This window comes from Cavia porcellus, unplaced genomic scaffold (assembly GCF_034190915.1).
Source record: "Cavia porcellus strain 051 isolate PalLab524CR breed Dunkin Hartley unplaced genomic scaffold, mCavPor4.1 scaffold_6, whole genome shotgun sequence".
Classification (NCBI taxonomy): domain Eukaryota; kingdom Metazoa; phylum Chordata; class Mammalia; order Rodentia; family Caviidae; genus Cavia; species Cavia porcellus.
Window position 1 is genome coordinate 26483034 of NW_026947489.1, and position 531985 is coordinate 27015018.

The 531985-nt window shown below is 39.5% G+C and overlaps 8 protein-coding genes and 2 long non-coding RNA genes across 26 annotated transcripts in view; 5 read left to right on the forward strand and 5 right to left on the reverse strand.

Moving 5' to 3' along the window:
• The window catches only part of LOC134476397 (uncharacterized), an 11263-nt gene extending 3354 nt beyond the window's left edge, over positions 1-7909 (forward strand). The window contains exon 2 of the long non-coding RNA XR_010047996.1: positions 3404-7909. This is a non-coding gene — a long non-coding RNA (uncharacterized LOC134476397). The remainder of the gene's footprint in view (positions 1-3403) is intronic.
• A 44476-nt stretch (positions 7910-52385) lies between these two features.
• Positions 52386-385166, forward strand: Frmd5 (FERM domain containing 5). 11 transcript variants are annotated; one of them, XM_063250145.1, is made up of 16 exons: positions 52386-52762; positions 337212-337316; positions 342077-342119; positions 342317-342395; positions 357230-357327; positions 359523-359646; positions 362410-362497; positions 369009-369097; positions 371222-371308; positions 371885-371948; positions 372594-372685; positions 375171-375245; positions 375784-375852; positions 376870-376976; positions 381593-381936; positions 382809-385166. In XM_063250145.1, exons 1-16 carry the CDS (start codon positions 52661-52663, stop codon positions 382854-382856), a joined length of 1614 nt encoding a protein of 537 aa, XP_063106215.1. In that variant the 5' UTR covers positions 52386-52660; the 3' UTR covers positions 382857-385166. The 11 variants fall into 11 exon arrangements, with proteins under 11 accessions (XP_063106215.1, XP_063106214.1, XP_063106220.1 ...); XM_063250144.1 differs by lacking the exon at positions 382809-385166 and adding an exon at positions 382116-382511 and having other exon boundaries at positions 52387-52762; XM_063250149.1 differs by lacking the exon at positions 382809-385166 and adding an exon at positions 175949-176030 and having other exon boundaries at positions 52389-52762; positions 381593-382511.
• LOC106028907 (uncharacterized) lies at positions 318507-339517 on the reverse strand. Its single transcript, XR_001202552.2, has 4 exons — positions 338892-339517; positions 336522-336669; positions 319905-320004; positions 318507-318717 (listed from the first exon to the last, which is right to left on the reverse strand). It is a non-coding gene; the product is annotated as an uncharacterized LOC106028907 (long non-coding RNA).
• A 2102-nt stretch (positions 385167-387268) lies between the features above and the next one.
• Wdr76 (WD repeat domain 76) lies at positions 387269-450507 on the reverse strand. 4 transcript variants are annotated; one of them, XM_063250138.1, is made up of 15 exons: positions 450470-450507; positions 448814-448929; positions 444370-444481; positions 443035-443421; positions 438333-438425; positions 438154-438209; positions 436581-436707; positions 432336-432437; positions 432187-432227; positions 427259-427412; positions 421364-421522; positions 415913-416130; positions 414526-414678; positions 410457-410510; positions 387269-388989 (listed from the first exon to the last, which is right to left on the reverse strand). In XM_063250138.1, the coding sequence occupies exons 4-15, from the start codon at positions 443188-443190 to the stop codon at positions 388725-388727; spliced, it is 1578 nt and encodes a 525-aa protein (XP_063106208.1). In that variant the 5' UTR covers positions 443191-443421; positions 444370-444481; positions 448814-448929; positions 450470-450507; the 3' UTR covers positions 387269-388724. The 4 variants fall into 4 exon arrangements, with proteins under 4 accessions (XP_063106208.1, XP_063106209.1, XP_003475508.3 ...); XM_063250139.1 differs by lacking the exons at positions 448814-448929; positions 450470-450507 and having other exon boundaries at positions 444370-444551; XM_003475460.5 differs by lacking the exons at positions 444370-444481; positions 448814-448929; positions 450470-450507 and adding an exon at positions 444068-444214.
• A 29-nt stretch (positions 450508-450536) lies between these two features.
• Positions 450537-462798, forward strand: Mfap1 (microfibril associated protein 1). Its single transcript, XM_063250151.1, has 9 exons — positions 450537-450759; positions 456060-456279; positions 456974-457103; positions 457723-457910; positions 458690-458798; positions 458894-459054; positions 459519-459678; positions 461898-461987; positions 462098-462798. The coding sequence occupies exons 1-9, from the start codon at positions 450681-450683 to the stop codon at positions 462278-462280; spliced, it is 1320 nt and encodes a 439-aa protein (XP_063106221.1). The 5' UTR covers positions 450537-450680; the 3' UTR covers positions 462281-462798.
• A 3976-nt stretch (positions 462799-466774) lies between these two features.
• Hypk (huntingtin interacting protein K) lies at positions 466775-467837 on the reverse strand. Of its 3 annotated transcripts, XM_013158862.3 has the most exons (4): positions 467640-467825; positions 467404-467459; positions 467081-467132; positions 466775-466940 (listed from the first exon to the last, which is right to left on the reverse strand). In XM_013158862.3, exons 1-4 carry the CDS (start codon positions 467799-467801, stop codon positions 466845-466847), a joined length of 366 nt encoding a protein of 121 aa, XP_013014316.1. In that variant the 5' UTR covers positions 467802-467825; the 3' UTR covers positions 466775-466844. The 3 variants fall into 3 exon arrangements, with proteins under 3 accessions (XP_013014316.1, XP_063106222.1, XP_063106223.1); XM_063250152.1 differs by lacking the exon at positions 467081-467132 and having other exon boundaries at positions 467640-467824; XM_063250153.1 differs by lacking the exons at positions 466775-466940; positions 467404-467459 and having other exon boundaries at positions 467073-467132; positions 467640-467837.
• Positions 467838-468464: 627 nt separating this feature from the next.
• Serinc4 (serine incorporator 4) lies at positions 468465-473690 on the forward strand. The gene is given in 5 exon segments (XM_063249725.1): positions 468465-469170; positions 469173-469223; positions 470329-470520; positions 472187-472345; positions 472348-473690. Coding segments are annotated over 5 exon segments (651 nt in total). The 5' UTR covers positions 468465-469064; the 3' UTR covers positions 472491-473690.
• On the reverse strand, positions 473375-475158 carry Serf2 (small EDRK-rich factor 2). Of its 2 annotated transcripts, none has more exons than XM_003475727.5 (3): positions 474952-475158; positions 474338-474446; positions 473375-473711 (listed from the first exon to the last, which is right to left on the reverse strand). In XM_003475727.5, exons 1-3 carry the CDS (start codon positions 474956-474958, stop codon positions 473648-473650), a joined length of 180 nt encoding a protein of 59 aa, XP_003475775.1. In that variant the 5' UTR covers positions 474959-475158; the 3' UTR covers positions 473375-473647. The 2 variants fall into 2 exon arrangements, with proteins under 2 accessions (XP_003475775.1, XP_013014317.1); XM_013158863.2 differs by having other exon boundaries at positions 473375-473734.
• A 17651-nt stretch (positions 475159-492809) lies between these two features.
• Ell3 (elongation factor for RNA polymerase II 3) lies at positions 492810-497903 on the forward strand. Its single transcript, XM_063250156.1, has 11 exons — positions 492810-493068; positions 493205-493240; positions 493482-493594; positions 493707-493911; positions 493998-494077; positions 494213-494288; positions 494444-494621; positions 494698-494740; positions 494847-495018; positions 495212-495256; positions 495338-497903. The coding sequence occupies exons 1-11, from the start codon at positions 492937-492939 to the stop codon at positions 495446-495448; spliced, it is 1191 nt and encodes a 396-aa protein (XP_063106226.1). The 5' UTR covers positions 492810-492936; the 3' UTR covers positions 495449-497903.
• Pdia3 (protein disulfide isomerase family A member 3) lies at positions 497777-520423 on the reverse strand. Its single transcript, XM_003475726.5, has 13 exons — positions 520116-520423; positions 514683-514761; positions 512495-512612; positions 506550-506657; positions 505559-505688; positions 503156-503272; positions 502690-502815; positions 502057-502239; positions 500953-501061; positions 500137-500265; positions 499009-499088; positions 498574-498631; positions 497777-498198 (listed from the first exon to the last, which is right to left on the reverse strand). Exons 1-13 carry the CDS (start codon positions 520280-520282, stop codon positions 498085-498087), a joined length of 1518 nt encoding a protein of 505 aa, XP_003475774.1. The 5' UTR covers positions 520283-520423; the 3' UTR covers positions 497777-498084.
• Positions 520424-531985: the final 11562 nt, after the last annotated feature.

Below are 531985 nucleotides of genomic sequence, written 5' to 3' on the forward strand. Positions count from 1 at the left end.
TGTTTTATAGAGAAAAATCACCAGATCAGTACAGTGTGGGTCAAACTGTAATAAATCAATAAGATTCAAGTATAACCACTTAGCTAATGTTGATCCAATAGGGAGATGGGTCACATAGGAAGGGTACATGGAAAGAACAAAGGCATACTGGGGAAGGGATGAGTCCATGTGCTCTGGACACCCAGCTAGGCAACTGATGTCTGGCTGGACTTCCTGGACCAGGTGGTGCTAATTATAGTATAATTCCAAGTTACACCTTATCCCCGAGGCCTACACGTAGGCCTGACCTCTGCACCTTTATCTGGAGGCCTGGTCTTCTTCAGATGTGCCCTCCAGTCATAAGTCTGATGTTTGTATTTTTCTGCTGATTCCTGGAGAGCTCAGTCCCGCTCTGACTGTATATTAATTTCTATATAATTTATCTGCCTATAGTATTCCCTCTTCTCAATTGCTATCCCTAATTATGGCTAGGGGAGAATGTACATAGTTTCAATCTAGCTGCTTTGAGCTGAGAAAAGTTGGTGTAGGGAGTTGGTGAAGGTTCTCCTCCAGAGAGCTAATCGAATGGGCCTTGGATAGATATCATGTTGTAGTTTAGCAGTTACGATCTCTCTTTATAAGATCAATGCAGTGGTTTCCAGTAAAATGAGCCTGCACATTTATCATTGGTTATGTCTATACAATCACTTGGAATTTGGCAGCCTCTAGAAGAGAATAAATAAATCTTCCACGAAATTAAAGCACACACAATGAAAGCATTAGCACTAGAATGGCAATGCAGATTGGGGAAAAGACACATTGCTCTTCAGGGATTGGTACCATGATGGGAACTAGCTGGCTCTTAGAGCCCTCTAACTGATGGAGGTTATTTACAAATTCAATATTCCTTTGTCACAAGTCTCTCTAGTTTTAGTTGTAAGAAGATAAAGAGTATGGTGGTTTTAAAGGAAAGGTTTAGCTAAGGAATTTAAAGATTTTTACTGAGCCTTTATAGTGCCCACTGTAGCTTTCTAGCCTCATTCAACTGTAACAGTGTGCACAAGTGTACTGGAAACTGCCCCAAAATGTTAGTGACTGGAGCCCCCTTTCTATAACTAGCCTTTATTAATATAGTATGATTTGTATACTTCTTTTGGTTATACTTTTCTGCTGGATGTTTAAGACCAAGTTAAACTGAGACCTATGTTAATTGAAATCAACCTTTCACTGTATAGCAAGGTCATTTTAAGTCTCCTCGGGCCTTACTTTTGGACCATGCTCTCCTGTCAGTGTCACCTGCGAGGATGGGTTATGGTCTTGCTTGATCATGATGCTATCTGTGAAAGCATGGGAGACTTTCCCTCTTTGGTGACTCTCCTCTTTGGTACACTGTGCATTGGTTGACTCCTGTTCTCTGGGGTGTAAAATTTCCCTGTTCAGGAGAAGGTTTGGTGATGCATCAAAGTTGTAGAATCCCATCAAAAAGGTCCCCTCATGTCCTGGGTCCTCACTGAACTTGAAGGACCAGGGCCAAAGTAGTTGCTGTCCTCTTATACCAGTTATATTTCTAGTTTTGGTCTCCAAACATCAGTGGTTTAGCACCCGAAAGAGAAAATCAGTTACATCAGTACTATAGTGGGAGCAGTAGGTTTAATTTTATGATCTTATGTAGATATTGAGCATCTTGAAATATGTGTTATGAGTGATGAACTATTATTTACTGAGACAAGATCTTGCTATATAGTCCAGGCTGGTCTTGAACTATGTAGTCTAAACTGGCCTCAAACTTGTTGTGATCCTTCTGCCTCAGCTTCCTGAATGCTAGGAATATAGGCATAAACCACCACACCAAGATTGAACTGTTACTTCTTTACCAGTTATGGTTGTTTTAGAGGTTAAATACCTGTAGAATGTTTTTTTTTTTTAATTTTAAAAGGGGCTTGTACACTTGGAAAACACAGATACATTTAATATACCATAAAATCAGTAATATTGAATGTCACAGTCATATAGAAACCCGTGTGTATTAACTTAGTGTTTATTTTTACAGCAAATTTAGATCCTTTTAACAGGTTTTGTAAGGTGAAAGTATAATGATAAGAATGAAAGACATTTTTATAGATAAATTTAATAAACAGTGTTCATGACAATAGTCTTATTACCCAATATAGTGTATCTCATTTATACAGAAACAAAATGCTTATTTAAACAAAAGCCATAGATATAGAACAAGCTTAAATGTCAAGACCAGATTTAAAGAGATGTCAAATTTTGATCACTTTACATGTTTAAGGGCTAAAGATATTGTATAAAAGAGAGCACCTATTAACTAATTGGTATGCATTAAATTTACATAATCTTAACTCTATAAACAACTTAGACTCACAGCAGTTTGTTTTTAGATGTCTACACTGATATATATCCAAATATATGTTATGTCATAGACCAATAATCATGAACCGATTTTATTGAAAACATTTCATAGATTAACATTTGAATATTCTTTAACTCTTAAATTCAGTTTTTAGCAGCCAAACATGTATTTTAGTAAAATATGGAAACTTTTGCATTTAAATTTTGTTTTATAAGTTTAACCAAGAACATTTCAATATATTAAGAAAACTTTATTGCTTTAGATATAGAATGTTATCCTCTTAATTATAGTCAACTTAAATATATCTTAACAATTGTGTTAAATGACTCATGAAAACCAAATCATAACATTTAAACACTTTGAACTGTACACATTATCTGCAACCAAGGAAAAACTCTTTAAGTTACTGTAGGCAAAAAGCAAAGACATTACATTAATAAAACCAACATTTTGATATTATCTCAATTAGCTAACAAGCTGGATATAAATTTGTTACCAATTTTAAAGATATCTTTACTCTTACCAAGAGATTTAAATTAACCTGCTGTTAAGCTAATGAACCACAAGTATTTTAGTAATGTCTTTGAATATTCATCTATAAACCAACTTAAATATAAGTCTTAGAGGATAATGTATAGTCTTAAATGTTAACACATAGAAACATACATATTAACCTAAGTTTTACGTAACTTTTTTTGTCTTCATGAGACAAGGTCTCACTCTGCCATTCAGACTGGCCTTGAACTCACTTTGTAGGTCAGGCTAGCCTCAAACTCAAAGCAATACTCCTGCCTCGGCCTCTCAAGTGCTGGAATTACAGGCATGCACCACCACACCTGGAATATATAACCTTGGTGTTATCAGGCTTTAAAATTTTATTTGTAAGTCCTGTGTAAGCCTTGAGACATCAGTCCTCGTCTTTTAATGTTTGTAAAAAAAATTTAGCTGCCCTGATACACTATATAGATGTTTTTCCATGGAAATCTCAAAAAGAATCAACAAATAAAAAGAAAAATGAATTATTGAGCTAAACTTTTCTTTTACTTCCAGGAAGATGAGAGTGGTAAGCAGCACAGAAGAACCTGAGATTTTCTGTCCGGACACTGTAATACAGCAATGTGAGGAAGAAAAGAAGATGGGAAGTGGTCACCTGGACTCAGGAAAGATCTGAGCAAGAATTGAAGTCTGCGGGGGAGTGAAGAGAGAAATTTCAACAAAGAAGAAGATGGCAGCTGGCACCTTCTCCCTGAGTTGGGATTCACTGCATGCAAGGAGCAGTTCAAACCTGCAGACAGTTGGTGGCTGCTGGAAACTCAAGAGGCCTCCGTTGAGAGATGCAGCAGTATAAGGGAGGAGATGATACTGTGGACTTCACTAGCTGGTTGAGTGCCTTGGGTTTAGCTACAGGAGAGAGTGATGGGCCCGGAGCCACCTTGGAGAGGAGTCAACTGGGCTCAGAACTCAGAACAGTCATAGCTCTCAGCTGAGTTCAAACCCACAGATGTTATGCTGGCTGCTTCAGGCTGAACAGGTCTGGCTCCAGCCTCATGGCAAGAAACCAAGCTGATCTTCAAGGAAAATAAAGGTGCAGGTTCACTGAGATTACTCACTACCCATTATAAAGCTACTGCTGGCTTGTTGAAATAAGTCAACACAAATCTGGACTCTATTTCCACATGTTGTCCACCAATGACAGCAGAAAGATAAACCTTGAAATGGATCTCTTGTTTTTTTGTTTGTTTTTGCTTTTTAAATTTTTTCTTCATTGTTTGATCTTGTTTTATGTGTGAATGTGGTTTATAGTTTTCTTTGTGGTTATTGTTCTGTGCTGTCCTTCCTTTTATTTATTTCTTCTCACCTTTCTTTTTGTTTTCTGAACAATTTTCCCAAAGTTTATATGACCTTCTTTTATTCTCCAGCCTCGCTTCTAATCTCTTCCTCTTCTAGTTCTCTGTTTTTTTCCATAACCCCTTTTAAAATTTCTTCTCTAAGGGTAAAATCAGCATATTTTTTGCATACAATTTTCTGGTTTGTTTTAGATTTTGTTGTGTAACCACAAATCTAGTTCATACAGTTAAATGTGGCAAATTAATGGTTGCCTCAGTTTGTCATTTTCTAGCCAGTGTTTGATGCTATTGTTATTGCTGATGGTACCATTTTAGCTAGGGTAACATTGTTCTAACCAATTGTTTTTCCTTGAATACCAAGGCTGAGATTGCTTAAGGGTTACAGAAAATGCTATGAGCCAGTGCCAAGAGAACCAGAGGCTGAGGCAAGCAGTCAGCAACTTCATATCCCCCAAAAATTGAAGAGGTAGGATCTTGCAACATACTCAAAACCAAAAACTAGCTACACCTGGAAGATACCCTTGAGAAACAGTCATTTCCTAAGGGTTTTAAATACTAACAAAAAAGCAGCTCATCATATGTGCAAAGAAATAAAATTAAAAAATGAGAAAGCACTTAAACCAGATGGAATCCCAGACATCCAGTTCACCATAAGCAAACAAAGGAGGCAATAAAGTGGAATAATTCCTGTCTTGATTATTGTTCTCTCATTGCTGAGACAAATACCTAAAACTAAAATGAGGGAAGAAAAGGTTTATTTAGCTCACAGTCCATGGAAATTTCAGTCCATAATTTGTTGGTTCCAAGACAGGATGGTATGGCTAAGGGGCAACATGGCAAATGCAGCAGATACCAGAAGCAACAAGAACAAAAAGGCAAAAGGGAAAGGCATGCTTCCTGCCTTCTCTTATACCGTATGTTGGTTACCCGCCCCTGGGCAGGTACAGCACTCACACCATCAATCTTAGTGCTAGACAATGAGCCAATCACAAACACCAGATTCAGCTGCCTTCACGACTGCATTAGGCTTTGGGGAAGCATTTAAACACAAACCATAACAATCCCACAGCCACCCATTCGGGCTCTCTCAGATGATAACAATAAGCAAATGAATGACACTTTACAAAAATACCAAGTAATTTCTCAAATAACTACAGAGATGGTGACCACAATGAAAACCATGTTAGTGACTGTAAAGCAGATACAGTGTTAGAGTAGAGCTTAGGAAAATGATGGAAATCATGAACACTCAATATAGAAAAGAAGTGTAACCCATAAAACAGGTTCAAGCAGACATCTAAGAGACTAAAAATTCCATTGTAAATATTCATAGCAGAATAAACCAATGTGAGGAAAAAAATCTCAGATATACAAGACATGCTTGCAGTTAGTGATCATGAAAAAGAAAGATTTCTTAGGAATAGCAAGGGACCACAAGAAATCAATCCAAGAGAGAATCAGAAGAAGATCCACCTCCGCCTGCTGGGCACCACCACTTGAAGGCTCCTTCCTTCACGCTACCAGTGTGGGCAGAGAAAACCAGAAGAAGCCCCACCTCTGCCTGCTTGGTGCCGCCAGTGGAAGGCACTTTCCTCTGTGCACCCAGCATGGGCCGAAGGAGACAGACAGATCCACTTCTGCCTACTGTGTGCTGCCACCAAAAGGCCATGTCCTACAGGAGGCCAGTGTGGGCAGAGAGAACCAGCAGATCCACCTTCACTTTCAGGAAGCTGCCCCGAGAAGGCTCCTTCCTACAGACAGCCAACAGGAGCAGGGACACACAGCCAGGTAAGCCCTGTGCATCAATAGGCCACCATTTGAGGCCCTTGGTTCCCTCCGACAGCCACCATCCACTAGCAGAGTCAGACAAACACACCCATGTGTGGCTGCCACCATTTTGGGAATCCATTGAAGACACACAGGCTGAGAGAAGCAGCCCCACCTACATGCACCCCTGATTGTCAGCGAAGCCCCAGTGTAACAGCATAGCTCTGGAGAAGCCCACTCCACACCCTGCTACCTCCCTGTAAATCTGGAATTAGAGGAACCCAGGTGCCTGTCCCATCCCCCTACAACTTAGGGGCAGCCAACACAGGAAGTGCCTGGGACCCCACAACCAGCTTATTGGGAGGAACCCAGGATAAGCCAAGATGAAGGAGCAAAAGGCAAACTCAGACCTCTAGCCCACACACAATAAGTCTGGGAGATACAGTCATGGAAGAAAACAGAAGCCCCACACCTGAAATCTCTGAGAGAATAGCAACTGAAGTAAGAAAACAACTTCATGAGATTGTAAAAGCAGTCAAGTCAGAAATAATGTCTCAGGTAAAAGAAGAAATCACAAACATACTGAAAGAATTGTCAAGCAGGTCTAAAGAAGACATAGACAATAAAGAGGAGCATAGGAAAATGATGGAAACCTTTAATGAATGTAGAAAGGAATTACAATGTATGAAACATTTAAAGAGAGATGCAAGAAATTAAAAATTCAACCAAAAGATGGAAAAACCGCTTGAAAGAGATTGAGGATAGACTTTCAACTCTTGAAGACAGGATTGCAGCTAGTGATCGTGAAAGGAAGGATCTCTTAACAATAACACAGACTCAGGAAATAACAATTCAATGACTGCGACATGGTGCAAAGAAGCATAATTTAAGAGTGGTAGGTATCAGTGAAGAAGCAGGGATCAACACGAATGAAATAAAAGGATATTCACAGGAGTAATAAAAGAAACTTCCCAAACATGGGAAATAGATCTGGCATGCAGATAAGTGAGGCATATAGGACTCCAACTAGCCATAACCAAAGTAAATCTACACCCAGACATAGAATAATCAAGACCCCAGAAATTCACCACAAGAACAGAATATTAAAAGCTGTTAGAGAAAAGAGACAGATTACCTATAAAGGAAAACTAATCAGAATCACAGAAGACTTGTCAACACAAACCATAAGTCAAGAAGAGTTTGAAGTGCTTCAAACCCTAAAAGAAAACAACTCCCAACCCAAATTGATCTAACCAGAAAAACTATCTTTCAAAATTGGTGGAAAAATAAGACACTTCCATGATAAAGAGCAACTGAAGGAATTCATGATAACCAAACCAACTCTACAGAGAGTGCTAGGGAATATTCTAGAGATAGACAAAGATGACCATGGTTCCAGGAACAGCAGCAGAGGAGGACTGCCAAACAAGACAGGCAATTGAATGAATGGAACAAGTGGAGGGAGGGCCAATAACAGGGGGATAGCAGGGCAGAGACAAATGTATGCCGGTTGTAACCATTAATGTATATGCCCTCAGGTCAGCAATGAAAAGCAATACAGGGAGAGCAGATCAAGAAACAAGATCCTTTGATATACTGTATACAAGAAACACATCTAACTGGAAAGGAAATTCATAGACTGAAAATTAAAGGACAGAAAACAATTGTTCCATGTGACAGGAGACAAAAAAAAAAAAAAAAAAAAAAAAGCAAAAGTAACTTGCCCATCAACGACAGAATGGATAAGAAAGATATGGTATTTTCATGCAGTGGAAAGCTACCCATCTATAAAGTAGAATAATCTCAAGGCTTTTGTAGGTAAATGGACGAAACTGGAGATCATATTCATGGCCAAAATAATTTGAACTTATACATGTAAACCCTAGCATAAGAAACAGGAGTTAATGGGATCAAAAAGCGAAATAGTTAATGTAAGAGCAAAGGGGAAGAAACATCTGGGTGGGAAAAGTAGAAACTACTGTCAATTTCTTATTGTCTTATTGAGCTCTTGCATTGTTTACACAATTTTGTGAAGTTTGGCTTTGTTCTGGCTTGTTTTGTTAGATTTTATGCCATCAGATGATAGGGCAGCTATTTTGAATATAATGGGATATTTTATGGTAATCATGGTTTCCTATATTGCTCTTATAATGCTTTCATTCATTGGTTTGATTGGTTTTATTGTTTTGTTTGATTTTATTATATGTGATAGTATGAACAGCTATTTTGAAGAAAACAAGACATTATGGTAGCCATTGCTGATTTACTATTGTTTTGCTTTGAAGTCTTACCATGCTTTTGTTCTTCTGTTTTGATTGGTTCTATCCTGTTGTATTTGATTTGATTTGATTATGTGTGATGGTATAAATAAGTTTTTTAAGGAAAATGAGATATAGTAACCATTGTTCATTTCCTGTTATTTGGTTTTAAAGTCCTATAATGCTATCATTCTCTTGAATAGTTTTAACTATTTTGTTATATTTGATATTATTGTGTGCAAAGGTATGCTCAACTGTTTCAAAGAAAAGAGACATTACGGTATCTACTGTTGATATTCAGTTTTCTTATTGAGAAGTGCTGTGTTGCTTGCATTGTTCTGTTCTGATTTGCTTTGTTCTGTTCTTTTATTTATTCTCTTAAAAATAAAAAAAATTTAAAAATCAATCCAGCAGCTGCTAGATGATACAAAGAAAAATAACATAAGATTGATCACAGTCAATTAAAATCAGCAGATAGCACAGATGACATGAATCTGTTCAAGAAGTAGTGACAGAAAACTTCCCAATAGGGTTAAAGAATTTGACATACAGATAAGTGAGGTATATAGAACTCCCATTAGTCATGATCAAAAACATTTACACCAAGGCATGTAATAGTCAAGATTCCAGAAATTCAACATGACAACAGAATATTAAAAGCTGTTAGAAAAAGGAAACAAATCACCTATACAGGAAAGTCTATAAGAATCACAGCTGACTTCTCAACACAAACCCCAACAAGTCAAGGAGAGCTTGCAATGTTGGCATGAAGTATTTCAAACTCTTAAAAGAAATGCTGTCCAACACAGGTTGATGTACCCTGCAAAACTATCTTTTAAAATTGACAGAGAAATAAGATATTTCCATGACAAAGAACACCTGCAGAAATTCATGAACACCAAATCACCACTCCAAAATGTTCTGAAGGGACATTCTTTGAAAGAGATAATAAGGATTAAGACTCTGTGAACCAACAGAATGAATCTTTCAGGCAAAGCAATCAATATGACAGAAGGGGAAAGAAAAGGAGCCAATAACAAGAAAATAACCTGACAAGGATAAATCAATACATTTCAGTTACAACCATCAATGGCAGACTGGAGTAAGAAGCAAGATCCAACAATATGCTAATATAAGAAACACATTTAATTCAAAAAAGAATTCATATACTGAAAGTCAAAGGGTGAAAAACAATTCTCCTTGTGACTGCAACCTGGAAAAAAAAAGCAATTGTGGCTGTTCTATTTTCAAAGTGGATTTCAACCCAAGACTGGTTAAGAAAGACAAAGAAAGTCAGTGCATCCTTGTAAAGGGAACAATCCCAGAGGAGGAGGTCACAGTCATAAATATATAAAAAATTATTTTTCTTTTCTTTTTTTAGTACCTTTTTTTTAGAAAGGGTCTTGTTATGTAGTTTGAGCTGGCCTTGAACTCACTTTATAGCCCAGGCATGTCTCAAACTTGCAATGATCCTCCTGCCTTGGCCTCCTGAGTGCTGGGATTACAGGTGTGTACCACTACACCTGGCTAAACAAATTATTTTTCTTAAATGAACCAGCTGTAGGTGCTTTAACCCATTATTAACACACATTAAACAGACAGATAAACATACATAAGAGAATTACATATAAATTAGAGTGCACTCTCAGATCTATTTGGCCAAATTTAGCTACAATAACTCTTTGACAATTTTTTTAGGTTTGTTACTACAAACAGAACTTTTCTTATAGGTCATCAATTAACAGAGCTCTTTTATACTAAAAGAATCAGAAGGAAAAATCCTTTTCACCTATGAAAGCAAATAGAAATCTTGTATATGTACAACCTGGGCTTCAGTAGGAGCTGGCTGTTTCTCTTGCTATCTCTCTTTGGGTCTTTTTAAAAATGAACAACATAATATTCATCTCCAAATGTAATTGCAGCCTTTAATGTTATCTGTATCTCATAAGAAGTCAATGTTTACTTTAGAACAACATTACATCTTTTTACTCCAGTTCGCAGGTCTGAGTAAGTTCCCAATGTACTTATCGAGATGGTCTGAAGACTCTCAGATCTTATTTGACCCGTTTTAGGATGTTAAAAGCAAAGGACATGGACCCAAGCAGGACCAATTCTCCACTCCCTTCTCTAAGAGATACTATCCTTGAGAAGTCTGAATCAGATAGAGGTGGATGCAGCCCAGAAGTGGCTGAGTTGGTTTAGAAGTCTCAGCCTTAGGGTACAGAGGACAATGGAGGGAAACTTCAGATTCAGTAATGGTAGATGCATCAGATTGCCCCTTAAGAGTGAGAGGTATCTGTTTCCCAGAAGCTGGTAGCTACACTTTGAACACAAGCCTGGATTGTCTCTTGGTGCAAAGAAAGTCTGAAGATAAGGTATTTCTAATCATTTTCCCTTTCTATTACAGTACAACTGTACTGTAAAATAGTACTGTACTCTATACTTTCTTCTGAGTTCCACTGTGCCTCTATGGTACAGACAGGCTGTGCGTGAGTGTAAAAAAATATTAAATAGCTTTTGTTCAAAGTATAAGGGGTTGAACAAATTTCAATGCTTAGGAACTCTAGGGCCAGGGAAATGGTTCAGTGGCACAGTGCCTGCCTGACAAGTGTGAGGTTGTGAGTTTGGATCCCGCCCCCCACCCCCAAGAGTACACTCTAAAGGAGTAAGGGAATTTGACATTGAGTTTCCCATCTGTAAAACAAGAAGGGGAAAAATATGACATCCTTATTAATCCCTACTTGTTTTTTATATTCTCTCGGGGAAACTCCCCCAGTTTCTTTACCCCAGAGCAGATGGTTGCTATCTGGAGAGTGACCAGAAGATAAGATAGGTCAGGCCAGAATAGCCACCTTTACTGACATGTGCCTCTCGTTCTTCTGAAAACTCCCATTTCTAACTCCAAAGTGTATTTCCAAAAGCACAAACTACAAGTGACTCCCTTTATAACAGCTATGTTTGAAGTGGGAAGAATTGCTAAAGAAAATTAAACCAATGATCAAGAGACCTGAAAAACTGCTTTCCAACTTTTGGAAGGAGAGTGAGAGAGAGAAGAAAAAAGTCAAAGCATAGATTGAGAGTGCTCCAACTATATCGTTTAGAGCTTACTTTCTAATTTTATTTTAAGACTTTGAATCAAGATGTTCTAAAACCCCAGCTTGAAAAAGAGATCTATCACTGCCAGGAATAGATAGAGGCAAATAGAGACTGAGAAAAATCCTGCCTTCTGGCCCTAAGGCAAAGAAGTCTCTGAGACATTTTGTGCTATTTATCTAATAACCTAGGCAATTTTTCTTAGTATCAAGGCAAGGTTAGGTTTTACTTGAAAACTATTCTGAAGATTTTTATGTCTCAGTATCTCTAACATGCTTATGATACTCACAAGTTAAAACCTGTATTCATTGTCCAGCAACTACAACTTACACATTAGTGAAAGTACATTTGGAAATTTCTTCCTTCCCTTGCACTCATAAAGGATGAGAACCAGACACAGGAGCAGAGAAAGCTAGGATGTTGGGGTCTTTTTTGAGTGTGAGCACAAGAGAAGACAATAAACCAGTGAGCTCCTTTTCAGTCGAAGTTCCATAGACTTTACCAAGTCCTGTGGGTAGTATCATTTTATCACCTGATTTGCCACTTGTATCTTCATGGTTTGGAGCATGAGCCCAGCAACCCGAAAAGGAGAGCCATGGTGCCAGGTAGGCTGAGGTTATGCCCTTCAATTTAGAAAGGGAGGTTGAAAGAGCAGTTTAGAAATCCTCCCCTGAACTGAACGTGTTTTGGCCCCTCGGATATTGTGGTTATGGAAATAGTTCCCCTGGGTCACCTAGAGTTCAGTTCTTTCCACTGGGTGGCAGGCCCAGTTTCCCGCAGCCACTGAGTGAGGAGCTGTGCTGCAGACACTGAGCAGGGACTTTGCTTGCATGTGTGTCCTCCTGGATGAGCAAAATTCCGGTTTCATCTGCCCGAGATGGGTGGTAAATGATTTCCTGTCTTTAGAATTTTTGTAGTCAAATGCTCATTTTCAGTGGGCTCACCTTGAGAGCTTTAATTGCTGAAAAAGAGAGAAAGGATGAGACAGATTGGGACTAAAATCTTTCAATCACTCTCTCCCTCTCTCTCTCTCTCTCTCTCTCTCTAGCAGAAACATGCCTCCAGAAAAGGAAAGTACAAAGTGACAGGAAGAGACCCAAAAAGAGATCAGAAAAAAACTCTTCCCCTCACACGCTGTGTGGAGTTAGTGAGACAGTCGCCCATGAGTTGCCACCTTCAGCCTGGGAAGGTGAGAGCAAGGAATCCAAGGGCTAATATTGCCTCCTCATCAGCAGGGGATCAGACAGGAAAGGAAACTGAGGCAGAACAAGCTCAACATTTCCCTCCATGAGCATGGAGAAGGATTAGGCCAGCCATCCCAGTGAATCCTATCTTCCCAGATATAATGATGGCAGCCATACTAGTCATTTATTTGGCTGAGGGAATCCCATATTCATTTATGAAGCATTTCGTTCCCTCTGTAGGCTAAATCGTATCTAATATTTACCCTGGCTGGGTGTGGTGGCGCATGCCTGTGATCCCTGCACTGAAGAGGCTGAGCCAGAAAGACTGATGTGAGTTCAAGACCAGCCTGGGCTACAAAGGGAGTTTAAGGCCAAGGCCTGGCTGAACCACGTAGCAAGAACTTGCCTCAAAAAATAAAAAAATAAAATAACTCTGATGGTACAGAAAGTTTCATGAAAAACAAAATCCACTAGGGAGAGCTCCAACACTACCTTTCCATAGCACTGCTGTCTAAAACAAGCAAACAAACAAGACCATGCAAGGAATACAAGTAAATTCCAGCAACTAGTACCAAGATACATTATGGTAGCCATTTTAGATTTACCATTAGCTTATTTGGAAGTCCTTTATTGCATTCATTGTTTTGTTTTTATTGTTTCTACTCTCTTTTGTTCTGTTCAACTTTTACTATGTCCGAAATCATCTGCAGCTATTTTGAAGACAACAAAAAGCGTTACAGTAACTATTGCTGATTTTGTAAGGTTTTGAAGTCCTGAATCACTTATATTCATTTATTTTGATTGGTCTTATTTTGTTTTATTTTTTCCATGGTTTTATCCTCTTTAAAATTAAAAAAAAAAGATTACCTATTTTCTCTTCCAGTAGATTTAATTTTTCTGTTTTTATATTTAGATCTTTGATCATTTGGACTTTAGTGCATTTAGTGTCCCTTAGCTATTTTTAAATATGTTTTATTTCTACACAAAGTTACAATGTATACAAAACTTCATTCTAAGATTAACATACTTGGCAATATGTCCAGTTAGCACAGTACATCCTGACTACTTCATTCGTAAACATAGAAATCGTATACACTCACATTTTATTGATTAAACAAAAGAAGCTGGGTATAGTCTTCATTTTTAGGATTTGAAGCTAAAATACATTTTGCTCATGGTATGTAATACAGTCCATGAGGACAACCAAATTTCCAGCTAGAAACAAGAAACCTGAACAAAAGCTACTGAGGAAAACCAAGTGTTCTCCAAGACTAAAAGGATTTTTGTTAGTGATGGAAATACCACACTCATTGCTTCAAAGATCAGTTATCTTAATTTCACCCTAATTACAGTAAAATATAGGCATAAAACCCAAGAACAGAGTAGTATTCTCAGACACCTAACATCCCTCCCTTGCTGTGGAGCCAGGAACACACTAATGAGGACAAGGGCTCCCATCTATTTTTTTAAAATTTTATTTAAGGAGAAAAAGAAAAAAAAAGCAGAAAAAGGGTACAAGTTATACAGAATTTCAGAAAAAATAAACAGTAGGAAATCACTAGTTAATAGATTACATATTGTCATCTTAGAAATAGTTGTTCAAGTTACAAAATTAAAGCATATAAAGTAGACATTCAAACAATGAGACTGCAAACAGTTCTGTTCAATGATCCAACAAAACTCAGTAATATGATTATCTATCTTATACACTTAAATGTACGTGCAGTTATATCCTTTAGAGCACTTTCTTTTCCTCTGTTTTGTACAATGACAATTACACATTTTGGGTTTTATTACTCCCACAGTTCTTATTACTTTTTTTTTGAAGAGAGTAAAACCAAATGTGACATAACAAAACAGATTCAGTCAAATCAAAAGGATGGACATAATACATAATGTAAAAACATAATATAAGGTGATCAACGATGGTTACCATACTGCCTCTTGCTATCTTAAAAAGAATTGACTATATCATCAGTTATAATAAAATTGAACAAAACAGTAAAGAACAAAACCAATAAAACCAAAACATTGGAGACATTACAGGTCTTCAAAAGAAGATAATAGTCAACCAGAATGGGCGTCATAATGAATCTTATTGTCTTCAGAGTTGTTGCCTATACTTTCGAACTTGGTAGTATCAAGCAAAACAGAATAGAGGAAAATCAGTCAAAACAGGATGGTGAGAGGGCTCTCCTCTATTGATACGAGTGTTTGTCTCTTTCCCAATCACAGTGGTCCTGCCTGAGGAGACAGCCTGCATGGGGACCGCTCGCCCATATGGGTTCTTGTTTTCATGCAAAGATCACATCCATCTGTTTTCTTGGGATAAAACCTACCACGTGACTTGATTTGGCCACTGAAGTGTAGGTGGCAGCTCTTGGGTCTTCTGATAGAATGTTTAAGAGGCAAACATTCTTTTTTACATTTCTTTTCTATCTAGAAGTTGCTCTTGCAGCCTAGGTGCTGGATGAAGATAACAGAGTGGAGCAACTTTGCCCACCTACAACGCACAACGTAAACTTCTGTTACTTTAAACTACTGGGGTTATGGGTCCCTTATTACTACAGTACAATCCTAAAATGTGTATTTTCAGTGGAAGAAATATTATTCCTATACAGGGGTAAAAATCCATATTCTTTTTGTAAATATCACCTATACACATATGCAATACACAAACATATATACAACATCTGTGGCATTAAATTTTCATGGAGGAGTATGATAAGAAGAAAGGCCTAAAGAGGCTCCTTAAAGAGACTCTTTATAGAGATTACAGTGAAAGCTGGGCATGGTGGCGCATGCCTGTAATCCTAGCACTCGGGAGGCTGAGGCAGGAGAATCATGTTGAATTTGAGGCCAGCTGGGTTACATAGTGAATTCAAACTAACCTGAACTGCAGAGGAAGACTCTCTTTCAAAAAAACCTGAGAGGGACAGAGAGAGAGAGAGAGAGAGAGAGAGAGACAGAGAGAGAGACAGAGAGAGAGACAGAGAGACAGAGAGAGACAGAGAGAGAGAGACAGAGAGAGAGACAGAGAGAGACAGAGAGAGAGACAGAGAGACAGAGAGAGAGAGACAGAGAGAGACAGAGAGAGACAGAGAGAGAGACACAGAGACACAGAGACAGAGATACAGAGACAGAGAGAGACAGAGAGAGAATACTGTAATAAATTACTATAATAAATATCCAGAAACATTTGTCTATAATGATCATGTTATCTTCATTAAGTCTAATCTGGTGTGGAAGTGTTAAATCTGGTGACTCATTTAAATCTAAAGATTATTTTTTTTTTGTGCAAGAGATCAGACCCAGGGTTTTTAAATTTAAAAAATTATTTATAAACATTTGCTGTACATAATGATGATATTCATCATAGGGGGTCGGTAAATGTACATCACATAGCTTAACTATTTTTATGGTACCTTCTCCTCACATCTCTTTTCCCTCACTCAATCTCTTAGTTACCTTCCAAATTGCAAAATATCTATTTCCTTGTTTCCTTCTGGCTACCTTTTATTTGCTCTTTAATTAATTAATTTATACTGTGGGTTTCTCATATAAGATAAACTATATGCTCTTTAAGCGTATGTATCTAATTTATTTCATTTAATATTAAGGTCTCACAGTTCATTCATTTTCCTAAAAATGATTAAAATTTATTCTTCTTTACAACAGCATAGTACTCCATTGTATTATATGCATCTTCTTTACCATTCATCTGTTTGCGGAATTATAAGCTGCTTGCAAAAGATGTGCTGCCATAAATGTGGGTGTGCATGTATCAGTATAAAAATAATGTCTTTAACTCTTATGGAAAGATACCTAGAAGGAGAATAGCTGGATAAAATAGAATTTCTATTTTCAGATTTTTGAGGAATCTCCATACTGATTTCCATAGTGGTTGTACTAGTTTACATTCCTACCAACAATGTAAAAGTTTTCTTTTTCCTTGCAGCTTTAGCTTCACCAGTGCTTATTACTTGATTTCCTTTTCCTCTTTTTTTTTTGAGATAGGGTCTTAGGTGGTTTAGGCTGACTTTGGGCTCACTAAATAGCCCACAGTGGCTTGAACTGATAGTGATCCTGCTCCTCCTGAGAGCTAAAATTATAGATGTGTGCCACCATACCCAGTTTATTTGGTTTCTTAATGATGGCTACTCTTTCTGGAGTAAAATGGAAACTCAATGTTGATTTAATTTGTGTTTCTTTAATGCCCAGAGATATTGAACATTTTTTCATGTATTTATCGGCTATTTGTAATTCTTCTGGGAAATGTTTATTCATGACAATTGCTCATTTTTTTTTTTGTCTTTTTCATTTTTATCGGTACCGGGGATTGAACTTGCGACTGCCTGCTTGCAAGGCAGGTGCTTATGCTGCTGAGCTAAATCCCCAGTCCCTTAGTTGTTCATTTTTTTTTTTATTTAAAGAAAAGGAAACGAAAAAAAAAAATACATGGAGATTAAAAAAAAAAGGGTAGAAATAATTCTAAATTACAGACAAACAAAAGGTAAGAAATTGCCAGTTGATAAGTTACAAATTGTCATCTTCGAAATGGCTGTTCAGGTTATAGAATTAAAGTATATAGAATGACATTCAAAAAAAAAAAATGACCCTACAAACCATTCTGCTCTATGGCCGAACAAAAGCTCCGTAATATGATTATCAGTCCCACCTATTTGTTTTACATCTCTAAGAGGATAAGGTTAACCATATCAAAACAGAACAGAACATTTTAAAAAAAAATAAAAAACAATTTAAAGAAATACAGATTTCAAAGCAAGTCCACTGGAGATCTACCTTATCTAACTGTCTCTAGCTTCTTACAAATAGTTGTCCCTAACTTCACCCACTTTCTATACTTATTGCATATTATAGAACTAATCAAATCATTACAGGATGATGGAGTCTTTTTAGGTCCTCAAGTTCCAAATTAGGGAAGACAATACTAACTACCATCGCATCTCTCATTCTCTTTGTGATAGCCGTCCCCATCTCTGCATATGCTGAAGTTGAGCTGAAGAAACCAGTCCAGAGTCATTTTAATCAGCAAGCAATAGATTGCTAGAATTTATATTATAATGCTACAAAATAAGCCTCGGGTTTTTCAGGTCTCTTTCTCAGAGTATTTGTTCCTATCCTCTCTGTATTATAGGGAAAACCAAGTCATAACAAGACAACGAAACAATTTCCTAGATAAACATGCAATGGATAGGACTTATAAAACTATAATATAAATGATCTTCGGTAGCTACTATGTTTTCTCTTGTTATTTTCAATAGATTTGTCGACAACACTGGCTTATTATAGTTAAACATACTATCACCTATTTTTATAAAAACTTATCTTTGACTGCATTGTAGTATTTGAGAGCTGTTACTGATTCATACCAGTATGGATATCCTTTACATCTTGTCATGCTCAGAGTAGTTTCCTCTACTTTTAGGGTTGATTCTAACATGCATACCGATTTCAAATAGGATCAGTCAAGGCCAACCAATAGTCTTATGATTCAGATACAATAAAGATCAGTCATAGTAAGACAATGTAAGTAATACAGAATTTCAGCCTAAGTCAATAGGAAAGTAAGGATAGTTGCCGTGGTATAACCTGCTATTTTTGGTTCTAGAGGTCTGTGTCCTCAAATCTGATATGAGTGGACAGACCAGAACAAATTTAATTCAATCTAAATATGTCACTAGGACTACTGTGTCTTTTAAATCGTTATACACCATTAGCAATGACCTCTGCTTTTTTTTTTAAATATAGTTTCAGAGCTGTCTCTACTAAAGACTAGCTTACCATCTCTGCCTCATGTCTGCTACTCCACTTTTCTGCTATAATTTGTCCACCTTATTCCCTCATTCCATGGTCTGCCCCGTTCACTGAGGCTTCTCTGCCACTGTAGCTGTAATCCTGATATCTCTTCCTCTCTTTCTCTGTAATGTCCTTCAGCGCTCTCTGTAGGGTTGGATTGGTGGCCACGAACTCCCACAGTTCCTCCTTGTCTTGAAAGTATCTTATTTCTTCATTAATTTTTAGAGAGAGTTTTGACGGATATATGAACTTAGGTTGCATATTTTTTTCCTTCAGGACTTGGAATATTTCTCCCCACTCCCTTCTTGACTTAAGAGTTTGTGTTGATAAGTCTGCTGTTATTTTGATAGATTTCCCGTTATAGGTAACCTGCATCCTTTCTCTGGCTGCTTTTAATATTCTGTTTTTTTGGTGGATTTCTGGGATCTCGATTATTATATGCCTAGGCGTAGATCTGTTTTGGTTGTAGGTAGCTGGCGTTCTGTATGCTTCTTTTATCTGGATATCATTTCTTTTTGCTATACGTGGGAAATTTTGCTTTAATATCTCTGTGAATATTTTTTGTATTTCATTTTTGGATGTTCCTGCTTCCTCACTCACATTCTTTATTCTTAGGTTATGTATCTTTTTATCATCTTCCAGTTTTAGAATTGCTTCTTTCTGGTTCCTTGTTATTTTTAAGAGGCTTTTTCTTTCACGTTCATAAGCTCTAAATCTCTCTTCAAGTTTCAGAAGGTTGTCTTTAGTTTCTGTCAAGGCATTTTGCCAATATTCAATGGAGTTCTGAGTTTCCTGATATTCTCTTTGGATCTGTTTCATGTATTCTAAGTTATGCTTAAATTCTTCTTCAGATGCTTCTCTTTCTTTTCTGATTTCCTCAGTTCTTCCATCTGTGTTCTCTTGGGCGGGGCTTGTCATTAATTAATCTCTTTATATCTTGCCTCACTTGGATCAGGAGTACATCTTTAAATTCCTCTATGAGATCATGTAAGTACTTTTTAATTTTGGCTGATGCTGTGTCGAGTAGAGGATGGTTACTGTGCTTGTTCTCTTCAGTGTTTAGTTCTCTTGGGTTTAATTTCTCCTGTTGAACAGCTGGAGGTTTTTTTTAATTTTTATCTCTTGTCATGTTTCTGGTTTCTTTCAGACTGTCCTGGAGTTCTCTGGCCCTCTCCAAATTGCTTAGGGCCTTTCAGAAGCGTGCTGGCTTGAGTTTTTGCTGTCCTCCCCAATTTGCTGTTATCTGGGGTAGGCTGGGATGTAGGGTCTAGTCTCTAGCCTCTGTGTCAGTTAGTTCATAAATTAGGCTGTACTTTCTGGTTGTCACTGAGTTGTGACTATTTTGTATCTGCTTATTGGGCCCCAAGCAGAGGCTTGGTTTAGCCCCAGTAGCTCCTGCCAGTTCTCTTTGAATCAGAAGCAGCTGAGTAATGGCACAGGATTCTGCCCAGGTCCCAGCCGTTCTCTTCCAAACCTCTCTGTGATAGGTGCACCAGAAAAGCAGATCTGCCCAAAACAAAGATGGCTCCCACTAAGTTCTCTGTGTGGAGCTGAAGCCAACAAGTAATCAGGCTCTGCCAGGACTCAAGATGTCTTCCACCAGCCCTCCCTACAGGGGGACCTGGTGATGTCACCAAGCTGCGATTTCTGCCGCCAGGCTAATATGTGTGCACCAGACGCTGTGTTATTGATTTCCCCATGGTGGCGGGCCAGCTGTTCTCTGGCCAAACCCAGCAGCGGCGGGGTTTTCTGTACTCACCAGAGTCCAGTGCAAGTCCTCGTTCCGGGACCGCCGCACACCAAGCTGTCCACTTTTCCCCCACTCGCGGCTCAGCGCTGACTGGTCAGATTTCTGTGCACCGTTTAGATTTGAATCGCCAGAGCTTTGTACATCCGCTCTGGTGCAGCGGTGCAGAACTGGCTGCTACTTGGAGTCTCGATCTGGGTCTCAGTTTCCCGCGGTCTCCAAGAGCAACTCAGCTTTTCGTGCTGGGTCCAGGAGTCTGTTTGTTGATTTAAGGGCACGGGATTTGTAGCCTCCGGTCTCAGCACGACTTTAAATCCTCCAGTTGTACTGTCTTGGTTAATAAGAATCGCTATCGATTTGTCTGGTCCTCTCCATGCTGTCTTTTTTTATCTTTGAGTTTGAATTCTCTGGAGAGATTCTTCGCTCGATCCCCTAGCTCGCCGCCATTTTCCAATCTCCCTAGTTGTTCATTTTTTAATCAGATCTTTTACTTTAGAGGTTTAATGCTTTGAGTTCTTTATATATTTTTGATATTACTTCTCTGAGAGTAGCTGGAAAGGTTTTTTTCCATCATGTAGGTTTTAGGTTGTATCTGTTGGTTGTCTCCTTTTCTGTGCAGAAGTTTTTGATTCAATATGATCCCATTTGTTGATTCTTTATTTTATTTCTTGTACAATTGGGATTCTATTCACGAAATCCTTGCCTATAGCTATATCTTCAAGAGTTTTATCTATTTTATCTTTCAGGAGGTTTAGTGTTCCTTTTTCTTTTTCTTGGTGTTGGGAATCAAACTCATGACCTCCCACTTGATGGACAGTGCTGTGCCACTGAGCTATATCCCAGGGCGAAGTGTTCTTGTTTTGATATTCAGATATTTGATTTACTTTAATTTTAGTTGATACATGGTGAGAAATATGGGTCTAAATTCAGTGTCTCTTTTCCAGGGTCTAATAAGGTTTGTTTTGAGAAATTGGCTATAATTTTAATGGAGTTTCCTTTAAAATTGACTCATTGCTTTTCTCAAACAGCTTTAAAAATTCTGCTCTTGTGTTGTACTTCTGGGATGATTATGATGTGTCATGGGGAAGTTCTTTTCTGATTGGGGCTATTTGGGGTTCTGTAGGCCTCACTTATTTGTATGTTAAGTTTTTCACCCACATTGGAAACTTCTCGCTATTTCTGTAAAGAATGTTTAAATGTCATTTGTGCTGTCTTCTGATTTCTCACTAACTCTAATTAATCATTAATCTTATATTGGCCTTTTTTATATCATCTAGCAGCTATTGGATCCATTTTTCACGTTCTTTCATTTTAAAGCATTTTAAGTGTATGGTCATCTGTATCAGTCTTATTTTCTAGTAGTTCTTCTGTCCTCCTATTTGTTGCTTTTACTGCCCAACTTTCAAGAGTTTTTGTTAAAGTCTCCTGAATTTGTGTTTGACACTTTTTTCATGAACTTGATTTCTTTACTACCATTTTAGTTATTAGCTAACTTTTACTAGTGTCTTCCTTAAGCCTACTGGTCATTTTGTTTATTAAGTCCATTATTTGTTTAGTTATATCATCTTTGAGCTCTCCAAGAACCTTACTGATGTGGTTTTTGGACTCTTTTTTTTTTATCATTTTGTATAATTCACCTGTGTGGTTTTGATCTGCTCCCCATCAATGCCCTATAGAACACGTTATAGGGAGCTTTTGGAGGCCTTTTGTTGCCTTGTTTCATGTAGGTGTATTTGTGTGTGTGTGTGTGTGTGAGCACACATGCTGAGAGGTGAGGGTAATTTACAGTGGAAAAGACTTTGTTGGTATATCAGAGATCTCTTTAGTTAGTGTTTTCTTTCCAGTGATGTGCTAGTGGAGTAGCTAACATAGGCCTTTGCCTTTGTCCCACAATCCAAATACCTCTGTTAATGTTAGGCTGGGAAGAGACTGTGCAATGTAATTAGCCGAGTACTCAATTCTCCAGAAGTGAACTGTAGTATTATTGATGACACAAATGCAAACCAGATATTGGCATACAATACAAACCAATTAATAGCATCAATTATGCCACCCTGGCAATAGCCACAAAATCAGCAACACTAATAGAGTAAAAAACAAACAATAAGAACCAATAAAAGGTATCACTACATCAGCCTTAATACTAGAAAAGAAATCTGTAATTATGATATTAATGACTGGGCACATGACTGCAATCCCAGTGAAGAAAGAGAATTGTCTCAAATTTGAGGCCAGCCTAGATTACATAGTGAATTCAAGAGTTCAAGGTCAGACTTCCGGGAGAACATGGCAGACAGATAACAGCAGCTATGGAGGCTCTCTGAAAGAACCAGCTTGGAATTCAGGAATGGTGCAGAGTAAGGAGTCGTGAGCAGGAGGAGATATGCCCTGCTGACCCAAGAACGAACGGGGCTGAGAGAAACCAACTTGGAGTGCAATCCTGGTGCTATAACAGGAACAGAAAAGCCTCAGTGTGGAAGCTGGAGCCTGCGGCATTGGAAGCCGCGATTTGGGTTTCCCGCTGCGTGGCGGCTGCGTCTACATCGGCTCAGCAGGGAGAGAGATGCGCGGAAGCTCTGAGAACGGGAATCGGCGAACGGAGTTGAAAACAGGATGGGCGGGGAGCTGTGCATTGACTTGCGGTGAGGTGAGTGAGAGAGAAACTGACACTCTTCCCACGGTTTGGGAGACTCCAACAGAGGACATTCTGGGACTGGGCAGACTTGCGGGAGCAGAGCGCTGCGGCGACTTCAGCCACATATCCCCCTCTCAAGCGGGATTGGTGAGAAGTGCCTAGCCTATGTGATGCTGCTGGCTGAGACCCAGTGGGCTAGCACAACCCAGATTCCAGAGCCTGAGGGTGACTTGGAGGGGAGGGCCCCACATAGGCTGCCTGATCTGCAACTTCCTGGTGAGCTGCAGTGGGCAGGAACACCTAGCCAGCAAAATTCAATCAGACTGTGGCCAACAGGGAAGGAAGCTGGGCCTCCCGTATATGCTTGCATATATAAGGAACAAAGAATATGGGAAGAGGGAGCAACAAGAAAGGCCCCTCAGCCCCCAATCCTGAGAAACAGGCAATAGCGGACACCACACCAATAGACATAAAGCGCTATCTAGAGAGCCTCATAGATGAATTCAGGAATGAAGTTATTAATGACCTGAAGCTAGAAATAAGCACAATAGTTAGAGAAATGCTAAGCACTACCCAAGAAAAAACAGATGGTGAAATGGAAGATCACAAAAAGAGGGGAGAATTGTTTGATGGAGAAAACAGAGAAAGCATAGAATACATGAAGCAGGTTCAAAGAGACTACCAGGAAACTAAAAACTCTATCAAAAACTGGCATAACAGCTTGAAAGAAACTAAGGACAGACTATCTGAACTGGAGGACAGATTTGTAATATGGAGAATGAAATGAAAAACTTCTTAAAAGTAACAAAGAAACAAATAGCAATAATACAAAGACTAGAAGATGATAAGAGGATCCATAACTTAAGAATTAAGAACATAAAAGAAGAAGTAGGGACACAAACAAATGAACTACAAAAGCTACTCACAGAAATAATCCAGGAGAATTTCCTAATTTAGCAAAAGGTAAAGATACTCAGATGTATGAAGCATACAGGACCCCAGCCACCTACAGAGCAACACCCAGGCATATAATAATTAAAATTCCAGAAATTCAATACAAGAACAGAATATTAAAAGCTGTCAGAGACAAGAAACAGACCACTTACAAGGGAACACCCATCAGAATTACAGCAGATTTCTCTGCACAAACCATCAAATCACGAAGAGCATGGGGGGAAATAATTCAAGCTTTGAAAGATAATAATCTCCAGCCAAGATTGATATATCCTGCACAACTATCCCTGGAAATTGATGGAAAAACAAGGTGCTTCCAGGATAAAGAAGAACTAGGGGAATATGCAACCACCAATTCAACTCTACAGAGAATACTACAGGATATTCTAAAAACGAAAAATACAAAGAATCCAGAAATAGTGGCAGAGAGGCCACAATGAATGGAGCAGAAAACAAAATGAAGAAGACAAACTGACAACTAATGACAGAAAAAGAGCTCAACAGAAATGAGGCAGAGAAGACTGGATGATATGAACAACTATTTTGGAGAAAATGATGTCTTAATAGGTAATACTGATTTAGTATCATCTTGTTTTGAAGTCTCATCAAGCTTTTGTTCTTCTGTCTCTATTGGTTTAAACAGGTTGTATCTTACTGGATTTTATTATGTATGATAGTATAAGCAAAAACTTTTAAAGACAAGGAGATTATACAGAAACCATTGTTTGTTTTCTGTTGGTTGATTCTAAATACCCTGTAATGCTGTCATTCTCTTAAATGGTTTTACATTGTTTTGATATATTTGATGCTACAGTATACGAAGTTATACTCAAAGATTTCAAGGAAAGAGACAATATGGTAACTACTTTTATGTCAGGATTATCTGGTGGTGAAACACTATTCTGCTTAAATGGTTATGGTTTGATCTGCACTGTTTTGCTGTAATGCCCTCTTTTATCTCAATCTCCACTTCATTATTTACTTTTTTATTTTTATCCTTTTAATTAAGGGAAAAATAAATTAAAAATAGCAGGATATATTATAGTAACCCACTTTGACTTTCCATTATCTTGATTTAAAGCCCTGTATTACTCTCACCATCTTGTTTTTGACTGATGTCCCCCTATTCTGTTTTGCTTGATAGTACCAGGTTCAAAAGTTTAAGCAACAGCTGTGAAGATAGTGAGATTCATTATAATGCCCATTCTCGTTGACTATTATCTACTTTTGAAGACCTATAATGTCTCCAATGTTTTGGTTTTGTTGGTTTCGTTCTTTACTGTCTTGTTCAATTTTATTATAACTGATGATATAGGCAATTCTATTAGAGATAGCGGGAGGCATTATGGTAACCATTGATGATCACCTTGTATTATGCTTTTACATTATCTATTATGCCCACCCTTTTGATTTGATTGACTCTGTTCTGTTATGTCACATTTCGTTCTACTCCCTTCCAAAAAAGTAATAAGAACTGTGGGAGCAACAAAACCCAAAATGGGTAATTGTCATTGTACAAAAGAGAGGAAAAGAAAGTGCTCGAAATAATATAACTACACTTATATATAAGTGTATAAGATACATAATGATATCACTGAGTTTTGTTGGATCATTGAACAGAACTGTTTGCAGTCTCACTGTTGGAATGTCCACTTTACAAGCTTTAATTTTGTGACTTGAACAATTATTTCTAAGATGACAATATGTAATCCATTAACTAGTGATTTCCTACTGTTTATTTTTTTCTGTAAATCTGTATAACTTGTACCCTTTCTCTGCTTTTTTTTCTCCTTAAATAAAATTTTAAAAAAAGAGTTCAAGGTCACCTTGAACTACATAATGAGACCTTGTTTCCAAAAAACAAACAAACAAACAAAAAATGATATCGACAGAAAGACAAACCAAATATTAACCTAGAGTAAATATCTATTAAATATACCAACTTGGCTCATAAAGCATGTGGGACACAAGAAGAGAGAAGCCAGTTCACCCTTTCTGTAAGCAATTCAAACCATGTGGGGCCCTTCCTGTTAGCTATGGGCTGAGAAGCAATACACACACACACACACACACACACACACACACACACACACACCCATCCCCATAAGCAACCAGCTGGTTTAGAGGACAGGCTGAGTTGATAGCAACTGAGGTGCAAAAAACCTAAATGCTTGTATTGTTTGATTGACTTTACAGGCCTAAGGCAGTAAGTAGTTTGAGCATCTATTGGATAACAGAATGCAATATAGCAAATATGGTGGAGTTTCTTTTGTCTTATTTTTGAAATCCAATATTGTTCTCACTGCTTTGTTTTGTTCCAACTTATTGTTTTGTCTTATTTAATATTCTGTTTTGATTGATTTTTATTCTGTTCTGTTTTATTTGATTTTACTGTGTCTGATCGTATGGAGAACTATAGTGAAGATAACAAGATATATTATGGTAGCCATTGTTGATTTCCTATTACCCTGTTTTGAAGTTCTGTACTGTTTGCACTGTTTTGTTTTAATTGACTTTATTTTTTTAGGTTTTACTCTCATTAAAATAAAAATATAAATAAATATACCAACTCTACTGCCATTAACAATAGAAAAGAACTCAACAATAATGACACAGAGTCAACTAACGGTCTAAAGACCCAGAGTGTTGTGCCCATGAGACAAGTGTTCTACTACTGAGCTACATCCCTTGTTCCTCCTGGTGAGTTCTTTTAAACACTGACATTCAAGTCTAATTGAGTTATTGGAATCCACACCTTGATTTAAAAGGAAAAGCAAAGCTCTTAGGTAATTCTCATTTGCAGATAAGGCACTGCTTTTCCTCCCCCACAGTACAGGTACCACTCAAAGAGCAAAAGAATAGCTCAAAGCAGTGGCAGTGGCTGGCGTGGAGTACAACTCAGTTCTATTTTAGATGGTCTATTTTGGCTTCACGCTAGGAACAAAAACCTGCAGTCATCAAAAAGAGGCTGTAATATCCATTTTCTGTACTTTATTGTCAGTATTTCATGACATACTATTTGAATGCCAAGGGTCCTTTATGACTCACATGGAAAACATAAGAAGGAAAAGAATATTGTGGTTATTCATGGGCTAGTGCCTGCAGTCAGTATTTTCTGTACAAATGCAGTCTGGAAATAATGTTTATCTTCAGTTGCTAAAATTCTACTTTTTTTTTTTGTACCAGGGATTGATCTCACGACCTTGCACTTGCCAGGCAAGTGCTTACACCACTGAGCTAAATCCCTGGCTGTTGCTAAAAGTCTAAATTCCTACTCAATGAATAGAAAAAGCTATTGTGTATAAACACTTCTTTATCTTAGATATCTAGAAACTTTAGATGCCAGAGGGAGACTGCAAAATTTAAAAATTAAAGTAAACATTACATTAAAACTCTTAGCTGGCAAACGCCTGTAATTCCAGCACTCAAGAGGTTGAGGCAATAGTATTGCCTTGAGTTCAAGGCTGTACTGGGCTACATAATGAGTTAAAGGACAGCCTGAACTACATAGTGAGACTCTGTCTCAGAAAACAAAACAAAACAAAATACAAAATACAAAAAATAAATAGAAAGAAAAACAGAAATATTGACAGGAACCTTGCTTTGAGCTAAGTTACGAGGACATGGGACTATCGTGACTGAGGTTGGTCCTTAGTTGCATCACCATTTTTTTCTTCTTCTGAAATGTCTTTTGGAATGGGCATTGATACACCTTTGTTATGTCTTGTATCTAGATGTCCCCCGCCAAAGCCTCATATAGTCATAGGTGGGACTTTTTTCGGAGGTCGAATCTAGAGTGTGTGATTGATTCACGGTGCACCACTAGGATTAAGGGTGTTAGGGTTGGGGCTGGGGATTTAGCTCAGCGGCATAAGCACCTGCCTTGCAAGCAGGCAGTCGTGAGTTTGACCCCTGGTACCGATAAAAACGAAAAAGACAAAAAAAAAAAAAAAAAAGGGTGTTAGGGTTATGGCTGAGTGATTACTAACTCAGTACACCGATTGCTTTGGCACTATCCTATCCTAGTAGCCTGAATATAATATAAGGGACAGAAAGAGATTTGTCTTGTCTCTCGATTGGTTTGCTACCTTCTTCCTGCCTGCCATGAGCTATCTCTCCTCTGCAATCCCTGTCTGCCATGCCACCCTGCCTAGGGAGGAGTTTTTCCCATGTGTGAGTTAACATGGCGCTGGACAGCACCTCTACTACAACTACTACATACTGTGAGTTAACTAGACCTTTATCCCTTTAACTTTGGGTGTTATTTCATCTAAGCAATGAGAGAAAAGTAAGTAAGCCTGTATTTTAATGAAGTTACTCTATTTTCTGCTATTAAGTAAAAATTAAAATGTGTTAACAGGAGTATCACTTTGAGTTTTTCTTTTATATATCTTCACAGGAAGATGATGTTTACATTTGTTTCCTTTACTTGAAAGTTTTAACAAAAATGTACACATAGTTTTTCTGATATTATTTTTAGTCACTGAGCACTTCATTTGAGGGGAAGGGTGGAGATAGAGATATTTACAGGCATTATTTGTGAAATTCCTTGAAGCATGAAAATAAAATATTTAGGAAATTCTACATGGGAAAGAGAGTCAGTGTCAGTTGTACAACTTGACAGATGCTTACAACTAGTTTGTCAGCACTTTGATTTTGGCAGATGAAGAAATTAAAAATTAAATATTTAAGGTTATTAGTTGGGATAAGGATGAAATACAGAAATGCATAAAATGTAGAACCAAGATAGTTTAAATGCTAGCTCATCTATAGGTTTATTATCTTGGGTTTCTTTTTTATTTTCTCATTAACAATAAAAATTATCTATATGTCACGTACAACATGTTTTAAATATACATATATAGCAAGATAGTTTGATTGAACTAATTAACTACACTGCTATCTCTAGTTTCAAATAATGTGCTGTGAATTATTTTCCCATTGCTTTATCATTCCAGTTAAGTGGGGAAAGCAATTCAGGGCCCACATGATGCTGCTTCTTTGCCCTACTGATCAAATGAGAGGTAAAAACTTGGAGTCCGGAAGAACATGGTGGACTGATAGCAGCAGCTTCGGAGGCTTTCTGAGAAACCGCATTTGAAATCCAGGAATGGTGCCGGGCAGGAAGTCCTAGGCAAGGGGGGATATTCTTTGCTGACCCAGGAATGAACTAAATTAACCAACTAGATTAATTAATGAACTAAATCCCGGAGATACAGCAGTAACAGATAAGGTCTCAGCGTGGAAGCTGGACCCCGCGCCACTGGAAGCTGCGATTTGAATTTCCTGCAGCTGCTGCTGCATCCCAGTTGGCATGGCGGGGAGAGAGGCACAAAGGCTCTGAGAGTGGGAAGCATTGAATGGAGTTGAGAGTGGGACTGGTCCGGTGCCCTGCATCGACCTATGGCGAGTGGATTGGGGACCCTTCCATAGAGAAGGAGGCTTCAGCAGAGGACATACTCAGACTGGGCAGACTTCCCGGAAGGAGATGCTGCAGTGACTTCAGTCACATATCCCCCTCTCAAATGGGATTGGTGGGGAGTGCATGGCTTGCATGACGCTGCTGGCTGAGACCCAGTAGGCTAGTCCAACCCAGGTCCCAGCGCCTGGAGGTACACCCTAGCAGTGAAGCCTTTGGTAGGTTGACCTGGAGGGGCGGCCGGCATAGAGTGCCCAGGTCTGTGTCTCCCTGGTGTGCTGCAGTGGGCAAGAACACCTAGCTGGCGCAATTCAAACAGACTGTGGTTGACAGGGAAGGAAGCTGAGCCTCCTATATATGCTTAAATATAAGGAACAAAGAATATGGGAAGAAGGAACAATAAGAAAAGGGTCCTTGGCCCCCAATCCTGAGAAACATGCAATAGCAGACATGGCACCAATAGACATAAAGTGCTATCTCCAGAGCCTCATAGACGAGTTCAGGAGTGAAGTTATTAATGACCTGAAGCAAGACACAAGCAGAATAGTTAGAGAAATGCTAAGCACCACCCAAGAAAAAACAGACGGTGGAATGGAAGAACAGAAAAAAAGGGGAGAATTGTTTGATGGAGAAAATAGAGAAAACATAGAATATGTGAAGCAGGGTCAAAGAGATTACAAGGAAACTAAAAACTATCGAAAACTGGCATAACAGCTTGAAAGAAACTAAGGATAGATTATCTGAACTAGAGGGCAGATTTGTAATATGGGAGCATGAAATGAAAAACTTCTTAAAAATAACAAAAAAATAGCAACAATACAAAAGCTAGAAGATGATAAGAGGATCTGTAACTTAAGAATTAGGAACATAAAAGAAGTGGGGACACAAACAAATGGACTACAAAAGCTATTCACAGAAATAATCCAAGAGAATTTCCCTAATTTAGCAAATGGTAAAGATACTCAGATCTATGAGGCCTACAGGACCTCAGCCACCTACAACCCAAACAGAGCTACACCCAGGCATATAATAATCAAAATTCCAGAAATCCAATATAAGAACAGAATATTAAAAGCCATCAGAGACAAGAAACAGATCACTTACAAGGGAACACCCATCAGAATTACAGCAGACTTCTCGGCACAAACCTTCAAATCATGAAGAGCATGTGGCGAAATAATTCAAGCTTTGAAAGATAATAATCTCCAGCCAAGACTGATATATCCTGCACAACTGTCCCTAGAAATTGATGGAAAAACAAGGTGCTTCCAGGATAAAGAGGAACTAGGGAAATATGCAACCACCAATTCAACTCTACAGAGAATACTGCAGGATAGTCTAAAAAAGGAAAATATCAAGATTCCAGAAATAGTGGAAGAGAGGCCACAATGAATGGAGCAGAAAATGAAATGAAGAAGACAAACTGACAACTAATGACAGAAAAAGAGCTCAACAGAAATGAAGCAGAGAAGGTTGGATGGTAGGAACAGCTATTTTGGAGAAACAAGACATCATAATAGCTAGTGCTGATTTAGTATCATCTTGTTTTGAAGTCCCATCAAACTTGTATTCTTCTGTCTCCATCGGTCTTAAAAGGTTGTATCTTATTGGATTTTATTATATATGATAATATAAGCAAGAACTTTTATAGACAACGAGTTTATACAGAAACCATTGTTCATTTTCTGTTAATTGGTTCTAAATACCCTATAATAATGTCATTCTCTTGAATGGTTTTATAGTGTCTTGATATGTTTGGTGCTACAGTATACGAAGTTATACTCAAAGATTTCAAGGAAAGAGACACTATGGTAACTATTTTTACGTCAGGATATCTTGTGGTGAAACACTATTTTGCTTAAATGGTTATGTTTTGACCTGCGCTATTCTGTTTTATCAATCCCCCTTTTTTAAAAATTACTTTTTTCTTTTTTTTATTATTATTATTATTATTTTGTCTTTTTCGTTTTTATCAGTACCAGGGATCAAACTCACGACCGCACACTTGCAAGGAAGGTGCTTAATGCTGCTGAGCTAAATCCCCAGCCCCTTATTTTTTTAATTAGGGGAAAATAAATAAAAATAGCAGGGTACATTATAGTACCCTACTTTGATTTCCTATTAACTTGATTTTTTTTTTTGGCCTTTTTCCTTTTTATTGGTACCAGGGATTGAACTCAAGACTGCCTGCTTGCAAGGCAGGCGCTTATGCCGCTGAGCTAAATCCCCAGCCCCTATTAACTTGATTTGAAATCCTGTATTGCCCTCACCATCTTGTTTTGACTGATTTTCCTCTATTCTGCTTTGTTTGATAGTACCAAGTTCGAAAGTATAGGCCTAACTGTGAAGACAATAAGAATCATTATGATACCTATTCTGGTTGACTATTATTTTCTTTAAAATCCTGTAACGTCTCTAATGCTTTGGTTTTATTCTTTACTGTTTAGTTCAATTTTATTATAACTGCCAATTCTTCTTAAAATAGCAAGAGGCAGTATGGTAACCATTGTTGATCACCTTGTATTTTGTTTTTACATTATCTATTATGTCCATCCTTTTGATTTGACTGACTCTGTTCTGATATGTCACATTTGGTTTTACTCTCTTCAAAAAAAGTAATAAGAACTGTGTGAGTAATAAAACCCCAAATGTGTAATTGTCATTGTACAAAAGAAAAGAAAAGAAAGTGCTCTAAAGGTTATAACTACATGTATGTTTAAGTGTATAAAATAGATAACCATATTATTGAGTGTTCTTTGGATCATTGAACAAATCTGTTTGCACTCTCACTGTTTGAAAGTCCACTTTATATGCTTCAATTTTGTAACTTGAACAACTATTTCTAAGATGAGAATATGTAATCTATTAACTAGTGATTTCTTACTGTTTATTTTTTAAATTTGGTATTACTTGTACCCTTTTTTTGTTTTTTTTTTTTCTCCTTATATTAAAAAAAATGAGAGGTTAAAAACTTGACCTAAGCTACACTAACTGCATGCTTTCTCCTGGAAATTTGGAATTGAGATGCTATCTTTGGCTAGCTTATATTAAAGATTTTAGCCAGTGAATGATGAAATCCTGAGAAGGACAACAGTTTACTATGCAGGAGATGCTAAAACCAAAAAAGTCAAAAGTCAATCTTCAGAGAAAAAAAGAGGAGACATTATGCAGTGTAGAAGAGGCAAAAATAGTTTCAGTTCCTGACCCAAGTTCAATGACAAATCTTTTGTGAAGCATAGCTGTCCTGCCAGATTTGGTTTCATAAGAGACACCTGCATCTTTTCAATAACCATCATCCTCTTGTGCTAAAGCTGGTTGGAGTGGGAGTCTGTTCCTTGCAAGCAACAACTCCTTATTAAGATGGGTTCTCCATGCAAAATGAGTGAAATCCTTGAAGGACATAGGTTACAGTTACTTAAAGTGCCCTGTTTTTGAAAAACTTGCTTAAATTATTGAGATCAGCTTTCTGGTGGATGAGCTGGCTGTTTAGTACAAAAAATGTGACAGGTGTTGTGAGCAAATAGGTCATAAAGGAAGGGTGATGGCATGAAATGTTTGCAGCAAGGACACAAGTTTTACTGTATGTCTCCTAAACAAATGAAGCATAGATCCACATGGAAAAACTTATGGTTGAAATTTCTATTTTTAACCTCATTAAACCCTAGTAATATAAGTAGACTTAAAGAAAATATGCAATTTGATGTTCCATTCATTATGAAATGGGTTCAAAAGATACTAAGTAGGTAAAATGACCAGCTCTATCAGACCCATCAACTTCTAGCCCCCTATTTAGTCCTAAAGTGCCTGGTTGGTTTTGCATTGTACTTGAAATGTAGGCGTCTTATGAAAACAAAAGAACTGTATTGTCCTTTTTAGAATTTAGAATTTGGGGGGCTGGGGATTTAGCTCAGTGGCATAAGCGCCTGCCTTGCAAGCAGGCAGTCGTGAGTTCGATCCCCGGTACCGACAAAAACGAAAAAGACAAAAAAAAAAAAAAAAAAAAAAAAAAAAAGAATTTAGAATTTGAACTGATTCACTGATTTTGTTCCTGTGGAATTACCAGGCAGCTGGAGAAACAGCTGGACCAGTTTCTAAACATCATCAACAACAAAACCCCTTTAAGTCTAAATTACAAAAGGGGGTTTTCATCAGAATTTTATAGCATTGTTTAATAGATACAAATCATGCTTTACTGGCAATTGGCCAATTTCCTGTTTATATCAGTAATGTATTATGAACATGGAGCCAAATATACCAAGAGTTTGATTCATGGAGAGTAATCACTTTGGACTTCCTTGATTTTTTTTACTAGTACATTAGCAATGCATGATGTTTACATACTTTGTGTGGATTTGGTTCATGTACATAACACATTTTAGTTCCTTTTTTCATCCCCTTTTCATTCCCTCTCCATCCTCTCTTTTTTTTAATTTTAAAGGGAAAGAAAAAATAAACAATGAAACTGAGTTTCAAAACAGGTGAGTAGGACAATTAAAATAGTTGATACATTGAGTATTGTTGTCTTCATAGTAGTTACTCAGAGTACAGGATATAGGCATGAGCTTTTTCATTTCCTTCTTTTGATCACCTTTCCACTGAGAAAGATTTATCTGTGTACTTCATATTATCTAACTTTTATTTTGTTCTTTATTTTTAATTTGGGTTTCTCGTATAAGAGAAACCATATGATATTTAGGCTTGTGTATCTGATTTATTTCATTTAACATTATGGTCTTAAGGAGCATCTGTCTTCCTACAAATGACTCCAATTTATCTTCCTATATGGCAGAATAGTACTCCATTGTATGCAAATACATTTTCTTTATTCATTTGTCTGTGGCTATAAACATGAGTATGCATGTATCACTGTAATGTTTTTAATTATTTCAGGAAATATGTATAAGAGGCAAAGATAGGTCAAGTGGAATTCTAGAGTTAGGTTTTTGAGGAATCTCCATATTGATTTCCATAGTAGTTGTACTAGTTTATATTGCCACCAACAATGTATAAGGGTTCCTTTTTCCCCACAACCTGGCCAACATTAATTTTTTTTATTTTTTGATGATGGCCATTCTTTCCAGGGTAAAATGGAATCTCAGTGTTGCTTTAATTTGCATTTCTATAACAGCAGTGATATGGAACAGATCTTCATATACTTATTGGCCATTTGTACTTCCTTTCCTATGAAGTGTCTATTAACTTCAGTTGACCATTTTTTAAATTGGGTCTTTTATCTTTGGGAGGGGCTAATATTTTGAGTTCTTTTTTTTTTCCCATTTTGTATCGGTACCGGGGATCGAACTCACGACCACCTGCTTGCAAGGCAGGTGCTTATGCCGCTGAGCTAAATCCCCAGCCCCTTATTTTGAGTTCTTTATATATTCTTGATATTAGTCTTCTGTCTGAAGAATAGGTTATAGAACATTTTCCCATTCTATAGGGTGAATATTTATCATGTTCATTGTTTCTTTTGCTGTTCAGAAACTTTTTAATTTGATATGATTCCATAATTGATTTTTGATACTATATTCTATACAACCGGGGTTATGTTCAGTAAGTCCTTGCATAACCTCTGTCTTTATGTGTTTTACTATTTTGTCTTCCAATAGGTTAAGTACTTTAATATCTAGTTCTTTGATCCTTTTGACTTTAGATTATTACATGGTGAAAGACCAAGGTCCAGATTCAATCTTCAGCAAAAGGATATCCAGTTTTCCCATTTATTTATTGAAGAGTCTACCTTTCCTCCAGTATGTTTTTGGTGTATTTGTCAAAGACCAAATAGTTGAATTCACCTGGTGGCTTCTGCATTCCTTATTTTGTTCTATTAATCCTAATGTCTGTTTTTATGCCCATGCCAAGCTGTTTTTATCACTGTAGCTTTGTAATAATGTTGGTCTGGAGCTTCAGTGGCTCTTGCTTTGCTCTTATTCCCAGGAGTGGTTTGTTATTTGGGTCTCTATATGAATTCATATGGCTCCATATGAATTTTGGGATAGTTTTCTCCAGTTCTATGGAGAAAAGATACTAGTCCTTTGAAGAATAGGCTACAGAACATTTTCCCATTGTATAGGTTGCACATTTATTATGTTCATCCCCTCCAGTTCTATAGTATAGGAATTTTACCAATCCAGAAACAGAGGACATCTTTCCATTTTCCGATGTCCTCTTTGATTTCCTTTTTTAGAATGTTGCAGATTTCATTATAGAGGTATTTCACTTCCTTAAGTTAATTTCTAAATATTTAATTTATCTTGATGCTACTATGATTAGAAACTTTTTCTAATTTTTCTCAGTGGGTTCATTATTAATGTACAGAAATGCTATTGAATGCTCTGTATTGATTTTGTACACTGATTTTATATCATTATTGAATGTGATTATTAATTCTAAGAGTCTTTTGGTTGACATTTTAGGGTCTTTTTTGTAGAGGATCATGTCACTTGCAAATAATAATTTGACTTCTTCCTTTCATATACATATCCTTTTTATTTTTTTCTTGCCTAATTGCTCTTGCTAATGTTTTGAATACTATGTTAAGCAGGAGTGCTGCTAGTAGACATTCTTCTCTTGTTCATATTTTCAGAGGTAAAGCTTTCATTTTGTCCCCATTTAACATGATGTTGGCAGCAGGTTTGTCATAAAAGTGTTTTTTTAGATTGAGATAGGGGTACTGGGGAATTAAACTTAGGACCTTGCATTGTTTCAGGAAGATGCTTATGCCACTGAGTTTTATCCTTGGCCTCATAAAGTTTTTCTAATACCTATTTTTTCAGTATTTTTATGATGAAATGGTATTGGATATTGTCAAAAGCTTTTTATGCATCTACTGAGATGGTGATATGATTTTGCATAGCTATAATTTATGTAGTATATTTCACTTATTAATTTGCATATGTTGAATCATCCTTGCATCCCTGAGATGAAGTCTACTTGGTCATTATGTATGATGCTTTTGATAAATTCATTACATTAGATTGCCAGTATCTTATTGAAGATGTTGCATCTTTATTTAGGATTGGTCTAGCCAGGCATGGTGACATATACCTGTAATCCTAGCACTCAGGAGGCTGAGGCAGGATTGCTGTGAATTTGAGGCCAGCCTGGATTATGAAGTAAATTCAAGGCCAGCCTGAACTGCAGAGTGAGACCCTGTCTCAAAAAAACAAAAACAAAACAAAAAATATTGGTCTATACAGTAGTTCTCTTTTTTCCTTGGATCTTCGTCTGGTGTCAGAAGCTATCAGGGTAATGGCAGATTTTAGGAATGTCTCTGGGAGTACACCTTCCATCTAAATTTCATGAAAAAGCTTGAGAAATATTGTTGTTAAAATTTTCCTAATGTTTTCATAGAACTTAGTAGTGAATTATCTGGACTTGGGTTTTATTAATTGGTAGTTTTTTTTTTTGAGGGGGGTTCTTTTTGAGATAGCATTGCACTATGCAGTTCTGGCTGGCCTTGAACTCACTTTGTAGGCCAGGCTGGCCTCTAACTCACAGCAAGCCTGCCTCATCCTCCCGAGTGCTGGGATTACAGGTGTGAGCCATTATGCCTAGCTGGGTTGTTTTTTTATTACTGCTTCAATTTTATTGTCTGTCATTGTATTATTCAGGGTTTTAAAATCTTAGTTCAGATTTGACAATTCATATGTATCTTGAAATCTATCCACATCTTCTGAATTGTTGGATTTATAGGTGTACAGGTTTGCAAAGTAGTTGTTAATATTGTTATTTTGTCAGTGTCTGTAGTGATTTCATTTTTCTTATTTCTACTTGGGTCATTTTTCTACTTTTTGTTCAGATCAGCTATTCTTCTGAAGAACCAACTCTGAATCATTAGTTCTTTGTAATTTTTTTGACTGAATTTCATTGATTTCTGTTTCTTTGATCTTTGTAATTCCTTTCTTGTACTAGCTTTGAGTTTGGATTATACTTTTTTTTTGGTACTGGGACTTGAACTCATGACCACATGCATGCCAGCCAGGCACTTGTGCTACTGAGCTCAATCCCCAGCCGTGTACTTTTATTTTATTTTTTTTTGTACAGGGACTCACTCTGTAGTTCAGGGTAACCTTCAATTCATGGGTTCTTTCTGCCTCAACCTCTTGAGTGCTGGGATTACTGGCAAGTACCACCATGCCCACTAGATTGTTATGGTTTCTCTAGGACCTCAAGGTTTATCTTTAGACTATTTATTTGGGCTCACTCTGTTTTTTTGATATGCACATTCATGGTATAAATTTCCTTCTTAGGACTGCTTTCATTTTGCCTCTAAATTCTGGTATGCTGTCCTAGCATTCTTGTTTAGGGCTAGAAGTGGTCTTTTTTTCCCCTTGATTTATTCTGTAATCCATTGCTTATTTAAAAGTATATTATTCAATTTTCATACATTTGCATGCATTCAATGTTGTCTTTTATAACATTTCTAATTTCACCGCACTATCATCTGATAATATGCATGGTATAATTTCAATATTTTTACACTTACTTAAACTTGCTTTTTTGGTTGGTATGTGGTGTAATTTGGAGAAAGCTCCATATGCTGCTGAATATATATTCTGTTGTTGAATGAAACATTCTGTAATTATATATTAAGGCCACTTGTGTAAAAGTTTTGTTCAATTTTGATATTTTTATGTTGATTTTTTTGTCTAATTGATCTGTCTATTTGAAATAGTGTGGTATCAAGATTATCTAGTCTTATATATCCAGGAATACTCATTTTATGAAGTTGGCTGCACCATTGTTTGGTAAATATATGTTAATAATTGTTATGTCTTCCTGCTGGATTATTCCTTAAACCAATATGTAGTGATTTCCTTTGCTCTTTTGATTAGTTTTGGCTTAAAGTTCACTTTGTCTAAAAGATAGCTACACTTTGTATTTTTGTGGATTTCTATAGCATGGAGTGTTGTTTTCCATCCTTTGATTTTTAGTTCATGAGTTTCTTTTTGGATTACACATATCTTTTATACAGCATACCATTTGTCTTAGTTACTCTTTACTGATTGCTGAGACAAACCCCTGATGCCCAAAATTGGGAAAGGAAAAGTTTATTTCTTACACAGTTTTTGGAGGTTTCAGTCCATATTCACTTGGCTCTAAGGTAGGGTGGCATGGTGGGCCGTGGTTCATGGTGGCTGCAAATAGCAAGGCAAAAACTGACAAGAGAGCGAGAAACACGCCTTCTTCCTGCCATTACATTACATCCTGGCTCCACCACCATGTGGGTGTAGCACTGACACAATCAATCCAAGCACTATACAATGAACCAATCACAGATGCATAATGTAAATGCATGAGGCCTGGGGGCCACCGACATAAACCACGACACCATTGGATCTTGTTTCTTGATCCATTCTGCCAGTTTGTGTCTGCTGACCATTCACATTGAGAGTTATTATTGATAAGTACCGCCTTATTGCTGTCATTGTCTTATTTTCCTGTTGCTGGTTCCCTATCTTTTCCTTCTACTTAACTGCTCATTCTAGCTGGTGTATTCACTCCATTAGATATCTTGCTATTGTTAGCTTCATTGTCTCTTTCTAAGGTACTGAGAATTTTATCGCAAGCTGGCTTAGTGATCATAAATCTCTTTAAGTGCTCTTTATCATGAAAATGTTTTATTTTTCCATCAAATTTGAAAGATGGCTTTGCAGGATGGATCAACCTGAGTTGGAAAATTGTTTTCTTTTATGATCTGAACCATTTCACTGTAAATAGTCCTGACCTTTATGGTTTCTCTTGGGAAGTCTGATGCAATTCTAGTTTTACTTTATAAGTAACATGTTTCTTTTCTGTAATGGCTTTTAAAATTTTTTGTGAATATGACTGTTTTGGTTATAGATGCAGTGCTTATCTGTATGTTATATTCCTTCCATTATTTGAAAAGTTTTCTGAGGTTATTTCAGTAAACAGTTTTGTTAATGCCATTTGTGTTGTTTCATGATTTTTTTCTATTGTAATTAATCTTTTTAAATTTTATTTGAAAAATGATTAAAACCAAGGAAAATAAAACAGGAAAAAACCAATAAAAATAAACTGATATAAGTGATACAGGACTTCAAAACTTTATGAAACTAACACAAGTTACCATAATGCCTTTTGTGGTTCTCAAAATAGCTGCAGATACTTTTGAACATTGTGAAAACTGAACATATTAGAATAGAATAGAAACAATAAAGCCAAAACAGTAAATGCAATAAAGGACTTCAAAACAGGCCACTAGTAAATTAAAAATGGCTACCATAAGTCTTGTTATTTTCAAATAGCTGCTCATGACATTAGATTTAACATAATCAAACAAAACAAAAGAGAATAAAATCCAGCCCAACAAAACAAGACGATATGGTTTCCCTGTTGAGATCGCTTCCTGGTCAGGCCTGGACCATCCTCCTCCCGCCTTGGAGAGGCTGGTTGTGGCTGTCCCCACTCCAGCAGTGTGGGCACGTGGCACGGGGGTACCATCTCCTGGTGAAGCCCCTAGTTCTCTTCCCCTCTCAGTCCACAAATGGCTCAGACTCACGGGTGTGGCTGTTCCCCATCAGCCAGCAGCTGGAGCGTGGCGTTACCTTCTAGGCAGGGATAATCTCTTGGTGAGGCTCCTAGTTCACTCCCCCCGCAGTCCATGAAATCTAATTCCAATTAATCTTATTATAGTGTCCTTTGAGTGATGTAGGAACTGTTACATACATTTTCATGTCGTCTTAGTCACAGTGAAGAAGCTATCGAGTTCTGATACTCTGTCCTCACACTGGTCACTTCTGCCTTTCATACTTTCAAAAGAATTTTTAGCCTTTTGAATTTCAGTTTGGAGCCTTTTTATGGACTCTAATCCTTTTCTATGCTTGTCACTGATTTTTGCATCTTTATTTTTAGCTCAATTTCTTATCCATGTCTTCTGCAACTTGCTGATAGTTTATTTGGTCCAGTATCTTACTAATATCTTTTTTGCCAAATGCTTTATTGTTCTGTTTTGTTACCTCCCAGTAACATTGAATAATTTGAATGTATAGCTTTTGGTTACCTTCTCTTTGCTACCTCATGGGATTAGCTTTGGGGGAGTTTAAATTTTTGGAAGCACTTTTTGCCTTTTTTCTCATGTTTCTTTTTTTTTGTTTGTTTGTGTTGAAGTTTGTGGATTTATGCAGTTGAAAGCTCTCTTTGTAGCATAAAGACCTTTTTCACTGATGTTCTCTGAATGTGGCTAAGTATTGGCCTTTGCCTCTGTCCCAGGATCCAAATACCTCTATTTATTTGGGATGAGAGGGTCATACATGCTTGACCTAGGTACCAGTTTTCCAGGATGGGTCGGGGTATTGCTAGTGATCCAAAGACAATCCAAAAATTGGCAACCCAAGAAAACAAATGAGAAAACAAAACAAACAAACAAAAAAACCCACAAATGAGTAGCAAAACTGTGTCACCTTAAATATAGTAATAAACTTGGCATCAATTATATTGTCAAATACTGTGTATTGACAAACGCTAAGATTCAGTGATGTACCACCCTAACCAAAGAAAAGAGATCTACAACTATTGTATTAACATGAAGACAACCAAATATTGACCTACTGTTAATCTACAGTAAACATCTACTAAATGGAACAACTTTACCTCTACTAACAGTAGGACAATATTCAATAGCAATTGGGTGTAATTAACAAGCTATTTAGAGATTCATAATGCTTAGTGCAATGATGGTCTGCAATTTTAGAGTCTGAGTGCCCAACTGTAACCCAAAACCCACTTATTTATCACAAAATGCCAACATTGCAATTAAACCTGAATATTGAGGTTTTAGTTTGGAAAAAACAACTCATACATTAATGTCTTTTGTCTTAAAAGAAAAACACAATAACATGTATATCATAGGTTCATCACCACTGCTTTAGTAGTTATACTAGTAAAGGTAGATGGGGTAGGAACCCAGAGAATGAAGAAAATAAAATTTGAAAAATTAATCAATGGGCTATAAGAAGAAGGAGAAAAAAATGAGATTGGGGGTTCTACTTATAAGTTAATAAAATTAATACAGATATCGTTCATTTAATGACATACCTATTAAACAACTGTTCAAAGTTACAACTAGCACTAGACTTATAAACTGTCTTTTTTGGTGCACTTCTGTACATCTTGTTTATAGAGACTCAACATCATTTTTGTTTATATGGCATTGTAATTTTTGTTGATTATAGAGTATAGTCTCATGTTCTGTTATACATTGTACTACTACATATAAGACTATTGAAAATAAAAACAAAAACATCAAGTTGGAAGTTCCCTTGACCATTTCTTTGTTCTGCATGATGAAATGTACATATTATATACAGTTCCTCATCTAGCAACCAATTAATTTAACGACAGTGATGGGAGCAGATCTCAGTTGTTAAAGAAGGAACACCTATAGTGTTAGAGAGCAGTTTTGGGAAAGGATGAGAAGAAAAAGAAGATGAAAGGTAAACAGAAAGCAAAAATCTGAAATAAAAGAAAGCTGAGAAAGGGCTGGGGATTTAGCTCAACGGCATAAGTGCCTGCCATGCAAGCGTGTAATCCTGAGTTCAATTCCTGGTACCTGTATTTAAAAAAAAAAAAAAAAAAAAGAAAGCTAAGAAGGAAGAGATACCAGACGTGGTGGTGCATGCCTGTAATTCCAAAGGGTGAGGCAGAAGGCTAGGCGTGAGTTCAAGGTCGGCCTGAACTACACAGTGAAACCCTGTCTCAAAAAACAAAAAAACAAAGGCTCATGAATTAAAAGTATTTCAGGTTCTTTTCACCTCAAAGAATTGGATGAGACAAGCCAAAAATGGAACCAAAGGTTTATCTGAAAAGTGAGAGGGAAAGGGGCAAGGAAAAAACTTGCTCTGCAGGGCAAACTTGGGCCAGACAAAGAGAGGAGAGGATAAAAGGAAAAATACAAGTGCACCCTGTGTCTTCTAGAGGGCTACCACGAGGGCCACCAACGTGCCGTGAGGGATCACGATAGTGGGCTCCACATGGTGTCTGTGTTTCTATGTCATCTACAACTCCTGGGAGCTGCAAGAAGTTCTACAAATGGGGTTCTTGGGATTAGATGACTGTGTCCTGAGAGCTTGTAATGACAGGTCTCACTGGTCAACTTTGCTACCCCTTATCTCTTATATAGGACACAGCTTGCCTAGTGTAGGTCTACTTCCCCCCAAGAGGGCTCTGCTCTTTGAGTGCAGGTCTGCTTGCTCCTGTTGGAAGTGTAAAGTTGAGTGGGCCAAAAATGCTCCAGGTTCTTGTGTTGGACAAAGAAAGAATTGCCAAGATATATAGTAAGTAGATATATTGATTGATTTGGGCCCCAACATTAGTTCAGTCTGGCCTTGAACAATGATGATCCTCCTGCCTCAGCCTCCCTAGTGCTGGGATTATAGGCATATACCACCATACTCATCTTCAGGCCCCAATTCTTGATTGTCATTCCTGCCTCCTGCTGTGTCTTTGGTATTTGTCTCAGTATCATGGTTACATAGGTATTTCTTGATTTTTAAAAATTTAGATGCTACAAAGGACACACTATTTCTTTTAACTTATCCCAATGCTCAGCCTACACATACATTTTTCTATCCATTTTCCTGATATAGTTATTATGATGTTGGTTAAATCAATAATATGTATATTAATATAATGGTATAAATGCAGATATGCTACCAGTATTGCTGTCAGGTAGCTTGTTTCAAAAAGAAGCTTGGTAACTAAGTGTTACCAGGTTAAGAATGGAATAAAATAAGCAAAAAACAGTGGCAAAGTTCATTCAAGAAAGCAAAAGCCAGGTGTGTGGTACATACCTAAAATCCCAGCACCTAGAAGCTGAGGCTGGAGGATCACTGAGAGTTTGATACCAGCCTGGGCTACATGGTGAGTTCAAGGTCAGCCTGAAGTATCTAACGATACTCTGTCTTAAAAAAAATAATAATATGGGGGCTGGGGATTTAGCTCAGCGGCATAAGCGCCTGCCTTGCAAGCAGGCAGTTGTGAGTTCGATCCCTGGTACCGATAAAAAAAAAAAGGAAAAAGAAAAAGAAATTAATTAATTAATTAAAAAAGAAAAAGTGAGGAGTGGGAGAAAAACTGGCTCTGCAGAGTGAGCTTGGGCTGAGTAAATAGAAAAAGAGAGGAAGAAAAATAAAAGTACATGCTGTGTCTGGGAAAAACAGCATGGGCTATGGTGTAAAGGTATGATGGCAAAGCCTTCACAGTGTGGCTGTGCCCTTTCATGGTGTCTAAATCTAGAGGAAACTCACAAGGACATTTACATATGGGTCCTAAAAGGCTGTGCTGGGATCCTACGCCTCAGGCTGACCTGAGGTCTGGGCTGTCCTATTAAAAATGTACCGGAGTTCTCCCATGAAGTCTATGTTTAAGGCTTTGGGACACAGTTGTCCTGAATCTTATTATTAACAGTCATGACCACTTCCCTGGTCAGCTTTGCCACGCCTAATCTAGCAGTATGACTATTTCTCTTTCTTTCACAACACTTTTGGTTTTCCTGGAGTTAATAAATACTTTTATTTTTCATTTACTTTGTATTTAGCAATGGACCTAACAGAACAAAATTAATGTAAACTCTCACAATAATCAAGTTATCAAGTTTGATCTCAGTATAAGAGCTGTACTGCAGGTGTGCGGAAAAGCCAACGTCAGCATGGAGAAAACTGGATGGTTGTCGGGGGTTTCCAAGAAGATGAAATAGAAGACTATCTTCACCTCCAGAGTTCTTTACAAATCGGTGAATGAGGTGAGGGGATTTCTTATAATCTTGTCATATCTTCATTTCCTTTGAGAAATGTCTGGTTTTTTGTGCCTTATCCAAAAATCCTTGCCCATTCTTATATCCCGAAGCATTACCTCTATGTTTTATTATAATAGTTTCATAGTCTCAAGTCTTACATTTAAGTCTATTTTGAATTGTACTTACATTTAAGTACATTTTGAATTGATCTTGTGACCAGTAAACATTAACCACCCCTGAGCAAAGAAATCCCTCTCATCAGGACAGGGATGAAAAACTCAGAGATGGTGACGTTAAGTTAAAAGAACTGGTAGTAGGCAGTGAAGCCATTCAAATATAAAAGTAAGATTAAACAAACAAAAGAATTATGGTTGCCAAAAGCTGTAAATATTGTAAACTCTGACAAAAGAGAAATCATATGAGCCACAAAAATGGGGAGAGTGGATGGTACAGAAGAATATTAATGTCTCATTTAGTACAGCAAGTAGTCAACTGATAATATAAATCAAGAAATATGGACTGTTTTGATTTCCTCTTTTCTTGGTATACTTTCTTTATCTATATATATATTTTTTTTTTTTTTTGGTATCAGGAACTGCGCACTTATAAGGCAGGCACTTACGCCGCTGAGCTAAATCTTCAGCCCATTTACCTATATTCTTTAAACTGTCTTCTTTGCTGTCTTTTCCCTTTATGTCTCTTTAAAAAATGCATAAACTAGATGCTTCATAAGTATGGTTGATGTAGACTCGCAAGTTGCATGGGATGGTAATTTCTATGAGGATTAGGAATCTGTTTCATTCTCAGACTTGGCATATGAACTTGAACATAGAAGCTCATCAATAAATTTCTTGAGTAAATGAATTAATTTCCTTTGTTTTGTACACATTTTATTGCTAAAATGACTGAAGACTTGCTGGAAATATAAGGAAAATGAACCATAATTGGAGAATATAATAAAGCCTGTCATTCAAAGTTGAGACACCTATTATGAATGCATCAGATGCCTCATTAAAGGTATTCTGTTGTTTTTAGAATTCATTTCCCTCAGTAAATAATTTCTTCATACCTTAATTTAATCATTTATACTGCCATCAAAATGATCATTTCCAAATGCAAATCTGATCTGCCACTTCTCAGTTTAATAACCTCCAGTGATTGTTTTCTGACTATCCAGCAAAATCAGGTTTCTAAACACGTCACTGAAGTTTCTCTGTGATCTGCCTTTGGTCCAATACACCCTACACACCACTGGAGGCAAACCTATCGCACTCATCTTTCAGTGTTTTTATTTTAAGACAAAAGCTGTTACTGTATGAGTTGTTTTTTTAGACTACAACCTCAGCCAAGCATAGTGGTGCCTGCCTATCAAGGCAGGAAGATAGCCATGAGTTCGAGGCCAACCTGGGCTACACAGTGGGTTCAATGCCAGCCTAAAGTATAAAGTGAGACCCTGTCTCAAAAGACAAAAACTAAAAAGAAAAAAATAGAATGGAATAAAATAAAACCTCAGTATTTAGGTTTATTTGTAGTTGTTGGCACTTTGTGATAAATATGTGGGTTTGGAGCTGCAGCTTGGCACTTGATCTCTAGAGAGTTTGCCATTACTGCTGCACACTACACTTTGGGATACCTGCTGTTCCTGAACCATGCCATATACATTTGTGCCTCTATGTCTTTGTTCGTGTTACTTCTTTACTTAAAATGTCACTTTTGTTGGGTGTTATGGTGTATACTGTAGTCCCAGCTACTTGGAAGGCAGTTGGAGGATTGCTCAAGCCTAGAAGTTTGAGGCTGCTTGGGTGAGTTAGCAGACCTTGCCTCAAAAAAAAAAAAAAAAAAAAAATTCGTGGAGGTAGCTCAACACCAGACAGCTTGCCTAGCACGCGCAAGAGCTGGAGTTCAGTCCCCAGGATTGTTAAACAATTACATGACTCCTCACTCCATGTCCTTCTCTTCTGTTTCCTGCCACCATTGCACTCCATTCCTTAGGGTCCTTACACTATAGCTAATTGTGTATACACCTGACACTTTCTCCTTAGCAGCGTTATGATTTACATATTTTCTTCCTTCACGTTTGGGCTATGGCTATATTTCCTTTCTTCACATTTGGGCTATATTTTAGGTATTCTAGAAATTTGACATTAAATGCTCAATACAAGTAGTTTGGAATTTTCTTTAAAAGCACATATACTACTTATATTTTCATAAGGAAAAATATACACCTATTTGAGTGTAAGAGGACTAAATAAAAAATAAACCCTAAGTGTTAGGAGAATATAAAGTAACTGTTTCTTAAACTGCCCCGATACAAGAGATGAGTTCAACATTTCTTTAGGGGCAAACTCTCCTGTGAAAACTATATGAATTGTTTAAATTTAAACAAATATACATCTACTAAGGTACAGCAAGCACACACCTACTGTTATTATTACAAAGCTATAAAGTAACCACTAACCTGAGTGAAGAAGCCTTTTAGACAGAGAACAGCACTCCATTTTAATATGTAAATCTCTGCTCCTGCAGACGTTGATGCAGAAGAGACCAGAAACACTGTTTCTTTCCTTTCTGTGGCTTTGTAAGGTGTGTCAGTGGCTTATTTCTGCAGAGATGTGAGTGTTCTTGTTTGAGCCTTTGCTATTAGGAGAAGAGGCTGAGGTCAAAAGGATACAAGAATGTGAGGACAGATATGCTCCTTACTGCTTACTGGAGAAATAATTATGCAGAGACTGGCCTGGCCTTCATTAGTCTCTTCTCAAACCCAGGCACAGAGACTGAATAAGTCAGTCTTTGTTGAAACAATGCTGATGTTGGACTATATTTTAAAATTTGATAGGGTCCCTGGGTTAGAGGTAAAGGTCACACTCCTGGGTTTGAAGAGTGGGTTTTCCTCTAAAAGAGTTGCCGTTTCCATGGTTAGTCATGCAAGGAAGCATAGCACCTAGGATAGGAATAGGACTTTGAAAGTAGACCTAACCTGGATGCAGAGAATTCTTTTCTTCTCTGAGGTTCAGAGTGGTTGGGCCAGAATGCCTATGACATGGTTGGGAGGACACTTATTGGAGGCGGAAAGCTGTATCTAGGTACATTGGAACAGTCTGTGAGCTTGACAGTAGGCAGGGATGTATCTTGTTTATGAGGACATTAAAAGTAGGCATATAATGAGGGCATGTTATGCTTTGAATTATTTTTCCTTTTAAACATTCTTAGAAATTATAGCCTAGACTTAGCTTTGCTAAGGGGAGTATATTAGCTTTCCCACTGCTGGGACAAATATAACATTTGCAGTTTTAAGGAGGATAGGTTTATTTTGGCTCACAGTTTCAGTGGGTTTGTCCACGACTAGCTGGCTCCAGGGAAGAAACATCAGGAATACCCACATTTATAGCAGCACAATTGATAATAGCTAAATATTGGAAGCAGCTTATATGTCCATCAACAGATGGATAGATAAAGAAAATATGACATTTATAATAATGGAGTACTATTCTGTCATTAAAAAGGTAAACTGGTGTCATTTGTTGAAAAAAGGATGTACCTTGAAACCATAATGTTAAGTGAAATAAATCAGACACGGAAGCTTAAATATCTCATGGTTTCTCATATTATAAATAAAAAGCAAAATAAAAGATAATAGGAAATAGGGAGATAGATCTTTCTCAGATTGAAAGGAGATCAAGAGATGCAGAGGGTGAGGGGGGAAAACAAGAGGGACTGAAAAATGAATTAAGATGTGTTAGGTACATGCACCAACTCCACACAAGGAATATAAACATTTTGTGCTGCAAACACGTACTAATAAGGAAAGGTAAAGGTAAGCTTCTTAATCAATAAAAAAAGAATGTGGTGGAGGAAATTTGTTCATTGTCATAGCAGCCAGGCAGGAGAGAAAGGAGGACCCGAGGACACCCTTCAATGTCACACCCTGAGTAACGCCCTCCTAACCAGGCCCTGCCTCCTAAGAGCACAGGTTCCATGGTTGAGTACAGCACCTCCACAGGTCTACACCATAACATTCTGTCCATGGCCACCAAGAGACTCATATCTATCTTATTGGTGCAAAATGCATTTAGTCCATCTCTAAGAGCTGTCACGTCTTAACAGTTCCAACATTCCTGAAAAATCTAAGTCTAAAATCTCCTTGGAGACTCCAGACAATTCTTGGCTGTGAGGCTCTGTAAAAACTGAAAGCAAAGTTAAATACTTCCAACATGTCATACTATAGGATAAGCATTCCCCCTCCAAAAGAGAAGAACAACAGAATAGCAAGGAATGGGACCCAGCAAGGCAACCATTAAATCCTGTAGCTCTATGTCCAGCACCCAGGCAGGTTTTTGTGGGATATTAACTTTAAATGGCATGGGCGCTGCCTCCCTCCATGACCTTGAAGGTTTCAGCTTACATTGCCTCTCTGTTTGACTCTTCTCAGTGACCACACTTTTATTCAGTAGAATTATTTCCACATTCCTGGCACCTTCAAATCCCTGGCTTCTCTACTGCCACTCTGACTTCACTTTCGTAGCTTCATGCTTGTTCTGTCAGCGGTTCTTTGCATTGTCTTCGATGCCTTCCTTTGCAATCTGGGCATAAGCCTCTATGACTCCATAATTCTTGTATTTTTTTGTTTTTATTTTGTTTTGTTTTTGGTACCAGGCATTGAACTCAGGACCTTGAGATTACCAGGCCCAACTCTTGTATTTTTCATTTCTGAGAAACCAGCACCATATGGATAGTGCAAAGATCTGCCACCATTTTGAGCAATAGCCTGACCTTTTTGGATCATAGCTGCAGAAGCATCTGAATGTCTGGATGGCTGAGTAATATGAAATGAATCCCAGGGAATCAATTCCCTAGGTGGTTCTTTCCAGCAGGGTTCAAAGGACTCTCTCTTCAAATGATAGCTTTACAGTTTTACATCTGTGAGCCTACAGAGGATAGGGTCTGGCCTATTCCTGAGATGATTTCAAACCATCTTTATTATTGTCCTGGTGCAAAGAATTTGGCTTTTTAAAAATGCTAATCTCTTCAGCAAGGACACTCTCCTTTGGCCTAACTTTACAGGTACTTTCCTTTCTGGCCAGGGTTTATATCATTTGGCTCTGTATTTTTACTCCTGATTCTGTTAATCTGACTGAAAACATTCATGTCACAACATACATGTTGGGATGCTTTGAAATTTCCTGCAGAATTTTCATTAGTTCACCACCCTTAATTAGTCTCCTGTAAAGTGTCGGGCATCAGCAAAATGTAGACAATTTTTAGTAAAATGCTAGAGTGTAACATACATGGCCTTTAGTCCATTTCCAATTGAGTCCTTCTTCCCCATTGAAAACTCCTGAGCTTCGTCTTCACTGTCTAGATTCCTATCAGCATTCTGGTCTTCTGTGAAATTACCAGTATCACACATAAAAGTACTACTCACAACATCTTAAGGCTTCTCTGGCCTGCATCTCCAAATCTTTCCAAGTTCCTTCTGCAAACCAGTTTCAAAGATTTCTAAACCACGTCAGGTAATGTCATATCAACAACCCCCCTCTTGTCTGTTTATTCAGCTTTCCAGTCTCTTGGACAAAATACCCAACACCCACAATTTGAAGGAGAGGTTTTGTCTCACAGTTTCAGTGGGTTTAGTTCCATGGATAGCTAGAGCCAAAGCTAAAGCAGCATGATAAAAGGCTGTGGTAGGGGAAAACTGGTCATTGTCATGACATCCAGGGAGCAGAGAAAAAAAAGAGCTGAGGACAAGAATATACCCTTCAATGTCACTCCCCCAGGGATCCACCTGCAATTAGGCCCAATGTCCTAATAGTACATTCAATTACTGAATTCATTAATGGGTGAATCCCACTGATGAATATATCATTCTTACTATCCAATCACATTCCACACACATGAGACTGGGGGGGTGGGTAGTTTAAATCTAAACTGTAACAGTGTCTTTGATGGGAAGGAACTATTTTGTGATAGTCTGGTGAAAACAAGTCAGTGCTCTTTCATGCCCAAATCCAAAATGATGGTGAAGCTTGCTTTGTCTGGAGAGATATCAGAGTCCAAGTACAGGATTGTATAGGACATCTAAAAGCTGAGGCAGGGGTTTAGTTATTTCAGGCATATGAGGGAGACAGTATCATTCCTCAGGACTCCTTCCTTTTAGAGAGGAGGTTGATAACCTAATAATTTGGAAGATTGGGGTTCGGAGCCATTGTAATTTGCAGGTTTATTTTAAATACACCTCTAGATACCTGAAAGCTCAGACATTCTAATTTTTAAGGGCACATGAGGCCTTGTGTTGAATAAACCCTTTCAATCCCAGACTTTTGCTCTACAGATCTGAAAAAAAAAAAAAAAAAAAAAAAAAAAAACAGAGGCGAAGTATCCCCAGCTGATCTTTGTATGAGTCCTTTCTTCCTAGTTAGGTTTCTGTTTGTGAGCCTTGTTTTAGAGGCATACATTTAGATTCTTGCATTTCTTTCATTATTTTCCCATCTGTTGTCACCACAAATTGCTCTTATATCAGAGCAGAAGGGAACATTTATAGCTGGACATTATGCACTAACATGATGAATATCTAACTGGTTTTCTGATAAGGTGAATTTCCAAGTACACATAATTTTCTTAAGACTGGGCAGGGATGCTATTTAACACATTAGCATAGCAGCTACAATCTCATCCCTATTGATTGCATCCATGGTCATACTTTGGAGAAAGATGGTATTCAATTCCTTAGAGCTTTTCTGGATTCATGGTGCTTTTGCTTTTTTATTCTAACAGCTGCTTATTTGCATAGCCCTATCATCACACTAATGGGCTTCCTCTTGCTTTTTGGACAATTTTTTTTTGCTCCTGTAGATTTTATAATAAAGAGCAACTTTCATTTTCAACAAAAATTCTTTCTGTCTGAAACCTTTCATTATCTTTTTTCAAATACACAACAAAACTAAACTTTACAGATTATTACTTTGGCGTGATAATGATTTTACTTGTCTTCAAGACATTCTTTAAATTCCTAGTATCTTTACAGATCTTCCGCTGGGATGTGAAATGTCTATTAATTTCATTTATTTCTGCTCAACATTTATACAATACCTTTTTGTTGTAGATATCATACTGCTTTAGCAGTTTGGGACAATAAAGTAAAGGTCATGCTTAGTTTTATGCCTAGAACACTTGACTCACTGGTTCTACTCTTGCAACTAATTCTGCCAGGAATTGTAGGATCCTTTTCCCATGGCTACTAAATACCATAAAGAAGGCAAACAATAAGAAGAGCAGTCTGGGTTATCATACAGAAACCGAAGGAAGCAAAAGAGAGAGAGAGAGAGAGAGGGAAACAGGTACAGGGAGAGAGGAAGAGGGGTGGAGAGGGGGAAAAATATGCAAAATTTTGGAAGAAATATTAGTATCTAAATGTATTAGTGAAAAATCATATTTTAAATGTTTGGGGCTGTGGATATAGCAGTAACACAAAAACCAAAAAACGAACCACTACCATGAACAAGAATAGGTATTTTTTGCACTCTAATGTATGTAGGTTTTATATTTTTTGTATGTTACACTTACACAACAAAAACAGTAAAGGCAAAAGTAATGAAAATTATGCATATTTCATTTAAAAAAATAAATATATTTATTATAGCTCTAGCGTTTTGCATTGGAATAGCTCCCCCACTCCCTCTAGTTCTAGAGAATAAACCCAGACTCTTGAATATGTTAGACAAGCACTCCACTACTTAAAAGTTGGGCACTCAGCCCAACTTGTAATATTTCCCTCTATTAATATCTTTAAATCACGTTGCATAGTGAAATTTTGGTAAAGAACTTAAAGTTTTTATATGGTGGGGGCACAAAGAAAAGGAAGCATTTCTCTTCTTTGTGATGTATACCTGAGGGCATAGTGCATTGTTTTGCAGAGGAAATCTTGAAGAGGTAATAATTTTAGTTCTAAAGGTGCAAGTATCCATTGATTCCTCTGCCCCTGAACAGCTAAGGAGCACAACTTAGTCTCCCTGTCTTCTGAAAATCGAAGGAAAGAGGAAACAACATTTAAGCGCAGGTTTCCTAGCGGTAAACCCGTGCTGACGATCTTTCCTCTGAGATTCCAGCAGCGACTCAAGGCGACTCGAGGACACCTCTAGCAGGGCGGCCAGCGAGCCCGCAGCGGAGGCGCCCGCGCTCTGCAGGTGCAGGGATTGCGCTCCCGCGCCTCGTTGCTTCCTCGCTCTGTTGCCAGAGGGCGGCAACCACGGCGGCGCGGGGTGCGGGACTTGGCCCCTGGAACAGATGAAACGTATTCCAAGGAGCAGACAGGATCCAGTAGGGTACCCACACCTGCGGCGGGGAGGGAAAACCGCCAGCAGCTGAAGGTTTGGGACGCTGGAGGGCTGGTCCGACTCGCCTCAGTTGGGACTGTTTCCCCTGATTGCTTCTCCAGAGCGTCCATCATCCCAGCCCCTCTCTCTATTTGTAACTCTGCCTGCCACTCAGTTCCGCCGCGCTGCTCTCTATTGGCCTCTTAGGGTGGAGGCCCCGCCCTGCGAGCCGGACTAGAGCTGCGGGGCGCGGGGCTGGAGAGCGAAAGCCAGAGAGAGAGCGGGCGAGCGAGAGAGCGCGGCGCCGGCTCCGGGCAGAAGGAAGGCGGCGGCCCCTCTGGAGAAGGAGGTGGAGGGGAAAGAGGAGCAGCGGGGCCGGCGGCAGGCAGCGGCGGCGACGGGCCGGGGTGATGGTGCAGGCACCCCGGGCCAGCGCGGGGCTGCCGGGCTGAGGGCGCCCGTCCGGGTCCGCAGCGCCGCCGCGTCGTTCGCGGCGCCGGGCGAGCGGGCGGGAAGATGCTGAGCAGGCTGATGAGCGGCAGCAGCAGGAGCCTGGAGCGGGAGTACAGCTGCACCGTGCGGCTGCTGGACGACAGCGAGTACACCTGCACCATCCAGGTCAGCAGCCCGCGCCGGCCTCCCGGCGGGCTCGCGCGCTCCGGCCCGGCCCCCGCCCCGCCCCCGCCCAGCCCCAGACGTGGCCCGAGCCCGCCAGTGGGCGCGCGCCCGCGGCTTCCCCCAGAGCCGCCCCGTCGGGGCGCGGCCCCGCGGCTCTTCCCTGTCTCCCCGGCTGGCAGGACGCAGGTTTATGTCATGATTCCTCCCGGGCAGTTGTGAGTCAGAGCTCTCGCAAGGTAGAGCACACGCGCAGCCCGCGCACAGTGGCCTATCGAGGGGTCCAGCCCGCCAGGCCCCCGCCTTTGTGTCCCCGAGTCGTGTCGTGAGGGCCGTTTCTGGGGGGCGTGAGGCAACAAGTCCCAGCGATCTGGGAGCTGACAGTGGTCGGGAAGGATGGGTACTTACCAAAACGCCAACAATGCGATGGTGCTGCCCAGCATTTCTTTCAGCACCTGGTATTTTTGAGATGATTTTTACGACCCTTTACTCAGACTCCTCCTTGCGCGGCTTCTGGACGGCACGACAGGAGTAGTAGTGTTTCCTGGGAATACGGTCACAAAGTCGGAGATTGGAAACAGGGACCGAGCTCCCGTGCCGAGTCCACCAGCCAGAGCATCTTGGGCTCGCTGCTCTTTGTGAAGAGGCAAATTTTAACTGCACCCGGAGGGAGTCTCACCTGATCCCTTCCATTCTTTACCTCAAGGAATCAGAGGAAGCTTCTCAGTTTAGCTGTAGTAGACAAAAACTGCCATTCTGGGTCCTATCCTCGCCCCCAACCCCCGTTTGTTTGTTTATTTATTTATTTATTTTTGCTGACGGTGCTCAGTAATGGAAAATAGCGTTGTGCGAGAAAGATGCTGGGTAGTGTAAGACAGCAGCTGTTCTGCTGACTCTGCTCAGTTCAGCCCCCCTCCCCCCAAAAAAACCCAACAAAACAGTTCTGGGGTTAAGTGTTAAATGCTCCCAGAAATCCATGGGGATTGAGAAAGGGCTCAAATATCTTTTTGAGGCCACTTAGATAAAGACTGAACTGTCATAAAGAGGCTAGCCATCAAATGAAAGGATTTTTGTATTTTGAGTGTGATAGAGAGATGTTATGTATTATTCCTTTACTGAATGGGTGACATGCTACTTTTTGTTTCTATTGTGTCATTGTGCCCTGTAATTGTTTGTTTTGGTGGAGGAGAAGACCACATGGAGTTGACATCTTTGCCATTTGAGTACATCATCAAGAGCTTTTAAAGACCATCCTTTAGTCTTAAAATTTAAAGCATTTATAGAATAGCCTATTAAAGGCAATGTGAGATTCAGACTTCATTAGTCTTAAGGATACTTTGGGGCTATGTGGTGAAAAAAATTCTGGAACAAGTCATTAACTTTTGCTAAGATACAGAATACTGTACAAATGAAGCACAGTTTACCATTCTACTGGACATGACTGATAACCTTGTGGTTGTAAGGTATTACAACAAGGTATTTAGTTATTTTTCCCATTAGTAGAGCCACTGAGGTTGGTCGATTGTGATGTCATGTTAATTTTTTCCATTGCTGTTGAGAAAGAGAGTAAGTTATGCAGGAGTTACTGGATATATGCTAGGTATATCCTACTATGGTTGTGTTTATTTTTCTGCTGCTCTTATTTTACATTATTACAATTTAATGTTGTAAAATATTTAAGCATAATATAATATGGCCACACAGTAGTAAGACCCATGATTTAGACAATTGTGCATTGTGATTCTTGCTAAGAATCTGAAGAACCACAGGGATTCTAAAATATATGTAATGTTATTCTTAGGCACCACTATTTGAATTACTTTAGTTTCCACTCTTGTTAGAAAACACATTATTTAATATGAAATTATTCTTTACATAGGACTTTTTTTTGAGCATTTGTAAATTGGGCTTTTCTTAACGTTTCCTCCTGTACATTTTTGTAGTTGTGCATGTACCTGTGCCTGTGTGTGCATGTATGTGTTCGCGCGTGTGCATGTATGCACTTGTCAAACCCAGGGTATAATCTTTTAGAACAGAGGGCCAGTGGTTTAGCTCAGCAGCATAAGTGCCTGCCTGCCTGGCAAGAGCAAGGCCGTCAGTTCGATCCCTGATACCAAAAATAAATAAATAAGAATAGAAAGGATCAGTGAGCTACTTATAAAGTTTATTAATATTTCCAGGATTTTAAGAATTTCAGTACCAGAGTTTTAAAATTTTGTGGTGATGATTTGAAATCTTTTTCCTTGAAGTATTGTATGTTTGTGTCTAAATAAGGTGTGTATTCTACAAAGATTTTCATGACTTTTGAGATAGAGACCTATTTAGAGTATTACAGATTTTGAAATGTGCCCCTGGGTTGGAATGATGACAGCTACATTTGGTAAATTTTAGTTGTAGGCAGGTCTGTGAAAGTACTGTGTTGATCTAGCCTTTCATCTGCAGCAGATACACTGATCTGGCATTTAGGATATGATTATTAAGGTAATCAAGATCCCTTATATCTTCTCAGTAATGGTTGCCACAGTTACCAAATGATCCTTTCATTCCTCCTGATATGCAGATGTATTTAGACCATGAAAAATGAAAGTACACATAGGGTTGTGGTATAATTGCTCCCCTGTGAAGAACGTTGTTCACAGTTCTGCCAGTTTTGAAGGTCATTGCTTCATAAATGCAGATCCGGTCCCTATTTTTCACTTATCTGTTTTATTTATGCATATCCTCTTTTACAAATAACATTTACTACCTTTGTTTTATTTGGGAGAAAATAGAAAAAAATGAAAAAGCTGCTTAATAATTTTTGAACTCAGACTGAATGGAATCATTTAAATGTCTAGGCATGCAGTAGCCCAAGGAATATAATTTTAGTCACCTTTCATGTTACAAAAGTTTATAAATTATTAAGAATATATACATTACAGAATTTCTAGAAGAAATATATTGAAAAAATGTATTTTAAAAATGGGAAATACTGGTACCTTTTTTAATGAAAGATAAAGCTACTGTAGAATTAATTTTATAGGGGCTACATTAAAATAACTGATTTAGCAGCTAGATTAAGCTAATTTTTAAATGTTACTACCATAAATAACTTGTATACACAGAGTCTGTTCTCTAGTGCAACCAGTATTTGGATTTGGTTGTGGCTTCACCACTTAGTAATTTTGGCACCTGGGGAAGCGCAAATGAATTGAGCTCTGTGCTTGCCAGGCACCCTGCATGCATTGTTATCCCTTTTCCCCTCACAATAGCCATATGGATTGATTATATATTCGTTGTACCAGATGAGAAAACGAGATTGTGGGAGGGCCCTTGTTTGTTGAATGGCTAACTAAGCATTCTCTTAGATACCTTGCTTATACCCAACATCAGCTATTTGAGAGATAGCTGGTATTATTTCTGTTTTACAGATGAAAAAACAAGTCAGTGGGGAGGGGAGTCAAAGTAACTTGGTGAGTTTTAGTAACTCTCCCGGCCATATTTAAACATTGGTCTTTTGTCTCTTAATCCCATTTTTTGTTTCAACTCTATTCTGGCTTTCCAGTCACTTCATCTTTCTCTACCTTGAAAACCTCATCTATAAAATGGAGATAATACTTATTTCACAGTAAAAAGAAAATTATTTAGAACTATTATAAGTAGAGAACATTAAAAAAGACTAACATGTATTGTGGCTTATTCAAATAAAAACATAATTGGAAAATGTGTCACTTTTTTTTTTTAGGAAAATAGGTTGAGTCTTAGGAAAATGATTTCTGATCAGTCTCAGTGAAATTGCAAAATCTCTGGCTGGGATGGCTTGATTTTTAGAGCTCTTCTTTTAAAATTCAAGAGTTTCCATTTAGCTTCCTTTTCTCTTATGATGTCTTTGGTTTTATTGAGGCATTTATTTATTCCTGAATTATGATTTGTCTTTTCTGAGAATTTTTGCTTTATATTTGGTAACTAGAACCCCTTATTAATGCAAAATGGATGTTAGAACATTAGAATAATTTTATTCATAGAGAAAAGCTAAAAAGCTATTATAGCTTCATGAATATTGAATTTTTAAAAATTAATTTCAGCAGGTAGTTGTGTTTAGTAACTTTATTACAATAGCAAGTCACTTAGACTCTTGAACCAGGAGAGTTCCAGGAGAATTTGCACTCTAGAATCCTAGAAGCACTTGTATTTTTTCTTAATTTCTGTATTAAATATTTAATGTATAAAACTAGTGCAAATCTGTGTTTTTAGTAAAGAAGGTAAATTTTAATGTGCTGTAGTCTTTGTTGAAAGAAGTGTCAGTGGCAACCAAGAGAGATCCAGAAACATTCACTGCAGCAGATTTCACTCATGGGCATTCGTATGAATTTGCATTCTATTAAATGCTTGGACTGAATATGTTAAATGAGGCAATTCAACTTAATGTATAATAAAAGAGCATGTGTTTTTTGAGTGCTGTTTATTACATTGCTCAGAAACTCATTATACTTTTGCTGTCACTAACATCAGATTTCTAAGGACATTTTTGTTATATAGTAGTGGTTTACGTATAGGTTTGAACATGTGTACAGAAAAATAAGTAGGCAATAATTTTAAAAGAAATTTACCAATCATGCAATAATTATTATATCAAAACTGTTAAAAAGATCCAAAACGTTTTAATGGTAGATTATATTTTACCATTTGTAAAAGGGAAAGCAGTAAGCCATGAATCCATAGTACCTACTTCAAAGCCTTACTTATAGGTCAATTAAATCTGTTGTGATTTGTTTGCTTGCTCTGTTAACTTTCAACACTAATATTTGTTTCTTTTTTTTTTTCCATTGCTAACATTTCTTATGCCTGAAAACAAGCATTTTATAACTAACTTTCATAATTTCATCTGTCTCATTCCAAATCATTTTCCTCTGCAACCTGCCTCATGGTGAGAAGTACAGAATGTAAATGTATTTATGAAGCCTTTGACATCTTTGGTGGCTTTCTGCAGTTATCATTTTTTAAATTAGTGGAGCCCAGTCTGTAAACACCTGTGACTTTTTGGTTTATTCTTTAAAATTTCAAACCTTTCAGGTATTTTTCCCTGTTCCTGCAGGTTTAGAGAACTTAGTTTAAGTGTATACTGTGTAGTGCAATGTTTCATGGAACCATTAGAGGTCTGCCAGAATTAGAATTTTGAAGGTAGAAATCATTGTAGCAACAGAAGTGCCTCCTTCACTCCTTTCCCTTAAATTAATACCACCTGAAATGGGGATGCAGCCCTTACAGCACCATATCTAACCTCTTGCCCTAGTAGGAAGTTAACCATGCTACCCAATCTGTTTCTAGTTCTGTCTATTTTAAAATATACCAGCCTCATCTATAACGTCCTGTCTGATCTGCAGACCCTGTATTGTGGATCAGCTTCTTGCGGGTTACTCTTACTCCGGGTGTGCTTGGTCAGGGCTTTATGACACATGTGACTAGCACAGACAATTGTCAGCAGTCTTCTAGTTTCTCTTTCTTGTGTGGTGCTCACGGGGGGATGGTGTTGCTTTCTTACAGGCAGGTGACAGTCATTACCCCTCTTGTTTTTTGGCCTTGGTTCAGAAGGAGGCTTAAGACAGGCACCTGAATGATTTTCTTACGCAGCTCAGAAATTTGAAAGGTATTAAATCCTCTTCATTCCTATGTTACAGAGTGAACAGTGTTCATTCTAAGGGAGTAGAATACCTAGTTATATATCCATTCTAGCATTGAAGTGGGTCTTCCATTCCTTCTAGACTCTGCTGACCAGTACAACTCTTTGAACATCTACACATACTTGAAGTATATAGTCAAAGATAGACCAAAGAGACCAGAGAGTCTTAAGTATATATGCTATCAAACGCCAGCTTTTCTGAGACACTAAACCCTGGATTTAAATCATGTAGCCTGGTAACCCTGGACTCCCATGATAGACCACTGAATTGGTCTTCCACCAGTTGAAATTGCTTATTTCTAGGGATGGTGTTTTACTTTCGTGATTTTTCCATTTTCCTTATATTCTATATTCGAAAGATGGAAACTTACAAAAACTCTTTGGTTCAAAATGTCCAGGCCTGGACTAAACACAGACTTATGTGGATCAAGTTCTCTAAAGAGATCCTTCCGTGCCATGCTCATACAGGCAAATTAATTGGGCCACATGCTTGGCAACCACTGAGGTTGTGTACAATAGCTCCATTCACTTTTCTACAGAAAACACCCTCTTGACAGTGATTATAGCTTTCATTCCTCCCCTCCTCTACTTCTGACTCCTTGCATGACCATGACCTCATTTGCTGTTCATATTTAGAGGCTCTTAGACTACTCCAGAAATGCTTTAGGACTCATCTGAGTGTTAATGATCATTTCAAAACTTTGAGAAGACCTTTGCCACAAGGGAAGCCATTCAAGATGAACAAATCTAGCCGTTCTCATGTATCACTCAAGTCATCTTCCTGTGTCACAATCCAAGGGCTCTTTTCCTTTTGTAGAAACTGTGAACTCTTTCAAAAGCATGGAGGATACAGGAAGAAATGGGTTAAAGCAGTGTTTTGTTTTCCATTGTGTGATGTCTGGATATTAGCATCAGTATCACTTGGGTATTTGGGTAGTTGTTTGAAAACTTTCCAGCTGATTCTTGTTTAGATTTGAGAATCATTACTGGTGGAGTATGGGTACATTTATTAGATAAAATCAACAAGTCTTGTTGATTGAATATAGGAGTGGAGGGGAAGAAGTAAAGAGTGAATCCCACATTTATGATTTATTTCTATATGGTCATGTGACTATCCTTACAAGATAAAACTAGGTTTACAGATCTGCATACGTTCTTCAAGTAGGCAGGATTCCCAAAATTCCACAATGGATTGTTGTATCAGTTTGATGCTATTATATTTACCAGTATGAATTAGGTTTTTTTTTCTCTCCTGATTTAAAATCTGTATGATTATTGTATGTTTGTATATTGTTTTTAAACAAATTTTCGCACAACTGAAATCATTGAGGAAAAGGAAGAGTAAGTAACCTTTTCATCTAAGAATTTAAAACTTAAGGAGAAATTGATGAACACATAAATAGCAAACTACAGACATCATAGACCTAGGGCCTAAGACAAAGTGATATGCCACAGCAGTGCAAATGTGGGAGGGAGCTTGGGAAAACGGGAGACCCCCAAATTAATAAGCATTTCTCAATGGAGATGAGAGTTGAACTAGGTTATGAAGGATTGCCAAAAGCGGAAAATAGATGTGGGGATTTAGAGGGTATTCCAGGCTGAGCTAGCAGCAGGCTGCTTTTAGAGAGAAAATTTGCAAATGTAAAGTCTTTAGTTTTTCCTTTAGTATGCATATTTGACTTACTTTGGTATGGTTGAATCAAACCACAGAAATATACTTGCTTAGCGATCATTACTGTCAGCAAATTTCAATCATACTTGACGTATTGAGGAGAGTCAGTCCAAACTAAAAATAAACATAAAACTGGTGTTGAATTAAATCTAATTCTGTCCAAATTAAGAGACTTCACAAAGCAATGGCATCTTCCAACAAAAACGGTAGATTCAGATTTAAATCTTAATTCTGTGGTTGCAGTGATGTATGAATTTTATTTCCAAGCGACCTCTTCTCTTTAGCATCAGTTTAATGATCTGATTTTTAAAAAAGAGGGTTGCTGAATTCCAACGTTTAACTGATATTTGAAAATTGTTTGATGGATACAGTACAGCCTCAATGGGGCATTCACAGTTAAGAAATGTGACCAGTGAAACCCTAAAAGGCATATTTCAACCTCTCTGTCCTTAAACCTAAATGTCCACAAAAATACTTTCTTTAGAGGAAGAGGAGTACTTTTCTGAATTCCCCATGGACCCTTGCCTGGCAACTCCAAAGTTCCCTGCCCTACACAGGATGCACCAACACCAGGCTAGAACTTCAGGGATGGGCAACTACAAGAAAGCATTATTTGGTATTTGACCAATCAGTGTTCAGAGGCATGCTGATGTTAATAGGTTGTTTTGCTCTGGAAAAGGAGAACTAGTCTAAGGGCTGATGAATAGGGCATACCTGACAATAGGAACACTCTTTTGTTGGACAGATTATAAGAGACTTGATAGAATTATTATGGGAGCCAAAATTTTAGCAAAGGACATGGGTCCGAGACCTGAAAAAAAGTGGCACATTAAATACCATGCCCGTATGCACACTCAAATGTCTGGTTACTTTCATTAAACTTTTAGGAATAAATAGAAACATTAGGAATGCCATAGTCTGGTATTGATACTTCACAGTCAAGTAAATTATCACTTCCCTCTTAATTTAACTCAAGGGCCTATAGTTTGGCTCCCTGCCTACTTCTGAGGATACCTAAGTGGAAAAGCTGGCTTCGGGATTCCTGGAGGATTCCAAATATTCTAGGCCAGTGCTACTAAGATTTTGATTTAGTTAGATGTGAGCCAAACATATAAAAACATTGATTAGAACACAAGAAGACAAAATCAATAAGTGCACTGAAGGGTCTCTCATATTTCTAGGGATAATTTTTGGCTGGAGAAGGCATCCCAGCCTAGTCCTTGTTGAGATTTTTGTCTCTAGAAAGATCCAAACCGTTAAAGTTATTTTTAGAATTGGAGGGCTGTAGATCAAAAGGACCTTGTGGTCTGGAATAGCTGTCTGAAAAGCTTTTTTGAGCTCGAAATTTTATAGTACACACCTATCAGGCTCTACTGAATGTGAAGAGGGTAAAATTTTAAAAAATGCATAGGCGTTTGTTTGGTCTAGCTGCAGGGTATAAGATTGTGAACCAACGATTGCAATGTCAAATTTTATGTGTAGCATAGCTCATCTGAAAAACCAATACTTGTAGTTTAGTTTTTGATGCACATTCCTGAAGACTTTATGTTTCAATTGAACTGGAGGGTCGGTCTGTCGGTCTGTCTGTTTTTCTTTCTTTTTTTGATATGGTCTTGTTATGTAGCTCAGACTGGCTTCAAACTCACTACTAAGGTAGCCTAGGCTAGCCTCAAATGTTCAGTGATCCTCCTACCTCAGCCTCCTGAGTGCTGGGATTGCAGGCATACACCACTCTACTATACCTGAGTTGAACTGAGTATTACATGTTTATTTTTGTTAACTTGTTTTCCCAGCTTTTCTTTTTTTTTTTTTTTTATAACTTCATAGCCACAGTGAGACTCTGTCTATTGTGTCCTTCTTTAGGTTTAGTATTTTGAAATTGAGAGGACACTGGAGCTATGGTGAGGAAAGTCTTTACTCTAGATAGCTGAAGATTATGAAATATCTGAGAGAATTCAGGTAATTGGTTAAAGGGACAAACAAAAGATCAGGCACTGAGACACTGAAGATGAAAACCAGGTGTACTGGCTCAGCAGTAATCCCAGCACAATGGGAGGCTGAGACAGGAGGATCTCAAGTTCAAGCCCAGCTAGGCAATTTAATGACAAAGTGAGACTCCCTGTCTCAAAATAAAAAAACTTGAAAAAGGGCTAAGGATACAGCTCAATGCAAAGGCCCTGGGTTCAGTCCTCAGTATTGCCAACAAACACCCCTATCAACAACAAAAAGATTAAAGGTAGAACGATGTAAGTCAAGCAGAAGTACCTAGAAATCTGAAGAGAGAATTTAGAGAAATAGAATGGGGGTAATGAAAGCATATTGAATATCTTTGCTTTGTTGTTGTAGCTGTGCATGATAGTAGAGGCTTAATAGTTTAATGGAGTATTCTAGGCTTGGCCTGCTTGTGAGGTTGATATTTGAAGTACTCAGCAATCAATAAATTATGGTGAATACCTCCCTGAGCAAGATGGCCAGAGTGCCTGGAACTGGGTATAGGGCTCTCTGCCAGGCCAGACACTAAGTATTTATCACTGAGTGCAAGGCATTCTGATGCTTCCTGTTTGTGCTTGTGGGATGTGCAGTCTAAATGGTCTAGGCTTCACTCACCTGGGGAATGGGTGGACCCATTCTCATCTTTCACATGATTCCCAAATAGAAATCCGATCATTTTCTCCTTTAAAAAACCCATTTTGATTTCTCCATTGTCTACTGGAAGCCATTAGCTTTTTAGTATGGCATGGAAGGGCTTCCATGATCTTTTTGGTGCCTTCCTTTCTAGCACTGAGTCATCTCATGCAGATACCTGTGCTCCCCCACCACACTCATCAGAGTGTCATCTCCCAATTCCAAGGGAAACTCCCTTGCTCATTTTGCTGGGTAGTGCCTTGGGGGACCTTATTAAAACAGTTACCACTTTGAAATGTAAATATTTACTTACATGTCAGTCTTTTTGCAAACTGACTGTTTGAAGGGCAGAGATTACATATTTTGTTCTTTCTTTATTCATTTGGCATTGCTGGGTGTCCAGCCCAGGGTTTCATGCTAGGCAAGTGCTATGTAACTGTGCTACACTCTGAGCCCCAGAGATTATGTCTTTGTTGAGTTAATATAGTGATTGTGGACTTGCATGAACAAAGGTATTAGCTCTGAAAAAGATGGTTGTTAACAATGTAAATGTAATGTTGCCTCTGGCTTGAGGTAAATAGGTTTAAAAAATAAAGACATCAGATAATCTGGTTTTGAGAGTTACGTACTTTCAGTGGCCAGATGTGTGTATTATTTAGTGGAGATTTGTGGTTTAGTTTTCTTAATTAGGATCCAGTTATTTTTCAAAATTGTGTAGGATTATTTATAAATAGGTAAACTTTGACATGACACATATTCTAATCATATTCTAATGAAAGTAAGAGTCTAGAAACATCTTGGTAGTATTCTTTTCTGCATCCTTATTTTCTTTGTTCCTTAAAATATTTTTTCTAACATGATTATATTTAAATATACCAACAGAGTTCATACCAGCATACTGCTGTTGGGTCTTAGGGAATCATTTGCAATAATAGCCATATTATATATTTTAAAATTGTAATTATATTACTTGATCCAAAACTTGAGGGGTTTTTTTTTTTTTTTGTCTTTTTGAGACATGGTCTCCCTAAGGTAGTTCAGGCTGGCCTTGAGCTCACTTTGTAGCCCAGACTGGCCTCGAATTTACAACGATCCTCCTGCCTCAGCCTCCTGAGTGCTGGAATTACGGGATTATGGGCGTGAGCCACCATGACCAGCTTGAGTTTTTGTTTTTTTTTAATGCTCTGTGATAGATGGTTATGCATTCCTTCAATAGAAACTGTTATTGTTCCTAATTACAGATGAGCATAGTGAGGTTTTAGAGAAGTTAAATATCTTCATATAACAGGAATAGTAAGGAGGGGAGCTGAAATTTGAGAATAGGTCTTGTGACTTCAGCGTTGTTATGACTGCTTTATCAAGGAATTTAATGGAAAAAACACTAGAAGAATCAGGAGACCTTTGTTAAATGCCTGGTGCTGACTAACTTTGTGATGCTGGGCAGGTAACTTAACCTCCAAGATTTAGTGTAACTTCTCACCTGCAAAAAGAGGAGGCTCAAATAAAAGCTTTCTCCAGTGCCTTTCAGTGTGGACATTATGTATTTCACAAGAAGTTTGCTCATGGCTCAATAAGTGTTTTTCTCTTGTATTCCTTCAGGGCAGGCTGTTCTTTATAAATGAAGTTATTTCTTTTAAAGAAAGATGTCAAAGGGAGATTGATGACTGCTTTAGTATGTGATCTGGTCTTTAGTTTTGCAGAACACAAAATATGGTTTTATCTACTTGATCAACACAGATTAGTTTCTGGGTGATTATGTTAACCAAATCATCAGAATCGTTCTTAATTATGATTGGGAAAGTGAATATTAATTTCTGCTATTGTAAGCAGTGCTTTCATGATCAAAGACTTTGGAAAATTAAATCAGACTGTTGCTTTGGAAAGCAAAGGGCAATAAATTATTTTGAGGGGTATTCTTCCAGATTGGGTAAAAGTCTTAAATGAGCTCTGTTTCATGGTAGAGTTTTGTCAGATTAAAAAATTTTGTCTTTCTCCATTGAATAGCACTTAACACTGATAAAGTTTTTAGTCCATCCCCCATCCTCCCTCCACTTTATGAAGAATATTGTGGCTGTGCTAATACAATTTAGTTTAGTTTTGTGAATTTTCTTTCTTCTCCTTATTTCTCTCCTCCTCCTCTTCCTCTTCAGAAGGTCTAAGAGATACATTCTGTTTACTTTGATTAGGCTGGATGATCTCAAAATTCAATTTTAAGTAGTTTCCCCCAAAATTATTGAACTTGATCAAATAATTTATAACTCACTAGTTTGCCTTTGATAAGGAAGCCTTTCTCTAATATTGATTCTAATTTTCAGGGGTTCATTTCTACCATGGTTCTCATACGTGATTATATTATTTTGTCATGGGCATTGTTCTATAATCTTGGTGATAAACAGAGGATATGTACTCTGCATATGTTACGGAACTCATTGAATCTAGTATATTTGAAAGGTTTTCATTATCCTTTTGCTCTCAAGTTTCCAAATACTATTTTCTAAATCTATACAATATAAACTGGTCTTTTTAAAAGGCTAGATGTGGTTGTACTTACAATTCCAGCCCTGGCTGAAGTAGGAGTATGCCTTGGCCCAGGAATTTAAGGCTGGGTAATCTAGGGAGACCCTGCCTGGGAAAAATTCAGGTTTTAGGAGGTGCAATTATATAGAGTGAAATTTGTTTTTTCTTTTTAAAGATCTATAGTTGTCTGAATTTTGACAAATGTATGTAGTTGTATAACTATCATGTATAGAATATTGTGTAAAATTTCCTTATGTCCTTGTATGGTCACTCTTTTCTTTCTCTAGCTTCTGGCAACAATAAATCTTGACTTCTGTCCGTATAGTTTTATCTTTTTCACAGTGTTGTAAACAGAATCACACAGTATGTAATCTTGTGAGTCTGGCTTCTTTCATTTAGCAAAATGACTTTTTTGAGACTCAACTTATTAGTCTATTTAAGGTGTCTACTTATTAAGTTGTACTTTCAGAGTTTTACAGCCATCAACATAATCTAGTTTTAGAATATGTGTATCCCCTCCAAAATGAAGATTCATTAGCAGTTACTTTCCTTCTCACATTCCCTTTTCCTGAACTCCCAGCCCTAGGAAAACTCTAATTTGCATTGTCTTTGTAGATTTGACTATTCTGGACATTTCAGTTAATGGTATGTTACAGTATGTGATATTTTATAGCTAAATATATATAGAGTCTGCTAAAAAATGTATACACACGTTAGGAAAAGAAAAAACTTGTATAAATATTTCAATATTAAGTTTATTGAGACATCATGAGATTAAGACTGGTTACTTTTGGCTTCTACAATTATAAGAGGTGTTCAAGTGGTGGCTTCCAGACATTTATTAGTATGGTGAGCCCTGGTCATTGAGATTGCTGCACACTGCTGCATTTTCAGTGTCATCTCTAAGGGCTGGCAGTGTAGTGGGTTTTCTGCAGTATATGACATCCTCTACGGTCCCCCGTAAGAGGGTAACACTGTCTGAAAAAACATAATATCTTTCTTTTCCTGAAGTATGTATACATTTTTTTGCTGTACTCTCTATATAATTTTGAGGGGTTGCTGGATTTGAACCAGGGCTTCACACATGCTATGCAAGGGCAATCCTATTGAGCTATAACCCTAGCCTAAGCATAATGTAATGGCAAAACTTTTTTTTTTTAAATTTGTTTTTTTGGAACTGGGACTTGAACTCAGGACCTTTCCAGGCAAGTCCTTGTGCTGCTTAGCTACATCCCAGTTTTGAAACAGTTTTTCATTGCACTTAGGTAAGGGTTCCAATGTCTCCTGGGCATTCTTCACTATTGTCTGTTTTTGATGTTTAAATTCTATTTCAGTAAGTATGAAGTAGCATTTCATTGTGGTTTTGATTTGCATTTTCCTAATAACTAAAGATGTTTAGCATCTTTTCACATATGTATGGACTATTTATATGTGTATATCTATATAGATATGTATCTATGTAGATATAGATACATATATACATTTGATTGTTTTTGTTTTATTTTCTTTCTTTTTTTTATTGTAGCTCAGGCTGGCCTTGACTCACGGCAGTCCTCCGGCCTCAGCCTCCCAAGATGAGATTACAGATGTGTGCCACCACACCTTGCTTTGCCATTTGTATATTTTTTAAAAAAGAGAACTGTCTATTAAAATCTTTTGCTTTTTTTTTCTTTTTCTTTTCAGTACTGGTTATTGAATCCAGGCTCTTTGCATTGAGTTACATTCCCCATTGAATTGTTCTCATCACTTTTGTTGGTCAGTTGACCATAAATGAATGAGTTTTATTTTTGGACTCTTATTTGGTTCCAGTGATCTGTCTGCCTTTATTTCAGTACCATACTGTCTTAAATAATTTAGCTTTGTGGTAAGTTTTGAAATAGGGAATATGAGCCTACCAACTTTGTTTTTCTACAAGATTGTTTTGGCTAATCTTGATCTATAGTATTTCCATATGAATTAGGATCAGCTTGTCAATTTGTGCAAAAAAGCCACTTAGAATTTTGAAGAGAGTGTTGTCATTCTAATGATACTAAGTCTCTTAATTTGTGAATGTAGAGTGTCTTCATTTACATTTTCTAATTTTTTGAAAGTATTTTGTGGTTTTCAGTATGAGTATAAGGCTTTTGGCATTCATTCACATGAGTGGGTGTATTAGCAGTTTGTTAGTTTTTGTTGAACAATAGAATAGTAATAAAAATATTACTATATTTCTTTATGACTATATCATAATTTGTTAATCTACTAAGGAGTTGGTGAACATTTGTTTTTTGTTTTTTTTGGCAGGTATAAATAAGGCTGCAAAAGCATATACATAGGTCAGTGATGGTGGACCTTTTAGAGATGAGAGCCCAAACAGCAACCCAAGACCCACTTATGTATGTTAAAGTGCCAACACTGCAATTGAACCTGAATACTGGGGTTTTAGTATAGAAAAAAATAACTCATTCATTAACATTTTCTTGTTTTCAACACACGTGCCATTGGTTCACTACCACCGATTTTCATTTTGCTTAGGTAAATACTGAGGAGTCACTATATATGTGTGTTTTCTTTCTTTCATATGAAATTGCTAAATGAGTTTCCAAAGTAGCTTATCATTTTGCATTCCAGCAAGTGGTAATCTATATGAAAATCCCACTTTCTCTACATCCTCACCAGTGCTTAGTATTTTAAAAAAGCTATTCTGATAGGTGTGTGTTGCTATTTCACTGAGGGTTTAATTTGCATTTCTGTAATCCCTAGTGATACTAGTCTGGATTCCTGAAATCTTAGACTTTTAAAAAAATATTTAAAAATTTTTTTGTAGGACTGGAGATTAAATTTAGAAGGTACATATACAGTCCTTTTAAAAATTTTGAAACAATGTTGCTAAGTTTCCCAGGTGGCAATTTGGGATGCTTCTGCTTTAGCCTCCCAAGTAGCTGGGATCAAGGCATGTCTCCACATGTGAAAGTCCTAGAGTTTTGAGCTGGGGAGAGACAAAGAGTTCTTTATTGGTTTTACTTTTTTTTTTTTTTTTTTTTTTTTTTGGCAGACAGGTTTTTGCTATGTAGTTCAGGCTGGTCTTGATCTCACTACATCGCCCAGGCTGGCCTGGAACTTGTCGCAATCCTGCCTCAGACTCCTAAATACTGAGATAATTGCCAGCAGGCCTAGCTTTATTCTTGGTTTTTAGATTGTATTCCTCAGACATTTTAATTTTGTTTTTAGTTACTTTATTTTTTGCAGTACTAGGGGGGGCCTTTGCTCTTAGCTACATCTCTAGCCCTTTTAATTTTTTTTTTTTTTTTGTATTGAGACAGTCTTGCTAAGTCTCTGAATTGCCAGGGTTGAGCCGAGGTTTGTGATCTTTCTGCCTCAGTCTCCCAAAATGCTGGGATTACAGGATTTGCCACCCTGCTAGGGTCCTCAGACATGTTTCATGGGACGAAGGGCCACACTGAAGTGGTATAACCTGAGCATCCTCCACAGAAGCTCTACTTTGATCAGTTTCTATTTAATATTGAATTTCCATGAGAAATGTTCTTAGGAAAAAGGGTACATACACCAAGACAACAACGAAGTTTGAAGGCTACTGATGTCACTGCTTTTGTATATTTAAAGGACAAAACCGAGACCTAGAGAAGTAAATTGTTTTACTCAGGATTGTATAGGCAGCTCAGATAAACTCATACAATAGTGTCCTTATTCTGAAGTATATTCTCTTATCATAACTCTCAAATTCTGTTTATTAGGTCAGGAAGAATTATGTTGAAAAGTCTGCTGATGAAGATTTGTTGAAATCAAGATGGGCATTGTGGCAGAGGCTTGTGGTCTGGGAGGCCAACACAGGATGATACTGAGTTCAGGGGAAGCCGGGGCTACATAATAAGACCCAGTCTGAAACAAACAAAAAATTGTTCAAAGGTGTGGCATTGTAGCTCAAGGCTCTGGGTTCAGTAGCGAGTACCATAGGAAAAAGGTTGTTGAAATCATAAATACTAAAAAGATTTCTTTTGTTTATGCTAAAAAGTAGTAGATGAAAATTAAGTCATCATTCATGAGTTGTTCCGAAAAGTATGGGTTCTTTCCATTAGGAAACCATTTCTAGTACAAAAATTCACAACATTACCTTTCTTGTTTTCTAAGTAATATAGGAAATGTGGCACAACTGTCAGAGGTTATAAATGACAGTACATTATGGAAATAGGTGAGGAACAAGCAGGGATTTGCCATGGGAAGACAAACATTATATTTTGTTACCAATTTTGACAAAGACTGGCTGAGATGAGGGAGAAGCAGTCCTTGCAAGTTTATTGGCAAATCCGAGAGAGACCTTTTTGGTCTGGTGGATGTTAGAGAGAAGGTATTCTCACACAGACTCAGGGCTTTTTTTTTTTTAAGAGTTTGGTGTGGGAGAGTCTCTTGACAAGATACTTTCTTTATGCAGGAGACTTTTAACTCCTACTTTTTGATAATCTGGCTATTTTGCCCGCAAAACTGAAAGTTAAGTAAACAGAGACTTAGATCTCCTGACATAACAGGCTTTGGTCAAGATAGCAATACTTCTGTCCAGTCTCTTTATTTCAGGATCTAAAGGTATATAGGGAAATGGGTTGCTGACTCTGATTTGACTGCTTTCTGTTGATTGGAGAGCAAAGAAGGCTTCTCAAAATCTGACTGACTAGAGCATAAGTATTGCCTCGAGATATTCTTGGGTAGTTGCCCTGGAGATGGCCACCATGCATTACTGAAAAAAAATCTTTGTAATAAGTTGACTATGCAAGGCAGAAGTAATAAAATGAGGACAGTGATTATGAGAAGCTTCATAAGAGGCAATAACTAATGGAGAGGGAGAGGAAGGATGTTTTGTGAGCCAGTTTCTAGGAGTCTGTAGGCTTGGTCTTTGAGCCTCTTGCCTCCATCTGTAACCGTCTCCATTTAATTCGCAAAGAAGCAACACTGTTCTTATATGAGGGTGCACATGCCTCAGTGAAAGAGTATGAGACCTAGATCTCAATGACTTTCAAGGACTCCAGAGGTTAGAGAATCTGCCTGGTCTTAGTTATCCTAGCTGGTTGGGGACTTTTCTTAGCCCCTCTGCTAGCACTGAGATGAATGAATTCATACAGAATTCCAGATCCCTAGTCCAGCACCTGTTCTGGTCAAGATTCCTAAGATGACTAATAAAAGGGCCAACTGACTAGCTGTTGAGCCCTGATAAGAGTAGTGGATGGGACAGGAATAGGAAGGTCGGAGGTGGCCATACTGAGGGTGGGAGAAAGGAGACTCAGTGTGCAGGGGCTTGTCTGGTGTGTGGGGAAACAGCTATATGCTGGAGTACTACATATCCTAAAGGTGCCGTATCCAGGGAGAGGCATCTGGAGAGATCAAACTGAGAAAGAGAAGATTAAAAGAGAGAAGGTGGCAACTGGCCTTGAACTTACGGCATATGTGAAAGGAGGAACTGAAGGGTGTCAAGGGAAAGAAAGGTGAAGCTGGCTGTAGTACTACAGGATCTTCTTGGCTGAGAGTGGTGCATTTTTGAATTAAGACTTGGTCCTCAGGGATATCACGATGTTTGCATTCCTGAGCCTCACAGTGAGATAAAGGGTTATCTTTTAGGGGATCCTTGTTCTGTCCTGGCAATCTTCAGATGCGGTAGAGTTTAGATTGCCTCGAAAGAATTCACAAGAGAATTCCTGGATGATTAACATTGTGATGATCAGAATATTGAAGGATTTGGATTGTAACTTGACAGAGGGAGGAAGGAAAGAAGGGAGGGAAGGACAGGGAGGGGGGAGAGAAAAAGGAAGTGAGTGTGAGAGAGCAAGAACATGCTAAGTAGAGAAAGAGAATTTTTTTGTGGGCTGGTGACACACAGAGTGAATCCCCAAGGTCCAGGTGTAGTCCTGACAGTGATGGACCTGTGATGAACCTTTGTGGGAGCCCCGGAGGGTTTTGAGGGTCTGACAGGTTCCCTTTAGTCCTCCTAGGATCCTAATATTAGAGACTCAGTATCTGAGGGGAGCAGGGATGACTAAATCACCCATTTGGGCCAGGTGGAGGCGGACCCCAAAAGGGTGTTTTTGTAAAGGGTGCCTAAATAAATATAATTTCATTGTATTTTTGAGCGATTTCAACAGCCAGAGTGAGAGTCTTGTTGAGATAGAGGGTGGAGCATGAAATGTGAATAAAAAAGAGTTTGCAGACAAAGTGAAACACTGGATTTGTTCCAAACCTGAACTGAATTAGGAAGCCTTGGATACAAGATTTTGGAATACGGTCATTGTGGTGGAGGGAGTAACAGGGTTACTCTTCTAAGGAGGTGAGATGAAGAGAGAGAAGTTATCAAGTGAGAAGCTTATTAGGGGATGAGCAAAGTGAGTAGAGTGCTTGGTCCTTGGTCCTGTTCTTGTTCTGAGGTGGTGGGTACTTCATCGATCTTTAAGGATGTGAGACCTGGATCTGAGAGCAGTGGAAGCTCTTTTTTAACTACTTAACAGTTCACCCTAAGCATCGCTGGTACAGTGCATTTTTTTTATGTACTGATCATTCCATATATTCCTTGGGCAAGTGTCATTTCAACTAGTCAGTTCTTGATTTCACAAGTTACATGTGTATGTCTGTTTATTTATACATATATTTTTGTCTTTTTAAGACAAGGTCTTGCCATGCCTTTCCGGCTGACCTTGAGCTCACTTTGTAGCCCAGGCTGGTCTCAAACTTGCAGTGATCCTCCTGCCTCAGCCTCCCAAGTGTTTGCACCAGCATGCCTGGCTTTATGTATTTGTTTTATATTGACTATTTTTTAATTTAGAACACTGTATTCTAATATATTTAGAAAGTTTGATGTTTGTTTCTAGTAAAACTTAATAAATTCTGGTTATTTTCATTTATTAATTTGTGTTTATTTTATTTGGGAAAAATAACCTATAATTTTGTGCTACAATCTATGAAAATTCTTACTATAATTACATTAGGTATAATTTTATATTTCTCTGGAACTCAGTGATATTCTTTTACAGTACAAAACAGACACATCTAGAAGAAACTGCCAAAAGGTCTGCAAGAGGAAAAACTGAAAAAGGGAGAAATGTTAGCATATCAGAGAGGAAAAATCCGTGTTGTGAAATGGAAACACAAAAAAAGATGTTCCCTTGCTGTCAACTGTGGAGTCCACCAAAAAATATACATAGACACTTCTGCAGTTCACCATACTACTAAATGTCTGGAAGCTAGTGGCCACTTTGAGCATCTCTTGTAGTTATAGAGGCCAGAAGTAAATTGTATTAATCTCATGATGTCTTGATAAATTTAGTATTAGAATATTCATACAAGTTTTTCTTTTCCTGATGTATACATTTTTTGGCAGACTATATTCATAATACAGAAATGATAGAATTTGAAAAAAGAAACAAAACAAAAAATTATAATAGTGATTGTTTTAGTTACTTCTTGTGGCTGAGACAAAAATATCTGACATCCAAAGTTAAAGCAGAATTTTTTTTTTTTTTTTTTGTAGCTCACGGTTTGTAGAGGTTTCAGTTCACAATCATCTGGCTCTAAGGCAGAGTAGTGTGGGCGACAGGCCTCACAGAGGAGAAACAGTTCATGGTGCGCAGAATGTAGCAAAGCAACAAGAGATGACTGCAGCTCTTTCTATCCCTTATATCTTTTAAAAAAATTTTTGTCTTATATCAACTTTTTATCTTACCTGGGCTACTTATGGCAGGTAGCATTCTTAATCCTAGTGCCATGATCTAGCATTTCACTATAAATCATTTCTGGCTCATATACTCAGGATCTAGCTATCTCTGAGAAACCCCAACCTGTGGCTGTTAAGGCTTTAGGGGGACATTTAAGCGCAAGCCATGACAGTAGTCAGTGATTATAATAATTCTATGAGTGGTGTTGACAGAGTTGGCCAGCTTGACAAGGTATCCTATAATCAAAAAGCAAGGAAAATATTATAAAATATTTACCTGTCTTGTGTACCAAACAATATGGAACTCATGTATTCAAAACAAAGGAGTTCAAAAGTCCTTTATAATTTAATTAGATCTAATAGACCAAATAATTAAAAAATATGAGATTGATGTTAACTAATGATGTCCATCACTGACAACTTTACCATTACCTTTAGTAGGTAGACATTTTATTGAAATTGTACCACCCACAGAAGAAAAGGAAAAACCAGCATGATAGTGTAAAGGATGTTGCTCAAAGAAAGACAGTAACTCAAAAAAGGATTCAGAGACACATTGCATTGTGTATTGAATATTTTGATAGGCCATATGCACACACATTTTTGAATAAATTTGATAATATTGTCATTTTATATTTCTTATTATAAAAATTAATAGAAAAATTCAATTTTTGGCAATCCCATGGTATGTGGTTAAGGAGGTGGAGTGGATCCAGGGTGAATACCCTTTAGTTTCACCACTGTGGGGATGGTGAGGATCACCTAATGGAGACCCTTTCATTGAGGCTTTAACCTTTGTGGGGTAGGCATTCTAATGCAGACCCAGACTCCAGGTGCAGTGATGAGATTGAGGAGGGAATATTGTCTGTCTGTGTAGATGGTTTTGGGAGTCTGGTGTGGGCGTATTCCCACAGGAGTGGTCTGAGAGTGTTAAGCAGAGGATGGGCTAAGGGAAGGGGAATTTGGAAGTTGAGTGGGGGAGGAGTAAAGGCAAGACAAGGTTTAATGTAGAGAAGCAGAAAGGACTAAGCATGAGAGGCTTACATGGGAGAGAGAAGATTGAAGGAGAGTGAAGAGAAGAGTTTTATCCAACTTAGCTGTAGTTCTTGGTAAGACTATAGGAGGAGGCTCTTAGCTTTTTCTACTTTGCCAGGTGATTGAGCCTTATAATGAATATGAAATTTCCAGATGATGTTTTAGGGCATTGGCTACTTGGTGGGTGATCTGAGAGGTGAATTCAGTCCTGCCGTCCATTTGAATTGAGCAGGGGAGGGCAAAATGGTTTCTGTAAATAGAACGTGAGTGACCTTGGAGGCCTTCTTATTGGAGGTTGGTAAGGCCTTGATTCACCCTGAAAAGATGTAAATGAAAATGAGATGATTTAAGTTTTTTGATGGAGGGCATATGATGAAGTTTATCTGTCAGTCAGTTCCTGGGAGGGATCCTCTGGTTTGGTGAGTGGGGAAAAAGGGAGGGTAGATGTTAGATTGGGGGTTGGTGACCTGACAGATATGACAGTCTAAGGAAGTTTTGGTAAGGGTGGCTTTTAGGTTGGGAGTGAAGCTATGTGAGACTTTAGGAAGTGAGCAAGAGAGAGGGTTCCTGCATTAAATTGATGAAGGGAAGGGAGAAATTTGTATTGTATTTCTTCAGGGATAGCAAGTTTCCCATGTATAAATCACCATGACCCCCTTGGCTTCCTGTTTCATGAGAGTCTGAAGTTCTTGGGGTACAGGAGAGGATGAAGGGAAAGAGAAATGGGGGTATGAAAGAGAGGTTAATAGCTGCCTGTATTGCTCCCTTGTTTGCCTTATTTCCATAAGTGATATGTCTGTGATGTTTGTCAAGGAAGATGGGGTGCTGATAGCCTCTGCACTGTATGATAGCTGTCTTATCAGGGGGCAATGCAGCCTCCTGGAGATCTTGGATAAGGGGTCTGTTTTGTATGGGAGTATTCTTTGCTGTCAGTATTCATGTCAGTTTTGGGCATTGGAGTGTAGGGTATTATATGCATATTTGGATTGTGTGTAAATGATGATAGTTTTAATTTTTTTTGCCAAAATGAGTGCTCTGGTAAGAGCTGTAAGTTCAGGTTGCTATAAGTTGGTACCAGGGGAAGGGATGCTGCCTTGATAACCTCTCAAGAGGGAAAACATGATTTGTCATCAGGTTGATGATGGCATATTTTGACCAGAGTGGGTGGGAGTTTATGTATAGTTATTTCCATCAGAGAACCAGTTGGGGAATCCTGGGAATGTGTTCTGAAATGATATGGTGGGAACAGGTGAGAGATAAGTCAAGGTATTCAACACAGTCATGCGGCTTAGGTTCAGAGATCTCAGGAGAAGAAAGTAGGATGGCAGAATTCAGGACAGCAGGCCAGAAAGAGGTGGAGGGAAGAAGATGGAAGGTGTATGAGCTGAAAGTGTTAAGATTCGGACCGTGGAGGGAGATGGTAAAGTTAGAGCTTGGTGACTGAACGGATTAGATAGGTTATATGAAAACAGACGTGGAGGGGTTGGTGAAAAGTGAGGTTTTGAGCCTCAGGAAGGGCCACTGTTGCTAGAATCTGTGCGAGTGTGGCAGTCCTTTTGTAACAGTATCTAGTTGTTGAGAAATATGCTTCGGGCTGGAGGTTATCACCTGCAGGTTGGGCCAGGTACCCTACTATGTGTCCTTTTTTGCTAGTTATAAAGAGAAGGAACTGTTTTTGGATGTTGGAGAGAGCAAGCACAAGAGCTTTGAGGAGGGCCCTCTTGAGGGCAAAGAAGGTGACAAGGGCCAGGTCAACTTTGGGTACCTTTTCTTGGGGGTCTCCCTGGGAAGCCTCTTGAGTTTGGTGATTTACAAGAAGTTGGATGTCGACAGTTAAGAGTAGCTGAAAAGACTCAAAAAAGAGAGGAGGTTACTAGTGGTGGTTGGGAAATGAGTTTTCGGATTGTGTGCTTTTGATCAGGAGGAACACAGTAGGAGGTAGGAGTAAAATGAAGGCCGACATGGAAGCCTGTTGTTGGACAAGTTGAGCCTTCTATGCAGACACTTGGTACCTCTGTCTGCCAGGAAGTGTAGAAGGGTGATAGTGTGGGACTGCAGCATAGGAGGTCACTGGCATATTGGAGGGGTAGCTGGGGCTTAGGCTGAGGTCTGTCCTGGAGGTCCTTTTGTAAGACTTGATTGCAAAAATGAGAACTACCTCTAAACTCCTAGGGCAGAGCCATTTGGGTGAACTGTTGGATCTCTAGGAAGTTAGGTCCGTCCAGGTGAATGAGGAAAGCTGTTGGGAGTCAGACCTAAGAGGTATGGTGAAGGCATCTTTGAGATCTAGAATTATATAGTAGGAGGTTTTAGAGGGAATGAGGCAGAAGAGGGTGCATGGGTTAGAAACAGTTGGGTGGGCGGGACTGACAACCTTGTTTGTTTTCCTAAGGTTTTGTACAAACCAATACGACCCATCAGGTTTTTTCATAAGTAACGATTCGGGTATTGTGAGGGGAGTGGGTTGGTCTAAGGATGTGTGTTTTGAGTAATCATGCGGAGACCCAGGTGGCTGTCAGGGGTAAGCGGGTATTGGGTGACTATGATTGCTTGAGCAGTGCTATGGATTAAGAACTGGTGGTCAGCTCTGGCTTCCACCGCTGACCCTTGGGTCTTCCCCACACGGATCCATAAAAGAGACTGGCATGAGTCCTTCTTGTGAGCTCTGGACCTCCAGTTGGAGTCATGGGAGGCATTGTCCTGAGCTCTGGGTTTTTATCTGGACTCATGTGGGACATTGCTGTGGGATTTAGGCTCTTGACTAAATATTCTATGTCTTTGGTGTTGTGGATACATTTCCTGCATTTTCCTATGTTAACTCCTGGTGACCATTATAAAAATAATATTATAAACTCTGTCTTGATCCTAAGTGTTCTCTGTGCACAACCCCTGACTACAACAAGCAGGATCCCACAGGGCTATTTAAGCGTTGAGGATGGGAGGGATTTTTAGCGTTCCAGACTGTTGGACTGGCCTGGGGTTTAATGTATTGGGCCTCTTAGGGAGAAGATGAGGATATTTATTTGGGCTACTGGCAAAATGCAAAAGCGCTGGTTTGTAGGGAGTGAGAGAATGTAAACATAGGGTCCAAAATAGTGCAGGATGTCTCACATCAGAAGTGGGATGGACAGTGTGGAATAACTAGAAAAGAATGTGTGAAAGAGGAGGTTCCTAGGGAGCATTCTAGGGGAGGGGCTCTAAGGAGGCCTCAGTGATGCCCTTCATTTCAACAACAGAGACAGAGGAAAGGAGCAAAGGTCCTTAAAAGGCCACAGAGACAGTGAGGCTTGTCCCCATGTCCATCAGGAAACAGATCTTTCTTGCTACCACCATAGTCACCCAATAATCCACCGAAGGTTCTGCAAATGTGATGGATGCACCAGGTCTTGTCAGTTGGTAGAGGAAGAAAGGGCTAAGAATGTGGCCAAGTCCTCTCTAGATGTGGATTTGGTCTCAGAAGCTGTGAAAGAACTTGGGAGGGGCTGGCTTTCCCCAGAGGCCAATCTGTCTTCCACTGACTCCCTTGTCCGCAGTTGGTACAACGCTTGGTAGGAGACTGGGAATTAGGACAGGCCTTAGTCCAATAACCAGGGTTACTGCAATGAAAACAGTTGCTGGGTGGGACTTTTGTGACTTGGTGTTACGAGGAAGGATGAGGGAGGCCAGAATTTGGTACTCAGATTTAGTTTATTTTTGTTTTTTGGACCCTTGATTTCCTTGTCTCTGTAGTTAAAGACCTTGAAGACAGTCAGTGGGGTCCTTTTGGGACATTTGGGGACTGTTTTCAAGTTTTTAATTTGGATATTGGAGTAAGATAGGGAGATACTGTAGAGGTATAAGAAGATGAGTCCTTCCATTGAGGTGGGGCTCATGTTGGTATATTTGATCATGACTTCTGAGAAACAGTTCATAGAGAGGGCAGGGCTTAGTCAGCCCCTTGGGTGATCTTTCTGAGCTTTTCATAATTGACCTGTTTATTTTTGTGGTTTTTCCATTCCAGCCAATAGACAGGTGGCCATAGGTAATAGTGGGCTCTGCTGAGGGCCCCCAATTTGAAGGTCCAAATGGGATTTTTGAGTTCAGCTTGCTCAAGTGTTCTCAGTTTGCCTATCAATTAGGGTGTTGGTGGTGGAGCTCATCTACTTGGTTTTCAGCTGTCTGACAAATATGGTCTCTCTTGGCATGGATTAGAGTAGACAAGAAAAGGATGTAAATATCTCCACAAGTGAGAATCATAGATCTTGGAGCAAGTGGGACCCTAGACTGACTACTGTGGGCTCCAAGAAAGGCCCTGAGAAGGCCGTGTCTTACCTTTCAGTGGAATAGTGGTAGAATCAAGCAAGTGTTGGATGTTGGGTATCTGGCAAAGAAGTCCTTGGACTGGAAAGAGAAGGCTGATTATCCAATAGGGCAGTCAGATTTAGAGGCTACTCCCGAAGGTTGGGGTGGGAGTAAACCAGATGAGGAGTGGGAGAAGTCTCAGGATACAGGAATCAGCCAGGATGAGTTGTCACTGCCCGCTGCTTCCCGGGTTGCGAGTCTTTCCGTTCTTGGCTCTTGGCCCAGGTTTTGGCACCAGATGACAAGAGGGAGAGGCAGGTTTATTGGTAAACCTGAGAGGGACCTTTCGGTAGTAAGCAGAAGAGAGAAGTTGCTCTCTTACAGCCTGGGGGAGTTTTAAGGGGTTAGAAGGACTGGGAGTCTCCTAAGCAAGACATTTGATTCCCTTTTTTGGTCATCTGGCTGTTTCACAGATGCACAAATTTCTTGATGTGATGGGCTTTGGTCAAAGTAGCAGTTCTTCTGTCACTGGCAGTGGTTCATCAGTGTCAAAAGGGCAAAACAGAGTTCATTAGATGCAATCCTAATGGTTAGAATAAGTTTTTTTCTTAAAGATGAATTCAATTCTGAAATCTTTCCTTTATTGAGGTTTTTCTAAAACTTGCTAGTGTAAAAACAGTTCTATATTGACAATTTTGAGATTGACTGAAGGACAAGATGAAAAAGCAGTGCATAGTTAAATTGAGCAGAATTTAAAAATGTTACTGTGGAAAACAAACTCTGTCTTCTATCAAACAAGATTGTCTCTATCGCAGGCTGTCACTCACCCTGAAGAGCCTTTCCTGAACACAGTAGTTACAAAGTTCCCTGGGCAGATCAAACACCAAGAACAGTTATAAACCGAAGAGCTTATCAAGAACCAAGGACTTTCTGTTCTCCACATTTCCCTTTCCTTCTGCACCCCTTCCTCCTCCATAACTCTGCTGATTCCTCCTGCCCCTCCTGAGTTAGCTTGTTGGGACAGATTGTGAACCTTTTACCCAACCAATGGAAAAGAGGTCAGCCACCCCCTTGCTTTAGGGATAGAAGAGCCAAATCTCTCTTGTTCCATGCCCTCTTTTGTTTGTATCCTGGCATTCCATGCGTCTTTCTGTTTAAAAGTAAACTTTTAACTTGTGGAGTCCTCTTGCTTGTTGTCTGGGTACCTTTTTCTGGCACTTGACAATTTGAGTCTGGGGGCAGCTTAATGAACAGAGCATCATATTTGTATGCAGAAAATTTGAATCAAGTCTTGGCTTTGCTTCTTTTTTCAATGAGTCACTTAAGTGAGTGACTTTTTGTATTTTTGTCCCTTTAAAAGTTAGAAGAGATGATACTGACATCTACCTAGACTACTTCCCTGAGTTGTATGAAGATGAGAGGAAAAAGAGACAATGTATATTCAAGTATTTTGTAAATATCAAGGTGGTATTCAGTCATAGTCTTGTTATTAATTACAGTTTTCAGAACTGTGATCTATAGTGTTTTTTAAAAACCAGTTTTCCAATGTGTAATTGGTATTGTAAAATGAGAGGAAAAGAAAGTGCTATAAAGGATATAACTGCATGTATGTTTAAGTGTGTAAGATAGATAATCATATTACTAAGTTTTTGTTGGATCGTTGAACAAAACTGTTTGCAGCCTCACTGTTTGAATGTCCACTTTTTATGTATTAATTTTGTAACTTGAACAACTACTTCTATGATGACAATATGTAATTTATCAACTAGTGATTTCTTAATGTTTATTTTTTTGAAATTCTGTATTATTTCTACCCTTTTTTCTGTTTTGCTTTTTTCTCTTTAAAATTAAAAAAAAGTTTTATTTTCCTTATATTTGGTTGTGATTTATTTGTATTCTGTTGGCCTCTGTCCCATGACTCTAATTGTTTGTTAAACTTATACTCTATCCTTAATCTTCTTCCCTTTTTTAGATAAATGATCCTTTCTGACCCCTGTTCAATGGAAGAGATGACTGACTGAGTTTCCTCCTATTGGGAAAAATTAACTAGTTTTTATTTTGTATAAATATTAGGCCTGGCTGAAGTGCTGAACCTATAAGAAGCATATAAGTTTTTTTCTTTGGTGTTGAATTTTTTTATGGTTTTATTTTACTACTGCCTCTCTTTGGGCTTTTTGCATCCTTTGGATGTACTTGAAATCTAATATGCTTTTGCATTGACCAGCTCCAGTGGTAATAGGTTCATGGTACTTTAATCACAACATACTTTGCAGATATGAACAGCCAAGCTATGTTGTCCATTCCTTCACAAAAAGAGATTTCATTTGTTGATGTAACTCCTTTGTCATAGATGGAGTTATAATTCTTTGCCAGTCTGCAGTAACTGTAGACACTGGAAACAACTTTCTTATCCACTGGCAAAATGGAAGTATCTTTTTTTTCTGATATCTGAAGCTTGTAAGGTTGTCACTTCTAGTGTTACAAAGTTGTACATGTTAGTAATACGGTGATGAATGGTTCCTTTGGAAAGCAATAACATAAGCATAAAATACTGTTTTATTGCTTTATCATTTAGAACAATATTTAAAAATAACATCTCATTTTCTGAAATTAAAGGCTACTTTTGAAAAGTTGCTGATTTTAGTTCTAAATTAAAATAGAAATACTGATGTGTCTATAGTTAGAATTACAACTAGATTATGTTCTTATTTTAGGAAACATACTATGTAGTTAAATAAAAATGATGTGCAGTGATAATATGTTAAAAGCCCACATATCATTTAAGGAGTTGTGTCCCTAATATGTTCATAGCAATCTTTCATAGAGGGCTGGGAAAACAGTACCCAGAAGGGGGTAAACAAAGGTGTCTGTTCCAGTTGAATTATTTGCTGGGAATTTAAAATCTGGCATAATCACTCATATATAGGGGAAAATTATATCTTGCTTTATAAAAATCTCTTTTCCAAAGGTAAGCTGGTGGCAGCTTTCTCAAGGTGTATTGTTGTATGTCTTATAATATATTGAAAACAAAAACAAAAATTGTAGATGTGTTAGTTACTTTTTACTGGTCGCTGAGACAAAAATACCTGATGCACCAAGTTGGGAAAGGAAAGGTTTATTTCTTACAGTTTTTGTAGGTTTCAGTCCATACTCAGTTGGCTCCAAGACAGGGTGGAATGGCGGGGCCGCAGTTCATGGCAGCTGCAAACAGCAAGGCAGAAACCTGCAAGAGAGAGACATACCTTCTTCCTGCCAGTACATTACATCCTGGCTCCACCCCTAGGCCAGTGTAGCACTCACACTCCCAATCCAAGTGCTAGACAATGAACCAATAACAAATGCACAATGCAAATGCATGAGGCCTGGGGGCCACCAACATAAACCATGGCAGTAGGTCCCTAAATACGGCTTGATATAATAATCAAAAGCTTAATGTAGTGTTGAATACTTAGTAGAATTGTGAATTGGGTACTTTGAATAGTTTGATCAGTGATTTGGCTGAAAGTAGAATAACTAAAAAAAAATCTAGACTTAATTAGGTGGCAATTATAATTTATTGTTCATGTCTTTAATGTATAGATTAAATCACTTTCTAAAATTCCCATCAGTCTGTGATAATGTAGTGTATTTAATGTTTAGATACTGTTATTAAAAATATGCATTAACATGTATCCTTTAAGGAGAGTAGTTTCCTATGCTTGTTACCCTATTGTGGAGTACAATATATAATATCTGCTTGTAGGCATATATTTTGTCACTAGGCTATGACTGTTCTAGATTTTAATACTATGTTTTTTTAAGCATGTCAACATGAGTGGATTGTATCAGTAAAAGCAATTATGTTTTAGAGTAATATAGGTGTATTTTTGTTAAGAGTAGGTTACTTTCTAAAACAATTTATTGTAAATAGTTTTCTTATTTTTAAAAATTGTATTTTGAAGCAAGATCTCACTGTTATGTAGACTGGCCTTCAACTTGTGATCCTTCTTCTTCAGTTTCCTGGTAGCTAGAATTATAGGTATGTGCCATTACATCCAGATAGGAAGTATTTTTTAAATAAACTATCTATAGAACTCTATATTCCTTTGTTAATTGAAAAACTATACATATATAAAGTAATATATAACTCAGACTAGAGTTTTCATGTTGCAGATGTTAATGTAGAACCAATAAATGTTTATGGAATAGCAGACAAAAGCCAGTCAGTGGCTTATCTAAAGGCAAAAGCTCCATGACTACAAAACATGCATTATACACAATATTTGTATGTAATGTATATAAATATATTTCAATTTAACTAGAAGAAAAGATTTTGCTCTCTGGTTTTAGTTTAGTTTTTGCAGTGCTGGGATTAAAATCAGGGTCTTGCACATGTTAACTAGTTAAGTATTATTGATGAAGTGCATATATCGCAACCCTAGGAGATTTTCAATGTTCTCACCAAAAAGAAAGATAAATATTAAGGTGATAGATATGCGCATTACCCTGATTTAATAATTACTGGATATATACAGGTATCAGAACATCCCACTGTACACATGAATATTTATAATTATTATGTGTGAATGGAAAGGACAAGAAGAAAAAGCAGCTAGCAGGGATTAGAAGGCAAGATTTATACAATCTGAAGAGAAACCAGAGTACAGCATGGGTTAGAGACTCAGGATGCAGTTTGCAAGAGGCTGTGGGCATGGGAATGCTGTTAGGGCCAAAATGAGAGTAATGGTAATCATAGGATTCCCAACTCTGCACCATGGAGAAAAAAATGTGTGTGAGGGTGTGGCAGGGATTGCTTTTTATGTACATGTAAGAGGCACCAAAAACACACTTTAATTTTTTTTTTTTTTTTGGTATTGGGGGTTGAATTCACAACCTTGTGCTTACCAGGCAAGTGCTTGGGCCACTGAGCTAAATCCTCAGCCCTTAAAAAATATTTTTAAATGAGCAACCAGGTAGTTTGAAAGATGGGAGAAGTGGATCTTGGGAAATCTGTATTTGAGAAGAAAACTTTAAAAAGTAGTATTTTAGAATTAGAAGGAATAATTTACATACTATCTCCACTCAGGAACTAAAAGCCCTGTAGCCTTATATATAGACAAGATGCAAAAGCTGAATCTTATATTATACTTCTGAATATTTTTAAAGTTAATTTTTACTTATAGAAAGGAGTTAATATTGTGTCTAAATAGGGAAATAACTATTGTCACAGTTAGTCTTTATTTTAACGTGTGTTCAGATATTTTAATTGAATTTGAGATTATCAGAAACTGTATAAAATTGCCTCTGCATTTATGGCTAGAGACTTTCTTATTTTGCCATTGTGTCATATGGGAGCTGACATATTCTTTTTTTTTTTTTTTTTGTCTTTTTCCTTTTTATCGGTACCGGGGATCGAACTCATGACTGTCTGCTCGCAAGGCAGGCGCTTATGCCGCTGAGCTAAATCCCCAGCCCCCGAAGCTGACATATTCTTGTGAGTTAGTGATGTAGCAGAGTCCTCAGAAATCTACTGTTAGGTCCAGGGATTTAGCTCAGCAGCATAAGAGCCTGCCTGCTCCTACGCGCGAAGTTGTGAGTTCGATCCTTGGTACCTCCCCCAAATAAGAAAGAAATATGTTAGTCCTCCGCTTCCCACAAAAAACAAACAAACAAACAAACCAAAAAACCCTGACCCAGCAGGTTCTGGAGTGACACCATGCTCCTTTGAAGTTTACTGAGAAGAGATGTGTGCTTCAATATTCTCAGAATAATCCTGTCCTCAGCGGCCACTTCTCAACCCTTCTTTCTTTCCACTTGGTGATCTTATTTCTCTGAGACTAAGAAAAAAGGGAAGAAAAGTATCTTTTCTCCTCAGGATATTTTTGAGAGAATTCTAATTGCAAAGGAATCATTAGGTCATTTGGTTAAAGGTAACTTTCATGTAAGATCTCTAGAAATCTAAGGGATTGTTATGTGTTCTTGATGAAAGGTAAAAGGTCAGGAGTATGCTAAAGATTCGATGCCAGGTGAGAATAAAAGGTGATGAGAGTCTTTCAAGAAGCCAGGAATAAATAGCGGAGGCAGAAGGAGCAAATCCACGAGTAATACAGAAGCAACAGGTAAGCATTACATTTAGTGCAGAAGTTTTGCATTTACCAGCTTGTACAGAACAAAGTTAATGAGGGTTCCTCTAAGACCTGTGCATTTTTCATGTAAATTTTTTTGTGGCCAGTACTTGGTGGTGTACACAGGAGAGAACAAATAGCGCAATGTAAAGCAGTAAGCAATGGGGAGGAGTAGCTCAGGCAATTCTGAAAAAATATTGATCAAGAAACGACAAAGAGAAAAGAAACCTTTGAAGTAAAGGATGGAGTAGGTCTCACTTGGCAGGAAAGGAAACACGGGCATTAAGGTCCCCACCTGGGAGAGAATCAGAAGAGAAGAAGTGGGTAGAGATGGAGCTGACATAAAATCTGAGCTATCAAAAGTGAAATGTCTCAATCCCCAGCACCAAAAACAACAACAAAAATGAAATATCCTAAGGAAATCTGTTCACTTAAGTTCATTAAATTATTGTAGCACCCAAATGTAATTGTACCTGCAGTTTAAGCTGTTATCTCCAATGTATATTTAAATGGACCCTTAGAATCTGATTTCACAGTGGTGCAGTTCTGTTCACTTTCTGAAAGTGAAGTTGTTTAAAAAAATTTTTTTTACATCAAATAACTGGCTTTTCATTATTATTATGTTTCAGTATGCCACCAGATATAACATTGATTGATTGCACAAGAATTAAAGATAAGAGCTGAGTATGATGGCTAATTATATCTGCTTGGGGGGGCTGAGTCAGGAGGATTACAAATTCAAGGCTAGCCTGGGTAATTTAGCAACTTTTTCTCTAAAAATAAATGATGGGCATGGTGATGCACACCTGTAATCTCAGCACTTGAGAAGCTGAGGCAGGATTGCTGTGAGTTTGAGGCTGGCCTGGGCTGAGTTCAAGGCCAGCCTGCACTAAATAGGGAAACCTTGTCTCAAAAAACAAAAAATAAAGCTGAGGATGTAGTTCAGTGGTAGAACACCCCTAGCTTTTACCCCTAGCTAGTACCACCAAAAACAAAGCAAAGCAAAACAAAACTTAACATTCATTTCAGTTTGACAGTGAGCAAATGTACATGCATGATTTCTTCACTGATCCTTGTGAGAATTAAGTTGGTGATCATGTATGTGTTGGGTTTGGGAATTGAACTCATTGCCTCACACTTGCCACGCAGGCGCTTATGCCACCGAGCTAAATCCCCAGTCCTTGTTTTTGTCTTTTTGAGAAGGGGGTTTCATTATGCAACTCAGACTGACCTTGAAATCACTTGCAGCTGTCCTCTTGCTTCAGCCTCCTGAGTGCTAGAATTACAATATGTGCCACCGTTCCCAGCTTGGTAATCTTCTATATGTGAAAGAATTCTAAACTCTTAAAGTATCTCAGATGATTAAAAATTCTGTTGAAAGTATGGGCAACAGAAGTGACCAAAATGAGGAAAGAGTGTCAGAACTAAGAAGACACAGATGTTGTCTGTGACCAGTGAATGAGATAGCTTAAAAACAAAGGAGAACATGAAAAATGTATACGGCGCCTGCAAGATGATGTAAACAAGACTCATCTAAAGTTAACTCTAAAGAGTGAAAATCAGAAGACAGTAAAAATGGTATAAAAAAGTCGATTTACTGAAATAGCAGAAAGCTTTCCAAATAAAGGTAACAAATTTAATAACAGATAAGTAGGGCATCTAGAACCCCAAAAGTCACATTCAGAACATATCTAGAACTGCAAAAATCTGCACGATACATCATCATAAGATTCCAGAAATCCATCACAAGAACAGAATCTTAAAAGCTGTTAGAGAAAAGTAACAAATCACTGCTGAAGGAAAACCCATTAGAATTAGAGCAGACATCTTAGCACCGAACTTAAAGGCCAGGAGACCTTGAAGTAGTTCAAGCTTTAGAAGAAAACAATATCGAACCCAGGCGATACATCCTATCTTTCAAGTTGATAAAGTAATGCGATACTTCATGATAAAGAACATCTATAGAAATTTATGACTACTAAACGAGTACTCAAAAAACAAAACAATAGCAACAACAAAAAACACCACAATTATAGTAGTGACCTCAATAACCCACTATCATAAACAGACAGTTCAGTGCACATATACAAGTAGGACAGCTCAAGCAGAGCTCCCCTGGAGAGAACTGTAGCCATCCTTAGTGACAGCAAGGACCCAAGCTCCTCCAACAATGGAACAGTTGAGTTTCCATCAGGAAAATGAACGCAACAAGCTTCTCCAGGAGAATCAACAGCACTAACTCTTCATCTCCAATTCTTTTTATGTTGTTGGCAACAATCCTCAGGTGTGCCATCCATCCCCAGCACCAAGATGATTCAGTTCAGCTCAATGTTACAAGTTGACCATTAGTTAATCCACCACCGCAAGAAACACATGTAACCCAAAAAGAAACTTACAGTGTAAAAACCAAAGGATGGGAAGCAATATTCCATGCAAGGGGAGCCCAAAACAGAGTAAGCATAACTATCCTATATTTAGAAACAGTCAACTTTAAGCCAAAACTGATCAAAAAAGATAGACAGTTACTCCATGTTATTTCAGGGAACAATGCAACAGGAAGAGATAACAAGTATTAGTACATATACACCAAAGAATGGCATATCCAACTTTATAAAACAAGTGCTACTGGACATAAAAGATCAAATAAGTATAAATACAATTATAGTGGTGACCTTAGTACCCCACTATCACAAACAGACAGTTCAGTGCACATATACAAGTAGACAGCTCAAGGAGACAAAATCAACAAAGTATCAGAATTGAACAAACCTTTGAATAAATCCACTTAATAGATACCTACAGTGCTCCACCCAACAACAGAAGACACGCTTTTCCGCAGTGCCTAGTTCTTCCAAGTAGATCATATACTAGTTAGCAAAGCAAGCTTAAATAATGTAAAAGAACTGATATCATAGCATGCATATTATCAGATCATAGAGCAATAAAATCAGATATCCACAACAAAGAATAACACAAATTACGCAAATGCATGGAAATGAAATAGTACACTCTAGAAGTGGTTTCTAGAAGAAATCAAGAAAGAATACTCCCATCCCCCACGTGAGCCAAAAAAGCCCCACCAGCCAGGGGAGAGCCAGTATGGAAGCCACGCCTTCTCTGTGAGCCAGCTGGCTTGCAGGCTGGGAGAGAAAAACAACCTCCACCCACCTCCCTGCCCCATGAACTTTTCTCCTGGGCAATGCCTCTGTGCCATCCCACCCTGCCTTGGAGCCAGCAGATTTTGGATGGAAACTTCTACAAACTGAGCTATAATAAACTTTCCTTTAACTTTTGGATGCCAGGTATTTTGTCTCAGCAATGAGAAAAGTAGCAAGACTGGGTCTTTTATGAAATTAAGTGTAGAATTATGCTAAATTCCCAAAAACATTGAGAATATATGTTTCTTATGGCTATTGTAGCAAATTATCACAGATTTGGTGTCTTAAAACAAGAGACTTTTTGGCTGGAGGTGAGGCTCAGCGTTAGAGCACTTGCCTAGTATGTATGAGGCCTGGCTTCCATCCTCAGGGTCACAAAAACCTACAGACTTTTTTCTGTCACAGTTCTGCAGGCTACATCTAAAGACGAGTATCTTTGGGCTGAAAACAAGCAAGGTTGTGCTTCTTCCAAAGGCTCTACGAAAGCTTCTAGCACTCTGCAACCCCAGCATTCTTTTTCTTACCATGATTCTTTGGCTGCATGTCTCCAGTCTGAGTCATAAGACCTTTTTCTCTTCTTCATGTAATTTTCCTTTGGCTCTTTTTGGATTTCTTGAGTGTCAGGACAGTCTGCCTAGGTATTTGTGATTATGTGTAGGACTCATTCAGATAATATAGGATAATGTCCCCATTTCAAGATCCTTAATCATATCTCTACAGAAAGACCTTTTCCACATAAAGTTTAATAACATTTATAGGTTCCAGAGATTAGGCTTGATATCTTTGGAGCCAGTTATTCAGCCAACTATAAAAGGTAGTAAACAGAATTTTAATGATTATCTCTGGGTGTTAGCATTATGCAGTATTTTAATTTTATGTCTTATAACTTCTGTCTTCTCGGAACTATTAGGGAAATAATGTTTACTAGCTTCTATTAAACTGCATCAGATATGGCTTATTTTAAATTTTTATTGGTATGTGTTTGTCATACGTAATGTTTACATTCCTTATGTGGAACTGGTGTATGTATCTTACACCTCTTAATTCCTTTTTTCATCCTCTTTCCCTTCCTTCTACCCTGGCCTTGCTTCCCTTGATCCTGTTCCCATTTGAGAAACATCTATCTTCCTACTTCATATGTCTTTTATTTCATTATTTATCATTTGAGTTTCTCATATAAGAGAGAAGTTCGTGTCTGATTCAGTTTACTTGTGGTCTCTAGATACACCTTTTTGGATTTCTTGAGTATCAGGACAGTCTGCCTAGGTATTCAAAAGGTGTTTGGGAACAATAAAAATAAGAATGTTTCTCCTCTCTGGTTTCTGTTCATTCATTTCTTTCGCCCCTGGTATTGGGCCCAGGTATTGTTCTCCTGAGCTGTACCCAGCCCTCTCTCCTGCAGTTTAATGTTGGTCAGTTTGTTTTGAAGTCATACCCTTCCAGAACAGACAGAACTCCACTGTAGTTTTTTCTCCCATGGACCACTTGTAAAAGATTTTTAACTACTGTATTTAGTAATAATTAATTTTCCCATTTTGATTGATGAATAACCCATAAAAATTTCAAATAGAACTGTAGATCTTTATAAAATAACAAGTGCAAAGAAAATTCAGAGTCAATGTAGAGTTTCCACTAGGCTCTGAAATACTGAAAATACTTCATAGATTATTATCATTTTTTCCCCTTTGGACATAGTAGCTGTAATGGACATCTTTAATCCTAAGTACCCTGACAGTCTAGGTTAAAAACATCCTTAAAGGGCTGGGGATTTAGCTCAGCGGCATAAGCACCTGCCTTGCAAGCAGGCGATCGTGAGTTCGATTCCTGGTACCGATAAAAATGAAAAAGACAAAAAAAAAAAATTCAAAAAAAAAATCCTTAAAAATTAAAAAAAAATTCTTTGATGATTTCTCATTCTTAGTGAAGAGTAATATGGCATTTTAAAATGAAATTAATCATATCAATTTGTTTTTTTAATAAAAACACCTCTTTTGTCAGGTCCTTTACCTTTTGAGCAACATTCAGAGTTTCTGTTTTTGCATTAATGAGCACCCTAGTCTAACCCTTACTTCCAAGTTTTTATTTTGGATACTTTGGGGTTTTTTTTTTTTTTGCATGGAGAGTCTTTATACAGAGCTACATCCCCCATCCCTTTTTAAAAGTTATTTTCTGAGATAGTCTTGTTAAATTACCAAGTTGTTGAGGATGGGTTTAAACTTGTGATCCTCCTGCTTCAGCCTCTCCTGGTACAGGGATTACAGGTATGTACCATCAGACCTGGCTTTTTTAAACTTTAGAGTGAATTCATTATCCCATTTCATTTCGATGGGCAGATGGTAATCTGGTGAAATTTTGCACTTGATCTTAACCAAAAGGCCGAGAAGCAATGTCTCGTGAAATTTTAAGATAGGAAAGCTTTTGGCTGTGTGCTTATCACTTTATGTGCAAATAGGATCTCATCCATTTCCTTTTGCTCACATATGTCTGTGTTGAAGATATCTTCATTTATTTCCAGGCTTAATTAGAGGGTGGAATAGCCCAGGTTGCTGCAAGATTGAAATTTTATTCAGCCCAACTGATCAATTTTATGACTAATACTGCTTTTGCTACTAGTTGGGTCCTTGTTTTTCCCTACTCTTTGGATTTCTTGACATCCTTATTTTATAACAAATGAAGGGGAACTTCAGCAGCCCCAAGTTTAAGACTATGTAAAGAATGGCTAACTTTAGGTGGGAGGGGGTGGCTTTTGGCTCTTCAGACTATTTTATTTTGTCAAATGTCAAGGTAGCTGTTTGTAAATTACAGTGAATCTTTTCCAAATCTATCATATTTTAGTATAAAACTAACATAAGAAAAATCTTCTGTTTCAATCAGTTAATGTGATATGACCAAACCCACGATTTCATTTCTGAGATTTATTGTATGCTTCAGTATCTAGCTTCCTCTGTTTTACTTATGTTGGATAATGCTTTCATATTTTATCCTGAATAATATTACCTTGCTAATACTAGCAATAAATGGGCTGAATCGATTTACCTTAGTAAAACTGTATACCTAGAGATTTTAACTTTATTACTTTCAGTTACAACTAATAAGGGTCCCTGCTTTTTTGCTGCTATCCACGTACATGGGAAATATACTTGTAAAGTGACTACTAAATAGAGTTAACCAAATGTATAACTTTGAAAATTTCAAGAAGTTTTACAAGGCTTATCAGAGTTTGGGAATTGGCAGGAATACTTATTTTCACTGTGAACAGAGGGAAGTGGAGGAACAAAGATCAACCTTTATGTTCAGTCTCTATTAGTGGAGTTAAATCTGTTTTGCAGAAATGCAACAATTTATTTTGCCAACAATTATTTCCTCTACATATTGAAGCATGTATATTAATTATGACAGTGGTCAAAGCCTTTAACCATATTGTTTATAAACTTTGAGGTTCATTAAAATAGGTTTGGAGAATGATATTCTCCTGTAGGGTGAATTATTGCAAGCTAAAAACTGTCCATGTGTTAGAAAACTAGTTGATTTAAGAGAGAGGGTGCCACTCAAGCCCTTTTTATTGCATCGCATTATAATGATACTGTTAGGGAAAGGAGATACAAACATTTTTTAGAAGTTTCTCTCTGACATGTTTTTCTTATAGTTTTATGATGTTGGGAAGAACCAATTAATGTAGCTATCTTTATTTTTACCGATGTTCCTGGGGAGGTACTTGAGAAATATATATACCTGCATATCTATATCTGAGTACCACTTTTTAAAATAGAATAAAATGTTTTATGCAGGAAAGACTTATGTTGTATATATTTTCCAAGGATTTCTACTATGTAAGCTCCCTGAAGATAGAGTATAATTATTTTGATAGATTTTTGAGTTTTAAACATTTCTTGTAAGCCTGGGCTACATAGTCCAAGCCAGTCTGACATAAATAGGAAGACCCTGTCTCAAAAAACAAAAATAAAATAAAGTTTATTGTAGGAGACAACCCAAATATTTGTTAGCTAGTGAACTAAAAAATTGTGGTATAGTATATCCATAAAATGGAATATTATGCAGCACTAAAAGAATATTTAACATATGAATCCCAAATGTATGTGCTAAGTGAAAGAAGTTAGACCTCAAAGGTTCTCTCCATACTATATAATTTGTGACACTGAATATAAAAACAAAAATTAGAGACAGACTTAGTGACTGAAAGAAACAAAGAATGGGGAGAAAAAATTGACTACAGGGTACAAGGCAACTTTTTAAATGATGGAAATATTCTATATCTTTTGCTTGTTTTGTTTTGTTGTTTTAGGTAGGGTATTACCACATAGCTTGGGATGGCCTTGAATTCAGTGTATATCTCAGGCTGGCCTCCAGCCTGCAGGAATCTTCCTGCCTCAACCTTCCAAATGCTGGAATTACAAATGTGCACTACCATGCTCAGCTGTGGAATATGCTATATCTTGATTGTGATTGTGGTTATATGTCTAATGTTTGTCAAAATACATTACCATTGGCCTGTCATATCCATGAGTTTTATATTCCTGAATTCAACAAATAATTGAAAAGAAAATTGCATACTCATACCAGGAAGACAGAGCAAGCACATAAAAATAACTCAAGGTTAAACCTCAAAATTCTGGAAAAAGAAGTGCAGGCTAAACCAAAAGCTCGCACAAGGGAGGAAATTATAGGATCAAAGCAAAAATTAACACACTGGAAACTAAAAAACAATACAAAGAATCAGTGAATTGAAGAGTTGGTTCTTTGAAAGAGTAAATGAAATTGACAAACTCTTGGCCAATCTTATCAAAAAAGGAAAGAAAAGATTCAAATCTATGCAGTTAGGAATGAAAAGGGCGAAATTACAACAGACCCTGTAGAAATCCAGAAAATCATCTGTACTTGTTTTGAAAACATATTCTAATAAGATGAAAAATACAGAAGAAATGGGCAGATTCCCAGATACATATGAATCTCCTCAGCTAAATGAAGATATAAAAGTCCTAAATAACCCAATATCAATAAGTGAAATTAAAAATGTAATTAAAAACCTATCAACAAAGAAAAGCCCAGGGCCTGATGGATTCATTGCTGAATTTTACAAGAAATTTAGTAAAGACCTAACACCACTACTTCTCAAACTCTGTAGTGAAATTGAAAAGGAAGCAATACTCCCAAATTCATTCCTGGAAGCAAGCATTACTCTGACTCCAAAACTAGAGAAGGATGCAACTAAGAAAGAAAATTGTAGGCCAATCTCCCTATTGAACATCAATGCAAAAATTCTCAGCAAGATACTGGCAAGATACTTGCAGATTGCAGCAAATTGTCAAGAAGATTGTATACCATGATCAAGTGGGATTCATCCCAGGGATACAGGGATGGTTCAACATACATAAATCCATAAATGTAATACATCATATTAACAGAGCCAAGGACATCTTGATCATTTCAGTAGATGCAGAAAAAGCTTTTGAGAAAGTCCAGCACCCACTCATGATAAAAACCCAACAGAAAATTGGAATAGATTGTCTTTATCTGATAAAAGCCATCTATGACAGACTGACAGCCAGCATCATACTAAATGGACAGAAATTGAAAACTTTTACTCTAAAATCAGGAACAAGTCAAGGATGTCCATTGTCTCCAATCTTATTCAACATAGTCCTGGAAACTTTAGCCAGAGCAATTAGACAAGAGAGAGAAATAAAAGCAATAAAGACAGGAAAGATAGAAGTTAAATGATCTTAATTTGCAGATGACATGATGCTCTACTTAGAAGACCCCAAAGACTGCACCAAAAATTGCATTTGTATGAATATGTGCAGGCTGTTTTTCTTGCCATTTCCTGAATGATGTAGTGTGCTTATGTGGCATTTATAATGAGTAGTAAAAATAATCTAGAGATGATTTAAAGTATATGGGAGAATATACATATGCAAACTCTGCCATTTCATATAAAGGACTCTAGCAACCACAGATTTCGGGTTCCTGCTACTCCTCCCCTCAGTACTGAGGGATGTCTGTGCTTTAAAAAAGTGAATTTTACTTTGTTGTAAATTATACTTCATTAAATCTGGCTTCCCCTCAAAAGTTAGGTATGCTACATGGATCCTCAACAAATATTAATTTGCCAGAATTAGATTAATCTGCTATTTACTGTTTGCTGGCTACTAGCCCATTGTATCCAGATTCCTAATTGTAAGCAACAGAAACTGAAACACACCCCGCTTTTTTGAGACAAGGTTTCACTTTGTAATTTAGGCTGATCTTGAATTCACTATGTAGTCCAGGCTAGCCTTGAATTGTGGTGATCCTACCGCCTCAGCCTCCTGCATGCTGGATTACAGGTGTGTGCCACTATCCCTGGCTTTGACTTTGATTGATTGGTTTTTTTTTTTTTTTTGGTCTTTTTCGTTTTTATCGGTACCAGGGATCGAACTCACGACTGCTTGCTTGCAAGGCAGGCACTTATGCCACTGAGCTAAATCCCCAGCCCCCAACTTTGATTGATTTTAACAAGAAGGAACTTTATTGAAAGGACATTGGTTAGCTTAAAAAATTTATAGAGAGGACACAGAAACAAGCTTGGAAGATAGACAGTACATAGGTTAGACTGCATCCAGGATGCAGCATAACTCTACAGAGCCAGTGCATAGAGCATCCTGCTTCACTGCTGGGAGTTCTGAGCACTGAAGCTTTCCCTACCCACTTGGAGTGAAGTAGATGCCTGCTTGTAAATACAGATACCTACTTGTAAATACCTAAGCAAGTACCTTTGTCAAGAGGTAAACACCTATATAAACACATGGACTTGGGACTTTGTCAAATGACCAACCAGAGGACAGATACAATGCACAAATAATGTGTGGACTTGATGGCAAACCAGTGTGGTTGTATCTAATACGATTCTTCATAATTTAATACATCGTGTGTTGTAGTGGGCTTAATATACTCATGTGAAATAAATATTTTCTGAATTTTGGCTTCTGTAACTTTTTTGTATAGACCATCGTTATTGTCATCATTTCTGTCACCTTGTAAGTCTTGTAAGTTTTCAGTTAACACTTGACTTCATAGAAACTGTGTGGCCTGCAGGAGGTCGTGACTTGGGTGAAGAATTCTTGGAAGAAAATCTCTGACAGCTGCATTGCCAGTGCACTGCGTGTAGGCTGCATGGACAAGAAGTGATCATTTAAGGAGAGCTGTGTTGCTGGTCATGAGAGAGTGGGGCCAGTGGTTCTACAGGAAATGGAGCCACAAGAAATTCAGGCTGGTATTTGGGTTTTGAAACATTATTATGATGTTCCAGAAGGTGATAGCTGTATTTGAATAAATGTAGATTTTTGTACATGAATAAATGAGTAAATGTAGATTGCTGTATGTGAATAAATTTAGATAGTTGTACATGAAAAAATAAGGTATGCCCTAAAAATAAGCCTTATTGCATCTTCTAGAGCAAAAAATTAATATAAGACCCTGTCATATTTTTGGGAAAATACAGTATAAAAGACCTTTGCACCTCCGTAAATGATGAGATGGTGATTTGGGGCAAATAGCCTCCTCTGTCTCCTTGGAGTTGGTGTTCTTCTTTTTTATCAGAATGTATAATACTGATTTGGTTGGTGGAGTGCAGATGAACCTGAGCATTGCAGAGCCTCAGTGACCAGTAACCATACTGCAAGAAAAAAAAATCAAATGGGCAAGTTCTTGGCTGTCCTTGTCTGTATCTACTAGGATGGCTGCATACACTAGCAAGGATGTTCAGGGAAACCAAGGCAGAATTGGTGGGGGATGACATTCCAAGGGAGTCAGGCTGCAGAAATAATGGGAGCGGTAGGAAGTGCACTGATAAGCTAGAAAGAATGGGTAAAGCTTGAGAGAGGGCAGCATCTTGTTTACTGTTTGTGTTGCTTTGCTAGGTTGCTGTGGATGCTAAGAAGCAGCAACAGAGCTTAAGTTTAAAGATTTCCTCTTGTTGGAAAAAGGGAGAGACAGAGAGTTAAGCATAATATATACTCTGAAGATAGGGAAATATGGAGTTGGGGGAAATGAGGACAGAGGAGTTTTATGACAGAAGAGAACATTAATATTTTAGCGGAAAAAATGTGGCTTTAGAGGAAAGAAAAGAATCCAAACTTGTCCAACTGTAATAAAACTAGCAGAAAAAATTGAGAGTTAAGGCAAATATAAATACGAAGGCAAATAAAGAAGAAAAGAAGGGTTGGGAGAGGTTGATTGATGAGTACTAAGTTGCAGCTGGTAAGAGTATTGATAATGATAATATGTTATATATTTCAAAAGCTAGAAGAAAGAAATTTAAAAGTTTTGCCACAAAGAAATGATAACTTCCCCCTCCTCTTTTCTTTCTTTATTCAGGAGTGGGAATTGAGCACAGGGATTTGACTGAGCTGTATCTGTAGCCCTTTTTACCATTATTTTTAAAAATTTTGAGGTGGTCTCATTAATTCACTAAGTGGTCCAGTCTGGGCTCCAACTAGCAGTCCTCTTGCCTCAGCCTTCTAGAGTACAGATAAGTGTTTGAGGAGGTATATAGGTTTAATATAATTTAAATATTAGACAATGTATAGATGTATTAAAACATTACATGTATCGTGTAATTTTGATTTTTTTATGTATCAGTTAAAAATAAATGTATAAAGAAATTGAATAAAAATTTTTGAATGGTAGAAAAATATAGAAATGAAGAATAGTAAACATTTTCTGATAATTGTGAAGAAAGTTATTTTAAAAGCTGAGGAAAAAATTTAAAGAAAAATACTTCTACATGAGTGGACAAACCTATACCTTTCTGGATCTCAGATAAAGAAATTAAGTCTCAATGAGGTGATCATAGAGTTTGTGATGATGGAGGTGAGAGTTCTTAGGTCAGTTTATTTTCAGTTTTGAATTCTTTTTTTTTTTTTTTTGTCTTTTTCGTTTTTATTGGTACTAGGGATCGAACTCACGACTGCCTGCTTGCAAGGCAGGCGCTTATGCTGCTGAGCTAAATCCCCAGCCCCTTAGTTTTGAATTCTTAACCATTACATGTTACTTACTGTTCTTTTTAAATTGAATAGAGGTTTAATCCTGCAAATAAGTGTTAGTTTCATGGTAGTCAGATTTGTGTTTTGTACTTTGTTTTCATTATATGAACAAGGTTATTATTGTGTGACCTTATGTTGATCCTGATTTTTAAAAAAGTTTTTTATGTATCCTAAGTTATTAATGACTGTTTCACAGCATTTGTCTTAAAAACAACAGAAATATTGAGATATAGTTTCTCATCATTTCATCCTTTAAAAGTATGCAGTTCACTGGATTTTAAAACATTTGCTGCTATTTAAATTTTTTTTTCACCTTAAAAAAATCTTAGGACCTGCAGATATGGCTCAGTGGTATGATTGCTTACCTAGCATGTGTAAGACCCTGGGTTTGATATTTAATAGTACAAAATAAAAACAAACCATTTCATTCATTATGTTACCATTTTTTTTGGAGAGGGGTACGAGTAATCGGATTCAGGCCCTCGCCTTTGGCAGGAGGCCCTGAGCAAGGTGTCACTGAGCTGTATCCGTGGCCCCATTACTGGGTTTTTGGGTGCTGGCTTCCAGGTTATTTTTATCTGGAACAAAAATTGAACAAAACATGCAAAAATGGTAGCAAAGTTTATATGAAAAATTAAAAGTGAAGTGTTCTGGGAGAACATGGCAGATAGATAACAGCAGCTATAGAGGCTCTCTGAGATAGCCAGCTTAGATTCCAGGAATGGTGCAGTGTGGGGAGTCCTAAGCAGGGAGAGATATACCCTGCCAAACCAGGAATGAACTAAGCTGAGAGAAACCAACTGGAAATGCAATCCTGGTGCTACGATTGGAACAGCTAAAGTCTCAGTGGCGAACCTGGAGCCCGTGCCTCTGGAAACCACGGCTTGAACTTCCTGCCATCGCTGCTGTATCTGAATTGGCACAGCAGGGATAGAAACATAAAAGCTCTGAGAGTGGTAATCGGTGAACCGAATTAAGAGCAGAGCTGGTGGAGAGCCCTGCATCAACCTGCGGTGAGTGAGAGCAACGGGGACTCATCCATAGACTAGGAGGCTCCAACAGAGGACATTCTGGGACCAGGCAGACTAGCCAGAAAAGGACACTGCAGTGACTTCAGTCACATATTCTCCTCTCAAGCAGGATTGGTGGGGAGCACTTGACCTGCATGACGCTGCGGACTAGGACCCAGTAGGCTAGCCCGAACCAGGTCCCTGCGCCTGGCAGTGCACCCTAATTCAGTGAAGCCTTCAGCAGGTTGACTGAATTGAAGGGGCAGGCCCAGCATAGGCTGCCCAGGTCTGTGTTTCCCTAGTATACTACAGTGGGCAGGAACACTTAGCATGATTCAGAACAAACCGTAACCAACAAAGAAAGAAACTGGGCCTCCTATATATGCTTGTATGGAAGGAACAAAAAGTATGGGAAGAGAGAGCAACAAGAAAGGGTCCTCAGTCCCCAATCCTGAGAACACTGATCCAGGAAAGGTAAATGCAAAAGAGAATGAGGACAGAAAATATGCAATATCAGACACGGCACCAACAGACATAAAGCGATATCTCTGGGACCTCATAGACGAATTCAAAAGTGAAGTATTTAACCAAGTAAAGCAAGATATAAGTGGAATAGTTAAAGAAATGCTAAGCACCTCCCAAGAAAAAACAGATGGTGGAATGGAAGAACAGAAAAAAAGGGGAGAATTGTTTGATGGAGAAAATAGAGAAAACATAGAATACATGAAGCAGGTTCAAAAAGATTACCAGGAAACTAAAAACTCTATTGAAAGCTGGCATAACAGCTTGAAAGAAACTAAGGATAGATTATCTGAACTGGAGGACATTTGTAATGTGGGAGCATGAAATGAAAAACTTCTTAAAAATAACAGAGAAACAAGCAGTAACAATACAAAGGCATGATAAGAGGATCTATAACTTAAGAATTAAGAATGTAAAGAAAGAAGCAGGGATACAAACAAATGAACTGCAAAGGCTATTCATAGAAATAATCAAGGAGAACTTCCGTAATATGGGAAAAGGTAAAGATACTCAGATCTATGAGACCTACAGGACCTTAGCCACCTACAACCCAAACAGAACTACACCCAGGCATATAATAATCAAAATCCCAGAAATCCAATATAAGAACAGAATGTTAAAAGCCGTCAGAGACAAGAAACAAATCATTTACAAGGGAACACCCATCAGAATTACAGCAGACTTCTCGGCACAAACCATCAAATCACGAAGAGGGTGGGGCGAAATAATTCAAGCTTTGAAAAAAGACAACCTCCAGCCAAAATTGACATATCCTGTACAACTATCCCTAGAAATTAATGGAGAAACAAGGTGCTTCCAGGATAAAGAGGAACTAGGGGAATTTGCAACCACCAATTCAACTCTACAGAGAATACTCCAGGACATTCTAAAAGAGAAAAATACCAAGATTCCAGAAACAGTGGCAGAGAGGCCACAATGAATGGAGCAGAAAGTAAAATGAAGAGGACAAACTGACAACTAATGACAGAAAAAGAGCTCAACAGAAATGAGGCAGAGAAGGTTGGATGGTATGAACAGCTATTTTGGAGAAAACCAGACATCATAATAGCTAGTGCTGATTTAATATCATCTTGTTTTGAAGTCCCATCAAGCTTCTGTTCTTCTGTCTCCATCAGTCTTAACATGTTGTATCTTATTAGATTTTAGTATATGTGATAATATAAACAAAAACTTTTATAGACAAAGAGATTATACAGAAACCATTGTTCATTTTCTCTTAGTTGGTTCTAAATACCCTATAATACTGTCATTCTCTTGAATGGTTTAACGTTGTCTTGATATGTTTGATGCTACAGTATACGAAGTTATACTTAAAGATTTCAAGGAAAGAGATACTATGGTAACTAGTTTTATGTCGGGATATCTGGTGGTGAAACACTATTTTGCTTAAATGGTTATGTTCTGACCTGTGCTATTTTGTTACGTCCTTTTTAATCTCAATCTCCTTTTATTATTTATATCTTTTTAATTAAGGGAAAAAACAAAAAATAGGATATACTATAATAACCCACTTTGATTTCCTATTAACCTGATTTGAAACACCATCTTGTTTTGACTGATTTTTCTCTATTCTGTTTTGCTTGATAGTACCAAGTTTGAGAGTATAGGCAACTGTGAAGACAACAAGATTGACTATGATGCCCTTTCTGGTTTGACTATTTTCTTCTTTTGAAGTCCTGTAATGTCTCCAATGTTTTGGTTTTATTGGTTCTGTTCAATTTTATTGTAACTGATGATATAGGCAGTTCATTTTAAGATAGCAAGAGGCATTATGGTAACCAGTGTTGATCACCTTGTATTCTGTTTTTACATTATATACTATGTCCATCCTTTTGATTTGACTGAGACTGTTTTGTTATGTCACATTTGGTTTTATTCTGTACAAAAAAAGTAATAAGAACTGTGGGAGAAATAAAACCCAAAATGTGTAATTGTCATTGTACAAAAGAGAGGAAAAGAAAGTGCTCTAAAGAATATAACTGCATGTATATTTAAGTGTATAAGATAGATAACCATATTACTGAATTTTTGTTGGATCATTGAACAGAACTGCCTGCAGTCTCACTGTTTGAATGTCTACTTTATATGCTTTAATTTTGTAACTTGAACAACTATTTCTAAGATGACAATATGTAATCTATTAACTAGTGATTTTCTGTTTTTTTAAAATTCTGTATAACTTGTACCCTTTTTCTGTTTTTTTTTTTTTCTTTTTCTCATTGAATAAAATTTAAAAAAAGTGAAGTGTAAGAGAGGAACTGGCTTTGCAGAGTAACTTGGGCTGAGTTAAAGAGGGAAAAGGAAAACTAAAAGTAATAATATAAAATGAAAGTACACCCTGGGGTCAGAGAGTGAGGTACCTTGACAATAGCAGGCAGCTGTGTCCTTTTATTTATTTTGCATATTGTGGAAACTCGCAAGGAGTTTTGCATAGGAGCCTGGACTGGCAGTTCTGGCAAGACTCTGGGGTCCTTCCTTGCCTTCCTTCGTAGCCAGTGTAATCATCCCCAGTCTCCTATCTCAATTAGTCGTGTCTCCATTCTTTCCTACCTGCAGTTCCTATCAGCCAGTAACCTTCCTGCTGTTGTGAATTTGTCTCCTTCGTACATTTCTTTTAAATGGAATATACAGTATGTGGCCTTTTATTATCTTATTTCATTAGCATTGTGTTTCCAAAGAGTTTATCCATACTGTAGCGTGTACCAGTACTGCTTTATCCCTTTTTTCCTTTCATTTTTTTTTTAAGGAGCAAAAAACCCCAGAAAAATCCATAAACAAACCAAAAAAACTCAAAAACAAAACAAAACAAAACCCAACAAAAAACAGTAGTGATACAGGTTTTCAAAACAAGTTGATAGAAGTTTAATAATGGTTGTTATATTACATATTGTTATCATCAAAATAGTTGCTTAGGTTACCAGATACTGAAATAAAACAAAAGAGAGCAAAACATTGGATTTCAAAGTGAAGAAAGAAATTCCCCACAGTTGCTATAATGCATATTGTGTATTGTGCTCAGACTATCAGTTTTAGGCCTGCAAAGTCAATCAAACAATACAATCATTTTTTTTTTTTTTACTTCAGTTGCTGTCATCTCAGCCTAAGTTCCTCCAAATCAGCCAGTTGCTTACCAGGGGTTGGGGGACACTGCTCTTCTTGGCTCCCAACTTGTGTACTCGCTGGCTCATGGGAGGTGCGGTTTGGCTTCTTGATTATCTTCTCATTCCCCATGGCTGTCACTGACTCACGGTGGTTTTCCCCCTTTTTTTCCCTTTAAATGTGGTATAATATGACATAAAATTCTGTATTTTAATAATTTTAAATTTACAGTTGTGACATTAACTGCATCTTCATTGTTGTACTCCATTTCTTATTAGTGGCAAATGATATTCTATTGTATGGATATACCATATTTTGTTTTTCAGTTAGTATTTGGAGCGAATTGGATTGTGTTCACTTTTGGCCACTATTACTGGAGAATGAGGGCAAAGGCTGTGACTTGAGGGGTCCCAGAAGGCTAGGTCCTGCTACCTATTCAGAACACTAACTGAAGAGAATGAGCAGTGGAGAAGTGGGAGAGGAACTTTAGTCAGTATAGCTACAGTGGGAAGACAGAGGACGGTGCAGGGGTAGAGTATTGACATGAGCTTTAGGTATAAATAGAGAAAGAACTGGGGCAGAGGACAGCTTGGTGTTCCTAACGTGAGAAGATTGCTCCTGCCTAGGGGGCAGCCTGTGTTGCTATCATTGTGTAGTTGATTCTCCTTAGGGGTGATGAATTCTAGAGACCACTATTCCACTATTCCTGGAATCCAAGATGGTTGCAGGTTTAGAACAAAGACAGGCACTATTCATGTGCCACCCAGGTGGTGAGGAACAGGATGTAGAAGCTGGCAGTCGAACCTATGCACAGTCATTAATGTCTGTCATCTCAGCTACTCCCAGGAGTTAAGGCAGGAAAATCAAAAGGTAAGGCCAGCCTGAGCAACTGGTGAGACTTTGTCTCAAAATAAAAAGCTCCAGGGCTGTAGCTCAGTGGTAGCACTCTTGTCTCACTTGTGAGAGGCCCTGGGTTCCATTGCTGGCACAGGGTAAAAGAAAATGCTGTCAGCTGTCCCTGAAAAATCTTGAAAATATTTTACGCTGAAGCTGATAGCTTCAGCCTTGAAGGGAAAAGCTGACCAGCTTTACAAGAATATTCCTTAATGATTAACATGTCTTCATGCAGAGATGAGCGAGAATCTGAACCAAACTATGAGGACGCAGATACAAAATGAAAGTAGAGATGGCACGTTTTATCTGATTTTTAATTGTCCATTGGGTAATTACCCATTGGACAGCTACAGGCCCCTATAGAGCTTTTTGACAAAAGCAGCTTCTGATTCTTTATTTCATTATGAATAATTTTGCTCTGAAATTTGTGTTTCAAAAAAAAGATGGGCTGGGGATTTAGCTCAGTGGCACAAGCACCTGCCTTGCAAGTGTGCAGTCATGAGTTTGATCCCTGGTACCAAAAAAAAAAAAAAAAAAATTTATGGTTCAGCATTTAATTTTAATCTGAAACATTTCAATCATGATGTGAAGGAAACAACTTTCCTTTGTATTTTAAGTGTATGTCTTAGACTTCTGAATTAGTGCTAGTGTGTTTCTGGGTAATTGCTGCTTCCCCCTGTCCTCAAGCTGACACATCTACATGTAGTTGAAAGTGTTGCTTGAAAAGTGAGTGTGAAGCGGTTGAAACCAAAGACTTAGATGATCTCTTTACCTGTGTATAACTGGGTATAGGTGCTGGCATTTGGAAAAGAAAGAAGGGGAGATGCTTGGGTGGTTCTAGGTCGAGATTTGAAGTTAGTCTTCGGGCTTTCCTCAGTTTGCTCCCACTTTCTCTTGGGCCCCCGTTTATTCTCACAGCCAGAGCTTTGTTGCTGCCTGTAATAAGAGTTTCACTAGCTCAGTGGCATGTGCCTTTACTCTTTTCCTTCCTCACTTTCCCTCAAATCTGCCTCATTAGCATAATTAATTTTTACTTTGTGTTACATCCCCAATAAACCTGTGCTACTTAGCTAAATTGCTTCTTTTGATTGGGAGGAAGAGAGATGAATCTGTAAAAATGGAAGGCCTAGAAATTTGGGAGAGATTTTTGAGCCAGGAGAGGCTTAATTCATAGCACTCAGTCTGTTGCCCTATGAGAGGGGAAAAAATGAGGGTTCATATAATGCTTTAAGGAAATGCCTTATCTAAAAATCCCAGGAGGGAATGGCAGAACATAAGGCTCACAAAGGTGACAGACAGTGCAGTACAAAAGTGGAGAAAGAAGACTCAGCTGAACCCCATTTCCTGTGAAAATAATTTGAGTCGTAAGTTTGCAGGAGGAGCAGGGAGGTATAGTGGAGTGAAGAGCTGTTTTGGAACTTGTAATATTTCAATAAAAGTAGATACCATAGACAGAGGAGACGAGGTCAGTCTCCTCCCTGATGAGCTAGAAATTGGTCACCGAATGCCATCCCATTGTATTCTTGGATGTTACCAATGATTGTAATTTAAACAAGCCATAGATTAGTTAATTGCCATGCATAGCATCAATGATTATGCATCAGGTATGTCCAGTTATCACTGTACTTTATAGAAAATTGAATATATCTTCATAGTTATGCATGCTGTTTCATTATTTTCACTAGAAAATGTTACTGGTATAGAAGATACAAATGGATTGATGAAGCTTTGTCACATTCTTTGAATCACAGCATTCCTTTTCAGCAACCATTTAATGAAGCTGTACTCTAGGCCTTACAACTAGCAGGGTGAAAGACAAGGTCCTGACCTAAAGAGGCTTATGATTTGGTGTGTGAGTATCAAGTGACCATTTTAATGAACTGTGTGTTATATTAAGAGATAGGGGCAGGTTACATTAGGAATACCTGGCTCAGGATGACTGGTTGGGGAAGGCTCTCTGGAGAAAATAAAGGGTGAACATTCTTGAGTAGTAAGAAGGAGCTGGTTGGGAGAGCTTAGGGACGACAGGATCTAGGAGAGCTGAGGGACATTATGGAGAGAAGGAACTGCATAAGCACAGGTGAAGGCTTCTAATTACATTAATTGCTAATTCAAGGAAAGACCAGTAAGCATCCATTGGATATAAAATAGTATACTAATTTGTGTTGACAGAACAAATGTGTTTCACTTATTGGAGTTGCATTTAGTTTCTTATGCCACCAGAATGCTATTTAATGAAGTACCTGCCTCTTTAGTCTTACTATATGGTATGGTTAGATTGATAAAACTAATGTATCCCCAACAAATGAGCAATTTACTTTCTTTTTATAAAATCAAAGCCCTTTTAGATGGCTAAATAGTGTTTAAAAGTGTTTTAAGGACCCCAAAATTTTAAGGGAATTTTATGTACAAACAATCTGTAAAATATTTAGCTGTCACTATATGTCATCATAAAAATCTAATTACTTGGGAATGGTGGGATTAATGCTTAAAATTAGCTTTAAAAGCTTCATTCAATCCTAAATGTTCAGCAGTAGGTGACTTGTTGAATAAATTGTGGCATATAGTAGATCTATTGAGTTTTAAATGTGAAGTTGTAGAAGAATGTTTTGATATAGATGCTCACCATATTGAGTATAAAAAAGTAGTTTATAAATAGTGTGAATAATATGGTTTCACTTTGGTTAAAATGTTTAGGGAGCTGTAGGCTGTAGTAACCTGGGAGAATAAGACAGGTCCCATTTACATTCTCCAAATGATAACAATTCATGCTTCTGAAACCTACCTTTCAGATTTTGTTTCCTATTTTGAACTACCCAATCCTATTAAACTACCCCCCTTATTTCTGTAAGACTTACAGGTAAGCTGTGGCCACTATAAATTATCTACTCTGTTTTTCATCTTTGCCTCACCCTAGTTGAGAGATACTGGCTTCCATGAGCCTCAGTGAAAGTTCCATTGAGAAATGCAGGTCCTATCCAGAGAAGCTGCGTCTGGTTTGTCAAAGCCCCTGATTTTCAGAGTGATGGGTGCTAGATTCTGTTCCAGTATTAAGAAAATGTTTTTCCTCATTATAACTGGACGACTCTTTGTCTTTGCCTGAGACCTGAAGCCAAATGAAGTTCATAGACACACTTGAGAAACCTCTTTATCCACAAGGGTTCCCATGAGGCAGGTCAAGGCAACGGTGGTTTGCTGTAGTTCCCCCAGGCACTTCTGTTTCCATTCTCTGGGTGAGTGCCCCTCTATGCCTAGTCACCCACACACAGAACTGAACAGGGCCTCCAGATTCCTACGGTTCTTCATGCTTAGCTTCATACACCGTTCGTTCCTTTTATCTTGTAGGTCTGCTCATTCTTTTTGACTCCACTGTGGCTCTGAATCCCTGGAGTATATGAAAACCCTCCTACTTATTCTTGCCCCTTCCAGTTTTTCTCCCCTTTAAAATGGGGTACCAAGCCCACTGTAGTCTAGTCCCAAGGCATCTCAAGTCTTGCTCTTATCACTCAGTTGTCACCACAGATGCTGTGTATAGTATTTCTGCCTTCACAAACATTGTGTGTGAGTGTGTGTATGTAACATAAGGAACTAATTAGAGTTTACTTTTTTTGTTTGTTTGAGACAGGGTCTCACTGTGTACTACAGATTAGTCTTGAACTTGCTTATATAGCTCAGGCTAGCTTCAAACTCAGAGCAGTTGTCTTGACCCAGCCTTCCAAGTGCTGGGTTTATGGGCATGTGCTGCCATGCCTGGCTAAGTTTGCTATTTTTAAGTTTATAGTTTGATGTAGTAGAATGTATAGTTAAATACATTCACAGTGCTGTGCAACTATCATCGGTTTTTATTTCCAGAACGTTTTTATTGTTCCAAGTAGAATATCTGTATCTTTACATCCTTCTCCCTCTAAATAGAATTGCTTTATCCCACTACTCCCTCCTAAGGCTCTCTCAGACATGATTCCAATACTGCTTCATCTCAGAAGTTTCTCCCTATCTTATCAGATTTGAATTAGCTTGGGGTTTTGTTTTATCTTGCTTTATTTTTTTTCCTCTCATGCCACTGTGTGTATACCTCCTATCCTGACACTTAGCTATTTTGATTGTAGGTTATATGAGTCTATCTTCCTTTAGACTTCGAGATCTTTAAATGAAGAATCTGACTGTGTCGTTTCTTTGCATCCTTAACTTAAAGCACTGTGCCTGCTGTGAATAAATGCTTTGACAAAGTTTATTAGCTATGTAAATTAGCACTTACTTGCATGCTAACATTGAATGAAAATCAGGTAGCAGGTCGAAAGAAATTTCATAAATATAGGGCTCTTTCCTCTTTTCATTATTTGTTCATGGAAATTTATTTTTGTACTCTACTCTGTATTTCCTCTGGCAGTTGCATATAATCTCCTATGTTAATAATTTTAATGAATGATAGTTGGATTAGGTATGTGCAGTGATTAGGAGGCAAAGACTAGAGAGAGTAAAAATGTTACAAAATGCTGAAAGCATATGTGGTCTTAAATATTAAAAATAGTTAATTTCCAAGGCTCTTATTTGTTAGGTTATGAGATACAAAAGAGATAAAGAAACGAAAGTGTTACTGTTTTGGTGCTAAAGATACTGTGAAGACTTTGGAGCAAGTCAAAGTGGTAAGCAGGATTTACAGGCATAACAATCTCCTCCCTCCCCACTTGTGTTCCCCTTGACCCTCTTCTTTTTTGAGAAAGTGATTGGAAACAATTCTTAAAAGACAGAACTGCTACTAAGTTTGTAGCAGACTGCCACTAAGCTTTTCACAATAGTAGTTCAGTGTTTTCCTTCTGGTTATTCTACATTCTGGTGTGAGAAGCTGAGTTTGTCAAGGGGATGGGACAGTGGCTCTAAAATTCCCAGAGTAAAAATTAGATATGTAGACCTATTATCCATGAGCTTTTATTTTATTTCCTTTTGCCTTAAATCAAGTGAAGTAAAATCTTAAGCATACTATTTAAAATCCATTTCAGCCAGCTGCTCAGCTAGAAAGGTCAGTCTCCAGCACTTCATTTATACTGAATAAACATATTTGTGGCAGTGAGACAAGAGATCTGAATCAAGGGGAAAAATGTAGCCCATAAAATGATTCAATTGTCTAATCAGGCATATGACTTGAATAAAATTTGAAGGGTCCTTGAAATTTTTTTTTCTCTAAAGGTTTGAAATCAGAAATTTTCAACTGACACAACATGACTCATGCAGATTTGATTAAAGTTCCTGGCTTTTCTTTTCCTTTCAGCTTCTGAATTGTACTCTTTTATTTTCTTTCCTATTTGGAGTTTAGTGAGGAAAAGAAGTGAGTGTAATTTAAAGTGAAATTATATTTTACATTTGCATATTATAGAGCTAGTGGTATTTTGGATTTACAATTTATGATATAAATGACTTTGCAAGAGTTGTTTTTTACACCACATTTAGAAATTTCTGTTTTACAGATCTGCAGGTCAATGGAATAGATTAGAAGATAAAACCACAACTACAAACACTCAACCACCTTATCTTTGATAAAAGGGCCAAATATGTTCACTGGAAGAACAGTAGTCTCTTTAATAAATGGTGCTGGAAAAACTGGCTTTCCATATGTTGAAAACAAAAACTATACCCATGCCTATTGCCATGTACTAAACTAAAATCTAAATGGATCAAAGATCTGAATATAAAACAGAAACACTAAACCTGTTGGAAGACAAATTAGATAAAAATCTTGAAGACACAAGGGTAGATAGAGAATTCATTGCTGGGGATTTAGCTCATCAGCATAAGTGTAAGCACAAGGTTGTGAGTTTGATCCGCAGTACCAAAAAAAAAAGAATTCATGAAGAGGAATTAAACTGCACCGGAAATACTTTGCAGAATCAATAACTGGGATCCTGTCTTATTAAAGAGTTTCTGCATGTCAAAAGAAATCTCCAGCACAGTGAAAAGAAAACCCACAAACTGGGAAAAAATCTTAGTGAACTATCCCTCAGACAACTGTCTAAAACATATAAAGAATTTTTAAAAAATCAGACCCCTAAAATTCAAAGACACAATCCAAAAATGGGCATCTGAGATGAATACACAGTTCTCAGATGAAGAAATACAAATGGCAAATAAATACATGAAAAAATGTTCATCATCATTAGTCATTAGAGAAATGCAAATTAAAACAACACTGAGATTCCATCTCACTCCAGAAAGAATGGCCAGGATCAAGAAAACCACCAACAACAAATGCCGGAGAGGCTGTGGGAAAAAAGGAACTCTCCTACATTGTTGGTGGGAATGTTGACTGGTGCAACCACTGTGGAGGTCAGTCTGGAGATTTCCTCAAAAAGCTGGGATTGGAAGTTCCATTCGACCCAGCTATTCCACTTCTAGGCATATTCCCAGAAGAACTGAAAACATCATTCCACAGTGATACATGTGCACCCATGTTTATAGCAGTACAATTTGTAATAGCCAGATCTTGGAAACAACCTAAGTGTCCATCAACTGAGAAATGGATAAAAAAGTTGTGGTATTTTTATACAATGGAGTAGTATTTAGCTATAAAGATGATCACATTGAGATATTTATAAATAAATGGACGCAGCTTGAGACCATACTCATAAGCTCACATGTATAAATGCCATATAGTCTCCCTAGTGTAAGAAATAATAAGAGTACATAAGATTTTATGGTAATCATGATTCCCCACTACATTGCTTTGAAGCTTTATAATGTTTTCATTCATTAGTTGGAATGGTTTTATTCTGTTTTGTTTGATTTTATTATGTGTGATGGTATGAACAGCTATTTTGAAGAAAATAAGACATTATGGCAGCCATTGCTGGTTTAATATCATCTTGCTTTGATGTCCTACCATGCTTTTGTTCTGTTTCCATTGGTTCTACCATGTTGTATCTTATTGGATTTTAATATGTGTGATAATATAAACAAATTTTTTATGGAAAATGAGATAATATAGTAGCCATTGTTCGTTTTCTATTATTTGGTTCTGAATGCCCTGTAATACTTTCATTCTCTTGAATGGTTTTATACTATTTTATTATGTTTGATACTATTGTATGTGAAGTTAGGCTCAACTATTCCAAAGAAAGAGACATTATGGTAGCTACTATTAATATCCGGTTGTCTTGTGGTGAGGTGCCGTGTTGCTTACATTGTTCTGTTTTGATCTGCTTTGTTCTGTCCTATTTTGTCTTAATCTCTTTAAAATAAAATTTCTGTTTTAGTATATAGAATAAGTAGTAGCTTGGTAATGTTATTTATCTGGTTAGGACTTTTAAAGTCATTGCTTATTTAGATTTTTAAAAGAAATTAATTCAAAAATACTGATAAAGCAACCTATTATTTAAAAATATCCGCCTGGGGGCTAGGGATTTAGCTCAGCAGCCTAAGTGCCTGCCTTCCAAGCAGGCAGTCATGAGTTTGATCCTGGTACTGATAAAAAAAAAAAAAAAAAGATATCTGCCTGTAAGATTTTAATTTTAATGCCCTGGTAATTTAGGACCACATTATGATAGTTTTATTTCCCAAATTATGTCATTCAAAAAGTAAGCAGCCATTCTATAAAAGATTGTTTAACATGAGACTTCACCCCTGGCATTCTTTTTTTTTTTTTTTTTTTTTTTTTTTTGTCTTTTTCCTTTTTATCGGTACTGGGGATCGAATTCATGACTGCTTGCTTTACAAGGCAGGCGCTTATGCTGCTGAGCTAAATCCCCAACCCCAACCCCCGGCATTCTTAAAAGCATTTCGTTTAAGGACATTTCTATATTTTCATATAATCAAACCTGCAAAATTTTAAAAGTAGTAATTCTAAAGGCCCATGAGAAAACCCCAGAAATATACCACTGTTGTAGTCAGGGTTTACAAGGGTATGGATTTATACAGTACACATAATTTGTAAGGTTATTTTATAATAGTCACCCAAAGAGTCAAATGCAAAAGGGTACGGAAATCTAGCCACACATTAGAGACCTAAAAAACCCAGGTGAGGGCCTGGATCCCAAGGCAATGTCTTACACAAATCCGGCTGAAGACCTAGAACCTGTAATAATGTCTCATGCAAGTCTGTATCAAAGATCTCGCTGGAGAAGTCCAAAGGTCAGCGGTGAGAGCTAGAAAGTCTGTGCCAGTGGGATGAAGGATCTGTGCCAGCATGCTGAGGGATCTGCATTGGAACCAGAAGGTGATGTTCAAAGTAAAGACCAGAGCTCCACCAAAGAGAACCACAGCAGTCCTTAGCAACAGCCAGGTCCTGAGCTCCTCTGAGAATGAGAACAACTGAGTTCAAACCAGGAAAAAACTGGCATGACAGGCTTCTTCAGGAGAATCAACAGCACCATCTTCCCCTCCAGTTGTCGTTGTATGCTGTTGGCACCAATCCTCAGGTGGGCCTTCCCTCCTGAGTGCCACACTGATTCAGTTCAGCAGGGTGCTACCAGCTGACCATTAGTTAATCACAATCACAAATATGAAAAATAACCTGCATTGATGTGGAACATTTGGCCTTCAGAAAACATGCTGTATAGCTACTTTGGGTTTTTAAAGTGATTTCTTTTCTTTCTTTTTGTTAAAACATGAACTGTGTATTTAAGGGGTTAAGAAGACGGGCAGATGAAGAAGAAAGGTGACTTTAGATAACTAGGAATTCAAACTATCTGAGGTGTATGATTTTTAGCCCTCATAAAGATAAATTCATATAAACATTGTTTTATTTGTTTAATATGACACAAAATTTATAATTACAGGGACTTTTTTGGGGGGGTACTGGGAATCAAACTCAACCTTATGTTTGCCAGGCAGGGATTTCTGCTGCTGAGCTAAATCCCCAGCTTACTTTGACTTTATTTGACAAGATTAACTTATTTTTAAATACAGAGCAAAAAACATACTGAATGAAAAATTGATCCTCTTTTTATTCTTGACATCCAATTTCCCAGCTTGCCCTGTACTAGTTTCTTCTGTACTTGGAAAGGGCAATTTAGAAGATGTATTCTGTGTGTTTACCACAGTTCCATGGAGTAGTATAAGTCAAGATGCATATCAGATGCTATTTTCCTACTTCCAAATGGAAGATTAGAAATGAGATTTAGATTCAGAAGCTGCAGCAGCTCATGTGACTCTTAATAGGTATGCCTTGAGTTTCATAGATTATGTGTATGTTTTTAGAAAGTCAGTTGTGCAAATCTCAAACGTTGCTCCTCTGTCCAGCCGAGGGACCAGTTATGTACTAGCCAAGTGCTGTACCACTCAGCTGTATACCCAGTCCCAGACATACATGTTTTAGAAAAGTTTAGACTGTTAAAAGCTACTACAAAATCCTGAAACAACTTACTAAAGTTTAATTTTTGATGACTGTATTTACAGTTTAAAAATTTATTTTTTGTAACTTTTCACTGTTGTGCACTCAGATGAAACAAAACATTAGTCTTTTCAGTAACCTTAAGGTTTTGATTTTTGCCTTAGTGTGCTTACGTTTGTGACACTGATACAAGAGAAAACTCCCAACCTGCTAGGTGTTAGATGTGCTGAGTTCATGTCTTCTGAAATCAAAGAATAAATTCCGAAGGACAAAGGAGGTTAAGAATATGGAAGGTTTGTTGAAGAATAGGAATAGTTCCTGAGAGACAGGAGGGGTCTTGGAAGTGGATTACCACTGAGGCCACCTCTCTAAGAATGTTTTATAGAGTAAAATTATGAAGTGGGTACAAAATCACGAGGTACATACAAGGTGGATCAAGCCATAATCCACTAGTAAAACTATTATAGCCACTTAGCTAATATTGATCCAATAGGGAAGCAGGTCATATAGCAAGGGGACATGGAAAGAACCAGGATATTTTTGGGAAGGAATGATCCCCAAGTCTCTGGTCACCCACCTGGGCAACTGATACTTACTGAGATGTTACTGGACCAGGTGATACCAATTACAGTATAATTCTAAGTTACTGGTTATCTCTTAGGCATGTAGGCCACTGCATCTTTATCTTGAGACCTGGTCATCTTCGGATGCGTGTCTAGCCTCAATTCTGATGTCCTTATTTTTCTGCTGTCTTCTTTGAGAGCCCAATGTCTGTCTGACTGTATATTAACTTCTATCTAACTTAGCTGCCTATAGCACTACACTATCATAACCAATAAACTCTTCTCCTCTTTTCTAGAGAAAACTTCCTTTATACTTTTTTATATTCCTTATTGTACCTAGTTTGTAGTCTCTCAAAAAATGTTTTAGGGTTGTGAACATGGCTTAGAAAGGTCAGAGTGCTTCTATAACATATGCAACACCTTGGGTTAGATTCCTAGCACTGGGGAAAAAAATATTTTGGGCAACATTAAATTTCTGAATGAAAAACACTAAACTCTCTGATACTACAGAAGGTGGGTAGTTATATATTCAGGTATAGAGATATTTTGAAATTGAGAATATAATTCTAGGTTAAGGTTTTCTTGACTCACTGATCATGAGACATTTTAAAATGTAAAAATACACTAAAGAACCTGGGCATGGGATGTACTCCTGTAATTCCAGCATGTGGGAGGCTGAGGCAGGAGGATCGTTGTAATTTGAGACCAGCCTGGGCTACAAAGTGAGTTGCATAGTGAGACCCTGTCTCATATGAATTGCATAGTGCATATGAATTGCATAGTGAGACCCTGTCTCAAAAAGACAAAACATTTCACTGAAAAAATACAAGACATACATAATTCTTATTTGGATTTAAAATACAGTAAAATTGTCTTACAGAGAAGTAATGATTAAAATTAGATTTGTTTTTATAATAGGGTCTTAATCTATAAGTAAAACATTAAGAACATAAAGAATAAAAATTACAAGATGAATGTTTTAATTATAGATTTGTTTGGGTTTTCAAATCCAATACAAAAACCTTAAGAATGAACCAGTGTTTTTATATTTTTACATATCCACTGTTTGCTACTACAAACCATGTTGACTCTATTTGGTCCTCATAGCAGATATGACATCAAATTTATTCATTTATTTTGTTGGGAGGGTTTTTTTTCTGTTTGTTCCAGCCTAAGCCTATTTCAAAAAGTTCTTTTTCCCAACAAAAGGAAGAACATGTACCACAGGCTTGTGATAATCTACTATTCTTGAAGTAGACAGCTCGACAAATTATAAATTGTGTAGACAGCTGAAAATTATAAATTGTTTAATGTTAGCCACTTACTAGTTTTTTAAAAAACCAACTTTTGTGGTTATTTTTACTTTGAAAGTTTCTGGCTTTTTGCTTGCTTGGTTCATATGTAGGTTATGTACTAACCATAGTACCTTAAGTGCAAGTAGCACAGTTTTGGCTGGGAGACCACTCCCCCTCCATCTACCTGAATTTTGGCCAACACCCAAGGCCAGTCCTCCTTACTATGTTATCCTAAAGAAGCAGAAATAAAATTAGTAACGGCCCAGAAAATCTCTTAAAGCTTCAGGCCAGAGCACATGCCTGTTAGATCTCATGGTTTGACCTTTGGTGACCATTTTCTCACTGGAACCTCGTTAAAGTTTCACACATAGGGACCATATCTTGTCTATGTGATTTAATCAGTGTAGATTCTGAGACAGGAATGCGTATTATGGTGCCCTTGAGATTACTCAGCACCCTGTCAATCATTTCTCTCATCCAGAGACCCAGTGAGAGTCATCAGGTTGGGGTGCGCTTCTTTCAAAATCTGAAAGCCTGATTGGTGTGTTTATTTCCCTGCCACCCAGACATATCCCTTCCTGCCACTCTTTTGTTTTTGTTGGCAAGGACCTGCCCTGGGCACATTCTCCTGTAATCTTCAATAAATTGAGCTGCTTTTACTTTTACCTTTGGATATATATACTTGCAATTCTTTGCTTACCAGTACATAAGAACCTGGAAACCGTCTCTCGAACATAATCATTTTGTCTGTGGAGAACTCCTAAGAGTAATGTAAATATTTAGTATATAGTTAATAAAATCACAAATGTTGAGATAAAATGATAAGCTTCATAAAATACACTGGCGTTTATTGAAATAGTAGTCACTATTCATATAAGTGTTAATAATGAGTCTGGGTAAATGACAAATCAGAATTGTTTCATGATCAAGTATTGTGCTTTATAGACAGCTAAGTTAGGTAGAAATATTGTAGGCAGTCAGGATTAGACCCTTGAGGAACTCAGTGCAACAATGAGAACACATTAAAACTGTGGCTAGAGGTACATGTGAAAAAGATTAAAGTCATAATGGCCAGATTTGTGTACTTCTCAAAAGGATAACCGGAAGGTTGAGATTATTGGTATTACCCTTTTGAGATTTCCTGTGTTATGAAACCATTATCTAGTTAGGGGTGGACCTTCCTTTTCCAGTCACTAAGACTACCAAGATTAAAGACAAGACTAAGAATATAGATTATCTTCCTGTTAATTTGTCCTCCTGTTAACTTTTTTTTTCTTCCAATGCTGGGGATTGAACCTAGGACCATACTAGGCAAACGTTCTACCACTAAACTACATTCCTATTAAAACTATAGATTATTGTCTGAGGTTAATGATGTTATCCATATGCCCTTGTTACTGTTGGATCAGTATTATCTAAGCAAGTATACTTGTAATCTTATTGGTTGATCATAATTTTGTCCATGTTTTACCCACCTTGTGATTTTGTTCTGTAAAGTTTCTTTTGAGAAATGGTTTCATTGGCAGCCCATTCAGGACCTCTCTGGTCTCTTGGGAGCTATTTCTATTCCCCAATAAATTTTCCTCCTCTTCTGTTCCTTAGAATTTAGTCTTTGGCTTTGGGGCTTTGGCATATCTGACATCTAGTATTTCCCCTTTATCAGTGTAACTTTTTTTGGGGGGGGTGTCTGTCACATTTTAAATATAAACTTTTAAACTGAAGCATAATATATAAAGAAAAATACAAATATTAAGTATACAACTAGATGAAATCTCAAAAAATAAATACATCCTTGTAATTAACACTATCTAAAGAAGTAAAATACACCCCCGTGAAGTGGTTCAGAGTTCACAGCCTCAGTTGGTAGAATTTTCCTTGGAACTTAACAAATAATTTTTCGAGGAAATCCCCACAATTTCGAAGAAACCACAAATACCTTCTGCAATTGTTTTTTTATTTTTATTTTTTGGCAGGAAGTTTGCAAGGAGCTAATTTAAGAGTGTTTTTCAGTTCTCCTTGTTTTGATTGGCTGCTGCCCTAAATAACCCAGTTTTGGCAAATGTATCAGAATTCCTATATTATAATGGTTTGCTGCACTGCAGGTAGCTATCTCCAACATTCTTGGTTTTATTCTTCTTAAAGTTCTAATATACTGCCAAAATACCCTGCATCTTCTAAAGCTTTCTTTGTTTTCTTTTTTGTTTTTTAATTTTTATCGGTACTGGGGATCGAACTCACGACCGCCGGCAGGTGCTTATGCTGCTAATCCTAAATCCCCAGCCCCTAAGGCTTTCTTAATATAGTATTTTATTAAATTAAACTGCATAACTATGGGGGATATAGTATATTTAGGAATTAAACTTAAAAAGGCATTTTTCTGACTGTATCTGAAATTCATGGTTTTTCACAATTCACAGGTGCTCTAGTGAATTTAGGAGTCCACTGTATTACCAACACCTGGAGATGCTTCCCTCATGACACATTCTTCTCCCCTTCACTGTATATCCTCACTTGGATTGGATTTAGGACCCCTTGGCTCCCATAACTTTGAATATATCTTTGTGTCTTTACTCTTACCATGGGTTGCCATTGGGGTCATCCCAAAGGCAATTAGTGTTTTATAGATAGCTAAAGTTAGGGAGATGCTGGTTAGTAACTGATATCTTAGTAACTAGTATTGACTACTTTTGTGTATTTTGGCTTTATTTCTGTATATATTTTTTGTGTGTTTTTTTTCCTGGACATAATATTGGTTCAACCCGACTGTTGTGAATAGGAATAGTTCATTTAATTAATATATGCTCCAATTGTGTAAATATACTCCAATTCTAAATTTATTTTTGTTTTTAATACACTTTGGGAGCTTGTGTGTGTATGTAAGTAAAGTTGCTAGGTATAGCATACTTATATTCAAATTTAATAAATACTAAATAGCTTTCCAAAATGGCTGTACAGAATTTGTTCTTATCATTAGTATGTCATGTTGTTACTGTATCCTCACCAACCTGTTGTTATTATTGTAATACAAATATTGTATGTTGTACAGCTATATTGTAATCCCTTTTCCAGTCCTCTTCACAATCCAGAAAATTACATTTGTAATTGCATTAAAATGTAATTGGAATTCTGGCAAATTAATTCCATTCTACCACCTCCAATGCAACCCATGGCAAGAGTAAAGACTCTAAGACATATTCAAAGTTATGGGCAGCCACGGAGTCCTAAATCCAATCCAAGTGAGGATATACAGACAAAGCCTTGATATAAGGCCTCTCTCAGCATCTTGTGAAGAAAAGAGTGGTTCAAAGACGAGTGACAGAGAGGCTAGCCAGGTGGGGAGAAAAGCATCTTTGCAATATGCAGGGAGAATGATAGCAGAAGAACCAGTCTGCATAACTGAATTCCAAGTGAGGATAGCATTTGAATGGTTTTAGGAGGCTGTTGCTTTAGTTTCTGATATGTAAACTTTTGTGCCCTGGGAATTCATAGCCTCTTTTTATGAGGCTCTTACGGTTGACATTCCTGGAGCTAGCTGGTTCTGCTATCCCTCTGTGCTCAATCTTTTACAGAGAGCATAATGTGAGAAAGCAAGAAACTGTCAGGTTGGCTTCAAAGATTGCATGTCAGTACCTCAGCTAGCTTATTTGCATTGCTTATAGTCAGTTGAAGGAGAGGAAAATACCATAGTACACATTAGTGCATGGAAACAAGATTTGATTAACTAATACTGGAGCAATTGTTTTGCATTCAAGGGGAGCTTCAATGTCTCCTGTGCTTATCTGTATTTTTAATTGTAGCCATTCTAGTGCATGTATGATGATGTTATCTTATTTTGGTATTAATTTGCATTTTTCTCAAGCGTAATGAAGCAGACTTATTTTCGTATTTTTATTGGTGGTCTTTTGCTATCAGTTTTAGTGTAGTATCTGTTTTTGAAAAAGAGCCTTGAATTTGAAAGTCTCCCACCACAACCTCCTGAATAGCTAGGATTATAAGTGTGCACCACTCTGCCTAGCTGTTCTTCAAAATAGCTTTTTTCCTTTTATATTTTTTATTTTAAAAATTTTTTGTTTTTTTTGGTAGTAGTGGGTATTGAGTTTAGGACCTTCACACTGAACTACATCCTCAACTGTTTAAAAAATTTTTTTGGCAAAAATTTGAGACTATGTTCTTGCTAAGTTGCTTAGTTTCCCAGGCTGAATTTGAACTTGTGAATTTCTTGTCTCAGCCTCTTGAGTAGCTAGGTTTATAAGTTATGCACTGTGGTGCCTAGATGTTTTGTTTTTAGAATTAATCTTTCTCTCTCTGTCTCTCTCTCTCTCTCTCTCTCTCTCTCTCTCTCTCTCTCTCAATATTGAGGATTGAACTGAAGACCTTTGCATTGAGTTGTATCTGAATCCTTAAATTTTAGACAGGGCCTCACTAAGTCATTTCATTGCCTGAGTTAGGTTTGAACTTGAGATTTTCCTGCCTTGGCCTCTCAGAGTGCTGGGATTATAGGCTTGTATCATACTGTTCACTCACTTAGAGTATGAAATTTAGAGCCATCTAGTACATTCAGGGTTGTGCATCCATCACTACAATCTTAGAACATTTTAGAATATGAAAATGAAACTTTGGGAGAGCTGGAGCAAGATAGCAGATAGATAAGTAGCAAGTTAAAGAACCTCTCTGAGAGAAACAGCTCAGATGATAGAATTTAACAGCATGGAGAAGATCAGACAAAAGGAGAGGCATTCTCACGACCCAGGAAGAAACTAAGGAAAAAGAAAAAAAAAGAAAGAAAAACATGGACAGAAGGCTGGAGCCAGACGTGCTCTTACTGGAGCTGGTTGGACTTGTGGTTGTGGCACTCTCACCCAGAGCCAGTCCAACTCGTGGTCAAGGTGCTCTCACTGGAGCAGGTCCTACTTATCATGGTCTGACTCATGGTTGCACTGAAGCCAGGGGTTGGAGAACCCAAGGACCTTGGCGGGAGGATGCATCACAATGGAGAATGGAGCCTGCATGGAAATCTGCACTAGCCTGAGGTGAGTGCTTGGAATTTGGTTCTCCTGCAGGAAGGGGAGACCAGCTGGGCGACATCTTGGAATCAGGCAGGACAGGCTTGAACTCAGAACTGTAATAGCTTCAGTTGGCTGCTCCTGGAGAGGAACAGATTTGTGGAAATGGTTTGGATTGGGTCCCACCCCTCAATGGGAACCCGGGACAAAGTGGCCCCTGAAGTTATCCTGAACCGATTCTGTCTGCGTGGCACACACTTAAGTGGTAAAGACCCTGGAGGGGTCAACCCTGGAGGTTGACTGGCTTGGAGGAGAGGGGCCAGTGTGTACCACCCTGGCTTTTACCTTCAGTGATCAGCAGCAAACTGGAGAGGGCAGCAATCCGTAGCTAGCATGCTTTGGAGTAACCGTAACTAGTACAGAAAGGGCCTGGGACCTCTACTATACACCTGTCTGAAAAAACCCAGAAACATGACAAGAAAAAGTCTCCCGCTGCCAACCCAGGGAATATGGATCCAGGAGAGGTAAACACAGAAGAGATTTAAGGCAGCAAACTGGAAGCAGCATCAGCTGACATAAAGAAATATCTTTGTGACATTATAGAAGAACTCAAAACAGATACTAATACAAGTAAAGCAAGATATAAGAAGATTAATAAAAGAAATGCTAAACACCTCTCAAGACAGATGGAAGCATAGAGCACATAAAAAGGAGGGAAACGTGCAATGATGAATATTTTAAAAATCTAGGATACATGAAACATTTGAAGAGATTACTAGGAAATTAAAAACTCCATTGAAAGCTAGCAAAACTGCTTGAAAGAAACTAAAGATAGACATTCAAAACTTGAAGGTTTGCAGTGTGTGATCGTGAAAGAAAAGATCTCTTAAATATAACAAAGAAACAGGTAATAACAATACAAAGGCTAGAAGATAACAGGAGGATCTATAACTTAAGAATAAAAAATGTGAGTGAAGAAGCAGGGATAAACACAAGTGAAATACAAAGGCTATTCATGGAAATAATTAAGGAAAACTTATCAAGCTTAGGAAAAGGAAATGATATTCAGATAAATGAGGCATATAGAACTCCAGCCAGCTACAACCAAAATAGACACCCAGACATATAATAAGAAAGATCCCATAAATTCAACACAAGAACAGATTATTAAAAGCTGTCAGAGAAAAGAAATAGATCACCTACGTCTTAGTTACTTTTTACTTGTCATTGAGACAAAATACCTGATGCCCAAAATTGGGAAAGGAAAGATTTATTTCTTACAGTTTTTGAAGGTTTCAGTCCATACTCAGCTCCAAGGCAGGGTGGCATGGCGGGGTTGCAGTTCATGGCAGCTGCAAACAGCAAGGTAGAAACCAGCAAGAGAGTGAGACATGCCTTCCTTCCTTCCATTACCTCACATCCTGGCTCCACTGTTAGGCTGGTGTAGTGCTCAAACCCCCAATCCAAGTGCTAGACAATGAACCAATCGCAAATGTATAATGCAGAGGCATGAGGCTTGGGGGCCACCAACATAAACCATGACAGCCTATAAAGGAAAACTCATCAAAATTATGACAGACTTCCTGACACAACCATCAAATCAAGAAGAGTTTGGAGTGAAGTTTTCCAAGCCCTGAAAGAAAATAACCTCCAACGTAGATTGATGTACTCTGCAAAACTATCTCAAAATTAATGGAGAACAAGATACTTCCATGACAGAGGAACTGGGGGAGTTTGTGACCACCAATCCAACCTTACAAAAAATACTGAAGGACATTCTAGAGGAAAAAAAAACAACCCGGGTTTCAGGAACAGTGGCAGAAAGGCCTAAATGAATGGAGCAGACAGTGGAATGAAGGGGAAAAGTAGACAACCAATGACAGAAAAATAGCATAGCAGAGATGAGGCAGAGAAGGTTGGCTATAATCTCTTAACATAGATGGCCGGCCATGATACACAAAAAGAAACAAAGGCAGAGTAGATCAGGAGATAGGGCCCATGGAGATGCTCTGCATAGAAAATATAATCAATCTGAAAGAAGGTTTATGGACTGAAAGTCAAAGATGAGAAAACAATGCTTTGTGTGACAGAGAACTAGAGAGAAGTAGGGGCAGCTTGTCTAGCAGCTGCAGACAAGTTGGAAAGTCATGTCCCACTCCATTGTGCAGTGGAGAACTACTCAGCTATAAGGAAGGAAAACCTTGAGGCTTTTGTAGGTAAAGGAGCTTAAGATCAAGCTCAGGGGTAAAAAGATTCAGAACCACTTAGATAAATAGCAGGTTCCCTCCCTAATCTAAAAACTAAAGGAGTTAGTGGGGTCTAAAATGTACAATGCACCCTGTGAAAGTGAAAGGGAAGGAATTGTCTAAAAAAAGAAGGCAGAGGACATTGTTAGTAGTGTATCAGTATTTAAAATCCACATTACTCTCACCGCTCTGTTTAGATGGATTATATTTTGTTCCAGTCTGTCTATTTGTACTAGACTTGAGGGCACAGACAGCTATTCCCAAAATAGCAGGATATACTATGGTAACCATCCTTAATTATTAACTTAATCTGAAGCCCTGTATTACACTGCCTTATCATGACTGATCTTATTTGAATCTGGTTTGTTAGATCGCTGTCTTGTCTTGACTGATTTTATCCGAATCTGTTATGTTTGATAGTATCAGGTCTGAGAGTATAGGAACTACTCTGAAGACGATAAGATTCACTAGGATACCCGTTCTAGTTCTACAATTACCTGCTTTTGAAGTCCTATAGTGTCTCCAATGTTTTGTTTTTATTGATATTGTTCTGTACTGCTATGTTCAGTTTTATTGTGCCTGATGCTATGGGCGATTCTATGGAAGATAACAAGAGACATCATAGTAACATCATAGTAGATCACCTTGTATTGTAGTTTTAATCATGTGCTATGTCCATCCTTTTGTTTTGAATGACCGCGTTTTGTGTGCTTTCTCATTTGGTTTTGTTCTTTTCAAAATAAAATAAAAAAATATGAGACTTTGCACAGCAGGTAACTGTTATTATCTGGTTCCTCCCTCTCCCTGCTCATACCTTATCTTCTTTGTGTGTCTATAGATTTGCCTATTCTGGATATTTCATATAAATAGAATCATATAAGATACCCTGTGACTGTCCAGCTGTAAAAAATACTGTATAGTCATTGCAATGAAGGCTTTACTTATAAAGTGTTGCCTGTTTTGTAATGAAAGCAGTTCACTAAGTCTTATCAGCATATACCAAGTAACTTTCATTAGAAGTATCTTATAAATGTGCACTAATCATATGAGGTATCATAAAAATACAGTGACTGTTTAAAAATACATATGGTAATAAAAGACACATTGCTGTTAATCCCCCTCAAAAATATTCCTTCTCATTTAGAAACACTTGTCCCATTCTTTCCACTTTCTGAAGCACTTCTGGAAGTTCTCTTTCATGAGTGTCTTTAGTTTTGCAGTCCTAGCTACCTCAGTGTCCTGAATAGGTTAAAAACATTTAGCTTTCTTGGCTATTTGGATGTCAGGGAAGAACCAGAAGCTGCATGGTGCCAGATCTTGTGAATAAGATGGTTGAGGACACTTTGTTTTTATGAGCCTCCATTTCCCTTATTTGGCTTACAATAATAGCATTCATTGTATGTCTGCTTTAGAAAGTGGTAAGAATGATGGTATATGTGTGTTCAAAGTAAGGGGGGCATTTTAAAAGGAGATTAATGATGGTAATGCATCTTTTTACATTTATTTTTAAGATTGCAAGTTAATTAAAGGCAGGAAAAGAAACTTACTCTGCAGAGCAAGTCTGGGTGAAGTAAAAGTAGAGAAAGCAGTATAGTGCACTTTATAGCGTGAGAGTGGCCTGCTCCGAAAGAACACAGTAGCTGGAGCTCAGTAATGACTGTCTATCTCCCACTCAGGCTGATGTCAGACGCAGGCCATCCTATCCAGAACTGCCTGGGTTCTCATAAGAAGTCCATATTGAGGGCTTGGGAAATGTTCTGCATGAGCGTGCTGGAACTTTGCAGTTAACAGGTCATGCTCACTTTGTCAGGTAATCAGACACACCCTGATCTCTGACCTCATTTCCCCATTGGAGACACACATCCCTGTAATTCTTTATTGGATGCTGAGGGTGTGGAGGTCTTCAGATAGCTACTTTTGGCTAAAAGGGGTTGTAGATCATGCTTGCTGTTTTTTCCAGCTACCTTAGAATGTTGCAGCTCACTGGCTGGGTTGAAGAAATAAAGCATGTAAAAAGACAACGAAAAAAGAGTTAAGAGACTGTGCAGCTGCCTGTTGAGAAAGCTCAGGAATTTTGCTAGTAGGTTGAGTATATAGAGCTTCAGATTTGAGAGGAAACAGTTCAGATTTCCATACTTCCTGTGAATGAGAAAGTATTGCAAAAAATAATGTTAGGTAAATTATTAAGAGCCCAAGAGCTGTAGATTTAGCCAGATTGCTACCCACATCTAATTTAAAGCGTCTCAGAGCAGGTGGCCATTTATTTGTCTACATTCAGAGCACTAGTACTAGAGTCGTGGTTTTTAAGGAGGAACTCCAGGTCTTCCAACGGTTCACAGGAGTCACTTTCTTCTTTTGGGTGGTCTTTTGCTTTTTTCCCTCAGACACTTCAGGTGGGGCTGACTTTATCCTAGCAAATCCAGCTATCTTTGCCACCTTTACTATAGTAAGTGTGGAAAGGATCACTGAAAGGGGACCTTTCCATTTTGGTTTTAATTTGTGTGCAGGAGTCCTTTCTTTCCAAGTTTCAATGAGTCCTTGGTCTTCAGAATGGACAGTAGATGGTCCTCCTGGGTCAACAGTTGACAGGATTTTGTTCTTATACAGTTGGATAGAGCCTATTGTACTTGACCTAATTTAAGATACTTTGTCTCTGAGTCTACTACCATATCCGAAGATAGAAAAGGCCTCCCATACAATATCTCAGATAGACTCATATTTATTAACAATAATTGGAGGAAGGTCTGAGAAGTGTCTTGGCAAAGTTTTGTCAGAGTTAATTTTAGGGTTTGGTTTATTTTCTTGACCTTTCCAGAAGACTGAGGTCTTCTTATAGAATGGATATTATACTTTAAAATCTTTGGTCCCTTTGAGTTATTTGAAAGGTAAAAGAAGACCTTTTGTTATATTGAAGGGACTAAGGTAGTCCCAACAGGGGCATGGCTTCTTTGAAGAGCACTTTGGCTACCTCCATAGCCCTTTTTGAACAGATAGGTAATACCCCCATTTAGCCTATAAGATGCCAGGTAAAACCAATATCTGTTTAAATTGTCATCTCCCTCATCGTGGTAGCATGTGGGCAATGCCTACTGGCCAGACCTCTCCAGGGTCTGTCCCTGTGTGTGTTGCTTTCTTCCATTTAGGTTCTAACAGAGGAAGTGGTCTGTGCTTGCCAGGGTTATTGTAAGTACACAGTGGGCTGGCTTTGTAGGCCTTTCAGCTGGTTGCCATTAGTCCTATAGCCCTGTGAAAATTCAAGTGGCCATTTCTCACATAGGTTTTTATAGATGTACACTGTATTTCTTGGGGAAGAACCAGTTTAATGGCACCTCAGGAACTGGAAATAAAGTTAGAATCTTCAGGAATTGTAAGGCTGCCTTTCTTATTTCCTTATCAGCCTTTTTATTTCCCAGAGAAACCTTAGATATGTTTCTTTGATGTTCCTAGTTATGAATGACAGTGAACTACTTGGGAAGATAGACTGCCCCTAGGAATTGCAGAATTTCCTGCTCATACTTTATAGATGATTGCTTATTAGTCCATAAGCACCTTTTTTCCCCCTTCCCCAGATTGCTGCATAGATGTGTGGCACCAAAAAGACATATTTGGAGTCTGCCTTGGCTTGAGTTAACAGAGTTCAGAGTGATTTTTTTTTTTTTTTTTTTTTTTGTACCAGGGATCGAGCTCAGGACCCCACATTTCCCAGGCAGGCACTTATGCTGCTGAGCTAAATCCCTGCCCTGAGAGTGAAATTTTTTTTTTTAATTGCCTAAAAGGATCTTATTCTTGTTTGGCTCTTCTAAATATGTTATGAGGTTTGGAGGTGCAGGAGTCTCTTTTGAGAGGTGGTTGTTAGGTTCTTTCTGTCTTGAACAAAGAATTGATAAAGAATTGATAAAGAAGCACAAAAGCCAGGAAGATTTTGCATTTTTTAAAAAGTAGAAAAAGAAATATGCTCTGCAGAGCAAATTTGGGCCAAGGGAAAGTAAGAAAAAGAAGTGTACTTTATAATGTAAGGGTGGACTACTGTGAAAGAAAACAGTAGACCTCCAGTTTTAAATTTTTATTAGTACATGTTTGCAGTATATAATGATTACATTCATCATGGGGTATTGCTTCATGTACACATTTTTATTTTTTTTAACTTCCCTTTCCTCTCCCCTTCTTACATTAATAAATTTTTAAAATTTAAACATTCACTATTTATTTTGATCACCCCTTATAAATTATAAATAGCGGTTTTATACCATTGAATTAAAAATCAAGTTAACCTTAAAAGGACTTGGTTCCCTGAGAAGCCAAACTTGTAAGCAAATAATAAAATTAGTATGACGATTAGTGAAAACTAAAACTTGCATACTGTATTGGGCCCTCATTTTATTTTGTTTCACATTTTCCAGTTTTAATTGTATTTTTTAAAGTACACTAAATGAAATGTATTATTTTAACATTTTAAGTGTATATAGTTCAGTGATATTAAGTACATTTATAACACTTTTCAACTATTACCATTGTTCTCTATTTTTTTTTATCTTGTAAAACTAAAACTTTATACCATTAAATAACTGTTGCGGGCTGGGGGTTTAGCTCAGTGGCATAAGCACCTGCCTTGCAAGCAGGCAGTAGTGAGTTCGATCCCTGGTACCGATAAAAACGAAAAGACCAAAAATAAATAAATAAGTGAATAACTGTCGCTTTCTCCATCTCCCTTGTTCCTACAACCACTATTCTATTGTCTTGTCTTAGGATTCTGAGTACTCTAAATATCAATGTAACTGGAATTAGTACAGTATTTGTCTTTTATTTTTTTGGTATCTCCCTTATATTGTGTTTTCAAGGTTTTGTAATGTTTCAATTAATTATAGCATATGTAGATATTTTCTTTTAAAAGTGGAATCATCTTCCACTATTGTGTGTACCACGTTTTGTTTCTGTGGTGGACAGTTTGGTCACTTCCATGTTTTAGCTATTACAAATAAATGCTGTTATGAACATGGATGTGTAAAGATCTGATTGAGACCCCGCATTGGTGGATCATATGATAATTCTATTTTTAAGCATTTGAGGAACTGTCATATTTTTTTTTCACAGTGGCTGTACCATTTCCATTTCTGTGTATGATATACAGAGGTTCCAGTTTCTTCATATCCTTACTATTGTTTCTTGGTAATGGATTTATGTAGTTTTGATCTGCATTTCCTTAATGATTAATGATGTTGACCATCTTTTCATAAGCTTATTGGCCACTTGTATATCTTTTTTTTTTTTTTGAGAAATGTCATTGAAGTCCTTTCCCTTTTTTGCATTAGGTTGTTTGTTTTTATGGAATTTTAGGACTTCTTTATATATTCTGGAAGCTAATCCCTTTTAGGCTTCCTTCACATTTTGTCAGTTGCCTTTTAACTCTGTGGATACTATGTTTTCAAAAGTTTTTATTTTAAAGAGAATAAAACTTGGTCAGGGATTTAGCTCAGTGGCAAAAGTGCTTTCCTGGCAAGTGCCAGGTTGTGAGTTAGATCCCTGCCCCCCTCCCCCCCAAAAAAAGAAAATAAAACCTAACAAAGTAAAACAGAATAAAGCCAGTCAAAAACAAAACAGTGTAAGTGATACAGGACTTAAGAACAGGGTAATGGGAAATTAGCAATAGCTACCGTAATGCCTCCTGCTATCTTCAAAATTGCTGCTCATACCATCAGACATAATAAAGTTAAATAAAACAGAACAGAATAAAATCAATCAAAACAGACCATTGAATAAAACAAAGCAATAAAACAAAACAGTAAGAATATTGGATCTCATAAATAAGGCAGAAGGAAATCCTCCATATTTACTATATTGCATACTATTATCCTCTTAATAGATGCTCAGCTACGAGCCTTAAGCCTGCAAAGTCAATCAAACAATACAAGTGTTAAGTTGTTTTTCTACCTCAGTTGCTATCAACTCAGCCTGTCCTACTAATCAGTCATTTGCTTATGGGATGGGAACAGGAAGGGGCAGAGTGTTCTTGACTCTCAGCCTGCACACCAGTCAGCTTATCGGAAGGGTGAACTGGCTTCTTGTTCTATTCCTCCCAGACCCAACATGGCTTCTGGATCTGGGAGAAATGCTATCTTTTGATGCATAAGTTGTAAACATTTCATGAAGCTCAAATTGTTTTTTCTTCTGTTGCTTGTGCCATTGGTATTTTATCAAAAAAAGTATTGACATCCAATGTGATAAAGCTTTTGCTTATAGTTTCTTCTTAAAGTGTTCAGTTTAAGTCTGATCTACTTTAATTTTTTTCTACTAAGGATTCAGCCACACTCTTTTGCATGTGGATATCTAGTTAAGCACCATATATTGAAGATACTGTTATTTTTCTGTTGAATGGTTTTGGCATCCTTGTCAAGAATCATTTGTTTTTTTTTTTATATGGGGTTTTATTTTTGAATTTTATTCCATTGGTCTGTATATCTGACTTACTGCCAGTACTATTTTGACTCCGAAGCCTTGCTGCAAGTTTTGAAATGAGGGATTGTTACCATAGAATTGCCTGATATAGATAGTCCAGGCTGTTGGGTACAGTGAGGAAAAAATTACCACATGTATACCCAGTAGCAAATGGCTAGTAGCTACATGAAGGTCACAAAAGTTGTGCTCAGGGCAAGTGTGTGCTGACAAAAGACAAGGCACAGACAAAAAAAAGGTGCTGGGATGACAGAAAAGCAAAAGCACTTCACATAGTTCACAGTACACAGAAACAGCAACATCAGCAATATACAGATAAGTCAGGCTTTCAGAGGTTAAGGGATATGCACTTTAGCGCAGGTGCCTTCTCCTCTATCTCAAATGTGATTGACAGGACTCTGAGTCATCTCTGGGGCTCCAAACATGGGTCCCAGCATTCACTCCAATCTTAATTATACATATTTATGAATCTGTAATAAGGTGAGAGTAGGGTGAAGATGACTCAAGCTCAGACTAGGAGAATGATAGAGAACATTTTAGAGACTGAATGCCCAAACTGCAACCCAGAACCCACATATTTATTGCAAAGTCGCTAACACTGCAATTAGCAAACCTGATTGTTCCATTGTTGGGGCAATGCTGGTGCAACTTGGCTTGCAGAGATGACTTGGCTTGGGTGCTGAGTTGGCTTATGTGCCGATAGGGCACATGTGTCATAGGTTTGCCACCACTCGGCTAGGAGATCCAACTTGCATGTGCTCCTACCTGGAACATTAGAGATGTCCTAGGTCAGTGATGGTAAACATTTTTCAAGGACTACCCAAACTGCAATCCTAAACCCATTTATTTATTATAAAGTGCCAACACTGCAATTAAACCTGAATATTGAGGTTTTAGTTTAGGAAAAAGAAAAACCTCATACATTAACATCATTTATCTTTAAAGTAATGTGTACCATAGCTTTGCCAGCTTCATCATAGGTTTTTGTTATTTTATTTTCTACCTCTCCTAGAGGAGTGAAAGTTGAAATGATTGTTTAGATTTAAATGCAGGGAAAGGAAATGATTTCCTCCACGCCATTTGAGTTTTCCAGCTTTTTTGTTCTTTTCTGGATTGCTTTGGCTATGTAATGTCTTTTGAGATTTCATGAGAAGATTAGTATGGGTGTTTCTGTTCTTAAGTCACGGAGATTTTTGTAAGAATTACATTGAATCTGTAGATCATTTTGAGGGCTACGGATTTGAATATATTACCTATTCCAGTACATGAATATGAGATGTTTCTATTTATGTCTTCCTTAATCTCATTTATCACTGTACAGTTTTTTTAAACTACTTTGGTTAACTTAATTCCTATGTATTTTTTCTTGTTAATGCTGTTATATGGAATTGTATAATTTCCTTTTCAGAGTATTATTAGTTTATAGACACTCAATTGATTTTTGCATGTTGACTTGATTTTTTTACTATTTTCCTGAATTCCCACTAACCTAACAGCATTTCTTTGTGTATATGTGAAATTTTTGATATTTACTGTGTATAAGGTCATATCATCTGCAAGCAGAAACAACTTTACATCTTTCTTTCCAATTTAAATAATTTTATTTTTTTCTTGCCTAATTGCTTTTTTAAGAAGCTCCAGAACTGTGTCAAACAGCAGTTATGAAAGCAGGTAGGCATCCTTGCCTTCTTTCTTTCTTTTTTTTTTTTTTGCCTTAATTCTGATTATAGAAGAAAAGCTTTCAGATTTCCACCATTGAATATGATGTTTGCTTTGTTTTGCTATTTGCATATAAAGTTTAAAAATAGTAAGGTTGTGTTTGCCTATCTCTAAATCATTGTTTTTATTGAGAATTTATTTTTGTCAAATACTTTCTCTATATCAGTTGAGAATAATAATGCTTTTTTCCCCGTTTGTTAGGGTGATGTATTACATTGATTTTCATATATTGAACTATCCTTGCATTGCAGGGGAAAAATCTCATTTGGTCTTGGGTATATAATTGTTTTACTTTGCTACTGGCTTTTGTTTGCTAGTATTTTGTTGAGAAGTTTAGCATCAATGTTCTATTTCACTGGTCTGCATCTCTGTCTTACTGCCAGTTCTATTTTGATTTCCGAAACTTGGTTGCAAGTTTTGAATCCAGGAAATGTTACCATAAAATGGCCTGTTATAGTTAGTCCAGTGTCTTAGGTCAATAGGAAAAAATTGCCAGTGTGTACACCCAATAGCAAATGGCTAGTAGCTACATTTATTGAAGGTCACAAGAAGTTGTGCTCAGGGCAAGTCTGTGCAATACATTTCTTTTCTGTCCTTAAATTCAATGATTTATATTCTGTTAAAGTTCACTAATTCTTTGCTTTTCATGTGCAGTCTGTGTTAGTGCTATATTGAATTGAAAAGAATTCAGTAATTGTACTTTCCAACTCCAAAATTTTTGAATTTCTTTTCTGGTTTTCTACCTTTATATTATTTCCAGTCTTTTCATGCATCATTTTCTTGACTGTCTCCAAATCTTCTTTTAGTTCTTTGAACATCTTTAGGACAGTTGTTTTAAAGTCTTAGTTTTATTGATCTTTAATCAGATTTTTTACAGGAAAGTTTCTATTTTTTTTCCTCTTTGAATATATCATAATTTCCTGTTTCTTTTTGTGCAGCATCATTTTTTATTGACACTTGGACATTTAAATATAATAATGTAACCAGAGGCTCTTCCCCAGGATTTGCCATTTATTTATTACTATTTTTATTTTAATTGTTGGAGATTGTGTCTCTGCCAAGGATCAGCCTTAGTTGGAAACTTTTTGAGTCTTTTCTTCTGGGGCCTCCATCTTTCCTTGGCATATATGGTCACTTTTTAATTTTTCCTGTATAAATACTTGGTTTTGAATGCTTTACTTTTTAATGTTTGGCTTCCAAAAGGTAGGAGGAAATAAGAAAGAGACAAATAAAACTGTGCAGGCCTTTTAAGTCTCATGGCATTAACTTCAGCTGGAAGAAAGAAGAAAAAACAGAACCCCCAAACAAAACAAAAATAACTACAATAAACAAAACGAAACAAAACAAAATCCAACTGGACAGAAAAAGGACAACCAATTGGACAAGCAAACAAAAATAAAAATATTAAAATTCTTCTGGTTTCCACAGTTCTGTGTAGTGTCCAAGTCAGATCCCAGAAGTGTGCTGTGTGCTGCAGCCAAGTTTGCAGTGGAATGTGCGCTGGGTATGGGGCTGATCCTAGCCTGTAGATGTGAGGGACTGGGACTGGTCTTCTGTTGCTGATTTCTATGGTTCTCCCAGAGCCTTTTGATGTAAAATAGCAGCTGCTCCTGCTTCTGTTCCAGGTATCTGTGTGCCAAAGCACAGTGCTCGTTTACCTAATTTAGCAACTACTGACTTATGTTCTCATTGCTGCTTTGGACTTTGCCACGTTGTTGTTCTCACCTGGGCCAGAATGTGACTCCACACTGGGACCTGTTCTTGCTGGAATGTCAGTGGTAATTTATACAGTGAAGTCACAACGTGGCTAGAGTGTGGGTCAAACTATGATGAATTTACAGGATTACAAGTGTAGCTGCTTAACTAATATTGGTCAAATAGGAAGGGGATCACTTAGCATGGAAAAATGGAAGGAACAAAGACACTTTGGGGAAGGGTTTGGGTCCCGATGCTCTGGTCACCCACCTGGGTGACTGATGCCTTGCTAGATTTCCTGGACCGGCTGGTGCTAATCATCATGTAATTCCAAGTTGTTACTTATCCTTAGGGAGGCATGTAGGTCTGGCCATTGCATCTTTATTTGGAGGCCTTATCCTTAGATGGGTCTGCAGCCACAATTCTGATTTCTTTATTCTTTCTGGTGACTTCCTTGAGAGCCCATTTATCCTCTGACTTTATATGAATTTCTAACTAACTTAGCTATCTATAATAAAACCATTACATTACCCACACTTTTCCATTGAAATTTTCTCCTAGAATTTGTAAGCTTTAAATAGACTCTAGAGTTCCTAAATAGTCACGTGGGATTGATTTTGCCAGTGCAGTTGTTATCTGGGTGAGGAAACATCCTTCTTACTCTGTCGTCTTCCCAGGCTCCCTTCCTCTATTGGTTGGTTCTTTGTCGGTTTGTTTGTTTTTGAGACAGGGTCTTGCTATGTAGTTCAAACCGGTCTTTAACTCTTTATGTAACCTCAGCTGGGCTCAAGTTTACAGCAGTCCTCCTGACTCAGTCTCCTGAATGCTGGGATAACAGGCATGCGCCACCATGCCTGGTTTATTGGGTTATTCTTAACAAATGTTTTGAGTCATGTTGAAAGATAAAATGCTTTCAATTTAACTTTTCCTTAAAACTCAAGTCAATTATCACCATGCAAAATTAAAATGCATTATACTAAAACATTCAATTTTAACTTTCTGTTTCCATAAGGAAAACTCAATTAGTGATGTATTTTTCTGATAAAGATAATTAAAATAGAAAATAATGATGAATTATTTTTTTCAGTGGCTAAATATGGTCACTAAATTACATCTTTCAAATCTTGAATGTTCTCATTCAGTTTGGAAGAATCATTCCTGGTAATCATGTGTCTCTGCTGCTTATGAAACACAATTGGACTACTTGTGGAACAAGAATGGTAACTGTGAGTAATACGCTGTCATAGTCTAGATTCTGAATAGTAATGTCCATGATAGAGTTTCTTAGAGTTGGACTCTTCAAAATAAATTTACACCGAAATTAATTTTCCCCTCAACATTTCACCTGTTTCCATTTACTTTTTTTCTTCATTTAAAGAGAAAAAAAGCAAAACAGAAAAAAGGATAGAAATAATACAGAATTTCAAAAAATAAATACTAAGAAATCACTAGTTGATAAGTTACATATTGTCATAGAAATAGTTGTTCAAGTTACAAAATTAAAGCATAAAAAGTGAACACTCAGAGTGCAAACAGTTCTGTTCAGTGATCCAACAAAAACTTAGTAATATGGCTATCTATCTTACACACTTAAACATACATGCAGTTGTATCCTTTAGAGCACTTTCTTTCCCTTTTTTATAATAGTGATTATACATTTTGGATCTTATTACTCCTATAATTTTTATTACTTTTTACACTAGAGACACAATGTGGTATTTATAAATATGATTCTTATTTACTTCACTTATGAGGATGGTCTCCAGTTGCCTCCATTTACCTATAAAGGCCTTATGATCATCCTTTTTATAGTTGAGCAACATTCCATTCTATAAAAATACCACATCTTTTTCATGCATTCTGCGATTGATTAGTATTTTGATTGTTTCCAGGATTTAGCTATTACAAATTGGGCTTCTATGAACATGGGTGCACATATATTACTGTGACATGATCTTTTCAGTTTTTCTGTGAAAATTCCCAGGAGGGGAATAGCTGTATTGAATGGAACTTCCAATCCTAGTCTTCAGAGAAATCTCCATACTGATTTTCACAGTGGCTGCACCAGTCTACACTCCCAACAACAGTGGAGCAGTGTTCCTGCTCCCTAAATGTTGGTGCCTCGCCAACATTTGTTATCAATTGATTTCTTGATGGCAGCCATTCTTTCTGGAGTGAAATGAAATCTCAGTGCTGTTTTAATTTGCATTTCTTGAATGACCAGTGATGGTGAACATTTCTCATGTATTTATTTGCCATTTGTGTATCTACATTTGAGAATTGTGTGTTCATCACAGATGTGCATTTTTGTAGAGGGTCTTTGAATTTGGGGGACTTGATGTTTTTCAGTTCTTTCTATGTTCTGAATATAAGTCATTTGTCTGGCTAAAATTCTTTGCCATTCTGTGGGTTTTCTTTTCACTCTGTTGGTGATTTCTTCTGACGTGCAAAAATTTTTCAATAATAAGAGATCCCAATTGTTGATTCTTTGAAGTGCTTCCCTGTGATTTACATTTTGTTCACGAATTCTTTGCCTACCCCTATGTTTGCCTACCTTGTCTTCTAGTAGATTTAGTGTTTCTGTTTTAATATTTAGATCCTTGATCCTTTTTGTCTGTAGTTTAGTGCATAGTGATAAGCATGGGTCTAGTTTGTCAGTTTTTGGCATGTAGAGAGCCAGTTTTTCCAACACCAATTATTAAAGAGGCTATACTTCTTCCCGTGAACATGTTTAGCCCCTTTGCCAAATATCAAGTGGCTGAGTGTCTTTGTAGTTGTGTTTGCATCTTCTAATCTGTTCTATTGATCCTCAGGTCTGTTTCTTTGCCAGTACCATGCTGATTTTATCATTGTGGCTTTACAGTTTCAAGTCAGGAATTGAGATGCCTCCTGTCTTGCCTCTGTTGCCCAAGATGGCCTTTGCTATTCTAGATTTCTTCTGTTTCCAAATGAATTTTCGGAGTGTTTTCTGTAGATCTGTAAGGTATGTTAATGGTATTTTGATTGGGATTGCATTAAATCTGTGTAACAGTTTTGGGAGTATGGCCATTTTCACAATGTTGGTTCTTCCTAGCCAAGAGCAAGGAATATCTTTCCATTTTCTACTATCCTCTTCAATCTCCTTTTTTAGTGTAGCATAATTTTCAGCAATAGGTGTTTTACATTCTTGGTTTGGTTGATTCCTAAGTATCTCATTTTTGTAGATGCTATTGTGAAGGGTGATAGTTCCATAATTTCTCAGTGAGTTTTTGTTTGGATACAGGAATGCTATTGATTTTTGAGCAATGACTTTGTATCCAGCTACACTGCTGAATTGAATTTATTACCTCTAGTTGTCTTTAAATGGAGTTTTTTTGGTCTTCTATATAGGATATCATGTCGTCTGCAAATAGTGATTATTTAACTTCTTTCCTATCTTTATTTCTCTCTCTCGTCTGATTGCTCTGGCTAATATTTCCAGAACTATATTGAATAGGAATGGTGATAATGGACATCCTTGTCTTGTTCCTGATTTTGGAATGAAAGCTTCAGTTTTGGGCCATTTAGTATAATATTGGCTATTGGTTTGTCATAGATGATGTGTATGAGATAGATAGATACTGTGTATTGCAAGTTTCTGAAGAGTTTTTTTTTTTTTTCCTTTTTTTTTTTGGTACCAGGGATCAAAGTCACCACCTCGCGCTTGCCAGGCAGGCACTTATGCCACTGAGCTAAATCCCCAGCCCCTGAAGAGTTTTTATCATGATTTAATTTTGGACTTTATCTAAAGCTTTTTTTGAGATGACCATGTGATTTTTGTTTTTGGCTCTCGATGTGTATTACATTTATTGATTTGCATATGTTAAACCATGCCTCCATTCCTGGAATGAATCCTAGTTGGGCTTGATGTATAATCTTCTTGATGATTTGTTGCATTCTATTTGCCAGTATTTTATTGAGAATCGTTGCATCAATGTCATTAGTGATATTGGCCTACAGTTCTCTTTTTTGGTTGGGTCTTTCTCCGGTTTTGGTATCAAAATAATACTTACCTGCAGGAATGATTTAGGGAGGATTGCTTCCTTTTCAATTTCATTGAAGATTTTAAGGAGTATTGGCATCAAATCTCTAAATTTCTTGTAGAATTCAGCCATGAATCCATGCGGACCTGGGCTTTTCTTCATTGATAGGTTTTAATTATGTTCTCAATTTCAATAGCTGATATTGGGTTATTCAAAATTGCTCTATCTTCTTGGTTGAGCTTTGGAAGAAATCTGTCCATTTCCTCTGTGTTTTCCACTCTATGTGAGTAGAGATTTTCACAGTAGAAATTCATGATCTTTTGAATTTCCAAGGGATTTGTAGTAAGTTCCTATTTTCAGTTCTTATTGCGTGAATTTGGGTTTTTTCTTTCTTTTTCTTGATAAGCTTAGCTAGAGGTTTGTCAGTTTTGTTTATTCTCTTAAAAACCCCCAGCTTTTTGATTCATTAATTCTTTGTGTTGTTTTTTTAGTTTCAATTGCATTGATTTCTGCTCTAATCTTTAAAATTTCTCTTCTATGAGCTTTGAGTTTAACTTGCTCTTTTTTTTCTAGAAGCTTGAAATGAAGCATTAAGTTGTTTGTGTTCATTCTGTTTTCTAGATATGACAATTTATTGCTATATATTTTCCTCTTAAGACTGCTTTCATTGCATCCCACAGATTACAGTGTGTTGTTTCAGCATTTTCATTAAATTGTAGGTATTGGTTTATTTCTTCCTTAATTTCATCTGTAGCCCATTGGTTGTTCAGAAAGTTGTTATTTAATTTCCATGTATTTATGCCAGTTTTGCAATTTCTTTTGCCCTTAATTTCCAATTGCTGCTGTACTATGGTCAGATAATATGCATAGGTTAATTTCAGTTCCCTTGCATTTCTTAAGAATGTCCTTTGGACTAATATGTGATCTATTTTGGAGGATGTCCCATGTACCGCTGAGAAGAATGTATATTCTGATGTGGTTGGGTGGCATACTCTGTAAATATCTACTAAGTCTGTTTGCTCACAGGTATTATTCATTTCTATTATTTCTTTGCTGACTTTTTATCTAGTTGATCTATCTCTTTGTGGCAGTGGGGTATTAAGGTCCCCTGTTTTGTTTTCTTCTTGTATTTGGTTTTTCATATCCATTAGTATTTGTCTTATGTAGTTGGGTGCTCCTGTATTTGGTGCGTATATATTTATAACTCTTAGTTCTTCCTCTTGAATTTTTCCACTAACAAGTCTGTACTGACCTTCTTTATCTCTTTTAATTATTTTAGATTTGACATTCACGTTGTCTGCAAATAGAATAGTTATCCCTGCTTTTTTCTGGGTTCCTGTTGCTTGGAATACTGTTTTCCTTCCTTTGACTTTTAATCTGTGAGTTTCCTTTTGGGTCAGATGTGTTTCTTGTATACAGCATATTGTAGTGTCGTGTTTCTTGATCTGTTCTGTCAACCTGTTTCTTTTGATAGGTGAATTCAGGCCATTTACGTGTATGGATATAACTGATAGGTAGTGGATCAACTGCCATGTGATGTTCTAGTTGTTTGTTTTCTGCTTTTCCTCCTTGTTTAATTGCTTGTCCTGCCTACTAGTTTCTTTCTGTTGTTGCTCTGGAGATCATGGTCATTTTTGTCTTATCTAGTATGTCTTTCAATACTCTTTCTAGGGTTGGTTTGGTGAACATGAATTTCTTCACTTGTTCTTTGTCATGGAAGTATCTTGTTTCTCCATTAAATTTGAATGAAAGTTTTTCTGGGTACATCAACCTGGGTTGAAAGTTGTTTTCTTTCAGGGATTGAAATACCTCAGTTCAAGCTTGTCTTGACGAGAGTTTGTGCTGAAAAGTCTGCCATGATTGTAATGGGCTTTCCTTGATAGATGAGTTGTGTCTTTTCTCTAATAGCTTTTAGTATTCTATTTTTATGCTGTATGTCTGGGATCTTAATTATTATATATCTGGGTGTAGGTTTATGTTGGTTGTGACTGTTTGGCATTCTATATGCCTCACTTATGTGCATATCAGATCCCCCCCCCATGTTTGGGAAATTTTCCGCTATTCTGTAAATAGTTTACCTATGTTATTTACGTTGATTCCTGGTCTTCACTGATGCCTGTTAATCTTATATTGTTTTTCTTGGCATTGTTTTGAAGTTGCTGGATTATCATTTCATGCTGCTTTGTTATTTTTAAAAGTTCTATCCTTTCATTATCGCTAATTGCGATCCTGTCCTCAAAGTCTGAAATCCTATCCTCAGCTTCATTTAAATGGTCTTGCCAGCTTTCAATAGAATTTTTTGTTTCTTGGATGTCTCTTTGAGTTTGTTTCATGGTTTATGCTTGTTTTCTATATAGTTCATTCAAGGTTTCAATCAGTTTTCCATGCTCCTGTACTTTTTTATGCTGGCTGGAATTCCTGGGTCCCAATGTGTTTGGCCAGGACAGCTGGTGGTGCGGGAGTAGCCCGCTCTAGCTGGGATCCGTGCTTACTGCTTATTTGAGTTCCTAGGTCCCAATGTGTTATGCTGGAAAGGCAAGGGACTCCATTTACTTTTTCTTGTGAAGTTTTCTTTATCTTTCCATTTTATTTTGTTGTTGTTGTGAAATCTTATTCTAATACTGACAACTAATTTTCCCCTAAATTTTCCTGACGGTTTTACTGACATTGCCATGGAGGTTATTTGAGGAATTTAAACCCTCTCCCCACCCCAATAAGGATGCAGGTTTCTGACTCCCATCATGGAAAAAGAATTTTCAGGAAATCTCAGTAAAAGAGGCATGAGAAACATTTATTAAAGGTATAGACATAGGACATACTCAAGAGCAGAGTGTGAGTACTCAAAGAAACGAGGCATGATATGGTTGGGAGTTGGAGATTTTTATGTGCTTTGGGGGTGGCAATCTGTGGTGATCCTTTCATTGATGGAAGTAGACCATTTACTAGTAAAAGGGAAGGTCAGACTGATTTGCAGCTGAAAGGGAGTTGCCCAGGTTTGGTGTTTAGGAAGAAGGTAAGGGAGAAGGAAAAAGTAAATTGAGCTTGTGTTCTGAAGCTGTGGTCTTTCTCTTTAAGTACAGTTTTTTTTTTTTTCAGTCAGATTTTATTGGTACATTTTCGATCTACATAATGATCATGTTTGTCATAGAGAATTTGTACATGCACATGCTAGAAGTTGATTATTTTTCCCCATTTCCCTACCCCCCCTCAAACCCCTCCTGTCTTCCCCATTTACAAAAGCTTTGTTTCCATTTTTTCTTTTTTCCCCTTTTTTTCTTTTCCTTTCTTTCTTTCACCTTACCCCCTCTTTTTCTCCCCTCCCATTTAAACAATTATTTCCTATTTCACCATGCCTAATATACATTTTCATCCTTACATATACTTTGGAAAGTAAAATTTTTAAAATCTCAATTTTCATGTCTTCTTTCTACCTAGCTTTATTTTTTTCTATCCTACTTTAGTATAAAAATAATACATTTATGAGACATTTCTTCTAACAAATATAAAGATGAAAAGCATTACTTGAAACAGCTATTTTTTAAAAATAGGAACATAACACTGAGTCCAGTGGACCCATCCCTTACTTTTCTACTGTAAATTTGTACTTTAGCATATTAGTACCTGGCAGGAGATCTCAGTACCTTTCTCTGAGGGACACAGGGAGCAATCTATGTGTTAGCCACTTGGTATGATGAATTCATGTATATACATGTGCAAAAGTCACAAAACAGAATTTTTTGCCCACTTTTTGCTCTGGCTAACTGGTTTTGTCTGTGTTCAGTTGAGCATCACAGAGGGTTCATTAGATCCATGCTACTCTGGGATTCAGTAAAAAAAAAGAGTTTTCTTTTGATTTTTCTGGTATAAGTGGTAGTCCTATTCAGTAAAATGGCACATGAAAAATCAGATTTGCAAGTTTTGGAGGGGATCAAAAGTGAATCATCAGATTATTCATGCATGGATGATGAAGGTCATTCATTAAGGCAAAATACATGTTTTCATAGCAGAAGAGTGGTGCAGGTGCATCATGATGATGATAGTGATGTTGACATTGGCTAGAGTTCCTGTGGGCCAAAGTTCCTGTGACAGTGAAATGGTGCAACAATCGGCTGATACAGGGCAGACCTCCTTGATTCAGATAATGAAGAAAACAGCATGTGAGTACATACTTAGCTACTGAAATGTTTCAAAATGGCCACACAGCCAAATGGTAGGATCCAGTATTAGAACTAGGTCCAAAAATACAGTGCAGGTCTTGGCAGGGGTGAAGGGTATTGGACAGAATGCCAGCACTGCCATTCAGTGCTGCAAGATGCTGTGAAATACACAAAAGCTGAAATGGAAGCTTTTTTATAAATATTAAAAATTTAATACTTTATCTTTGTGATTTTTTCCATCAAGTAGTTATTGTTTAATAAAATTCATAAAATTAATTCATCAATAGAAATATTCAGAATAATAAATGTGTCTGATAGACTCATGTTTCTGTGCCTATGTGATAAAATAAGTGTTATGCAGATTAAGTTAAATGTTCACAAAAAATTTTGGAACATAAATGTAGGTAAAAATCCCACTTTGTCAGTTTTGCACACATGCTGTTCATCGTAACTACATGTATTTCCATTTCACATTTACATATAGTCACATCAGTTATATTTAATTTGTTGTTTACAATCGAGAAAAAACTCTTTGGGCTGAGGATGCCGCTTAATGGTAGAGCACTTTGTGGCATATGCAAGTCTGAAGGTTCAACCCCCAGCACTGAAAAAAAGTTACTCTACTACCAAGATAATAAGATAAAATTATCCACCATCCAATAATACATTCTGCTCACTCTCCAGAATTGGCTTTCACAGTTAAATTCTCATAATGGAAACCTTGGAAAGGTTCTTTAAGAAAATATTTGTTCTATCTTATGGTGCTTTCCAGTGAGTGAGAAGTTTTGGCAGTATGCTCATCTCTGTTACACAGTATCTTTATACATAGCTGATTCCTTAATGTCAGAACAAGTTACAGAAATGTAACTTGTTCCAAAGCAAGTTACAGTTTTGGAACACTGAGCATATTAGATAGAAGTAATCTCATAGATACTCTGTTGTGAATCCAGTAAGAAGGTCAAATGAGTGTACCAAAACTGGCTGCATAAGGATAGCAGAATGCTTTCTGCTTTCTGGTTTCAGTGCACAGTTCCGATTGTCTGTGGTACATCCTTCATGCTTCATAGGGTATCCCATGTTATCTTGGGAGCTGAGTTTTAGAATTCCAGTTGCATTTGGATCCCATTGTTTACCTTTTTTTTTTTTTTTAAACACAAAAGTACAGAATTTGCCCACTGGTATTCTAGTCTACTTTCTCTTAAACTATGAAATAATTTGTATGAAGTTAATTCTCCTTTTAAATATATTATCTTCCCAACAGTTCATCCAAAAGGGCTCCATTTCTTAGTTATTAGTTTTTTTTTTTCCTATGAGTGATAGGTTTAACAAATTTCTTTGCTATATATTGTAGAGAAACATGTTTTAAATTAAACTAAAATATAATCACTATGGAAATCATACCAACATGTAGATTTCTCAAAAAACTAAAACTAGAAATTTTAGTTTCTAGTTTTACTAGAAATTTCTTTTGACCCAACTCTTCCTCATCTAGATACCTTCCCAGAAGAGTTAAACAGATCACATTACAGTGATCCTTGCATCCTTGTGTTTACAGCAGTACAATTCGTAGCTAAATCTTGGGAGCAGCCCATGTGTCTGTCTACAGATGAATGGATTTTTTAAAATGTGATTTTAAATTTTATTTTACTATTATTTTTTTGGTACCAGGCATTGAACTCATGACCTCACGTTTGCCAAGCAGGCACTTACACTGCTGACCTAAACCCCCAGCCGTTTTTATATATAATAGAATACTACTCTGCCATAAAGAAAAATTTGTGTCATTTGAAGGAAAATGGATGCACCTTAAGACTATAATGTTAAGTGAAATAAATCAGACAAATAAGCTTAAATATAATATGGTTTCTCATACAAGAAACCCAGAGTAAAAATAAAGAGAAAATAAAAGATAATAGGAATTAAGGAGATAGATGGTTCTCAAAAGGGATAGAGATCAAAAGATGGGTGGAGAGCGGAAGGAGGAAAGGGATAAGGAGTGAAAACAAGGGTTGAATGTTTTATGTCCATGTACCAGCTCCACAAAAGGAATGTAAACATGTCCTACAAACATGTACCCCCCCCCCAAAAAAAAAACCCAAAAGGTGGGAAGAGGAAGGAAAGGAAGTAGGATGAAGACAGGAATTAAGATGTGTTATCAACATTCACCAGCTCCTCAGAAGGAGTGCAAACATTATGTACTGAACACATGTTCAGTAAAATAAACAATTATGTGTTCCCCATAGACACTATAGTAATTAGCTTATAAATGTGTTTGGCCACCATAGTTTGGTCTCTTGTGTAATTTGTGCTAATTTTTGATACATACAAAATTATTAACAAGTGGTTTCTGAGATGCTCATCTAAGTGAAGAAACACAAGTTCTTTGATGGTAGTATGGGTTCACTAAAACCAATTTATGCCAGATTCACCTCACTTCTTTGAAAGGTTTAGTAAATTGACAGATCATGGAAATGCAAAAAGCGAACTAAGCCAAAACTCAGCAGGACATTAGTCCGTATTTCAGAGTGTTTTTGAAGATGAGATTAAAAATATGGACTAAGTGTTAATAAATTAAGTGGATTAATATTAATGAATCTGTGGAGCAACTTTGTTAAACATTCTGGGTTTTCTGTCTAGAAATCTTTTTTTTTTTTTTTCTGGTATTAGGGATCGAACTTGTAACCTTGTGCTTGGCACACAGGTGCTTAGGCCATTGAGCTAAATCCTTGGCAGTTTAGAAATCTTTGATAAGCATTTAAAATTATTTTTTCAGAGAAATCCTTCTATAGAAGGTATGCTTAATGATTTCGTGAATGACAGTGTGAGTAATAAATTCATTTGAGGACGAGATGATAGAAAAGGTCACTACAGATAAGGACAATAGTCATAATTTTATGATAACATTAAGTAGATGTAAAAGTAAGGCTTTTGCACACGGAGACAAAAATAGTAAAAAATTTATGGAAATTGCCCAAAATATGAGAGAATTGGCTTAACTGTTGCAGATATAAAGATGACATAGCTGTTAAACAGATAAAAGGTACAGTGTTCTTCAGTCCTGTTTGGTACTGAGCAAGTAAAGCCAGTATGATCTTAGATTGGCTGTGTTACCAGAAGTCTAGTGACAGCCTTTATTTAGCAAGTGAGGCTCCTATCCTACCCTGCAGCTTCTCTTTTGGCGGAGAATTGGGTTTGGAATCTTGAAATAGGCAAGTAGACAGAACCTACAAATTGTATCAAGAAAGAGAAAACAAGTACAATGTTGTAATTCTTTTGGAAATATCTACAATTTTGCTTTCATTTGTAGGTTTCTTTTCCTTCCATCATTTTGTTTTATGGTAGGGATCTAGTTTGTCTTCTGTGTGGCCAGTTATCCCAGTTTCTTTTATTAAATAGTCTACTTCTCCCATCGGTCTGTAGTTCTATTGTACAGTATCAATTTTCTGTACATGCTTTTGACTGTGAGTTCTTTATTCTGGTGCATTGATATATTTGTCTATCCTGTGCTGGTACCATGATATTTTAATTATTTCACCATTTTCTTTAAAACTGTCTTGAAATCTCTATCTTTTTATGTAAACTTTAAAATGACTTTAATTTTCATAAAATTCCATTGTAAACCAGGTATGGTGGCACATTCCTGTAATCCCAGCTCTTGAGAGGCCGAGAGAGGAGAATGACCAGAAGTTGCAGGCCATTCTAGGTAATATAGTGAGTTCAAGACCAGCCTGAACTACATAGTGCGACACTGTCTCAAAAGAAAAAAAAAAAAAATCCATTGTAGGATTTTTATTTTAATTGCATTAACTTCTTTTAATGAAGAAATTTGAAGAACATTACTAAAGGTATTTCAGGTATTTATGAATATATTTCTCCACTTATGTACCAACAATCTCTTGTTGCTGATGAAGTGTATATTGTCAGTCTAGTTGTTTTAAAAATATTTTGAAGGGTACCTTGATGTTCTGTAGCTTCACTTATATGTGCTTATCTTGATTGGCATTGACACTGACCATTACATTTGTGTTTTATAGCTAAAATATTTTTAAATCTCTTTGAATATTTGAAGTCTTTTTAGGGTCATTTTCTGATTGTTTTCTTGTTTTCATTTTGTCTTGAGTGAATTTATCTCCCACTGCAGTAGTTGAAATTGGTAATATGTTGTTAATTTTCTTCATGTATGTTGGAATTTTGCAGTTTAACTGGAATGAGAGGTGTTAACAATCTCACCTCGCCTTACCTTTTCTAAAAGTTTTGTAATTTCTCCTTCTGGGTCTGTAACTCAGGATTCCTGATCATCATGAAGATGGTGATAGGACCACATCCAGCCATTACGATGACAAGCGACTAGCTTCAATTTTGGTTCCTGTTCTGCTTTTAGTGTACAGCTTTAGGTAATGCTTTTGTGAATTTCATTTCTGGAGTTATGGCTATGTTTGGCTTTAAGCAGTAAACCTGGCCTCAGTTCTCTGCCTTAATGAGGCACTTTTAATTCTCACTGAACTGCAGAAGCTAAATTCCTGGCCCTCCTTGCTTGACTCTGGACATGAAGCCCATTAGACTATTCTCATTGCTTTCTAGTTCTCTTCCATTTGTAATCTTTGAAAATATTTTTAATAAAATTTTATGATTTCACATAATTTAGTGCTATTTTTCTCAGCTATGGGTATGGGTATATGTGGTGTAGTACACCAGCATCTGTTTCAGCCTTCTAGTGTGCCTTCCTGCATTACAGGTCTAGGGACATGTAGAGTTCCTGCAGAGATTCAATTTATCATGTTTACTTCCATGAAACTTGAATTTGGAACTGAGTTGGCAGGGGAAGGGTGGTAGAACATACGCGGCCATTTTGCTGGTGCTACCCAGGGCTTCACGTCTGCTGCGGGGTCTTGTCCTCAGGTTGCAGCCCGGGACTGTGTTCTCCAGGACAATTCTGGCAGCAACTTTCTGATCTCTAATTGAAACTAAAGACCTTGTTCGCAGAGAGGTCAATCAGTATGAGTTTACCTAATTCCTAGACTGTGGCTAGGCAGTTGTGATGCTGTAGCCAATAGTTGGCATGTGGAATTGCCTTGCTTTCTAAGCGTTCTGATAATGGCAGCAATGACAAGTCCCCTGGCAAGCCTGCTCTGTGTGGTTCTGGGACTTGTTCCTTAGGGCCCACTATAAAACCTGCTCATCCAGCTCTTTGAATAGTTTTATTAGCAGCTAAGTGTTAGCATCAACCAAATTGTATTCTCTTTCAAATACTAGAGGTTTTTAAAAATACCTTCAGCTATAATGCAGCAGCTATTGTTCTGCTTTTTAAATTTTTACTTTTTAATTTTTATCCAGCTGTGTTATGTGACTGGTGAGAGAGAGAGAGGACTTCCAAGTATGAACCTATACTGTGTAGCAGTCCTACTAAGAATTGTAGTAAGACTACAATTCAATTTCAGATAATTTTTTCTAGATATATAAGACCACTGTTGATTTGCATAGTTGAACTATAACAATATAAAACTGAAATATCATTTGTTATCCTGAAAGTAGAAAGAAAAAAACCAGATTCAATGTAAACTAACTGGCCTAAGGAAATGTAGAAGATGTAACACATTTTTCTCCTTTGGCAAGGTAATAAAAAGATGTGCTCGTCGAAGACTATGATGAATTAATATGATCAAAAGTAAAAAAATCCACTAGCAACAAAGAAATTTTTCTTTTCTGTTTTATACATTTTATATTTTATAACTACTTTGTTAGATGTTAGACCTAAGAAATAAAGCTCTTCTCTAGAGTTTGTAGAATAAAAATACTCTAATAGCCAATTTTGTGAAACGGTTTTAGGATATCAAACATGCTGTTTTCATTCAAAAGTTATTTGTATCTGATAAAAATGTTCTGTTTCATAATTTTCCTGGTGTGACTTGTCACCACTCTAAGCTTACCTGTATTAGATTTATATTTTAAGCACTATTATGAATATTGTTCAGGAAATAAATAAATATCCTGACTGGGTATGGCACATGCCTGTAATCCTAGCACTTGGGAGGTTGAGGCAGGAGGATTGCCATGAATTGGAGGCCAGCCAGGGCTACATAGTGACCTCAAAGTGAGCCTGAACTACATAGCAAGTCCCTGTATCAAAAAAAAAATCTTGACCATTTTATGTCTCATCTACAAATTTATGCCATTTCCTTTTGTTTGCAGTTAAAAACTTATGCCAGAATTAGAACACAGAAATTATAATATGGTGAAATAAGAAAAATTAGACAGTAGGTATATGCCTGTATTATAATTATGACTGAAAAAATCTGGTATGCATAGGAATAAGAACCCGAAAAGCAATATAGAAAAACTGGAAAGTACTAATATTTTCTTTAGAAGAAATAAAATCATTTGGGCTCCTTTTGTTTACAGTGGACTCATTTTAACACCTAATTTTTGAAATCTGCCTTTCCTTTTCTCCATTGAGAAAACATTTATCTCTAGGCTTCTGGCACTGCTGTTGTTCATAGCTGTAAAAATTTATTAGAATGAGCAACACATCCATATATATTGTTAAGCACTATGAGCATCTCTGTTCTCACCTAGCAAGTATCCGAGCCAGGTGCTTATCCTGGCATTGTCTCTTTTCTGCAGTAGCCAGACGATGCTCTTGAAGCATAAGTTAATCATGTGTCTGCTCTGCTCTAATGCTGGGAAGATTTCTGTCCCTGGCAGTATAAAATCCTGCAGGTTCTCCAGCTTTTATCTTTGGGTCATCTTTTCTGACTTATTTCTTATTGCTTTTTACCTTATTTTTTCTATTCCAGCTTTGTTTGACCTCTAGCTGTTTTCTTTTTTTTTTTAAACCATTCCCTTTTTATATATCTCAGAAGGGCTCTTATTATTTTCCTCCATATTTTTTCTTCTGTTTTTTTATTTTATTTTAAAAAAGCAAAACAGAAAAAAGGATAGAAATGATACAGAATTTTAAATAGTAGGAAATTAATAGTAATTAATATATTGCATATTGTTATCTTAAAGGTAGTTGTTTAGGTTACAAGATTTAGGCACAAAAACAGTGATTAAACAAACAATGAAAGCACAAACTGTTCTTTTGGATGAACTAACAGATATTAGTGGTATAGCTATCTTGTATATATTTACATATGCATACAATCTTTTCCCTTCTTCCTTCTCTATATTTTTTAAGAGCTATGTTGCATTTTTGACCTCCCTCTGGATAATCTTTTTATAAGTATTTTCTACTTTTTTCATGATTTGCTTTAGCCAGGTGATTTATTTTCTTGTCTTTTGAACTCATCTTTTTATTTATTTATTTATTTATTTTTTATTTTTTTATTTTTTTTGTCTTTTTCGTTTTTATCGGTACCAGGGATCGAACTCACGACTGCCTGCTTTCAAGGCAGGCGCTTATGCCGCTGAGCTAAATCCCCAACCCCTGAACTCATCTTTTTAAAATTCAGGTGTTTCGAAAAGCTTCTTGACTATCCACATTGGCTTACTCTGTCTTTCCCTTTTGTTCCTCTTTTTTGATTGTGTATTGAACAGTTTTGATTTTTTCAGCCTTCTTAGGACTTGATTTTTTAGAAAATTTTATTTTTGCAATCTCTGGGTATTGCCTTGTATCTGCTTTTTTCTGAATTTAAGAAACTCTATTTTTAAAAATTTTTAACATACATGTTTGATGTGTGTTAACTTTCCATTATCATAACAAAAATAGCTGAGATAAAAAGCTTAAAGGTGAAGAGGTTCATTTGAGCTATTCATTTTCAGAGTTTATAGTCTGAGGTCAGCTAGGACCATTGCCTTCAGGACTGTGGTGAGGCAGAAGCAGCACGGTGAAAGGATATGGCAGCGGAAAGCTGCTTACTCATGACAGACAGCGAGGAAAGGCTGGGGTGAAATACTTTTCAAGGTCTTACCCCATGACTCCCTTCCTCCTGATAGCATTTCCCCTGTGGACTGAACAGTATATTAACAGTATGTTAATTTTTGGTGAGGCTAGAGTCTTTGTGATCTAATCACTTCCCAAAAGTCCCGTTAGATTTCACCCAAATCCTCAATGCAATGAGACTTTGGGGGGCATTTTTAGATCCCAACCACAACATTAGGTGTAATCAGTGCTAAGTGTGCATGGCAGGAGTATGGGTGTGGTGCCGGAGAGCAAATCCAGTGCCTTCTCATTGAGCTACATCCTCAGCCCCTGAAAAGAAGTATCTTTTTAAATTTCAAGATGGGGGGGCTGGGGATTTAGCTCAGCGGCATAAGCACCTGCCTTGCAAGCAGGCGGTCATGAGTTCGATCCCTGGTACCGATAAAAAGGAAAAAGACAAAAAAAAAAAAAAATTTCAAGATGGGGTCTTGGTAAGTCACTAAGTTGCCTAAGCTGGTCTCAAATTTACTATCCTGCCTGAACCACTCAGAATTCTGGGGTTATTGGTGAGTGCCACTGCAAACAGCATAATTATTTGAAATTAAGTACTTGAATTTTATATAAAATTGACTTCTTTTTCTGAACTTTTTATTTTCATCTTACAGTTTTGAAGTGTACAGTTCAGGGGTACTAAGTACATTCTTAATGCTGTGAAACCATCATTGCTGTTTTGTCTTCATAGCTGTTGATTCTGTAAAGCTGGAACCATACCCATTAAATAATAATTGAACATTCTATCTCTCTTCAGTCCCTTGCAACCACCATTAGTCTACATGATTTTGATTATTCTAAGTACCTCATATAGTAGTAATACTATATAGTGTTTGTCTTTTTTTGAGACTAGTTTATTTCATTGAGCATAATGTTGTCCAGGTTCACTTATGTTGTAGCATATGTCAGAATTTCCTTCCTTTTTAAAGGCTGAGTAATCTGGTGGATGTATCTGTTGCAGTTTGCTTATCCAGTCACCTCTTGATGGACGTTTGGGTTGCTGCCATGTTTTAGCTGTTGTGAATAATGCTATTATGAATGAGTTTATAGATATCTCTGAGATTTTGTTCAGTTTTCTTGGGTACATGCCTAGAAGTAGAGTTGTTGGATAATAATGGTAATTCTATTTTTGATTTTTGAGTGCTGCACTGTTTTCCACAGTGGCTGTACCATTTTACATTTCCACCAAAAGTATAAATTGGCTCCACTTTTTCTAAATCTTTGTCAACTCATTCTTTTCTGATTGTTTGGTACTAGCCACCTTAATGGGTCTGAGGGGGTATCATTGTAATTTTGTTTTGCATTTTCTTATTGATTGGTGATGTTGGCCATCTTTTTATGCAGTTACTTGGCCTTTTGTATGTCTTTCAAGAAATATCAAGAGAATTTTTAAAAATTATTTAACTTATTTATCTTTTTGAGAGAGTCTCATTGTGTAGTTCAGGCTGGCTTTGAGTTCATTATATAGCCCATGCTGCCCTCAAACTTATGGTGTTCCTCCTGCACTGGCCTCCCGAGTGCTGGGATTAGAGACATGTCCCAGCATGGCCAGCAAGAATTACTTTTTAATACCTATTTGAAGCAAAGTATAGAGAATCATCTTGGCAATGGTAAGGTTTGGAGATTTTTGTGAATGGCAGTCGAGGAGTTAATAAGCACATTAAACTAGATCACTTTTTGGTTACGTCTCTGACATTAAGTTTAGGTAAGGCTAAGTCCTGGTTTGGTTAATATAGGTCTAATGTGCCCCAAATCAAAACAGCTATTTTCTGGTAGTGATATTAATGTGAAGTCATTAACATAGAAATAAGAATTTCTTTTTCATTCTTAACAAAAAAAATATTATGCCAGTGCACTTTCTTTTTGCTGGAGTCAAGGTTGTAAATAAATCTGTAAAGCATCTTCTGCATTGAAGTTGTAACTAATGAAAAGTTATACAAAAGATGCTTTTAGATATTCTTGGTGGGTTTGTACAGCTGTAAACCAGGTGCTGTCCTATAACCTATATCAGCACCTTCTCAAGTTTAGGACACATCCAGTGTCTACTAGAGGAATGACAAGCGCAGAGTCCAATAAATTCAAACAGACCTCATTAAACCTCTTCCTAAGTCACCTCAATACCCATTGAAGGCTGGGGCCACACAAACTTTTGTGCCAGCAACAGGAAACTTAATTGCTTAGAGATTAATTATTCCATGTGCTAGTCTATATGACCACCCTTCAGGATCTCAGAGTCATTAACAAGATGGTTATTTCCAGTTTCCCAGTGATTCCAAACCCTAGTACTCTTTTAACAGATTCTCCCAGCTTCTAAATGGCTTACAGTGGTAAACTTGTGTTCAAGCCTTCTTGAGACCAGCTGACCCTGTTTGCTGTCACGTGAAAGAATCAACAACACATGTGGTCGTTAGGCCTCAGAGGTCACTGTAGACCCTCCTACTTCTCTCAAATCCTCCACTACAACCAGAGCTTCCCTCAGTTTCCCAGAGGTTAGATTCTCCTGAAATATGAGCTGGTTAAAAATGACAAACTGCGGGGCTGGGGATTTAGCTCAGCGGCATAAGCGCCTGCGTTGCAAGCAGGCAGTCGTGAGTTCGATCCCTGGTACCGATAAAAAAGGGGAAAAAAAAAAAACAAAAACAAAAACAAAAAAATGACAAACTGCACGAGATGTGGAGGCGTACACTTGTAATCTCAGTGCCCAGGAAGGTGAAGCAAGAGAATCTCAGGTTTAAGGCCAACCCCAGAATACATGGTGAGGTCCTGCCTCAAAAAAATAAAGTGCTATCTATGAGACCTCTGGTTTCTATCCCCAGTACCACACACACACACACACACACACAAAAACTACAATGATGGAAAAACTACAATGTGATCCTTTCTGCTAAAACAACCAGAGCTTCTTGAGTATTGATATGCATTTAACAGAAAGCAGGGTGAAGTTTTTCTTTGCCTTGTAGGCAATGAGCTTTGGAGAAAGTGTGTTTTATCAAGATAGTTCCTTATGCTTTCTGCTGTCCTTTATGAAGGCTTTGATTACTTCACAAAAGTAAATCTCAATATTAAAAGAGTGAAGTTTTTGTTGACAACTAGGTAACCTTTATTTTCCTTTTGAAGCTTTTAATTATCACTCTGGTTAAATAAATGATTATTTCACAATGAAAAAGTAAAGTGATAGGTTATAAATTCCTAAACAGGGTCACAGCTCTAACCAATAATAACGTGATAGAAAGATTTGCTGTGAAGTTATTTCCTAGAATTGTAAACAAATCTCATTTGTCTTGGACTGCACTAGACATTATTTTTCTTGGCATCCAGAATCATGTGAGAACAGATTTCCCTGTGTAGGGTATAAGCTAGGTGCTTCGTTTGTAACTATCCTGGGATGGTGGGACTGAAGTGTGATCTTCAAAGAAGAGGTAAAAGAGGGGTGAGTGGGGTTTTGAGGATGGGATCAAACCTACTTTATCAGGGCAGGGAAGGAGGCTGCCAATATAGTAGAGTAGTCCCAGTCCAATGGACAAGTCCTGTTGCCTCCAAGTTTTGGAAGGGATGCCAGTCTCTTGAGACCTCATCTAGCCAGGAGCATAGATATAATAGGGACAAGTAGTAGCAACATACTAAAACAGGGTGGATTTGAAGGGAAATTAGTGGTTCTGGTATTAGAGCAGTTCACGTGGAGGTAACATTGGCAGCAGGAAAGAGGAATCTTATCACTCAGCAAGGTACAAGTCATCCTAGCATGTTACAGAAGGGAGAAACTCATGTGGTAAGGGCAGTAAGAGATGTCTTGGCTGACATTATGAATATGGACACTATACAAGTTTCTTTGATCTTCCCCAAGCTGCTATACTATGGGTAATACTTGTTACAGGAGTTCCTATTAGGTATAGGAAGTCTTTAACTCGGGGGACTGCTGCAAGTCAGAGCTGCTGCAGGAGGGACCTTTCTGCGGGTAAAAGCACAGTGGCTTTGAAAAATTAGGGAGGAAAAGGTTCTACCTTCTTTTTGGGGATCTACTTAGGTTTTATTGGGGTGTGGATTTGCATTCACCCAAAGTTTATCCCATGGTATCTCTTGGTGCCTTTAGAAATGACTGTAAGCTGTTTTCCTTTTTCGAAGTTAATAAGATCTTGAAGTGGAAACTAACTTTTAATATTATCTGGATTCTCTAGAGTATCTCTATGTGTTACTTTCACTTGTTTATTTTATATTAAAAATTATCTTTGAGGTATGAATGACAGAGAGAAGACACATTCAGAGGAATTGTTGTTACTTCTCAGTGGGTTCTGCAGAAACAACACAGTTGTTGCTGTACCATAGCCCTGGGGACAGTATCTGTGATTCTTTTGCCTCATATATTTTTGGAACAATGATTCTTGCATTTGTAGAATCTGACTTGCAGTAAATCAAAATGGTCAACTGTTAGGTTTATGAAATGTTTATGAAGTATATAAAAACCAAGTTTTGACTTTGGAGGCAAGATTCTCTTTTACTAATAGGACTCCCTCTCTCCCTCTTTCCCCCTCTCTCTCCTTTTCTCTGTCTTTTTTGTGCTGGAAAATGAATATTTAGGGCATCATCTTAATCACACTCTGTACCATTGAGATACACCCAATCCCAGTAGAGCTTCTTGAATCAGCTTTTTAAAGTTGCATGTAAGTAAGGGTTCTCTTTATCTTAGATTGGGGAAAAATAAGAGCATACATTTTTTCTAGTATAATTGACATTATGATCCTTAAGGGCTATTTGGATTAATTAGCCCATAGTCTCTGTCTTTATTATACCTTTTAAGCTAGAATTTGCCTGAGATTTTATGATGTAGATATGTCTGCCCAGTGCTGTTGACGAGACTTCATTAATGTTCTGCTTTTGCTGCTGTTTGATTAATACTGCCTCTTTTCTTCAAAAGTAACTCCTTATGTGTGTGTTCTGTCCCTAGTGATATTCAGAGATTTATGATCATGTTAGGTCTGTATATGTTGCTCTATTCCTTGTTTTAGCGCCTCTAATCTTCCTTTCTACACCTGTATCCAGATTTTAAAAATTCACCTTTAAGTTAATTACATTTCATTCCTATCATTCTCAGTGAAAAAGAAGAATGATGTTGGGCATGGTAGAAGACATCCTGGAGGTAGTCAGATCATTTCTTGTAGAATTATATTTTTTTAAGTCTCACTGAATAAATGTTTTACTTAGGTAAGCATATAGGTAGGAATACCCTAACCTATTTGATGATGAATCCTAGAGTTAAAATCCTGGTGATTTATGCCTCATGTGGATTTTTTATTTTTATTTTTATTTTTATTTTTATTTTTATTTTTAGGTACTGGGAATTGAAGTCAGGACCTTGTGCCTGCTAGGCAGATGCTGTGCCACTGAGCTATACACCCATCCCCGCCTGGTGGATAGATACCTTAATCCACTTCATAATCCTGTTTCTTTTTAAAGTGATTTTTTTGGTGCAATTTAATTTCTTAACTTTCATTTGCTTATTTTTCTAGGTATTGAACTCAGAGCTTATATCTGTTAGAGAAAGGCTGTACCACTGAACTATACCTCCACCCAATTTGTTAACTCTTTGAGTGCTAAATAATGATGTAAAAATAGTTATCCATCTTGGAAAGTTGTTCTAAGTTTCCCTTTTTTTTTTCCCCTCTAAAGAACCACTGAAATGAGGCTGCTATTATTCCATCTTCCATAGAAGTGAAATTTTGCCTTTCCTTCCATGTTGGCAGAGATGCTCAGTAAATTAAATAATTAAAAATAGAAGTGTAAGGAAAAAGGAAAAGAGTGGAAAGGCCAGATTTTGCAGCTGCTTCCTTCCTGCTACTAAAAGCTTACTTAGAATGATAATTGATATCTGATGAGTTGTCTTTATCTTGAGCAATATCATAGGAAAAGAGAGCAACAGCAATGAAGTTGAGATTGTTCAGTAGTCACGTAAGTGGAGGGGGATGGTTAATGCTTTTCAGTTTCTGAAATGAACACCTGAATTTCTAGATTGAGATTTGAATATGTCTTTAATGACTTTAAGAATAAATAGTTATTAAATGAGTCTTTATGAATCGTGTCCTGTTGTATACAGTGTATAGAAATTGAACTTCTCTGGATGTTGGTAGAAGTGATCATTCACAAAGTGAACATTCATTGGCATCAAACAAGTACTTAAAAAGATGTGTGTTACCTGAGTACAGTGGTGCCCAGTGACTGATAAGAGGAAAGTATGTTAGTTAACTCTGATGACTGTACTGTTGGCCTTACTTTTAGTTACCTGGGAAATGTTTGTACAGAAGACTGATTTGCAAAGTGGTTTAAGTGATGGCAGGTTGAAGATTCATTAGCTGAAAGCTGGGAGACATAATGTATGAAAGAGGCAAGAAACAAAGGCTGGTAAAGTGAGTGAGGACTAGAGGTATTTTAATGAGGAAAGGATCTACAGGAGAATAATAAAAGATTAGTTATTGATATGTAGTAGCAGGAAACTCAGATTGAAGTTGAGTTGAGTTCTCAGTCCGTAGGATAGTGTGCTGTTTTTCTAAAGTTTGTGATGGGATCACAAAAGTGTGAAGGAAGATAAGCATTGTTATTTAGATACCCACAGTAATTAGGAACTACTGGACGCTGATTTAATCATCCAGGCCTATGGCATTTAGACCAGGCATACTTTGATATAGATCACATACAGACTTAGATTCTTTTAAAGATTTATTTTCCTTATGAACTTTTTTTAAAAATGAAGCTCGAAATAAAATAATTCCTGTGGTAAAGAAAGTTAGGTCTAATTTGTTAGAAACTAGCACTTGTGGGGAAGATGATATATCTCAGATTTGCAGACTGTGTTTCAAAGCCATATTTGAAAGTCATTTGAAGCAATAATTCTTGAATTTTTGTTTTTTAAACTCACTAAACTGGATTCTGTCTTTTTGTGGTAGCATAACAGAGGAAAGGAGCAAATGCTGATTAGCACTTTGGTAGAGGTTCAGGAATGAACTTTTTGTCTTTTTTTTTTTTTTTTTTTTTTTTAATTTTTATCGGTACCAGGGATTGAACTCACGACTGTCTGCTTGCAAGGCAGGCGCTTATGCTGCTGAGCTAAATCCCCAGCTCCTAGGAATGAACTTTTAATGAGATTTTGGAGTACTTCATATACATTTGTCCAGCAAATGAAGTTACTGACCTGACATATTAGTTTTTTATGCCATCTGATTACAACTCCTTGGGAATTTCTCCAAGAGAAAAGTAATTTATAGAACTTAGTGATAAGACTATTTACATGTTTAAAAGCTTTTTATTGCTTTCAGATATTCTTTGGAAAAGCAAAGGTGTCCTGGGCTTGCTTATTGACATAGTACTTCCCTGAATTCAATGGCAAAGTCTAGCAGATGGAATTCTAAACAACAGAAATGTCACAAAATAGACAAAAATGAATGCAGTTTTTAAGGTGAATGAAAAAGTATGACTTTTATCATCATATTCCTCTTTTTTTTTTTTTTTAGAAATAGGGAACAGAGCTTTTATTTCATCTGACTGTCAAGTCAAAAGTAGTGTTTATCAACCCACTCTTCCACCTTCTACTGTCTAAAAATTTCAAGATCTCACAAGTTATAGAAGTTTTGTCCCAAGGCCCCGAGATAAACAGATTTAAAATTCAGAGGAACTTTAGCATTTAGAAAGAAATTGGACAAATCATATATCATCTAGCTTAATACTACTGACAAGCACAAGGGCAATAATCAGAATTATTGTGAAAATCAGTCACGTCAGATCACATCCTGTTTTGTAATAGACTCATGGACAAAGATGAAATAGCGAGTTATTCTTCGCAAAGTTAAAGAAGCTTTTCATTTTTTACTCATGACATTCTCACTGACTCATAAACTAGGGAAACACCTTTTTTATAAATAAAGCAACTTTACAAATTGAAGTAGTACAATAAACATAATTTCTTATTTATACCTTTTAAATTAATTGCCCCTCCACTGGATATGTTTTTAATTATTGTGTTCAAGTAACCTAGTAATTATGATCATTCTTTGATGGATACTTGAGTGATTTCATGCTTTTCACAATTTAAATACCATATTTAAGAATGTCTTTTTTAAAATTTTATTTGAGAAAAAGAAAAAAACAGAAAAAGGGTACAAGTTATACAGAATTTCAGAAAAAATAAACAGTAGGAAATCACTAGTTAATAGGTTACATATTGTCATCTTAGAAATAGTTGTTCAAGTTACAAAATTAAAGCATACAAAGTGGACAAACAGCGAGACTGCAAACAGTTCTGTTCAATGATCCAACAAAAATTCAGTAATATGGTTATCTATCTTATACACTTAAATATACATGCAGTTATATCCTTTAGAGCACTTTCTTTTCTTCTCTTTTGTACAATGACATACATTTTGGGTTTTATTACTCCCACAGTTCTTATTACTTTTTTTGAAGAGAATAAAACCAAGTGTGACATAACAAAACAGAGTCAGTCAAATCAAAAGGATGGACATAATATATAATGTAAAAACAAAATACAAGGTGATCAACACTGATTACCATAATGCCTCTTGCTCTCTTAAAAAGAATTGCCTATATCATCAGTTATAATAAAGTTTAACAAAACAGTAAAGAACAAAACCAGTATAACCAAAACATTGGAGGCGTTACAGGACTTCAAAAGAACATAATAGTCAAACCAGATTGGGCGTCATAATGAATCTTATTGTCTTCACAGTTGTTGCCTATACTCTTGAACTTGGTACTATCAAGCAAAACAGAATAGAGGAAAATCAGTCAAAACAAGATGGTGAGAGCAATACAGGGTTTCAAATCAAGTTAACAGGAATTCAAAGTGGGTTACTATAATATATCCTGCTATTTTTTATTTTTCCCTTAATTAAAAAGATAAAAATAAAAAAGTAAATAATAAAAAAAGGAGATTGAGATAAAAGAGGACATAACAACAAAATAGCACATGTCAAAATATAATCATTTAAGCAAAATAGTGTTTCACCACAAGATATCCTGACATATAAGTAGTTACCATAGTGTCTCTTTCCTTGAAATCTTTGAGTATAACTTTGTATACTATAGCATCAAACATATCAAGACAATGTTAAACCATTCAAGAGAATGACAGTATTATAGGGTATTTAGAATCAACTAAGAGAAAATGAACAATGGTTTCTATATAATCTCCTTGTCTATAAAAGTTTTTGTTTATATTATCACATATACTAAAATCCAGTAAGATACAACATGTTAAGACCAATGGAGACAGAAGAACAGAAGCTTGATGGGACTTCAAAACAAGATGATATTAAATCAGCACTAGCTATTATGATGTCTTGTTTTCTCCAAAATAGCTGTTCCTACCATCCAACCTTCTCTGCCTCATTTCTGTTGAGCTCTTTTTCTGTCATTAGTTATGAATTTGTCTTCTTCATTTCGCTTTCTGCTCCATTCATTGTGGCCTCTTTTCCACTGTTTCTGGAATCTTGGTATTTTTCTTTTTTAGAATGTCCTGCAGTATTTTCTGTAGATTTGAATTGGTGGTTGCAAATTCTCCTAGTTCCTCTTTATCCTGGAAGTACCTTGTTTTTCCATCAATTTCTAGGGACAGTTGTGCAGGATATATCAATCTTGGCTGGAGGTTATTATCTTTCAAAGCTTGAATTATTTCCCCCCATGCTCTTCATGATTTGATGGTTTGTGCCAAGGAGTCTGCTGTAATTCTGATGGGTGTTCCCTTGTAAGTGATCTCTTTCTTGTCTCTGACGGCTTTTAGTATTCTGTTCTTATATTGGATTTGTGGAATTTTGATTATTATATGCCTGGGTGTTGTTCTGTTTGGGTTGTAGGTCACTGGGGCTCTGTATGCCTCATACATCTGAGTATCTTTACCCTTTGCTAAATTAGGGAAATTCTCCTGGATTATTTCTGTGAGTAGCCTTTGTAGTTCATTTGTTTGTGTCCCTACTTCTTCTTTTACATTCTTAATTCTTAAGTGATAGATCCTCTTATCATCTTCTAGCCTTTGTATTATTGCTGTTTGTTTCCTTGTTATTTTTAAGAAGTTTTTCATTTCATGCTCCCACATTACAAATCTGTCCTCCAGTGCAGATAATCTATCCTTAGTTTCTTTCAAGCTGTTATGCCAGCTTTCAATAGAGTTTTTAGTTTCCTGGTAACCTCTTTGAACCTCCTTCACATATTCTGTTTTCTCCATCAAACAATTCTCCCCTTTTTTTCTGTTCTTCCATTCCACCATGTGTTTATTTCTTAGGCGGTGTTTAGCGTTTCTCTAACTATTCTACTTATATCTTGCTTTACTTTGTTAAATACTTCACTTTTGAACTTGTCTATGAGGCTCCGGAGATATCGCTTTATGTCTATTGGTTCTGTGTCTGATATTGCATGTTTTCGGTCCTCATTCTCCTTTGCATTTACCTTTCCTGGATCAGTGTTCTCAGGATTGGAGGCCTAGGACCCTTTCTTGTTGCTCCCTCTTCCCAAACTTTTGTTTCTTTCATACAAGCGTATATAGGAGGCCCAGTTTCTTTCTGTCGGTTACAGTTTGTTTGAATCACGCCAGCTAGGTGTTCCCACCCACTGCAGTGTACTAGGGAGACACAGGCCTGGGCAGCCTCTGCTGGGCCCGCCCCTCCAGGTCAACCTACTGAAGGCTTCATTGCTAGGGTGCACCTCCAGGCGCAGGGACCTGGTTTGGGCTAGCGTACTGGGTCTTAGTCCGTGGCATCACGCAGGCCAAGCACTCCCTCCAATCCGGCTTGAGAGGGGAATATGCGACTGAAGTCACTGCAGTGTCCTGTTGCGGCTAGTCTGCCAGGTCGCAGAATGCCCTCTGTTGGGGCCTCCTAGTCTATGGAAGGGTCCCCGTTCCTCTCACTCACTGCCGATTGGTGCAGGGCTCCCCGCCAGTCCTGCTCTCGACTCTGCTGATTCCCACTGTCAGAGCTTTTGTGTCTCTCTCCTTGCTGTGTCGATTCAGACTCAGCAGCAGCGGCAGGAAATTCAAATCGCAGTTTCCAGAGGCACCTTCAGCGCTGAGATTTTATCTGTTCCGGTTATAGCACCGGGATTGCATTTCCAGTTGGTTTCTCTCAGCTTAGTTCATTCCTTGTCGGCAGGGTATATCTCCCCTTGCTTAGGACTCCTCACACCGCACCATTTCTGGATTGTAAGGTATCTCAGAGAGCCTCCATAGCTGCTGTTATCTATCTGCCATGTTCTCCCAAAAGTCAAGAATGTCTTGATACAGATTAATTTTCTTCCTTCTTCCCTTAACCTTTTGCTCCCTCTCTTCTTCCTTCTTAGATACTGAATAGTTCCTTAAATTCCTGATATTTCCAGGCAGAATTAATTGCTTCAAAAGCTAAGAACAATTTTATAGTTCTGGTTATATATTCTTAATTACTTTTCAAGGGGATTGCATTTACTAGTAATGTGGCTGAGAGGATCAATCCAGTCAGCATCGTGTTGTTAAACAATAGTATTTTAAAACTATGTTAATTAGCATCCTTTAATTTCTATTTGTGTTTTTCATAAATGAGGAAGAATGATTCTTTCTCACTTGTATTGCTCATTTCCTCTGAGAATCTCACTCCCTTACCCAATAATTTTTTTTTTTAGTATTACTACATATTAGGTACTGTTTCAGATACCAGAGATAGTAATGAATCATATAGACAAGCACCCCCATGTTCATGGACATTTTCATTCTTTAGCACCCAGAATTGAATTAAGCAGTTTTATTCTTTTTTTTTTTTTTTTTTTTTTTTTTTTTAATGAGACAGGGTCTTGTTATGCAGTTCAGGATGGCCTTGAGCTCACTTTGTAGCCCAGGCTGGTCTCGAACTCACAACAATCCTCCTGCCTCAGCCTCCCGAGTGCTGAGCAGTTTTATTCTGATGCATTGAGGATATTCTTTTTATTTGCTTATCTGTTATTGGTGCTAGGGGTTGAAACCAAGACCTCAGGCATGTTGAACACATGCTCCACTACTGAACTATACTCCTAGATGTTATTTTTTAAAAATACTGTTTGACTAAGTTTTTTTCCCCCTCTAGGATTCTAGCTTTTCTGTTATGAGCCCTTGTTCTGAAGCCTTTCCCAGGAGATGGCACCACTACTGATGTACTCCCATCCTTTATCAAAGCCTGATCTCATGAAAGTGGCTGAATCTGATTCATGAAAGATAAGAATGACAATTTAGAATGTTGTCTGTCTAGGGATCTCCATTCCAAAAGGCCAGAAAACCTTATGCTTGGGAATCTGGGCATCCGATTTCCTAAAATCAAGTTTAAACTTTTTGGTTCAATCTGTACTTTTTAGTACTCTTGAAACAGATGGGAAGGGAGAGAGATGGAGGAAGGGAGGGAAAGAGTAAAGGAGAGAATATGCAGCCTAGAACTAGGTAAGTTATGGTGAGTAGTGTCTTGAAGTTAGTAACTTTCTGTTTTTTTTTCTTTTTTTGTCCTACATATCAGTATCACATAATGATTACATTCTTGTGGAGAGTAGGCCCATGTATGTGATGTATTTTAATTCTTTTTATTCTGCTTTACCTCCGCTTCCTTCCATGTCACAGTCCCCTTCCCATTTACCAAAGATCTACCTCCCTATTTTCTATTGTCTATTCTTTAAATTATTTATACTTTAGATTTCTCATATAAGGGAAGTTATGTGGTATTTAAGCTTGTGTGTCTGATTTATTTCACTTAATATTACGATCTCAAAGTGCATCTGTTTTCCTACAAACGACTCACACTCACATTTTTTATCCGTTCATCTGTTGATGGATATATAGGCTGCTTTCAAGATTCAGCTATTTTGAGCTTTGGTGTTACAAACTTGGATGTGCATGTAACTCTTTAAGGAAAATATCTAGATAGGGAATAGGTAAGACAAATAGAATTTATAGTTTTAGCTTTTTGAGAACTCCATACAGAAATGACTTCATAGCTCCATAATCATTGTCATTAGTTTACATTCCCACCAATAACATAGAGGGGTGCATTTTGTTTTTTCAGTCAGGTTTGAGCTATGTAGTTCAGGCTAGTCTTGAACTCACAGGCTGATCTCAAACTTGTGGCAACCCTCCTGCTTCAGCATCCTGAATGCTGAAGTTACAGTTGTGCATCACCATGCTGAGCTACCAGTGTTGTCATTTTTTCTTTTCCATCCTTTGATTTTCAGTATATTAATTTCTTTTTGAATTAAATGTGTTTCTTATATGCAGCATATTGTTGGATGTTACTTTTTTCTTTGTTATTTTCTTTTTTCTTCTTCTCTTCCTCCTCCTCCTCCTTCTTATTTGGTACTGGGGGTCAAACTCTCAACCTCATGCTTGCCAAGCTGGAGCTTGTGCTGCTGAGCTAACCCCGGGGCTTGGTCCATTCTGCCAGTCTGTGTCTTTTGATTGGTGAAGTGATACCATTAGCATTGATGTTATAACTGATATGTGTTGATTTCCCCTTGTCATGTTTTCCTGTTATTGGCTCTCCCTTTTCTTTTTTTCCTCCTTCCTCTAATTGTTTGCCTTCTCTGGTGGATTTCTTCCATCGGGTCCACGAAGCTGTAGTCCATATTTACTCTTTCCAGGGTGTCCTTCAGAATATTTTACACTGCTGGTTTGGTAATTATAAATTTCTTCAGGTGTTCTTTGACATGGAATTCTAATTCTCCATCAATTTTAAAAGATAGTTTTGCAAGGTAAATCAGTCTGTGTTGGAGAGTTTGCAATACTTCATTCCAACCTGTCCTTGACTTAAGGGTTTGTGTTGAGAAGTCAACTGTGATTCTGATAGACTTTCCTTTATAGGTGATTTTTTTTATTTTTTCCTAACAGCTTTTAACATTCTGTTGTCATGGCGACTTTCTGGAATCTTGGCTATTATATGCCTGGATATAGATTTTTTTCTTTGATCATTGCTAATGGAGTACTATATGCCTCATTTATCTGTATGTCAAATGCATTTTCTCTACCAGGAAAGTTTTCTGTCATGGTGTCTGTGGACATTTTTTAAATGTCATTTGTGGTATCTCCTGCTTGTTCACTGACTCCAATTAATCTTAAGTTATTCTTCTGTGTCTCATCTAGCAGGTGCTGGATTGATTTCTTATGGTCCCCTGCAATTTTTGAGAAATCTTTCTCTTCCTAGTCACTAACTGTAAGCCTGTCTTCAGTGTATGACCTGTCCTTATATTGGTCTAATCTGCTTTGAATATTTTCAGTGGAGTTTTTATTCTCCTGGATATTTGCTTAAATCTGCTTTATGGATTCCATTTCTTTCCTGTGCTGAGCTTCCATAATTTTCTTAAGCTTGCCTATTGTTTTGACTTTGTCTGCTCTAATGATACTAAGTGTGGTATGTATTTTGTAATCTCTGTAGTTATCTGAGAGATTATTTCTGATTTCACTTTTTCCAGAGCCTCATTCAGTTATTTTGTTGTTACCACTTCCGAGATGTCTGGTGGGGGCTTTCAGATTATCCCGCCTCATTACTCTTTGCCTTTGATGAACTGAATGTCTGGGGTTGCATTTTGCTTAAGTGTCTTCTCATTTTCTTTTTTTAGTTTTTAGTTTGGTTTTTTTCTTTTTTAGTTTAGTTCATATGGTGATGCTTATGAGTTGCCTGTGGTAGGTTGCTTTATTGTTAGTATTTAGGACTGTTAGGTGATGATTACTTCGCTGAGATATCTTCCAGGTGTAGCTGGTTTTTGGTTTTTGAGACTAACTGAAATATCTTACTTCTTCAGTTTGTTGGAGACTTGTTGCTTATTTGGCCTAGTCCCTGGTTCTTTGGCACTGTGCCATGGTATTTTCTGTGATCCTTAATCTCAGTCAGGGAATGCCAGAACCAACAGCTGTTTAGAACAATTATGTCAGTTTTGGCTACAGTGCAACCAGTAGCATCAAACACAACCTAGAAAGCAACAAAGTGAGCTAACCCTTAACTTGCTTTTAATTGTATGATCTAGATTTATGATTAAATAATAAAATGTAAAGCAAACCAGATAATATATAAGTCTGTAATGTATCAATTTTGCCCTTGAGGGTTAAAATTTAAAATGGATTAAGGAGATAGAGAAGGGGAAGAAGAGAAAGAGATCAGATCAGAATTAAGACTGGTGGACAAAGGTGGATCACACCAATTTGGGGAAACTAATGCAGAAGACTGAAGTAAAAGGTGGAAGAGATAAAAGGAAGAACAGCATAGAACCACACCCACAAAGAAGTTAGGAACCAGTTTCACACTTACATAAAAACAATGAAGGAGAAAGAGCAAAAAAAGAAAAACAAAAACAGTCCACTTTCCAGATTCTTTCTGGGTTCACTAGTAGATAGCCTGTGAAGCAGAGTCCTGATTCGTGCCACTGTATCCCAGCAGGCCTGCACTGAGACCAGACTCATCGGCCTTGCCTTACCCAAGCAGTGTACTTGGGTCTGGGCCCAACTGGGAGCTGCTAGAGAAAGACAGCAGCAGTTCTGGGTTCTGGGCTTATCCAGCCCATCTCCAAAATGGCTCCTGGCTAATTGCTCCCTGCCTGCAGGGGGACTAAGTCCTCTGTGCTCACAACCAGCCAGTGCAGTCCTCCACATCCACTGCTCCTCTCCACTGCCACATCTCTCTGCAGAGGCTTCTGGGGTCACCAGCTGTCACCATTGCCATGACTATGTTCCCAGTTCAAACACCTCCTCTTGCACAGTGCATCCAGCTCAGAGCAAGGGCACCACCGGCTGCTGCCTTCTTCCTTGAAGTTTTTCTTTTCACTCTTTGTGGGCTTGGTCTGTACTTCAGGTACTTCCTGGGTCCAGGGATCCAAGTCCCTCCTCCTTGTCTTCCTCACAGCGCTGTAGTGTAGCATCTGGGCAGTGACTCTCAGAGAAGCTGTTTTCTCTGCTGCTTACTGCTCTGCTATCTTCCTGAAAGTCCTGTTATTTTTTTTTCCCCTAATGATAGCCATTCATTTTGGAACAAGATGGAATTTCAGTGCTATTTTATACTTCTCTCTTGGGTAGAGATTTTTTTTTCATGTATTTATTGACCATCTGTACTTCTGAGAAGTGTCCGTTCATTTCAGTTGCCCTTCTTTTTATAAGGTTTTTTTATTCTGGGTGGTCTAATTTATTTGTTTGTTTGTTTTTTAGTTCTTTATATTCTAGATGTTAGTCCTCTGTCTGAGAAGTATATGGCAGAATTTCTTCCCATTCTGTAGGCTGTCTCTTCATTCTGTTAGCGCTTCCTTTGCTATGCAAAAGCTTTTTAATTTGCTATAATCCCATTTATTGATTCTTGATGTTTTTTCTTGTATAATTGGGGTTCTGTTCAGAAGGTTCTAATATATGCTAATGTCTTATACTTTATCCAAGAGATTAAGTTTTTCTATTTTAAATATCTGGGTCTTTGATATATTTTGATTTTATTTGGGTGCAGAATGATATAGATAAGGACCGAGAGTCAATCTTCTGCCTGTGTGTAACTAGTTTTCCAGCACCATTTGTTGCAGACTCTTTTACTTTGGCTTATGCCCCTTTGTCAAAGATCACATGACTTAATGTCCTTCGGTTGTTTCTGTGTCTCCTGTTTTGTTCCATTGATCTGTGTTTCTGTGGTTGTACTTGTACTACACTGATTTTATGACCATAGCTTTGTGATGTAAGTTGAAATCTGGGATTGTGATGCCTGCTGCTTTGTTTTGGTAGCCAAGGATTGCTTTTAGTATTCTAAAAGTATTTAGTATTCTGTATCCCTTTTGGTTTCATATAAATTACAGGAGTTTTTTGAATTTTATGAGAAATGCTGTTAGTATTTTGATTACTGTTGCATTAAGTATACATATATATCAGTTTTGGTAATATGGTCATTTTGACAACATTGCTTCTGTCTGTCTAGGAACAGGATACTTTACATTTTCTGATGTTTTCCTTGAGTTTATTTTTCTGTATACTGTAGTTTTTGCTCTATAACTCTTTCCCTTTCTTAAATTAATTCCTAAGTATTGAAAATTCTGGATGCTATTGTGAATTATATTGTTTTCCTAATTTCTTTCTTAGTAGTTTCATTATTGATGTGCAGGAATAATGTTGATTATGTGTTGATTTTGTATCCTGCTACACTACTGCCACTTGGTTGTTCAAGAAATCTTTGGAAGGAATTTTTTGGGTCTTCCGTGTAAAGGGTCACGTCATCTGCATATAAAGATAGTTGAAATTCTTCCTTTCCTCTACATATTCCTTTTATTCTTTCTCTTGCCTGATTTCCCTGGTAACATTTTAAGTACTGTGTTGAACTGGAGTGATGAGAGTGGAAATTCTTGTCTATTTTCTGATTTTAGGGGGAAGGTGTCTTAGTTAGTTTTTACTCATCACTGAGACAAAATACTTGATGTCCAAAGTTAGGGAGGAAAGGTTTATTTCTTATAGTTTTTGGAGGTTTCAGTCCATACTCACTTGGCTCCAAGGCAGGTTGGCATGGTGGGTCCACAGTTCATGGCATCTGCAAACAGCAAGACAGGAACCAGCAAGAAAGAGAGACACCTTCTTCCTGCTGTTACATCATATCCTGGCTCCACCCCTAGGCTGGTGTAGCACTCATACCACCAATCTAAGCACTAGACAGCGAACCAATCACAAATGCTAGATTTGGTCGAGTCCATAATTCATGAGCCTTGGGAGCCATTGACATAAACCATGACAGAAGGCTTTCAGTTTTTCTCCATATAATATATGATGTTATATATAAAATATAATATACTATTTATAACATATAGTATATGTAATATAATATAATATAATATGATATGATATTGATGTTAATATATGATGTCCATATAATGTGATGTTGACACTGGGTTTGTCATAAATGGCTTTAGGTCCTTTGATAACTATTTCCTTCAGGTTTTTTTTTTTCCATGAATGGATGTTGGATTTTGTCAAAAGTTTTTTCTACATCTATTGACATGATCACAGATATATTACAATTACATGACATATTACATTTATAGTGTTGTATATGTTAAACCATCCTTGTATCCCTGGCATGAAGCATGCTTGGTCATGATGTATGATTTTTTGATGATTTGTAGCATTCTGTTTGTATGTTAATGAAGATTTTCATAATTGTTCATTAAAGAGACTAGCCTGTGGTTCTGTTTTTTAGTTGAGTCTTGTCTGGTTTTGGTATCAGGGTAATAGTAACTTCCAGGAATGAGTTTGGAAGTACTACTCCTTTTCAATATAGTTTGAGACGTATTAGCATTAAATTCTCCATGAAGGTCTTGCATAATGTGTTGGTGAATGCATTAGGTCCTTGACTTTTGAAGTGTATCAATTGTTATTCATTAGTAGGGCTTGTCCTGGTTTTCTAACCTGTGCATTCATAGTAGTACATTTTCCTCTTGGGACTACTTTTATTGTATGCTGTACATGCATTATCATTTGATTCTAGGAGTTGCTTAGTTTTTTCTTGATTTCTTCTGTAACTTATTGAGTACTAAGGAATGTGCTACTCAGTGTCCATGAATTTGCATAATTTCTGTGGTTTCTTTTGTCACTGATTTCTAGTTTCAGTACACTGTGATCTGAGAGTATATTTGGGATAATTTCAATTTTTTTGTCTTGAGAAGCCTGCTATAATCCTAATGGGTTTATCTTCTTTGCAACAGTGCCTTTCTATGTAGTTCAGACTGGCCTTGAACTCACTATGTAGCCCAGTCTGGCCTCGAACTCACAGCAGTTCTCTTGCCTCAGGCTTCCTACTGCTAAGATTACAAGTGTGCTGAGATTACACCTGGTGGGTTTACCTTTGTAAGTGATTTTTTAAACTTTTCTCTGACAGTTTTTAAGATTCTGTCCTTGTGTTACACTTCTGGCATTTTGACTATGATGTGTTGTAGGGTGTTTCTTCCTTCGTAATTATTTGGGATTTTGTGTGCCTCACTTACCTGTAAATTGAGCAGGCAGCTGGTTTCTTCTTTCATGCTTTAGCCAGTCAGTAAAAACATATCATGTCAGTACCACTGTTTCCACCTGGCATATATGTACACTTTTGCAATAAGTTTTAAAAGTACCTTTCCTTTGGTTGTTACTACCCATAGGGTGCACGCTAATGCCAATTGTTAAGTCAAAAACATATACTCTAAAACATTCTTCCATCTCCCCTAATAAGTCACCTCTTCATCTTGACATGCCTCCTGGTTAGCACATGTCCTGAGCCACTGTCAAGATAAGGAAGACTGGTAACCAAATGAGGTCAGTGGGACAGGACCTATCATTAACAACCACTAACTTGGGCCCGGTTGCTCAGTTACTTATTAGCGTAATCCAGAAAAAGAACATGCCTTTCTGTACCTGGCATGCTCTTTCATCCTGATAAATGCCCCCAGAACCCTTTTCTGCTCCTTATTCAGTTATATTTGGAGCTCAGTGAAAGTGTACTTGCCTTGAAAGCAGTTTTTTTCTACACATGTTTAGGGTTCAGGTTTCCTCTGATCTGATTTCACCTGCTTTGTTTTCTCTGAAAAATCCCCAAAGCTCATGATCTGCCTAGAATTCTTCCTTTGAAAGTTTGAATTTATTTTTTTAAAGTGCTTTCTTTTGCTTGGTTGAATTTAGGACAGGCTAGGGTTTATATATTGTAAATGCAAAGGGTCCCTTATCTCAATTTAGTCTTAGCTTTTATTTTACATCATTGTACCTGTAGCTTTGTATATACATCACTGTTGTAAGTATGACTGACTCAAACTGTTATTAAAGATCTGAAGTGCAGATGGGAAAAGGAACTAAAACAGGATCAAGGTGTGATATGAACACGGTTCAGTGCCCCATGTTGAGTGTATTTATTATGTATCACAAATATGTAGTAATAAAGGGAAAAATCAAAATGGGAAAAAATGAGATCTGAACATTATAATTTTCTTTATTAGGAAGTAACACATTCTCAATGCAAATATATTAAAAAGTACAATATATTAAGTTGGTTTTGCAAGTCATTCCCAGATTTAAAAGAATAAAATGTAATATGACATAAAGGTCCGAGTAGATTACTAGATTACTGTTTCACAAAGATAAAAGTTAATGTTGCTAACAAAATTTAGTACTCGTTTATATTATACATAATACATGTATACAGTTTTGGTATATCTGTTTATGAGAAGAGTATATTGCACTTCTGTAATTTGAGTTATGTTCTAATATTTTGTGTTTATAAGCACCTTTCAAAATTGCATAGCAGTTCAAACTGGTGAACTCCAGGCCAAATTCAGTCTATAGGAGTGTTGTTTTTTAGGCCTCATACTCCATTTTTTAACAATTGAATTTATTGCCAATGTTTAAAGGTCAAGCTATTTTAAAAAAAGAGATCCTGACTTCCAGCTTCTCTTGAAAACTCAGATTTAACAGCAATGGGTCCACATTGCTTTATAGAAATAAGCAGCGACCGCCGTTGTTAGCTCGTTCTTCACCATTGTGATCATTTCCTGTTCTCTTGAGCTAGACTGCTTTTCTCATTCGGTTTTTTATTTTTTCCTCAATCCTACAGGCATTTGAGTGTGTGACCTCTTATCATCTTTATAACTGTTATTTTAAATTAGTATGAAATATTCATGGAGCAAGTATACTAAAAAGTAGAATAAGAGTAACTATTATGCCAGGTTTTTTTCCTGTGGGGGGGGGAACATGCCTGGAAATCTGTGTTTCTTGATTTTATAAACATATTTTTCCACACTGTTTTAATTGTTTTAATATAGAAATGTAGAGTCAAGAATGATTCTTGATAATTATGCAGTGGTTTCTTAATAGAAACAGCTAATGTTGATACTAGAACAGGGCAGCAGTACATAACTGAGAAGAAATACTGGCTGTCCACCCACAGGGTCTCACAGTGTCCTCATGGAGATCACATTGTTTTAAATCTGTGTGGTTTTTGTTTTTTTGCTGATCTTACTAGGAATCAAAAAGTGGCTTAGTGAACAGAAAATCTTTCATAAAAGAAAGCAAGTAGTTTTGAAAAAGTTTTCATTATACCTCAGTGAAAGCTGACATATGAAGCTACCTTTAGAATACAAAATATCTGACTGTGGAAAGCATGATATCTACTAAGTCAGTATCTGTTTTCCTTTGACACTAGTAGGAAATGTTGCCAAATTTGTCTTCTTTGCAACCCCCTTTCTCTATAACAACTTGACTATGTTGTATCTTTTGTGAACACATTCTTCATAGAAATTTCAGCATTGTTAGGCTACAGCTTTAAACCATTTTTGTTGAAATACCTAGTCATTTTATCAGACTTGGTACAGAAAACCTCAAATGACCATTTTATATTGCATAACTTTTACGGGTAGTAATTTCACCCGAATGTGTTTATCCTTTTTAGATTGGTATGTACTTTTGCCTTCCAAATTCTGTGTATACTTTGTTCTTATGTGTTCAGACTGGCATTTGTTGAATGTTTCATGGTTCCGCACATAAAATTTACTCATTTTATCTCATTCAGTTCCTGTAACAGTCATCTGAGAGGGTTATGATTACCATTTTTAAAAATGGAGAAACTGATTTTAAAAATTATTAGGATATTCAAATGATGTGTTCATGGTTAAACTCTAATAAGAAATGGGTTTAGGAATTAAATTGAAATTTTCTACATTCAAGTCTGTGTTTTTAAAATAAGCAGTAGCCTGCACTCCAGGACATCAGGCAGAAGCAGAGGCTACACTCAGTGGTCAAATTCTAGAAGGCAGCATGACCTATGTCTAGAAGGCCATAGATTCTCTGCAAGCCAGCTGAGAAAGCAGAGTGTTCTAACTGGATCTTAGTAGCATAGAATCTTTCAAGAGGCATTTTGCAGGATGTAGCTGTAGTCTGTAACTTGCAGAGTTCTGCCAATTGGATGCATTCTGATTCTGTCTGGAGCGGCTTCAGAAAAATCTTTCTCACCTGGCTAAACACAAAGATACTTACTAATGAGGCTTAACTTATCAATGAACCATTTTGATTTTAAAGAAAAATGAATGAGAGTGGAGTAGTTGAAAGGGATTGCCATCTTACTAAATTTTTTCTTAGTATTTTTCAAAACATTAGAAAGGTTGAATTGTAACTTTTAAAATAGTGAACTGAATGCTTAAAGAGTTCGTATGTTCTCTTCAGGCTTTTATTCTCTTAAAATGATTTCTAGAAAAAGAATAGGAAGAACTTTATATAAAACTACTTGCATTATAAGTTCCTTATAATTGTAGTACATTGAAGCATGGTAGCACACTTTTTTTTGGTAATTCTGGGGATTGCACATAGAGCCATCTTCATGCTAAGCAGGGCCTTTATCACTGAGTTCTATCCCCAGTCCCTGCAACTCTGAAATATAAAAATAAAACATAGTTCTGTCTCCAAGTTCTTATGGCATTGTTTTTTGTAAAAAGAATTCAACAAATAATTTTTTTGGTTTATAAGTTTCCTTTTATTTACCTTTGAAATATCAGTTGAGATTATGTATATCAGAATAGTTTTCATTTCCCTCAAGTGACTGAAAATGGAGAAAGTACGAGAAGTAGCATCCTTTTCTCTAGAAACAAGGTGCTTATTGGTTTGCTTCTTGAAAGGGTTTCAGTAGAATAATTAAGAGCAAGTATTTTGGAGTTGAAAAAAACTTGCAATCTAGCTCTCCATGCCTAATCACCTTGAAATTTAGAGAATCTAAGATAATGTTTCAAATTTATTGATGTGTTTCATTTTCAATGTTTATTATTAGCACATATTTGTAATACATGATTACATTCATCATGCAGAGCTGGTATATGTACATAACACATTTTATTCTTTTTTTTAATTTCCTTCTCCTCTCCTCTCCTTCTCTCCTCATTTTTCCATTTCTTGATTTCTTTTCCATTAGAAAAAGATCAGTCTCCATACTTCCTATTATATTTTATTTTGCATTTTTTATTTTGGGTTTCTCATATAAGGGAAACCATGTGATATTTCAGCTTGTGTGTCTGATTTGTTTCACTTAGCATTATGGTCTCAAGATACATCTACTTTCCTGCAAATGACTCAAGTTTATCTTTTTTTTTTTTTTTTGTCTTTTTGTTTTTTATCGGTACTGGGGATCAAACTCATGACTGCTTGCTTGCAAGGCAGTATTCAGTATTTAGTTATTTTGAATTATGTTGCCACAAACATGGGTATTGGTGCAGTCTAGCTGAATTAGTAGCTATCCAATGTATATATAAATAATAACTCCATAAATCTGTTGTGGCAAAATCATCTCAGTAGCTGAAACCACTGTAGAGATGGACAGTTGTTTTCTGTAAAGCTAAAATGAAGAGTAGATTTATAGAGAACATGTTTTACTTAGTGTTGATAAGCACACCACTGTCCTTTTTTTGTTTGTTTGTTTTTGTTTCTTGGAAACAGGATCTCTCTATATAGTTTAGCCTGTCCTTAAATTCACAATTATAGCCCACACTGGCTTCAAACTTAAAGCAATCCTCCTACCTCAGCCTTCTGAGTGCTGAGTTACAGGGATGCACCACTGTGCTGGCTCTAGAAATCTTCTTTTTAATCAGTCTTTTTGTAGTTTGAGAGTTACTATTCACAAATAAATGCATACCCAGTCAGCATACCCAGTGATACTGTTAGAAACTGCAACAAAGTATTCTTAGGAATTGTTTATAAACAGAATGAAACTTGATAACCAAGAGGAAATAAATTGATTAACCCCTTGTAGGAGCAATTTATTACCTGGAATCCATTTGGAAATTGCTGAAAACCCATGCTGGCTGGGAGGTTTTTAATTACTAAAACCATCAAGTTGGTTCTTTTAGAATCAGTAGATATATGTGTGGGTAATGAAGTCTATTCAAGAAAAAAAAAAAGCTACGCATTGTGCTGGCATTGGCACTGTTGCAGATGGAATGCTAGATATAAAGGGGCAATAACCAGTCATCAGGTTTATATAGAGAGAGGGAAGCACAAATGGACATATACATATGTGTGTTCTTCCTATGTATGTATACATGAGAGCTAAAATAAAAAGATTTTGTAATGCATGGAAAGACCTAAAAGTCACAAGCAGTTGCATTCCTGGAAATAGCATTTTAAGTAGAAATGATTGTTGAGTTTAATTTGATTTTCCTTTAAAAGTAACATTGTAATAGAGTTTGTATGCTTGACTAGGAAAGACCTGAGTCTTTGTTCAACTGGTTATAAGTAATACTTAATCAGCTATTAACAACAGAAAAGACACTAATAGCCAAGCACTATTCAAAGATAATACATTTTTTCTCATTTAGTTTCTCACACTGTTATCTTCCTTTTCAAAATGAAGTTGAGTTTCACTAATCTAAAGAAGATCATATGGACAGAAAGTGCTAGAGCATGGACTCATTAAAGGGATTAGAAAATGCTAATCCTTGAGTTTCAGGCCTAGTAATATGAAGAGCAATAAGAAAGACTGATGCTAGAGAGAAATTATAATAGTAAAGAAGAAGTGGTTTATGCTTTCTCTATGTTAAAAGTAATCATAAGTTGTTGCCAGAGGATTGTATGAGCCATTTAGTTTGTTGAATAAAAGTAAAACAGTGAATGACCACATTTTAAAATATATGAGTCCTGCATAAAGGTAGCATTACATTGCCTGAGTAACAGTAGGGGCAATTTAAAAATAACTCCGCATCATAATGAATAAATACCTTCTTATTAAAATGTGCACTCTGTAGTACTAATTTGTTCCTTATTCATGATGACATTGGACACTAAATCTCTAAAATAGATTATACACAATATTAAAAAATTAATCAGTTTGGGATGGGTTTATGCCTAGGTTGTAGAAATCTAGGAGGAGTGTTTCATATCAAAATGTTATATAATATACAAAAATTGTAAGTTTTCTTGATCATATCAGAAAGCTGAGCTTTTAAGGCAGTCAGTAATACTGAAAACTAGGAAAGATGTAGACCGATATGGTGAACATTTTAGATCTTTCAGTAACAGATAGCCAGCTGCAGCATACATGCCGTTGGTTCACCACCACTGACACGGGCATTTCCAAGGAAAGACTGGATCCAAGCACTGACTGACTAGTGACAGAGCATGGGAGGACGGTAAAAGCCACAGAATATAAATAAGAGTTATACTGAAAATGTTTAACAAATTGTTAAAGTTTGAATGTAGGCTAAGATGACAGTGTAGAACAAATAGTAGTTTCAGACACAAAGACAATTTTTCATAGCCAAGGACACTGCGTGGAAAAGATTGAGTACAGGATGCGAGATCAGAAAAATTGTCCTGTGCTCCTAGAGAGGGGATTAGCTGCTGCTGTGGGAATGAAGAAAGTTCCACCGATACCTTGTTGTAAGGTAAAAGGCTTAAGGGAGCAAATTCTATTGGAACTTATGGATGGAAACACATTATATCTGAGAAACAAGGAAACAAAATATTCTATCCATGGAGTGGTAGAGAAAAGTATCCAACTTCAGACCATCAGAGTCTCTCCTATGTGGTGACTGGTATTCAATTAAGAAAATTGAGACAGACAAAAAAGAAAGACCAGCCTACTATCAAAAGACAAAGCAATCAGCAGAACAGGACAGACACAAGTACAGAATCTGAAATAGCTATGATTAAATATATGTTAAAAGCTTTAGTGGAGGGCTAGGGGTATTGCTCTGTGATTATTGTAGTCAGGGTTTACAAGGGAAACAGTTTAATATGGGATACATAATTTATAGAATTATTTTTTAATAATATTCACCCAGAGAGTCAAATGCAAAAGAGTACAGATCTGCCCACACACTACAGACCTAAAATCCAACTGAGGCCCTTAATCCCACAGCAATGTTCTGCACAAGTCCAGCTGAAGACCTAGAGCCCATGACAGTGTCCTCCATGAGTCTAACTGGAGGCCTAAAGCCCACGACAGTGTCTCATGCAAGTCTGTATTGAGGATTTGCACTGGGAAGGTTCAAAAGTCAGTGGTAGAAGCTAGAAAGTCTGTACTAGTGGGATGAAGGATCTGTGCCAGAAGGCTGAGGAATCCACCCTAGAGCCAAGAAGTGATGCTCAAGGTAAGGACCAGAGCTCCCCCAAAGAGAGCTGCAGCTGTCCTCAGTGACAGTGAAGATCCAAGCTCCTCTGATGGTGAGAACAGCTGAGTTCACACCAGGAAAACCAGGTGACAAGCTTCTCCAGGATAATCAACAGCATACCATTGTCCCCTCCAGTTCTCCTTTCCATGCTGTTGGCAACAATCTTTATTTGGGCCATCCACACCCAACACCATTCTAATTCAGTTCAGGTGGAACTTGTAAGTTAACCATTAGTTAATCTACCACAGTGATAGAGTGTTTGCCTAGCCAAATTTAGTTCTAGGGTTTATCCATTGCCATGGCGGTAGGGAGAGAGGGGTAAAGAAGGGAAGGAGAAAGAGCGAATGAAAGAGTGAGAGAGCAAACCCTTCCATGAACAGATAGGAATTTTCAGCAAAGAAATGGAAACTAAGAATCATGAGAATGATAAATATGTAAAGCATGGTAATAATGATGAAGAATAACATGTTAATGAAGAATGACTCTAAGGGCTAATGATAGTCTTGCCACAGCTGAAAATAGAATTGGTAAACATGAAGATAATCAATAGAAATTACTTAGACAAAGACTGGATTAAAATCTGCAAAACAGAACTGAACTTGAAGAGTTCTGGGACAGTATTAAAAGATCAAATGTAGCAGCATATGTATTATTGGAATTCCAGAAGAAAAAAATCGGGGAGAACAAAAGAAATGTTGAAAGACAGCATATAAAAAATAATGAAAGATGTCAAATTATGGACCCAAGAAACTTAGGAAAATCCAAAGAAGATAAATACAATCACAACACCCTTGCCCTCATCCCTACCTGGAGATATCATACTGAAATTCCTGAAAATCAGAGATTATGTGAGAATCTTAAAGGTGGTCGATGAAAAAAGACACTTTACACACAGAGGAACGAAGATGTGCTTGACGTTCTTATTGGAAACTTTGCAAGCTAGAGACAATGAGAGACACCTTTAACATGCTGAAAAGAAGAAAACAAAATTATCATCCCAGAATTCTAAAACCAGTGAAAATGTCTTTCAAAAATGAAGGCGAGGGGCTGGGGATTTAGCTCAGTGGCATAAGCGCCTTCCTGGCAAGCACAAGGTCTTGAGTTCCATCTCCAGTACCAAAAAAAGGAAGGGGAAAATGGCAGATTTTATACTATAGTATGCATATTTTTCCATAATATAAGAAAAGGGAACTTAAGATATTTCAAGAATAAGCAGTATGAAAAGAATGCAAAGAGCAAACAATGTCACCAGCACTTCATGTAATGAAGCATATTTTAGAAGGTAAAAGAAGATAATCATTAAGAGTAATAAAATGCAGGGTTACTAAGATTAACAATAATAATAGTACCTAATGGTACTATATTATTAACAATTTTATAGTGCCATTTTATTAATGGTACTATCAGTAACCTTATTGTCATTTATTGAGTACATGTTATGGACCATTTATATGTAGCACCAGGCAACTTTTTTTTCGTAAAATGCAGAAGAGTAATATTTTTGATTTTATGTATAATTTCTTGTACAAATATAAAAATTGTTCTTAGTTGAGAGCTATTCAGAAACAATCTACTGGCTAAATTTGACCTACAACTTGTCTAGATCTTGAGATTTATTTTTTTAACTCAGTACACACAACTACTTTGTAAAATCTGAAGCAGTTGGTTATTTCTGAAAAGTCTGCAGAAAAAGCCAAGAACACATGTCAGGTGAGAATTATTTGTTATATTTCCATGGCTTCCCCCCCCCCAGAAAGGATTATATAACAAAATCAAAGAAATAATATAAATCATCTATAGTTCTGTTAGCCTAGAACTAGGACAATAGCCAAATCCGTAATACTTTCCAGTTCTGGTCTTCATGCAGCATATTTTAAGGACACTAATTATTAATGTATTTTCAGCACATAAAAATAACCTCCTCGTTCCTATTTTTAAAATCTCATTAACATTTTTATAATCTAATAGAATGTTTAAAAATTTACCAGTTAAATTCTAATCATGAGCTTCATCAGAGCTGTCACTTTCTTCCTGTAATCACATAATTTTGAGTGCCATTTTCCAGCCAGTGATCACAAAGCATGAAAAAGTACAGTTCCAAATGGGGAAAAGAGGTGTGTAAAGACACACAAATTGCAGTGGAAAAAAGATGAGAGAGGGGAGTTGAATAGAATTGTCAAAGTGGTGCATTTCATACCCAAAAGATAAATTTTTATTTGAAGATTTATTCAAACTGTTAGCCCTCCATGTTTTGTTTGTGCAGAACTACCGTTGTCTTCTTTTGCTGTTTTTTCTAAGCCAGTGCTGTTGGCACTTTGTTACTGCTTGTCCTTTTCTTTGCTTCTCTATAACTGCAGTTTTCTCTAGCAGTGGTTAAGGATGTATCCTCCTCCAGCTTTTCATATCTTTTCATTTTGCCCATCACCTTCCTTAAATGCCTTAATCTTGCACATGAATGAAAATGTATTTTATGATTTAAGAGACAAAAATTCTCCACTATACCATTATGGTCTAAGGCCCTCGAGGGTCCCTAAAATCTATTCAGAGAGTTCCTGGAGCCATGGGTATTTTCATAAAAATGCTAAGAGTTACTAACCTTTATTATTTTGCTTGAATTAATACATGCTTTGTAAATTCTCAGTTTAACATTTTCATATTGTAAATATTAGCGTGTCACATATGTAATCCACATAAATCAAAGATCTTTGAAGCCTTCAGTCATTTTTATTTAACCTTTTTTACTAGTACATATTTGTAATACATATTGATCACATTCCCCATAGGAAATTTATACCTGTATATAGTATATCTCCCTTCCCCACGTTTCTTCCCTTCCTTCAATCCTTCTTCCCCTTCCACATTTGCAGAACTTAGTTCCCATTTTTCCCTTCCTTTCTTCTCTTCCCCCTCCTCCTTCCTGTGTTCCCCTTGTCATTTGAAGTTATTTCTACTTCCCAATATCTCTCCATTATACTCATTGTTTGTGCTTTGGCTTTCTCATACAAGAGAAACAATGTGACATTTAAATTTGTATATCTGATTTATTTTACTTAAACATTATGGTCTTAAGGTGCATCCATTTTCCTACAAATGACTCAGGTCTACTCTTCTCCATTGTATATAAATACCACTCTTTTGGGGAGAGGAAACAGGATCTCACTACGTAGCCCAGGCTGGCCATCAAGTAGATATATAGCTCAGACTGCCTTTGAACTCATGGCAATCCTCTTAGTCAGCCTCCTGAGTGCTGGGATTATAGGCATGTACCATCATACCTAGCTAAACACTACATTTTCTTTATCCAGTCATCTATTAAAAGGCTTTTTCAAGATTTAGCTATTGTAAATTGTACTGCAGTAAACTTGAGTATTTATATATCACTGATATTATGCCTTTTACTTTTCTAGACGATACCTAAAAGGGGAGCAGCTGAGTCAAATGGAACCTAATGATTGTACCAGTTCACATTCCTACCAGCCATGAAGAAAGGTTCCTTTTTTTTCTCCCACATTTGTTATTGGTTGATTTCTTGATGATAGAATAAAATGGTATCTCATTATTATTTTAATTTGCATTTCTCAAATGACCAATGATGTTGAACATTTTTCCATATACTTATTTGCTGTTTATATTTCTTCATTTGAGGAATGCCAGTTCTCTTCAGATGCCCATTTTTGGATTGGCTTTTTATATTTTGGGGTCTGATTTTGTTCTTTATATATTTTAGTAGTTAGCTCCTTTGTCTGAGGAGTAGCTGGTAAAATACTGCTCTGAAGGGTTGTCTTTTACTCTGATGGTAGTGTTTTGGGCTATGCAAAACCTTTTTAATGTGATATAATTCCAGTTGTTTGATTTGCTTATATTTTGTGTGCAATTGGGGTTTTGTTCATAAAGTCTTTGCCTATACCTCTGTCTTCAAAGAGTTTTATCTAGTTTATCTTCCAGCAGATTTAGTGTTTCTGTTTTAATATTTAGATCTTAGATCCATTTCAACTTTAGCTTATTGCATAATGAGTGATATTGTTCTAAATTCAATTTTCAGTGTGTGGGAAGCCAGCTTTCCCACCTCATTTGTTAAAGAGGCTGTCTTTCTTCCAGTTCAGGTATTTGGCCCCTTTGTCAAAGATAAGGTAGCCGAGTTTGCTTAGAGTTGCTTCTGCATCTTCTGTTCTCTTCCATTGATCCTCAGGTCTGGTTGAGTTGGTTTTTTGTTTTGTTTTTTTTCCAATACCATGCTGCTTTTATCACAGTAGCTTTTTAGCATAATTTCAGATCAGGGATTGTGATGCCTTCTGACTTGTCCTTATTACCCATATTGCTTTTGCAGGTGTCTTCTGGTTCCATATGAATTTTTAGAATTGTTTTCACTAGTTCTGTGAGATATGATATTAATAGTTTGATCAGCGTTGCATTAAATCTGTACAACAGTTTTGGAGCTATGGCCATTTTCAGTATGTTGGTTCTGCTTATCAAGAACAGGAAATATCTTTTAACTTTCAGGAGAATAAAGCAAAACAAAACAGAACATAGCAAAGCATATCAGAACAAAACAATGCAATCAACACAGAATTTCAAAGCAAGACAACAGGAAATCAACAGTGGTTACCATAATGTCTCTTGTTTTCTTCAAAATAGTTGTCCATATCTTCACTAACAGTGAATTCAAACAAGGCAAAAATAGTATGAAACCATTCAGAACAAAAGAATGAAAGCATTACAGGCCTTCAAAACCAGAAAATAGAAAAGTCAGTAATAACTACCATAATGTTTCTTGTTCTCTTCAAAATATCTGTCCATACCTTCAAATATATTGAAATTAAACAATACAAAACAAACTAAAATCAATCAAAACAAAGAATAAAAGCATTACTGGACTTCACAATAAGATGATAAGAAATCAGCTATGGCTACCATAATGTCTCATTTTCTTCAAAGTAGCTGTTCATACCATCACACATAGTAAAATCAATTCTTGTAAACTGTTTAGGACAAATTCTAGGCATGTGTAAGCCTGTACGTGTACATCTGTTGTTTCTGTATTAGAGGGAAAAACAAAACAAATTACAAGAAAACAAGAAACAGAGACAAATAATGACAAAGAATCCAAAACATTGACAATATAGGTTTTCAAAACAAAGTGGTAGGAACATAACAAAGGTTGTTATTTTCCCTAGTTGTCTTCAAAAGAGTTACTCAGATTACCAGATGTAAACTTGCAAAATTGCTCTAATCCTATGAATGTTAACTGTTTTGTTCCAAGAACTAATAGAAGTAGTAACACAATCATCTTAGCTGTCTTAAGTGTGTACATACAAATTTATATCTTTTCTTCTCTCTTCCTTTTTTTCTCCTTTTCCCTATCAAAGTTACTTTTTTCCTCTTTGAGCAGTTTCCTGCCCTTGCATAGTATTTATTGAAGATTTTGTATCTTATTTACTCTTTCAGTTTCTTACACTAGGGAGACAATATGGTATTTACACATGTGAGTTTGATTTGTTTCACTGACTATGGACTCAAATCACATCCATTTACCAATAAAAGCCTCAGTGTGATCCTTCTTTACAGCTGAGTAGTACTCCATTGTAGAAAAATACATCTTTTTTATCCATGCCTCAGTTGATGGGCATTTAGGTTGTTTCCAAGATCGAGCTATTACAAATTGTGCTGCTATAAACATGGGTGCACATATATCACTGTGGTACAGTGTGATGTTTTCAGTTCTTCTGGGAATATGCCTAGAAGTGGAATAGCTTCCTTCAATTTTCTGATATCCTCTTTGATCTTCTTTTTCAGAAACTGTAGTTTTCATTGTATAGCTGTTTCGCTTCCTTCATTAGATTAATTCTTAATTTTTTCATTTTTCTGGATGCTGTTGTAAAGGTTTTCCTGGTTTCTCTCTCAGTAAGTTTGTTACTTGGGTACAGGAATGTATTAATTTTTGAGTGATGCCTCAATCACTTTTAGAATGAACAAGGGTACTGACACCAAAATGTTGAGAATGACTGAGGTGCCCCATGAACAAACAAAACACATTTATTAAACAACCTTTGTGTTTCAGGCACAGTATTACTTCTTAGAACCAATGACAAAATCTCTGTCACAGTTTAAAAATCATAGGGAGCAGTAAGTATAGACATTGTATCCCTGAAGTCTGAAGGGAAGCATTCCTGGCTGTTGTGATCATGCTGTTTGGTGGTAGGATGCACCAGTGAGGGGCCGGAGGGACCTCTGACAAGCTTTTTTTTTTTTAAGAGATGTGACCACAAAACCAGTGATCATGAGTTGCCCGGGGCAGCAGTAGTTAGAGGTATTTTAGAGAAAACAGCAAGAGCTGCCACGTTGGAGCAAAGGGAAGCGTGGAGTATGCAAATAGATACAGGCTGGGTTTTGTTTTTATTTTTACTTTTGGTTACAAGGATCAAACTCAGAACTTTGTGCTTGCCAGGCAGGCACTGTGCAGCTGAGCTCTGGTCCCTGTCCACAAGCAGGTTCGTTACTGGAGGTAGGGTGGTTCCTAGAGAGGAGTGGAGAGGAGAGGGAGTTGGGAGGGGCCAGATACAGAGATGTTTCTGACCTTTTCAAAGTTTGGAATATTAGCCATGAGAAAAGATCATATATATGATATTATTGCTCTTTATAGATGAGTAAGTTGGTTTATTAAAAATATTGGTCATTGAATGTTAGATGAATTTCTAAAAATTTCCATTTATTATTTTGCATATATCTTCATTTGTGTTATGGGAAAAACTAAAGCTGAGTTTAAGGAAATGTGGTGGCACAGCCCTATAATCCCAGCACTTCAGGAGGCTGAGGCAAGAGAAGCAAGCCCACCTGGGCAACTTAGTGACCTACTAAGATCGAGGCTCTAGGTGGACAGGCAGGCAGGCAAGCAGGCCAGGGACAGGTACCAGTGGGCTTAATCCTAGTCCTGGGGGCAAAGTGGTTAAGCATACATTTAAAAGGTGAAATGGTATTCCAGTCTAAATAGCCTAACTCCAGAATCAGTGCTGGCAAGGTAGTCACCTCTTAGCATAAAGGAGAAAGCACACCTGGGGGAAAATTCGGGAGATGAGCAGCTGGTCACAAGACTTCTTCGAAGTGAAGACTAGCCTTGTAAATGGGCTAAAAATTGTTGAATTCTACGTTTGGAAATGACAGAAATTCTAGTTATGCGAGTTATATCTCAGTGAAGCTATGGTGTTTTTTATTTTGTCTTGAAAATCCACGATTGTATAATCCTGTGACAAGACTCCTTAAAACGTTTGTACATACAGCTCAGATAATGTCTTTTATATAACAATAAAGCTCATCTATTAACAGTTGATACTAGACAGAAAATGGGTTCTTAATAGAGTTCTGTGAGTATGACCTCTTAAAAACTTCAAATGCAGGTTATGAGGCACATGTGTAAATCAGGCCAGTTCTGTATTTTGCTAGATTCAAAGATTTCTGTAGAGAATATATACAAATTAAGCTTGTTCCTTGTTTTGATGAGGCTTTGTCTTTCTGTCTGCTCTTCTACCACTGACCTATCAGTGTATTGTTTCCTCTTGTCGGCACTATTTGTGTTTTTTGCTTTAGAATCAAAGGATTAATGTCTTTTAATGTATGTTTATAAATATTGACTTCTCCTAAGCCCTTGATGGGCTCTATGATAACTTGAATAATAGAAAAATAAATTTTGGAACTTGGCCTGTAAAGCATTTTGCAAGTTTATGGCATTTCTTAGGAAAACATTCAAAATTATTTTTCTACAAAACAGAATATAACCATAGATTTTAAAATGTAGTATTACACTTAGTAGGACGAAATTGTGTGGCAAATATTTATCCCTTAGTTCTAATGGGCAGTAATAATGATGAGTTTTTTGTTGTTGTTGTTAAAGCTAACAAATATAAAAAGTATTTCATTTTCTGAATGGCTGTGGGGAAAAGTTCTAGAGTCAAAGCATTATAGGCAGGAAATGAAGATTGATGGGCAACAGATAAATGGTGAAAAGGTATTAAATTCTTTAAATCCTCAACTCAGAAATAAATGACAAAACATGCTACCAAATCTATCACCTTTTTTTTTATGGCAGCCATTTAAATCTGACAGTTTCAACTGATACCCTTACTGGGATAGTTAACTGACTGTGTCAGATTGAGTAAGAAACACTTGACTAAATTAGATTAGCTTTAGTTTTTAGTGTGGCTGCAAGAATTTACTGAAGTCAGAAGACCCATCTTGGGTGTGAGTGGCACCATCCAATACACTTGTCGCCTGAAGGTAATAAAAAAAATGAAGAAAGATGCGCTTCTGTTTCTTCTGAGGGACTCCAGGCTTCACTTTCACCTTGGACGTTATCTGCTGGTTTCTAGCACAGACGCATCAGCCTCCTCATACAGACTTGCACCAGACACTGCAGTGAGCTCCATACCAAATCCTTCTGATCTGCAGCACACAAGCATCCCATTCACACTCTTCCACAACTGATTTCTACAGGCAGCTATTTTAAGCTTATAAATCTTTATACATTTGTGTATCATTGATTAAATCTGTTTTTCTTATCAAACACTGATTGAGATATTTTCTTTAAAGAAATTGTGTGGGTAGTCATGGGATGTGAGGAGGAGAAACAAGAAGCCAACCCCTGCCTGTGAGTGAGCAGTAGTCATGGGCCACAGAGAAGAGAAACAGGAAGCCAACCCCTGCCTGTGAGCTGGTTGGTCCTTGGGCTGGGAGACAAGAAGAGCCGAACCCTGCCAGCCTTCCTGCCCCCAGTAGGCAACCAGCTGATATGGAGAAACACAGGCTGGAATGATAGCTACTGAGATTAAAAAAAAAACAATGCTTATAGTGTTCAATAGTTGATGGACTTTGTAGTCCTAAGGCCAGTGGTCTGAGCATCCATTTGGAGGATAACAATATGCAGTATAACAACTATAGGGCATTTCCTCATGAAGGTGGTAGCTATTATTAATTCCATATTATCTTGTTTTAAAGTCCTGTATTGTTTTGTTTGTTTGGTTTGATTTAATTTGATCATATCTGATGGCATGGGTAGCTGTGTTAAAGATAAGAAATATTATAAGCCATTGTTGACTTCCTGTTATCTTGTTTTGAAGTCGAGTATCACTTTCTTTTGTGTGTGTGTGTGTGTGTGTGCCTTTTTCCTTTTTATCTGTACCAGGGATCGAACTTGTGACTGCCTGCTTGCAAGGCAGGCGCTTATGCCGCTGAGCTAAATCCCCAGCCCCCAGTATCACTTTCATTGTTTCATTTTGATTGGTTATATTCTATTCTGTTTTATTTTATAATGTCTGATGTTATGGGCAGCTATTTTGAAGATAACAAGAGGTATTATGATAACCATTGTTGATTTCCTGTTTCCTTTTTTTAAAGTCCTATATTACTTTCACTGTTTTGTTCTGATTGGCTTTATTCAGTTTTGTTTTGTCTGGTTATTCTTTTTAAATAAAGTTTTTTTTTAAATTTTGTTTTCTAGACTTGGAATAACTAAAGGATAGATTCTTCACTGCTATTTATGGTACTAACTTGAAAGCTTTATCAGCATTATAACAGTGAAAAAGCAGAAAGAAGAAAATACCCATTAACTGAAAAATGGATAAGTACAATGTAGTATATTTATACAGTGGAATGATACTTGGCAAGAAAAAGAAATATATGTTTCAACACAGATGAACCTTGAAAATATTATATTAAATGAAATAAGCCAGTTACAAAGAGTACATATTGTTCAATTCCATTTATATGAAATGTCCAGGATAGGCCAATCCATGGAGATAGCAAGTAGATTAGTAGTTGTCCAGTACTAGTGGGAAAGGGCGATGGGGGATGACTGCTGACATGTATGGGATTTCTTTTTGGGATAGTGAAACACACACTAAAAACTACCAAATTGTACACTTTAAAGAGTGAATTTTATGGTACATAAGTTATGTATCAATAAATCTCTTTGATCTGTGTATATCTCAACCCTCACAACAATAATATAAATAATGGAAAGTTTAAAAACATGTGTTGTGGAGAAGGTAAAAGCCAAAGACTACACTGCACAGTATTTCATAAATTGCTTCATAATTTGGGTGAAATGATGGCAGGGCCTGAGAAGACCAGGACTGTGGTAGCTGAGGAGCCACGTCGATATCCATGCTGACGTGTCCTGGAGCTGTTCTACAGGCTGTAGGCCTGAGAACGGTGCATCCAGTGTGTCAGACTCAGAAAACTTACCCTTCACCATGTGTGTCTTCTTGTCTTAGTTATGTCTTTCTTTCCTTGGACAAGCAGAGGGAAAATCACCCAACCATGACTGCTGTGATTCCTTTCTTTCTCCAAGTATCCTAGATTATAAATATAGGCAAACCTTTTGTTCCACCATTTTCATCTCCTTGAATCTGTTTCCTTTCATTTCTGTGAGGTCTTCCTGCCTCACAGCAAACTTCTGACTCAGCTTTTCTAATTAGCTGATTCATGTAGGCACACACTGTGGTACCCTGTTGTAGGTCTAAGTAGTCCCCAGAAGAACTGATGAAACATTAAGTGCAACTCTACATGTAATTACTACAAATACTACATGTAATTCCAAGGTCAATGTCTTTCTTTCCTTTTTCCTATTAAAGAATAATCTGTTAAATGAAATCTTCATTTTCTTACCCTGACTTCACTGGGACTCTTTCAGTACGTTTTCATTTCTGTTGTTTACCAAATCTGTTCACCAGAAGTACATTCTTTAAGATCATGCAAAAACCCACAGTCATTCTATTTGACTTTCTGTGATTAGTATTCCTGAATACTTCTGAGAACTCTTCTTTTGACTTCTCACACTGTAGCTTGCAAACTTCCTTTTTGCCTTTCAGCTGATGTATTTTTATCTCTCAGTAGACTACATATTCTCACACTATAATTGGAGTATTCTTTCAAGTATTTACATGCCAGTGCATGAGCAACTGGATGTTGTTTGTGGTTACATCTTGTGTTCCAGGGAGGTGGATGTACCCAAGAGTGAAGAGTACCTGCAAAGAAGGGACAGTGATGCCAAGTGGCTGGTTCCTACCATGGAATGTGATACAGCGATTTCCATAAAAGTCAATTACAAGATTGGGCAAGGTGGTGCACTCCTATAATCCCAGCTAATTTAGAGGCTGCGGCAAGAGGATCACAAGCTCGAGGTCTTGATAACTTAGTGAGACTACATCTCAGCAATACAAACAAACAAAATATATACAGATTGGGGTTCTATGACTTACCTAGCATATAGTGAGGCTCTGCATTCAATCCGTAGTACCAAAAAATTTAAAAAAAGAAAAAAGTTCTGCAGTTTGTAGTTTGGAGACATTAAAGAACTCAGAAGCATGGTTTGAAGTGTGGATTTCTGGGCCTCTTTGGAATCTGTGATTTAAGCTTTCTTGAGGTGTGGCCCTGGAATCTGCATTTTAAAACTCATGCTTCTGGTATAGGTGGCTCAAGTATCATTGCTGAAGGAAATAACAACATAATCATCTTTCCTTTAGTTATAGTCTGTCTCACTAGAGAATAAGTACGAAGTAATAGTAATTTGCAAAATATGCTGTGTGTCATGAGACCTAAAATCATATCTATTTCTGAAATTATAGTACTTATTTATGTTATTCATACATGCCTTGAGAATAAATTTTATTTGAATTTATTACAGCAATAATCTAAAAGAACCAGGCACAACAATTCTATCAGTTTATTTCCACTTCAACAGGAACTTCAAATCATCTGTAAGAGGCCTGGAATCCAGAGGCGCTGAGGGAATTAGCAAAAATAAGAAGTAAGTAGGCTAGTTAAAGAGGTCATGGTCTTAGTGTTTTCCATGTTTAAGATACTCCTTTATGCCTATACATTAGGGGGGGGGATGTGCATCCTCTAGCACTTTTGCTATCCACAGGCTTTCTGTGTGCTCCCATCTTTAGGAGAAAGCCTCTCAGAATTGTGTGACTAGCTTCCAGGACCCAGAGGTGGGTTCTCCAGCTTGGCATGTGGAGGCTAAAAGAACTATTTTGTGTCTAACTGCAGGAGTTACTTCTCATGTCTAGGCCCTTGAATGGAAAGAAATTCGGAAACCAGTATTCTTTCCAGGTAGTAGCTTCTTCTAGAGGTGGAAAAGAATAATCTTATGTGCAGAAGGAAATCTCTTAGTAGTTCACATTTGCCTTGGGAGTTACCACCTCTGCACATGGTATCTCATTGATGGTTGTTATTTTCTGTTGCAGAAGAGCTTGGGTTGGTGTCCTGGATTCAATCCCCAGGACAAAAAAAAAAAAACCAAAACAGAAAACCATCTCTGAAAGAGCCAGTGCAAGTAAGCTTAATCAGTCCAGTGTGAAGTCACAAAAATGAGTAATGTAGAAATCATTTTTAGGTTAGAGGAACAACTTGTCAACAGTTCGTAATTTAAAATGTGAACCAAGGGGAACTATATTGTATTTTCAGTGTTGTGCTGCTTTATTGGTAATGCATCTATGGTGGTTTAATGTATACTAATTTCTAGTATTGTGGATTCCACCTGCTGCTAGGTGGCAGTGTGTTTGGGATGCAAGATTATGATTAAAGAGTTATCAGATGCAGTCACAATGATTAGATTTCAGCTGTACTGAGTACAGTTTAACCTTTTTCCTTTTGTGCTCCATCCTTTAGAAGGAAAGACTTTCGAATGTGCTCTTAACACAGGGTTCCTGCTGCTGCTAGATTTAGAGTTGGGGGTGGGGCATGTAGTTCAGAGAGTTAATTTTAAATGTTCTAAATTAAATCAGAAAGAGGAAAGCCAGCAAAAAAGGGAATTGCTTACTCAGAATAGTTTGATTAAACTCGGACAGGATTATCTATTTATATGTTGTGGAAATCTTTGCAATTTAGGGTTGTTTAGATGTATTTCTAAATCCAAAGATAGTTGTATGGATGTCTCTGTAGCAAGCTTGAAACCACCCCAGGGCTGACCTCTCTTTGGTAGTTTCAAATAGATAACGAAAGATAACACCTTTGTATCTTGGATACTGGTGAATCTTGGTAACAATCTTCATCTGTCTTTCAAGGAGTCAGGATGCCCAGCCAATATTGAGGGAAGAAGAATTGTGGTGGTATAAGTCAAAATAGGGACCAAGAACCCCAAATTTGCTTTTTCCTTGCATTCTTCAGAAGATTTGCCTATATTTTTTAACAGTCCTTCTTTCTTCCCTCCCTCCCTCTTCCTTTTATTTTAAAGAGAATAAAACTAGACAAAATAAAACAGAATAAAGCTAATCAAAACAAAATAATGACAATGATACAGGACTTTAAAACAAGATCATAGGAAATCAGCAGTGGCTATCATAATATAACTTGTTACCTTCAAAATAGCTGTTCCAACATCAGACATAGGCATGTAAAAGTAACCAAACAATACAAGAACTAAGTTGCTTCTTTGCTTCAGTTGTTATCTTTCAGACACATGACTTCTAATTTGTACTAAATCCTTGTCTCCTGAAGTAGGCTGGAGGTCTGAGATTGTATTTTGCTCCTTCACCTTGACATTTCCTGTGTTCCATTGCTGCATCCTGGGTGTTTCCTGCATTGCTGCCAATCCCTGGATGTAGTGGATTGGCCACAGCACCTGAGTTCCCCCAATCTGGGCTTCCTGGAGTGGTGGGGAGGCATGGGGCAGTGGTTCAGTGGTGCTCCCTCAGTGGCAGTGGGGCCTTGGGGCACATCATTTAGCCTCAGGTGTGGCTTCTTCCTATTAAGTCCATTTGTTCACAGGTGTGGTTCAGCTGATATTTCTTTGTTACTTTTCTGTCTAGTTAATCTATTTTTCTGTAACAGTAGGGTATTGAGGTCTCCCTTTAAAACTGTGTTACTGCTCATTTGATTTTCCATGTCTGCCAATAACTGTCTTATGTAGTTGGGTGCTCCTATATTGGGTGCATATATATTTATGATTGTTGTGATATTCGTGCTGTCGCCAGATTTCACATTGACCCCAATCAACCTTGTGTTCCTTTTCTTTGCTTCATCTTGTAGCTGTTGGATTGATATCTCGTGGTCTCTTGTTATTTTTGAAATTTGTTTCTTTTCATGATCACTAGCTGAATTCTGTCTTCAAGGTCTGAAACTGTATCCTTTCCTTTCAGTCTCCTGGATCTCTGTTTGAATCTGTTTCATGTATTCCATTTCTCTCCTTCCATTTTTGTTTCCATCTTTTTCTAAGCTCATCTATTCTTTTATTTGTGTCTTCTCTTATTATCTTTGATTTTAAACATCATTTTTTTTTGTACCTGAGAGATCATTTTCTCTGTAGCCTTTTCCACTTGTTTTTTTTTTTTTTTCATTTCTATTGTTATCATTTCAGAAAGTTCCAGTGTTTGACTTCCAACTTCATCCGTCTTGTGGAGTTCCAGGCCGGTCCTGGGTGGCCTAGGGATCTGGCGCTACACCTGCCTCTGCGTCATGTCATTTTCCACTTGCTTTTTCTTTCGTCTTGTCTTCTATGTTGATGCCTGCCAACTTCCCATGATATATAGCACTACCACTAGCATTGAGGCCTCTCTCAAGGAGAAAAAGAGATTCCTTTCCTCAGGGATGTTCTCCAGATGGAGTTGGTTTTCTATAGATATCCCAAGAACCTACCTTGTCCTAGTGTTTAAAGTTCTGAGATAATGTCCATGTTACATCCCAGAGATGTGTGGAAGTGGAGCCAATCTTGGCCTTTGGATATGGAGGCTGGTACTGGTCTTCCGTTGGTGGAGTTCTTCAGAGTCCAATAGCTGTCTTGTCACTGCTGCTTTAGACTTTTCCACATTACTGGCCCACTAATTACTTTGCCTTCCAAAGATGTATGTGCATCTGTGTACCAGGCTGTTGTCCTGGATCTTGGGGTTCCCATCAGTCTTACACTCTACCAGTGGGCCCTGCCATCCAGTGTGCTAATGGAGGAGGCCCGGAATGTGAACTCACTGTCTTCCTTGGACTCCCCATGTGAGATGCAGTGGAGGAGGCCTGGATCATGAGCTCACTGCCTTCCACCCAGCCCCACGCTCCAGGATGTAATAATGGAGGGGCATAGAGCTGGAACTCACTGTTTTCTAGCCGGCCCACCCTTGGGGATGTTAAGGAGGGGTGCAGAGTGTGAACTCACTGCCTTCCAGCCAGCCCCCCATCAGGGATGTAATAGAAGGGCACAGAGTGTGAATTCACTATCTTCCAGCTGCCTGCCCTCTGGGATGTAATCTCTTTCTTTCTTTTGATTATGATGTGATGGAATTCCATACCAGAGAGTGCAGTACTTTAGATTCCCAAGAAAGGTCATGGTAAGTACCCTTGATACTGAAATTGGGGTCCCTGAACCAGCAACATCAGCATCAGGCAGCTTGTTGGGATTCCATAATCTCAGGCCTTACCCCAGAACTACTGAATCAGAATCTGTATTTTAACAAGACCTTGAGGTTATTTATATACATGGAAAATTCTGAACAAGAAATTGTGGCTTTATATTTTTACAGGTCATTAGCACACTAATTTCCTAACCACTTTTTTTTTCTTTTGGGGGATACTGGGGATCGAACTTAAAACCTAGAGCTTGCCAGGCAGCGCTTTTACCACTGAGCTAAATCCCTATCTTTAACCAGTTTTGATCATTACCAGGGCTTAGAACTACAACATATTGGTGTGAGGGAGGTGTATGTATGTGGGGATGTTTGATTGGCTTTGATGCAGAAATTATGTAACACTCAGCATAAATAGTTTCTGATGGTACTGTCCTTAATTTGGGAACCTGGAAGGATAATGTCATTTTTAAAATGTTTGACTAGTGTCCTGATAAACATGTCTAGTAAGATACTTTTATTATAAATAGCAAATAGTTAAGTTTAGAAACTTAAGAGGTAATTTTTTAGTAAAGGTTCATTTTGCATGAAAATTGTAAATGTTGGAAACAGGTTACTTTGTCTAATTTTGTCTAATGTATATGTATAGTTATTTTGATACATGAATTTTAAAGGCATTAAATGAATGTAAAAAGTGTAGATAGTGCGAGGTTGGTGGCTCTCACCTGTAATCCCAGCATTTGGGAAGCTGAGGCAGGAAGATTGCTGTGAGTTTGAGGCCAGTGTGAACTATATAGTGAGAGCCTGTCTCAAAAACAGAACCAAAACATGACATAACAAAAAGGTAGACATTGAGGTGTGTATGGTTTCCTTTAAGTCACTAGCTGTCTCTTCAGGAGGTATCAGAAATGTCAAATGACTTAGTGATGAAATGGTACATTTGCAGTTGCTGTTCTTACTTACCCAATTCTGTAGGTAGAGAGAGACCTCAGGCTCTGGCAGAAGCTACCTGCTAATTGCTTTTATGCCTGTATCTACCTTTGTATGGAGTAATGAAGAGTCAAGTGACCAAAATCTTGAAGAACTGAGGCTTGGACTTTGTGGTGGTTGTTTACTTTGTTACCATGAATGTTTTTGGCAGTGTAACATTTCTTTTTTGGCTGCTTTAGCCATCTAATTCCTGTTTATGCATAGACCACAAGGTCAAGCCAGGTCCCTGCTACCATAGATCTTTTCTTCTGTACTTTAAGATGACTTTTTATATCTGAGTGCAATGTATATGTCATTCAAAGACCTTTCTGCAGCTCCTGGAGCACAGGAACTCATGGGGCTTGCCATGATTGCATACAAAAGTCAAACACATGTATAAAACAGTTTGTCATCCTATTGTTAAAGGAAAACAAGAACAACTGAAATCTTTTGTTTGGGAGGAATATTTTGGCATAGTTTTTCTGAAGCTGGCAAAACACAGTTTATCCATGTACCCATGTGGGCACACAGCAGCCGTCCTTCTGCCCACAGAAAGAGCTTGTACACATTAGACAAGTTGCCGGTCTAAATCTCTAGGACATAGAGAGATGGCTCTGTCTATGTGTATTTGTGTATGTGCATTTGTATGTATCAGTATGTAGTGTTGGAGTTAGAGCCTTCTACGGGCTACGTTGCTTTCTTCAGAGAACCTCCCGATAGTGAGTTTGAGTGGCACTTTGTCTTCCAAGGTTAGTGCAGGTGTCAGGCTGATGAACATCTATCTCCTTTCTTATCTGCCTACTGTAGAAACCTTCATAACCATGTCATTTTAGGTGGATTGAAATCTCACCCAAGTAAGTCTGTGGCCCAGACTGCTTCTCCAAAGTCTCCAAGAAGACAGATGTAGAGGGAAAGTGAGACCTTGCTAAAGGCATTTAAGAATTTTTTTTTAACTGAGATTGCAGTTCCTACCCGGTGAGCTATTCTTTTCCACCTGTAAATTAACTCATTCCAGACTATTGATGAACGTTCATCAGCCACACACTGAGTAAGTATTAACTGCAACATTAAACAGGAAGTATAGGCTTTGGATTTACATTGTAGACATAATGTGTTTAAATGTGTATGGCATAAAATATTTTTCTGTGATTAAAAACATGTTAAATAATTAGAAAATGAAACTCTTAGATTTCTACACACTGATGTTAAATGACTTATGCATAGTAGGAGTTTGATAAACATTAGCAGAATTCCAGCACGCTGGTACAAGTGAAAATTCTGTGACTCAGTAAAATATTTTTGTCTTAATTATATTGGTAGAGTATAGGTGTGTGAAAAAACATGGAGTTAGTCTTAGCAGAAAGAAATGTTTATTGTAAGGATATAGAGGTTGTCAGACCCCAGAACAAGGCAGCAGCTGGGCCTTAGAAAGATCGGGACTAGTGCACAAGGGGAAAGTGAGCACAGGCTGAGGAATGTCCATTCTCCCCGGGCTCTTCTTTTGTTTGCCCATCTAGCCTCTTTGTTATCTGTATACAGACCAGATTTCTCTGTTTCACATCACTTGATAAAAAAAAAATGCTTAATTGCCAGGCGTGGGGGAGTATGCCTGTAACCTGGGCACTCAGAAGGCTGAGGCAGAAGGCTCTCTGTGAGTTGGAGGCCATCCTGGACTGCAGAGTGAGTTCAGGGCCAGGACCAGCCTCAACTACAAAGTGAGACCCTGTCTCAAAAGCTTCACAGGATACCTGCAAATAAACCTTAGATCATGTATTCCCTACCTAATTTATATGTTTGTGTGCTAATTCCTGTAAATAGTTTTAAAGGGGATAGTGAATAGAACAAATGTACACATAGTATAATGCAGAATAAAAGCTCCATATCACTATAGGGAAAGATAATATTAGGGTTATGAGGTTCGCTAAAGACTGTATGAAGAACCTTTCACTTGAGATAGTCCATAAATTTAAGTTGAATTTGTGGAGGCAGAAACTGGGGGAAGGAGAGGATTCCAGTTACAGAAATTAGAATAAATAAGAAAATGGGTGTAACAAAATTTAAGCTATATAAAACCTATTTCTCTAAAAATAAGTCATGGGCATAATCAGAGATTAATTGAGAAAGTATCACTTAATTCTTATCTTCTGAAGGGCAGGGGGAGATAGTTGCATTTACTTCCATTGTCCTTAATGGATTTTGGGGCAGAATATATCATTAAAATGTAAGCACAGTGGCAGAGTAGAGACCAATAGCAAAATGTACCTTCTGGGACCTGAAACCAAGACACTCAGAAAACAACAACTTTATGAAGAGATAAAAAGAAGCAGTTCTCCAAGAATTGGGAGATAGCTTATAAGAAAACTAGAAACTACAGAGAAGCTGGAGAAATGGGAGCACAATGCAGGGAAAGAACGAAGCGCTCCCAGGGAGGAGGACTTGTCTCTGCTGACACAGGAAGCCCAGAAAGGGCCTTAGAAAGCCTGGAACCAGTAGCTCCAGGGAGAAATGACAGACTACACTGGCAAGGAGACCCAGCGGCTATTGTAAACTACAAAAGTCTCAAAGTCACTCCTTCCACAAGGTGGGCCAGAGTTGGAGAGAAACACTGCCAGAATGAGAGGATTTAATCAGGAGCCATTTTTAGGAAGGGGTTAATTGTTTAAAACTGAGCCACAGAGCAAATACAGAACATTTTAGAATTTGTGCTGTTATCCTGTTATAATGACTGGGTGGAAAATAGCCACAAGAGACAGTAGCAAGCGGATGTGAGCTAAAAGTACCTACCCCTTCAGGCCGAGGACGCAGGGGCCTCATCCTCCATAGTTAGAAACCAAGCTTGTATTATGTAGCTTTCAGGGGGGTGGGGTCTGAAAGTGCTGGCGGTGTCCTATGTCCAGCCGTGCTGCCTATGTCCAGCATAGAACTCAGTGGTCTGTTTGCTTTCCCCTTCTATGGTGATGAGCACCAATATGACGGGCCTACCTGGTTGCCACAGTCTGGGGTGTGTAGACAGAGGGGTATCCAGTAGTGGGGTACTTCACAAACCCATGGGCTAAAAGGTAGGCAGGGAAAGCCATGACTTAGTGCACACAAAGGAACGTAGAAATTGGAGCTGCTGAACTCATAACAGCCCTAGGATGGAAATTATGGATTGACAATATCAAATGGGAAAGCGGGGCAGGATCCAGCATTCACAAAAATACACAAAAATGCAAGTGTGAAAACAAAATAGGATAGATCTTAGTTGTGTTCCATTGCCCCTTCCCCATATTTGCTGGTTTCCAATACGGTCTAGAAATCAGATTCAATTCAATTTAAAAAGCAAGTATACCCTCCAAAACAAAAGATTTAACTCACTAGAGTTCTACCCTCATGAGTGGATTAATGACCAATTATAGTGGGATTATTCATAAAACCGGTCTCTGTCTTGGTAGTTACTTGCATTTCTTCTGTGTGATGACACAGCAAGAAGGCCTTCACCAGAGGTGGCCCCTTGATCTTGGACTTCCTAGCCTCCAGATCCATGAGCTGAATAAATAGCTATGGTTTTTTTTTAAGGCAGTTGACATAAAGACACAGAAAAAGAAATACAAATGGCCAGTAAGTACACGAGAAATGTTCTGTTTGTCCATTAGAGGAATGCAAATTAAATCAACTGAGATTCCATCTTATGACAGAAAGAACGGCTATCATCAAAAATCAAATAATATGCTGGCGAGGCTGGGGTTGTGGTGGGGTATTTTTCTACCCTGTTGGTGAGAATGTACTGTACACTCACTAGGGAAACCAGAATGGTAATGGCTCAAAAAACTAAAATTTCATTTGCTCCAGGTATTCCCCTTTTACATTTTCTTCCCAAAAGAGTTCAAGATGTCATATTACAGTGATATATGCATACCCATGTTTATAGCACCACAATTCATAATAGCTAAATCATGGAGGAGAATTATCAGCTTATGCAGCACACAGTTCTAAAGAAAAGCAAAATCTGTTGGGAAAAAGAATCCTGTGAAAGAAGGGAGATTGAGGTAAAAACACTGGTCTAGAGAGTAGGCTTTCTGAGAAACATGTTTGTAAAAAAAACTTCAGTGAAATGACCACTGTGTTCATAATGATGTTAGTTGTATGTCTCCTTCTGGAACTTCGTACTTTTAGACTCCTTCAGTTATAGATTCCCATTTTTCCCATTGCAAATCTTGTTCACAATATTATGCTATGATTTATCTTCTTCTAAAGTGTCTTGTGCTTAGAGAAGAGAAGCTAAATTAATCAAGAAAGATTTCATTAAGGACTACATAATGGGTACTCCCTTTGGCATTGATGATAACCCACAAGTTATTTATATTTTCTACTCTTGTGGAATTTATAATCCTGGTTGAAGAAACAGGCTGTACATACACATATATTTATGTGCATATATTTGTATGTGTGTATATATAAATTATATAATATTATGAACACATACCAAATACCAAATAAGCCTGACTTCTTCATGTTTATTTCATGAGTGAATTAAAAACCAGCAACCAGGTACCTCAAATTTATTCTCCTGGGAGGGGATGGGAAACCTAAGCATTTTCACTGAGAAAATCTTGTTTGACAAATTAAATAAAACACAATTATTAATACTTTACAACTGTTATAAATTGAACTTGAATGCTTTGAATAATGGAAAAGCTTCTTTAATTTATGTTGCAACTGTATTACCCTGTGTTTCCACAGACATGGTGCTCTTTGTGCAAGGTCCCCAAACTGGTTAGGAAGTCTCAAATTGCCCATTTTCTCAGATCTCATATTTGTAGTCTTTAGCAATGGAAAGAATTTAGTAGTTGTTAATTAACGGCCCGTGAGGAAATACCCATAGACTGAGACTGTGGAAGGACTAGATTTAATTCCATCTACAATCAGGCAGGCTGAAATCAGAGTGATACCAGTGAATACATGGATGGGAAGCTGTGTGTAGAGGGTATGGAGTTGGGGGTGCTGATCCTAATGAATCTGGATGGAATGTTTGAGGTCAGAGCTGAAAATGATCAACACAGTTGTGTATGTGCTGGTCTTCCAGCATCAGGGAGACTGTGGGTCCAATTGTAAATTTCTTTATGGTCGTCAATTCTTGTTTGCTGAGGATTCCTGATGTTTATAAAGGTCACCATGTTTATTAAGAAGGTCTTCTCAGGTCGGACCTGACAGTAATCGTGAAGGATTCATAGTGATCTTTTATAAATGCAAATCATAAATGATAGAGTGATTAAGCTACATCATCATCTTTGGAAATGAATACAATAAGATTTAATTTAAACTGACATATCTTTAGAAGAAAATTGCAGTTATTTGTTTCTTTGATAATTGAGAGAAGGTTTCCACAACAAATCTTGACTTTTTTTTTTTTTTTAAGTGAGTTGGCTATTAAGTGAAACTGGCTATTGTGGCTAAATATTATAAAAGTTGAAATATAGTTATAAATCAAAATACAAAATCAGGATACTATATGCATAATTAATTGTTACAGATAGTAACTGAATATTCACTCTCCCACACAGGAACAATACCAAGACTCTCAAAGGAAGAGCAAAGTGTTTATTCTATGAGTCTATGAGAATCTATGAGAGACAGTGTGGAGGGTGTGAGGTGGGGAAGGAGAGGGAGAGAGACAGAGACAGAGACAGACAGACCCAAAGGCGTACCCTCAGTGATCAGGTCTTCCAACTAGGCTTCACTTTCTAACTGTTGAGTTAGGTACTCATCAACAATGGTATAGTGTTTCCATGATGCAATTACCTTCCAAATGCCCCACCTTGAATACATGAGATTTTTAAAAATTTTATTTAAAGAGAAAAAAAGCATAATATAGCATAATATAAAAAGAGTAGAAATAATACAGAATTTAAAAAAATAAACAGTAATAAATCACTAGTTGATAAATTACATATTGTCCTCTTAGAAACGGTTGTTCAAATTACAAAATTAAAGCATTCAGAGTGGACATTCAAACAGTGAGACTGCAAACAGTTCTGTTCAACAGTTCAACAAAAACTTAGTAATATGGTTATCAGTCCTACACACTTAAACATACGTGTAGTTATTTCCTTTAGAGCACTTTCTTTTTCTCTCTTTTTTACAATAGCAGTTACACATTTTGGGTTTTATTACTCCTACAGTTCTTATTACTTTTTACACTAGAGATACAATGTGATATTTAAAATATGATTCTTATTTCACTTATGAGGATAGTTTCAAGTTGTCTCCATTTACCTATGAAGGCCTCAAGATCATCTTTTTTGTAGCTGAGTAATATTCCATTGTATAAAAATATCACATCTTTTTCATCCACTCTGTAATTGATAGGCATTTGGTTGTTTCTAAGATTTAACTATTTCAAATTGTGTGGTATGGACATGGGTGCACATATATCACTGTGATACGACCTTTTCAGTTTTTCTGGGAAAATACCTAGGAGGGGAATAGCTGTATTGAATGGAACTTCCAATTCTAATCTTCTGAGAAATTTCCATACTGATTTTCATAGTGGCTGCACCAGTCTACACATTTACCAACAGTGGAGCAATTTTCCTTTTTCCCTGCAGCCTCACCAACATTTATTATCAGTTGATTTCTTGATGGTAGTCATTCTTTCTGGAGTGAGATGAAATCTCAATGCTGTTAATTTGCATTTCTTTTTTTTTTCTTTGTATTTTTACCGGTACCAGGGATCGAACTCACGACCACACGCTTGTAAGGCAGGCGCTTATGCTGCTGAGCTAAATCCCCAGCCCCAAAATTTGCATTTCTTGAATGACCAGTGATGGTGAACATTTTTTCATGTGTTTATTTGCCATTTGTATTGGGTTATTCAAAATTGCTATATCTTCTTGGTTGAGCTTTGGTAGTTCACAAGTTTCTAGAAATCTGTGCATTTCCTCTGTGTTTTCCATTCTCTGTGAGTAGAGATTTGCAAAGTAGGAATTCATGATCTTTTGAATTTCCATGGATCTGTAGTAATTTCCTTTTCTCAGTTCTTATTGCGTGAATTTGGATTCTTTCTTTCTTTTTCTTGATAAGGTTAGAAATTTGTCAGTTTTGTTTATTCTCAAATAAGCCAGCTTTTTGATTCATTAATTATTTGTATTTTTTTTTTAGTTTCAATTGCATTGATTTCCGCTCTAATCTGTAAAATTTCTTCTCTTCTATGAGCTTTGGGTTTAACTTGCTCTTCTTTTTCTAGAAGCTTGAGATGAAGTATTAAGTTGTTTATTTGTGCTCATTCTGTTTTCTAGATATGACAATTTATTGCTATATGTTTCTCTCTTTAAGACTGCTTTCATTGCATCCTACAGGTTACAGTATGTTGTTTTCACATTTTCATTGAATTGTTCTTTAATTTCATCTGTAGCTCACTGGTTGCTCAGAAGGTTGTTATTTAATTTCCATGTATTTATGCTGGTTTTGCAATTTCTTTTGTCATTAATTTCCAATTTCAGTGTGCTATGGTCAGATATTATCCATGGAATAATTTCAATAACTTTGCATTTACTTAAGAATGTTTTATAGGATAAAATATGGTCTATTTTGGAGAGTGTTCCATGCGCAGCTGAGAAGAATGTAAATTCTGATGTGGTTGAGGAATACTCTGTAAACACCTAGTAAGTCCAATTGCTCACAGGTGTGATTCAGTTCTATTATTTCTTTGCTGACTTTTTTTCTAGTTCATCTATCTCTTTGTGTCATGGGGTGTGAAGGTCCCCTATTTGTGTTTGTATTTTCATGCCCACTAGTATTTGTCATATATAGTGGGGTGCTCCTGTATTTGGTGTATATATATTTGCAATTGTTAGTTCTTCCTCTTGAATTTTTCATCTAAAAAGTATATAGAGATCTTCTTTATCTCTTTTAATAATTTTTAGATTTGAAGTTCATATTGTCTGCAAATAGAATAGTTACCCCTGCATTTTTCTGGGTTCCTATGGCATGGAGTACTGTTTTCTATCCTTTGACTTTTTTTTTTTAACTTTTACTTCATTTTTATTTGCTTTAAAAGATTTGTCATGACCAGAAGTATTGGCTGAAGTTGATTCTTTGGAAAAAAGACAAGACCTATGAAATTCAAACACATTTTTGGAAGTACAAACACAGTACAATTTAACTACAAGCACATTTGACCTAGCATGTGATTTCTGTCTATTCAGATAGTAATACAAGAAATTGGTTGCATAGGATAAATTATTGAATTTAATTTAAACATAAAAGATATTTTTATTTTCATAAGTAAGTCAGGCAAATATTATTATCAGAATATCTTAAAGGTAAGGCTGACCCTTTCTCTGAAGCTCTCCCCTTACCTTATGTTGTACGAGGTAATATAGGCAATGAATACTGCTTAATTAGACCTGTACATTTTATTTTAAAATATTTATTGTTGCATTTATCCTTAGAAAGTTTCTCTTGCAATACAGTAGAAATATGTATTAGAAAACTTTAGAATAATTGAATAAATATAAAATAATACACTATTTTCTGTGACTGAAGATTATTCAGTTAACAGAGATGTCAATATGAGATTTTTTTCCTTCTTTTCTTTTGAAAGTAGTAAAATACAACAGAACAAGACAGAATAAAGCCAAATGAGACCGTGTGATAAAATTGGTACAAAACTTCACAGCAGGTTACCGGGATAACAGTAATAGGTATCACAGTATATTTCATTATCTTTACAATAGTTGTTCTTTCAACCACGTGTATCAAAATAAAATGAAATACAGAACATTATAGAACTTATCAAAACAGAATATTGACTAGAGCAGTAGCATTAACCAGAATAAAGCAAAACAATAATAAAAATAATTGCCTTCAAAGGGATGGTAGAAGGAAATCCCCCTTATTTGCTCTGGTCAACCTCCCAAGAGATGCTAAGATTTCTGGTTCCCATTTGCTAGCAGGGGGATGGGGAAGGAGTGTAGGGAAGTGGGATGTTTGACTCTAGGCCGTGCAGCAGTAGGTTCACTATTGCTTAGAGAAGCAGGCTGGTGGCTTGGTTTCCCAGCGTCCTAAGTTGCAACATGGCATGGCTCTCAGGAGACACTGGTGGTTCTCCCCCTGGAAGGGTCTCAATCTGCCACACCTTAGCCGCTTATCAGAGAGGTGAGCTGCTCCCTTGGTTTCCCAGGGTCCTAAGTTCCGACATGGCGTGGCTCTCAGGAGACACTGGTGGTTCTCCCCCTGGAAGGACCACAGTCTCCATCCTTTGACTTTTAATCTATGAGTTTCCTCTTGGATCAGATGTGTTTCTTGTATACAGCACATTGTGGAATCATGTTTCTTGATCCATCTGTCAACCTGTTTCTTTTGATGGGTGAATTGAGGTGACTTACATTTATGGGTATATCTGATATGTACTGGCTCGATTTTGCCATGTTATGTTCCAGTTGTTTGCTTTCTGCTTTTCCCCCTTCTTTAAATGCTTGTCCTACCTGGTGGTTTCTTTCTGTTGTTGTTCTGGAGATCATGGTCATATCTCTATCTAGTATGTCTTTCAATACTCTTTCTAGGGTTGGTTTGGTGGACATGAATTTCTTCACTTGTTCTTTGTTATGGAAGTATCTTGTTTCTCCATTAAATTTGAATGAAAGTTTTTCTGGGTACATCAACCTGGGTTGAAAGTTGTTTTCTTTCAGGGATTGAAATAATCACTCCAAACTCATCTTGACTTAAGGGTTTGTGCTGAAAAGTCTGCCATGATTGTAATGGGCTTTCCTTGATAGGTGAGTTGTGTCTTTTCTCTAATAGCTTTTAGTAGTCTGTTTTTATGTTGTGTGTCTGGAATCTTAATTATTATATGTCTGGGTGTAGGATTATGTTGGTTGTGACTGTTTGGCATTCTATATGCCTCACTTATGTGCATATCAGATTTTTCCCCCATGTTTGGGAAGTTTTCTGCTATTACTTCTGTGAACAGTTTACTGATGTCATTTGCATTGATTCCTGATCTTCACTGATGACTATTAATCTTATATTGTTTCTCTTGGCATCATCTTGAAGTTGCTGGATTGTCATTTCATGCTACTTCGTTATTTTTAAAAGTTCTATCCTTTCATGATCGCTAATTGCAATCCTGTCCTCAAAGTCCGAAATCCTATCCTCAGCTTCATTTAAATGGTCTTGCCAGCTTTCAGTAGAATTTTTTGTTTCTTGGATGTTTCTCTGAGTTTGTTTCATGAATTATGCTTGTTTTCTATATTTTGCATTCAAAGTTTCAATCAGTCTCCCATGCTCCTGTACTTTTTTTTATCTATTTCTTCTTTAGTGTGCTGAGCAACACCTCTACTAAGGTGGTTATTTTTGTCTTTACGTGAGAGAGTATTTCTAATTTGATTTCCTCTACAGCCTCATGGAGTTTTTTTTTTTTATTTCACTTGTTATCTCTTCAGAGATTTCTGCTGTGTTACTTTTGAAGTCCTCTATTTCAATGTCTCCTGTACTTGCTTCTGGTGGACTAGATGTTTGAGACTGCATTTTGCTTTTTCATTTTGCCATTTTCCCCTTTCGGGATAATATTTGGTCCTTCAATCCCACTAGTGTCAACTCTTGGTAGTGTGTGCCTTGGGGTCCTACTATAAGACTGATGTTTGTCCTATTGGTGAGCCCCGCAATGAAGAGGTGGGCCAGTTACCTGACTTCCCCCTGCAGGGCCTGACGGTTTAGTCCTATATTCTTCCTGGGCTGATAAGCCCAGTAGTATTGATGTAGGTCAACTTTTATTTTCTGCTGTTACTTTATCTTCAGGTTATTCCAGGTCATCAAATCTCCCTGTCCACAGTGCTTGTGTTGGCTGAGGCCCACTGTGTCTGTATTGTGTGCCTCTGTGTCTCATAAGCCCTTTTGATTTTCCCCAAGTTGGGAGAGTCCCCATTGGCACACTCCTCACCCTACCTGATATTCTCTGTGTGTAAGAAGGAGTCACCCACATATCTGCCAAGCTCACCAAGGTCTTAGTTGGAGGGATCTTTACTACTGGCCCTTTTTACCCACTGTACACTTCTATTTTAGGAGCATACTCACCACACTGACTGGAACCTGCTGAGATCCTCAGCAGTAACTGCGTGAGGCAGTTACTGAGTCTGTCATCAAGCTAGCATGGTTAATCCACAGTAATCCAAGATTCTGGGCGAAAGGGTGGAAGATCAACAGCAGTATTAAGTCCAGGAGGTAGGGAGTGTCTCTGAGGGGCCTTCAGGTGTCCTGTGTCCAGGTGTACACCAGGTGCATGGCAGTGTAGGTGGTCCTGGACTAAGGGGTGTGCTGGTGATGTCAGTCCGGTCATCTACAGGATGTGTGAGAAGCATGGCACAGTGGTGTACACAGTCCTGGGCCGAGAGCCAGCAGATGGCGTCAGTCCAGGCGTCTGCAGGGCACTATCTTATTTTGAAGTCCTATATATCTTTCACAGTTTTGGTTTGAGTGGAGTCATTCTGTTTTATCCTGTTTGGTTCTGTTCTACTTAGTGAAGCTGTAACTTCAACCTAGTTGTTGAAGTTGTAGGGAGAATGCCAGGAGAAGCACAAGAGCATAGTGATTGGAGCCTGCTTGAGGCCTTCTGTTTGGGTGAGAGGTCAGAGTCTCCCTTCAACTCAGCACGATTAATCCAGTGCAGTTCAAGGTTCTGGGAGGAAGAGTGGGAGCCGAAGATCAAGTACTTGGTCTAGGAGATTCGGAGGGTTGCCAAGGACAGCAGCCATTGCCACAGTGTTCCTCTGGGACAGCGGGGGCCGTAAAGGAATAATACATGAGATTTTGGGTTCTCTGAAATCCAGTAACTATACTGCCTCCAGACTAACATTTCTAAAAAGGAAATTTAGTCATGTTGCTTTCCTATTTTATATCCTGCTATAACTCTCTATCGCCTACGTTGAAAGGCCAAACTCCTTAACTGCTGTGATACCCCTTTTTTGATTTTTCTTAACCTGTGAGGCCCATTATAAAGACCAGGCCTGCACCTCCACTTATCCACAGAATTAACTTCAGACCATTTGCTTATTCTTCTGTTTTTTGCTTCATTTTTCCTATTTTGGCCCTTGAAAAGTTTTTGTTTTGCTGAACACTTAGCTATGTCTTTAAAAGGATATTTACTGTATTTTATTCTGAATGCTTTCTGTGTTTTGTTTTGTTTTTGTCAAGGGAGGATTTTTAAATTATCTATTCCACTCTTCTTTGTCTTTCTTTGTGCATTTCTTGTCTTGTCTCATATTCCTCTTTATGCCTCCTGTCTTTTCCCTTTGCTCTTAAGTAGGACTTCTCTGGACTAGAATTGGACTTAATTCATCTTTATATTTCTAGGCTCTGCAACATAGTGGTTTGTATAATATCTGTTTAATGAATATTTGCTAAACTGCAATGTATATTTGTAGTACTTGGTCACCTTTAAAAATTCATAGCAAATTAATTGCTGAAGTTTTAAAATAAGAATCTGTATAAATGCCAGCTGCTCATTGAAGTTGGTACATATAGGAAAAATTTCCAGTGACTGTTTTAGATTTCTATGGGTATATCCTTTTGTAATGAGATCACAAGCATCTTTATACCCTAATCTCTGGGTGTGGTTTATATACATTGTTTGCCCAGATTGTGGATTGTAGATATAATCTTTTTTAAAAAGTTTTTATATTAAAGAGATTAAAATAAAACAAAACAGAATAAAGCTAATCAGAACAGAACAACAAAAATAACATAGGACTTCAAAACAAGATAATAGGATACCATAACGTCTCTTGTTTTCTTCAAAATAGGCTATCCATATGATCAGACATAATAAAATCAAGCAAAACAAAACAGAATAAAATCAAGCAAAACAGAAGAATGAAAGCATATTTTAAATAGAATAAAACCAAACAAAACAGAATAAAGTCAATCAAAACAAAACAGTGAAAGTGACACAGAATTTCAAAACAAAATAATATGAAATCAACAGCGGCTACCATAATGCCTCTTGTTATCTTCAAGATTGCTGTCCATACCATCAGATATAGTAAAATCAAACAAGATTGTAGTTATAATCTGTAGCAGAATTATAAATGTAGTTCCTCATGGGAAAAATGGCCCTCTGAGTTTTGTAACTCAAGGAAATACTAAAGTTGCTGTCAGTTTTTCACTATAGAGAAACAGCCATTAAAATATCTTACATTTCTAAAGTTCTTTAAATTTTTTTCAGATATAATGCATACCCTGTAATTTACCCATTTAAAGTGTAAAAATTTAATAAAAAATGCTAAAAGATAATTAGCTAGAGACGGGAGAAGACTTACACGAATGTGATCAATTTTTCCAGCATTGTAAGATCTAGCTTATGGGTCAGACAGAAAAATGTGTAGGTCTCCATTGTGCTGTCTTACAGATGAAAATAGAAAGTTTCAGGAACATAGATGTATATCAACATTTATTTCTGAATTCACATCAGAAATATTTCTGAAAATTTGTATTAACTGAAAATGAAGTGAGCTGCCTTGAGATTGCATAATACTTTCTCTCAATAATAGTAGCCAAAAAGGAGCAAGATAGCTCTTCATGGGGAATTCTGTAATAGTGATTTAGGCATTCTGGGACCATGAAAAATTGATTTTATAAAATCTAAAGAAAACAAAGAAGAAAAAGTGAACTGCATGCTGCAAAAACAGTGGGTATAATGTAGAGATGTATGCATTGTCATCTTCTTGAAAGTTGGTGGTCAAATCAAAATTTTAGAGTGGTGAAGGACTTCATTATTTGTCTAGACTTTACATCAAATAGGTACAGACATTCAGATACAGATGTTATTCCTATGGCCCAAGATCAGATTGTCAGCTGGGGCAAAGTAGGCACTAGAATTCAAATTGTTTCAAGACAAAGGATTTGTCTTTAAAAATGAGGAGAAAATAAAAATGACTTACTGAGTAGAAACAAGACCCAAGGCTAGGTAATGACTGAATCCTTTATGTATTATTAGTGAAAGCCGGATATGTTCAGGTTGACTTTCTAACCTTTGAGAACAAGATCAAAGTATGTGAATGACAAGCTTTACTGTAAAATTTACCTTCGTGCCACTGTTAGAGGGATGACTTTGAACTGAGTGAACCATTGCTTTAACATGGTATGGCCTTTTAAACTGTGTTCCATGTCTTCATGTTCTTTTCTCTCTTTGCCTTTGTTATTGTTTTTGAATGTTCTATTATTGTCATAGTTTGATCCCATGGGTCTTGTTTTATTCCCAGGTCTACCTTTATCTGAGTGCCTTGAATGTTTAACACAAGCAGTAAATGTGTTAAACAGTGACACATTCGAAACTTCTAACATCAATAATGTAAAACTGAAGAACAATGGAATAAAAGCAGAGGGGGGAAAGGCTCAGCTCAGGCTTAGCTGGAAGCGTAGCCATTCAGAGGCCTGAGTCACGGCAGTGCTGTCCTTTATGTGCTGTACACTTTATTTGCATAGCATTAAAATATTGCAGTAATTGATAACTGTGTAAGACTGGCTGGAAAAAATATGAAGTCTAACCTTGATGATTTTGTGTTTTGGTGCTACAGATTGAACCTAGGGCCTTGAGCATGGTAGGCAAGCACTTCACCACTGAGCTACACTCTCAGCCCTGTTTTTCCATATTGTAAGAGGAATATATGAAATAGATTTTCTTGCTTAAAAGTGAGAGCATTTGGTGTAATGGGAGAATCTGGCTTTGCCTGTGTTCTGCGTGATTGCATATCTTACTCTTCTCCAGAGCATTTTGAGGACAGTAGGAGATTTTGCATATTTCTAGTTCTGTTTTCATTGTTTATTATCGCAAGAAATATCATGTCACATTTATATGTATCTACTGAGGCCCAAAGTTAAAAGAAGAGCATATTATTCTGCCATTTAAAGCATACAGCCAGAAAGTCGTTGAGAAGCCTATTACAAATTGAGCACTTTCAGTGAGTAATTTGCAGAGTATCTCCAGTCACAAAATCCTGTGAAATTTAGTTTTATAATTGCATCACACACCTCTGTTGCCATTGTTGGAATCAGAATTCACTTGGGAAAACATAACTTAATTGCCAAACTTTATCTCTCTTTCCTTCAGTACACCTGCAAAGTGCTTATCATAATAGGAATTATGCTAGTTCCAAGGAGAAGCTATCCTTGTGACTTTGCTAATTAGCCAGTGTTCTGTAGCTTATCATTCATTCCCAAGGCTATAAATTTTTTCCCTGTAAGTACCAACACCTATTTGTAAGCTTACAAATTGAAATGTATGCATTCTTTTGCCTGACATCTTGTCACTGCAGAATATGACCTTTAGCTATGCTTTTGGAAAGTGATTATGTACATCTGGCTTTTTAAAAAAAAAGTCTCCAGATAATAAGTGAAAATATATTTTTTTTAAAATTCAAAGAAACTCATTTATACTGTTTCTTAGCATATGAAGCAAAGTAATTTTCAACCGGAATAAAAGAACACAACAATAACATTTACACAAAACAACACATAATTCACTGTAAATGATAGACAAAATCACCAGTGATAAAACACTTGGTCCTTCCAAAGAGGATTAGTTGTCACTGCAGAACCCTCACTGATGGAAAGGTGTCGTACCCCCAGAGCAGTCATCTGAGAGTACTTTACAAAATGCACCTGTTTGGTTTTGCCACTGGACACTTATTCTTAATTAGTGTGCATTTAGAGATTCGCTCCAACCTTGAACTTTACTTTTCCTCTTTGTTCCAGTGGGAGCTTGTGAGGGAAAGGGGGCCTTTACACTGAGCCACATCCCTACCCCTTTTTAAGATTTTTTTTTCTCACCAAGTTACCAGGCAGGGCTTGAACTCCAGTCCTCCTGCTTCAGCCTCCCATTACCAGGATTACATGTGTGCACCACCCAGCTAAACTTTGTTTTATAGTGTTAACATGAATAAGAAAAAAATCTGTGTGAAACATTGGATAACCTTAAGAATGGCCATTTTTGAAAATAAAAGAAAAAATTATGAGACAAAAAACAGGTTTTAAGATAATGTCAAAGCCTATTGCCATTTCTTGGATCACAAAAGGCTTTAGGAAATTGGTGTTGACATTTGGGCTCACTTTCCTCCCCTGTTATCTTCAGAGGCTGTCTATATGTGGCAGATGGACCAGATTGAGGCACAGCTGACCTGTTAATTTCCACTATTTCCATTATTAGAAATGTTCGCTGACTATGTGGCAATTCACATCAGCCACCAAAATAGCCAAAATTAATGGATTTTTAAATGGCTTTATAAGTTATTTATTTATAGTCCTAAATGTAGACAGAATGTCAGTTCAGAATTTTATTTGCAGGAGGTATAAATCATCTTGAGCAATAATTTTTAAATACATGCTAATAATTCTTTTTATTAGTCCTCTGATTCCTAAGCACAGAGAAAGAGTTCCAGGATTTCACTAAATGCAAAATCTTTTATAAAGGAACAGATTGCATTTTTGTGTGAGAAAAAATATAACTAGTGCCATCTTGGTGTTTATTAATTGTTGTCTAGTTGCTACATTCCACCTAACAGTCTCTTTGTTTTTTGGAATAGACAGTCCTAAATCATCTCAAGAGTCACAGTTGGTTTGGTCTTTTGTGTGCATACTAGTGAATTTTAGGGTAACACATAGACTTTCCCAAGTTCACAGTTGAGGATTTTTAACAGTCAGAAAAGCTATGAAATTAAAGGAGACAAAATCCAGGGCAAGCTGTTCAAAACTAATCAGTGGGAAATTATATAAACTTAATTAACTAGGATATCAAGGGAAGGACTGTAGAGTGTAATGAAGTATTTTAGAAATGAGGTAAAGCAGCAAACTAATACAGGGTTAGCTGAAGTAGTCCCCAAAGGAAGGGAAGGAACGTCTTCCCTGAATAGGGAGCACTGCATGACCTTGTGCCTTATTTTTGGCTGCAAAACTCTGTGGCAGGATTCTCAGGGGATAGGTGTACAAGGAGAGGCTGGAGCTGAATGGATCAAGAAAAGAGAAAGTTCTGGCTTGCACGATTTCATTGGGCGGTGTTCAGGTAGTAAAATGGAGGCTGAAATTTAGGCATCACGGTTCATCTGAAAACCTCTGACCTTCCATTAGCAAATGAGCCAAAAAGATTAGCTAGGATTTATAATCTGCATATTTCATATCTAGGTAGACCAGATGGAGAAAGACTTGAAGATCCTTTGTCTAGGGCTCAGTTTCAGTTCAATTTAAAAGATATTTATGCTCCCACAATAAAAGATTCAGTCAAAATGGGCACCTTTAAATAGTACATGCAAATATATTTTTGAAAAGATTTTAAAGCATTCATTGAAAGATCAATGTGTGGTGTTTTTGTTGTTGTTTTGTTTTGTTTGGTACTGAGATTTGGACTTAGGATCTTGCACTTGTCTGGCAGGTGCTGTGCTACTGAGCTCTATCCTTGGCCCAGTGTGCAAATTTTTAAAAAAATATGAATGTATTCTAGTACTAAATCTTGGAAGCAACCTGTATGTCCAAACAGATGAATAAATAATGATATTTATACATAACGGAGTATTATCCTTACATAAAGAAGGATAAACTTGAGTCATTTTGTAGAAAAATGTCTGTAGCTTAATACCATCATATTAAGTGAAATAAATCAGACACACAAGCTTAAATATAACATGGTTTCTGTTGTATGAGAAATCCAAAATATAAAGAGTAAAATACAAGATAGCAGGAAATAAGGAGATCTTTTGCAAAAGGGAAAGAAGACTAAGAGATGGAGGGTGGGGGAAAGGAGTAGAGAGGGAAAGGAGTTAGAGAGAAAAGGAATGAGAAAGAATTGAGCTGTTATGGACATGTACCAACCCCACAGGATGAATGTGATCATTGTGTACATCAAACATACACAAGTTTAAAAAGATGAAAAACTATGAATGCCTCAAAATTTAAAAATTGTGTGAGAGTCCTTAATAAATGTATATTTTAAATTTCTGAGAATGTTTTGTCTATGTGAAAATGTTATTTCCCAAAAATCAGAAGACTTAAGAACATGGTAAGTGCTGAGCTGTTACTGCTTCTAAAACAAACATTCTATTCTTACAAAGTTTATGTCTCTCAAGTTTGCTTTTTAATTATTGTTACCAGATGTTATATATTTAGCATCAAACTGCATGTGGCACTGTAAGAGAACTATGTCCATAGAGATTTCTAACTCTAGAGGTTCCTGAACCACTCCTCTGAGTAACTTGATGAATTGTAGACAGTATCCGTCGTGTCAGAGGCTTATAGAAATAAGAGGCTCCCATAATTGCAGCTATAATAAATTCATAAAGAATTCTTTGTTTAAGCACAAAGTAATTCCAAATTGTATCTGCTACTTTTCTTTTTCTAGACAAGACTTCTTGATGTGACTGTGGTTCTTAGAAAACTTAGTTCCAAGAAAATAAAGAAATATGGTGGATCTAAGTGGTTAAGAGCAGCAAAGGACACAGCACTGAAATTAGACCTAGATTCAAGTCCGGGCCCTACCACTAATTCAGTTTTATCAGAACTGGGGATAATCAGAATACCTAGCCTTGTAATAGTGGGGATAATCAGAATACCTAGCCTTGTAACAGTGGTGAGAACTGAATTTCTGAATAGTGCTTATTTAATCTGGCACAAGATAAGCACCCGTTAAAGATGACAGTTACTATTATTGATAAGTTCTTCTCTAATATGTATCCTTTTAGAAATATTATAAAGAAAAAATTTTGAGTTTGCTGGGCTCAAAGCTGGGGCCTCCCACCTAAGCACTTTACCTTTGAGTTATATCCCCAGTCTAAGAAAAAAATTTCAGTTACTTATATCCTACCACACGAGAGATAGTTGTTAACATTACTAGTTATATGTTGTAGTCTTTTTCCTGTGTGTGTGTGTACATGAAATTTTTTTGCACATGACAACTGCTTAGTAAAGGTCTGTAAACTGATATTGTCCTTTTAAGATTTAGCTGCATGGCATTCTTTCATGGCCACGCCTCAGTTTATTAACCAAATTTGTGTTGTTGGACTTTCCAGTTTCCTATTTCTATTTTGAACACTTTCGAGATAAACATTTCCATTTATAATTTTTAGTATGTATTTGGTTATTTCTTTAAAACAAATGCCTATAAGTAGTCTTACTTATAGGCATTAATCTTGTAAAGTTTTTATGCACTGAAAAATTGTCTTGAGTACAATATTGCCTTTCTAATTTTATCAGTACATCAAAAATTATCTTTTAAAGTTTCTTTCTGTGGCTTCTTAAAATTTCAATTTTTTTGCTCATTAGCAGAATCCTCATGTGTTTAAGAATATTTTAAAGAAATTAATCTATTTGTGATGATTTTTTCCCTGAAATAAATAAAACCTTAAACTCCTCTAGTAATATTGCCTATTCAGAGTAGTATACTATAGTTCATGAAGGAGAAAAGAGACAACTGCTTTTAATGTCCTGAGTGGAAAGTAGTTCCATTGATTTACATGAACATTAAGCCATGATAGGCAATGATAGTTTATTCCTAAAATGTGCTCAGTTACTAATTGACGTAGATATGTTATAACCTGACATCCTTGGCTTGAAAATCTCCCTAGGGAAAGCATTCTGGGAGAGTGAGCAAAAGAAATGTTTTCTGGGGAAAGTATCCAGGCAACATGGACAGTCCTAACAACGTTTCCCTACAGCAGTCTACATTCAAGCACAAATCTGTGCTCGCCATGCAGATGAATCTGGCATTTCCAAGGACATGTGATGGGTGAATTGAGATTCTTTGTGACAGTGACAGTGGCCATTCTGACATTTCTGGACATCTCAGTTTGAAAGAAGACTATAACAGGAAACATGTTAAGCCGAGACACCAGGAAACCTCTGTATCTGTTCACAGAGCTTTTTCACTTTGCTATGTCTTTTCCTTCTATCTGTTAAGACTAGTGATTTCACGACCTCTCGCTCTCATATCAGGGATGTAACTCATTGAATTTGAGAAGTATTTTTATTTTTTGTTTGTTTGTTTCATTTTGAGTTTGCACCATTCCTTCCTATATGAAGCATCCATAGAAGAAATGGGTCACATAGAGAGCACGCTTGCGAAGCGACTCAGTGCTTCCATGGATACATACACGTGTGTTTCCTTTGATATGCTGCGACCCAGGTAGAAGAAAAGTACTATCTAAAATAAGGAGACAGTGTTCTATATTTATCCCATCACCTGACTACTTATAATGGATTCTTTTTATTATATGTTTAAAAATGGTTGGCGTAGGACTCGTTTAAATTAAAAGAGAAAACACTCATTTTTTTAAATGCTGGAAATAAAGAGGATTAACAAACTTATACCCTCCTTTTTTCTGTTTGTTTTTTATATCCTCCTTTAATATCTGTCTACACTGAACTATAACCATTTAAGGGTTGAATAGCATTTTATTGGAAATAGTTTATTTTCTATTAAAATTGATCCTACTTGAGAATTTGTAGTTGAGCTCTATTTGGCTAAGACTTCATTTGTCATCTGAGACTTTATTTACTTACTTTGGTACCAGGGATCAAACTCACAACCTCACACTTGCCAGGCAGGCCCTTATGTCACTGAGCTAAATCCCCGGCCCCTCGTCTAAGACTTTAAAATTATTGGTCTCCTTGCCAAGGAGAAGATGAATCTGAGTATCAAACCAGCAATGTCTAGAAACCCTCCAGGGCCTGTATGATTATTTTAGAGATCTACTATGTAGAGTGAAGAAGGAAGCATCATCTTTCTACTATTCAGAGCCAAAGAATCATCCTTTCCTCACAGGAGTCACTTATAGTGAGTTGGCTTGTGAAAATAAGTGCCCTGATTCCTGCTGTTCACCCTGAGCTCCCAGCTCTGGCTTCAGCCATAGCTCAACGGAACCCAATATTCTGTAGAACTCTAAAATGTAGGCTCAGAAAATGCCTGGGGATGGCATTATGATACTATTATGAATAGCAGATACCATTATGAACAGCAGAAAGAAGGTCCTGTATTGTAAAGTTTTTTCTATGAACTAGCTTCTCCATTAACAAACAAGTAGAACTTCTATATGGCAGCTGGAAGCTACTAACAGAATCATTCTTCTGATTTCCTTGTGGCCATGGACTTTGCAATGGTCCACGTGTAACCCTAAAGCCTTGTATGTAGTACTGCACGTATTAGCTAGAAGAATAATTTAGTGATCCAGCTCTGCGATTTCCAGTATTTCCTTGCCCAAGATTTTTTTTAATCATTACTTCCATGTTTTGAAAGTTACTATTCTACATTGATTAAGTAATAATTCATTTGTTTCCTCTTTTTATTGACCAAAACCTCAAGGATTTCTGATCAGTGTGGGAAACCATGAACTATAATTTCAGGCAGTAAAAAAAAAAATCTGACATTGTCTTGAGGTTGGGTAGTAAACAAGCTCTTAGAAAGAAAAATAACTTCCAGGCTTATTTTTTCAGGGGATCCTATAAGCACTCAGACTAAAAATCTTGTCTAACCATAAATTTTAGAAGAAACATGCTAATGCTAAAGATGTTAAGGTGGAATGATTGACTTGCAAAGCCAAACCAATGTTAACGTTTCTCAGTTGAGAAAAAATTTAAATCTTTTAGTGTTTCACTAAACCACAAAAAAACCACAAAAAAAACCCTGTTTCTTTATTATTAATGCTGGATTTTTTTAAAAATTTAAGATCTTCTTAAGAACTTTAATTGTATAAACAGACCAGAAGTATGTCTATCCACCAGTCTAGAATGTAGGCTAATAAATATGTGTTTGTTATGGTTACCTATTTCCCACCACTTAGTTCACAGTTCATACTGATGTTTTATTGTTGTAGACTGATAAATTCTATCAGCTTTTAAAATTTCATATGTTGCTGGATGTGGCAGCACATGCCCATAATCCTAGCATTCAAGAGGCCAGAGCAGAAGGATCACTGCAAATTTAAGGCAGCCTGAATTACATAGCAAGACCCTGTCTCACCAAAACAAATGTCATATGTCTAGGAATTATAGAGGACTTATTTTTTGTCTGGAAGGAAATTGGAGAGGAGAAATAGCTGGGGGAGGGTGTCATTACTTTGAAACCTGAGATGTGGTAGACCTCAGGCAGTGATGGTTACAGAGGCCTTTGCAAGGCCTATTGTGAAAACCAGTGATGGATCTGTGTAGTGAAGGCAAAGTAGGGATATAAAGTGGGCCAACATTCTCATGTCCAGGATGTTCTGTATTAACAAACCAGCATGGCCCGACATGGCAGCACACCCCTGTAGTCCCAGCATTGTGGAGGCTGAGGTGGGAAGATCTTTGCAAGTTCGAGACCAGCCTGGGCTACAAAGTGAGCTCAAGGGCAGCCTGAACTGCATAGCAGGACCCTGTCTCAAAAAAGACAAAACAAACGAGCAGAAAACATCAGCATGATAATAGGTGATCAATAAAATATGTTCCAAAAATTAGTTGCAGTCACTTTTCATTTAGCAGTTTTCAATGTTAATCTCTATAATATACCATTTGTGGACAGTATTCTAGTAACTATGCCACCATAAACATTACTGATAAATTTTGAGGTGTTTGGCAGAATATTTTGTTAGCTTTTATACGTATGTTTTTGTATGCTAAGATGGTAGAAGGATCAAGAAATGCAATTTGAAACAATAGGATGGGCAAAAATGAGAAAATCATGCAACAGGGGAAAAGAATACTAAAATTTACCTGAAAGATGAACTTCTAAAAAATTTTACTGAGGTACAACTTACATATAATTAACAGCATAGAACTTTTTGCTAGCAAAATTACAGGACAGTTTTATCTGTGAAAGGAACAGTATCTACCATCCAGAACCATATAATTCAGTTAGTAGAATAAACTTTTCTTCCAGCATGAACACAGCCCCCATATGGCCTTTAGTAGAACATGAAGTGTAGTAAATTCTGGTGTCCTGTAAAAACAAAGAGATTGTTAAAGAATTTATCTTTCTTAATAATCTTTAGTTTCTTAATAATCTTTAGTTTTTTTCACCTTCAGATGGCAAAGTAGCCTTGTTATACCTCAAGATTTCTTAATTAACAAGAAAGAATCCTTCGTTCACTGTTACACTTAAGGAGGACGCAGTTGCAAACATTAGTAGGATAGTGTGGAATGGTTCTTTTTGCATGAGGTAGTCGCGACTCTGCCAGTCATACTCTACTCTTTATTTTGACTGCTATGTCACACTTAGGATTATAGATTTTAGGATTTTTTTTTTTTTTTTTTTTTTTTTTTTTTTGTCCGAGACAGGGTCTCACTATACAGCCCAGGCTGTCCTTAGGCTCACTTTGTAGCCCAGGCTGGTCTCAAACTTACAATGATCCTCCTGCCTCAGCCTCCCAAGTGCTGGAACTACAGGAGTACACCCCCATGCCCAGATAGATTTTAGAATCTTTAAAAAAGAACGGATCGGGGCTAGGGATTTAACTCAGCGCCATAAGTGCCTGCCTTTCAAGTGTGTTGTCGTGAGTGCGATCCCCACTACCAATAAAAAAAAAAAAACTGATAAGGTGAGCCTACCCAAAACATGTTTTCTGTCTGTACAATTAGAATTTTTAAGAAAATCTCAAACTTTTAAAAAATCTAGCATTAACAGTGAAGAATAGCTTTTGCACACAAGCACTTATATGAAATAGTAAAAGATTTAAAATTTTCTTGATTATTAAGAATATAATGAATGTGCCTCAATGCAATGTGTGACACAAGATGCAAATATAGCTTGAAGCTGAAAAGATAAAACAGAGCTAAAAAATGATGTTAAGCATAAACATAAAATCCTAAATTTAGGATCCACAGCTCAACTCTGAATATACAGTACACACATACAGTATGTGACCTTTCACATGTGACTTTCATGTAGCATAATGTTTCAAAAAGTTTTCTATAGTAGAGCGAGTAGAATGTCGTTTTTATGGCTGAATGAATTCCATCGCATAGACCACATTTATTACTACATTTATCAGTCAGTGGACATTTAAATTGTCACTGTTTTTTATTTTTGTATGATAATATTTCATGGTTTTAATTTGTATTTCTCTGTTGACTAATGATATTATGGTTTTTATCTATTCACTTTTTTGTTACTGTGAATAATGATGCTACCGATATTTGCATGAGTTTTTGTATGCACATACATTTTCATTTCTTCTTAGTTTTTGTTATGCACACATATTCAGAAGTCATCTAAATGATTACAGTAACCTTCTTAATGATCTTCAAGTCCACAGTCTCCCCCACTTTGGCCAATCTTACACATTTCGTCAGATGAATCTTCCCAAGGTTAAACTCTCTTTCATTCCCTTAGGTATATATTAGGAATGAAATTGATTGCTAGATTATATGGTAATATGTTATTTAATTATTTGAAGAACTAGTAAACTGTTTCCCAATATGGATGCTCACTTTATATTCCTGTCAGCAATAAAAGTCCCAATTTATCCATACTGGAAATAACATTTTTTATAGCTACTTACCTTTTTTATTATGCTCATCTTTGTGAATATGAAGTAGTGCCTCACTGTAGTTTTGATTTGCACTTTCATAATGATTAATGATCTCAACATTGTTTAGATATGCTAATTCAGCATATCTCTTCAATATACCCAAATTTTGCCTATTCTTAATTGGATTGTCTTTTAATTGTTGAGTTGTAAGCTTTCTCTAAATATTCTGAATATTATACCTTTATCAGATATATGATTTGCAAATATTTCCTTCCACTTGGTGGGTGGCACTTTCACTTTCTTGATATTATTCTACAGTCTGAATGCTGGTGTTCTTCCAAAATTCATACAGTATATTAGAAACTTAATTCTCTGTGATATAGAATTAAGAGAGATAGGGCCTGAAATGATTAAGATAGTATCCTTTGAAGCATAAATGTCTTTCAGTTTTTAATGTGACCCTTTAAAATTTCTCAGACATTTCTCATTCACAAGTACTAGTCTCTCTCCAGTTCCTTTAGTCTATAAAGATAAACTTGCCTTCTTTGAGAGGAAGTTAAGATTCTTTGCCATAAATTACTCAACTTCATCTCAACTTCATAAGTTTCTGTGTAAGTTTACTTTCTTTCTTCTTGTCATACTTTCCGTTAAGATACAAAAGCTTTGCTTAAAAAAAAATGAATGCTTTCTCATGGTCCGTTCCATCCCTTCTTGGACCTTAATTCAGTGATTAGCTTTTCTCCCCCTTAGCCTTAGTAATCTCTCCTTTGTACTGTTCATTCTTTTCTGCCTGCATATACTTTCAGGTCTTTGTTGTCTCCTTTAAGAATAAGGGAGAATTTGCCCAATCTTATTTTTTCTTTGAACCTACCAAGCTTTCCCTCCTTCCCTTTAACACCCACCTCCCTCGTGCTGGGAATGGAGGGCTCCGTACGTGCTGGGCAGGTGCACCTGTGCTGCCCTACACTTGCAGCCCTTTTTTGCTTTATTTTGAAAAAGGTTGTCCAGGCCTGCCTGCATCTCTTGTTCCTCCTGCATCTGCCTCCCAAGTAACTGAGATGAAATGTGTGTGCCCTGGTTTACTTCTAATCTTAAAAGAGCTATTTGACTTCATCTGAATGATCAAAGTTACCCTCTCAGTGGTCTTCAAGTTCAGACTCCCCCCACTTTGGCTTATCTTATACATTTCATCAGATGAAGTTCTTATCACCTAAGTGTCCTGCTCGAAGTCTTTTGATGACAAACCTAGATTTAAAAGCCTTTTATAATGTGTTCTGTGGATCTGAGCAACCTGGACAAGTCTTCCCCAAACATCTCCACGTACGTACTAGTTTGTTCCTTAGAATTCCTGCCTGCCTTCAGCCCTTCCTACAGAAATCCTGCCTAAATGTAAATGCCTTGAAGTCTTTTTGAACATCTCCTCCCCTTCCACCAGAGGGCACTCTCCAATCTTTAAATCTGTAGCACATGTATCCCTTACTATTCTGTGTGACCTGTATTGTTTTGCCATGTACTGTAGTTTTTGAAAATACATAAGTGTAGTGGTACACACCTGTAATCCCAGCACTCATGAGGTTGAAGCAGGAGAATTGCCATGAGTTCAAGGCCAGCCTAGGCTACTTAGTGAATTTAAGGCCAACATGAACTACATAGTGAGACCCTGTTTAAAAAACAAGAAAGAAAAAGAAAAGAAAAGATACAGAAGATCTCTGAAGGCAGAGTCTAAAAGACTCAGCCATCTTTGGCTTCTGTCAAGGGCTTGATATCTAGTAATTATTTCTTTTTTTTTTTTTTAACTTTTTATCGGTACCGGGGTTCGAACTCATGACCGCCTGTTTACAAGGCAGGTGCTTATGCCGCTGACCTAAATCCCCAGCCCCAAGATCTAGTAATTATTTCTTGAATGAGCTCTTAAAGTATTTTTAATTGGTTTGATTTGAATTAAAAACAAGAATATAGCCACTCACAGCCTTGGGGAAAAAAACAGAAAAAAATAAGGCAGAAACCATACGTAGACCATGTGGTGTAAGGTAGAGGGTAATTTGTGTAATGAATCTTAATACCTAAAGCTGAAGACCATGGTTTTCTGGATGTCAGTTTTGGCTTAGAAAACTAGTTTATAGCAGATTTCCTCTTAAGTCACTTTATCTGACAAACTGGATCATCTCTTCTAAATGAAGGTCCTAGATTTGCTGTGAAGGATGTCATGTTTATGTCCCAGTTATGGAAAAAGAACGTAGTGAGTTGCAGGAACTTTGTAAACCATAAAGTACTGCACATAAGTTGACCTTTAAAGTTTAAAAATATTTCCTACAAAATGTAGGTCAACTTATAGCTTACGTGCTAGTGGCAACTGGTTAGTAGACAGGAGTGGTCTCTCAGTTAGCTTTCTAAGCTGTTCTTAATGGATGGGCCAGTCTTAAAAGTCAATATCATGGCCAAAAATAATGTATGCATAAGAATAAACCCAAACCTGAATTTTTATGTAACAAAACTTAAAGCTGTCTACTAGATTGTATTCTTCCTATGTGTAAGTGTTATTAACACTATTGGTATTCAGGTAAGATAAATTGATTAAATATTTAGCTGTTTGAATTGACAAATGAGAAGCAATTGTCATTTTATTAATTTTTAGGACTAAGGAGGTCTTAAAAGTGTTGTTTTTAATATCTAGCCATCTTGATGCCCAGTTCAAACATTATATTCCATATCATGAATGTATCAGTTTATCTCATCTCCCACAGCTGAATATTTGATTGCTTCCATATTTTTTCCTCTTACTATTTTTCAGTGGGCATCTTACTGTATATCTATTTTCTACTGTAGGAAATAGGTATGCATTTATTCCTGTAGTTATTGAGATGGCTTTATCTTTCTTTTTGGGCTGTTTGAATTGATTTCTAAATTCTAAGCTGTTCAAAGCTGTTAAGTGGCTTCATTTTTGCAAACACTAATTCTAATAGGAACATTTTAGTGTAATAATTCAATAATACTGATAATGATAATTCCTCAGTTTTATTGATTTCTACTAAGAATAGGTACTCGAAGTATTGTATATTTATCTTTTAATTCTTTTTTCCACTTTTTCTTTCTTTTTTGAGATAGAGTCTCACTATACAGTTCACACTGGCCTTGAACTCACTATGTAGTCCAGACTGACCTCGAACTCACAGCAATCCTCCTGCTTCAGCCTCTCAAGTGCTGGAATTATGAGTGTGTGGCACCACTCTGGCACATTTCTTTTAATTCTTACAGCAACTTTATGAGATATTTCAAAGGAGAAAATGAGATTTTAAATTATTTGTTCAAAACCATACATGACACAGGTGGCTGAGCCAAGATTGGAACCCAGGCTCTTATCCACTACATCATCATCTTCAGTAAATGTGTATTCTCAGTGATGCTAATTAGAACCCAGCTGTGCATATGGCATTTGTGCAGTGATGCCCTATCTGTGTTTGTATTGTGTAATGTATTGAAGATGCTTTAAGCCCACAGCTGGTGTCTGTTAATGATAATGGTGTAGAAATTAAGGAATAATTTCCAGAGCATCTTGGGTACAAAAGATTGTATAATTTTCATTATTCAGTGATCTTTAAGTTCTGGAACATAAAAAGCAATTTGTTATGCGGATATCCAAAATAGTTTTTTGTTTTTCTAAAAGTTGGATTTGAAATGGAAGTAATATGCTTTCTGATATTTTCATTTTTTTTAACTTTTATTTGCTCTAACCTTATTCCTCCCTAAAGATAGAAACATCTTATTCTTTAAGCTTTTTCTTATATGGTAGTATCTTGAAATTTTTTGGATGAGAAAATAAGTTCTTACAGAGTTTCTAAGGAGCTTGTGTTCATTTTCAAGGAAGAATGCTTTCCAGTTTTTTTAGTATTAGTTTTAAATGCACTATGATGTAGCTATACAGTAGAATACTATGTAGCTATTAAAAGAAATGAGTTAGACAAATACATTTGGGCAAGGAAAGATATCAACAGTGTATTACCCAGTAAGAGCAGGAGGTTTCCAAAATGTTCACTGTTCTGTTTTTTAAGGACCATTAATTTATAAGAGCTATGATTTGGAAATACATAGAAAAATGTTTGGAATGATGCACACTAAATTTACAACTATTATTAACTCTGGGAAAAAGCAAGATATGAGAGAAAGAGTAAATCAGATCTTTTTACTCCATATATCTGATTTTTTTGAAATTTTATATGGATTTATTTTTGTGTTTACTGAGATAAATGTGTTTTTCTTGAAAAATAACTCCCTAAATTAAAAAAAGATATTAAAACATCTCCTGTATATCACTCAAAGAATTTTTAATATTTGCTTTAGAAAAAACTTTTTCTTTCACAGTTCTGGAGACTGAACCCAGGATTTTGTGCATGTTGTAAAACCATTCTGCCATAGCGCCACACTTCCAGCCCTAGAAAAACTTTTAAATGAAAATTATAATTTTGAAGTCTTCTGTGTTCTTTATCTCGATTTTAGTATATATTCTTTCCCTCCCCAAAGGCAACAGCTATCATCAGTTTGGCTCATATCTATTCCATGTTTTATATATATATATTATAATTTAAATTTGTAAGCTGTAGTGTTTGTAATTGTATATACATTATAATATGCTGCATTAATATTCACAAACTTTTAAAAAACTGATGTTATTTTTAGGATCTAGCCATATTGATATCTTCAGGTCCATTTCAAACACTATATTCCATAGCATGACTGTGTCATTTTATCTCTCTTCCCATTGCTGGATGTTTGGGTTGCTTCCTGTTCTTTTTTTTTTCACAAGCAGTCCTAAAGTAGGCAACCTTAGATGCATCACACAGCGCACTCATGTGAGCGTTTCCTAGGGCAGGGCTTCCCCAATTCTCTGTCAAGACAGAGATATAAAAGGAGTTTTGTGTGACATACTGTAGTAAAAGATAAGGCCTTTGGCTTATGGTCCAGCTGCCACCCCAAAGAAGAAATCTGATTTAAGCACACTTTGGCATCTCCCATTTGCAGGAAACTGCTCAAAGCCATTGTCTCACACACTTTAATACTAACGCCAGTCACATGATGATCTTGGTAAAATACTGACTTTTGAATCTGTGAACCTGAAATTGGGCCCCAGATTCTGCATTTCTTACAAGTTCCCAGATAATGCTGTTGTTTCCAAGCAGCGAGGGTCTCACTCAGTGTTATCCTGGCCTCTGATGAGCGAGGCTGCTGTGTGGTCTGTCCAGCAAAATGAGCACAGCTACCCATGGCTATTGTGCATTGACAGGCCAGTCTAAACTGAGACATGCCCAGGGTAGGTAAAGCATACATCAGGCTTGCAGAAGTTTCATAAGAAAAAAGGATGTGGAAGCCTCAAACATTTTTATATGGATTATTAAGTGTTTGTTAAACACATTCCAAAATTATATTATTTTGAATGTTGTAAGTTAAATGTGGTTGTGGAATGGGGGAAAAAAAGAAGCTATATTATGTATAGGTACAAATTTTCTTTTTTTTTAAATTTTATTTAAGGAGAAAAAAAAAGCAGAAAAGGTACAAGTTATACAGAATTTCAGAAAAAAATAAACAGTAAGAAATCACTAGTTAATGGATTACATATTGTCATCTTAGGAATATTTGTTCAAGTTACAAAATTAAAGCTTATATAGTGGACATTCAAACAGTGAGACCAAACAGTTCTGTTCAATGATCCAACAAAACTCAGTAATATCATTGTCTATCTTATACACTTAAATATATATGCAGTTATATCGTTTAGAGCACTTTCTTTTCCTCTCTTTTGTACAATGACTATTATACATTTTGGGTTTTATTGCTCCCACAGTTCTTATTACTTTTTTTGGAAGAGAGTAAAACCAAATGTAACAGAACAGAGTCAGTCAAATCAAAAGGGTGGACATAATAGATAATATAATACAAGGTGATCAACAATGGTTACCATAATGCCTCCCATTATCTCTAATAGAATTGCCTATATCATCAGTTATGATAAAATTGAACAAAACAGTAAAGAACGAAACCAACAAAACCAAAATGTTGGAGAGATTACAGGTCTTCAAAAGTAGATAACACTCAGCCAGAATGGGCGTCATAATGAATCCCACTATTTTCACAGCTGTTGCCTATACTTTCGATCCTGGTACTGTCAAGCAAAACAGAATAGAGGAACATCAGTCAAAACAAGATGGTGAGAGCAATACAGGGCTTCAAATCAAGTTAATAGTAAATCAAAGTGGGTTACTATAATATATCCTGCTATTTTTAAATTTATTTTTCCCTTAATTAAAAGGATAAAAATAAAAAAGTAAATAATAAAATGGAGATTGAGATAAAAGAGGGCATAACAACTAAACAGTGCAGATCAAAACCATTTAAGCAAATTAGTGTTTTACCACAAGATAATCCCGACATAAAAGTAGTTACCATTGTCTCTTTCCTTGAAATCTTTGAGTATAACTTCGTATACTGTAGCATCAAATATATCAAAACAATGTAAAACCATTCAAGAAAATGACAGTATTACAGGGTATTTAGAATCAACTAACAGAAAATGAACAATGGTTTCTGTATAATCTCCTTGTCTATAAAAGTTTTTGTTTATACTATCACATATAATAAAATCCAATAAGATACAACATGGTAAGACCAATGGAGACAGAAGAGCAAAAGCTTGATGAGACTTCAAAACAAGATGATACTAAATCAGCATTACCTATTATGATGTCGTTTTCTCCAAAATAGCTGTTCCTATCATCCAGTCTTCTCTGCCTCATTTCTGTTGAGCTCATTTTCTGTCATTAGTTGTCAGTTTGTCTTCATTTTGTTTTCTGCTCCATTCATTGTGGCCTCTCTGCCACTATTTCTGGATTCTTTGTATTTTTCTTTTTTAGAATAACCTGCAGTATTCTCTGTAGAGTTGAATTGGTGGTTGCATATTCCCCTCGTTCCTCTTTATCCTGGAAGCACCTTGTTTTTCCATCGATTTCCAGGGATAGTTGTGCAGGATATATCAATCTTGGCTGGAGGTTATTATCTTTCAAAGCTTGAATTATTTCCCCCCCATGCTCTTCGTGATTTGATGGTTTGTGCCGAGAAGTCTGCTGTAATTCTGATGGGTGTTCCCTTGTAAATGATCTGTTTCTTGTCTCTGACGGCTTTTAATATTCTGTTCTTATATTGGATTTCTGGTATTTTGATTATTATGTGTCTGGGTGTAGCTCTGTTTGGGTTGTAGGTGGCTGGGGTCCTGAATGATTTATACATCTGAGTATCTTTACCTTTTGCTAAATTAGGAAAATTCTCCTGGATTATTTCTGCGAGTAGCTTTTGTAGTTCTTTTGTTTGTGTCCCTACTTCTTCTTTTATGTTCTTAATTCTTAAGTTATAGACCCTCTTATCATCTTCTAGTCTTTGTATTATTGCTGTTTGTTTCTTTGTTATTTTTAAGAAGTTTTTCATTTCATGCTCCCATATTACAAATCTGCTCTCCAGTTCAGATAATCTATCCTTAGTTTCTTTCAAGCTGTTATGCCAGTTTTCGATAGAGTTTTGAGTTTCCTGGTAATCTCTTTGAACCTACTTCACATATTCTATGCTTTCTCTATTTTCTCCATCAAACAATTCTCCCCTCTTTTTCTGTTCTTCCATTTCACCATCTGTTTTTTCTTGGGCGGTGCTTAGCATTTCTCTAACTATTCTGCTTATGTCTAGCTTCAGGTCATTAATAACTTCATTCCTGAACTCATCTCTGAGGCTCTGGAGATAGCGCTTTATGTCTATTGGTGCAGTGTCCGCTATTGCCTGTTTCTCAGGACTGGGGGCTGAGGGGCCTTTCTTGTTGCTCCCTCTTCCCATATTCTTTGTTCCTTATATATGCAAGCGTATATAGGAGGCCCAGCTTCCTTCCCTGTTGGCCACAGTCTGATTGAATTGTGCTGGCTAGGTGTTCCCGCCCACTGCAGCGCACCAGGGAGTTATGGACCAGGCAGCCTATTCAGGGACTGCCCCTCCAGGTGCTGGGACCTGGACTGTGCTAGCCTACTGGGTCTCAGTCAGCAGCATCATGTAGGCTAGGCACTGCTCACCAGTCCTGCTTGAGAGGGGGATATGTGACTGAAGTCACTACAGTGCCCTGTTCCAGCAAGTCTGCCTGGTCCCAGAATGTCCTCTGTTGGAGCCTCCTAGATCGTGGAAGAGTCCCAGTTTCTCTCACTCACAGCAGGTCGATGCACAGCTCCCCACTCATCCCGCTCTGAACTCTGTTCACTGATTCCCATTCTCAGAGCTTTCGCGCATCTGTCTCCCTGCTGAGCCGATTCAGACGCAGCCACGGCGGCAGGAAACCCAAATCATGGTTTCCAATGGCGCAGGCTCCAGCTTCCATGCTGAGGCTTTATCTATTCCTGTTATAGCACCAGGATTGCATTCCCAGTTGGTTTCTCTCAGCCCAGTTCGTTCTTGGGTCAGCAGGGCATATCTCCTCTCTTGCTTAGGATTCCTCACTCCGCACCATTCCTGGATTCTAAGCTGGGTCTTTCAGAGAGCCTCCGTAGCTGCTGCTATCTGTCCGCCATGTTCTCCCGGAAGTAGGTACAAATTTTCTATGATGAAAGTAATCCTATATATACCTGAAATGTATCAATAAAATCTGATTAGAAAAAAAGTTAAATATACATGGAAATTAATTAAGCTGGTTTAATTTGGCTAGTGAAACATTTAAAATTGTGTGTGAGGTTTGCTTTACATTTCTGTATTTAACAGTCCCTCTCTCTCCAACACATACACACACATACACCTCCATTCCAGAGCCTTGCATATACTAGACAAGTGCTCTACCACTGAACTACAACCCCATTCCTTTTTATTTTGAAACACTCTTGCTAAGTTACCAAGTCTGTCCTCAAACTGTGTATCCTCTTGCCTCATCCTCCAACATAGCTAGGATTACAAAGGTATGCCATCACACCTGGTTTGTTTAATTCTAACAGTGGAATTGACATTTCTGCCCCTTTAATGCTTGCACTCAAGAGGTTGAGGCAGGAGGGCCACTATGAACTCAAGGTCACCCAGGGCTGAAAGTGAATTCAAGGCCAGCCTGACCTGCATAGTGAAACCCTGTCTCAAGACAAAAAAAGAAACAAAAACAAAAAAAAACACCTGGGTCATAGGACTTTTTTTTTTTTGTACCAGGCATTTAACTTGCCCTTGCCAAGCAAGCACTCATACCACTGAGCTAAATCCCCAGCCCAGATTTACTTATTTTCAACTTTATTAGATATTGTTAAAATACTTTTCAAAATGATTATACTAGAATATATGGGAAATACCATTTATCTACCTACACTTAAAACTGATAAGCTTTTTAAATGTTTGCCAATCCAGTAGTTTAATTTGCAATTCTTTAATTATTAATAAAGTCTGTTACTTTTTCATACTTTTGGGCCACTTGAGTTTGATCTGCCATGGATAACTTTATTTTCTTGCCAGCTTATGGTAGTTTGTCACAAAATCTAGATATTAATTCTTTATTGTATATGCTACAAATGTTTTCTCAATCTGTTGCTTATAATTTCAACTTTGTTTATGACATATTTTGTTGTATAATTTATATAACTTATGTAAGCAACTTTGTCAGCCTTTTAAAATATGCCTCCAGTTTAGATCTTTGATCCACTTGGCATATATTTTTTATGCATATGATGAAGTCAAGGTCTAACTATAATACACAGATGTGTGTATGTGTATTTCTAAATTGAGTTTGTTAGTTTATTTACCGTCACTGAAACCAAATACTTGACACTGCAGTTTAAAGGAGAGGTTTATTTTGGCTCATGGTTTCAGAGGGTTCAGTTCATGGTTGACTGCCCCAAAGAAGAAATGGCATGGTAGCCCCAAAGCAGAAGGAGAAGTCAGGAGCCAGGGACAAGAATAGATCTTTCAAGGTAACACCACCAGTGATCCACTGCCTCCAACCAGGCCCTGCCTCCTATCAACACATTCAGCCATGAAATCATCGATGAATTAACCACTGAATAGTATAGCACCCTCCTGATTCAATCACCTTCCGAAGTCCCACCTCTGAACATATGAGGAAATATTTTAGTTCTAAATCATAACAGAAAGCCTGTTGTCTCATAATTCTTGAATAGTCCAGGATTTACCTATCTTATTTAAAATCCTTCTTCGATCATATGCCAAGGACCATGTCTGTTTGACTCTGTTTCTGTATTCATTTCTCCCAGGATTATTTCAGAAGACTTTCAGAATCTATAAAATTACAGGAAAATCTTGGAAAAATCACCCTCCTATTGATCTGAGGCAGTGGATTATACCTAAATTAACTACACAATTAATCATGGTTTGACTTTTTTTGTCTCAGTGCAAGGGATTGAACCTAGGCCCTTTGCAAATGCCAAGCATATGTTTTACCACTATGTCCTCAGCACATCCTTTTATTTCTGAAAGTAAAAATGAATTATGAAAATAATATTCATTTTGTTATAATATATAAATATGCAATTACATTTATGCCAATAAATTTGACAATGAAATAACATTGCTTAAGAGACATAAGGAACCAAAGCTTATTGAGGAAGAAAAGCATGACTGGAGTAGCCCTGTATCTTTTGAAGAATTTTAATTATCTTTTTGATAGTAGCCATTTTAATAGATACAAAGTGATATTGTATTCCAGTTTTAATTTGCATGTCTTTGGAGATTAGTGGTGTGGAACATTTTTCCTATATCCATTGACTGATTTTATGTCTTTTCAGAACTGTCCAGGCCTTTGCACATTTTAATCAAGTTAATTGTTTCCTGCTACTGAGTTACTTACATGTTTTGTATATTAATCTCCTATCAAATGTATGATTTACAAATAATTTTTCCCATTCTGTGGGTTTTCTCTTCATTTTGTTTCTTTGTTCCTCAGAATTTTATTTAGTTTGATATTATCCTATTTGTTCTTTTTTGTATATAATTGAAATATACTAATGTCTCTGACTCTAACCTAGTGCTACATGGTTTACTTTGATCTTTCTTCCTCCTTCTCTTACCAGTAAGAAACAAGGCACTCAACATCTATTTCTTATTTGTTTGACCCTTCTACATGTGTAGTACTAATTTGTAAAGTAGATGCTAATACTTCTTCAGAAATAGTATCTTTTAGTTTTAGTATGGATGGTGATATCTTTTCTATGGTGGATAGAAGATATCAACAAATACTTTATATAGCATATATGTTTATAATCAAATTACTTGAGAAAGGAAGTTTTGGATTTTCATTATTTCATTGCTGCCCAAAATGTTTATTGCAAAATGGCAAACATCACCAAATAGTAAAATAAATATTTTTGTTTGCACCAATAAAATAAATGACAGAATCACTATGGCAGTGCATCCAGACTACTGTCTAAATGTTTTCCAGCAGGATTACACAAAGTATATGTTCTGCATATTTAATGCATGATTTCTCATATCTACCACTGACCCTATACTAGTTGGCAGCTTAGTGCACCTCCCAAGACATGATATAAAACATACATGATGAGGAAAGGATAAACTGTCCCTAGACACTTGTGTTTTCAAACCCTTCATTTTATCAGTATGCAGTTTTCATGCTGTCTTTGAAAAGGAAGTATTAATTATTTGTATCCAGAAGTGGTAGAGAAGATGATTATGATCATCTAGGCTTGAGAAATATAAGGACATTTCGTCATTGGCCAAACCATGCCAGAAACTGCTCAGCAAAGAGCTGCTACATCCATCCCATCTTATTAAGTGCAGTGAATAATGATAAGTTTTAAACAGTAAAAAATCTGATTCAATATCAAACTTTATGAAACCCCATAACAGCAGGTGTAAACCTATATTGATATGATAAGCCAGAATGAATGGTCACACATTTATGACCCCCCAGAGCCATAAACATTTCGAAGTACTAAAGCAGTAATCTGACAAAAGGGTTGGAATAATAGAGATCTCAATAGCCATCACAGTTTGTCCACTTTAAACCCCTAATGAAACTATGTTCTCTTCCAAATGCCTTGAAACTTGTCCCAGAAACCTGCCCTTGGATTTTGACTGAGGGAATCAAAGTTAAGTAACTGTGATATCAAAAGAACTTGGTATGTCTAGATTGTGTGAATTGGGAGAAAAGCAAACTATACTAAAATAGTATTTGTAAATCACATGGAGTACAGAGGTGGAAGGACGTATGATTTCTTCATTGATACATCTTTGTTAAGAGTTGAAAACTGTAGGTAGATACTGCTATCTTCTTCTGAACTACTCAAAAGCAGCAGCTACCACCAGTGAAAGGTTGAGTGGGTTGCAGTTTGGAAATTTATTTTGTATGGAAGCCATTACGTCTAAGTACTGTGGAGGAAAAGAAACTTGAAGCAGCTCCTCTCTGTTCACTGAGCTTGTATTTTTAAGGGGATATGAAGTACTTGTTCATAACAGCCTGTCAGTTTCTCTCTCAGGGTTCAGGCCCTTTATCCAAATAGTCATAGATTCAAATTTGAAGAAAAATATTGGTATCTTTTCTGATCTCCTTAGCCTCAGATTAGCCTCCTGATCGGATCTCTTTTTTTTTTAAGGGAAAATTATATTTATTTTTTGTATTTACAAAGATTTATTATCTTTATAATATTTTCTTTTTTCTTTTTTTGTCTTTTTCCTTTTTATCGGTACCGGGGATCGAACTCATGACTGCCTGCTTGCAAGGCAGGTGCTTATGCCGCTGAGCTAAATCCCCAGCCCCAATTGGATCTCTTTTTAGATTAGCTGCATAGAATTATCTTTTCTTTTGGTCATACTGTCGTTTCATTATACATGAAATTTGTGTGGGCCTAGATTATCAGATTGTTTGTAATCTAAAAAAAAAGAGAAATGCGTCATTCAATTGAGGATTTGATGATTTATGCTCTTAAATATTTCGACTTAAATTTTAAGTGGAAATATTTCAAGGATGCACCTTTTTAACAGAAAATACCTGCCTTGGTCTGATCTTTTCTTGATTGAGGTCATGTGGGTATAGAGGTGAAGGGCATGAAGTTTGTTGCTTTAGTTTGTTGCTGTGTTGTTCTGTATGGTCACAGCCCTTTGTCCCCTGGGCCCTTGAATCGCTTGGGTTGGCAGGCTGCTTTCTAGAGTGTGTCCTTAGGTGCTCTTGTGTGTCCTCCCCTGCCTTCAAGGGCCGTTCCTAAGCCTGTAACTCTTTGGTAGCAGACTACAGAATGAGTTCTTTTCCTTTTTCCTCATTTGTAACTGCCTGTCTTCTGTCCCAGTCACTGCACTTGCATTCTTGCTGCCTACCCCGTCATCCTTTTCAACCTCTGCCTCTGTGTCTAGACTGTCGCTGACAGCTCTCTCATCTGCCTTGCCGTCTTTTCCTTCTCCTTTCTCTTCCCCTTTCTGCCTAGAGATGTTGTCAGCAAATCTGTGGCAGGCTTTTTCTACATATAGCCATCTGATCAGCCTGTTGCTCTTTAGCACTGTGGGCTGTTTTAGTCAGGTGATCAGGGACAAGCTCTGAACCTTAAAGAAAAAGGTGCTTCTCCAGCCAGGGATTTGTCAGGAGACTTAGCTCTATATAAATGAAATTTCAGTCATTTCTATCTCCATGTGTCTGTGTCTGTCTGTCTGTCTCTCTCTCTCTCTCTCTCTTTCTCTAAAAACTCATAGTAAGAGAATATCTTGTTTTAAAGATGGATAATTTTTTTATATTTATTGCCTTCTTTAAAGAGCTTCCATTATTTGATCAGTCTTCCAGTATACAGCAGCATATTTGATGAATATTGACAAATGTTTGAGGCCAGAGAAAATTCTAGCTCTTTTATGAAGCTTTCCTCAAAGTGTTATATCCCCATCATGCAAGACAGTAGCCAGCAAAAATAGGCTTATGAAATATATTTGTCAATTAATGAACAAGTGAATTTGATATTTTTCTAAGGCCTTTTCTGGTTCCAATACTGTGATTCTTTAAAGACACAGAAGTGTTCCACTAAATAAGTATTGTTCACTTTATGTAAGAAGTCATATCAGTGTGTCTTGTTGAAAAGGAAATTGATATATTAAAAGTGGTGTTCCACAAAGATCAGAGTAAAAGGCTTTGCTTGTCTTAATATCCTTCCTTGGCTTTTCCTAAGGGTGGCCGGAACACCATTTTGATTGTGTAAAAAGGAAACTGTTGTGTAGAAAGAAAACTGTTGTGCTTCTATTGGCTGTAGAAGCAGTAATACCCAAGTAATAGCAAATATGCCTATCTTTTACCTCTTATAAAAGGGACCACGAAATGTCTGGTTCTAGGACTGGAGAAATACTGTATATAGTATGAGCCTATAGCATCTTATAGTATCATCTTATACTATAAGTGCTTTAAAGAAAATGGTAGGATGTGTCAAAGACATAGGAACCAATTGAAAGAGTTCCCAATGGTCAAAGCTAGACAATTTGAGCAGTAAAATAAGGTAATACTATATTACACCCAAACTATAAAATATTCATGAGTCCATACTAATATGAGTAAATTATTGACTAAGTTAATAAATGGGAGGGTAGAAAATTATAACAGATAGGGAGAGTAGAGAATTTTCCCATGCACAATAATTCTAAATAATTTATGTAATTCCTTTGCCCTCAAGGAGGCAAAAAAACACCGTAATTTCCCCACTCCTTAGTGTGTGCTGATTTCACTGACTTCTTTCCACACTGCACAGTGTGTGAAAGGGAGAAAAAGTAACCTCACACTGGAAAATGCTGGTAAACACTAACTTAGTCAGGCAGTGAAGATTAACATTATCAGTGACAAATAATGTTCACAGTATGTACCTGGTATGATGATTCTGGCACTTTACCTCAGCAATCTTCCTCTCTGAAACCTATAACCCTGCTCAATTGTGAGGAAAACATCAGACAAATGCTAGCTGAGAGACATTCTACAAAATACCTAATTAGTATTCCTCAAAATTATCCAGATCATAGAACAAGGAAAATCTAAACAACAATCACAACTAAGAAAAAAACTAAAGAAAAATGACATAAAATGTAATACAGTAGTTTGACAAAACTAGAACAATGAGAAGAGGCTGGTAGTTAATTGTATGTTTTTAAGGCAAACTGAAGTTTGTACCTTCAAGAAAACAAAATAAATTTAATTTGGAATGACTAACATTAAGAAAAAGAAATGCACTTAATTCCTTTCTAAATTTAGTACCAGAAAATAGACCATTAAAATTCAACCCCTATTTTATGATAAAATCAAAGACATGTTTGTGGGATATAATATGTGAGGGATATGATTTGATATACATTAGCTCAAGTTCATGAAATAGCTATTTAATTTTTATATGAGTTCCAGTATATTTTATATGTAGTACAGTTCTGGTTTTGGTTTTGTGTTTTGAGACGAGATCTTGCTGTGTAATCTAGGCAGGCCTTGAACGTACTCTCTAGTCCAGGCTGCCCTCTCACAACTATCCTCCTCCCTCAGCCTCAGTGCTGGGGTTACAGGTGTGCACCACCGTGCCTGGCGCTGTATTGCATATCTTTAACAAGCCTATTGGGTGTTCATTAAAATTCAGCCTTATAGATGGGCTAGAAGAAGATATTAGGTTAAAACTAAGGAAATGTGAATAAAGTATGAATGTTATTTTTAAAAACGACTTCAGTAACATGTCAGTCTTTAATTGCCCAAAATGTAGTATCCTAATGTAAGGGAACAACTTGGATATGAGATACATGGGAATTCTACATTCTGTCTTCACAACTTTCCTACATCTTTAAAACTGTCCTAAATTATTTTTTAAAATGTTTTCATAAAAGTGTTGATTATAAAACTGAGAAGATAAAGGATGAAAGAAATTAAATGAGACTGGAATTTCAGGGTCAATGAAAAGTAGTCAATTTAGGATGTAGCTGTTAAGTTTACCTACTCCACTTAAAGTAAATATAAAGAAAATTTTTCTAAATTTAAGGAAAACTCCACCAAATACCCCTCTAGTGTAACTTCTTCAACATTTTTCTTTGTTCCTAATATATTAAATTTCTTTTACTTGAGGTGAAATAGTCTAAAAATGTAATCATCTCCCTTTTTTTGCACACTGCTGAAGATGAGAAGAAACCATTTATAGGGAAACTAGAATAGCTGGTTTCCAGACTAAAGTAATAACCTTCCACATTAACAATTCATAAATGTAATTTTTTGTGAAAGATAATGATTCTTATTAATCCTCTACTGATGTTCCTAAGTTTGGTTTTTTGAAAAAGACCTCATTCAGTGAACTAAAATTGTGTGCTCATGTGCAGGGTGATATGGGGATCAAAGAGGTGACTAGTGCACAGATTTGCTCACAAAAAGAATATAGATTTCTTTTTTATACAAAGATATTTCATAAAATAGTGGAATATTTTCTGGCAGACAAAGGTCTATCCAATATGAATAAATAGTGGAAGAGTTTACTCACATTGGGAGGACTTACGATCTCATGGAAGAAATATAAGATAAGTATTCCTTGTCCAAAATGTTTTGGATTTCATGATTTGTTTGGATTTTGGAATATTTGCATAGATTTTACTGATTAAGAGCTCTGAAAAAGTGTAAATTTTAGAGCACTTTGTAATTTGGATTTTCAGATTAGTGACTTTCAGTCTAAAGTAGATTGATCAGGTCATAAATATTTACCAACCCCTTCCTATAAATCAGGAGTTATATACAGACTCTACCAAGAAAAAAGTATATGCACTCCAGGAAAAGAAAAATAGTGTGTTTTTTCAACAGATGCAGTTACCCTCATATAGGGGGTCGTAGAGGATGTTGTGTATCACAAAAAATCCAGAATTAGAGAAGAAATTGAAAATGCATGTGCAGTAATCTCAGTGACTAAGGTTACCCAGCCACAGTTTTCTGTATTAATAAATATCTGGAAGCTAGTAGCCACCATTTTGAGCCCCTTTTATAATTGTAGAGGGCAAAGGTAACTTGCATTAATCTCATGACATCTCAATAAATTTAGTATTAAAATATTTATGCAAGTTTTTCTTTTCCTGAAGTATGCATATACTTTCCAGCTGTCTATTATTATTAACATTCAAATGAAGGATTTGTCAGTGCAAAGATAGAAGGAAGGAAATTCCCTCTATCCTACTATTTCTCCTAACAATTCTGTATAGAACTAATGTCTGTTTTCTCTTTTTTTTCTGGACTACTCAGTTGATAAATTAGTTGATTTAATTGTTGCCTTCCATATCTACATTTCAAGAAATGCGTTATTTATAAATATAATTGTTTACAAAAGCATTTATACTGGCTGTCAATGGCTGGAATATAGAATAGAAGAGCATAGCCAGTCTTTTACTCATTAAGAGTACTCTATCATTTTAGGAGCCCATTTCTTAGCATAAGGTTTACTAAAGCTACTTGTACTTCTATGTATATTTGGGGGGGGCGGTGGTACTCTTGGGCATGTGGAAATCTCCACTAAATGTTAGTACACATTCAGGAGGTAAAGCTCAGTTCAGTGAATGGGCTGTTTCTTAGCAACTCTGGTCAGAGGTCTAGTTAGTGAGATTAAAACTATGTTTAATATAAAATTTAAAAGTATATTTAATATGAAGTTGTGATAGTACACATCTGTAATCCCAACACTCTGAGAGGCTAAGGCAGAAAAATTGCAAGTTCGAGCACAAGCTAGAAAATTTAGCAAGAACCGTTCTCAAAGGGTGGGAGTTGGTAACACAGCTTATGAGAGAGTGCTGTGGGTTCAGGTCACCCCCTGCCCAAATATTGCAAACATACAAAGAACTCTTACAACTCAAAAATAAAAACAGCTCAATAAAAAATTGAGCAAAGACACCAGGCCTGGTGGCACATGCCTGTAATCTCAGCACTCAGGAGCCTGAGTCTGGGAGTTCAAGGCCAGCATAAGCTACATAGTGCATTCAAGGCAGCCTGAAATACTTGGTAAGACACTGTTTCTAAATAAATAAATAAAGCTGAATGAGTGAATGAATGGATGCAAAGAATTTAAATAGATGTCTTTCCAAAAGTAAGATATTGAAATGGCCAAGAAGCACATGAAAAGATGCTCAATATCATTAATCATAAGAGAAAATAAAATCAAAGCCAATGAAATACCTGCCACATTATGGTCACTAAGATAACTATAATAAAACCCTTATGAGGGTATAGAGAGACTGGAAATCCTCACATAGTGTTTGTAGCAATATAAAATATTACAGCCACTTTGGAAAACTCCAAAAAGTTAAAATAGGAATTACCATGTTACCCACCAATACCACTCTGAGGTGTCTATCTAAGAGAAATGAGTATGTACAACAGACATTTGTCCACTGATATTTAAAAACAGCATTGTTCATAAGAGTTTCAAGGCACAAATAATTTCAGTGTTTACAAATTGAAAAATAGATAAAATGAAAAGGATAAATATTCATATAACAGATACTATCTGGCACTAAAAAGAAACACACAACATGGCAGACCATGAAAACATGATGGTAAGTGAGGGAGCCAAAGGAACTACATATTGTGTAATTCCGTTTGTATGAATTGCTCAGAATAGGCAACTCCATAGAGACAAAAAGGAGGTTAGGGTTTCCAGGAGCTGGTAGGGTTGGGAGAAAGGTTAGGAGAATTGAGAATTAGCTATTATAGAGCTTCTTTTAGTATAGATACAATGTTGTAAATTTAGATTCTTGTGATGTTTGAAAAATCCTGTGAATATGTTAAAAGACATTGAACCATGCATTTATGTGGTAATGTTATGTTATATGAATGTCTGTATAATGAAGTATATTTTTTATGGTATGGCAAGAGCCACCCCACAAAAATATAACATTGAAAACTTCTTAGAGGCCATCTGGGGATTTAGCTCAGTGGCATAATAAGTGCCTGCTTTGCAAGCGCACAGTCATGAGTTCGATCCCTGGTACCAATTAAAAAAAAAATTGTGGAAAACTTCTCAGAGGCCCAGGGGCCTTGCTATATTTTGGATCTGCAGTACCCCCAAGGCCCATATAGCCCCCACTTTAGTGCTACAGGCAAGTGGTGGAAATTTTAAGAAGGGCCCAGTGGGAGGTCTTCAGATTACTGCAAGCCTGCCCTGAAAGAGGATTATAGGACCTTAGTATCTTCTTCTTTTTGTTTCCTGGCTATGAGGTGCACAGCTTTGCTCTACCACACATTATCACCATGACAGACTGCCTTACAACAGGCCAAAAACCAAGAGGGCCACTAGATCATGGACTGGAAGCTCTGAAACTATGAGCCAAGTAAATATCTCTTCATAAATCAATTATCTCAGGCATTTGTTACAGTATCGTAAAGCTGACATTAAACTGAGGAACAATCAGACCCAGATCTATATCTGGTCTAGTGATTGTTTTGTCTTTTGTGTTTAGAGGGGTGCTGGCACAGTCTGGTAATTAGAAGCTTAGACAGTTTTTTTTTTTTTTTTTATTGTTTGACAGTTGCATTGTTTCCTAAACGAATTTCCTCAACTAAAAATGGTACCAACATGATAGACATCTACAGCAAATATGCATAAATGTCTTCTAAGAATTGTTCCAGCTGATAGGAGTGTGGAAACGTTTTAGGATAACCTTTTCTCAGGCTATGCTGATGCTCTAGTTCTTGGTATTTTATTTTTTTAATAGTACCTAGTGCTTACATTCCTGTGTAGAGTTGGTACATGTACATAACACATCTTGTGAGTTTTTTATTCTTGCTTTGAGCCTGTGTGGAGGCAGCACATTGTAGAGGTAACATGTCATGGAACAAAATGTTTATCTCATGGTCAGGGAGACACGGAGATGGGGAGGGAGGGAAAGGAGAGAGATTGAGACTGAGATTCTACTGCTTCCTATTAGTGCCAAACTAGGGACTAAGTCTTTAATACATGGGCCTCTGGGGGACATTGAGACCCACGCTATACTGCTTCTCAATCCTTAAGCAAAATGAAGATTGAAATATAGCCATTGGGTTTAGCCTTAAGGATGTCATTAGTGAAGTTTGCTAGACCCTTTTAGTGACATGGTGGAGCAGGGCAGCCTGATGAAAATAGGACAGTGAATCAGTAAGGAAGATAAGAAATTACCACTAGCACTATTTCTGATCATTGTCCTGGAAACACATGTATGAAACAAAACCAACCACATGAGGATTACAAAGAAATGACAGTGTTACTAGCTACAAATGATATACATATTTATGATTTTCTATCACAAAAATCCAAGAGAATCTACAGACAATTGGGTGCATGAGTTTTTTAAGATCAGAGGACATAAAAGAGATGTTGGGGAAGAGAGGGTCTAATTAGTGGGCTTTATCTCCGAAAGAGGCAAAAAGAAATGCAATCAGAACTTTAGAGCAGTTCAGCCCTAATCAAAAGAAATGACCCATCTTTCACTGACACTAGCTCAAGGATTGCTGTGTCTGAAACAAACCACAGACTTTGGAGGAGGCATCTCTGGTTATATTCTAATTCCACTGACAAGTGCGCTCTGACTACATATTAGAGGTAATGTTCGTTAGGCGCCATGCGTGTAATGTTTGTGACATGTGACGCACTTTCTTTGGCCAGAGGCTCCTCTTAGGTCAGCATACATTTCTCATTTAGTTTATCTGAGTAGTGCCCTTACAGAGATTTACTGTGGGGAAGGTTTGTCAGAAGCATGTGTATAACATTTTTTGAATCGTTCTTTTAGTTGGCTTTAAAACGGAAATAAAAGCCTCTCAGCTGAAGAATAAAATGTATCTGACTTACTTTACCTTCTTAAGATGCCTCAGAACAGCACAAAGTTGCTCATTTTTCATAATAAATAAACAGAAAATCTAAAGTATTATAGATCTTTAAAAATAGACTCCATACTGCTCAGTTGGCAGCTTGTGCAAAGAAAAATAGAAACCAAATTCTAACTAGACAAGCATCCATATAATTGCACATTACTGACAAATCCAAAAATGTCTCCTACTTCTGTTACTTCTGTAGTTATCTACAAAATTAGTGGGCATATCATAACAGGCATTCTTTAGACAAGAAAATCAACTATTCTTTGTGATGTCCAACATGTTTTGATGCCTTCAAACAAATGCCAGAAGAACTTAAAAGACATTCTAGCAAATGCCAGTGTTTTGTGCTTTTAGCTCACAGCCATTCAAGCACAAGCAAAACCTAAGGGATTTCTCCTTACAAGATGAGCATAAAACTTGGAGTAATGCTCCAAATGTGTAAGAGTACAGAGGTTGAATTCAACCAGAACTAAGTGATATGCAGCTTCTTCTAACACTGATTTAGTCTTAGTGATTACAGATTCCTTAAGAGTTCTTGTACCCTTTTGTCTAAAAGTATGGTAAGATAACAAACATTTTTAAACTGAACCTTATGTAGTGTCTTCAGTTATGGATATAATATCTTATAATTTAGCTAGGCCAAAAAGAGTCACCTCTGACACAAGAGCCAGGCGTTTTATGGTGTCATATCTGGAGAATAAAGTAGATGAGGACACACCACAGTGGTTTTTCCAGCCTACCTTTCCATTGGATGGCACTTGGCAGCAGCATTCACCGTATTTTTGTAAAGAGACAAAAGCAGATTTCCAGAACTGCTTTAGACAGTGGCAAGATTGATGGGATAAGTGTCAACGCAAGGTGAAATAGTTTGAAGGGGATGCATGGCTATGTGTCTTTTACTCTAATAAATTTTTAAAATGCAAGTTGTACATTTCACTGACATTTTGATCACACCAAGTATGAAAGAGGATGACCATAGTTCTCTAACCTGGGAAGAGGAAAACTAAGATTCCTAGTTACAAACATCCAAATAGATCAAGTAAGAGCTAGATCTTGATACAAATCTTATCAGCGTTTGACTTAAATCCTCCTTCCTCTCAGCCCTCCTGTCAGACTGTCCCAAAGTCTAGAGAAAGAGCTAAATTAGCTAGTGTTACTGAGGATTTATCATGGCAATTGGGACAGAGGCCTTCGGCAAGTCTTGTGTCTCCCTGCTTCAGACATTACTGGAAATACAAAACATTTTTAAAAAATTAACCCCCATAGGAGTAAGAAACAGCACATTTCTTGCTTTTTCTAATACCCCATTATGAAATTAGTGCAGAAACAAGTGCCATTGCAGGAGGCCAGTGAGAGGAGTAGAACCCATTTTCCCAGTCTTTGAAAGCCTGCGAAGGTGACTGTGGGCCCAGTGGGTGTTGGAGGAAGATTCGCAGGCATTATTTGGGTAGGGTAATAAGCCATGTATGTAAGCAGTAATTCTAAATAGAAGGCCTGAAAAGATGATTACTGTCTGAAAACAGAAGGTTGAATGAAAAGTAGTAATATGATCAGTGTATAATCAGTAACCTTTTAAAATTCTATTACAGTAAGTTACATCATTGTTCTTTTCAGGTAGACAAGATGCAGTAAGACCCCATTGACTTTTGATTATCAAAATCAAGATCTTTTTTATGCCCTGACTATTGCCAAGGAAACGAGAACAAACAATGTCAACTGTGAAGTCTGACTGAATTTCAGAATCCGATGAGACTGGGAGAACTCCTGTAACCCTTTCTGACTACAAGTATTCCATATGCTATGTCTGTGGCCCAATGTGTTTTCCCACATAAGGAAAATTTATACTTCATTTTTTTTTTATTTAAAGAAAAGGAAACAAAAAAATACATGGAGATAAAAAAAAAGGGTAGAAATAATACAAAATTACAGAAAAACAAATGGTAAGAAATTGCTGGTTGATAAGTTACACATTGTCATCTTAGAAATAGCTGTTCAGGTTATAGAAATTAAAGTATTTAGAATGACATTCAAAAAGTGACACTACAAACCGTTCTGCTCTATGATCGAACAAAAGCTCAGTAATATGGTTATCAGTCCTACACATTTGTTTTACATCTCAAAGAGGGTAAGATTAAACATATCAAAACAGAACAAAACAGTTAAAAAAAACAATTTAAAGAAATACAGATTTCAAAGCAAGTCCACTGGAGATCTTCACTGTCTATCTTACTGTCTCTAGTTTCTTACAAATAGTTGTCCCCATCTTCACCCACTTTATATACTTATTGCATATTATAGAACTAATCAAATCATTACAGGATGATGAAGGCTTTTTAGGTCCTCAAGTTCCAAATTAGGGAAGACAGTAATAACTACCATCGCATCTCTCATTCTCTTTGTGATAGCTGTCCCCATCTCTACATATGCTGAAATTGAACTCAAGAAACCAGTCCAATGTCATTCTAATCAGCAAACAATAGTATTGCTAGAATTTATATCATAATGCTACAAAATTAGCCTCAGGTTTCTTAGCGTCTCTTCCTCAGAGTATCTGTTCATTACATCTTGCATTATATAATCTGTTCCCGTAAATAATTTTTTTAAAAAACCCATGTGTGAATTTCTACATATATATCTATCCTCTCTGTATTATAGGGAAAACCAAGTCGTAGCAAGACAGCAAAACAATTTCCTAGAAAAACATGCAATGGATAAGACATGTAAGACCACAATATAGATGATCTTCCGTAGTTACTGTGTTTTCTCTTGTTATTTTCAATAGATTTGTCCACAACACTGGCTTATTATAGTTAAACATAGTATCACCTATTTTTATAAAAACTTAACTTTGACAGCATTGTAGGGGAAAATTTATACTTTACATCAAATAGTATAAAGAATGAGTCTTAATCACCATCTATTAAATACTTATTGGGTATCAGACATTGTGCAAGATTCCAAACATAAGTGATCTGACTTAATTTTCCTAAATATTTAGGGACAAACACTTGCATCCATTTTATTAAAGCTAGACTTACAGTTCTAATAATTTACACAAAATAATCCAGTTAGTGTCAGAGTTTGCCTGCAATGCCTGTGATTTCTACCGTTCTTTCTCTTTCCATTTAAAAAATCAATTTAGAGCTAAAGCCTTTTTAAAAATTTATTGTTTTGTGAGTGCGTGTTAGCAGTACATAATGTATATGGGAGTTGGTCTATGTACATAACGCATCTCAATTCCTTTTTCATCTCCTTGTCTTCCTTTCCCTCGCCCTCCCTCCATCTCTTCACCTCCTTCCCATTTGAGAAAGATCTGTCTCCCTACTTCCCAGATCTTGGGACATCCCAGCCTTAGAATCATTAGAGATAAATTTCTATTTATTTCTGTGTCACCCAAGTTATGGCATTTTGTTTTAGCGACCTGAAAAGACTATGAAAAACTTTTATTTTGTTGTTAAAGTTTCACAGAGAAATGACTATGATAGCCAGGTGTGTATGTGTGTGTGTGTGTGTGTGTGTGTGTGTGTGTGTGTGTGTGAGTGGAGGGGACCCCAAGAGGAACATTGCAGTTTTCAAAGAATTCAAAGACAATTCTCATTTTACTCCTCTTAGAATAACTACTTCCTTTAGCAAAGGCAGATAGGTGTCTGCGTAGCACCTTCGCCCCAGGCAGGCAGGAGTCCAGAGCAGGCTTCATGTGGGTATCTTGCTACTCTCTCAGAATTTCTGATTAGGAGATTCAGTCTGACTAGATACCCTCCTGCATCTCCTCGGCCTTTATTGGTTTTGTTTGTTCGCATCCTGGTCTCATTAAGAAAACTTACTTTGATGACCTCATACTGTTTTGGCCTCCCTATTTAGTTCCAGGCCATTGTCCTCACTCCTACCTGTCTCAGATTTTGCACTCTTTGTTCGATGTCTCTCGCCCTGCACTTCATTCTCCCTCCCTTCCATTTGACCTCCTGTGTCAGCGCACAGAGCTTCAGAGCCTCCCCTGGACTTTCGTCAGTTGTGCCAACGTTTCATTTTCCTCCTCTACCTCCTCTTTTTAAATGGCATCTGCTATATGACTGAGCTTTGCTGAAAGGTGGAGCTGCCTTTGATTAGAGCATTTCATGAGGAATGCTTAGCAAGTGAAACATACTTGTTTTTTCCTAGCTTAGGGTTTTGTTTTCATGAACCCTGAGGATGAAGCTTATGAGTAAACTAGAAATTACACAGAGGCAATCTGTGTTTGTCTCATTCATCCTGGGCTCTGGAGTCATTAACACGTTCTGCATTCCCAAAAAATAGTACTGAATCATATCATAAATCTTATCAGTTACAATAGGCTTTTTCAGTTGTACCTTCTGTAGCTGCTCAAAGAGAAATATGTAAATATAAAAGTAAGCAGGGGTTGGGATGTAATTTAGTGGTAGGGTACAAATCCCTAGATTCATTTCTCATTACCTTTCCATCCCATCCCTAAAAGCAAGAAACAGTAGCAAGTGGAATCTGGATTTGTGAACAAATTGGCTTTCTACATCTACCCTTCTTAATAACCAGACTCTGGATACAGGATTGTATTATACAAATCTTTATAGCAGCCCCAATTTTTTGTTTCCCATGTTCAGATATCCTTAAGAGTATCAGGCTAGCAAGGCAAAGTAGCCATGATTCATTCATTATGGGAAACATTAGTGACTAGAGTATAAAAATGAAGTTCCTCATCATGAAGAATTTTCTAATCCAGAGGATTAATTCATTAATGTATTCTATATGTAATAAGCATGTTTTTTGGTGCTCTTACCAGAACCACTCATCAATCCTTTCAGAGGTAGTATTTGGTCAGGCCTCTCCCTCATCCTACAGAATTAGAATCATCAAACTTCTGTCCTATTTTAAAGTATCACAGGTGATCCTTGTATACTGTTGGGTTTGAAAAGCACAGGAGGGTTTTCTTGGGTTGGTTAATTTGTTTGTTTGTGGTGGTAGTTATAGTGGTTTCATCAGCCTTTGTCTTCATTGCAGTCCTGTATAACCTTGTGTATCAGTTACTGCATCTTCTCTGTGCTGGTCCCTGTGATGTTCCATTTACTAATCCTGGTGAGCACAATGCCCATAGGATCACACTATAATTATGGTGGAGTAGGTTAAGGTCAAGTTGCCCTAAATGCCATAATTAACTCATTGGTTCGCACATTATCCAATCTGATTCCATTACACTACATCTTCTCTATTGTGACTCCAAGATTGAAATCCTGAACAGCTATGCGTGGTTTCTTCCTCAGGAAGAAAGATGCAGCATTATTTAAAGAGCTTGAAACAGAGAACCAAATGTAAGTTAAATATGGTGGTAGGAGTCATTTCATAAATGTTACCAGCTTAATTTGAAAATGAAGTGGGGATTGTGTTGGCTTGATGCCAAAAAGAAGCTGGCATTGCCTGCTTAATTCAGTCTGTCTGCTATTTCTATTGTAGCTTTGCCAGTTGATCAGTTTCCTTTCAGTGTAGCCTCTTACTCATTTCTTCATTCAATGAATATTTACTGGATGTCCACTGATACAAATGCCGTTAGATATAGTAGTAGATACCTAAGAATGGTTCACACTATTTCTTTGAGCCTTTCTCAAAGAAAATGGCTCTTAATTTTATTAGTATTTTAATGGCCTTCATCTTGAGCTTCCTATTCCCTAATCAACTGGAGAGGTAAATTACCTGGAGGGAGAAGAGAGGAAAGGAATGAAAAAACAATTAAAATATGTTGTGTACATGTACCACACCCCTCCATGATGAATGTAATGCAAAATGTACTAATAAAATATTTTTAAATTAACGCAATAAGTCAAACAGTCCCTTGGAGTTATGTCACAAATGATGGGCCCAAGTGGCATCTCTCATCCACTTCAGTGCTACTTTAGTGCTGGCATTTGTGGCCAGACTCTGTGGCTGTAAGCTACTGAGCAGAGCCCGGCAGATCTCTGGCTGACTGGGCCTCCTTTTGGCTACTACTGTTTCACGCCACTGATTTTTGGCTGCATCTGCTGTCTAGCTCACCTCATTGTAATGTCTCAGAGCCTGTGCTCTATAGAAAGTGTGGGAGCACAGGAAACCCATAGGTCAGTCTTTACCATGTGGCTACAACGCTGAGTTCCTGTGGCTGTGCCCATGGTGCTGGAGGCCCCTGAGAACTGACTTGTTTGCAGACCTGAGCATGAAGAGAAAGCAGGCACTCGGCCTTTGCTTTCATCCTCACTTTCTACAATGAAGAAATGAGGGCTACTTAGCTGCATTCCATGGCTTCCTAAAATCTAGAAGGACGGGACTTTCTCCTGCATAGTATCTTCCTGTTGTAGCCCTAGTGTGGCTGTCATAGTTGAATGGAATATTTTTCTGTACTTTTTGAGTGCTCTTTACTGGTTGATATAGCAAAGGGAAAGAATAAAGGGTTTTAGAAAATACTGTACTAAGCTAACTTCTTGGCTCACAGGATTCCATCTTCTGCAGGTCATAAATCATAGTATCATCTGCATGGTTTTTTCCTGTTATCCAGTGACTTGAATGCCTATGAGAGGAGCATACATCTTTTCCTGTTATGATGTGGACTTAGAATGACATGTAAACAGATACAATACAGGTCATGTCTGAGCAGAAATTTTCAGTCATTGCAGGCTTTCACCAGCCCTCTTGCTCTATTCCTTCTGCTGTAAGAGTAGCCAACTATAGGATCCTTCTGTTTTGGTGTATATACAAGAGTTTTAACTCTGTGCAAACAAACACCAAGGATTCTTCTTGCTATTTTTTATTTCATTATATTTTAGGAATTTGCAAGCTTGAAGACAGATTTAATGGTAAATACACCTGCTGCTTATTTACTTATATCAGAAGCAAACAAAAGAATTGGTAGACGATAGGGAAAGAACTATTAGCTCCATAAAGAAGATGGTTGTAATGCCTGTAATTGGCAAAGAAGTGAGAAGCAGATTTTTTAGTTCTGTGCTAGGGACCAAACCCAGAACCCTTCCACTGACCTACATCCCCAACCTCTTTATTTTTCATTTTGATGTAGGGTCTTGCTAAATTGCTAAGCAGCCCAGGTGGGGCTCAAATTTGAAATCCTCGTGCTTCAGCCCCTAGAATGCTAGGATTACAGGTGTGCACTACTTTTGGCCCAAACTATATTTTTTAAATCTTATAAATCAAAGGAAAAAATTCCTCATTACAAAAAATAAGCAAAACACTTGGACAGGGAGTTTGCTGAAGGGTGAACTATAATATGCAGAAGTATATAAAATGATAATCTTAGCAATTAGGAAAAAGTAAGGTAAAAGTATGAGATACCATCTCATACCCATAGGGATGGGAAATAGTTAAATGCCTGACATCTAGTGTTGGCAATTAAGAATATTCTCTACTGCTGACCACAAAAGAAAATAGTACCACTCCAGACAGTGTTTCAGTGATGTGAAGATGTCACACTCCATGGCCCAGTAATTCCATCTCTCTTGAGATGTATCTTAGAGAAATTCTCCAGGAGATACGTTCAGTATCAGTGTAAAGTAAGGGGTGAATAAATTGTGGTGTTTTTATATGATGGAAAACCATATGGGATTAAAACTAATGATCAGCCAGGCATTTGTTATTTATTTTCCATATTTTCCCCTATGATTGAAATATTTAATAATGTAAAACAAAAGATGAAACAAAAAAAACCTAGGTATGTGTTGTGTGTTGTATGTTGTAGCAGTGCATTTTGTTTAACTAAAGCCTGTGTATAGTCCATGTGGCAGCTGCAGTGTGCAGAGTGCTCGCCTGTCACCTGGTGCTGTAGACACTTCATACTTTCCCCACCGCGGCAGCTTTGGGAGGCTGCTGCTGTCAGAGCAGTAGTGAAGTGGGAGATGAGGGCTGGAAGACTAAGGGCATCTTCTTTCCTGATGTCATGCTGACTCTTAGAAACCCACCGAATACAGTATTGTAGTATCTTTGTGTCTTGGTTGCATTAATGCTTACAATAAGTTAATTACATTATTGAGTCCATTTTAATAGTTAGAAAATGAAATCTAAATACTGTAAATTTTATATTCCTAAAAACTGTCCTCTGTGCAAATTCCCTTCATAATCTCATTTTTAGACTATCTTGTGGGAATGTGTGAGGAAGTTAAATTAAATCCAACTTACTTTAAAAGATGCTTTCACGGGCCGGGGATTTAGCTCAGCGGCATAAGTGCTTGCCTGGCAAGTATGAGGTCATGAGTTCAATCCCAAAAAATAAAATGCTTTCAGAATTCACTCTATTGCCAGGCATGGTGCTACATGCTTGTAATCCCAGATACTTGGGAAGCTGAGGCAGGAGAATCACAAATTCAAGTTCAGCCTTAGGCAATTTTGCCAGATCTGTTTTAAAATAAAATAAAAGAAGCTAGGGAGGTAGCTTAGTGGCAGAGTGCTTGCCTGGCATGTGTGAGGCCTTTGGCTCATTCCCTAGTACCACCAAAAAAGAAATAAAATTTACTGTATAGTTTTTTAAATCTAGATGTTAAAAAATAAGAGATTATTTCTGAAAAAGAAATAAATGAATGATGTTGGACTGTGACAGCATCTTCCTCAGAAAGAATCAAACTCGTTCTCGCAAAGCTGAAAGTGTCCTCGAGGAGTTGCCTGTTGTCTCTTCCACTCAGACTTGGCTCTGCTCTGTTCACATCTTTGGTTTTCTTGTCCTGCCACTGAGCCTTTGCACATACCATTTTCTGTAAGTAAAAAGATTTCTCAGCATCACAGCTCAGGATGCATTTGTCAGGTTGTCACTGTTACTATATCATTTGCAGGTTCCTATGACAACCTCCAAAGGAAAGGTACTAGGGACTCTGGGAAATTTATGGAAGATGAGGCTGCCCTGTCTCTGTTGTCTAGAGGGTAACTACACTTACAAGGTAGGAACATCTCTTTTAAGGATGCTAATCTCAGCCTTGGACTGTACATAATCGGTGAGGCTTCAAAATAGGGGCCATTATGCCTCGCAGTCATTTTGGCATAGCTACAGACCTAACAGATGAATTCCTGAACCTCTGACAACCTCTCACTGTAATTCTCCCACATTTCTTCTATGATATGCCCCTCTCCCTTTCTTTTCAAATTCCTCATCTTCATTAAGCTTAACCTCCAAGATCACTTTTCTAATCCCCCTAAGCCTTTCTGTAACACATATGACCCAGGACTAGGTAACACTAATCCAGTGGTGGCAAACCTATGCATATGTTACTATGTTTTCTCTTAGGACAAAAGATGTTAATAATGCGTGAGTTATTTTTTCTAAACTAAAACTTCAGTGTTCAGGTTTAAATGTGATGTTGGCACTTTGTGATAAGTGGGTTTTGGTTTGCAGTTTGGCTCTCGGTCTCCAAAAGGCTCACCATCACTGCACTAATCTGATAGCTACCTGTTTGTAGTGGAAAGTTCTAGAGTCAAGATGGCTCTTTCATTTCACCTGTGACCCTGGCATTGTTTCTCTTCCTCTCGTTCCATTAGAAGGGAAGTAGACATTCTGGAACGAGTCTATCTTGATTTACAAAATATGATTAAGTTTTCAGTAATATTGTGAACTTTTTTGTCTTTCAAAGCTATCTGAATATGAGGCTATTTATTATTACCCATCTTTTGAAAATTTTTGTTATAAATATAAAGTTCACCATTTTAACCATTGGTAAGTATGTATTTTAGTGGCCTTAAAAACATTTACCTTATTGTGGGGCCACATTACCATCCATATTGAAAACTTTTTCATCATTTTAAACTGAAACTCTGTATCCATTAAAATAATAACTATTATACTTTCCACACAGCCCCTGGTAACCACTAGTCTGCTTTCTATCTGTAAGAATTTAAGACTGGGGATTGAGCTCAGTGGTGTAAGTGCCTGCTAGCAAGAGCAAGGTTGTAAGACCAATCTCCAGTACCAAAAAGAAAAAAAAAGAATTTAAGTAGTTTGTGTATCACATGTTAATGGAATCATACAATATTTGTCCTTTTGTATCTGAAATATTTCACTTAATAAATGTTTTCAGTGTTCCTCTATCTTGTAGCATGTATCAGAATTTCATGTCCTTTAAAACCGATAATACTGCATGGTGTGTACATAACACATTTGTTTATCCATTCATTCATCATTGGGCATTTGGCTTGTCTCCACCTTTAGATTATTGTGAATAATGCGGCTATGGACTGAGGGCAAATGATCTGTTTCAGTCCTTGTTTCTTTGTCCCTCCTGTTTCTGTCTGGCACCTTTCCTTGGGGCCTGTATCTTTGGTGAGTTTATCATTCATATTTTAAAATTTTGGTCAGCTCTCCAGTCTTTATTTCTCTCATATCCACACTGGTCAATTTGTATGTTCTGTCAGCTTTTTGGGCTGTATCCTTTTTAAACTCACCAAGTTTCTTTGGTTCTTCCTTATCATTTCTTACAGCTCCACTGCTTGCTGCTTGCTTTCCTCTCCAGCACTGCCTCTTGGATCTTTAATTTTTGAGAAACACCAGACTATATTTGATAGCAGCTGTACCATCTTACATTCCCACAGCAATATCTGAAAGTTCTGGTTTCTCCACATCCTCCCCAGCATTTGTTGTTTTCTTTCTAATTTAGATAATATCCTTCCTGTTTGGTGTGAGATGTTATCTCATTGTGGTTTTCATTTGCTTTTACTGAATGATTGGTGATGTTGATCATCTTTTCGTGTGTTTACTAGCCTTTTTTATAACTTCTTAAGAGAAATATATTTAAGTCCTTTACCCATTTGTTTAAATTAGATGTATTATTGTTGAGTTGTAAGCATTCTTCGTATATTCTAGATATTACTATATTATCAGATATGTGCTTTGCAAATATTTTTCCCATTCCATGAGTTACGTGTTATGAACTGGTTTTAAAACACAGAAATTATTTAAAATTAAATTATATTACCTTGAATTAATTTATATTGCCTATTCAATTTATATTAAAACAATTAAACATTCAAAACTAATCATTTTATGATTATACTTAAGGTTATTTACATCTATTATATCTGAATGGTAGAAATATGTAATTGTATATGACTGTGCCTGTCTTGATTATTTTTTTCTTATTGCTGGGACAAAACACCCAAAACCCAAAATGAAGAAAGGAGAAATTTATTAAGCTCACTATTTGTGGAGGTTTCAGTCCGTAATCAGCTGGCTCCAAGGCAGAGTGGCATGGCACTGGGGCAACACTTTAAGGCAGCAGCCGGAGCAGAACTGGGAACAACCTTCTTCTTCTTTATGTTACATACAGGCCACCCCCTCCTACTCCCCAACCCCTGCTCCAAGCCAGGCATAGCACTCACAAAATCTCTGTGCTCCCCTTACACAGGATGAAGATATTTACACAGTAAGGATCCTGGTTCCCTGCTGAGTCTTTCAGTTAAACTTCTAAAGTTCTCAAGTTGATACAATATATCAACCATCACAGTGCCTTTCCCCTTGTCATGGTTTATGTCTGTGGCCCCCAAGCCTCATGAGTTTGCATTGTACATTTGTGATTGGTTCATTGTCTAGTGCTTGGATTGATGGTGCTAGTGCTACACCCACATAGGGGTGGAGCCAGGATGTGATGTAATGGCAGGAAGAAGGTGTGTCTTGCTCTTTGCTGGTTCTCGCTTGCTGTTTGCAGCCGCCATGAACTGTGGCCCACCCATGCCCGCCTGCCTTGGAGCCAACTGAGTGAACTGAAACCTCCAAAAACTGTAAGAAATAAACCTTTCCTTTCTCAACTTGGGCTTCAGGTATTTCGTCTCAGCGACGAGTAAAAAGTAACCTAGACACCCCCCCTACTCTCCACTTCAGTAATTTCATGTTGATAGCCTAAAAATTGGTCACAGTAAGAATATTTATACCAAAGAAAATTAGTAAAGACTACAGATCAGGGCATAACTTAATGTTTTGTTGATTGTCCCTTCCCACTCTACACCCTCTGCCTTACGCTTTAAGTCAGACTAGAATTCTTAAGAGTTCAGCCACTCACTTACGCCTATGAATTTGACATGAAACCAGCAAATAGTTTGAGATGTTAGTGACTGGACACTTTGAATGCATATGCCCTAAAGTAGTATTTTTTTCAAGGTTCCATACACAGGACCCCTATCAGATTTCCATACTGTGAGTTAATTACCCACATGCCCAGACTTAATCAAATTGTTCTTCATCACTTTATGCAGAAAGTCATTAAGAGTAGCTCCACGCTTTATTAAAAGAGTTAACCCCTACTTAATATCCAAATCCCTCTGAGACATGGAACAGGCTCATGTTTACTGTATAACCATTCCTTTGAGACAAAAATGGCATTTTATATTTTTATATCATTTATATTAACTTTTGTTAAAAGTGCCTTTTGAAGTTTATTTCCATTAAGCTTCAGAGTATAATCCCTTGATCTAAGCCATATTAAATACTTTGATGCCAGCCTGTACTTTGTTCAAATACTTCAAGTAGATAACATTAACTTAAATAATCCCGCTGCCTAAAACATTCTCAAATAAAATATTGATTTAAATGCTAATATAGATGTATAGGGTTCCACTTTCTCACTGCTCTTTCCGTATTTATACACAAAAATGGATAAATCTTTAGCCTTTTCTAGACAGGAAGATTACAGCAGGGTTTGAAATCTATGGTTAGCTTCCCTAAGGTTTTCTGCTATTAAATCAATGACCTTCCGAAAACCTGTACTACAGGTGCACAGTTGAATTATTAGTATACTCTATTTAAGAATCATACCAGTTAGGCTGGGGATTTAGCTCAGCGGTATAAGCACCTGCCTGGCAAACAAGAGGTTGTGCGATCGATCCCCGGTACCAAAAAAAAAAAAAAAAAAAAAAAATCACACCAATTAATGTGCTAAATAAGTCAAGTGTGATCAAGATAATAAAAGACAGAATCTGAAGCCAGGAGTAGTGATGTATCCTGAGAGGTGTCTTAGCTACCTGAGAGGCTAAGACAAGAGAATTGCTTGACCCCAAGAGTTCAGATCCTGATTGGCAACGTAGAAAGGCCCATCTCTTTTAAAAAAAAATCATAGTAATAAGTTTTAAAAGTAAAATCTGAAAGGCCTTAGTGAGATATCGTGGTGATGCACTCTGGGTGACTAAAATAAGAATATCACAAGTTCAAGCCCAGCCTGGGCAATTTAGCAACTTACTCAAGAAACTGTCTTAATTTTTTTTTCTTTTTTAACTTTTAAAAGGCTGTGAATGTAATTAAATAGAAGAATCTGTGTTCAGTCTCTATTATTACCTTCCTCCACTACCCCCCTACAAAAAACCCCGGAAATTTACAAAATATCTTCAGTATATGAACTCATTTGGTTGTCTCAAAAATTCTATATAGCACAGCAGGCATCATTCCTATTATCCTTGATTGTCCAGTTATAAAGTAACTAAACCAGATTTAAACCTATGTTTTCAGTCTCCAGAGCCTGAGTAGTGTTCAATACTATCATGTTGTATTTTTATGCCCTGTTTCAGGTTATAATAAAGAAATACATTACTTTGCATGTATAAATGTATTATCTACCTTGTACATATTCTGGTGGCTCATTGGTAAAATACTTCAGCAAGGGCTGAGGATGTAGTTCAGTGGTGGAGTGCTTGTGTAGCATGTGTGAGGCCTTGGGTTCAATCCCCAGTACCACAAAAAAAAAAAAAAAAAAAGAGTAATATAACAAATTTCTGCTGCTTGGTTTTATTGGTCTAAACACTCTGGAGTAGTTTCTAGTGGTTTTCTGCTTCCAGGCCATACCAAACACATTTTCTCACCTCTCTGAGTTTGCAGATGTTGCTGTTTAGTTACATTGCTCTGTAGAGAATAAGATAACTCTAACCCATCAGCATAGCTGATAAGCAACTTGCTTTTTAAGGGAAAGAGAATAATGCTTATTTGGGTCCTATGAACTAGTGGAAACCAAGGTGTTTGTCTTTTTCTTTTAGAGACGCTATAAACAGGGCCTTCTGCACATATAGGCACTCCCTAGATCTGGTTATTCTCTTTGGGGGCAGGGGACGTTTTAGGGATTGAATATCAAGGGCTAAGTACTAGCACTGAACCGCACCACCAGCCCCCTTGTTCTTTAAATATCATATTCTGAACTTTACTCTGTACTGTAGCAAGACAATAGGCTAATGCATATAAATCAGTCTTTCATTTACTTAAAAGAATAATCCAGCAATAAAGGAGGAAATGACAGCTGCCCTGATCCTTGAATACTGGGCAGAGGCAAACCATCATAAATGCATAGTCCTTCAATAGAATAGCACTTTGCCCATTTAACAAACATCTGCCCTTCGCAACTCTTTGTGCTGGCACAAAGCTTGAGAGAAAGCGTACGGATTTGGCAGTTCAACCCTGAAGTTTATGTCTGAAAAATCATTGCAGTTTATACACAGAAGGTCCAAATGACATTTGTCATTTGTCTGGGCAAAGCCATTTCTGAAATTAAAAAGAATGACCTTATTTCACTTAGTGAAATGAGATACTGTATATTCTTTAATGGAACCAATTTTCTTAGGGCAGTGCTGTCAAAATCAGATGTATTTTATATTGCTCTTTATGATCAGAAGAAATACATTCTTAAAATATTTTCTGTAAGACACTGTTTCTCATAGTATCATTTGAAACTTTCTATTCACACAAGTATTAGATATAATGTTTTTCTTTTTTACGGAAAAATAATGATTTGGGCATGCTTAACAGTAATATTATGCTTTCTATATTTAATAAACTATACCCGTATTTTTTCTCTTGCTCCATGGTCTTTAGGACAACCTAGTTTTTTTGTTGTTGTTGTTTTTTTTCCCCCCTTTTTATTGGTACCGGGGATCGAACTCATAACTGCCTGCTTGCAAGACAGGTACTTATGCCGCTGAGCTAAATCCCCAGGCCCAACACTTACAGTTTTCAAGGTTAAACATATCATTATGTGCATACCATGTGTCTGCTCTGTTTGTTTTGTTAACACTTACATATCCCTTTGGCCATCCCAGCAACTGTTAAATTGTTTGATCCTGCTAACAACCCTTATGGCATTCTTAGTATCACTATTTTATTGGGAAGCTAGTAAGTGGGGAGGGTCCTTGCCCTCTGCTATCATGTTTTACATCTAAAGGAACAGCATTTTAGATAACTTCCATAGGAAGACTCCTTTCTGCACTCTTGGCCCTGCTTTTTCCCCATTTTATAGTTGCTACCTTGTCCTCTTCCCATTGCAGTATCTGTCCGTCAGGCTGATGTTGAACATGAATGGACTGGATTAGCTGGAGTTGTCAAACGAACGTATCCCCAAACTCTTGGATCACTCTTCCTTCTCAGCACTTACTTTGTCCCCTGCTAACTTCTTAATAGGGCCTCCCCAGTCAAAGTAAGAAAATGCCAAGTAGCTGATACTTTACTTGAGATTATTTTCAGAGCTGAGAGACAAATTCTCATTCAGTCACTAAAGTTAAATGATAAACCATAGAACAGGTTATTCCTGGTAACCAAGCTAGAACTCAGAAGACATTTTTTTAAAAAAGCATTTTTATATATGATAATTTTGCTTACTTTCAAAACAGCATGAGTCTGTACTATATTTGTTGATTGATTACATCATTTATTCAGCAGTCTTAAAAAGCAGCACATGCAAAGTATAATATTGGGCAGTAGGGATACAAATTGCTATCATGGATCGAGTCCATGGCTCAACCTTAAACCTAGCATTAACTGTATGAAAAAAGTACTCGTGCATTTCCATGTGCCTCGGTTCTCAATGAAATTTGAGAAAGTACTTTTTCATAACTTAGGTATTGAGAGTAATGACATTATTGATTAATTGTTTTCCAAGGGGATCAAATTCAGGGCCTTGGGCATACTAGGCAAATACTTTACCATTGAACTACAAGCGGGCCCTAATAATGACATTCTTGACCAGCTACTTAAGAAAGTTTGAAAATTAAATAAGCAAACTTCAAAATAGCAAATCCCCCCCCCACCCCCCGGGCTGGGGATTGAACTGTACGGCCTCATTCATACAAAGGCCTCAGTAGTTCTACTATTGAGCCACAAGTCCAGCTGGGGAATGAACTTTTTAAGAATATAGTAGTTTACCAGTAGCCAATCGTGTTTTAATTAAACCTAAAAGATTATTATCTAAACCCTAGATTATACTTGTAAACTCTGCAAGTACATATGTTATTTAATTCAGGTCAGCAAATAACATTAGTAGGCATATCTCATGATTCCCTATCCTCCACACTCTTTAATATACTGTCTGTTTAGTGCACATGTTTGGGAAGTTAGCCATCAGTTTTGAAACAGGAATACCAGAATGTGTTTCTCTTTCATCTATGAATAGAATGGTTAATCGTAATTTGGTAGGGGAACTTTATTATTTAATGCCATGTTCTTCTACAGACATGAAATGACTAAATACAATGAGTTCTAAGAAGGTTTCTCACTAAATCTAATTAGTGTGTGTAGTTTTGCAAAGGCTACAGGTGTCAACAAGGTGCTGTCATCTGCAGTGTTTAGGAAGATTTAAAGTCTCTGTGATACCTAGGAAGAGTTTGGAAATGCTATTTTTTCTGTGGTGCACATGTACATTCTTGATGTGTTACTGATCCCTGCCCACTCTGCTTCTGCTTCAGCCTCCTGTGATGCTAGACATTATCCAGAGGCTGAAGATCCAGGCCTAGGGCCAGGGACATAGCTCAGTGGCACAGCACCTGCTTGGCAAGTGCAAGGTCCTGAGTTCAAGTCCTGGTACAAAAAAAAAAAGACCCAGGGCCAGTAGTTCATTAGGGAGACATGCAGTCTGGAAAGAGTCTTTTTGCTTTCAGTCCTGACTGGCAATCAGTAACTTATTTTAACTTTTGGAATCTTGTGTGAACATCAGACTTCAGGCAACCTCCCTGCTCCACCCTGTGAAGCTGGTTTACCTTCCAGCTCTCCTGTTCTCAACCTTGAAGGACTGAGCCTCTCACTTCCTTTTGTAGTTCTTACCCATTGGACCCTGATGCTCATACCTCTTGAGAATCTTGTGTGGGCTTTCCGAAAAGCAGTCAGGCTCCACCCACCACTGAAAGTTGCTGCCATATCAAAGACTTACAGGGGACTCCGGACTACATAGCCAGTTATTATTCTTCATTGCCTCCTTCCACTTTCAGTAAACTGGCTTCAGTGTAATCATTATGTACCACAAGCGTACCGAGCTAATAAAAATAAAATTTCTTTAAAAACAAGCTTGCTTCACTAGGCATGGTGGTACACACCTGTAATTCTATCATCTGAGAGGCTGAGACAGGAGGATCACCATGAGTTCAAGGCCAGTCTGCGCTACGGTGAGTTCAAGGCCAGCCTGATCTACGTAGTGTAACCCTTTCTCAAAAGAAAAAGAAAAGAAAAAAGTAAACTGGTGTCATAAATGACCTAAGTACTTGCACAGGCTTCTCTGTACTTTAGCTTCACACACCTTAGAATACTTTCTCTAAGGGGCTGGGGATTTAGCTCAGTGGCATAAGCGCCTGCCTTGCAAGCAGGCAGTCATGAGTTCGATCCCTGGTACCGATAAAAAAGGAAAAATACAAAAAAAAAAAAAAAAAAAATACTTTCTCTGTCTTCCTCCCTATCAGTGTCATGTCAAAAGCATTTTAATATCATCTCTGTGAAATGGTAACTTTGCAGTTTGACACTCATAGAAATAACTAGTGAATAATAGAGGCAGAGGGGATCTGTCTAACTTCACAGCCCATAAACATAAATCACTACATTTCACTGTATTGTACATTTTTACCTGGGGAGCAAAATCTAGACAAGCAATAACAATTTTAGAGCCTGGAGTTTGTTAGGGGGACTTACTCATTACTTTTATCAACACTTGTCAGTATCCATTGGCTCTTTAAAATGAAGCATCTTTATAAACTTGTACAGGGTGATGAAAGTGGCCAGATGGTGACTCCAGGAAGGAAAAACAAGAGGCAAGCAAGAAACACAGAAGTCCACAAATATGAGTTGATTAACCCATTTGTCCTCTCTTTAATTCATGTACTTGAAACCTGATTTCTGCTCCTACCAGAAATCTCGTGAATCTCTCAAGGTCCCACTGGCATTTCCTCAAGTCCGTATTCTTTGGCCTCTGTGTAACATTTCCCATTGTGACATCCTGTTCCCTTTTGAGCCTCTTTCCTGATCTGGTTGTGTTTTGCTGATTTTCGGATTATTGCTCTGACTATGCCTTCTTTGCTACTGTCTGACGCTGGTTTTTTGTTTGTTTGTTTTTTCCTAAGTGCAAAAATTTACTAAGGTTCTGCCCTTGACCCTCCTTTCTCCTTTAATCTCTCATTTGCAATGTCATCCTTTTCCCTGGTGTTAGCTATCATTAATATGCAGAATACTCTCAAAACTACTGCTTTGACAATCCAGTGCTCTCCCCAAGGGATTCAGTCCCACATTTCCAACAGCCTGTCAGGGAGCTTCACAACTCATTTGTCCTGAACAACACATCCTAGGTTCTGTCAAACTCCTTTCCATTTCTCCCCTGGGGACACTATTCTTGAATGACATCAGTGTGCCCCAAATGAACTTTGGCTCATCCTTCCTGCTGATCCCCAGAAGGGTCAGTAGTTTCCTACACGTGTGGATTTATGTACCAAATATCTCTTGGCTCTCTCAATTTTCATTACCAAAAATATCACTGCTACCTGCTTGTTGTCTCCAGAGAACACTTCTAATCTTCAGCTCTACTAGTTTTTAAAGATGCAAAATGTTAGGAAAAAAGGAAAAGAGGAAAATAAAAAGAAGCCTCCTAAGGTGAGCACTCGAAGCCCGACCCTTCCTTCTTTAACCTACCACACACAACCAGCAGACTCACTACCACTAGCCAAATGGTCTCTTTTAAACACATATGTATTTGCCTTTCTTTTTCATTTGCATTAGTTATTAGGGTCCATGTTTTATCTCTGCTACTAGAGATCAGTGACTATCATCCTATTTACCGTAATATCCCCACTATGCTAACACATAAAGATACCCACTGAAGTATTGTTACATTGAATAATGAAATGTGCACTTGCAGAGGAGTTAGCTTAGCAGCATAAGTGCCTGCCTTGCAAGCACAAGGTTGTGGGTTCGATTCCCATGACCAAAAAAAAAGAAAGAAAGAAAAGAAATATGAACTTGCCCTACTTAAAAGGTAAATGGATAAGGACTTATCTTTAAAAAAATAACAGTAAGGATCCCCATTACATTCATGTTTGGTGGACTTCCTTTCTTTTTATTTCTGTGTCTTAGTCCATTCTTTTGTCAGGGATCTGGCTTTGGGAGTCTGATTTAGGCAAGAGGCAGTTGCAGGGCCTCATCTCTAAGGTTAATCGTTACCGTGACCTTCTAGATCTTCTGGTCCCTGATTGTTTCCGAACAACTCACTGTATCCTGTAATGACTTCAGTCTTTTGCTGAGTGGAGACAGAAGGCAACTTGCCCTCCTGAGTATTTCTGGCAGTTTATAGTCAGGCCATCCGTGGCGTATAGTCCCTCAGCGGAACAGATGCAGCCCGTCTCAGAGACAGAATCTGTCTTCAGCCACAGTCTTCTCAGCCTTTTCTTATAGATACAAATGATTCTTTCAGATTGACATGATGCAAAAATTGTATGGTAAAAATTTCAGAATCTTTTTGAGGATTTCTTTTTTTTTAACATGTTAAAAGTTTAACAAGCATATTTAAATTTTCTTTAAATAATAGATTTTTTAGGTTTTATTGTTTGTCTTTTTTTGTCTTTTTGAGACAGGATTTCACTAGGAAATTCAGGCTGGGTTTAAACTCACTTTGTAACCCAGGCTGGCCTCAAATTTGCTTTATCTTCATGCCTCAGCCACTTGAGTACTGGGATTACAGGTGTGCACTACCACACCCAGCCCAAATAGGCATATTTTTGACTAACTTGAATTTTTAGCTGTCAAATAAAAATTTATCAGTTAAATTTATTGGCTTTCTTCATTCTGCTTTAAGTGATACTGTTCTCAAATGGAAACGGGAAAATCTGTTATGATAATTATAAAAGTGCTGTAATGGCTAGCATTTGTTGAGCACCTATTATGTGCCAGGCACTGTGGCTCTAAGTGCTTTACCTGTGCTGTTCATTTAGCCCGCACAATAGGCCTATGCAGTCAGTGAATTACAACTCACATTTTATAGATAAGAAAACTGAAGCACAGACAGGATAAATAATTTGGATGAGGTCACATAGTAAGTATTTAGATGAGCTCTAAACCCTATTCTTGTTTTGGTTTTGGTAGCAGGAATTGAACTCAGGACCTCATGTTTGCCAGGCAGGCACTGTGCTACTGAGCTATATCCCTGGCCCTGAACCCCACCCTTTATTGGCTATTCTTTATCTAGCTCTTTGCTCTGTGTGTTACATGTCAGTTCTTTTCCAATTTTTCTGATATTATCAAAGGAACTTTCATAGCTATCTTTTTTTTTTTTAACTCTTTTAACCTTTGTTTTCCTCATTGAGAAAACAAGAAATTTGTTTTTAAGTTCCAGCAACAAAAAGTGATCCAGTCTCTGTTAGTGAAAGGACATTTTCAGAGACTCTGCTGTTTAGAAGGAATTTAGGCGTAAATAGGATTTCTTGACAGATGAGATGTGGAGAAAGGAAAGAAGAGGGTGGGGCAGAGAGAAAAGGAAGGGGACAATTCAAGGATTCCAAGGTTTGGGGCCTAAGAAATAAGATAAGAGTTGTTTCAATTGAAAAGGAAGAGGCCTTGGTGGAGCCCATTTGGAAGGAAAGATCAGGAGTTCTGTTTTCTACTGTCATGTAACTTTGAGATTCTGAAACTACACTGTGTATATTCTAGGACTGAGCATACTAGTGAGGATAATAGGAGCCAGGTCTTTCATTTTTAAAAGAGGGAGTGACGAATTTAGAAAGGGGGAAGACAGAAACAAACTCTTTGTTGGATAAGAATTAGAGATATCATTGTGAACTCATGGTTTGTAATACACATGGATATAAATTGCTATATAAATACATTCTCAAGTATATTTTCTTGTCTCCATTCCTGAGATAGTCCAAAAAAATAACTACTACCTTCAGTGACATTCAGTTTAGGATAAGGGGTTAGGCTGAAGAAATCAAATCTGGGGTCTCCGTTTTTAAAATGTTATTTAATGCTATGAGAATTGGCAGGATCACAAGGGCATGAGTTTTAAGAAAACTAGAACCGAAGACTAAGCCCTGAATCAATCCAGGGTTAAGCTAGTTTACATCTCTCTCAATGATGTTCTTCACTTTACTGTTAGTCAACTTTCCAACAATTCCAGTGAAGAGCGTGGGATTTATTTAAAAGAAATGTGAAGAACAGTCAAAGGATGGAATTATCTTAATGTTTGTTACTTATCTCCAGCATTTGATGATTCATTAATTTTTCCATAAGTTATTATACCTGTTTTGTCAGCAGGTTGTTTGCAGAGACTGTTTTAGAAAGTGAAGTCATCTCACAGGACAGATAGCAGCTCAGTAGAAAGAGGCTGCCTATCTCACAGCAGGGCAGAACCTTGGGAGTCCAACCATTTTCTATTCAAATCATGGCCAATCTTCTTGGTGTGAAATTAGCTGTATCTCATAAGCTCATGTCATCAGTTTCCTTTGAAAAACAGCTGGGCTGCGTGAAATAGAAACCTCAGGTCAGCCATTGTTAGAATTAAAAGAGCACCCTTAGATTTCTTTTTAGTGCTCATGCTTTACTGACTGCCCATGTGAAGGGCACTGGAGTTCACATGTTTGAACTTAATTGGAGTGAGCTGGAGACTTTACCAGTTAGCATGATAGATTCCCCTTCTCCAGGAGTGCTGGATCACATATGCATTGCCTCTGTTCAGTCTGCTTATTTGAAGGTAATGTGTAATGTTTGTGCTTACCTTTGACAGGAAACTAGAAATAGAACCATTTTGTTCACCTGCACAGAGATTCCCCACCAGAGAATTGCATGTGTCCATTGGTACCTTCACTGTGCCCTGGAAATTATTTCTGTAGGCATCTTCTAGGAAACATCAATCTCTTCCTAACTAATAATAAGTATATCTATATCCTATAGAGCACTTTGCAATCCAAAGGCATTTATATATCCATTATTTTATTTAATCTTGACAATAGAACTTCTTTTGTAGGGAAGGAAATATAGCTTACAATCATTTACCACCAGTGAGCAAGAGGAATTGGGGTAGATAGTTCTACATTAACCAGTTGAAGAAACACAGTTTTCCTGATCACATAGCCCAACAGTTTCTCCAGTGTTATGTAGGAAACCTTTCACACAAAAGACAGAGAAAATTAAATAATTTTAAAAACCTATAGGAAGCAGAGGGTTCTCAATGTCTCGTCTTTAGGAATGTACCTTTTATTTTGGTTGTGGTTGTTGTTTTGGTTATTTGGAAACAATAGAAATTGTATGGACTGACTCTAACCCTATTTCATGTGCTATATAGTATTATCTAGTTGTTATATAAATAGTAGAGATGGAAGGAATATTTTCTTGCCATTTGCAGCAACGAAACTCCTTGGGAAAAGAGTTATGTCATTCTAACTGCTAGAGTCTCTAGCTCACACAAAATAAACCCAAATATGCAAAACCCTGTGCCCTTCACACTGCAGGCAGTAGAGCATAAGCTCTAAACATAAAACAAGGGGGTACTCTTTTGGCTCTAGTAACTAACAGTGGCTGGCCAGAGGCTTCCATTCCTGGTAAGCATCTTCCAGATTATAGGAAGGAAACTGTTAGTGTTAGACTTCAACAGTGTAAGACAACAATAGTAGCTAAGCCCAGCAGGAAAAGTCACTCACTCTGACAGGAAAACTACATCAAGAAATCTCAGGGGACAGGAGACGATAGTTAAGGAGACAGTTTCTTATATGGAAAAAGACCAGGTTCTATCAACAGTTCCAGCTTCCTAGGTCATTGCCAGCAGGCACCCTGAAGGGAGTGTGATAAACCAGAAGAGATTATGTTGGTAGCAATATTTCCTTTACAGCTGTACTGCAGACTAGGAGATTTCTTTTGAGCTTGATCCATTTTACTTCCCTAGAACCAGAAACTGGTTTTCTTGACAAATCTCCATAGTAGAATTTTGAGGTGTGATTGGGAAGAAGAGTGGGCCAAAAAATGACAAAAAGGAAGGCTGGATGGTTTGAGAGAGTTAAAGACCTGTAAAACATAGCAGTTAAGGTGTGAGGAGAACCAGGAGAACTTGAGTTACCCTGCAGGCCTTGGTCATCCCAGGAGTCGCTTTCTCTCACATCACAGCTGCAGTCTTCTGGTAAGGGCCTCTGTGTCTCTCCCCTTGAAACTGGAAATCAGCTGCCTTCTTTTTCTTTCTACTCATCGTGTCCAGAAAATATAAAACACTTCTTACATCTGTACATTCTAGTTCAGTGGTTTTCATATTGCCCCCACATTGAAATTACTAAAGAAAGCCTTAAAGAAATATTCATGCATGTACCATTTTTAAAAGATCTTCATCTGAGTTTTTAAATTTTATTTAAGGAGAAAAAGAAAAAAAAAGAAAAAGGGTACAAGTAATACAGAATTAAAAAAAAAAATAAACAGTGGGAAATCACTAGTTATTTGGAAACAATATTGTCATCTTAGAAACAGTTGTTCAAGTTACAAAACTAAAGCATATAAAATGGACATTCAAACAGTGAGACTACAATCAGTTCTGTTTAATGATTCAACAAAAACTCAGTAATATGGTTATCTGTCTTACACACTTAAATATACATGCAGTTATATCCTTTAGAGCACTTTCTTTTCCTCTCTTTTACAATGGTAACTACACATTTTGGGTTTTATTACTCCCACAGTTCTTATTACTTTTTTTTTGAAGAGAATAAAACCAAATGTGACATAACAAAACAGTCTCAGTCATATCAAAAGGATGGACATAGTCCGTAATGTAAAAACAGAATACAAGGTGATCAACACTGGTTACCATAATGCCTCTTGCTATCTTAAAAAGAATTGCCTATATCATCAGTTATAATAAAATTGAACAAAACCAATAAAACCAAAACATTGGAGACATTACAGGACTTCAAAAGAATAGTCAAACCAGAATGGGCATCATAGGGAATCTTATTGTCTTCAAAGTTGTTGCCTATACTCTCAAACTTAGTGTTATCAAGCAAAATAGAATAGAGTAAAATCAGTCAAAACAAGGTGAGAACAATACAGGGTTTCAAGTCAAGTTAATAGGAAATCAAAGTGGGTTACTATAATATATCCTGCTATTTTTAATTTATTTTTCCCTTAATTAAAAAGATAAAAATAAAAAATAAATAATAAAAAAAGGAAATTGAGATAAAAGAGGCCATAACAACAAAACAGCACAGGTCAGAACATAACTCTTCATCTGATTTTAATGAGTAACCAGGGTTGCTAATGTTCAAGAATAGTGTTTACCAAACTTTAATGTGGAAATAAATCATCTAGTGGGACTTGTTAAAAAATGGGTCTGATATCAATGAGTTCAGTACAGAGCCTGAGATTCCATATTTTTACCATAGCAAAATTCTGAAATAAAGTAAGTAGCAAAATTATGAAATAATTGCTCTCAAACTCAGGATATACACTAATAGGTTACCTGGGAGATTAAGAAAAAAACACTAGTAGTCTCCTTATAAACTAAGCCTGCTGCGCCACCTCTGCAGACCCAGTTTCAAGGCCAGTTCCTGTGAACTGAGAAGCCAGGCTTCACACCCCCCACACACATATACACTAGGCTCTGGCTTCCAGTTCCATCCCAGTAGACTGAGATATCAAGCCCATTCTAGCACCTGAATAACCTCTGTAGACTCAAGCTTAGGATCAAGCTCAGTACTGTGTCAGCTGCATGGATTTATGCTTCCCGCCAGCCCTTGAAGACACCTGTTTTAGGCCCGCCCCTATGAATCCAGATATAATTCTTGCCCACCCACTGACCCAGCCACTGAACCACCTTGCCCAGTAACTCCAGCAGCGTACCCAGCTATGGACCACACCAGACAATCTGCCTGCAGTCTTTCTGTGGGTTGTCTCCTAAACAAAAAGCCAGTCTGCAATAACTGGAAAAGGTGTTGGATTTTGGCATATGCTTGTATTCCCATTTTGGGAAGCAGGCACAGCAAAGTTGCACATTGTAGACTATGCATGGCAGTTTATCAAGACCATATCTCAAAAATTTAAAAGGACTGGAGGTATAGCCCAGTGCTAAAACCATAGTTTCAATATCCAGTACTGAGGGAAAGAAAATAAAGTTAAAAGTGAAGAAATTTCCTATTTCCAATGAACAGACTCAAATGCACGGTTATAAGGATCAAAAATAACCAGAGAAAAATTATAGACTCAAAGGAACAAAATGAAGCACCAGTAGACAACTCTAAGGAAAAGGAGATGTATGAACTTAAGATGAAAAATTAAAAATAATCAATTTAAAGAAATTCATTTCAAGAAAATACAGAAAAGCTTACACTGGAGCCTCACAGGTCCCGTGGGAGAGAAGCCCCACTTCCTGAACTGACACTGGTGTCTCAGAGACCCAATAGAAGAGATGACTCTACCTTGCCATATAATAATTAAAATATCAGAAAGCCAGCACAAGAACAGGATCTTGAAAACTGGTAGTGAAAAACAATCACCTATAAAAGAAAACCCTTTAGAATTACAACAGACTTCTCAGTGCAAACCTCAAAGGCAAGGAGAGCTTGGAATGAAGCTCTCTTTTCTCTCCTTTTCCAGTCCTAAAAGAAAAGAACTTCCAATCCAGTTTGATATAGCCTGCAGAATTCTTTCAAAATTGATAGAGAAATAGATATTGCCATGATAAACAGAACCTAAAGAAACTTGTGATCACCAAATCAACACTCAAAAAAATTACCTAGGACATCCTAAAAAAAGACAAATACTAACAATGACCAAAGGGCCAACAGGATGAAGGCATCAGCTGGGGCTGGCAGTTAAGTAGCAGAGAAACAAAGCAAAACAGCAATAATTGAAGAACACAGTGACAGAAATAAGTTGATACCTTTCAATTGTGACTATTATTGTAAAGACTTAATTTGCCAATCAAAAGCCATCAATTAGCAGAATAAATCAAGAAACAAAATCTAATGATGCGCTATGCACAAGAAAAAAGAAAACCTCATAAATTCATAGACCAAAAAAAAAAAAAAAGGATAAAAAAATAATATTTTGTGCAATGAGAACCCCAAACAAGCAGGGTTAGCTATTCTATCCTCAAAGTAGATTTTATGCCAAAGCTGATTGAAAGAGAAGGATATTACATTTTTACAGAATTATTCAAACAGGAAGAGACAACAGTTATAAACATATATGCACCAAGCTATGATGCATCTAACTTGTTAAAACAAACACTAATGGACATAAAAGATTAGATAAACATCCACACATTTCCTTGTTTGGACTTCTAGAAAGATGGTGAAATCATAAGTAGCAAACAATTAACCTCGCCAAGAGTCAGAATCCGGACACTAGAAGTTAACTCGGAGAAGAAAAGGAGGGAAGTGAATTCCTGGGACCAAAGAAGGATCTAAACATTGGAGCCCAAAGAGAAAATGAAGAGACAGACCACAACTCAAAAGAAGAAAGTGGAAAACTGCAATTTATCCCCAGCTCATGATGTGAGAGAGCAGAGTCAAAACAGCCTCACAGCAGAGGCAAGTACTCCAAGAGCCTCCAGAGATAAACACACCCGTGGAACAGAGCAGTGGATGCTGTTCACGACAACAGCGGGCAAGTCACTCTAGTCCAAGCTGTGTCCCTTGGTCTAGGCACTTGGCCGGTTGCTATTTTAAGTGGGGCTGAATGAACCCAGGACTTGGAGAACCCATGAGTCAGCTTCATCTCAGAGCTCCCAATTGAAATCCCACAGTGACGGGGTACATGCACCGGAAGCTGAAATCAGGGGTGCCAGAGACATCCATAGTGTTATAGGCTATACAACTCTTGTCTACCAGTGACACCAGACACATAACGTAAATTGGGTCATTTAACAAAACTGTGGACCTCAGAAGAAAACCACAGGCTTTAAATCACAGAAAACTGTCTGTTTGTCTGTCTCTTCTGTCTTTGTTTTCCTTGCTTTGGCCCCTCACTTCTTGTTTTTGCTTTTTCATGAGTATGAACAGTTTTTAGTTTTTTTGTTTTGTTTTGCTCTTGGTTTTGTTTCTACCTTCTTTCTTTCCTTTCTGTGTTTTTCACCCGCTTCGTGAAGCTTGGATAATCTTTGTGCTTCAGCTTGCTTCTGATCTCCCCTACCTCCACCACCACCTCTGTCGTTATCCTCCTCCTCTTTTATTCTCTATGTTTTCCTCTTATGCCTTTTAAATTTTCTACCCTGAGGGTAAAATCACTCTACTGAGTAGATATTTACTTTATATAATTTTCTGATTTGTTTTAGAATTTCTGATTTTAGATTCAGATTTATATCTTGCATCCATGGTTAAAGGTGGATTGTTAACCGTTATCACAGTTTGTCATTTTCTAGACCATGCTTGGTGCTATTGTTACTACTGATTTTACTACTTTAACTAATGTGACATAGTTGTGATCAATTCTTCTTCTATCCCAAGACTGACATTATCTGGAGGGCATAAACAATACTGTAGTCTAGTATCAAAGAGCTGGGTGCTAAGCCAAACAAGCAGCAACTTCTTATCCCTAATAAATTGAAGATACAGGATCTTGGGACAGATTCAAAAGCCTGCTATGCTATTTTGAAGGGAATAAGAGAGTTACAATAACCATTGTTGATTTTCCTATTGTTTGGCTTTGAAGGCCTGCAATGCTTTCATTCTTCTGTTTTGATCAGTTTTATACTATTTTGTTTTGTTTGCAGTCATTGTGGGTGAAGATATGGACAACTATTTTGAAGAAAATGAGACATTATGGTAGCTACTGTTAATCTCCTGTTGTCTCGCTTTGTAATCCTGTGTCACTTACATTGTTTTGATCTGATCTGCTTTGTTCTGTTTTGTTTTACCTCTTAAAAAAAAAAAAAAAGCCTGCTCTGACTAGAAGATGTTTCTGAGAAGTAGTTGTTTCAAAAACACGTTGCAGGTTGGGTGCAGTGGTGCATGCTTGTAATCTCAGCACTCAGGAGGCTGCGGCAGGAGGATCACTGTGAGTCTGAGGCCTGCCTGGGCTACAAAGTGAATTCATGTTCAGCCTGAACTATAGAGGAAGACCCTGTCTCAAAAAAAAAAAAAAAAAAAAAAAAAAAAAGATTTTGCAATACTAGTAATAAAACTACTTATCACAAGCAACTCACAACCATCAACACAAAAAACAAATTATTTTTTTTAAAAACCCAGAAGATTAGAAAACATGAAAGCAAGATATAACCCTAGAATTTCAGCTTGCCCAAGATCCAAGGGACCTTGAGGTATAAAAAAAATCAAAACCACCCAGCTGAATTTTCCAAAATGTTAGCAATAGAAGTAACACAGAGAATAAATGAGTCTCTATGTTTAAAAAAGGAAATAATTGCCCAAATAACTAAAGAAATAACCACAAGGAAAGACATGGTTAGTGAATCTAGAGTAGACACATATAAAGAAAACTAGAGCTATTTAGGAAAGTAATGGAAACCATAAATGTCCAACACAGGAAAGAACTGGATTCCATAAAACAGATTCAAACAGATATCCACAAGATTAAAAAAATTTTTTGGTACCAGGAATCAAACTCATGACTGCACACTTGCAAGGTAGGTGCTTATGCTGCTGAGCTAAATCCCCAGCCCAAGATTAAAATTTTATTTAAGACTGGGTATGGTTGATTATGCCTGTAATCCCAGCACTCGGAAAGCTGAGGCAGAATTGCTGTGAGTTTGAGGCCAGCCTGGGCTACAAAATGAGTTCAAGACCAACCTGAACTGCATAGCAATACCTTACCTGAAAAAGAACAACAACAAAAAAATTCTATTGAAGCTCTATGCAGGAGAATCAATTGGCATTAAGATAGAATATCATCTCTAGAAGGCAGGGTTGCAGTTAGTGATCACCAAATGAAAGACTTCTTAAAAATAGCACTGGTGCATTAAAAAAAAAAAAAAAAAAAAAAAAAAAAAAAAAAAAAAAATCAACCTAACAGCTGCTAGATGATGCAAAGAATACCAGCATGTGATTAATCAGAATCAATAAATCAGACAATAACACAAAGGACATAAAAAACATCTTCACAGAAGGAAAGCAGAAAACTTCCCAAAAATGGAAAAAGAATTTCAGGTATAGATAAGTGACTCCAATTACCATGAGTAGGAAAAAAAAAAAAAAACTACAAGGCAGATAGTAGTCAACATTCCAGAAATTCAACAGAAGAACAGAATACTACAAACTGATACAGAAAAGAAAAACTTACCTATGAAGAAAAACCCATGAGAATCACAGCAGACTTATTTACACAAATATGTCACAAATATGTCAGTGAGAACTTGAAAGTATCCCTGAGTGAAGAACCTCCAAAGCAGATTCATATATTTCACAAAATTGTCTTTCAAAATGGATGGAGAAAAAAGATACTTTCATGACAAAGACCACATAGAGAAATTCTTGAACACCAAACCGGCATTCCATAATGTTCTGAAGAGTATTCTAGTAAGAGATAACGAGAATTACAACTGCATGAACCTCAGCAGAATGAATCCATCAGGCAAGCATTTAGACAGAGGGGAAAGAAAAGGAACCAACAACAGGAAAATAAATAATTTGACAAGGTAAATCAGTGCATTTCAGTTATAACCATTACTCTGGTCTAGTGTTTTTTTTTGGGGGGGGGGGTCTTTTTATCGGTACCAGGGATCGAACTCATGACTGCCTGCTTGCAAGGCAGGTGCTTATGCCGCTGAGCTAAATCCCCAGCCCCCATAACCATTACTATAAATAGCCTCAATTCACTATCAAAAGAAACATTGAAAGAATGTATCAAGAAGCAAAATCCAACAATATACTGCATATAAGAAACATTTAATGCAAAAAGAAAAGCTGAAAGTTAAAAGATGGGAAATGATACATGTAACACAAACTGTGAAAAAAGCAGAAGTAGCTATTTGCAATCTAAGTGGATTTCAAGCCAAGATTGATCAAGAGAGACAAAGAAGGTCACTAAATCTTTGTTAAGGGAATAATCCAAGAGAAAGAGCTAACAATCACAAATATATGTCCCAAATGCCAGGGTACTCAACTATATAAAATAAACAGTAATAGATATGAAAACTCGGAGAAGCTCTGGTACAACTTTAGTGGAGTACCTCAATCCCCAGTATCACCAATAGATAACTAGACAAAAAAAATGAACAAAGAAATACCAGAACTGAACCAAGCCCTTGAACAAATGGACTTAGTGGATGGCTACGGAATGTTCCACCTTACCACATCAGAATACACATTGTTCTTAGCTGCACACAAATTTTTCTCCAAAATATAATGCATAGTAGCTCATAGAACATGCTTAAGTAAATGCAAAGGAATTAAAATTATCCCATGTATATTATTAGATCATGCTGCAATGAAAATGGAATTCAGTGAGAAGAAACCACAAAAACTACACAAACACATGGAAATTAACACCCTCCTGAACAGCCAGTGGGTCACAGAGGAAATTAAAGAAGAAATTATACAATTTCTATGATTAAATGTATAGCAGTAAATTCCCATATCAGGAAAACAGAGTGAGCTCAAACAAATTAATGTTGAACCTCAGGCTGCTAGAAGAGAAGAGCAAGTCACCCCAAAGCTCTTAAGAGAGAGGAAATTATGAAAACCAGGGCAGAACTTAATGGAGTCAAGATTAAGAAAACAATACAAAGAATCAATGAATCATAGAGAGTTGGTTCTTTGAAAGACTGAACAGAACAGAGAAACCCTTAGTCAACTTTATCAAAAAAGGAAAGAAAACCCACGCAGTTAGCAATGAAAAGGGTAAACTCAGAACAGGTCCTGCAGAAATCCAAAAGATCATCAACACCTATTTTGAGAACTTGTACTCTAAGATGGAAAACACAGAAGAAATGGGCAGATTCTTAGATACATATGAATTACCAAAGCTGAATAAAGAAGGTACAAAATTTTAAATAATCCAATATCAGTCAATGAAGTAGAAATAATTTAAAATTTACAAACAAAGAAAAGCCCAGGTCTTGATGGATTCACTGCTGAATTATAAAAGGAATTTAGAGAGTATTTGATCCCATTAATTCATAAAACTCACAAAATTGAAAGGAAAACTCTCAGTCATTACTGCAAGCAAGCATTACGTGGATACCAAAACCAAAGAAGAAGCCAATCAAAAGAGAACTATAGTAGAGTCTCCTTAATGTACACAAAGGCAAAAATCCTCAGTAAGACACTGGCAAACAGAATGCAGCAAGTCATCAAGAAGATTATACACCACGACCAAATAGCATGCATCCCAGTGATGCAGGGATGGTTCATCATACCCAAGTCAATAAATGTAATACATCACATTAAGAGAAGCAAAGTCCAAAGGCATGATCATCTCAGTAGACACAGAAAAAGCACTTGACAAAGACTGACACTCATTCATGATTAAAAGTGCTACAAAAAATTGGAATAGAAGGTCTTTATCTCTGATTAAAGCTATCTGTGGCAAACCAACAGCCAACATCACACTAAATGGACAAAAACTGAAAACTGTCATGTTAAAACCAGGATTAAGATATGTATACCCACTATCACCATTCTTAATATAGTTCTAGAAACATTAGCCAGAGCAATTAGACAAGAAGAAAAAATAAATATGGATAGGAAAAGATGAAGTTAAATTATCATTATTTGTGGATGACATGATACTCCAGATAGAGGGCCCCAAAAAACTCCTCCAAAATACTTCTAAATTTAATAACCAAATTTAGTAGTGTAATAGGATGCAAAGTCAGCACTCAAAAGTTGATAGCATTCCTAGGGGCTGGGGATTTAGCTCAGTGGCATAAGCGCCTGCCTTGCAAGCAGGCAGTCATGAGTTTGATCCCCGGTACCAATAAAAGGAAAAAGACTAAAAAAAAAAAAAAAGTTGATAGCATTCCTGTATGCAAATAACTCACAGAGAGAAAAATTAGGGAAACAAACCTTTTACAGCATCTAGAAAAGTAAAAAATTTTGTTCCTTTTAACAAAGGAAGTAGAAGACATTTACATTGAAAACTACAGTACTCCAAAAAAGGAGACGAAAGAAGATATTGCAAAACAGATATCCCTTGTTCTTGAGTAGAAAGAATCAGTATAATAAAAATGGCCATACTTCAAAACTGTTTTGTTTTTGTTTTTTTGCCTTTTTCCTTTTTATAGGTACCAGGGATCGAACTCACGACTGCCTGCTTGCAAGGCAGGCGCTTATGCCGCTGAGCTAAATCCCCAGCCCCACTTCAAAACTGTTGTATAGATTTAATGCAGTCCTGATCAGAATACCAATAGCATATCTCACAGAATTAGAAAAAACAATCCTGAAATTCATTTGGAACCAGAAGAGACCTAGAATAGCATTGGCAATTCTGGACATCAAGGCAAGGCAGAGGACATCACAACCCATGAATCGAAACTGTACTATTAAGAAAGCACAGTACTGGCTGGGGATTTAGCTCAGTGGCATAAGCGCCTGTCTTGCAAGCAGGCAGTCGTGAGTTCAATCCCTGGTACCGATAAAAAGGAAAAAGACCAAAAAAAAAAAAAAAAAAAAAGCACAGTACTGGCAAAAAGCAAACAGAAAACAGACCCAAGGTTCAAAGGAGCAGAGTAGAAGATGCAGACACAACTCCAAACATACTCAGCTAACTTATCTTTCACTGGAAGAAAAGGAATTTTTAATAAATGGTTTGGGAAAAACTGGCTTTCCACATGCCAAAGATTAAACTTAGACCCCTAACTCTAATTTAGACCCATATCTTTCAACATGCACTAATCCAAAATTGAGATAGATCAAAGATCTAAATATTGAAACAGGTATACCTGTCAAAGATACAGTAGGTAAAAGTCTTGGAGACATAAGAATAGGCAAAGACTTTATGAAAAAAAAATCTCCAGTCACACAGGAAATATCACAAAGAATCAACTGGGATGATATCAAATTAAAAAGCTTTTGCGTAGCAAAAGAAACCACTAACCGTGAAGAAACAACCCACAGAACCAGAGAAAGGAGATTGAATTGTTAATGAAAAGGACTAGTGCCCTCACTGCTGAATTCTATAAAACATTTAAAGAATACTTATCCTTCTTCAACTATTCCCAAAAAATAAAGAAGAGGAAATAACTTTGAAACTCATTTTACAAAGCCAGCATTATCCTGATATCAATATCCCTGGTGAATATGGATTTGAAATTTCTCAATAAAAGACTAACAAACCAAATTCAGCTGCACAACAAAAGGATCATTTAAGGTAATTAAAATATAAATTCCCATTCAAATGCAATTGTCTCAAATGTGTAAAGACATTATTTTTTAGACTTCCTTGGTGAGTCCATTGGACAGCTAGGTTTGGGAACCTTAGTTCTAGATCAGTATTAGCTACCAACTGCTAACCACATATGAGTACTTTAATTGAAATGAGACTAAAAATTTAGTTGCAAAAATACTCTCAAAGGAGAAATTTTGTTTCCAAAAATTGTTGTGTTGCATTATTTTAGTTAGATTTGATTTATAGGAAGATCACATTATAATAGTTAATTGTTTTATTTCATTTCACAGTAGTTATTTTATTTTACACAACCTTGTTCTCCCATCCTCTTTGTAGAATCTTCTTTTGTAATGTGAAATAATGATTTGGTTGATCATAAATGAAGAAGCCTGTAGAAGTTGTATACGTAGAGTATAGAGAAAGTTAAAGCAACTTTTTAAATTCTAAGTGTTTGTTGATGTGTTTATTAATGTTAACAAATAGGCAAAAATACTGTATCTCTGAGCTAACCTAAGCTGTAGGGTTTTTTTTTTTTTTTCTTTTAAGAATTCACAGTCTTTCTTTCAAATGGATAATTCAACCCCCTTAGCAATGTCCAATCAAAAGTGGACATTTCTGATGTAGGGGTAACTCTCAAGTCTAAAACTCCAAATAAAATTAAAACAAAACAAAAACAGTAACAAAACTAAAGGAAAAAATTACAATTCTGCCAAGAGATTCATTAAGGGAGAATATGTGTACTCTATCTCTGAATCCGTATATATTAAGTCCAAATTAGTAACTGAACATAAATGTTATATATACACATTATATGTCAGTATTTTAAAAATAGAAGATACATTGTCCTCAAATGATATAGTGTATGTAGGAGCTCCTGTGTGTCTCATTCTGCATCTTGAACTAGGGGCAGTGAAGGTTTAGGACAGATGTGATGCTTAAAATACTGCGTTGTACTAGAGATATCTTTATTGAGTCATCTCTAAAGAATACTGGCACGCGTTGAAAGTTTAGCAGAGTTAATACATAATTGGAGGTGAGAGAAGGGGAAAGTAGAGAACAGATTAGTCTCCTGTTTAAAAATATCAAATTGTTTTGTTTTAGTTTTTTGAGATAGTCACAATATAGTCCAGGCTGGCCTTACACTCACTGTGTGACCTATGCTGACCTTGAATGTGCAGTCCTCCTGCCTCAGGCTCCCAGGTGCTGGTGTTACAGCACCATGCCTGGCTCTTGATGATGCTTAATAAAGTAGAAATTCAGATTTCTTTGGGGAAGTAAAAATAATGTGCTTTATAATTCAAGAGTTGTTAGTAACAGAGCTCACATGGTCTGTATTTGCCCTCCCTGTTAAAGCCTTGTCCTGAGTGGGTGTTAATAAGCCTGGCCTGGCAATCTGTTTTTATCATGATTATCTTTGTTGAAAACCCAAGCAGGCCTTCTGAGTGCACAGACTGCAGCAGCAGCAGCAAGGACCTATGCCAGGCCCACTGGGCTCGTTTGTATGGAGATCCTCACGCTACAGGGCCTGCATACCTCGAAGCCGCTGCAGCCTCCACCAATAACATCACTGAAAACAGGAGGCTCTGCGGCTTTGCTTTCCTCAGTCCCATTCTAATGCCCATTGATTCAAGAGGTTCTAGGAGAAAATACCATTTAAGGACGTGCAGTACTCAGAAATAACTGGCAGCTTGGTGAGATAAAGTTCCACAGTGGTAAAAACCATAGCATCTTAACTTTGCCAGAGACCTTGGCAAGTCATCGAGTCCATCTTCCTTTGCTTGTTTTCAAAGCTTAAGCCATTCCAAATGGATCAGAACTAATTCTACATTTTAGGACTTCCAGAAAGTAAATCACTCAATTCTCTTTGACATCTATTCTGATATATAATTCCTCTTGTACTGTAAGTTTTCTCTTAAATTAGGCTAGATCAGTGATGGTGACCCTTTTAGAGAGCAAGTGCCAAACTGCAACCCAAAAGTTTTTATTAATCACAAAATACCAACACTGCAACTAAACCTGATACTGAAGGATTAGTTTAGGAAAAAAGAACTCTACATCAACTTTTTTTGTCTTAAAAACAGTAACTCACCTGCCATAGGTTCGCCACCACTAGCCTAGATCTATCATGTTGTAGTTAAAATTAGTTTTTTCTCTGCTCAGTCTTTAGTGAAGAGGTATAATGACTAGTCAGTATCTCACATATAAAATTTATTGAAAATCAGCCGGTTTTTCCCATGGTTAAAAATCAGTTTCCTGAAACATTTTCTTTTCCTATGGCCAATTTTTTTAGTCTTTTACTTATTATTATCTTAATCTTCTAGTTCTCATGTCATTCTTCAGTTACAAAACCTCAACTGGACCCAGTGCTGTGGAACTATCTGAGAAGTACTTAATATAATAAGAAACCCACTTTATATTTTCTTAATACCAGTACGTCTTTTTTTGCACAGTAGAGTGGACTGTAAAAATACCCAGTAATGACTCTATAATCCAACCTTAGTAATAAATGTGAAACTTATGATACATAAATGTGTCAAATATTTAAAATTCTTCCTGTAAGTTATAAAAGTAAAGAGAAGTAGAAAAGACACAGTAAAACTACTAGTAAACCATAATTTAAAATATCATAAATATTGACAATTGAAATTGTGCTTGTTTGTTTGGTTTTGGTTTTTCGCTTGTTTGATGAACCACGGTCTAGCTTTGCAGTCCAGGCTAGCTTTGCACTGACCTACTGTGTAATAGCTGGTCTCCAACTCACAGCAGTTCTGCCTCAGCCCCTCAAGTGCTGGAATTATGGGCATGCACCACCATACCTGGTGAAGTTCTATTTCTTTATTTTAAAAAAATTCCTACCCAGAGTACATTATAAAGTGTTTGTCTTCTTGTAATATAGCTTTATAAAACTTTGTTGATGTCCTTTCTGTCTTGGTGAATTGTTACAGTTGTTTCTAAATTAGGCTCAGCTTCCAACATCTTATCCTTTGAGATTTCAATGTCATAAATATCTTCAAGAGTTCTTTTAATGTGAAGCCTTTGCCAGCAGCACTTCCTCTTGGGCATATTTATTGTTTTTGCCACAACCACTTTCCTTATTTACATCAAGCAGTTTTCCTTTAGTAAGTTCTTATAGTGCATATACGAGCCTTTGTTTTTAAAAAGATGAGGCCTGGGGCTGGGGATTTAGCTCAGCGGCATAAGCACCTGCCTTGGAAGCAGGCAGTCGCGAGTTTGATCCCCGGTACCGATAAAAAGGAAAAAGACAAAAAAACAAACAAACAAACAAAAAAGATGAGGCCCTGTTTTTGTTGCTGAGGATGGACTCAAAGAATCCTTTTGCCTCAGCCTTCTGTGTAGCTAGTACTGCAGGTCTAGACTGCTGGGCCTGTTGTCAATAAAATCTGTTGAATGTTAGCAGTGTTGATAATCCCACACTTAACTACTTCTTCCGTAGCCCTGTTTATATTCTAGCATTATCTTTTTTTTTTTTTTTGTCTTTTTCATTTTTATCGGTACCAGGGATCAAACTCACGACTGCCTGCTTGCAAGGTAGGCACTTATGCCGCTGAGCTAAATCCCCAGCCCCCTAACATTATCTTTTTTGCCGCATTTCCATGCTTGTTGGCCTGTTCCCTCTCTCAGTTGCCAATAGTTGGGTTTTATCCCTGAAAGACAAAGGGGCAACTCCACTACACACTGAGTTATCTGTACATGAACCAAGTAACAAACTCAAAGTGACCAGTCCTACACTCTGTCAAGGAAGTGAAGATTGGTCATTGATTGTGATGCACATCTGTAAGTTATGCTGTGGCCTGTGAACTGAAGAGCTGGCAGCTAAATGTGTACTTTATGTAATTACAGTTCATTTACCATGGCAACTGAAATTGTAACTCTGATTTAGGGACTAAAATTCCTACATTTCAGAGCTATGCAAAGTATGGATGGCTTTGTCAGTGCCCATACTTTCCTCCAACTCTATTATGGGTTTTCTAGCTCCACTATGAAAACTGGGTTTTTTCCTGACAGATACCCTTAGACTTTATTAAGGTTTTTCTTTCTCCTCAAAGTATAGTAAATTGGGTTTTTCATCTCTGCCCTTATGTTACTGGTTTCTGACAACTCCTTCAATCTCTAAGTTTGTTTGAAATACTGAGGTCCCCTCCCTTGCTTATTGTCATTTGCAAATCAAGCACATACTTCTCTATTCATGAGTGCAAATACTAATTTTCCCCCATAGAATGTTGGTTCCTACTTCTCCTGTAGAATTAGCTCATCCTTATCCTTGAGGTGATGTGGTACAGTCACTTGTGTCAGCCTCAGGTCAGTGGCTCCCAGCTTATTCATCATCAGGATCTTCTGAGGAGCTTTACAAATAATTGCCCAAGATCTGTAAGGGCCTTCAGGATAGGGAATCAGAATCTATATACCTGACTGTTCCCCGTATTATACCTTAGTCTATGGGATAAGCCCATGTGTTCCTGGTCCTTAATAACAAACCACATTGTAGATGACGGAATTTTAGAACTGACAATGTATTGGAGATCTTTTGTCAGAATTACTCATAAGAAAAGTACAGGGGAACTGGCAGAGTGGTGAGCAGCAGAGAAAGAATCTCTCTGAGATTGATGTCCAGACATTGTAATATAAATCACAAGGTGAGGAAAAGAATAAGGAGAGAAGTGGGCCCCCAGTCCTAGGAAGGATCTGAAGTGAGAATTGAAGTCCATGGGGAGAGTGAAAAAAGAAACTTCAACAAGAGGGAGGTGGCAGATAGTGCTTTCTCCTTGATCCCAGATTCACTGTGTGGCAGGGGCTGCTTGAAACTCTGAGTAACTGCTGATGACCCCCAGAGGCCTCCACGGAGATGTGCACAAGTATGTGATAGATGCAGCAGACTGCTGTGGCTGGTGAGCCGTCCTGGGCTAGCTGAGCTCAGGTCCCCACGTGGCTACTGGCTCCATGTAGTGGCTCCCAATCGAGTCCCAGCTCATAGAGGACATGGGTACTTGTACTAGCTGGGCCGTTTTGCTTCCAGCCTAACAGCCAGAAGCCCACCTGAGCTTCACTTGAAATAGCGATGCAGGCTCACTGGGATTATACACCATGGAGCTGCTGCTGGCTTGCTGGAATTGATCCAAAGGGATCTGGACTCTGCCCATGTTGTCTACCAGTGGCAGCAGAGACACACTTTAAAATGGACTCTTTTTTTTTTTTGCTTTGCTTTTTTTCTTTACTTTCTTTCTTTGTTTCTCATTATTTGTTCTTGTTTTGATCTAAGTGTGAAGGTGGTTTTTTTCTTGTTGTTCTGTTCTGTTCTTGTCTTATTTCTTCCTTCTCTCCTTCCCCATCTTCTGTACCAGTTTCCCAAAGTTTGCGAGATCCTCCCTGCCTTGCTTCTCATCTCTTCTTTTCCTTCTATTTTTCTGTTTTTCCCCCTCACTCCTTTTAAATTTTCTCCCCTGTAGGATAAAATTGCCATATGGAAGGCTTATTTATTTTATTTTACAGCTTTCTGGTTTGTTTTAGATTTTGTCATATAATGATAAATCTAGTTCATACAGTTTAAGGTGGCAAATTATTAATTACCTCAGTTTGTCATTTTCTAGGCTGTGTTTGATGTTACTGCTATTGCTGATTGTATCACTTTAGCTAATGTGATGTAATTTTTCTAACAAGTTGTTCTTCCTGTGAGACTGCCTAAGGGTCAAAAGTACTCTAGGCCAGTGCCAAAAAAACTGGACTGGGCCAAGTAGGCAGCAACTTCTCACGTCCAATAAATTGAAGAGGTAGGATCTTGCAACTGACTCAAAACCTCGAAACCAACTACAACTGGAAGACATCTCTGAGAATTAGTCATTTCCTAAGGGTTTTAAATACTGTCCAAAAAAAGCAGCTCATCACAGACAATGTGCAAGCATCAGGAATTAAACTAAAAAAAAACAAAAACAAAAACAAAATGAGAAGACACTTAAGATGCAACCCCAGACTTCCAGCTCACCAAAGGCAAACCCAAGAGCTAATAATGTGGAATAATCTAAAAGCTACCCACTGGGACTCTCTGAAGTAGTAACGACAAAGCAAATGAACGAGACCCTAGAAAAAATATCAAGTCGGAAATAATTTCTTAAATAACTACAAAGATGGTGACCAGAATGTTTAGTGACTCTAGGACAGGTACAGATTAAAAAATAAAAGAGGAGTTTAGAAAAGTCATGGGAACCACGATGTCCAACATAGAAAAGAAATGAAATTCATAAAACATATTCAGACACATATCTAGGAAATTAAAAATTCCATTGAAAAGTATACGCAGCAGAATGAGCTGGTGTGAGGACAGAGTCTCAGATATAGAAGACAGGACTGTGATTAGTGATCAAGAAAAAAAAGATTTCTTAACAATGGCAAGGGACCATGAGAAATCAACCCAGTGGCTTCTAGATGATGCAAAAAAGAATAAGATTAATTAAATTAATCAAAAAGCAGGAGATAAGTAGGCATATAGGAACTCCCAGTTAGCCTTGATCAAAAAAAATCTACAGCGTGACATATAATTGTCAAGATTCCAGAAATCTAACACAAGAATAGAATATTAAAAACTGTTAGAAGAAAGAAACAAATCACCTATAAAGGAAAACCCATCAGAACCAAGGCAAATGTCTCAGCACAAACACTCAAATCAAACCCCTAATCCTGTACTCTAATTTCCATTGCATGAGACACAATTAAAATCACTGACCATCCTCCTTTTCAAAGTTCTCTATGATGATTTTTTCCTGGATGTAAGTGTGTCTGCAGAACAACATAGGAGATGTGACCAATTAAGTTCATCTGTAATGAATGGAAAAGTATCTAAGGTAAGGCTATCTGAGGTAGAGGGACTCCGGGTCCGGGGACAGCTGTGGAAGCTTATTTCAGTCTTGCTCTGTGCTTATCCTCCACCAGCTCAGCTTTTCCCACTGGTACCCAGGCTCTATCCAGGTATCTGTTTGACTTTGGAATGCCGTACATGTTTCCAAGTGCTGTTGTTTGTAGGACTATACACACTGCCTGGTGGGAAAGGAAAAGGAAGTGAAGGAGGGACGTACTAGTGCTTAAAGGTCTTTTCCATGAGATATTCTCACAAGTAAAGGCCAGCCTTCAAATTTGCTGCCAGCGTAAAATGAGCCTAAAGAAGCACAAAGGACTAGAGCATCCAGTTCTTTTTTTTTTTTTGTCTTTTTTTTCGTTTTTATTGGTACCAGGGATCGAACTCACGACTGCCTGCTTACAAGGCAGGCGCTTATGCTGCTGAGCTAAATCCCCAGCCCCAAGCATCCAGCTCTTTGATGTGTTCTGTGGGCAGGGCTTGGTGGCGCATGCCTGTAATCCAAGCACTCAAAATTGAGAGAGAAGGATCCTTGAGTTCATTGCCAGCCTGGGCTACACTGTGGGTTCAAGGCCAGCCCAAACTACATAAGTAAAACACTATCTCAAAAAGACCAAAGGGGGGGGGGGGACGCTGGAGATGTGGCTTGCGCTCTTGTCTTATATGCACAAGACCCTGGTTTTGATCCCCAGCACCACAAAGAAAAAAGAAATGTTACTGTGTCTTGCAACCATGTTAAAGACAGAAGAGCTATATAATCCAAGAAAAATGTATCAGTTGTCCTTACTTTAAATCAAGTACATGCTGCCCCTAGTGCTGACCTCTTTCTAATGCCCCAGAAGATAAAAGATAGTATTTTATAGAATTGGATCATTTTTGAGCAGGAAAAGACCTTAGTATTTTTCTGTCTCAATTCCAAAATTTTAGTTTCCTCCACTGAGTAGCAGAGTGTGCAATAAACTATACTATACTAGTGGCACAATGTGTTTGGAGACTGAATTTAGAATAGAGCTCGGGTCTCCTGATTCCCAGGCTGGTGTGTTCTGTCATCTTTAGACCTCTGCATTGAAATACAAAGTCCTCGTGATTTAGCATCATAAATCTTGCTGGCTTAACAGACTTTAGGAAAAGACAGTGTTGCATTCTTACCACTGGGGAAACCAAATCAATATTTTCTGCTGGAAAGGAGATGAGGATTGGAATGTGTCCTTGGTGGCTGGAGTTATGAGTGGTTAGAGATGCCCTACTCATTGTCCAGGCAATATTGAACAGAATCAGGCAGCCTGTATGGGCAGAGAGTAAAAAACAGAATCATCTCTGAAAAAAGTAGAGTTCCAGCTAGAGGCCCACCTGGGGGTGGGGTTCAAAGTTATACTGCTTTACTACTGATTTCTCTAAGTTTGCTGAAGAGAAAGATCTGTGCTGCTATTGTCCGGACAATTGAATGCAGATGTCTTGTGCGCTGGGTGAGTGATTTGAGGATGACAGTACACAATGTATGTGCCATAGTTGCCCCCGATTGACACATTTTGAAATTTAGTTTAGTTTTTTTCTTTTTATCCTTGAATAAAATGGATTTGCCAGGAGCAAAGAGGCAAAAAGCAAAATAAAACCAAAACAAAAAACCCAGTTATATAGTGCGTAAAGTCTAGAAGCCACAAGCCAGGTAAACTAGTATCAGTGCTGGGCCAAAGGCTGTAAAACCTTCCGCACAGCCACCCTATCATGTTAGCTTTTATGTGGGGCTCACAGAAGGCAGCTCCTGCCTGAGTTCACGGGCAGGGGTGTGGGGGAGCCAAAACACATACTCAGCTAGAGAACGTATCTATAATAATATGAAATGAACTTCAAAATCGTAGGAAGGGCACTGTTCATCAGCCAGTGGGTTCTCTGCAGGCATGTTTACCTCAAATGTAATGTTTCTAGGACTGATTTAACATGCAGATCGCAGATTTGAACCCCATGGTGTTTCTTAGTGATGGTATCTTCCCCTGCTTTAGATAGCTTTTGTCTTTTCCTAACTTCACCAGAGCTGACGAATAAGCAGTTTGTCTTCCGAAAGCATATCCAACTCTCCCAGGGCAATTACCTATGTACATTGCTATTTCCATTGCAAGTTTTTAGAAAATGTGGTCCTGCAGTGTCATTTCCATTTCCCAGGTGTGTTCTGACCTTTGATTTATTCTGATCTCACCCACTTAGTTATTACACAGGCTGATGCTGTGAAGCTGCTAAGATGACAGGCCCCAACCATAGACTGCATCTTAGATGTCCCCAAAAGACCCATGTGTTAAGGACTTGTTCCCCAGAATGGCACTGTTGGAAGGTGGTAGAACCTTTAAAAGGAGGGGCCGAGTAGCAGGTTTTAGGTTCTTGAACATATTTTCCTCAAGGGGATTGTAGGATCCTGGGTTTCTTTCCTGTTTGCTCTTTGGTAGTGCTTTTGCTCCACCATACACTCATTCCATGATATCCTGCCTTACAACAGTCCCGAAAGCAGGGAGACAAAGCAAGAGCTACCACTTCCAAAACTAAGCAAAATAAATGCTTTCTCTTTATATTAATTATCTCAAGTATTTGTTACAGTATTTGGAACCTGATTAATGTACTTTCCCTCCCCATTGTTTTATATGATTCAAGGTTTTAGCAAGTTTTTTAAGAGATTGAGACAGTTTTACCTTGGCCAAAGGCTGGATATAGAATCACCCACAAGTACCTTTCATAATAACAAAGTGACCTTGTTACTTCTGTCATCTCTGAAACAAAATACTCAACACCCAAAGTTAAAAGGGAAAACATTTATTTAGCTTACAGTTTGGAGAGGTTTCAGTCCATAGTCAGCTGGCTCTGAGGCTGGCATGGCAGAGGGCATTGCAGAGGACAAACAGTTCATGGTGAGCAGAAGGTAGCAGAGCAAACAAGGGACAAGATAAACCTCTTTCCATCCCTTATATTGTATCTAGGCTACCAGAATTAGGGCCAAACCAATCAGTGGATTCATTTACTAATCACACACCCTGAATTCCGGCATCACACACTCTGGATTCAGCTATCTCTGTAAAAGCCCCACCTGAGACTATGTGAGGCCTTGGAGGGACATCTTAACAAGCCAAAGCACGTTCTGTTTTTAAACTTCACAGCCCTTGCTCAGAGAAGGCTCCATTACTGATGGCAGTTAAAGTTTATATCGAACACTGAAACAAAAATGTGCATAAGCACCAGTGTTACTTATGTGTAGATGCAGCAGATGTTAGTACGAGTAAGGAAAGTCTATCTTAAAAAGGAGACAACAAGGACTTCTGGGAGAATATGGCGGACAGATAGCAGCAGTTATGGAGGCTCTCTGAGAGACCCAGCTTAGAATCCAGGAATGGTGTGGAGTGAGGAATCCTACGCAAGAGGAGATATGCCCTGCTGACCCAAAAACGAACTGGGCTGAGAGAAACCAACTGGGAATGCAATCCTGCTACAACAGGAACAGATAAAGCTTCAGCGTAGAAGCCGGAGCCTGCACCATTGGAAGCCGCCATTTGGGTTTCCTGCCACCACTGCTGTGTCTGAATCAGCTCGGCAGGGAGAGAGACATGCGAAAACTCTGAGAACGGGAATTGGTGAATGGAGTTGAGAGCGGGACGGGCAGGGAGCCGTGCATTGACCTGCAGTGAGTCAGGGAAACTGGGACTCTTCCACAGTATAGGAGGCTCCAACAGAGGACATTCTGGGACCAGGCAGACTTGCCGGAACAGGGCACTGTAGTCACTTCAGTCACATATCCCCCTCTCAAGCGGGACTGGTGAGCAGTGCCTAGCCTACGTGACGCTGCTGGCTGAGATCCAGTAGGCTAGCACAACCCAGGTCCCAGCGCCCGGAGGCGCACCCTAGTGGTGAAGCCTTCAGTAGGTTGACCTGGAGGGGCAGGCCCCGCATAGGCTGCCAGGTCCTTAACTCCCTGGTGCACTTGCGGTGGGCGGGAACACCTAGCCTTCGCAATTCAATCAGACTGTGGCTGACAGGGAAGGAAGCTGGGCCTCCTATATACACTTGCATATATAAGGAACAAAGAATATGGGAAGAGGGAGCAACAAGAAAGGCTTCTTGGCCCCCAATCCTGAGAAACAGGCAATAGCAGACATGGCACCAATAGAGATAAAGCACTATCTCCAGAGCCTCATAGACGAGTTCAGGAATGAAGTTATTAATGACCTGAAGCTAGAAATAAGCAGAATAGAGAAATGCTAAGCACCACCCAAGAAAAAACAGATGGTGGAATGGAAGAACAGAAAAAGAGGGGAGAATTATTTGATGGAGAAAATAGAGAAAATATAGAATACGTGAAGCAGATTCAAAGAGATTACCAGGAAACTAAAAACTATCGAAAACTGGAATAACAGCTTGAAAGAAACTAAGGATAGATTATCTGAACTGGAGGGCAGATTTGTAATATGGAGCATGAAAGGAAAAACTTCTTTAAAATAACAAAGAAACAAACAGCAATAATACAAAGACTAGAAGATGATAAGAGGATCTATAACTTAAGAATTAAGAACATAAAAGAAGAAGTAGGGACTCAAACAAATGAACTACAAAATTATTCACAGAAATAATCCAGGAGAATTTTCCTAATTTAGCAAAAGGTAAAGATGCTCAGATGTATAAAGCATACAGGACCCCAGCCACCTACAACCAAACAGAGCTACACCCAGGCATATAATAATCAAAATACCAGAAATCCAATATAAGAACAGAATATTAAAAGCCGTCAGACACTTACAAGGGAACACCCATCAGAATTACAGCAGACTTCTCAGCACAAACCATCAAATCATGAAGAGCATGGGGGGAAATAATTCAAGCTTTGAAAGATAATAACCTCCAGCCAAGATTGATATATCCTGCACAAATATCCCTGGAAATTGATGGAAAAATAAGGTGCTTCCAGGATAAAGAGGAACTAGGCGAATATGCAACCACCAATTCAACTCTACAGAGAATACTGCAGGATATTCTAAAAAAGAAAAATATGAAGAATCCAGAAATAGTGGCAGAGAGGCCACAATGAATGGAGCAGAAAACAAAATGAAGAAGACAAACTGACAATTAATGACAGAAAACAAGCTCAACAGAAATGAGGCAGAGAAGATTGGATGATAGGAACAGCTATTTTGGAGAAAACGACATCATAATAGGTAATACTGATTTAGTATCATCTTGTTTTGAAGTCCCTTCAAGCTTTTGTTCTTCTGTCTCCATAGGTCTTAATATGTTGTATCTTATTGGATTTTATTATATGTGATAGTATAAACAAAAACTTTTATAGACAAGGAGATTATACAGAAACCATTGTTCATTTTCTGTTAGTTGATTCTAAATACCCTGTAATACTGTCATTCTCTTGAATGGTTTTACATTGTTTTGATATATTTGATGCTACAGTATACGAAGTTATACTCAGAAGATTTCAAGGAAAGAGACAATATGATAACTACTTTTATGTTGGGATTATCTTGTGGTGAAACACTATTTTGCTTAAATGCTTATGTTTTGATCTGCGCTGTTTAGTTGTTATGCCCTCTTTTATCTCAGCCTCCATTTTATTATTTACTTTTTTATTTTTATCCTTTTAATTAAGGGAAAAAATCAATAAAAAAATAGCAGGATATATTATAGTAACCCACTTTGATTTTCTATTAACTTGATTTGAAGCCCTGTATTGCTGTTACCATCTTGTTTTGACTGATGTTCCTCTATTCTGTTTTGCTTGATAGTACCAGGTTCGAAAGTTTAGGCAACAGCTATGAAGATAGTGGGATTCATTATGATGCCCATTCTGGTTGACTATTATCTATTTTTGAAAACCTACAATGTCTCCAATGTTTTGGTTTTGTTGGTTTCGTTCTTTACTGTCTTGTTCAATTTTATTATAACTGATGATATAGGCAATTCTATTTGAGATAGCGGGAGGCATTATGGTAACCATTGTTGATCACCTTGTATTATGTTTTTACATTATATATTATGTCCACCCTTTTTGATTTGACTGACTCTGTTCTGTTATGTCACATTTGGCTTTACTCTCTTCCAAAAAAAGTAATAAGAACTGTGGGAGCAATAAAACCCAAAATGTGTAATAGTCATTGTACAAAAGAGAGGAAAAGGAAGTGTTCTAAATGATACAACTGCATGTATATTTAAGTGTATAAGATAGACAATGATATTACTGAGTTTTGTTGGATCATTGAACAGAACTGTTTGCAGTCTCACTGTTTGAATGTCCACTTTATATGCTTTAATCTTGTAACTTGAACAAATATTCCTAAAATGACAATATGTAATCCATTAACTAGTGATTTCCTACTGTTTATTTTTTTTCTGAAATTCTGTATAAATTGTACCTTTTTTCTGCTTTTTTTTCTTTTTCTCCTTAAATAAAATTTTAAAAAAGGAGACAATGAGCTGGATGCAGTGGGCCACACTTGTGGCCCCGTTATATGGAGGGATGGTCAGCAAACAGCTGTCAAAGCAGAAAGATGTGCCGCACACTTCACAGAGTAGGGAGAGTGAGCCAGGGGACAATTCTAATTAAAGGCAGAGTCAAGAAACCGTGTTCAGACTAAATAAGCAATAGCATACAAAATGTTAGGAGTAACAGGGAAATGTAGTCTGAAGGCTTCCTGGGGGTATTATGTTAGAAATGCTGTCATTCTCCCTACTATTATTATTTTTTTTTTCTTTACTTCCTGTAAGGGACAAAATAACCAAGAGCTACCACAGGTCTTGCCTGTATGCAGGCCAGCCTGAATTCATGATGAATTTCCTGGATCGGCTTCCCTGGTGCTGGGATTACAGGTGTGGCACCAGGCTAAGCTTTAATACTGATTCTTTTTAAGGGCATATTTGTTTACTAATAGCGGTGCTATTAAGGTTACCTCACACAAACCAGTACTGCCCATTTTCTGCAGGGCTGGAAGGAAGGTCTTCTGTTACAGGAGTTGAGATAGTTGAAATTCTATTTATACTTAAGCAGAGGTGACTTTTATTGACTTACAGAAGCACTTAAGTATTAAGTGTAGTGAATTAGATTTGATTTATTTTCTTTTGGAAGCATATTTTGTAGAGCCATCTATTAAAAGCCATTTAATACTACATTAAAAGAGTAAACAAGCATCTTAGGAAATTATACCAATTAAATTTATAGACTAGTATTTCAAAGTGGCAATGGGAGGATTCAAATGGAACAGCTGGGATTCTGAGCAATATGTTGGACTTGGAATTCAACTCTAATCCAATATATTCCAGTTCTCTTACCCTACAGAGTCTGTTCTCCAATTGGAGATCAGTTCAGTTCTCAAAGTCTTGATTTTCATAACAGTACACATTCTATGCTCTTTTTATTACTATTATCATTATCATTATTATTATTATTGTTCCCAGATGAGAAACAGTCTGCCTTATCTTCCTGTTTTACCATTTTGGAACACAATCCCTATCTTAATGGGTAAAAGAGATCTGTGATCACTGTGGCATTAATACAGGCTATTGAACCCAGTGAACATTAAACACATCCGTAATACTGCTCCGACTAGCTCAAACTGCTGGGCCTCCTGCCTCGGCTTCCCCGTCACTTTCCATGTAATATTTAAGAAGTGTCTGCCTTGCCAGGCGTAGTGGTAGTAATCAAGTGAAGTGGGAAGTGAAGACAGGAGAACTGCCAAGTGTATTAGCTACTCTCCTGTTTCTGGAACAAAATACACAACACTTGTAACTTAAAGGAGAAGTGCTTTATCTTGACTCACGGTTTTCAGAGGACTCAGTCTATGATTAGCTGTCTCCAAGGCGGAAAGAACACGTGACGTCAATGTAGCTGTGAAGCAGAGAATGCAAGAGTCAGGAACAAGAATGGCCCTTCCAGGACATACCCCAGTGACCCATGGCCACCAGGCTCCATCTGTCTGGGTCTTCTTTCATTTTTCTTGGCAGTGTTATATGGTTTTCATTGTTAATTACTAGAATGTTTAATATTTGTAACCACTTGCATGTAAATGGTAACACTGCAGTTTCAGTGCAGGTGCTTGGCCAAGGATGAAGCTGAACATCTCTCAGTGTTTATGGATCCTTCAACATCCCTCTTTTGCGTCCCTTTCATGTTTACTAACATCTCTTTACATGATCTTAATGGTCTCTTATTTTTCATCTGTTTTGCTTGTTTGTTTTTATTAATAATTGAGATGTTTCTGTTTTTTTTTTTTTTAGCTCCTAATTGCTGAAATATGACCTCTTTACATGTCTTTTTCCCTTGTCACTTTTATTCTCTCTTATTTTCTGCCAGGAGGAAGTTCTGATGTTTCTGCTGTGGCTTGACATGATCTAGCTTAGATGAATTTTGAAAACTCTGATTTGAGAACGAAGCACACCTCGTCAGTGTCCCTTGGGCAATGCCTAGTTTATCTTTCTGTTCATCTAATCTGTTCTTATTCCTCATGGTTCACCGAGCTGGACATTCTGTGATTCTGTTCCAGTTGTGCACATTAGAAGAGACAGACAATTCCACATCGCTAGGCAGAGCTTGGGTAGCCCGGGGTCTCACCTTTGAGCCAGCGGGCACCTTAGCAAATTGCTCAACCACAGCACTAGGGGATGGTTATCAGAAGATGCAAGAATTTTAATCATTGCTCTGTAAATTTCCTTGAAGATCTGGATATAACAGACTTTTAAGAAAAAGACTATTTTGATTAGCATTTGATTTCTGTGGGCTACAATGTAGCTTTTCTGTGATTCCTAAGTCAGAGATACATGTGTCCATTTGTGTCTTATGGCACGTTCCTTATGTGTATTAGAATTTGTGAATAGTTAACTATCTTTTGCTTTTTAACACTTTAAACCTTTGTTAAAAACCTACTGCATACCAAGCCCTGTGCCAGGTCCGGGGACCATAAAGATGACAACAGCACAGCCCTTTCCCAGAAAAATTCACAGAAACCAGAGTGTAGGTAGGAGTTAACTAATTTCAGTGCTGTCTTCTCAAGGAGAAAAAAGGGAGGTGGAGGCAGAACTAGAACTTTTCAAGCCCAAAAGAAAAAAAAGATCATACAAATTTGGCTAGGAAGGTGGAGGTGGAGAGTTAAATGGGTACCTGTGACATGATTTCTAGGCATCTGGACAGGAGGCCAAAACGAGGGGACTGAAAGACGTTGGTAGCAGAGATTTCTGTAATCCTGAACTTACTTATACTATTTTTTTTCCTAAATTACTTTACAAGACACTTTGCATTTGGCCAGTTCCTACTCATGTTTATAGGTTTGTCAGATCTTAATGGGAAAGCTTTTTTTTTTTTTTTTTGCCTCCTTTTCCCCCCTTTTCTGTGTTGGGAAAGTGTGTCACTTTGTTGCCCGGAAAGGCCTTGAACTACTGGGCTCAAGCAATCCTCTGGCCTCAGCATTTTGTGAGGCTGGCTACAGGCATGTGTCGCAGTGCCCAGCTTGTGCCTCCCGCTTGACCTAGGAGGACACTGTTCTGTGCTTCCCCAGCACTCTGCCACTTGCCCTTGTTCCTCTCATCGTATTGCATTAAAAGTGGCTTTTTTTCTCCTCCTAGTACAGCACAGACTTACCATGAACATTTTAGAGTCCAGTACCTAGAATGTGTGGCACATAGTAGGCTCTCAAGAAATAATAAGCAATAAAATCTCTGACCAATAAGTGAAAAGCAAATGAAGAAATAGGGACGGGGTAGCCAGTCCCAAAACTAAAAGGGGTAAATCTAAAACTAAACCTCAGGACTCACCAGTTTTAGGGATAAATACCTGTTGGTAAAACAACAGTAGTTTCCTTTTTTACTGCTAATTGTTGTTGACAATTATCCATAGTTCAGAAAGATAGCAAGACATTTAACAAGAAAATGAGAAGTAGCAAGACCTGATTATGTGCCTAGATGTGTTCTAGGTGCTCTGGGAATTGTGGTTACTGTCTACAGACCACCTTGAGATCAGTTTGGTCTCTGGCTGTTCTAAGTGAGATAACTGAACAAAGCCAGACTGGCACATGGATCTTCCTTCCACCTGGGATGATTGATCTATTAAGCAAAGCCCTTAAGAAACACTAGCTGTTATCAAGAAATCAACGCATAACAAAACCTGGAGAGGCTATGGGGAAAAAGGAACCCTTCTCCACTGTTGGTAGAAGTATACAATTAGTTCAACCACTGTGGAAATCAGTGTGGAGATTCCTCAAAAAAACTAGGATTCATGGTCCCATTTGACCCAGCTATTCCCCTTCTGAGTGACTTCCCAAAAGAATTCATTGTACCACAGCAATATACATGCACTGATGTAGATGTTCATAGCAGCACAATTTGTAATAGCTAGATTTTGGAAACAATATAAATGCCCATCAACTGAGGAATGGATAAAAAAAAAAAGATGTACTTTTATACAGTGGAGTACTACTCAGCCATAAAAAAGACATAAAAAGACTTTTATATGACTAGTTATATGGTCAACTAATGACCATATTCATAAGTGAAATAAATCAGACAATTCTGGGTGATCAGTTTGGGAATAGCAGTGCACAATGTATATACCCTTGTTGTTCCTTGGTTGTTGTGTTTTGAAATTTTTATTTTCCCTCTTGAAATAAAATGGATTTAGGAAAAAAAAAGAAATAAACAGTTGTTCAAATGGCTTAAGCAATTGTTCAAGTCATGATTCTCCACTGATATAGGGGAATGAAACTCCCAACTACTATGTCCACAAGTTCGTGTCTCTAAAACCAAAGAATGAATTTTAGGAACAACGAAGGTGAGGAGTATAATATATTTATTGAAAGAAAGAAAGCTTATGTCTGAAGAGAGACAGAAGGGGTCCCGAGGACTCCCGAGGGGTGCTAAGGACTCTGTCTTTTTCGGGGACTTTGATAGAGTAAAACCATGGGTTTAAGTTGGGGGAAAACTGGGAACTCACAAGGCGGATGAGCATAAGGTGGGACATAACTATAGTTAGCCAATAAAATCAATAGTTCAGGTAAAGTTGATTACATTGGGGGAAAGGGGAAAGCAAGTCACGGAGGAAGGGGGCGTACTTAGAGAGCGGTGACTCTTCCCTAGGGATTGGAACGGTGACTCCTGATTTCAAGCTGATCCAGACGTAATCCCTAAGGATTACACTTAAGAGTGTGGTTGCATTTGTTTTGCCTTCTGTCTTGAGATCTGGCCCACAGCAAGAGGTGTGTGTCACCTCCACGGTCTTCACCAGACATCTGGTCCTCTGTGCTGGTTTCCCCGAGGGCCTAGCCCTGTCTGACTGCCTATTGTATTTCTAACTGGCTCAGCTGCCTGTAACACCATCATGGTAAAGTGCCTTATTCAAATAAGGCACTTCACCATCCTCTTAATCTTTCCCTAGCTTATCAGTGCAGAGACCTTTTAATGGTGAATTTGTTGTATTTCAGTAGGACCCTACATATGGAACAGTGGACTAAAGTCAGCAAGGAGATTTACCAGGCATAGTAAGTCCCGTAAATTGCACAAGTGTGACACTTGGGAAGCCTGGCTTAGCAAGAGAACATAAGTAGGTTTCTAGATGTCCAAATATTAAATATCTCGAACAGTGTTAAGTTTTTCTAAAACTAAATGCATACAGGTTAAGTTGTCTTCAGAGAAATGCAGAATTCAGATCAAGATTTAATAGCTTTACAAAGCTATATTTTGAGTATCATGCTCAGTGTGAATATGTGCGTTAAAAAATATTTTAAAAAGAAAATAACACTTCATAGGACCAAAATCTAGAAATAATTTATGTGGCAATCCAGTTTTAAGAATGAGATGGCCAGGGGATTAGCTCAACTGAGTGCCCGCTTGGCTAAACAAGGTCATGAGTTCGATCCCCAGTACAAAAAAAAAAGATTTTAGGGGCCGGAGATTTAGCTCAGTGGCTTAAGTGCCTGCCTGGCAAGTGTGAGGTCCTGAGTTTGATCCCCAGTACAAAAAAAAAAAAAAGTTCAATCTGAGAAAGGGGAGACTCAGAAGACATGCCAATTCTCTGTCTGGAGGGTAACCTTAAGAAAGCCTGTGCAGGGGTGAGCTCAGTTCCTTAAGAAAGCAGCGCTGGATCAGTGGATAGAAGTCATCCACTACAAGTGACGTGTAAGGCTTCCCATTATCAAAAAGAACTGACTGTTGGGCTGGAGGTGTAGCTCAGTGGTAGGAACCATGCTTAGCATGCATGATGCTCTGGGGTCAGTGCCAGGCATGCACACGCGCATGCACACTCACACGTACCACTTGACTCTGTAAAGGTGGAATGTTTTCTGTCACTCGAGTGGAGGATTGTGTGTCACCTGGCTCATACAGCAGCTAGGGCAGGAATTGACCAGTGCTTCATTAGCTATGTCGTGTGTTCTAGTATTGGTTATCCAGAGAAAAGGCAGCATTATGGTTCACCCAGCTTTCCATAGCTCTGTAGACGTAGAATGCGTTCCTTACCAAGTGATAGATCAGGTCAGTAACCATCAACTCCCTGATGACTTTTAGTGTCTTTTAACATATAATTACAGCAGAGGCTGGGGATTTAGCTCAGCGGCATAAGCGCCTTCCTTGCAAGTGTGCGGTTGTGAGTTCGATCCCTGTACCGATAAAAACGAAAAAGACCAAAAAAAAAAAAAAAAACATATAATTACAGCTGTATTTAATTTAAAACTCAAAAATAAAGTGAAGAGAAATAATCTAAGCAAACATATTGTTATTTAGCCCAGAAGAGAATGCTTCATATGTGCTTCTCATGGATCAATGCACTCGAAGTGCTAATTCTGTTCCCATGATATTTGTGGAATGCTTCAGGAGGGTATGAGAGAGGGAGAAAGACGGTGCTGGGTGGTTTCCGTGCTTGATAAGCTCGAGTAACAAAGTGGGAGTTCTGCCACACTGGAAGCATAATCAGTACCTGTCATATCTTTCTGCAGAGACAAAGTACCATAAAATGTTTTTCACTGAAAATCCTTACATTTAAATGTCAGGTTTTACTTCCCGTGAGCCAGCTGGTGTGCAGGCCAAGAGCCAAGAAGCCCCACCCCTCCCTGTAAGCAACCGGCTGATTTGGAGGAACACAGCCTGAGCTGATAGCAACAGAGGTACAAAAACAGCTTAATGCTTGTATTGTTTGATTGATTTTGCAGACCTAAAACCAGCAGTCTGTTTGGAAGATAACAATATGCAGTATAGCAACTATGGGGAATTTCCTCCTGTCTTGTGTTTGAAATCCAGTATTGTTCTCACTGTTTCGTTTTGTTCCATTTTATTGTTTTGTTTTATTCAGTGTTCTGTTTTGATTGGTTTTATTCTGTTCTGTTTTGTTTGTGTCTGATGGTATGGGCAGCAAGTTTGAAGGTAATAAGAGGCATTATGGTAGCCACTGTTGATTTCCTATTATCCTGTATTGAAGTTCTGTATCACTTTTACTGTTTTGTTTTGATTGACTTTACTCTGTTTTATTTTGTTTGGTTTTATTCTCTTTAAAATAAAACCTAAATTAAAAAAATACGAAGTTTTTTATTTTAAAGATAATAAAATCCAACAGAACAAAGCCAATCCAACAAAGTAGCAAAATCGGTAATAAATATGAATTTTTAAATGCAATATATAAGATTGTGCATATAATATCATTTCAACCCGGTTGCATAGAAATGATGAAAAATAATAATGGGGATGGGACTGTGGCTGATTTTTTACATATAATTTTATAGATATAAAACAAATATTTTAGAAGTCTTTTCATTTGAAAAATACACATTTAAAAGCTTTTATTTTGTGTTATATCTCTGTGTGTCACATAAGAAGGAAATGTTCTCTTTTTAAATTTTGCATGACCCAAACTTGTTATAATACAGAGTTAATGGATTTGGACAGTACAGTAAGTTATCCCTGGTATGTTTAGATTAGTGGTTGAAATACAGTATTGTCCCATAACACAAAGGAATTTGAATTTCTTTCTTCCTTTTCTATTTTTATTTTATTCATTTGTTTATTTTGGTGTTTTGAGATAAAGTCTCACTATGTCATGCAGGCTGGCCTTGAACTCACTATGTGGCCCCAGTTGGCCTCAAACTCACCAGGTTCCTCCTGCCTCAGCCTCCTGCACACTGAGGTTATAGGCATGTACCACCACACTTGGCTGCAACTTGAATTTATAAAAGGCCCAAATTTCAATATCCTACTCTGTCCTCAGTTTACCTTTTCCATTGTCATCACATTACTGTAATGTGCTACTCAAACAGAGTGAAATTAAAATCTTTTTAGAAAAAAGATACCTCACTGGCTAAAGAAGTACTCCTGTAGTGAGCTATAGCAATAGGTAAAAGAGTCATTCAAAAGAATTTAAAACATCCACAGTGATGTATATGCACCCATGTTTATAGCAGCACAGTTTATAATACCTAAATACCTAAACAACCCAAATGCCCATCAACTGGAAAATGAATAAAAAATATATGGTTTTTAAATATATGGTGAAATAGTAGTCAGCCGTAAAAAAGGATAAACTTAAGACTTATAGGTAAATGGATGTAACTAAAGACCAGACTCATAAGTGAAATAAATCAGACCCAAATATATAAACATCATATTGTCTCACTAGTGTGAGAAACTGAACTAGTAAATAAGATCCAAATGGTAATATAGATATTGTGAGAAGAAACTGTCCAATAGAAAAAGAAAACTGGGCTGGGGTATAGCTCAGTGGCACAGCACCTGCCTGGCAAGTACAAGGTCATGAGTTTGATCCCTGGTACCAAAAAAAAAAAAAAAAGGAATGAAAAATCGATGGGATAAAGGAGAAAAAGATATATATATGCATATGTATGATAGTTAAGATATATAGCTAGTATCTGACAGTATTTCATGCTATATCTCCTACTTGTCTGTTTTGAAACTTTTTATTGTTATTTTTATTTTTTTCTCTTTAAAATAAAAAAATGAGTAAGTGAAATGGGTAAGTAAAATACTTCTCAGAAGAAGGTCAATAAATAGATGGTCAATAAATAGATGAAGAATATCCAACATTGCTGGCCTTTAGAGAATTGCAAATTGAAACACTGAGATTCTATCTTTTCCCTGAAAAAAATGTCCATCTTCAAAAACTCAAGTAAAAACCAGTCCAATCCTGGAGAGGTTATGGTGTGAACAAGAATCCTTCAGTATCATTGGTGAAAATGTAAACTAGTACAGCCTCCTTAGAAATCCGGATAGAGATTTCTCAAAAACCAGGCATGGTGGTACATGCCAAAAATCCCAGCAATTGGGAAGCTGAGGCAGGAGGATTGTCATGAGTTTGAGGCCAGGCTGGGACACATAGTGAGTTCAAGGCCAATTTGAGCTATATAGCAAGACCCTGTCCCCCCCCCCCAAAAAAGGCTAAAGACATCCTATTATAATGATACATGCTCACCTACATATATAGTAGCGTAATTCATAACAGCTAAATTTTGGAAGTAGCCTGCATGTCCATCAACAGATGAATAGATTTTAAAACGTGCCCATACATCATGAAGTACTACTGTGCCAATAAAAAGGATAAACTGAGTCATTTGTAGGAAAATGGATGCATCTTGAGGCTATAACAGGTGAAATAAGACGCACAAGTTTAAATATCACATAGTTTCTCTTAATATGAGAAAGCCAAGATATAAATAAAGAGCAAAATAAAAGTTAGATAACAGGAAGAGATAGAGCTTTCTCAAACAGGAAAAGGGTGAAGAGATGGGGTGGAAGGGAAAGGGAATGTTTTAAAAAGAATGGCAGTGTGTTAGTACAGATACCAACTCCACAGAGGGAATGGGAATGTATGTGCTACAAACATGGACTACCAAAAACTTTAAAACTTTTTTAAAAAAAAAGGAGTGAGTGGGGTGAGATGCTACCTACGAGAGAGTGAGTTTCCATTGAAGCAGGAGGAAGGCTGGGAAGATGCAGTGCTTCTGACTCAGGGACCATTTTCTGCCTCTAGCCCAAGACTGTGGGAGAGCAGCGTCCCAAAGATGAAGAGCAGGAGCACGGAGCACTAAACTTACACAGAGGTTGTCAGAGGGGAGGAAGTGGCTGTGCCTTGCCAGGCCAGCGACCTGGGGTGTCTTCTGGTGTTTCTGGGAGTAGAGATTTATCTTAAAGGAAATCTCCACCTGGTTCTGCTTTTAATTTTAGAACTCTTTATCTCATTTATCAATCACATTATAGTAGAGTAATTATAGAAAATTAAATATGGAATGCAGCCACACACACACACCCCACACTTTGCTTCTTCTGTGATTTGCACTTTACCAACCAGGCATGCAATCTGCTTTGACTTCACTCTTGAGAATCATCCAGGTTCCTCACAAGCTAAAGGGCAGGGTCTAATTGCTGAGATGCTGCTAGTACACAATATGGTTCTAAGTTCCTGCAGATCCCCTGTAAAAGGACCACCACCCTGCATAAAGAAGGGACAGGGAAAAAAGTCAGTTGGCAGATTTCAGAATAAATCAGGTTAAAAGAGGCCTAAATACTAGAGAGCAGAAAAAATTAAATTGTGTAGCTCCAACATAAGATGAGTGTAGCCAGTTGTGATAATATGTGCCCATCATCTGAGCTGCTTGGGAGGCTGAGGCTGGAGGACCTCCTGAACCCTATGAAAACATAGCGATGTCTTATCTTAAAAAAAAGTGTTTTATAACCATTATAGTTATTACCTTCTGCAAATCTTAGGACAGAGATAATATCATTCACAGCTGACTCAGAATTCATAGAGTCAAGGCAACTTAAACCTCTGGTTATGTCTGTATGAAGCTAAAACCCTATCCTTCCCTATAAATACATATTAAAGCCTCTAGATGTAATCAGATCTCATTCACCCCAGTCCTGTCTCACTCTTTGAAACAAAGTTTCATGAAGTAGGCATACATTCAGAAGAAAAGGACAATTTATAGAATTTTGTTGAAAACAAACTTTTTTTAATCTGAAAGTTGTAAACATTAAAATTCTTAACAGTTCTCATAAAAAACATAGAGTAAGTGTGAAATGATAGTGTTCTTAGCGAAAGAAGTCTTTTTGTAATGAAGAAAAAACTTCTTAAAAAGAAAACATGTTTTGGTGTACAGGGAAGCAGTTTCCTTTAGACCAACGCGGAGCACCACCCTCCATATCCCATACAAATTCATGCAAAAAGTCTACATGGATAGGTAACAAGGCATCCTGTTAAAACCATCTAGAGGAAACCTGTGTGAGCAATAAATGGCCATCAACCTTCCCGCTTGGAAAAATAAGAAACACAAAATAGGAGTGAAGAGAACAAAAATACATTTTATTTTCCTGTACTAGAGATAGCTTGGGGAAAAAAACAAGAAAGCAACTCCCAGAAGTCTTCTGAGAAAAAGGGGCCAACTGTTTGCTTCTCACTTCTCACGTCTTGGTGAGCAGAGCAGTGCTCTGGGGAGGATTATGTCCTCCAGCTTCCCTGTCCAGCTGAAGACAGGAAATGTGCGTCTGTAGGGAAAACAGACTTTGCTTCCTCAAAAGTGTCTGAGGACCTTACACAGCTGACCGTGTGATGGCGGAGGAGCGTCCAGTAACTGTGGGTGGCCGGCATATCGGTAAGACGAGACTGGTTGTAGTTTATCATTTCTGAAAGTGGGTGATAGATGACATTTTATCGTATTATTCTCTCTTCTTTTGTTCATGCTTGAAATTTTCCATGAAAAAAATTTAAATTATGCCCTTCAAAATGAAAACAGGTCCTCCAGTCTCAGATTACTGTGGGGAACAGCAAGTACAGAGACTCTGGAACCACAGGCCCATAATAGCTAGATGTCAGTCATAAAATGCAAGAACAGTGTGGCCTTGTATTAGTTACTACAATTTTAACAGCTGAAAAGTAGCAACAGTGCCAAAACCATCTACCTCATGGGGTATGTTGTGAGCATAAACTAATAAATATTTCTGTAAGTACAATGCAACCTGTAAAATGTCACAAAAACCATGCAGTTAATCGTCTTTATTGAGCTATAAACCTATCTAAAGTTATTGTGCATTATTTTCCTCCAATTTCCACTTACTTAAATGAGCTGCAATCAAAAGTCTTTCTAAATGTGTAGCATTAGAATGGAACATCCTTCTTAGCTAGGTGTAGTGGTACACGCCTGTAACCCCAGCCCTTGGGAAGCTGAGGCAGGAGGACCGTTGCAAGTTCGAGACCAGTCTGGGCTACAACATGAGCTCGAGACCAGCCAGAACCACATAGGGAGACCTTGTCTCAAAAAGACAAAAGACAAAAAGAAAAAGAAAAGAAAGAAAGAAAAAGGAAAAAGAAACGTCCTTCTCTTTCCTTTTGCTTCCCTTGGGTATCAGCTGTTTCTACAATTAGCTCCTAACTGTTCTTCGTGCCTGCCCTCTGCCCTTCTGAAAACTTTCCGTTACCTGTTGCAAGAGACACCGGTTTTGTTTTGCTTTGCTTTGCTTTGTTGGTGGTGGTGTGTGCTGGCCAGGTGCTCTATCTCTGAGCTTTATGCCCAGCCTTGAAGAAATCTTTCTACACCACCACTTGGATAATGAATGGGACTCTCTTGCTCAAAAACATTCCTGTATTCCCACAGCCCGTGGAATTGACACCACTTTGCTTAGCCCACCCCTCATAGTTTCCAGCATTAGTTTCTCTGATACCTTTCCAGCTACTCTACAACCATTTATGTTTTTAAACCTGCTCCAGGCTATGGCCTTCTCTTTGAGGTTTTTGTTTCCCATTTCTCCTCTTGGAGACCAGTAACTATTCTCCCTGTCATGATTTTGCCAAAATCCTCCCCTTCTAAGGAATCTCTCTAAACTTTTCTAGACATTTAGCCTCTCCCTTTTCTTAGTCTTCTGTGTGATTGATTTGTCAATCATTCTTTTGTGATACTACTTTTATTATATTAAACAGTTAATTATCCCTATTCCTTGTTCCTAACCTTTCCAATTAGTTTAAATGATAAACTATTAAAAGGCAAGTGTTGTGATTTTTATGTCTTTCTGCCTTAAGGCCCAATACTTAGCACATGGCAGGCACTGTTACTGACATTTACAGGAAATATTAACTAAACTGAGTTAGAATGTTTTAGCCCTTGAGAGCTATAACAAGCACATAAACATGACCCTTATTTGCATTTCTCTGGATCAGAAAGTGATTGCTTTTAAAAGTTTGTTTTACATAGTGTCAGAGTATTACAGTGGGAAATTAAGTTCAGTCTTAGGTGCTACACAGTGCTGAATTCAAGTCCCAACCTAATACTCATTACTGTCTACGGCCATACCAACCTGGACATGCCCGATCTCACCTAATACTCCTGTGAAATCCTGGTAGCTTAGTGTACATATAGAGTTTTGACATCATCAGAGTGAATGAGCATGGTTCTGTCTACTGGGGTTCAGACTACGGTAAACACAGAACAGAATCAGGAAAAGTCTCTACCCGCTTCTCCAGGCTCTCCCTTTGTACTCTTTGATCGTAGTTATCACCTTAGTTCAAAAGGGTTTTAAGCTAAATATAGCTGGAATTCCTGATTGTCAATTTCAAAAGTACCTGCTCCCCAAGTCATTCTCCACCCATTTCTATACTTGCTTAGTTCTCTTCCTGCCTCCTGAGATTTTCCCCTCAACTCAGACTATGGCTCAATCATTTCCCTTTCTTTGCTTGCTCCGTATTTCACAGCAGCACTAATTATGCTTAATTTTCTTGCAGTAGTCTGCATACAGTCTTGTTGAGTTTGCCATTTGTTCAGGCTAGCTTTGGGCTCACTTTGTAGCCCAGGCTGGTCTTGAACTTGCAACGATCCTCCTGCCTGAGCCTCCCAAGGGCTGAGATTACAGAAGTGCACCACCATGCCTAGCTAATGTTATCAGTTCTTAAGAACATACAGTAGTGAAAATGCAAGATCAAAACAGAGGATTCATCAGCGTGGAGTTGCCCTTTATGTAATATCTCCCTCACTGTAGGGCTGGCTTCTGAATATGTGCTTGCTTACATACCAGCATGTGACAGAGGCCAAAATCTAGTGCTAGAACTGAAAAGCCTCACCATCTGAGGATTTTATTTTTATGGACATTTATTAGAATATTTAAAGTTATGTTATATCCATGCTTGAAAAAAATAAATGACACAAAAACATTAGTTATCAAAAAAGCAGGGAAAATGGAACCATGGGATTATTTTATTTGATTATATGACTCTGACCAACAGTGCAGGGTCCCATTTCTTCAATAGATCCCTTGTGACTAATCTTAAGTTTATAACCAATGAATAGTCATTTTACCCTGTGGTTATAACAAAAGTTACATTCACAAATGCTTTTAAAACCACAGTTCAAAACAGGCTATGTTTTTTTCTAAGCATGGGGTTAGAATCTAGTTTATGTACTTTGCTACTCAGTCTTAAATCATGAAAAGGACTTAGATTCTAAATTGCAGAGGTTTTTTTCCCACTTCTCATTATTGCCGAGCTGTTTATTTTTACTGATTACAAAACAGACTAAGGAGAGCTGGTTTTTTTTTTTTTTTTTTTTTTCATTACATTTTTTAAAAGTAGTCATTTTACTGAGAAAGTTTAGTAACAACATAAATGCAGATAGCTTGCTTTTTGGTCTTAGCTCACAATAAGCCTTTACTGACCGGGTCCCTTAAAAAGGTGGAGAAATGCTGACTAAATCCACTTACTGTACTTACTAGTCTTAATAAGCAAGAATGTACAGAAAAAATCTCAGATACCAGGGACTTCAGTATAGAAAATGTTATGTCAGCAAAGTCCTCTTGAAATCCCAAAGGCAGCCATATGTCTGTGGATGGATTCACACACTCAGAATGATACAGCATTAACCCTGGAAGGGACTCTGGTAATCTTTGTTTCTTCTCGCAGTTCATTGTGTTCATTATCCTGTTCATAAGTTTCTTGTCTCCACTATTAAAATCAGTTGTGATCATTTCCAAGCACACAATGTCAGCTTTGTTAATAGCATCTCAATTCCATTTGATTTCTTTGGAGCTCCCGGGACTGTATGTGGTTTATTTTTAAAGTCAAGCAGTTTCTAAATGTTAAAATATTTTATTTTCAAAACCTAAAAAGCTCTTTATTTAGTACGTGATGAATATTTGAGTAGTGTTAAATTTATCATTCTGGCAGTACTCACATTGTACTTGTCATTAATTGTGACTCATCAAAGAATGTTTTGATTTTGAATCCTTGGTTAACAGATGGCTCTGTTTAGAGGAATTGAGGCAGTGAGCTATGAGGCCCAAGGAGAGAGACTTCTTACGTAATTAGCCACTGGAGTCTTTTGAATTTGTGAGAAAGCACAGGAGTTGGGGGTGGAGAGAGCAGGACTTGGCTTTGTGTTGAGTCAGGGAAGGACTCTTCTGCCCAGTTTGGAGCGTGGATAAAAGAGTACCGCGGGTGTTCCACACGGGAGCAGGAATGACAAATAGCAGACCCACAAAGTTACTCAGCTTTTTCCCATGGAATCTGCCATCGCAGTCACTGTAGTGACAGAGATCCCCACCTGGGAGAGAAATGGAGCTCTAGCTCCATGTATGTCAGGAAGCTGTATGAGAGGAAATAAAATGAGCACTGTGTCTCACTGAGGAGGAAAAGCAAAGTAGGCAAGGATATGCTGACTGGCTTGCTAGCACAAATAAACAAAAACAGGAATTAAGTCATGCTGGTAGTTGAATTCATAATCAATGAGAAATTTTTTTGTTGTTGTTTATTGTTTTGTTTTTGGTTTTTGTCCTTGTGTGTGTGTCATGCTGGCGAGTGAACCCAGGGCCTCACATACACTAAGCCTGTGCTCTGCCACTGAGCTGCAAACCCAGCTAAGAAGAGACTTTAAAAGGCTGTTTGTGAAGAGCACCGCCTGCAAAATGAAAGCTATAATGTTTTCACTGCACATCACTTGGGTGTTCAGTTTGGGGATGCATGACTTTAAAGCACCAAGAAAAAAATCAAGTAATACAAATGACTGTGCCTTCTGAGAGGCAGTGGAGAGAAAGGAGGAATTTGGAGAGAGAACTGGATTGGAGCACCTGCTTAGCATTTTGTGGCCACATAAATAATCACAGATTCTTTAATAAGAAACACATGGCCCCATTCAGGTTCCACATCTGTAAAAATAGGTTAAGAATAACTGTTAGAGTTTTTAGAATTTTTATGAATATATACTTTATAAAAACATGAATAAGCTGTTTAAGGAGAGAATGGGAAAAATATTTACTTCCCTCAGAAAGACTGAGATAACTGCCTCTAGATATTACAGATAAAAGAATAAATAGATGCCACATGATGGTAATTCTTCACATTTACAGATAATAGAAAATAGGGCCAAGGATATATAGCTCAGCGGAATAGCGCCTACCTGGCAAGCACAAGGTCCTGAGCTTGACTTCCAGTACAAAAAAAAAAAAAACAAAACAAAACATATATATATATATATATAGATAGATAGATAGATATAGATATAGATATAGATATAGATATTTTAGTGGATATATGACCTGGGTCACTGACTGGTTGTTCTGAGATTTTTGTTTAATCTCTTTTTCTTGATTGAGCACAGGTTTCTAAATAACTAAAATGTTAAAAAAAAATTAGAACAAAAATATGTCACCTCCCATTTTGTGTATTTTGTTTTTTATGAGTACCGGTTTGTAGTACATAAGGACCACACTTACTGGGGGGAGTTTTTACATGTACATATGACACATCTTCATTCATTTTGAGTCCGTTCCCTTCCAGTTCCTCCCTGCTCCCTCCCATTTGCAGAAGTTCTATTTCCATTTTTCCTTCAGTTCTTTTTTAAATCCCTTTTCCTTTGCCCTCCACCGCCTTCCATCTCTTGTTCCCCTTACCTTTTGAAAAAGATCACCAGTTCTTGTTATCTACCCTTTGTTTTGCCCTTTACTTATATTTTAGGTTTTTCATATAAGAGAAACCATGCAATATTTAACCTTGTGTCTCTGATTTATTTCACTTAACGTTATGGTAAAGATGCATCCATTTACCTACAAATGCCTCAGGTCCCTCCTTATTTATGCAATGTAGTATTCCACTGCATGTAAATACAATGCTTTCTTTATCCATTCATTTGTTGAATGACCCTGTTTCTAAGATTTGCTATTATAAATTGCGCTGCTATAAACATGAATATGGGGGCTGGGGATTTAGCTCAATGGCATTAAGCACCTGCCTGGCAAGTGCAAGGTCGTGAGTTTGATCCCTAGTACCACAAAAAAAAAAAAAAAGAGCATCTGTAAACATGAATAAGCATGTATCACTGTAATAAGATGTCTTTAAGTCTTTCAGGAAGATACATAGAAGGGGAATACCTGGATCAAATGGAATTTCTAATTTTAGCTTTTGAGGAATCTCTGTACTGATCTCCATCATTATTATACTAATTTACATTCCCACCAACAGTCTAAAAAGTTTCATTTTTCCCCACAGCCTTGCCAGCATTTGTTATTTAATTTCTTCATGATGGTTATTCTTTCTAGAGTAAATTAGTATCTTAGTGTGTTTTAATTTGCATTTTTCTAATGACCAACAATGTCCAAAACTTTTTCATGTATTTATTGGCCTTCTGGCTTTCTTCTCCTAAGTGCATTTCATTCACCCATTTTTGATAGGTATTTTGGGAGGGAGATGTAATTTTTTGAGTTATTTATATATTCTAGAAGTCAGTCCTCTGAGGAATAGCTAGCAAGATTTTTTCCCATTCTGTGGGTTTTCTTTCACTGTTGGTTGTTTCCTGTCATTGTGTTAGTTTCCTGTTACTGAGTCCCCTTCTCTTCTCAGCTGCTCACCACACCTGCTGCATTAATTCTGTTGGAGCCTTTGGCACTGTTAGCTTCACTGTCTTTTCTAGGATATCCTTGAGACAATTTTGGAGTGCTGATTTGCTCATCATGAATTTCTTTCTTTATCATGAAAATATCTTATTTCTCCATCTATTTCAAAAACATTTTTTGCAGGTTCTGAGTTGGAAGTTGTTTTCTTTTAGGGCTCCAAACTTTCCTTGCCTTTAAACTCTGTATTGAGAAGTCTGCTATAATTCTGATGGTTTTTCCTTAATATAGGATTTGTCCCTTTTCTCTAACCACTTTAAGATTTTATTCCTGTGTTGGATTTCTGATATCTTAACTATAATGTGTCTTAAAGTATTTCTTTTCTGATCCTGGCTATTTGGGCTTCCACATGCCCCACTTACTTGTATGTTAAATTATTTTTCCATGTGTTTTGTACTTCTCTAAACACGTTTATGATACCCTTTGTACCATCTTCTAATATTTCATTAATTCCAATGAATTTTAGATTAGTCTTGCATCATTTCACAGCTGTCATGTTCTGTTGTTTTTAAGGTATCTCATTAGCTGATTCCTAGAAACTCTCTTCCCCACTGCCCCTATTTTCAATAAAATTTTTAATCTCCTAGATTTCAATTTGAAAGTTTTTATGGATTCTAGTTCTTTTCTATGCTGGGCATTCATGATTCACATCTCTTTTACCCTGCTAGATTTTTATTAGTATCTTCTCTAGATTTATTGCTTATTTCTTTCATTAGGATCACTATCTATTTAATTATGTCTTCTCTAAACTTGCCAAACACCTTGTTAATCTTTACGTTACATCCACCGTTATCCTTTCACGTATTTCAGCTGTGTGGCTTTTAATTTCCTTTCCCTCAGTGGCTCCTGGATTGGTTTTGGAGTTTTATTTGTGTATTTTATGTGCTGAGGCTTGTAGACTGATTATAGTGGGTATCTCTGTCACTGGTATAGAGACTGCTCTAGTTAATGTCTGGTTTTACGAAATGTCCTTTGGGCGTAGCTAATTATGGCCTTTCCCTCTGTCCCAGGATCCAGCCACCTTCATTTATTTGGCAGGAGAAGTTGCAATTTATTTGGCTCAGTACCCAGTTTTTCAGTAATGGGGTACAGTACTGTTTATGACCCTCAAAAAGTGTAGATATTGTCTTTCAGAGAAAACCAGTTGATAGCAACAACTATGTTACCTTAGCTAAAGTAGTAAAAACAGTAATATCAAACACAAATTGGACATTAACTGTAAGAGCTAATAATATATCACCTTTAACCATAAAAATGAGATCTAAAAGTATAGAAACACTAAGCCAAACTAATATTGACCTACAATAATTACTCAATAGAACAACTTCACCATCATTAACAATATAAGAGTTCCACTATAGTAAGATATAATTAACTGTAGATTCTTAAAGCATAATGGTTTACTAGTAAGCATAGAGGTTTCAGGAAATAGGGTCATGAAAAAGTGTGATTTGAAAACTTAAGTAGCGGGAGATGGGAAGGGGGGATAAAAGTGAAAAAAGCATCCCCAGCCCAGGGCAGCTCTCCAAGCTGAGACACATCCCAGCTTAACGCTGGCACACTAGGAAGCAATCAGACCACAGTTCTCTTCTGAATGTAGTCAGTGGGGCAAAGACTGAAGCAAACTGTTTGACTCATCACCAGATTCACCGCCTCTGAAATCCGCTCCTGCTGAACCTGGCCTCCCACTACAGACTACAAACCCCAGCTCCTTCCTAACCTGAACTTGAACTTCTCAAGGAATCTGAGAGGATCTGTGTCTGTCCCTCACCCTCTCCAAGTTAGTTTCCCATGGCTGTCTCTCACCCAGTCACTGAGGAAGAGTAACACTTTAGTCTTCAGTAACACTCAGTCCCATACAATAGCTTCAAGCTGTTGGGTAGATGTTCTGTGGCTCATCCCTGCGTGATCAACTCTTTCCCAAAATGGTGCCTGGTTAAACTCAGGCAATATGGCAGGTGCCACACAAAGTCTGTTCTCCAGTTCTGTCCTGTCATGAAGAAGTCACTCTCAGGGTAAAACACCATGCTGGGTTTTTTTCTTAGTTTTCACCAGCTGTGGGCTTTTCTTGGAGCTAACACTGTTGGTCCATCTGTTATTTCTCCCTAAAGCAGCTGACTCATCTGTGGGGCGCAGGTCTCTTCCTCAATCAGGCTGGTTGTTTGGGAGTCACCTCTGCAGCCTTGTGCTGAGGAAGCCCAGGTGCAGAGCCAGCTCGTAGTTAGTGGTTTGACGTGCATGGTGAGCTGCGTCCTCCTTAAGTAGTGCACAGTGGGTAGGGTTATTGCGTACTTGGTTTATTTTATTTATAATTTACATTTTCCCACAAGGAAACTGAATTTAAAAAGAAGTAAATGAGAAGAAAAATTCTGATTTCTCTTCAGATGAGCTTTTTGAGAGCTGATTTAGTATTTTCATGCTTGAAGGGACTTAAGGGGAAAATTGTGTCTGGATTAAAACATTAAAAATAGAAGCATAAATTCCAAGATCAAGTCCCTTGAGTTGCTTGAATTTGAAGTAATCGCCCCCAAAGTAATTTCTTTTGTAAAGGTTTATATATTTATGAGATAATACCTTATCCTGCCTGGAAATTATTGTGTCAATTAAGAATAAACAGGATTACAAAAAAACAAACATTAGTTTGAAAGTGAATCTATGCTAAGTATGATTAAATCATATTCAAATTAGTAAAATGCTAAGTACGAGCCTGCCCTTATTTTTATTCAGTTTGGTAAGTATAGCTGTCAGAGGTTTTCTAAATTGTTCTTTTTTGCACATATTCATGACTAAGTTGGTCAACTTTTCATCGCTGTGACAATAGACTTAACATAAATAGCTTCCAGGGCAAAACCATCATGGCAGAGGGGATGACAGAAGAAAGCTACTTATTTTATGGCATCCAGGAAGTAGAGAGAAAGCCAGCGAGAAAGGGGCCAAGGACAGGATATAGTTCCCAAGGTAATGACCCCATGATCCACTCCCTTCAGCTAGACACTACCTCCTAAGCTATGATCCCATCAATAGATTAATCCACAGATGGAATTAGAGCCCCATGGTCCAGTCATTTCTCCAGACCCTGCCTCTGAACCTAACTTCATTGGAGATTTAATCTTTAATATGCGATATTGGAAAACATCTCCTATTCAAATCATAATGGTTCTTAGCCCTACATCTTTGACTTACTCATGGACAACTTCCCACCAACATCAACCCCAACTGAACCCTCAATTATCCATGTGAAATTCCAAAAAGACTTTGGTTCTCTTGGACCAGCAAGGACTATGTGTTAGGAAACGGGTCTCTGAAGTTGCTAACTTAGTCTTGATGATAATTAGAGATGATCCACTAAAAACATACAATTTATGAAGAATAATTTTTCTTGTATTCCCTCAGAGATGAATTGATCATGAAATGTATTAAGAAGTTGTATCTGAGGGGCAAGGGATTTAGCTCAGCAGCATAAACACCTTCCTGGCAAGCGTGAGATAGCAAATTCAATTTTGGTACCAAATAAATAAATAAAAATAAATTTTAAAAAAAAGTTGTATCCTAAACACTAACTTCATTCAGGTTTGATGATACACACACGCACACACATAAAATGAAAAATGATCCTTTTCACAAAGTAGATACCTTTCATCAATTTCTCCATAAAACCACATATAACCAACAAACTTTCAGGTATTCACTAGAAACTTCACAAGATCAACAAGAAATCCTGCATGATAACCGAATCTCCATTGGTTTTCTTTTTTTGGTCAAATGCTAAGTATTTTTAGGTTTATGATGATAACTTTAAGCCTCAGAGAGCAGTTGACTTGCCTTTGATCTAATGATACTGAGCAGCTGCCACAGCTTGTTTCACATCCGCAGGAGAAGACTATCCCTGAGAGGGGACACATAACCCGTTCACGTCTCTTTCAAGGTGTCCCTTTGGGCACCATGGCAGGAAATGACTTTCCAAGGGTACAGAGAGATCTGTGTTTGGCATTCTGATTATCCCCTTGTGCATAATGGAGAGATGGTGTTAAAGAGTTGAGACTTTGAGAAAAAATTTTGTTTTGCTTTAGCAAAATACACCAAAGCAAATTAACATATTCATTAATATGCTTATTTCTTTTAAGTTCCAGAACCAAAGGGGACGTTATTTGTAATGGAGAATATAGAAATAGGAGGTATAGTTCTTTTAGATATAATAATTATGCTAGCTTCAATTTTCTGATTACTTACTATATGAAATACGTAATATTTACCACATAGAGACAATAAATAGCTGTTAAATGGAGAGTGTTAGGTGCTGTACTAAGCATTTTTATCCTTAGGTGAAGTAACTTGTCTAATGTCATACAGCTAGTAACCAAACAGCCATGAGTATATACCAACCATATTCAAAGTCTGCATATCGCCATTAAGCTCATGGTCTCTTTTTAATCTCTTCAGATTGTGACATTTCAGACTGTTTCACTGCCATTACCATATTCTCCTTGTGAGACTGACTCAGCTATAAGTTTGATTGATCCAGGTGTTGTCCTAGAGATACATCATTTTATCCAGGAAATAGTCTCTCATTATTCCTGTGGGAATCTTGGATTATATCATTCCCAAAAAGCCTTCCCCGAATATTTGTCATTTTCCCAGAGACTCTTTTGTCCCCAGTTTCCTTTTTATTTATTTGTTATTTTGGAATTATTCCTTCTCCAAATTTATGGTTAACCTTTTATTTTAGTTTAGTCAACATTTTGGAATGTAGTTTTAGAACTGTGGAAACCCTCATTAAGCTCACTCTCAGTCAGTTTGTCCAGTCCTCCCAACACTGCACCCTTGCATGATGAAGTCACTGTCTCTCTCAAGATACATGCTCAGTGTGATCAAGACTGCCTGGCAGAATATGTGAGAGACAGGACCGTGTGGCAGGGAGAGTGGCTGCTTCGCCAGCATTTGTGTAGCACCCGGTGTGATCGAGGCATGTTGCCAAGGCATGGGTAGGTAAACAGTGAGTGGAACGCAGCCCTGGGGCCTTAGAAACATACTTTGAAAGGCTGTGAGAGAATGAGCCAACTATAGAAATATTTTTTTTTAAAAAGTGGGCATCCTCTGGGAGGAGGAGGCAGGGAGATAAGTTGGAGTCCAGCCTGGGCAGTTTAGCAACTTAGTGAGATCTTCCTAAATTTTTATTTTATTTTATTTTACTTTATTTATTTTTTGTCTTTTTGAGACAGGGTCTTACTAAGCAGTTCAGGCTGGCCTTGAGCTCACTTTGTAGCCCAGGCTGGTCTCGAACTCTCCTCCTGCCTCAGCCTCCTGAGTGGTGGGATGACAGGCATGCTCTGCCATGCCCAGCTTTTCTCAAAATTAAAAAGGGTTGGGCTCAGTGCAAAGGCCTTTGTCCCCAAAAGCAAAGCGTAGGGAGAGTTTAATGCTTTGAGCACCTAGAGGAAGGTAAGATGGCTGTTTGGAAGGAAATAGAAAAGTAGCCTGAGTAATATAGAAACACAGACTCCATCACAAAAAAATGAAACACACCTGATATGCATAGCTATAATCCTGGCACCTTGGGAGGCTGAACCAAAAAGATCATAATAAACTCGAGTGCCACACAGGCATTAGTGAGACTCTGTCTCAAACTGAAAAGTAAAGGGGCCTGTGGTAGCCCAATGGTAGAGTACCCTTGAGTTTAATCCCCAGGCTCCACCCCACAAAAAAAAAAAACCTGACAAAGAAAGGCCAACTTCCTCTTATGCCTCACAGGCTTTTTAAAGGGCATGGAGTATTCCTCTTGTCTTGTTAGACAAGGCTGTTTCTTCAAGTCAAGAGAAGTAGATGTGGCAAGTGCCAAGTTGTGTAGAAAGAATTGCTACAGAAATGCTAAGCAAAATGTCATAGTAGTTGCTCAGATGGAGCAAACCAGGATGAGTCAGCCTCCTTTCCCCTACATACATCGTCACCTACACATTTTGGGGGTGGGTATGAGGTGAGTAAAAAGCAAACCCGTTTACCTTTGCTGAATCATTCTTATGCCTTCTCATCTGACCTTGGCCTCCCAAATCTCACTTTGTCCTCTCATTCACCCATATATTAGGGGTACGAAAGCACACAGAAGCAACTAAATAATTTGGGACTGTAAATACAACCTTTGAGTCACTGCCTCGTGATGCCTCAGTGGGCTGGGGACAGTATCGAGGACAGCGCTGGGGGTGCCCAGCTGCTCTGGCCTCAACCTTCTGCAGGCATTGCTTCTAGGGTAAGCTTACCAGCAGAGATGTCAGTCCCAGAAGAACACCCTGGCTCAGTCTGCACAGCTGCGTGCCAGTCCCCTGGGGCAGCGCTGAGCAGGATGGGACTAGAGGTGCACAGACAGAATGGCCTGGGTTGATATTGCACTGAATCTCAGCGCTGACAAGACTTGCCTGAGTAGCTGTATCCACTCTCATGGGGCTCAGCTCTCCCAGTTTCTTCTGTAATGATTATTCCACCCAGGCTGCACAAAGCTTTTTCATAGAACAAGTCCTCAGGTAAACATCAGGAAGCCTAGAAGCTGGCCTCATCCGTGTAACAAGCTTGGAGTTATTTTTTTTCTTCAGTTGTAAAATAGGAAAAGTACTTGTCTTTCTTGCCTCTGTGTTTTACGTCTGAGGCTATAAAATCACACAAGTGCTGAGAATCCCTCCTGAAAGGTTAAGATGTACTAAGCATTATTATTAGATTGTTACTATCAACAAACCTAAGTGAAAATAACACCACAGACAAGGTAACAAATGAAAGGTACTATGTGGAAACTTGCTAAGTGTTCTTTATGTTTACACACAAGCGTAAATTATAGCAAAGGTGCGAGCTAATTGTTGTTGTGGGAACCAGTTGTGACGGGCAGTGCAGAAAACTGCAAAGGATCCACAGACTAAGTGAACAGGGGGTCTCTGGAAGCTGACCACGCAGAAGGAGGGCAGCAGGGCAAGAGCAGATTCTCCACATGAGCTTTCCTGGTGCCGCCCCACAAAATCTGCCTCTCACCGCTGATCATCTGGTTGCGGAAGAGAAGTGGCGCTTCCTCCTTAATTCTGTCCCTTCCCCTGCCCATCAAATGTCAGGACATGCCTGAGAGAAGACAGCTTAGTTCACTCTGTTGCAGTAACAGAATGGCCGAGCCTGGTGATTTATGAAGAAGACTTACTTTAGCTCTTAGTTCCACACGCGGTGGAAAAGAAAAAGGGGAAGTGGGTTTTTATTGGAAGGAGCGTATTTTACCAGAGAAAGACCAAGGGTGGTTGACCTGCCTCGATGTACATTGTAGCAGGAAATCCCAGAACGCAGACATTAAAGGCTCGGTGGTGCAGATTTTTGCAGCTCTGCTTTCCTGGGAAAGCTCTAAGAGCTCTTCAGCAGGTTCTCAGATTGTGCTGCCCTATCTTCCCAATCAATAAGCCTGGAGGGGACATCCGTGGGCTGGGATCTTGGATTTCATAGCCCTCAGAACACCTCTAAGGGAAAACAGAAAGGTTTTCCCTTTCACAGGCTAAAACAAAATTTCCAGTAAAGAAGTCATTTTTAGGGCCGGGGATTTAGCTGAGCGGTTCAAGCACTTGCTTGGTAAATGCAAGATCATGAGTTCAATTCCTGATACCAAAAGAAAAAAGTCATTTTTAGGGAACCACAGGACAAACTCTCAGTGGAACTGGTACCCAGGAGGAGGGCAAATGCCCATCTTCGTAGTTCCGGGTGACATCTTAAGACCAAATTTAACCTTTCTCAGCTGTGCCTGTTTTTTATTCTGCTTTCTCATGACCTACAGTTTTCCTCAAGGAACTAAACAAAGTATTTTAATATCCTCTTCATTTTCTGCTTGCTTCCTTTTCTGGATTGTCCTAGGATTCCAGCAAAGCCATCTTCTGCAGCCTCTGACTGAGCACAGCTGCACATGAGCCACACATGACCCTTAGCCACCCCAGCTAAAGAAAGCCCAGTTCATTCGATCCCCGGTACCGATAAAAATGAAAAAGACAAAAAAAAAAAAAAAAGAAAGAAAGAAAGCCCAATTCAGAAGCTACAGACTCCCTTTCTTTTCACATAACATTTCTCAAGAAATTTCAGCCAGGTATAGTGACACACACCTGTAATCCCAGCACTTTGGAGGCTGAGGCAGGAGGATCACTGCAAGTTCATAGCCAATCTGGACTACAAAATGAATTCAAGGCCAGCCTGAACTGCATAGTGAAATCCTGACTCCACAAAGAAAAGAGGAAGGAAGAGAGAGAGAGATCTCAGTACTCATCCCTGAGGGAAAGTCTGCAGTATTAAAGCCTCAGTCACCCAGCTTGCCCTCTGCTGCATGATGGCCCCACTTCCAAACTATCCAAAAGACAGCAGTACACTGAGAGTCTGCTGGGGCATTATTGGTTTGCAGTACCTGATTAGATTTCATTCCCTCTTTGTTGGTAGAGTTATATAGTATAGTTATGTAAGTACTGCTGTGACACTGCGTGGAATCTCACTGGAGCTGTTTAAGAAACAATTAAGTTGTGGTAAAGAATATTTATTTGATTTCTGTTGACTATAATCCATATAACAGAATAGTGGCCTGAGCATAAATGCAGGTGTTGATATAACATTTAATGCATCATTTGCTTATGTGAACCATGAGAAAAAGTCTGCATGGGGCAGCTCCAGGTTTTCCCACCTGGTGAGGAAGTTGCTCACTGTGCTGAGCAGATTGCTATTTGATTTTCACCTTTCTTGGCAAAGCCACTTGGCCAGCTTGCATGAGATGCTTCATAGAAGTTTAACCCCATGGCATCTCTGAAACAGCACAGATGCATGCACAGGCTCCTGCCCAAAACAGTGTGCCCCACGGGCTTCAGTTTGGCATCATCTTCTAGGTAACTTGGGCAAGAGAACTGGCCAGAGTAGAATTTGACCTAGATTACTATTCCTTTATTTCCAAAGAGGCAGAGGGGTGTCATTGTGTTTTATAAGGTGGTTTTGATTGATGGCATGTGAATTGTCCCTTCACCTATACTGAATGTCACTCACCACAGCAGATAGGAGCCATTCTAAATAGTTGACTGAGAGGGCATCCTAGTACAGTAGTCAAAAGTGTTGAGGGGCAATAGCATTTCGTACATTTATACCTTGTGCCTTAGTTATTTTCTTCATTGCTTGGACACAATACCCAGCACCCACAAATTAATGGAAGAATGGTTTGTTATGGCCCACAGTTTCTAGAGGTTTCAGTCCATAGTCAGCTGCCTCCAAGGGAGAGCACCCTGGCAGAGGAGGCTTGCTTATTGCATGCCTGTCAGGCAGCAGCGAGAGGGGTCAAAGGAGGAGAGAGGGAGACAGGCCTTTCCAGCCTCACTAACAGTGACCCCCTCCTCCAACCAGGCCTTGCCTCCCCATGTCTCATTCAGTTATAAACTCATTAGTGAACTAATCCACTGGTGATTATTGCAGCCCCCATGAATCAGTCATCCAAAAACCCAACCTATGAGCACATGAGGCTTTTCGGGGACATATAGGCATAAACCGTAACACCATGCTTTCACACACACCACCTTCTCTCGTGTTCGGAGGACTCTAATCTCTTTTTAAATAATCTGAGCACAAACTGCTTACCAGGTGACATTTAAGAGTACCATCAATTGTTTAGTCTATAAAGTGTTTGTCATTTTATAAAAAAAATTACACCATAAAACATTTAGTAAGAGAATACCCCTCTAACTTGAGCACCTTAATATACTGATAATACCAGTTGGACTTATTTCCTATGTTCTTTTTTTCTTTTACATTGTTGTATTTAATCATAATGCCACCACTTTTTTGTATAACCAAATATATAATTTATTTTTGGAAAGAATTAAAACTAAGGTTTTTCTAATAAAGGGGAGAATTCACATTACTAGATCATATCCTGGTTACATGTTAATTACTACATTCTGTCCAATGTGGTATGTTTCACATGTAAATAATAACAATATGAATAATTAACATTTGTGATATTAAAATCCCAATCACTCACCAAGTTGTAAATCCATATATGTTGAAATAAATGCCAAAATAAGCATAGTTTTCATGCACAAAACTCAGACTGCACAGGAAGTACTTCAAAGAATCAACAACTGGGATCTCATCTTATTAAAGTTTTTGCACCTCAAAAGAAATCACCAACAGAGTGAAAATACAACCTACAAAATGGGGGGAAAATTTTAGCCCACTGTCCGTCAGATAAAGGACTTTTATCTAGAACATAAAGAACTGGAAGAAATCAGGCCCCCCAATTCAAACATCCAATCCAAAAATGGACATCTGAGATGAATACATACTTCTCAGATCAAGAAATACAAATGGCAAACATATGAAAAAATGTTCAATATCAGTGGTCATTCAAGAAATGCAAACTAAAACAACACAGATTCCATCTCACTGCAGAAAGAATGGCTGCTATGAAGAAGTCAACCAACAACAAATGCTGGCAGGGCTGCGGGAAAAAAGGAGCTTTTCTCCACTATTTGTGGCAGTGTAGACTGGTGCAACCACTGTGGAAATCAGTGTGGAGATCCCTCACAAAACCAGAACTGGAGGTCCCATTTCTGAACATTTTCCCGGAAGAATTGAAAACATCGTGCCACGGCAATATATGCACACTCATGTTTATAGCAGCACATTTTGTAATACCTAAATCTTGGAAACAGCTAAAATGCCAACCAGCCACAGAATGGATACTTTATACAATGGAGCACTACTCAGCTATAAAAAAGGATAAGTTCAAGGCTTTTATAGGTAAATGGATGCAACTAGAAACCATACTCATAAATGAAATGAATCACATATGTAAATATTGTATTGCCTCCTTAGCGTAAAAAACTGAAAAAGTAAATAGGATCCAAAATGTGCAATAGGTATTGTGAAAGTGCAAAGGGAAGAAACTGCTCAAAAGGAAAGAATAACAGAAATGGAAAGGAGAAAAGAAGAGGAAACTATATAATTATATATATTATATGTGCGTGTATATATATTATATATATATAATACATACACACACATATGTATAACAAGATAATTATACTACTAATCCCTGTTCATCAAAAAATGGTTTATACTTTGATTGTTTGATCATGTTTTCATTCCTAAATCGTGTAATCTGAGCAACTACTCTGAAAATAACAATATGCAATATATTAACCATTGTTAATCTCCTATTATGTTGTTTTGAAATTCTCCATCATTTTTGTTCTTTTTCCATTTTAAAATTAAAAATAAAATAAAAATTATACATTAGTAAAAATGTGACATTACCACTAGTTTCCACTTAATTTCTTCATAATGTGGCTGTCTGGTGTTACATTAGTGAAGATACTTCCTACAAACACATGGCTACCCCAGAGATTATGGTGGGTCACTTTATAGCAGCTGAGGTCATCAACAGAGAATCCTAAATATTGGTAACATTCATGTTTCAAAAGAGTATAGTTTGTATATGAAAACTGTGACATCAGATAATGGATCAATAAAGTCATCTCAGTAGCCTTCTGCTTGAAAAACATAAATTGACAACTCTTTTAACTAAAGAGTAAAATCCTGGGAGATAAGAAGCCAGTCTGGCCCTGTTACAGAGCACATTGGCCATTTCCATGGAGAAAGCAGATGCCTTCATCTTTTTTATAAAGCAGTTTGAAAGCTTCAGCCTGAGGATGGGTGAATTTGGAGGATGCCACCAGCTTTTAAAGTATTTTTCCTCATAGGTCTTCTGACTGCTCCACCTGAGTTTTATCTGACATTAAGTCATGACTAAAGGAAAGAATCCAAGATTAATCTACTTCTGTTTATACAAAAGCCTGTGTACCCTTGTTTTAAAATTCAAGCCAGACAACTGAACATAGATATCTTGTGCTGTAGTGAATGATTTGGGGATGGAAATGTGCAGTGTGTGTACCATTTGTTGTCCTCTGATTGACATGTTTAGAAATTTTTAGGTTCTTTTCTTTTTCACCTCAAAATAAAATGGATTTGGAAAAAGAAAAAATTACTTTTTCTGTAAGGGAAGTACTGAACTCTTTAACACCCAGGCTCACTCTGGTTTTTAAAATAGCTAAACAAACAGCTAGAGTGAGCCATCTGAGAAACTAGAGATTTCTGTCACTGGTAAGGTTGTCATGTCTGTGTCCTGCCATTGAAATTTTCTTCATTTTAGGATGACAGATCCCAACCTAAGACCACGCCTGGGGACTTGTATCTATCTAATGGTGATGTCAGGACCTCCAAATATGATATAAGAGAATTGTAACTTCTAACCTGCTAAATGTCTGACGAGCTGAGTTTGTGTTCCCCCAACATCAAAGAATGAATTCTAAGAAACAACAAAAGAGTAGAAAACATTTATTGAAGGGGAGAGATACAGCTCCTGAGAGGCAGGAGGGGGCCCAGGTAGGATGCCAGGGACCCCACTTCTCAAGGAAGTTTTATAGAGCACAACCACCTGGGTACAAGATTGGTTACAGCTATGATAAACCAATTAGATTGGAAGTATATTTGCTTAGGTAATATTGATCCAATGGGGAAACAAGTCATGTAGCAAGTATTCATGGAAAGAACAAAGAACTTTTCAGGAAGGGATGAGTCCAAGGGTCTTGGTTACCCACCAAGGTGACTCTTGTCATTAGACCAGATGTTATCACTGATCTTAGGCCTGGTCATTCCATCTTCACCTTGAGGCCTCCAACAGATACATCTCATCTCCAGCCACAGTTATAAGGAGTTTTCATCTTTTCCTTGACTCTCTCAAGGACTCAGCCCTATTTGACTGCCTATATTTCTACCTCACTGAGCTATCTATAATAATAGCATTTGACCTCTGCCTGTGTCATTTAGGAACCACAGGTGAAAATGAGGGTCAGAGATGCTCAGCTGATAGCTCTCTCAGTGTCTGCCCAAAAGAATGGCTCTGTGTGTGTGTGTGTGTGTGTGTGTGTGTATGCGCATGCATATGTATACTGAGAAAATACTACAGAATCATCATCCTCAAGGATCTCTCAACAACATTCACCCTAGTGTGGTCTAAGCATGTATATTAATCTGTGTGAATACATGTTTTCAGGTGTGAACCCAATTTCCTACCCAGACTAGGATTTGTTCCCCTTTTTCTTCAAGAAATGGCAGTGGGTTTAGGGTTTCATTGAAGGAAATGCATGTCCCTCCTTTGTCCTTTTCCCCCTCCTGCATTCCTCCAACCAGCTCCCTTCTAGAAGCACTTTGAGCATACGTGACCTTCTAGTTGAGTTTCTGACAAAAGAAAGCTGAGACTCCTAAGTTAAGAGCCTGCATTTGTAACCAGTCCCTGCTCAGACACCTAGCTTTCCTGCACACCAGGAAGGAAGTAGTTGGAGAAATCGAGGCACATTTTCATTGAGCAGCTCATCCAACATGATGACAATACAAATTCCAAAGTTTCTGGCCTCCTGCCAAGTGCTCTTCCCGAACAGTGGAGTCTCAATGCAACATACATATGGCTTCTTTCCTCTTACATCCTTCTTTTTTTTTTTTTTTTTTTTTTTTTAAGTTAGCAGAGCTCCCTGAAGTGCATTTACTCTCTGAACATACATGGCAGGATATAATAGATCACTTTTGTCTGTAATAGATGCCTTGTGTTCAAGGCATTTTCCTGAGTATTGTGATTTTCAATTTAGGACTCCTAATACATGATTAATGTGTATGTTTAAATAGTCATTGCATAATCGACCTGCTTCACCTTAGCAACCCAAGTGTGAGTACACAAAGCAGACTTACAGAAAACACCATCAGCATATGCAGAGTGATCCAGCCACTCTAGTGTTGTACAAGATTTGAACATTCCAAGAATCATATGTTGTCTATCTAGTCCTACAGTTTTCACTGTTCTGCTATGACTTTTAGAGGACAAATTCCAGAACCACTTGTTTAAGCCAGTATTTTTTAGTATCTATGAGGCAAGGCCCCCTGTGGGAAGTAAGCCTTACCTGCAGAAAATTACAGACTGATAGAATACAGAATAGTTTTGGGTAATTATATCAGAGTAGAAAGTTAGGAGGTCTTAAGACTGACACAGGAAAAGGAGAGAAAGCCCTTCTCCTTTGAAGGAGGCTCACATGGACAGTGTGTGTAGATGGATGTGAATGGGCTGGGGGGAGGAGGAGAAGCTGGGGGTTGTGCAGGCCTTTCAGTCATCCACACAGACCACAAGGTAGAAGGCATGCGTTGTGAGCCTTGCTGAAGTCTTTCGCTTTGGACTTTGCCTACAAATCAGCAGAGCCCCCTATCCTACTTGTTTATTTTACCCTGTATGGCTGTAAAGTAGAAGTGTCCCCTGAAAAGTTTCCCAAATTCTAGATTCTAATTCACAAAAAAATGTGATTTGACCTACTGAGCTGTGGACAGATGGCAGACAGGAAGGAGGTGAAGATCGCTGACTCTGAACATTTTGGTCATTTTCATTTATGTCATTTGCAACCCTTCCAAATCCTTAGAAGATTTGCATGTGACTCATAGAATCTGAGCCTTTTAAGTGGGTCATGCTTGAAAAATGGATGACACTCTCGCTCTGACAGATGTTACTCAGGGAACAGTACAGTCCTGTCCTTTCCTGAGAATTCTTAGAACTGGTGACATATAAATAGAGCCTGAAAAAAATGTGAACTTAGCTTGAAGACATCTCATATACAGGGAGAATAGTGGTATCTGTATGCATTTATAGATGCTACAGCTTCTGTATGGAAACTCTTTTAGAAGTTGGGCTGATAACCCAATCAAAAAGTGGGCATGTGAAATGAATAGACACTTCATAGAAAAAGTACAATGGCCAATAAATACATGAAGAACTGGCTGTTAGAGAAATGTAAATTAAAATGACAGTGAGAGGCCTCTCTGCTATCCCAGGAACCTTGGTGAGCTGCACAGGAAGGGAGAAACCTCACCCATTGTCTTTCTGCCATCCTGGAACCTCAGCCTGGAGGAATCCACATTCCTGGCCCATTCCACTGCATCATGAGACAGGCAGCCAGCATAGAAGCACCCAGGACTTGGAACCAACTCATCCAGATGAACCTAAAGTAAATCCACTCTAACAAGAGGAAACGTTTCACATACAAACCCCTAATTTATGACTGGTTCTGTTATATAACTATATTCTTTGCTCCCATAGTCTAAAGCACAAAATCAATAGTTACCACAGTTTGTCAATTTCTAAATTGTGCTTGATGCTACCATTATTGCTAATTACAATTAGCAATAAGTAATGACAACCATAATGAAAGAATTGCTGAGCATCTCTAAAGAAGACACAGATTAGAAAAAAAATAGAGAACTATAGGAAAATGATGGAAACCTTGAATAAACAATATAGGAAAGAGAAAGAATGAAACAGATTCAGAGAGGTATCCAGGAAATTAAAAATTCCATTGAAACCTGACAAAACTGCTTGACCAAAATTGAAGATAGACTTTCAAACCTTGAAGACAGGACCATAGTTTGTGATCGAGAAAGAAAAGGTATCTTAAAAATAACAAGGAAATAACAATTCAACAACTGCAAGATGATACAGAGAAAAACAATATAAGATTGATAGGCAACAATAAAAAGCAGGAGTCAATACAAATGGCATAAAAGACTATTTACAGAAGCTATAGCAGAAAATTTCCCAATCATGGGAAAAGAATCTGACATACAGATAAGTGAGGCATATAGAACTCCAACCACGCATAACTGAAATATATCTACACATTCTTCTCAGCTGCACAGAGGACATTCTCTAAAATAGACCATCTGCTAGCTCATAGAACATGCTTAAGTAAATGTAAAGGAATTCAAATTCTCCCAAACATATTATGTGACCGTAGTACAATAAAATTGGAAATTAATGACAAAATAAAATGCAAAACTCTATAAACGCATGGAAATGAAATAACACCTTCCTGAAAAAAGGGTAACAGATTAAAGAAGAAATTAAGCAATATCTACAATTCATTGGGATTTAGCTCAGCAGCAAAGTGCCTGCCTGGCAAGCACAAAATCCTGAGTTTGATCACTGGTACAAAAAAAAAAAAAGCCTTCAGGTGTCCTGGGAAACAAACAATGTCTAAAATCCAACAAAAGTGCAACTACAACTTACAGGAACCTGTGGAACACAATGAAAGCAGTCCTCAGAGAGAAACTTATAGTGGTGAATTCTCACATCAGGAAAATGGAATCAGCACAGCTACTGGAAAAAGAAGAGCAAGTCAAGCCCAAAGAAGGGAGCAAATTATAAAGATCAGAACAGAAATTAATGCAATTGAGACTAAGAAACAATACAAAGAATGAGTTGGTTCTTTGAAAGAATAAATAAAATTAATATACTGCTAGCCAACTTTATCATAAAAGGAAAGAAAACACTCAAATGCATGCAATAAGGAATGACAAGGATGAAACCACCACAGATGCTGTGGAAACTCAGAAGATCATCAATACTGACTTTCAAAATCTTTATTCTCATAGGATGCAAAATACCACGTCTCCACCCAAGGGTGGCCCTGTCATCAGGCCACTTGTCAGTTTTTGCTAACATCAAGGAGAAAACTAAAGTACCAGAGGAATGTGAATGTAGTACCGGGTTTGAGCTGTCGTCAGTTTGTATGTGTCTCGGCCGTCCCTGCCTCAGTGCTAAGTGAAACTGAGTTTATGAAGCTCGAAGCTTTCCCAGGACGTTGTGCTGTCGGTCTGCCCTAATGTGCAGCTGTGCCTTCTTCCCGCGTCACATTTCTCCTTTGCTTTTCTGACTGCTACCCCTGCTGCCCATGGTGCAAATTACCCATGTCCCTGCTGCCTTCCCCCTCTCCCATCTTCTTTGCCCGTGCTTCTGTTTCTTGTGTCTTCCTATTCCTTGAAATTTCTGTAAAACAAGGAATCATAAAAAACCATCATTTAAAAACCAAATTTAGAATTTCAAGTGGATTTTCTTTTGTAAATTGCTTTTTCTAAAACCACACCAAAATAATATACACTATTTTACTGTCAATTTTTTCCTAAGTTAAGATTGTTAGCATGAAATTAAGTTTCTAAGCATGTGACGTTTAAGACCTAGTATAAATGGAAATTTTTTTATGCAGCTCTTTGTATTCTACCAAAAGTACGTTTCCTAATATTCTCCACAATTATTCTCACACCCAAGGTAAACAGCCAGCACCGCCCCTGTATAATGGCTGGCTAAAAGTGACCCATTCAAAACATGCCAGAAAATCTAGATTTTAAAGGCTTTCATTCAACAAAATAGAAGTTATTTTAATACCAGTGTTTACTAAATTCTATTCAAGTGATAACGTTAAAAGTAGTTCCTTTTAGACCAGTTCACCGAAAATAAGATATTTGGGGATCGAAAATCTTGTACCTTTTTAAGCTTTTGTGTAAACCGAGAGAAGTAGTTTATTATTTGAACAGTGTTACCCAGTTAACTAAAGTGGCCTACAAGACTTCCAAAGTATCTGCTATAAATAACTTTATTAAATAAATTAACCAAATCATCGAGATTGTGTCTGTCTTTAAAAATAAGCTTGGAGTGTTTAACAACAGAGAGGCGGCAGTGAGACCACCTTACAGAGAGAAGAGGAATGAGATGGAGTCCAAGTCTACCTGCTCCAGCTGTCAGAATTCTGCCTTTAAACCCATTCCCACCCACCCCCAGAACTTCCCTCCCAGACACAACCCAGCCCTTGCCCTCAGGACTCTCAGACATAGTTCTCATGTTTCATAATGCAACTTTCATTGATAGCCCAGAGGCTGTTTGTTGAGTGGAAAGAGAATGAACAAGGACTCTGATCCTGAGCTGCTTCACATTAAAAAGGGAGAGCATTAAAAATATGTCTGTAAATCGAGTGTTTGGCACGTAGAACTCAGACTTTGCCATCCTGAGACATACTCCTTCCCTTCCTGTGTTATTTTAGTCAAATGCACTCAGACACGTGGTCCAGAGCACTATGAGGAAGGAGAAACTATAGCAGGGCTAGTCAGTGAATCAGCTAGTCCTTGTGATGAGCAGAGATGGATACAGCTACATATATGGAACCGTCTTTAAAACGCAGGAGAGCAGAAAGGCTGGACGGGACTGGAAGAGGAAGATAGCAGGTGGCAGAAGTACGACTTTGGGAAAGATCTAAGGATGTGGCAGGAAGGTTTGCTTCCTGTCTACAGAGTTTACCTATGTCCACATCCTAAGAAATCACCCCAGAGGTGTGTCATGTTTCAGCAATGCAGAGATGGCAGCCTCCAGTGGGATGTCTAAATGTTGCACAAGACTTGGTATAACATTAGGTACCTAGCACCCACTACCATTCATAATAATATTCTAATGTAAAAGGTAAAAGTAATTGAGGCTTTCTCAGCACGTTAAATCAGTCTCCCACTACTTACAGTTGACTATGACGTTGGCTTTGGGTTTAATACTTTCTAACTCTGTATAGTCAAAAAAATTTTTTTTAATTTTTAAAATGACACCCTAATTTTTAAGAAACTTTTAAAGAATGCATGCTTCCTTCTATATACACTACTTCCTGTTGAACCAGCTCTTCCACAATAACTAAAAATGCTGGGCACAATCTAAAAAGCACCCTCAGAACACCACTGAGGTGTGATAAAAAGCAGAAATTGAAGTAGGGTCTACTTCTGGAAGAAAGAAGTCACACCAACTGAGCATCCCAGTCATTTCTGACTTTCAGCTTGAGGGTATGTCCTAGGGCTATCATACAGACAGTTAAAACTTACAGAAATCTAGCTTCTGTCAGAACCACAGAAGCTAGAATTTAGAATAACCACAGCAGCTGAAAAGCGACAAGGAAGGCTCTAGAAATGAGAGAAGCAGACAGCCCCAAATTCCAGCATAAATTTTGCCCAAATCTCCAACTGACCCTTTAAATATCTGTATTTAAAACAGACACCCAGCTAAGCATAAAAGAACTGAGACTTGGAAATAATGTTTATATTTTTCCAGATAACACTTCATTATAAAAATGATTAATTAATTTGGAAAATATTATTTTCAAAAGTACTTAGGACTTTGTCCACCAGTAACCCTCCAGAGTTCCCATCTGTGGGTGTGATAGCATCATTTCAGACTAGTTTATTGAATGCCTTCTAGATGCAAGCTGTGTGGTGAGGAATTTAAATATCACTGGAAGACTAACCCATACATGTATGAAACCATTAACACAAGGCCACACTGAGTGGCAAAATGATCTCTATATATACTCTGCTCTGAAATAAAAGACTGTGTCACTGGATCAGTACCATTTGTTGAAGGCTGGCTATAACTATGATGAGTAAAGACAGAAGAAAATATTGGAAGCAGAGGAAACATCCAGGCCAAAGACAAGAGGGGAAATAGATTATTTGGAGAATATTAAAAAGTCAGATTTGACTAAAGTAATGAGTATGTGTCCCCTTGGGAGCAGGAAGGGAAGTAACCAATGGTAAATGACACTGAAAAAATAAGGGCATGATTAATTATGGGGAGCCCCAAGTGTAATATAAAAAGTCTGTATTTGTGAGTAGAAAGAGAAACCGGTGGACATATTTGGTAAGTGGAGATTTCATGATCAAAGCAGGACTCTTTCCCTGAAGAGAGGATATATTTGTTTTCTAGGGCTTATGTAAAAAGTAATCAAAGACTAAATGGCTCAAAACAAGAAAATATATTCTCTCACAGTTCTAGAGGCTGGGCATTTGAGATGTCAGCAGAACTGTTCTTCCTCTGGGCTCCAGGGAGAGATTCTTCCTTGCCTCTCTCTCCCTGGCTCCTGGTGGCTTCTGGTGGGTGTCAGTGGCCCTTGGCATTCCTTAGCTTATGACTGCAGTCTCTGTTTTTGTCTTCGTATTGCTGTGATCTTTCTCTGTTTGTCTCAACATGGCCCTTCATAAGGACACGAATCAATGGATTTAGGGCCCAGTGTAATCCAGTAATCATCCTAACTAATGATATCTGTAGAGACCTCATTTCCAAATAAGCACATATTCTGAGGTTCCCAGGGGACATGGATTTGGGAGGCTACCAATCCATATAGTATATCAGTGAATTAAAGGTGCTGTGAAATATTCATGCTCTTAAAATTCAAGGCCTATTTAATCCTTGGTACTAATATTCTCTTATGAAACACCATTACTCACAAAGTATATTGTGTGTTGTTATTTATACCTACTTGCGTGACTTGACATTTATATATGTTGTCTGACTTACTTTCTTATCATCAAGACACAATACCCAACACTGGCAAATTAAAGGGAAGAGGTTTATTTTGGCTTATACTTTGTAGAGGTTTCAGTCCATAGTCCTCTGGCTTTCAAGGCAGGAGAGCATGGTTGAGGAGCAGAGAAGAAAGTTCACCTCATGATATCCTGAAAGACAAGAGAGCCAGGGGAGAAGTCAGGGAGGGAGATTAAACCCTTCTAGGCTAAGCCCCAGTGACTCACGTCTTCCAACCAGATCTCACCTCCTAACAGCAAGCTGACTATCACCCCCGCCCCCATAATCCGACCTTGCAAAAGCCCCACCTTTGAGCACAAAGGCATTGAGAAGATATCTAGATGTAAACCATAGCATTGTCATTGAAAGTATCAAATACTTCATGTCACTATAAACATCTAAAATTAAGACAGCACTGTGTAAGTTTGGTCTTCTCCTTAGCTCTTCCTCCCTCACATTATTCCAAATGAGTAAGGTTAAATGCATTTGCAAGAGGAAGAGGGTTATAAAGTCCTAGACAAATGTTTTCTAAAGCAAAGCCATACCATTACACAAAGCTAAATTTAGATTTTCAAAGCTCCATAGATTGAAAAGCAAGTTGTTGAAACTCGCGTGTTTCAGCATTGCTGCAGCTGGAAATCCCTGCATCTCAGCAGTAGCTCTCTGCATCTCAGCTCTAGCAGACAGAGGGGCAGATGCTACCATTTTAATTATTAGTTGAAATTTCACATTCTTGACCTTCACACATTCTTAAGTTGTGAATTCCTAGTGGCCATAATTTATAAAAAACGTAGAACACATTCCCAACCGTAAACCAGAGGTAATTAATGTAAAATATTTAGTCAACTCGAAAGAACCAGAGATGAAATATCCACTTTCTATCAACCTCCATCTCTATATCTGCAGCCTGGATTTTTCTAACAGTATCAGGTAATGAAAATGTAAATGAAGCTTTTAGAATTCAGCTTAAAAGTAGAAACACTTAACAGCTGCCATGGTTAATTTGACAGTAAATATGAGCACCAGTAATTGCCTTAATAATTTTTTTGGAATAAAAATCTTAGAAGAAAACTGGGTGTAGTGCACTTGGGAGGCTGAGGCAGGATGATCGCTGTGAATTTGAGGCCAGCCTGGGCTACATAGCAAGACCCCGTCTCAAAAAAAAATTTTTTTTTTTTTTGTCTTTTTGAGACAGGGTCTTGCTATGCAGTTCAGGCTGGGCTGGGCTGGGGGTATAGCTCAGCTGCATAAGCACCTGCCTGGCAAGCGAAAGGTTCTGGAGTTCGATTGCCGGTATAAAACAAAACAAAACAAAAAAACAGGCTGGCCTTAAACTCACCAATACGCAAAACTCGAAGTTATTGTTGAAATTCAGTTGAGTCCATAGGAGCATCTCCGTAGTTTTCTGTGCAGAATTAATGTCACTTCTACTGAGCATTCTAGGAAAAAACCATTGAGAATCATATTTGTTAAGCATGATTTATTACCTTTATTTTTATTCAGTCAGAGTTCATATATTGACTGGCCACTGTATTTTAAGTAATATATTGAGCATACCTGGAGTAAAACCATATCCTGGTCTCCCTCTACCACCCATGGTGAATTAATAGATAATCACTGTGTATCAAAAGGTAGATATAACATATCAAGAGGAGATTCCCAGAATGCTATGGAAACTCATAGGAAAATCTCTAAAACTAGCTTTAAATAAATGTGTAAGTTTCTATTTACACAAAAATGATTTCTATACTTTGGTTTGTGTTATGGCTTATATCTGTATGTTCCTCCAAAGCCTTGTATGTTCATAAATGGGGTTTTTGGAACTTGACAGATCTGTGGTATCCGATGCTGGGATGAATGATGTGGTGCTGGGATTGATTCGTGGTGCAATCTAGGATTAAGGCTACCCCACCCTCAGGGTAAGTGTCACTTGCCCTCAGAGCAGGGAGCCCGGGTAGGATATAAGAGACAGAACAAGGGTCATTGCTCATCGTTTGTATTTCACTGCTTTGCCGCCTTCTGCCTGCCATGAACTGTTCTCCTCTGTGATATCTGTCTGCCACACCGCCCCAGCTTGAAGCCAGCCAACCACGAACTGAAACCTCAACAAATTGTGAGCCAAATAAACCTTTTCTCTTTTAACTTTTGGTGTCAGGTATTTTGTCTCAGCAATAAGAAAAGTAAGACAATATAAAGGTAGCTTTTCTGTTTTCTCAGTATTGGTTCCTACAAAAAGGAAATGGATTCTAGCAAACATTTTTTAAATGATGCATTTGCCAAAAAGTACACTGTAAAAGTAAATCAATGTAATGAATGACCTAAGAAATCATAATTATCCAGGTGTAACAACACACACCTGTAATCCCAGAATTTGGGAGACCAAGGCAAAAGAATCACCATAAGTTTGAGGCTAGTCTGAGCTACATAGTGAGCTTAAGGCAAGCCTGCACTACAAAATGAGACCCTGGCTCCAAAAAACCAAAATAATTAACTAATCCAGTGCTCAGAGCCTTTAAAGCAATTAATGACCCATTCACCAAGGCTATGATAGCATTCAGTATAAAGATAGCTTTTCTGTTTTCTCAGTCTTCTTGCTGAACCAAAATTGTGGAATTGTCCTTCATTCTTAATTTTCCTTCAATCTCTTCTTTGCTGGTCACTTAAATACTGTTTATTCCACCACCTAAATATTTCTTTATCCATCACATTTTTATCCTATTGTCATTATTCCATTGCTCCCACTCACCTAGATGGTTACAATGATTTCTTCACTGATCTCTCAGCCTCCACTCTTACTCTCTTTTGGTCCCCCTCCCCCAACATGAAATCTATTCCAGCGTCTTTCATATTTAAAATCTTCCCACCCCTTATGGTCAACTACAATATAAAGTCCCCATGGCACACCTGGCCCTTCACCATCTGGCCCTTGCTTGACGCCCCATGTTGATTTCCTGCACAGCCCTCCAGTCAGTCAGCGACATTCCTAGAACATCCTCTGCCCTGTTCATACTGTTCCCACCACTGTGCATCCGTTACTGGGCCAGCAGCTTCTGTGCATCTCTCAAGACTCAATGTGTAAATCACCTACTCCATATTTCTGCTAGTCTTATTCCCAATATGCTATCCCTGTACCCCATACACCTATTATGACAAAATCCATCGTATTGTAATTTAAGAAATATTCTCTTCTACCCCCAAACCCAAATAAGGTTCACCCTGTAGTTAATAGAAAATTGAAGAATCACACCATCATTTCTCATCTCTAGAGTGTCCCTGGGCTGGAAGAATGGTGCGATAGAACCTTAAGGGAATTCTTATTTGTAGTGTAGGGCTGATTTGAATATACTAAGGATGCTGCTCCACAACCCATTCCATTGACTGTGCTTCAAATAGAGTCTGGTGCCCCATGCTTTAGGTAAGCATCTTTCACAGATTAGATAGAGCACCCCAGAGAACAATACACAGGATACTCTGCCTGGGAAGAAAAACCCACACAGCAACTTGCCAGTGATGCATCTTTTTGTTGGAGTAACAGGTTTTCTTTCTTTTTTTTTTTTTTTTTTTTTTTTTGTCTTTTTCCTTTTTATCGGTACCAGGGATCGAACTCATGACTGCCTGCTTGCAAGGCAGGTGCTTATGCTGCTGAGCTAAATCCCCAGCCCCCAGGTTTTCTTTCTAGTCTTGAACTAGGACTAGTCTGGTCCATATGTATCATGCTGCAGACTAAGGAGATCTGGATTATGCAAAGGAAAAATAAGATTCTTTGCAGGCTTTGAGGAATATAGAAAGGGTACATAGAGCCTCATGTTACACCTTCCTCATCAGCTGTCCAGTCCAAAGAATTTGGGATGGGTTACCACCCAACATCTAATCTCTAGAATTCAAAATGTCCTAGTTTTTTTTAAGTCTAAAAGAAAAAAGTAAGAAATGGGCTTCAAGTGCTGCTCATTTCTTCATAACTTTCAAATATTGTTAACTAAATTACTGATTTCCTGTTAGGTATTGAAGACTTCCCCTTTGGGTGTCCTTCTGAAGAAACCTAGCATCTGTACTGTTTCTAACAGGAATGTTCTCCCAGTTAAAGCAGGATAACAGTGCCCAGCTCTATGAGATCTGAAGAATGCACTGAGTACATTCCAGCAATGAGCTGTAAGTGTGTAAGACGATACATTTGGAGAATTAGAGGATTATTAAAAAGCTGCATAGAAGGTTGGAGTTGTAAGTTGCTTCTGCAGGGCATATGAGAAAACTGAAGAAAGGGTACCATATTTAGCAGCTGGAAAGGCGTGCTGTGGAACAAAGCAGGCCTGGATTTGAGTTCCATACATGGATTATGTAGACTGAGGCACATCACTTAACTTCACTACACCTTAGTTTCCTCTATGAAATGAGTGTAACAGAAACTTTTCTTGTACAGCTGGGGATTTTTTTGTTTTGTTTTTTGGTACCAGGGATCAAACTCATGACCTTGTGCTTGCCAGGCAGGCACTTAAGCTCCTGAGCTAAATCCCCGGCCCTCCTTGTACAGCTGTTAGAATCAGAGATAATTCTTACAGAATACTTTCTACATTGCACAGAATACTCTGGCCCTTAAGAAATGGTAGTTATGGTTCTGGGTTTCAACATAATGTGATGGATTCTGCTCTTTTACCCAGATTCCCCCTGGGAGTGCTGTTGGCAATGATTTATGAATGTGACTATTCAAGGAAAATGTGTAGAAGGCCTGGTTATCTGGGCTTAACTTGAACAATTCTGAAGGGCCATCCTAGCTCCAGAGCTACACAACAGCCCAGCTTCTCTCTCTGCCCACTACAGCCTCTTACCCCTCCCTTCTGAGGATATTGATGCCAAGAGCGCTTCTGTGTGGTTCAGGCTGGCCTCCAACTCACAGCAACCTACTGCCTCAGCCTTCCAAGTTCTGGGATTACAGGTGTGCACCATTATGCCCAGCTCCAAGAGCACCTCTTAATAAACATTCTGCCTGCTAAATCCTATTCTTCTGTTGACCTCTAGGAACTTGACCTGTAACAAATAACAGTGGAGGTATCCAACCCTGTGTTATCATTACTGAATTACCTGTTGGTCTGAGGCTAGCACTAAAGTTCAGAGATCCCTTGGCACCTTGGCCAAGTTTTAGGATAACAGGCAAAGCATCAAAAAACTATGAGGGAAAGAAATCCCTAGAGATGTGCAGGAATTGCCCACAGGAAAGGTATTTGATTATTTCCAGAAGTTAAAAACATCCAAATCCTATTCCTCATAAGCTCAGGAGCGCTTAACTATTTTTCAGCATCAACTTCCTAAAAAGAACTTGGCTGTGAAGTTCACATCAATATAATTAAGAAAATGTAATGATCAGTCTTTTCCAATATTGAGCTCTTCGTTCCTTCCCAATGGCAAGGGCCCAGTTAGAGACCTTGGTGGAAGCAGCACTGCATTTCCCTTCCCATGACTGCATTAGAGGCATCAGTGGTCACTCCAGAGCTGGGCTACACTGCAGGCATTTTTGTGTAAACTCAGTGGAGTTTAGGCTAGAGCCCTGTGTCTCACTCGGCCTCTCTCTCTTAGCTCCCCTCCCAAGTACAGCCTGTGATACTAGAATCTGCAAATTAGTTTGAGGTTATACCCAGCAGACCAACCCTAAAATTCATTTCTAGGCAAAATTTAAGGCTGTCTCCTTCTCTGTTCTTTCCCACGCTGGTTTTCCTGAGTACTAAGACATAAAGACTCAGGAGGAAGGAATTCATCAAGTAAGATAAACTGTTGCCAATTTGTAAACAGTTTACTAAATTAATCAACAGATACTTTCTGAGAATCATATTCTAGGCCCTGAGCTGTGAACCGGAAATTCATACACTCGGTATCATACTTCCATGTGTCAGAAGAAAATGGACATAAATAGGAGAGGATTAGCAAGAGAACAGGGGCATAGTGAGTGGCATGAGATAGGAGATTTTCCCCACATCACTTTTTCAGACGTCTCTAAACCCCATCTCTACATAACCTTGAGTAGCTCAGGTAATGTTTTGGACCTTGCCCAAGGCCCTTAGTAAATACAGTTTAGTGTTTTTCCATCTATTTTCATCATCAGGTGGCCTTCATTTAACACAGTATTCAAGTGGCAGCAGATATGCAAGATCTTGGGGGTAACGTCTCAGCTAGTGACACTCAGGCCTCAGCAAAGCTTTGGTCTCAGTGTTTTCAGCCTTGGTGCAGAGAGGCCACAGAGACGATAGAGATGTACCAAAGGCCTGGGGGCTGCTCAAAATTCCTGCTTTACCCACCCCATAGTGCCAGAGGAGCAGTCACACACTTCTTTCTGAAAGTCTGGCCGCCTCTGCTCTCCCCATTACACTGCAAAGCTCAGACCATGATTCTACCTGATGCAATGGGGACAGCTCATCCCCACCTCATATCCATGAAGATGCGTATTTCTGAGCCCAAGAATTATGCATAGACCCAAGCAACACCTGTTGCTGCTCAACCACTGAAGTATCACACCTGGGAGAACCCTCAGGAAACTAACAAGTGTGGGGAGCAGAGGGCAGCACAGGCTCTGCCTTTGGTTAAGTCCAGGATGGCACCAGGATGAGGTTGGAAGGGGCACTCTGTCAGTGCCTATCTCTTCTATAACTGCAAAGCATTCTCAATCATGTTTTTTTTCTTTTCTTTTGCTTGTGTTTTCAGATTGTACAAAGGACCTTTGCACTGAGCTACATACTCAACCATTTTTAGTTTGCTTTTTTGTTTGAGACAGAGTCTAAGTTGCTAAGGTTATGAGATTTACATATAGGCGTGTACCACCATGCAAAACAGAGTTCTAATTCTTACATACAGAAATATATGAATAAAACTTCATTCCCTACCCTCTCCCTTGCCAGATTTTTACCTCTAAAGCTCTCCCATACAGAAATACAGGGTTATATTACCTGGGTTGTGGTCTAGGATAGTTGTGGTGAACCCATGGCACAAATGCCACAGCAGGCTGTTTCTATTATTGAAAGATCTGTTACTGTGTTTTCCTTTTAATGTGTGCATTGTTTTTTTCTAAACCAAAACCTCAGAATTCAGGTTTAATTACAGTGTTGGCATTTTGCAACAAATAAGTGGGTTTGGGGTTACACTCAGTCTCTAAAAAGTCTGAGAAGCAGTGGCCTGGGAAGACAGAAAGTGGTATTAGCCTTAGGATCAACTCTGAGAAGTCCTTGAAGCCATTTTCATGGTGCAGGTTGTGCCCTGGATGGCCTAATAGGATTCTTCCGTCGCTTACAGTGCAAAGTAAAATGGCCAGACTCATGGCAGGATAGCAGCTCCACATAATGGTGCTCACTGGCTCAGGCCTGCCGGAAGCAGTTTCTACAATTGGATGAACTCTGTTTCATTACTTTCCATTTACTTTGAGAAATGGCCCTGAATTTTATTCAATTAATTAACCAGTTGTAAATGTTTCAAATACCTACCTTGTTAAAGCTACTGTAAAGGGAATTTTAAAACTTATAACCAGACACTATATTCAAGAATGGGAAAGGCAGGCTCAGCCCATTCTCATAGAGAATGGTAAAACTCAGCTAACCTAGATATCCTCCACACCAGCTGCAATTTGTAAGATAGGTATAACTCAGCCAGAAAGTACATCTTGTTGTGCTAATTTGCTTCAAGAACATACTGACTCAGTCTAAGACAAACATTGATTCTTCCGCTTACCCAAGCCCCTGGCCTTAAGAAACCCCCTTAAGCCCAAACAAGTCTGCCTGACAACATATGACCCAGACTATTTAACCAATTATAAGATAACATACTATCAACTTTTTGTACTTCCTGATTAAAATATATATAAGAGTTTAACCCCAAAATGGAGCTGGTGATTTGGAACTGTTTCCCCCAGCTCACCAGCATAGGAAAGAGTTGCCTTCCAACTCCTTCCTGCCTGCTTGCCTTCCATCTGATTTGGTCCTGGCTTTTCCACAACACTACCTGATTACCAATTTTAAGTTTTGATTTTTTTGTTCTGTTTTGTTTTCTCTTTCTTGATCATTGGGTCTTAGTTACTTTCCTCACTGCAGAAACAAAATACATTAAAAAAGAAAAAGGTTTATTTTGGCTCACAGTTTGTAAAGGTTTAAATACACAGTCAGCTGGCTCCAAGGCAGGCAGCATATCTTTCACTATGCACCAAACTAAAATTGAAATGAATCAAATATCTAAATATTAAAACAGAAATGCTAAATCTAAGGGAAGATAAAATATGTAGAACTCTTAAAGATATAAGAATAGGCAAAGACTGTATAAATTAAACCCCAGTTGCACAGGAAATATCACAAAGAATCAAGTGGAATCTCATCTTATTAAAAAGCTATTGTATAGCAAAGGAAACTACCAACAGAATGAAGAGACAACGCACAGCATGGGGAAGAATTTTTGCCAGCTGTTCCTCAGACAAAGGGCTAATATCAGATATATAAAGAACTCAACAGACCCCACCCTTCACAAACTTAAAAATCCAATCGAGGGCCAAAGGTTAAGTTCAGTGCTGCACTGCCTGCCTGGCAAGCTCAAGATCCTGAACTGGACACACACACACACACACACACAAAAATCCAGTCCAAAAATGGGCATCTGAAATGAGTATCCACTTTTAAGAGGGCAAAGAGGGTAAAGATGGCAAATAAATACATGAAAAAATGTTTAACATCACTGGTTGTTAAAGAGATGCAAATTAAAACAATGTTGAAATTTCATTCTCCAGAAAGAATTGCTATCATCAAGAAATTAACCAATAGCAAATGCTGGCAGCACTGAGAGGAAAAAGGAACACCTTTCTACTCTTACTGGGCGTGTGGACTGACTGAAAATCAGTGTGAAGATTCCTCAAAAACCTAAAACTAGAGGTTCCATTTGACCCAGCTATTCCTCCTCTTGATATCTTCCCAAAAGAATTAAAGACATCATACCACAATGATATATGCATACACATTTATAACAACACACTCTGTAATAGCTAAATCTTAAAAACAGCCCAAATGCCCATCAACCAATGAATAGATTAAGATGATGTGTTTTAGTACTGTGGAATATTACTATGTCATAAAAAAGCTAAGCTAAGTGGATGCACCTTGAGATCATGGTCTTATAAGTGATGTAACTGGACACACGTGTAAATACTGAATATTTTTCCTTCAGCACAAGAAGCCAAACATGAGGGCTGGGGATTTAGCTCAGCGGCATAAGCACCTGCCTTGCAAGCAGGCAGTCGTGAGTTTGATCCCTTGTACCAATAAAAAGGAAAAAGACATAAATAAATAAATAAATAAATAAGAAACCAAACATGTAAATATGGACCAAAATGTATAATAGTTATTGGGAAACTGGAAGAAAATGTTCAGGTGGGGAGGGAAACAAAATCAAGAAAACAAAGTATGGAAGAAACTTTTGTAATCTTGTAAATAAAGAAAGGAAGAAGGATTGAAGAGAGAGGAGGGGAATGCGGGGGGAGGCAAGATAAATCATGTACAGGTACAAATTCCTAGGATGATTGTTAGATATCATTATGTATATCTAAAATGTATCAATAAAAATTTTCAAAAGATGGCAGCCTGACCAAAGAGGCTCAAGGAACCCAGAGGCAGACAGCCTCATCCCAGGATCCGAGTGCCTTGAGGCCAGGAGAGAGTATGTTCTGGCGCAGAACCCTCAACCCTGAGAGCACAGCCATTGTGAGAAGAGGTGTCCTCTTCTGAATTAGTCATGGTGATACCTGCCAGCTCTCCTGATGATCAAGTTCATGGCAAAAGTGCAGCCTGTGTTGTGCTACATGGCCAGTGAGAGGAAGCAGTAATTGGGGACTTGAACTGTGCGGCTAGAGCTGGGCAGCTTGCTTCCCACTGTCATGAAAAGAATTTGAAAGGCTCGTTGATAGGAAGACAGTTCCTCTGCAGTATTTAACTCACAATCCTCACTCTAAAGTTGGTGCTCTTGGCTCATGAAACATGGATGCTGAATAAAAATGGAGACTGTGCCAACACAGCTGAGCAGTGGGAGATCAAATATCTGTTTCTGCTGACCAACAGCACTGGAGAAGGATGGATCTAGTCCAGTGGTCTCCAGACCAGCATCTGCAGCATCACCTAGAAACATGTTAGAAGTGCAGATACTCAGGCTCCACTCAGACCCCACTCAGACCTCTGAGCTCTGAACGCTATAGAGTGAGCCCAGCATGTGTTTTCACAACCACTCCAGGTGGTTCTGATGCTGGTCCAATTAAGTTGTACAAAAGTTAGAAGCACTGATTCCGATGAAGGCACGGTTCTGAATTTGCTGCTTATTAAGGAAACTGCCTTTTAGGTGAGCTAGCTGTCAGCCTTCCTCTCTTTCCCTCCTCCAGCACTGGGGCAGCCACTACTGGGAGGTGTAAGGTTTGTCCTATTGCTCTCCTCAGCTTTACCATTGGTACAATGTCATCTCCACACTAGTCTGTCTGTCTCCTGGCCACGGCTGTCTCCTCCTTCTCTTGGGCCTCCTTATTAGTCCAGAAAGATTACTTCCACTTAGTGCGGGAAGGGAAGCATTCATAAATGATTTTGTACCACCAGTCAGATCATAGACCAAGAGTCAGGCCCAGGAGTCTGAGCTCTGGGTTCTGTCTGCCATGGTGACAGGCTCTCAGGAAGGCTCCACCATCTGCAGTAAGAAGCAGCGAGAATGGTTGTTGGTCCGTGAATAGGGTGCCAACAGCTGTGTGTGGCTGAGCATGCTCTGGGGGAACTGGGGACTCGGATCGGACAGCCAAGGGCTCCACTTGCCCATCCCTGTCCCCTTTAGCAGCAATATCCTGTTGTGTGTTCACTTGAAAATATCAGGGATGGGTCTGATACTAATATTTTTTAAGAGATTGAGGCTCTGCATTAATTCATTAAAATATATTTTATCAAATGTTTCTTTTTATTCTACTCAAAGCTGAGGCATTAAAAGGTATAGTGGAGAGTCGGATGTGGTATCATACACTTGTATTTCCCAGCACTTGGGAGGTTGAGGCAGGAGGATTGTTGCAAGCTCAAGGCCAACCTGAACTGCATAGTGAGACCCTGTCTTGAAAAGACAAAGAAAAAAATTAAATTTAAATTTAAAAAAAGGTATGGTGGAGTTGTGTTGTATGTCTCATCGGGTGGGGACACTGCAGGATGTACTGGTGGCCAAGACCCACCCAACTGCTTCTGTCCAGGAGTGGGGCTTCTACTCCTGAGTGCAGTCTCATTGCTGAGGCCTTGGAATGTTCTGACGTTTTCATCTTTTTTTTTTTTTTTTTTGGTCTTTTTCGTTTTTATCGGTACCAGGGATCGAACTCACGACTGCCTGCTTGCAAGGCAGGCGCTTATGCCGCTGAGCTAAATCCCCAGCCCCTAAATGTATTCCTCTTGAATGAAGAAGAACCCATGAGTCAGAGACTGTTAGTAGGAAAGATTCAGAGGGTTTTGATGAGGGATTTGAGCCTCAGAGTACTTGGACAGAGATAAGAAAACTAAAGCTCAAGCAGATGAAGGAACAGGTTTGAAATCACAGTGAAGCCGTGGCAGACCAGGGCCTTGCCTCCAAGTCTAGATTTTGTCCTCAAGACCCTGGCCTGTCCACAGTATTCCATTGTCTGTCCTCTGTCCCTCTACCTCCAGTACTAGAGAACAGGAGTGACCTGAGAGGATTGTTGGAAAGGAGACTGCACAAACTGCAGAAATCCAGACCTCTTTTATTTATGAGATATGTCTGCTTCGGAGTCCATCACGGTAGTATCAGCCAATAAACGATTTTTTTGTGAAGGGAGAATGATTAGGGGAATACCTACAGGGATTATGTGAACCAATGAGCTCATCATATTTCTCCTGACCCTGGCCACCCAGACCGCTCCCTGCATTCCCAGAAATTCCCAGATTTGCTAAATAACATGAGAATTTGACCTTTACAAAAAAAGGAAGAAAAGGCAATGAAATGAGTCATAATATTGTCCTTAGAGTTGGGAGCAGGGGAAATTCACTTGCCCCCACATTCTAGATTTTTCTTACATGTTATCTGAAGCAATATTGTTTGAGAAGTATAGGTATATGAGAGGCTGTGTGTGAGAGAGAGACAGACAGACAGACACAGACAGAGGGAGAGAGAGAATACAAAGTAGTGTGCTTTTTTCAAACAACTCTGACTGAGTTTCCAGGAATTCTGCAGCCATGATATGACTAGTTCACTGAGATAATCTCACTGGCTGGAAAAGCACAACTAAAATGTAGTAATATTTTAGTATAGTAAGATGCAGTGAAGCTTCCAAGCGTCACTTATTTACAAAAGTGGCCTCCCATGGTCCCATGGGAAAGACGGACAAATTGTACCCTTTTCTTTAGGCCTGGCACTATTTTTTTGTTTGATTTGGTTTCTCTTTTTCTGAATGCTCTGCTGGGGACAAGAACACCACATAGGAGTGAGATGCCTTGGCCCTAGAAGCATTAATTAATATCTGAGTAAGCCTGATGCTCTCATTAGCCGTTCGCTTACATGCTCTTCAGCAGCAGATTTGAGGTTCTGCTCGGAGGGTCTTAATTGCCCTTATTGAGTCTGTTCTGAGCCATCTGCACTGACAGAACATTTAGCCCTCCTTCTCGTAACATTTATTTGCACACACAGACATGCAAGTTTCAGATTGAATGTGGTTTCCCCTCTCCAGAAGAAAATTCTCTGCCTGGCACAACATGTGGCAGTGATCTAAGCCAATTCTGTGACCTGAGGGCTGCCAGCATGGTATTCATGGTATTGTGAACATCATCCCTGCTTTCTCAATTTATGTGTGTAAATGGCACTGCTGGGACCAAGAATTACTGCATTTACTAAGGATTAGGTGAGATCTATGGCTAAGGAGCATGGATCCTTTGTCTCTCTGAACTCTGATTTTCTTCATTCTGAGCTTGGTCACTCTCCCGGGAGCCACATGGTTACCTGCCTGCCTCCTGGCACTACTGTCCGGATAGTAAGTGCCTGCTTGGGCCCGATCCTTCCTAGGCTGACTGCTGAGGGGGCCGATGGACACACCTGGGCAGGAATGAGTTGTAGCCTATGGCAGGCTGCTACCCAAAACAGTGTGACTGCAGATGAACATCTGTGTATTTCCTCCAGAAGGAGCCTCGTGCTCTTCTCCCAGAGTGAGCTAGCTGCTCCTCTAGCTGCAGCCTCTGCAGTTTCTGGACAGACGTTGGTTTTGGTGTGAGCAGGAAAAGTGGTCTTCTAGGCCAGGAGAAGCTCAGCAGGGACTCCTTCCCCTCAAATGAAATGTAAACTAATGTGGAAGGTGCTTGGTGAGGAAGTCTGAGGCCCTGCTGTTAGCACTCTGTCCCTCACTCCCTTTCTGCTTCCGAAAGCTGGGCTGGGTGCAGTGGTGCACCACAAGGCCAAAGACCGTACCCCAGTAACTGATTCACACTTTCCTTCTCGGCTCACTTGTGCCATGGCCCTCAGAAGATGAGCTAATGTGTCTGCTCCTCTGTGACATTCAAGAGCTTTTTCTCAGCATTTGGTCCTGAACCTGGCAGCATTGGCACACACATGCTCACAGAGGACACTGGTGAGGAAAGCAAGGTCGTCTTTGGCTTGAAAGAAACTTAAATAAAACTGTAAGCTGGAATGGATGCTGAGAAGCTGTCCCAGTCCTGGTATCTTTTCCTCTAGGCCCTGCCAATCTTGAGCTGGCCTTCCTCCCTGGACCCACAGAGGCCCACTTTCTGTAACCCCTCCCTTTCACCACCCCCTTCTCAAAGAACTCATGAACCCAAGGCCAGTTCCTCTTTCGCAGCATGTGGCCCACAATAGAAAAAGTTGTGATCGCTCTTGCCCTCCTGATGCCTCAGTAAAGTTGCTCTTAAAAGTCTGTGGGAAGGCGAGGGCTTTCCACATTGGTTCCCCTCATCAGGAAGCACCGGGCCAGGGACCCGCCATCCCACAGTGGTTAAAATGAAGTTTCTCTCCTACCTAACAGAGTTCATTTCATTAGGAGGCAGAAAATGCAGTTAACCTTGAAGACTTGAGGTCACTGGCTCACGCTTGCTTGCTGCTTACTGCCTCAGTCCCTCCACAAAAGGGTCCGCAAAGAGAGAACAGAACCAGGTGCTGCAGAGAGGAGCAAGAGCAGGGATTCTTCATCCTCACTGCAGAATGATTCTGGGGTCACAAATTATTTTGTGTGCTATATAAAGAGAATAAATGGGCTTAATTGCATGCGCTACGATTTTGAAATATGTATAGATACTACTGTAGTTCATCAAGTATAAATTTATTTTTAAGTGAGTGCTAAATAAGTTACTTTGACCCAAAGATTCTGAAGTTTGGCTGCAGAGTAAGCATTTGATGCTCTGCCTAGACTCACTTGTCCTGAGCTTGGAGCTCTGACTTGGTGACTAAACAACTTGAGTGCCTGTCAGTATAATCAAAACAATGAATTTATTCTATTCTGTCTTATTTGATTTTTATTATGTCTGAAGGTATCTGCAGCTATTTTGAAGACAAGAGGCATTATGGTAACCATTGTTGATTTCCTGTTGTTTTGAAGTCCTGTACACTGGTTTGTTTTGATTGGCTTTATTCTGTTTTATTTTGCTTGGTTTTATTCTCCTTAAAATAAAAAAAAGAAAAGAAAAGAAGCACCTTCCAAGGCTAGAGCCTGGGTGAGGGGAATGAAGGGAGAGCTAAGAAGAGAGTTCTGGCAGCAGAATTCTGTGAAGGTTAAATAGAAATAAATAATGAATACAATAAAGGACTTCAAAAGACAATAGTAAATCCAAAATGGCTCCATAATATATCTTGTTATCTTTGAAACAGCTGCCCATGCCATCGGATATAATAAGATCAAACAACACAAAACAGAATAAAACCCAACCCAACAAAACAGTGAAAATGATACAGGACTTCAAAACAAGATAATAGGAAATTAACAATGGCTGCCACCTTCAGAAGGAGATCCCCCATAGATACTACATTGTGTATCTTTATCCTCTGGATAGATGATCAGACTACCTGCTTTAGACCAGCAAAGTCAGTGACAAACTAAACACTACATGCATTAAGTTGCATTTTACCTCACAGCCTGTGTTTCTCTAGATCAGCTGGTCGCTTATGGTGGGTGAAGGTGGTGGGTTGGCCCTTTTTTATTCCCAGCCTGTGTACCCGAAGGGGCTGACATCTGGCTGTCCCCTCAGCAGCATGTGCAAGGTGCTGATTCTCAGGGATAGCTTGCTTCTTGGTGACTTCTCTTTCCCCGTAGTCTGCAAATGGCGCTGACTCACGGGAAAAGACTGGCATCTGGCTCTCCCCCCCAGTGGCCTATGCGTGGTGCCAATTCACAGGAGAATTTATTTCTTGGTGACTTCTTGTTCTCTTTCCCCACAGTCCACAAATGGCCAGAAAGTGCTTCTTTTAATGAGCCTACATAAGAGCATTGTAGATCAGAGCCATGTGTGTGCTAGCAATAAACAAGAACCTGAGGGCACCATGACTTCATGGTGGGTATGATGTACCAGTTGCTGAGACACAACCAGAGAAAGCTTTTTTTGATGACTATATGTAAAGGATTATGCCTTTGTTTCCAACATGTGCAAGAGAAAAGCCATTATTTACTTTTCTTCCTATGAAGTAGAAAACTCTGAAGTTAGATCTACTGGATTTGGAGTTCTATCAACTGAGTTTGTGGCTGCATTTGAGATGCAAGTCACATGAAAATGAGTTGTTATTGTGGAAGGCAGAATTCTTAAGATTTTCATGACAAAAGCACATTTTCCCCATGACTGTCTCTATCCTAGGCGTCTGCTAATGTGAGTGCTGCATGGAAGCTTCTTCAACCATTAAAACTCATGCTAAGTGATCACAGTGTAGTAGCCAGCTTGGGGCAAAGTAAAATGTGTAGAGGAAAATGACCACAATATGAAACTGTCTCATGCTATCCCATTTCAGTAGCTTGGATAATAGTGCAGGACCTGCTTGTGAGAGAGTTGGACATACTCCCTCCCTCCCAGAAGACATTAAATATGAGTTTAAACTCTTCCAGGAAGTAGTTCATAGGCCCTGGCCAAAGACAAAATAGCTGATGGATTTCTTTGTAAGACTGCTTTTGTGGCTCACCACACAGAGGCCCAGTGTGATCTGCAATGTCTGTTCTAAGAGTAGCTTTTTCCAGTTGGAAACTGAAGAGCATGGTATAGGGCTACTGCTTTGGGAGCATGTGCTGGGAGAAAACGTGAGGGTACCAGGAAGGGGCAGGATACTCACACTGCCTCCTTCAGTTGAACCACCAGATTAAGGTAGAGATGCTCTACCAAGCATCCTGCAGCTTCTAAAAGGATATACTTCTTTCAACACTTGCTGAGAGATTTAATATCTTCCCTATTTCTCTTTCAACAGTATATGACAGTGATGGTGAACCTTTTAAAGCTTTCAGTGATAGGCAGCCTGCTGCAACACGTGTGCCATGGGTTTGCCACCACTGGTATAGGGTGAGCCAACAAAAGAGGAAAAGATGAGGTATAAACCTTTAATGAAGATTCTAAAAATCTGCCTATTCTTGGAAGGCCAGGTCCTTCTGTCATTACCATGGTTTTGGGCCTTTGTCATAGATGAGATTTTTGGAATTTATAAAATACCCTCAATTTGGACACAAAGTTTGATGTGTACCCTCCAGAAACAGTCATCTGAGCAGAGCTGCAGGGGCTACTGTGGACAGGTCAAGAGATGGGTGCTCTACAGGCTTCAAACATTTGAAGAATCCCCTGTAATTCATTCCCCTCCTGGCTTATCCCAGATAGCCAGGCAGCTCTCTGAAGCAGAAGTTGTGGGTTATAGACAGCCTGAAAGAGACATTGTGAAACCTTTCCAACCTCTACCTTAATCTGTTGGTTCAAGAATTTTTCAAGGAATAAACATTGAGTACCTACCTGTACCAAACTTGTGCTCAGTTCTGGAGAAGGAATCATGCCTTCGTGAAAATCATAAACTTGAACAGTAAACAATCAACAAGATAATTACATAAATGCTGTGAAGGACATAAAGCCTTGCAGAAGGATCTACAGAAAGACCCTTGTGCAGAGGGCCTATGGCCTGAAGCCTCAAGGTTAGGAGTGCCTGGTGAGAGCTGCAGAAGGAACATCCAGCAGGGAGGGACCATGAAGCCACACAAACAAAAGAGCTGTGGTGCGTTCAGGGACAGAAAAGCAGTGGCCAGAATGCAGTGAGGAGGAGGATTTAGGATGAGTTCAGAGAGAAGGCAGAAGCCAGGCTATGTGGGGTGTTACCGGCCATGACTGGAGTTAAGACTTTATCTGACAGCAGTGGAAAGGCATGATGCTGTTAACCAGAAGTGAGCAGGGTAATTAAAGGTCACTGTGTGCTCACTGCCACACTGTTTGCAATAAATTAGAAACATTTGCCAGTGTTGAACTGGGTGATATAACTTCTGGTTCATCACAATGGTGGGCAGCAGGTAAAACCTATGAGGTGGGACTGGGGATGTAGCTCACTCGTAGAACATTTTCCTAGGGGTGAGCCCTAGTTTCATCCTCAGTAATACAGAAAAAACAAAACGGTAAGAACATCAACAAACTGAGACATACCTATTTGTACTAAGTACAAGGGAAAAAAAGAAACAATGGATGTGATCCTCTTTGCTGGAAAAAATTACAAATAGACTTTAAAATTTTTGTTAGTACGTTTGCAGTATATAATGATTACATTTATCCTGGACGTTGGTACAGGTACATAACATGTCTTGAATCTTTTTTAGAAACTATATGTGTAGAACATTTTGCCTGTTATAAAATGTGTGCATGGGAAGCTGGCAGTGGAGGGGAACCAGGACCACAGGGAGACTAGAATCGAAGGGAGCCTGACCCTCATGCTGCATTCTTTAGTGCATTGGAATAGCTTCCAGTGTGCCTGTATTACTTACCCAGCAACGACGTCATATCTAAATTGTGATCACTGTTGTTGCTGCATGGAGGAAGGACTGAGAAGGGAAAGGCAGGAGCAGAGAACTCACAGGAAGGCACTGGCAGTGGTGCAGTTGGAAGGTGCTGTTGGCTCGATGTATGGAGTTCCTAATGGGTAAGAAAAAAGTGAATAAATCCAAGATTGCGTGCATTTGTATGTGTGTTTTTTGCTGGGAATTAAACCCAGTGCCTTTAATTTGCAGCTATTTATTTATTTATTTTCTGAGAGAGTCTCGCCAGGTCGCTAAGTTGTCCACAGTGGACCCACATTTGGCATTAAGGCATATGCCGCCATGCCTAGCTTCAGTATGTGTGTTACAGGCAGAGCTCACTGGATGTGCTAGAATTACTGCTGTACTCCAGATGGACATTCCCTAGTCCCACTGGTTTAAAACGGGTTTGTACATTGGAGATTAGATCTGATTTACACGCCTCAGCTCTGAATTTTCTGACATGTCTGTGGTTTGCTGAGCCCTTTCCAGCTTAAAACCTCTGAAGGCAGAGTACGTCTAACGGTCACAATACAAAAGACACAGTTATAGACCTGTGACCCCTTCATACCCAGAGCTATAAACAACTTCTAATGATTATAAACAAAATCACAGCGAGGAAGACTGCTCTTTCCTCAATGCAGCTTGCTTTCTTTGCAGAGAGATGCCAAGGGCCAGTATCTGTTTGACCTTCTCTGCCACCACCTGAACCTACTTGAGAAAGACTACTTTGGCATACGCTTCGTGGATCCAGATAAGCAGCGGGTAAGTCAAAAGTCAAAGCGCTAAGAGAGCCCAGGCTTAGTCAATAATCCCGAAGGCTTGAACCTTCATATTCAGAGTTAACCTCAGGAGCCAGGCACCAGCCAGACCCTGTAGTTTAATGTCATCACTTTGAACCTCGGTGCTAGACCCAGAAGGCACCTTAGCTACAGCTCACATAGAGAAGCCTGCCCTGTTACAGATGTAGAAATGGCATGCTAGGGAGCATGAGGGATTGGACCAAAGTTGAACTTGGAGGCTTAGGCCCTAACTTCTAGTAAAGGAGCTTAATTAACCACATTGTTCCAGGTACTGAGGTGCCAACCCCATCTCAGCAGAACAGACAAAGCCAAACTGACGTGGGCCTGTCATCACCTTGCAAATCCTGTGGTTCTTGCTCTGCTCTACATAACACAGATAGGAACAAGTCCACATTGTCAGTTTCCTACTTCATCTCAGCTCTGCCTCCCCAGTCAGCTCCTCTGTGCGTGCTGTGGTCCACCCAGATGGACAGCTCCCAACACAGAGGCCCTCTCCCTTCTCAGCACCTTCCCTCTGTAGTTCTCTCGCCTGAAACACGCTTCTCCTTCTCACTTCACACTGCACACCTTTCTGGCTAGCTCCTTTTCATGTTTTAGCTCTTACCTGAGATGGTTACCTCCTTTAGCAATCTTCCCTAACCATGCTCTGCATTAGGGGCCCTCCTCTGCAACCCACGTGCTTCCGACACCCTGTCTGGTACTTCTTACACCAAATGGTAAATTCCGCAAGGGTGTGGACTTGGTCTCCTTCAGCAACATTTCCCACATAACTAACACAGGACCCAGCAGGTAGCTGATGTTCAGTAAGCATTTGCTGAAGGGATAAATGACAAAGTTAATGGTTTACAATGCCTTATGTCTCACCTCCTTCTGATTGGCTTGCAGATATCTGCAGATTCTATAATTTTGATTCATTCTCCCTTTGTCTTTGGCATCTCCCTTGAAGCAGGACAATTTGCAGATGTATTCTGTGCTCTGTGTCTCAATTCTCTACACCCCTGCTTGCCACTCATGCTCATTTGCCACTCTCCAAAAGCCTTAGCATCATATATTCTAGAGGTGCCTCCTTTCCCAGGCCCAGGTTTTTCCACAAACCTCTAAACACAATGTTTGTGTCTGTTGTCACTGGGGCCTTTGGGTATAGAGGGCTCAGGATTTCAGCACTGCCTGGGGTCACAGGTGTGCCCTTCACCACATCGGAGTGAAGAACTATTTGTCCTATGGTGCTGTGGTTCACTTGGCCTTGCAGGGCTGTCTAGGCTTGTGCATCAAACAATGAGCTTTAGGAGAGATTCTAAAGGACCATATCCCTTCGGTTGACTAGCCCTCCCCTCTACTTTTCACTGACATATTTGTTTCCGCTAGCCCAGCAGAGCTTTGGGCAGCATCAGTGTTTGGGAAGTTGTGGCAAAGTAGTCACTTTCAAAAGCCTCCACTCTATTGACGTAAACAATCTACTGTAGCAGTCAGTGCTTACTAGAGATACAGATTTATTGCAAGGTAGACAAATCCATGAGAACTTATGAGGTTGGCTTACAGTGGCCACCACAGAGTCAGGTGTAGAAGAACACAAAAGGTCTGTCTGCACAGTGGAGCTCCGGAGGATCCCGTCGAAGGCCTGGGGCTCAGCGTTGTGTCCCGTGTGAGTCCCTATGAGGAGGCTGAAGAGTCTGTGCTGGAAACCAGGAGATGACCTTCAAGATAAAGGTGAAGACTGGAGCTCCTGTGAAGAAACAGAAGCGAGCCTTCCTTCTTCATGTCCTTTTCACACCATTCTGGTGACAATCCTCCCTAGGCTGAGTCTTCCACACCCAGAACTATGCTGAGCCAGTTTAGTCAGCTGTTTCTTACATAGTCGGCAGTTAGTTAACTGTCAAATCTACTTAGATCTGAACCTTAGTTCAGCCACAGGTGCCTTCATACTAGAAAGTTCTGTATCCTCCCCTGCTCTAGGTGCTCATTCACTATAAAATAGTGGGTGGTTTCACAAAATGTGGATGTCTGCTCTGAACTTTCCTTAAAAAGACTGCCCCTGAAAAAACCAGTTACCCCCGAGTCCTTTGCATCTCTGAAAGGTGGTAGTGCATGAAGAAAAAAGTTAAATGTGTCCTGTTGATTAATTTTTAGTTCATTCAGACTGTGTTTAAGAATAAGAGCACATGTGAAGATGATAAAGGTGAAAAGGAAAAGGAGCTAGAGAGAAAGAAAGAAAAGGAAAAATAAACATTTATGGGGTACCTGGTGTGTGGATCACACTCTGCAGTAGGCACATACCAGCCTCTTCTAGCTGCTGTGTATTGAGAGCTAAGTTGTGTCTGGAACTAAGCTAAGAACTTCACAAATGTTTTTCACGTAATCCTTAAGACCAATGAGCTGAATATCCATAATTATAATAGCCACCTCCAAATAAATAAATAAAGTCTGAAGCAAGTTAATTAGCTTGCTTAACCAAGGTAAATGTCAAAGCCAGTCTTATGTTGGTCCTGACTCCAGAGCCTGTCGAAGATTCCATTCCAGAGTCACACCTGATAGCCTCTGAGAGCTGAGGCTTGAGGTACTGTTGGAGGGTTGAAGGGAAATGGACCTGTAAAGAGCTGTCCTAGAACCACTGGTCCATGGCGACAACAGAGGAGGTGAGCTCCCCATTCCTCCCCTCCTCCCTGAGCTCTGAGTGTGAACCCAGAGTCACATCCGTCTGCACACCCTGATTGCCCTTCAGTATCAGTGTCTGGGACTCTCCTGGCCTCTCCCAGAGAAGCTGCCATAGCCCGTCCCCTGAGTTCTGACTCAGACCTAGACCTCTCCTCCTTTCAGCCCTCCCTTATGCCCTTTCAAGGTCCCACAGTCTCAAGATTGAACCACTTTGACCCATTCACCCAAATATAGGAGGAAACCCTTCACCCATGTTACCAGCTTGCTAGTGACTCTGAGACTTAGATTTTACCAGGCTGCTATAAGCAGCAACTCTGGCAATCATGTATTCTTGGGTCCTCTCAAGACTTCTCTACCAGACCCTTAAAATCCTTTGGACAAATTGACAGCTTTCCACTTCCTAAGAGGAGATTAGGAAAAAGTTTCAATGCTTTTTGAAAATCTCACTAAAGTACAAACTAGTCTTCTCTCCAGCAGTTGCCGAGGGAAGGTTTTTTGGTTTTGTTTTGTTGTTTTGTTGTTCAGCACCACCTGCCCTCTGCTGACAACGTATTGCTCACTCATTCCTCGAATTTCTATCTTTTTTTTTGTTGTTTATTTCTTTTAATCAATCAGCCTAAAGGCCCTGCTTGTCTTCTGATTCTCTGATACCTGTAAAGTCCCCTTCCCTGTACACAATGCGGAATGCTCAGATAGCCTCCTCCACCTTCGCAGGCACAGCCTGGATCCCTGGCCATTTCTGTGCAATTTCATCTCTTGCCTTTTGCTTCTCTGTGAAGTGGAGCCTCGGTGGGCCGTGTAATGTGAGAAGGACCTCTTAACCACACTGAGTGGCTATAATGAGTTGCCAGCCTCGTGGGAACTTAGATCAGAGGAAGCCAGAGAGCAGACTGTCAGCCCAGATTATCCATGTAGAGCTGACGGAAGAACTGGCTCTTAGTGGGTCCATTAGCTGCGTGACCCATGGTTCAGCCCAGAAGGTGAGCGCTGGGAACTGAGGGAGGCCAGGATGCTGTCTGCATGAGCTTGGCTGCTATTCTGCCATGGCAGGTGCCTGCCAAGACATTACATGAAGCAGAAGTAGCCAAGAAAGAGGGCAGCGTGGACCAACTCCGTTTGTCCATTGATGTCCCTATGTTGCAGGCACTGGTGACTGTGGTGAATAAGACAGTTTCCTGCCCTCGAGGAGCTTACATCGAGGGACTTGCAGCCACTTCCAGGCACTCAAACTCCAGATAATAGCAGTTTAGCTCTCTGTAGGTTGACAGTTACCTGCTTAGTGTAAAATCAACAAACATAATTAGTGAGTTTTATAAAGGACCATGGCAGAACAGAGACACAGATGTAGAGTGGTCTCATTGCTTTCTTCCTCCAAACATAAGTGCCATGGGGAAAATGTACTGCTGCTATGTTCTGCTTCTAGAAATCCGAGGGGAACAGGAACTATCCTACACATCAGTTGCAGTTAATTATCTAATGAAACTTAGACTTAAAACATCGCTGTGTGCCAGGGAATCCAAAGTGTTTTCTCTCACAAGGATTGGCAATCTATGTTAAAAACAGAAATATACACCAGCTATCTCTGCCTTGTCTCCATTTATGCAGTTTTTCTAAATATGTTCTAAAGTTGCTACTGATGGCCTTTATCCCACTTCTTTGCAAAAGAAAAACAAAGTTGGCACATAACAATGTCCACCACTCATTAACCCAACGTTTCCCTCCTCAAGCCAGGAGGGTCTCGGTCCCCACTACATGTCTGTGCAGTCATGTGTGCCTGCCGGCATACAGGATCCACCCCTCAGAGCTTTGGCACCCTGCTTCTGGAGACAGCATTTCCAGGAAAGCCCAGAAATGGCATCTGGAGCTGGAGCTGCTTCCCCTTCACAGCTGACTGCACAGGAAACTTATTTCAGAAAATCATACCACTCTTTACTCTCTGAATCTACTGCACAAGTTTTCATGTTGTCTTTACCCTAGGCTACAATCTGCTTAGTTATTTAAATTTTATAAAGCAAGTTATATTTGACACTCCTTCTCATAATGGTTTTCGTGTCCTGTGTTCTGTTGCAGCATTGGCTGGAGTTTACGAAGTCTGTGGTGAAGCAACTAAGATGTAAGTATCCTCTAGGAAGACTGAAGCTTCACCCCTACGGCGGGTGGGACGAAACCTCGCTGAGCATGAAGTCTTGGTCTACACATGTGATGCTCCATTATTCTAACTTGGCCCTGAGCCTGGGAGGATTTTATTCTGGTGATTGGGGGGCCTGGTTACCTCAGTCTCCCCTGATGAGTGTCACTTTTTCTCTGCAGCACAGCCTCCATTCACCATGTGCTTTCGTGTGAAATTTTACCCGGTGGACCCTGCTGCACTGAAAGAAGAAATCACCAGGTGAGGCTGAAACGTGCTGCCTCCAGGAGCAGCCAGAGGACGGGGAGAGGGGATTGTAACCTCTTCTATCCTCTGAGTCGGAAGTGTCTGTTTCAGCCAGGAACTCTTTCTAAATACAGCCCGCTCTCCTGTTTATCATGGCCGCGTGCTTCCTTTGCTCACCCCTCAGTGCAACAACAGGGGCAACGTGTGCCTTCTTCCTCCAGGTCTGCATGCTTCATCTCTAAGTGCTCACTCCGCAAGGGACCTGAAGTAACTAATTAATCAAAAACCACGATGGCTGCTGTGCACATTTTTAGAAAGGGCCGTGTTGCTGCTTATTTGGGGGCCTGAAAATAGGCTTCAGGGCCTAACGGAGGTACCTAAGAAATGGTGAGGAAATAGAGAAGAGTCTAAATCCAAATGGGCAAGTTCTGCTGGACTATTGGATCAGGCCTATGATAAATTCTAAATGGCAGGGCCCTGTGTGCTCTGTAGTGGGCAGGCAGCTGCGTGGCAAGAATCCTGTGTGCCCTCAAGGATGAGAAAGGGCCTCTGTGCCCACAGCCATCCTTCAGGGAAGGTCAGTGAACAGGAGCTTCAGGGCTTCCCCAGGGTTTTTACGTCTGAGCTGCATTCATACTGACAGTCTCACTTCGCAGATGTAGCAGCTTTCTACAACTGGATGCCTTATTTTGGCATAAGCAAAATCTTGACGTGATCCTGCAGTAGGCAGGGCTGTGAAGAGGTGATGCCAAGGAGGCCTTGAGGCAGCACTGACAACTCCAAGCCCCTCTCCAACCTCAGAGGTGACACAGATGGGAATGAGGCTATCGTGTGGACTGTTGGTCATCCTGTAAGCCTTTGAAATCTAGATCCTGAATCACTTGCTAAGGAAGTCCCAAAGAAAGTAGAGAAGAAAGAAAAAGGATAACAGAGTATGGGATTTTCAGCTGGGCGTGGTGGTGCACACCTGCAGTTCTAGCACTCGGGAGACTGAGGCAGGAGGATCATTGCAAGTTCAAGACCAGCCTGGGCTACAAAGTAAGCTCAAAGCCAGCCTGAACTGTATAAACAAGACCCTGTCTCAAAAAGACAAAAAAAAGAAAAGAAAAAAAAAGATTACGGAATTTTAATTTCCATTCTGAAGAGCATGATACTGGCTTTATAGCAGGTGAAAAGAACAAAAGTTTCTCTGAGGGAAACCAGGAAATGGACGAGGACAACAAACAGGGGTGAGCAGTGCACAGAAGCAGAACAGTAAAAAGGGGTTTTTCCACACGGGCTCCAGTGTCCGTGGAAGGGAATCTTCCTCCAGTGTCAGAGGATCAGAAGGGTTTTTGCTGCCGATGGTCAGGGCAGAGTGCACCCACCTACTCTGAAGCGCCAAGGACAGTGAATGTGTAGCTAGACCCAGTTTCATGGTCCTTTCTAGGCGAAGGACCATGAAAGTCAGGGAGGAGCCTTGGCGTTACCTTGTAGCAGGCAGGGACGGAGGAAACTCTTTGCTTTGGAAAACCCATCCGTAATAATGAATGGCTCTCTAGCTTCTGGCTGTTACAAACTGTGCCACCATAAATATAGGCATGTGTATATCACTATGGTATGATGCTTTTAATTCTTTCGGGAAGATACTGAGAAGGAGAATAGCTGGGTTGAACGGAACCTCTAGTTTTAGTTTTTTCCACACTGATTTCCACAGTGGTTGCACCAGTCTCCACACCCACCAACAACGGAAAAGTATTCCCTTTTCCAACAGCCTCACTAACATTTGTTATTGGTTGATTTTTTTAATGATAGCCATTCTTTCTGGAGTGAGATGAGATCTCAGTGTTTTAATTTGCATCTCTCAAATGACCAGTGATGTTGACATTTTTTCATATATTTATTTGCCATTTCTGCTTCTTCATCTGAGTAGTGTCTATTCAATTCAAAGCCTATTTTTGGATTAGGTCTTTAAATTTTGGGAGTCTGATTTTTTTGAGTTCTTTATATGTTCTAGATATTAGTTCTTTGTCTGATGAACAGCTGCAAAAAAAATGTGTTCCCACACCGTGGGTCTTCTTTGCACACTGTTAGTAGTTTCTTTTGCTATGCAAAAGCTTTTAAATAAAATGAGATTCCAGTTGTTGATTTTTTATATTTTCTGTGTTCATAATTTAATTCATAAAGCCTTTGCCTATTCCTATGTCTTCCAGAGTTCTGCCTTTTCTATCTTCCAGCAGATTTAGTGTTTCTGTTTTAATATTTCAGTCTTTGATCCATTTTTATTTTAGATTAGTGCATTGAGAAAGATATGGGTCTAGTTTTAATCTTTGGCATGTGGAAAGTAAGCTTTTGCAGCACTGTTTATTAAAGAGACTTACTTTCTTCCAGTGAAGATGTTTGGCTCCTTTGTCAAAGATAAAGTGGCTGAGTATGTGCACAGTTGTTTCTTTGTCTTCTAATCTGTTCCGTTGATCCTCGGGTCTGTTTTTTGCCAGTACCATGCTGTTTTGTTTTGTTTTTTTTTAACCACAGTAGCTTGGTAATATAATTTCAAATTAGAGATTGTGATGCCTCTTGCCTTGCCATATTTTTTGTTTTATTTTGTTTTGCTTTTGTCTTTTTGAGACAGGGTCTCACTATGCAGTTCAGGCTTAAATTGTGAAGTTTTGTTGTTGTTGTTGTTGCTTTTGGTTTTTTGGTACCAGAAATTGAACTCATAACCTTGTGCTTGCCAGGCAAGCACTGTGCTGCTGAGCTACATCCCTAGCCGTGCCTTGCCTTTTTGTCCAGCATTGCCTTTACTCTTCTAGGTCTCTTCTGGTTCCAAGTGAATTTTAGAATTTTCTTTACATCTGCGAGATATTCCATATGGTATTTGGATTGGGATCACATTAAATTTGTATAACAATTTTGGAAGTATAGCCATTTTCATTGTATTGGTGCTTCCTACCCAAGAATAAGGAATATCTTTCCATTTTTTATATCCTCTTTGATCGGCCTTTTTTTTTTTGGAGACAGGATCTCACATGTAGTTCAGGCTGGCTTTGAACTCAGTATGTGGCCCAGGTTGGCCTTATACTCACAGCAACCCTCCTGCCTCAACCTCCTGAGTGTTCTCCTTTTTCAGAGTACTATAGTTTTCAATGCAAAGGTTTTTTACTTCCTTCATTAAACTGATTCCTTAATATTTTTTTTTGCATGCTATTGTGAAAGATGCAATTTCTCTAATTTCTCTCTCAGTGAGTTTGTTGTTTGTGTACAGGATTACTATTGATTTTCAAGTGTTGACTTTGTATCCAGGTATGTGATGAATTTGGTTATTAAATCTAGAAGTCTTTGGGGATCTTCTACATATAGTATCATGTTATCTACAAATAATGATCATTTAACTTCTTCCTTTCCTATCCTTATTCCTTTTATTTCTTTCTCTTGTCTAATTGCTTTGGATTATGTTTCCAGAACTATATTGAATAAGAGTGGTGATAGAAGACATCCTTTTCTTTTTCCTGATTTTAGAGTGAAAGCTTTCAATTTTTGTCCATTTAGTAAAGGCTGGCTGTCAGTTTGTTATAGATGCCTTTTATCAATAAAGACCATCTATTCCAATTTTCTGTCAGATTTTTATCATGAATGGGTGTTGGAGCTCGTCACATACTTTTTCTGCATCTATTAAGATAATCATATGATTTTTCTCCTTGGCTCTGTTAATATATTAGGGCTGGGGATTTAGCTCAGTGGCATAAGCACCTGTCTAGCAAGTGCGAGGTCATGAATTCCATCCCTCGTACTGCAAAAAAAAAAAAAAAAAAAATACATTTATTGATTTGCATATGTTGAACCACCCCCTGCATCCCTGGGATTAATCTCTTGTCATGGTGTATAATCTTCTTGATGATTTGCTGCCTTCTGTTTGCCAGTGTCTTATTGAGGATTTTTGCATCTACATACATTAAAGAGACTGACTTAGTTCTCTTTTGTTTGGATCCTTCTTTGGTTTTGGTGTCAGGGTAATGCTTGCTTTCAGGGATGACTTTGAGAGTATCATTTCCCTCTCTATTTCATGAAAGAGCTTGAGGAGTAGTAGGAGTAGATCTTCTCTAAATTTCTTATAGAATTCAGCATCCTAGGCTTTTCTTTGTTGGTAGATTTTCAATTACATCTTCAATTTCACTGACTGATATTAGTTTACGTAGAACTTTTATATCTTCTTGATTCAGCTTTGGTAAGTCATATCCATCTATCCATTTCTTCTGTGTTTTTCATCTTAGTCGAATACAGGTTCTTGAAGTAGATATTGATGATCTGGATTTCTGCAGAATCTTTGTGATTTCACCATTTTTATTCCTAATTGTGTGGATTTGAATCTTTTATTTCCTTTTTTGATAAGGTTTGGTAAATTTGTCAGTTTTATTTAATCTTTCAAAAAACCAACTCTTTCATCTATTGATTCTTTGTATTATTTTCTTAGTCTCCAGTGCATTAATTTCTGCTCTTACCTGTATTATTTCCTCTCTCTTGTGAGCTTTGGGTTTGACTTGCTCTTTTTTTTCTAGAAGCTTGGAAGTTCAACATTAATTTGTTTATTTGAACTCATTGTTTTTCTATGTGACTGTAAATCACCCTTATAGGACTGCTTTCATTATTTCCCATGTTACAGTATACTGTATTGGCATAATTATTTAATTGTAGAAATGTCTAATTTCTTCTTTAATTTCACCTGTGACTTTAATTGTACTGGATGTCCAGGAGGTTGCTATTTAATTTCTGTGTGTTTATGAAGTTTTATGGTTTCTTTTGCCATTAATCCCCAATTTCATTGCACTGTGGTCTGATACTAAGGCATGGGATAATTTCAGTTCTTTTGAATTCACTTAAGCATGTTTTATGAGTTAGTATTGTGGTCTGTTTTGAGCGTATTCCATGTGCAGCAGAGAAGAATATGTATTCTGATGCTGTGAAATGGAACACTCTGTAGATATCTACTAAGTCCATTTGTTCAAAAGTTTGGTTCAGTTCTGATGATTATTTGTTGATTTTTTTTCTCTAGTTGATCTATTTGTGATAGTTGGATATTGAGGTCCCTCATTACAACTGTATTAGTGTGTATTTGATTTTTCATGTTCACTAATATTTTTCATGTAGTTGTGTTCACTGGTATTTGGCTTATATATTTATGATTGTTAGTCCTTCCTTTTGGATTGTTCCCTTTACAAAGATGTAGTGACCTCTCTTAATCGTATTTTACTTGAAATCTACTTTGTCTGCAAATGTAGTAACTACCTCTACTTTCCCAGGTTCCTGTCACATGGACAATTGTTTTCCATCTTTTGATTTTTAGTCTGTGAATTTCTTTTTTAATTAAAATGCGTTTCTTGTGTACAACATATAGTTGGATCTTGCTTCTTGATCCATTCATCTGATCTGTTTCTCTTGACTGGTGAATTGAGACCATTAACATTGCAACTGCTATGTATTGACTCTCCTTGTCAGTTGTTTTCCTGTTGTTGCTTCCCTTTTTCCCTCTTTTGTTTAATTACTTGTCTTGCCTAGTTGTCACCTTCTTAGCTGAGGTCTCTCTCTTTTCACTCTTCCAGTGAACTTCAGTTCTCACTTCAAATACTTCCTGGGCCCCAGGGACCCATTTCCCTCTTCCTTCTCTTCTTCTGTGTTTGTAACTTACACAGAGTTTTGCCTCCTGGACTCTCCCACTTAGGACTCCCAGTGTTTGCCTCAGCTTGAACCCCTCCTCATATTAAAAGTGCTGATGCCAGGGCAATCACAGAAGTTTGTACTTGTGTCTGCACATCAGAACAAGCTTAACACATTTTTTGTTGAGGGTTAGGTGTGCCACCTCCTGCCACCAACCATCAGGATTGCTCAGTTTCCACCTCACCAAACCAACAAACAGTGGGAGTATAAAGGGGTTGACCTAACTCACTTTCCCAATCTGTCAGTGACTGCAATACCAACATTTGGCTTTGTAATATGACTGAGGGGTAAAAATACATGGCTATCTTGGTCTTTAGGAGGAAAACCTCCTCAATTTTCTAAGTCAGATATCACTGTATTATGTCAATGCTCAGATCCTCTTGCCCAAGAAGCAGCACAGATCTTGATGTTCAGGTCCAACTGTATTACTCTTAGCTACGGGATTTGTGCATAAGATATTTAACCTCTCTCATACCTCACTTATAAAATATGGATAGTCATATCTACGTCTTAGATTTGATCCTAGAATTAACCACTGCACTAGATTTTGCACTCTTTTCCCCCCCACCTCTCAGTTTTTTATTTTGGGGGTGGAGGTGGGATTGTGAGAGAGGGTCTTGCTATAGCAGTAAGGTAGTTTAGGATGACCTTGAACTCATTGTGTAGCCCAGGCTGGTCTCAAACTCATAAATCTTCCTCTCTCAGTCTCCCAAATACTGGGATTATAGGCTGTATCACCACACCCAGCTAGGTCTTATTGAGCTTTGCACTGACCAAAGGCTCTATGCGTTTGCTGCCACATAGATTACATGGTCCAGTAAGCACAGCCAGGGATCAGAACCAGACTCTTACCGAGTCAGCACAGGTGAAATTTATTGGCAAGCAGGTGAGCTCTCTTCATCTGCATGCATTTTTGCTGTCATTCCACTGCAATCTTCACCTCAGCAACCTTCTATGGAGCACAGTGTCCCAGCCTGGACAGTGGTGTGAGCCTCAGGGTGCCTGGGCCTTGTTTCTAGTTTCATGCCTCCTACTCCCTGGAGCATCCTGTGAGATCATGGGATTAGCTATGTCCTCCTCATGCACAGCTTTACTGACACTAAGAGACTAGGTACCTGCGCCAGCCTCATTTGATACCCATAATTCATTCCTGGCTCAGAGCCCTTTATCCCACCTTGTTGCCAAACTAATTTAGCTGTCAGGTGTGTTTCTCCCTGGTGATACTGGTCTTAAATTTCACCTCTATCTTTTCCCTATAACACTAAGCTGACAGAAGAGGATGAATGAAGTGGGAATAAAGAATTGTGCTTCAATTTATCTCTTGGATTCTTCTCAGAGGATAAATTTAGTTTCCAAGTCCTAATTAATTTCTTTTGTCATTTTAAAGGTAATAAATAGATTCTCTTATCTACTCTGGAGACAAGGCCAAGAAAATGGTGGGGGGGTTGGCACTGAGTTTAGCTTTTAACAATGATTACAGGTACATGAACTGTTTGAAAGGACCAAGTGAAAGTAAGAAATTGAGCTGAAGTGGAGCCCTCCTTATGAGAAAGCCAAGTGTCTGACATAGTAAGCACTCAAAAGAGTTACGAGTGTGTCATTCATTAACAAATAGCGTCATTAGGTCATTTGGTATTTCAGTGAACTTCACCTGGGCCTACATTAGGCAAAGATGAACTGGCAAACTTTTCTTGTGAAGGGCCAGATGGTAAGTATTGTAGGCGGGGGCCACACAGTCTCTATAGAGCTATTCAGTTCTGTCATGGTGCAAAAGCAGCCCTAGATAATACATAAATGAGTGAACAAGGCAGTGTTCCAAGGAAACAAGGAAAACCTTGTTTCATTGGAAAGCATGACAGTGAACCAACATTTGCCAACCCTCAAGCTAAGAAAACAGAAAGACCTAGGTTCAAACTCCAGATCATTCTCTGGCTGTGTGATAGAGCAAGCAGCAATGTCTGTCGCTAAGCACTTAGTTTCCTCCTCTGTGTAACAGGGATAAAAATGGCATAGAGTTGGAAGGATTAAATGACAGATTTCAAAAATAAATAAGTGACAGATTTCATGTGAAGTAGTTGTAATGGGCCACAGAGAATAAACTCAATAAATGTAAGCCATCATCATCATTTTGATTTATTATTTTGTCATTTCGTCCCTCACCACCACCAAACGTTAGCTCCACAAGAGTAGGCACTATGATATATTATTCTCAGCATTAGTGATAGTGCCTCGCACACACAGTAAATGTCGAACAGGATGGAGGACAGATGAGGTGATGGGTGGGTAAATGGGGGAGGGGATAAGCACAGGATGTTTAGGCTTTCTAGAAGAATATCAAATGTAAATAAAATATGGTTTCTGACTCTAAAAGAGCTTACAGTCTCATCTGGGGGAGAAAGACACATTAAACATAATGACAAGAAATGGACAGTCAGAAGTGGAGGAAGCCAGTGGTGAGGAATCTATTGGAGGAAAAATGGAAGCAAAGGATCTTCTGCAAAAAAATTCTCCAGAAGCCTGCAATGCATTCCACAGCACAGACCCTTCTATTCTAGAAACACCTGTGGCTTCAGCCCCACCACCTGATACTCGAAAGCACCATGGCAAAGCCAGTATTCACAGAAGTAGGTGGACATGATACAGGAGAGCTCAGGTTTTCCTTGGCTGTCTTTCTACCTCTCATGCATTCTGACCTATTTCATACTCACATGCATTTAGGACAATACGAGCTATAAAATAAAAACAGTAGCCAGTTATGGTGGTACATGCCTGGAATCTGAGCACCCTGGAAAACTGAGACAAAAAGACCCCACTGCAAGCCCAGCCTGGCCAACTTAGCGACTTACCAAGACCCTGTCTCCAAGTTAAAAAAAAAAAAAAAAATGACTCAGGATATAGCTCAGTGCAGAGGTCCTGGGTTCAATCCACAGTACTGAAAAATTTAAAAATAAATTTTTTTTAAAAAGGAAATACTGGGCATGTTGGTGAATACATATAATCCCAGCATAAGAGGATCACTGTGAGCTAGAGGCCAGCCTGCACTACGTAATGAAATCTTGTCTCAAAAAGACAATCGTCAGTCAATCAGATGAAGCAAAGCCTCTTGGGGGCCGAGGAAGGCAAAGAAAGCTTAAAAGAAAAGGAAAGAGTTTCGCTAAAAGCAAGTTTGTTATGTTAAGTCTGATCTCTCCTTTGGGCCTATAAACATTTCCCTCTGATGATGAATAAGTTCTGCCTTGTTTAGGAGCTCTCTCTAATTTGACAGTGGACTGAATTACCACAGGCTGGAAAGCACAGAGGCCTGAACTCTGCTGTGTGACTTCAGTCTCCTCAGCTGTCAGTGAGGGAATTAGGCTCTGTGAGTCCTGTTCTCAGCCAGCACACACATCCCTCATGGGGCAGTACACAGTGCCCCTGATGCTGGAGCCCGGTGGCCAGATACTCTTCCTGAGGTTTGAGGGGGGTGAGATGCCAGGATCTTGGGAATGGGTCTAAGCATGAGAGGTGAGTCATAATGGGCAGTAGCCTCATGACCAGCAGCTCCAAGTCATTGGTAATCTCCTTACTAAACAAAACAGAAAACTCAGTGGAGGGCACCCTGGCAGAAAGCAGAGAGCCTGAGACCCTTGAAGCTGTGGCAGATCCTTCTCTGAGCTCATTCTTTCTTGTCCTCTAGACTGTGGTGTGTTTCTTCACACTTGCCCTCCTGCCCTTTCCCTCTCCATTTGCTGTGCCTTGCTTAAGAATGCCATGTGGCCTGCCCTTGGATTCCCTGTAGCTCTCCTATCCCCAGAAGTCCCAAGGAACCCTCCCAACCCCAGTGAAGATCTTTGTTTCCTTTCCAGCTCCCCTGAAGCTACTGCCACCACCACCCCTCTACCCCCCCACCCCCGCCAAGGGCACCCGTGAGGACAGTAGTTCTCCCAGAGAGGCGCGTTCCCTTGAAGTGTGGGTATGAGCAGCTCTCCAGGAGCACCCCTGCTCTTGACTCTGACACGCTCCCCCAGGGCCAGGTCCTCCTCTGTGCCACAGAGATCATCCCTGAATTTTGGACACCGAAGTTGAATGCCCTGGGGAAAGTGTGCATGACTCCAAGCGCCAGAGTGCCCGGGAAGGGCCCAGGTTTGTGTCCACGTCCTGCCAAAGCCTGAGGAAGGTAGTGGGAGTTGGGACAGTAAGAGGCAGAGAAGTGCGCACTCAGTTTCTCTCCCACGCACGGGGTGGCATTTCCCTGTGGGAAGCAAAGTGAAGACAAGCTACATTTGCTAGATCATCTTAATTATTCACTCTGCATGACATCTTTTTCCTCCAGTTTTCTTGGCAAGCCCTGGGCCAGAGCGGGTTTGGTGGGAGGGCAGGGAAGCGTTCTGAACTTCCGCACTACCATCCTCACCTTCCCTTTAGACTGCCGTGGTCAGAAGGGTGCTTTTGAACCCTCTTTCTTGGGCAGTGCTGCTGGAACTTTTATCTGTATACAGATCCCCTGGGGAGCCTGTGAACGAGCACAGGTGTAGATGGCCTAGTAGTCTGTCTCTCTAGAAAGCTCCCGGGAAATACCCCAGAGAGTGGGCCACACTTGGAGCACAGGCCTGGGGAACGGAGGGGCTGGACTGCTCCCTCCTTCTGCTTGTGAATTGCTCAGCGATCTAAGGCAAAGCTCTTAGCATCTCCTACTAGCTTTTCCTCTGCTCCTGGCTGCCGGGCGGGCCATTGAGTGTCATTTCTCTGGGTGTTTTACATAATTGAGTGCGCAAGGATCCTGTTTTGTTCTTCAGCATAAAAATAGAAGCAGGCGGGACATGGTGACACATGGCTATAATCACAGAACTCAGGAGGCTGAGGCAGGAAGATATGGGTTCAAGGCCAGCCTGAGTTACGTAGTGAGACTCTGGCTCAAAAAGTCAAAAATAGAGAGGAAAAGGAAAAGTTTTTTAAAAATAAGAAAAGAAGAAAAAAATGGAAGCAAAGGTTTTGAAGAGAAGAGAGGCTGAAGAGAAAAGAAAGGAATGGGAGGAAAAAAGAAACAAGTTTTGTGATGTTGTGATCGCTCTGCATACCTAGTGTACCAATGAAAATCGTTTTCTTTGAAAAAAGTCAAAACCTAAAAAAAAAGCTTAAAACATTAAAAACAAAAGCCAGGGAAATCTCCAGCTGCCTGAGAGGGGTCTGATTTCTTTTCGTCCAGACCAGTGGAACTTAAGGGAATTCTGCTGTACCTTCTCAGGGGATGCTGCAGTCATCAATGGTTGTCTAACACAGCGCCACAAAACATAGCTTCAAGCAACAAGTACTTATTCCCTCCGAGTTTCATTTATTTATTTGTTCATTCATTTGTGTGTTTTCTTCAATTTTTACTTTTTATCAGTACATGTTTGCAGTACATAGCGATTCCACTCCTCATGGAGAGTTGGTACATGTCCCCAACGCATCTCCATTTTTTCTCTCCCCTTTCCCTCCCACATCTCTTGGTCCCATTCTCATTTATAAAAGATCCATCTCCTTATTTCCTAATATCTTTTATTTTGTTCTTTATTTATATTTTGCATTTAGAGAAACCATGTGATCTTTAAGCTTGTATGTCTGATTCCACTTAACATTATGGGCTCAGCATGCATCCATTTTCCTACAAATGACTCAATTTATCCTTTTTATGGCACAATAGTTCTCCATTGTATATAAATACCACATTTTCTTTATCCATTCCTCTATCAATGGTCATATAGGTCACTTCCAAGCTTTAGCTCTTATAAATTGTGCTGCTATAAACATGGGTGTGCATAGATGTCTTTTATTCTGGAAGATATCTAGAAAGGGAATAGCTGAGTCAAACAGAATTTCCAGTTTTAAATTTTTTAAGACTCTCCATTCTGATTTCTTTAGTGATTATACTAGTTGACATTCCTGTTGACATAGAAGCTCTTCCTCCCCAGCCTCACCACCATTTGTTATTAGTTGACTTCTTGATGGCAGCTATTCTTTCTGGAGTATCTTAGTGTTGTTTTAATTTGCATTTCTCTACTGGCAAGAGATGCTGAACATTTTTGTCACATATTTATTGCACACTGGTACTTATTCTGCAAAGTATTTATTTCAGTTGCCCATTTTTTGATTCTGTTATTTAGGAAGTGTCTGGGTTTTTTGTGTTTTGTTTTACTTTATACATGTTGGATGTTAGTTTTCTGTCTAGCTGGGGGCGGGGGGAATGTTCCTTTCTGTAGGTTGTTTCTTCACTCTGTTGATTATTTCCCCTGTGCAAAAGCTTTTTAACTTGTTACAATCTTATTTGTTGATCCTTGATGTTATTGGGGTTCTGTTCTGAAAGTTCTTGCCTATGCCTGTGTCTCCAAGAGTTTTACCCATTTTATTTCCCAGCAGGTTGTTTCTGTTTTAGCATTTAGTTTTTTGATCCATTTGATTTTCATTTAGTACATGGTAAGATACATAGGTTTAGATTCACTCTTCTGCATGTGGAGAGCCAGTTCTCCCGGCACCATTCATTAACGAGGCTGTCTGTCCTCCAGTGCATGTTTTGACTCCGCCAGCGATCAGACAGCTAACTGTGCCTGGGTTTTTCTACATTCTCTTTTCTGTCCAGTGACCCACTTGTCTGTTTTGTGCCAGTACCATGCTGTTTTTGTCACTGTTGCTTCGTATTATAACTTGAAATTCAGGATGTGATTCCTGCTTTGCTCTTGTTACACAGGATTGCTTTTGAAATTCTGGGTCTCTTCTAGTTCCATATAAATTTTAGGATTGTTTCCTCTAGTTCTTTGAGGGACGTTGTTAGTATTTCGATTGGCATTGTGTTGAATCTGTATGACAGTTCTAGAAATGTGGCCATTTTGACTCTTGGTTCTGCCTGGCGAGGAACGGGATATCTTTCTCTTTTTTTTTTTTTTTTTTTTTTTTTTGCTGTCCTTGTGCTGTAGTTTTCATTGTAGAAGTGTTTCATTTCCTTGGTTAGGTTAATTCCTAAGTGACTTTTGGGGATGCTGTTGCAAATGGTACTGCTTTCCTAATTATTCTGTATGTCAGAGTTCATGTGGTTGGGAAGTTAAGAGCAGCTTGGCTGAGCGATTTGGCTGGGGCTGCAGTCATTGCAAGGGTTGACTGGGGTGGAGGATTCACTTCTGATATGGTGCACTTGCATGGCTGTTGGCAAAAGACTGTAGTTCCTTGCTGGCTCTTGGCAAAAGGCATCTATTCTTCACCACACAGACCTTCCTGTTGGGCAAAATAAGCATCCTCAAGCAGAGCCCAGGCCCTGAAAGAGACACCCCACTCTGCAGCCAGGCCTCAGAAGGCAGGCACTCACTTCTGTTAGGATCGAGGCAGTTGGTGCGAGCGGCTCAGAATCTGCAGGTCCTGCCAGGGTATGGTGGGGCCTAGGGTTACGGTGAAGGCACAAGAATCAGAGCTTCCGCCGAAGCCCAGCGAACAGCAAGAGAGCGATAGCAGCTGGCAGAGCTACACCAGGAGGGTTAATGTTGAAGAAGGGAATGTGGAAGTCATCATTTGACAGGTCTTATTAATGAGTATGTGAAGCTCAGGGATAAGTGAAGCTGAAATTGAAAAAAATAAAAGAAAGGATGCACGCTAATTATCAGACCAGAAGTATCACTTACAGAATATTGAGCAATTTGTATGAAAGGGGAATATAAAAAAAATCAGAATTTGGAACAGAAGAATGAAGAAATATAAATGGAGCTAAAATCTTCTGTAATCAGAAAGCACCATGCCAAGTAATTACTAATCTGCTTATATGTACTTGTATATTTTGCTACACCTGAATGCATTATTTGTTTAATAGAAAAAATATATACAAGGTAAAGAAGCACCTTCCGAGGAAAAAATTAAAATCAGGAACCTCCTTCTGCTTCTGGAAATCCTCATGGATTGGGGAAATCTGCAAAGCATGCCCTTGCTCCAAGGAAGATCCCAGGCATTCCAGATCAGAGGCCAGAGGGAGAGAGGGAGGCAGAAAGAGAGAGAGACAGACAGAGAGAGGAGACCACTAAGTCCATACCATACTCAAAAGAAAGAAAACAAAGAGGGTCAAAGAATTTAGGGACATATTTGAAATCACTACAAATGATCCCCAGCCAAGGAGCCACCATAGGAAGGGACCCACCCAAGGACTTGAGGCACCTCACAATCTCGCAGGTCTGCTCTTAAGAGAAAGTGAGATTGTTACCTTCAGCGATCACACTTCTCATGAGCACATTTCGCCATGGAGAGTCATCTACTCCATTTGACCAGGACTGAGTCCATTCAACTGTAGTGTCAGGAGGGTGGAATAGTGTGGGGATTAAGAGCCCAGATCATGGGTCCAACAGTCCTGAATTGAATCCAGGCTCAGCCTCTTAGTCTTGAGTTCATGAGGAAATCGCAAGAGCCTCAGCTTAGCTGCAGAAATGGGCATAATAATAGTGCCCATTGATGTCCTTATGCTATAGTTTTCATTGATTTCTCCAAGTGTTCTGATGGAATTAAATGAGATCTTAAATGTAAAGTGTGATGCTAGACTGCCAGGCAGGAAGTCTCCTCACACACCAACTACTCTTAGCTCTCATTCTTAACACACTGCCTCTGTCTGAGGCAAGCTTTCTGTATTTGAAAAGATGCTGGCCACAGGTTTCTGCTAAATTTTTATGCTTCCTTCACCAGTGCCTTTTCCTACACATCGTCCAGATTCAGAGAGGCCTGGTTGGCCTCTGCCAATAGTTGCCAGTAGCTGCAGCCGGACCCCTCTAAGAGCTGAGGCCAAGCTCATCCTTGGGCCGGTTCTTTCTACTGATGTTCACTCCAGAGGCCAAGACAGCAAGAGGTCCAGTTTGCCCATTTCTTATGGCACTGAATGGACCACGGCTGGTTCTTTCCAAATGCCAACCCTGGAGGACAGTGCTTTTACAAGCAAGAGCCATTTCTATTTTGAGCTACAGGAGGAAACTGACAAGTTGCTTTGAATTGAACCTCAAATCAGTTCAAAGCAAAATGTATTACAAAAAGTCTCCAGGGAAATGGAAAATGTATTTGTTGTACAGTATGTTTTGAGAATTTTTTTAATGACAAAGATTTTGATAGGCTTATATTACATATTTATGTCTTTAAAGCAATCAAAGAAATGCTTTCTAGTTTACTCTCTGTTTTCTCTCCAGGTATTTAGTCTTCCTGCAGATCAAAAGGGATCTCTACCATGGCCGCCTCCTCTGTAAAACGTCTGATGCTGCCTTGTTAGCAGCTTATATCCTTCAAGGTAATGACTTTTGATAAGATAAATTCACTTTTCGTGCTAAGTACTGATTACCTTATTTCAGTTCCACAGATGACTACTTCTCGAATCTAAACTATCCAACTTGAAGCAGAATCAAGTTAAAGAATTTTGCCGAGATTCCCTAGAGCTAGAAAGCACTGAGCTCCGAATCTCCCTCCTTACCTGAGCCCTCATTATGAGCCTTCTAAGGCCTTCTGCCTCTGTGCCGGGGATTTGCCCGGTCCCCTTGGTTGGTAACAGTACTCATGCTCCAGAGAGTAATCGAAATCAATTTAGTCCCAGCCTCTTACACTAATCTCAAAGATGTGAAGCCTGTGGCAGTCTGGCATCTATTTTAGAGACCATTAGACCAGAGTGCTCACTCAATATGGAAAAGTTTCAAAGTAACAAGCGCAGTTCCAAACGAGCTAATCAGGAAGAGTTGTGCCTTACATGTCCAAGTGGGCTTTTTCCTTGAAAGCAGTAGGAGAGAGATGCACCTCTCCCATGTCTCTTTCTCCTTTCATCAAGTGCTAAGGGTGCTTAAGTGCCACTTGCTAAACTTCTTAGTCCTTGCCTGAAATTTTCATTACCACTGGATCATTCTGGACCAAAGCACTAAAATCATGAAGTTTCTGTCAAAGAATCTAAACTCATTTGGACATCTGTGAACTCCCAGAAACATCTTTGTGAAGAGAAACTGTTTGCCAATAAGAAACGAAGTTCTTTTTGGCAGGAAGGAATATCACATCTGTGTTAAGAATGTAAAAATCGGTGCCAGGTACGGTGGCTCACGCCTGTAATCCCAGCACTCGGGAGGCTGAGGCAGGAAGATCATTGCGAGTTTGGCACCAGCCTGGGCTACTAAGTGAGCTCAAGGCAGCCTGAACTGCATAGCAAGATGCTGTCTCAAAAAGACCAAAAAAAAGTGACAGTGGGTCCTTACCATTTGACTTCTGAGACTCTTATTTTTAAAATCAACAAAATGGAAATTTGGCTGGTGCTTGATAGTTTTAAGGTCCCCCAAAATGCCCCTTTCCTTTTTAAAAAGAAAACTTGGTCTGAGCTAACTGCAATTTTAAACACTAGTCCTTCCTTCAATCTTACGTAACAATCATATTAAATTCTTCTTCTCATTTTTTTCTTTAATGTCCAACATTGATATTTTCCAGTTGGTGGCTTCTAAATAAAATCGAAATAAATAACTCCAAAGTTCAAAAGTTATCCAAGATTTCAGGGGAAGGCTTTAGTCTTTTGCTATACAATAAAAATTCCCTCATAATTTAGATGGCACCATGAGTAGATTTGTAATTTTTAAAAAAAAGCACAAGCCCCAAGCACAGTGTTTATCCCTGAGAAGAGGTGTGTTTGCTGACCTGTGCTCTTGCCTCCTTTGAAGTGGCCTGGCTCCCTCCGGGCAGGACAGAGGAGAACCACAGAGCAGCTGGGACTTCCTCCTGTCCTTTATCACACCCGGCAGTTGCCCTGTGAAGCCTTCGCATGGAAAGCCGGCCTCTGGCCTGAGCACACACGGGAGGAGCACACACAGGCCCACGGCCCTCCCCAGGGTCACAGATCTGAGCCCCCCAGCTGTGTTAGGGGTGAGCTTTCTCTGTGAATGGCTGGAGGAGAAGCCTTGTGCCCGACAAGGCATGAGAAAGCAGCCTTAGCCCCTGGTGCTCCTGAGCGCAGCACAGGGTCTGTGCAGCCGCTCTCCCCAGTCTCTGGGCAGCTGGCACCAGTCTTGCCTTCGATGGACATTAAAATGTATCCATCTGGGTTGATTTGGACAGAGGGTGGCGTTCTCTTGGATCATGACACATCATCACCTGGCTCTGTCCTTGATGAAATCCTGGAAATCAGGCCTGACTCAGGCCCAGGAGGGTCTGTCTCCCTGATCTAGCTCACTGCTTCCCCCTGCTGTGCAGAGTGCTGTTGCCAAACCAGCTTGAGGACCACAGTGCAGGCTTCTGCACAAGTCAGCTTTCCTGCTTGCAACTTAAATTTGAACATCGGTCCAGTAGGCACACCTGAGAGGACAGAGGTGGCCACACTCCTGAGGGCCCAGCCCTCTGCTCAGGTCACTGCCTTTCTAAACCTGATGCAGCTGCGGATGCTGCTCCGTATGTGACTCTTGCTTGCTTTACCAATAGTGATTCATCTCTCTCCACAATTATTTTCTTCTTTACTTTTGAAAGCGGAGATTGGAGACTATGACCCAGGGAAACACCCTGAAGGCTACAGCTCCAAGTTCCAGTTTTTTCCTAAACATTCAGAGAAGCTGGAAAGGAAAATTGCTGAGATCCACAAGACAGAACTCAGGTGCGTGACAGTCACTTCAGGCTTGGGACACTAAGCCATGGCCCTGTGCTGTGTTTTTGCTCTTGTAGTTGCTAACACAGCAGGACAGTGCCGGGCTTTCCTGATTTCCGGGGTGCACCATTTTCAGTGCCCAATGGGCGCATACCCCAAGCCCTGTGGGCTCTGGAAGAATGGTGAAGGCTGCAGTGTAAGGCGAGAGAGAAGTTGTATTGCAGGGGAAGCTGAGAGGGACTGGCCTTTCAGAGGTGCTTGCTTCACTAAGATAAATAGAGATGGAGAAAAGCATGAATGAGGGAAAAGGAAAGGAAAGACTTCAAAGAAAGGGGAAGAGAAGCTAAGGGTGCAGCTCAGTGGTAGAGCATTTGCCTGGCATGCAAAAAGTCCTAGTTCAACCCCCAACAGCGGGGCGGGGGGGGGGGTTGACATGTAGCCCAGGGGTAGGACACTTGGTAGTATCGGGAAACCCCTGGGTTTAATCCCCAGAGCCACAAAAAGAGAGGGAGAAGGACAGAAAAAAGACAGCAGTTGAGCAGGGATGTAAAAAGTAGCAGACATCTGTAGTCAGTCTATGACAGTTAAGAACTGACTTCGTATGGACTGCACAGGGCTGGCCCCAACCTAGAGATGCAGGGTCCTCCAAAGCCCGTTGTTTTGGGGACTGTGTCTTCCACACCACACAACTCACCCTAGGTACCCACCTGGAACTCCTGACCCTACATCAAGGAACACAGAGGAGAGACGGCCTCAAGCAGGGAGGCTCGTTGTGCCCAGCTTCTCTTAGTTCCCCAGAATGTACAGAATACCTCGGAATGGCACTAGTTCATCCCTTCAGCCCCCTGACGTAGGGCCATCCAGGAAGGCAGGTTTTACGCAGCAACAAGAGATCACTTGAGCTGCCCTTTGTCAGCACCCTAGAGCACAGCCCCCGCCTCCCCGAGGTGGTATGAAGCCACAGGTCCCTGCAGTGGAGTTTATTAGCTTTTTAATCTTTAGGAATGTTGGCTATATTTATTATAATACTAAACTTAAACTAGTTCCCCCCCCCCATCCCGTTTCCCCTAAAAATACCTTCAGGAAGATGCAAAGAAAGGTTTTACCAAGTGAGACCCAAAGCCACCTCAGCCTTTGGGAACGGAGCCTCAACCACTGCTGAACAGCACCAGCCCCTGACTCCCGGGGAGTGAAGGCCCATGACGTGGCATCCTGTGTGTTTTCCCCCCTTTCCCGGGTCAGGAAGACGGGCCCCACAGATCCCTCCTGTCGTGGTGAGGAAATAGTGACCCCTTGTGGCAAAAATCCAAATAAATGGCTGGCCAGGTGAGGTGATACACACAGTAAACCAGCACTCAGGAGATTGAGGCAAGAGGAGTGGCGTGAGTTCAAGGCCAGCTTGAGACCGTCTCAAAAAAAAATCCCAACAGACACAAACCTGTGTAGGGTCTTGTGGTTCAAAGAAGCATACTGCACACCTGTAATCCCAGCACTCAGGAGGCTGAGGCAGGAATACTGCTGTGAGTTACAGGTCAGTGACATAATGAGACCCTGTCTTTTAAAAAAATCAGAAGAGGGTGGCACAGTGTACTACAACTGTCGAGACTGTTTTAGATGTCATAATAGTGGGCACAGTCCTAGTTCAGGCATGTATTCCCATAAGAAATGCTTGCCTTTGATGGCCCTGGAGATCTGGGCAGACTTCAGGGGAGAAATGAGCCCACAGGGCCCAGCACCCGCCAAACAAGAGACGTGCAAGACATGCTGCTTTGGCATCTGGGGGCCTGTGCCCCGCCACCTGACAATATTTCCCAGGACCCCCTGGGCTGGGGTTCACTAACAGACCTGTGTCAGCAGAAATTACTACCCAACTCCTAGCTTCACCTTCAATGTGTAGAAATCTGTCTGCATCTCCTCTCTCGACTCTGCGGGCCCAGGCTGTGTCTTCCAGCAGGTAGAGGCATATGACTGAGGTCTCCTCAGGGGACACAGAGGGACTTGGGCCTGCTTTGCTCTTGGTGGTCTTGTCTTCCTGCCCTGCCATACCCCTGGAGGCAAATAATAAAGTCAGAAATGCGCAGTTTTCAATCCTGGGCACAGCCTGCCCTGCTGCTGGCTTCACAGCCTGCCTGCCCTCCTCACAGTGAGCAGAGCCTGTCTGCCTCCTAGGGCTCCTCACCCTGAATCCCTGGTGGCAGTGCCAGGGCAGGGAAGGGGTGAGGCAGTGCCTCTCCAGGAGGCTGCAGCGGGCCTCGCCACGCCCATACTCCCAGTGGTCAAGGAACAGGGTGGGAGGCACAGGCACGGAGCCCTGGCCCTGTCTTGTGTTTGCCAGATCACAGACATGATATCTATAGGTTTCAGCTGTGGATTTTGTTCGTCCCAGAGTTGAAAATCGTGAAGTACCCCAAAATCAGTGTTTCCGGCTTGTGTAAAAGCACGGTATCTAGCAGGCTAGACCCTGCCCTCTCCTGTGACTGTGATTTCAGAGCAGAGGAGTGGCTGGGCTCATTACCAAACCGCCCTTCCCAGCCCGCCAAGTCCCCACTGCTCCTCACGGTACACGCTGAGCCTGGGTGACTCCTTCCAAGGCCTTGCTCCAAAGACGTGTGCGTCTGGCCTAGACTCGAGACTCTGACTCTGGCTTTAGAACCAAGTAGGGAGCACACCGTGGAAAGGGAGGCATGTGGCTCTTAATAGCATTTACCTCGGGCCGGGGCGGGGTACCTGTGGGAGTGCGCAGCCCTAAAATCATCCTTTTCCTTATTCCAGTGGTCAAACACCAGCAACATCAGAGCTGAACTTCTTGAGAAAAGCACAGACACTGGAGACCTACGGGGTGGATCCTCACCCCTGTAAGGTGAGAGCATTCAGGTAGAGCCGCTTGGGGCCGGGTGTGTGTGAGTGCTCTTCCTGTGAGGGACACAGGAGGAAGTGTCTCACGCCCAGAACTTGTTTGCTGCATAATTTCATGGTAGCACATCAGCATCGGAGGATCCAAGGCAAAGTCAATCTAAATAACAAATCCAAAACACAGGGTCCACTTTGGCAGCCGCGGGTAATTTGGTGGAAATGAAGAGGAGGATGTGGAAGGCGCCCCACAGAGAATGATCAGAGATGGCTTGGCACCCGCCCACCCGCCGTGACCCATAATCTAGTTTTATCCCAAGAGTGACTTTTAGTCGAATAAGTCACCACACAGAACTGCGTCGGACTCACACTTAATTCTATTACATGCCTCAGAGCGGGAGGCAGACGCTAGCTGGAGAAGCCGTGCCCAGGGCAAACCCCTGTAATTACTCACACGTGCCTGGCATTCAGCAAGACGTGCAGGGCAGCCCCAGTCACTGCCGAGCCACGGAGACGCGTGGCCTCTTCCTGTCTCACTGGCCACATCCCCCCATTGCATCTCTCTTCCCTGTCCCTTTGATAACTCTGGTCTCTGGCCAAGCTTCTCCACACTCTCACCTTGCTTTCCAGCACCACAAGTAAAACCAGCCTCCAGCTGATCTGAAGGAGACAGCACCAGCCGGGAGCTGCACAACACAACTTTTTCTATCTGATAGGTGATGGGACACTGTCAATTTCAAGGAAAAATTAAAAGAATGATGTATTCCTTTTCCAGGGCTGCAGGAACCCAGTGTTAAACTAGGTGGCTTGAACAACAAAGACTTACTGTCTCTGTTCTGGAGGCTGGAAGTGTGACACCAAGGTGCTCAGGGGTGGGGGCTTCCAAGACCCTGAGGGGAGCGTGTTCCCTCCCCGGGTCTTCACGTTGTCTTCCCTCTGCCCTTGTCTGTGTAGATGGTCCCCACTTCTAAGGGCACCCACTGTATTGAGGGGGGGGGCACACCAGTGACCCTGCCTTATAACCTCTATAAAGACCCTGTTTCCAAACAAGGTCACATTCAGGGGACTGGAGGTTAGGACTTCAGCATGGGAATTTGGCAGGGACACAATTCAAGGCATAACAAATAGAATAAAAACTAAGAGCACAGTGATAAGGGAACAAAGCAGGGTCCCCGTCAGCTCACCTATGAGGTGAGGTGATTCGGCCTTGCCTGGGATTCAGTGTGAGCCTCGCTGGCACTCAGAGACCCTGCTCTTCGCCCCTGCCTCACAGCTCCCTCCCACCAGAACAGTCTACTACCAGATAACCCTGCGGAGCCGGAGCCGGGGGCCACAATGCCAGAAAGCACATCCATGCCTGTTTCCACCAAGGAACTGACATATTGATAGTTACAAGTTAGCAAAGCTTCCTAAACCATGCCCCTAAAACAGAAACCATTTGAACCACTCCATTGCTGGGCACTCCTGGAAGTCAAGAGAGTGAACAGAGTTTGGGAGACAGCTGGCCCTACACTGAAGTCCTGGTCTTCTTCTTACTGGGCCTTTTGAGACTTCCAAGTGTTACTTTCCTTCCCGTGGTTAAATATACACTGGGTGTTCAGTAAATGCTCTGCTCCATAACTAAGGTGCCAGGTCACCTCTTTGGGTCCAAACCTGCCCGTCCCCTTGAGACCACACATGCAGGTAGACAGGCAGTGACCCGAGTATGACAACCGACTGAGGTAGGTAGGATTTTCCATTGTTGCTCAGAAATACCTGGAAAACAAGTGTTCTGGCAGCCCGCCTATATCCAGCCAAACCCACATGGAGCCCAGAACTGTGGGCTCCTGGCTCAGCTGTGACTTTGAAGGGTTTTTCCATCATGGGCACAGGGAGGCTGGAGAGGAACCATCGTCCGCGCCCAGGACATGATCCAGTCCCGTGTCACAGCACCAACCCCGGAAAAGGAGGGAGACAGGGAGGCAGAGTGTGGCCCCCTTTCTACAGCTGGCCCCGTGAGCTCTCACTTCTGGTTTTTCTCACTGAAACCTTGACCAGCCTTAGGGGGTAATATCATGAGAAGACTCAGAGTTCACAGGGCCCTGGAAGCAGGCACAAGTTGCTTCCTGTGGGTATAAATCCTACACAGAACAGACACTGCCAGGGAGACCCCTCAGGGAAAGCTGAGAGCTATTCCCCACTAGGCCTCACCCTGTGTCCTGGGCCCCAGGCCTCACCTCACACCAGCCCTCTGGCAGCTCCCCTTGGCTCTGCAGTGGCCTCCTCAGCCCTCCCCTCCCGAGCAAGCAGAGCAGTGAGGGAGCCTTTCCTCTTATCACTAAGTAGAGTCACTTCAGTGATGTGCTACCAAGCGCTCGGCTTAATGTTCCTAAGGCGCACTCGGTGTAATAAATACTGATGATTTCTATTAACAGAGAGGCAATTACTGGGCCCGGAGAATCTGGGGCATGCAGCTCTAGGGAGGCCAGAAGAGGAAGAATCGTTCTGATAATTAAATGAGAGCAGAACAACACTGGCCAGGCTCTGTTCTCCTGTACTGATTAAGAAGTTGCAGTCTGTCCTCATGCTGATGGTTTCTTTCTGCCTAGAATATCCTATCTGGGCCTGGGACCAAAAGGAGGAAGTCCAACCAGCCCAGCAGGGGCAACTGGAGCTCTCCTGACTGCAAACTGCACGTGGCTCCTAGTGGCCCGACCATGCAGCTGTGGAGAGGAGAGTGCAGCCCCTCACTGCTCTGTCCCCACCCTGACAACCTCTGCCCACTCACAGTGTGCCATCCAGTTCCAGCCAAGCCGGCCCTGAGGCTGGTTATTTGCTTTGATCGCCTGAAACCTGGTCCTGTGGCCAACTGATGGGGCTGCCCTGTTCACGCTCTAGGAGTAGCTACCCCGTCACAGACGCCCAGCCCACACCAGCCTTCACTATGAGCCTCAAAGGTCCCACTACGGAAAGCCTACCGGTGCCTGGCACCATACATGATCTCAGTTAATGTTCACCACTCACTACCGGGAAAATATTCTCGTCCTCCTTTGGGCCTTTGAAGGTGGGTAGTGAAGGAGATGAGGGGGATGAGCTAACCTGCCTGAAGTTACCGATGAGGATAGTATTGCAGGTCACAACCTGAGCTAGCAGGCTCTCAGGGCTATGCTTTTTCAGTTACCATTCATGGTCTTCTGGAGAGATGGTATTTAGGAACTAAGCATGGCTCCCCACTAATTCTGATACAGAGAAGACACAGACCTATAAGATTTCTAGAATCATCATATAAAATTTAATGTAAATTCACCAGTATGTCTGCTGTTTATAGACCAGAAGAGAATTAGTTCAGCAGAACCTAGATTAGATCACAAAAATAAAATTGCACTGCAGGGCATGGTGGCACACACCTGTAATCCCCCTCACTCAGGAGGCTGAAGCAGGAGGATCACTATGAGTTTAAGCCCAGCCTGGGCTACATAGTGAGTTCAAAGCCAGCTTCAAATACAGAGCAAGACCTTATTTCAAAAAGCAAAAAGAACCCCTTGCTCTATCTTGACAAGGTGTTCCTAACTTTAGAGAAGGACAAGGAGGATGTGTGGCAACTTTCCTCCTCTTGGCTGTGTTGTAGGGAGGACAGCAGGTTCACTGCCAAAATGAAGAACTTGACCTGAGCCTCTCAGATGGCGAGGTTCCCCCAAGAACCTCATGTCTGGCTCACGAGTCACACCACCGCCTCCACTTCATTTCCATTTGGGTTTCTCTCGTCGCTGTCACTCACGCTGAGCCTCACAAGCCGCAGACAAGCAGCCTTCTTCTGCCCTCGGTGCCACCAGCCCCATCCTGGGGTCTCTCTGAGGCCCTCAAGTGTTGGTGCATGCAGCGCTTTGGAGAGTTGCTTCTTCAGATGAGAGAGGGTCAGGATTGCTGAGGATGCCAGTGTTACCGCCGTGCTGTGGTTTCTCATCAGGATTTATTCACAGTTCGCCCCATTCCAGCTCAGCCCACCTCATTCCTTCACCAGGAGGCTGATCTCGGGAGTTTGCAGGATGCACCCCGCCCTTCTCTCTTCCCTTTGGCCGGAGGGAGGCCAGCAGCGAACTTCTCCCAAGTCTCCCTGGGCCCCAGCTTCTGGTGGCTCCTCCTGCACTCACCTCAGATCCCTATCAGCAGGCCACCATAACACTGACTGACACTCATTGCCTAACTAGCACAACTTAGAACTGTCAATATCAGGGGGAAAAAATAGTAGAACATTAGGTCTTTTCATACAAAGAATTTGTATTAAGTTTAAAAAGTCAGCAACCACAACAACACATCCATTAATATTATGGGGGCCTACTATGCATAACTTATAAAACAGGTAAATACCAACTCAGTGTGACACTGTGGAACTATGGCCTTCCCGTGGTCACATAGTATGTGGCACAGCCAGACTGGACCTGCCAGGGCTCTCCAGAGCACCTGGAGCTGTGGTCCTATGCAGAAGATGTCCCTGCCACCAGCCGCACCTCCCCTGTGTCACTCTGTGTCTCCTCACTGCTAGACACACTTCCACAGGCCGGGCCCTCCCTTCCTGCTGTTCTTCCTTCCAGGCCTCCTGTCTCGAGGAGCACCGTAAAGGCCCCACCGTCTCTCTGTGTGCTCATCCCTTTGTCTCTGCCACAACTCAGCCTGATGAGTGCGGCCCGCAGCCCTGTTCTGGGCTGTTGCCAGTGCAGTTAGGTCTCCACCTTAGAATCTGCCTTTTGTCTTCTAAAGCCTACAGTTCTAGGATCTCCTTAGGTCTGGCCTGACAGTGTACAGAAATCTTCCCAGAGCCACCTCTGAGGCAGTCTCCTCCCTCACCTGCCTCTCTCGGCCATTCTCCTCAGAGGCCACGCTGTCCTGACCCACATCTCTGCCAGCCTAGTCTCGGACCTCCTGGCAGGAAAGTGTTCATGTGCAGTGCCTGGTACTCAGGTATTAATAGCCACCACCAAGCACTGATGAGAAGCAGGAGGCCCGGACTTGTTGCTCCATGGCTTCTGAATCAGTTATTTTTAAGTGTTTTGCTGTGCCTGTAGGTTATATGACTCTGAGCCTGCAGCCAAGTGTCTGGATCTCAGATCTTGACAGATCCTGAGGACAGGACAACGATAACAGACATTCGTCAGAATGGTTACAAAATGTGTACTAATGTATACTCTCTGCAGTCTGGCGCTCTTGCGCTCTTACAAACCTGACTGCAAGAGGCAGCTCCGTGGCAAACCTGCAGTGTTCCCCGAGGTGAGGCCCAAGGGCCTTGGACCCGTCAGGCTGAGAATCCATGCCAGTGTGGCAGATCCTGAAGGCAAGCAGATGAGGAGAGCAGGGGCCTGAATTCACAGCAGCACGCGCTGCAGCCCAGAAGACTCTCCCCAGGCACATCCGCCCAACTTCTCAGCAGCTTTCTGGCCATCTCCACCGCTGCTCATGTGGCAAATTCTCTCCCTAGCATCCTGGTGACAAGGGAAGCCCCCAAGTGGGCATATCCTTCAATCTGGCAACCAGGAGCCCCTTTCTGTGCCCTGCACCTCAGGGGTGTGCGACTGTTCCCCCAGCCAGGTGCTGCTGCCTTCTTCAGCTAGCTTCCCTGAGGAGCCCAGTGTCAAGAGCCCATCGCCATATACCTGCTTCTCTCACTAATAACAGCTTTCTAAGATACAACTCATGTATCATAAAATTTAACCTTTCAGTGTGCAAGACAGTGGCTTCTCATATATTGTTATATACAACCATCCCTGCTATCTAACTTTAGAATATTTTCCTTAACTGTCCCCCTCAAATCCCTGTGCCCATTAGCAGTCACTGCCCTCTCTCTTTCTCCAGCCCCTGGCTACCAGTGAACTTTTGTGTTTATGGATTTGCCTATGCTGGACATTACATATAAACAGCATTATTCCACATCCAAGGTTTGATAACTGCTTCTTTCACTTGCTATGATGCTTGCAAGGTTCTTAAATGTACCGTGTAGCAACACGTCATTCCTTTTTACTGCTAACCATATTCTGCTGCACCACAGCGCACCTCTTTCTCAGGCGCCTACAGGTGACAGACGCTGTCCACGGCAAAGCAGGTTGAGGTGTCTCTGCTCTGTAGCTACTGGGAATAGTACTGTGTTAACATGTGTGTGTTAGTTCCTGTGTAAACATGTTTTCAGTTCTCTGGCACACACGCCTAGAGTGGTATTGGGGGGGCCACAGGTGGTAGCTCTGAGTTTAATAATATGAACCCCCAAACTGTCCTGCAAAGGGACTGCACTGCTTTACAGCTCCACCAGCAGCGCATGAGCGTCTTTTAGATGTTGCTGACAACTTTCTAAGGTAGGTGCCATTGCCATCTACAACTTGAGGAAAGGGCTTTGGGTCTCGGGAGCTATGGTACTGTCACACAGCTGGGGAATGGCAAGGCTCTTCACTGTGACCAGTGCCAGGGCAGCTCTGCCTCCTTGCCCCCAGCCGAGTGCCTCACCCTGGAACCTCTGTGCCCACAGTGCCACAGTGAGAAGCCTTTCTGTGTTGCAGGATGTGTCAGGAAATGCTGCATTTCTGGCCTTCACTCCTTTTGGGTTCGTCGTTCTTCAAGGAAACAAGAGGGTCCATTTCATTAAATGGTGAGTATCTCCCTTTCCAAAGCAGGCGCCTTATCCCCCGTGAACTGGGGTGGGGCTGTGGTTCCCAAATCCGTTGTCTATAATTAGGAATTAGGGTTTGGAGCGCTCTGCAAAGCCTTGGGTTGAGAGTGATGCCAGATGGAGGTAGCGGTCTCTTCCTAGCCATCCCGTTCTCCTGACGGGGTGTCCCTGAGAGCCAGCAGCCCCTCCAGAGAGAGGCTGTAGAGGTTTGGTTTCTGGGAGGCCCAGGGCTGGAACAGGCATTAGCGAAGCACAGTTCCCAGAATTGAGTCCTCAGGGCATTGCCTGCCAAGGCCGTGGCCATGCATCTCTGAAGTCAGCCCAGCCGCTTACCTACTTCACCAATGGAGCGCTCACAGTGGCCCCGGGGCCTGTCATACTGCAAAGCTTCCTTCTCAGGCTCCACAGGAGTTCAGCTGCCACTGTCTCACTTCTGTCCCTCTGTGAGACTCAAGTGTCCCTAGACCGTAGGATTCACATCCCCACATTTTCCTCCTCCTTCCCCTCCCCATGCTCCCACAAAAAGAGCCAGTGCCTCCACTGCTGTGACCGAATTGCTTCTTTTACCCGACTCTTTTATCCTTTTGTTTTTGCTTGGAGCCTGTTCTACTGCAGGGTTGGGCACAGGCTCCAGTTTGTGGACGACATTTAAATACCCTGGAAATGTTAGCTGCCTATGCAGATATCTTGTCAGTCTCACCAGAACACTTTGTATATTCCCAGCCCCCAATTTCTACCTGCTGGGGCCTCCGCCTGTCATGTCTAAGCTGGCGGCTCGGTCACCTCAGGTAACAGCTTCCGTGTGTCTGGGGAGTCTGCTTAGTGCCTTTACCTCTCCAGCAGATCTAGTGACGAGGCTGGTCCACACCTGCTTCTTGGTAAGCACTCCCGCTATGCTGCAGCCCCCCTCTTCCTCCGCCTTCCCTGCCTCCCCGAGCTGAGAGCAGAGCCCATCCAACCCAGACCACTCTTATGAGGAAAGGCAAGAAAATGACCAACTGTGCTAAAGGAATTGCTCCTCAGACTTGTAAGCTGAGTCCCCTTCACAAGGCAGCCATTGCCATGGCGTCACTAACCAACCTGTTTCATAGACTTCCTGAGTCACATCACTCTGCTGTCCGGGTGAAGACGTGAGGGCCTGGGTCCTCCTGTCTAACAAACTCCTTTTCGGAGAAAGATGATAAGCAGGATCCGGTCACCTTCTCATGTGGGTCACTTTCTGCCTGGACACCTCCCGGGCATGTGACAGTCCTTAGAGGGCCACACTGTGACTAGGGTAGCTGTCTCCTGAGGTCCCCATGGGGGCAGAGCTAGCTAGGAAACAGCAGGATGCACCTGCTTCAGCCCCCTGCAGCGCCTAAGTTACATCCACCCCAGAAATCACACCGCCCCCCAGGCCCCGTTCTTTCTCCTTCAGGAAGTCTCTTTTTCGCCATGTCTCAGCTTTATAATAATAGCTGCCTTGTTTGGGGGCCTCAGTGGTCTGTGTGCTCGCGTGTATATTAACCACAGACATTTACTGTCTCCTGTGTGTGTGAGTTTGAGAGCTGGATGACTGATCAGATGACCGGGAGAAAGAGAGGGAGTCTGTGAACAGAGAGGGGACACCATATGGCTTGACTTAGCTCAGAACTGGTGGTCAGAAGCTGTGAACTGCCATCCTCACCTGGGTATGATTTCCAAAACCACGAAGAACAAGTGATTCTCTTGTCCATGAATTCTGTCTAGCAGTGAATTGGGCACATGGTCACTACTTATCAGAGTATGTATTGAGGCTTACAAAGGATCCTCAGCTGAGGGGAGGCAGAGATGTGTGACCAGACCTCCTTTGAGGTCTCAACTGAGCAGGAAAATAAGAATTCCCATGAGCGAGAGGGCCGTGCGGCTGTTGGGGGAGCATGTTGGGAGGGAAGCTGAGAGTGATGGACACCGAGGCCTGTTTCTCTGGCTCTCAGGGACATCCACGGTGGGCCTCAGTCATTGTTCACTTTGTAAATGTAACCAAGGCTGAGAGCAGTATGTGGAGGTGAGGTCTAGGTCGTGCCATGTACAGTAACCATGTCACTTCTGATTTGTGTCTGTCCCGCGGGTGATGTACCCCAGTATCCTGTTTGCCTCTTTTACTGCAGCCATTCACTGGGCTGGTGGCTTCAAGGATTTTTCTACAATAACCCCTAAGCCCCTTTCCTGGTCAGTACGCTGCATGACTGTTCCATGTAATCTGTTCTCTCTTTGGTATGTTGCCCCTCCCTGAGACTGTTTGACATCTGTCTGCATTAAACTGCATTTTCCATCCAGTGGCACAGTCACCTCAAAGACTCAACTCCCTCAGAGCCTGGTTGCATTGTACTTCATTATTTGGTGTATCTTGAACTTTGGCCTCATCAGCTGCCTGTGGCATCTTACATCTGACAGTCCCATCCAGATAATGCACCTACCTGTGTTATGAACCAAATCCTGAAATGATCCCAACACTCTACCTAGACTCACTTCCCATGCAAATGTCTCCCTTTTACAGCCACTGTTGATGAGCCTGAACTCCTATCACCTATGACTATAGTGTGATTAACCAGAACACTGTGGATTGAACTGTTCCAACAATTGTTCTCTAAGGCCACTGCGCTGTCTTGTTTCGGTTCTAATTTTGGCTACAATTGTGTCTGTGCCTGGAGCCCCTTCCAGTTCGGATGGGCTGTGCATCTGTAAGACTTAACAGTAACACAGAAGCTCACAGTCAAGCAATAGGTGCTCTCTTTGTGCTTCTAGGAATGAGGTGACCAAGCTGAAATTTGAAGGAAAGACTTTCTATTTATATGTAAGTCAGAAAGAGGTGAGTGCTGGCTTCCTTCTCTTCAAGGTACTACAGTGGTTCCCAGTGGCCAGAGCCAAGCTGGAGGGGTCCAGGTAGGGCTCAGCCATCAGTTAAACATCGAGAGGTGAGAGAGGAAGGGGTGGAAGGTTCCAGAGCCAGAATTCCTCAGGGATGCTGATGACATGCAGAATTCACTAAGAGGTCCCTAACTGCAGGAACTATAGTCCAAAGTCAGATTCTTTGCTGGGTGTAGTGGCGTACACCTGTGAACCCAGCACTCGGGAGGCTGAGGCAGGAGGGTCACCACATGTTCAAGGCCAGCCTAGGCTACACAGTGAGTTCAAGACCCGCCTGAAATACATAGCAAGACTCTATCTCAAACAACAAAAACAAAACAACAACATAAAACCAAAGTCAGATTCTTTCTTCCATATGGAAATTCCAGATGCAAGAGCCACTTCTCACCAAGGGCTCTCCTGGTCCAGCCTGTGCCACCCGAGTCTTACTCTGGCTGGACTTGTCAGGACTGAGGTGATACCCAGTGGGTCCCTCAGAAGGGCCCTCTGTGCAGCTGGCCGACTGCTGTAAGGGGGCCTCCAGCAGCTCAGGGGACCATGTCCCCTCTTCACTCATAATCAGCATTTCTATGTGAAATTTTTGCAGGAAAAGAAAATTATTCTCACATATTTTGCTCCAACTCCAGAAGCCTGCAAGCACCTCTGGAAATGCGGAATCGAGAACCAAGCCTTCTACAAGTGAGTAGACACAGGTGATGGGGACCGCCTCTCCGAGGCAGTCACAGAAGCTGCTTGTAGAGGCAGAAGGACCCGCAAACATTGAGAAAGGAGCCCTGAGGATAGGAGGTTACTGGCTTCTTAGTAACCTCTATGGCTTGCTGGGTGCTGTGCCCTCAGAGGGTACAGAGTCAAACTCTAAGAGATATGTTTCTGCTAAGCTGTCCAGGGGCCCACCTGGACACATCCTTGAACAGTCTCCAGTAATTCTGGTCTTTTTTGGCGTCAGGCTTGGGCCAGAAAAAGCCATTCATGTCTGATTTGAATCATGGTGTCCCAGAAACCATTCAGAGCCTTGAAAAATGTAAAACAGTTCCTTAGGGTCCAGGTATAAACCACAGCAGCTCCCTGGCCCAGACCCAAACCGTAGGCTTGGACAGACTTGGGTCTACCATGGGTGCCAGCCCCTCCTGGTCTGTCATAACTAAAGATGTTGCAGGCCCCGTGCCAGGGGCTTGGCTGGAGTTGAGCAAGGGCTTGACTGATAACTGAGAAATGAGGTTGGGGACAAAGGTAAAATTTGCACACAAAGGATTTCACAAAGTATGGGAGGCTTCTGTATTCAGTTTTGTTTGATTAAGGGGTTATTAAAAGCATTAGGGAGCACAGAAATGGCCCATAGAGAAAATGGGGTGAGAATAAGTAAAATGCTTCACTAAACCACTTCGTCTTGTTGTGAAAATAAAACAACGAATTATTTGTTAATAAGATGTTTCTTGCTGAGTGTGGTGGTGCACGCCTGTAACCCCGCTTACCTAAGAGGCTGAGGCAGGAAGACCATAAGTTCAAGGCCAACCTGGGAAACTTCCAACACCCTATCTCAAAAATAAAAGTTTAAAAAGGCTGTGGATGTAGCTCAGCAGAAAATGCTTGTCTAGTATGCATGGATCACTGCTTAAAATCCAGTTATTTCTTAAGGCAGGCAAGATGGGTCCAGCTTCCGAGACTGGGATTGTGGAGAGAGTAGACTCACCCTGAGCTGGCTGGGCGTCATGCTTCTCCCAGGACAGACTCTACCATCCACTGGCTGCTCTGGCCAGCAGGCTGTTTTCTGGGCAGGTGCATTTGACATTAGCTCCAAGGGTGAACAGTCAGCCTATACTCATCTAACCTGAATGGCTTCCTCCTTCCTTGTAGAACAGGCCAGAGAGATTAGCAAGGTCACGTCTCCTTCCTGCTCAGTCCCTGCTGTCCAGAGAAAGCCAAGGAATTATTTTTTCTTTTACTAGCACCTTCCTTTTGCCTGGAAGCACAGAGCCTAGGTTTGGTCAGTTTCATGCATTTGAAGGAAGCAGTCTGAGCTATAAACATCAGCTCTGGGGCTGAGCCGCCACTCCAGAGGATGGCGGCCCTGGGGCTGCTGACTCCATATGGAGCACCCACCATCCAGGGCACAGAGCATTTGTCTCTGCTAGAATGGGCTCATACGAAAAGGAAGCAACCTGCCAGTCTCTGCCTTTTCATGCCTCCCATAACTTTGTCCTATTTATGGCCTTTATTTTCCCATCTGCATCATGGAATAGAAGTTTGCCTCCAAATCCGTGACCAGACTCAGTTTCTGAGTCTTTCCAAGAGCACCCAGCCCGCTAGCACACATACTAGAAACTGGGGCCATTTCCATTGCTTCCAAGGGTCTCCTCCTCATCTAAGTGTCAAAAGCTTCTAGCCTGGGTCAGGACCCTAGGGACACCAGTTCTTTGGCAGCAGCCATGTTGACCTTGCCCTTGATGTCTCCCACATGAAGGTCTCCAGTCCTTCCTTTGGCCTGTGGCTCCATGTATTGAAGGAACCCGGACTGATTTCAGAACATGCTCAGGCAAAGGGCCAGGAAGTTTGGTCCTCACAGAGCCTTGAGGCAGTAGGGGCTGGTGTCTCCTAGGAGCTGTACAGGGCTGGCTTCCTGTACTCACTTCCCACTCAGACCCAGCTGTCCTTGACTGGTTGGTACTGCAGGTACCTGGCGGCATTGCAGGTGAACCCAATCTTAGGAGGACTCTCGGGCAGCTCTGCCCAAGCTTCCCAGACAGGACATTGGCATCACATACTGGGCCTGGAAGGGTACTTAAGCCAATGTTGTCTCAGCTTCATCACTTTATAGAGAAGAAAACTGAGACCAAGAGACAGCACATGCTCATGAATGGCCTGGCTGAGAAGACGCTGCTGACACTGTCATTCCCCAGACTGTCAGCCCAGTCCCACTGGTCAATTCATCGAGCCTTCTTGGAGGTCCCATCACTGTCCTGACATTACAGTGGGTGACTGTCCCAGGCACTAAGACGGGAGGGCAGCTGGCCGTGAGCAGTCTCATCCTCAGTGAGAGTCAGAGGCAGGTATGGGCCACCGTGGGCCTTTTCTTGGAGTTTTGAATGGAGCAGACGTTCTGCCTTGCATGGCGGATGCAGGGCGGGTGCAGGCCATTAGTCACACTGAGTTTGCCTTGCTGCAGGCTGGAGAAATCAAGCCAGGTCCGCACAGTGTCCAGCAGCAATTTATTCTTTAAAGGAAGCCGGTTCCGATACAGGTAAATAGTGACAGTAAGTAACCATTATGGACCTATTTCCAGACCTTCTCTGAAGAACGGTACTAAGTGGACCTCATCCTAGAGGACAGAGAAATGGGAGCTCTCAGGAAAGCTGGAGCTTCCCACCCAGATCCCCCATTGCCAACACTCCCGCTGTTTGTCCTTAGGGCTTCATATGTGTCTGGTTTCTTTTTCTCCTACAAAAGTACAAAGAACTCCAGTGATTCTTTTCATGTCTCACTGTGTAAAGGGTTTTGCATTTATTTTTGGTGCTGTTATCTGAAACATGTTAGACAGTAAGGAATCATTCCTAAATGACAATGGGAGGTCCCAGGGACTCTCCTAAGATAAACTCATGCCATTTTAGAGCTCTATCCCAGCAGGCAAGCCTTTCTCAGTGGCCACAGCACTGGGGAAGGGGAGGGTCAGGGGCCATTTCACCACTTGGCCAGAGCATCAGAGAGCTTGGCAAGGAGCCAGTCCTGGAACACTGACTCATTTTTGCTGCTTTTTTTTTTTTTAATTATACTACTTACAGTGGCCGAGTTGCAAAGGAAGTAATGGAATCAAGTGCCAAGATCAAACGAGAGCCACCAGAAATACACAGGTAGGCTGCCAGAGGCTTCCCGCAAAGCGTACTCCAGCTCAGATCTCAGGATCTCAAAAGATCTAGCAATTTGAATTCTGTGAAGTTCCTGGCTACAGTGACTACCAAAAGGGCCAGGAGCTGGGGGGTGAAGAAACCTGGCTCCACATGACAGACACCACAGACTAGAGGGCAGGCCATCTGCAGACAGTCCCCAGACCTAGGTGCCACTGCACTGATTCCGTCCTGCCTTCCACATCTTAGCCCTGACCAAACCCCTTGGAGGATGTGACAAAGTAGCAACATTCATTGCTTCAGAAGCCAGGAACATCCTTACTGACTTGCCTCATGGGATCAAAAATAATTTCAGGATCCATGCCTCGTGTGTGTATCTAAATCACACCCTCTTAGCAGCCCACCTCCTAGAACCTGGAAAGGCTCAGAAAGAACACGACCGGCCTCTGCCTCTGCAAGAGGGCTTCACCAGTTGCCCTCCACACCCAGCGCCACTCAGCAGTCTCTGCCAGAGTCAGAGGAGGCTGCCAGAATCCATCTGAAGGCAGGTTCAGGAGTCCTGCTCACCCTGGAGCTCTACTCCCTGACAGTCCTGCCCCCAGATTAGTGACACTGTTGCCACCCTGAGGGGGTCAGATAGAGGCCAGGCATTAGCCTATAAGCCCAGCACTCTGGGAGGCTGATGGAGGAGGATCACAAATTCAAGCTCATCCTGGGGTACTTAGCAAGACCTTGTTTCAGAATTGAAAAACAGTTTTAGAAAGGGCTGGAGATGTGGCTCTGTGCAAAGGCCATGGGTTCTATCCCCAGCACCACCAAAAAAACACAAAAAAACAGGTAAGTCTGGGAAATGAGATGAAGGTTTGAACAGTCTCTGACTGGGATCCAGGGGCAAAGAGAAGTTACTAAAGTTAAAAAAAAAAAATCGGGGGGACCCAAACAATAGAACCAAACAGCGGCTGTAGACGCTACCACCTTTTTCCTGTGCCCTGAGTGACCTGGGCTCTCTTCCTTTACCCTCAGGGCAGGGATGGTTCCCAGCCGGAGCTGCCCCTCCATCACCCACGGTCCTCGGCTGAGCAGTGTCCCCAGGACCCGCAGGAGAGCTGTGCACATCTCCATCATGGAAGGTGAGCCGAGGTGGGAGCGGTGCCGTGCTCCCCCCATCCCGGGGGCTGAGCAGAAGGGCCCAACGTGAGGCATAAGTTTTCACCTTAAGGAGGGGATCCTGCCCAGACCTGCGGTGCTGTGGTCGGGACAGGGTTAGACCTGCCCTGGGCTCTGCCAAGCTCCACGCAGTTCGGAAGCCGCTTCCTAGGAGGAAGGAGGCTGTGCGCGCTGTCTGGATCTGGGCAGCCTCCTGAGTGCGCACGGTCAGCCTGCTGACTTAGCAAAGAAACCAAGAAATGGAAACTGTGGGTTCTGAAGTCTGGTCATCTCCCCCACCTGTCCGTCAGCTGTAGAAACCGTCTCATCTCCCTCCACCGCCCTCTGGGGGAGAGAGAAACCCTGTGGTCACCACTACCCTGCTTTCCAGGTGGCATGGGTGTCAAGATAACTGCTTTCCTTCTCACAGATGGGAGTTTTTAAAAATAAAGTAAGAGCCCTCAGAAGATATCACATAACAGGAAAGGGCAGGATTGCTTCAGACCCCTCTGCCACAGTCAAGGGAGTGGGGCTGGGAAGGGAGGCCCTCTGCCCTTCCTGTGGGAATCCTGTCAGTGAAAATAGGAACTGCCAGGCACAGTGACACACACCTGTGATCCCAGAACGTGGGAGGCTGAGGTTGGAGGATTGCCATGAGTTCGAGGCCAGCGTGGGCTACATAAGGAGACCCTGTCTCAATCCCACCCACCCCCCAAGATGCAGACTGCTCATGCTAGGAAAGATACTGCTCTGCTGTCCCCTGCAAGGATCTCTGGTAGGATTTACAGTGGGTACTGTCACTGTGCATGTCACATCAGTACATGTGACCTGCCAATAGCACATATCTCTAAATGTCTAGAAGATGAGGGGCCTGGCTGGGCAACTACCACTGAGATTTAATTATTTCTCAACATTTTAAAAAATTTAATTTAAAAAAAGCAAAACAAAAAAGTAGAAATGATACAGAATTTCAAAAAATAACATTAAGAAATCACTAGTTGATAAATTATATATTATCTTAGAAGCAGTTGTTCAGGTTATAAAATCAAAGCATAAAAAATAATCAATGACAGCAAAAACTACTTTCATGTAACAAACTTAGTAGATCTGTCTTGCACACTTATCAAGTGAGATAAATCAGACTCACATTTGTAAATATATTGTCTCTCTACTGTAAAAAATAGTAGTAAACTGGAAGAGTAATAATATCCAAAATATATAATAGACATTGTAATAATGAAAGGGAAAGACAATACTCAAAAGGAAAGAACAACTTGTTGGTATACACATATAACTATATGTATAGTGTACAAGACAGATAACCATTCTCAAGCATTTTAGTTGCTTCATTTATAAAACATGGATATCTTCCTTGCCTATCCAGGTGTGGCAAGAAAACTAATTCTCACTATGTTATCCAGCTGATCTCAAATTCATGAGACCAAGTAATCCTCCTGCCTCAGCCTCCTGAATAGCTGGGACTACAGGCAGTGGGCCACCATGCCCAGCTATGTAAAGGTCTTTAAAGTACTTACCAGACAGATAAAGAACAGTGCTGACCCCCCCTGGACAAAAGTCCTAATGACACTGGGACAGGAGCTCTGCCGCCCACTGTGGAAGGCAGTGTGGATGCAGAAGGCCTTGGAACCTTGGAGGAATCTGACCGTCCTGGGATCTAGCCTCCTCATGTCTGACTCCCACTGGCCCTTTCCCAGGTGTGTACTTCTTGGGGAAGTGAACATCTTCTTTGAGGAACCTTCTCCCCTTTATGGCCTCCCCTTTATGGCGAGCCAGCAGGTCACTCGCAGGGCTGGCTCATATGTCAGAGGAGAAAAGATCACAGCCATCCCAGTAGGCAGAGAACAACTTGGAGTGGGCAGGAGAGCCCTTAGGTTCCCCCATGACAAGCTGGGAGCCTTGTTTCCACCACAGCAGCCAGGCCTTTCCCTGGATTGCTCCCTGGGGCCGGGATGCCAGGGCAGTGCGGGGGTGCTGACCAGGACCTCAGCCTTGGTTTCCCTCCAGTGAGTTTGGTGCAGCAGCCTCCCACACACTTCTCACATTTGGACAGAGATTTAGCAGCGCATGGTCCCTCCTCATAGCCCCCAGCAACACCCACTGGTCCAGAAAGTCCTGGAGGAGCAGCTGCAACCAGACCCTCACAGCCAGGAAAGGAGAGGGCTGTCTTGTTTAGATGAGAAAAAAGTGTAAGCTTTCAGCAGTTAAATGGCTTCATCAGCAAGAGCTACTAAGCATATGAAACTAAAACACTGTTTCCCATGAGGCAGTTCAGGTGTACCATCTCTAACAAGGGGGCTTCAGCCACATAGTAGCACACACCTGTCATCCCCAGCACCTAGAGGTTGAGGCAGGCAGATCACAAGTTCAAGTCCTGCAGGGACAATTTAGTGAGAAACCCCTCACCCCACCTCAAAAACTAAAACACTAAAGCAAAATAGGCCTGAGGATATAGCTTAGTGAGAGCCAGCCCCTGGGTTCAATTCCCAGAACCAATAAGAAGAAAGTTCTGACAAGCGCAGCTGAGTCTCACCTGGCAGTGGAGGAGCAAGAGGGACGAGCTGGCGTCCCAGGACACAGGCCAGTGCAGCCCAGGGAACATCCTTTGGGACATGACACCAGACCCAGCTCTGTCAAAGAGCCCACCCAGCAGTGTCACAGAAGCCATCTGACTTCCAAAGCACCTTTGTTATCCCCCAAAAAACGATAGGAAACATTAGCATGGTGTTACAGTGAATAGAACCATGTCATCCCAATAAATAGACTCAAAAAATAAAAATAGACTATGAACTGATGAGCCTGATCTCTGCCCTCAGGACTGACCGACAGCCCCAAAGCCACCTCCCCACACTTGGCTAGTTATGACCATGTAACTTCCTGGCATGTATGCCCTGGATAAAGGCTAATGTTCTTGTGACTTTACATCCTGGATTTTCTGGGCAAATCTTGACTCCCCTACCTTGTGCAATTTGTCACTGCCTTCTGTGTCCCTCACCGAGAGATTGGGCCCATATATGGCCTCAGGAAAAGAACTGCAAGCCATGGAAGCATTGCTTTTTATAGCTCCAAGCACTTGTGGCTGAATCCAGTCCTCTGATAACCGTGTAGCCTCTTAGAGCTGCTCCTCCTCAAGCTCAGCCCAGGAGACACCCAAGCAGCCAACCTCTGTCCGGCACAGGACACACTGCTAAGGCCAGGGGTCAGTGACAGTCCTCCATCTCGTTAGCTTCTGTCCTTTCCCTCTCCTGTGGGCTGGTTTCCCCAAGAGATTAGCTGGTTTACACTGAAGTAGTAGCTGCCTTCCTGGGCCGCCATGGGGAAAAGTCTGATTAAGATCCACACCCGAGTCCCCGTTCGGCTCCGGCTGACTAACCACTGCCTTCGGCCTCTGAGTGTGCGTATCCTGAGGATGGGGCCACGGCTGCAGGGTAGGATCCTGACGACTGTGTCCCCTGATCCAGTGCAAGCCAGCTCTGGGCACGGGAGTCAGCTGGAGCACCTCTCAGGTAAAGGGGACACCACTCTGCTTTGCTGCATTACTTACCCCAGACTAACAGATGAAGGACAGAAAGCCTGGCAGTGGTCTCCACGGGCAGGTAGATCATTTTGTTCAGGACAAGTGTGACGTTTGCAGAGTGATTGTAGTGGTCATGTAATGCACACATCTGTCCGTTACCTCCTTCACTGAAGATACCAGCAATGCAGTGAGTGTGTCTTCTGGTGACCCTCTCCATGACCTGTTTTCCTCTGATGTCACAACACCTGCATCTCTCCTTCCCCAGACAGCTCAGAGCTTGCTTGAGGATCAAACTGAGTTTGCACTGAAGTTGCTGCTAGCAGCAGTTCTTCCATGCTCTGGAAGATCTAGCAGTCAGAGGTGTCCTTGTAAGGTGACAGGTCTGAGAGGGGCTCAGGTGGCCTGGGCTGTGTTGGTGATAGTCAGCAGAAGAGTGCTAGGAAATGAGGCCAGTCGGCGACATACCACGACCAAGGCCTTAATGTTCATGTTATCAGTGAGCCATGGCTCACACCAAGATACAGCTTTCTCCCATCCCATGTACCAGTGGGGGCAGCAGAGAAGAAAACCAGAGGTCAAAGGAGCATCAAAAGCTCGGAAACGAGGAGCAGGTCTCATTTCAAGTTGTATTTCACAACAGTTTCTGGGGCAAGCTGAGACCTAAATGGAAGAGGCAGGCGCAGGCTGCAGACAGCTCTTCAACCCCACTGTTCATGCCCCAGAGTCCCCACCCCCCCACCCCCAGGACAGCCTACGATTCAGACCCCCTTTCAAATGGTGGCTAAAACCAGGGCCGAGACACTAACAGTAGGAAAAGCTGAATCTTTAACAAACCAGGCCTAATCCATACGCAAAAAGAAAAGAACATTTCCAAAATGGTTAGTCAGATTTCTGAGTTCCCTTGTCCTGTTCTTGTTAAAATGTTTCTGTCAAAATGGGGAGTGGCAGCCGCTTGTACTGGTCAAGGTGGGTGTGCAGGGGACACCGAGACAAACAAGGACAGGTGCTACTGGACAGCACGAGTAGGGGGCCAGAGGCCTATTCATGCACCTCTTGCCTTTCCAGGTCTTGAGTCCCTACGAGACAGTGCCCATTCTACCCCAGTGCGGTCATCTTCCCACGGGGACACCTTCCTGCCTCACGTGAGGAGCAGCCGGGCAGACAGCAACGATCGAGTAGCTGTGATTTCAGATGAGGCCTACAGCCCTGCGGACAGCGTGCTGCCCACGCCCGTGGCCGAGAACAGCCTGGAGCTGATGCTGCTCTCCCGGCAGATCAATGGAGCCACCTGTAGCATCGAGGAGGAGAAGGAGTCTGAAAGCAGCACCCCAACTGCGGCAGAGGCGGAGGCGCTGGGAGGAGAGCTGAGGGCCCTGTGTCAGGGGCATGGCAGGCCAGAACAGGAACAGGTGAATAAGTTTGTTTTAAGTGTCCTCCGTTTGCTCCTTGTGACCATGGGACTCCTCTTTGTTTTGCTCCTCCTCCTGATCATCCTTACCGAGTCTGACCTTGACATTGCCTTTTTCCGAGATATCCGCCAGACCCCCGAGTTTGAACAATTCCACTATCAATACTTTTGTCCCCTCAGGCGATGGTTTGCCTGCAAAATCCGCTCAGTGGTGAGCCTGCTCATAGACACCTGAGAAGGCATGACTCCTCCCAATAACTAGCCAGGTGGACGCAGGAGCCCGGCTTCCCCTCCCAGCAATGGGAACATCGCGGATCCATCGGCACACACAAGTCCTCTCATGCCTCCGAGCCCACTGCAACCTAGGAGGGGTGTTCCCAGGAGAAGAAAGGGATGGGCACAGGCCCTGTCCACAAAACTGGGAAAACTCATTTTCTCCAGAGTTTCTCTCAAGAAAGGCTCAGCAACTCTTATTTTTCATCCTTCAATTTGCAGGATAACTTTTGGTTTTGAATTTTGATTTTTCATAGATGTTATTTTGAAAGTATCAAATAAAAATAATTTATTTTATTATTACTCATTATCCCGGTGGTGTCACTTAGCAGATGGGACACTAACTGAAGACCAGAGTGCTGTTGTCCTCTGTGTTCCGCAGCAGCTTTCCTGCTGGTGCCACCAGGTGCAGGGAGACGCCCACCTGCAGCCATAGCAGGGCAGGCCAGGGTCTACACAGTGGAGACTGTTTAGGTTTTCCTGCCAGAAAGAACTTTCTAAAAAATTAAACATTCATGTAGAAAGATTAAATGGAAAGTTGCTTCTTATGATGGTCTGAGTTGGATTTTCTTTTCCTTTTGTTTTTTCAAATCTGAGCAGAGTGGGCATCTGAAGGGACCACCGCCAAGCCAGCAGCAGCAGGGGTAGGGTAAGTCTGTCCCCTTAGACTAGAGCCTAGTGGGCCTCACCATGTCATGAATGAGACTTCTGTGATGTTCCCTGAAGACCTGAAAGAGTTGCAGGGCAGGAAATGAACTCAGTGGTGCCAGAGAGGGTGCGTCAGCAGTGTGGTACCAAGTAGTTACCCGACGCCAGAGCTAAGCAACTTGAGAATGCGGGGTTGCAGAGCAGTGCTTACTTTGTATACAATGTGCCCCCAACAAAAGACCATCTCAGCTCATATTTTAACAGCACAGTGTAATTTTACCTCTTCAGATTTTGTTTTTACTTTATGGATTAAGATAATAGAGCCTGATGAACTAAATAATGCAAGAAACTGATCCTGAGACTGGAAAGCGTCAGAAAATAGGATTCCAAGATCAACATACAGCCTTGGAAGGGACCAAGAAAAGAATCTCTAAATAGGATTTCTAAGATATGCTACAATAGACAGGTGACTTGGCAGAGAGGAATACTTAGATGTAGAAATGCTGCCCCCTAGGGTCACCCTCTGGGAAGTTAAGTTCTAGGATGGCACCTGCCATGCTAGCTGAGGGAAGACTGCCTGGGAGTTCAGAGGCACAGGGACATCAGGGGCGGGTGGGACACGAGCTCCCTTGGCCTGAGCTCTGCAGCACTTAAAACCAGTCACACACAAGGTCTTGTTTTCATCTCAGGGAGAGACTTCTATGTCATCCGAGCCTAAGGACTTTTTAAAGGATGGTTAGTGGACACTTGAGACCCACAGGGCAGCAAAGCAGCTGACAACACTATGCTGATGGACAGAATGCATCACCTGTACATCTAATTTCCCTTAATTTGTTCCCCAAGTTGGCAGAACCATGTCCATGTCCAGAATATAGCAGCCATGGACAAATAAGGCAGAAGGGGATCAGTTTAAAGGAAGTAGAGTTACCCTTTTCATCTAGAGGTCAGTAAACTTCCCCTGAAAAGTTCCAGATAATAAATATTCTGGTTTTGTGGGCTATACTGTTACTACTCAGTTCTGCCACCATAGCACAAAAACAGCCATAGGTAAAGCGTACAAGAAAAGAGCATGGCTGTGTTCAAATAAAGCTTGATAAAAATAGAAGTAGGCCAAATTTGGCCCAAAGGCTATAATAAGCCAACCCTGATGAAGACAATAAAACTGACCATGTGTTAGCAGAAGAGGGTCACCTCTGCTCCATTTCTGGCACGTGTTAAAGACCCAGGATGTTTCCCAGTGGAGGCGCTGCAGCTGCTTGTTTATAGGGTGCTCTAACAACCAACCAGCAAAGATGCCAGCAGCCAAGATAAGCCAGACCAGGTACTGGAACACTAAAATGTGGCAAACCTAAGAATGGAGGTGAGCCTCTCTGATCATTCCCATGCCACCAACAATTTGGGCAGAATCACAAACATCTATTTACCAAGTGACAAGAGAAATCAAGCAAGATCCTAGTAAAGATTAGGGATCCCTTAAAACCAAATAGCCACTGCCACTTGTCATCTACATAGCAGAGGCTTTATTTAGCACAGGATTAAAGTGAAAAATAAACTCAGCGATGAAAAAGCTGTCAGGAGACCGGGGCTGGTGTCAACATGGATCTCTACCGTCTTATGCAACATAGCAGGCGACCTTCTAGTGTAGTGCTCCTACCTCAGTCTGTAGAACACAGTCTCTCTGCAGTGAGTGATAGCCGCACCTCGATTCTTGCCTATCCACATAGGAGAGACACACATCCCTGCCTGTGTGCTTCTCCTATCCAGAGTTCCTACAGTACAGTAGTCCATGCCACTCCAGCAGCCCAACAGAAACGTTTGGGTCATTTGTTTTTTCTAGGGCTTGTTCAGAAAACGTGGATAGAAAAACTTCAGTTTGTTTTTCAAATAGTGCTTGAATAACAAACCTTTGTTGACAACTAGTCTTTTTGGTATCTCCTCACCATTAAAAGTTGTTCAAGTTTTTAATCTGTTTTACTATGTTTTACTGTCTCTGTTTCCTCTCAAAATTAGTTCTAGCTCACTGTAGAAAAAGCAGTGGTTTCTGTCTTGTCCTTTATCAGAGGAAATAACTCTCACTGAAGAATAATATACCACATCTTGAAGCAGTAGAAGGTAAACTAACGCAAATGTGAATTTCTTAGTTTCATTTGCAAATACATAATTGTTATATTTCGTGTGCCAAAAACTCTTTAAGTTACATTTTCCTTCAAAGCAATGTACTTTTTTTCTACACATGCAGTATGTAGTTAGCATAAAATCATTGGTGCCATGAAGATTATTTTTAAATTTAAATAAACATTTAAATACCAAGGAGAGTGGGCTCTTTGTTTAACCCATAGCTTGTCTCACTTTATCAGATGTTACTAGCACACCAATTAAAAGGGTAATTCACTCAGCTAACTGCTGTTCACAACTGGGATCATATTTTTTTTTAAAAAGGTTTTTGCTTAACATCCATCATCATCACATACACCTCCCACTAAGAAGCTACAAATGGGGAATGATTTTAAAGATGAACTGGTCCTCATTTTTCTGAGAAAGAAAACCAAAAAGATTAGATGATTTTTCCCAAGGTCATGTGTTTGCTACTGAAGGATTCAAAATTTTTTTATCCAAGCCCCAGACTCTTTGTTTTCCTGGAGCAATCCCTGCAAAATCTTTTTTATGATGAGGAAACTCAGTGGCCAGAATACTGCAACAGGATTGAACAGCTCAGACTCTGTTGATTCCTGTGGCCATCCCTCGCCTGACCAAGGGTCTGTGCATCCCACGCAAAATACCAACTGTTTGCTCTTTCCTTAGTCACACAGCACAAGGAGATCCCTCAAACAGCTTCAGCAGAGCTCAAGCTTACTTGTAGGAGCAAGACCACAGAGGCCAAGCTGAAGCACAGGTTTACCACACAGGGAGCAGTCACAATCCATGCAGAATTACAGACCCCACACAGCTGAGCGTCTCCAGATGTGCCTTTCACTACAGATGACAATGAAAGCATATCCTAAGGAAAACAATTTTCTTTTTTACATAATTATGTCATTATAAAACATCACCAAGAAGCAAGTTCCTATTCATTCTCCTGTATTCAAGAAGCTATTACTCCATTAAGTGACACTGGATATAAATAGCAGGGTTTATGAAGCCTGCAATGGCAAAATAAACCACAAAAGTGAGAAACACTGAGAACCTGCTAATGTTTATTGCAGGGGCCAGGCACTTCCTGCCAAATATGGTAGCAGTTTTCAGCATCTTAAAGAACAATTCCCAGCTAGGCACAATGGCGTACTCCTATAATCCTGGTACTCTAAGAAGCTGAGGCAGAAGGATCACATGTTCCAGCCCTGCCTGGGGAACTCCGTGACTTGGTGAGACCCAGCGTTGGAATGAAAAGGGGCTGCTGCCACAAAGGGAGGTAAACTGAGGCATTCAGTAAATGGGTACAACCTGGGACTCTAATATCAAGAGAGATAAGAAACACAAGTTTAAATATCATATGGTTTCTCCTACATTAGAAACAATATACAGATGATATATATAAGATAGATGTCAGACAGGTATACAAAACAGAAGACAGCTAAATAGGGCTGGAGATTTAGCTCAGCAGCATAAGCACCTGTCTGGGAAGTATGAGGTTGCAAGTTCAATCCCTGGTTTAAAAAAGCAGCAGCAGCAGAAGACAGCAAAATAAGGGAGATCTTCAAACGGGTGGTGTGATGAAATGGAGAGAGGGAAGGGGAGGGAAAAAAAGAATTAAAGGGGAAAAAATTATGGAAGTAGAGCTTTTGCAAATGGGAAGGGGACCAAGAATTGGAAGGAGGGAAAAAAGTAGATGAAAAAAGAATGGAGATGTGTTATGTACATGCACCAACTCCCCACAATAAATGTAATCATCATGCACTGCAAACATGCACTAATTATACGTGTGTGTGTGTGTGTGTGTGTGTGTGTGTGTGTGTGTGTAGCAAATATTGGTAATTAAAAGGGCTGGGGATGCAGCTGAATGTTACAGCCATGGGTTTCATCCCAAGTACTACAAATAACAATTCCCACAGAACTAACCAGTCTAAAACCTGTGAAATTAATTGGTGCAGAAAAGGGAAGGAGTTTAGGCCTCTTAAGATGATGTGAATGTTTCAGCCAGGCAGGGATGTAGCTCGGTGGTAGACTCCTTGCCTAGCACACTTGATGCCTGGGTTTAATCATCGGTACCACCAAAATAAATACACTCACGTGCAATTCGGCTCACTTAGCTGGATTTTTCATCTCATAATGTTTCTTTGGCAATTAACCAATTCCTCAGTCATGTCAATTAGAAAATAGAGAATGCCTACTTCTTATAAAGATCCACAACCTATTAGTAAACACCTCGAAATACTTAGATTTTAATTACACAGAAGAAAACTACTGGGGAAAAATTATTCTTTAAGGAAAATAACCATCACTTTATTTCTGTGATATACAATTATGAAAAGATAATTTCCTTTAATTCAAACATAGTACTTAAGCTGATTACAAGTCTCTCAGTAGTACTTTCGGTAGTGAGCAATGGAGAAGTTTGCCAATATCATGCATAGTATTAGTCACTGATTCAGCAGCTCCCCTCACAACCACAGACACTGAAATCACCTTAACAATTTTGGGAATATCAAAAATGATGAATATTCCAGAACATTTCCCCAAAATATGAGTAGAAATAAAAACATTCACTTAACAGGCTGCTAAATCTCCTTTTGGAGCTGAAAGATAGGCACAATGGAAGGCAGGGACACTAAGGCAGTAGCTTTTACTCTTAACAAAAAAAAAAAAAATACATTTTATATCAGAAATACATAAACATACACACCTACAAATATAAGCATATGAAACTATGTTTCACCAAATGATATTTATTCTAATCGTGTTTTCTGTTCTCATGATGTTTGTCTGTTTGGAGACCTGGTCCCACTATGCAGTCCAGGCTGTCCTTGAACATGCAACTCTCCTCCTGCCTCAGCCTCTCATGTGCTGGGATTACAGGTGTGCACCACCATACCTAGCTTCCGCTCCTTTTTAAACACTAGCGCTGAAGAGCCATGCTCCTAGTCTGGAACACTGTCTACAGGCAGACCGATGCTGCCTCAGAGCCCTGGGATCCTGGGTTGGTTGTGGCAGCCCCCAACAGGTCCTGCCGGCAGTGAATCAGATTCTCAGCAATTACCTGAGAACTTCACCCACAGTTTCACTGAGAGGCCAGGTGCAGAAAGAAGTCCTTAGATACAAAACTAGGTTTCAAATTCACTGAGTTAAATGACCTTGTAGGATCCTTTCCAATATATGGGTCTAAAAATAAATAATTCCTTTCAAACTATAAAGTAAACCACAAATCTACCTATATATTACTATAGAATCAAAATCACATCATTAGATTACAAAAAAGTTAGTATCAGTTATTTGGAGCTTTACAATTTGCCATGCTTGGTGCTGACGGCCTCCAGCCTCTACTCAAAGTCGCTGCCTATCTTGGAGGAACAGCTTGAGGCTTCTGTTTTACTAAAAGTACATTCTGTTCAGTGCTTTATTTTCATTTTTGTTTTGTAGTACTAGGGATTAAACCCAGGCAGGGCCTTTGAACTAAGCTACATCCCCAACACTTTATTTTTAAAGATAGTCTTCTAAAGTTGCCCAGGTTGGGCTAAAACTTGAGATCCTCCTGCCTCAAGCCTCCCAGCATCCTGAGATTACACGTGTGCATCACCATATGATTCCTATTCATAAAGCAACTGTATACTTCTTAATGGGAACCCAAGACCAAGTACACTCATAAAGCCACAGGAACCCCAAGTTCCTGGCATAGTGATCAGTCTGAACAAACAGGTACACCTACCCTAAAACTCAGCAGCTTCCGGGCTTCATGAAAACATGCAGCCGCCCACTGGAATTCCCACCAGCCAGGATGTAGTGGGTTGGGTGCATGGCATTGATGGAGCACACAGAGCCAAGGCACTCCCCAAGGAGGGAGTGCACCCCCTTTCCCGTCTCATGGAAGACCTCCACCCGTCGGGGTTGGGCCATGCTGCCGACAATGATGCAGTCTTCTTGTTTAGGGTCCCAAACAGCTTGAAACCTGGTTAGCCATCGCCCAGTGATAGTGTTGTGCCTAGTGGGGGAAGAGGGTATTTTGTTAAAGTAAATGCTACATAACTCAAGCAGAAGGTTAAAGTGACTTTGCTCCTAAACACTAATTTTCTCTTCCTGAGAAGTTTCTGTTGGCCTCATCTTGTCCTCCTGTAAGACTAAAAGCTCAGAATAGAGATGACCTCAGTGGTTTGTGCTCAGAGGATAGTTGATCACAAAAGTATCTACCATAATTGGACTTTTGGTTTGGTTTGGTTTTTTGTTTTTAGAGATAGAATATCACTGCATACTCCTCACTAGGTAATTCAGGCTAGCTCTAAATTCAGGACAGTCAACCTGCCTCAGCCTCCCAAGTACTGGAACTGCAGGTTTGTGCCACCATGACTTAGCTATAATGCTAGGTTCTTCTTTTACCCATTGCTCCTTGCTCAATGCACAAGGAGGATCTTCTTGTGTGTGGGGATCCCTCCTTTTTGTGAGCACATCCAAACAGAACCCTAAAAATAAGAAATCTATGCTAGGTTGTTACTTTTAACAAAATATGCTATTTCCCCTATTTGTATTCCCCTAATAACCATTTTATATTCCACATAACTTTAACATCAAAAACACATCTAAGACTGGAGACAAATGAAAATGACATCCTGAAATGTCATAGTCAAGATTCCAGAAATTCATCACAAGAATAGAATCTTAAAAGCTTAAAGAAAAGAAACAAATCACCTATAAAAGAAAGCCCATCAGAATCATAGCTGACTTCCCAGCCCAAAACCTCAAGTCAAGGAGAGTTTGGAGTGAAGTCTTTCAAAGGAAAAGGACAACACATTCAAAGGACTATACACTGTAACCAAATGGGATGATACACTGTAACCAAATGGGATGATTCACTGTAACAAAAAACATAACACACCATGCTAGCAGAACAAAGAACAAAAAGCATGCAGTCATTCCAAAGGAGGCAGTAAAGCATTTCATAAAATTCATTACCCTTCATGATAAAAATACTCAACAAGCCTGGAATGGTTGCTCATAACTTTGATCCCAGCTACTCAGGAAGCTGAGGCAGAAGGCTCACAAATTCAAAGCCAGCCAAGACAACTCAATGAGAGCCTATCTCAAAGTAAAAATTAGGGGGAAGGGGCAGAGATGTAACTCAGTGGTAGAGCTTTTGTCCAACACAGGTGAGGTCCGGGGTTCTATCCTCAGTACCACCAAAAAACAAAACAAAACCACCATAAAATACAAGGAAACTATCTTAATATAACAAAGGTTATATAAGAAAAGCCCACACAACTACCTGGGCATGGTGGCACATGCCTATAATCCCAGTACTCTGGGGGCTGAGGCAGGAGGATCACCATGAGTTCAACATCATCCTGGGATACATAGCAAGACCCTTTCTCAAGAAACCAAAAGAAAAAAGCGGGGAAAGGGTAGAAATCAGAATAAAAAAGGCTCACAACTCACACTAAGTAGTAAATCAGGAATAGGCAAGTTGCCCTCTCTTGCCACTTTTTTTCAATACAGTACTAAATCCAAGGCAGAACAATCAGACCAAAAGAAACAATAAAGAAAAATTATCTCTGCAAGTAACATATTTTACATAGAAAACTCTAAAGATTCTGCACATTAAAAATAAAAAACTTTAATAATTTCAGCAATTACAGGATACAGACTAAAAGTCAGTGTGTTTAAAATAAAGGCCACTGTGTTCCCTCTTTCATGGCGGCCCACCCTCACACTGCAGGGTGCAACTTCTTTTCCTACTTTTTCCTACTTTTACTTGGCTCTGCGGAGCTTGTTTTATTTTCCTACCTTTAAAAAAAAAACTTGCTACCAAAAAAATTAAAATATAAAAAGACAATAAAAACTAGGAGATAAATCTTTTGCAAAAGGGAAGAATCTCAAGAGAGAAAGGGTTGAAAAAGCATTAAGATGTGGTATGTACATGTACCAACTCCTCAATGTAGTGTAAGCATGTATAAAAATTAACGTTTTTTAAAGAATCAGTATATTTAAACCAAGTATGGAGGCATCTGCCTGCGAGTGAAGGGTCCAGGTTTAAGCTCCACAACAGGGTGGGCGCAGGGAATGGAGTGAGAACAAACCTCACACACACATTGGGAGCAGAGGGAAGGGAGCACCGAAAGAAAGAAAGAAAGCAGGAAAGTGGGGGAGCCACTAAAGCCCAGTAGGAGCAGGCACAAATATACAGAGCATCAGAGACTTCTCTACCAGTAAGTAGCTACATCTTCTTTAATAAGGTAGCCTGAGTAATTCAGGTCAGAACAAGTCATTAACCTTAACCAAAAATAGCCTCCACTTGCAAAGAACAGATAGCAAGACAAACGAGCTCTTTATAGACAGAGGTAATCTGGAGGCAAGAGTTCTTCTAGAGGAAACTAGTAAGCTAGGGCACTTACAAGATAACAGTCAAAAAACACATGAGGTTTAAATTTTTTAATATCTGCTGTAAAAGGACCAGTAATGTAGTTCAGTGGCACTGTGCCTGCCTGGCAAGTGGGAAGTCTTGAGTTTGATTCCTGGTACCAAAAGAAAAAAAAAAATCTGCTATAAAAGACATAATACTAGGCCTGATGTGATGGTGCATCCTGTAATCCCAGCATTTGAGAGGCTGGGGCAGGAGTATTGCACAAATTCAAGACCAGCCTGACTACACAGTAAGTTCAAGGCCAGCCTGACTACACAGCAAGACCCTGTCTCAAAAACAAACAAAGTTGATTTGTCATAGTTGTTTTGACTTTGAGGAAGAGCCAGAAGTTAATGGAGCCAGCTCTTGTGAATAAGGTGAGTGAGGACATAGCATAATGTTTTTAAAAGCTGGCCTTTCTGCTGCATAGTACTCAGTAATAGCACTGAACATTTGATAAAACTTCACCAAGACATTCAGTCAAGAGGACCCACATTCTGGCTAGAGGAGGTATCACATTGAAAATGTTCAGAGAATACAGTGGTTATTTCTTTGCTCTCTTTCTTCTCCCCACTATTAGGGACCTGGTCAAGATCCCCAACTGCCTATATAACAGGTATGGTAAAAGGAAGAAATAAGAAGCATAGACAAACTTACTAATGAAAGGAATGCATGAAGCATGAAGTAGGGCTGAGAGATCAATGCCTTGGGACAGGCAAAGACCAAGACACCCCAAGTCTGCCACTATTTACTGGGTGTGTATAATGATAGGAGGGCTAGACACAAGGTCGGCAGAAGACTCAGAACTCAGTGGCTCCACAGGCAATGGATAATCCTGGGATGACTCAAAGTAGATGACCCATGCTAAGGACCTTGCCCTGGAGTGTTTTTTAATCTTAGTTTAGTCTTAGTGGGTGGAAAAGGATGACCCATCCCTAAAAAGTTAATGGGAAATTTCAAAAGAGTGATATCTACCCATAATCCCAAACCTCCATTTATCCTTTAGGAAATACGCAAAATTAGCCACTGTGAACTTGTGGTCCCCAATACCTCATTCCTTTTTCTTCTATATCAATACTATTTTGTATTTTTTCCTTATTTCTTGTATGTTTTAAATTCTTTAAGTTTTTTTCCCTATATTCTGCTCTCTCTGCCTTTCTTATCTTCTTTTATAATAACCTTGTATCCTTTTCTACTTTTCGTTCTTTCTTATCCTACCTGTCGCCTTGTCTTTTCCTGTGCCTCTTCCCCATTTTTTAGATGCACAAATATATCAGCAGGTTCTGACAACCTCATAGCTTCCCTCAATCCTGAACTATTTTTCTCTTCTCCTACATCCTACCCCTCACCCTCGTAAGACTTTCACATTTTCCCTTAACTCCAACTATAAAAGATCTCCAATAATGGCTGACCCCTACCCAGTAATTGTACATATTACTTCTCCTATTTACCTCTCCTCCTGCTGACTGATTTTCACCTCTCTTACCCCTTCTTCCCCCCACACTGTAGACTAACCGCTAGTATCAGAATAGTAGAGACCAGTGATGGTGAACCTACAGCAAACCAGCTGTAGCCAGCTGTTTGTTTTCATGAGAGCTCTAAAAGGTTTGCCAGTGGGGCATGGTGGCTCACACCTGTAATCCCAAAAATTGGGAGGCTGACGCAGGAGGATCATTGCAAATTCAAGATCAGCCTCAGCAACAAAGTGAGCTCAAGGCCAGGTGAACTGTATATCAAGACCCTGTATCAAAAAGGCAAAAATTAAAAAAAATTTGCCATCACTGATACAGACGCAAAGTCTTCAACACATCACTGTAAGGTAGAATTTAACTAAAAAGACCTTCATGGTAACTACAGTCTCTCCTCACTTTACTTGTCCTCAACTCCTAGCACCAAAAAACAAAAGGAACGTGGGAGAAAAAAACCCCGAGGTGTCCTGGTCTCCCAACTCTCCCAAGGTAGATCCCAGGAGACTAGTGCAGAGGAAAACAAACGCCAGGAAGTGAAGTTGTACAAACTGACAGAAAACTGACAGGAAAAGGTAAAGAAATTGGGCAGGTACAAAGAGAACCTAAGCTGAAATATAACAGAACTAACATACTGAGTGACGAGTGTGGATATGAAAGAAATCAAAATTTGGAAGAGCTTGCCAAAATGTTTCAAAACATGAATGACACATTTACCAAGGATATAGACTCTACAAAAGGAGTCAGCAAGTAATACTGAAGATTAAAAAAATGTATAAAAATAAACTATAGAAACGATCAATGTGAAGACACAGCTTCTGAAACTGAGGATAAATTACTACAAATTACTAAAAGAAACCTTAAACAATAAGAGAACAAAAAAACTCATCCAACAGCTGCTACACACCAAGACCAAACCAAGGCTAACTGGGTTGGAAGTTGCTTACTTTTAGGGATGAAAATATTTCACAGCTAGATGCAGTGGTGCATATCTGAATTCCCAGTAGTAGGTAACCTGAGGCAGGAGAATCACGGAGGAGTTTGAGGCCAGCCTGAGCTACACAGTAAGACTATCTCCAAAAAAAGACAAAGACAAAGAAAAAAAAACCCTCAAAAAACAGCAATAATCTAAACCTAAACCTAGTTTAAGAAAGGAAATCACAACTAAAACAATCCATGCTTATCACCATGTACTAAAGTCAAAATGAATCAAAGATCTAATTAAAACAGAAACAATAAATATGCTGGAAGACAAAGTAGGTAGAAATCTTGAAGACATATGGGGTAACCAGACAATTCATGAACAAAAATCAAACTGCATGGGAAATACTTCACAGAATCAACAACTGGTATCCTGGGTTTTTTTGTCTTTTTGAGACAGGGTCTCACCAGGCAGTGCAGGCTGGCCTGGAGTTCACTTTGGAGCCCAGGCTGGTCTCAAACTTGCAACATCCTCCTGCCTCAGCCTCTCGAGTGCTGGGATTATCGATGTGCATCACTATGCCCGGCTGAAATCTTGTCTTGTTAAAAAGTTCTTGCGTGTCAAAAGAAATCTCCAATAGAGTGAAAAGAAAACCCATGAATTGGGAAAAAATCTTAGTCCCTCAGACAAAGAACTTCTATATAAAACATATAAAGAATTTTTTAAAAATCATGTCCCTGAAATTCAAAGACCCAATCCAAAACTAGGCATCTGAGATGAATATACACTTCTCAGATGAAGAAATACAAATGGCAAATAAATACATGAAAAAATGTTCAACATCACTAGTCACTAGAGAAATATAAATTAAAACAACACTGAGATTCCATCTCACTCCTGAAAGAATAGCCAAGATCAAGAAAACCACCAACAACACATGCTGGAAAGGCTGTGAGGAAAAGGAACTCTTCTGCACTGTTAGTGGGAGTATAGACTGGTGCAACTACTGTGGAAATCAGTGTGGAGGTTCCTCAGAAAGCTGGGATTGGAAGTCCCATTTGACCTATATTCCCAGAAGAACTGAAAACATCATACCACAGTGATGTATGTGCACCCATGTTTATAGCTGCACAATTTGTAATAGCTAAATCAAATTCCCATCAACTGAGGAACAGATAAAAAAAGATATGGTATTTTAATACAATGGAATGCTACTCAGCTATAAAAAAGGACCATACTGAGACTTTTATAGGTAAATGGATGTAACTTGAGACCATACTCACAAGTGAAATAAATCAAACTCACATGTGTAAATACCGTATTGTCTCCCTAATGTAAGAAACTGAAAGAGTAAATAAGATACAAAATCTTCAATAAATACTATGAAAGGGTAAGAAACTGCTCAAAGAGGAAAAAAATAACTGAGATAGGGAAAAGGAGAAAAAAGAAGAGAGAAGAAAAAAGATATAAATTTATATATATACTCTTAAGATCACTAAGATAATTATACTACTAATTCCATTAGTTCTTGGAACAAAACAGTTAACATCCATAGGATTAGATCAATTTTGCATAACAAAATCTGGTAATTCAAGTAAGACTTTCGATGATAACTATGCAAAACAAAATTAGCTCTGTTCCTACCACATTTTGAAAGCCAACATTGTTATTGTTTTGGACTCTGTTATTATTTGATTCTTATTTCTTGCTTTTCTTATACTAATTGCTTTGTTTTTCCCTCGAATACAGAAAGGACAGATGTACTTTTATAGGCTTACTTCACCTAAAGAGTTTACAAGAATTGATTTTAGTATGTATGATGGCATGAACAGCTACTCTGAAGGAAATGAGACATCATGGTAGCCATTGCTGATTTCCTATCATTTTGTTCTGAAGTCTAATAATGTTTTTATTCTTGGTTTTGATTGGTTTTAGTCTGTTTTCAATTACTTGGTTTCAATATGTGTGAAGATATGAACAGCTATTTTGAAGAAAACAAGAGACATTATGGTAGCCATTGTTGATTTCCTGTTGTTTTGTTTTGAATTCCCATGTTATTGGCATTGTTTTACTCTGATCTGTTTTGTTCTGTTTGTTTTATTCTTTTTAAAATAAAAAAAAATTAAAAAGGAAATCATAAAGATCAGAGCAGAAATTAATGAAATTAAGACTTAAAAAAAAATCAATAAATCAAACTGCTGGTTCTTTGAAAGAATAAATGAAACAGATCAACAGTCAAACTTACCAAAAAAAAAAAAAAAGGAGAGAGAGAACTCAACAATGCAAAATCACAATAGATACCACCAAAATCTGGAAGATCATTAGTAACTAATACAAATATTTGTATTCCAACAAATTGGAAAATCTTCAAGAAAGAGACAGATTCTAGATATATGCAAATTATCAAAACTGAACATAAAAATTCTGAACAATCCAGTAATAAGCAATGAAATAAAAAGCCCACCAAATACAAAAGACCCAGCACCTGATGGGCTGTATGAGATGAACTGTACAAGATATGTAAGGAGGTTACAACACCAATATTCCTCAAACTCTTTAATGAAACTGACAGAGAAGGAGTGCTTCCAAACTCATTTCTGGAAGCCAGCACAATTCTGATCCCAAAACCTGATAAAGACCAACTAAAAGAGATAAATTACAGGTCAGTTTCCTTAGGGAACACAGATGCAAAAAATTCTCAATAAGGTATTGGCAAATAAATTGCAATACATCATCAAAAAGATCATACATCATGACCAAGTAGGTTTCATCCCAAGAATGCAGGGATGGTTCAATAGGTACAAGTCAATAAATGTATACCTAATCAAAAGATCCCATAACATAAACCACATAATCCTATCAATAAATGCAGAAAAAGCTTTTAATAAAGTCCAACACTCATTTATAATAAAAGTCCTGCAGAAAATAGAGACAAAAGAAATTTACCTCAATCTGACAAAAACCACTTATGACAAACCAACAAGCAACAATACATTAAGTGGTGGAAAACTGAAAGCTTTCCCTCTAAAATCAGAGGGAAGGGTGAACAGTCTCAACACTTCTGTTGAACACGGTACTCAAAATATTAGCCATAGCAATCAGACGAGAAAGAAATAGAATGTCATAATGGCATGATCCCCTACCTAGAAAACCCAAACTCTTCCACCAGGATTCCTAGACCAACCAAATTCAGCAGTGTAGCAGAATACAAAATCAACTCTCACACACACACACACAAAATCAACAGCAATCCCTTACACTAATAATAAACTCTCCAGAAATTAGGAAAACAATACCATTCACAATAGGATCAAGAAAAGTTAAATACTTAGGAACTGACCTAAACAAAGAAGTGAAAAACCTCTACAACAAAAGCTACAGTACTTTGAAAAAGGAGATTTACCAGGACATCAGAAAATAGACGAAATTTTCCCTGCTCCTGGATAGGCAGAACCAATATAGTCAACATGGCCATACTTCCAAAACAAATATCTATATTTAACACAATCCTATTCAAGCTACCTACAGCATTCCTCACAAAAGTAGAGAAAACAATCCTAAAATTTATATGGAACCAGAAGAGACCCAGAATAGCAAAAGCAATCGAGAGTAACAAAAACAAAAACAAGATGCATCATAATATCTAACTTCAAAGCTATGATGATAAAAACAGCATGGTACTGGCACAAAAACAGGTATGCAGATCAATGGAATAGAACATAAGATAAAGAAACATTCCTAAACATTCAGCTACCTGATCTTGGACAAAAACCCAGAAACATACTGGAGTAAAGAGAGCTTCTTTAGCAAATGGTGCTGGAAAAACTGGCTATCCACATGCAGAAGATTGAAGCTAAACCCGTCTCACCATTTACTAAACTAAAATAAAAATAGATTAAAGATCTACATATTAAAAGAGGAACAATGTACTGGTAGACAAAATAGGTAAAACTCTTCAATTCATAGGTATAGGCAAGGACTTTCTAAACAGAACTCAAATTGCACAATAACAGCAAGAACAAACAAATGGGATGATATCAAATTTTAAAAACCTGGGCAGCCAGACCCAAGCCTCTCTTCATGATCAGAGCCATTCTCAGACTGTGGAGGGAGAGAACAAGGCCTCACCAGGAAGCAATCCCCACCCAGAAACCACACCGTTTTCATTGCTTCGTTGGGTTGGATTTTATTCTCTTTTGTTTTGTTTGATTATGTTAAATCTGATGACATGAGCAGCTATTTAAAAGATACCAAGATACATGATGATAGCCATTTTGGATTTACTATTGGCTTGTTTTGAAGTCCTTTATTGCATTCATTGTTTTGTTTTTATTGTTTCTATTCTATTCTGTTCTGTTTGATTTTTACTATGTCCGAAGTTATCTGCAGCTATTTTGAAGACAACAAAAGGCATTATGGCAACTATCGTTGATTTCGTAAGGTTTTGAAGTTATGTATCACTTATACTGGTTTATTTTGATTGCTTTTATTCTATTAAACATGTTAAATTCAATGAATCAGACACACAAGCTTAAATGTGGTATTGTTTCTCTCATCAGAAACCCAAAGTACAAATAAAGTGCAAAATAAAAAATTGATCAAAGGAAACAAGGACACAGATCTTGTGCAAATGGGAAGGGGAACAAGAGATTGAGAAAAGAGGGAAAGGGGACATAAATATTTAAAATGTTTCATGTATATGTATTAACTACCTATGATAAATGTAATTACTGTGTTCAAACATGAACAAAAAAAAAAAAAGAAAGAAAGAAACTGGGGAGAGGAGAGAGAGAGGGAGGATAATGGGGAAGGAAAGAAGAATAAAAAGAATTACATACGTTAAATCCATGTACCTACTCTCTAAGATGAACGTAAACACTGTGCACTGCAAACATGTACTAACTAAATAAAGAATGAAAGACAACCTCCAGAATGCTTCAAAAAGTGACAAGAATAAAGGGATAAGTATGTTCCAAGTGAGGGCAAGTATTCTAGAGGGACAATGCTAGAAATCTGTCTTTTACTATAATAATTTTTAAATTTAAATTGTTACATTATAGTTTGATCACTTTTTATATACTATGTAACACAAAAAATAGAGAAGATTAAAAATGGCAGAGAAAATGCCAGCAGGAAAATACAGCCTCTACAGGACATGGAATTGAAAAACCTGGAAAACAACTTAGCAATGAGAAAAAGAAGCAGAGCTCCAGAAGTTAAGAAAGAGTCAACAGGAAAACTAGAAACCAGAAAAACTGAAGAAACTGAAGCCAATGCAGAGAAGAACTAAACAGTTCTTCTCTAAGCTAAGCTAGGCTCTCAGGAGGTGGTCCTGACTCTGCAAACATAAGGTAAACCTGAAAAGGGGGAGATCCCTAGAATGAACCATGGACTGATAGTCCCAGCCCCCCAAGAAATCCCTTACTTAAAGCTATCAGTACAATGTAGAATTTTCCTCTGAAAGTAACTCCTTCACACAGCAGGCTAAGGTTGCAGAAGAAATTCATTGCAGTGCCACTATAGACCAGACTAGTCAGGAACCATTTTAGGAAGGGGTGTATTGTTTGAGAATAAGCCAAAAAAAAAAAAAAAAAAAAAAACAGCTAAGTGTGATGGTGCATGCTTGTAATCCCAGCATTCAGGAGCCTGAGGCAGGAGGATCTTTGTGAGTTCAAAGCCAGCCTGGGCTACAATGTAGTAAGCTCACGTCCAGCCTGACTGCACAGCAAGACTCTGTCTCAAAAAGACAAAAAAAGAAAAGAGCTACTCCAGGGATCCTAAGTCACAGAAAACAGCTACACTTTGGGGTCTCCAGAGCCACACTACCATAATGACTGGGTGGCAGACAGCCAACAGAGGCAGTCTTGGAGAAGGGACAGCTAGTCACAGACAACCCTGAGAAATGTAAGCAGCTGTGAGGTCAGTGTAGGAAGGACAGTGGTCTCACCCTCTGTGGAAAGAAGCCAGGCTGATTTTTCTGAGAGTGGCTGGATCTGAAAGTGCTCACATCAAGTCCAAGGGGCGGCTTGACAGTCCTTACTGCCCACTTCCAGCAGAGTTCAGTGGTCTGTTCACTTTTCCCACCTCCCATTATGATCAGGGATCTACCTCAACTTGGATGCTTGCCATTGCCAGGAGTAAAAAAGGCACACCAAGAGCCCATGGGCCATACACCTAGTCGGAGATAGCAGTGTGGGGCACAAAAAAGGGCAGAAACAGTAGGAACCCCGAGGCAGACACCACACCACTGACTGACCCTGCCCAGCAGGAAAGGTGAGGCAAAACTTGCCAAGTGAGTAGCAAAAAGTGGTGAAGGAGAAAAAAAAGGCCAAGAAGACAAAATGATGCACTGCCCCACTCTTATCGGGTGCATTCTAATGCCACAGGCCTTGGTTTCATGGAGGAATTTCTTGTACTAGTTTTTCCTTTTAGTGTTTGAGTTTTGTTTTGTTTCTATTTCGTTTTTTCCTTTTGATCTTTGCTTTTGTTCTTTTTCTGTAACTTTTATCTAATTATATTTCTTTTGTTTTTTAACTGGATTTTTATCTCACTTTTCTCTTGTTCAACAAGTTTAAAGAAATAAAAAACAATAACTGAGTTACATAAGACCTAAATGACCACTCTGGAAAAGAATTAGAAAATATGACTAGAAGGCAACCCAGTCAGGACTCCTCCTGTCCCTCAGGAGCTGTTCCTATTTCCCAATAAATTTTCCTACCAAAAAAATTATGAAAAGAAAGCATGCAGAAGTAGATGATATAAAAACTTCAATGGAGGGGCTGGGGATTTAGCTCAGCGGCATAAGCGCCTGCCTTGCAAGCAGGCAGTCGTGAGTTCGATCCCTGGTACCGATAAAAAGGAAAAAGACCAAAAAAAAAAAAAAAACTTTAATGGAAAGCATGGATAGCAGACTTAACCAATGTGAGAACAAGTGACAGAAACAGAAGATAAAGAGATGAATGTAGTAGGTCATAAACTCAATGTCACCCCCCAAACAACAAAACACTACAGAAATCGAATCCAACAACTCCTAGATGACTCAAAATCAAAACAAAAACCCCCTCAGAATTATAGGATTAAAGCAGACAACATAAGATCAGTCAAAGTAAGGTTGGTGGTCATGGTCCTGGAGGTGGTGAGGATGATAACAGGAAAAGAAATCCAAACCTCTTGTATCAACAAGAGTGGGATAAAAAGAAGAAAATAAAGGGACAATATGCTGCCAACAAACTGCCACTGCTAACACTTCATACTCAGTGCCACTCAAAATTACTGAAGTTGGGCTGGGGATTTAGCTCAGTGGCATAAGTACCTGCCTTGCAAAGCAGGCAGTCATGAGTTCGATCCCTGGTACCGAAAAAGAGGAAAAAGACAAAAAAAAAAAAAAAAAAAAAAAATTACTGAAGTTAAAATAAAGGTCAGTCTTTCCACAAAGAAAGAATTCCTTAGAAATCAGAAGCCTCCAAAACCCTCTAACTTCTCAAAAACTGATTTCATGAACACTAAAATACAGAAAGCTATAAGCAAGGAACGCAAAAATCAATGGTCAAAATGTTTGAAGAGATAAAGAAAAAACATATAAATAAATACATAAGATGTTTAATGAGCTCAAAGAGAATTTAATTAAACAGACAAGTCAACCAAACAAGCAACAAAGAAATATCAGGAGTTAAACCACAGTGCTGAACAAATAAATTTAACAGATTACTGACAAAACGTTTCACCCAACAACAAAATACACTTTTCTCAGCAGTTCATAGAACTTTTTCCAAAACAGACTACATCTGAGGTCATAAAGCCTGCTTAAATAAATACAAAAGAACTGAAATAATTCTTTCCATATTAATGGATTAAAACAGAATTTCTAAATCAACAGCAAAAGGAGACAAGAGAACTATGTGAACACATAGAAGTTAAATATTACACTACTGAAAAATCAATGGACCACAGAAAAAATCAGGAGAAAAAAATAAAAAAGAAAGCAGTTCTAAGAGGTAAGTTTATAACTATGAACATATACATAAAAAGAATACACCAATACAAATAAATAATCTAATGATGCAAGGTCCTAGGGAAAAAAAAATCCAAATCTGAAACTAGTACAAGGAAATAAATTATAAGAATGAGAGTGGAGATTAACTAAGACAGAGCGGCTGGAGGATTTAAGGTTCTGTTGAGACTACGATGGCTGATAAGGGAAGTCTACAAATCCCGCACCTTTTACGCAGCACACTGGCCAGTGGATACAAGAGGAAAAGCTGTATTGGATTTTGGCAACTGCTGGAAATCAAGACCCAGGACCCCGCGAAGCAGCCAGGGCTGCCCATCTGTGCCGGAGGAGATTGTGAGACACTCTGGAGCTCCGAAGCTGAACACTGTGCAGTTTTCTGACCGTTCAGCGCTGTCAGGACGCAGTGAAGGCAAGCGGTGTAGTGTGCAGTAGACTCAAGAGGAAGATCTGCACTGAGTCCTGGTAAGTACTAGGGATTGGGTCCCACGGCTGCTGTGGCTGGCTGGAGGACATCTTGTCCGCCACCACGGCAACATCAATAACACGGAGAGTCTGGTGGAGCACATCTTGGAGTTGGGCAGAGCCGGTTATTCGGTGACATCAGACAGTCGCCCCTGGCTAGAGAGGTCTGGTGGAGGACATCTTGAAATTGAGCAGAGCCCAGGGCCGTGATGGAGTCAGCGACACAGAGAGAACTAGTGGAAGACATCTTGGAATTGGGCAGACCCGCTGCCGCAGTGACATTAGATAGTCGCTCCTGGCACAGAGAAGTCTGGAAGACAGCTGGGATTTGGGAAGAGCCCTGTGCCACGGTGACATTAGTCAGCTGCTTCTGGCACAGAGAGAACTGGCAGGATCTGCTGGGGCTGAACCAAGCCTCTGACTGGGACCCAATAAGCCGATACAAAATAGTCGCGACTCTGTGACATCCACAAAGTACAGCCTAATTTGCGGATAGACTGGCACAGAGATTGGAAGCTAGCCTGCACTGTCCCTGCATCCCTGCCTACCCCGAATAACAGCAAATTGGGGAGGACAGCAAAAACTGAAGTCAGCACGCTTCTGAAAGGCCCTAAGCAGGAGAGGGCCAGAGACCCCCAAGACACTCCAGTCTGAAAGAAACCAGAAACATGACAAGAGATAGAAATTTAAAAAAATCTCCAGCTGCCCAACATGAGAAAATAAGCCCAGGAGAAGTAAACACTGAAGAGAACAAGCACAGTAACCATCCAATACTGGACATAGCATCAGCCAAATTAAAAAAATACCTCCATGACCTCATAGATGAATTTAAAGCTGTACTCCTGATCCAAGTGAGGCAAGATACAAAGAGATTAATTAAAGAAATGACAAGCCCCGCCCAAGAGAACACAGATGGAAAAACTGAGGAAATCAGAAAAGAAAGAGGAACTTCTGAAGAAGAATTTAAACATAACTTAGAATACATGAAACAGATCCAAAGAGATTATAGGAAACTAAAAACTCCATTGAACACTGGCAAAATGCCTTGACAGAAACTAAAGTTAGCCTTTTGAAACTTGAAGAAAGATTTATGATATATGATCGTGAAAGAAAAGACCTTTTAAAAATAACAAGAAACCAGAAAGAAACAATTCAAAGGCTAGAAGCTGACAAAAGGATACATAACTTAAGAATAAAGAAGGTCAGTGAGGAAGCAGGAGCAACCAAAAATGAAATACAAAGAATATTCACATATATTAAAACAAAATTTCCTATGAATAGCAAAAAGAAATGATATCCAGATAAAAGAGGCATACAGAACACCAGCTACCTACAACCAAAACAGATCTACACCCAGACATATAATAATCAAGATTCCAGAAATCCACCAAAAGAACAGAATATTAAAAGCAGCCAGAGAAAAGAAGCAGATTACCTACAACAGGAAAATTATCAAAATAACAATAGACTAATCAACACAAACTCTTCAATCAAGAAGGAAATGGGGAGAAATATTCCAAGCCCTGAAAGAAAATAAATGCAACCAAGACTCATATACCCATCAAAACTCTCTCTCAAAATTAATGGAGAAATAAGATGCTTCCAAGACAAGGAGGAACTGTGGGAGTTCGTGGCCACCAACCCAACCCTACAGAGAGTGCTAAAGGACATTCCAGAGAAAGAGAGGAAGGGATACCAGGATTCCAGCAACAGTGGCAGAGAGGCCTCAATGAATAGGACAGACAGTGGAATGAGGGAGTAAGGTGGACAAATTATAGCAGTAAAGTAGAGTAGACAGGCAGAGATGATAAGCTATACTCTTTAGTATGGATAGCTTTGATACACTATAAAAAAAGGCAGAGGTCATAGTTAATAGTGTATCAGGATTTAAAAGACACAGTAGTCTTATTGCCCTGTTTAGTTTGAATTTAATTTGTTCTGGTCTGTCCACTCATATCAGATTTGAGGGCACACACATCTGACCCAAAAATAGCAGGTTATACCATGGTAACTATCCTTAATTTCCTATTAACTTAAACTGAAATCCTGTACTACTTACATTGTCTTACTATGACTGATCTTATTTGAATCTGATTCATAAGACCACGATTTTGCCTTGGCTGATTTTATTTGAATTTGGTATGCCTGATAGTATCGACCCTAAAAGTAGAGACAACTACTCTGAGGAAGACAAGACGTAAAAGATATCTATACTGGTATTAATTATTAACGGTTCTCAAGTCCTACAATGTTTTCAAAGTTGTGTTTTTATAAAAATAGCTAGGAGTCTGGGGATTTAGCTCAGCGGCATAAGCGCCTGCCTTGCAAGCAGGCAGTCGTGAGTTCGATCACCGGTACCGATAAAAAGGAAAAAGACAAAAAAAAAAAAAAAAAATAGCTAAGTAATACTATGTTTAACTATATTAAGCCCAATGATGTGGACAAATCTATTGAAAATAACAAGAGAAAGCATAGTAACTACGGAAGATCACCTAAAATTGTGGTCTTATGTGTCTTATTCATTGCATGTTTTTCTAGTAATTCGTTTTGCTGTCTTGTTATGATTTGTTTTTCCCTATAATACAGAGAGGATAGATATACATGAAGAAATTTACACACAAGAAGATTTTTTTTAAAAAACTATTTATGGGAACAGATTATATAATGCAAGATGTAATGAACTCTGAAGAAGAAGAGACACTAAGAAACCCAATGCTTGAGAGGGATCAAAATGGCGGCTTGCTAGGGGATCGAGCGAAGAATCTCTCCGGAGAAATCATACTAGAAGCTAGAATATGACAACATGGAGAGGGCCAGACAAATCGATAGCGATTCTTATTAACCAAGACAGTGCAGCTGGAGGATTTAAAGTCATGCTGAGACCGGGAACGCTGATAACGGGAGGCTGCAAATCCTGCGCCTTTAAATCAACAAACTGACCCGTGGAACCAGCAGGAAAAGCTGTGTTGCTTTTGGTGACTGCGGGAAACTGAGACCCGGGACTCTGAGTAGCAGCCAGGACTGCACCGCAGCACCAGAGGAGATCATACAAGACTCTGGAGTTCCAAATCTAAACGGTGCGCAGATTTCTGACCGTTCCGCGCTGTGCCGGGAGCGCACGCTGTGCACAGTTCCGCGCTGTGCCGGGAGTGCGGGAAAGGTGGGCAGCTTGGTGTGCGGTGGACCTGGAATGAGGACCTGCGCCGGACTCTGGTGAGTACTGGGAACCCCGCGGCTGCTGGGGTTGGCCAGAGAACATCTTGGAACTGGACAGTGCCCGCCACCACGGGAAAATCAGTAACACAGAGTGTGGTGGCAGACATTTTAGTGTTGGGCAGAAACTACAGCTCGGTGACATCACCAGGTCCCCCTGTAGGGAGGGCTGGTGGAAGACATTTTGAAATTTGGCAGAGCCTGATTATGTGCTGGCTTCAGCTCCATACAGAGAACTAGTGGGAGACATCTTGGATTTGGGCAGATCTGCTGTTCTGGTGCTCCTGTCACAGAGAGGTCTGGAAGAGAACAGCTGGGATTTGGGCAGAACCCTGTGCCATAGTGACATTAGTCAGCTGCTTCTGGTACAAAGAGAACTGGCAGGAGCTACTGGGGCTAAACTAAGCCTCTGCTTGGGGTCCAATAAGCGGATACAAAATAGTCACAACTCAGTGACATCCAGAAAGTACAGCCTAATTTATGGATTAACTGGCACAGAGGCTGGACACTAGCCTGTACCGCCCCTGCATCCCAGCCTACCCCAGATAACAGTAAATTGGGGAGGACAGCAAAAACTGAAGTCAGCACGCTTCTGAAAGGCCCTAAGCAATTCAGAGAGGGCCAGAGAACCCCAGGACAGTCTGAAAGAAACCAGAAACATGACAAGAGATAAAAATTAAAAAAAATCTCCAGCTGCCCAACATGAGAAAATAAGCCCAGGAGAAGTAAACACTGAAGAGAACAAGCACAGTAACCATCCATTGCTCGACACAGCATCAGCCGAAATTAAAAAGTACCTACGTGATCTCATAGAGGAATTTAAAGCTGTACTCCTGATCCAAGTGAGGCAAGATACAAAGAGATTAATTAAAGAAATGACAAGCCCCGCCCAAGAGAACACAGATGGAAGAACTGAGGAAATCAGAAAAGAAAGAGAAACTTCTGAAGAAGAATTTAAACATAACTTAGAATACATGAAACAGATCCAAAGAGAATACCAGGAAACTAAAAACTCCATTGAACAGTGGCAAAATGCCTTGACAGAAACTAAAGACAGCCTTCTGAAACTTGAAGAGAGATTTATGATATATGATCGTGAAAGAAAAAGCCTCTTAAAAATAACAAGGAACCAGAAAGAAGCAATTCAAAAACTGGAGGATGACAAAAAGATACATAACTTAAGAATAAAGAATGTGAGTAAGGAAGCAGGAGCAACCAAAAATGAAATACAAAAAATATTCACAGATATATTAAAGCAAAATTTCCCATGTATAGCAAAAAGAAATGATATTCAGATAAAAGAGGCATACAGAACACCAGCTACCTACAACCAAAACAGATCTACACCTAGACATATAATAATCAAGATTCCAGAAATCCACCAAAACAACAGAATATTAAAAGCAGCCAGAGAAAAGATGCAGATTACCTACAGCAGGAAAACTATCAAAATAACAGCAGACTTATCAACACAAACTCTTAAGTCAAGAAGGGAGTGGGGAGAAATATTCCAAGTCCTGAAAGAAAAAAATATGCAACCGAAGTTCATATACCCATCAAAACTCTCTCTCAAAATTAATGAAGAAATAAGATACTTTCAAGACAAGGAGGAACTGTGGGAGTTCGTGGCCACCAATCCAACCCTACAGAGAGCGCTGAAGGACATTACGGAGAAAGAGAGGAAGAGATACCAGGATTCCAGCAACAGTGGCAGAGAGGCCTCAGTGAACGGGGCAGACAATGGAATGAGGGAATAAAGTGGACACATTATAGCAGAAAAGTGGAGTAGCAGACATGAGGCAGAGACGGTAAGCTATAGTCTAGTATAGACAGCTCTGAAACTATATTTAAAAAAAAAAGCAGAGGTCATTGTTAATGGTGTATAACGATTTAAAAGATACAGTAGTCCTATTGCCATATTTAGTTTGAATTTAATTTGTTCTGGTCTGTCCACTCATGTCAGATTTGAGGGCACAGACCTCTTGAACCAAAAATAGCAGGTTATACCATGGTAACTATCCTTACTTTCCTATTAACTTAAACTGAAACCCTGTATTACTTACATTGTCTTCCTATAACTGATCTTAATTGAATCTGAATCATAAGACTATGGGTTGGCCTTGGCTGATTTTATTTGAAACTGGTATGCTTGTTAGTATCAACCCTAAAAATAGAGGCAACTACTCTGAGCATGACAAGATGTAAAGGATATCCATACTGGTATTAATTAGTAATAGCTCTCAAATCCTACAATGCTGTCAAAGTTAAGTTTTTATAAAAATAGGTGATACTATGTTTAACTATAATAAGCCAGTGTTGTGGACAAATCTATTGAAAATAACAAGAGAAAACATAGTAGCTACAGAAGATCATTTATATTGTAGTCTTATATGTCTTATCCATTGCATGTTTTTCTAGGAAATTGTTTTGCTGTCTTGCTATGACTTGGTTTTCCCTATAATACAGAGAGGATAGATATATATGTAGAAATTCACACATGGGTTTTTTTTTTTTAATTATTTACGGGAACAGATTATATAATGCAAGATGTAAGGAACAGATACTCTGAGGAAGAGATGCTGAGAAACCCGAGGCTTATTTTGTAGCATTATAATATAAATTCTAGCAATCTATTGTTCGCTGATTAGAATGACATTGGACTGGTTTCTTGAGTTCAACTTCAGCATATATAGAGATGGGGATAGCTATCACAAAGAGAATGAGAGATGCGATGGTAGTTACTATTGTCTTCCCTAATTTGGAACTTGAGGACCTAAAAAGACTTCATCATCCTGTAATGATTTGATTAGTTCTATAATATGCAATAAGTATATAAAGTGGGTGAAGATAGGGACAACTATTTGTAAGAAACTAGAGACAGTTAGATAATGAAGATCTCCAGTGGACTTGCTTTGAAATCTGTATTTCTTTAAATTGTTTTTTTTTTAAATGTTCTGTTTTGATATGTTTAATCTTACCCTCTTTGAGATGTAAAACAAATGTGTAGGACTGATAATCATATTACTGCGCTTTTGTTTGATCACAGAGCAGAATGGTTTGTAGGGTCACTTTTTGAATGTCATTCTAAATACTTTAATTCTATAACCTGAACAGCTATTTCTAAGATGACAATGTGTAACTTATCAACCAGCAATTTCTTACCGTTTGTTTGTCTGTAATTTTGTATTATTTCTACCCTTTTTTTAATCTCCATGTATTTTTTTTGTTTCCTTTTCTTTAAATTAAAAAAAAAAAGAAACCCAATGCTAATTTTGTAGCATTATGATATAAAATCTAGCAATACTATTATTCACTGATCAGAGTGATATTAATTTAGTCTCTTAAGTTCAATTTCAGCATATGTAAAGATAAGGACAGCTACTACAAAGAGAATGAGAGATGCAATGGTAGTTATTATTGTCTTCCCCAATGTCAGATCTTGAAGACCTAAAAAACCTTCATCATCCTATAATGATTTGTTTACTTCTATAATATGCAGTATGTATTTAACGTGCGTGAAGATGGAGACAACTATTTGGAAGAAACTAGAGATAATTAATAAACAGTGAAGATCTCCAGTGGACTTGCTTTGAAATCTGTATTTCTTTAAATTGTTTTTTTTTTTTAACTGTTTTGTTCTGTTTTGATATATTTAATCTTACCCTCTTTAAGATATAAAACAAGTGTGCAGGACTGATAACCATATTACTAAGTTTTTGTTAAATCACTGAGCAGAACTGTTTGCAGTGTCACTATTTGAATGTCATTTTACATACTTTAATTTTGTAACCTGAACAGCTATTTTTAAGATGACAATATGCAACAGCGATTTCTTACGTTTATTTTTCTGTAATTCTGTATTATTTCTACCCTTTTTTATCTCCATGTATTTTTTTGTTTCTTTCTCTTTAAATTTAAAAAAAAAAAATGAGAGTAGATATTCATGAAATGAGTCTAAAAAAATACACAAAGGCACAATAAATCAAAAAGTTTGTTCTTTAAAAGAATGCAGGAAAGCTCCAGTGGCACAATCGGTTAGTACACGGTACAAAAGAATGGAGGTCAGGGACTTAGCTCAGTGGAACAGCACCTGCCTGGCAAGCTTAAGGTCCTGAGTTTGATTCCCAGGACCAAAAATAAATAAATAAATAATATAAGGATAGAAAGATAACCTGGGGTAAAATAAATGAGACATTTATAAATATTATATTGTCTCTCCAGTATAAAAAATAATAATAAAAACTGAAAGAGTAATAAGATCCAAAATGTATAATAGATATTGTAAAAATGAAAGCCAAAGAAAATGCTCTAAAGGATATAACTGTATGTATGTTTAAGTGTGCAAGATAGATAACCATACTACCAAATTTTTATTAGTTCATCAAACAGAATAGTTTGTAGTATCATTGTTTGTCTGTCCATTTTTTATGCTTTGATTTTGTAACTTGAACAACTACTTCTAAGACGACAATATGTAATTTATCAACTAGTCATTTCTTTTTTTTTTTTTTTGGTCTTTTTCCTTTTTATCGGTACCAGGGATCAAACTCACGACTGCCTACTTGCAAGGCAGGAGCTAATGCCACTGAGCTAAATCCCCAGCCCCCTCAACTAGTGATTTCTTACTTTTTTTTGACTAGTCATCTCTTCCTGTTATTTGTTTTTAAATTCTGTATTATTTCTATATATTTTTCTGTTTTGCTTTTTTCACTGAATAAAACAAAAAAATAGAAGAAAGAAAGAAAGGAAGAAAGAAAAAGAAGAGAAAGGAAAACCTTGGAATAGAAGCAGACAGGAAAGTGGGGAGAGAAGGGGCAGTAAAAAGGATTGCAATCTGATATGTGTATGTACCAACTCCCCCACAATTAATGTATTTACTATGTATTGCAAACAAATATACTGAAAAAAAAGAAGAAGAAGAGGATCAGGTATACTCCTCTTTGAATGCAGTGTGGGGTCCATGTCTTCACATAGGGAAGCTTACCTGATGGAGGTGAGGAGAGGCATCTGGGAGGACACACAGCTGCTGTCAAAGATCCTGCAAAACAGAAATCAAGAATGAAGAAACATGCTCTTTATTATTCCATAAAAATGTTTGGAAACACACACATGTATATAAGAAGACACTCATTGCTTTGTGGAAACCAGATTCTAAACTCAGCGCACATACCTAATAAAACTTATAAGGTATATTATATTATAAAATTCAGCACTTATAATTTAACATGGACATAATTTATTTAAATGTTCTTACCCCAAACTTAAAATGAACATTCTATGGGCAGCTCAGCGGCACAGTGCCTGCCTGGTAAGCATAAGGTTGTGAGTTTGATTCCCAATACCAAAAATAAATAAATATATATATATAAAAGGAACATATCAAAGTAACAGGGCTCTACAACTATATTCAGATACTTAATAATATGGGACATACATAAAAAATGTGGTCTCAAAATCCAAACTTGTCAAGTTCAATGCATGTGCCAAAAGTGATTCCCTAAGAGAGCCATTGGGTGAGGGCTGATGCAGGGGGTGCAGACTAAAACTAAAGAGCACCCAAGCAGAGGTGTCCAGAGGCCCTGCTGAGCACCCTGGCGGGAAGAAAGCACTCATCTCACCACCTCCTCTCCTTCCTTCTGAGACAGCCTTTCAGTGCAGTTTCCAGGCATTAGATTCCAGTGACAGCTTCTTGCCTAATTAAATGACTAGAAAGGAGATACACCTCAGTGACATAAGTGCCTGCCTGCAAGCCCAAGGTCCCGAGTTCAATTCTTGGTATTAAAAAAAAAACAAAAAAGAGCAAATTACTAGAAAGAAAAATTACTAACGGTTACTATAACAAGGCTAAACTTACAGTGTAAACAAACAGAAATGGAACAAACAGGCAGCTCTTGAGAAAAAGGAAACCTTATAGAAGAAAAGATCAGAGAGATGCCATTCCTTCCACAGTGACTGACTTTCTTCATCTCTCAGTGACACAAACTCTGAGCAGCTAATGGGGCACCCAGGACACACCACACACCACATCCTTCCCAAGCAGAAAGGAGGGGGCATTCAGAGCCTGACCTATGTAATTCAACAGGTATATGTGAGTTAATAATAAATGCACTCCAAATTCTCCAAAGGTAAAACTCTCAAATTGAGAAGACTTTGCAAACTTAAAACAAAATTGGAAATTGTAGAAGAAAACAAAATCATTTGCCCTTGTGGCTACATTAACATTCTCTGTCTTGTTCTCCCTTTTTTTCAAGAGAGAGCATCTTGCTGCATTGCCCAAGATGGCCCTGAACTTCTAATCTCAAGCAAACTTCCTACCTCAAATAGCCAGAACTGGCATCTTCACACCTGTTTTTGTTTTTGAGGCAGTCTCACTATGTAGCGCAAGCTAACCTTGAACTCACTATGTAGCCCAGTATGACCCTCCTGCCTCAGCTTCCTAAATGCTGGAGTTACAGATAATGTGTGATCTCACCTGGCTGGGAACTCTTAAAATTGCCATTATTTTCTATTTTTCATTCAAGGGATTTCAAAATCAATTTTTAGTAAGTAACTAAAGAAAATAATCAAAGCTAAAACCTTAGAAACATAACCATTAATCTATACAGAAGCCCAATTTTTGCTCTTTTCTGCTTGCCTGTGATCTAGGGCTCTGTAATTTCAGCACTTGCAGGGTATACCCCACTATCCCCTAAGTAAGAGCTTCTCTTTAACCTACAACTCTCCTTTCCAAGACAAGACATGGATGGATTTCTGGGCTTCTTCAGTGCTGAAAGGCTGACCATTAGCTCCCTAGAGCAGTTACAGACTCTCTACAACCCCAAAACTAGCAAAAAGCCATTAAGTACAGGTCACTGGGCTAACTATGCAGGAGACTGAATCTAGACTCATCTCTCTCACCACATACTAAACTAAAAGCAAAATGGATCAAAGATCCAAATATTAAAAAAGAAACAATCTACTGGAAGATAAAATAGGTAACTCTTGACAATAAAGACATGGACAAGGACTTTCTGAACAGAACCTCAGTTGCACAAGGAATAATACCAAGCATCTACAAATAGGATCATGGCTAGTTACAGTGGAGCGCACCTATAATCACAGCACTCAGGAGGCTGAGGCAGGATGATCACTATAAGTCTGAGGCCAACCTGGGCTACATACTGAATTCAAGGCCTCAACTACATGCAAGACCACCTCCAAAAAAAAAAGGAATTCTACAGATTTCCCTTCTAGGCACCATCCCAAAAGAGTTAAAAACATTATATTATAGGGAGACATGCATATCCATGTTTTAGCAGAGCAATTCACAATAACTATATCTTGGAAGCAGTATACTCATCAACAGAAGAATAGATAAAGAAAAGGTGGCATTCACACACAATGGCATACTGTTCTGTTATGAAGTATAAATTTGAAACATCTGTAGGAAAAATCACTGCATCTTAAAACCATAACACTAAGTGAAATAAATTAGTAACACAAGCTTAAATACTATATGATTTCTCTTATATGAGAAATCCTTAGCACTCAAGAGCAGGAGGATTGTTGCAAGTTGGAGTCCAGTCTGGGCTACCTAGTAACTTCAAGGCCAGGCTGAACCACATAGTGAGACCTTGTCTCAAAAAAAAGAAAAAGGGGGCTGGGGATTTAGCTCAGCGCATAAGCACCTGCCTTGCAAGCAGGCGGTCGTGAGTTCAATCCCCGGTACCGATAGCGAAACCCGAAGCATAAATGAATTGTAAAGTAAAAGACCAAGACTAGGAAAACAGGGAGATAGATCTATTGTAAATGGGAAGGAAATAAAGAAATGAGTGAGGGTTAGGGAATGGGGACATAAAAAGAATTAAGAGGTGCTGCATATTGATAGGATTATTTCCAAAAGATGTAAAGTATAAAACAAAAGAGGCCTTTATTCTGAGAAAGCGGAGAGAGGTAACTGACACCCCACCACCACCACCACCACTGCTGGAATCCCGCGGGCGATCTCTCTGGCGGACACGTGGCATGGTGGGGTATACACGTAGCCTAAGCTTAAGATAGTGCCCTAGAGCCATTAGAGATGCACAGGTATCCCATTGGCACACGTTTGGCGCCAGGGGCAGATTCCTAAGGGTGGGGTGGGGGGAATAGAGTCACAGGTAAATCTCTAGGGGTGGGGAGGTTCAGGTTGAGGCTTTCCTGGCTACAGTGTCCCGTCTGGGCCAAAACCCTTTCATATACATGTACCAACTTCCCATAATGAAGGCAATCTTTACATACTGAAAACATATACTAATAAAAGTAAAAATTTTGATAAACAAAAAATATATATATAATTGTATTTTAGAAGTACAAGTCAAAGCTGTGCAATGGCACATACCTATAATCCCAGCATTCAGGAGACTGAGGCATAAAAATCATCTCAAATTCAAGGCCAGCCTGAGCTACACAGTGAGTCCAAGGACAGTGTGAACTACATAGCAATACCTTGCCTCAAAAAATATATAAATGGGGGCCAGAGGTTTAGCTCAGCGGCACAAGCGCCTGCCTTGCAAGCAGGCAGTCGTGAGTTCGATCCCCAGTACCAATAAAAAGACAATAAATAAATAAATAAATAAACAAAAATTTAAAAAAAGAAAAAAGCCAGGCATGGTGGCACAGGCCTTTAATTCCAGCACTTGGGAGGCTGAGGCAAGAGGGTTGTCGTGAGTTTGAGGCCAACCTGACCCAAATTGCAAGACACTGCCCCAAAAATTTACATATATTTTTGTGTATGTATTTAGGGATTTAGCTCAGTGGCATAAGCACCTGTCTGGCAAGCGTGAGGTCATGAGTTTGATCCCTGATACCAAAAAAAAAAAAGGGAAAAAAAAAAAAAAAAATATATATATATATATACACACACACACACACACACACATACGTACATATATATGTGTATATAGGTCATTAGACCTTGGGAACCTAGAAATGGCTGCAAAGAAATTAACACTAGCAATTAAATAAGAAAAGCAGTAAGCAAAGTTTTTGGTTTACTGACAGTAGCTGCAAACATGTCTGTGTTCTCAGTTTACCTCAGCTTACAATCTGCACATGTGGACACCACTCTGTTACCAGTAACAGGTGAGAAGTAGGCAGAAGCAATGCTTTTCGTGTGTTCAGTAACAGAGACCAAAGGCTGGCTTCTCCTGGAACTCAGGTGCCTGGTGTCATAAACATGGATATCCCTGTGGTAGAGAAATAATGATCAGTGTCACCACAGTGCATGCAGTGAGTTGTAAAACATGGCTGAACACAAGCTAGACACTCACTGCCACACTGAAGAACATTTTAGAAAGAACTGCTAATCTTTTTAGAGCAACTTCATTTATTTTGGAATGACTTTTTCTGCGCAAATAATTCGCTGAGACATTTTTACATTCAATCCTTTCTAACCAATAAAACACTAGCTGGACGTGGTGGTAAATGTCTGTTATCCCAGCACTCGGGAGGCTGAGGCAAGAGGACCAGCCTCAGCTACATAGTGAATTCAAAATCAACCTGAACTAAAAAAAAAAAAAAACAAAGTCAACCTGAACTACACAGCTAGACCCTATTTCAACAAACCAAATAGAAAATAAGGCAATGAATATTCAAAATCATCAGTCTTATATTTTATCCTATGATAACATTAGACTTTGAAATGTTTCTCTAAATGTTTTCTCATTATTTGTAATAATAACTAAAGTGCCAACAAGTATTGAACTCATTTAGAATATTAAACCACTCCATGGCCCCAAAAGGAAAAAATTTGCTGGTTCGCAAATGTAACTGTACAAATGTTCCAAAAGGTATTTTTTCTTCTGACTTTGTGATTCATTGATTATTCAATAATGTACTATTTAATTTCCATGTATTTACCTAACTTTATAATTTTATAAACACTGGTATAGATACAAATTAAATTTTAGAAAAATTCCAAAAATATAGCAGCTATGTGTAAACCAGCATATATACAGATAAGTTTCTAGTTGCTTTCTAACCTTTCTAAAGAAAAAAAGCACCACAAGCTGAGTTATAGGTTATATATAACTTTTTCTTTATTACAATTTTAGGTTTACTCAAAACTAGAAGTAAATGAACATAATGCCCAGGAAGACAGAAATGCACAGTTCTTTCGTACTTTCATTATACATTAAATCCAAAAGAGCCCAGTGTGTTGGGACACACTATTATCCCAACACTCAGGACCTGAGGCAGAAGGATCACCTTGAGTTAAAGGCCCATCTGCACTACACAGTGAGATCAAGGCCAGCATGAATTATATAGCAAGACCTTGTCTCCAAAAAGAAAAAGAAAAAAATCACACTCAAAAGAAGCCTCTTTCAGTGTAAAAAGGAGAATTATTTGGTCTTTGTGTATTACAAAAGTCAAAGGTCTTTGACAACCAAACTAAATCATAACATTTTCTGCAGAACATACCTCAATCCTGCAGTCATGAAATACTGCCGGTGCACAGGGTGCACATGAACAGTTCTTATCTTTCCCATAGAAGAACAAATAAGCTTCTCATAAGAAGTCCCAGATGTCCGTCTATCCACCAGTGACAGGGTCCCATCCCAGTGTCCTACTAATAAAGTGGCAGCATCCTCTGTCAAGAAGTCAAAGGAGGAAAAGCTCTTGCTTTCATTTCTGTACACCTAAGGGTATAAGTAACAATTAGCTGTACGACAGTTTTCCCTTAAGAAAAGTTGTTTTTTTTTTTTAATCGGTACCAGGGATCGAACTCACGACCGCCTGCTTGCAAGGCAGGTGCTTATGCGCTGAGCTAAATCCCTAGCCCCTTCCCTTAAGAAAAGTTAAAGCATAAATTCTTATCTTTTTTTTTTGTACCGGGGATTAAACTCATGACCTTGGGGCTGGGGATTTAGCTCAGCGGCATAAGTGCCTGCCTTGCAAGCAGGCAGTAACGAGTTCAATCCCTGGTACAGATAAAAATGAAAAAGAAAAAAACAAAAAAAACTCATGACCTTAAGCTTGCCAGACAGGTGATTATGCCATTGAGCTAAATCCCTGGCCCCAAAGTGTAAATTCTTAATAAAAAAGTTATAAAGCATTTTACCCAAATCATCTCACTCATCTTCTCAACATCCACACAGGAAGCACAGAGTGAACTGGAAATCAAGGCAGTGCAGCTGTGAGGCTTACCTTTAATCAAAAGTCTCATCTATGGGCTAGGGATTTAGCTCAGTGGCATAAGTGCTTGCCTGGCAAATACGAGGTCATGGGTTCGATCTCTGGTACCAAAAAAAAAAAAAAAAAAAAGCCGTATCCACTCATGTCAGAGCCACAACCCAATCTCAGAACCAATAACCCTCTGTTCCAGTCATACCTCATAAAACATACTAGGAAATGAACTGAGTCTGAATTCCATCCCATTGAAATTATACCTTAACATACCAAGTAACTTTGCCAACCAGGCCCAAAATATCCTGTTGAATGTTCATTTGTTCTTATAATAAAATAACAAATTAAAATTCTTAACAGTTAAGCAGACTGCATCTATCAAAATATTTAATGCGTATAGTCTTTTACCTAATAATCTCACTACGAAATGGATAAAGATATCTGCCACAAGAAAGCTTGTAATAGCAACAAGAAGGTGCCAAAACAGGTCTGGTCAAATGAATTACTATCACATCTCCACTCTAAAATATGCAATGCTGAAAGGAATGAGGCAGTGTGGTTTTACTACCTCTCCGACACATACTATTAAATGAGAAAAGTGACATATAAAAGATTAAGTAATGGTTTAAATCCATTAGTACAAATGAGGAGAGAAAAAGGTCTCTGTAAAGATACAGTATTTGCTTCCTGGAGTTACACTCAAGATGTATCAGTTCAGGGTTCCTGTACTGAAACAAAAAATAAATACTTCTATCAAGTAAGAACAAATACTATTCTTGTTGTTGAATCATGAATTGCTATTGATTTGTTGTTTTGATAACAAGTAGTATAAACTAAGATTAACAAATTAAACTCTAAAGCATCACAACTTCCACACACCCAAAAAAGCTCAATATATACAAACTAAACTTCTTCAGATATTTGGTCCGTATGTTAAAATGGCTGAGAACAGAGGTTTGTAAGTCAGACAAACCCTAGTGCAAATTTTAGTTCTACCACTTACGTTCTTTTTTTATTTTTGAGACAAGGTCTCATATAGTTCAAGCTGGCCTTGAACTCACTATCTAACTTGAACTGGCTTCAAACTCAGTGATTCTCCTTCTCAGCCTCCAAAGTCCTGAGATTACTGCCATGTGCCACCATGCCCAGCAACCATTTATATTCTTGAGCAAGGTAATAAATCTCTCTTACCTCAGTTTTTTCATCTTTTAAATGGGAATAAAATTATCTATTTCATAGTATATATTTCATGTACTAAATATACAGTACATTCATAATTTCACGTAGCATAAAGTAACTTCAAATAGCAGTATCAGGAACTAATTATTGATACATGCAACACACAGATTGAATCTTAAAAGCATAAGAACAGGTAAGAGGGCAGATACAAAAGCCTACACAGCATTTGACTCCATTTGTTAGACAATGGAAAAGACTAAATTATAGGCACAAACAGTGATGGGCTCTGTCTCAAAAAAAAAAAAAAAAAAATACACACACACACACACACACATATACATACATACATGTGGGTGTGGGTGTGTGTATATATGCACAGTAACCAGATCAATGGTTACCAGGGGCTGCAGACAGAGGGCAGAGACTGACTACAAAGAGTCATGACAGAATTCTGTGGAGAGAAGGAAACTTCCTGTTATCTTCATTGTGGTAATGGTTATACTGGTGTAAACAATTCTCCAAAACCCATAAAACTGTATAAGAAGGTAAATTTCACTGTACAAAACAAGCTTCTAAAAAAGTAGAGAAGTTTTACAACTCAAGAGAAAAGATTAAAAACTCAATTAAAACAAGGACAAAGGTTTTAAATGCTTCTGTAAAGAAACAGCATAAAGATGCTCAGTAACCACATCATTGATCGTTAGAGAAATGCAAATCAAAACCACAGTAAGGGGACCAGGGATTTAGCTCAGTAGTGCAGTTCCTGCCTGGCAAGCATGAGGTCCTGAGTTTGATTCCTGGTACCCAAATAAATAAGTAAACAAACAAACAAAACCAAAGTAAGGCACCATTTCATGCCCACAGCACAGCCACCCTACCAGCAACAACAGTCACTGCAAGGTTGTAGACAAACTTGAACCCTTACACATGAATGATGGGAATGCAAATGATACCAATGGTTGGGGAAAATTTGGCAGTTCCTAAAAATGCTAAACAATGCTGGACGTGGTGGCAGCACTTAGGATGCTGAGGCAGAGGATCGCCTCCAGTCAAGGTCAGTCTGGCCTACAGAGTAAATTCAAGGTCAGCCTCAATAATTAAGATCGGAAAGCTAAAACAAGAGGATTACCATCAGTTTAAGACTAGCCTGGGTTACACAGTGAGTTCAAGGACAGCCTGGACTACATAGTGAGACCCTGTCTCAAACAAATAAAAAAAAATTTACATAGTGAGACCCTGTCTCAAAAAACAAAACAAAACAAAAAAAATCAAGATACCATGTGACAACTGTACATAAATGTTCAGCCTCACATTATTTGCAACAATTAAAAGCAGCCAGGTACGGTGGTACATGCCTGTAATCCCAGCACTTAGAAGATTGAAGCAGGAGATCATTGTAAATTCAACACCAGCCTGGGCTACAAAATGAGGTCCAGCCTAAATTGCCTAGCAAGACTCTGCCTCAAAATAAAGAAAAAAAAAAAAAAAAAAAAAAAAAAAATATATATATATATATATATATATATAGAGAGAGAGAGAGAGAGACGTTAGAGACAAGAGATAGAGATGGGTAAAGATAGATTAAATCTGAGCTGAAAGTGTGGTTCTAAACCCTGGGTTCAATTCCCAGCAGAAGAAAGGAAAAAAGAGATGGAAGCCAGGAGTGGTGACAGATGTCTATAATCCTAGCACTGGGCTAATTCAGGAGGATCACTAGGAGTTCAAGGCCAACCTGGTCTATATAGTAAGTTCAAGGCTAGCCTGCATTACATAGCAAAACTAGTCTCAAAAAAAAAAGAAAAGAAAAGAAAATATGAAGCAAGAGCCATCCTTCCTGGCAAGCAGGGCATGCCAGAGACAGAATAAGTCAGTACCTCCCGAGAATCAGCCATGCTAGAACTTGCTGGAACCAAGAAAGTAATGAGCCAGTCTTCCTTGTAAGTGCTGCAAGCCGCAGAGGCACCAGAGAAAGAACAAGTCTGTGTCTCCCGTGAGCCTACCAGCGAACAGGCTGAAAATCAAATTCCCGTGCGCCCATCCCGTTAGCAACTGGATAGACTGCAGGTCAGCCAGAGTTGATAGCAACTAAGGTACATAAAGCAACTAAATGCTTGTATTGTTAGGTTAATTATGCTGACCTGGGGCCAGAGGTCTGAGCATCTCTTGGAAGGATGACAGTATTTAATATAGCAAAAGGGGGATTTCCTTCTATCCTGTCTTTGAAAGCCAATATTATTTTCACTGTTTTGCTTGGTTTGTACTATTCAATATTCTATTTTGATTGGTTTTATAGTGTTCTGCTTTTGGTTTGGTTTTACTAATACTGACTGGACAACTGTTGTGAAGATGAGATATATTATGGTAGCTATTATTGTTATCCCAGTATCCTGCTCTGAAGTTATGTACCAATTTCCCTGATTTGTTCTGACTGGCTTTGTTCTGTCTTGTTTTGTTGTATTTTACTATCTTTAAAATAAAAGATATGAAAAAGAAGAAGGGAAGGTGGTGGAAGAGGGTGAAGGAAGAGAAAAGGAAGGGAGAGAAAGGGAAAGGTGGGGAGGAGAAAGAAGAGGAAGAAAACAAAGGAGAAGAAAGAGGAAGAGATGACATCTTAACACTTGGCTTGAAGGCGATGGAAGATCAAATTTATACTTTCTGTATTACATACTAAAATTCTTTGGTATTTAACATAATGCCATTAAACAGGGCGTGGTGGCATATTACTGTAATCCCAGCACTTGGGAGGCAAAGGCAGAAGGATCATTGCAATTTCAAGGCTAGTCTGTGCTACAAAGTGAGCCCAAGACCAGCCTGAACTGCATGGCAAGACCCTGTCTCAAAAAGACCAAAATAATAATAATAATAATAATAATAATAATAATAATAATACCATTACTGATGAATTTCTCTACTGTCTTTTTTGCCAGTGTAAGAATCACTCCCGCAATAGTGATGCATGCAAAGAAGAGAGAGAACAAAAAGGTAGTAATATTCCAATATTTTCCCCCAAGTGAATAAGTATAAGGCTTAATCCTAGAAATAGTAAAATTACTTTATTTAAAATCTTTCCCAAAAAAATTAATATAGTGGCACATACCTCTAGTCCCAGCTACACAGAAGACTGAGTCAGGAAAATTATTTGAGGCTAAGCTAGACAACCAAGAATGACCCTGACTCTTAAACAAAAAATAGGGCTTAGGATATAGTTTAGCAACACCTGCATGGCAAACATAAGGTCATGAGTTCAATTGCCAAAAAAAAAGAGTAAACACTGTGTGGCAGGCACTGTCCTAACACTTTATCTGCATTAACTCATTTAATCCTTGTGACAACCCTATTACGCAGCTATCATGACTATCCTACTTCACAACTAAGAAAACTGAGGCATCAATAGGTTAAATAACTTGTCCAGGTCACATAGCTAGCAATAGATTTTCTGAGACTTGAACTTAGCCCCAACAACTGTTCCCCTTCCACCACTATAACTGACAATAATCACTCATGTGGTATCTCCCAGAGAATCCAGAATCTCATCTGAGGTTGGCGCGTAAACATATGACCACTTACCTCATCAAAGGCAGCCTTGGAGAAATCCCCACATCGCAATGTGCCATCATAGCTCAGGGACAAGAGGTGGACTGGGTTGGCAGGTGAGAAGTAAAGGCAGCTAATGGGCTGACTGTGGGGAGAGAAAATATATGTCCCATCTTCTTTATTTTGTTGAGTCTGAAAGAAAGTTGGAGATTCAAAGATGATATAACTAAGCTATTCACATAGGGATTATATCTAGTCTTTTCTCTAACTATGCTCACTCTCACACTCAGATAGAAGTAGGAACTTCACACAAATGTGAAATTTGTTTTCCTATAGCTTTTAGGATAAAAATCCAAAATTGGTTTTGGTTTTTTTTGGTATTGGGGATTGAACTCACAACCTCATACTTGCCAGACAGGCGCTTATGCCACTGAGTTAAGTACCTGGCCCCCCAAAAAATCCAAATTTCTTAACGAAGTTTAGATGGTAAATGTCTTACCTTAGCCCACATTTGCAGCTTCCTACTTCTCCACTCACTATCTCTTTTCTTCCATGACTTATTTATGTATTTATTCTGGAGCCAAGGAGTAATGGGGATTGAGCCCAAGGCCTTCACAGTAAGCTACATTACCAGTCCTTTTATTTTTCATTTTGAGACAAGGTCTCACCAAGTCACAAAATTATGAATTTGTAGCCTTTCTGCCTCACCATTCTAGAGAGCTGAGATTACAGGCATGTGCCACCTGGTCCAGCTTCCTTAAGCTCTTGACTATATCAAATAGGCACTTTCCTGCCTAAAGTTTAACCCTTTGTCTTAAATAATTTTCCCTTTCTTTATTTCACTCCTCCTTAGCTTTTAAATCCTAAATCAATTCTCACTTCCTTAGGAAAGCACTCCCCAATCCTCTAAATTAGGTCAACCTTCCATCATTGTGTTTTTGAAACACTATTCTCTTTTACCCCAGGAGTCACAGTATGCAGTAATTCACTCCACTTATATGTGATTTACACTGGGATTGCACCCCCCCCCATAATGGCTATCACCAAGAACATAAAAACAATGAATGTTGGCAAAGACTGGAGTAGGAACCCTTCTAAGTGCTGATAAGAATGTCAATTAGTACAGCCACTATGGAAAACAGTATGAGCGTCCTCAAAACACTATAGAGAGCTACCATTTGATCCAGCTATACCACTCCTCAGAACATACCTGAAGGAATTAGCATACTAGAAAATACCTGCATAGCCATGTGTATTGAAACACAATTCACAATAACAAAGATATGGAAGCAGCCTCAGTGCCCATCAACACAAGAATGGATAAAAGACAAATGTATTCAGTTACAAGAAAGAATGAAATTCTGTCCTTTGCAAAAAAAAAAAAAAAAAAAAATGGATAGATCTAGATACTATGACACTGAGCAAAATAAGCCAAACCTGGAAAGACAAATATTATATGTTGGTCCTAATATGTGAAATCTAAAAAAAAGATGACAAGCAGGAAAATAGGAAGGGAATAGTAGGGAGGGGAGGGTATGAAGGAGGGAATAGGGTGATGGATATGAGCAAATACCATATATATACTGAAACCCAACACCCAGAAACTTGTGAACTAGGTGGGAAGGTGGGACCAGAAGGGTGACAGAAGAGTGAAAATGATCAAAGTATGTCACGTGCATGTAGGAATGTGCCAAAATAAACCCATTAACCTGCATAACCAATAACATACATAGAAATTGATAGATTCTGCTAGCCTGGGGCTTAGCTATTTCTAACATGACATCTGCCCAACTTTGTATCTGGACCCAAGAAGCAACTTATCTCTCCAAGAGTAACTTCTATGTTCTCCTTCTCATTCCAGAGATAAATCTCCTGCTCCCTTTTTGCACGTGGCCAAGCCCTCTCCAATTCCAAGACTCTACAACCACCCAAGTGCTCCTCTACCCCCAGCCCCCAGTAAATTTTTCTGCTTCCTATTTTGGCAGGCAGATGTTCCTTCGAATCAGCTGTTAATATATCATTTTGCCCACTCCCAAAAAACTCCTCCCGCCAAACCTGTTAATTTGTTCTCACTGAGAGCTCCCACACCTCTTTGCAGTTCTCCCATGCCCTTATTTAAGGCCTTTTTATTGTCTCATTATTTCTTTTGCACGGCCTCAGATTGAGTGCCAAAAATACTCAATCAAAAATATTTTTATATACTTGGTAATTATTTCATTATCACTGCTTCTACCACTAATTCTAACCTCTACACGGACACACAAAAAACAGTAACTCGAACTTTGGGCCTAAGTGACTAGAAATCTATGACAATTAAACTGGACTCTCAACTGAGTTCAGAGCCCCCTGAGGGGATTAGGAAAGCACAGTTCTGGCTGAGTCTGGGTGTCATGGAGCTGTAATTTCTGGATCTATTTTGGGTCCCTGACCACTTCCTCTCTGGCACTACTTTCCTTGCTCTGCCCTCTGGCCACCCTCTGCCCTTCCACCATGACATCTCTGCCTTAACATCAATCAACCATGAACCAAAAGCTCTGAAATCAAGAGCAGAAAGAAAAAATCTTCTTCCTTTAAATTGTGTATGTTAGGTATTTAGTCCCAGTAACAAAAAGTTGATCCGTACAGAACCTGGCAGCAAGTTAAGAGGGAAAACTGGGGGAATTCAAGGCAATTCAGTGGCAAAAGGATAGTCCTTTCAACAGTGCTGGAACAACCAGATATTTACATATGAAATGATGAACTTAGCCTGTCACTTCACAACATATACTAAAAATAACCCAAGATGGACTTTTTGAAGAAAACTTAAGCTTTAAGACTGAACTAGATGGTGCTGGGGATTTAGCTCAGTGGCATAAGCGCCTGCCTTGCAAGCAGGCAGTTGTGAGTTCGATCCCGGGTACCGATAAAAAGGAAAAAGACAAAAAAAAAAAAAACAAAGACTGAACTAGACAAAAATTTAAAAAAACACTGAACTAGACAAAGATTCCTCAGGTACAACATCAAACATAACCTGTTTTTAAAAACTGATAAACTATTATTAAAATTTTAAATTTTTGCATTTCAAGAGATAGCACTGAAAAACGTGAGAGCAAACCATAAGCAAGGGGGAAATATCTGCAAATCACATTCAACAAAGGATTTATATCTAGACTGTTCAAAAAACCCTTATAACTCAAACAACTCAATAAATTAAAAAAATAAAATATGGACAAAATCAGGTATACTAGTATATGTCTATAATAGCAACACTCAGGAGGCAGAGGCAGAAGGATTTCTGCAAGTTTACAGCCAGTCTGGCATATAGATAGAAAGAGGTCAAGCCTAAACTTCATAGCAAGACTGTCTCAAAACAACAAAAAATAAAAATAAGATAGAATTTTGGGCAAAACACTTGGACAGACATTCCTCCAATGATACAAATGACATGAAAAGATGTTCATCAGTAGTCTTTGGGGAAATGTAAGTCAAAGCCACAGTAGGAAGGTAAAAATTCAAAAGACAAAATAATAGAGTTGGTGAGGAGATGAAGAAATTGGAACCTTACACACTGTTGGTAAAAACAAATGAAGGTGCGATTACTTCAGAAAGCAGTCTGAAGTGAATTGTTAAGCAGTGTTAGCGTATGATACAGCAATCCCACTCCCAAGTAGATACCCAAGAGAAATGAAAACAGGTCCATATCAAAATGTACACAAAAATGTTGATAGCAGCATATTAAAAGTAGACAGAAAGTTGACTCCAAATGTCCATCAATAGCTAAATGGATAGACGCTGTGATACAGCAAAACAATGGGTTGGTACTCAGCAACAAAAAAGAATGAAAGCTTGGTATGGTAGCACACCCCTATAATTTTAGTACTCCGGGAGGCTGAGGCAGGAGGATCACTGCAAGTTCAAGACCACCCTGGACTACACAGTGAACTCGAGGTCAGCCTGACCTGCATACCTGTCTAAACAAATACACACATACATACATATATACATTAATAATAAATACATACAGACAGACAGACAGACATAAGAAAGACTAGCAGGCATGGTGGTACACACCTGTAATCCTAGCACTGGAGAAGCTAAGACAGGAGAATTGTCTTAATTACTTCTCTCACTGCTGAAACAACATACCCAAAACCCAAAGTTAAAGGAAGATTTAGCTCACAGTTTATAGAGCTTTCAGTTCACAGTTCATAGCTGGCTGCCACAGCAAAGGGGCATCTCAGAGGAGAAATGCAAGGTAGGCAGAAGACAGTAAAAGCAAGCAAGTGATCTTAGCAGCTTTTTTCTGCCTCTTTTATTATATCTAGAGTAGGCTTTTATATTTTATCTAGGGTGGTGGCAAACCAGTTAAATGATTTAGTCATCACACACCCTTAATGCCAACATCACTGTTCAGATCCACTCACCTCTGAAAAAGTCCCACCTATATCTGCATGAAGCTCTGGGGAGATACCGAGACACGGGCCTTAAATGGGGTAACCCAAGGACAGACAAGATACTGATTTTAAATCTCCAGCTCAGAGTCTGCTTAGTCTGGACTGCTATAACAAGTTATCCTAACAGCAGATATTTATTTCTCAGTTCTGGGACAAGGCAGTCCAAAATCAAGATGCTGGCTGATCTAAGTGTCTACAGAGGGCTAATTTCTGGTCTATAGAGAGTGGCTTCTAAGGCCCTGGAATGTAGCTCAGCAGCATGAGGTCATGTGTCTGATTAACAGTATCAAAAAAAAAAAAAAAGGAATACTTATAGATAGTGCCTTCTAGCTGTGTCCTCACTTGGTAAGAAGAGGAAAGAATCTTTCTTGGGCTTCTTTCACAAGGGCACGAACCCCTTTCATGAACTAATAACCTCCAAAAGCCACACACACCCTAATACCATCACCCTGGGGGACACGCATTCAAAATATAAATTTTGGGAGGACACACAGTCACTTCATAGCAGATCGTATTTTATTTAATTTGGGGGGAAAAGGGAGGCAGGGTACCAACAATCAAACTCAGACCCCTGTGCTTGTCAGGCAGGTGCCTATGCTGCTGAGCTACATCCCCAGTGGACGATATTTTAAACATAACTGACTTTTCACATACTCAATTAAAGTCTCCAGGCAATTGATGCAGGTCCAGATGGCTAAAAATATTCAAGTTAAAAATGTTTTTTTTTTTTGTTAGATATCACTAAAGATCAAGTTAAAAATGTTAAAATGAATTTAAATAAAAATTTCTATAAAACAAATTTAAATTCCTCCAGATTTCTAAAATTTAGAATCATAAAACACAAGGGGGCTAGGGATTTAGCTCAGCGGTATAAGTGCCTGCCTTGCAAGAAGGCAGTCGTTAGTTCGATCCCCGGTACTGATAAAAAGGAAAAAGACAAAAAAAAAAAAAAAAAAAAAAACCCACAAAATAAAATCTCAAGTATTATTTATAAATAAATGTCTCAGTTGGGGATCTAGCTCAGGGATATAAGCACCTGCCTGGCAAGCACAAGGTCATGAGTTTGATCCCCAGTACCAAAACAAAAACAACAGCAACAACAACAACAACAAAAAAAGAATAAATGTCTCTAGGCTTTTGCCTATCAAGATTATCTGCTTTAATAAAACTTCAGTACCTTCAAAAAAGTAATAGCTGGTCATGGTGGTGTATGCCTGTAATCATAGCACTCAAGAGGCTGAGGCAGGAGGATTGTCATGAGTTTGAGGCCAGCCTGGGCTACATAGTGAGTCCATGCCAGCCTGAACTACACAGTAAGATCTTGTCTCAAAAAAGCAAAACAAATGCAAGGTTATGAATTCAATCCTCAGTACAAAAAAAAAAGGGACAGAGATAGGGATTTAGCTCAGCAGGATAAGCACTTGCCTGCCAAGTACAAGGTCATGAGTTGGATCCCTGATACCAAAACCAAAACAAAAAAGGAACAATAACTTACCAAATCCCAAAGTCCAATTTGCCCAGATTTGGACCCCGCTGCTACCATAATTCTAGTTTCTGATGGATGGAGAGCCACAGAGGATATCGAGCCTTTCGTAACTTTATGAACAGTATCTTCACTAATGACCATGTCATTTAAATTGGCTTTATAGCTATGAAAATTAAAACATTAAATTTTAAAAGTAAAATCAATCTCGAAAGTCAAATAAGTAAAAGATACAAAAGGAAAAACCATAATTAGTAAATACATGCTAGAAAATATTCCATCTTCTGATAACCAAGAAAGAAATTAAGTTAAACAATGATATACTATTTTTCAATTATAAAATTGCCATTGATAATTTTGATGATATTACAAAGTAATGAGCTACAAGTGGGAAAACAAAGGCAGGAAACTCACCACGTGTTCAAAGCCAGCCTGGGCTACACAGTAAGTTCAAGGCCAGCCTGAACTACCTAGTGAGACCCTGGCTCAAATGAAAACCTAATAATGGTGATAATAATAGGCTACAGTAAAACTTGGGCCAGGAATGTGGTTCAGTAGTGGAGCACGTGGCCAGACTACACAAAGCCCTCAGTTTGATTCCTGATATATGTGACACACTCACATATATTGCTAGTGACAAGGTAAATTCAAGTAACATTTTTAAAGCCAAGGCCTCACACGTCGTACTAAGTGTTCTATATTGCTCTGCACCCCAGCTTTAGCAATGGTTTTTAAGCCTTAAAAAAGTTTGGTTTAAATCCTGGTTTTGATGCTGGACATAGCAGCACGTGTCTATAATCCCAGCATTTGAGAGGCTGAGGAACAAGTTTGACGCTAGGCTGGCTTACAAAGTGAGCTCAAAGCCAGCCTAAACTGAATACTTGTCTCCAAAAAGACAAAATGAATCATTCAATCAGTCAGTCTTGGTTTTCTAGCATTATACCACAGCAGTATATATACCCATATTTATTTATAGCAGCACCATTCGTAACAGCTAAATCTTGGAAAGAGCCCAGATGCCCATCAATGATCAATGGAGGGCTGAGACATAGATCAGCAGCACAAGCACCTGCCTGGCAAACACAAGGTTGTGACTTTGACTCCCATTACAAAAAAAAAAAATGACTGGATAAAGATGTGGGGTTTTCGGGCAATGGAGCACTACTCTGCCATAAAAAAGGATAAGCATGAGACATTTTTGGTTAAATGGATGTACCTTAAAATCACAGTCTTAAGTGAAATAAATAAGACATACATGAAAAAAATATTGTATGGTTTCTCTAATAAACAGGAATAAAATGTATAATAGATACTGAGAAAAGGGAAGAAAATGTTAAAATGTGAAGAGTAACAAGGATTAAGGACGAGACAAGAAACAAATAGAAGGAAAAGTGGAAACAAAGCTTTTGTAAATAAAGAAAGAAAAGAGGAGCTGAAGGGAGGTAGGGGAATGTGAAAAAAAAAGCAGCAGCAAGATATAGTATGTAAACTTGGCGTGGTGGCTTACGCCTGTAATCTCAGCACTCGGGAGGCTGAGGCAGGAGGATCGTTGCAAGTTCCAGACCAGCCTGGGCTACAAAGTAAGCTCAAGCCCTGCCCAAACTATAGAGGGACCCTGTCTCAAAAAGACCAAAAAAAAAAAAAAAGATCTATCATGTACAGGTACCAATTCCCTATAATAAATGTTAGCACTATGTACATCTAAAATATATCAATAAAATAAAAAGAAAAGGAAAAAAAGTCCTGGTTTTGTCACACTGCTCTCTTTTCCTCTGACCTACAAGAATTAACTAACTTGTTTCCAACCAGTTTGTTTTTCAGTTTTGGTCACTTTTCTCTCATTGCTGAGACAAATGCCCCCAATTAGGGAAAGAAAGGTTTTTTTAACTCAGTTTGTGAAGTTTCAGTTCATAATCAGATGGCTGTAAGGCAAAATGGACACGACAGAGGGCAACAGTTCTTGGCAGCAGAAAACAGCACAAGCAACAAAGGAGAGGAGCATGGAGAGAAGACTCTTTCTGTCCCTTATATTGTATGTAGCCACACCCGCTTGCCTGGCAAACATGAGGTACTGAGTTCGATTCTCAGTGCAAAAAAAAAAAAAAACAAAAAGATTGCTAAAACAGATCTGTTTGGGCAAAGTCTTAAAACCGCAGGCACTAAGATCCCTTTTGGGAGTCTGTGGACATCCGTGTAGTTTTATGGGAGTTACAGTCTTCTAGGAGATAAAGCCAGATGAAGGCTTCAGTATGATATTACATATTTCCAGTGATAACAAAGACTTGAAACTCACTCCTGATACATATGGAGATATTTTGCTTAGACACTAAATGCATATAACATGTATAACATGCATGTGAATTTCACAAATCATCTGTGGGTCTGGGAGGGTAGCTCAGGATAATGCTTACCTAGCATTAGGAAGCCCTAAGCTGTACCCCCAGCACTACGAAGGGAAAAACAAACAAATGATTAAATGGAAAAAATGTATATAAAATTTACTTTATTTTTTCCTTTTTTTAGTAGTATTGGAATCAAACCCCAGGCCTGTGCCATTCTAAGCAAGTGCTCTACCCCCACGTAAGATTTTTAGAAGAAAAAAAAAAAGATAGAAAACAATTCGATAATGTATGCTAAAAGCCATTAAAAATGTCCACTGTTTGGCTCATTAGCTCTATCTCTGAGTATCTATCTTGAGAAAATAATTCACCACCATAGACACTTCAAAAAGTACTCACATAAACACACAAAGTTAAACAGAAAATAACCTCAAAATGTGATACACAAGTAGGAAGGAACGTAAACGAAAGTGAAGGATATCTGAGTAAAACATACTTTTTATTTTGTTTTGTTTTTGTGGGGGGTACTGGGAATCAAACTCAGGATCTCATGCTTGCCAGGCAGGTGCTGTACTACTGAGCTAAACCCTCAGGCAAAATATAGACTTTAATTAATAATAATATATCAATATTGGTTCATTAGTTGCGACAAATGTACCATATTAATTCAAGATGTTAATACAGAAAACCATATTAGGCAAAATTAGATGTAGGGTACACGCAAATCCTCTGTGCTATCCTTGCAATTTTCTGTAATTTAGAACAATTTTCTATCATTTTAATTTCAAAATTACAAGTTAATTTGGGTGGGGTGTACTGGGAATCAAACTCGGGACCTCATACTTGCTAGGCAGGAAGTGTAGCACTGAGCTAAATCTCAACCCATTTAAAAAAATCTTTGGCCAGTGTGATAGTGCCCACCTATAATTGTAAGCATTCAGGAGGCTGACGCAGAAGGATCACCACTGAGTTCAAGGTCAGCCTGGACTGCATAGTAAGATCTTGTCTCAAAAAAACAAAAACAAAACAAAACAATTTTTAGAGAAAATACCCCAAACACCAAATGGGTAAAAGGAAGTTAAGTAAATTCCACCTACTCAATTTCAAAATACTATGCAGTTATTCAGTAATTTAAAAATTCTGAGCCAGGCATAGTGGTGCACACCTGTAATCCCAACACTCAGAGGGCAGAGGCAAGGCCAGCCTATGCTACACAGTGAATTTAAGACAACCAGATCGACATAGAAACCATCTCAAAATAAACAACATATAAAAATAAAAGATTCTGATAACACATGCATAAGGCAAAATTTATATACATCAGAACATAAGGTAAAAATGTGAATTGGAGATAGATATGGGGAAGTAGGCAGTATAGCACATGATCTAGGCATGTGATACGGGCGAGAAGACTACACACTTACACTGTCTGATGTTCTTAGGGAAACCGCCCTCTGTGGGACCTGTGCATGCATTTGCTATATGTCCACAGACCTTGTGAACCTTGGCTCATCCCAGAAGCAAAGGCTAAAACCCTGACTGACCTGGATTATATCAAAATGAAACAGTTATTTTTAGGAGTCCTAAGTACAAAGAAGCCAGACACTATGCTGAGAAGCTCAGCTTGGACTTCTTTCTGTCAAAACAGCTCACCTGCTGTTTGGTAGTCTCACTCTTACACTGTAATTACTCCTCTGTTTCACTTTAGGTCCTTTTTTGAGTTCCTCATTTCTCACCAGAATGATCTTTGGTTTGGAGTCTGCCTCACCTCACTTTCTGCATTCCTGCCAGGGAAGTGGAAGGTTTTCGAGCCTCCAAGCCCCCTGCCTGATGCAACAAATTCATTCATTTATTCAACATTTAGTGAATATATAGTATGTGCCAAGCATTGTTCTGGTTACTGAGATAAAATCCCTGCCCTCATGAAGTTTATCCTAATGGTACTGCATATGGCAACCAAAAGACACACAAAAAATAAAACCAACAGCTGCTTGGGAAAAATTATTAGAGAATTTTTTCACTTCACTTTCAAAATTCCTTATAATAGCTTTTATAATTAAAACATCTCAAAAATATAAAACTGTCAAGTGCAGTAGTTCCTACCTATAATCCCAGCACTTTATCATAGGTTTGAGCCCACCTGGGCAATGTATCAAGACCCCATCTCAAATTTTAAAAAATAGGCCAGGCATGGTGGCACACACCTATAATTCCAGCAGTAGGGAGGCTGAGGCAGGAGGATCCTTTGGAGATCAAGACCAACGTAGACTACAAAGTGAGCTCAAAGCCAGTCTAAACTGTATAGCAAGACCCTGTCTCAAAAAGACAAAAAAGGAAAAAAAGGTAAAATTTTAAAAATAAAAATAAAAGGAGTTAGAAATGTGGCTCCTTGTGAAGGCCCTGAGTTCCATTGGCCTTTCCTTTGTTGTACTGGGGTACAAAAAAGAAAAAAAAAGGTAAAACAAAGGTCAAAAGTGTAAAACAATGGGCTGTGGATTTAGCTCCGTGGCATATTCACCTGCCTGGCAAGTGGAAAGTTGCAGAGTTTGATCCCTAGTACTGAAAAAAAAAAGTAAACAAATGGAAAGAATTTTAACTTACCTTTTAATGCTAGATAACACCTCCATGTTCTTACCAATTGTCTGAAACATTGGGAAAGACCAAAGTACTAAGTTAATATGTACACATATATATAACGGAAATTTCCTTCACAGATGACTCCAAAGGTTGTAAACCTTCCCAAATCATACCTTGCTCATTTCTCCCCATGTCTGCAGAAATCCTTTAAATAGTTCATGGTTGTCACCTACATTTTCAGGAATCATTTCCAAAGGCCCAGGTGGTAACAAAGGCTATAATTAAAAATAAAAATTTTACAATTTGTCTCTTTATCCCTAAAGAAGGTACTTTATCCCTAAAGAGGGAGAGTACTGTATTTGTCTGTCTTTTGACTACTTTACTTCCAACACCGACAACGTGGAGGCACATCACAGGTGTTCAATAGTAATTCTCAACAAATGAATGCCAACAAAAGATATCAAATGCTAACAAGGATGCAAAGAAAGAGGAATTCTTACACTGTTGCTAAAAAATGTAAATTAGTACAGTCACTATAGGAGACAGTATGGATGGTCTGCAAAAATCTAGAAACAACAAACTGTAATATGACCCGGCCTCCCTACTCCTAGGCTTATGTCCACAGGAAATGGAATTGTGTGTTGCAGTAGTACCTGTACTCTCACAATCCACAATAGCCAAGGTATGGAACCAACCTAAATGCTCATCGACAAATGACTGTGGAATAAGGAAAATGCAGTATATATAAATGGAGTACTAATCATACTTCTATAGGAGGAAAATTCTTTTCTTTGCAGCAACATGGATGAAACCAAAGGACACTATAAATCTGACACAGAAAGACAGATACTCCATTTTTCCATTTATATGTGAAATCTAAAATTGATTTTAGAGAGAGCCTGAGATCAGTGTGGAAAAGCAAGGAAAGGACATAGTGTGGGTAACAGGTACCAGGTATACAGCTGGATCTGTGGAGCAAATTCTTATGCTATATAGTACAGTAAGTGACAATGAGTGACAACAATTAATAAAATATTTCAAAACAGATAATAGAGAAGGTTTGAATGTTCCCAACACAAATTTGTCTGAGGTGATAGATGAGTTAATTATTTTAAATTTGACCATCATACATCGTATACCTGTATTGAAATGTCACTCTACTCCCTAAATATGCACAGTAACTGTATCAACTTAAAAGCACGTGTTAATAAAAAATGCCCTACATACATATTTACACACAGACATGCATACATATAAGTATGTTGTTGCTCTGTGCCAACATTTTCTTTTGTTTCTTTTTTTTTTTTTGACACCGGGAATCAAATTCACAACCTCGTACTTGCTAGGCAGGCACTTGTGCCACTGAGCTATATCCCTGGCCCATGCCAATGTTTTTTAAAGTGCAGGTTGCAAACTACCTTTTTTTTTTGGTACCAGGAATCAAACTCAGGGCCTGGCATTTGCCAGGCAGGAGCTGCATAGTCATAGTACATCCCCGGCTCTGCAAACTATTGAAGGATGGGTTGCGAAATGTTTTCTTTTTTGTTACTAATGATCAAACACAAGGCCACAGGGCACTCTATACTGAGCTACATCCTTAGCCCCCCCCCCGCCCCCTTTTTGAGACAGGGTCTCATTATGTAGTTCAGGCTATGTAACTCACATTCATTACATAGGCCAGGTGCTGGAATGATACACACGTGCCACCACATATGGAACCCTAGCCCTTTTGATATGTTTTTTAGGGGACGAGGGAGAAAATACCTGAATTTTAATCTCGGCCCTGCCACTCATGTGATTTTGAACTAGTTACCTTTTTTATTTTTATTAGTACATATTTGCCATGCATAATGATCATTCATCACAGAAAATTTGTATCTATACGTCTTTTTTCCCATTAGTCTTCTTTCCCTTCAACTCTTCCTCCCCTCCCCATTTACAAAAGCTTTTTTTTCCATTTTTTCTTTCAATTTTTAAAATTCTTTTTCTTATCTTTCCTTTCCCTTCCCCTCCTCTGTTCCCTTTCCTATTTGAACACATTCATCCTGTCCTCCACTTTGCTTTTTATTTACACTTTTGATTTCTCATATAAAAGAAACAATCCAATTTTTGCACCTATGTGTCTGATTTATTTTCACTTAACTTTATGGCCTTGAGGTGCACCCATTTACCTAAAAATGACTCAAGTGTGTCCTTCTTTATAGCAGAGTAGTACTCTACTGTATATAAATACATTTTCATTTTCCATTCATCTGTTGATGGATATGTGGGCTGTTTCCAAGATTTAGCTATTATGAATTGTTGTTGTAAACATGGGTGTGCATATAGCTCTATAGTATGGTGCTTTTTTTTTTTTTTGTCTTTTTCGTTTTTATCGGTACCAGGGATCGAACTCATGACTGCCTGCTTGCAAGGCAGGCGCTTATGCCACTGAGCTAAATCCCCAGCCCCTGGTATGGTGCTTTTAATTCTTTTTTTTTTTTTCTTTTGTACCAGGGATCAAACTCATGACCTCCAGCTTGCCAAGCAGACTTGTGCCACTGAGCTAAATCCCCAACCCCTGTGCTTTTAATTCTTTCAGGAAGATATCTAGAAGGGGCACAGCTGGGTCAAGTAGAACCTCTAGTTTTAGTTTTTGAGAAATCTCCACACTGATTTCCACAGTATAACCAGTTTATACTCCTACCAACAGTGGAGAAGGCTTCCTTTTTCCCCACAGCCCCACTGGCATTTGTTATTTGGTTGGTTTCTTAATGATAGCTATTCTTTCTAGAGTGAAATAGAATCTCAGTGTGTTTCAATTTGCATTTCTCGAATAACCAGTAATGAGTATTTTTTTTCATATATTTATTTGCCCTCTCTACTTCTTCATCTGAGAAGTATCTATTCATTTCAAATGCCCATTTGTAGACTAGGTCTATAAATTTGGGGAGTCTGGGGCCTGGGGATTTAGCTCAACGGCATAAGCACCTGCCTTGCAAGCAGGCAGTCGTGAGTTCGATCCCTGGTACCGATAAAAACGAAAAACGACCAAAACAAACAAACAAACAAACAAACAAACAAAAAAACGAAAAAGAAAAAAAAAATTGGGGGAGTCTGACTTTTTTAAGTTCTTTATATATTCTAAATGTTATTCCTTTGTCTGAGGAATAGCTGGCAAAAATTTTTTCACATTCTGTAGATTATGTTTTCACTCTGCTAGTGGGCTCTTTTGCTGCACATGTTTTATTTTGAAACAGGATCTCATTAAGTTGTCTACACAGGACTCAAACTTGTGATCCTCCTGCCTCAGTCCCCCAAGTATGGGACTACAAGTATGAACCATCATACCTGGCTTGTGAAATCATTTTAATACATATGTCATAACCAGCAATTTGTTTTAATGAGAATAAAACAGAAAGAAATGCTGGGCATGATGGTGCATGCCTGTAATCCCAGCACTCAGGAAGCTGAGGCAAGAGGATCACTGCAAATTCAAGATCTGTGTTACACAGTGAGTTCAAGGCCAACCTACACTACACAGTATGACCCTGTGTCAAAAAATGAAAAACAAGGGGCTGGGGGTTTAGCTCAGCAGCATAAATGCCTGCCTTGCAAGCAGGCAGTCGTGAGTTCGATCCCCAGTACCCATAAAAAGGGAAAAAGACCAAAAAGAAAAAAGAAAAACAAAACAAAACAAAACCCCACGAAGTACTCTTTAATAAAAAGTACAATCCTGCTGGGCATAGTGGTACAAGCCTTTAATCCCAGCACTCGGGAGGCTGAGGCAAGAGGATCCCTACAAATTCAAGGCCAATCTAAACTACATAGGCCAGACCCAGTTTCCAAAAAAAAAAAAAAAAATTATATACACATACCTTATGTAGGAAATAAATCTAAAACTGTCGTTCCACTCATAATATAAGCTACAGCAAGGGAAACACTTCACTTTTATCACTTAAAAAATTCATTACTAACAAAAATTCATCACTTATCATTACTATCATTATAACTTCCTTTCATTGACTTCACTAAGTCAGTGGTGGTAAACCTATGGCAGGCTTGCTAGAGAGTTGTTTGTTATCATTGAAAGCTCTAAAAGGTTCACCATCATTGTGCTAATTCCGTAATACAATGTTTTTAAAGCTGAGGCTCAGAAAGGTGAAATACTTATTTTACAACCCCAGAATTTCAGAAAAACAGAACCCAGCGCAGGCTTTATGACTTTAAAATCTTACTCACTACACCATACAGAATCTACATTAATTTAAGTTATTCAGCATTTTGTTAAATTACCATATATATTTTTTGTTTGTTTGTTTGTTTTGTTTTGTACCAGGAATCAAATTCAGGTCCTTACGCTTACCAGGTAGGCACTTGTGCTGCTGAGCTATACCCCTAGGCCCAAGTACTCTATTTCATTTGTGGTTTTTTCTTACATTTTCATCTTCTATTAATACTGGCTGTGTTGGAGTTGATGGTAATGAGACTCCTGAAGGATTGACATTCAGCAACCGCATTGATCTTCTACATCCAATCTCATTTTCTCTCTTCTTAGGCGTTTTTCTAGTGGAATAGAGAAAAATTCATCTATCCTATACTAGTAAAACAGTGAAACTGTTATATTGCACTAAAAAAAACAGTAAAACTGATAAAATAGCAATCTTAAGGCGATAACTTCTAGAAATGCTGCCCATACGTATAGTCACACATTAATGCATACACATTGATCAGACTGATTATATATATATATATATATATATATATATATATATGGCCACATTCATGAAAAAGTCTAGAAAAAGCCAACTCTAAAGGTTCAGCATGAATAGATGAGAGACATTTAAAAAATTATGCCATTATTATACAACAGAATGCTATGCAGCTACAAAAAAGACAAATATATCTAGGCATGGTGGCACACACCTATAACCCCAGCACTCAGGAGGCTGAGGTAAGAGGATCACAGGGAGTTTGAGGCCAGCCTGGGCTACACAGTGAGCTCAACTCTAGCCAGAAATACAGAGTGGCACCCTGTCTCAAAAAAACAGAACTACAGATTGGGAATGTAGCTCAACTGTAAAGCATTTGCCTAACACATGTGAGGCCCTGGTCTCCAATACCATGAAAGGAAGGAAGGGAGGGAAGGAAGGCGGGAAAGAAGGGAAGGAAAAAGAAAAAGACCAAGCACTCAACCAATGAGGTACAACCCCACATCTTTTTTTTTTTGTCTTTTTGCGACGGGGTCTCGCTATGCAGTTCAGACTGGTCTTGAGCCCACTTTGTAGCCCAGGCTGGTCCGGAACTCGCAAGGATCCTCCCATCTCAGCCTCCCGAGTGCTGGGATTACAGGCATGAGCCACCACACCCAGCTTCACATCATTTCTTATTCTGCAACAAACCACATTGCCCAGGCTGATCTCAAACTTGCAATCCTGCCTCAACTTCCTGAGTTGTTGGGATTATTGGTATGCATTATCATGTCCAGCTGTTCCATATTCTTTGGTGGAAATGAAAACTGGAAAGTTATTAAAGAATAATGTTGTCTCAAAGACCCTATAAGAATTAAGATTATTAGCCGGGCATGGTGGCTCACACCTGTAATCCCAGCACTCGGGAAGCTGAGGCAGGAGGATCGTTGAGAGTTCAAGACCAGCCTGGGCTACAAAGTGAGCTCAAAGCCAGCCTGAACTGCATAGCAAGACCCTGTCTCAAAAAGACAAAAAAAAAAAAAAAAAGAATTAAGATTACTGGGCCAGGGATTTAGCTCAGTGGTATAAGTGCCTGCCTGGCAAGCACAAGGTTGTGAGTTTGATTTCCAGGACCAAAAAAAAAGGAATTAATATTATAGAGTTTATGATCTACTACTAAGGTTTACTACACCAAACCAACTAAAATTATAATACACATGAGCCAAATAAACCTTTTCTCATTTTAAATAAATAAATAAATAAAATCATAAAACAGGTCAGCAAAATAACATGGTATAGCCACTGTAAACCAAACATTTACCTTTTGGATTTAGGAGGCTGTCTCTTCTTTATTATTTCATGGAGCCTTGCAGCTGTCTGAAAAGTACACAGAATACAACTTATAGCTTCCTTATAGCTACAGAGCTGACATTTCAAAATATTTTATTAACCTGACAGGAGAAATAGTATCTTAGTTTTAATTAGAAATTTCATACAAACCTCAGACAACTGAAGAGAAGCAAAAAACTTTGCATTTTCTGATATGTTCTTCAATCTCTTCCTTTCATATGGTGACAATCCTGAAAAATCATCCTATAAAATTATATCAAAAGATCCCATTACTTTATATAATCTGCAGTAAATGCACTTCACAAAACTAGGTGTTTTACTCTGTGTGCACCTATTCCTTCAAATTACACCCCTTTCATTCACTGCATGTGATCTTACTAGACAGCAACCATCTCTGCCGCACTAGTGACAGGCTATACTGGGAATCATATACTGGGAATCATTGTAAGATATTTCTATGGCTCCTCAACTACAAGAAGTAACCCATTACCAGGAGTCATATGGTGGGATCTTACAGCAAATTACTTCCTAGTGGCCACTGATGACACTTTTACTCAAAAGTTCAGTTTTTAATAAACAAAAATATTTCTACCAGTGCAGTGGTCCATGCCTGTAATCCAGCACTCTGGGAGACTGTGACAAGAGGATTACAAGTTCAAGCCCACCCTCAGAGACTCAGTGAAAACCTATCTCAAGATCAGAAGCAAGACCTCCCTGCAAATCAGTGCCACACACAGGCTGCTAGGAAAGGCAGCCAGATCCCAGCCTTTTCCCACGAGTCACCACCATTCACAGACTGTGAGAGAAGAGAACTAGAAGTCACCAAGAAGCAAGCTCTCCCTGTGAATGAGCACCACGTGCGGACTGCTGAGGGAACAGCCAGATGCCAGCCCCTTCTGGCACATGGGCTAAGAAACAAGTAGAGTCATACCCACCCCTACCCCAAACCCACCATAAGCGACCAGCTGATGCAGAGAAACATAGGTAGGGGGCTGGGGATTTAGCTCAGCGGCATAAGGGCCTGCCTTGCAAGCAGGCAGTCATGAGTTCGATCCCTGGTACCAATAAAATGAAAAAAAAAACAGAGAAACATAGGCTGCAATAATAACTATTCAGGTAAAATACAACTTAATGCTTGCAATGTTTAGTATTTCATTGGCTTTGCAAGCATAAAGCAGGAAGTCTAGTCATCTATTCAGAGGATAAAAAATGCAATGTAGCATCTATGGAGTATCTCCTAACTGTGTTAGCCATTGTTAGTTCCCTATTATCTTGTTTGGAAGTCCTATATCATTTGCATTGCTTTGCTGGGCTGGGTTTTATTCTGTTGTGCCTTGTTTGATTTTAATATATCCAATGGCATGGGCAGCTATTTCAAAGATAACAAGACGCACTATGGATTTACTATTACCTGTTTTGAAGTCCTTTATTGTATTCATTGTTTTGTTTTTATTGGTTCTATTCTGTTCTGTCTTGTTTGATTTTTACTATGTCTGAAGGTATCTGCAGCAATTTGAAGCCAAGAAAGAGGCATTATGGAAACTATTGCTGACTTCCTATTATTTTGAAGTCCTGTGTTACTTACACTGGTTTGTTTTGATTGACTTTATTGTTTTATTTTGCTTGGTTTTACTCTCTTTAAAATAAAAATTAAAAAAAAAAAAAAGAAAGAAAACCTGTCTCAAAATAAAAACTAGGAAACAGTAGATGTAGCTTCAGTATGAATGAAGCCTTTTGGTTCAATCCACAGTACCAAAATTAACACAACAGGACAAATTTATCACTACTTCCCACTAACATAACACTAAATTAATCAGAAATAGTCTCAGAGATATGAAGAAACAGTATTCCATGGTTTGAATGTGTCCCCTAAACTTCGTATGTTAGAAATTTAGTCCCCAAATTCATGTTAACAATACATGGATGAAAAGCCAGGTGTGGTGGCACACTCCTGTAATCCCAGCACTTGGGAGACTGAGGCAAGAGAATCATTTGCAAGTTCGAGATCAGCCTGGGCTACAAAGTGAGCCCAAGGCCAACCTGAACTGCATAGAAAGACCCTGTCTCAAAAACAAAACGAAAAAAAAATAGTATATGGATGAACAATCTGTGGGAAGTGAGTCATGAAGACTACTCTTCTCAACAGTCTTCTAAAGACCAAGTTTCTCTCCTGTAACTAGGCTGTTAAGTGAATCAGTCTTTAAACGAGGAATTGTATACAATACATACATACAATATTCAGAACAAAGAAACAGCCAAACTCCAATTTGATGACTCTGCTTTCATTTGCGTAACTTATATGCAGTACTATGACATAGAACAGTATTATATAAACAAGGTGTACTGAGCAAAAAAGACATTGAGGCTCTACAAAAAAGATATACAGAACTGTACCAAAAAAAGACATACATCCAAGTGGTAGATCAGTAAGTCTGAACCATATTTGACCAGGTAGATCAATAAAATGAGAAAAATCTGTAATCCAATCATAGATTAACATGGAAAGAAACAGTCAAGCTGATAACTATCATAAACTTGTATACTCTCTCTGGCCATGTGACTTGCACCAGGAAGAGCTTTGCATGCATAGCAAAGGCCAGTGGCGATCTCTTGTATTCTCAGGCTCCAAGACCATGAGCTAAATAAATAAACTTCTGTTCCTTATAAATTACTAGAGATGTGATATCACATACAGTACTATGGGATCTCTCCCAGGAATGCAAAACCTTAGCCTAATCATGAGAAAGTAACAAGCTCAAAATAAAAGACATTATTCAAAAGAACTGTCCAGTATTCTTCAGGTCTAACACACTCTGGAGAAGACTAGAGACCCATTCGAGTAGTAGACAGAAAAATAATGACTAGAAAATCTGGTAAAATCCTAGTAAGTTCTATATTTCCTTTAACAATATTGTACATTGTTAATACATTAATTTGACAAATAGTCTATGGTCCTGTAAGATATTAACCTAAGGGCAGGATAGATGAAGAAGACACAGGAATTGTTTGATTTTTTTTGCAACTCTTTCATAAGCCTAAAACCATCTCAAAATCTATTTAAAAATAGATTTAGCTGGGGCTGGGGCTGGGGATTTAGCTCAGCGGCATAAGCACCTGCCTTGCAAGCAGGCAGCCGTGAGTTCGATCCCCGGTACTGATAAAAAGGAAAAAGACAAAAAAAAAATCTATTTTTTAAAAAAAAGTCACTGCTATCCAGGCATGGTATGCACACTCGTCATCCCAGCACTCTAGGAGGATAAAACAGAAGGATCAAAGTTCAAGCCTAGCCTGAACAAGTTAAGTGACTTACCAAGATCACTTAAAATGTTAAAAATGGGACGGGCCTGGTGGCATATACCTGTAATCCCACCTTTTAGGAGGCTGAAACAGGAGGATCACCATGAGTTTCAACAGCCTGGACTACACAGTGAGTTCAAGGTCATCAAACTATATAGCAAGACCTTGTCTCAAAAATAAATAAATAGGCCAGGGATTTGGCTCAGCAGCATAAGCGCCTGCAAGTGTGAGGTTGTGAGTTCAATTCCTGGTACCACAAAAATAAATAAATAAAAGTAGAAGAAAATAATGAAGGCTGAGAAGTACAGTTCAGTGCCACAGTGCTTGCTTAGCACTCAGGCCAGGTTCAATTCCTATCACATTACCTCATACAAACCTATCTTACAGTCTGTCCCTAAGAGAATGTATCCCACACATTTATGACTTTGACTATCTTCACTGCTGTAGTTTGACCCTATTTCTTTGTATCTGAATAAAATTTGCTTTATATATTCAGAACCTTGCAGCTTAAGGGATTAAAGAGATAATATAATCCAGTGGTTATTTCTGCCCCAGCAGTAGTTTTTACTTTTTTTTTTTTGTACCAGGAATCAAACTCAGGACCTTGCACTCACGGGGCAGATACTATGCCACTATATTCCTCACCCTTCCCAGTGGTTTTCAAAGCACAGGTCAGGGCAAACAGCAGATGTGCCAGTGAATAGAATCCTATTAGACATGCAAATTGTAGACCCCTCCCAACCCCAAAACTTCTGAATCAGAAACTGGTAGTTAGTATGCCTTTGATCTCAGTACCAGGGAGGCTGAGGCAGCAGGATCTCTGTGAGTTCAAGCCCAACCAGTGAGACTTCACCTCAAAAATACAAAAAATAAAATAAAATACATCCTTCCAGGTAATCTGATAGGCTAAATCATAGGCATCATTAATCTGATCCAATCTTCTCATTGAATAAAAAAAAAAAGAATAGGTTTATTAAAGTGACCATGCCTGGAAGTACATGGTCTAAGGCACTTAACGACTAACCCCAAATTCCCCACTGTAGGTCCCAGTTCTTACTTCTGGGACAAGTAAGCAAAAATCAAATACCTACTTCATAACAACTTTTCTATTAGCATACTTCCCTTCCCCTAACTTCATTTGTGTTTCCCTAGTTCTATCAACTTTTTGTCACATCATATGATTTTATCTTGTCTTGTATAAACACAATATTCCTGGTAAGATGTAGAAGCCAACAGAATTAGACACCAGCTGAGCCTAATGGCACAGGCTGCAATGCCAGCACTTTACAAAGTTGAGGTAGGAGGACACAAGTTTGAACTCAGTCTGAGAACCTTAGCAAGACCCTGTGCAAAAATAAAAAACAGCAAGAGACTGGGAATGTGGCTCAGTGCAAAAGTCCTAAGTTCGATTCCCAGTACTATAAAAAATAAAAAATTTACAAAATAAATTTGGGCAATAAAATAATTTGATTTCACTAGAGACCCTTGACAACCTTAGCTTTCAAATTTCAAAACAGTAAGACAACTTGGAGCAAACTACTAATTATACTCTTACCACGCCTAGTGTGATGTCTTCATCACTGCTCTCCATGTCAACACTCAGAACGGTGGCAGCTGAAGGGCTCTTGTGTCCTGGCCTGTTGCTTTCAGTGTGAACATCTAAGGACAATTTTTGCAGTGTGGATTCTACCTTGGAAGGGATGGCTTTCATCTTTGGAATTAAAAGTTCTTCACAAGGCTTCTTTGGTTCAGTCTTCTGACATACCACCTTGTAATTTGAATTCTTTTCTGAGAGAGATTTGGAGTGCTTGAGTTGCTCTAGTTTGTAATCATTGAGGGAGAAGGGGGTAAGATAAACCTTTGCCGTTTTTCCTAAAACTGTAGTCTGTACTGGTCTCAGAGAAGCATAAGTGACATCTTGGTTTTCTTTAAATTCAGTCACCTATTCAGGTCAATAAAGGAAAACAGTGTCAGAATCCCAGCTCCCAAGCCTTTTCCATAAGGTCCTTAACAGTTCTGTGTAAACAATCGGAATCCTGTTTCTCAATGACAACATCATTCAAGTGGATTTAGCTCAGAGGCATAAGCCTTGCCTGCCTGTCAAGCGCCAGATCATGAGTTCAATCCCTGATACCAAAAAAGAAGAAAATCTTCCCCTTCCAAAATCTAGACGCATCATTTATTAACCGAAATGAAATCCCTGATTCTACTGGGCACAGTGATTGCCCACGTGAATTTGCCAAACCTACAGTAATGACGACCATCATCGCGCACGACCTGGTGGCGCCTTACACTGAGAAGCTCAAGCAGAAGGATCGCAGGCAACTCAAGTGACTGAGACCTTGTCTCAAATTTTAAAATAAACACACTGGGCTGTAGCTCCGAGTGAAGATCCTGGATTCAACCCCCTGGAAGGAGAACGCTGCCAAGGCACACAAGACAGGGCAGAAGGGAGGGCCCGAGTCAGTCCTGCCGCTGTCTCTAGCGTTAGGGACAGAGCGGTCCTCAGCGCTACAGGCCTGGTTTTCTGTAGACCACAGGGCTTTCCCCGCAGAAACCTCCCGAAGACAGGACGCCGCCGGCCTCACCTGCGCCAGGGCCCGCACCCCGGAGCCCACCTTCCCCTTGCAGTCCTCGCCAGGCCGCGACATCTCCGTGTCGGCTGAGGCAGAGTTTTCCCGCCAGGAGCGCGCGGGGACTGGCGGGAGAGGGCGGTAGCAAACTCCACGGGGGCGGGGCAGACTGGTCGGAAGAAGGGGGGGAGAGAAAGAGCAGCTGGACCGGAAGGAGGGGCGGGGTCTACGCCTTGGGCCCGGAAGGAGCGGCGGCCTGGCAGCAGGAGCGGAGCGTTTGTTTGGCTGTAGTTAGCCGCCAAAATCGGCGTTCTTACCGTGACTAACAATGGCGGTGCTGGTTTTCACCCGGACATACTGGAGCATGCTTCAAAGGAGAAAATACTGCCATGCAGCGTTAACTTGGGAAAGGCTCAGACACATAGCTGCCTAGGGAAGGGACAAGGAAACCAGTCAACGTGCACTTCACCGACCCTCCATCTTCTTTGTCACCTGCTCCCTGCGGCCACTGCGTTACCTTACCAGACGCGAGAATTTTGGTTTAGTTTTTTTCTTTTGCAATATTTGGGATTGAATGCAGGGCCTTCACAATGACCTACATCCTCACACCTTTTTTATTTTTTGAGACAGGGTCACACTAAGTCATTAAATTGCCCAGCCTGGGCTGAAATGTGCAGGTCTGCCTCAGCCTCCCAGGTGCTGGGAGTATAGGATGTTGCCACTCATCTGGGATGAAAGATACTATCCAGATTTACCTTTAAGGCATTCTCATAGCTTCTTTGGTTCTGAATTGAATTTCCCATTGAAGCTTGCTTAAGACCTACCAATTTCGGGGCTGGAGGTTTAGCTCAGCGGCATAAGCGCCTGCCTTTAGTTCAATCCCCGATACCGATAAAAAGGAAAAAGACAAAAAAAAAAAAAAGACCTACCAATTTCATGGGGGAAGGGAGTGGGTAGGAACACAAGTGAAATCAATTCAATAATAATAATAATAATGAAGAACCAGAAATTTAAAGGTTAAAAACAAGATGCTGTTTCTCAGCTAGAAACAGCACTGGGCCACGTGACTCAGTCCTAACTCAGCCCTGCAGGAAGATCAAAGAAAATATCTGCAGCTGTGATATGCTTGGGCTGTGCTGTGCCAGGAAACTCAGAGATAGAGCCTGCCGATTACGCCAATCAGGGTTGTAGAAACATGTCAAACTCAAGCCGTACAGAAACCAGGTGTCCTAAAGATAAGTTGTGCAGAACAAAGACAGTTAATTAACTCTGACCCGCTGGTCATCCCTTATGAGCTGACCAACCACAAATAGGTAAACTGCTAACTATCCCGCTCTAACTGCTGTGATTGGCTTCTGTAAAAAAACGCTTACATTGCGGTTTTTTCCCCCTTAAAAACACCAGCCTTGTCCCAACTCGGGGTTCTCCGTTTCCACCTGTTTGGAGGACCCGGTGTGCGCGGAACAATAAAGACCCCTTTGTTCTTGCATGAGAACGGAGCCCTTGGGAGTCTCGTTTGCGGCACAGGTCATACAATAATAGCACCTTTAAGGCCTTCCATGACCTGGTACCCATGGAACTTTAACCATTCCTCGACTCAGAAAATAACTTACAAGGTAAGGGATGTGGCTCAGTCGTACAGCACTTGCGTTGCATGCACAAGACCCTGAGTTGGATCCCCTTCACCACCAAAAAAATAAAAAAAATTACTCATTAAACATTTTGCATATTGTTCCGTATATGCCATATTGTTTCTTGGCCTTCAAGACTGGCATGCTAACCCTTCTCATCCACCACAGTTGATAGTCCTTTCTAGCTGCTTGTGGTGGCACACTCCTGTTACAGTGAGTTCAAGGCCACTTGGAATACAAAGGAAGACCTTGTTTCAAAAAACTCCCCCTACCAGCCTGAACTGCATAGTGAAACCCTGTCTGGAAAAGCAAACGGAAAAAATCCCTTCTATGATAAAGTATGTTTTGACTTTCATTTTGCCAATTTTTTTTAACAACCCAGCTATAAATCGGGGCTGTTTCTGCAATTCTACAAGTTGTTAATGACTTCCTAAATTCAAATTTCTTGAGGTCAAGACCCTTAGCGTGCTCTCTTTCTCTCTGTCTCTCTGTCTGTCTCTCTCTCTCTCTCTCTCTCTCTCTCTCTCTCTCTCTCTCTCTCTTCCTGTCTTCTGCCGCCATGAACTGTTGTCCCTCTGCCATGTGCCATGTGGAGCCAGCCAATTATGGATTGAAACCTCTACCAACCATAAATAAAGTTTTTCTCCCTTAACTTGAGGGTGTTAGATATTTTGTCTCAGCAACTAGAGAAAAGTAACACATAATTTGGTACCAGAGGGGCCAGGGATGTAGTTCAGTGCCTCCCTGGCAAGCACCAGATCTTAAGTTCAATTCCCAGTACCCAAAAAGAAAAAGTAAAAATAAAGAATTTGAGAGCTGGGCATGGTGGTGCATGTCTGTAATCCCAGCACTTGGGAGGCTGAGGTAGAAAGATTGCCACAAGTTTGAGGCTGGTCTGGGCTACATAGTGAGCTCAAGGCCAGCCTGAATTAAATAGCAAGTCCCAGTCTCAAGAAATCAAACAAACCAAACCAAAGAAAGAAAGAAAGAATTTGGTAGAGAAAAGTGTAGTCATTGCTGTGACTATACCTAACTATGTGATTTGATGGTTTGTGGGAAGAGTTTGGAAAGGTTTGGAGATGCCCACTGAAGAAGTAGAGCTGGAACACCTTAGGCTGTTCTGAATAGGTGATTTTGGTCAGTGCTCAAAAGACCAGAAAAGCAGTGAAGACCAGCATGCGGAGGTTTCTACTGGGAAGAAGGACTAAATTGGCTGTTAGACTCCAGATAATGTGTGCTATGGATTGGCAGGAAGCTGGTTTGCATTTTGCTCGTGTTCAGAGACTTTACCTGAGACTGAGATTTAGGGCAGCAAACTAATCTGGCAGAAGAAAGGTAAAGGCAAATGTTGAAGTAGTGGCATGGATACTGTTGGTGCCTTTTAGCCAGATTTATGTTGAGAATCAAGAGCAAAGAATGATCTAAAACATTGTGAGTTTGGCCAGAAAGAAACTCCAGTACAGCTGTGGACTACAAAAAATAAAGTAGAGGAGATCTTGATTGCTGAGAAAGAATGGGAGAATAGAAAAGATGGTGTGAGCAGCCAGGCATGGTGGCTCATATCTGTAATCCCAGCACTTGGGAGGCTGAAGCAGGAGGATCGTTGCAAGTTCGAGACCAGCCTGGCCTACAAAGTGAGCTCAAGGCCAGCCTGACCTGCATAGAGAGCCCATGTCTCAAAAAGATAAAAAAAAAAAAAATGGTCTGAAGGCATTACAAGAAGCAACAGGATTCCACCCTTTGCAGCTTCAAAACTGCAAAAATGAAAAAAAAATAAAAAACCAAGTTTGATCCCTGGCACCCCAAAAACAAAACAAAACAAAAACTTCAAAAGTGAAAGATTTTACATTGAGAAGAAAGCCCCAGTGCACCATGTTCTAGAATGGTGGCTGCTGTACTGTGTTCAAAAATGGCAATAGCCTAGAGAATCTGTTCCTCTAATTTGGATTCAGAATGCTAAGCAATACAGACACTCAACTCCTACAACCAAGAGAGAGGGAAGTCTGGATACTGCTCCAGCTGGCAGCAGACCTTGGCATTATCCACATGGTGCTGGTTTTAGGTACATGCAGAATGGATAAGTTGCGGGGTCAAAAAGGCTTCCACCCAGATTTCAGAAGGGCTGGGAGGCCAGGCAGGGTGCCCCTGAGAGAGCAGTATGTGAAGCTGTGAGGGTGAAGCCAAAGGTGCAGTAGAAACCCAGAAGTCTGGAGACGCCACAGACATGAATCATCTGAAGAAAACTGCAAGGATGAAACAGAGGGTGCCTGAGACAGAAGCCATAGGAGCTACAACAATTAGCGGTGCCATAGGGATAGAGACACCCAAACCCTGTGGAATTCAAATCTTGCCACAGAGTGCTTCAGATGCTGCACATGGAACTATAAGACTTTTTTTTTTTTTTTTGTCTTTTTCCTTTTTATCGGTACTGGGGATTGAACTCATGACTGCCTGCTTTCTTTTTTTTTTTTTTTTTTAATTTTTTTTGTCTTTTTCGTTTTTTATCGGTACCAGGAATCGAACTCACGACCACCTGCTTGCAAGGCAGGCGCTTATGCCGCTGAGCTAAATCCTCAGCCCCCTGCCTGCTTTCAAGGCAGGTGCTTATGCCGCTGAGCTAAATCCCCAGCCCAGGTACTATAAGACTTAATGTTGTCTGCTGGGTTTTAAGTTTACTTTGCTCCCATTCTTTTGTATCCCTCTGTATAACTTTTGGAATGGAAATGTCTATCTTGTGCCATTGAATGTTGAAAGTGTTTAACTTTGTTTTCATTTGTACAGGGGCTCATAGCTAAAAGTTTGCCTTACATCGCAGAGGAGACTTGGGACTTTTTGGCAGTGCTGAAACTGTTAAGACTTTGGCAACTCTTAGAGATGGACTAAATACCTTTATCATAAAGGAGTGTATATGAGTCTTTGAAGGGTCAGGGACAGAGTGTTATGATTTGTGTCTGTATGTCCCCACAAAGCCTCATGGAGGGAGGAAGTTTTTCAGGGGCAGCTAAGTCCAGAGTTTGAGATTGATTCATGCTAAGATTAAGGGTATGAGTGCTATACCTGCTATCGGGTGGGGAGCCTGAATACAATACAAAAAAGAGATATAAGAAAGAGATTTGCCCTCTCTTTTTACCTGCTTGCTTTTGCTGTTTTCTGCCACCATGAACTGCTGTCCCTCTGTCATGCCTCGGAGCTAGCCTATCTTGGACTGAAACTTCCACAAACTGTGAGCTATGTAAGTCTTTCGCCCTGTTTAAAAAAAAAAAAAAATATATATATATATATATATATATATATATATCTCCTCCATCATTCTTTCAGAGTCCTAAAAACAATAAACACAAGTACACAGTTATTAGGAAACTAAATACACTTTCCAGCCATAAATGAATTTTAATATGCACCTCCAGAAAATGAAAGACCATGAAAGTTGAAAGTTGGGTGCTAGACCACTGTGTTCTCTGTTGCACCATGGTCCATCTTCATGCTGTAGAGTGTACTTCTTTTCCTCCTTTTACTTGGCCAAAATTGCTCTGCAGAGCCTGTTTTCTAAATAAATGAAAAAGTTTTCTACCAGTTTTCTATCAATAAAAAATAAAAGAAAGTAAGGTACTAGGATTTCAGGTGATTTTTTAGGCCTTTAGGACATTTTTGTTTTGTGTGTATCACTGGCCTAAATCACAACTACCTGCCTTCTGGTGTGCAGCTACCAAATACCACATCCCTGCTAAGAGTAGTCTCATCAAGCGAGCTAATTAAAAAGATTTTTTATTGGTCCCAGGGATCAAACTCACGACTGAGCGCTTGCAAAGCAGGTGCTCATGCCGCTGAGCTAAATCCCCAGCTCTGTTTTTTGTTTCTTTTTTTTCCCTTTTTTTTTTTTTTTTTTTTTTTTTTTTTTTTGTCTTTTTCCTTTTTATCGGTACCAGGGATCCAACTCACGACTGCCTGCTTGCAAAGCAGGCACTTATGCCGCTGAGCTAAATCCCCAGCCCCTGTTTTTTGTTTCTTGAGACAGGGTCTCACTATGTAGCCCAGGCTGGTCTTGAAATCAAAACAACCTTCTTGCCTCAGCCTCTCAAATGCTGGGATTACAAGAATGTGCTATCACACTCACCCTAGAAAAAATTTTATTCCATGAGTTTTCAACAGTCAAGACAAAGTTTTTCACTATTTTCTTGGGTATTTTGGGGTGGTTGTTGTTTTTTAACTGTTTATTTTTGTGATACTGGGGTTCAAACTCAGGACCTAGTACATGAAAGTGCTGTACCATTGAGCTAAGCCCCATCTCTCCTTTTTACTATTGTTAATTTTGAGACAGAATTGTCCTATATACTTCATAGTGGCAGAGACTTTATAATCCTGAGGCTTCAGTCTCACAAGCAGTCGGGATCACAGGCATGCATCTGCCTCTCCTCAATTTTATTCTTTTGTTTTGCTTTAGTGCTGTGATTCTAAACTTGTCCTTTTTGACACAGTGATTGTTTACCACTGAACTACATCCCCAGACCTTTTATTTTTTTGAGACAAGATCTCACTAAATTGCACAGGTGGGACTCGAATTTGAGTCTACTGTTTAAGCAAACTCTGAGCGTTGGGATTATAGACCTCCACAACCGTGCCCGGCTTAACAAGTGAAATCTTTTATTCAAACCTTACTGGCCTCAAAGTTTCTCAATGTCTCACTAGTGAAGCTGAGGACCAGCGGGTTCATAAGAATACGAGTAATAAAAAAAAAAATTAAAAAAAATTAAAAAAAAAAAAAAAGAATACGAGTAATACACTAGACCTTTCAGCAGCTGGAGAGGCGCAGTCTTCCGATATCCCACAATCCTCTAGTCACGTACTTCCGGTTTTTCTAGCTCCGCCCTACGTGGTTCCTATCTGTCGTGCAGCGGTGTCGGAAGCACCTAGTGGGAAAGGAATTTTATTTTCGTCGTACTAGGTATTCAGCCTTTAGAATCCGTCAAGTTTGAGAACTCGTCGCCGCTACCGTCAACATGTCTGTCCCCAGCTCACTCATGAAGCAGCCGCCCATTCAGTCTACGGCTGGAGCCGTCCCAGTCCGCAATGAGAAAGGTACAGTGTTCATCTCTCGAGTAGTCAGATCTTACCTCCTCCTCCAGCCTAGGCACCTGCCTGCCTTTCTTGAGCACTGCTCTAACCCCTCCGACCCCCAGACCCAACCTTCGGTTCCCTCCATCTTCCCAGCCTAAGCTCGCTCCGGGAAGGAGTGCCTACTTGAATCTAATCTTATTCTTAGGGCCTGTCTTCTCTTGTATACAGCAAGCACCCCACTTCCCTTGGTTTCTGCAGATTCTTTAGACATATATAAATACGTCTCTTGCAATGATGTGATAAGTTGCCAAATTATTGAGAGCTAGAGAGCGCTGTGTGGGATACTGCTCCTCTTTTGTTATTCAGAACAGTCTTTTATAACCCTTACCCAACCTTGAACAGTACTTATGTGTTTGTCTCCCCCTACTAGATAATAAATTCCTGCTCTCCTTGAGGCAGGCACTATGTCTTCAACTTTTTGGTCTTTTCAAATGGCACAGTGGTTGTTTATTAAGTTGAATGCAGACTTGTTTAACGCCTCGGCTTTAATAATTTCATATTCTAGTGAGTGAAAAATATGCAGGCTGAGCGTGGTAACCCTAAAAATGTCACTAGTCTGAGACCAGCCTGAATTGTTTTTAAGGAAACATAACTTGTATATAAAATCTTAATAAGAAACCTTGGGGCTGGGGATTTAGCTCAGCGGCATAAGTGCCTGCCTTGCAAGCAGGCAGTCATGAGTTCGATCCTCCGTACCGATAAAAAGGAAAAAGACAAAAAAATTAAAAAGAAACCTTGTAAAATGACAAATAATGAGTCAAAAGAAAAAGAAAACAAATCCCATATTTGCTGAGTGTGTATTTTAATTATAAAACAAGAATATGAACAAAAAAAATTTTTTTTTTCTTTTTGAGATAGGGTCTCACATATGCAGTTCAGGCTGATCTTAGGCTCACTTTGTAGCCCCGGCTGGTCTTGAACTTGCAACAATTATTCTACCTCAGCCTCCCAAGTGCTGGGATTACAGGACTGCGCCACCATGCCTGGCTGAACAAAACATTTTAAAATAATTTCTCAATTATTTGGCAACTCATCACATCATTGCTGGAGACAAATTTGACCTTAAGAAAAGTTTAGTTTTGTGAAAAACTTAAGTTGGACAGTTTTGTTTCTTTGTTTTTTTTTTTTTTTTTGTCTTTTTCGTTTTTATCGGTACCAGGGATCGAACTCACGACTGCCTGCTTGCAAGGCAGGCGCTTTATGCCGGACAGTTTGTTCTTATGGGAGTTAAAACATGTTTTAAAAAGAACCTGGCAGTAAAACTAGCTTCTATCCTGAAATAATCATGTATAAAAACAACATAAAACCCGGAAGCTAAGTAGGTAAGAGTGACCTACTCATTAATGCACTTTGCTTTGCTGAGACAAGATGTGAACCCACTGCTTTCACCCTAAACTGCATCCCCACTCCACTTTTTATTTTGAGACAGAATCTCATTTGCCCAATTAGGTTCAAACTTGCAATCCTGTCTCAGTTTACCAGTGTGCTACATATGTAGGTGTGTGCCACCACACCCAGCTAGTCCTTCTCAAATGTGTCTGGTTAGTACAGTTGTGTGAGAATTTTTTTTAGAGGAGACTCGGAGGAGTTCATAGGCCTATCTACCTGTTGCAAATTGCCCTCTGAAACAAGTTGTAAGAGGATAAGGGTTTCTGTTTCCAATATATTCTCTCACACAGTTGTGTCAGATTTTTAAATGTTTGCACAATCTAAGAAGTATGAAATGTTAGCCCGCTGTTTTAATTTGTGCTTCCCTAATTACTAGTAATGAGAGGCATCTTCATGTGCCTATAAAATCCTCCTCATTTTTTGACTCATCCTTAGCTTTTTTTTTTTTTTAAACAGTAGTAGTTTCATTAAAGATAGGAAACGAAATGGGCTCTTCAGAGAGAGTTTGGGTCAAGTAAAAGTGGGAAAAGAATATACACCCTATAGCATGTAGGTGGGCCACCCTGCAAGAGGGAACAGGGTGCCTTTAACTTAAATTACAAAGTCTTCTACACATTTTCAGTTACAATGTTACTGGATTTATCAACTGTCTTGTAGGAGTAACAGAATAGATTTAAAAGATTTTCCATCTTCTAATTAATATATTTAAATAAGACTGAATACAAGAGAAGTTTACAGTCCAATAAGAATATAAATATTTAAGATATATTTTTCACCTTTAGCCTTTCATCTATCTGTAATTATTTCTTCTGTATGGTAGAAGTTACAGGTCTAATTTGACTATTTACTAACTGTTGGTCAACTCTCTCTTCCCTGTCAACTGATGTTTTTGTACATTGTTTTAAGAAACAGCCTCACTCTGAACTCCTGGGCTTAAGCAATCCTCCTTCCTCAACCTACTAGCCCAGCTGCCAACACTCAGCTCCCCATTTGTAAAACAGAATGCTCTCATTGTTTATCATTGAGTACAAGTTGAGCACTCTACTCCCAAAACCTGAAATTGGCTCCAACATGATGTTCATAAAGTTTCAGATTTGGATTTTCTGATTAGAGATACTCAACTGGTAAAGTCAATATAAATATTCCAAAAACTAAAAAAAAAAGCCTGCAAAATCAGAGATATTTCTGCTCCCAGTCAAGCATTTAGATATGGAATAGTCACCCTACATGTTTACCACCAGGTGTGGTAGCACATGCCTATAATCCCAGCACTCAGGAGGCTGAGGCAGAAGAATCACTGTGAGTTTGAAGCCAGCCTAAGCTACATAAGACCTTGTCCCAAAAGTCCAAGCCAAAAAAATTTTCTTTTTGCTATATCTGTTGTTAAGATTATATGACTTTTAAAAATAGCACATTGTCCTGTCCTGCCCATTAATTTTTTTTTTTTTGAGACACAGTCTCACCATGTTGTGCAGGCTGGCTTTAAACTCATGGACTTCTGCCTCAGTCTAATGTTAAGCCATTCTTTTGCTGTTATCAAGAAATTAAGCAATAACAAATACTGGAGGAGCTGTGGGGAAAAAGGAACCCTTTTCCACTGTCAGTGGAAATGCAGACTGGTGCAACCACTGTGGAAATCAGTGTGGAGATTCCTCAAAAACTAGGATTACAAATCCTGTTCAACCCAGCTATTCCCCTTCTGGGTATCTTCCTCTTTTTTTTTTTTTTTTTTTTTTGTCTTTTTCCTTTTTATTGGTACCGGGGATCGAACTCACAGACTGCCAGCTTGCAAGGCAGGCATTTATGCCGCTGAGCTAAATCCCCAGCCCCCCTGGGTATCTTCCTAAAAGAATTAAAAACATCATACCACAACACCAATGTTTATAGCAGCACAATTTGTAATAGCTAGATCTTAGAAACAGCCTAACTGCTTATCAACTGAGGAATGGATTTAAAAGGTGGTATTTTTATACACTGGAGTACTACTCTGCATAAAGAAGGTTAAACTAAGGACTTTGATAGGTAAATGGATGCAACTAGAGATCATACTCGTAAGTGAAATAAATAAGACACACGTGTAAACATTGTATTGTCTCACTAGTGTGAGATGCTGAAACAAACAACATATGTATATGTGTGTATATGTATCTATATGAAAATAGTTAAGATAGTTAAAAATAATAATAATGTTAAGCCATTCTTGAAATGCTTGGGGCTGGGGATATAGCTCAGTGGCACAGTGCCTGTGTGGCAAGCATAAGGTTGTGAATTCAATTTCCGGTGCCAAAAAAAGAGAAAGAAATCCTGGGCTTAAGTTTATAGGATAATGATAATGAAGTTTGTGTGTGTACGTTTTCAAGATTTGGGGGGAGTTTTCTTGTTAATTTTTGCCTTATTGAAATAAATTTGTTACTATTTAGTATTTTTGTTTGTTTGATTTTTGTTTTGTTTTTTTTGAGACAGGGTCTCATGCAGTTCAGGTTGACCATGAGCTCACTTTATAGCCCAGGCTGGTCTTGAACTTGCAATGATCCTCCAGCCTCAGCCTCCTGAGTGCTGGCATTACAGGAGTGTGCCATCACGCCTGGCTGGTGTTTTTGTATATGTATATATTCATAAGTGAAATCCATCCAGAGGTTTCCTTTGAACTGTCCATTTTGGTTATAATAGTTTATTCATCCTATAAAATGAGTTGCTTGGTTTTTTACTTTATTTGCTGCATTTCTTTCTTTATCTTTGTCTTTTCTTTTTCTTTCTCCCCCCCCCCCCCCGTGATTCTGTAAACTGATCCTAGGTCTTTCACACCAACCTACACCCCCAGTATTTTTTTATTTTGTGACAGTATCTCACTAAATCTCTTAAATTACCCAGGAGGGGTTTGAACTTTTTTTTTTTGTGAGAGAGAGTCTCACAAAATATAGTTCAGGCTGGCTTTGAACTCACAGCAATCCTCCTGCCCCCTAGTGCTGGGACTACAGGCATTCCACACCACACCTGGCCTTTTTTTTCTTTCCATCCTTCTGTCTCAGTCATGTGCTGGGATTACAAGTGTGCACCACTAGGCCCAGCCTGAACGTTTGTATTTGTAAAAAGAGATTATCTATTCTCTATTATTAGATTACTAGATTATCTATTACATCTATAATTTAATAGCACAAAAGCTAAAGAAAAACCCATTTCTAAATAAATGAGTTATGTGGTTATATAAAGGCTGCCATGAAAATTACAAAGGGAAGCAAAAGAATGGCTAAGCAGTATTTTAGACTAATCACCCTTTCAATTTTTGTTAAGCATTATTACAAGTTATTTAAGAGTATAGGGGCTGGGGATTTAGCTCAGCGGCATAAGCTCCTGCCTTGCAAGCAGGCAGTCATGAGTTTGATCCCCAGTACCGATAAAAAGGAAAAAGCCCCCCAAAAAAAGAGTATAGCTGAAGCAAAATAGCATGAACTGATGGCAGAGTGAGGGCTTTTTTTTTACAGTTTTACTGCTCACTAGCTTCCACTTCACTGTACACAGTAAGCCTCAGTGTCATTAGTGTTGCTGTTCACAAGAATGCCTTCCATGCATTGGCCTTTGTAGGAAAGCACTGTTGATAGGTGGTTGGATAATGGCTCTCCTAGCATGTTTAAATACTTGTCTAACAGGAATACAGACCCTACCTGCAAAGCCCAACATTGGGGCCGGGCATGGTGGTACATTCCTGTAATCGCAGCACTGGGGAAGCTGAGGCAGAAGGATCATTGCAAGTTTGAGTCCAGCCTGGGCTACAAAGTGAGCCCAAGGCCAGCCTGAACTGCATAACGAGATCCTGTGTCAAAAGGAAAAAAAAAAAGAGGCTACTGAAACACAAAATTATCTTTCTTGCCCAGGTGAGATTTCCATGGAGAAAGTGAAGGTAAAACGTTATGTGTCTGGAAAGAGGCCAGATTATGCTCCTATGGAGTCATCAGATGAAGAAGATGAAGAATTTCAGTTTATTAAGAAGGCCAAAGAACAAGAAGCAGAACCTGAGGAGCAAGAAGAGGATTCCTCTAGTGACCCCCGGCTGCGGCGCTTACAGAATCGGATTAGTGAAGATGTAGAGGAGAGGTAATGACTGCCATTATGTTTCTGTGGATCTGAATGTCTACATAGCAACAGCAGCAGTAATAGTTAACACCTTAACAGTTCTTACTGTATGCCAGCTATTCTGTTCTGAGTATATTGCGTTTACTATTTCTTATGCACACGATACACTTATGAGAGAGGTACTACTATCCTCACTTTACAAATGAGAGAACCAAAGCATAAAGGGTAGAGAGGCAACAAGGCATGAAGACTTAGAGGGAGATCTTTAGACAGGTGAGGGGTGTAGTTTTATGCTAAGGCCCTGGGTTCACTCCCTAGAACCACCAAAAAAAAAAAAAAAGAGAGAGAGAGAGAAAGAAAGAAAAGAAAAGAAAAATTCCAGAGACTGGGGATACAGCTCAGTAGTAGTGTTTGCCTAATGTGCAGAAAGCCCTGGATTCCATCCCTGTGCCTCTGCCCTGTGAGTTCGCTGTGTACCACTGGATGGTGTGTACACATTTGTTTAATGTTTTAGGCTTAATTTATCGACTTTCTCTGATGCCCTAGTTTAGTTTCTTTAATTTGTACCTCAATTTCTCCACTTCAAGACTTTTCCATGAGTGAGGCAAATAGGCTGATGATGTACTACTGTAAGGGTTTTCTGCAACTAAAGAAAGGCACCTAATTTTCCTTCATTTGTGTGACTTGTGTTAAACTTGGACATCCTGTTTTTCAGATTGGCTCGACATCGAAAAATAGTGGAACCTGAAGTGGTAGGAGAAAGTGACTCAGAGGTAGAAGGAGATGCTTGGCGCATGGAACGAGAAGATAGCAGTGAAGAAGAAGAGGAAGAGATTGATGATGAGGTGTGGTATAGGGAAATTTTTTAAGTGGAAAGGGTTTTTTTTTTTTGGTACCTGGGATTGAACTTAGAACCTCACGCTTGCCAGGCAAGTGTTTATGCTGCTGAGCCAAACCCCAGGCCCAATTGGAAAGGATTTTTTATTTTTATTTTTTTTACATACAAAAAAATTGGGAGCCATACTCATTCCTAGAGGCCATAAAAGCACAAGGTCACTTCATTTGGCAGAACTCTAATCATGTGCCCTGTTTGGGGGGATAGGACTGAAAATAAAATAATACTAAGCTATACTTACTTTAGAATTTGTTGGGTTTGATGAAAGAACAATAGACCAGTGTAGTGGCACATGCTTATAATCTCAGCACCTGGGCGGCTGAGGCAGGATCACTGTAAGTTTGAGGCCAGCCTGGGCTACATAGTTCAAGGCCAGCCTGAACTACATAGTGGAAACCCTGTCTCAAAAAGACAAGAGGGGGCGGGAAGAGAGGGGAAGGTAAGGAAGGAGAGCCATCTTAGGGCAGGGAGTGTGGTTCGGTAGTAGAGATTCAATTACCTGCACCATCTAAAGGCCATCTGAGAACCCAGACCATTGAAACAACTGGTTTCAATGTATACCTGGACAGGAAATAGAGAGGCGCCGTGGCATGATGCGTCAGCGAGCACAGGAAAGAAAAAACGAAGAGATGGAGGTCATGGAAGTGGAGGATGAGGGACGTTCTGGAGAAGAATCAGAATCAGAGTCTGAATATGAAGAGTACACAGACAGCGAAGATGAGATGGAGCCTCGCCTTAAGCCAGTCTTCATTCGAAAGTAGGTGTTTCACAAAGCAGGTCAGAATCTCATAGATACTACTCTCTAGGGCAATAGCTTAAGCCTCTTTCTGTCCTGTGTTTTTCTGAAATGTAGGCCCTAAGTGAAAATGCCCATTGCCTTTGCCCTGCAGTGTAGATGCTAAGGAGTAACTTTTTAGCAGAAAGCTTTCCTTTCTTTTTTTTTTTTAACCCCATTCGATTCCATGGGAAAGCTTTCCTTTCTAATTAAGAGCACCTTAGATTAAGAGCCCAAGATTGCATATTTCAAAAACAAAATGAAGCTTGAAGAACAAATCTTATTTCTTTCCTAATGGCTAGAATTGCAAGCATGTTCCCACCTATGTAGATTTTTCTCAAAGATGAATGGGCCCTGAAAACCTGGGATGGACCAGGTGTGATACCACATGTTCATGATCCTGGCACTTTGGGAGGCTGAGGCAGGAGTGTCACAAGTTTGAGCCCCACCTGAACTTCTTGGCAACTTAGCAAAACCTGTCTCAAAACAAAACAAAAAAAACCAGAAAAGGTTAGGTCCTGGGTCTAACCTGCAGCACCCCAAATACATACACACATATACACATATACATATACATATACATATACATATACATATACATATACATATACATTTATCTACCTACCTGGGATGAGTCCTATTTTTGGTTGTTTGCAAATAATAGGACCAAAGATTGTTTGGCTTTGGATGAGACTAGATCTGGAGAGATAAAGAACTCCATTCTTAGGCTTTGGGCAGTTAACAGTACTTCTGTGATGCAGGAAGGACCGAGTGACTGTTCAAGAACGCGAGGCTGAAGCATTAAAGCAGAAGGAGCTGGAACAGGAAGCCAGACGCATGGCTGAGGAGAGGCGCAAGTACACACTCAAGGTGCAGCGTGTTGTGAGGCTTGGGTGGGGAGAGTAGTGTCCTTAGGTTGGTCTGCAAAGATGAAGTCTGACAGTTGAATTGTGCTCCTTGCCCAGATTGTAGAAGAGGAGACCAAAAAAGAGCTGGAAGAGAACAAGCGGTCACTGGCTGCACTGGATGCTCTTAATACTGACGATGAAAATGATGAGGAAGAGTATGAAGCATGGAAGGTTCGAGAGCTTAAGAGAATCAAGAGAGACAGAGAAGACCGAGAAGCGTGAGTACAGGGTGGTCTGCAGTTAATGATGCCAACAGGACAGGTTTCTGGGAAGGGAGCTCTGAAGCCCAGCCTCTACTCTGAGTTCTATTTTTGGTTTTGTTGTTTTGGTTAGCTGACTTACAGTTTTTGTTTTTTGTGGTGCTGGAGATCAAGGTCAGGGTCTCATCCTTGCCAGGCGCTCTACCACTGAGCCACATCTCCAGCCCTATTCCAGGTTTGTTTGGTTTTTTTTTTTTTTTTTTTTTTTTGTCTTTTTCATTTTTGTATCGGTACCAGGGATCGAACTCACTACTGCACACTTGCAAGGCAGGCGCTTATGCCACTGAGCTAAATCCCCTGCCCCTCTATTCCAGGTTTTTGTTTCTGTGCAACTGGGGACTGATTCTAAGGAGGTGGAATTGTGTTATTTTCAGGTAATTACCTATGAAAAATACTAATAAATGGTTTTGCTCCCTTGACAGGCTTGAAAAGGAGAAAGCAGAAATTGAACGCATGAGAAATCTTACTGAGGAAGAAAGGAGAGCTGAGCTTCGGGCAAATGGCAAAGTCATTACCAACAAAGCTGTTAAAGGCAAATACAAGTTTTTACAGAAGTACTATCATCGGGGTGCTTTCTTCATGGTAAGTGAATAAAAAAGTTGGACAGCAGGAATAACTCTAAAGCTTCGAATTCTTTTCTCCCTTAGAATGAGAATAAACTGGCCTGAAGTGTTCATTTGCAATAGCAATGGTCAAGCTTCTCCTTTGCTTTTTGCCTCAGAAGAGTATAAATCCAGGACCAGGGATTTAGCTTAGTGGCTTAAGTGCCTGCCTAGCAAGTGCGAGATTGTGAGTTTGATCTCCGATACAAAAAAAAAAAAAAAAAAAAAAAGAATATAAACCAAAAGGAGAGGGGGAAAAAACAAAGAAAAGCATTAGCAGGCCAGGAATTTAGCACAGTGGCTCAAGCACTTGCCTGGTAAGTGCAAAGTTGTGAATTTAATCCTCAGTACCAAAAAAGAAAAAGCATTAGCAACTGGATTTTGGCAATAACAACAACAATTCTGTTTTGGCCTCAGCTCTCTAAATAGGAAATGACGTAGTAGAATTGTGCAAGTGGAATGGTATCTTCATAGGTACTAAACTACTTTAGGCTCAAAAAAAAGTACTTACAAATCATACTTAATAGAATTTTGGTTACATAAAAATCAAAACTCTGCCAGGTGTGGTGATACACACTTGTAATCCCAGCACTCAGGAAGTCAAGGCAGGAGAATTGCTTTGAGTTTGAGGCCAGCCTGGGCTACAAAGGAAGTTGAACTGCATAGTGAAAACAAGCGTTGTATACTAAACCCTAAATATCCTCACTGCTACTAAATTCCTGTCCTTCACTGCAAATTCTGGTAAAATTTTGAAACTTCAATAGAAGTTCCCTTTTACCCTCCAAAGTCTGTATATCTACTTGAACAGTATAAAATGTTTGCCTGTTTTCTAGTACATACAGTTTTGCTAGAGTCAGTGCAGATGATGATACTTTCTATACTGCTTCAAAGTCATAGAGGTCTTTTTGCTTAAACATTTCAGCAGCTTTAATAATCAAGTTTCTTAGCAGTGCATTGCTGGCTAAGATACGTAAGGAAGTAGGTATGTGAGAGTCTTTGGATGCATATATTGAAATACTCTTCTGTGGTCAAGGAAATTGAAATACCTTCAGGGTTATAAATGAAGGATTTTTCAGGCTCTGAAGAAAAACATGGATTTCATAAAACTGTTTTAATAGTCCTTGAAACTAGGCCTTTCTCCTGGAAGGGAAAGAGTACCAAAAATGTGGTTAAAGGACTTAGCTCTTCTATGCAGGCTCTTAACCAGATAGTGCTATTCTTAATTCCTTTAGCATGTATGTCAGTAATATATTTTGTACCAACATGTTGACTTAAAACTATTCCTATAGGTATTTCATATTTCATTAAGTGAATAACTTTTTGTGAATTTACCGCATAAAAGGCACTGTTTACCACTGCTAGAGGATACAGAATCCCCGCTTTCAAGGGGCTTAGAATCTAAAAGTGGGGCTAAGGCATAGATACACTGTAAGAAAGAATCAAGGTATGCAGAGGGGGTGTTAATATTTGGAAATTGAAAAGAATAACTTAGAAGAGGAAACATTTAAGATGGGTAGATTCACTGGGATAAAAGTGAACCTAGCAGCAGGAGTGGAGGCCAACATTATAAGCTGTACAGAGAAGTAGCAGGGAGCACTAAAAAGTGGCATTTGGTCTTATTTGTGTTTAAGAAAATAAGGATCCACTAAAGTTTTTGAGAAAGGCAAAAATATGAGATATCTTAGAAACATTAATACATTAAAACATTAAAAACTATTTCTGATATAGGGAAAATAATTCAGGTGATGAGAACTTACAGGGTGATAGTTGAATAAATATAGGAGTTACTCAGATTGTACTTGGAGAGAATTTGGTCTACTTACAAAAAAAATTAAATCAGAAAAGCTAATTTGAAAAGGTTGAGATGATTGTCATTTTACGTGTATTTATTTAAAGTACCAGTAGAATATCTACATTAAGATATGTAAATGACAGAACAGGAGTAAAGATATGAAACTCCTATAGTCAGAATCACACAAGTAATAAGCAGAGAAAGTGCAGAGAATAAACTTACCTTCAGGAAGTGTCTACGCTCAGAAAGGAGAAATGGTAAACCCAGTCAGAGATGTAACCTCAACCAGATGTAAGCTCTTGAAGAAAGGCCCAGTACCCTCTGATTTCTAGTATTCTATTATAGAGCTTAATAAATTAAATATATGGGAAATAGTGCCACAAGCCTGATAAGATGATTTTCCACAGGATGAAGATGAAGAAGTATACAAGAGAGATTTCAGTGCACCTACCCTGGAGGATCATTTCAACAAAACCATTCTTCCTAAAGTCATGCAGGTATGGGAATCCTTGATAACACAAGGGGAGGAAAAAACAAAACATAATATACTGAACTGAGGCTGAGGTGTGGTGTGTTGGGTGATATAACTTATCCATTCTTCCTTCAGGTCAAGAACTTTGGACGTTCTGGTCGCACCAAATACACCCACCTTGTGGACCAAGACACTACCTCCTTTGACTCAGCCTGGGGCCAAGAGAGTGCACAGAATACAAAGTTCTTTAAACAGAAGGCAGCAGGGGTACGGGATGTATTTGAGCGACCGTCTGCCAAGAAGCGGAAAACTACCTAAGATTCAGCCACTTCTTCCACTCTTGGACACAGGAGAGAGTCGCAGCATTTGGTCCTTGATTTTCTTTCTCCATTATGTACATGGTCCCAGTATGCAGCTGACTGAACTGACTGGCATACTTGCGTCCCCAGGGGGCTCTGTTTTTGAAGGTGCTTTTTGACATTTGGACTCATATCAGAAACTTGTTTTTGAAGGGAGAGAAAAAAAGCACTATCTAGATAGAACTAGAGGCTTCCCACTTAAAACAATTTCTGAGAAATCCTAGATTTCTTCACTGTGGCTTCCCATATTTACTTGGGATTGTTAGGAATTTCTTTTTCCAGCCCAATAGCTCAAGTTAGAAATGTGGGCATGTAAGTGGACAATGTGTTACTTCTACCTTAGGGTTAGAAAGCATATGTCAGGAAATCTGAGCTATTTGAAACCTGTTTTACATTGTCAGAGTCAACTTTTCTAAGTAAACATATTTTTGATCCATTTATGTGTGTATCAAGAAATAAAATTACAAACCAGGTTAATTTTTCTTTATTTTATATCCAAATTATAGAATCCTTATTGTTTTAAAATACTATACAAAAAAAACAAAAACAAAAACAAACCCTACTGTGTATCCTAACAGATCCACAGATGATCCAAATTAAATGTATTTTTTCTGTATTTCAATAATTTGAGATGCTAGGATAATCCAGTTAAATCCAGTTACTTTCATTTCTTACTTTGAACTCGTAAGTTTATTTCAAACAAACTCCATAATTTGTGTAAGGAGATAGTTTCTTCTGTTAAATTTCTTTTTTTTTTTTTTTTTTTTTTTTTTGGTGGTACTGCGGGTTGAACTCATGACCTTGTGCTTGCCAGGCAGGCACTTATGCCACTGAGCTAAATCCCCAGCCCCTCTTCTGTTAAATTTCGTGCTCCTTAAATTTCAGATTTTGGCAGGAGTGGTAGCTTATGTCTTTAATCTTAGTTCTCGGCAGGCCAAGGCAGGCTTGCCATGAGCTCAAGGTCAGCCTGCGTTGCATAGTGAATTCAAAGCCACCCTGAACTACAGGGAAAGTCTAAAACAAAAAACAAAAAAACCTCCAAACCTGAGATTTCATAACTGTAAAGATTTCTCTCCTGTTTTATTACAATGTTAGAACAGTAAAAGTAGTCAGGGTTACTTTCTGATTCGTAATCAGTTTCAAAATTCCTAAGTATCTGTGAATTCATAAAACCAAATCTGCCACAGAGAACACTGATAATATTTCTAAATTCATCCTCCTTTAAAAGGTAGAACATTATATAATAGATTGTTTTAAATTAGGATAGTATCATTGGCACATGCCTGTAATAGCACTGAGAAGGCTGAGGCAGGAGGATGGCCATGAATTCAAGGCCAGGTTGTACCACATACTGAAATCTTGTCTCAAAAAATAAAAAAATAAAAATAAGGAAACTAGGAAAAAGTTTTCCCCTTTCTTCCTATACAGCCATTCGTGTATCTAGACAGAACTACCCCACTTCCCATGCTCATTTTTATCGTTTTTTCTTAATGGTGGAAAACCAGATTTGAAGATACTTCTTTTACTTAGAGGTTGCCATTGTTGAAACAGGTACAGGACAGGATATCCAAGAAATAATATGATGGAGAGATGTTGGAACAACTAAAAAAAAAATGCGGTAGAAAAAATTAACAGCTATATTGGATATCCAAACATTTCTACAAAGTGCAAATCTCAAAAGATCTATTCCTCTGAGACAAAACCAGTAACTTTTGCCTTATGCCAATAGGAAATTATTCAAGATGTTAGTCTGATTCCATTAAGCAATGATTTAAATTTGATGGCAAAATACTGTTTTTAAAGTATAGACATTGGATGACTTTTCCAGACCACCGGCCTCAAATACTGAGACCTACTGATATGCAACACTTATTAAACATTGTACAGGTAATACAGCAGTTTCAGTTGCATCCAAGGTGCTAAAATGACAGCATGTCATTTTATAACAGTCAACATTGTGGCTTTTCAAATTTGGTTTTCTGCATTTATCTTCAGGTAAATCTAGTCATGCCTTTAACAATTGCTTTAGAGGGGCTGGGGATTTAGCTCTGCGGCATAAGCGCCTGCCTTGTAAGCAGGCAGTCATGAGTTTGATCCCTGGTACCAATAAAAACGAAAAAGACAAAAAATTTCATTGAACAATTGCTTTAGAGCCAGGCATGGTGGCATACCCCTGTAATCCAAGTACTCAGGAGGCTGAGGCAAGAGGACCACTGCAGGTTTGAGGCCCACCTGGCCGATAGAGTGAGTCTAGGCCAGCCTGAACTACATAGTAAAGTCTTGTCTTAAAAAGACCAGGGTGTTTGCACATCCTTAAAACACCCTACTGGAAGAATCATCCTTAAACCATTTTAGTGCCCAAACAAAAGTACGAGGACAAGCTGGGTTGGGTCACAGGTGTAATTTTCACACTAAGGAAACTAAAGCAGGGCTGCCACAAGTTTGAAGCCACCTTGGGCTATACAGTGAGTTCATGCTTGTCCTAGAATATGTGGCAAAATCCTATCTCAAGAAAAAAAAAAATTATTCTAAGTTGGTATCACTAAAGCCAGGTATAGTGATGCATGTTTGTAATCCCAGCACTTGGGAGGCTGAGGAAGGACTGCCTCTAGTTTGGAGCCAGCCTGAGCTACGTAGTGAGTTGAAGGTTATCTTAAACAACATAGCAAAAAACCAGAAACAAAAAAGATCTTGCTGGGCTGACGGGTTTAGCTCAGTGGTACAAGCCCCTGCCTAGCAAGTATGAGTTCAATCCCCAGTACCAAAAAAAAAAAAGATCTCATTGAAATGCACCAAACTGGAGTTTGTAATCCTCTGACCTCAGGCTTAATAGCTGGGTTCACAGATATGTGACACCACAACCAGCTAAGGCCTTGTAACTCTTTAGGAAAGTATAGATCCCACTTGTCTATTCTGAGGAAAGTAGCCAGGCTTTTTGCATTTGCCAGGTCATCAACTTTTATAATTTATTAAGTAGTTATTTCATAGTAGACAAACTCAGCAAATGTGACCTGGGCAAAGTTGAACTTTTAAAAGCAAAATTATTGTTCTACAATAGGATATAGAATTGACAATGTGTTATGGTATAGAATTAAATTCTTTCATCAATTCTTCCTGCCTTTCATTTAATTAGGTTTAAAAATAATCTTTGGCAGAGTGGAGTGATGCACTCTTGTGTAAAGGAAATTTTAAAACTTGTAAATCTGCCACTATATTCAAGGGTGAACAAAAGGCAGCCTGTCCCCCTAAGGAGAGAATAGTAAAATTCAGCTAGCCATGGCATTCTAGTGCCAGCTGCAATACGTAAGTTAAGTGTAACTCAGAAGTGCACAGCTCAGCTCAGTGTAAGATGACTGAAGCCTCCTGCTCACCCTAGCCTTTACCTTCCAACCATCAGATAGAAAGTCAATTAACTTGCCTGAATCAAACCTGCCTAGGAGCATAAGATAATATGTAACCAAGTATAAAAAGTCCTGGGCCAGGGATATAACTTAGTGGTACGGTACCTTCCTGGCAAGCCTGATTGAGGTGGTGAGTTAAACTTCAGGTCCAAAAAAAAAAAAAAAAAAAATCCTGTTAACAGACTGCTTCTTGCTATTTTTTTTTAAATTTCCCATTTAAAAACTTGTGTTTTATTAACTCCCAATATGGGACTGATGATTTGGAACTGAGATTCCCATCAGTCCACTGGTGTAAACAAAGTCGGTTCCTTCCCAAGTTCTTCAGTGCTAAGTGTCTTGCATCTGGCTTGGTCCATTTTCCCACAACTATAATCCCAGCACTAAGGAGGCTGAAACAGGAGGACTGCCATAAATATGAGCCAGCTTGGGCTTCATAGTGAGCCCACGGCCAGCCTAAATGAACTAACTACATAGCAAGACCTTCCCTAAAAAAAAAAAAAAAATCAAAAATAACCTTTGAGCTAGGCAAGACGGTGCATACTACAATCCAGTATCCTGGGAAGGTGAGGCAGAATTGCAGGTTGCAGTCCAGCCTGGGCACCTCAGGAAGATGCTGTGACAAAATGAGAAAAAATGAATGTAGCTGTGTGTAAAGGTTGTGGTTTCAATCCCCAATACCACCAAAACAAAAAACAATCTTTGGTATCTGTATTATTACCATGTTCCCATGTGTAACACTTAACTCTGGTGGCCTATGAACTGGGCTGGCAACTTGTGTCTGTTGCCACGGTTCACTGTAGCTCCTGGGTAAGTGCTGGCCTTTCAGGTGTTCCTAAGCTATCCTGGACACACTGGTAATTGGGTGCAGTAACTAGGGAGACTCCAAACATAGTTTGAAGGCTGTTGAGAGCCAGCCTGATATCTAGAGTATGCACCTTGAAAGAACTTTTTTATAATGAGCATAGGTTTATTATGGGTTGTGGAAGCGAGAATCATTTAAGTTACACTTCAAATTCCTACAGCAAAATATATAAAGCCTTGATCCAAGATAATAAAACTGCAAAAGAAAAAAATCTTTATTGCAATAAGTTAGTACAGAAGACATGTCTGAAAAAGCCTCAATCAGTTGGTTAGGGCAATGAGAGCCTCCACCACGTTGCCCATGTGCTCCCGCAAGCTCCTTTCCGCAGCTGCTCGGGAAATCTCCATCTCTGACATCTGTAAGACAAGGATCCACCCGGTTACCTCGCCTCCTTTCTAGCACTAATGTGCCACTAAACTTCTGACTCCACCTATGTAAGCAAACAATCCAAATTAACCGGAACAACTTCCCCTCCCCATAAACTAGTGCTACTCACTATCAACTCCAGATCTTCCTTCTTGATAGTGACCTTTGCCAGTTCCTTCTCCCTGCAAAATGTTATGTACATGAGCCCTTGTATTCCACCTCCACAAGGTCTTGGTCCCTTGAAAATAAGTGAATCCTGCTGACAAAGGATTTCAACTAACATCCCCGTGCTTCCCCCTAGAGGCTTTAAATAGCAAGTGTCACCAAAAGGCGTTGCTTACACTAAAAGTTAAGGTCCAGATCTGCAGGAACCAGTGAGGGGCAGAACGGTACTAATGGTAAAGGATGGCCTTTATTTCTGTTTGGGGGCTCGTTCAGTGGCTGCAGACTTACCGCTCCTGTCGGGCCTTCTGCTCCCGGGACCGCCTGTCTCCGATGACGGACATCGCCTACGGAAACACCCCTGTCACTTCAGGGCGGGTCCTGAGCAGCTCTCCTGCACTCGGACCACACGGCTCTTCACCAGGCTCTTCCTAGGGCCGCGGTCCTCCTGCCTCCGCATCTGGGACCCGCACCCAAGCCCGAACGCGAGGTTCCAGCCACAGGCACGGACGCTCCAGCAACCTCACCGTCTCCAAATTGGAGCTCTGGATCTCCTTCTCTTCTGCATAGTCGGTGACCCGCTCTAGGTCCGCCGCCCCGCTGTCATGCTTCCGTGGTTTCTCCGGGGGCCGCTCCGGACAGCTGGTCTCAGTTTCCAACTCTAGCTCCACGTCCCCTTCAGTAGCCATATCTTCCTCGCCCCGACAGCACACGGGCCACGCTGATCAGCAACTTCCGGGACCGCACTTCCGCCCGGGCAGGGGCGGGGCCAGCATCAGGCCGGTCTCCCCAGTGGCCGGGTTCTAGAAGCTTCAGCGGGGATGGGGGCGCTTCTTGTACTTCCTTGAGGACTGTAGTGTTTTCCGGAAAGCGTTCTAGCCCTAACTGTCTCACTTCCAAACCACCCAGGCCTCTTTCCTGGCTTTTTACCTAGGGACAATTTCACCAGGCATACACCAAGGAATTTGTGCAAAAGGGATGGGTGCTATCTAATCCTAAATCCATTAAAACGCTAATCCCCAGGCCAGCTGTGCAAATCGCCCTTCAGGGAGCCCTCAGAGACATCGCACCTCGTGGCCTTGTGGCGTCTGCTTCGGGGGCAACAGGGATGGTGGGTTGACACCACCAGGCGCAGTCCTCATCTGCTCCCAGTTGGCGCCCCTTCGTCTGAGGGGCACAGCGTTGGTGAGTGCAGGGCCAGGGCTGACACTGCAGATAGGCTGAAAGCTCCCTAAAGTAAAGGACTGTTTCAAAAGTGAGTAAACAAACAGCTAACAGCTGGGAAGGAAGGAGCTGGGGATTTAGCTCAGCGGCATAAGCACCTGCCTTACAAGCAAGCGGTGGTGAGTTCAATCCCCAGTACCCATTAAAAAAAAAAAAAAGCTGGGAAGGAAAACCTGCAGGGGCCAACGAAGCCAGGCCATCTCTTAGCTGCCCTTCAGGGTTTTGGCTTCAGTGAATGTTCAGCTCTCCTCCCATGTTTTGGTAGGTAAAGGCTGATAGCTTAACCCCTGCACTTAAGCCCTTAGCTCTCAAAGGATTCTGAGGATCCTTGACTAAGTGAAAAGGAAAAATTCTGGAATTCAGTCTCTTAAGTCAACCTCACACATACTGTTAACCTTTCCTCGGCAAATCTCCACCTGCCTGCCCTGTATCTGATTTCCGCCAGGTGTCCTTGTGTGGGCCTGTTCCTTGTGCCAACTGCTGCCACCTCAGCCACCTGTTGTATACCCTCAAGGCAACTTCCAGCCTGCTGCCTCCTGCTGCCAAGGGCAGTGGTGCAAAGGCACTGGTGGGCAAGGGACAGGCATAAATGGGAAGAGGTGGGTTGCAAAGTGGGAAAAGAAAACAGTAAGAATGCTGAAATAGATTTAGACAGAAGCAGGGTACAAAGGGGTAGCCATATCTCTGCAGATATTGAGAATGGTCTCATACACTCCATCCAGATCTACATGCCCTCAGTGGTGTGCTCCCCACTCTGGCCACTCTGCTTGTCCTGTGCTCAGGGTTCTGGGGCTGTTCACAGAGTATGTGCAGCAATATCTATCTTCCATCTGCTGCTGCTATGCTTCTGGTCCACCTCCATTCCCCCACCCAGCCGGAGGGAACAGGTGCGTAACACGTTTGTGTGTACTCTTTGGGTGGGGAGGGGACAGGGCAAAGTAGACAGGATCTGGGTTAAGGAAATTCTGGGATAAATAGGAATGTAAAAGAAAACAGGTTTAAGTCCCTACTTCCACTGTACTCGCTGTGTTGATGGTGAGCCAGACATTTATTCTCTGGGTATCCAGAGTGCAAGAACAATGAAGTTACTGTATGCATGCCCTTTGTAAAATGTAAAACGCTGCCTAGATGGCATTTAGGTATCTTGAGTTACAATTTGAAATACTGTGCCTGTTTCCAGACCCTCTTACTTGAGATGTTTTCCTTTCCTTGTATCTCTCCTCTACCCCCCCCCCCCAAATTCTGTTCTTTGCTTCCTCATCTTGCCTTTGCCTTGTCTTCGTAGTTGGGGAGTTTTTGCTGTTTTGCAGCAGCTGGGCCCATGCTGAGCCCTTTCTGACACAGGGTTTAAGATCACTAGGCTGGCCTCAAATGAGATTCTGCTTCAGTCTTTAGCATTTGTGACTATAGATTTGTTCCACTGTGCCCAGCCGTCTGATTCTCTCCCCGTCCTAGCCAGGTTGTGGTTCAAGCCACTGTTGCTGTTAGGTTTCTGTACTGTTGCCTTCTGCATTACTGATGAACATCCTTTCCAGTAATCTCACGCCTCAATCAGTAGTAGTTAAAAGGTTTGCTAACTCAAGAGTGGGTAAGAAGATCAACATATGTAACAGCTATGCTTTCCACTGATGCTGACCTTGCAGCCTGCCATTAGTGACATCTGTGGAGGCTTCACATTCATTCTGTTGCAGCTGGTGCTTATCACAGCCTTTGCACACTTCTAGAACAAGAACTGGTAAAGGGCACATAACCCTAAAAGCTCTTCCAAGAAGTTGTCCAACATTACTGGACATGGATGCAGGAAGGCTGGGCAAAGGGCATAGCAAATTATTGGAACCAGTTTTCCACTGAGGAGTCATCAAAACGCTGAGAACTGTAGTAACTCTGTGGGCCAACTGAGATGAGTAATCATGTTCATAATGGGTAAGACCAAAGTGTTAGAGCTTCAAGCCATCCCCCTGACCCTCCTCAGACTAACAGGTACTGCCTGAGACTATAGCTGGTTCCTAGCTGTACTGCTAGACACCCTAAGATTTTTGGTGGGTTTGGGAGCTGTGCTTCTGTTCTATCACTACATACGTTCAGCTGGCTGCCTGCTCAACAGGATGCTGCTAAGATATTCTAGGTTTGGGGAGACTTATAGTATGATAGTAAACGTCCCTGGGCTTTCTACTCTGGTTACCTGAAACAAGAGTCTTTACCTCTAAGGGACATAGAAGCAAAAAAATGCAAGTGGCAATGGAACTGCAGAAAATCACCATCCTGTAGAAAACAACCCCGAAATGGCCTTTTCAGGCCTCTATCATTAGCTGCTGTATCATGTACCTGCCTTCTCTGCATTATTCCATTGTCCTCCAGAGAAAAGACAGGACCTGGATTACCAATGCCAAGAGCTTTTCTGCTCTCCTCTAAGAGTCAACTTTTTATTCTAAACTCTTTTCTCTTGCTTTTCCCCAGTAATCCTTTAAAGACATACTCGCACTGTGTCTGCCTGGCCTGAGAACAGAATACCGAACACAAGATACACCTCACTAGCAGTGTTGAGTGCTGGCATCATGTATGCTTGTGTGCTGTTTGCTTGGTGTATAAGATGTTATGGGCAAAGATGTTAAGGGAAGATGCCCAGGACCAGGAGGGTCAGGACAATGTCTAGGACTATGGTTTATTTAAACTTTAGAGCAAGATTAGAACAAGAAAAGCTCCCAATGAACAAGAGCAATTTCTAAAAATAGCCCTTCGTCAGATGATATATGAGATGATGGGGGTAGGGAGAACGACCTGAGAATTCAAATTTGTATGGATTTTAGGGCCTTCACATGAATAGATTTCTAAACCTTTGTTGAAAAGTGGCTCAGGGAACACAGTACTCTTCCAAAGATTACTAATGTGGACTAAGCGACAGTAAATGTCCCCAAAGAATCCTTACTATTTTACTCTACTAGCTTGAGAACTTTTTCCTCAATGAGGTTTCCTCTCTGGCTGAACACTTTGGGTTCTTGAGGATCTTGAGGTTTACAGCAGAGTTCCAGATGAGGTTCAAGAGCTCAATATCCCCAATACCCCCCCAACACACACACACATACACACACACCCCTCCTACTAACCTCTACCCGCAATGCTCAGATTCTGACTATGACCTTTTATTGAGTACCCACAATGTGCTAGGCACTGTGCTAGATACATAATCTCATTTAATTTAATCCTCACAACAACCCTGTGAGGTAGGTATTTGCTCCATTTTACAAATGGAGAAATTGAGGCACAAAAGATTTAAACATCTTACCAACCAAAGTTTGCATAGCCAGTTATATGCTGGAGCTAGAATTTGAACCCAGGTGCCTCCACTGCTTACACTAGACGAATCTTCTTAAAGAGGAATTTCCTAGATCAACACTTAACAGAGTCCTTGGAAGCCATTCTGTAACATGCTACCTTCTCTTTTGCAGAAACCCTCCCTGTTTCTGCTGCCCCAAACAGTGGAGCAAAAGGATACTGTCAAGTGACAAATCTTAAATGGTAGGACTCTGTATAAAGCAACAAAGAGCCCTCAAGTCTCATGAAAATAGCTGGGGAGAAAGGAACCAAAATTACTTCCCACCAACCCTGCCCTCCAGTCACTGCAAAGCACTGGGACAGCAAAGCAGCTGGCCAAAAAACCCCTCCAACTCCTCCAGTGCAAGCCCAGCATCTCTCCTACAGGTGTTCTGCCTTCCACTCTGAATTCCTTACTTTATCAGGGATATCCTTACTAGTTCAGGTTAAGATACAGGTGGGCTGAGATAATCTCCTGAAATCCTAGCTTTTTAAGGTAAAGAACAATTCAAGGCACTCCAAAGAGTTCTCAGGTGAGTCTTCCATGATTGTAAGGAGGTAGGAACAGTCCATGGCCCCATGTATTCTCTAACCAGAGTTTTTGGTTCCACAGCTATGAGCAAGCAGAACTGGAAAAGACACTCACCAAGGATTACTGGGCTTCCTTCTGGGTCAAAATTACCTCATGCTGGGCCTGCATATTCTCTCTCTGGGAATGCTACTGGCACCACTGGTGGTCTTCCACCCAGGACCCCAAGCCCCTCTTCAGGAAATACTGTCATCTTTCTAGTATTGCCAGACAGCACTCTCCCAACCCCTTCTTTCAAAAAACTAGGATGTAGTCTTGGAGGAGGGGAGCTGTCCAACTTACTTCAATACCTCAGAACATAATGGAGTTATCTCACACTTTAGGCTTATATACTGCCTGAACTGAAACCCAAAAGCTCTGGGCAGTTTCTGATTCACTGAAGCTCATTTTAAGTCTTCATCTCAGTCCAAAAACCTAGATCTCAAATTAGCAGCTCAGGAACTACTGCTGACCCGTGCAGACAATGTGGCACCTGCCCTTCCCTGGCCCCTAAACTGGAGGTGGGGGTTGGGAAGACACCAACACGGACTGAAGACTTGGATCTGTCCTTGCAGACAAAAAAAGAAAATAAGCTGTTCAACTCTGGGCACAGGGGTAGATGCCCAGAACCACAGAACAAACCAGGGCACAACAAGAAAAGGAACACAGTAAGGCTACCCCGGGTTTTAATCCCGATCTTAAAAGTCAAAGGAAGTGAGACAACAAAAAACCACCCTCATTCCAGGATGAATGACAGAACACAAAGAATGTGAACACCTGGGAGCAGCTGACCATAGAAAGTCAGGGAGCAGCAGAATTTTTTTTGGCCAACTTTCAAGCAGACAAACAAACCGAGGAAGAATAAGGAAGAGCAGTATAAACCTAGTCTTGGAGCCTTCCCTGTTAACTCCATCCTTGGGATGGTGTTCAAAGTCTGAGTTGGGACAAAAATCACAGAAAAGTTTTGAAAGGAGTCCTCTACCGCATAACTAGCGTACTTTGTCAGAGTAAAATAAGGCTTTTCCTGTGATGTTCCTCTCATTAGGTCTACTTAACCCCAATCTCTTGGACTCTAAAGACTCTTCCCTTATGATGGGAAAGGGCAGGCACTGTTCCATCCCCATCCCCCCAAATCCCCAGTCAAACCAGGCGCTCAAGGAATTACAAAGCTACTTTTAATACTTTGGGGTTTACCCCACAGGAATAAAAAACACTGGGAAGAGGTAACCTCCTCACCCCCAGGAGTGGCCCAGGGGGAGAGAGGCTACCTGAGGGGAAGGAAGCACAAAAGGGACCCGCTGCAGACTCAGGGCAAAGGGAATGCCATCGGTGCTGGGACCTGTGAGCACTACAGGAGGAAACACGAGCATGGTGGGACTGGCTCCAGGCACACAGGCGAAGGGCAAGAGGGTTGGACACGAAGCCACAAAGCTACTTGGGTTCCTCCTTCTTCTCGTTTGCCTTTTTCTGCTTCTGCTGCATGATCTCCGAGTCCCTAGGGGTAGAGATGATGGGGCACTGGGAGGTACCAGAGGGCAAAAAGGACAAGATGCAGGGGGATGAAGGGCACAAAGGATAAGATGGAAGTGGATGGGACAAAGTTCAGCACATGGCTGCTGTATTCCCACCCTAGGAGAACAAGAGGAATCCAGCTGAGGCTCAAAAGGCAATCAGTCTCCATCTGACTGTTGCCCAAAGGGTCAAAAATCTGGCCATGTAGGTCCATCGCTCCCTATTCTGCTGAGTACCACACCCAGCAACACCACTGAGAAAACTGGGAGAAGGGAGGAGAAATGAACTGCAAGAAGGGCCAAAGGTACTGACTGTCATGAGCACAACTGTACTTGAAATGTGAAGCTCCCTGCCCTTGCCCTTAAGGTCACACCCAGGGGCACTCAGAAATCAGACCGAGGGCAGGCATCCGTCCCGGTCCCTTCCAATAAGGATGTGACCTAACAATTTGAAGGGTGGGGAGAAAACAAAACCCTAGAGGAAGCAATGCACTCTGCTCCTCACGACTAGTCCAGTTTTAGGCCCTGAGGTCGTTCTCTTTCCTAGTCCAACCCTTGGTCTAGCCCGGCTCTCTGGTCCGGTCCCGTCCCGTCCCGTCCCTGGGGCTACCTCTGCTTGCGGGCGGCAGCAGAAAGCCCGTCATCTCGGCGCTTCCCCTTAACCGAGTCGCTCTGCTTTTTCATATTCTTCTGGCGGGCGAGCTCGCGCTGGTTACCGCCTAAGGAGAGAAGGTGGAAAGTGAGACGCCGGCCCGCTCTAGACACATGCCGGCTATGCGTCCCAACCCGGTTCGGCACCGCGTCTTCTAGGGAGAGGGGGGGACAGAGCGAGAGTCCACGGGGCAGGTCCGAGTCCCAGGCGGAAGGAGGCCGCCCGGCCGGGAGCCCGCCGGCGGAGTGTCCGAGTTCTGGGGCGGTGTGGGGTCCCGCCAGCCGGTGCTGAGCGTGCCGTGGTTTGTGGAGGGCGGCGGGCTGGAGTCAGAAACTCGCGCCCTAAAACGGGACACAGGGCTCTAACAGCTCCAAGGGTCGGGTGGGCCACGACTAACGGGCGGGAGGGGGCCGGGAGAGGACGGCGGGCTCTGAGCGTGAGGGGAACTACAGAGCACTTCCAGAGGAAGGCCTCGTTGGGGAAGCTACGGAGCGGCCAGGGCTGGAGACTCGGCAGTCGCGATCAACATGGACGGAAAGAAAAGGGCGAAAGGAAGGGGCCTCAGCGCTCACGGGTCATGGCGACGGCAGCGGCTCCGGCTTGCCTCCGTTGCGTCCCCTCGTTCCGTCCGACGTTGCAGGTCCCGCCCCCTTCTGCAACGAAATAAGGCGTCCTTCTTCCCCCACCCCCTCATGCCTGGGCACCGGCTCCCATTGGGCAGGAGGAGTCACGCGGGCCTGCTAGGCGGATCAGGAGCGGAGGTTCGCGGGCGGAGCGGCTGAGCGGGCGGCGTGGGGCGGGGCTTCACGGGCGCGGCAGGAGGCGGGGCCTGGAAAAACTAGGCCGAGTCACGTGGCGGGGGGGTGGAGGGCGCGGCTGGCGATGTGGCGCTCCGGGGTCGGAGCACGTGACCGGACAAGTGCCCTCGCGGCGCGACGTTTGGGGCTGAGGAGCTCGCTCCGAGGAGCGCGGCGGCGGGGCGGGGCTCAGTTCCGCTCTGTGCTGCCCCGCCTTGGGGCTGAACTTGGCCTTCGAGGCGGCGTGGAATCCTTGTTTACGGCTCGCGTGAAAGCTTAAGTGAATCAGCTCCCTCATAGCCCTCTGCCAGCATCACTGTTCCCTCCTAAACCACTCAGCACCGAAACTCGCAGCTACGTCCTGCGTGGCCTGCACATTGCCCCAAAGAAACTTTTTCCAGCTCTGGGGCTTGAACTCAGCGTTCCTGTATGCACATGCTCTGCAACTGAGTTACACTTTCCGCCTCACACACAGGCTGCTGAGATGCAGTGCCCTGAAATCAAAGCCTGAAATGCGGCCTGAGATTTGGGGACACATGTAAGATTATACACAGGCAAGTTAGGCAGAAACAGCATGCAGAGAGGCACTGGGCCCAAGATAGAGCCAGGATGGCCAGGTCTCCCTCAGATAAACTAGAAGCTGATATCCAGACTTAGTAGAAAGTGGGCCGGGAATATCGCTTAGCCACGTAGTGCCTGCCTGGTGAGCTTTCAAGGTCTTGAATTTGATTGTCGGTACCAAAAAAAAAAATAGAAACCAACTAGGTATGATGGCGCATGCCTGTAATACTAGCCCTCAGAGGCTGAGGCAGGAGGGTTGCTACAAGTTCCAGCCCTGGGCTGGGCTGAGACTATATAGTGAGTTCCCTCCCAGGCATCTTGAATTACCTAGTGAGACCCTGACTCAAAAAACCAAAACTCCTAGATAGTGTAAGGTCCGAGTCTACCCCTCACTATTGGGAGCTATTTCTCTCATTAATAAACATTTTGTGTCTACCTCATGTGTCCTAGATTCAATCTTCGACTTTGTGAGACACTGGTGCATATTTCCCTGTCAAAATACCTTGTCCTGGTTTCCTCAGGAGTTTGCTCTCTCCACTTTCCACCTAACCATGCATGATTTCAGAGACAGTGGAATCACCCTAGAAGCCAAAAGTAAACTTATTTTTCAGTTCAATTCATTTTGTATATATAAAACTCCCTACCAAGAAGTTCAAACCTAGCCTGGGGAATTTAGGTACTTAGGAATATCCTGTCTCAAAAGTGGAAACAAGGGACTGGGGATTTAGCTCAGTAGTGTAAGCGCCTGCCTTGCAGTGCGCAGTTGTGGGTTCAATCCCTGATATGGATAAAAACAAAGTTAGAAATAAAAAAAGAATTTTTTGAGACAGGGTCTCAACTGTGTAGTTTGCTGTCCTTGAACTCACAGCCTCTTGCACTAGCTTCCCAAGTGCTGGGATTACAGGCATGCAACACCACACTTGGCTTCAAAATTTTAAAAAAATTTTTAAAAGGCTAGGAGTGCAGCTCAGTGTAAAGACCCTAGGTTCAAACTCAAGTACCGAAAACAAAAAATCCTAGTACACTAACATTCACTGACTATGAGAGAAGTGCTAAAGACCAGAAGTGGTTGACCACACCTGTGATCCAAACACTCAGGAGGCTGAGACAAAAGGATCACTACAGATTAGAGCCTGGGCTGGGCTACATAGTGAGTTCAAGGCCAGCCTGAACTACATAATCAAACCCTGTCTCAAAAAAGAGGGAGGAAGAGTGAGAGACACAGAGAGAGAGAGAGAGAGAGAGAGAGAGAGAGAGAGAGAGAGAGAGAGAGAGGAAGAAGAAGAAGAAGGAGGAGGAGGAGGAGGAGAAGAAGAAGGAGAAGAAGAAAAGAGAGAGAGAATACAGAAAACAGAGAAAGAGAGAGAGAAATGAGGGAATGAGAGAAAAGGATTCAGAAGCCTGTTTGAGCACCATATTGAGATCCTGACTCATAAATAAGTATGTGCACAAGCAAATAAATAAACTGAGTACAGATGTGAGAGTCAGAAAATAAGGTAGAGACAATTAGATGAAGGCTCTAAAGCAGAAAGAGATGAGGCAGAGGGTTTAGGGATCCCAAATATGAAATGGAAAGAAACAACTGGACATCACCAGGTATTACCAGTATAGTATGAATGTGGGTTTAGCTAAATATAGTGCCACACCCCTAAACTCCAACACTCAGGAGGTAAGACAGGAGGAATCAAGGCAAGTTCAAGGTTAATTTGGAATACATAATGAATTCAAAGCCTGACCTACATAGGGAGACCACCTCAGAGAGAGAGAGAGAGAGAGAGAGAGAGAGAGAGAGAGAGAGAGAGAATATGAATCTAGGTGTCCAGCTAGGCACAGGGGCACATGCCTGTAATACCAGATAATCAAGAGGTTGAAGCAGCAGATAGCAAGATCACAAGTTCAGTTCCAGCCTAGGCAATTTAGCAACTTAACAAGACCCTGTTTCTAAAAGGGGGCAGGAGGTCTGGGGATATAGCTCAGTGCAAAGGCCCTGGCTTCAATCCTTGGTACCACAAAAGCAGGAAAGAAAATAAAACAGAGACAGGTGTGGTGGTGCACACATGTAACACCATCTCTTGAAAAGCTGAAGCAGGAGGATTGTTAGGAGTTTGAGGCCAGCCTGGACTACATAGCAAGATCTATATCAAAAAAAGAGAAAAGAAAACAGAGTTTGGCCCATCTGGCTTCCCAAACCTAGGTTCCTAAGGTGCCCTTGCATGTAGAGATTACAGAACCAGCCCAAGGGGGAGAGCCAAACCTGCCAGAACAGTGAGTGAAATGTGTGGAACAAGGAACAAGTTTTCCTTTGCACCTGCTACCCCCTCATGATCTCCAGCAGCTCAGGTGGGTACAAACTACAACCATCTGCCTCCTCTATCCAACCTGCTGCATCAACCCTGGGCCCAAAACCATTGCTACTCCTAATCACACCCAGATTACCTTCCGAGGAGAGCCCGGGAGAGCTGCTCATTCTCAGAAATATTCACTGCACTCCTGCTGTTGTATCAGACACTGGATTTGGGAACAAAATGTGTATCTATATATACATACAACATACAGAGAAGAGAAAATTCTCCTCCTCTCTCTGTCCAGTACATACAGATATGTGTGTTTGTGATGATTGATTTCATGGAAAAAAGATTCTATGCAAGGATGATATTCAAAACCATCATGGTTTAGATAGAGTGTGAATCCCCAAAAGCCTCATGTGGCCTGGTTAGAGCTAGATCACTTTTTTTTTCAAGTGTGAATAATGAGAATCCTTTTATTTACTGCTTGGCCATTACAAAAACCAATTACCACTCCAGCTTTTTTAAAAAAGGAATTTTGGGGGCTGGGGATTTAGATCAGCGGTTCAAGCACTTACCTGACAAGTCTGAGATTGTGAGTTTGATCCCTGATACCTAAATAAATAAATAAAATGAAAAAGGTTTTTTAACTGATTTTCATAAAGAGAACACTTCAACTGTGCCATTAATGAAAGGAAATTTTATCTAGAAAGTGCACTTCTTTTCAGAGCTGTATCATATCATCCTTTGGGCCTTCTGTTGGAAAAGTAGAATCAAGTCTGAAATGATGCCTTTTTAATTGTATTCTTTAGCATTACAGATGTAGGACAGTACTGCATCATATCTCTGTGAATGTAAATTATCTTGTACCTACCTTATGATACATAGTAGTGACCATGCTTTATCAAAGCTGTTTTTTTTTTCCCCTGCCCCTGGTACTGGGGATTGAACTCATGATCTTGTGCTTACCAGGCAGGCACTTATGCCACTGAGCTAAATCCCCAGCCCCAGAGCTGCTTTTTAAAATAGATGTTATGCTAGAATGTCTTCTTCCCAGAAGATATTTAAGAAGCTTATTAAAAAAAAAAAAAAAAGTGATGCCTGGGGCCAGGGATTTAGCTCAGCAAAGTAAGTGCCTGCCTGACAAGTGTAAGGTTCTGAGTTCAATCCCTAGTACCAAAAACAAAATAAAACAAAACAAAAAGCCAAACCCCCTCCCCAAAAAAAAACAAAACAAAAAGAAACAGTACGAGATATCACAATGGTAACAAAATTTTGCTATTTTCTGGATATTTTTCTTTTCTTTCTTCTATTTTTGAATGGAGTGTGCTTGTGCTAAATGTCTATAATTTTGTTCAGGTAACTGAAGAACCTAGAAAAGCTGTTGCAGCTATTACATAGCATAACATAATGCTATTATTGATATATATATATATATATATCACATGTAATTTGAATTTTTGAAACTTTAACTGTGCTGTGAACTTTGGAAAAAGTTATCCTAGTTTACTGTGTTGAGTTGGCATTGTCAACAGCCATATTGGTCTAGAAATGTTAAATTTAAACTTTTTTTCATTTGTACAGGGGTAACACACTGTATTAAATATGTAAGGTTTACATGGTTTTGATAACGGAAACTAATAAAGTATTCCAAAAAAAACAGATTAGCAGGGGCTGGGGATTTAGCTCAGCGGCATAAGCGCCTGCCTTGCAAGCAGGCAGTCGTGAGTTCTATCCCTGGTACCGATAAAAAGGAAAAAGACAAAAAAAAAAAATAGATTAGCAGCTGGATGTGGTGGCACACACCTGTAATCCCAGCACTCAGGAGGCTAAGACTGGAGGATCATTGTGAGTTTGAGACCAGCCTGGGCTACAAAATGAGTGCTTGGCCAGCCTAAACATTATAGTGAGACCTTGTTTCAAAAAGACAAAAAAAAAAAAAAAAAAAAAAAAAAGCCACTAGCAAAAAGAAAGTGTCCTTTACAAGACATAGTGGTGCATACCTGTAATCTCACACTTGGCAGGTGAATCACTGTGAGTTCAAGTCCAGCCTGAACTACATAGTGAGACCCTGTCTCAAAAAACCAAAACAAAAGTCTCCTGAGGAAGAGGATTGCTGCAAGTTCAAGGCCAGCCTGTGCTACACGGTGAGTACCAAGCCAGCCTGAACTGCATAGTGGGACTCTGCCTTACAAAAGCAGCAAGTATCTTCTTGAGTTGATGTCAAAGGCAGTTATTCCCTCAGAGTATTAAGTAAAACAGTATATGACATCAGTACTAAAATGTTAAATGTGCATTCTCCTTATCACTTTGATCTTCTGAACAATTTAATTTAGCAAAGTAAGGAAAAAAATCACATGTTTTTGCTTTTGTTTTTGTTTTAGGCAGAGTCTCACTATGTAGTTTAGGTTGGCCTTGAACTCACTATCCAGGCTGGAACTGGTGGCAATCCTCCTGCCTCAGCCCACCTAACGGGCTGGTTTGTGCCACCATGCTTGGTTTACATGTTTATTTTATCTTCAGGAATGTAAAGGTGTAATTATTCAAACAATTTTTAGTATGGTGATCCTGTTTTTTTGCAGTCCAGTCTGGCTTTGAACTCACTAGGTATCCCAGGATGGCCTCAAATTTGCAGTGAATCTCCTGCCTCAGTTTCCCGAGTTCTGGGATTACAGGTGTGCAATGCTATACCCAGTCTAATTTCTATTTTCAAATCAGTAGTCTGATGAGGATTAGATTCTTGTACCTAGTTCCTCTTCCTCCTCCTCCTCCTTTTTTTTCTCTCTCTCTGCCCCTCTCTCTCCTTCTCTCTCTCTGTCTCTGTCTCTCTCTCACTCTCTCTCACTTTCTCTCGCTCTCACTCTCACTCTTTCTTTCTATCTTTCTCCTTCCTGGCTGCCATGGGGTGAGCAGCTTTCCCCTGCCAACTCCCTCCACCATACTGGTCCAGCCCCTAAACCAGCAGATCATGGACTGAATCCTCTGAAAACTGTGAGTGGAATAAGCCTCTCTTCCTTTAAATTGTGGGTGTTGAGTATTTTATCCCAATAATGAGAAAGTGACTAAGACAAAGTATATCACAGCATAGGCACTGACCCAACAAAACATGTCATTGTAGATTGTTTTGTTTTGTTTTGCATGCTGGAGATTGAACCAGTACCTCATGTGCCCTCGCCACCTGGTGTACCTTTGAGCCACAGTCTCAGTCTCATCAGTGCAATTTTATTTTTTTTTAAAGGAAGAGAGGTTTAATTTGTCTTACAAATTCCTGTGTAATTTGAATGAAGACTGAGCAATCATGTTCTGGTGTGAAGTAACTGAACAATATGCAGGTGGTTGGGTTATGTGAATGGAAGATACTGCTGACTCGGAGCCTCAATTTTGATTAGGGAGGTAAAGCAATAGTGTTTTGTTTTGTTTTATTTTTGAGACAGAAACTAGCCATGCAGTTCAGAGGCTGGCTTGAGCTCATTATGTAGCCCCAGCTGTCCTCAAATTCACTGCTGTCCTCCTGCCTCAATCTCCCAACTGAGATTGCAGGCATGTGCCATCTTGCCTGGTTTGAAGCAAGTGATATTTGAACCAAGGGGGGGAAATGAGGAATTAAACTGGGTATAGTGGCGCACAAATGTAATGCCAGCAATAGAAGGCTGAGGCAGGAAGGTCGCAAGTTCAAGCCTAGCTGAGGCAATGTAGCAATTTACCTTGCCTCAAAATAAAAAAGTGCTGAGGATGTAGCTTAGTATGAAGGTCCTAGATTCCATCTCCAATATAAAAAAAAATTAGTCTGTGGAGGGAAGGACAGGGGAAACATTCATTCTAGGAGATGGAAAGGCATGTGTGAGGGTCGCCTGGGTAGAGGACCACCTGGACAGCTCTTCTTTTTTTTTTTTTTTTTTTTTTTTTTTTTTTGTCTTTTTCCTTTTTATCGGTACCGGGGATCGAACTCATGACTGCCTGCTTGCAAGGCAGGCACTTATGCCACTGAGCTAAATCCCCAGCCCCGACAGCTCTTCTTGAATAAAGAACAATTTAGCTAAACCAGGCCCTACTTACATGTACTGATATATATACACAGCTGGCTAAGCTATTTCCTTTTCCCTTCAACTGGTTCTAAGCAGTGTAAATAGGGCTAGCCGAAGTACTGATGTGTAATCTTTTAAGCCAAGTGACAGCCACTGTTTTCTCGTCTCAGTGTCTCCCTCTAAGTGGTTGAGCCTAGTGGAATGGCAGAGCCACACAGCTCCAGGGATGTCAACTGGGTTTGAACTCTGAGATAAGAGACTATGACTTCCCAGGGCAGAAAAGGTTTGCACGTCAAAACTAAAACAACAGCCTTCTCCCCCCCCCACCCCTTCCAGGGATGGAACTCAAGACCGCCTGCTTGCAAGGCAGGTGCTTATGCCACTGAGCTAAATCCCCAGCCCCTAAAACTAAAACAACAGCCTTCTAAACATTGAATGCTACCTCAGTTGTGTTATGCAGATTGGTCTTTCTACATATCCTTCTCTCTACATATGATAGAGGTACTTTCTGGCCTCCTAGCTAACACAGTTCAAGGTACTCACATAATTCTCACCATTCTTGCAGTTACTTATCCTCTAGCTACTCCCTTCTTCACAAATTAATACAATCCTGTTTAGGCCCTGGGCCAAGGCTTTTTGTCTGGACTGGACTCAAGGAACATTGTGAGGAAGACAAGAAGGAAGGAAGTGAGTCCCCTGGATCCAGGAAGAATCTGAAGTGCAAATTGAAGCCCACAGAGAGAAAAAAGAAAAAGTTCAAGGAAGATGGCAGTAGCTGGCAGAGCCTTTGCCCAGAGAAGGGACTCACTGCACAAGATAAACTGTTCGAATCTTGGGACGCACAGTCATGGTGATGGTGATGGCTGGTGACCTCAGATACCTCTGCAGAGACTTGACAGTCTGTGGAGGGGAGCAGCACTAGTTGGTGGTGAGTGCAGAGGACTTAGTCTTTCTGCAGGTAGAGAGTGATTGGCCAGGAGCCATTTTGGAGAAGAGCTGGATAAGCCCGAAACCCAGAACTGCTGCCAGCTTCCGTGGAAATTGCTTGGACTGCAGTGAGCCCAAGGAGCCTGTTCTCAGGGCAGGCCTGCTGAGATTATCCATTACTCCACCATAAAGCAAGTGATGGCTTGCTGGGATAGATCAGCACAATCTAAGACTGAACTCAGAATCCTAGGAGTGTACTTTTTGTTTTGTTTTTTCACTTTCTCCTTCATTGTTTTTATATGAGTGTGAAAGTGGTTCCTAACCTCTTGGTGGGTGTGGGTCTCTTTCATTTATCTCTTCCATCTCTCTTTTCCTTCAGTCTTCTACACCAGTTTCCCCAAGTCCCCCTTCGTCCTCCAACCTTACTTCTAATGTCTTTCTCTTCTTTCACTTTTCTATTTTCTCCTTAATCCATTTTAAATTTTAATCCTCAAGGGCAAAAATAACACATGATGGACTTTTGTATTGCATATAATTACCTGGTTTGTTTTACATTTTATTATATAATCACAAATCTACTCCATATGGTTTGTTACAAATTAAGGATTAGTTCAGTTTGTTGTTTTCTAGGCTGTGTTTGATGCTATTGTTTCCACAATAGCCAAAATTAACATAATTGTTCTAATCCATGACTGAGATTAACTAAGGATCACAGAAAATACCGTGGCACAGTGCCAAAGAACCAGGGGCTAGGCCAAATGAGCAACAACTTTTCATCTCTAGCAAACTGAAGAGTTAAGACCTTCCAACAGACTTAAAACCCAAAAATCAGGTACACCTGGAAGATACCTCAGAGGTAGTCATCATCACCTAAGGGTCCTAAATACCGTCAATAAAGCAACTCACCATAGGCAGCTTACAAGCACTACCCCAGGAATTTAACTAAAAAAGAAAAGAAATGAGAAGACACTTAAACAAGATGCAACCCCAGATATCCAGTTCACCAAAGGCAAATCCAGAGAGCAATGAGGTGGGACAATCTGAAATCCCCCCCACACACACACGCCTCTTTAAAGTAGTAACAACAAAGCAATTGAATGAGACTCTGGAAAAAATGAAATCAGAAATAACCTCTTAGATAACTACGGAGATTACCAAAATACACACCATGCTTAGTGATATTAGAGCAAATACAGACACAACAATAGGCAAGCTTAAAAAATTGATGGAAGCTCATCATAGGAAAGAAATGGAATCTGTCAAGCAGATTCAAGCAGATATTCAAGAGAAAAAAAAACTCTATTGAAGGGGCCGGGATTTAGTTCAGCGGCAAGTCTGAGGTAGTGTGAGTTGGATCCCCAGTACAAAAACAAAAACAAAAACTCGACTGAAAGTATTCAAAGCAGATTAGGCCAATTGAGGACAAGATCTCAGATACTGACTTATACAGTTAACGACTAAGAAAAGAAACATTTCTCAAAAAGAGCAAGGGACATGAGAAACCAAGCTGCTAGATGAGACAAAGAAGAATAATTTATGGTTGATTGGAGTCAATGAATAAGCAGGAGATACCACAAATGACATTAAAAAATGTTCACAGACATCATGACAGACAACTTTCCTGGCAGAGAAAAAGAACTTGGCACACAGATAAATTAGGCATATAGAATTCCAATTAGCAATGATCAAACAACAACAACAACAAAAACTACATCCAGGCATATAATGGTCAAGATTCCAGAAATTCAACATGACAACAGAATGTTAAAAGCTGTTAGAAAAAATAAACAAATCACCTATAAAGGAAAGTTCATCAGAATCACAGTTGACATCTCAATGCAAACCCTCAAGTCAAGGACCATTTGAAATGAAGTACTTCAAATTTTAAAGGAAACTCTGGTTTCCTTGCAACACTCCTTGCAAGTTTAAGATCAGCCTGGGCTACAAAGTGAACTCAGGACCAGTTTGAACTGCATAAGGAGAGCCTGTTTCAAAAGAAAAAAAATATCCAATAACATTTCCATAGTTATAAATATAAACTTCCCAGACCACAAGGAAGACAGAAAAGGGCCTGGATAAGCCTGTGCTCCTGCAAGCTTGCTAGGGAGGTAATGAGGAAGTCCCCAATGCCCAGTGAGCCAAATGGTGAGAAACCAGGTCTGGGAGGCATGACAGTGACAAGTGCCAGTTACAACTGTTAATGCAGGTACATTTACTATCCTTTTATTTTATGTTAGTTATACTTTGGTTTTTTTTTGAGACAAGGTCTTAGTATGTAGTCAAGGCTGGCCTGGAACTCACCATGTTGTTAAGGTTGGTCTCAAATTCACAGCAATCCTCTTGCCTCAGCCTCATCAGTACTGGGATTACAGGTGTGTGCCACCATCCCTGGCGTTGTTTGATTATTTATTTATTTATTTATTGGTGTCAGGGATTCAACTCACAACCTCACACTTGTCAAACAGGCGTTTGTGCTGCTGAGCTAAATCCCAGCCTCTATTTTATATGGAGGATCAAATCCATGAAAGCTCTACCACTGAGTTATTGTCTCGATCCTTTTTATTTTGAGACAGGGTCACTAAATCTTCCAGGCTGGCTTTGAGGTTACAATCCTCCTGCTTCAGTGCCCTGCATAGCAAGGGCTACAGGCAGGCACCACCACACCTGGCTGGTATACTTTTTAAAGTCAAGACTGATAATGACTGTTTGTGGTATCATAATTAACTTGCCCAAGGAAACTCATAATAAGGGGGAGGGCTGGAGTGTGACCTGGATGTGATTGCCATCAGCAGTATGTAAACTGATGGGTTTGATGTTGATCTAGAGGTGCAGAATGGATTAGAGCAGGGGTGTGAGTCAGGAGAGCAACTGCAAAGCTACACAGGCATCAGTGGAGCAGACAACCAAAATCCCGTCCCAACCCGTTTGGACCAAACAGGAATGTGCTGGAAAAACCCTGCAAACAACACTAAGTGAAATAAACCAGTCACAAAAGTCAAAAATCTGTGCAATCTATACAACTGTAATACATGAGGGAAGCTGGCGGGGATAGCTCAGTAATAGAATGTTTGTCTAGCAATATATGTGAACTCAGGTTTGAACCCTAGCTGTGAAGAAAAAAAAAGCAATTATGGTTTCTACAGTAGTCAAATTCATAGAAATAGAAAGAGGAAGAGAGGTCAATGGGGGCTGGGAGAAGGAGGAAATGGAGAATATAGTTTAATGGGTAGAGAATTTCCGTTTTATAAAACAAAAAGAGTTTTGAGTTTGGTACCTAAATGTGAGTACACTTAACGCTACTGCATTGTTCACTTAAAGATGGTTAAGATAGTTAATTTTATGTGTTATGCATTTTGCCACTATTGAAACATTTTTTAATTTGTAAAAATACCTTGGATCATAAAAAATTTTATGCAAATATATTTATGAAAATATTACGATGTTCATGGTCTAGTGACATACTTCTTTTATTTTTTATTGTGGGACTAGCTTCCTGCATGCTAGGCAAATGCTTAATGTTTTTAATTTTATTTTAAGACTGTCTTACTGTGTTGCCCAGGTTGGCTGGCTTCTTTTCATTCTTCCCACCTCAACATGCCAAGAAACCGGAAATTGCAGATGTACCACTGCACCTAGCTAACAGTGCATAGTAGCAACACATTAACCACCCAAAGCCTTGTCTGAAAGTCTAATAGAGGTTGTAGGGTAGGCATGATGGCAGACACCTATGATCCCAGCGAGGGAGGCTGAGGCAAGAGGATCCAAATGAGTTCGAGGTCAACTTAGGCTACATAGTGAGTTTAGGCCAGCCTGGACTACAGAGACCCTGTCTCAAAAACAAAAAAACAGGGACTGAGGATTTAACTCAGTGGCACAGTGCCTGCCCGGCAAGCATGAGGTTCTGATATCAATTCCTAGTAACAAAGAAAAAAATCATCTTTGTAATTATTTTCTTTGTATTATATGTTTTTGAAACACTGGGGCACCTTGTATATGCTAGCTCTACCACCAAACTGCACCCACAGCCTCCCCCTTAAGTTTTATTATTATTTGGCGGGTGGGAGGGCGGTACCAGGGATCAAACTCACAACTTTGTGCTTACTAGGTAAACACTTGAGCCCCTGAGCTAAATCTCTGGCCTTTAACATTTGGTTTTGATGCAGGATCATGCTAAATTTTCTAGACTGGCCTTGAATTTCTTTTCTTTTATTTGTGGTACCAGAAATCAAACTCAGGACCTTGTGCTTGTCAGGCAGGCACTGTGTTGCTAAGCTATATTCCCAGCCCTGGCCTTGAATTTCTAATCTTCCTTCCTCAGCCTCCCAAATAGCTGGGACTATAGACCTTTACCGCTATGGTTGACAGTGTATTTGTTTTTGCCATAGTCTGTAAACTACTCCAATTGGTCTTTCATCTCTACCATTTCACTGAATCTGCTGGCTTGCTTTATTTCTCTTTCTTTCTTTCTTTCTTTCTTTCTTTCTTTCTTTCTTTCTTTCTTTCTTTTTTTCTTTTTTGTTTCTTTTTATATATTGTGAATTGAACCCAGGGCTTCACACATGCTAGGTAAACACTCCACCACTGATCTACACTCCCAGGCTTATATTTTATTTTTAAATTTTGAGACAAAATCTCACTATATTGCCAGATTTCCCAGACCATGCTTAAATTTGTGATCCCCTTGCTTCAGTCTCCCAGAGTGCTAAGACTAGCCTGTAGGCTTGTGCCATAGTGGCTAACTCCACTTTTTTTTTCATAACAGAGATTAAACCCACGGACACTCTACCACTGGGCTATATCCCAACCCTTTTATTTTGAGGCAGGTTGCCAGGCTGGACTCACTAGTGTTTGCCTAGTGATCTTCTTAGGTCAGCCTCCTTCAATGCTAAAATGTTCCAATTATTTACTTGTTTAGGATTTTTTAAAAAGAGAGACTTAATGTCTTAATGACTTAATGACTATTTTCAGAGGGGAAGGAACGTGATAAAATAGGTCAAATTCTATGTCATCATCTGATCTTTTGGCTCCTTCTCTTTCATCCCTGCTCAGCCAGCATCTGCAGCTATAGAGCAGGGGAGGCAGAGCCGCCAGCCCTGCCAGCGGGTAAGGCACATCTTCTGGGTTTTCCTGTTCAGCTCATTACCTAGATATTCAGGCTTTTTAGGATTTTCTTGATATCCTCAGTGCTGGGGAGGGGTTGCCTATAAGGGTCACTGGCAAGTAAACCTCATAATGCATGTGGGTGGGATGATAGCCACAGGTCTCGCACACACAACCTCTGCAGCGTTTGGGAGAGAAAGCAGGACTTTTTTTTTTTAAGCAGCACTGGCTGACCTCTAACTAACTGGAACTTCCTGCCTCAGCCTCCCCCTTACAGGTGTGCACCACCACAAGTGACACCTTTTTAAAAAAACAAAAACAAAAACAGGACAGTGTCTCACTATGTATTTCAGGCTGACCTTAAATTCACTATGCAGCCCAGGTTGGCCTTGAATGCACAGCAATCCTCTTGTCTCAGCCTGCTGAGGGCTGAAATTACAGGCTTGCCCCACCACCCTTGGCTATCCAGTTTTTAAAATAACATTTTAATTGAGGTATAATAAATATACCATAAAATTTACCCATCTGGAGTATAGTCTATAGCTTATTAATTTTTAGTAGATTGGCTAATATATAATCATCAGCACTGTGAATTTAAGAACATTTTAATTGCAAGGGTCAAATGATTTTTCTTTTCTTTTTTTGGCAGTACTGGGGATTGATTTTACAATCTTCACATTGACATATGACCGCAGTCACTTTTAAATTTGAGACAGGGGTGGGGGGACAGAGATTTGGCTCAGCTGGTATAAGTGCCTGACAAGCACAAGGTCTGAGTTTGGTCTCTGGTACCAATAAATAAATAAATAAATTAGAGAGGGGAGCAGGAGGGCAGAGATTTGGCTCAGCGGTCTAAGTACCTGCCTGACAAGTGAGAGTCATGAGTTTGATCCCCGATACCAACAAATAAATAAATTTGAGACCAGTCTTGTCAGTTTTCTAAATTACACAGGCTGGATTTGAATTTTGGATCCTCCTACTTTAGCCTTCCAAAGCACTGGGATTATAAGTGTGCAATGCCATGCCGGATGGCAATTTCTTTTTTTGAATTTTTATTAATCCATGTTTGCTTTACACAATGTCTACATTTACCATGGGGAGTTGGTACAGGTACATAACACATTTTAAGGCAATGCTCAATTCTTAATTTTCATTTTGCTTGACCTACAGACAGCATTTAACACAGTGAACTACTCCCTTCTCTTTGAAACATTTTTTCACTTTATTTTCTGATCTGGAATGGAACCTGGGGCCTTGTATGTGCTAGGCATTCATTTGGGTTTTAGGACGTCACATTGTGGGTTTTCTTTTTTCCTCATTTGTCATCTCTCAACTAGTTTTCCTTTTTCCTTTCTTTCTGTCTTTCTTTCTTTCTTTCTTTCTTTCTTTTTGAGACAGGATCTTGCTATGTAGTTCGAATTAGCCTTGAACTCACGGCAATTCTCCAGCTTCAGCCTCTAGAGTGCTGGTATTAGAGGCATGAGCCACCACACCCAGCTAGCTTTACTTTTTCTTCTTTTTGATCTCTTTCCAGAGATGGAGGCCCCAGGGTCTAAACAGGCTTTTCTCTGATTTTCTATCTCTTGGCTCTAAATACTGTCTATGCTTAAAACTACCCAGTTTACAAACCTAAGCAGCAAGCTTTCTTTTTTTTTTTTTTTTTTTAATTGATACAGGGGATCAAACTCACAACCATGCGCTTGCAAAGCAGGTGTTTATGCCACTGAGCTAAATCCCCAGCCCCAAGCAGCAAGCTTTCAACTGTCTCCATAGGAGTATGATTAAATTGTATGTAAAATGTCCCCCCCCAAATTCTCATGTGCTGAAAAACGTAATTGGATTGCAGGTGCACCATCCTTATCAGTGAATCATCCATTGATGAGTTCAGTTGCTCAGTGTGCTGGTAGGTGGGTCACTGGGGATGCGACCTGGAAAACTGTATTCTAATCCTTGATTTTGCTTTCTCTGGCTGCCTTCAAGCGTGACCCGCTGCCATCCTTAGAATCTGCCTTAGAATCAGGCAACCATGGCCTGAAACGGTGAGCCAAAATAAACCTCTCCTTTAGGTTTCAGCCTCCAACTCTTTAAAATATTAAAAATACAAAAAGAAACAAACTTGACACACAGGGTCTTGCTAAGTCACTTAGTTAGCTAGGCCCGCCCATGGTGCTTATAATATATCATAATTTTTTTCTTTGAGTCAGGATCTTACTACATGGATCATGCTTTTTTTTTTTTTTTTTTTTGCAGTACTGGGGATTGAACTCACAACCTCACACTTACCAGGCAGGCACTTGTGCCACTGCACTAAATCCCTGCCTCAGATCAGACTATTTTTGCACCATGTTAGCCTAGGCTGGCCTTGAATTCATGGTGATCCTCCTGCTTCAGCCTCCCAAGTGCTGTACTGACAGGGTTGTGCCACCATACCAGGCTTCTTGTTTGTTTTTTGAGACAAGATCTCACTCTGTAGTTCAAAATGGCCTTGAACTCACTATAAAACCTGGATTGGCCTGGAACATGAAGCAACCCTTTTGCCTTGACCCTTAGAGAGCTGAGATTATAGGCACATATCACCATGCCCAGTTCTACAACATAATATTTCTAATGTTTATTTCTAGCATTTCCTTCCCCCTCTAGAATGTAACTTTTCCCAAAGCAGTAGTGTCATTAATGATGTAACAAGTGTCTAGTATAGTGCCTGGTACAGCAAATATGGTCAGTAAACATTAGATAAATGAACAAAAAATGTAGATAATATTGTTATGGCTTAAATGCAAAGTGTCCTCCCTAAACTCATATATTGAGTGCTTAATCTCCAATGCAGCAGTGTTCATAGATGGGGCCTTGGGAGGTGACTAGATCACAAGGGTGATACATTATCAAAAGATTAGCCCATTGATAAGTTCATAGCTGAATGAGCTATCAGGAGGAAGAGTCATTGGAAGTGTGCCTTGGAGGGTTGTGTCTTCTTCTTGGCCCCTTCCTCTCTCTGTGGCTCCCCACTCTCCAGGTCACCAAAAGGTGAACAGCTTTCTTCTGTCATAACCTTCTACCATGATGTTTCTGCTCCACCACAGACTCAAACTAATGGAGCCAAGGAACCAGAGACGGACACTTCTGAAACCATACGCCAAAATAAATTTTTACTTTGATGATCCCAGGTATTTTGCTCACAATGAGGCAAAGCTAACACAAATCCTACTCTAAAAAGATATTGTAGGTATTAAATAACAAAGCTCTTGACACCCAATGGACACATAACAAATGTTAGATCCCTATCTCTGTCCTTCTCTGAGTATCTTCACAGTTACCTGTTCTTATAGCATCCATCCATCGCTTCTCAGCCTTTTGGCTTAGATCAAGTGTGGCACTTCACCCCCTTCATTCAGGTTGGTCTTGAACTCCTGGGCTCAGGGCATCCCTCCATCTCAGCTCCCTAATTCCACACTACCCAGTTTCTTCTAAAATTTTGCCATTCTAGTCTCTCTGAGTTTAAACCTAGGAAAATCCTATATATATAAGGCCACAGCTGTCATCTGAGGATAACAGTTTTATTCATTGCCACAACTGCTTATCAAATTGTCCCCAGAGAAACAGAGACCCTTGATGGAAACGCAAATTCTTTTGTGTTTGGAGCTGGTGCTTTATTGCACTGATTTTAAACATCAACTTTACTCTGGTATAATCTACATTCAACACACATTTTGAGTGTGCTGCTTAATGAGTTTTGACAAATGTACAGGTGATCTGACTCAGAGCGGATAGAATTAAGGTCGTCAGGAAATATGCAGATCCAGAGAATGAACAGTGAGATCCTGCTTAGAAAAAAAAAAATCCCAGGGCTGGGGATTTAGCTCAGTGGCATAAGCACCTGCCTTGCAAGCGTGTGGTCATGAGTTCAATCCCTGGTACTGATAAAAAAAAAAAAAATTCTCAGGGTTCTTGAGACGTGAAACAAAGGAACAAGTGGCAATACCAAGGGGGCTGCCCGATGGATCGATGGATCAATGGATCGATGGACAGGTTTCTGCTCTCACTGCTCCTGGGTCTGCACCTCTGGAAGCCCTGGTCATTTACAGGAGCCACCTAGGTAGGTGGGTGGGAAGCGGCAAGCCAGCTGCTAGTCACCACCTCCCGCGCCATCAGGCCAGCTACTCCAGCCTCGGTGGAAACAGGCTTTCCCAGGGCCGGCAGGTCTGCCTTTCCCGGGCTCCTCTCGTCTTGGGCTCAACCAATCCGTCATCTCCCCGTCCTCTGAGCCTGAACTTCCTGGGGCTGGGTCCAGCTTTCACTTAGAGACGGCAGCACTGAGTACAAAGTCGGCTGGGGAAACTGAGGCAGGACTGAAGCTTCTGGGGAGGGGTTGGACGGTGGCTGCAGACTCTGTGTCCCCTAACCTTGGCAGCTCTTCCGAAAGCCTGGTGAGGCCCAGGGCTGGACAAGGCTCAGAGGCCCGGGTCCTCAGGGATGCCGGAGTCAGGCCCCGCCCGCGGGGACTGAGATGGGGCGGGGCGGGGCGGGGCAGGGCAGGGCGGAGGCCATTGCTGCAGGTGCTGCCCTCGGTGCCCGGAGGAGCCGGTGCTGCAGGTGCTGCCCTTGGTGCCCGGAGGAGCCGGTGCTGCAGGTGCTGCCCGCGGTGCCCGGAGGAGCCCGTGCTGCAGGTGCTGCCCTCGGTGCCCGGAGGAGCCGGTGCTGCAGGTGCTGCCCTCGGTGCCCGGAGGAGCCGGTGCTGCAGGTGCTGCCCTCGGTGCCCGGAGGAGCCCTGCTGCAGGTGCTGCCCTCGGTGCCCGGAGGAGCCGGTGCTGCAGGTGCTGCCCTCGGTGCCCGGAGGAGCCGGTGCTGCAGGTGCTGCCTGCGCCATGGAGCGACCGTCGGACCCACTGCGCGGGGCGCTGCGGTTCAGCTTCTCCCCTGCCAGCCGGACCAGCCTGCTCCTGCTCCGGCTTGACGCCGCCGCGCTGCGGGCGCTGCAGGGAGGCCGACGGGGACAGGTGCGGCCCGGCCCCACCCGCAACCCGGCGCCCCGCGTCCCGCGCCCGCGCGACCCCACCTCGGCGGGAGAGGGGCCTGCAGGCTCCCGGCCCGCGTGCACCCAGGGACCGGCTAGCGCGCCGCTCTCTCCCGCAGGTCCGGCCTGTGATCGCCTTCCAGGGCCCCCGAGGGGTGAGTGCCGGTCCGCTTTACCCGGCCAGGAAGGGGTCGGCAGGTCCGGCCAAGGAAGTTCGCAGAACGGAACGGAGCGGGGTGGGGGTGGGGGGCAGGCGCTGCGGTGCAGGTGGCAGTGGGGGAGGGGCCGTGCCGCGGGGCCCCGGGGACCAGGGCGGCTGCACCTGGCGCTGACGGGCCCCGGGGGAGCCCCTCCGGTGTGTCTGACTCTGCAGGCGTCCTTTTCCTTCCACCCTAGTACCTGAGGCTCGCAGGCCCTGGCTGGTCCTGCCTGTTCTCCTTCGTAGTGTCCCAGTGTGGCCAGGATGGTGCTGGCGGTGAGTTGGACCTCGTGTGCCAACGCGTAGACAGGTAAGGGACAGGCAGCAGGTAAGACAGGGTTGCGCAGACTTCAGTAGGGAAGGGGACTGCGAAGAGGCGCTGAAAAGCTCTCCAGCCTCCTGGGTTTTCCACTTTCTTCCAGATCCGGTGCTCAACGCCTTCACTGCCTCGGCCCACTCAGGGAGCGCCTCACTATTTGGGCAGCCACGGATTCCATCCCAGCCCCATCCTCAGCCCAGGGACACTACGTGACTGAAGAAGGCGGGGATCCCCAAGCTTGGCGGAACACGGGAGATGATTCTGAAAGAGATGTGCTGTTGTCACAGCCACAGACAGCACTGGAAGAGGTGAGGCCAGAAACTGCAGGGAGCTGCTGAGGTCAGGCAAAGCCTGAAGTTCGGGGAGTCAAGAGCTCCTGCACTGTTCCCACCAGGTGTCAGATCCACTGGCCAGCAACCAAGGACAGCTACTCCCAGGATCTTTGAGGGAGCAGCCCGCAGAGTGGGAAGTGAGGTACTGCGGACAGGGAAGGACTAACCCAGGAAGATTTGGTCTAATTTCCACCCTTTAAGGCTGGTGAATGATCTAGGTGAGGCCTGCTTCCTACTCTGATCTCTGTCTCTGCCATTCCTTTGTCAAATATCCCAGGAAGCAGAACCATCTTCCAAACAAAGAGCCTGATCAGGTGCTGCCTTCCTCTGCTGGCCAGAAGCGTCTGGAGAAGGTCAGATGTAATGCAAAGGTTTTCAGAGAGCATAGGCAAGCTAAAATTTGGGAGCTGATTATGTATACAGCCAGAAATTTTGAGACAATAGGAATTTGACACAATAGGAAGCCTCTGGTTTGCTATTTATCTCATATGGGTACTTTCCTCAATAGAAACGTCTGGCACCAGAAGACACTGAAAAACTAGAAGAGAAGAGACTCAGAATTCTGTCTCCAGCTCCAAGCCCCCCGCAAGGGCTGTCCAGTCAGGACTTACAGGAAGACTGGGAACAAGAAGATAAAGATGAAAGTATAGGCCCCAGGCTGGAGCACAGTCCCTCAGCGCAAGCAGGTGAGTTAATGGGAGGAGGCTAAAAATGCCTCTGTGGAAAACAGAACTGCAATCACATCTGTTTTGGTTCTTCTAGACTCTGAATCCCCAAACCCCGAAGAGGTGCCAGATTACCTCCTGTGAGTTCCCTGCATTTCCAATGTCATCAAGCCTTGTACATTCAAATTTACGGGAAGCCTGGAACTTGGGCATGATAAACCTGAAAGCCACAACTCTCCTTTGCAGGCAATACAAGACGATCCACAGTACCGAGCAGCAGCGGGCCTACGAACAAGACTTCGAGGCAGATTATGCTGAGTACCGCATCCTCCATGCCCGGGTTGGGGCTGCCAGCCAAAGGTTCATTGAGCTGGGAGCAGAGATCAAGAGAGCTCAACCAGGAACTCCAGAACACAAGGTAGGGCTGAACCCAGGCTGTCAGCCTCGATAGCCATTATCTTCCTGCTGACTACCCAGAAGTCTGTTTGTTCAGTTGTTCAGTGACAAGCAGACCTGTTCTGGCAGAAAAATTAGAGTCATTAGGTAGAATGAGGGGAGTTACCTCCCTGATTTTGTACTGTTGAACTAAATGTAGTTATTTTTTGTTTTAGGTGCTGGAAGATAAAATAGTCCAGGAGTATAAAAAGTTCAGAAAGGTAAAATAAGTTCTGAGAACAGAAACAAGAAAACAGAAATCAAGTGTTTACTTTCTGATATGAATGCTTTTCCCCCTGCAGCGATACCCAGGTTACAAGGAAGAAAAGCATCGCTGTGAATACCTGCATCAGAAATTGTCCCACATAAAAAGTCTTATCCTGGAGTCTGAGGGAAAGAACTGGGGCAGCTGAGGCTGTCAAGGCCTCTTGAACCTCTGTTTGGTGAGATAGGAACCACGAAGCTATAAAACTAGAGTGCAACTATCTGCTGTTCTTAGGCGGGGAGTTCAGAGGCAAGTAGAAAGCTGCTCTAGGTTCTTGAGGTGTGATATTCTTGCTGTTTTTTTTAGTGTGGGCACAGTGCCAAGGCTCCTCAGATGTGTCCAGATGAGGGATTGTAGCAGACTTGGTTGTTTCACCATTAGTTCAGCCAAATCATTTTAAATCCTGGGAAATGACATTATTTCCAGGTTAAGATACCTTGAGGGTATCAATGAACTAAGTGAATTTAGCTTAGTATCTTGGGGGAGGGGATTTTTATTAAATCAAAAGGAACTTGTAGCCGGGTGTGGTGGTGCATGCCTGTAACCCCAACACTTGGGAGGCTGAGGCAGGAGGATCACTGAGTTGGAGGCCAGCCTGGACTACTTAGTGGGTTTAAGGCTAGCCTGCACTACAAAGTGAGACGGTGTCTCAAAAAGATAAAAAACCAAGAAACAAAACCTTATAGCATACCTGTATACAATGGGAAAGGGCTCAGGTGGTTACCCATGTACTGTACTAAAGGTAGATTCTTTTACGAACATAGCAAAGTAAAACTGCTTTTGTGTCTTTTGTACAAGTTTATTTTCCTTAAATCCTCTAAGGCATTGGTTCTTAACCCTGGCAGCTGTACATGTGAACTATTCCTGGAGCTCTAGAAAAAATATCTCCAGCCTGGATGTTATGAATTAGTCTTTAAAATTATGGCATACACCTTTTGTTCTTTTGCATAGTAGTGAGGACAGGATGCCACATGGAGGCCAGGCAAGCAGTATGACACAGCCCCAACCGTTTTTTGTCTTTTTTTCGGTACCGGGGATCGAACTCACGACTGCCTGCTTGCAAGGCAGGCACTTATGCCGCTGAGCTAAATCCCCAGCCTCCACTTTTGTTTTTTTGAGATGTTCTCAGTCTGCAGTCCAAGCTGGCCTTGAATTTGCAATCCTCCTGCCCCAGTGCCACCATGCCTGGTTTACCTTAATTTTTTTAAACCGTTACTCATAATCCTTATGGGATTTGCTTTTTAATGTAATATTGTGGATTTTACCCAGGGCTTTTGTACTGAGCTACATCTACTTTTTTTTTTTTTAAACTTTTTATCGGTACCAGGGATCAAACTCACAACCGCCTGCTTGCAAGGCAGGCGCTTATGCCGCTGAGCTAAATCCCCAGCCCCGAAACTTGCAACCTTTTCACCTCAGCCTCCCAGGCTGTGGGGGTTACATGGGTGTTCCATGATGCCTGGCTCCAGTCCACCTTATAATTGATGACTAGTGATCACAGTAGGAAGAAAGTTCTTTCTGACCCTAAGAGTTTATAATTACTTAAAATTAGGGCCATCTGGAATTATCCACTGGCTGAAAACTATGGACAGGACCTGGATTTAACTATGAACAGGAAATGGCTTAGTACATTTTGATAAAAGGAGATTCCAGTCTTGTCTTTGTTCACTGTTGGAAAAAGAAAGATACTTTAGGAGAGGGAATGGATCACACCCTGGGCTCTGGGAGAGGGTTGCACCCAACAGGTCAGCAATTCCTCAAACAACTTGGATGGAACCCCAAACTGATGCCACACCTGTGTGAATATTTCTGGGCAAAGCAGTACTTTAGAGGTGTAAATATGCAGAGCGCCTAGCTGTACAGCAAGGGTAAGCAGGCCAGAAACAGCCCCGAAGGCCAGGCCTTCATCTCTTTAACCACTAGCCTAGAAGCCTGGGCAGTACGTGTGCTAAAGGATATAAAGGGATGAGAAATTCAAAAGGATTGAGAGATAATTACAAGTATGGAGTGTTAGGGTACTCTATACCTGTAGCTATAAAACAGTATGGTAGCTGTTATGTGGTCTTTTGGATAGTACTGGGGTCATCCCCAGGGCCTTTGCACAAACTACTGTCCCAGCCACCCCACGTCACACAGTTTTCAGGGTCTTTCTGCCTCAGCCTCCCAAGAGTGCTGGATCAGGTGGCTTTTAAAATGCAAATTAAAAGGCAGTTCCTAGCCATATTTTATTGTTTTGGGGTTTTTTTTTGAGACAAGGTCTTATGTAGTGAATGACCTCATTCAGTACTCATCCTGCCTCTCAGCCTCCTGAGTGCTAAGATTATAGGCATGCACTGCCACACTTGGATTTCTAGCCATATTTTAGATGCTCCACAGCTCCTTATAGATGCATTACATGTATTACTGACATTTCCATCACTGCAGCTACTGGTGACAGTCTAGAGACTGTGGTTTTTGTATTCCATGGAAAAGACAGTTTAAAGGGGGCTCATTTATTGTCACTGTTCCAAATGTACAAAAAAAAAAAATTAGAAAATAACCCCCCAGCTCAATTCCCCCCACCCCCACAACACAAATAATTTTCCCAAAACCACAAACATAAACTGGTCCTGGTAACAGTGCAGCTAAGAAACAGTTTTGAGAAAATTTAACAGGATTCAGATTATATCCATTCTGTCCTCTAGGCTGAGAGGTAATAATCCTGCATGGGTCCCAGTTTTCCCCAATGGTTTTCCATCTCTGGTAGAAAAGTCCTTTTACAAAGTGGTGTATTTGGCTGTTGCTTTAGAGATCCTCCTGGGCTTTCTTCTTCTTCTTGGGTTTTTCTTCTTGAATTATGGGGGGGTTTGTAGCTTCTCGTTGTAGATAGCTAATAAAATCACTTAATTCACGGCCACCCTAAAAAACAAACAAAAAAATAACTTTGAAAATTTTTTTCCTGGTGTGCTATGGATGGTCCAGGGCCTCACACATACTTGGCAAATGCTCTATGACTTAGCTACATCCTCACGCTTTCTGAATCTGATCTTGCTAAATTCTCCAGACTGGCCTTAAACTTGCATTTTCCTGCTTCAGCCTCTCATTCATATAATCTCACTAATACACATCATGTACTACACACCTGACTTGAAAATTTAACTTTTTTAATAACCTTGGACTTTTTGTAAAGCAATTAGCAACCACATGTATTTACCATAAGAACTTCTAGTTAAACACAATTCAAGAACTGGATGTATGTGTGTTATTTGTGCGATATTGCGCCAATACACTTACTTCGTATTTCTTTGGACTTTCCTTCTTATGGGCTGGAGAGAAATAGATTGTAGGAAAACTAGGGAAAAAAAAAAAAGAGAAGGATTTACTAATTTCAGCTTTCCCAGAATAGTTCTAACACACATCCCCCAGTATCTGTTTCTGGGAATTACTTCTCTGTATTATGGTTTCTAGTATGATCAGATACCATCCTCCATCGATGGCTAAATTATATTCCAACAAAACCCAGAAATTCTGAGTGCTCACAAAACTTTTTGCAGTAGGGTCACTGCAGAATAGCCAAGAAAGGATCAGTGATTTTTGTACTCAATTTCAATTTAAGATTCCTAAAACTGTATCTAATAAAGAAAGGGTTTCCTGGTGGCTTAATACATTTCCCCCATTAATCAGCAAGACATCTAGCTAATTTAATTGTAAGCATTTTTTATCACTTACCCTCTGACTTCATATGGAGAAGGCACATCATTGGCTGTGGCATCCATCTTGGCTATAACAATATTTGGGTCTTTGCTGAGCTGTTAAGGTAAGAGTGAAAACTTTACTCTGAGTGCTCAGAATCAAACCAGGATCTTGGGCAAGCAGATCTATCACTGATCTACATCCCTAGCTCAGCAAAGGCTAGACCTTTATATTCCACATTTTTTTTTTAATCGGTACCGGGGATCGAACCCAGGACCGCCTGCTTGCAAGGCAGGTGCTTATGCCACTGAGCTAAATCCCCAGCCCCATATATTCCACATTTTTGACTACTGAGGTTCACTTAGTCAATTCAGGACTTCAATCTGTCAACTTTCCAGCTTCCTTCTATACTAGCTCCTATATATTAAGACTACATAAAACCCTGATCATGTTTACTTGGCCTGAATAAGGCAATGTAAGGGCTAAGCCAAGTTTTTTAAGCTGAAGGAACATACAGATTCATAAGCCATTACAAATATTCACAGACTGTTAAATTTTTATTTTTTAACCATCAGGTAGATAGAGGAAAGTTGAAAGTGGGCATCTGAGGCACTACATAGCCTAAGATCATGGACACTAGAGGGCAGTCAAGAGAAGTAACAGTTGAAATAAAATTAAATCAATGTACAAGAACTTCCTGTTCAGATTTCAGTGTGTGTGTTTGTGTGTGGTACTGGGGATTGAACCCCTGTGCCTTTCACACTGGGTCACACACTCAGACCTAATTATTATTATCATTATTATTAATTTTTTGGTGCTGAAAATTGAACTTACGACTTTACACTTGCCAGGCAGGCATTTATGCCACTGAGCTAAATCCTCAGCACCCCAAACCTAATTATTGAGAAGAGGTTTCACTATATAGTCCAAGGTAGACTCAAACTTGTGAACCTCTTGCCTCAGCCTGCGTTCTCATGTACCAAAATGCTGGTCATTTTTTTTTTTTTTTTTTTTTTGAGACAGGGTCTTTCTGAAGTGCTCTGCCTGGGAACAAATTCTCTTGCCTCAGTCTCCCAGCTGCCCCAGCCTGTACTGCTGGGATTACAGGCATGCACCACCCTAACCCAACTCAGATTTTATCTTCAGAATAGAGTTCAGGTTTACCTTTTCACCCAGTTCTTTGTATTTGGGCTCCAGATTCTTACAGTGACCACACCAAGGAGCATAAAATTCAATCAGCACATCTTTATCTTCATTATTCACGATTTCATCAAAATTCTCTGCTACTACAACCTGGAAAAACACAAAGACAACTGTCTAGTTTTAAGCTGCATTGAAGAACAAATTCACAACCTTTCTTTCCTTCTGGGCACCAACCCTTTCACATTTGATGTTATCACTGAGAATAAGCCATGGAAACTCAACTCACATTTAGAGACTGTTCAAGATGTTAGCACTCCCCAGTGACCAAATCATTCTTCTATCTCCCATCTGTCAGTGTGTCCAGTCACAGGAACAACAACTGCCACCTCATTGTTCCTTAAAATAATTTCAGAGCAACACAACGCTGCTCAGGAGATTGTCTTGCTATACCTTTCAGGGAAATCTACCAATTTTTCCTGTCAGAAAATGTTATGCATTTTTTGAAACAAGGTCTTGCCATTAATTCAGGCTGTCCTTGAATTTGTGGCAGTCTTTCTGCCTCAGCCTCCCGAGTGCTGTGATACCAGGCATGTGTAATCACACCCAGCAATTCTATGTTTTTTACTCTTTTCCCCTACCAAACACTGTAATAAGTTTTGCCAATGTTTATGACTCAGGGAGGTGAGAACCAAAAAAACCAAAAAACAAACTATCCTTCAGGGATGGTTTGATCCTTCAGTCAACACCAACAAGATCTTTGTTTAGTTCCAACATTTTTGAAATAAAGAAATCAGGAGTTAGCTGCTGATAGGCATGGGGAGGCTGTGGGCGGCACACCTTTACAGGCCCATCATTGCTCTCAGGGACCGGCTCGGACTTCAGGTATCTCTTCAGGTTGCCATCGAAGTAACCCTGCAGGAACCTCTCCAGAGCCTTGCCATCGCGCCTGCGTGCATGGAAAAGACAGGGCTGGGTTTGGTAACTGACTCCCACAACCAAGGATTACCAAGGCAATTTCTGTGAAGTGTTTACATATTTTACCTTCAATTTCATGGGTGGAGAAAAACAAAGGCAGGCTTCTTTTTCTTAGTATGCAGAAGTACTGACTGAATATAAAAAGAACCATCCCCTTTTACTTGTAAAGTGCTCTTTGTGTATTACAAAGTTTAAAGAACCCACTAGTCTTCTGGATATTCATTTGTATAAGAGAACCAGGTCCCGCTGCTCTGGAGAACAGTGTCTATTTACAGTATCTTGTTTTACTGATTGGCTTATAAAGCAGTTTTTCTCTTAATCTATTCAATTCCTCAGTGCTGAAGGTAAAAATTGTGTATGGGTCTTAACAACTTTCCAATTTCCTGTTTACTTTAGGCCCGTGTGGTACTCTGAGAAGACAAGACATTCCATACACAATGGAAGGGGTTGGCCTAAAAGTATATCAATCTCAAAGAAGCTGTCCAATCCCCTCCCTCTTTTGATGGCTTTTTGAGACAGGGTTTCCCTATGTAGTCCAGGCTAGTCTGGATCTCATGATTCCCCTGCCTCGGTCTCCCAAGTACAAGGGTTACAGATGTGTGTTACTTCTACCTCCTGCAGCACAACTAAAACAGTGAAAATCAACTAAGAATTCTAAACTGCATCCTGTTGTTAATATTCACAAATTGTTAAGGATGATGGTCCTTCAATACCTGCAATTAAACAGGAAATGACAAGCTGACTAAAGACCTATCTCCACATCCGAAAGCTATTCTTTGTAAATTCTCAATAGTGTAAAAGGCTTTTTAAAAATCTTTTTCATTTTTATTGGTACCAGGGATTGAACTCACGACCACACACTTGCAAGGAAGGCGCTTATGCCGCTGAGCTAAATCCCCAGCCCCATAAAAGGCTTTTATTTCTCTGCAGTCTCAAATCCTGAACCCATGTTAACTAGCAACTCACGAGAACTCCTCTTGCATGACAAACTTCTCTCCTTTAGCAGTTCTGATAGCAACAACAGGAATCTCTCCAGCAGTGCTCTCCAAGCCAAAATCAGACAGCTCGTGGCTGAAGGTTTTGCGGCTAGCCACAGCAAAGTTGAGTTTGTGTCCAGCATCCAGGAATTTCTTTGCCACCATCATCACTCTGTGGGAAATAAGATATTTGGGTCAAAACTATCGGGGTAGAAAAGCATTTTTTTAAAATCAAGAAGTTAGAAAGTAAAGACTAAGCTCTCTGGTCCACACAGCTCTCTGAAATCACAGGTATAGAGGTATTGTCTACTTCCCTGTCTCACTAAGCTTCACTGCCAAATTGGTGGTATCTAGTGAAATAGTCCATTCTCACTGAATCCTGCCATCTTATATATGTTTTATAAAGAATGTCTCACAGGTAGAATAACTGATTTGAAAGTTAACACACCCAATCAATTTTAGAAACAGCTTATGTTATTTATCCTTCGTTTCAGATGAGGTGTTGCAGCTAAATGTTCTCTTACCTGCCCTTACATTATATATAGTAACAGGATAATTAAAAGGAACTGCTACTACATTGGATAAACTTGTTTACAACAACAGCAAAAAAGATTCTTATTACCTGTTTCTCCAGTAGTTAGAACCTTTAGCATTCTTTTCATAGTCCACATCGTAGTAAGCTATAAGTAAGTCCTTGCCCTGTATCAAATCTTTATTGTCTTCTGTCATATGAGGACAGATGCCAAAACTGAAATAAAATAATCCATAATGAACTTTGGCAATTTATACTTGTATTACAGCATTTATAAAGGAAAGACATTTTCCACATCTAGGACAGACACTGAAGAATTTTATATATACATTTTTTTGGTACCGGGGATCAAACTCATGACCTTGAGCCTACTAGGTAGGTGCTTATGCCACTGAGCTAAATCCCCAGCCCAATAATATATTTTTATAGGACCTTTACAGTAAGAATTTAAGCCCCACATTAGTGCCTTTATATATACTTACAACTACTATTATAATCTGTCAAATAGGCTAAACAAAAACATACAGGTGCAAAGTTATAACAAGGTGTAACTCACATGTTTTCCTGGATAAACTTTTTAATTTTGCCACTTGTCATTTTCTGTTCTGTATATGCCACAGTTTTGTCCTCAAACTTGTTAGCAAGATGTGATGGACGAAATAAGGTGATACCCCTTTAAAACAAAAAAGTGTTTGTAAATACCAGAGGAACTATCCCCCATCTTTCATTTAGAGCTCAGATTATCTACTTTTGCTATCACTAAGCACAAAGGGACTTGTGGGATCACACAGTTGGCAATATAACTTCTCACCAACACTAGGATGGCAAGCCAACTTGTTCTCAGGTAATAACCAGGTATAGGATTTAATAAACCTTGTGTTAGAAACTTGAGACCCTTGGTCTAACCATAGGCCACCCCACCCGACAATTTCAAAGACCTTGTGTCAGGCATCAATTTAACCCCTTGGGTTTTGCCTTTCCATTAGTTCAGAAGGAAGCTTAAGGAAATGACAAATTTCCAAATCTTTTTCAAAAAAATTCCAAATCTTGAAAAAGTAGCAAACAGAATGCAACCCAACATGCACAGTAACATAAACAAGGCAGACCCTACTCCGGATGCAAAGTCCTTGGCCCTTGAAAACTCACCTATGGCCCCCTCATCTTTTGTTCAAGACTATGTTTTGAACAAACACCCCAAAAAGCTCACCAAATCCAAAACCCCAAAAACTACTATAACAAATTTATAAGTGTCTGCTTTTCAGGGTTAAAAGGACTGACTGGATGTGGTGGCTCATGCCTGTAATCCCAGCACTCTGGAGGCTGAGGCAGGAAAGAGGATTGCTGCAAATTCAAGACCAGCCTAGGCTGCATAGTGAGGTCAAGGCTAGCCTGAACTATACAGCAAGACCTTTCTCAAAAAACCAAACCAAACCAAAACTGGTTCTGAGCTGTCTAGGAACTTAGATTAAAAAACACAGAACCAAAACCAAAGAGGACTGATTAACAGCAGTAAAGGACACAGCAGACACTATACACTCAAACTGTTCAAAGGGCCTAGTTACAATGCTTGGCCACTACATTGAAAGCCCCAATTTTGTTTTGTTTTGTTTTGTTTTTTAATAAAACAAACAAACAAACAAACTCATGACTGCCTGCTTGCAAGGCAGGCGCTTATGCCGCTGAGCTAAATCCCCAGCCCAAGCCCTGGATTTAACACCAGGTATGGGAAACACATGTGCACATGCACACAACCCTTTCCCTAGTGCCACTGTCCAGCTATTCACTGGTTCTTCACCACCCCAAAGAATCGTCAACTTCTTAATCTTGTCACTTATCATTCCCCCCAGACTTACTGATCACCATTGTTCCAATTACCCAGTTTTGTAATAATCTTAGACTTGTTTGATATCTTCCCTTTTCCACAGAGTGTCTAGAGCCTGCTGTTCACTTTTATATACTCAACTCTTCCTTATTGCCACTAACACTTAGATTCTCCTAACTACCTTGCCCTGCTCCACCTTTAAGCCAGTATTATGTGAGTTCCAGTAATTTTTCTACTGAAACAAAATTAACCATGCTAGTCCCCAGCTCAAAATCTTTTTTTTTTTCTTCTTCTTTTGTCTTTGAGACAGGGTCTCGCTATGCAATTCAGGCTGGCCTTGAGCTCACTTTGTAGCCCAGGCTGGTCTCGAACTCCCAACAATCCTCCTGCCCCAGCCTCCCGAGTGCTGGGATTACAGGCATGAGTCACCACGCCTGGCTTAAAATCTTTCAGTGGCCTTCAAATGGCTATTACTTGGTCTCTGTTTAACTCCCCAACCTTACCACTACGACCTCATTCACAAACAACACCCATGAAGTACTTCAGTCCCAACATAACCATCCTTGAAGCATGACCTGGAATAATTTTTATCCAGCCATCAGTTTTTTACTTGGAAAAACTCAGAGTAATAATGTCGTCTATGAAGCTTTTTCTTCCTCTACCTCAAAACAAAATATTTCTAATATGCCTTATATATATTTCTGTTAAACTCACACAAAACTCATATTCATTTTTATGTCTTCTATAAATGCTTCATGCAAGACAATAGTAAGAGCCAGGTGTGATGGTGCACACCTGTAATTTCTTTCTTTCCTTTTTTTTTTTTTTTTTTTTTTTAATCAGTACTGGGGATCCAACTCACGACCGCCTGCTTGCAAGGCAGGTGCTTATGTCGCTGGGTTAAATTGTAATTTCAGAACTTGAGAGGCTGAGGCAGGAAGATTACTGCAGAATGAGGCCAGGCTAGACTATATAGTGAGACCCTGAAAAAACAAAACACAACCAAATGCAATAATAGTTTCTGGCACTAGCTTAATGCCTAGCAAGTGGTCAAACTTTTGTAAATCATGGGCACAAACCCCACCTGGTCACAAAGTGACAGACCAATGGACAAGGGTATTCAACTAGGTCACTTACTCTCCATTGTCATCATACTCCTTTACCAAAGACTCAACATTGGTGTGCGCGAATCGGTAGTTATCCCGCAAGTTGCTGGCTGCTTTTAGGAACTCTGAGTGTGCTTCAGTGAACAAGTCCCTGAAAAAACCTACATGGAAAATGTCCAACACAAGGAAAAAGCTGTAAATGTTAACAGACAACACTTTAAATTCTGCCTTTTAACGCTATTATTCTATGTTTGATAACAAAGAAGAAGGACCCAGTCTGCTTTGACATAATTACCCACCCACTAAGGAAACTTTAGGGCTGAGCAGATGCTAATACTATGCTCTTGAACTTCCAAAACTGTGAGTTAAATAAATGTTTTCTTACAAATTTCCCAGCCACAGATATTCTGTTATAGCAACAGAAATTTAATTTGGTTAAGACAACCCCAGAAACAAATGGCCATTAACAAAAAAAAGGGGGGGGGGCTGTTAAAAAAAGAAAAGAACTTTTTTTTTGTAGGGGAAGACAGGTTTCCACTATGTAGTTCAGGTCAGCCTTGAACTGACTATGTAGCCCAGGCTGCCCTTGAAATGGCAATGATCCTCCTGCTTCAGCCTCTTGAGTGCTGGGATTACAGGTGTGTACCACTACACTAGGCTCAATTCCCAATACTGAAAAAGCAAGCAAGAAAGGACCTAGATTGGCATGGTGGTAGGCAGCTGCAATCCTAGTTACTAAGAAGGTTGAGGCAGAGCATTGAGAGTTCAAGGGCAGCCTCAAGGAAAGAAAAAAGGTGAAGATACTCCTATTCGAGTCCTTTAATTGATATTAAATCTTTACATTTCTAACAACACAATCCACTGAAAATATCATTTTCCCCATATGATGGTAATACTGGCAATTCTATCCACTGTCTTTTAAACTGCCTCAAGTTTCCTAAAATGCTGTTCACTTGGTGTGTCCTCATACATGGAGGCTTTTGAAAACAAGTTGATGTGCTCTTTTTATACTTGCTACTTACCTACCACAGAGGCATCTTTATCACTAATGAACTTCTTAAATTCTTCCTCGGTTTTGAGAGGAACTGAAGCTGGTCCTGCTTGCTTCTTCAGGTGGCTGACAATTCCATCTTATCAAAGTTACAATAAGACAAGTTAGTGTGTGAAAACAAAATTTTCATTATTCAAAATTCAAAAGGTACAGAGGCGCTGGTAGCATTGCGGTTAGCATAGCTGCCTTCCAAAATTCTACAAGGTATGGGGTTGGGGACATAGCTCAGCAGCAAGGTGCCTGCCTAGCAAGCTGAGTTCTATTCCTGGCACCAAAACAAAACAACAAAACAAATCCAAAATTCAAAAGTTATAGTAGGATGTACAATAAAGTTTTCTTCCCACCCTTTTTCCTAGATACTGTTTTCTTCCCTGGAAGGTTTTAGTTTCTTTTTCTTTTTTTTTGAGACAAGGTCAGGCTGGCCTTGAACTTATGTAGTCCCCAGGCTGGCAATGAACTCACAGCAATCTTCTGGCCTCAGCCTGCCCAGGGTTGAGTTTATAGATGTGCACTACCACATTTGGCATAGTTTCAGTTTCTTGCATGTCCTTTCAAACATGTGCTGAGAGGCAAATTACACATATATTTTTTCTGATGGCAATATATATTCTTTTTTTGTTGTTGTTAACACAGTTTAAGAGGTAGAATACATCAATACATGAAGAGCTACCTCAACCTTTTATTATAGCTACATATCGTTTCACTGTATGGATGTACCATGCTTTAGGCTCCTACAACTAATGTTTTTACAATCCTTGTTACAAATGACTGTGATAAACAACCTTGTATTAATGTTATTTTGCACATGGTATAGCTATAGATTAAGTTCCTAGAAATATTCACTGAGTCAAAAGATACATGCATCTGTAACATTAAAAACATTTACATATTCTTATCAAGTGAATTTCAAATAACTAGTGATTTTTGTTGTACCTACCACACAAGAAGTTCAGTAAACACACATTTGGCAAGTAAACTAAAGTCTTTATTCTTATCTGTGGCCTTTTTTTTCTTTTTGCTACTGAGTATTGAACTCATGACCTTGCACTTACCAGGCAAGTTCTTGAGCCACTGAGCTAAATCCCTGGCCCCAAAATCCTATTTTTTTTTTTTTTTTTGGTCTTTTTTTTTTTTTATCGGTACCAGGGATCGAACTCACGACCACACACTTGCAAGGCAAGCACTTAGGCTGCTAAGCTAAATCCCATTTCTATTTTTTTTTTTTGGTACTGACAATCAAATTCACAACCTCACACTTGCCAGGTAGGTGCTTATGCCACTGAGCTAACTAAATCCCTGGTCCAGTCTTATAATTTTAAAGCTAAAAATGCAGGGCCTTAGGTACATCATATAGCAGTTTGACTACAGATCAAATCACTCCCAACCCAGCCAAAATCACATTTTCCTATTGAGATGCAATGGGCTATTTAAGTCAAAGAGTTTAAAAATAGAACATTACACACTGACTACATACTGAAGTACATTCAACATTGTACAAACATGTCCAACGATCATGTGTCAATTTAAAAATGTACTTAACAAACACACACAAGCTGAGGACATCGCTAAGGCGGGGAGCACTTGCCTAGCATGCTTGAGGATCTGGGTTCAATCACCAGCACCAGCACTGCAAGAATCTGACTCACCTTCTCTCTCCCACCTAGTTAGTAAACATTATTCCACTCATTTTCCTGGTCCACTGAAACCATTCATACACTCCAGAAGACTCAAAGGTCACAGGCAGTATTATTCCTCTAATTTTTTTTGGTCCTTTTTGCAGTAGGGAGGAAAATATTGAGAGGCTTGCACATTCTAACATTAAGCCTGCTCTTTGCTAAATTGCTTTTAGTTTCTCTCAATTTATGTACTTTTACAGGGAAAAATAAGTTTCCTCAGCTCGAGAAGTTTTTTATCAACAGATTAGTGGAAGTCAGATATTTGTTCAGTCTTCCACATCACAACCTAAGTTATAAAGAACTCAAGAATCTAAAATTCTCTTGAAGGTGTACAGGAGTGCTGAGTAACCAGTTTACACATGAAAGCAAAGGACAGTTCTGAGAGGTGAAAGAACACAAAATCTCTTCTGACTAAGGACTATAAACATTTGACCCATTAGTTACAAGCTGAAAAATTCTCTAGTTTAAGACATTTAAGCTACTCAGAAGCTGAGGCAGGAAGATCACAAATTTGGTGCCATCCTTGATGATTTATCAAGACCCTGTCTGGAAGAAATGCTGAGCATCTATTACATGTGGAAATTCTAGGCGTTGGGGAAGAGCTGTAAATGAGGTTTCTGTTCTCATGGAGCTTACAATATAGAACATTTCCAAATAAATTAAAATTTTAGAAAGTCAGTAACGCGCTGAGGAATTACACAGATGAAAATAAGAAAAATGGCTGAGAGCCTCCCTTAGATCTAGTGACCTGGGAAAATGTTTCCGAAAGAAACTGAAGCCATGGACTAAATAACACAAAGAAGCAAGCCAGGCAAATGTGAGGAAAGGCCGCCTGAGGCCAGGGTGAAGGGCTGAAGGAACAGTGCTGGATGGCATCAAGTAAGGAAGGAGCCACGTTTGCAGTGCTTTATAGAGGAGAAAAATGCTGTATCTCCTAAAATCCCCAAGCTTAACTTCTCTCCTTTTAGCTTTCCATTCTAAAAAGGTAAAATATGCCTGATTTTGAAGGATAAAACTATCTTTAATCATATAAAAGTATTTTTTGTCATCACCTGTGACTCCTATAAGGTCCAGCTCCCACTACCTCTCATCCTTGCTTATTGTATTTCAGGACTGTCTCTCCCATCCTCTAACACACTGATTTCAAAAATCTTTTGCACCTGTTTTCCTTCTGTCTACAAAGCTCTAGCCAAGATTTTCTCATAGCTGGGTGCTTCCAGTCAGTTTTCAGCTCAAAGGTTTCTTTCCTGATCACTTTGATCAAGGAGTTTCCTCCCACAAATCAGTATCGTATCACCGAGTTTTATTGTTCTCAATATTTTTGTTGCTAATTATCTTTCTGAGATGGGTTTTGCTATGTAGCTCAGGCTGGCCTTGAACTTCCAAAGATCCTCCTGCTTTAGCTTCCAAGTGCTGAGATTACAAGTGTGTATTACAACATCTAGTCTTCTTTATACATATTTTTGACTTCTAATTTTTTTTTTAAATGTATCTTTTTTTTTTTTTTTTTTTGGTCTTTTTCCTTTTTATCGGTACCGGGGATCGAACTCACAACTGCCCGCTTGCAAGGCAGGCGCTTATGCCGCTGAGCTAAATCCCCAGCCCCTATTTTTGACTTCTTAAAACATGTAACATAAAAGCCAGACCTGGTAGTGCATTCCTGTAATTTCAGCATTCTTGAGAGGCTGGGACAAGAGAATCACACGTTCAAGGCCAACTTGGGCAATTTAGTGATTTAGTGAGACCCTGTCTCAAAATAAAAAATAAACTCAATGCAAAGGCTGAGTTCAAACTATGTTTAAAAAAAAGACAAAAATACATGTATATACACAAAAATATCATAAAATTCACCATCTTGATAGTTTTTAAGTACATTTATAATGTTGTACAACCAATTTCCAGAACTCTTTTTATCTTGCAAAACTGAAATTCTGAAAGGCAGAGTGTGGTGGCAGACACCTGTAATCCTACTACTGGGAAGGCTGAGGCAGGACTCCTGCAACTTCAAGGCAAGCTAGGGTACATGCCAAACCAAACCAAATAATATCCACAAACAAAAACTGAAATTCTACTATCAAACTTCCCTTCCCTTCCTCCAGTCTGACAACTCACCCTCCTGCTTTTTATCCCTTTGAAGATCACTATTCTTGGTACTTCATGTAAGTGGAATCATATGTTCTTGCTTTTTGTAACTGACTTTTTCTATTTAGCTCAATGTCTTTAACATTTACCTGTTAGTGAGTCAGAATTCCTTCTTTTTAAATCTGAATAACATCCCACTGCACATACCACAGTTTATTAATCCACTAGGAATAATGGTGCTATGAATGTGAATAATGATCTCTTTAAGACCTTGCTTTCAATTCTTTCAGGTATATACCCATAAGTGGACTTGTTGGGTTGTATGGTAATTATACAGACAGGGTTTAACAACCAGTTTCATTCCTGCCATGAGGTTGTTGAATGAATTGGCTGCTAACTGAGGAATTATATATAGTATGTACCTCACAATATTCAGAATAAAGAAATGGCCAAAAGAAACTCCAACATAATGGCTTTGCTTTTATTTGCATAACTCACTTGTACATGCAGTAATATAACTGTAACAGAACATAAAACTGCCCAAAAAAGGAAAGCCAGGTGTGGTGGTGCATGCCTGTAATCCTAGCACTCAGGAGGCTGAGGTAGGAGGATTGTCTTGAGTTTACTGAGGTCAGCTTGTACTACATAGCAAGACTCTGTCTCATGGGGCTGGGGATTTAGCTCAGTGGCATAAGCACCTGCCCTACAAGCAGGTGGTCGTGAGTTTGATCCCCAGTACCGATAGAAACGAAAAAAAAAAAAAAAAAAAAAAAAAAAACCAAAAAAACCCCCCAAAAACATTAAAGACTCTGCCTCAAAAACAAAAAAATCCGATAGCATTACACTATATGATCCAAAAAAAAGAAAAAAGAAGAAAAAAAAAAAAAAAAAAAAGGGTTGTGACGTCCCACAATCTGAATTGTAACAGTTGTTAAACAGGTTGTTAGGGGCCGGTGGGTTTAGCTCAGCTGCATAATTGCCTGCTTGGCAAACGTAAAGTCGTGAGTTCGATCCCTGGCACCATAAAAAAAATAAGAACAGGTTTTAAGTGAGGATTATCTGTATCCTTAATATTTGGGGAATCCACCCTAGTTTCCAATAGCAGCGATACCATTTTACATTCCCATCAACAGAGCACAAAATTTCCAATTGCTACATCTTCGTCAACACTTTTTTTTTTGTCTTTTTCATTTTTATTGGTACCAAGGATTGAACTCATGACCGCCTGCTTGCAAGGCAGGTGCTTATGCCGCTGAGCTAAATCCCCAGCCCCATCTTCGCCAACACTTGTGTTTTTAATTTTTTTGTGCTGTGGATCGAACTCTGGGCCTCAAGCTTGCTAAATTGATGCCTTAACCCTGAATCCTTTTATTTATTTATTTTCCTGAATCCTTAAAAAAAAAATAATAGCATAGTCGTTCTACTGGGTATGAGATGGCTATCCATAAATTCACCCCTCCTTCCTCCCTGCTTCAAGGTTATTTATACAAAGAACACAGGAAGACACCTGTCCCCTACATTTCAGGGGTCACACAGGTCTTCCGTCCTCCCACTGACAGACAAAGGCCTTTACCATAGAGTTTTCACGGGAGTGTGGGTATCTTAGGGAGCGTGAATAGCACTCAAGTTGGAACTCCAGCCTGAGCTGGGCCTTTGGCTGACAGAGCCTACAACCCTTGGCAATGTGGGCATGAAAATACTTCCCCAGCCTGGGTGGACAATGCAGACAAGTTGACTGAGCTTGTGCTGACACCCCTGGGTTCTTGGGCTCAATTCTGCAGGCTTTATGAGGACTCTGAGGGCCTCAGCATATGCACTCATGGCCTTGCTACTGTTTGCCTGCATCTTCAGACCTTCAGGAGCTTCTGGACAAAACCTATCCCTTGGAATCTTGGGATTCACTCACTTAAGAGAATCCCAAATCCATTTTATTTCAAAGAGAAAAAAAAAAAATAAATTCTTATTTTTAAAACGGGGGTTTCTCGGACTGGGGATTTAGCTCAGCAGCGTTAAGTGCCTGCCTTGCAAGCAGGTGGTCGTGAGTTTGATCCCCAGTACCAATTAAAGAAAAAAAAAAAAAATCCTATTTTCATGTTTACACAACCAAAAGCAAAACACTTAACAAATTCAGTTTCCAGAATGTAATCCAGATCCTTACCAGCAGTCCTAGGTCCATCATAAGCCCCTGCTTCTTCACCATCTCTAAATATCTTCAAGGTTGGATAGCCAGTGACTCCATACTTATTACAGGTGTTTGTGTTGGCCGTGCAATCAACCTGCAGATTAAAACACACACACATTTGTTCGCTATCCACGTATCTCCTGTAAGATCGTCCTATAATCACAAAATTTTAGTATGCGGCAGAATCAAGCAGTTCTTAGCATTCATAGCATAAAACATCAAGTCTTAAAAGGCAGAATGGTATTTGTCTAATCAGAACCATCAAAGGAATTCTTTAAAATTTAGATCCAAAGACTTCATACAAAATTATAAAGTTATTACTTAAATTCTATCAATGGAGTATTTACTGTGTAAAGTAGGAGTCTCCACCTTTCTTTCAGAACATGAGAGGACTAAATCATTTAAATGATTAACAGTGGCTTTTTTGTATGTATGTGGTGCTGGGGATCAAACTCAGGTCTTCACACAGGCTAGACAAGTGCTCTGCTGAGCTATATACCCCTAGCCCCAGCCCTGGCTCACTTTAGTAACTATTAGTAAAAACATGGATGGGTACAGAAACCCTTTAGCTGGGGGAGGTAGTAACTTGGTTTGTAAATCATTGAGTGATTAAGAAAATATTTCTAAAGCCAGGCCCAGTGGCTCACGCTTATAATCCCAGCACTCAGGGAGACTGAGGCAGGAGGATCATTGCAAGTTCAAGCCTAGCCTGGGCTACAAAGTGAGCTCAAGGCCAGCCTGAACTGCATAGTGAGACCCTGTCTCAAAAAAAAACAACAAAAAAAAAAAAAAAAAAAAAAAAAAACAAGAAAAGAAAAGAAAATACTTCTACATGTTCCTTGAGCTATTTTGAATCTGAGCCAAATTATAGTGTAACAAATCTAGGGAGAGCTATAAAGGTAAAGGAAAACAATTTCCATCTATTCCGTTACCCCAAACCAAAGCAGTACTTATAGGCATTTGCACTATTACCTCCTTTAATTTTTATAAGTCTCTAAGGTATAATTCTTATGCACTAAAATGGGTAACTGAAGTCATAGAAAATTAATGTGTTTATAATTACATCAGGAAGGAATTAAATTGTGATTAAACTTTTCTCCCTATAGTAAGGTGCTTGATACAAGGATTAAAAGTGATTTATAAAAACAGCACTGTATATATATGAATGCTATTTTACCAGTCTTGTAGATTAAACCCAGGAAGTGCTAAGCTACATCACCAGTCCTTCATATAGACTGGGTCTTGTTAAATTCTCCAGACTGGCCTTGAACTTGTGATCTTCCTGCCTCAATCCCCTGAGTAGTTAAGATTACAGGTTATATGTTTCCCTCCCTAGCTGAACTATTTGAGGAGGGCAAAAATGTGCACATGAGACTGTAACAACTATGAATTTACTATAGGATAATGGCAAAATTCTTAAAGCCTTATTTTAACAGCAAATACCAAATTTACAGTTGATCAGCTGGTTACTCATCAGTATCTTCACATAACTTCTATTCCCCTTTCACTGTGAATATATGGCAGCTTCATGAACTCAATCATAATTTTCCTCTATTACCATCTATATTTGTCCCTTAATTTCTTAATTCCTATCTTTCGGTTTTTTTTTTTTTTTTTTTTGTGGGAATTAACACTCGCTAGACAGGAACTGTGCTACTGAGCTCTATATCCCTGGCCCTGTTTGTTTTCTGAGACAGACTTTCACTTTGTAGTCTGGGTTGACCTCAAACTGGAGACAAATCTGCCTCAGCCTCCCAAGTGCTGGGATTCAGATGTTAACCTAGCTACCATAACTAGGTTCTTAATTCTTAATTTTACTCTTTTAAACTACAATTGTATTCCACAGTTAGGTATGCATTTGCCCAGAAACTAGTTTCCATTTCTTCTCAGCATCATAAGAATAGTGAAAATGAATTTTAATTACATATCCTTTTTAAAATACTTAAAACAGGTATAGTGATGCATGCCTGTAATCCCAGCACTCAGGATACTGAGGCAGGAGCATTCACTGTGGGTTCAGAGGTCAACCTGGGCTACAAAGTGAGTTTGGGACCATCCTGAACTGCATAGTGAAACCCTATCTGAAAAAGACCAAACAAAAAAACAATCAAAACACTAAAAAACAAACTTAGTATTCTTTAATGAAAACACTATTTGTACTCACCTTTGCTAATGGGACTATTCCTTTTAATCTGGTAGCAGCAGCTTCATATTCTGGTGCAAGCCTCTTGCAGTGTCCACACCTATATTAGAAGAAAAAAAAAAAGCCAAATTCTCTGTTTAATCATATTAGTTGCCTTTCTAGGAAGAATCTCAATAAAACTACTTTCGAACTAACAGGGCCAAAGCATCACCTAAACATCATTATTGCTAATGTAGACCAGAGGTCTCAGAAGATAGATTCTCCCATAAGCCTTGGTCGACTCTGTAAGCACTGGTTTAGAGTACAGCACCATCCATCTTCTTAATTAAAAGTATAATTAATAGTGTTCTGAAAGCTGCAGTAAAAATATATCCCACACAAAAGAGAGAAAGTGTTCAAGGCCTTTTGATCAATCAAAGAGGCCTAAAATAGTGAACAAAACAGTAATAATCCTATTTTTGGTAGTATTCCAGAAAGAAAAGTATCTCTTGCCTTGGAAACCAACACTGTGGTCCTTGAATCGAAAGGAGTATGTTTTTCTTTTCTTTTCTTTCTTTTTTTTGTCTTCTGAGACAGAGTCTTGTTATGTAGTTCAGGCTGGCCTTGAGCTCACTTTGTCACTCAGGCTGGTCTCCAACTTGCAACAATTCGCCTGCCTCAGCCTCCCAAGTGCTGAGATTACAGGCATGTACCAAACAACACTGTGGTTCTTTTCCGGGGGATCAAACTCAGAATCTTGTGCTTGCCAGGCAGGTGCTTATGCCGCTGAGCTATATTCCTGGCCTAACACTGTGGTTTTTAAAATATTGTGAGGGAGGGAGTGGGAGTGTTATTCAGTGGAAGAGTACATGCCAAGAGTCAATCCAGCATCAGCACCAGTACCAGCAAAAAAAAAAAAGACTGGTACTTTAAAAGTGCCAAAGGCCGGAGGAGGGGTGGAGATATAACTCAGCAGCACAGTGCCATCCTGGCAATTGCAATGTTGTGAGCTCAATTTCTGGTACGAAAAGCAAAAAAAAAAAAAAAAAGGTTCCAAAGTATGATATTCACTCTGTAAGAATGAACATTAAACTAAACTAGGTGTGAATTCATAGCAATCCTGTCTTAGTACTTGGGAGATGGACATAGGATTGCCATGAATTCAAAGGCAGACCAGACTACACAGTGAATTCAAGGCCAGCGTAAACTGAATGGCACTTTCTTGTCTCAAAACAAAAAGGCATCAACAACAAATGCTTTTCTCTATTCTTTCAACATGATTCTCTTATGATCTGAAAACCAGGTTGAGGGAGGGGGCAAATTTTGGAGTACTGATTTAGCCACACATAGTGGCGCATCTTGTAACCCCAGGGCTTGGGAGGATAAGGCAGGAGGATCACTGCAAGTTGAAGACCAGCCTGGGCTACAAAGTGAGCATAAGGCCAGCCTGAACTGCATAGAGAGACCCTGTCTCAAAAAGAAAAAAATAATAGAAAGTATTGATTTAATACTAATGGGTACATTCGCAGCTTTGAGAGCCTTTTTAACTGGACTTCAAAACAGCATTACAATGACATTTAAGATAGTAAACTAATTCACCTGCCATGAGAACTGATTAAAAACATGTAAAGTCTATTTTCCCCAGAGGGTCACCCATAGCACCTGCTCCTCTGCCCTCAAAGTCCTAACAGTCCCCCCAGGTACATGGTGTATTCAATGTGTGTATGCGTGTGTGTGTGTGTGCTTATAATGAATGCTTCTTTAGGAGGGAACCAGCTGTATAACATCTAAGAGAAGCCAGTAAATTGCAGAGGGAGAACTTTTAGAAAATTGAGTTCTGTAACTTCACTGACAGCAAAAACAAAACCAAACATTAACGGAGGAAAGTGGATTTGACACATTTCATAGTCAACAGTTTCAACTTATTTCATTAAAATGATGGATGGATAAACAACCTGGAAATATTTCCAAAGGAATATAAGAGCTTACAAGGTCTTTTAAGGATTTCAGCTCCAACCAAGGGAGGGGAGGGTACTTCAGATGAGGAGACTAACAGAGTAAAGGTGAAAATACTCATGAAAATTATACTTTGTAGAACTGCTAAGGATTTTTTTTCCTTTTGAGACTCAGCAATGCATAGGAATGACATGAGGGGAAAAGCAAAAACAAGAACACAGCTACCTACAAGATAATATATTTCCCATGGCAGATGATGAAAAGTTAGACTAGAGGGGCAGACATGCAACAAAGAGATGGGATCCCTGCTGCAGTCGGTCAAGAGTGAAGTAACACTTAGTAATAGTTACACTTCAGCTATCTTCAAACACACAAAGAGAGGAAAAAAAAAATCGTATGAGTGTGATGGTATATCCTTGTGAGGCTGATGTCAGGAAGAGCGCAAGTTCAAGCCCGGGCTAGGCAACTTCGCAAGACCCTATTTCCAAAAACAAAATCCAGAACAAACCTGTATAAAATAATTACTAGGTTAAATCAGTGGATGTCAATTCTCATTACATATCACATATAATCATGGAGCCCTGCAACAAATGCATGCATGGCTAGCAATGAGAATCCAAGTGAGCCACTGCTGAAAGTATTTCCTTATGCACATTGCCCTAGTAACAAAGGTAGTTCCATTAAAGCTGGAAGGGATGGCAACATTCTGTTATTCATGAGGAATGGAATAGGTGGATCTAGGAAATCTGGACTGGTTACACCGATCCTCCAAGATTAACCGCTACACTTCTTTCTTTCACTCCTAGGTATTATTAAAACACAAAGGTGGGCCTGTGGAGTTTGCCTGTAATTCCAACTATATGGGAGCTTGAGGAGGCGGAGGATCACAAGACCAACCTGGGTAACTCAGCAAACTCAGACTCAAAATAACAATAATAGTAACAGAATCCATCAACCCTCAGGGATGGCACCTAGCAGTTGATGATGAATTCCAATCTTATTTACCTTATAATCATGCCTGCCATGTTGCTATTTTTAGCCTCTGATTGAAAAATTTATAGTCCCTTCCCTAAAAGACCACAAATATGGTAGAAAGACAAACCAGTTAACTGAAGGGGAGGGGCCTTTTTGTTTTGAGACAAGAAAGTGCCATGCAGTTTACGCTGGCCTTGAATTCACTGTGTGAGTGGGAGGGGAAGGGGGAGTACCTGGGGGCTGGGGAAGAGGATCCAAGCAAAGTAATAAAAACACACATTAAAATATTCCCTCAGCTTTTTTCCATATGCTACAGAAACATTGTATCAAATATCATTATAGCTACTGTTTTGGAGAGTAGCACAGTGAGTTTGGGACAGGTTCAATTGTAAGAAGGCTGGCTTAGCAAGGTGTCCACCTTAATTCCCAGTGGTGGGGTTGGGGCTAAAAGGTAGCACTGAAATCTGCACCTTATGTAGATGTTGAGGACTTTAACACTGCAACAGGGCAGAAGACTCTAAATACGGAGAGCACCCAGGAAATAGGGGAGAAAAAAATAATCAAGATGCCATATGCAGGGCTGGGGATATAGCTCAGCGGCATAAGTGCTTGCCTAGCAAGTGTAAGGTCCCGAGTTTGATTACTATACCAAAAAATAAGTAAAAGCTTAAGATGCCCTATGTATATGTACCCATTTCCCCAAGACAAATGTAATTATTATGAATCAAAAACATATCCCAATTTAAAAAATCTTTCACTGGTAAAATAAAGTGGGGGTAAAAAAACTACCTAAAAGGAAAACAAGAAATTGTTTAAAATAGGCCCATTTTACCTGTGTAGATAGAGGTACATGCCTGTAATCCCAGCCCTCTGGGAGGTTGGGGCAACTTCAACTCCAGTTCTAGTGATTTAGAGTGATTTAGTGAGACTGTGTCTCAAAAATTTTAAAAAGTGCTAGAATGTAGAGTGTAGCATGAACCCCCTGAATTCTATCTTCAGTAATAACAAGGCCCATTATACTTTTAACAGAATTCTTCAAATGTTTTAACAGGTTAGGAGATGGCACTCCTGATCTGTACAAAGGAAACTTGAGTCAGAAAACATTTTCAGTTAAAATGTTAATAAATAATAGATGAATGTTAAGAATTAAGAACATCTCAGGACCAGGAGTATAGCTAGCGGCATGGCGCCTGTATGTCCTGAGTTTGACTCCTGGTTCCAAAAACAAAAACCAACAAAACCCAAAACCAAAACATTACAGTACACTACTTTTTGCACTCCAAAATTTCTTATCCAAAAAAATTTTTCTTGCTGGCTCTGAGCTGCCGGAAGACCTTCTCTTCTAAACCAATTAGAAGCAGACACCGCAGCAGCAATCCACCCAATTGCGATACTTAAGTGCATGATGGGATATGTAGTTCTAAGAGAAGCAAGTGCAACTCTTTAAAGTATCAAAGAACGCCTTTAACCGAAACTTAAAAAAAAAACTTTGCTTTCAACTAAACGTCTAATGGCATTAAATTCTCCAACAATTCCTACTTTAAACTGTTTACGAGCCGTACAGTAACACGCTGTGACCCCTCAACGTTAACAGCACGATTTTATAAATTGGGAAGCGCTGTTCCTAAGATGTAAATCCGCTGAGCCTGAGGAGTGAAGACCTGAGTCAAAAGTAAATAAAAACTACATACTAATTCCCTTATGATACTTCTGAATACAGATAGTCTTTAGCAAAGTGTCCCTGTACCAGGAGGGGGATAATGAAGGCTCTGTAATTAACACGGGTCTATTCAATTACCCCTAGCGTTAAAATAATTATTGGCTCTAATAAACATTTAGCAGTTAACATCACCACCACTCAGGTTGCAGGGTTATAAGTAGTATTTTTTCCCCTCACTCCTAAACAGATTGGACTTGGTTCCACCCTAATCACACTGCAATTCGGTTAAATCACTGGGGGTGGGGGGGGTGCGCTTCTCCAACACTAATTACTTTCTCATGGGTGTCATTTTTTCAGCAATTCTAATTAAAAATGACAATTTGAACAGATTTTGATGGGGGATTATTCTTGTTCACTTATTCTTTCTGAAAGAAGCCCTGCAGTTCCTGAGAAATAAACGATCAGCTTAATGAAGATGCTACACCATGTGACAGAGAAAATTGTCTGCCTCAAGAAAGGTACTGAAAGATGTTCCGCAGCCTCTGCGTGACCTTGGCTAGAAACCAAGGGCTGTGGGCCTGGGACCCGCGCATCTGAGTGGAAGATGCTCGCTGCAATCGGAAGAGCTTTTACACTGAACCATCTAGAAGCGGCCGCACCGCGCGGGGGAGGGCGAGCTCTGCAAACAGCAAGTGTGGCCAGCGCGTAGTGGGATGGGGGCTTGCGCGGGGCCTTAGGGCGCCCAGACCGGATCTCGCTCCGGCCATGCGCGGGCGCGGCACCTCCGGTTCCGGGAACAGGCCGGCCGCGATGTGCAGAGCATCCGGCTATGCCGGTCGACCGCTCCCGCGCTTTCCCTAACCCGCCTGGTAGAAGGGTCTCACCAGGGTGCGAAGAACTCGACCAGCATGAGGCCAGCGGAGCCCGTGTCGGAGACGCGACTCTCGAAGTTGTCGTCTGTGAGCTCTAGCACGTCGGAGGCAGCGGCGAGGCGGGCCGTGGCGAGAATCAGAGCCACGCCAGGGAACAGCGCTAACCCGTAGGAGCGCATCGCTGCGGTGCACGGAGGGTAGGGGGGCTCGGAGAGCTCTGCAGAGGTCAGTCCACAGACCACACGCCACTTAACTGCGATTTCACGTCTGGTCCAGGAGGACCTAAAACCGGACGTCCCAACCCCCGCAACGGAGAACCGCCCGGCGGGCGGGACCAGTACGTAACCACTAATTGGCTGTGCCGCGTCTGCGGCGGGCGGGCGGAACCAACGCGTAACCGTTGATTGGTTGTGCCTCGCCTCCGCCGGGCGGGCGGGACCAACGGGTAACCGCCGAGTGGCCGGGACTCAGCGAGGCGGGGAGGGGCAATGCGCCGGTTCTGAGTGGAGGGTGGCGGGGGCGGTGAACCGGCTGGGTGGGCGGAAGCGAAAGCGCTGAGGTGGAGTGGGAGAGGGAATGAAGTAGAAAGACCAGTAGGAGGAAGCGTCGCGGTGCACGTACCTGGATTAGTCCTCACAGTCTCAGGCTGTGGCGTTTTGTCCAGTTCTTCAGTTGCTTCTCTTTTCCTTGCAGCCACCTGCAAGGCTCACTGATGCCCGACGGGGTCCAGCTTTCTTTGTCCAGCTTTGTAGCTCCTGACCTGGTGGCGGCTTTTTCTTTAAAGCCGAATTTTTAAAAATGACTTTTTAATAGTGCCGTCAGAAAGTGAAAGAGGCAGGACACTTGGTCAAGTAGGCGATCTCTTAGCACTTTTTAAAAGCTGATACTAGGAGTTGAGCTCAGGGCCTTCACAGTTACTTGCTCCACCTTTTAAATTATTTTGTTATTTGAGGCAAGATCTCATTAAGTATTTAAATGGGCCACGGTGAGCTTCAATTTGGGGTTTCCCTGACTCAGCCTCCCAGGGTGCTGTGATTACCAAGTTTTCAGCCACCGTGCCCAGCCTTCTGTAGGACTTTTATCTTTCATTGCACATTCACACACAAGTGCGCACACACACTGAGTCACTATATTTTCTCCCCAATTGCTTGTATTTCTAGATGTGGGACTTAATTAGAATCTCTTACGAGTCAAGAGCATGGGAGAAGCGCAAATAAAACAAAATTTGTAATCCTGTAAAACACTAAAAAGGAAAGGCCCCTGACGTTCTTCACAGACTTGGCTTCCGATCACCATGCCTGACAAGAGCACTCAACCAGGGGCTGGGGATTTAGTACAGCGGCATAAGTGCCTGCCTTGAAAGCAGGCAGTCGTGAGTTCTATCCCCTGTTCCGACAAAAAAAAAAAAAAAAAAAAAAAGCACTCAACTACAGCTGTTGCTGTTCAGTTGCACTGACACTTTCTTTCCCGTGGGCATTTGCAACCCTCAAGCCATCCTGTGCCATTTTACTTGGAGGATAATTGGTCAGCAGCTTTTATTCTCTCTGCTCTAAGTTTAAGTCTCCTGGCCACATCTTGCAAGAGATAGGAAGCAGAGAGAACACATGTTAGCGTACAAAATTCGGGGAAGATTGGCTTGGTTTCTGGTCTGAAGGTTACACAAACTTGATAATCATCCCCTCCCCGCCCCTTGGAGGTTGAACCCAGGAGCTTCAGAGAGCTATGCCCCCAAGTCTTTCTTCCTTCCTTTTTCCCTCCCTGCCTCTTTCTTTTTTGATATTTTTGGTTAGGGTCTGGCTTTGTAATGCTTGCTGACCTTGAACTCGATATGTAGACTAGGCTGGCCTTGAGCTCACAGTGATACTCCTGCCTTAGTCTCCTGTGTGTTGGGATTACAGGTGTATACTAGCAGCTGCAAAGAAGGAGCAGCTACGAGACAAGCTGAGTGGATGTCTCATGGGTGTTCCTGCCCCCCACACTTGTCTGCTTCTCATGGTCTCCAAAGACTTTTCTTTATATTTGTACACTAACCCTAGTCCCGTTTTGTTCCTAAGACAGTCTCCCATGTTGCCCATACTGGCCTTCAGTTCCTGTGCTTAAGCAGTTGTTCTGCCTCAGCCTCTCAATAAGTGGAACTGTAGGCAGGCACTGTGTTTTTTGGGCGGGGTATGAGGAATCGAACTCATATTTGCTGAGGTGGGTGCTGTGCTGCTGAGATATATTATCCCTGGCCCAGCACTATACTTTTGAAACTCTTTATTCTAGATTTTTCCCATTAGAAGGCGCTTGAGTTGAGAGATCAGCACCAGCTATTGTGCTTTTTTTCCATAATGCCCTGGCATGTAGGACATATTTCACATGCCCAGCGTGGCCTTGTGGGTTTCCTGTTTCTGCAGTCATTGGCCACTTATTTCCTTGTGGGCCAAATGGGTTATTAACTGTATCTTTTCATGTCACCCATTCCTGTTCATGGTTGCTGATCGTCTGCCTGAAGTCTATTATTCCCTTCTTACACTCCTATTCTCTTCACACACTCTTGTTTTATTTCTTTTTCTTTTTTTGGTGCTGGGGACGGAAATCAAGTCCTCCCACTTTGGTTTATATTTTCATCCTTATTTTTTTTTAGCTGAGTAAGTCGAATTCCACTCTGTATTTTCATCAATAAAAGACAGATTGTTCAACAATTTCATCATCAACATCGTTTTGTTTTTTGAGACAGGGTTTTTCAATATAGTTCGGGCTGGCCTTGAACTCACAGTGATCTTCCTTCCTCAACCTCTTAAGTGCTTGGATTACAGGCATGTACCATCATGCCTGGATCACATTGTTGTGAATATAATTGTACATGTGGTTGCAGTAGGCGAGAACTGATATCGAATGAAAGAGGAAATAGGGGGAGTTATTTTTTCTCAATTGATCATATATATATTATATATTTCTTATTTTATATATTTTATTTAACATATGTATATGTATATGTATTTTTGGTACTGGGAATCAAACTCACAACCTCAAGCTCACCAGGCAGATACTTATACCACTGAGATAAATCCCCAGCCTGATCATTTTATATTTTTGAATATAATCCAATCACTTGGATTTTGATAATTGTGGGATGATTATATTAAGCCCTCTGAAATAGAATTTGTGCAACTGCTAAGATATAAAAGCATTTAGAGGACTTGCAGCATTACTACAAGGAGATATAGGGGATTCTAGACACTTAAAGTATGGTGTAAATTATAGCAAGGTAACAAGTCCACATTCTCTGTCTAATTGTTTATTCTTTGCCCTCATTGTGCCAGGAAATGAACCTAGACCCTTGTACTTGCTAGGCAAGTACCTTACCGCTGAACCACCTCCTCAGCCTTGAACCTTTTAAAGATACAGGACCCTGGGGCTGGGGATTCAGCTCAGCAGCATAAGCACCTGCCTTGCAAGCGTGCAGTTGTGAGTTTGATTCCTGAGTTTTTTTTTTGATACCAAAAAAAAAAGGATACTGGAACCTGTCCATGAATAAACTGACATTTACATTTTATTTAGTATATTTAGAAAAATGATTTGTGAATTTTAATTTTTGTTTTGAGACAGGGTCTTGTTATGCAGTTCAAGCTGACCTTGAACTCTTTATATAGCCCAATTTGGGATGGAATTTATGATGATCTTCCTGCCTCAGCCTCCTGAGTGCTGAGATCACAGGTGTACACCACCAAGGCCAGCCTAAATATAAGAAGTATGTAAAGTCGGGGCTGGGGATTTAGCTCAGCGGCATAAGCACCTGCCTTGTAAGCAGGCAGTCGTGAGTTCGATCCCCGGTACCGATAAAAAAGAAAAAGACAAAAAAAAAATATGTAAAGTTAGGGACAACTTGAGATGGCAGGCGAGCCAAGAAAGTGAATGATGCTAAAAGTAGTCATAAATTGTATGATTGCATTATATTATGAAATACATTAAAAACAGATGGGCATCTATAAATCTAGTGAAGGTGGGTGTGGTGGTGCATATCTGTAATCCCAGCACTCAGGAGGCTGAGGCAGGAGGATACCACGAGTCCGGCCTACATTGTGAGTTCAAGGCCAACCTGAACTACATAGCAAAACCCTGACTTTAAAAAAAAGAAAAGAAAACCTGTAGAACTAATGATCTCATTTGGTTGTCATTTGTAAGGAGCTGCTCAGAAATGAGAGTTGAAATGCCCACTTGTTTCATCCTCACTGTTTTGGGGAAGTCTGAAAACAGTCAAGTCAAAGTTATTTAAATATATAATTACTGATGTAATTGTATTATATGCATGTATCAGTATTATAGTGGTATAGATTTTGAACTGTTACAGTTTCCTATTTCTTTTTTATTTTTATTTTGTTTTTTGAATTTTTTGTTTGTTTTTGGGGATAGAGTCTTACTATGTAGTTCAGGTTGGTCTTGAACTTGGGGAAGTCCTCTTGCCTCAGCCTCCTGAGTGCTAGGATTACAGATATGCACTGCCAGGCCTAGAAATTCTCTCTTTCTAGTGTGACTATTGATAAATTTTTATGGCATAAAAGCAAGAGGGATTTCATAAAGGGCAATCATCAGAGATAAACAAATTTCTTTGAACAAACTGTTTCAAATGATAAAGGTAAACATTAAGGCTTTGTTCAGACTTGAGCTTTTTTTTTTTTCCTATGTCACAGTGAATGCTAATAGATAGGGAAAAAATTTAACTGTTCTCTAGCTTAAATCTCCTGACTTTTTTGTCTTGTGATTTTGTTTCCCAGAATACACATGTAATACTGAAAGCATTCTTAGCTGTGTTGATCATTTCACTATTTTCATGTGATATAAAGAAGCAAAGTGAAGTAAAAGTAGTATTTAGGGCAAGTGTATTATTAAATATTGTATTTTTAATATTTACTGTTATATAATGTTAAAAATTGCATGACATGTAAATAAATTTTTTCTTTTGTCCTTTAGCAAGTAATTGACACTGCTCATAAAGACAGTATATGAAACTGGGCATGGTGGTGAACCCCTACAGTCCCAGCACTCAGTCCCAGGCTGAGGCAGGAGGATTGCAAGTTCCCAGCTGGCCTGAATAATTAGGGACTTGGTAAGACCCTGTAATAAAATAAAAAGCATGGCATGACACTCTGAAAACAAAATAAAAAAATAAAACCAAGAGAAAATGGAGTGTGATGGCATACATCTATAATCATAGCCTTTTGAGAGGCTGAGGCAGGAGGATTGCAAGTTTGAGTAACTGGATAACTTAGAAACTTAGTGAGATAGTTCTGGGAGAACATGGCGGATAGATAGCAGCAGCTTTGGAGGCTCTCTGAGAAACTGCACTTAAAATCCAGGAATAGTGCCGGGTGAGAAATCCTAAGCAAGAGGAGATATACTTTGCCGACCCAGGAACGAACTAAACTAAGAGAAACCAACTGGAAACGCAATCCCAGTGATATAACAGGAACAGATAAGGTCTCAGCGCAGAAGCTGGACGCCGTGCCACTGGAAGCTGTGATTTGAATTTCCTGCAGCCAATGCTGCGGCAAGGAGAGAGGCGCGAAAGCTCTGAGAATGGGAAGCGGTGAATGGAGTTGAGAGCTGGACTGGCTGGGAGCCCTGCATCGACCTGCAGTGAGTGAGCGAATCAGGGACCCTTCCATTGGAGGCTTCACCAAAGGACATACTGGGACCTGGCAGACTAGCCAGAACAGGTTGTTGCAGTGACTTCAGTCACATATTTCCCTACCAAGCGGGATTGGTGGGGAGTGCCTGGCCTGCGTGACGCTACTGACTAAGACCCAGTAGGCTAGCCCAAACCAGGAGGTGCACCCTAGCAGTGAAGCCTTAGATAGGTTGACCTGGAAGGGCGAGCCCAGCAGAAGCTGCCCAGGTCTGTGTCTCCCTAGTACACTGCAGTGGACGGGAACACCTAGCTGGCGCAATTCAAACAAACTGTAACTGACAAAGAAAGAAACTGGGCCTCCTATATTCGTTTGTATAAAAGGAATAAAAAATATGGGAAGAGGGAGCAACAAGAAAGGGTCCTCAGCCCCCAATTCTGAGAAACATGCAATATCAGACATGATACCAATAGACATAAAGCACTATCTCCAGAGCCTCATAGACGAGTTCAGGAATGACGTTATTAACGACCTGAAACAAGATATAAGTAGAATAGTTAGAGAAATGCTAAACAATGCCCAAGAAAAAACAGATGGTAGAATGGAAGAACAGGAAAAAAAAGGGGGGGGGGAATTGTTTGATAGAGAAAATAGAGAAAACATAGAATACGTGAAGCAGGTTCAAAGAGATTACCAGGAAATTAAAAACTCTATCCACAACTGGCATAACAGCTTGAAAGAAACTAAGGATAGATTATCTGAACTAGAGGGCAGATTTGTAATGTGGGAGCATGAAATGAAAAACTTTACTTAAAAATAACAAAAAAAACAAACAGCAACAATACAAAGGCTAGAAGACAATAAGAGGATCTATAACTTAAGAATTAACAAGATAAAAGAGTACCTTCCTTGCAAGCAGGCGGTTGTGAGTTCAATCCCTGGTACCGATAAAAAAAAAAAAAAAAAAAAAAAAAAAAGACCATAAAAGAAAAAGTAGGGACACAAACAAATGGACTACAAAAGCTATTCACAGAAATAATCCAAGAGAATTTCCCTAATTTAGCAAATGGTAAAGATATTCAGATATACGAGGCATACAGGACCCCAGCCACCTACAACCCAAACAGAGCTACACCCAGGCATATAATAATCAAAATTCCAGAAATTCAATATAAGAACAGAATATTAAAAGCCATCAAAGACAAGAAACAGATCACTTACAAGGGAACACCCATCAGAATTACAGCAGACTTCTCGGCACAAACCATCAAATCACGAAGAACGTGGGGGGAAGTAATTCAAGGTTTGAAAGATAATAACCTCCAGCCAAGATTGATATATCCTGCACAACTGTCCCTAGAAATTGATGGAAAAACAAGGTGCTTCCAGGATAAAGAGGAACTAGGGGAATTTGCAACCACCATTTCAACTTTACAGAGAATACTGCAGGATATTCTAAAAAAGGAAAATAGCAAGATTCCAGAAATAGTGGCAGAGAGGCCACAATGAATGGAGCAGAAAGCGAAATGAAGAAGACAAACTGACAACAAACGACAGAAAAAGAGCTCAACAGAAATGAGGCAGAGAAGATCGGACAGTAGGAGCAACTATTTTGGAGAAAACAAGACATCATAATAGCTAGTGCTGATTTAGTATCATCTTGTTTTGAAGTCCCATCAAACTTGTATTCTTCTGTCTCCATCAGTCTTAAACGGTTGTATCTTACTGGATTTTATTATATATGATAATATAAGTAAAAACTTTTATAGACAAGGAGATTATACAGAAACCATTGTTCATTTTTTGTTAAGTGGTTCTAAATACCCTGTAATGTCATCCTCTTGAATGGTTTTATAGTGTCTTGATATGTTTGGTGCTATGGTATATGAAGTTATACTCAAAGATTTCAAGGAAAGAGACACTATGGTAACTATTTTTATGTCAGGATATCTTGTGGTGAAACACTATTTTGCTTAAATGGTTATGTTTTGACCTGAGCTGTTTTGTTGTTATGCCCTCTTTTATCTCAATCCCCTTTTTTTAATTATTTACTTTTTTCTTTTTATCTTTTTAATTAAGGGAAAAATAAAAAATAGCAGGATACATTATAGTAACCTACTTTGATTTCCTATTAACTTGATTTGCAATCCTGTATTGCTCTCACCATCTTGTTTTGACTGATTTTCCCCTATTCTGCTTTGCTTGATAGTACCAAGTTTGAAAGTATAGGCAAAACTGTGAAGACAATAAGATTCATTATGACGCCCATTCTGGTTGACTATTATCTTCTTTTAAAGTCCTGTAATATCTCCAATGCTTTGTTTTTTTTTTTTTTTTTGACTATCATAATATATATATATATATTTCAATGCTTTGGTTTTATTCTTTACTGTTTTATTCAATTGTATTATAACTGGCAATTCTTCTTAAAACAGCAAGAGGCAGTATGGTAACCATTGTTGATCACCTTATATTTTGTTTTTACATTATCTATTATGTCCATCCTTTTGATTTGACTGACTCTGTTCTGATATGTCACATTTGGTTTTACTCTCTTCAAAAAAAGTAATAAGAACTGTGGGAGTGATAAGCACCCCCAAAAAAGAAATTTAGTGAGATACTGTCTCAAAATGAAAATATTAAAAAAAATTGAGAATGTCACTGATTTAAGTTGCCAGTAACAGGGCTGGGAATATAGCTCAGTAGCACAGCACCTGCCTGGCAAGTGTGAGGTCATAAGTTTGATCCCTGGTACCAAAATGACAAACAATTTGCAGCACTAACAAACGGGGAAAAAAATATACTTCCACAACTGGATATTGGTAATTCTGTTTTACACTTTAAACAGGAGTTGATTTGTTTTTATAATTTTCATATTTTGTTTCTAAATGTTGAGAAAGCAAAAAGGTTTGCTTCTTTTGCAAACTTTCCCCTGAAAATAACTCACTGGAACAAGCATAGTCCTTATTTCCAATAAAAGCATAACATCATTACAATTTTATTTGACATTGATGCTTAACTTTTTGGAGACATTGATATGGCATATGACATTTTTAATCAGATGAGTGTAACTTACAGAATTTAATGATCACCTTGATATACACTTGCAGTGTTACCTTTCTTATGCTCTTCATGCAGTTGTGTTAGTGTTCCTTGCTTCATTACATTAGCTAAAATGTTACTAAAAACAGTAATAATTTAAAGGTAAGTGTCAGAATCTACATGACAGTTTGAGTTGCTCAGGGTGATTGAGTATGTGCCAAGCATGTGAGTCACAGAGCATCTGAGGGATTGCAGATGGTTCTGTTTTAGAGGGAAACAGATAAATTACTTATAGGTAAACATAAACATTAAAATGGACTGCATTTATATCTTTAAATCACAAACCTCTGCAACAGCTTGTACAATTCCCAGAAGTTTGCAAAGTGCTTTCAAAACCCTTACTAGGTGAAAAAAACGTGAGACACAGAGAGGTGAAACTACCGAGGTCATGCGTTTAGAAGCTAGTGGAGCCTGTTTCAGACTGAGATTGCCTGGCTGTGGAATCTTACCTTTAACTGCTACATGACACAGTCTAGAATTCTAAATATTGGTTGTTACATCAAACACATGCCTAGCTAGGTTCATAACTAGAAAGAAGAAAGCTAATGCATTACAAAATGAGTGTACTTTTTGTGAATGGTGGCTAAAAAAAGTATTTTGAATTAAAAAAGAAAATGGAGTCTTAATATCTGTAAAATAATGCAGATAATCCCCATATGCTACCTACAGGAAAAGTACCATTGTTGTAGTTGAACAACTTAAATAGGTAACAGCAAACTTAGGAAAAGTATTGAGAACCATGTAATTAAGTATTAAGGGGGTCAGGGCATAGCTTAGTGGCATGACACTTGCCTGACAAGCAAAGGTCCTGAGTTTGATTCCTGGTACCAAGTACCAAAGTGCTTTACAAGAGATGAAGAGATGTGAAACAGGAAGGGTTCTAGAGCATTTGCTTTATAGAACACAATTTTTGTCAGATAAGAAGGAGAAACAAAAAGTAATAGGTCTAAGCGATTCCTATTGTAACCCTGTATACTCCATGAATTGGCTTCTTTTTTTTTTGTCTTTTTCCTTTTTATCGGTACCAGGGATCGAACTCACAACCACCTGCTTGCAAGGCAGGTGCTTATGCCGCTGAGCTAAGTCCCCAGCCCCTTGAATTGGCTTCTTGTTTCACACTTTGTAAAGCACTTTATGTATCATGACTACATTTCATTCTAGTCTCCAGGCCCATTGCTTTCTGATGAATTTTGGAACTAACAGCACAGGGTAGGGGACAAGGGAAATCCTTAGACCAGTGAATAGATTGGAAGTGGCATGCAGGTGGCATCAGGATGAAGGAGACACGGTGGTGGCTAGTTTTCCTGGTCAGTTCTGTCCTCTGCTGTGTTCCACAGGTGGAAGCTACAGCATTAAGAGAAACAGAAGCATGGAGTAGTAGTGAGCAAACTGTGGTTTATAAATGATCATTCTCCACATTTGGCTTTCCACTTCCTTAATTTTTATTTTTCCTTTGTTCACATAATTGCTGGATTGCACGACTACTAATCTGCAGCTACTGAAGCCAATTTTGGAGGGGAAATTTCGTTTATGTCACCTGCTTTTGTCATGGAGCTCTCTGAAGCGGCTAGCCAGCTTTTCACTCTCCTGGAAGTAGCCTGAAATGCCTGACCATTCTGCTACCTTGTTGGTAAGGATAGATAGCTTGAACATCAAGGTAGTGGGCTAAGGAATGTACTTAGGTGAATAAAAATAACAAGACAAAAGAAAATGAATAGAAATGTAGCTAACTTCCTTTATCTTCTTCACAAAAGTCAGTAATTATAGAAATCACTGGTATTAGGAGTGTTATAGGCAGCTGAGTTAGAAATCTTATAGGCAGTCAGACAGAGCTAGGCCCTCAAGGGAGCCAGTGCAGAAGTTAGTTTATCCCTGGTCAGGACCTTCAGAGTGGCTTAATGTGTGGAGCTTAAGTGTGTGTTGGGTGTGAAGAGAGATAGGGGCTTAATATTTAATATGTAAAAGCCTGGGTGGGGTCAAAGAAGGCAGTAAAGTGCTGTGAAATATTGGTATGGTCCTGACAACACTTTGATTTTTATTTTACTTTTTGTCTTTTTCCTTTTTATTGGTACCGGGGATCGAACTCACGACTGTCTGCTTGCAAGGCAGGTGCTTATGCTGCTGAGCTAAATCCCCAGGCCAACACTTTGATTTCAGACTTCTGGATCCCAAAACTGAAGAGAATACATTTCTATTATTTTCTTAAATGGCCAGTTTGTGGTAATTTGTTATGGCACTCACAGGAAACTAACACAAATACCTTCAATGAAAGGAGGATTGTTCTAGGTGCTGTTTAGAATGAATAAAAAGCTTGCATACTAGTAGGGGTAAAGAGACGATTAGCAATGAATGTGTAACTAATGTGCTAAAATATGATAAATATGGAAAAATTAAAATTGGAATGGGTAAAGGGAAATTACATATAAGTTATTGCACAGGTTATAGGGTTATAGTTAAAACAGGATGCTGGGATGGTGGCATACGCTTGTAATCCTAGCACTCAAGAAGATGAGACAGGAGAACTGCCAAAAGTTCAAGGCTAGCCTAGGCTACATTGTGGTGAGTTTAAGGTCAGTGTTGTAGACAGGGTTCACAAGGGAACAGATTTAATACAAGACACAGAATTTATAGGCTTATTGTATAATATTCACCCCAAGAGTCAAATGCAGGAGAGTACAGATCTGCCAACATATTAGAAATCCAAAGAATCCAGATGAGGGTCTGGATCCCATGTCAAGGTCCTGCGCAAGTTCATCTGGAAGCCCAAAGCCCACAATAATGTCTCATGCAAGTCTGAATCAAGGGTCTGCACTGGGAGGGACCCAAAGGTCAGTGGGGAAAGCTAGAAAGTCTGTGCCAGTGAGAAGGATCTGTGCTAGCAGGCTGAGGCATCTGCACTGGAGCCAGGAAGTGACACTGAAGGCAAGGACCAGAGCTCCCCCAGACAGAACCACAGCCATCCTCACTCACGACAAGGACCCAAGCTCCGGACAACAGCTGAGTTCATATCAGGAAAATCAAGTGAGACGCTTTTCCTGAGAATCAACAGTGCACCATCTTCCCCTCCAATTCTCTTTTAATGGTGATAGAACTGGGGGGAGGGGGGACCTGCGGCGGCTGAAAAGATAAGAAGTATGAAATATAAATGACCTTTATTTTGAGAATGCAGGG

Coding starts and splice junctions, on each gene's coding strand:
- Mfap1 (XM_063250151.1), top strand. CDS start 450,681: ATGTCTGTCCCCAGCTCACTCATGAAGCAGCCGCCCATTCAGTCTACG. Junction 457,911..458,689: donor AAGCCAGTCTTCATTCGAAA/GTAGGTGTTTCA, acceptor TCTGTGATGCAG/GAAGGACCGAGTGACTGTTC. Junction 459,055..459,518: donor GACAGAGAAGACCGAGAAGC/GTGAGTACAGGG, acceptor CTCCCTTGACAG/GCTTGAAAAGGAGAAAGCAG.
- Serf2 (XM_013158863.2), bottom strand. Junction 473,735..474,337: donor GCTGCCGCCCGCAAGCAGAG/GTAGCCCCAGGG, acceptor GGTACCTCCCAG/TGCCCCATCATCTCTACCCC.
- Hypk (XM_013158862.3), bottom strand. CDS start 467,801: ATGGCTACTGAAGGGGACGTGGAGCTAGAGTTGGAAACTGAGACCAGC. Junction 467,460..467,639: donor AGAGCTCCAATTTGGAGACG/GTGAGGTTGCTG, acceptor GTGTTTCCGTAG/GCGATGTCCGTCATCGGAGA. Junction 467,133..467,403: donor CAGAAGGCCCGACAGGAGCG/GTAAGTCTGCAG, acceptor AACATTTTGCAG/GGAGAAGGAACTGGCAAAGG.
- Frmd5 (XM_063250140.1), top strand. CDS start 52,661: ATGCTGAGCAGGCTGATGAGCGGCAGCAGCAGGAGCCTGGAGCGGGAG. Junction 371,309..371,884: donor ACCCCTAAGCCCCTTTCCTG/GTCAGTACGCTG, acceptor TTGTGCTTCTAG/GAATGAGGTGACCAAGCTGA. Junction 375,853..376,869: donor GAGCCACCAGAAATACACAG/GTAGGCTGCCAG, acceptor CTTTACCCTCAG/GGCAGGGATGGTTCCCAGCC.
- Pdia3 (XM_003475726.5), bottom strand. CDS start 520,282: ATGCGCTCCTACGGGTTAGCGCTGTTCCCTGGCGTGGCTCTGATTCTC. Junction 506,658..512,494: donor TGATGGACCTAGGACTGCTG/GTAAGGATCTGG, acceptor AACTTTGATAAG/ATGGAATTGTCAGCCACCTG. Junction 498,199..498,573: donor AAAGTCCAAAGAAATACGAA/GTAAGTGTATTG, acceptor TTTGTTTTTTAG/GGTGGCCGTGAATTAAGTGA.
- Wdr76 (XM_003475460.5), bottom strand. CDS start 444,130: ATGTCGCGGCCTGGCGAGGACTGCAAGGGGAAGGTGGGCTCCGGGGTG. Junction 432,438..436,580: donor TATTAATAGAAGATGAAAAT/GTAAGAAAAAAC, acceptor TTTTAATTATAG/CCTTTGTTACCACCTGGGCC. Junction 410,511..414,525: donor TGTGCAGATTGTAAGCTGAG/GTAAACTGAGAA, acceptor TCTGTTTTGCAG/GATCTTTGACAGCAGCTGTG.
- Ell3 (XM_063250156.1), top strand. CDS start 492,937: ATGGAGCGACCGTCGGACCCACTGCGCGGGGCGCTGCGGTTCAGCTTC. Junction 493,595..493,706: donor GTGTGCCAACGCGTAGACAG/GTAAGGGACAGG, acceptor ACTTTCTTCCAG/ATCCGGTGCTCAACGCCTTC. Junction 494,289..494,443: donor GCCAGAAGCGTCTGGAGAAG/GTCAGATGTAAT, acceptor TTTCCTCAATAG/AAACGTCTGGCACCAGAAGA.